At 38.5% G+C, this 525,446-nt stretch overlaps 11 protein-coding genes, 1 long non-coding RNA gene, 1 pseudogene and 2 gene segments (V, D, J or C); 8 read left to right on the top strand and 7 right to left on the bottom strand.

The window, feature by feature from the left end:
• Positions 1-6,610: 6,610 nt before the first annotated feature.
• LOC117720658 (DBH-like monooxygenase protein 2) lies at positions 6,611-15,844 on the bottom strand. 4 transcript variants are annotated; one of them, XM_034519273.2, is made up of 13 exons: positions 15,510-15,843; positions 14,223-14,369; positions 13,572-13,733; positions 13,239-13,322; positions 12,275-12,442; positions 11,990-12,092; positions 11,651-11,817; positions 10,713-10,804; positions 10,374-10,470; positions 10,178-10,237; positions 8,657-8,787; positions 7,670-7,787; positions 6,611-7,376 (listed from the first exon to the last, which is right to left on the bottom strand). In XM_034519273.2, exons 1-13 carry the CDS (start codon positions 15,792-15,794, stop codon positions 7,134-7,136), a joined length of 1,857 nt encoding a protein of 618 aa, XP_034375164.1. In that variant the 5' UTR covers positions 15,795-15,843; the 3' UTR covers positions 6,611-7,133. The 4 variants fall into 4 exon arrangements, with proteins under 4 accessions (XP_034375164.1, XP_076769590.1, XP_076769593.1 ...); XM_076913476.1 differs by having other exon boundaries at positions 7,238-7,376; positions 7,633-7,787; positions 15,510-15,844; XM_076913475.1 differs by lacking the exon at positions 12,275-12,442.
• Positions 15,845-22,452: 6,608 nt separating this feature from the next.
• Prss58 (serine protease 58) lies at positions 22,453-35,161 on the bottom strand. Of its 2 annotated transcripts, none has more exons than XM_034519278.2 (6): positions 34,304-35,161; positions 28,279-28,354; positions 25,920-26,058; positions 25,464-25,720; positions 23,811-23,950; positions 22,453-23,725 (listed from the first exon to the last, which is right to left on the bottom strand). In XM_034519278.2, the coding sequence occupies exons 2-6, from the start codon at positions 28,316-28,318 to the stop codon at positions 23,576-23,578; spliced, it is 726 nt and encodes a 241-aa protein (XP_034375169.1). In that variant the 5' UTR covers positions 28,319-28,354; positions 34,304-35,161; the 3' UTR covers positions 22,453-23,575. The 2 variants fall into 2 exon arrangements, with proteins under 2 accessions (XP_034375169.1, XP_034375170.1); XM_034519279.2 differs by lacking the exon at positions 34,304-35,161 and adding an exon at positions 28,500-28,611 and having other exon boundaries at positions 23,454-23,725.
• A 2,591-nt stretch (positions 35,162-37,752) lies between these two features.
• Positions 37,753-47,093, bottom strand: LOC117720659 (putative inactive serine protease 58). Its single transcript, XM_034519274.1, has 5 exons — positions 46,794-47,093; positions 46,070-46,250; positions 43,706-43,956; positions 38,408-38,553; positions 37,753-38,027 (listed from the first exon to the last, which is right to left on the bottom strand). The coding sequence occupies exons 1-5, from the start codon at positions 46,831-46,833 to the stop codon at positions 37,878-37,880; spliced, it is 768 nt and encodes a 255-aa protein (XP_034375165.1). The 5' UTR covers positions 46,834-47,093; the 3' UTR covers positions 37,753-37,877.
• A 10,157-nt stretch (positions 47,094-57,250) lies between these two features.
• LOC117720789 (trypsin-4-like) lies at positions 57,251-60,811 on the bottom strand. The gene is made up of 5 exons (XM_034519453.2): positions 60,680-60,811; positions 59,142-59,307; positions 58,607-58,860; positions 57,967-58,103; positions 57,251-57,495 (listed from the first exon to the last, which is right to left on the bottom strand). Exons 1-5 carry the CDS (start codon positions 60,717-60,719, stop codon positions 57,346-57,348), a joined length of 747 nt encoding a protein of 248 aa, XP_034375344.1. The 5' UTR covers positions 60,720-60,811; the 3' UTR covers positions 57,251-57,345.
• Positions 60,812-81,350: 20,539 nt separating this feature from the next.
• On the bottom strand, positions 81,351-84,886 carry LOC117720732 (trypsin-4). The gene is made up of 5 exons (XM_034519378.2): positions 84,785-84,886; positions 83,341-83,506; positions 82,814-83,067; positions 82,180-82,316; positions 81,351-81,597 (listed from the first exon to the last, which is right to left on the bottom strand). The coding sequence occupies exons 1-5, from the start codon at positions 84,822-84,824 to the stop codon at positions 81,448-81,450; spliced, it is 747 nt and encodes a 248-aa protein (XP_034375269.1). The 5' UTR covers positions 84,825-84,886; the 3' UTR covers positions 81,351-81,447.
• Positions 84,887-109,624: 24,738 nt separating this feature from the next.
• LOC117720717 (cationic trypsin-3) lies at positions 109,625-113,088 on the bottom strand. The gene is made up of 5 exons (XM_034519356.2): positions 112,959-113,088; positions 111,960-112,122; positions 111,059-111,312; positions 110,415-110,551; positions 109,625-109,869 (listed from the first exon to the last, which is right to left on the bottom strand). Exons 1-5 carry the CDS (start codon positions 112,996-112,998, stop codon positions 109,720-109,722), a joined length of 744 nt encoding a protein of 247 aa, XP_034375247.1. The 5' UTR covers positions 112,999-113,088; the 3' UTR covers positions 109,625-109,719.
• An 18,230-nt stretch (positions 113,089-131,318) lies between these two features.
• On the top strand, positions 131,319-512,879 carry LOC117721013 (T-cell receptor beta-1 chain C region-like). The segment is given in 6 exon segments: positions 131,319-131,465; positions 131,550-131,723; positions 511,289-511,666; positions 512,102-512,119; positions 512,215-512,321; positions 512,636-512,879. Coding segments are annotated over 6 exon segments (747 nt in total).
• On the top strand, positions 212,588-214,153 carry LOC143434525 (uncharacterized). Its single transcript, XR_013104055.1, has 2 exons — positions 212,588-213,011; positions 213,107-214,153. It is a non-coding gene; the product is annotated as an uncharacterized LOC143434525 (long non-coding RNA).
• Positions 367,063-370,369, top strand: LOC117721014 (trypsin-4). Its single transcript, XM_034519695.2, has 5 exons — positions 367,063-367,102; positions 368,088-368,247; positions 369,163-369,416; positions 369,774-369,910; positions 370,177-370,369. Exons 1-5 carry the CDS (start codon positions 367,063-367,065, stop codon positions 370,324-370,326), a joined length of 741 nt encoding a protein of 246 aa, XP_034375586.1. The 3' UTR covers positions 370,327-370,369.
• LOC117721019 (trypsin-4-like) lies at positions 405,414-406,807 on the top strand (annotated as a pseudogene). The gene is made up of 3 exons (XR_013104054.1): positions 405,414-405,982; positions 406,228-406,364; positions 406,631-406,807. The product of XR_013104054.1 is annotated as a trypsin-4-like (transcript).
• On the top strand, positions 427,604-432,481 carry LOC117721017 (anionic trypsin-2). The gene is made up of 5 exons (XM_034519700.2): positions 427,604-427,686; positions 429,879-430,038; positions 431,269-431,522; positions 431,867-432,003; positions 432,288-432,481. Exons 1-5 carry the CDS (start codon positions 427,647-427,649, stop codon positions 432,435-432,437), a joined length of 741 nt encoding a protein of 246 aa, XP_034375591.1. The 5' UTR covers positions 427,604-427,646; the 3' UTR covers positions 432,438-432,481.
• Positions 448,007-450,972, bottom strand: LOC117721018 (anionic trypsin-2-like). The gene is made up of 5 exons (XM_034519701.1): positions 450,933-450,972; positions 450,146-450,302; positions 448,906-449,159; positions 448,413-448,549; positions 448,007-448,156 (listed from the first exon to the last, which is right to left on the bottom strand). The coding sequence occupies exons 1-5, from the start codon at positions 450,970-450,972 to the stop codon at positions 448,007-448,009; spliced, it is 738 nt and encodes a 245-aa protein (XP_034375592.1).
• On the top strand, positions 457,304-461,942 carry LOC117721015 (anionic trypsin-2-like). Of its 2 annotated transcripts, none has more exons than XM_076913474.1 (5): positions 457,304-457,343; positions 458,336-458,495; positions 460,682-460,932; positions 461,364-461,500; positions 461,764-461,942. In XM_076913474.1, the coding sequence occupies exons 1-5, from the start codon at positions 457,304-457,306 to the stop codon at positions 461,911-461,913; spliced, it is 738 nt and encodes a 245-aa protein (XP_076769589.1). In that variant the 3' UTR covers positions 461,914-461,942. The 2 variants fall into 2 exon arrangements, with proteins under 2 accessions (XP_076769589.1, XP_034375587.1); XM_034519696.2 differs by having other exon boundaries at positions 460,682-460,935.
• LOC117721016 (trypsin-4-like) lies at positions 494,932-498,465 on the top strand. The gene is made up of 5 exons (XM_034519699.2): positions 494,932-495,043; positions 496,174-496,333; positions 497,200-497,453; positions 497,850-497,986; positions 498,261-498,465. The coding sequence occupies exons 1-5, from the start codon at positions 495,004-495,006 to the stop codon at positions 498,408-498,410; spliced, it is 741 nt and encodes a 246-aa protein (XP_034375590.1). The 5' UTR covers positions 494,932-495,003; the 3' UTR covers positions 498,411-498,465.
• A 3,090-nt stretch (positions 512,880-515,969) lies between the features above and the next one.
• LOC117721011 (T-cell receptor beta-2 chain C region-like) lies at positions 515,970-521,252 on the top strand. The segment is given in 5 exon segments: positions 515,970-516,191; positions 519,625-520,002; positions 520,513-520,530; positions 520,675-520,781; positions 521,061-521,252. Coding segments are annotated over 5 exon segments (711 nt in total).
• The last annotated feature ends 4,194 nt before the right edge of the window (positions 521,253-525,446 follow it).

Genomic DNA, 525,446 nt, shown 5'->3' with positions numbered 1-525,446 from the left:
TCTAATGTTGTGTTCTTAGTGTAATCATACCTTTTAGAGAGTAGAATGAATAGTACAAGTAATACTGTTGAAACTACTGACAACTTAACTACAATATCTACTATCTCCATAGTTACACATATTTTCATTTAGGTATTCTGATAAGGTCTTTTTCGATGCTTTAATTCCGAGAACCATATGTATTCTCACTATCAATATTGCACATGATGTAGGATGTGTTGGAAACACTACTGATGGAAATAAATCCAGCAGTGCCACAGACAACAACATATACCTTGTGCCAGAATAATGTAAGACATAGCTTTCATAATTATAGAAACTCATTTGATTGCACAGAATGCTACAACCAGTTATTTACCTACTACTGTAGTCAATGCTATCACTCATACTACAAACATGAGCACATATGCTTTAACTGTCACCACTTCCAGTAGATAGAGCAACAATCAAAGTGTCTGCCATTGACTCCAAATACACTGTAGATGCTGCAAACTCTATGCTAGTGCCATTATCTCACTCAAAGTTCTAGAGCAGGGGTTCTCAACTTTCCTAATATTGTAACCCTTTAATACAAACATAACATCTACCAAAAAAGGTTCCTAATGTTGTGGTGACCCCAAACCATAAAACTATTTTATTGCTATTTCATAACTGTCATTTTGCTAATGTTATGAATTGTATAATATAAATACCTGGTAGGCAGAAAATCTTATATGCCATCCCTCTGGTGGTCCTGACTCACAGGTTGAGAACCACTGGTTATGCTAGAAGCCCATCTGTTGCAGGATTGCTACCTTTTTGTGAATGGACTTAGGATAACTTGGTTTCCAAAATGTAGATATTTCAAAAACTACAACAATTATATATGTATAAGAATGTTTATATTCCAAACTAACATCTACCAAAAAGGTATACATGTTTATTCTAATGTCAGAATACATACCATAATTATTTCTAATGCTAGCTATTACTTCTGTAGTTAATTGATACTGGTTAATTGATACATATCTTCACTTGCGATCTTAGTATCTCATACCATACCATACCATACCATACCATACCATACCATACCATACCATACTACATTCTGTGAGCATTACTGCTACAAGTATCATTGTTAAAACAGCTTCACTCCTACTGTTTTCCTGGGTTATGAGGCTCTCCTGTAGTGTGTTAGAGGTTCCTGAATGGCCCTGATCTTTCATATTCAAATTTACCACTCATCTTTGACCTACTCCTCCTTAGCTAAGTCTCTATCTCATCAATAAACTCATGAATATTATCAAATATAACCAGTTAGGTGTTGTTGAAGGCTTAGCCCCAGAACAGTATTCTAAAAATGTAGTATGAAATCTGTGGGGTGTCCCAGACTTTTTATATAGTCAATAGCATCAAATATGTTTTCATAATACCAAGTTATTATTTGTCTCCTTTACTAATTTTGTCTTATTGGTACATTAGTGGCAGTTTTCAGAAAATTTTAAGTGTGATATTGCAATAGAAAAATACAGAAACAACTACGAAAAAAAGGTGCAAGTCATTAAAAAGACTTAGAAAATGTAAAACAATACCATTCTTCTTATTCTTTGTTTTACCTCAAAATATGCTTATTTTTCACAAAGATGTTATTTATGTTAAAATGTAGTAGATACATTGTTATTTTCAATTAAAGAATAAATATAAAATATTTTGTAAATGACTCAATTTCAGTTTGTAAATATTAACAGGTATCACTCACATAAGCAACATGATGTGTTGTGTTGACTGGTTTTTGTTGAAGTTTAGACTGGTTCTTTCTCCCAGCCCCATGCTCCTAGAAATAAGACTCGAAGTCAAAATATTTACAAATGTCTTGACCATATAGCTAGGCTCTCCTCTAACTAGATCATAACTTAAAATAACCCAAATGTAGCTCAACTATACAATGTAAGGCAGACCAATACATGCGTGTTGTTAGCAAAAAAAAAAAAAAAAAATCCTTCATCACATGTGCTTTCACATGTTTGCTTTAGTCTTTCACTTGTGTCCACTTCAGGAAAATACTTTTCCACATGTTTACCCCAGCAAAACACCTTCCAAAACAACTACTTTCCAAAGAACTCTTTAAGTTTCCACTTCACCATGTGTGTTTATTTGATTTATTTGTCTGCTCTAAGAAAAGGCACTTGTATTCTGCATTGCAAAGTTGATAGCTAACATGCAATACAGTTAACAAGCTTAACAGTATTATTTTTTTATACAGTAATGGTTTACTCCTTTTTGGGATACCTTTTTAAATGATCCATTATTTTTCTTTAGATATTTTTCTTGGACAGTGGTCTCTGGATTCCTTAGTTGGATACTTTTCCTCTCCTGGAAAGATAAAAGGAAATGACCTCACTCCAACTCTAACTCTGGGTCCTTACCTTGATTAGGAGAATATATCTTTCCTAGGGCAAAATGCTTTTTGGCAACAGAAAAAGCATTATATTTCAATTTGAAAATATAAACATATGTTATATGGATAAATATACCTATATTTCCCTTTCTCTTTATATAAGTTTAATATTGTTGTACACTTATTTTTTAAATTAGTAAAGAAATTTCTACTTATTTTTAAGTAAAAACCTACATAGTACCTTTAAAGAAAAAAAATGTGTCATTTTGAATGTTAGACTAGGAAGACCAGACACTGTCTACTAATCTGGAGCTCTGAGATCTCTCAGACACTGAGCCACCAACTAGGCAGCATACACTAGCCGGTACAAGCCTCCCCTTCCCCCCTCGAAACATATATACAGCAGAGGACTGCCTGGTCTGTCCTCAGTGAGAGAAGAAGCACCTAAATTTTGAGAGACTTGAGGCCACAGGGAATCGCATAGCCTGGTGGAGTGGGATGGGGTGGGGTGGGGTGGGAAGAAGGTGGGAGGTGGGAAAGTGGGGGGTTGAAGGGTGGGGACATCCTCGAGACTGGGAGAGGAGGAATGGGAGGGAGAACTGTGGGAGAGCTGACCAGGAGGGGTTAATGACTGGACTGTAAAGAAGTTAATAACAGTAACAAAGCCAAAACAACAACAACAACAACAACAAACAGTCAGATTGTAATTTATAAGTGGCTCTATCTATCAACAGAGCATTTTTGCCCTGACTTTATTGTGTAGATCAGGCTGGTCTAGAATTCATAGAAATCTCTCTGTCTCTATCTCCTATGTCTATTGTGCTTTAGCTCAGATGCTGTGCAGCACCTGGCTAAGCCCCGTTCTTTTTTTTTTAAATTTTATTTTATTGTTTTACTTAGTCACTTTACATCCTGCTCACTGTCCCCCCTGGTCACTCCTTCCCACAGTCCTTCCTCCCACACCCTCCTCTTCTCCTTTAAGCAGCTGGGGTGTGTGTGGGTATTCCCTCAATCCTGGCACTTCAAGTCTTTGAGAGACTGGGCACTTCCTCTCCCACTGAGGCCAAATAAGGCAGCCTAACTAGTAGACTATATCCTTTGTACAGGCAACAGCTTCTGAAATAACCCCTGTCCCAGTTGTTCATGACCTACATGAAGACTAAGCTACATATGAGGGGGGGAGGTCTAGGTTCAACCCATGCATGTTCTTTTGGTTCAGACTCTGAAGGCCCCAAAGGTCCAGTTTAGTTGACTCTGTTAGTCTTCCTGTTGAGTTCTAATTCCTTCTGGGACTTACAATCCTTCCTCCTATTCTTTGATAAGAATCCTCAAACTCTGTCTACTGTTTGGCTGTTGCTGTTTGTATTTGTCTGAGTCAGCTGCTGGATGGGGCCTCTCAGAGGACAACATGCTTCTGTCTGGAAGTGAAACAGAGTATCATCAATAGTGTTAGGGATTGGTGCTTGTCCATGGGATGGTTCTCAAGCAGCTTTATTCCTAATAGGCAGAAACTGGAAATAACTTACATGTCCCTCAACTAAAGAACGAATAAAGGAAAATCTGTTACATCTACACAATGGAATGCTATTCAGCTATTTAAAAAAAAGACACCATGAATTTTACAGGCAAATGGATAGACCTTGAAAATATCATCCTGAGTGAGGAAACCCAGACCCAAAAGTACATGCATGGTATGTACTCACTCATAAAATGCAAGTAGCAGGCTATACTCTACAGACCCAAAGAAACTAAACAAGAAGGAAGGCCCAAGTGAAGAAGCTTGAAACTCATTTAGAAGGAGGAATAAATCAGTCATAAGAAGTATGTGGAGAGCCAGAACTTGAGAGAGGACTATGGGAAGGGGAATGGGGGCCAAGAATCAGGTGTGAGGAAGATGGCCAGATGGCTATGAAAATGAATGAAAATCTGCAACTGACCAGGGTGAGGAGGTGGGGTCATCTCTAGGATGAGACAGAGACCTGGGATAAGAGAGAAACCCAGGAATCAATGGAGATGACATTAGCTGTGACTCATTACACTAGGGATATGGAACCTGAAGAGACAACCTCCTGCATTGAGACGGGAATCTCACTGGAGTGATAGAAACACCAACTCACTCAGAAAACTTTCAACTCAAAATTTATCCTGTCTACAAGTAATTCAGGCACAGGGGAGGGAGCAGACCCTGCCCCTTTCTTTACAGGAATAGATGTCCTTCAGTCTAACTCTGACCACAGCGGCTCACCTAGGGCTCCATTTCTTTATGTCGTGAGAGGACAGGAGAAGCTGACCTGTCATGCCAAGCTTAGGAGAACCTGAAGTGGCTTTTCCCATGGCTGTGGTTTCTGGGAAGTCTCTATAGGTTTTGTCACCCACCTCTGGACCTGGCTGTATTTAGCCTGTGTGTAACTGGGAGTTTGTTTCTTTCCCTGTGCCACCACTATGCTTTTTCCTTGGGAGAAGCCCCAACTTCTGTGTTTGGCTTTTAAATTCAGTAGGGACTTTAAAAAAAAAAAGAAAAAAGCTACCTTCCACATTATCTCTCTGTATGTTCCTGCTCCTTGACTAGGAAATTTTCTCAGTTGCTGGTCTTGTGTTGTTCTGGGGAGCTTTGGCTTTTGCCTGCTATTTATTTATTTATTTATTTATTTATTTATTTATTTATAGAGACCATGCCTATTGTCCTGCTACCCTGACTTTTTTTTGTTGTTGTTTTTTGTTTTTGTTTTTTACCTGTATCTTTTCATCTAAACACGGGTTCTAAGTAAGTTCTTACTTCATGTTGGTTCACCATTTGTTGAAGTTAGCCCCACGCTCCCAGAAATAAGACTCAGACTCAAAGTATATTTACAAATACCTTGGCCATATAGCTAGGCTCTTCTCTGACTAGATCATAACTTAAAGCAACCCATTTATTCTAATCTACATTCTGCCAAGTGGCTGGTTACCTGTGCTCAGGTAACATGCTTTTGTCTAGTCACATCTTTCTGGGCAAATCTCCTGTCTCTGACACTATCCCAGAATTCTTTCTGCCTCCCAGATGTCTCACTTCATATTTACTGCCTAAGCCATAGGCCATCACGTTTATTAATGACAAATACCACGTCTATATAAATATAAGATATTCTCTCTATAGGTTTTGAACATAAAGAGATCCTAAAACCAAAGAATTTAAAAGCCACTTCCTTAGGTCTACACTATATGTTCCGAACCTCTTGTACTGGTCAATTATACCAACAACACACACAGCATCTTTGATTTACTCTACTTGAACCTCTCTTCTTCTTCTATTAATATCTTCCTGATGTTCTGACCTGGCATAATAGATGTACTATGTTTTAGACCATTCAGTGATATTTCACATGAGGAATATAGGTTCATCACTTACACTTGATTCTTGGAATTGACCCACAAACTATAGCTATTTGAACAAAGCTAAGTTTTTATGTTAGGGAACACATGGCTATTGCCTGATCATTCCAACCAAAACAAAACTCATAATTATTTCTATAGAGCATGTCACAGATCCCCTTACTTGTACCTGCACTAAGAGAAACCCAAAATACTGCATTTTAGGTTTCCTCTGAAACCTAGAAGAAGGAGCTTACCTTAATCCCTGCCATGCTGTTGTCTTTTTGTGATATTACTAATTCTTCTAATAATCTTTCAAAAAAGTCAATCTACCTCAATGTCCTCCCCCTTGAATCACAAATCCAAGACCTTTCAGTATACCTAGATAAAATATACCACAGTAAAAATAGATTTTAAGGGCAGTGTGATTTAAAATTTCTAAACCTTAAAAGTTTCCTTATACCACATTTTCCAGATCATCAGCATCTGATTCAGTATTTCCTCAAAAGATTGCCTGCTACACTGTTGGGCAATGTAAGTGGTCTAAGGAGACATCCTAAAGAGACATGAACTTGAAAAGCCCTCTTTGATTAAGGTGGCAAGAACTGTTTATATTATTATGAAGCTTGGAAGTGGTTCTGATCAGTTCAGGAGTTGAATGTGTTGTGCTTCTGAGTGACTCACACATGGCAATACAAATTGAGGTAGGATAAACGAAGACCACCTAACAGTAGAGACTCAAGGGTAGAGAACAAGGATGGCATGTTGTGTGATATATTTGTGGCAACCAAACCCTCCTGATGCTTTAACCTGGCAATTCAAGAGGCTTCCAAGCTGCTTTTCCTGGGCCAAAGACTCAAATGAAAGAGACGGCCAAAGGAAGCAAGTTGAATTCTATTTAATGTGATACTTAAAAATTTTATCTCTATGTACACAAAATTCCTTCCTTTACCAAAAATTACCCTTTACTCTATAGTATATCTATATAGTCTACTCACATTGCTCTAAAAAAACTAGACACAAACTATCATTAGGATAGAGAAGTAATACCTTTTCCAGGGCCACACACATGCCAAGGGGTTTACAATGATCTCCCTCTGTACTCAAGCCCCATCATACTCATCGTATCAATTTGAAAAAAAGCAGAACACTAGGATTCTTGGAGAGTGGATCCACCATCTAACACTCAGACTCGATGGCAGAATTTCTCATAAAACATGTTATCCTATCAATGGTCCTGAAACCTTAAGAATGACTTGAACAGTAAATTGTGAATAAAAACCTAGAACCTGCAGTATCATGAGTTTGGTTGTGGAAAGTGGCACAAAGGAAACTTAGAGGGGTCAAATCATGGAGCTGTTTTTGTAGTTCATGATAAGGGAGTAGGTATCATGAGGAGACAGAATCACACTCCAGTCTGTAGCATTGCGAGGAACCATGAGAGGCTACCCTGCAGGAACAGGACAGCAACCATGGGCAGGTGCCTCAGAGTAGGAGTATGGGAGCCAGAGAGAGCCAGTGGTACAGCCCTGAAGCCTGCAGGGGTCTTGTCCTGAGGTTCAACTTTGCCTCCAGAAGACTCTAAGCATGATCCTCGAGGAGTTGGTATAATATCAGGAATCCAACCTGTTGTATTTTCTACTTCTTCCTGCAGGAGATGGGAAAAATTGAATAATTTCAGAACTATTGCTACCATCGTTTCATTTCTCAAAACCTTGCTCTGCCACCCCACCCTTACAAGCTAACTGGGAGGCTGCAACAACCTCTACAATGCAAGAGAGCAACAGCTTGCCTTTCTGCTTCCTGTGATTCCCTCTCCCAATTCACCCTTCCTATCTTTGCTATTTGCTACCATCATCTTTTGTCTGTCCTTTTGTCTGTCCTTGCCTTGCCCAATACCATGCCTCAGCCTTGCAGGGTGGCTTCTACTGTAACACGCACATCAATGGTCTTGATCAATACTGTCTGCTGGGACTCCTTGCAGGCTTTCTCAGCTTTCTTAATGTTCTCTGGCGTCCACTCAACATTATTCAGGACCATCAGGTTCTCCATGGGATTCCTGTGGATAGTAGGGTTAAGGCAGGGACATGGCAATAATCAGTGTTGACTTACAGCACAGACAAAATATGTTGAAGAACACCTTCATCTTTGCTTCCACACTAATATAGCCTTCTGCACTAGTACAAGTCACATGAAATGTTGTCGAACTAGATGGAAATTCTTAGTGAATTTGATAAGAAAAAAGTATCAGAGAGAACTTAGGACATTGAGAAAAGGATGCTCTATAAGGACATAGGTACCATAGGGTCTGAGAGGTGGTTGGATTAGCTTCTGTAAATCTGCAATTAGATGTGGTGGTAAACACCTTTAATCCCAGAATTTAGGAGGCAGTGGCCTGTGGATCTCTGTGAGTTTGAGGTCTACAGAGTGAATTCCAGGACAACCAGGGCTACAGAGCAAGAAATCCCCTCTTAAAAGAAAGAAAGAAGGAAGGAAATTAAGTAAGTAAGTAAGTAAGTAAGTAAGTCAGTCAGTAAGAAAGGAAGGAAGAAAGAAAGAAGGAAAGTCTTCAATTGCCCTGAAATTGTATGTATGTATGTTAAGAAAGATGTTTCCAGCATTTTATTAGAGTCACGCAGGAGTGGGCACTTACTTACAGGCTGTGACATAAATGCAAACAAATTTTTTAGTGAAGCCTGAAACATAGGATTTTATGCACAAGGGATCTGACTTTCAAGGCTCTGTTGTCATCTGCATCTCTGAATGCCCTTACTGATATAGATACTTTCATGCAAAACTTCTGTTTTCAGAGCTTTTTGAATCAGCACTGAATGGAGCAAGGGTGGAAATGGCAGGGTGTGATTAGGCCACCCAGTGACAAGATCCCTACCCATGCTCTTGTGGGCTTTTGCTGTTAGACTGACTCACTCTGATGCTTCTTCTCCCAGCTCATTGGTCACATAGATGATATCAGGGTATCCCATGCAACTGGAGATGTTAATTCTGGGATAGTAGAAGATGAAGATGAGGCACATCTCATTAATGGTGCTGGCACCACCCTGGAGAAGGCAAGAGAGGGAGAGACAAGTACACAAAAGCATGCAGAGAGGGAAAAGGCAAACAACAAACTGTGAAAGTTGTCACTCTTCCAGAGAGCTTTTTTGTCTTCCCATAAAGTCCAGCTCACCACACCTTACCAGATCCCTTTCTTTCTCTTCCTCTGTTTTCAGTCATTGACCAAGTATTGATATTATTTTAAAGAATTATTCTTTAGAATATTCTTCATATTTTTTCTTATTCTTTACACATCCATTGCTACCCTCTGATGTGGGTGAGACTCCCTACTTTATCAGTGTCAGCCACGCCCCCTGCTTTATTACATTCTCTTCTCCCTACAGCTGCTGATCATTTGTTTATAATATAATGTGTATATGTGTGTGATAATTTATTCTGAGACAAATTATTTGATTACCTACAAGAAACCCTAGCCTATCTATTTCCCTCTATTATTGAGCTGAGAAATACAATTTGACAGTTAGGCCCTGCTGCCTAACAGTTGTAGGTAGGACATCATCTTCTTTGCTTTGAGAATGCTTCCTAGACACAAATCCCTCAACTTAATCCCATTACTTTCTATGTTTTCCTTCATTCCTTAATCCCACCCGAGCTCATTGTTCTTCCTATACAATCAAAGTATTCACTGCTTATGGGTGGCTTTGTCATTTCTGTCCTTCTCCAGAGCCCGGTATTATTATGTGTCTAGAACCAGACACACTTACTGATACCACATGAGGCATGTGTTGTCTTATGATTCCTGAAATAGCCCTAAACTATAATCCCTGTTTTTTTCATTTTGATGTCTTCTTCCTTGGTTTTACAATAAAATATGGCTGTGTTTTCTTCCTTGAAAGTGTGCAATCCTTTCTGAAGCACTGAATTGGTTCCTATATAAAATTGTTGGATTCTTTGTAATCATGGTAGCAATAGTTAGCTCTAAGTGAGCATCTACTGTAAGGAAGGTGATGGTTCCATTGTTCTATATGTGGTAACCAATTATTTTAATAATCTTATGAGATAGTAGTATTGTTCCTTTCTTATGAATTTAGAATGAAGACAAAATTTTGAATACTGTGCCTAGGTAATAAAGCTACTAAATGATTATGCTGGCATTCCAAACCAGGGCTGTTATGACTCCAAGTTCATTGATGGTGTTGGGAAGTTGAGAGATAGAGATGCCATAACACATCATCTTATGGTCTTACTGGGTCACCAACAGGAAGAGTACAGACTTTCTATCTTAGATGCAAGGAATTATAAGAATATAAAAAGCCTCGTGGAAGAGAGGAAAATATAAGCTGGAAGAATCAGAGTTATTAGACAGTTAAATCCAGGATACAGCTTTCTTCAAGGTCTTAAGTCATTGCTACTGCTGTGGTGAAAGACACTTACAAAAGTCATGAAGTCACGATCCAGCGTCTGGTAATGACATTCTATTAGCAACTCATCCCCCTATGCACAATGAAACATGAGAGCAGAGAGTAAGTCAGAGAGAAACTGCTATAGTCTTAGAACTGTCTGGGCTAATAAGCCACAGTCTCCTTGCTCTCCCCCTCGCTGCAGCCATTACCCATCCTCAGGATCCTACCGGCTTAATCACTACAGGATGAGGTAAGTCTCGAGACTCTTGCAGATTGAAATCATAGGAGAAATCTTTACATACTACTTGGAGTTGGGTTCCATTTCTAGAGGGAGAGAAGAGCAGAAAGACAGACATTAGAAGATGAAGCAGAGAAGGCCAGACCAATAAAGATGCAGTATGTAGCCTTATTCAGGGAATGCAAATGAAATAAAACTAAAAGATTCTACTTTCACAGTCTATTCCTCTCTCTCTCTAGTTTAGCTTCTTCTTAACCAGGGATAACATCATGCAGAAGCAGTAACTATTCCTATACACAGAAGGGAAAAGTTCAAGGTTTTTAATTACCTGTATTGCACAGCTTGCAGTGACCGCCCAGCTAAGTGGGTATGGAGCAGGCAGGCTGAAACATATATGTCAGCTACTGGAGCCCCATTCATCTGTAACAAGAAGGCATCCCAGAATGGTCAAGAGCTTAAGCTTTATGTTTCCTCCATTGATGCCTGATAGCATCCTTTTCTTGGTCTCGTTAAAAATTGCTCTCTTAATTTTTTTGTGTTTAGATTTCACTGGGTTTGTTCTTTGACAATTTCACGCACTGAGTGTATTCTGGTAACCATTCCACTCCCTCTAATCTCTCTGCTAAGCCTATTACCTACCCTTGTCCATACAAGCCTCCTCCCCATATTCACAACTTTGCTATTGTTTTATATTGGTTTATTTTGGCACTCACTGAGTTTAAACTGGATCACCTGTGTGACCATGGGTTTGGAACTATCTGATGGGATCATTGGTGAATGGACAATGATTACAATGATTACCTTTTCTCCTCCAACTCATCAGTAGCCAATACTTTAGCATGGAAAGGCCCCTTCTTGATCCATGACTGAGAGTTGACAGGACCAGTCTTGGATTGGCTTAATACAGGCAGCCACAGCTACTATGAAGTCATGTCTACATTGGCTATGCCATGCGATACCAAGAAGACAGCATTTCCAGCCCTCCTCCCTTCTTCCTGACCATTATATTCTGTTCTCTGTTTTCCCAGATGGATGTTTCCACTCACTGAATTTCCACTGAACCATCCTGTCCCACTTTTCACTGAAGTTCTTTGCCCCTAAAGCCCTGACACATTTCTCTCTTGCAGAATGTGTGCTTGCCACTTTTCTGAGCACCAGGCTTTAGTCGTTTTTCAAATCTGTGGCTCAGGCTTCTGAGTTTCAGAATTAGACCAGAACTCTGATGGAGAACAAGAAACCCAGAGAATACATGTGTCTCAGCTTCACCTCTTCAAACTTGTCTGTCTTGCATAACCCATAGGACAAGAAAGCCTCAGCACCCGGGGGTATGAAGTGAATAGGGAAAACTGAGATGCCCAGCTGGAGAACTCCCATATCATATTTGCGAAGGTGCGAGGTGTAGTACAGCCGCATCCCTGAGGTATCACGGATACCTAGAGTAAAAAGAAATACTCTTCTTAGAGGGTGGGAGTGGCTCACAATGTTCAGGAAAGCTAGAATGGGCTCTGACTAACAGAATCTAGCATGTATGCCACATGTCTCCCACATCCAGAGGAACCAGGTGCTTCCACCAGCTGCCCTCTCACAAGTCCTTTGGAGACTCACCAGGAAGGTTCTGAAAATTGCTGTAGTGAATTTCCAGTCGGATCCACTGAGGGTCAAAGGGGGTTCCAATAGAGATGCCTACATCATCTGGAAACTGGTAACTCTGGAGATTGGAAAGTATGGCAGTGATGTGAGAGATGAGAGACAAGATGCTTGGATCTGAGCTCTGGCTCTGACCTGGTTTTCTAACCTTTCAGAACTTCTATGCCCCCCAGGTCTTCCATTAGCCCATTGCCTAACAGCATGCACCCCTTTGTCACAAAATGCCTCCATCTCAGAACTCACAAGGCCCCCGACAGCCCAGCCTGCGATGACATGGGAGCAGAGGGAGAAGGAAGGGTCTGATCCATAACATTCACCGATGCCTGTGGGGAGCACACTAGAATTGCCACATGCATACACAAGAACGTGATGCACCATCGTCTCATTTCGTTCCACCAATATAGGTTCAAACTGGACACAGAAAGGAGGGTAGATGATAGTTAAGATCATGTGTCATAGCCTTAATATCCAGTCCTTCCTGCCTCCCAAAGCTATGCCATTCTCTACTTTTCTGAGTTTGCCCTCATCTGTTTCTCTCCCTGAAACCTACCACCTTCCCTAAACTCTACTAGGTTCATCTCTTAAACACACTTCAACACCCCATCTCTTTAAATACATTTCTTGGGAGCACAGCTCACAGTTCTCAGTCACCAGGGAACTTCCAATGACTCTGCCTTTAGTGACCTCAGTCAGTTCACAATTTGCATATATGTATCCACATTCCTTTGAAATCTATCTTTTAAATGCCCCCCACCCTTATATCTTAGAACTAGTAAAATTATATTTTTGTACTTGGCTTAAATAACAGTTAAAAAATGGAAGTCTAATTTTGAGTTCACTCTGACTTGATTTTCTTACTGGCTGACAGTGCATGGCCACGTCTTTCTTGCTTTTACTAGCTCCCTTGCTAAAAGGGAACAATTCTGGAATCATGATGGAACTTGAAATTATTATTTTCAAAAACATACTAATTCCTATCTTCTGTCAAAATAACCTCCACTTGCATAAAATAATTTGATAGTTAGAGTTCTGGCCCCAGGAAATTATGTGGCTTCCAATCCTACAAAACTCCACCTGGCCCTACCCTACATTTCCTTCCGTGTTATCTCCTCACAGCAACCTTTTCAATCTCCAGACTCTAACATGCCCATTGCTTTGCTATAGTGCCTTCCCTACTTTGGCAGACTTTTTCTCTTGGTTCATGTACCTTGTAGATGTGATGCTTTTTGCTGACAATAGGAAGTGGGAGAAAGGTACAGGCATATGTAGTATCATCCTCTGGAATGAGGAACTGGGAAAAGATGAAAAAAAAGCTGAGTGGAATGGGAATGAGAATGAGAGTTCCTCAAAAGCAGGGAGGTAGACAGATTAGGGAGCAGGGATCATCTTAGGTCTACATTGGACTTTTTACAAGGTCAAGGGGACTCATAGTAATTTTACTCTAAGGAATGTATAGGTATTGGGTGCAAGATGAAACATCTGGGGTGAATGGGGAGATGGTAACAGGTGGAGGCAGAGAGATGGTATGATGTGATCTTACATTACTGATCTTCAAGTCATGGATGATGGTGTCTTCAGGGGCATCTTGATCATCATATTGCAGTATTTGAAGCAAGAAGATGGACTTGACAAAAGTATGCTCCCGGCTCATCTTTGGTATGTCATCCAGGCCATAGGCAGCCAGGACCCTCATGGTATCACTCTATGGGTACCACCACAAACATTGAAGGCCTGACATTCACCAGCACTTTACATTTATCTACATTCAGTTTCTTATATGTGTCACTCATCTATACAGTGGAATGAAAATAACTTGATACAAGATTAGTGTGGCTTTAGTTCTACCTCTGAGGATAACTCATTTGCCGTACTTAACCCTTTCCCATTCGTTTTCTCTACACCTGCAGAATAAGGATGAACCAAATTTGAACTCCAGACACTGATATTCAATGGAATTGGTTAGAGTCCTTTAATAGGGGAAAAATAAAACAAGCAGGCACTTAGTTATTGGATGAGACCGTGCCAAGGAGTCATTGCAAATTTTAAGAGGTGATACAACTGGACAGAACTCAAGAAGACTAAAGGATAAAAATCCCATGAATTATGACTGGATGCCTGACTTGGGAAGATAGTCATATCTTCCCAAGAGAAGCTGATTGTGGCTAAATATTTTTTCTTTTCCTTATCTTACCGTAATGTCGTGATCGTGTGGATCACAGGATCTGAAGGGCCTGGAAAAGCGCATGGTAGTGGAGGATGAATCTTCTGTGAGCTTTAGCAGTTCAGCATCCTGGCTCCCATCCTGTTCTAGAGTGTCTTCATCCAGAAGGTGCTGATCCTGGGGTCCAGTGATCATTAAGAAGTAAGAACCAGGATCCCAAACAATTAAGCTTTGGGACAGCAGGTATATGCTAAAATGGCAGAAGCCAGCTACCTACATTGCACAAATGGATGTGTTCCTGAGACAGACATATCTGTTGGAGATTTACCATCTGGCTTTATTATTTTCACTTCAAATGTTAGCTTCATAAGTTCTAGTAATCCACTGAAATCTATAGAAAAACTCATTCTCTGAACTATCTGTACATTCTTTCTCGTGATGCTTTGATTATACATTTTTGTGTGCTGTGATGAGCATAGCACTATATAAGTGCAGTGCAGAGCTGTGATTGTGAATTTAGAATGTTTGCATCCGTGGAGACAAATGAACTTCTATTTCATTTGTAAAAGGCAGGTTACAGTAGTGGTTCTCAACCTGTGGGCCATGACCCCTTTGTAGTATCAAAGGACACTTTCACAAGGGTTGCATTTCAGATATCCCAGATATGAGATATTTATATTACAATTCATAATAATAGCAAAATTGCAGTTATGAAATAGCAACAAAAATAATTCTGTGTTTGGGTGTCTCCAAAATAATTCTGTGTTTGGGAAGTATGTTAAAGGGTCATAGCATTAGAAAGGTTGGGAACAAATGGATTATAGTAATCCCTCTCAGTGATGCTATGAGATTTAAAACGAAAAGAATTTGGAACAAAAGCATATATCAATTATGTTTCTTTTGCTGGCATTGCTGTTATTAGACAATTTCATACTGAAGCCTACCTAAGTGAGTGTAAAGGACATTGGAGACAAAGACTGTTCTAATAACTGAATTTATTCAGTGACCTCCATTTACTCTGCTTCTAGAAAGTAAGTTGTATTAGACTCTTACAGTATAAAATGTCTTCTCTCTTAAAAGTCTGACAGACAAGAGGCCTAGAAGACATAGACTGGAGTGCCAGAACATCTTTGTAGGGAGAAACCTGCAATCAACAGGAGTTCAGTGTGCATGGCTGAGCTTGCAGAAGAAAAATTCTTTTCTAGACACAAGGCCATCCTCAACCCAGTGAAAGAGCTCTTCCGTGGGTTGGAGGTTGAAGACTATGGACATGAAGCCATCTTCAACTCAACACAAGTTGCTCATCCCTAGACTTACCGAAAAGTAGACGTTGCCATTGGGTAGAACTCCTCCAACTACCAGATCACTTCCCACAAAGGTGTACCGATCTGTGATGCCCAGGCCAATCCATCCAGTCGTTTGGACTTGGAGCTCAAATGTGATTATCTCAGACTCATAATCAAAGTCCCAGCGCAGGAAAACAGCATGGGAAGGATCTAGGAACCTGGAATAACGAAGGGGAGATGTAGGACCCAAGCGCTTGCCTTGGGAAAAGGCTGCCAGGACCAAAAGTAAGAAAAGCCTGAAGAGAACACAGGCCATGGCTCCTGGGGCCCAGAACAGCTTTCCTGCAGATGGATACTCAAGAGTTCTGGACTTATATGTATCTATACTTGTGCCAGGCACAGTGCCATGGGGGGAGGGCCAGGTTGGTATTCTTCTGATCTGATTATCCACTGTGTACAGAGCGGTGCCACTTACATAACTTGAGCCAGAAGTGTCTAGAGAGGACACAGAGTAGGATTATCTCACTTGAATTCAAGACCTAATGTGAGAAGAGTCATGCAGTTTTCCATAGCAACTCTATGACAGGGTCATGCCTGATGCAAACCTGTAGAGTCAAGGAGGTTCTCAGTTTTCCCACGCTCCTCTATTCTTCCATATCTACCTTATCTCTGTAATATCCTTAGCAAATAACATTTCTCTGGAATACACACTTCCCCACCCCAGTTTTGTGGTCTTTCACCATGTGTAGAATGGAGTCAGTGGAGCGTAAACATATCCTTTTGACTTCCTGGTACAGCAGAGGAGAGAGGTGTTAAGGGGAAAGACTATAATATAATTTCAGTCTCCTGCATGAACCTGTGTTTCTAATTCCAGGAAGAACATTTAGAGATAAAAGACTTCTAGAAAGGTGGGCAAATCTGGACAACTTTGATTTTTAGCAATTCATACAGAGGAGAGGACGTGGAGGGAAGAAGAAGGGGGAAAATGAGAAACAGATGTGAATTTGCCTGTTGGGACAGTTTATACTTCACTCTTCAGTACTGGAAACATGAGTGGCTTTAAAAAAAAAAAGTCACAGTTCAGTTATTCCCCTCTCCAGGTTTAGCAAGTTTTTCACATTCAAGTGCCTTGGTATTATGCAAACAACTAAAGCCCAAAAGGAATATTTGAATACTAGATCACAATAAAACTAATTGCATGACAATTCCAGCTCATTTAATTTTTAGATCAGTAAGTGGGGGCAGGAAGGAGAAACATCAGTAGTGTGTGGTCACACACCCCTTCAGCGGTGGAGTTCAATGACAGACTACAAGGAAGCCTGTCTCATCTTCTCACTTTGTAGTACTTCCTCAAGCTGTGACATTCCTAGGACAGCAGACCCCTGAGTGCTTTGTTATGCTTGTACATTATAGCAGAAGAAATTAGTGTCATTTGCTGATTACTTCTCTGGGAAGAAGAAATCTGTACGGTATAAGACTTAATGTCTCCTGACTTGAAGAGGTAAATCTGTTTTCATTGGCTCCCCATTGCATGGCCTGAACTTCACTAGACAACAGAGACACATTATTAAGACCTAAATCGAATTGCTTACTGAACTCAAAAGCTGCTGAAGTTGTAGGCTACTGTTGTATGCACTTGAGTAATGATTAAGATGCATTTAGGGTTGTTGTTGGTAAAATGTCCCAAGGAGGTAGCCATGACCTCTAACACTGGTCCTGTGGAGGCCCTGAGGAGCTAGCTAGCTATCTGATCAGGAAACAAGAGGCTTAACCTGGCTCAGTACTGCAAGCTGGTCAAGATAAGAGAAGACAGACAGATCCCTGGAGGCAGTGACCTTGAGAGGCAGGAAGGTTAGCAAGGGAGATAACAAGAGTGGGAGAGACATTCTGATCCCAATCTTGTTAGAGGATTAGGCTGAAGAGGGTTCAGTGTGAAGTTATGACAGACAACTCAGTAAACTGAGAAGGGTCCAGGCTCCCTTATCCTGGAGTCTGCTTGGCTGGCCAGAGTGCTGTCCTTAGGAAGGGAACAGAGCTCTCCTGGAGGAGCTAGGAGCCACTGACTTCAGACCCAGGGCAGCTCTTCTCTAACCTCTTCTTCCTGGCTCTTAAGGCTCAGAGAGAGCATTTTTAAAGGAGATTTATAGAGACTGCAAGAACTTTTTTTTTTTTTCAAAAGTAAATGCTCTAGAAAAATGAAGGGTGAAAGTGTTATTTAACTTGTGGGTCAAAGTTGAATGAAAAAAAAAAATCAAAAGGAGAAGGACATGTCTATTCCCAACATAAGCAGAAGACTTTTATTGTAAATACGAGGGAGACCATAGTCAGAGGCAGAGAAAATCTAGGAAAGTCTAGCATGAACTTGACCCTGAGCCTAGACATCTGAGGACTTGGGGGAGGAGATAGGGGAAAGAAGAGAGGGAAAAGGGGAGAGGGGAAACCAGGAGGGTAGAGCAGACAAAAAGACAGCACTGCAAAATAGCTGGAATTTTAGGGAAGGGTAGCTGGGGAAACGCCTCTGGGCTGGAGAAGTTTAGGGAAGAGGGCCCAGTATGCTGGTCATACTTTAAAATAGGTAGGGACTAAGGTATGCTGGGTGAACCTGGCATCCAGGTCCTCTTTGATATGTTAAATAAGTACCAAAGTTAGTTAGCCATTTGTCTTGGGATTGAGACCTAACAAAAGCCAGTACCCCAAGCCAGTTCTGTCCACTTGTCCTCAATAAGTCAATTAAAACAGTCAAATTAATAATAAAATAAAAGTAGAAAAGATTTATTCAGTGTAAACACACTGGTAACATGGAAAAAGAGATTCAGAGATCCAGTGAACTCCCCCAAGTCAGTCTTGGGGGTCCTAAAGCGAGATGGAAGTTTAGAGGGCCGGGGATAAGCAATCTAGGTCAAAGTATGGCCCTGCCCAGCTCTCCCCTCCCCCACTGACCCATTGCCTAGGCTTGTTAAAAGTATGTGGAGTATCTTTCCAGGAGACAAGTTCCCATTCTGACTGGTGCCTTTCCCTTCTTCCAGCATGTACTCCTGGGGAGAAATTTCCCTTTCTTTGGGGTTTGTTGTATCAATAGCCTGGTGTTCAGATTGAAAGACACTTGTGTCTCTAAACTGTTTTTATTTCTGCCAGGTCAGTTACAAAAAGGGGCATCTTTTCCTTTATTCAGGACACAACTCTCATTTTTATTTTCTACTTGCATTCTTGGAGTCAGACGGATGAGTATTCACTGCAGACAGCCTAGTATAACCCTGCAACAGTCTCCATTTGTTCAGTTATATGGAGATATTTTACTCTCTTGAAGGAGCTTGAGACTCAAAAAAATCTGTGAAAAAAATCCAGTTTCCATCCAGTCATGCTCCTGGAGTGATGACTCTGAGACTAAATTATTCATTAACAAATGCCTAAGCCATAAGCTCCAGCTAGTTCTCTGACTTGCTCTTAACGCATTATCCCTTTTATTTTAACCTGGCTTTAGCTACATGGCTGGTTTCTTTGCCTTGTCTTCTTACTTCTGTCTCCTCAGCATTTCATCTTGAATCTCTCTTTGTTCTATCCCTTGAGTTCTTCTACTTGCTGGTTTATGTCCTTTTCCTCAGTGCTCCAGTGCTCTCTACTTTTATTCTACCCTGAGTGACTAGTTACTTCTGCTCAGTTCCCCTGACCTCCTCTGTGTTGCCAGGTGAATCTTCCATGTCCTCTCTTACTATTTCCCAGAATTCTCTCTATTCCTGCTGGATTCCCTCCACCCCATTTGCTGCATCAGCTCATTGGCCATAAGCTTTTTTTTTTTTTTTTTTTTTTTTTTTTTTTTTTTTTTTTTTGACAGGTGATGCTTACACAAATAGCTTTCAAGAACATCTGGTCACAACTGAGAAGATGCAAGGGCCCAGCCACTGCACTCAGTTCTGTAGTGAGTGTACAGTGTGCAGGGGTGTGCTTGAGAGAGCATGCTCAGACCACAGGAAAGGGTGCAAACCTTCAGTTTACGGTTTTCACTTTAGAAGAAAGCTGAGTTAAGATAGTTTCCTGAGGAAGCCACACCCTTTGGAGCTTCAGGCTCAAGACTTCTGGTTGCCACCTTACTGGTTTGGTTCTTCCTCTCTTGCCTGATGCCTGAATGCCCCTCACTGCTAGAGAGAACTCAAGGTCTCAGGGATGTGGCAGTTTTACATTCCGTGGCTCTGTGTACTCATAGCTTCTGTGGCTACAGGTCAGTTGGCAACTGAGGAAGCCAGTGGGTTGAGGGAGGGAAAGAGAGGCTGAGCTCTTTAGCTTAGCAAGCAGAGATGCCACCTCTAAGTCTTTTAAGACAGCCATCTGGCACAGCCACTCTTCCTGGTCAAGGCTTCCCACAGACTTCTGTCTGAATAACTCATGAATTTTTCTCTTCAGGATGTAGCTAATTTGACTATACATAGAGTTTACTAGTCTGCCTCCTTTCATATTGTTCCAGACTCCATAGTGACTTTGCTGGAGCAAAAACCAAGGTGGGCTATAGTACGACGTACTCAAGCTGTGAACCTGAGCTGCATCTTGAAGAATTCCAACTATCCCTGGATGAGCTGGTATCAGCAGGATCTCCAAAAGCAACTACAGTTGCTGGTCACTCTGAGGAGTCCCGGGGACAAAGAGGTCAAATCTCTTCCTGGTGCTGATTACCTGGCCACACGGGTCACTGACACAGAGCTGAGGCTGCAAGTGACCGAAATGAGCCAGGGCAGAACCTTGTACTGCACCTGCAGTGCAGACACAGTAGTAAACTCTGCTAGGGCATTGGAACAGAAACCACACACAGACTGCCTTGCCTTCCAACCTTTGATCCTCTGCAAACCCTTCTGAGCTTTCTTCTTTCCTACCTAGACATCCCCATCGCCTTGCCTTAGCAAGGACTACCACCCTCTCCTTGCTGATTCACTGCTTGTTCTTTTTGTGCATGAGTTATAAGGTGACTTAAGGTCAGGTTCTAGAGAGCTCAAAGCATAAACTTTGCGTCTTCCACTTGTGATATTGGAAGACATCTCTTATCCTCCTATACTGCAGCTTCTGATTTTGGGATGTAGACAGCTAATGTGGCCACCCTAGCAGGCAGCTGAGCAACACAGTTCAGGTGCACTCTTTGGTACAATATGATGTGAAGCGCCAAGGAAACCATCGGTTGGCATTAGCTCTTCCTTCCACAATATGGATATTGAATAGCAGGTTGTGGGTGGTGCCTGAGTCAATTCCCAATGTGGAGTTGAATTAAAACCAAGAGAAATTCTGAGAGCTCATATAAATACTGGCTGAATTGCTGAATGTGCAGCTCTGACTTTAAATAAAACCCTTGTTTCCATAATGCCCAAGTTTTATTACCCACATCCACTTTGACCTCCCAAACTCAATCTTAAAAGGTTCTTTTCTTCCCTTTATTAGTCTGATTTATTTTGCATTAATTATGCTATTTATAATAATTTTCAATATTTCAATATGCCACTTAGCATGGCAAAAAAAATTTAAAAAAAAACTAAATCTCTTTTCAATACCAGACTTCTGAGCTCAAAACTAATACATTTATTTTTTGCCAACTACCAGTTTAGTGAAAGCAGTTAAAAAAAACTGACAAAGATTATGCCTGAAGAAAAACATTAAATAAGAAAATTATGTTAATATGGAGAAATAGCTCAGAACATAAAGCATGTTTTATAATCTTGAAACTCTGAGGACATGGGTTCAATATCCATAATCTACACACACACACACACACACACACAGAGTATACACACATACACACATGCATACACACAACACACACACAACACATACATACATGCACACATATACATATACACATAATATATACATATACACACATAATAAACACATAAATACATATACACATATACTCACATACATACACATATACATATATACATGCCCTTCCAAGACACAATACATACACACACACAGACAGGCACAATATACACACATACATGTACACACAATATACACATACATAAATGCATACACACTCATGCATGTGCATATATATACATATATATATACGTATATATATGTATACACACACACACACACACACACAGAGGGAGAGAGACACTTGCTCTAAATCTGGGATATTCACTGTAGAGCTAATTTAACCATGTGTTTCAGAAAATAAGCCCCTTAGAAACATATGAGAGTCTAGAATTGGCATTTAGGGAGTAGTAGATGTTGTACTAGAAAGCCTTAAATTAAAACTCGATTTGCAATCTGAGGAAGGCCACACCCAGAGTAAAGAACAGAACAAGGAGGCTGCTCAACAACCAGACAAATAGCTAGAAATCAACAGGAAGTTCAGAATCACAGGGCAAGGCTGGGTGGACGGCAGGGAGGAATGGAGGAGAAAAGGGAGGAGAGTGGATTAGGGGAGAGAGGAAGAAGGAAAGGAGCAGGGAGGGGGACGAAAAAAGAAGGGGGATGGCAGAGAGTGAACTGTCATGAAGCAGAAGATCCTGAACCAGTCTGAGGTAGGTTGTGAGCAACTGAAAGCTATGGGAGTGTGGAATTGCCAAGAGAAATAAAATTTTCTCTTTGGTTGAGATACTGCTACCTTAGCCCTGTGGAGAATGGTCTTTCCACAAGGGGGCACCATTTGCCCATAACTCTTCATGGTGCTGCTGTTTATTTGGTAACCCAACAAGGACTTCCTTGCTCCCTCACTTGTTTCTCTCATCTGCTCCTTCAGATCTTCAGAAGTTCATCTGGAGCTGTGTGCTAACCTTGGCCCCAAAGCCCTGGCCATGGGTTGCTTTCTGTTTATGAACCAGAGTCACTAGTCTCCTCTTAAACCGTTGTAAAACACAGGACCAGAGAAGAAGGTCGAGGATTTGTATTACACCACCCTTGTAATCACTACCACCCTTAAACTACCTTCATGACTTAAGCGTTCTACCTCCTCCCTCACTAAATTTATCTCCAGCAAGGGAAGTTACCTCTTAGAGCTCGTGGTACGACAGACAGATGGTACCCACACCTCTGCGATTCAGATGCCTCAGCAGCAGTGTGCCCTGCTGAAGTTTTCGTAGTTTCGTAAGCTGGAAAACACTTTTGGAAGGTGAGACGTTATGAGGTGAATACTACTTGTTTCTTTCATAATTAAAATTTCACGGTACACACTCAGCAAGTCACACACAGTTTTGGTTCCAGGAAACCTTAGGCGAGGCTTAGGTACCTTGGAGGCTTTAGAACCTCTTCGAGGACAAGCTTTGGCCTCAGAACCTTTTGTACTCAAAGGCTCCAGTGATCTACTTGTAGTGGCTACAGGCTGTCTTTGTGCTGCTTTTTAAACATTTCGTCAACTGGCCAAAGAAAATTCCCCGTGAAAACCTGTCAATTAAAACTCAGCGGCCATTAGTGAAGCTATGCGGGCATGTGAGCAGAAAAGAGGAGAAAGAAGAATGCTTGAATGATAACCAAAATGGAGTTCCCGAGGCAGCTGATGTCAGTGCGTGAAAGCAACATATGAGCTGAATGTACGCATTAACTATATGAACAAGCAAATATATACTGGGAAAATTAGTTCTTCAACCCTATTTATCTGCTATTATAAGCACTAGTGAACTTTGAACTTTAATAACCGTATGTTCCAAGTACACATTCCAAATGAGTGACTAAGCTTCATCCGTGTCTGCTGTTAGAGTTATATGGATATGAGACTTAATGCAGTGCCTCTTACAGTTCCTATCTTTAAATCCTCACTCCGATTGCTTCCTCTATTAGCTCACTCACTCATTCACTGTCAGATAACACTTTCCCAAATGAAGTGTTTAACTTTCTGAAAACATGCTTAGCAAGATTGATAACCCCAAATGACTGTGAAGTGACCCCCTTTAAATAGTTCTATTATCAGCTGGATTGAAAAATGACAAGTCTTCAGTTTCCCATTTTCAGTGATGGAGAGAGAAAGGCTTGCATGTGTATGATATCTAAATCACTGAATGCACAGGAGTGAGCCGGTGTGCCTCTCACGGTCCAAAGGGCCCTTTTATTTTAATTGTGAGGTTGGACGTTGGTGCATGCTTTGTCACGTTTCAGAATTCTTCCTGTTGGGGGAACTCAGTTATTTTTCATGGTATCTTCAATCCAGGGCATGTAGTGAAAGATGCTAGCATAGATGCCAACATCAGCTCTCAAAATACAGCCATCGGCATAAGACAAGATTCCATAAAGTACCCCATTGCAGACTGCTGGGGCAGACGTGACTTCCTGCAGAAAAAAGAAAACCAGGTCATCTTTCAGGAAACAGATAAGGAATCCAATGAGGAAAGGAAGTCATCAAGAGTCCCATTACCTTACAGGGCAGCCTCCGCCCTGGCACGATGCCCACACAGATCATGTTATCTGTGATGTCAAAGGCTTTATAGGCATTACGGCACTCAGACCTGGAGATTACAGATACGTTCACGGTCTGCAGTGAGTCAGGGTCCTTGGCTAGAGGAGAAAGGAAAATCATATTTCCCATGAGTTTTTCTAAGTACCAAAACTTCCTTTGCTTTCCTTCTTTTTTCAGTATTTGTTCTATTATCAGGAAAAGGAGTTCAAATTTTTAGAAATGAGAACCAAAAAGTTTAAACAATAAGTACACAGGAGATTATCAAATTAACAATTTGTCATAACACAAATGTTCATCCCCTTAGGAGGGTGGTTGGACTATGTGAGACATTCTTGCAACAAAATGAAACAAATTGCTTAAATTTTTTTTTCTGGAAATTTAAACATTTAGAGAGTGTCTTTTTATATGCAAGTTTTAGAGTCTGAGGCAACTTACAATATATAGTCTAATTTCTTATTTGTCAGATGGCAAAACTAATTATCTGGCTAATAATAATAATAATAATAATAATAATAATAATAATAATAATAGAGCCACCTAAGACACTAGTAACAGTAAAGAAGGAAAAACAACTAGACTAAGTAGTACAGTACAATTTAATACTGTATCTTCTGGTTTCTAATTCAAGCTGTTTCTTTTACATCAAAGTCTCATACTAAGAAAGATTTTCTAATCTGTCAAGCAATGAGAATAAGAAAATCAGAGTTCTAGCTATCTGCAAATGGTCTTCTTAGGGATTCGTGGGCAAAAGTTCTATATTTTGAGATTTTAATTTTTAAATTTGATTATATGTTTACTTCTAAATCTTTATTTGAAAATATGACACTAATTTTTATTGGATATTTAATTTACATTTCAGATGTTATCCCCTTTCTCCATTTTTACCCCCACCGAGGAACGCCCTATCCCATCCCCCCTCCTCTTGCTTCTATGAGATTGTATCCCCACCCACCCACACACTTCAACCTCCCAACTCTCGAATTCCCCCACACTGGGGCGTCCAGCCTTTACAGGACCAAGGACCTCCTCTCCCACATATGCCCAACAAGGCCATCCTCCCCTACATATACAGATGGAGTCATGGGTCCCTCCCTATGTGCTCCCAGGCTGGTGGTTTAGACCCTGGGAGCTCTGGTTGGTTGGTATTGTTGCTCTCCCTATGGAGCAGCAAACTCTTTCAGCTCCTTCAGTCTTCTCTCTAATTCTTCCATTGGGAACCCCATGATCAGTTCTATGGTTAGCTGTGAGCATCTGCCTCTGAATATGTCAGGCTCTGGCAGACCTCTAAGGAGACAGCTATATCAGGCTCCTGTCAGCATGCACTTCCTGGCATTCACATCAGCATCTACCTTTGGTGACTGCACATGGGATGGATACCCAGGTGGAACAGTCTCCAGCCGACCCCTCCTTCAGTTTCTATCCCACACTTTGTCTCCATATTTGCTCCCATGAGTATTTTGTTACTCCTAAGAAGAAGTCTTTTAGTGAGGCAAAGGAAAAGGAAACGGTGAAAGCAGAAGCTTGAAGAAAGTCCTATGAAAGCAGAACTGCAGAAGCTCAGAGGAGAACGTCAGCAAAGTCAGACACTATCACTTAATGCTTTAAACTCACTGGTGTCACATAGATTGTAGGCCCAGGTAGACACAGAGCACATGGCATTTGCAGGCACGATGTGTTGAGGCAGTTTGACTGCTTTTGCATAGTTACTGTGTTTAATCCTTCTTCTCAGTTTGATTAGCATGAGATCATATGTAATAGAAGAGACTGAGAAGTGTGGATGATGGAACATTTTCTCATAGTCAGACACCTCCACGTCCCTTTCCAGGTGATCTGATGGGTTGCTTATCCCAAGAATCACCCGAAGGTTCCTAGAATAATAGAGGGATATTGATTAAAAAATAATTTATCAAATTTCTGCAATCATACGGACCTTAATTAGTTTTCCCCAAAGAACATTCCCCAAAGATCTTCCATGAATCATTTATTGAGAGTCATATACAAGTTGCTGGGTCTATGTGTGACCTGAGAACTCAAAGAGTAAAACAATCTGAAGCTCTTATCACTCACGGTAAATTGCAGTGTGCAGATGTGATCACCCATAAAGGATGAATCAGGACTCCAGTGCAAGGCAAGTAATCAGACTTCAGGTAGACCAAGTAGGGAGGAGTGGTGCCAGCTATGTGATCTGGATTATAGGCAAAGGTACCTGGAAAGAAAGGGATGAGACTGTTTTTCATCAACCACTAAGAAAAACACTGAAACAAAAATAAAAAGCTCAAAAGTACAACAGCAAAGTAAAAAAAAAAAAAAAAAAAATTGGGGGGGAGGGGGAGAAGGGGAATACATTTCACTAGATTCAAGTCATTGAATCTGCAGCACTTTTAAATAGTAAACCAAATCTTTAAAAGTGACTTATGTTGTTTTGAAGACAATGGCAGTTGATAGAAATAGCTACTTTAAGATTTTAAAAAGTGTTTAACCTTTTAATTGTAAAGAAATATTTTTCTACTTAAATTATGAGTTCTCTTAGGCCTGTGAGAAATCTCAGTAGGCGGAAGAGTTGTTAAGCAAGGCTGACAACCTGAGTTTGATTCCTTCAGAATCCAAAGCTCAAAGGAGAGTATCTATCTCACAAAGTAGCCTACAACTTTTACAATGTACCATAGCCCGTGGACCCCTCATCTTACATATACAATAATAAAGAAATAACTTTAAAAAGAAATAGAAGTTCTCTTTTTATACAATTAAGTGGAATCTGTTAGGCTAACTAATTACTAAACCATTTTACCAGTTTTGAATTGTTAACATTTGCATGTAGAACGCGCCACACAGGATCACATGTTTGAACACTTGAATGCCAACAAATGGTGATGTTTGGGGAACTAGATCTCTAGTGAGCAAGGTTTGAAGTTGTTAGCCTATCTCACTTCCTGTCTAGTCTCTGATTTACATAGATGTGAGCAAGCAGCCTCATGTTTCTGCTACCAATTCCCAGGTTTCTCTTGTCATCATGCCTTTCCTACCATGATGGAATGTTCTCTCAACTCATTAGCCAAGTGAGCCTCTCTCCTTTATGTTGCTTCTTGTCAGTTCTTGGTCATAGCAATGAGAATAGCACCTGATACAAGGACTTTCACAAGTTATCTCTCTCTCTTCCAACAACTGTACCATGAGCAATGAAAGCCAGTAATATGACAAGAACATGGCAAATGCTCTCAGAGTCTAAGGACAACAAGGTAGTAAATAATTCCATCAATTAATGTAAGGTAGTAGTATATGCTGTTGAGGACTTTGAGCTAGCTTGTGAGTGAAACAGATAGCCATGCTGTTAAATATCTGAATCAGTATACATATTAAAAAATAACGAACACAAAACCCGAGTAAATAAAATAGCATGTTGGATGGTGATTAAAGCTATGGGGATAAAGTTAGACCAGTTAAAAATGTAAAGTACCAGTTGTGTGTGTCGAGGTGGAGGGTTGTGGGTGGATGGCAGATCATGAAGTAAAGCATTATGCAACAATCAGTGGGCAGGGTTGGCTAACAGAGAACAACAATGTCATGGAGACAGAGGATTTAGATCATCAGATGTGTGGAGCCAGAGACTCCGGAAAGAGGAAACAGCTACAGCGAGAATATGATGTATAGGTCCTGTTTAAGGAATATCACAGAGGCTAACATGGCATGAGTTAAATAAGGATGATGGTGGTAGAGAGTAATGTACAAGGGATAGTGCATTTTGTGCAATGGCAATGTTGGAGTTATGCAGACTTGTATTCTAAGTGGAAGTGGGACCACTTCAAGATTTAAATAAAGAAGTGATGGCAGCATCCTCTTAAAAACCTTGGAAGGAGAGCATGTAGACATGAAGGGATCTATTAGGTGAGTAAATAATTATTGCAGTGAAAGGATGCCAGCTTGGAGTATCATGAACAGTAGATGTAGTGAGATGTGATTGACTTAGGATATATTTAGAAGACAGAACAAATAACATTTTCCTAACATCATGATCGTAGAGTATGGAGCTGAGCCACATCAAAAGTTTTCAACTTTAAGTCTGCTGTTGTATTCCTTAGTTGGATTCCTCTTTTTCTCTTTTAACCTGGGTCGTCCCTTTCCTGTTCCTGTGCCACAATATCTATCATGTTCCAGGCAGGTCCAGAGTAAGCTCCTAATGTGGAATTGATTTCTTGTAGATGTGTTGATATGCATACCTACTTCACAGTACATAAGTAATCAACTTGAAGTGCAGAAGGTGGGCATTCTTATAGGAAGTAACTAAACTTGGAAGATGCTTTGGCAGTGCTAAGAGATAGAGAAACAGTCATATACTAAGTCTGAAATGATGTCTCTATCATTTTTCTATCTTTCATGCCTTCCCAAGGACTCCTCGTTGGCAAATAATAACAGATGTGAAGACACTCACCAAGCAGGGATGAAAGAATGCAGAGGAAGATTAACTTCATTATGATGTTGAAAGCTTTTTTGAGAGCTCAGTGTCTCTGAAAAGCATAAAGAAGAGAGAAGGAGATAAAATACTGATGAATTATTTCAGTGGCAGGATTCATTTTATGAAAAATTCTCCCCACCAGAGTATAGAGTGGTGTCAGAAGGAGGAAACAACTTGTAACAAACTTGATCACTCACGATGTCTAGATCTCAGTTTTGTCCTCTTTTGAAGAAGTCACTTAATCCAAGAGAGATTTTCACGGTGCCTTCACGGCCTCATGCTCTTTGACTTGTGCAGGAAGGCTGCTCTGTGAGCTGGATGCATGATGCAGACCCCTCCCATCTTTATGATGCTATCTCTCCCATTTGTGTGACACTGGTATTTATTTATACTCTGGCACTGAGAGTAATCCCTCTGCTTGGCACTCAGTGTCTCTTTGAAGTACTTTAGCTATCTTATTCATCACAAAAACCAACCATCATTTAAAACCACAGAAACACCATCAGAGCTGGAATGTGGTTTTGGGTGGAGGGGTCAGGGGTTGGGTATCCACATATTTAAAGTTTTCATTTCTAACTTTAAGGAGCTCCCAAGCTGGAAGTGATAGACAAGCAAATGGATGCTACCAAAAGTATCAAGGCACAAAGACACTGGCATATTATATAGACTATGTAACACTATTTGTAAATCACATCTCTTAAAATATCTGTATCCAAAAATATTAGGAAATATTAAAACTCAACAATCAACAAGCAACTTGACTTGAATGTGAGTCTAAGATCTGAACAGGTGATGACCTTGCTGAATGTTTTGTCTGTTTGGATTTTCAAAATAAATAGCACATTCTATGTGCCTTGAGCAACAAACATTAGTCTTATAGATCTGGAGCTTGTAACTCATTTCTCCAATTACTGACAAATTTGGTGATGGTGGCTGATAGGTACCTTCTTTTGGGGGTTCACTTGGCTTTTCCCATATGTGTATATGCACAGCAAAGGAGAGGGAATAGACTATTATTTTCCTTATAAGAATCTAATACTTAGAGGGCTCCTAAAATATGGAACAGAAATGGCTGAGAAACAAATTTCAAATGTGCAACATCCATAGTCATGAGGAAATGCAAATTAAAATGACTTTGAGATTTTATCTTATTTGAGCCAAAATGGTCAAGGTAATTAAACAAATAGCATATGTTAATGAAGATGTGAGAGAAGAGGAATATGTATCCATTTCTGGTGGGAGTGCAAACTAGAACAGCCACTGTGGAAATCAGTGGGGAGGTTTCTTTGGAATCTGGTAATGGATCTGCCTCAATATCTACCTATCTCTCTCTTGAGAATATAGTTAAAGAATTTTATGACCTACTAGAGAAATATTGCTGCTCTATTTATAATAGCCAAAAATTGAAAGTAGTGTGCACATCCTTCAAGTGATGAATGGCTAATGAAATGCACCACATTTACACAATGGAACATTATTCCACTATTAAAACGAACCATGAAATTTGAAGGTAAATTGATGGCAGTAGAAACAAATATCCTTCCAAGTGAGGTAACCCAGACCTAAAAAGACAAATACTGCATGTTTTTTCTTATATGCAGATGTTAGCTTTTAATATTTCTTTGTATGCTTCAATCTACAGATGTGAGTAGCTAGCAGGAAACAAGAGGTAGTAGTCCAAGGAAGAGGAAATAGAATATAGTGTTATACTGAGAGAAAGGGAAAATAGAATAGTATAATTAACTGGAAAGGGGTATGGAAGGGCAGGATAAATGAGGGAATATGGCAAGGAAATTAACATTAAAGGTCTTTGAAAAAACAGTGAAGATATACTAAAACATATTCATGTATTAAAGGAATTTAAATGAAATCATTATATAATAGAGAAGATAATGCCCTAATTAGATGTCTTGTACCACCAAGTCAATGCTTCAGTAATAAGAATAGTTTACAAAGTTTGGAATCATTAACTAAAGGGATTCCATAGTGCCATTGAAACTTCATGGGCTATTTCTAAGGCTACTGATTACTCTCTGCAATCCAATGGCAAGGACTTATTGCTGAAAACACTACTCGTTTATATCATCATATTGGAGCAATCCACTTCCAGATAGAAGTTTTGTCCCCTAATTTCTAGCATTCTACTGAAAGAGAAAATTAATCATTTGTCCTGTCCACCAGGGCATTAAACAGGGGTCCATGGAGATCACCAGAAAGAGAAAGTGGGGAAAACAGGCCAACACAAAGAATGGCAATCTGTCTATAGTCTGATCAAATTGCCATTTTTACTTTTTCATACAGGGGTTATATACACAAAAAGGCAGTATGTGGGGGAAGGGGATGACACAGAAACGTAAGTATTCAGGGGGAGTACAGATATATTCCAGAACAGAGTATCAGCTGGGTGAAGCTTCAGGGGACAGGTCACTATGACTCCGCCTATGATTCACTTGTCCTTATCTAAGTTGGTACTATCCACCAAAGTTACCTATCTACAAGGTCTATGACTAAGTCTTGGCAACTTACCACCAAAATTGCTTGTTTACAATAGCTTCTAGCCATCTGTTTCAGGGTTTTTCCACAGAGACCCAAGACTTTGTGTTAGCATGCTTGTATGTCAGGCCTATAGCTGACTCCAGGCCTTTAGTGTATAAGCAGAGCTGCCCCTGACAATCATTAATCACTGAGCTTCAAATCCTCTGGCTTATAACACAATTCTGACTATAAGATATACTGATGTAATAGTGGCAACAATGTTATTAGAGTTACCAACCACATTTTAAATGGGATTTAAGGCTCTGTGAGATAAAACCCACACCCGCACCTGACACTACTAATGTAGTCAAGAACCTGAAACTAAATAGGTTCTGGACCTTAGGGGGAAATATACTACTATTCTGATAAGGTAATTGAGCAATAAAATGATTCTTGATGACATATTGGGATATACATAGATCAGTGTGTTACTTAACTCTCATCCGAGAAGTTTATTCTTGCAGTAGATAGTTACTAAGACAGAAATCTGCAACTGGAAATGTAAACACAGTGAGAAACATTGGCATACTCAGACCTATATGGGCCAGCCGTCTTTATAAAATCCCTCCCCTCAAGGCTTAAGGATCTTTGTGGAAGAAGATGAGGAAAGACTGTAAGAGCAAAAGGTACTAGATGACTCCGAGAAGGCATTATCTTTTAGATACAGCAGGGCTGAAACACATATAAACTCGCAGAAACTGTGACAGCATGCATAAGATTTGTACAGTTTCAAACCAGACAAAATACCAGCACACAGAAAAAGTAAACACAAAGCCCCACCCTAACCAAAAAGCTATTTTCAACCGATAACTACTGGGCAAGGAAAATATCTGTTTCCTCCAGTTACATGCCAAAGATATATTAATCACACCCCTCAGGGCAAACTGTATGTGCAGGAGTCGTTAGTTGGTCTGCACAAAAATCACAAATGGACTTCATAATTATTTTTCTTGGTATTTTGTTCCATACTAATTTCATCTTTCTATCTTTTTTACCTTAAGGTTTTCGCTTTTGTTGAGAGAAAGAGAGAGAGAGAGAGAGAGAGAGAGAGAGAGAGAGAGAGAGAGAGAAAGAGAAAGAGAGAAGTATGAAGTTAGGTGGGCACAGAGATGAGAAAATCTTGGAGAAGTTGTAGGAGAAGTAATATTATCAAAATATATGAAAAATTAGCTAAAATAAAAATTTTATAAGAGTACTTATTCTGAGGGTGGAGATATAGCTAAGCAGTTATGATGACTTATTTATTTTGAAGAAGACTTGAGTTCATTACACAGAACACATGTCAGATGGCTTGTAATCACTCTAGCTCCAGAGGTCTAACTTCTTCTGGTCTCTGCACTAATATATACACTCTCACACAGACAAACAGGTATGCACATAATTAAAAATAAAAAACACCTTCAAAATAGCCTTCTAGGTCTATTGGATTTTCCTCCTCCCTTTGTAATCTCACACAACCCTGACCAAATATGATGATGTTGGCATTCAGGGAGTTCAGAAGCTTGCTCAGAGGCTAAATATCACCCTTCCAAATAATCGACCAATCATATTCCTTGTTTTTAACCTAGTGAATTGAAAATAATTACACAATGAAAATGTCAGACTAGTATTTACAAAATCATTATTCATAGTGGCTAAACCTCTGAAGTAGCCAAGATGTTCACTAAACAGGCAAGTGGGTAAATAACATGTGCTAAATCCACATGTGGAAATATTTAATTGAGCAATTTTAGAAACTGAGCTAGCAAACCACAAAAATCATACAAATCTATGTGGTCCTCTTAAGTTGAACAAGAGCAGTACTTCTGACTTGCTTAGTAGAATAAGCCAGAAGTTGTGGGATATATCCACATGGTGATATGAATGTACAAGGACAGAGTGTATGCTCTATGAGCATCGCTAACACCCACAGGAGAATCTCCAGCCTTGCTTGATGACATCACATGTTGTGAAGCCTAAAGGCAAAGAAGGTATGGTGAGGATGTCCGGATGTTGCCAATCTCTCAAAGCAGTATAGTCCATGAACCTATAGTAGTATTCAGCTGACAGTAAGCAGGAAGCCAGGGCCCTGTGAAGTGTAAACACTAGACATGAATTTTACTGGGAAATTAAATAACTGATGAATAATTGTTTTCTTTGAAGATTTCTCAGAAACTAAGGAGTGGGCCTAGCTTAGTTGTGCCTGAACTATGAACGAAGGGAAACTGAGGTCATTAAAAAATGTGTAATTTTTTGTAAGTAAAATGGTATAAAAGCAAAAAGGAGGAGGGGGGATGAGATAGGGGGTTTCTGGGGGGGATGGGAAAAGGTGATGACATCTGAAATGTAAATAAATAAAATATCCAATAAAAATGTACAGTTTTAAGGCACTAAGTTTGTGTTAAAGATTTACATACAGCAATAAAAAATAATACAAATATATACAATGTGCTTATAGTTTGTTTAGTTTTTGTTATTTAGTGGCAAGAGAGATGAAGCTTTTGAGCTCCCAGGTCACAGTCCAAAGGGAAGATGTGTACTAAGCATTACCACTATATGTGATAACACAGTGCTGGGGGTAAATCGAGGCAGAGACCCATATAAAAGTGTCTTTGAGAGAAATTTGTATACTCCATGGGGAAATATTTGTGGCTCAAAGGATTTGTGACAGTAAGAAATGGGAAAAATAGGGAGAAATCTGTGGAAAGATGAACCAGGGTTTAGAAGAGAAGAATTATGAGCATGATGTCAGAGAAGGATTAATGAAGAGAGAAAGCTCCTACAAAACTCTTGGGGATTGGTTCTAATGCTTCATCTTAATTTGGCTCCCCAAATCACACAGGAATCTGCATGTCCAGACTCTGAGGGTCCCTGTCCCCAAGTGGTCTTTGATTAATCAATAAAGAGCCAATGGTCAGTAGCTGGGCAGGTTGAAAGAGGTGGAATTTTTAGGATTCCAGGGAAGGTGGGGGGGCGGGGGGGGGGGGGGGAGGGACACAGAGGAGAGCACAGAATCACCAGGACTGGAAAGCAGGAAGCAGAGTGTGTGTGTCCCACCTTTGCATTATCTTACGATCAGTCATTATCACTGAAGGACATTTATCTTTAACGAACTTGATTTTGTTCAAGTCATATATGTGCGTGAGAAAGAGAGAGAGAGAGAGAGAGAGAGAGAGAGAGAGAGAGAGAGAGAGAGAGAGAGAGAGAGAGAAGAGACAAAAGAGGAACTTCCTATGACTAAAGTTGAGAGCTGTGAAAAATCTATATGGTATAAACATCCATATTTAGAATGCAGCTTGAAAACATGACCTTTTAGTGAAAACAACATTAGGTTCCCCCATCATGTCATCTCCAAGTCTAGGGCTTTTGACTAGGTTTATAATAGCATGCATGAATTTGCTTTGAAATGTGCTTCAGATCCAATCAGAAACAAGTTGTTTATCCCCGCTGAAATTATGTCATTATTGTACCAATGAGCACTTCTTACCTGGCAGGTTAGTACTGTAACGTGCAAGGTACAGCATTGGGTAATATCACTAATACATTTTCTTCTTCAGACTGAGGTCAGCACCGGGCCTGCCGCATGTGGCTGAGGCACAAGGCATTGCGCCCCGGGGTCCAGGTAGGCCTTTTTGGATGTTGTGGCAACAGCTGCTTCCTCTTTGGCTCTGCTGGCATGGTGGTGCTGGACTGCCAGGACAGCCATCTGCGTGGTGGTGATGTTGTCCAGTTCAAAAGGTATTCACTTGTGTTCTGGCCCAAGGTGGTCGGGATGGTTCCAGACCAAGGAGCTTAGCAGCCTGCTGGCCAGCAGAAGGGCTTGGGCCTCGGCCTCTCAAAGACTCCGATCAGCCTCAGGCTTGAGTAGTTCGTTGGGGGTGGGGGGGAGGGGCGCAGGTAGGCCTGGGCATCAGGGAAGACTGGAAGTTGCGGCCTGCTGGAGGTTCATCTGATGGAAGAGGCAGACGCTTGAGGGAGCAGACGACCAAACTTTTCTCCCGCAGGACCTCTAGTCGCTTTAGTCATGGAGATAAAGTTGGACCTTGCAGGACCCCAGGGCAGCCTGGCTCACTCTCCCTGGCCTGGACATCTCGCGAGCATGGGATGCAATCTGGATGGGTCCCACACTCTCATCAAAGACCTCCAGAGAAGACACAAAGTGGGCGCCACCATGCGGTGCTCATAGCCTGGTTCAGGGAACATGGTTGTAGACACCGGCTGATGTTGAGGAAGGGAGTGCAGGGGGACCCTTGGGGGGCAGTGGTGGTGGCGGTAGTGCCCACTTGCATATGGCAGCAGGGCCTCAGCCGGCAACAGCAGTGGAGCATTCTCCTCCTGCCTGGATGTCTCCTTGGCAACCCCATGGCCCAACTCGGCCACCAGCCCCGCCTCCACCACACCATTGCACAGGCTCAAGGCTGATGGCTGCAGTTCACCCTTGGCTTTGGCCTCTGCCAAAAAGGGAGGGAGAAAGGCGATCAGCCAAGTGTGAGGATCCTCGGTCCTGGAGGCTCTCAGCTCAGGCCTCCTGGTTCAAGTCCACCACAGGGCCCGGACTCCTCACGTGCCCGAGGGTCTTTCTTGGCAAACAACATAGGAGGGTCTCCACCATGGCCTGAGCGATCCTTCCCTGTACCTTCCAAGGAGGAGCTGTTGGCGGGACTGCCTGAGCCTGAGGAGTGGCCACTAGGAGTCCTGGATGAGGGCATGTGAGTATGCAGTGTCCCCAGTGAGGACAAGTAGAAGCCATATTTCTGGGTATTGAAGATGCTGGGCTGACCCAGCTGGCTGAGGAGGGGGCTCCCGCTGCTGTGGTGCTCCAGGTAGTTCAGATGCAGGTAGGATGAATACAGCTCACTGGGCGGATGGGAGAAGCCAGGTGATAGACTGGGCAGCCAGTGTGGAAGCTTACCCAGTAATTTCTGGGGGTAATAGGTGGAGACCTATGGCTGCCTCCTCCTCTGGGGTCCAGTGAAAGCAGTTGAGGTAAGTGACAGGCTGTAACTTTCATTCTATGTAATACTTTATCTCTGAGGTAATTTTCTAAAGAGCTTTTTGTCTAAGAAGTTATAAAAGATCAGAGAAAAGAAAAAAAAAGTTGTTGGTTGAATGGTTTGGCTTGGGGAGCTTTGCCCATCTGTCTATCATCCATCCATGCATCCATGCATGCATCCATGCATCCATGCATGCATGCATCCATCCATCCATCATTCCATGCATCCATCCATCCATCCATCCATCCATGCATCCATCCATCCATCCATCCATCTATACCTCCATCCATCCATCCATGCATGCATCCATGCATGCATGTATACATGCATGCATGCATGCATCCATCCATCCATCCATCCATCTATACCTCCATCCATCCTTCCATTCATCCATCCAAATGTACGTCTGTTTGTTTATATGCTTGTGTGTAGGTATATGTGTATATATGTAAGCACTCATGAATACTCGTTGAGTTGATTGCGACAGCCAGTCAGGTCTGGCCAGAGTGTGGGTGTATGAATGTTTGAATGTACATATGTCTGTGCATATTTGAGTGTATAAAACACCTTAATTCTTCTCTTTTCCTCCATCTCTGGTTCAGAAAAAGTTAATCAGCTTAGGCAGAAAGGCTTCTGGGACACGCCAGAGAAAGGAGCTCTAGCAATAAATCCATTATTTAATTCCCTGATGCTAAACAGCATGTGTTAATCGACAGATATTAGCGTTTATTAAAGCACAAGTAATAGAGAGTTAAGTTTTTAGCACTTAAGGAAGCACAGAAGAGTAAGAAAGAGTTAAGTTTTCCTAGTGCTTATTTAAGCATAAAGCATTAAATAAAGCACAGTGGGTTATAAAAGAGTAAAGAAGCCAGTGTTTTGTTTTAATTACTTTTAATTTTTTACAGTCCTGCCATTGCCCCTCTCCCGATCTTCCCTCCCATAGTTCCTCATCCCATTCCTTCTTTCTCCTATTTCAAGAGATTGCCTCCTTCCCCTGACCCCCAGGCCTCACGACTCTTTGGGGCCTCAAGCTTCTCCAGGGTTAGGCACATCTTCTTCCACTGAGGCCAGACCAGGCAGTCCTCTGCTGGCCTCAGACCAGCTAGTGTATGCTGCCTGTTTGGTGGCTCAGTGTCTGAGAGATCTCAGGGGTCTAGTTTAGCTAAGACTGCTGAAGCCAGTGTTTTATAAGCTATAGGATAAGCAAGAAAGTTTTTAGAACGTTTTAGAAGTTATCAGCAAGCATTCAATATAGTTAGAGAACTAGAACGCCAAACTACATCTGGAGAACATCAGTCTTAAAAGCGACATCCAATGCTGAATCCTACCTCATGCTATTTCAGTCCAGGAAGGCTCCTCACAGAGAACCAGTCAGGGAAGCAGAGAGAGAGAGAGAGAGAGAGAGAGAGAGAGAGAGAGAGAGAGAGAGAGAGAGAGAGAGAGAGAGAGAGAATTTGGTGGAGATAGGATGAGATTGGAAGAGATGGACAAAGAGCAGCTTGCAGTTTAGATGTGGCCAGTAACTGACTGTGGGGCACATAAAATCTATTTATTATTTCTCCTTCCCTAAAACCTGTTTTCTCCCTCAAGTGTCATTATATACACATATTTTAGAGAATGCATAACAGTTATATACTTATTTTGTTTTTAACCAATTATTTAGTTTATCTTCCCCTAGTTTGTCTACTTGGTAGTTCTCCTACTGTGCAGAATAGTTAGAATTATGTTCCACTAAAGACTATTGGGCATCTGCATTAGAGTAATCATTACAAGATTATAGAATAGACTGAATTATGACAAAGGACACTTTACAGTCACATATGTTTCTCTTAGCACAATCAGAATGTCCTAAGTGTCTGGTGTCTGATCAATTTTTTGTGTGAATAAATAAGTTTGTTACTAAATGTCTCATTGTTCTCAAAGTTTACATTATGATCAAGGTAAAGTCATACATTTCTGGTGACATTTTATTGGATATTTTTCTTTGAATTCTTTTCAGTAAGACAGATGATGATTTGTTGATCCATTGTAGAGACTGCATTATTTTACACTGAGTGGTATGACTTCTCAGTGTGATTGCATCATCTTTAAGATCCATCTTGCATAGGGATGAATTTCAGTGAAGAAGCCTTTGCTTCCCTTGGTTACACCTGCTTTCCCCCAGGCCAGTATTCCATGCACCCTCCCATTGCAGATGGCTGGAGAAGCTGAGACTTCCTGACAAAAGAAATAAGATGTCAATGTTACTTTGTTGTCATAGGTCAAGAATAAATATTAAGATATGGCATGTAAGAGTATGCAGACCATCTGGGGGAGTGAATCCATTGTATGGAAGAAGTGATAACTTTTACTACTATCTGCTGTGTTCTCTCCCTTTACAGTGCAAGTATGAGTGCAAGTAGGAGAAGGACAGATGGTCCATCCTAGAGTTCTCCCATTCTAAGATTGGAGAGAGGAATGATGTACATTGCAGAATGTTAAGTCAAGGAGAGGGAGTTCAATTTTTCTTCTCTTTAATCTGTGGAGGATCTTTTTTGATATGTTTGATATTCCAGGGGATCCTGTACTATCTTGTTGCATGGAGAAAGAAAAGATACCTTAGTTGCAGATACAGTATTGAATAAATGTCCTATGCACATAATGTTTATTCTTGTTTCTTTTCTGTGTTGCTGGAGAATGTCCCAGCAGTCACTTGGGGAAAGAGAATACTCATTTGTCCATGTCAAGATGTCAGGATCAGTAACTGTGGAAAGAAATGACAGATGAGAATCAGAGCTGTTCTTTTGACCAGTGACCTTGTACCAGATCCTATTTTGTGAATAAATTAATCCCTGAGAATATTCAATGCAAGTAGCTATAGACAACCCAGTCACTCTTAGAGCTCCTCAAGCAGGATCTCCGTGTTGTAGAAGTAGATTCCAAATTCTCCATCCATCCATCATTAGATGTATAGTTCTATCTGCTGTGCATAATTAATTTATGTCTTGAAAACATTGTATGGAGATTATAAATGTCCACAAAGAAAAAAAAAAACAATACCCCTGTTCTCCAAAATTTCTTCTACAAATCTTGTTCGGTATTTATTTCATCTTTTTTACATTTTATCACATAAAATATATATATATATATATATATATATATATATATATATATATTTACTATTTTATTTATTGTGAGTGTGTGTATATGTTCCTGTATGTGTACATGTGTGTGCATGTCTGCATGTACATTAATTCTTTGTCTGGAAATTGTGTGGGTTCTGGCTATTGAACTCAGGCCATCAGTTTTGGTGGCAAGTGCCTTTACTAGAAAAGCCATTTTACTAGCCCCCAAACTCAAGTCATGCCTCACATAACAGTGGAATGTTCTGAGAAATGTATCACTAAGCAAAGTGTACTTACACAAATCTAATTTGTAAAGACTACTACTTATCTAAGATACATTTTATAGTAGTTTGTCATACCTAGGTTACAAACTTGCTTAGCATGTGACTTCAGTGAATGTTGTCACGCAGCAGTAACAAATTGTGTATCTAAACATATATGAACACAGCAAAATTTGGAATAATACTTTTGATAGAATTTTTTGTGCTATAAAATAAATTTTGTAGAATCACTATTTCATATCTATCTCTCTCCGTTATCTGAAACACTATTATGGAGATCCTGGCTATTAATGGTTATTTACGTGAATGTGTATCTCTATAGAGATGTACATACACATGTTCCCCTGAGGGGTCGTATTGCTCATCTCCATCACAGAAATTGCTACTGTAAGTGTCTGTGTACATGTACTTTAACCAAGATGCTAAGTATTTTTATCTCTAATAGAGATAGTAAAAAAAAAAAAGGAAACAACAATTTATCAAGAGGATTTTAGTACTCAGGGAGCTGATAGCATATCTAGCAAGACAATGCCATGTAAATTAGACCAAAACATGTCAAGTAATATTCACCTTTAAGTTTTAAGTTTTTTATTTTCAGAAAATGTTCACTTGAAAAACTATGTGGAAATAAGTTACTTGCAATAAAGATTTTTTAATAGATATTGGGACCTTTATAGAAAAGGTCTATTACAGGTAGTCTGCTATTGGTTTTCATTGTTTTGATATACAGAACCGACACAATAAAAATCAACATATAGTGTAGTTTTACTTCAAATGGTACCTAATAAACTAGTTTTGTAAGGTGTCATGGAATTATTTCAAATACAGCTTAAAAAATTCAATGACAAAACCCACATGAAATGTATTTTGTTTGAAGTCAGGGATGGTGATTACTCCAGAAGTTCTTTTATTGTTGAGAATAGTTTTTGCTATTCTACATTATTCCAAATGAATTTGAGAATTGCTCTTTCTAACTTTAGGAAGAATTGAGTTGGAATTTTGATGGGGATTGCATTGATTCTGTAGATTGCTTTTGGTAAGATGGCCATTTTTACTATATTAATCCTGCCAATTCATAAGCATGGAATATCTTTCCGTCTTCTGAGGTCTTCTTTGATTTAAAGAGCAATAGTGATAAAAACCACATAGTATTGGTACAGAGACAGGCAAGTAGATCAATGGAATAGAAGTGAAGACTGAGATATGAACCCACACACCTATGGTCACTTTGACAAAGGAGCTAAAATCATTCAGTGGAAAAAAGGCAGCATTTTCAACAAATGGTGCTGGTTCAACTGATTGCATGTAGAATGCAAATTGATCCATTCTTATTTCCTTGTAAAAGGTTCAAGTCCAAGTAGACCAAGGACCTCCACATAAATCCAGATACACTAAATGTAATAGAAGAGACAGTGGGGAAGATCCTTGAATACTTGGGCACAGGGGAAAACTTCCTGAACAGAATGCCAATGGCTTATGTTTTAAGAGCAACAATCAACAAATGAGACCTCATAAAATTGAAAAACTTCTGTAAATCAGAGGACACTGTCAATAGGACAAAATGGCAACCCACAGGTTGGGAAAAGATACTTACCAACCCTACATCTGATAGAGGACTAATTAATATCCAAAATAAACAAAGAACTCAAGAAGGTAGACTCCAGAGAACTAAATAAACCCATTTAAAGGTGAAATACAGAGCTAAGTAGAGAATTCTCATCCAAGGAATCTGGAATGGCTGAGAAGCACTTAAGGAAATGTTCAACATCCTTAGTTATCAGGGAAATGAAAGTCAAAATGACCCTGAGATTCCACCTCACACCAATCAGAATGTCTAGGATCAAAAATGCAGGTGACAGCAGATGTTGGTGAGGATGTGGAGAAAGAGGGACACTCCTCCATTGCTGGTGGGATTGCAAGCTGGTAAAACCACTTTGGAAATCAGTCTGGTGGTTCCTGAGAAAATTGGAAATATTTTTACCTGAGGACCCAGCTATACAGCTCCTGGAATATACGCAGAAGATGCTCCAACATATAACAAGGACACATGCTTCACTATGTTCATAGCAGCCTTATTTATAATAGCCAGAAGCTGGAAATAACCTAGATGTCCCTCAACAGAAGAATGGATACAGAAAATATGGTACATTTACACAATGGATTACTACGAAGCGATTACAAACAACTTCATGAAATTCTTAGTCAAATGGATGGAACTAGAAAATACCAGCCTGAGTGTGGTAACCCAATCACAAAAGAATGCACATAGTATGTACTCACTAATAAGTGGATATTAGCCCTAAAGCTTACAATGCCCAATGATACAACCCATAGACCATATGAAGCATAGAAGTAAGGAAGACCAGGGTGTGGATGCTTCAATCCTGCATTGAGGCGGGGAACAGGACGATTGTGGAAGGTGGAGGGAGAAGGGGATTTGGGAGGGAGAGAGGAGGGGGAGAAAGTAAGGAGGGCACTATCAGGAACTGGAGGAGATGTCAGAGAGGTACAGACAGTCAGGAAATCAAACAAAAATACGTAGTGATAGTTGGGGCATGAGGTACTGGGTATAGCCACTGGAGGGTCCCAGACACCAGAGAAATGTGAGGTTCCCAGGACCCAGGGGATGACTTTAGCTGAAATGGACAGAGAAGGGGAAGATAGAACTTGTAGAGACCACCTCCAGTAGATAGGCACGGCCCCTGGCTGAGGGGTGGGGCCACCCACTTATCTCAATGCTTTTACCAGAAATGTCTCTGTCCGATGGAAGAACAGGGACAAAAAAAATGTAAAAGAGACTGAAGGAAGGGCCAACTGGGGATTGCCCCACCTGGGGATCCATCCTGTTTGCAGACACCAAACTCAACATTGTTGCTGTGGTCAAGAGGCACTTGCAGACAGGAACCAAGTGAGGCAGTTCCTGGGGAGGTCCCACCAGCAACTGACTAATGCAGAGGCAGATGCTTAGAGCCAACCATCAGGCTGAACTTAGGGAACCTGGTGGGGGAGCTGGAAGAAGGACTGGAGGAGCAGAGGGGAATTGCAACCCCACTGGAAGAACCATAGGCTGGCCTGACCACCCAGTTCTCTCAGAGTCTAGAACACCAACCAAGGAGTGTACCTAGAGGGATCAATGGCTTCGGATACATGGATACATATGTAGCAGAGAATGGCCTTGCCTGATAGCAATGGTAGGGGAGGCCATTGGTCCTGGGGAGGTTTGATGCATCAGAGTAGGGGGATGCTGGAGTAGTGGAGTGGGGGTGGGTGGGAGAGCACTTTCATACAGGTAAAGGGGAGGGGGGAGGGCAGATGTGGGATAGGGGATTGGTGGAGGGGTAACTGGGAAGCAGGATATCATTTTAGATGTAAAAAAATGGAATGATTAATTTAAAAAAGGAAAAAACTGTATTTTATCATTCATAAAGAATAGACTCTTAGATTCCTAGACTGTTTTCTAAATAAAAAGTTTCAAAATACTGTGAAAATTAAAGTTCTTATACTTTATGTGAAAAAATTATTTATTTAGAAAGTCTTTATTTTTTTTTATGACACCAGAAGCTGGATTTAAACCTGACCAAGCAACTTTGAGAAAAGCAAAAAAAAAAAAAAAAAAAAAAACAAAAACCAAAAAACAAAAAACAAAAAAGCTGTCACTGGACAGAACAACCATGAAGGACTAATAAGCATATTGAAAGCCATGTTGGAAGAGTAGCTCTTGCAGACAGCCGTTCTCTTTGTTCTTCTCATGCTGGGCTCAATGGGGAGAGAGGTGAATGCTCAATACTGTGGTCTGTGATTATTTTCCCATGACAAGTATCAAGTTACTCTAACATAACTATAAGCATGCTATAATAGCCAAATTGTCCGTGAACCCTCCAAGTCTGCACCTACTAGTGAGGAATGTACACCTGTAATACAAAGTATGAAAATTTTACTCTGAAGGGAATCAGGACTGGCAAGAGTGTAGATTTTGTTCCTTTAATATTTATTCCTCATTCTGGGTCCAATAGAAAGAATGTGTCCATATGTCCTAGACACAGTCTAGGTTCTCTGTGCTAGAGAGTTGAAAGAACCCTTTATTCCCTCACCCATCACAAAAGGTTTGCTTTGCTTTTCCTAACCTCTTTTCTAAGAAGTGCATGGTAGGCTTTCAGCAGTTCCTACTGAGAAGCCCAGCCTCGAAAATCATCTTAGTCAACGAGGATGACAAGTGGTTTTTTTTTAAATCTATTTGGATTCAGTTCACTACTTCCAGCTCTCAAGAATTATAGAAATAGCACAATATCTAAATTACTGCCTGCCCTGTTTACTGTCGGAGTAGCTTCCTTGCACAAGTCTCATGAGTTTATTCTGTCACCTCCTGGGAGACCAAGTCTTGCTGGAAATCACTGTAGGATTAAGACTCTTTTTTAAAAACAAATATTACCCCTTTCTATCATGTATATTAAACCACATCATTCCCAGCCATAACTTCCCCAGGATGAAGAAATCAGAGACAAACACTCACAGTTTTTGTAGTTATTCCAGGTCCATGTGGGTATGAAGCAGGTTTCATTAAATACCATTGGTTCCATAGCTAGGGCGATAGTTCCTACATACATGTTGATAGTAGCAGGATATGAGAGTTTTATCAGCATCAAGTCATTTTTCAGGAATTTTGCATCAAAATTAGGATGGACTACAGTCAATGAGTAACCACATATCTGTTCTTTCTCATTTTTGATGTTGGGTCGGTAAACTCCCAGTCGGATTTTAGTTCTTGTGGAAAAAGAAAGGCAGAGAGATGGAAGAGAAAACAGTCACTGAATGTCAAACTACAAAAAAAGAGTAAAAAGTCACCTTATCCAATCAGCTTAGCTTTACTTTTCAACTGCACAGTTGAAGTTTACTAACCTTGTGTATAAATTAGTAGTTTACAGGATGATAATGTCTTTGCTAAGCATATAGGATAACCAATCTATAGCCACCTCAGTAGATCCTATTCTAATTAAGATTTGAATATGAACTAGCAGCCAGCAGAGAATTCATAACATTTGATGCTTTCAGTGTTCTTCTTATACTCCATATCTGTACAGGCAGCTTTTGAGCAGTTCCTAACTGCTTCTAACATTCCTAGCCTATCCACTGCTCTTCTTGGAACTATATAATTATTTTTGTGATGCATTGTATACACTCCCTAGATTCTTAAACCTTCATAAATGTGTTGTAGAGATACCAAGTCATAATTTCCAGTTATATTCTTCAGGCAAATTCAGAGCCAGATAGATGCACCTTTGACAAACTAGCCAGTCATGCAACATAGCAAAAAATTCCATTCCCTTTTAAAAGTAGTTCATAGTAGTTATGAGTCTGATTTACAAGCACCAGCATCATGTCAGCTGCATTTGTTTCCTATGTAATCCATCCTAATGTAGAGAGCAAGCCTTCAAACTCTGTTGAGCTAAACTTCTCTTGAACAACCAGAAGGCTAGGAGTTTGAAATAAAGCCAAAGTTCTGAGTAAAACTTCCTCATACAAACGTTTTTCTTTTTGTAAAAAAAATCAAGCATTTTCTTTTACTTTATGTGTATGAGTGCTTTGCCTGCATGTAGGAATATGTACCATGTATGTGCAAGTATCTTTGAAGGTCAGAATAGGACATGAAATTCTCCTGGAACTTTTGAGTTGTGAGTATCTATGTGTGTGCTGGGAACCAAATCCAGGTCCTCTTGCAAAAGCAGCAAATACTTTTAACTGCTGAGCTGTGTCTCCATCATCTCAATAGACTCTGGACACACAACAAAAATAGAGTCTCAGAAAGTAAAAGACATTAAAATCTTCCTTATATGTGTATTCTAACTTGTATTACATACATGTATATATTGAACAAATATACACTTGGTTATAAAATAACTCATAGAAAGGACAGTGTGTGGCTTAGTAGTGTGTAATAAAGAAGTATAACATGTGGATAAAGTACATATGGGTTGTGAAAGAAGATATAAAACTACCTTTTCTCCCTCTAATTCTGTTATGACTTTTTTCCCTTGTGGTAAATAAGTGCATAGGAATGTAATTGATAATAAAGCCATAAATCTATAAGTGAAGCTCCATGGTTTCAGAATGGTCATTCTAAATGTATAGAAACTGAATGAGACATACAGAATTTGGGACTGGGCAGTGTTTGCTTGAGGGATTCTGTTATTCTAGCTGTGTGGTGGTTTTATTTGTGAGTGTATTACAATAAAATGATTGACAAGTGGATCTTTCAAGAGATGCCTTATATTATACAGAGCTTCATTGGATCTCCTTCCAAGCCTTCAATTTCATCCTGTGACTATTACCCCTATATTCTGTCAGCACTGATTCCTAAACATGCTGTACTCTCAAACCTTTGTTATATCAGAGACTACTCAATGTTGTTACCTTGCTCTGGAACATCCTCAGGCTTTGTTCACTTAGCAGACTTCTGTTTCTTCTGCTGTTTATGTTCAAAGAGGCCTAACATAAGCACATTATACATCCCACATGACACATTCCCACACACCGTATTCTGTTTTATTTTTCACTCTTGATCCTTTCTTTGTTTTGGTTTACTCTTTGTATCAGAATGTACACTCCATGAGGAAAAGTTATTTCTATCTTGTTCCCTCAATGGTTTATTTGAACAGCATTTATGGTATAGTAAATGACTGATGGATGTTTGTTGATGAATATTTGAAATAAAGCTTGTAAGACTTCTTATTGATTTCTCTACTGAAGTGCATAAACATGGAAGAAGATTTTATCTTCTTGGAACTTCTAATTCCATGAAAAGCATGGAAAGTTGATTCTCAGACCAACTTCAATAGCACAGATCCCTCCAAGCTCTTACAAGTAAGGAACCACTTACGGTAAGGAACAGTGAGCAGCAGTGAGCACCCACTGAGGGTCAATGAGAGTCCCGACGCAAGGCTCTGGGCTGGACTGCAGATACACCATATAAGGAACATTAAAATTATCTTGAAAGTATTCATTTGAATTGTGATCTTCGTTCATAATGACTTCTGGAAAATTAGCTGCTAGAGAAAGAACTGAAACAAAAATTTTAGTAAGCTAGTTTAGTTAGGGTAGCTTTTTCTAATCAAAGTTATTCAAAGATATCAAGTTCTTTATTTTGACATTTAAACATTTCACATAAAATAACGTGTCATGCAATCTGTATGAGGAATTAATACAATCAGTATTAAGGAAACTAATGGTGATTATTGTTGAGATGTAACTATATCAAAGTTGTCTAATACTATCACATGGGCTCATCTGATGCTGATCAGAAATTCTGACAACACTGTGTATTAGGAAAATGAACAAAATCAGCAAGTACTTTACTGATTTTTTGACTTTTTGACTTTGGAAAAGACTTTGGAGAGACTCAGAGACTCAGAGAACATGTTAAGAATATATGTGAAATTAGAGTCTTTGACTTCCTTCAGTAGCTAATTTTGTTTTTAAAATGATTCCTCATTATCCATCCTATCTTATAAGCTGTGGGTCTTGTAAGCTATATAACCTTTATGTCAACCACTGGCACACCTTTCTGGATCTCACCCTAAACAGAAACTAGACTCTAAACTTACCTAGTAGACTCAAGCGAGTGAAGATGAGAAAAGTCTTCATATCGGAGCTATTATCTCCCTAGAGCAGATGAGGTGGTCACACTGTCAACTGTCACAATCTTGAGATTTGGATGGTTAAACAAAACAGCAGAAGGAGAAACACTTGTGGCAGGAGGAAAAAACAAGGATCTTACAGAAATCTTCAAATTATTTCCTCAGAATCTTATCTATCAAGATGTATGGAGTCAGCAGGGTTTGACTCTAATGTAGATGGAGAGGAAGAAGACCAAGACTGGCTCTTGGTGCTTCCTGTGTGAAACCAAAACCCTTCTCAGTCATCAGATGTACCTGCTCACTGCTTCCCTCCCCTCTTTGTGACATGACTTCTCTTTGTTGTCTTCCCTGACCCCTCCTTGTGACTTTAACCCTGCCTCCCTGTGTATCTCTGTCTTTACAGAGTCTCTTTGTCATCTTCAGAGGCTCTCAGAACACTGATACATAAACTGCACTTATCAACACCCCTTTTTCTTCTCCCATTTTGGAGCTTAGAAGCCTCTTGTTCTTATGGACGTTAGTGGCAAAATCAGGCTGCAATGAATATTTCGGATTCCCTGTGACAAGACTGAGCTTTACCTGAGTCCTGTATTGGCTATGAAATCCTCTCACTGTTCTGTTACTGGAACACTGAGTATGATCAGGTCTTCCGTACATTTTACTTTCTGACTCTAATAAGACTGGCTCACTCCTTTGTTTTCCCATAACAAATCCTTATGTTTATATCTTCTCATTAGGCCAGACAGAAACCTTCCAAACTCTTTTTTATTTTATTTTATTTTATTTTGCTTCATAAACAATAGTGTAAGAAGTTTATTTTCTTAATATTAGCTGTCTTTATGCATTTTCTATTCAGTGAACTGGGGTTTCTCTGTCGATTGCAAAACAACCCTGACTCTGAATTTCTCCATCTAAAACTAATGTAATCTTCCTCACCCCTATAAAAGTTTGGGGCAAAACTACCCTGCAGATACTATTTGGCTAGAATAGTAAATGAAACCAGTTAGTTTTTTTTCTTTTTATTTTTTTATTATTTTGTACACTGCTTTTTTTACAAATGTACCATATGGGTTTTTTTTTATTATAAGAAAATCTGACATAATTTCTTGATAGCCACCCTCATCTCAAGATAGGTAACAAATAGTGAGTAGGTTTACCTCTACTTTTTATTGTGAATTTTATTAGTGTCTATAGTGAAATACGATGACATTCATCCCCCATTTCTCCTCTCCTACTCTCTCCATATTCGTCTCAATAAAACATAGTGGTTTAATGACAACTAAGAAAATTCTACTGAGGTTGTGACTGCACATTTAGCAGCCTATTGATTTCACACTTAAGAAAACTTATTTATTTATTTATTTATTTATTTATTTATTTTACACTCCAGATTTTATTCCCCTCCCTGTCTACCTTCCGACTATTCCAAATCCTATGCCTCCTCCCCACTCCTGTCTCCATGTGGATGTCCACATCCCCCTCACCCCTATCCCACCAGAACTCTAAACTCCCTGGGACCTTCAGTCTCTTGAGGGTTAGGTGCATCTTCTCTGACTGAACCCAGACCTGGCAGTCCTCTGCTGTATATGTGTTGGTGGCCTCATATTAGCTGATGTATGCTGCCTGGTTGGTGGTCTAGTGTTTGAAAGATCTTGGGAGTCCAGGTTAATTGAGACTGCTAGTCCTCCTACAGGGTCACCCTCCTCCTCAGCTTTTTCCAGCTTTTCCCTAATTCAACCACGGGGGTCAGCAGCTTCTGTCCATTGGTTGGGTGCAAATATCTGCATCTGACTCGTTTAGCTGCTTGTTGGGTCTTTTGAAGGACAGTCATGATAGTTCCTTTTTTGTGAGCAATCCATAACCTCAGTAATAGTGTCAAGCCTTGGGACCTCCCCTTGAGCTGGAACCTATTTTGGGCCTGTTGCTAGACCTTCTTTTCCTCAGGCTCTTCTCCATTCCCATCCCTGTAGTTCTTTCAGAAAGGGATACTTATAGATCAGAGTTTTGACTGTGGGATGGCAACCCCCTCCCTCACTTGATCCCCTGTCTTTCTGCTATAGGTGGGCTCTATAAGTTCCCTCTCCCTACCTTCAGGCATTTCATTTAAGGTCCCTCCCTTTGAGTCCTGGGAGTCTCTCACCTCCCAGGTCTCTGGTACATTCTGGAGGGTCCCCTCAACCTCCTACCCCCCAAGGTTACCTGTTTCCATTCTTTCTTCTGGCCCTCAGGGCTTCAGTCCTTTTCCATCACCCAATACGAGATCGGCTTCCCCTCTTCCCTGCACCCCCAAGTCCACTTTCCCTCCCAGGTTCCTCCCTCCCTCCCCCTGTTGTGATTGCTTTCTTATCCCTCCCAAGTGGGACTGAGGTGTCCTAATTTAGGCCCTTCAGCTTGTTGACTTTTTTGAGTTCTGTGGACTGTATCTTGGGTATTCTGTACTTTTTTTCTTTTTTCTTTTTTGCTAATATCTACTTATTAGTGAGTACATACTGTCGCAGCCCGAGCTGCCCCACGTTGGGTGCCAAAAATGTTGTGGACCACCCTGTCAATGTTGGAACCTGCACTGCCAAAAGCCTTGGGGGCTAAACTGTTAGAGCCTGCACTGCCCCAAGCTGCTCAGGTCTGCAGGTCGGGGTTCAGCAAGAGAGAGTGAGGATGGACACTAAGAATGGAGAACAGACAGAGTGTGATTCAATCCCGTTTATTCTTCAGTCTCTCTTCTCTCCAAGTCCCAAGTCTTGAGTTCCTAGTCCCTAGTGCCTCCAAGTTCCAAGTTACTTCTTCCAAGTGCTAAGTGCCTAATGTCTAATTCCAAGTTCTTCCTCCAAGTGCCTAATACTTAATACCTAATAATCTGTTGCTTTCTTCTGAGTTCTCTAGTCCAAGTGTCTTCTTCCTCAATGCCTAATTCCTACTGCAAGTTGTACTCTCTAACCTAATTCCTAGTTCCAAATTGTACTGAAAGTTATACTGAACTCTTCTGGCTGCCTCTTGCCTTTTATATGTCTCACTTCTAAGCCACACCTCTAAGTCACACCTTTAAGCCATGCCCTTAGTTCTTGTCTCTAAATCTGATCTCTAAATCACACCCTTAAGTCACACACCTTTAAATCTCACACACCCAAGGGAAGATCCTGGATATCTAAAGCAAGATGTTATCAGAGTGTGCTCAGCTGTTGTAGGCTATTGTAATCAAATCTCTTGTCAGGGTATATGGCTCAAGATGGCTGCAAGGATGATAGCCGCCTTCTGTTGCTCCCCACAACATACAATGCATGTCTTTATGGGTCTGAGTTACCTCATTCAGGATCATATTTTCTAGTTCCATCTATTTGCCTGCAAAACTCAAGATGTCTTTGTTCTTAATGGCTGAGTAGTATTCCATTACGTAAATGAACCACATTTTCTGTATCCATTCTTTTGTTGTGGGACATCTGGGTTGTTTCCAGCTTCTGGCTATCACAAATAAAGCTACTATGAACATAGTGGAACACATGCCTCTGTGGCATGGTGGGACATCTTTTGGGTATATTCCTGTGAGTGGTATTTCTGGGACTTCAGGTAGATCTATTTTCAATTTTCTGAGGAACCTCTAAATTAATTTCCAGAGTGATTGTACCGGTTTGCAATCCTACCAGCAATGGAGGAATGTTTCTCGTTCTCTACATCCTTGCCAATATGTGTTGTCACCTGAAGTTTTGATCTTAGCCATTCTGATTGGTATAAAGTGGAATCTCAGGGTCATTTTGATTTGCATTTCTCTGATCACTAAGGACTTTGAACATTTCTTTAGGTGCTTCTCAGCCATTTGAGATTCCTCTGTTGTGAATTCTTGGTTTAGTTATATACCCCACTTTTAATTGAGTTGTTTGGTTTTTTGATGATTAGCTTCTTGAGTTCTTTATATATTTTGGATATTACCCCTCTATCAGATGTGGGGTTAGTGAAGGTTTTTATTTCCTAATCTGTAGGTTGCCGAAAAATGAACTCAAATATATTAGTAGCCTTCCTTTATACAAATGATAAATAGACTGAGAAAGAAATTAGGGAAACAACTCCCTTCACAATATCCACAAATAATATAAACTATCTAGGAGTCACTCTAACCAAACAAGTGAAAGACCTATATAATAACCTCAAGTCTCTCAAGAAAGAAATTGAAAAAGGTCTCAGAAAATGGAGAAATCTCCCATGCTCATGAATTGGCAGAATTAATATAGTAAAAATGACCATCCTTCCAAAGGTACTCTGGAGATTCAATAGAATCCCCATCAAAATCCCACACAACTCTTTAAAGACATGGAAAGAGGAATTCTCAAATTCATATGGAAAGGCAAAAACCCCAGAATAACAAAAACAATTCTTAACAATAAAAGAATTGCTTGGGGAATCACCATCCCTGACCTCAAGCTTTAATACAGAGCAATAGTGATAAAAACTTCATGTTATTGGTACGGACACATTGATCAATGGAATAGAATTGAAAACTCAGAAGTAAGATCACACACTAATTTACACGATATTTGACAAAGAAGCCAAAAATACACAATAGAAAAAAGAAGCTTCTTTAGTTTCATCTTAGGGGCAATAATAATATTACATTTTCACTCAGAATGTAGTATTAATATTCAGATATTCCCAGGTGTGGGGTTGCTTCTCACTTCAAAGGTTTATGTTCTCAAATGAAAGACACACACAGCCTTTGTATTTTAATATGTCTTAAGCAGCACAATAGCTGTATGACTGCTTAACCTCCATGCTGCTAGAATCTACCTCCCACTGATTATTGCGAGTTACTAGTTACTAAGTTTTATGTTTCATCTTGGTTGCTCTTAACTTCAATGAGTCAGCCATCTGGGCCACATTTTCTTGGCCAAGAGACTTAGGTGCTCTCCTAGCTTCTCTACCCCATGGTGGCATTTGTGTCTCTCCTTTCTCCACACTCTCCTAAAGCAGAGCTGATCTCTCTCTCTCCTCCTCAAAGTCCCAAGCCCACAACCCTAAATCCCACCTGTTTCTCTTCCCCAGCTATTGGCTGCTGGCATCTTTATTTATCAATCAAAATTAACTGGGGGTAGGTTCCTAGAAGCTATGTGCAAACCCTCTTGTGCAAACAGTTTTGGGGAGACATAATTATCATTAGAATGCCTACCTACCGAGAGTTTATCTAATTAAAAATCAACAAGAATTCAAAAGGGTTAGATAGCAGGTAATGGTGTAATCATCTCCCTGTACACTATTTATTGTCAAAGTATTCTGTGGACAACAGGCCTGTATTCCTCTCATAGGTGTGTTAAAATATTAACCTGGGTAAGGTGTTCAAAACAGAGGAGGCTTAAGAAGTCATTAGAGTGAGGTAATTTGGGAAATGTGGGCATTCCATTATGGAGTGGTTTTAAAGTGGAAGGACCAGAGGTAGCTCAGGTGACCATATAAGGATGCAGTTATAAGGAGGTATGAGGGCACACCAGAAAATCAGGACTCTAGCCCTCCCAAGACCTTCTGTTGCCTTGATCCATGGGACTCAGCACCCTCCAAACCTAGGAAGTGTATATGACTTTTAATCTCTGTGGGGTCTGGTGGTTTTTGAGCTGACTTACATATTTCTTAACCTTTTCAGTAGAGTGGGCTGCACCCTGGTGTGCTTCTTTATTCACACCTACTCCATTTATTCAGTGTTATCATTGCTTAGGCCTTACTTCTCATTGTGTCCTTTCCATTATTGCATCATTCTCCAGATGATAATAGGAACTAGGTGGTAGGATTGCTACTGTGGATCCTTCCCTGCATGATTGGTGAGGCAATGATGACTTGAATGACAACATCCAGTAAGGAACTAAGGCTCTGTGTGTGTGTGTGTGTGTGTGTGTGTGTGTGTGTGTGCCGGCTTTACATTAATCATCTATTCCACATCCCCTCCTTGGATGGTTGAACAAACTGTCTGGGCTTCAGTCTCCAATTTTAATGTCTTCTGACAAGTTGTGAGAATGGTGTAATATTTCCTTTTAATCAGTGAGCGTGGCTCCAGAGAGGAATTCTAGTAAAAGGGGATATATAGCCTAAACTGGCCATATTCTCTAACCAGGCAAGGCTTCCAGTGGTGAGAATAGGACTGTTGACATCAAATGCAACTCAGTACTGAAAATGCCTGTTTCCTTGGAGAGTGTTCATTTATTTGTTCAGCCCAATTCTCTGACTCCTGTTGACTTGAAAGATACTCAGAAAGCATCCTTGCTTGATTACTGGCCACAATTTGAGCTGCTTCTTGGCTGAATTCCTGCACTCATGGTCTGGATGCCTGACAAGACTTTTGTTCGATGCTCAGAAGCCCACAGTTCCAGAAAATCTGACTGGTTTGTGTTACTCTTCTCCAGGTCTAGTGAATGCAGAGATGCCAATGGCTAATCAGTGTTTATAGTCAGGCCACTCCAATTCTGCACAGGTCAGAGGGTAAAGTGACCAAGAACTGAGTCCAGCATAGTCCACTGTTAGCTACTGCACACAGCATAAGTTAAGCCTCTGAAAAAGACATATCCAAACAGAGCCAGAAGCTCCCTAGAAGAAATGTTTCCTGAAAAGCAACCAAGAATTTCCACAGGGCTAGCAAGGGGCCTGAGACACTAAAAATAAAAATGACCCATGGTTTACAAATGAGCACTCATTTATTGACCACAACTCAGACACCAGAAAACCTGTGACAACTGAACACAGTTCCCTGATAGATCTGCTGGGATAAGATGTAGGCAAGGCCCTTTGAAGGGGCCATGCTAAGAGGAGCCTTATGTGGGTCTTCCAAAAGTCCTTTGCTCATTATTCATTTCTACTTTCGAGAAGGTACACTGTGGCCACTTCATTGTTTTGGCACTATGCTCAGGTCCAGGGCATCAGTTGATTGCAACCAATCACAATCAAGACATCAAATTCCAAGGGCAGAAATGGTCTAAATTTCCTGACATTAACTGCAAAATAAATCTACCTTCTTATTTTTTCCTCTTCCAGGGGCTGTTTTTTCCTACTACAAGAACTTATTTCCATTAATTTATTTATTTATTCACTTTTTATCCATATATAAGGCCTCTCCTCTCCCCAGTCTGCTCCTCACACAGCCCCTCTCACCACCATCTTCCCTACTCTATGAGAAGGGTAAGAATCCCTGGGTACAAACCTATGCTGGCACATCAAGTCATTGCAAGCCTAGATACATTCTCTCCCACTGAGGCCTGACATGGCAACCCAGGTAGGGGAACAGGATCCACAGGAAGGCAACAGAATCAGGGAGAGCCGCAGCTCTGGTTGTTCTGGGACCTGCACGAATACCAAGCTACACATCTGCAACATATGTGCAGGGGAGCCTAGGTCTAGTCCTTGTGTGTTCTTTCTGAGTGGCTCAGTCTCTGGGAACCCTCAGGGGCTTGTGCTAGTTGATACTGTTGGTCTTCTTGTGGAGTTTCTATTCTCTCAGTCCTTCCTCCAACTCTTCTCCATGACTCTCTGAACTTCATCAAATTATTGCTTGTGAGTCTTTGTATCTGTTTTGGTCAGCTACTGGGTGGAGCCTCTCAGAGGATAGTTGTGCTAGGCTCCTGTCTGCAAGCACAATAGAATATTGTTAATAGTGCCAGAGATTTGTTCTTGCCCAAGGGATGGATCTCAAGCTGGGCCAGTAATTGGTTGGCCATTACCTGAGTTTCTGTTACATCTTTATCCCTTCACTAGTAGGGAGGACAAACTTAGGGATAAAGATGTTATGAGTGGGTTGGTATCCTTATACCTCCATTTGGAATCTTGCCTGGAAGTAGCTACTCCAGGCTCAATACCCAGCATTGCTCGGAGTCTCATCTGGAGTTGGTTTCTCCATCTATAGTGATTGACAGTTTTGCTGGGTATAGTAGTGCATATGCTTGTCTACCCTTCCAGGTTTTCCTTTGAAATCTGTGTGGAAGCACCACCCAACACATTTCAACTCTAGCCTTCTTCATGAAGGAAAACTATCATCAAATAAATGAAATCAAATTTGGCCAACAACTTCAGCTATGTCTAGGCTCACATGGATCCAGTCTGCAAACTCTGAGAACTGTGTGGCTAATTCTAGTACTACATTCAATTACAGATTACTTCTTTGCATATATTTAGGATTAGAAGTTTATATTGCCAGACTAGGTAACTATGAATATAATTTTATATATGCCTTTTTAATTTCTTGAATAATTACTTTCTAACTGATGAATGATTAGGCTAAGTTCAAAGAATAAAGAATGATATTTTGCCTGATAATAATAGGATTGTGGGGAGACTCTTGAGAGGAAATTTAGGTAGTGAAAGCTGTGTGCTATGGTGATTACTCACAGCTTATATAATGTTTGGAGTGAGTATTGGGTGCAAAAAGGTGAGAAGAATTGTGTTAAACATATATTTTTATGGTTTCAATTCCCCAGATACTACTGCAGACACAGACTGAAGACAACGTTTCTTCTTATGCTGTAAGAACTGTTTATCTAAGAGGCACTGGCATTGCAGGCATGAAGGATCTAAGTGTTAGAGAGTTATGGAAGCTGTCATCTGGGCCACGAGAAAAAGCCTGGCATTTTAGCCAAGGTGTAGGATCAGCCTTCATTAAGGGAACTTGTGAGTGGGCTCTGCATGAAGCTGTGGTTGAAGCCCATGTTGTAGTGAAATCCTAAAGTCTCAGAGGTGCCAGAGATATGGCTCACTTGTCCAGAAAAGTTGGTAGCTTTGAGATGCATTTTCCTGGGACAGAGACAATATGGACTATGTGTGGCATGGCCACAGGGTTGAGTTATCTAAGTCTTGAAGCTCAGATGATGACACTATGTGCTCTAGAAATTTCACAAAATGCCTCAAGATTTAATTCTTATTCTTCAGAATCAAGTATTTTTGCTTTGGTCCATTCTTTGCTTTCTGTTCCATTCCTCCTTTTTGTCATGGAAATGTCTTTTTTGGACCACTGCATCTTGGAAGTATGTAATTCTTTGTGAGCTCTTTCAGGAGCATCAGAGGCAGGATAACTTGCTTTGTGTCTCAGAGAGGATTTTTGAACTTGTACTTTTGATACATTGGAATTCTCCCATAGCATTGAAAATTTTATGATAGTGAAGACTAATGAGAAGGTACTTGTGTTTTGAAGCTGGGTCTGAATTTCTTTTTAATCATGGCAGCCTAAGCTGTCTAATACAAGATGCTTCTTTTTATTGTCTCTGAGATACACTTTTTGTTAATAAACTATTCCTGTCTTTCATTTATTCCACTCAGGATTGACTCAAGCCCATTGTGTACTTAATTTTCCTTGATTATTCTGGATAATCACAGAGAGCATTTGTAGGATCTTCTACAACAGATATTTTGTTTGATGATCCATGATTAAGTGAATTAAGTGATGATGAGTGGAAAGCAGGTGAGGAATTGTGGTTGTTTCTCACTCTGCAGGTATAGGTGACAGCTCTGTACCCAGGGAAATATGACAGTATGGGTAGACCTACATTGTGAAAACTTAAATGACTCATATTTGTTTGCATGTAGCTGTAATTTATATGCAATCTGGTCTTGATTTCGGGTGTAAGTGAGGATAGGTTACTCAGCGGCCAAAACTTAGGAAAACATATGTATTTAAATATAACTCAAGAGCTTTAGAGATGGCTCAGAGGTAAGGAGCATTTACTATTCTTGTAGAGGACTGGAGTTTGGTTCCCAGAAGTCATGTCTGACAGCTATGGAATCCTTGTACCTGCAGAACAAATGTCTCTGAGGCTCTTTTGTCTACAGGCACCTTGCGTTCTTGTATACACCTTGACATAGGTACACACATGTATGTAATTGAAAAAATATGTCTTAAAAATACTTCATTTGCAGTTTTCAGTCACTAAACACCATAAAGATTTGTAGACCTTAAAAGATTAGCAATAAAATTGAAAACAATAAGGAAGACATAGCACTGTGTTTTAGGGCATGAAAGACACCAAGACTCAGGGATATTCTCTCTAAATTTCAGTTTTTCAAGTAGTGATTGGATAACTTGCTGATTTTAAAATAGTTAGCAGTTTCATTTCAATAGGTATTCTATCAATTGATAGCAGTTTCATGCTATCTATTTTAAGTTATAAATGTGCAATAAACCCGAAGGAAGTTTAAACATGTGTGTCTGCTAACTATATCTTAAAAGAAAATATATACTACCTAGCAATAAAACATTATAAATATTCTGTAAAAGTATAATGCTATTGTAAGCACTTTACTATTATATCTACCATATGTCACTCACAGATCATAGAAAAGTATGAGAAACTTTTTATTGTTAAATGAATGTTGAATTATTTAGAATTTTCAACCCTCTGATTATGTTCTCATTTATCCACCAATATTAAAAGAATGTAAATAATAGAATAAAAATGCAAAATATTGTCAGATATAGAGCAGGTGAAATGTTTTTATTTTAACCTCATTTCCAGCATTGGAAGAAAAAGTAATGGATAAGGAACAGGTGATTTATGGAAGGCAAGGGGAATCAGTTGTTCGCCATGGTCTCATGAATCCAGCTCAGGTAGTTGCACACTTTGGTGTAAACACCAGGTTTCCCTCTCATTGCACAGATTGAGCCCCAGGAGACAATACCCTGGACCTCTCCATTGCAGACCACAGGACCACCAGAATCACCCTGGTCAAAGAAAAGACAATAACAATATGGTTATGTTGAGGTGAGAATATGGACAGATATTTTTCTGTTTTCATGGAGCCAGGATAGCAGGTTCTGACACTGAAGCAATGCAGAGACACCCTGCAGAGTTAATTGTAGTTTTTCCATTATTTTTAATACTGTCTCTTTAAGCCCATGTTTCCTTAATTGGTAAAGGTCAGGAAAAGGTGAAGGCTGGCAGTTTTTCTTGCTATTCTTTTTGCTGTCTTTCAAGATTGGTCACATGCTAAAAACCAGCTTCTCAGATGTTTTCCTTCGTGTACTGTTTGAACAGCATCTTCTGTACATAGTTCAACTTTGAGCTTATCCATAAATATTACAGAGAGAGGATATATATATATATATATATATATATATATATATATATATATATATATATATAGAGAGAGAGAGAGAGAGAGCACTTTGTAGAATGAGACAAAGAACACTCACATCACAGGAGTCCTTTCCACCCTCCAGGAATCCCAGGCAGAACATGTTGCTGGTGATCTGGCCTGGGTAGGAATGTTTGCAAGAACTGTCAGAGAGGACAGGGGCTTCCAGACATTGAAGGAGCGCTGGGTATTTGCCTGTTGAGAGGAAAAGCAAGCAACATCACTCAATTACTTTGTGAAGTTTCTAATTGTTTCTACTTTCTAAACCCCATAATTTAGACGTATTTTTCCTTTAGAACATTTGTTCAGTAGTTTTAACAAGCTATTCTTTTATGACAATAACACTGTTGGTTTTGGATTTCAAATACGGGATTAGTATTTCCTCCATGAGATAGATTCCTCAGGGAACAAGTCCTCAGCATCTCTTCTATGTATCACTTGTGTTTTCATTCCCTCATAAAATTGATTTCACCATGTAAATGCTTTAGCATCTTGCTAAGAGCTCATATTTATTATCCTTTTTTCTTATGGCTTCAGTGAAGCAATATTCTGCCCCACAAATTATACATTCCAAGACTGCCTATGTTGAAAACTTTTAGAAGTATCTCCCACAATGACAATTTTGCCATGCTGACAACCAACATACCTTTTGCCTCTCATATTTGTACACATCGAACTTGAGTTCCACTGACACTTACCACCAATGCTCACAGTATTTCCCCAGCCAGACACAAGGCACTGAGCATCTGTAGATGCACAGGATCTGGGCAGAGAGACTGTGGATACTTGGGAGTTAAGGATGGCAGGTGACTTCAATTTAATCAGCATGATGTCATTGTCCAAAGGCTTCCTGGTATACTTGGGGTGTCGAATGATCTTTTCTGCATCAATGAATTGCTCACCACCCTCAAGAACATGAATATTGTGTTCTCCAAGGCGAACTTGGAGTTGCCTGTATTAAAAGATAAAAGTTTTCTAAATCTCCCTGTAGAGGTTTTTGTCTACCAAGCTGAAAAATCTGAACATTAAAACTCTGATATCATCTTCTGAATGCATCCATTATTATGAGGGCTCTGAAGTTAAAGTGTATTTTGCCCTACAACCCATGTTCAGGATAAAGGATTCCATTGTGTGTGTCCTGCCAGTACAGATTTGCAAAGGACCATGCCCTTAAGGTGGTACCAGAGGACAGAATGGCCTGAGAGCATAGGAATTTGAGTAGTATTTCATTACCTTTTGTAGCAGTGAGCAGCAGACAGTACCCACTGTTCACTGATCAAGGAACCACCACACTGATGGCCAGTGCCATCATGCAAAGACACCTGGTAAGGAACCGAATGCTTCTGACATGTATATCCTCCAACAATCTTGTCGTCATCATCATTAGCAGGGAAAGCAACTGGGGGAGAGTTTTGTATATTTAGCATATGAAGACTTGTCTCAAAATTAGTCTTCCAAATGAAGTTTGTACAGACAAACCAGAAAAGACACATATTCTCCTATTGGGTAAAATATGCCTGTAGTCTTTGGAAAGGTATCAATTTCTAATTTTAACACATATTCTCTGAATACCACTGTGAGTCCAATCTAAAATTACAAGTTATTTAATTTCTGTGTGTGTATGCATGTGTATGTGTGTACCTGTGTGTGTGTCTGTTTGTTGCTGCTGTGTGCATGTGCATGTGTGTTTGCGTGTGCGTGTGTGTATGTGTGTGTGTGTGCGTATGTGTGTGTGTGTATGTGTGATAATGTGTAACCTAGTGCTCATGGCGAGGGCCAAATCAACTTTCAAGTGTTGTTTTCTTCTGTTCACTACAGGGTCTCAGTATCTTTTCTGGGCTCCAAGGCTTAGAGAAAAATTTAATTTCAAAGAAACATTTTTTTCAGCATGTTTAAAATACTTTTAAATTTATCTTTAATATTTTAAGTACCTAGCACATACAAATGTTTGATTGAGTTAATTTATTGGATACAATTTAAATAAATCAGTTACTCACAATTCTAGGTTTTTCTTCCCCAAACTTTCCTACTATTTCAGTTATCTACTAAATATATATTAATATATTTATCATTTTCCTAAAATGATTCATCAACTGTTTGTCTGAATATTTTTATTATTACTAAATTAAATATATGTATATAATTTATATTCAATATAATTCCCTCCACAATTTAATAAAATTCTAAAGACAATAATAAATCTCTATGAGCTGAACATTCCAATATTTAAAAACAATTGTTGAAGTTTCCAAACATAAGAGGCTTTACAAATCAAAACCCACTTTTATTGTGAATATTTAGTGTTAAATTTAGTTGTATTACCCCAGATAATGTCACTTTTTTGTTGTTCAGTATTTAACAACACTGATATAGGACTGAATTTATTAGTAAAGATTTTATGGAGTAGAAACTAAGGTTTTTACTCATGGGTAATACCTTATCTCTTCTAATTATGATAATTTCATGTAAAGAAGAAGAATTTGATCTTCCACATAATTAGAAATTAATATTTCTGCTCTCTTTTGGAGCAAAAAAACAATTCCAATTATTTACCACTTCTTCACAGAAATGTCAGGATGTTCATTTTTACTGTTTTTACTGTTCCTCAACTAATGTGTACAATACAGAAATGTAATAAATAATGGTGACTAGCCACTTTTAGCTCCTTGCACATGGAATACTTGCTCAATTCTGTTATTGTTTTCCTACTCACAAAACAGAAACTTGCATGTATGATACACATCTGAATACATATTCTTTGAACGACTCACCAGCAGCTCCCAGGAAAGCGAAGAAGATGATGATCTTCATAGTTTTTCAGTGCGTCTGAAGTGGGCACTAGGATAAAAGCTTTTCCTTTACAGCTATTTATACCTTGAGTTATTGTTGCAAGAGTATGAAAAAAAGGTGATTTCATTGAACACACACAAAACCAAGTTTAGAATTCTGTTCTGTGATAGGTGGAAGATGATTCAACACCAAGTTTCCATATCACTGTTTCTTCCACTATTCTCTAAAGGTTATGGGAATGGAAGGAACAACTCCAGCTGGTGGCAATATGTTTCCATCGCAGTAAAGAACAGAGGAGAATTAACAAAGATTACTGCTTTGTATCTCAGAGGGGCCTTTCAGATTTGTGGTTTTGAATCTTTGGAACTGTTAGGTTAGTGAAGACTAACGTGAAATGTACTTGTGGTTTAAATGTGTAATTTTTTTTCTTAATCATGACAACCTGAACTAACTAAGACAATATGATTCTTTTTCTTATTGAGAGAATTTAATTTTTTCCTTGTCAAAACGCTTCTATTCATTTCAGTGTGCTTTGACCCAAGCCCTTTATGTCCTAATTTCACTTGATCATTTTAGTTAATCATAGGAAACATATGCAGGATCTTCTATAGCAAATGGGTGAGGAAATGTGGTTGTGTCTTGCTCTAAAGGCTGAGATAAATGTATGCCCATTATATTTCTTTACCCCGGAATATGCCAAATTGTTGATGTTTTAATTATACTTTCCAAAAGTGTCTATTAATTACTCTTTTCCATTGCTTTGACACAATAATTTACCAAAGAAATTTAGAAAAGGGAGAATATTTTGGTTTGTAGTTTGAAAATATTGTCCATTGTAGTAAAGAAGACATGGTAGCAGAATCATGAGGTTAATGGGCGTATAGGATCCAGAGTTAGGAAACATAAAGAGATGAAGACAAATGCAGTAACTCTGTACTTTTTACACATTCTAGACCCCCACCAATAAAATGGTGCTGCTTAGAGTTAAAGCAAATCTTTCCACTTCAGTTTATAAGAGTTAGAGAATATTTTATAGACATGCACAGAGATTTATTTCCAAGTTAATTTAGGTCCTTTCAAGTTTACATGCAACACATATCAGCATAAATTGAAAGTAATATACCAACTGCCATTAGATGTTTTCAATCGTTAAAAAGTTAATTATCAAAAGAAGTAACAATTGCTTGGGTTCAATATAATGGATTAAGTCAGGTTTCTAAGAACAAGAGTGTCTTCTGTTTGTTCTGTTTAGGCAAGTTTATTGATTTGAGTTCATCTTAAGCACATGTTAGTATATGTATTTACTGGTATACAGTGTAAAAGCACACAGTGGATGTGAAATAACTGTACTGATCTCATATATTTTATATGATAACATATGTGCTTATATAAGAATAGGTAAATGCTGATATTAGTGAATCATATTTTATTTTAAAGTATTTTAAATTTTATTTTATTTTAATCATATAGCTCACGGTTCATAGTTGTTTTTAAGTATATAACTATAAGAGATATGATCTTTTTACCATACTTCAATGTAACTTTAAATACTCAGTCTGAATGTTGTTATGATGAATCATTTTTTTCTACAGAAATGGCTCTTTTGATGGTGTCTTCTGCTTTATTGAATATGAGTATGTGCCCCATGTCTGGTATGGCAACCTAGATTCAATAAACCTATGGAAGAACCAGGGTAAATGTAGAGAGACTAGAAAAGGAGATTGATCAATGCATCTACATTGTGAAGTGGGACAATGAGATCCACAAAATGCTCAATTCATCTTAGGTTCCTGAGTGAAGAATGAAATTCATTTAAAGGGCTGAAATAGTGCAGATCAAAGCAGTGCCAGTGTCATAGCTCTGTTTCCCATCTACAGTTCATTGTCTGGCTTTCAGTCTCATCATCTAAGGTGGTATGAAAAGTTGTAAAAAATGTGTGGTATTAGTATTTCTTTTAGGAAGACAGTATATCCTCTAGGGACAACACCTTTTCCTTTTTCCACTCTGAGATTCCTGGACAAATTCTCATTGCTTATGGCCTACTGTTTCAGTAGTCTAGAAGATAAATAGTACACCTGTTTCTTTAGAAACATTCCATCTCCTGCAAAACCACTACCTGCAATCTCAGAGGCTTCCAGCCACCGGGGACAACCAGCTGAAACCCCTACCCCAATGCTCTGCCTGACTGAAATTGGGCAAACCCAGCAGGTATGAATTCACATCTCCCCTTCTGCCTTTTATTTTCTGTGTCACAAATACACCTGCATTTCTGGAGGACTGAACTATCTGGTACTACCACCTCTGCCTGTATCCTTAGAAACCTGCTGCCACCAAGGACAATGAGCTACATCTACAATCCCAGAGGCCTTTTGACATCGGAGACTAGTAACTGTAACTATCACAATTCTCTCATCCAAAAAATCCCAGGCGCAGATGGTTTTAGTGCAGAATTATACCATCTTTCAGTGACTAGTTAACACCAATAGTCTTCAATCTATTCCACAAAATAGAAATGCAAGCAACATTGCCAAACTCATTCTATGAGGCCACAGTTATCCTGATACCTAAATCACACAGACACAACAATAAAAGAAAATCTGAGACCAATTTCCCTCATGTACATTGATGCAAATATGCTTGAGTCCTTAAAAACTGAGTCCAAGAACACATCAAAACATATCATCTACCGTAATCAAGTCACCTCATAGGAAGGATGCATGGATGATTCAACATACAAAAATCTAAATCTAATAGACTGTGTTTGTGTGTGTATGTGTGTGCAAACTGAAAGAATAAAGTCACATGATCTCCTTATTAAATCCTGAAAAAGTCTTTGATAATAATAAGCTCTAATTCATTTTTGAGAGTTTGATCAGAGATACAAGGCACATACCTAAACACAATAAAGGTAATATACAACAAACTTATAGAAAAAATAAAATATAACCTTAGAATCATATAGCAAGTTCACTACAATCAGAGACAGAACAAGGCTGTCTACTCTCTCCATAACTACTCAATATAGTACATGAAATTCTAGCTATATCAATAAGACAACTGAAGGAGAACAAAAGGATACAAATTGAAAAATTATCAGTATTTGCAGATGATATGATAGTATACATATGTGGTCCCCAAACTCTACTAGAGAACTTTTACACTTGATAAACATCTTTAGCAACGTGGCTAAATATAAAATTAACTAAAAACATCAGTAGCCTTCCTTTATACAATTAATAAGTGGACTGAGAAAGAAATTAAGAAAACAACACCCTTCACCATAGCCACATAAAATATCTTGATGCAACACTAACCTAGGAAAAGAAAGACCTGTATGACAAGAGCTTTAACTCTCTGAAGATATAAATTGAAGAAGATATCAAAAGGTAGAAAGACCTCCCAGGCTCATGAATTGATAGGATGAACATAGCAAAAATGGCCATTATCTCAAAAGCAATCTACAGACTCAATGCAATTCCCATCAAAATTCCAGCATAATTTTTTAGAAAGCTTGAAAGTGCAATTTTCAACTTCATAACGAAAAACAAACAAACAAAAAACAAAATGAAACAAAACAAGCAAATAAAAAAAACCACCCAAGATTGGTGCTCGCTCTTTCTCTCTCTCTCTCTCTCTCTCTCTCTCTCTCTCTCTCTCTCTCTCTCTCTCTCTCTCTCCCTCCCTCCCTCCCTCCCTCCCTCCCTTTCCTTCTTTCTTTCTTTCTTTCTTTCTTTCTTTCTTTCTTTCTTTCTTTCTTTCTTTCTTTCTTTCTGTTAGTGATTTCTCAGGAAATACTCTGATTTGAGGACCTTTGTTTTAATAGTCTGATACATTGTTTCTTTAGAATATCTTCATTTCGTTAGAAAACTTCTAGTAATGTTTGGTAACCATTATGTCTCTCTTCCTAGGCTATTGGACGGAGAAGAGCACTGTCTTGAGTGCTGATATATTAATTGCCAAAAGAGTTTTGTTTCCGAATCCAGAGAGACTGATGTCCTCTGAAATATCTTTGCTTACTCACCACCCACAAGGGTAGCAAGCCTATTATTATCTTTCTCCTGTGAGAGTTTGAAGGTATGCATGACCCCTGGTGACAAATTTTTTGGTGAGTGTAATAACTGTTCCTCCCTGCTCCTCCTTCCCTCCTGATCAAATTCCTATGCTCCTCTCTCTCTCCAAGTGTGTGGGTGCTAAAGGCTGGCTAATGTATCTGTTCCTGTGCCTTCTTTGAAATCGACTAATTTCTTCCTACTCACACTCCTTTATGAAGTTTAATTTTTTGTTGTAGACACACAGATTATTTGAAGACATTAAGAAGTAGTGAGTGAATCATTATTGCTCTTCAAGTGTCAGAGACTTTTTAGTTTCTACCTAGATGAAGGACAATCAGTTTAGGGATCTGTGGGATGCTATTGTGATTTCTATTCTTCTGGGGAGTTTCTTTTTTCACCGGCATAGTGTTCTGATTGCCTACATATAACATAGTGGTTCGAGAAAAAGGTGTTTCATGCTGATGGCCTGACCAAGAGCAACAAGGGAAAGTCACATTGTGGTTCAGTATGGAAAAAAAAAAACTTTATTTTTGCCATTTGGGTTTCAAAAGCCATTTGAATCTTGTTTGGGTCCTTTTGGATTTCCCTGTGAGTTAAGCAACCTTAGTCTTCTGGAGTTTCATATTATTCTTCACAGTTTTAAAATCACTTTTAGATATATTTGCTATTGAATGCAAGTCTCAGGACCTAAGATCGCATCAATTATGTTTCCTTGAAAATGTTCATTTTTTTATTCAGCCACTCTCTTTGTTAATGCCATATGATCTTTTTAAAAAACAATTTATTTACTTTACATTCCCACCACAGCCTCCTCTTCTTCGTTTCTTTCAGTTCCACCTTCCTTGTCCACTTCCATCTCTGCTCCCTTCACACACACACACACACACACACACACACACACACACATACATACACACACACCTTCCATCACCCTGTCCTCCTCTTCTCCTCAGAAAAGGGTCAGAAAAATGGAGGAATCCTATGATATCAAATTGCCCCTGCACATCAAGTTGCAGTAGGACTAGTCACATCTTCCCTCATGGCAGAGCAAAACAGCTAGGATATATGGATCCCAAGATGGGCAGCAGAGTCAGATACAGCTTCTGCTCATGCTATTAGTAGTCCCACCTCATAGGAATAACAACAATATCAACCAACCAACCACCCCTCCAGAGCTCCCAGAGACTAAACCACCAACCAAGGACTATACAGGGAGGAACCCATGGCTCCAGCCACATATGTAGTAGAAGATGGTCTTGTCGGACATCAATGGGTGGAGAGGCCCTTGGTCCTGTGAAGGCTAGATGCCTCAGTACAGGGGAATTTGAGGGTAGGGAGGCAGGAGTGGATGGGTATGTGGGAGCACGCCCTCATAGAAGCAGTGGTAGAGGGAATGGGATTTGGTGTTTTGGGGTTGGGGGAGAAATCAGGAAAGGGGATAACATTGGAAATGTAAATAAAGAAAATATTCAGTACAAACAATATAAATAAATAAAAGAAAAAAAAGAATGTTGAACATTCCTTTAAATACTTCTCTGCCAATAGAAATAACTCTGATAGGAATTTTCTGTTTGGATTAGCACTCCTTTTTTAACCAGGGTCATTTGGTTTGTTGTCTAGTGTTTTCATTTCCATATATTATGAAGTTAAAAAAGACTGACAAATGTTATTGCTAGTATAATACTGTCCAGGATACTAGGAAAAGTAGTGATAGCCTGGATTTCCTGAGAGTAATGCCAACAAAACAAAACAAAGTTCCTTATTTTTAACTTTTTCTTTCAGATATTGTTTATTTTTTCTTTTTTGCCACACATAAAATTTGAACCCCAAAATATGTTGCAGAGAGATGTTCTAATTCTTTTGATAAACCTGCTTCTGTAGTTATTAATCTTTAGCAGAAAGAATTTCAAAGATTTATAAAATAAAGAATAGCAATTCCATGCTGTTAAGAGCTCAGTTAATGCTCAAATCATATGGGAGCTCAGAAGTCCATTTGTCAATAGGAATTAAGACAATGAAGGCTGATCTCATAAAGTGTAACTAGCATTCCATTTGTAGGCAGAATAAAAGTCATACTTGCTCTATTCTGGAAAAGCAGATGTCTGTGTGGTCTATTTCCTGATACTTTTTGTCTCGACAAATGCCTATAAAGTAAATTATCAAATATACAAACTGTAAATGGTTTCTAGCACTGAGTCCATAGCATGAGTAGTATGCCTATTTTTTTTTTTTTTGCTAAATTGACAATTGAAATTAAAACAGATTTTCACTGCAAAAAATGTATTGGACATCTGCAGTTCAGATTCTGGCCATTGATAGATTTAATAAAAAGAAGTCATATGATTTTATGCCACAAAAAGAAATGTGCCTGCAGTATGTCTTGGGAACTGACCATATGTTGCCCAGCATAAGTTCAAGGACAAGAATTTGTAGACTTATCTGAATGTCCCTCCAGCAAAGAATGCTTCTAGGCACTATGGCTGAGTCACAGACATGTAGGAAATTGTATCAGTGGGCTGTTGCAGCAAATATTTAATCTCATTTGGGGTTTTCTACTATGCCTTTTATCATTCAGTTTCCAGGTAAAAGACACAGAAGTCTGATAGTTATAAGCCTTAGTAAGCACTAAAGGTGCTCAGATATATATATATATATATATATATATATATATATATATATATATATATATATATATACTCTCCAAGCTATTATGTCTACTTTCCTGCCAATAACTCGCATTATAACTTGCTATGTTCCATCTGGGCTGCACTTAACTTCAATTGGCCAGCCCTCGTGGCCATACTTTTATGATTTACTAACTCCATGGCATCTTCTCTTCTCTCCATCTACTAACACTCTCCTCTTGTAGTCTCTCCTCTGAGCCCAAGTCCAACAAACTGGGCTAATTTTCTTCTTCCCAGCTATAGCCTGTATGCATCTTTATTCACCAGTCAATGACAATTTGATGGGCAAGATTACATAGTGCTACTTGAGTCTGTGTGTGGATTCTCTTATTCCTGGAGGGCAACAAATAAAAAGAAATTAGGAATCTGGACTGCTTATGCTGAATTACTTTAACTACTGCTCTTCAAGGTAACACTTGTAGACTTTGATGAATGATAATACTCTCAGGTTCATGTGTCCTACCATCAGTTATGTGTGGACAATCTTCCGTGAAGCCAGTCTGACCATGTGTGTATGGCAGATGTATCTTCACCAAAATGTATCCTACTTGCTAATAAAGAATCAAGAATTATTTTACACCACGTCATTGATGACTATAGTTGCATTCACCATTGTCTACTCTGTAACTCACTGAGCACAGAAGAAGATCTGAAGGTTTTTATAAAGGTAGATGAATGATGAAGTCTCTACAATGGTCCTAGTACAATTGTTCAGTTCTATGACCAAGTTTTCATTTTGTCCCAAGTTCTCAGAGAATTCTCCCTAATATTGGTTTGTTCTTGTTTCAGAATCCAGACAATCTGATGTCCTTATAGCTATCATTCCTTAGTCACCAACCTTAAGGAGACTAAACCTACTACATTATTTTTGTCACAGAAATCAAAGGTAGACATGGCTCTTGGTGAATGTAATAATTATTTTCTCCTGATCCTCTTTCTCTGCTGGTCAAAGTCCTATGCTCTCTTGTCTTTCCAAGTATATGAGGCTGAGTAGCTGGTCACTGTGTGTGCTCAGGAGCCTTGCTTGAAAGTCTGATTTCCTCCTACACACAGTTCATGGAATTTAATGTCTTTGCTCTGGACCAGCTGCTCATTTGAACCCTTTAACAGGTAAAGAGCCAATGATTGATTATTGCCTTTCAGGTGACACAATCCTTTTCATTTCTACTTAGATGAAGGAAAATCAATTGATGCATGGTGTGGCTTCCTACTACCATTTCTACTCATCTTGGAAATTTCTTTCTTGAATGCATTTTGTGTTGATTGCCTACAAGTGTCGTAGTGATTGAAGAAAATCATGTTTAGTTTCAAGTCGTCTGACATAGCATTTCATGGTAAAGTCGCATTAAGGTTCAGTTTGAAAAAATCTTTATTTTTACTCTTTTGGGGTTTAGAAGCCATTTGGACTTTGTTTGGATCATTTTTAGGTACCCATGTGAGATGAGCAACCTTAGTCTTTTGGAGATTCTGAGAATTTTTGGCACAGCTCCAATTTTTGACATGGCTGAAGCTGGGGGCAAAATTTGTTGTTAATAACTTAATGGTGGCTTTGCAAACATGCAGAATGCAAATGAAGCAGTGTAATGGGGAGCTTACACCCAGACTTCAAAGGAAAATATGAGATGGTCAACAAGCACAGAAATAAACAAACAACAACAAAAAACAACCAAAAACAAAACTCATAGATGCCAGGAACACAGAATGTGTAGAGAGAAAATTTGAAGTCTGTGTTTACCTAGAACAGTCATCATGTTGATCCATCATGTTATTCCTACCTTGTCTGAAGAAAAACTCTCTGAAACTGTGTGTCAATGTAAACATTCTCACTAAGGACTTATTTGTTAAGTTAGTCATTATGATGAAATTTTAAATACTTAATACTGGAATAGCTTTATTGGGAAATATAACCATGCTGTTCCAGGGTTTTGGAACTGGTTTGTAGGGAAAATGCAGGTAAGTTTAGAGATGAACAGTAGAGCATGTCCTAGTGTCCTAGTGTGAGTCTAAAAAACCAGAATGCTGACAGAAATGCAGACAGTAGAGATTACAATGGGATCTTTAGAAAAAAGGCTAGCATTTCAGGCAATGTGGAGCAGGATCAGATTCCATTCAGGAAGCCTGTGAATGGGCTATGTATGAAGATGAGGTAGGAAATCCAATTTACAGTGAAGAACATAGAGGAATAAGGAATAGATTTTCTGCTGAGCAAAGCTAGTAGCTTTGAGTTGCATCTGCCTGAGGGGGCATATAGACTGTGTGTGGCAATGCCACAGGGTGGGGTTATCTAAGTCTCTTTGAGCTCAGATGATGTCAGCAAATGCTCCAGACACCGCAAAAAAAGACTTGTGAGTTAATATTTATCCTTCAGAATTGTGTTGTTATGCCTGTAATTGTTCTCTTTAGTAAAGGAAGTGTCTATTTTGAGCCATTGTATATTGGAAACATGTTACACTTTGTGGATTTGTAGGAACTGAGAGCTGTGCTTGGCTTGAGTCTCAGAAGACTTTAGAAATAGGGCTTTGGAAAATGTTTTTTGACAGAATTTTAAATTAATGAAAACAACAGAACAGTGAGAAATCAGCCTGTTTTTTGAAGACAGGCTGTATAGAATTTTTGTCTCATCAGCTTGAAGTAAGAAAGTAGATTTACTTCTTTTTATCCCTAAAGACATAATATGATGTGTGTGTGTGTGTGTGTGTGTGTGTGTACATGTGTATAATTTTTTTCAAGAACTTCCATTTATCCCACAGTGCTTTGCCTCAAGTCCATTACATCCTTAATTTTCCTTGTTCATTCCAAGTATTCTGTTGAATTCTTTTTGTTTGTTTGTTTGTTTTTGTTCTGTTTTTGTTGTTGTTTCCTTTTATTAGATATTTTATTTATATTTCAGATGTTATCCCGTTTCCACATTTCCCCACACCCAGAAACACCCTATGCCAACCCCCTTCTCCTGCTTCTATGAGTCTCCACCCACCCACCCTCAAATTCCCCACAGTGGGGCAACCAGCTTTCACAGGACCAAGGAAGTCCTCTTTCACCTGTGCCCTATAAGGCTATCCTCTCATACATACACAGGTGGAGTCATGGGTCCCTCCCTATGTGCTCCCAGACTGGTGGTTTAGACCCTGGGAGCTCTGGTTGGTTGGTATTGTTGCTCTCTCCATGAGGTTGCAAACCCGTTTAGCTCCTTCAGTCTTCTCTCTAACTCCTCAACTGGGAACCCCTTGATCAGTTCAATGGTTAGCTGTGACCATCTGCCTCTGTATATTTCAGGCTCTGGCAGACCTCTAAGGAGACAGCTATATCAGGCTCCTGTCAGCATGCACTTTCTGGCATCCACATCAGGGTCTACCTTTAGTGACTGCACATGGGATGGATACACAGGTGGAACCCGTCTCCAGACAGCCTCTCCTTCAGTTCTGTCCCACACTTTGTCTCTATATTTGCTCCCATGAGTATTTTGTTACTCCTTCTAAGAAGGACCGAAGCACCCACATTTTGGTCTTTCTTCTTCATGAGCTTCATGTAGTCTGTGAGTTGTATCTTGGGTAGTATGTGTCCTGGCCAGCAAGACATTAAACAGGGTCCAGGGAGATCACCTAAGAGAGAATGGGGGAAAAACAGGCAAACAAAAAGAACCACAGTTTGTCCATAGGCTGATCAAACCATAATTTTTACTTTTTCACACATGGGTTATATACACAAAAAGGCAGGATGTGGGGAAGGGGATGATGCAGGAGCATAGGCGTTCAGGGGAAGTACAGATATCTTCCAGAACAGAGTGTCAGCTGGGTGAAGGCTCAGGGTGAAGATCACTATGACTCTGCCTATGATTCACTTGTCCTTATCTAAGTTGGTACTATCCGCCAAGGTTATCTATCTACAAGGTCTATGACGACTTAGGCTTGGCAACTTTTCATCAAAGCTGCTTGTTTACAATATCTGTTTCAGTGTTTTTCCACAGAGACCCAAGATTGTGTATTAGCAGGCATTTATGTCAGGCCTATGCCTGATTCTAGGCCTTCAGTGTATAAGCAGGGCTGCCCCTGACAAGTATGAACTTTTGGGCTAATATCCACTTATCAGTGAGTTCATAACATGTGTGTTCTTTTGTGATTATGTTACCTCACTCAGGATGATATTTTCTAGTTCCATACATTTGCCTAAGAATTTTACAAATTCATTGTATTTAAAAGCTGAGTAATACTCCATTGTGTAAATGTTCCACAATTTCTGTATCCATTCCTCTGTTGGAGGACATCTGAGTTCTTTCCAGCTTCTGGCTATTATAAATAAGACTGCTATGAACATAGTGGAAAATATGTCCTTGTTATATGTTGAAGCATCTTCTGGGCATATGCCCAGGAGTGCTATAGCTGGGTCCTCAGGTAATTCAATGTCCAATTTTCTGAGCAACTGCCAGACTGATTTCCAGAGTGGTTGTACCAACTTGCAATCTCACCAACAATGGAGGAGTGTTCCTCTTTCTCCACATCCTCTCCAGCATCTGCTGTCACCTGAATTTTTTTTATCTCAGCCATTCTGGCTGGTGAGAGGTGAAATATCAGGGTTGTTTTGATTTACATTTCCCTGATGACTAAGGATTTTGAACATTTCTTTGGTTCTTCTCGGCCATTCAAGTTTTCTCAGTTGAGAATTATTTGTATAACTCTTTACCCCATTTTAATAGGGTTATTAGGCTGTCTAAAGTCTAATTTCTTGTGTTCTTTTCCCAATCTGTTGGTTGCCATTTTGTCCTATTGACAGTGTACTCTGCATTATAGAAACTTTGCAATTTTATGATGTCCCATTTGTCAACTCTTGATTTTAGAGCATAAGCTATTGCTCTTCTGTTCAGGAACATTTCCCCTGTGCCCAAGTATTCGAGATTCTTCCCCATCTTCTCTTCAGTTAGTTTCAGTGTATTTGGTCTTATGTGAATGTCCTTTATCCTCTTGGACTTCAGCTTTGTACAAGGAGATAAGAATGGATTGATTTGCATTCTTCTACATGCTGACCTCCAGTTGAACCAGCACCATTTGTTGAAAATGCTGTCCTTTATCCACTGGACAGCTTTAGCACTTTTGTCAAAGATCAAGAGACCATAGGTGTGTGGGTTCATTTCTGAGTTTTCAATTCTATTCCATTGATCTACCTGCCTGTCTCTGTACCAATACCATGCTTTTTTTAAAAATCACTATTGCTCTATAGTACAGCTTGCAGTCAGGGATGGTGATTCCCCCAGAAGTTCTTTTATTGTTGAAAATAGTTCTAGTTCTCGTTATCTATTTTGTTATTTCAAATGATTTTGCAAATTGTTCTTTCTATCTCTATGAAGGATTGAATTGGAAGTTTGATGGGCATTGGATTAAATCTGTAGATTGCTTTCTGCAATATGACCATTTTTACTATATTAATCCTGCCAATCCATGAGCATGGGATATCTTTCTATCTTCTGAGATCTTCTTTAATTTTTTTCTTCAAAGACTTGAAGTTCTTGTCATACAAATCTTTCACTTGCTTGGTTAGATTCACACCAAGGTATTTTATATTATTTGTTACTATTATGAAGGGTGTCATATCCCTAATTTTTTTCTCAGTCTGTTTATCTTTTGAGTAGAGAAAGGCTACTGATTTGTTTGAGTTGATTTTATAACCAGCCACTTTGCTGAAGTTGTTTATCTGGTTTAGGAGTTCTCTGGTGAACATTTTGGGGTCACTTGAGTATACTATCATATCATCTGCAAATAGTGAAATTTTGACTTCTTCCTTTCCTATTTGTATCCCTTTGACTTCCTTTTGTTGTCCAATTGCTTTGGCTAGGACTTCCAGTACTATATTGTATAGGTAGTAATATATTGAATAGGCAGCCTTGTTTAGTCCCTGATCTTAGTGGGATTGCTTCAAGTTTCTCTCTATTTAGTTTGATGTTGGCTACTGGTTTGCTGTATATTGCTTTTACTATGAACATGCATGGACCTTGAATTCCCGATCTTTCCAAGACTTTTACCATGGTTTGATGTTGAATTTTGTCAAATGCTTTCTCAGCATCTAGTGAGATGATCATGTGTTTTTTTTCTTTGAGTTTGTTTATATACTGGATCACATTAATGGATTTCCGAATATTGAAGCATCCATGCATTCCTGGGATAAAGCCTACTTGATCTTGATGGATGATTGCTTTGATATGTTCTTGGATTTGTTTTGCATGAATTTTATTGAGTATTTTTGCATTGATATTCTTAAGGGAGATTGCTCTAAAGTTTTCTTGCTTTGATGTGTCTTTGTGTGGTTAAGGTATGAACGTAATTGTGGCTTCATAGAAAGAATTGGGTAGTGTTTCTATTTCTATTATGTGGAATAGTTTGAAGAGGATTGGTATTAGGTGTTCCTTGAAGGTCTGATAGAATTGTGCACTAAAACCATCTGGTCCTGGGCTTTTTTGGTGGGGAGACTTTTAATGACCCCTGCTATTTCTTTAGGAGTTATGAGACCATTTAGATGACTTATCTGTTCCTTATTTAACTTTGGTACCTGGTATCTGTCTAGAAAATTGTCCATTTCATCCAGATTTTCCAGTTTTGTTGAGTATAGAATTTTGTAGTAGAATGTAATGATGTTTTTAAATTTTCTCAGTTTCTGTTGTTATGTCTCCCTTCTCAGATCTGATTTTATTAAAATAAACCAGCCCTCTGGTTAGTCTGGCTAAGCGTTTTTCTGTCTTGTTGATTTTCTCAAAGAACCAGCTCCTCCTTTTGTTGATACCTTGTATTCTTTTTGTTTGTACTTGGTTGTTTTCAGCTCTGAGTTTGATTATTTGCTGCAGTCTACTACTCTTGGGTGTATTTGCTTCTTTTTGTCCTAGAGCTTTCAGGTGTGCTGTCAAGTTGCTAGTGTATGCTCTCTCCAGTTTTTTTTTTTTTTTTTTTTTTTTTTTTTTGTAGACATTTTGAACTATGAATTTTTTCTCTTAGCACTGCTTTCATTGTGTCCTGTAAGTTTTGGTATGATGAGCCTTCATTTCCACTAAATTCTAAAAAGTCTTTGATTTCTTTCCTTATTTCTTCATTGATCAAGTTATCATTGAGTAGGTCATTGTCCAGTTTCCATGTAGATGTGGGCCTTCCATTGTTTTTCTTATTATTGAAGACTAGCCTTAGTCCATGGTGATCTGATAGGATGCAAGGAATTATGTCAATCTTCTTGTATCTGTTGAGGCTTGTTTTGTGACCAATTATATGGTCTATTTTGGAGAAGGTACCATGAGGTGCTGTTTTGTTTTAGGATGAAATGTTCTATAGATATCTTTTAAATCCATTTGGTTCATAACTCTTGTTCGTTTCATTCTGTCTCTTTTTTAGTTTGTGTTTCCATGATCTGTCCATTGATGAGAGTGGGGTGTTTAACTCTCCTATTATTATTGTGTGAGGTTCAATGTGTGCTTTGAACTTTAGTATTTTTTTTTATATAAATGTGGGTGTCCTAGCATTTGGAGCATAGAGGTTCAGTACTGAGAATTCTTCTTGGAAGATTTTTTTTTCTTTAATGTGTATGAGATGTTCTTCCTTATGCTTCTTGATAAATTTTGGTTGAAAGTCAATTTTATTCATTGTTAGAATGGCTACTCCAGCTTGTTTCTTGGGATAATTTGCTTGGAAAATTGTTTTTCAGCCCTTTACTCTGAGGTAGTGTTTGTCTTTGTCACTGAGGTACACTTCCTGTATGCAGCAAAAAGTTGTGTCCAGTTTACTTATCCAGTCTGTTAGTCTATGTCTTTTTATGGGGGAATTGAGTCCATTGATGTTAAGAAATATTAAAGAGTAGTGATTGTTGCTTCCTGTTACTTTTGATGTTATTTTTATGTTTGTGTGGCTATCTTCTTTTGGGTTTGTTGGAAGAAGATTACTTTCTTACTTTACTTTTTCTATGGTCTATGTTCTCTCCTTATATTGGCATTTTCCATCTATTATCCTTTGTAGATCTGGATTTGTAGGAAGATATTGATAAATTTGGTTTCATCACGGAAAATTTTTGTTTCTTCATCTATGGTAATTGAGATTTTTGCTGGGTATAATAGCCTGAGCTGGCATTTGTGTTCTCTTAGGGTCTGTATGACATCTGCTCAGGATCTTCAGGCTTTCATTGTCTCTGATGAGAAATCTGGTGTAATTCTGATAGATCTGCCTTTATATGTTACTTGAACTTTTCCCCTTACTCTGCTTTTAATATTGTTTCTTTACTTCATGCATTTGGTATTTTGACTATTATGTGACAAGAGGAATTTATTTTATGGCCCAATCTATTTGGAGTTCTGTAGGCTTCTTGTATTCTTATAGGCATCTCTTTCTTTAGGTTAAGCAGGTTTTCTTCTATAATTTTGTTGAAGGTATTTACTGGCCCTTTAAGTTGGAAATCTTTACTTTATTATCCTCCAGTTTGGTCTTTTCATTGTGTCCTGAATTTCCTCATTGATTGGGTTAGGAGTTTTATGCATTCAGTATTTTCTTTGACAGTGTGTCAATGTTTTCTACGGTATCTTCTGCATCTGATATTCTTTCTTCTATCTCTTGTATTCTGTTGGTGATGCTTGCATCTATGACTCCTGATCTTTTTCCTAGGTTTTCTATCTCCAGGGATGGCTCCCTTTGTGATTTCTTTAATGTTTCTATTTCCATTTTTAGATCTTGGATGGTTTTGTTTAATTCTTTCACCTGTTTGGTTGTGTTTTCCTGTAATCTCTTAAGGGATTTTTGTGTTTCCTCTTTGAGGTCTTCTACCTATTGTGTTCTTTTGAATTTCTTTAAGAGAGTTATTTATGTGCTTCTTAAAGTACTCTATTATCATTATCATGAGATGTGATTTTAAATAAGAGTCTTGCTTTTCTGATGTGTTGGGATATCCAGGGCTTGCTGTGGTTGGAGAACTGGATTCTTATGATCCCAAGTAGCCTTGGTTTCTGCTGCTTATGTTCCTTCTGTTGCCTTTGGCCATCTGATTATCTCTGGTTGTAGCTGGTTTTGCTGTTTCTGACTGTGGCTTGTCCCTCCTGCAAGCCTATGTGTCAGTACTCCTGGGAGACCAGTGCCCTTTGGGAGGAATTTGGGTATGGAGAGGTATGTGTGCAGATGTTGAAACCTCAAGCATCCTGTCCTCAGCTGTTCCTTGTGTCCTGGTGGCTCTGAGCAGGTCCTTCTTGGGCCAGGAATTTGAGCTGAAGTGGTGGTCTTACCAGTGCTCTTAGGTGTGTCCATACTCCTGGGATACCAGCTCACTCCTGGCAGTATTTGGTTATGGAGTACTGAGGCACAGGATTGGCTCAGGACACAGATGAAAACCAGGATCCTATCCCAGGCAGCTGCTTGTTTCCTGTGTCCTGTCCACAGATGATTTAGTGGTAGAAGAAAATGGTGTTTTGTTTCAAATGGCCAGACAAAGTACAGTATAGGAAAATCAAACTAAGACTCAGTGTGAAAAATCTTTGTATTTGCCATTTTGGGTCACTTTTTAGTACACCTGTAAGAAAAGCAACATTGTATCCATTTGGATTTTCTGACATTCTCATCATCACATTATTTGTCAGGTTGTGATATCGAATCTCAGTCACAGGATCCAAAACTGCATCAGATTTTCCCTTGGAAAGCATTAATTTATTTGTAGTCTTCTTATTATCTCTTATCCTTATTTCTAGAGTTCTCATTGTCAATTGCATTTGTTTTGGTAGAGCATGAAATACCATGGGGAGGACCATGTGAAAAACTAATTGGTCCTCCAGTGGTAGAATTACTGTGGGAAGACAAGGATATTTGGAAAAGGTATGATTGGAGAAAATGATTGATTAGTGTCATCCCTTTAAACTCTTGAGTCCTTTGCCCATTCTTCCTTTCTTCTTGCTATGAAGTGGAGAATCTCCAGAACTCTGTCCTGCCACCAAATGCTGTGAAGATCATCATGATAAACAACATTGGGCTGCATTTACTGGCATGAAAGTCAAAATTAAACTTACTTCTTATAAACTTTCTTCTCCAGGATATTTTCACACATAAGGAAATATTAACACTAAAAGATGGTTCCAGAGAAATGTATACATTATTGTGATAAACCTTCCTCTGTGGTTTTTAAACATTTTCAGGGAGAATTTTCAAGTTGTAGAGAAAAATAAAACAAGCTACAGGATGTTATAAGCTCAAGAAACAGACAAATCTTATGGGAGCACATTAGGACACCATATTGTTAATAGGAACACTGATATTGTAGGATGGGCATGTAAAATGTAATAAGCATGCTGCATATAGATGAGAGAAAGGATGTGCATGTTCCATTCTACAAAAAACATGTCTACACAGTTTATATCCTAATACATGGGCTGGAAGTGTTGAAAGTTTATGAACAAAATGTATCTAATGTAGAAACTTTGAAGGGAGTCTAGTATTGAGTTCATAATATGGAAATTATACTTGTTATTTTCTTTTATCAAGTTTATAATTATATAGTTAGAAATAAAATCAGAAAAGATAGTATAAGATGCTTGTAGTTTCATTAGAAATGTTTGTATAACATTTCAGTTAGGGAGTTCTTTTTCTTTTTCAGAAAATGTTAGATATAACATCACGCTCCATATGCATTACACTAAGACAATAGGAAAAATGTCATTAATATAACTTGGAACTTGACCATATGACACCAGAAGATCAAAACTTGGAAGTGGTAAAGTTACCTCAATGTCCCTGGATAAATAATCCCTCTATACTTATAGCACAGTCACAGCCACCTAGGAAATTGTCCCGTTAAGTATGATTTTACAATATTTAACTACCTAGAGTTTGCAGACTTGATCCATGTGAGCCTAGACATAACTTCAGTTGTTTGCAAAATTAGATTTCATTCATTTGATGATAGTTTTGCCTTCATGCAGAAGGCAAGTGGTGAAGTGTGTAGGGTGTAGATTTCAAAAGAAAACCTGGAAGGCGAGACAAGTATATGCATTCATAATACTTGTAGCAATCCCTGAATAGTGCAGTTTGTCTAACAGTGATGGTGAAAGTTATAGCAAAGCAGAAATTTAAAAAATGAAAATACCAGCAACACCGAAGTGTATAGAGAGTAAAGTCCCGAGTGGACCCAGATGAAGAGGAGCATCATGTTCACATGGACTAAACTATAAAATATGGCACATGCTTTCATATTTTGAACTTGTTCCTCAGTTAGTGGTTATAACTTGGTAGATGGGGTTGAGTGGGAGAATGTTGCTAAGTGTTTTTGTATGTCTTGTTTAGGCCTAATATCTTGTTACTCTTTGTATTCAACTGTTATGAAGTGTTGGTTCTTCTTTGCCACCAGTTTTTGCCTCCATGGTTTACTGCTCAGTTATATCAAGCCAAGTAATGTTAGAATCACAAACCAAGGGCCCAGGTTATACTTTCTACCTTTAAGTTTCTATGTCAAGTAATCTTCATAGATTTATAAAATTTGATCATCATATATTTATGATTTTTATGATGCTAACACAAAACTTTGGACAATGCTATAGGATAACATGAAATGACTCACAAAAGTGGTATTGTTCTTCCAATTGTGGCTAATTCTGGTGCTATATTCAATTACAAATTACTACTTTGTAGTTATTTAGGATTGGAAGTTTATAATGCAACATTAGGTAACTATGAATATAATTTTATATGTGTTTTTAATTCCATAATTACTTTGTAACTGAAGAATGATTAAGCCAATGTATCAAAGAAGAAAAAATAGTACTTTCCCTGATAATTTGAGAGTTGTGGGGAGACACTTGAGAGGAAATTTAGATAGCAAAAGCCATCGTGCCATTTGATTACTCACAGCTTATACAATGTTTCCAGTGAGAACTGGGAGCAAAAAGGAGAGTAGGATGCTGTTAGACATGCATTGTTATAATTTCAATTGCCCAGAAACTACTGCAGTAACAGAATAAAGGACACTGTTTCTTCTAACACTGGAAGAACTGTTTATCTAAGAGGCACTGGCATTGCAGGCATGAAGGACCTAAGTGTTAGAGAGTTATGGAAGCTGTCATCTAGATCATTAGGGAAAGCCTGGCATTTTAGCCAAGGTGTAGGATTAGCCTTCATTAAGGGAACTTGTGAGTGGGTTCTGCATGAAGCTGTGGTTGAAGCCCATGTTGTAGTGAAAACCTACAGTCTCAGAGGTGCCAGAGATATGGCTCACTTGTTCAGAAAAGGTGATAGCTTTGAGTTGCATCTTTCTGGGACAGAGCAAATATGGACTGTGTGTGGCATGGCCTCAGGTTTGAATTGTCTAAGTCTTGGAGCTCAGATGATACCATCATGTGCTCTACATACTTTACAAAAAATTGTCATGATTTAATGTTTATTCTTCAGAGTCAAGTGTTTTTGCTTTGGTTCATTCTTTCCTTTCTATTCCATTCCTCCATTTTGTCTTGGAAATATCTTTCTTGGACCACTGCATTTTGGAAGTGTGTAATTCTTTGTGAGCTCTTTCAGAAGCTTCATAGGCAAATGAATTGGCTTTAGATCTGTCTAGGAGGAGATTTTTGGACTTGTGCTTTTGATCTATTGGAATTTCACCTCCTCTAATTGAAAATTTTATGAAAGTGAAGACTAATTAGAAGTTTATGTGTACTTGCAGATGGGGTCTGAATTTCTATTTAATCATTGCTGTCTGAGCTGCCTAATACAATATACTTCTTTTCCTTGACTCTGAGGATAGAGATCTTGTTCCTAAACTCTTCCACTCTTCCATTTATTTACTCTGCATTGACTCAAGCCCATTGTGTACTTCATCTTCCTTGATCATTCTGGATAATCACAGAGAACATTTGTAGGATCATCTACAACAGATATTTTGTTTGGTGATCCATGACCAAATGATAATGGGTGAAAAGCAGGTGAGGAATTGTGGTTGTTTCTCGCTCTGCAGGCTATGCTAAAATACAAATAGCAGCTCTGTACCCAGGGAAATATGACAGTATGGGTGGACCTACATTGTGAATGCTTAAGTGATTCATATTTGTTTGCATGAAGCTGAAATTTATATGCAATCTGGTCTTGATTTCGGGTGTAAGTGAGAAGTAACTCAGTGGCCAAAATTTAGGAAAACATATATATTTAAATATAATATATAATTCAAGAGCTTTAGAGATGACTCAGTGGTAAAGAGCATTTACTATTCTTGTAGAGGACTGGAGTTTGGTTCCCAGAAGTCATGTCTGGCAGCTCTGGAATCCTTGTACCTGCAGAACAAATGTCTCTAAGGCTCTTTCATCTACAGGCACCTTGCTTCCCTGTATACACCTCCACATAGGTACACACGTGTATGTAATTGAAAAAATATGTCTTAAAATACTTCATTTGGAGTTTTCAGTCACTAAACAACATACAGATTCATAGACTTTAAAAGATTGGCAATAAAATTTTTAAAAAAGGCAGACATAGCACTGTGTTTTAGGGCATGAAAGACACCAAGACTCAGGAACATTCACACTGAATTTCAGTTTCTCAAGGAGTGCTTGGGTAACTTGCTGATGGGTAAAATAGACAGCAGTTTCAGACCAATAGATATTCTATGAACAGATAGCAATTTCATGCTATCTATTTTAAGTTATAAGTTTGCAATGTACCATGAAGGAAGTTTAAATTAGTGTGTATGGTAGCTATATCTTAAAACAAAATGTATTCTATTATAAAACATTATAATTATTCTGAAAAAAGTTAATATTAATGTATGCACTTTACTTCTGTAGTCAATATACGTCACAGACCATAGAAAATTATGAGAAAATTCTTATTGTTAGATGAATGCTGAATTATTTTGAATTTCAAACACTCTAATAAAGGTCTCATTTATCAACCAATATAAAAGAATGTTAAATAATAAAATATAGGAGCCAAATGTTGTCAGATATAGAGCATGAAAAATACCTTTATTTTAACCTCATGTCTGGCATAGGAAGGAAGAGACATGGATAAGGAACAGGTGATTTATGGAAGGCAAGAGAAATCAGTTGTTCGCCATGGTCTCATGAATCCAGCTCAGGTAGTTGCACACTTTGGTGTAAACACCAGGTTTCCCTCTCATTGCACAGATTGAACCCCAGGAGACAATACCCTGGACCTCTCCATTGCAGACAACGGGACCACCAGAATCACCCTGGTCAGAAAGAAAATATGATTAAATATGTTTATGTCGAGGTGAAAAAAATAAATCAAAAGATGTTTCTCTGTTTTCATGGAGCCAGGATAGCAGGTACTGACAGTGAAGCAATGCAGACACTCTGCAGAATTAATTGTAATTTTTCCATTATTTTTAATACTGTCTCTTTAAGCCCATGTTTCCTTAATTGTTAAAGGTCAGGAAAAGGTGAAGGCTGGCAGTTTTTTTTTCTGTCCTTCAAGAGTGGTAACATGCTATAAACCAGCTTCTCAGACGTTAGCTTTCATGTACTGTTTGGATGCCACCTTCTGTACATAGTTCAACTTTCAGCTTATCTATAAATATTATGATGAGAAAAACTGTTTTTACTCATAGGCATTATCTCATTGCAAGAGAATTCTTCCAGACAGATGTACATGGTTCTCAGCCAAGGAGATGGATACTGATGGAGTGAAGGAGAGGAGAGAGGGAAAGAGAGAGAGAGAGAGAGAGAGAGAGAGAGAGAGACAGAGACAGAGACAGAGACAGAGACAGAGACAGAGAGAGAAAGCTTTGTAGAAAGAAGCAAAAAACACTCACATCACAAGAGTCCTTTCCACCCTCCAGGAATCCCAGGCAGAACATGTTGCTAGTGATCTTGCCTGGGTAGGAATTTTTGCAAGAACTGTCAGAGAGGACAGGGGCTTCCAGACATTGAAGGAGCGCTGGGTATTTGCCTGTTGAGAGAAAAAGAAGGCAATATCACTCAATAACTTCTGTGAAATTTCTAAACCTTTCTATTTGTCAAGCACCATAACTTAGAAGTACTTTTTCTTTTGAATATTTTTCTAATAGTTTTAACAAGCTATTTATTATTTGATGACAATAACAGTGCTGGTTTTGGGGACAGTATTTTCTCCATAAGATAGATTCCTCAGGGAACAACAAGTCCTCAGCATCTCTTCTGGTTATCACTTGTGTTTTCATTCTCTGATATAACTGTTCCCACCAGGTAAGTACTTTAGCATCTTGCTAATAGCTCATTTTTATTGTTTTTTTTCTTATGGTTTCAGTGAAGCAATGTTATGGCCTAAAAATTATACATTCCAAGACTGCCTGTGTTACAAACTTCTAGAAGTATCTCTCACAATGACAATTTTGCCATGCTGACAACCAACATACCTTTTGCCTCTCATATTTGTAGACATCGAACTTAAGTTCCATTGACACTTACCACCAATGCTCACAGTATTTCCCCAGCCAGACACAAGGCACTGAGCATCTGTAGATGCACAAGATCTGGGCAGAGAGATTGTGGATACTTGGGAGTTAAGGATGGCAGGTGACTTCAATTTAATCAGCATGATGTCATTGTCGAAAGTGTCCTTGTTATACTTGGGGTGTCGAATAATCTTTTCTGGATCAATGAATTGCTCACCACCCTCAAGGACATGAATATTGTGTTCACCAAGGCGAACCTGGAGTCTCCTGCATTAGAAAATAAAGGATTTCTATGTATCCATGTGAATGTTTTTCTTTACCAAGCTAAAATTTCTGCACATAAAAACTGGAATCATCTTCTGAAAGCATCCAGTACTATAAGGTCTATGCAGTTAAAGTGTATTGTGCCCTACAATCAATGTTCAGGATAGAGGATTTCATTGTCTTGTCAGTACAGAGTCACAAAAGGCCATGCCCTTAAGGTGGTACCAGAGGACAGAATGGCCTTAGAGCATAGGAATTTGAATATTTTTTAATTACCTTTTGTAGCAGTGAGCAGCAGACAGTACCCACTGTTCAGTGATCAGGGAGCCTCCACACTGATGACTAGTGCCATCATGCAAAGACACCTGGTAAGGAACAGAATGCTTCGGACATGTGTAGCCTCCAATAATCTTGTCATCATCATCATTAGCAGGGAGAGCAACTGGGGAGAGAGTTTTGTATATTTAGCATAAGGAGACTTGTCTCAAAATTAGTCTTCCCAGTGAAGTTTGTATTGACCAACCAGAAATGACACATATCCTCCAGTTGTATAAAATGTGTTTGTAGTGTTTTGAAAGGTATCATTTTCTAATTATAACATATACTCTCTTAATATTATTATGAATCAAATCTAATATTATAATTTATTCTCTCTCTCTCTCTCTCTCTCTCTCTCTCTCTCTCTCTCTCTCTCTCTCTCTCTCTCTGTGTATGATTATGTAAAGCATAGTGCTCCTGTGGAAGGCCAAATCTATTTTCAAGTGTTGGTTTTATCTGTTCACTACAGAGTCTCAGTGTCTTTCCTGGACCCCAAGGCTTAGAGGCAACCCTAAGTTCAAAGGAACATTTTTCAGCAAATTTAAAGTATTTTTAAATTTGTTTTTAATTGTTAATACCTAAAACATACAAATGATTGATTGGGTTAATTTATTGGATACAATATATATATATATATATATCTTTTAATCACAATTCTAGATTGTTCTTCCCCAAACTTTCCTGTTATTTCAGTTATATATTCAACATATATTAATGTATTAAGATTTTCATACAGATTCATCAAGTGTTTGTCTAAGTATTTTTATTACTACTAAATTCAATATATGTATATAATTTATATTGATCATAACTACCTCCCTTATATATAATATATATAATTCTAAAGACAATAATAAATCTCTATGAGCTTAATAGTCCAATATTTGAAAATAATGTTTAATTTTCCAAACATGAGAGACTTTACAAATCAAAACCATTTTTATTGTGAAAATTTAGTGTTAAATTTAGTTGTATTCCCCCCCCCCAAAAAGTCATTTGATTTTAGAAGACTTTGTGAAATAGAACCTAAAGTTTTTACCAATGGGTAATACTCTAACTCTTCTAATTATAATAATTTTTTGTAAATAAGCAGAGTTTGGTCTTCCACATAATTAGAAATTAATGTTTCCACCCTCTTCTTGGAGCATAAAATAATTACCATTATTTACCACTTCTTCACAGAAATGTCAGAATACCCATTTAGGTCATTTTTACTGTTTTTACTTTTCCTCAACTAACCTGTACAATACAGAAATGTAGTAAATAGTGTTGACTCCCCACTTTTAGCTCCTTGTACATGGAATATTTACTCAATTCTGTTATTGTTTTCCTACTCACAAAACACAAACTTGCATGTATAATACAAATACACGTCTGTAGAAATGTTCTTTGAACGACTCACCAGCAGCTCCCAGGAAAGCGAAGAAGATGATGATCTTCATAGTTTTTCAGTGTGTCTGAAGTGGGCACTAGGATAAAAGCTTTTCCTTTACAGCTATTTATACCTTGAGTTATTGTTGCAAGAGAATGAAAAAAAAAAAGGTGATTTCATTGAACACACACAAAACCAAGTTTAGAATTCTGTTCTGTGATAGGTGGAAGATGATTCAGCACCAAGTTTCCATATCACTGTTTCTTCCACTATTCTCTAAAGGTTATGGGAATGGAAGGAACAACTCCAGCTGGTGGCAATATGTTTCCATAGCAGTAAAGAACAGAGGAGAATGATCAAACGACACTGCTTTGTGTCTCAGAGTAGCCTTTTGGATTTGTGGTTTTAAATCACTGGAATTGTTATGTTAGTGAAGACTAATGGAAAATGTACTTGTGTACTGAACCTGTGAATTTTTTTTTTTTAATAATCATGAGAACCTGGACTCCTAAGACCATATGATTCTTTTCCTTATTGAGAGAATTTAATTTAATATTAATTTTATTTGATGTTTTCCTTGTCAAAACTCTTCTATTCATTTCAGTGTGCTTTGACCCAAGCCATTTATGTTCTAATTTCACTTGACTATTCTAGTTAATCATAGGAAAGATATGCAGGATCTTCTGTAGCAAATGTTTAATATGCTTAACCCTGATCAAATAGTGGAAACTGTGTGAGGAAATGTGGTTGTGTCTCATTCTACAGGTTGAGATAAATGTATGCCCATTATATTTCTTTACCAGGGAATATGCCAAATTGTTGATGTTTTCAATTTTACTTTCCAAGCATGTCTATTAATTACTTTTTTCCATTGCTTTGACATAATAAGTTACTAAAGAAACTTAGAAAAAGGAGAATATTTTGGTTTGTAGCAACAGACAATGAAGAAATCCAAAGAATCTTTAGGTCTTACTTCAAAAGCCTGTACTCCACAAAATTGGAAAATCTAAACAAAATGGATGCTTCTCTTAACTGACTCTAATTATGAAAGTTAACTCAAGATCAGCTAAATAGTCCTATAACCCCCACAAAAATAGAAGCAGTCATGACAATTCTCTCATCCAAAAGAGCCCAGGGACAGATGGTTTTAGTGCAGAATTCTTCCATCTTTCAATGACTAGTTAAAACCAAGAGTCTTCAAATTATTCCACAAAATAGAAAACTAAGGAGCATTGCCAAACTCATTCTATGAAGCCACAATAATCCTGGCATCTGAACCACACAGACTCAACAATGAAAGAAAACTACAGTCCCATTTCTTTCATGAACAATGAAGTAAATATACTGAATTAAATACTTGAAAACTGAATCCAAGAATATATCACAGAAGAGCATCACCACAATCAAGTTGATCTCATAGGAGGGATGAAGGGATGATTCAACACACAAAAGTTCATATGTAATCCTGTGTGTGTGTGTGTGTAAACTGAAGAAAAAGTCACATGATCATCTTATTCAATGTCAAAAAAAGCCTTTGACAATATCCAACACCCATTCATAAAAAAAGTCTTGGAGAAATCAAATATGGACACAAGGCAAATAAATAAATAAATAAATAAATAAATAAATAAATAAATAAAGGCAGTATACAGCAAGCCTATAGAAACCATCAAATACAATGGTAGAATTGTAAAATAATTCCACTATAATCATAGACAGGACAAGGCTGTCCACTCTCTCCATATCTACTCAACATATTAACTGAAATTCTATCTATAACAATAAGACAACTAAAGGAGATCAAAAGAATACAAATTAAAAATTATCACTATTTGCAGATGATATGATAGTATACATAAGTGATGAGAAAATTCTACCAGAGAACTCCAATTTCTGATAAACACCTTTACCAAAGTGGCTGAATACAAAATTAACTTAAAAAAAATCTGTAGCCTTCCTTTATACAGTTAATGTGTGGGCTGAGAATGAAATTAAGAAAACAGTACACATCACAATAGCCACAAAAATATAAACGATTTTGCTGTAACACTAACTGATGAAGTGTAAGAACTGTACGGCAAGAGCTTCAAGTCTCTGAAGAAAGAAATTGAAGATATTAAAGGACGGGACTCTCTCCCACAATCATGGATTGATAGGATGAACAAGGCAAAAATGGCCGTATTACTAAAAGCAATCTACAGATTCGATGCGATTACAATAAAACCTCAAACAGCTATTTATAGACCTTGAAAGAGCAATTGTTAAGATAGTAAAGACTGGAGAAACATGAGGAAATAATTTGTATTTTGAAGTTGGAGTCTACTGAATTATTGTCATGGCATCCTGGGCTTCCTAATAAATAACAATTTCTTTTCTTATCTCTGAGGATTGTTTTTATTTTTTTTTAAACTTTTCCATTTACTACACTATGCTTGAGACAATCCCATTATAAATTTAGTAGTCATCAGTCATTCCAGACAATACAGGAAAGCATTTGTAGGATCTCCTATAAGAAATGTTCAGCTGGCTTATCTATGAGCAAATGGTGTGTGGTGGAAAACAGCTGAGAATCATGGTTTTGTCTCACACTTTGGGCTGAGAAAAGAGCAAGTGATGGCTGTGTGGTCAGCAGAATATGACAACAGTAGAGTACAACCATATTCTGAAAACTTACACGATATAGTTTTTAAAAAATATAGCTCACATTTTTATATAATCATGTGTTGATTATGGGGCTAGTTAGGGGAAGTGACACAGAAATCAAAAGACTGGAAAAAAGAAATGTAAAATTTGTGCTTAAAACAAATTCTTCAAGGACCAGAGTCATGGCTCATATGTATAGAGCACATGCTATTCTTGCAAAAGATCAGAACTTGGTTCACAGAACCCATGTCAAGGAGCTCACAGAACGCTGTAACTGTAATACAAGTATATCAATCATCTCTAGTTGTTGCATGGACCTTTTTCATATGCAAAAACCTCCACCTAGGAATGCACATATAAGTAATTAAAAACAAAAGTAATCCCTAAAATATGCTTCATTAAGAGTTTTCAGTCACTCATCCCTATGAAAATTCCAGGTCCTGAATACTAAAGGCAAACAAAACAAAGGAAAACAAGTCAGGAATCAGGACTGCTCAAGCTAAATTACTTTAATTACTGCTGCACAAGGTAACACTTGTAGACTGTGATATTTACTACTTTGGGTTTCAGAAGCATGTGGACATTGTAGGGATCATTTTTGGATACCCATGTGAGATAGGCAACCTTAGTTTTTTGAAGATTCTGAGAAATCTTGGCATTGCTCCCACCACTTTTACATGTTTATTGTTTTTATTGAATGCTAGCCACCAGACCTGAAATGTTTGTTTCCTTGGAGAATGTTCATTTCTTTACTTAGTCTTGCTTATCCATCATAATATTACTAGAGGTTTTTCTTTGTTTGAGTATAAAATATCATGGACATAGTCATATAAAAAGCAACTTGGTCTCTAGGTGTTATAATTATTGTGAGAAAAGGGAGGTCTTTTGGGAAAGTATGTTAGGAGACAAAAGTTGGCTAGATCCATACATTTAAAGCTCCAAGTCCTTTGTTCTTTCTTACGTCTTACCTTCTGCAAGGTGGTCAATGACCATCACACTATTACAACTAGGTTCATGTCCAGGGCATCAGGTCAAGCAAGTTTGAGATAAATTTTAACATGAATGCTAAAATAAAACTTACCTTTTGAAACTTGTACTTCCAGGAATGTTTTATTTTTAAACTTAAGCAAATTTTAACTTATAATTAGGTTCCAGACAGGACCATTCATTATTCTGATAAACCAGCCCATGTGGTTATTAAACTTTAGAAAGAAGAATCTGGAAAAATTTAGAGAAGAAAGGAATAGAAACCCCAGAATGCTATAAACTCGGTTAATAGACAACTCATTTGAGAGCTCAGAGGTCCATTTTGTCAATAGGAATAAGGACAGTGAAGGCTGGGTATAAAAAGTGTAAGAAACATTCAATCTGAAAAAGGATTAAATGTCTTACAGCATTTTTTTCTGCAGAGTACATTTCTAAAATGGTGCATGTCTGGACACTTTGTTTCTAGCTGAATGGTCAAGAAATCATCTCTACAATATGCAAAATATAAAGGTAATGCAAAACTAAGTCATTGACATTAATGTTATGCCTATTTTTGCCATATTTACAATTGAAGTCAAGGGAGAATTCCAAAGTGAAATATTGGGTATTTGCAGTTTTATTGAAAAAGACTGTTAAATTTGGATTTAGAAAGATAAGCTTCCAGCAAATGTTAGATATAACAAAAAGAAGCAATATAATTTACATGAGACAACAATAATATGCCTGTGGTACTCTTGGGAATTAACCATATGTCACCCATCAAAAGTTCAAGGGCAGGAAGTGCTAAACTTTCCTGAATGTCTCATGGGTAAATAGTTCTTCTACACATGTGGTTCAGTCACATCTAAGGGATCTAAGAGATTACAGCAATTAGTGGATTTCCATCATATTCAAGTTTTCAGATCTCAGAACTTTCAGACATCGTCCATTTGAGCCTAGACATGGCTGAAGGTGGGGGCAAAATTTGTTGTTAATCACTTAACTGTGGCTTTGCAAACATGCAGAACACAAATGAAGCAATATAATGGGGAGCTTACACCCAGACAAGAATAAAACATGAGATGGTCAACAAGCAGAAAAGCAAACATACAAAGACAAAAACAAACTCTCAGAAATGCCAGGAACACAGAATGTATAGAGAGAAATTTGAAGGCTCTGTGAACCTAGAACTAGACAAATATATTTTCTTGTGGGCTAAAGATGGCTAGTTGTACTGACTCATATTAAGGTAGCACAAGCCATAGAAACTGGGCATGTGTCTGCTGCAGTACTAATTTCAATGTTAAGCCTTGGTCTTGCTTTGTTCTGCTTCTTTCTTGCTTTGGTCTCATTCATTTTTCTTATGTAATACTAGTTTGTGCATTAGTTGCTGGAATTATGTAACATGATATAAGTTTGTATGAACTCACAATGAAGAAGCTTCCTTGAATCTCAGCAGACACTCTTTTTCCTTTCTTTGAGACTGAATATCCAGTGGCCCAGGAAGGCCTCATGTCAGTGTTTCTGAGGCTAACCTTGAACTGCTGACCCTCTTCCCTCCATCTCTTCTCCAAAGTACTGACATTACAGGCATGTACCATATTCTCCTCAACATAGGCTTTGTATTTATACCTCAGATGGATGTTTCCATTGATAAGATATTTGGGGCTTCTTGGAAATGTACAAAATACATTTTGAATTATGAGATAGTCATGAGCTATTGCATGTAAGTTTTGGCAACTTGTGCCTCAACTGTGAAATGTACTCTATGGTCTGATTTTGAACCAGTGATACTCAAAATGTGGTGCTATTATGGGAGGTAAAGCTGTGCTGGATATTGTGGCTAACTGGGTCTTGACCTTGTATTTTATATCTAGTGTCAGTATGTCCTCATTCTTCTTTTTCTCAGTGTTACCATGTGGTGGTGGGAAATCTCCTTTGGCAGTACCTTCTGTCACCAAGATTTCCTCAAGTGTATGAAGACAAGTCATGTTAGTCTCAGTCCTCTCAAAACAAGAGCACAGGTAACTTGAAGTTGTAATATGATGTTCATAGAACTACAACATCTGTCTAGAATATCACTTATGATTTACATAATCCATACACAAGCTCTTGGGACAATGCTTTAACTACTGTACCATGACTCTACCAAATGGTATTCTTCTATTGTACGATATGACAGATAGTTGAGCTACATTTGATAAGAGATATTTAGGATTTAAAGGTTTTCTTCATTGATTTATTTATTCACATTATATCCCAGTCACAGCCTGTTCTCCTGACAGTTCCTCCTCTCCTATTTTTCTATTTCCCTCTCCTCTTATTGTTTGTGAAGTAGGAGGTCTCCTCTTGGTATCACAACACCCTGACACATCAAGTCTCTAGGAAGCTAGATGTATCCTCTCCCACTGTGGCCAGATAAGGAAGCCCAACTAGAAGAACATATCCCACATATAGGCAACAACTTTTGGGATATCCCCCACTCCAATTGTTCAGGACCCACATGAAGACCAAGCTACACATCTGCTACATATGACCAGGGAGGCTTATGTTCAGTCCATGTAGGATCTTTGATTGGTGCTTCACTCTCTGAGACCCTCAAAGTTCCAGGTAAGTTGACTCCACTGGTCTTCTGGTGAATATCATATTCCTTTTGGATCCCTCAATCTCTCTCCCAATTCTTCCACAAGACTCCTCGAGCTCTATCTACTGTTTGGCTTGGGGTCTCTGCATCTGTTTTGGTCAGCTGTTTTGTGTGGACTCTCTCAGAGGACAATTACGCTAGTAATGCTAGGCTTTGTGCAACCATAACAAAGTATCATTAATAGTGTCAGAAATTGGTTCTCAAATTTGGGCCAGTCACTGGTTGGTCATTCTCTTTATCTCTGCTCCCCAAGGTCAAGTATATATTATATATAAATATTATCATTTGTATATGCTTGCTTTTATTTTTTAACCAACAAATGACTGCACTTGTGTTTCAGTGAACAAAGGATTCTTTCATTTACCTCTAAAATTTGAGTGCTTGTGGGGAGACTCTTGAGAGAAAATTTAGGTGAAAAATGCTGTGCGGTCTGGTTATTGTTTACTGCTTACACAATGTTTTAGTGACAATTGTGAGGTAAAGGCAGAGTAAAATAGTGTAAGACAGATGCAACAAAACACCTCTGTAAGATTATAGACAGAGTAAATGTGTACCTTCAGCTATAGTTTGAAGAGATTACCATATTTACAGTGAAGCTCATCATTATGATGCCGTCAGGCATAAAGAAGGTGTCTGAAGCAAAAAACTGCATCTACCAAAGGCTCTAAAAATATACTAATTTGAAAGAAATTCCTTGAGATAAAAGGTTTGTAAAAACAGAGCCTCCTGTTGCTTTTCTAGAAAAGAAATTCTTGGGAAGTATTTATGGTTACCATCACTGCAGCAAAAGTTCATGGATAAGGTGGATGAAGAACTTGTCTATGCAGTGGTAGCAGTAGTGACATGAAGGATCCAAGTGTTACAGATTCATGGGAATTTTCATTTTGATCACTATGAAAAGTCTGGTCTTTCATCTAATGTGTAGAAAGATCACTCTCAATCTGTCAAACCTAGCAGGCTTTGCTTGATAATGTAGTATAAAGACCAAGTTACAGTGCAGAATTACTGTCTCAGGGGTGCCAGGAAAATGGGACATCTGCTGAGAAAGGCTGATAGCATTAATTTATGTCTTCCTCGGTTGAGGGAGAGAGAGAAGTGGGGAGAATATGGACTGTGTGTGGCAAGGCCTCATGGTGATGCTTGCTGTCCAAGTCTCTTGAAGTTCAGGTAATGCTAACATGTGCTCCAGATACAAGCAGCCTCATGATTCAATGTTTATTCTTCAAAGTTATATCATTGCTCTGGTTCACTGTTTCCTTTTTACTCCATTCTTCCCTTTGGTAATTTCTATTTTATGCCATTGTGCTTGGATGTATGTAACATTTTGTGAATTTCTAGGAGCTTCATCTGCAGTTGTGCTTGCTTTGTGACTTGGGAGGGGGGCAGTTTTACCTTGCCTTTTGATCACACAGAACTGTTCATATAGTGAACTAGAGAACTGTGAAAAATTGATTCATACTTTGAAGTTGGTGTCTATTGAATTATTGCTGAGACATCCTGAGCTTCCTAAGAAAATATGCTTTCTTTTCTGATTTGTGAGGATACATTTTTTTTCTTTCCAAAAGCTTTCATTTATTCTGCTACACTCTGACTAAAGCTTATTATGTCTTTGGTTGCCTTTGGTCATTTTAAATGATCCCATAAAACATCTGTAAGATCTTTTATAACAAGGTTTTAGTTTGTTTATTCATGAGCAAATAGTGGGTAGTAAAAGCACTTAAGGAAATACGCATTTGCCTCCTATTTTGGGCTCACAGAAATGCAAATGACTTCTCTATACCTACTAGAATATGACAACAAAGTTCATCTAATTTAGAAAACTTACATGATATAATTTTCTCTCATAGCTTGTACTTGTATAAAGTCTTCTGATTATGTGTCTAATTGGAGAAGGTGACTCAGAGGACAAAACATTGGAAGTAACAAAAGCTATATTTACAAATAATTCTTCAAGGTCCAGAGACATGGCACAGATGTTTAGAGCACTTGTTATTCTTGTGGACGACTAGAACTTTTTTCCAGCACCTATGTTAGGCAGGTCACCCAATCCAGTAACTGAAATACAAGTGCACCAAACACCTCTAGTCTATGCATGGACTTTCCTCGTGTGTATAAATCTCCACAAAGACAGGTATTAGTAATTTAAAACAATAAAAATTCTTTTTAAAATCTTCATTGAGAATTTTTAATTTATGAATCTTTAAGATCCATAGAGATTCTCTGATTTATAGGTTTAAAATTTAAAAACAGGGATCATATTATTAGTGTTGAATTACTGCTTTACAAGGTAGTACTTGTATAAATTGATGAGAAATAATACACACAGTTTCATGTGTTCTGCCGTAAGTTATGATTGTGCAACCAACCATGTAACCAGTCGGAACATCTGTGTATGGCAGACATGTTTTATATAAAATGTATCCCATCTACTGATAAAACATTAATAATTATTTTTCAAAATTACAATGATAATTTTACTCACATTTACCATTGTATCTTCTGTAATTAACACACCACAGAAGGAGATCAGTAGGCTTTTGTAAAGAGAGATGAATGATGAAATATTTACAATGGCCCAATATAATTGTTCCTCTCTGACCATGTTCTCATTTAGCACCAAAAATTCATAGAACATCCCAAATATCAATTAAGAACCAGTCTTGCACCAATATGAAAGTGAATAAAATGTTTTTTAATTAAAGCTTATCTCAGGCATAGAAAAAAAGAAAGACAGATCAAGACAGCATGATTCATGGAAGGTAAAAGGAGTCAGTTGACAGACAAAGTCTCTTCAATCCAGCTCAGGTATTTGCAGACATTGGTGTAGATACAAGGCTTCCCTCTCATTGCACATACTGAACCCCAGGAGACTATGCTATAGATTCCCTGGATCTCTCCATTGCAGGTAACAGGGCCACCAGAGTCACCCTGGTCAGAAAAAAAAAAGATGGTTCTGATATGTTTATGTTAAGTTAAGAAAATGGATTCTACCATATTTTCCTGTTATCATTGAGCCAGCATAGCAGGTACTGACACTCTGAGGAGCAATGTAGAGTCCAGACTCCCTGCTTATTGAATTGTAACTAATTACATATTTTCCATCTTTTCTCTGTAAATATCTTGTGTTTCCTTAGTTGGCATATAAAGCCAAGGAAAGTTGAGGGCTAAGATGATGATTCTTCTTCTTCTTCTTCTTCTTCTTCTTCTTCTTCTTCTTCTTCTTCTTCTTCTTCTTCTTCTTCTTCTTCTTCTTCTTCTTCTTCTTCTCCTTCTCCTTCTCCTTCTCCTTCTCCTTCTCCTTCTCCTTCTCCTTCTCCTTCTCCTTCTCCTCCTCCTCCTCCTCCTCCTCCTCCTCCTCCTCCTCCTCCTCCTCCTCCTCCTCCCCTCCTCCTCCTCCTCCTCCTCCTCCTCCTCCTCCTCCTCCTCCTCCTCCTCCTCCTCCTCCTCCTTCTCCTCCTCCTCCTCCTTCCTGTCCTTCCTGAGTGGTCAAAACCCATAAACCAGTTTCAAAGGATTTTGACTTTATATCCTATTCACACATCATCTTCTGTATGTATTTTTACAGTTGAGTCTACCCATCATTATCACAATGATAAATCTATCACTATTACAATGAGAAAACATGTTTTTATAAGTTTTTTTCCTCATAGGCTTTTCTCATTTGATGTGAAAACTTCAGAAAAATGTAGAGGGTTTTAGCCATGAGAACTATACAAGTGAGAGAGAAAGTAAAGAGAGAGAGAGAGAGAGAGAGAGAGAGAGAGAGAGAGAGAGAGAGAGAGAAAGAGAGAGAGACTTGTAGAAAGAGTCAAGTAATACATCACAAGAGTCCCTTCTCCCCTCCAGGAAGCCCAGGCAGAACATGTTGATGGTTGCTGGTGATCTTGCCTGAGTAGGAATTTCTGCAAGCACTGGCAGTGAAGACAGGGAGTACCAGACAGTGAGGGCATGCTGGGTATGTGCTTGTTGAGAGTGAAAATGGGAGATCTCTCAGTATTGTCCTGGAAAGTTGTAAGTTTCTTTGCTGTGCACTTCACAGCATGCTCATGCTTCTGATTTGCCAAACGTTTACATTTTAGGTGTATAGCTGTTTTTAAAAGAGTTTCTCAGTAGTTGTAAGTAATGAGCTTTTTGTTCTCACCAACAGTATGAAGGTATAGAGGTTTCCTTAGGCTATGTCCTTTGAGTACAGAGTCACAAAAGCATCCCCCTGGAGGTGATACTAGAAGACAGATGGGCCTTAAAGCACAGGAATTTGAGCATTGTTTCTTTACTGTTTACAGCAATGAGGTACAGAGAGTACCCACTGAACACTGATGAAGGCACCAACATACCTGTGGCCAATGCCATCATTCAAGGATACCCAGTAAGGAACAAAATGTTTCAGACTGGTATAACCTCCAACAATCTCCTCCTCCTCCTCCTCCTCCTCCTCCTCCTCCTCCTCCTCCTCCTCCTCTTTCCCCTCTTCCTCCTTCCCCTCCCCTTCTTTCTCTTCCTCCTCCTCCTCCCCTTCTTTCTCTTCCTCTTTCTCCTCCTCTTCCTCTTCCTCCTCCTCCTCCCCTTCTTTCTCTTCCTCTTTCTCCTCCTCTTCTTCTTCTTCCTCCTCCTCCCCTTCTTTCTCTTCCTCTTTCTCCTCCTCTTCTTCTTCCTCTTCTTCCTCCTTCTCCTTGTTCTCCTCCTCTGCAGCAGCAGCAGCAGTGGCAGCAGTGGCAGTGGCAATGGCAGCAGCAGCAGCAGCACCACCACCACCATCATCAACAACAACAACAACAACATCATTAGCAGGGAGAGCATCTGGGGGAGAATTTTGTTGTTTGGCATAAGATGACTTGTCTCAAAATTAGTCTTTCTTTTTTTGTTTTTTTATATTAAAATCTTTTATTTTTTCATGATTGAAACCCATAGAACACATTAGAAATCTGTTTGATATCTTACCAAGTACAACCTCTATCTGCAAAACAGCTCCAAGAGTAAATCTTAAGCAGATCAAAAAAAAAAAGAGGGTGGTGATCCACCCTTCAGACAAATAAATTAGCTTGCCACTAAGTTACTCCCGGCTTCCCCCAAGAGTTTACGAGGATCACTTTAGGTCCTAAAAACCTGTGACAGTACAGTGTCCAGCCCCCACTCACCACCAGACTAGAGAAATAAGGGGGGAAGAGCCAGCCTCCCCCATAGAGCATGCTCAGTCAGGTCACCTGCTTAGCAGGTTGCTCAGGAAATGATTGACGTACACTCTAACCTTTACTAGCCAAGTCCTTTCCCAGTGCCAGTCACTCAGTCTTCCTTGTGTCAAAGTAAGAACATTTTCCTTGGTAGAATACACACACGGCCGCATTAACCCAAACCTCCACCTCCTATCCTGAAACTCTAATCACAGGATTCACGAGAGTGTGCCAACAGCAGGTGTTATGATCATAAGAGATTATGATCAGAGAGATCAGTGAGGAAGGGAAGGGAGGCTGAAGGAACAGGAAGCAGGGGATGAGAAGACAAAGCGTGAGAGTTTGAGAGAAAACCTGAGTTTCTTTGGATGGCAATGCTGTCTCCAGCACTGGGAAAATCGAAACTGTCTGGGTCCACTTTGCTGAAATAATCTGTAATGAATATAACTGAATTTCTCTGTTTTCTTCTAAAAATTTAGTCTGAGACTTTAATCCTGAGTGCAAACAGGGAGATATACCTTAAAAAATACCAAACATCTTCAGCAAATCAGAGCCTATTGTTTCAAAGATAAATGACGTATCACTCTCCTGAAAGTACAATGCAGTCTTACATTAAGAAACAGTTTGAGAATAAAAATTCTATATTCAGATCTATTATCACTAAAATAGTGTTAACAAAAGGAAATATTGAGTCAGGCAGTGGTGACGCACACCTTTAGTCCTGGCATTTGGAAGGCAGAGGCAGGCAGATCTCTGTGAGTTCAAGGTAAGTCTGGTCTACAGAGTGAGTTCTAGGACCAAACCCAAAAAACAAAGCAAAAACAAAAGGAGGTATTAAGTCCAGTTTCCAAGCTATTTGTTGTGTACATCAAGGAAATTCACAGTTGAACTTTGAGATTAGCATAGTTATTAGCACTTTTGAAAGTAGGAACCAGATGCTGGGAGCCATCAGAGTGAGTGGGCAGCAGTGAGCCCTCCCTCCAGTGCTGACTGAGCTGTGCATCAGCATTCCATCGGACACACTGGGGAAGTGAGTAGGAACTGTGCCTAGACAAGCAGCCTCACTTGTAATGTTGGAGACAGAAGATTCTTCTGGGAAAAAAAAAAAAAAAAAAAAAAACAGGCAGAAAAGCTGCTTTGAAAAAATGTCTCATTTTCCCTTGAGAGCAGTTAGAGGAAAAGTCATCATCTCACGCTTCCTTTTCACATTCATGGCTTTGAAGGTGCTCAGAGCCACAGTGAACAGAGTTGAGTCAGGGTGACATGACAATTAGAGTATAAATGTGTGTTCTAACTGGGAGTTGGATCAAGCTAGGAAAGGTACACTTGGGTGAATCTTGGCGTGGCAGGGGCAGAGGCAGCCCCAAATTTATAAACACAAAGTTCTGTTGGGGGAAAAAAGATAAGCTCATATTTTAAAAGTATTGTAACTCTGGCCTCTTTTGGGTCATTTACTAGATTAGAACTGTTATAATCAAGTCACTAGGGGGATTTTGGTCAGTTCTAAATTAGCTTTACCAACTGAACATCTGCATAGATGGATGCATCTAATACAAAAAAAACCAAGAAATCTGAATCCATTGCTATTTCCTTCTTTCCTCCCACTTCTTACAAATTAGTCTTTCATAAGAAGTTTGTACAGTCCTATAATTGAAGACTGTGTCTTACTATTCAGTAAAACAGACATGTATTGTTTTAAAAGATATTACATTCTATTTTAGCATGTTCTTTTTGATATCATTGCGAAGAGAATGTAAATTTTAAAAATTATGTTATTTAATTACTCTGTGTGTGGAAAAGGAGTGTATGTGTACCTGTGTATAGCATAGGGTTTTTTTTTTTTTTTACTTCAAAAAAACCCCAAGTATCAAATATTGTCTATGTCTCTCTACCATATGGGTCCTGAACTTCATAATCTGTTTTGAAATCTTGGTGGAAAACCCTTTCACCCTGACATCATACAGACATTTGCCAACTCAGTTATCTTTCTTTAAAACCCATCTTTTAAATTTAATTACTGTCTAATGACCTAACACATACAAATGGTTGGAAGATTTAGTTATCTGACACAATTTGTATTCATCTTTAATCATTATGCTGTTTCCCTTCCCCATCTTTCTTTTATTCTAGTAATCTCTAGTATTATGCATTTAGGATTTTGACTCATCCACTGAATCACTAAGTACTTGCAAAGAAGATTTTTATTTTACATTGAAAGTTCAAAAACTGTAAATTATATTGACTATACCTACCAACAAGGTTTTCTGTAACTATTAAGACTGTAATTAGTCTCTATGATCCATTTCTTTCAGGCTTTAAATACTACAATTGAAGTTTCCAAGCCAGCAGTGAGAAGTACATAGCAACAACCATATAATCTGTGAAAATTACTGTAAGTTGCCATCATGGTCACATCCTCCCTAATAATCTATGAGTTGCAGGAAAACTCTAAGGGGATATTCAGCCCCTTGCTCGGCAGTGTCATCGGCACTCACAATAATAGTGGTTGATGTTTTTCAAACATTGCTACTGGAGCAGAGTAATGATTTGATTGGAACCCTTAGAAGGAATTATGAGATAGAGATCGTTAGTAACATTAGGGTAAGATTCTTTTTTAGTTACTTTTTGACATTGAAAACATTGAGGGAACAATTTAAAATTCAGAAAGGCACACTTTCAATAACTGAGCAAGGGATGCTGGAAGTCGAGGAACAAGAACAATGGCAGCCCAACTAAGACTAGCTGATGTAACTCTCTTGCTAAAACTGGCCTGATGATCAAGGTGAAGACTAATTATTTGTAACCATTTTCCCTTCAGCTTCCTAATACAATTTAATGAAAAATTGTTAATAATTAGGTGTGCACCTTGAAATATTAAAGTACAAATGAATGTATGTATTTAGCTTGGTGAGTCTTTTTAAACCGCATGTTAAAGAACTTTTAAAGATAAATAATAAAATAATTGATTCTTTCTTTGTAACCACAAGCTGCAGCCTGCTAGTTAGAGAAACTGGGTGAGAAAAATATCTTGCTTGCTTACACTTTGCTAATCTATAACAAGTTTCTTAGACATGAATTCATGTGGGTTCTTGGGAATGATTTGTTTTTCACCTGTAATACGTAGGATATTTTAATCATGCAAGGGTATTGGGGAATGTGCTGGGTTTTTTCTTTTTTACATAGACTTATTTTAATTATTCACTTAAAGAAACATACAATGTAAACACATTGTAATTTTTATATTGCTTGAAAGATTTTGCTGGGATATATAAGCTGTGGAAGAAGAAATAAAATTGTTAGAGCTCCTTGGAGCCTTGCTTCATCTACAGTGTGTGTGTGTGTGTGTGTGTGTGTGTGTGTGTGTGTGTGTGTGTGTGTGTGCCGGCTTTACATAAATCATCTACTCCACATCCCCTCCTTGGATTGTTGAACAAACTGCTGGAGCTGGTCTTTAGCAGTGTAGCCCTGCCTATCACTGACCCACCATTGTCTGGGCTTCAGTCTCCTCTTTTAATGTCCTCTGACAAGTTGTGAGAATGATATGATTTTTTTTTTTGAATCAATGAGCATGGCTCCAGGGAGGAATTCCAGTAAAAGGGGATATATAGCCTGAACTGGCCATATTCTCTAACCAGGCAAGGCTTCCAGTGGTGAGAATAGGACTGTTGCTATTGAATGCGACTCAGGACTGAAAATGCCTATTTCCTTGGAGAGTGTTCATTTATTTGTTCAGCCCAATTCTCTGACTCCTGCTGACTTGAAAGATACTCAGAAAGCATCCTTGCTTGATCACTGGCCACAATTTGAGCCGCTTCTTGGCTGAATTCCTGCACTCATGGTCTGGATGCCTTTTGTTCGATGCTCAGAAGCCCACAGTTCCAGACAATCTGACTGGTTTGTGTTACTCTTCTCCAGGTCTAGTGAATGCAGAGATGCTGATGGCTAATCAGTGTTTATAGTCAGGCCACTCCAATTCTGCACAGGTCAGAGGGTAAAGTGACCAGGAACTGAGTCCAGAGTAGTCCACTTTAGCTACTGCCTGCAGCATAAGATGACCCATGGTATACAAGTGAGCATTTGTTTACTGACCACATCTCAGATTTCAGAAAACCCGTGACAACTGAACACAGTTCCCTGATATATTTGCTGGAACAAGATGTAGGCAAGGCAGGAGCCATGCTAAGAGGAGCCTTATGTGGGTCTACTGAGAGTCCTCTGCTCTTTATTCATTTCTATTTTCTAGAAGGTAGACTGTCACTACCTTATTGTTTTGCCACTATGCTCAGGTCCAGGGCATCAGTTGATGGCAACTGATTTTTTTACTTATTCATTCTTCATCCCGATCTCAGGCCCCTCCTCTCCCCAGTCTGCTCCTCACACAGCCCCTCTCACCACCATCTTCCCTACTCTATGAGAAGGGTAAGAATCCCTGGGTACAAACCCATGCTGGCACATCAAGTCATTGCAAGCCTTGATGCATCCTCTCCCACTGAGGCCTGACATGGCAGCCCAGGTAGAGGAACAGGATCCACAGGAAGGCAACAGAATCAGGGAGAGCCGCAGCTCTGGTTGTTCTGGGACCTGCATGAATACCAAGCTACACATCTGCAACATATGTGCAGGGGAGCCTAGATCTGGTCCTTGTGTGTTCTTTCTGTGTGGCTCAGTCTCTGGGAGCCCTCAGGGGTTCGTGCTAGTTGATACTGTTGGTCTTCTTGTAGAGTTTTTATTCCCTAAGTCCTTCTTCCAACTCTTCTCTAAGACTTTCTGAACTCCATCAAATGTTTGGCTGTGAGTCTTTGTATCTGTTTTGGTCAGCTACTGGGTGGAGCCTCTCAGAGGATAGTTGTGCTAGGTTCCTGTCTGCAAGCACAGCAGAATATTGTTAATGGTGTCAGGGATTGGTTCTTGCCCAAGGGATGGATCTCAAGCTGGGCCAGTAATTGGTTGGCCATTACCCGAGTCTCTGTTACATCTTTATCACTTCACTAGTAGGGAGGACAAACTTAGGGATAAAGATGTTATGAGTGGGTTGGTATCCTTATCCCTTTATTGGGAATCCTGCCTGGAGGTAGCTACTCCAAGCTCAATACCCCACATTGCTAGGAGTTTCATCTGGAGTCACCCTCATAGACTCCATGGAGCCTCCTGTTTTTCAGGTTCCTGGCAAGTTCTAGAGATGTCCCACCCCCTCCTGCTACCAGTTTCTGTTCACTCTCCTAGATCTCCCTACATGATGCCCTGCTCCCTGTTCCATTCTCTCTCCCTCTCAGTTCCCTCCTTCCATCTACCTCCTATGACTATTTTACTTCCCTTTCTGAGTGAGATTCTAGCTTCCCCCCTTGAATATGAAAATTGCTTTTGGCAAGATGGCCATTTTCACTACATTAATGCTACCAATCCATGACCATGTGAGATCTTTCCATCTTCTGATATCTTTGATTTCTTTCTTTAGGAACTTGAAGTTTTTGTCATACAGGCCTTTCACTTGCTTGATTACAGTTATACCAAGATGTTTTATATTATTTGTAACTATTGTGAATGGTGCTGTTTCCCTAATTTCTTTCTCAGTTCATTTATCATTTGTATAAAGGAAGGCTACTGATTTGTTTGAGTTAATTTTATATCCGGCCACTTTGCTGATGTTGCTTGTCAGCTGTAGGAGTTCTCAGGTAGAATTTGAGGGCGAGCGAGGTCACTTATTTATATTATCATATCATCTGCGATTAGTGATACATTTACATCTTCCTTTCCAAGTTGTGTCTCCTTGATCTCCTTTTGTTGTCTCATTGTTCTACCTAGAACTTCAAGAACTATATTGACTAGACAAGGAAAGAGCAGGCAGCCTTGTCTTGTCCCTGTGTTTAATGGGATTGCTCCAAGTTCCTTTCCATTTAATTTGATCTTGGCTGTTGGCTTGCTCTGTATTGCTTTTATTATGTTTAGGTATGTGCCATGAATTCCTGATCTCTCCTAGACTTTTAACATGAACAGATGTTGGATTTTTGGTTGGGAGACTTTTAATGACTGCTTCTATTTCTTTATGGGTTACAGGGCTGTTTAAATTGTTTACCTGATCTTAATTTAAATTTGGTAAGTGGAATATGTCCAGAAAGTTGCCCATTTTATTTAGATTTTCCAATTTTGTGGAGTACAGGCGTTTGAAATAACACCTAATGATTGTTTGGATTTTTCCAGTGCCTGTTATTATGTCTTCATTTTCATTCATATATAAGAAAATATTAACCCCCAAAATTGACTCTGGAGAAATTTGCTCAATATTTTGATAAACCTGCTTCTGTGGCTATTAAACCTCATCAGGAAAATTGTGGAGAAGATAGAAATAGTGACTGCAGAATGTTATGAGCTTAATTAATGGACAAATCACTTGAGAATTCAGAAGTCCATTTTTTTGTCAATAGAAACAAGGACAGTAAAGGCTGGGCTTATATATTGTAATGAGCCATCTATCTATGGAAGGAATAAAGGCCATGCTTGCTTTATTCCCCGAAGCACATTTGACATTAGGGTATATCCTGATACTTTGTGTTTAGCTGGATGCATAATTAATAATCCAAATAATATAAAAAATATGGAAGTAATCCAGAATTGAATCTTTGACATGAATATTGTGCCCATTTTTATGGCCAATTTTCCTACTAAAGTCAAGAGAGAATATCAAAGTGGAAAACATTGGACATTTTCAGTTTTGTTGTGTAAGCCTGTGTAAAATTTGAAAGTCAAGGCTCCAGCAAATGTTAGACGTGGCAAAAAGGAGCCATGTGATTTATATGAGACAATAAGAAATATATTTATAGTATGTCTTGGGAATTGACCATATGTCACCCATCAAAATTCAAGGACAGGAAGTATAAATTTATCACAATGTCCTTTGGATAAAGTGTATTTTTAAGTATATGGCTAAGTCATATCCACCTGGAAAATTTTAGATACTAGTGAGCCTTTTCTTATCATATTTAACTACCTAGATTCTTGGAAATTGTAGATTATCTACCTGAGCCTAGACACAGGTGAAATTCTTGGCAAAATTTGATGTCACTCACTTGATGGTGGTTTTGCAAACATGCAGAATGCAAGTGAGACAATGCCATGGGTACTCAGACCCTGGTTTAAAAGAAAAACCTGGGAGTCTCAATAAACAAACATGTCCCTAATACCTAAGAGAATCCTTTAAGAGAATGGGTTATCCACCCGTGTTGGGGAAACTACAAGACAGTAGAGAAAAAGCCTTGGAGATGCCAGCAACAAACACATCCTGTGTAGTGAGAAAAGTTGAAGGCTGTACATGTCTCCACACCATGAGAGACATTTGGTCATGTGAGCTAAAGATGACAGGGCTGTATTTTTACTAATCCATATTAAGGTAACATGTGCACTAGAAGACCTGCTGTTGCTGAATTTACTATATTCCATGTTCAGTGCTGGTTTTTACTTTTCACTGCTTCCTCCTCCTTTGTTCTTATGTCTTTTGTTTCTCATACAATCATGCATTGGTTCTTGGAAATGTGCAACATGTTGTTAATTTTGCGGAACACTGAAGCTTCATTGAGTCTCAGCAAATCATTTTCTTTGCTTGAGATTGTGTCAAGTTGCCCATGAAGGCCTCCTGTCTGTGTTTTTCTGAGGAGAGCCTTGAACTGTTGATCATATTACTTCAATCTCCCCTCCTGTGTACTAAGATTACACATGTGGTAGTTTGAAAGAAATTCCCTCCATATGTTCACAGGGAATGGCACTGTTAGGAGGTGTGGCCTTGCTAGAGTAGGTATGGCTTTGTTGGAGGAAACGTGTCACTTTCCTATTGCCTGCAGATCAAGATGTAGAACTCTCAGCTCCTTCTTAAGCACCACATCTGCCTGCACACTACAATGCTTCCCATTAATGACGATAATGGACTAAATATCTGAAACTGTAAGCCAGCCCCAATTAAATGTTTTCATTTATAAGAGTTACCATAGTCATGATGTCTCTTCACAGCAATAGAAACCCTAACTAAGACAAGGATGTGCCTTACTCTCCTCTACAGAGTCTCTGCCTTTATATTTCACAATGATATTGACATATTTAAGATTTAGCTATTCTTGGACAATACATTTTGTATTATATGGTGGTCATGAGCTTTGGGGTGTTGGTTTTGGAATCTTTTGACTCAACTATAAAAATACATTCCCACAGTGTTTTTTGTTGAGTTGATTCTCCTCAGTTGGTGTGCTACATTAAGAGATGGAGCAGAGTTAGAGGAAGAGACTAACATAGCCATGACTTTTGTTGTTAAATCTAATCCTAATATTTCCACATTCTTTATGTTTTGACTCTCATCAAGTGGTAAATTTCCTCTGTCAGAAGTTCCTGCCATTCAATTTTATGAAGCCAAATCATTTCACATCAAATCACCTTGAATTAGAATCCAAGTAACCTTTTCTTTCCTTAAATTATAATGTCAGGAAACGTTCATAGTGTTACTATGACTACTACATCATTTATAATTTCTCTGATCCATACATAGACAAAAGAGTAACCAATGATCCTCATGTTTGCAATGATAAACAGAAGAAATAAATGAACAAACAGGAAAAATTTACATAATGAAGAAGTCTCACTCTAACATAAAGGGTTGTGCTACATTTGATAACAGATGGCTTCTTAGCAGATCTTTACGATTGGAGGTATCTGATGCAAGATCAGGTAAGTATGAATATAATATTTATATACAGGTTTTCAATCTCTTACATAAGTAAATTCTAACAGACAAAGAACCAGGCTAATAACTTGAGGAGGAAATAATATTATTTTCCTCTAAAATCTGCATGCTTTAGGGTAAAAATACAGGAGGAAAAAGAAAATAGTGCTTGCTGGTTTAGATGTACCCGGGATGAATTCAGGTATGCTTTTATCGTGTTAGAACTTTTGTCTGAACTTCTGGTTATTTTTCATTTGGTTCTTTTTCTTTAGAGAATTTTATGTTATGTAAAAAATATTCTGTTTGTCTTTTCAACCGTTTCTTTTGATCATTACAAGCATGAATATAGTTACTATTTTCAAGAGAAGGGGAACAAACTTCTGCTAAATTATGAATGAGAAATTCAAGAAAAGATGATGAATTTTTAGGCTAATTTTTGGTACCTCTCTTGTGTACACGTTAGATAATTTTGTTGGTTCAATTTCTAAGTTTTAGAACAATGGGAAAATTAACTGATGATTATTTAGCTTTGTGTTTTACTCAACAGAGTATATTTGTTGTTTATGTTGTATTTTACCTGTATATTAAACTGTAGGATTTTGATCAGAGACAAAGATTACATATTTTTGTATGTATTAAAATTATGAGAATTAGGCTCATATTAAATATATATTCTTTTGTAGCACATATTGAGATATATTAAATATGTAAGCATTTACATATATGTGAATATGTGTAAATTTGTATGACTTTCTTCATCTAAATTTTGACATAATTAAGAGTTTCTCTTAAATTCTTAGGTAAAACGTGTTTTCTGTGCTAAAGCAAGCTCTTTTTAAAATTATTGAAACCTGTATCTTCTGACATTAGATGGACTTAATATATTTTTTGCATACCCCTTAAAGAAATATATCATTAAAAATTCAATTAGCATAAAAGATATTATTAGCTAGATAAGTCATTGAAATCTAGGTTTTTGACATTCTCACTGACTAGTTATGAATTAAATTTCTTTTTGTTAAAGAGTCTTGGCTTTCTAACATATTCTGTTCACAATTTTCCCTCCTCCAACTTCTTCTACATCCTCTTCAACTCTCCAACCACCCAACTCTTTGCTGTTTATTTGTCTTTGGGAAAAAACAAACAAAAAGCAAACAAACAGAACAGAACAAAACAAAATGAAAATAGGCAAATAAACAAGCAAATAAGAATTTTAAAAAGAAAAAAAAAACATAAGAAACACAATGCACATAACAAACAAACAAAACCCATAAAACCCTAAAATTACAAATCATAATATACAAGCAAAAGACCAGTAAGGAAAAACAAAATACATAAACAAAAAACAAAGACAAACAAAACAAAGGAAAGGGGGTCTATAAAAATAACTCAGATTCAGTTTTCTGTTGTCTGTCTACTGCTGGGCATGGGATCTACCCTTGTCTGGTTTATATACCCAGCTAGACTCCATTGGAAAACCTAGGTCTTCTTTGTTTGTTTTTCTTTTCTTTACAAGCAAATGCCATTTGGAGACAGCTTCTTGATTAAGAATGGTAGTTTTGTCTATACCTCCTCTCAGTGTGTGGACCGTGTCTGGTTTAAACCTGTGCAGAGTAACGCAATCTTAACAAAGATTTTTAAATATTGCTAAAGATATTAACTGTATTTATATAACACGAGTCCTTCTTGGGCCTTTCCAGGTGAACTTTGATGAGCTAGCATCCTTCTATATTTTCAAGATCATCATTAAATAGACCTAATTCCTTATTACAAAGCTTAGCCACAGTTTCTATATTCTTGAACATCTGGCCGATCAAATGCTGGAGCAGGCAATGTTCTGATTATGTTTCTATCACCAGAAATGCTCGTCCATCGCTCGATTCTTCACAGAACAGCAAGGAGGGAAGAACTGCTGGGATAAAATGCATCAATTTCCAGTTTTTCCCAGTGCTAGGCAAAAGGAAATTTCCCAGGTTCTCTTTACTTCTGCTGTGCTACAACTGCAGAAAAGATGAAAGTAACAGAAGCCTCTCACTGAACAAGCATGAATAGCTTTAGCTCAGATGACTTAGAGCTACAAACTTGATCTTTCCTTGGAAGTGTCCCTTCCTGACAATTCCTCTTATGGCACCAGGCTTCTGGCTATTCTCATTCCAAGGGCAGGATTCCCTAAGAAACTTCACTTATACTGTTGCCCTATTCCATCTTTGCATATTTCTCAAAATTTCTACCTAGCTCTCATGCTTGTCAAGATCTTACTGTCTCATGAGCAAAAGGTTTATTTATACCAAATGTATTTCATGGAATCTCCAACTTTTCTCCTTGTAATTTTAGTGTGTGTGTGTGTGTGTGTGTGTGTGTGTGTGTGTTAAACTGTAGTATCTTTGGGTGGATACTTTCTCTGATTACATCAAAAACTATTTTTTTCACAGCCATCTATGTCTTTATCTTCTTGCACAATTTGAGTTGATTAGCATCTAGTTCCTTTTATTTCCTTTGTTATTTACCACTCAGAATGTGTGTACATGAGCACAGGGTTTTCCCGTTTCTTTTTTTACTGTTATTTTGTGTGTGCTTATCGGAAAAAAAAAAAAAAAAGAATAACATCAGCTCTTAATAAGCATTTGATGAATGAGTGAAAAAAAATCTACCATTTAAGACCAATGATAAGAGAGGTAAGTCTGCATGCTTGTAAAACAGACTTAATCCCTCATGGTCTTTCAGCACCATTAGTTCATCCGATGAGTATGAAACCCAAGATGTAAATGGCCAGCAAATTATATTTAGTTAAATGAACTAAGATTGAATAGAGATAGAAGGAAAGATTTTTTTGAAGTACAAGATTAAGATCTAATAGAGTAACGATTGTGGTTATTGATAACTCATTGATCTAGGCCTGAAATATGAGAAGCAATACCCATTAGCATTTTTAGGGTATTGAGTAAAACAAGTAACATGAAACGCTAAATCAAGAAAATCATAAAAATCTATAGACTTACTCACTTGCTATCAAAATATCTAGAGATGACACGCAGTTTACTCAGAAGTTGTTCCTAAATGTTTATAAATATTACCCCATTTTACATAAAGGGCTTGAATCAACCAAGAAGAAATGAAAAGTGGATCAGAAAACACCTTTAAGGTAGGGTAGACTATGTGTAAATTAGAAAGGAAAGATTGAGAGTAGACGTGTTTAAGGGGGAAGGTTGGGACAGGAAGAGGGGGAGATCCTATAAGTAAACTTGTTTCCTTGAATGCTAATTTAAAAAATAAAACAAAGTTTTTCAGGAAGAACTTCAGAAACAGGACTGAAAAGGTTTGCTATGATTAAATGTTTAAGTCTTGAATGCAAGGCTAAGAAACTTTGTGTTCACCCAAGGTACAATGAAATGCCTCATTAAGAGCTCAAATGTATCTCACAATTAATGTTATTTGACAAACCTTAATACATGAATAATGACTCCACAGACCTTATTCTTCTCCCCCTTTTTTCCTGATATGTTTCTTATGGACAACACAGCTTTGTTCCCTTGAGATTTGTATATTGAATTCTAAACACCAGGGTAGATGAAACTACAAAATGGAGCCTTGGGAGGAAATCCAGTTTTAAAAGAACTTGTGCTCCTGTGTTGATGATCCACTTATTTATAAAGTAAGAAGACATCAGGGGTAGCTCCTGGGACACAAGGAGGATATGATACACAACGTGAGAGTACATTAGAAAACCAAGAAAAATATACCTCTCCAGAACTTCTATTGCCTCTAGGACTATGAGATTGAAGTGTATGCTGTAGAGTTTTTTTTTTTTTTCTGTTTCTAACCTTTTCAGTACAGCATCCTGAGGTGATTGAAATAGAATGCATGTACCATCTTAACACTGAAGATATATATTCCCTATTCAAAATTGGTCCAGGTATACGTGGTGTCTGTGTTCAGGTGCTGCTAGGTTTTCTCTCATAGCCATATCATATAATCATAGGAATTATCATAGTGGCTTCTTCTTCACACACTTCTATCAGAGATCTGTGCATTGGTGTTTGTTCCGGAGAGCTCATGAAAAACCAGAGTGTTGTTCCTTCTCTGGCAGGACTGAAGAACAACAGTAATATCTCTAGAACTCTGGTTCCAGACTTCTGGTTTAATGTGCTTATTTTATGCAAACTTATTTATTTTATTTTGGGCTTATATTGAATTAGTACATCATTTAAGTTGGTGTTTGAGGTGTGGCTGAAAAAAGATAGGCCAGATTACCTCCAAAACTCTCTTTGGTATTAAAATAATATTTCATTAAAAAAATAAGAGGACAATATGGGTGTGTGAATCCTTGGAAAGGTACAGTGTAAGAGAGTTTAGGATTGACTGAAGAATAACAAGGAAAAATAGTATTCTGTCATGGAAATTGAAATGCACTAGGAATATTGGCAGTTTGGAGTTCATCTCCATTCCAATATGAACTATTTCCCTGACTTTTAGCTATTGTTTTATATTTTCATTTTTGTATCATAATCTATTACAAATAATTAACACTAGACCTAACACCTAATTGGGTAGATTAGGGCATATTAAAAATATATAATAGACAAATACTCAAATAAAATGTATCAGCTATATTAATAAATTACCAAATTGGGTTGAATGAAATATCAAATAACTTTTAAAATTCCTTTTATAAAATAGTAGAACTCTCTATACATTTTCAAGAGAAAGTTTGTTGTTATCAAGCAAGAACCATACACAGACAGATGTGGTAAGAACAAAATGTTTTCATTGCAATAGTGGTTTGGGGCATAGAAGGAAGGTGGATTTGACTACAAAGAGATGGCTTGGGAAGAGATAAAGGTGTTTAGTTGGCAGAAATAGTCTTCTGAATCCAGCTCACATAGTTGCACACCTTGGTGTAGACACCAGGTTTTCCTTTCTGAGCACAGCCATAACCCCAGGAAACAATACCCTGGAGTTGTCCACTGCAGACTACGGGGCCACCAGAGTCACCCTGAATGACAAGAAAAAGATAATATAATCAGAGTTCTCACATATGTCAACATGAGAGGATGGACTCCAAATTGCTACTTGATTATCTTGGGCCACTTTCATAGGTTCTTCATGAAATAACTTCTCTATACCTGTATCCTGAAGCTGCAGTCTCCTTGAATGCCAATATTATTTACCTTTATTTCTTATAGACCTACATATTGCTTTAATCAACCTATCAACCCATGAAGGTGTGAGAACTGGGGAGACTGAATATTTTTTCAGGAGTGCTACTCTTTTTTCGAAAGTAAAGTCTACAACAAAGTTTTTGAGGTACATGGTAAGATAAACTGTTTGTGGTAATTTCTGTATATCTTTTTAAAATTTAGTCCCAGTCATCAATATAATGGAGACAATTAAAATTTTATTCCAAATCTACTCTTCTTCTCTTACTCATAGTCTTAGAGATGGTTAATGTTATTGCTCTCCATCTTTTGTTTTCAAAGAAGCAGAAGTAAGGGAAGAGGGAGAATGAGTAAGAGGGAGAACAGCCACAAATGAACTCACCTGGCAGGAGTCCTTTCCACCCTCGAGAAAGCCCAGACAGAACATGTTGCTAGTGATCTCGCCTGGGTAAGAACTTTTGCAAGAACTGTCAGAGAGGATAGGAGCATCAAGACACTGAAGCAGTGAAGGGTTGTTGGCTGTCAAGCACAAGAATGAAAATAGATTATTCAGGGTTCTTGGAAACATCTTTTCCAGCCTTCTGCCTCTTTCTTAACACCTACTCTGTCTTTACATTCCCTAGTGATTTATAATTTGGGAGAATATTTTATGAGAAAGTATGCTAAGTATTTTATTCAATTCACAGAAACATTTTTTAAAAAATCAGGTACAAGCATTGGTGTCCACAGCTTTTAACAAGTGTGTACTTAAAGGAACACCAAAATCTTGAGCCTCTGTTTACTTACTTTCCCCTTTTTGGTTAAATGCTTTTGAGTTTTTCTACAAGTTTATTTTTCGTTGTGTCTACCGTATGATCTGGGCAGAAGTATTTTCTCCCCTCAAATTTATGCATTTTAACACTGCATGCATATATCTCTATCCTTAGAGAACTTTCCCTTGAATGAGAATTTGGACCACTTTGCCCCCAACATGCCTTTCATCTCTAGTCTTCTCACACTTGGTAAGCATGTCCTAGTAATACTTACTGCCAGAGCTCAGGGTGTTGCCCCAGCCAGACACAAGGCACTTAGTACCAGCTGATGGGCAAGATCTTGGCAGAGAGACAGCAGACACTCGAGAGTTGAGGGTGGCAGCTGACTTCAGCTTAATCAACATGATATCATTGTTCAAGGTGTTTGCGTTAAAGTTGGGGTGGCGGATGATTTTAGCTGCATCAATGAATTGCTCACCACCCTCAACGACATTAATGTTGTGTTCTCCCAGGCGCACCTGAATTCGGCTGGATATAAGGATTAGCAGTTTTTAGCATATCCAACTCCAATCTTTCCATCTTCACAATTTGCCAATCATGCAGATAAACACAAATATTCACATAGGTGACTTTATACCCTCGGTAGCAGTATGCACTCCCTTCGTGCTTGTAGGTCAGAGAATTCATGAAAATGGTTTCCTACTAGTTAGTACAGGCTCACAGTTCATTATATGTTAAAATACAAGATATGAGATTGGAAGAAACACCCTTATTAAATAGTTGGAGATGAAGAGCAGATTGATAGAAATTGGTTGGCATCCACTATTTTTCCTCTGATTGTAATTCTTCAGGACTTTAGATATACAAGATATACAAGGATTTGAGATATTGAGATAAATACACAGTGGGATGAAGCAAGAGTCAGAAAAGCAGTGCTGGGATTAAAGATGTGCACCACCATGCCTGACTGAAAAGGAGTGCAGTGTTATAGAAAAGCAGCAAATGCTCTTAACCATTGATCCATCTTTACAATCCTGTGTCTGAATGTTTTAACCATCCTGTATAACTGTGCACATTTCCTAATTGTATTCTGATAAGGCTAAAGGACTTAGTGAATGGAAATATGAATATTTTGTGACTTTAGTGAATGGAAATGTGAATATTTTGTCACTTACGATTTGTAGCAGTGAGCAGCTGAAACAACCCACTGGGAATTGATGAGGGAGCCACCACAAAAATGGTAGCCAGCATTCAGGGACACCTGATATGGAAGAGCATTCCTCTGGCAGGTGTAGCCTCCAACAATCTTGTCATCATCATCATCCAGGGGGAAAGCAACTGAGAAGAAAGTCAACCAGAGATGCCTGATTGTGACTACTTGAGGTCATAAGAGGCAGTTTAGAACAGAACCAACAGAGAAGTCGTGCAAATGGTTAGCTTTACATTAATCTTGACTGGTGGTAAGTTCTTGGCATAACATGTCTATCTGCATAAGGAAACAAGGAAAACTTAAGGAGCAATCTGAAAGTATTCTTACTTTAGAAAATGCTCATTTAATGTTTTTATTCTGTTTATCTCTCATATTTTTTGTCACTTAATTTTTCATAAACAATTTCACCAGTCATTACAGGATTTCCCTTCCTAACCTTTCCATTTAAACTAACAACCTTTGCAACATGTGCTCCTGTATTGTGTAGTAGGGCCCAGTATTATCAAGATTTCTTAGAGTCCCAAGGTCTTACATCATTTTTATGAGCTAAGGTATTTTATTAGCTAAAATATCTAATTTTTACTTGCTGAGTTCTGGAAACCCTGGTATTACATTTCAGCACTACAATTTTAGTTGCATTTTTGCATTTTGTCCCAGACCTGTAGTTCCCACTGCTTTGGTAGGTGAGGCAGAATGATGGTAAGCTTAAGGCCCGTCTGAGCTACAGAATGTGCTCAATGGTATCCTGGACAATTTAGCAAGACTCATTATGAAAATTAAAAGTAAAATAGAGGATCACATATATGTTGCAATTGTTAACTATCCTCCTGGTATGCACCAAGTCTTGAGTTTAGTCCAAAATATTTCCTTGTATTTGGACCCTTGGGGGCTTCCAGAGAGTGAAGCACCAACCGAAGAGAAAACATGATTAACACTTAGTGACTTATTCATTAAAGGGACTCACCAGCAGCTCCAAGGAAGGCAAGGAAGATTAAGGTCTTCATGATTGCTCACTGTGCTGAGAGCAGTCAATAGGAAGCAGGCTTTCCTCCACAACTATTTATACCTCCATGTCTTGTTGACACGTGTGGCCATCGGTGCCAGGAAAGTTCTTCCACTGGAAACTCAGAAATCTAAATTTAGAATTCAATTCAATGAATGATGGAAGATAATGCAAGACAAAATCCAAACACTAACCCTTTCCTTCTGAAGGGTGTGGGAATGGAAGAAACAAACTCACCTGGTGGGAACTACTCTCCATAGTAGGAAAACAAGTTGATAAGGTCACAAGACAGAGCTTCAGGTTTTCAGGTTCTCAAAAATCTTAGGTATTCTAAAATTCCTGATGTGATCATTTTTATAAAGGACTCACTGGAAACCCCTGGTCTTCCACATGGCAATGTTTATTTTGTAGTTGTTTGTAATGTATCACTTTTCCTAGGGTCTTTCTAATACTCTACATCCGCATTAAGACTCCATTGCTAGTGTAAAAGGCCTTCTCTCTCAAGGAAAGGAGAACTCTTCTTTAATAAAAGCAGTCACAGTGGGACAGATGAAGGGAGGGAAGTGGGTGAGAGAGAGGCCAGGGAGGGGAAAAGGGAGAGGAACATGATCAGGTATTGGGAGAGGGAACGGGACTGAAGCCCTAAGGGCCAGCAGAAAGAATGGGAATAGGCAACCTCCAGAGGTAGGAGGTAAAGGGACCCTCTAGAATGTACCAGAGACCTGGGAGGTGAGAGACTCTCAGGACTCAAAGGGAGGGACCTTGAATAGAGTCCTCTACAGGGGGCAGGGGAACTTGTATAGTCTACCTTCAATGGAGGAATAGGACATCAAGTGGAGGGTGGGGTCGCCATCCCACAGTCAAAAGCTCTAACCCAAAATTGTTCCTATCTGAGGGAACTGTAGGGACAAAAAAATGGAGAAGAGCATGAGAGAAAGAATGTCCAGTGACATGGTTAAATTGGGATCCAGCTCAAGGGGAGGCCCGGGGACCTGACACTGTTACTGACACTGAGGTGTGTTTGTAGACAGGAGCCTCTTCCCATGGCTGCCCTCTGAGAGACCCAAAAAGCAGCTGAAAGAGTCAGAGATGATACTAGCACCCAACCAATGGACAAAAGCCTGAGACCCCTTTGTTTGAATTGGGGAAAGCTGGAAGAAGCTGAGAAGGAGGGCAGCTCCATGGGAAGACCAGCAGTCTTAACTGACTTGGACCCCTGAGATCTCTCAGATTCTGTGCCATCAACCAAGTAGCATACACCAGCTGATATCATGCTCCCTACACATATACAGCAGAGGACTGCCTGGTCTGGCCTTAGTAAGAGAAGATGCACCTAACCCTAGAGACTTGAGGCCCCAGGGTGTGGGGAAGTTGGTGGGGTAGGGGTTGGGGAATGGGGTCATCCTTTCGGAGATGATGATAAGAAAGTATGGGATAGAGAGCAGTTGGGGTGGGCAGAGACCAGGAGGGGGATGAAGTCTGGATTGTAAAAAAAAAAGGATTAAAGTTTAAAAAATATACATTTTTAAAAATTGATCAAGTTAAAGATGAAAACTTGTGTCTGTCCATGTAGAGTTTGTTCTATATGTAGGATATGGTGGTTCCCTTTTCTCTGCTTCCACTGCCCATGATTCCAATTGACTTCAGTTCATGGAAACATGAGCCAAGTATTTTTAAAATTATAGAAATTCATAATGTTGACATAACTATGTCATAGCATATCATTGATTTTTTTCAATTTCATTGTTATTATATTCTATTGCCCATTTTTAATCTCCAAATGCTTTTTATTTGTAAACTAAATTTTATCATATGTATATAAATATACATACATTTGTTTATATATAATCATATAGTTTGGAATTATCTGGTTTTGTGAAATTACTAGATGTCTTAAAATATATTTAACATTAAAAAGGGAGGAGCATATTGTGTTTCAAATACTTTGCTTATACAAATTTAGTGCTCCCTCCTAAGAAGATTGATTTGATATACCTGTTTTAATTCCCAATTTTCAGATGAAAACTTCAGGAACAAAATGTATAAATTGTAAGTCAGTCTCCTGGCAGAATTATGCAGCATTAGATACTAAACATGAGGAACCACATTTAAGGAAGTACCATGTTAAGTGAATATTAAGGAATTTGTAGATTTGTTTTCAATAATTGCATTTTGAAACAGAAATTATAAGCATTAATGGAACAGTGAACTATCAAGAGTCAGGCAAGCTTTTCTCCCATGCAGTATTTGGAGTTGAACCCAGGGCTTACCCACACGAAGACCAGAAAGCTCATATTCTACCACTAAGCTAAAACAATATACAAGACCCTTTCCACCTTTCTTAGAGACAGGGTCTCACTATGTAGCCCTGGAACTGGCCTAGAGCTGGTCTTTAGACAGACCAGCTATCCTTAATGTTACTGGTATCTGCCTGCCCATTTGGGGGAGGGGGGTGCTGGGATGAAAAGCATGTGCCATCTTTCCTGTCACGTCAATCCTTTATAAAGGTTTATTTTGAGATAGTTTTGTTAAATTTTCCAGATTAGATTCAAACTCACAGTCTCAGGGTGAATAGAGATGTGCACTATCATGCCTGATTATGGGAATTCTTCATACAAAGTAACTTTCTAGCTAAAGACAATATCCAGATTCTCTACCTATCCAAAAAATCTCAACTCATGTAATAGTATATTATTTCTGTTTAGGATACCATTCTTGAGGACTTGTCTAAAAATTTTGCTGTTACTAAGACAACTTAGTTGGAATGGCAAATATTCATTATCAGTGTGATGGGATTTAGAATTATCTAGAAATTTGAAGGGTTAAGATCCTGGCACTGTGTATGAGGTCATTTACAGAGATGGTTAACTTATAGGGAAAATCCTACTTGAATATTGTTGGTTCCATTGCTGGGTTGGAGGCCCAAGCTGACAGACATGAAGAACAGAGAGAGGCAGTACAGTGCCTCAGTTCTCCTCTTTAGCTTCCTGGCTTACAATCACACAATGGCTCCTCTCTGCCAGGTATTTCTTCACACAATGAAAAGAACATTTTAAACCATAAGCCATTACATCTTCGTCTCTTAATTTATCTATGTCTAATACTTTGGTCATTGTGACAATGTAATGTATCAGTCAAAAAGAGATTCTCAACTTTGACACTATTGATATTTGGAGCCTCTTAAATCTTTGTGACAGGAAACTCATGTGTTTACCAGAATCTTAATATCAAAAGAGCCCTACCTCTTTCTTGCATCTGTGAGAACCAATACCAAATTTTCAAGTGTCCTCTCCAAGAAAAATTGTTCTAACTTGTCTTAGTCAGGGCTTCTATTCTTGCACAAACATCATGACCAAGAAGCAAGTTGGGAAGGAAAGGATTTATTCATCTTAAACTTGCACACTGCTGTTCATCACCAAAGGAAGTCAGGACTGGAACTCAAGCAGGTCAGGAAGCAGGAGCTGATACAGAGGCCATAGAGGAATGTTACTGGGTTGCTTTCCCTGGCTTGCTCAGCTTGCCTTCTTATAGAACCCAGGACTACCAGCCCAGGGATGGCACCACCCAAAATGTGCCCTCCCACCATTGATTACTAATTGAGAAAATGCCTTACAGCTGGATCTCTTGAAGGCATTTCTTCAAGAGAGGCTCCTTTTTCTGTGATAACTCCAGCTTGTGTCAAGTTGATACACAAAATCAGCCAGTGCAACTGACCCCTAGTCAACTTGACATACAAACACATCATTATTAAGCCTCAACACTTACTTTCTTATTCATCCCCAAGTTCTAAATATCTATAAAAGTCCCACAGTCTTTACAAATTCTTACACATTATATTTTCAATTCCTTTTAAAATATCCAGTCTCTTTTGAAATTTAAAGTATTTCTACAATTCAGTCTCTTAACTGTGGCTTCCACTAAAATACTTTTTTTTACTTCAAGAGGGATAAATATATCCCTTGTGACATAGTCACAAGCAAAATCAAATTCAAACCATCCAATGTCTGGGATCCACTCACGATCTTCTGGGATCCTCCAAGGCCTTGGGCCACTTCTCCAGCTCTCCCCTTTGTAGCCCACACCTTGTGTCTTCTAGGCTCCAGTTGCCTGTACTCCACTGCTGCTGTTCTTAGTGGTCATCTCATGGTACTAGCATCTCCAAAATACTGCTGTCTTCTGCTGCAACTGGACTGCACTATCACAAATAGCCTTTCATACACTCTTTTCCTGGTGCTAAGCCCCAACTTCTCTTCATGACCCCTTCAGTCCTGGACATTCAACTGCCAGTAGGCTGCACCTTCACCAATGGCCTCTCCTGGCTTCTCAGCTGCTACCCCTTTGTGTTTCAATACCAGTACCACCTGGGTGACTCTTATTATGAAGGCTGGCTGCAAACACAACATCTGTTTTTGGAACACAACTTCTCTGTACTCTCAGGAAACACTTTTCAGAAGATTTCACCTTGGTGATGCTGATCTCTTCTTAATCACTGCTAATTTCTTAGCTCCAGCTAACCAGCATCAATTGTTCCAGTAATGCAAAGGATTCACTTTAGTAGTTTTGGTATCCTGTTAACAACAGCTGATTCTACAGCCCCAGCTAACCAAAACCACAGAATCTTTACAATCAAAATAGCAATGGCCCTGATAAGAGTTTTTAATCTTCCCTCTGAAATTTCACAAGCCAGGTCTTCATTGTTTGAACTGTTCACAATATTATCTTCCATGTTCCTACAGAACATTCCACAGAGTTCTTAACATCCCAATGGCTCTTCTAGCCCAAAGTTCCAAAGTCCTTCCACAGTCATCCCAAAAACCTCATTAGGATGTCACAGGAATATCCCACTCCTGGTACCAACTTCTGTGTTAGTTAGGGTTTCACTGCTGTGAACAGACACTATAACCAAGGCAACTCTTACAAGGACAACATTTAATTGGAGCTGCCTTACAGGTTCAGAGGTTCATTGTCATCAAGGTGGGAACATGGCTGCATCCAGGCAGGCATGATGCAGAAAGAGCTGAGAGTTCTACATCTTCATCTGAAGGCTGCTAGCAGAATACTGGCTTCCAAGCAGTTAGGATGAGGGTCTTAAAGCACACACTCACAGGGACACAGCTACTCCAACAGGGCCATACATTCTAATAGTGCCACTATTAGTGCCCACTTCCTGGGTTGAACATATATAAACCATCACACAACTTAAGAATTCCACATGAAGGGGAGAAAACAAAAGAAAGATGGGTTTTTTATCCAAGGCTATTGTAAAAAAAAAATGGCCTTAAATGTTGGGCCAATATAGACACTCAATATTCACTAACTAAATGTATTCTAAGGTAGGAAGCTGCCATTTATTAATTCCCAAGAGTCAGAAAATATTAAAAAGTAAGAGAAGAAAGAGTACCTGGAAGGAGAGACATCTCACTCTCATCAACAATCTGATTCTTGTAACAATGCCAGGAGCTGGACCATTCCTTATCTCCCTTAGAACTCTCCCAGACTCATCTGAGATTTGGGTCTATAGGAATGATATGTCTCAGTGCAGAACTTCTTACAATAATAGGCTCATGTACCGAGTACTGATCTGTTCAACAATGCTTCCTCTGGTGGTCCTACCTGGGCTTTATCACTTTCACTCCTTCTGAGAGGGAAAAAAATGGAGGCTTCCAGGGAGGAATGTAAGGATAAGGTAATATAATTTTCACTACCTCCTTTTGCCCAAAATCCAAGACAACAGAACATGGTTCTGCTTGACTTATATGAACATTTGTTCAGTCATCAAATAGTGGTAGCAGCCATACGGGAGGATATTCCAGCCCTTAGTCATTCTAGTAACATTTCTACATCTGTGTGCATGCAGATCACTTAATACAGTGGCTAAACAACATTTTGAAAGTTGATCATTTCCCTTTTTTAAATAAGTATTATATCTTTAATGACATGTAAATATGTGTGTACCTGAATTTGTTTTTAAGCTTGAGTTCAGTGCCCAAAGAACTCTAAAGAGAATTTTGTATCTCCTAGAGACAGAATTAAAGGCATTTGTGAATTACCAGCTGTGTGTTCTGGGTATCTCACTTGGGTCCTCTGCAAGAATAGTATGTACTTCCATACCTGAACCATCTTTCTAGCACTTTAGACTTCTTTTATCTTAGTCTCTTCCTAAGCAATAATGTTGACCTTCCATGTGCTGGCCATATTTTATATGATAGATATTAAAATAAATGATCACTTTTATAATGAGATGATAGCTTTCATACTATCTAAATTCACGTTGAAGACTGATAATGATGAGCATACCATTCTTGAAATAAGATGTTAGGCAGATGGTTCAGAAAATGGCAAGCTTGTAGGTCCTGTGTTAGCTGGCTGTGAATGAAAATCATATTGATGTCTGAAGCTAGTCAGAATATTAAGATGTGATTACCATAAGGTTATATATGCTTAATATTCTTAAGGTATCCTTAATAAAAATGAAATTGTCTGTATATATGAATGTGTATAATTTATATAATTATATACAGTAATTGAACAAATCTGAAAAAAAACATATCCGGGAATAGTCTACATGTTCTTAGGCCTATAATTCTGTCACAAGGCTGTCTTTGATGTCTGATGCTCTCTGAATAAGTCTAGAATACTTGATAAAGATAATAAAAGTTCTCTGACCCCATAATGATATATTCTTTTCTACTCCTTGTACAAAATATCTGTGCTTAATGATACCAGTGAATTCTCAGTTATAACAAGAACTGATCTTGCTAGACACTGTGTGGGGTTTCCTTTTATGTCATTTTATATAACAAGAGGCATGAGCTATGGGGAATTTAAGCACATGGTTGATCATAAGCTTCAGTTTATATTTAATTAGACTGTATTTGTTATTTGTCTTTCCCATGCACATGGTTTAGTGGCCTTGAAAGACTCAATTAAACTGGGGCCTTATTGAGCTCAAGTAAATATATTGAACTTTGCATTGGCAGGATCAAGAGGAACCAGACATTGAATTTTCTTTTCCTATATTAAAGCATTGCATTTTGTTTTTTAGCTTCTCTAACTACTTTCCTGGCTAATGTGTTAGATTACTGGGAAGAAATGGTCTCTTTTAACATCTCTAATCTAATGCCCATGGATTATTCTAAATTAAGTTAATGTCATTCAAAACATTTTAGTAAGGCATACAATATATGACATAAGCAAATGGGACAGCCAAAATACAAAGGGAAAGTAACACTTCATAAGCTAAGAATCACTGGTATAAGGTGAAGAGGATATTCTCAGTTCAGTCTGGTGTTTAGTGTAAATGGGACACATTAAGCAGCCTCACAAATGCTGTTGAAGCCACAGCAAATGGAGAAGGTCATTTGGGCAACACAGGGCTTGCATGGGATGTGAGAAACTGGGCCAACATGAGGAAGCCCTCTATATACTGTCTTTAGGGCCTGAGGAGTCAGAACAAGAGCAGGGTTGGGAGGATGTTAACAGGTGAGCAAGGGAGACAGCCAAAATAGTCAACTGGCTGCATATGGACAGGGTGAACACATATGTAAACCCATTAAGGATAAAAGATGCTGAGTTTCTCAGCACTTCCTCAGAAAACTGCAGTCAAAGAAAGGGAGAGGGTCAGAACTAGAACAAACTGAAAATATTAGTGAACTCCCAACTAATATGCAGTTGTCTGTATGCTGCATATGCTCCTTACCTTAATTACTCTAATGCCCTGGCAACAGTGATATACCCCAAACGCATATCTAGAACTCACACCCTGTTTTCTAAATATTCTTGCTCTTATAAAAAAAAGGGGGGGGATATTTTTTGTGTCATAAAGCAATGGAGTGTCCAAAGAATAAGGGGATCCTGACAAGAAGAAAGAATTAAGAACGGAAATGTTGCCAAGTGTTGGCATCACATGCCTTTAATTCTAGGAGTTGGGATGTAGAAGAAGAGAGATCTCTGTGAGTTGAAGGCCAGCTTGGTCTACAGAGCTAGTTCTAGAGAAGCTCTGTGTTTAAAAAAAAGAGAGAGAGAGAGAAATGAAGATAAATGAAAGAAGGAAAGAACAGAAAAAGGAAGGAGGGAGGGAAGGAAGGAAGAAGGGAGCAAGGGAAGGAGGGAGAGAGGGAGGGAGGGAAGGAACTATCTCTCTCCCATTTTCATTGCTCTTTTAAACAATGTTTGGCACACACTGAAAAGCTACTGTTCCATGACCACCTTTAAAGTACAAATGTTCTATTCACATCAGATAAATTTATTTTAGTTGGTTACATGCCAGTCTTACATCTTAAGATGTCATATTCAATGCAAAGCCTCATACATACATACATACATACATACATACATACATATATGTCAATGCCAATAATACCTTTCTGGAAACACATAAAGTATTTTGACTTACCCGTTCCATGTGATCTTTTATTATTTATCATTGCATTCATTTATTCAACTACTAAGAAGCTGAATTCACCACACATCCCTATAGATCATTATGATAGAGTTGGGGAACACTGGAGTTTCTGCTACAGAAGAGTAGACATCTTGGCTGATGGTTGCCTGAATAGTCTGAATATTTAGCAGAGGGTTGTAAATAATTATTTCAATTATTTATCTGCATCCAAATTTCAGGGGAAACCAGAAGATGAAATTATTTAGATTCCTAAAATCAATTACATTTAAAATTTCCCAAAGTTTGCACTGTTACCCCCACTGTCAGCATTCAAGAAGAGTAACATTATTTGCTAGTGATTTTTTTCTTTTTTTTTTCTTTTTTTATTATTATCAAATCATGATTTTTACTTTTTAACACAGGGGTTATAAACACAAAAATGCAGGATGTGGGGAAGGGGATGACACAGGAGCATAGATGTTCAGGGGGAATACAGATATCTTTCAGAACAGGGTATCAGCTGGGTGAAGGTTCAGGGGTCAGGTCACTATGACTCTGCCTATGCTTCACCTGTCCTTATCTAAGTTGGTACTATCTGCCAAGGCTGCCTCTTTACAAGGTCTATAACTACTCAAGCTGGTAGATTTCTACAAAAGCTGCCTGTTTACAATAGTTTATAGACATCTGTTTCAGTGTTTTTTCATAGAGACCCAAAACTTTGTGTTAGCAGGCATGTATGTCAGGCCTATTGCTGATTTTAGGCTTATGGCTGATTTTAGGCCTTCAGTGTATAAGCAGGGCTGCCCCTGACATCTCCTCCCTTCTCCAAATATAGAAGGGTTGTGGCGATTCTAATCTTGCCAAGGCGGGGATAGAGGCCTGACCTCCAGTAATTAAAGGGGACTTTGTAATGGCTCCAGTCCTTCTGTCATTGTCCAGTGAGGCATGAGGGCCATACCCATCCCAATGTCTTTTGCCTGGAGAGGGGATACTTTTGACATCAACCCCTATGCAGTCAGGCTTGTCCCTCAGGGAACCCAGAAACATATTTTTAACTTTTATTTATATTCCCTCGCAGTGCTTAGCCTCTCAGCCTAAGCAAGAGTTCAGATCGCCAGACAGAGGGGGTTCTGGGTGGCCCCTCACTGCTTGGTCTAGGGGCAGAAGTCCCCTCGTTTAGGTTGGATGGAGATGGGACTTGGGAGCACCCTGGATAGAGTAACATCCTCATCTAGAAACTTGTGGTCCTCCATAGATAACTTATGATAATGTATCTGAATAGATTTTGCTATCAGATTATCTATCTGTTGTTTCACAAAGTTAGTCAGCCTATTTAAGTCCCAGGGACCAAAGGAAATAAGCAAAAATAACCTAATTAATGGTCCCAAGATGGAAGGAAGTAGGGTTAACAATCATGGAAAGGTTGAAGACCAATTCTTCAACAAGCTCTCATTTTTCTTTCTCTGTTTTTTCTCAAGACCTTCTCTGGCCTTTTTCATGCTCTCTTTAATCATACCTGTTTTGTCTATGTAAAAGCAGCATTCTTCTTTAAGGGCTGTACACAGTCTAGAGCTGTACACAATCTTTTCTATTGTAAAAGAGAAAATCAAGTCCAATAAAGTCCTTTGCAATTTGGGGGGATTGCATCAGACAGTGAAAGGAGGGATTTCTTCAGATTAGTGATGTCAGTCTATAGCTGTTTGACGTCCTTGTCAAAGGCCCATTGGAGGTCTGAGTAGTATAAGTCCAGAAGACAGCATCAGGATTAGAACTCCTAACAGCAGACATCACCAGTGATTAATTTTTTATCTGGAAAGGAAAAAAGAAGAGAATTCTCAGGGAAATTTCTCTTCCCTGGATGTCAATTGTTATTCATCTTATTTATAATTGGGCCTGGTTTTGTGGGGGTATCTATTTAGTTCATTAATCTTTTTGGTGGCCATTTAGCTGTGCCTTCTGTGGTATCAAACATACATATCAATCCTTGGCCCCATGTAGGAACTGGGTCCTGGCCATTCCATTTAAGAGTAAAAGGGTCCTTCCACATAGTTGTGGCTTAGTTTTTATTGGTCTCAGCGATGCCAGAAGCAATCAGCAGCAGATTTGCCATGAGCTTTCAGTTTTAGAAAGTTAAGAGTAAACAAGGCATGCCCCTTCCACCCTCAGAGAGTCATGAAGATACTATTTAAAGAAATATAATTCTTTATTAATAATTTCTTTTATCAAAGGACTATTATAAAACAGCCAACAATTAATCAATCTATATCAATCTATATAATATATAAATTAATGAGAGCTTCTTCTACTTTTTGTAAAAATTACTCCTCTTTTATCAATTAATTGTTGAGAAAAATTAGGATTTGCATCTCTCTTGAGAATATTAAACAGAGACATAAATTCTTTTGTGAAGAGCTTAAAATAAGATCTCAGCCAATAAGCATCTCCTGGAAACCTTTGAAAATTGTTTGAAATAAGTAAACTATCTTTTTTTTTCCTAGACCCATTATCTGGTTTGGGTTTTTTTTTTTTTTTTTTTTGATATTTTACATATTTACCTTTCACTGTTATCTCCACTTCCTTTCTCCCCCAAAACCCCTAATCCCATACCCCCTCTTCCAATTTTTATGAGGGTGTGCTCCCACCATTCTCCCAATCCTGCCTCCCTGCTCTCGAATTCCCCAACACTATAAATCTAATCTTTCGGGGAACATGGCCCTCCACTTCCACTGTTGCCTAACGAGGCTACCCTCAGTTACCTATACAAGTGGAGCCATGAGTCCCTCCCTTTCTGTTCTCAGCCTGGAGGTTTAGACCCTGGGAGCTCTGGTTGAGTATTTTGCTACTCCTTCTAAAAAAAAACAAAACAAAACAAAAACAAAAAAAACCACTCACACTTTGGTCTTCCTTCCTCCTCTTGAGTTTCATGTGGTCTATGCATTGTGTCTTAGGTATTGTGAGCTTTTGGGCTAATATCCACTTATCAGTGATTGTATGCCATGTATGTTCTTTTATGATTGGGTTACCTCACTCAGGATGACATTCTCAAGCTCCATCCATTTGCCTAAGAATTTCATGAACTCATTGTTTTTAATAGCTGAGTAGTACTCCATTGTGTAAATATACCATATTTTCTGTATCTATTCCTCTGTTGAAGGACATCAGGGTTCTTTCCAACTTCTGGCTATTATAAATAAGGCTTCTATGAACATAGTAGAGCATGTGTCCTGGTTGTATGTTTAAACATCTTTTGGATATATGTTCAGGAGTGATATAGCTGGGTCCTCAGGTAAAACTATGTTCAATTTTTTAAGGTACCTCCAGACTGCTTTCCATAGGGGTTGTACCAGCTTACAATCCCACCAACAGTGGAGGAGTGTTCCTCTTTGTCCACATCCTCACCAGCATCTGCTGTCATCTGTGTTTTCAATCTTAGCCATTCTAACTGGTGTGAGGTGGAATCTCAATATTGTTTTCATTTGCATTTCTCTGATGACTAGGAATGTTGAACACTTCTTTTGGTGCTTCACAACCATTCGAGATTCCTCAATTGAGAATTTGTTTATATAGTGAATTACATTGATGGACTTCCGTATATTGAACCAACCCTGCATTCCTGGGATAAAGCCTACTTGATCATGATGGATGATTGTTTTGATGTGTTCTTAGATTCGGTTTTTGAGAATTTTATTGAGTATTTTTGCATCAATATTCATTAGGGAAATTGGTCTGAAGTTCTCTTTCTTTGTTGGGTCTTTGTGTGGTTTAGGTATGAGCATAATTGTGGCTTCATAGAATGAATTGGGCAGTGTTCCTTCAATTTCTACTTTGTGGAACAGTTTGAAAAGAATTGGTATGAGGTCTTCCTTGAAGGTCTGATAGAATTCTGCAGTGAAACCATCTGGTCCCAGACCTTTTTTTGGTGACTAGATTTTTAATGACTGCTTCTGATTTCTTTCAGGATTATGAGACTGTTTAGATGGTTTATCTGCTCCTAATTTAACATTGGTAACTAGTATTTGTCTAGAAAATTGTCCATTTCATCCAGATTTTCCAATTTTGTTGAGTATAGGCTTTGTAGTAGGATCTCATGATTTTTTGGATTTCCTCAGTTTCTGTTAGTATGTCCCCCGTTTCAGTTCTGATTTTATTAATTTGAATACTGTCTCTCTGCCCTCTGATTAGTCTGGCTAAGGGTTTATCTATCTTGTTGATTTTCTCAAAGAACCAACTCCTGGTTTTATTGATTCTTTGTATAGTTTTTTTGTTACTATTTAGTTGATTTTAGTCCTGACTTTAATTATTTCCTCCTGTCTACTCCTCTTGGGTGTATTTGCTTCATTTTGTTCTAGAGCTTTCAGGTGTGTTATCAAACTGCTAGTGTATACCCTCCCCAGTTTCTTTTTGTAAGCACTTAGAGCTATGAGTTTTCCTCTTAGCACCACTTTCATTGTGTCCCATAGGTTTTGGTATAATGTGTCTTCATTTTCATTAAATTCTAAAAAGTTTTTAATTTCTTTCCTTATTTCTTCCCTGACCACATTATCATTGAGTAGAGTATTGTTCAATTTCCATGTGAGTGTGGGTTTTCCCTTGTTTTCCTGTTTGTGTATCCAGCCCGTTAGCCTATGTCTTTTTATTGGGGAATTGAATCCATTAATGTTAAGAGATATTAAGGAGAGGGGATTATTGCTTCCTGTTATTTTTGTTAACAGCAGAGGCATTGTTTGTGTGTTTATCTCCTTTTGAGTTTGTTGGAAGAGGCTTACTTTTGTGTTCTTTCTGGGGTATAATTGCCCTCCTTATATTGGTGCTTTCCTGCTATTATCCTTTGTAGTGCTGGGTTTGTGGAAAGATATTGTGTAAATTTGGTTTTGTCATGGGATATCTTGGTTTCTCCATCTATGGTAATTGAGAGTTTTGCTGGGTATAATATCCTGGGCTGGCATTTATGTTATCTTAGGGTCTGTATGACATCCGTCCAGGATCTTCTAGCTTTTATAGCCTCTGGTGAGAAGTCTGGTGTAATTCTGATAGGTCTGCCTTTATATGTTACTTGTCCTTTTTCTTTTACTGCTTTTAAAATTCTTTCTTTTTTTGTGCATTTTGTGTTTTAATTATTATGTGACGGGAGGTATTTCTTTTCTGATCTAGTCTATTTGGCGTTCTGTAGGCTTCTTGGATGATTATCGGCATCTCATTCTTTAGGTTAGGGAAGTTTTCTTCTATAATTTTGTTGAAGATATTTATTGGCCCTTTAAGATGGGAATCTTCACTTTCTTCTATACCTATTATCCTTAAGTTCTGTCTTCTCATTGTGTCCTGAATTTCCTGGATGTTTTGTGTTAAGAACTTTTTGCATTTTGTGTTTTCTTTGACAGTTGTGTTAATATTTTCTATGGTATCTTCTGCACCTGAGATTCTCTCTTCTATCTCTTGTATTCTGTTGGTGATGCTTGCATCTATGACTCCTGATTTCTTTCCCAGCTTTTCTATATCCCTGGTAGTCTCCCTTTGTGATTTCTTAATTGTCTCTACTTCCATTTTTATGTCCTGGATGTTTTTGTTCAATTCCTTCACCTGTTTAGTTGTGTTCTCTTATAATTCTCTAAGGGATTTTTGTGTTTCCTCTTTAAGGGCTTTCACCTGTTTATCTGTGTTCTCAATTTCTTTGAGGGTGTTATTTATGTCCTTCTTAAAGTTGTCTATCATCGTCATTAGAAGTGATTTTAGATCTGACTCTTGCTTTCCTGGTGATATGGGTAATTCAGGACTTTCTAATGTGGGAGAACTAGGTTCTGATGAAGCTGAGTACTCTGGGTTGCTGGTGGTTGTATTCTTGCACTTGCCTTTCCCCATCTAGATCTCCTTGGTGCTACCTGAGCTGTCTCTGACTGGAGCCTTGTCTTTCCTATTATCTTGGTTGTGTCAGAACTATTTGGGATGAGTGTTGCTGCTGGGGTTAGAGCTGAGGTCCAAACTCTGCTCAGTATTCAGGCAGAAACAGGACGGAACCAGTGCTCTGGGCCAGGAGTGAATTCCTGGGTCCCTGTGGGTCTTGGTTACCCCCTGTTTGGGTAGAGTATTGCTATGAACTGAACCTGAACTCCGGAGAGCCCTGCCACTCTGGGTTTTGTGAGGTTGGGTACAGAGCTGCCTCCTGGGATCTACTCTATGCTTGGGCCCAGACAGGAAGGAACCGGTACGCCCACCCAGGAGTGAATTCCTGGGTCCCAGTGGTCCCAGTTACTTTCTATTTGGTGTGAGTGTTGCTGCCTCCTTACCTAAGATACTGCCCGGCTTAGAGCTCTTGAGAGCCCACTTCCTCTGGGTTCTGTGAGATTGGGTTCAGAGCTATCTCCCGGGATGTGCTGAGCGCTCAGGCCCAGACCGGAAGGTACCAGTGCTCCTGGCAGGAGTGAATTACTGGGTCCCTGTGTGCCCCGGTTACTCCCTGTTTGGGGTGAGTGTTGCTGATTCCTTACCTGAGATACTGCCCTGGTTAGAGCTCCTGGTAGCCCCGCTTCATCTGGGTTTGGTGAGGTTGGGTGCAGAGCTGCTGGTGGTGGTCTGCCACTAGTGATTTTTAAATGAACTAAGGTAGCCTATTTCAAAATAGTCTGTTTTCTCCCTCTGTTCCTAGTGTTTGAGCAGAGCCTGGCAAGTAGGAATGTGTTCAGTAGATACTTTTTAATTCGTTTTGGGTGTTTCACCAAGAGCTGATGTTTGCAGCCTATACATCTTCAAGGCTTCAAATGCCTCCTTAATCTATGGATCACCCTACCTTCAACTCCCTGGCTAATCTTTCTGTGTATCTCAAACTCACTCAGGTACCATGAGGGGAAATGAGAACAGAAAGGATCACCGTGTCATTTTCCAGTGACTATCTGAGCATGTTTTTTTTTTTTAATATGCATTTATGTCTTCATGCATACCAGAAGAGGGCATCAATCAGATCCCATTACAGATGGTTGTGAGCCACCATGTGGTTTCTGGAAATTGAACTCAGGACCTCCGCAAGAGCAGTCAGTGCTCTTAACCACTGAGCCATCTCTCCAGCAGGAGCAAATATGCAGACAAAGTGTGGGACAGAAACTGAAAGAGGGGCCTTCTGGAGACTGTTTCACCTGGGTATCCATCCCATGTGCAGTCACCAAAGGTAGACCCTGATGTGGATGCCAGGAAGTACATGCTGACAGGAGACTAATATAGCTGTCTCCTTAGAGGTCTGCCAGAAACTGACATATTCAGAGGCGGATGCTCACAGCTAACCATTGAACTGATCAAGGGGTTCCCAATGGAGAAGTTAGAGAGAAGACTGAAGGAGCTAAAAGGGTTTGCAGCCCCATAGGGAGAGCAATAATAGCAACCAACCAGAGCTCCCAGGGTCTAAACCACCAGCCTGGGAGCACACAGGGAGGGACCCATGGCTCCAGCTGTATATGTAGGGGAGGATGGCCTTGTTGGGCATAGGTGAGAAAGGAGATCCTTGGTCCCATGAAGGCTGGATACCCCAGTGTGGGGGAATTTGAGGCCAGGGAGTTGAGAGTGGGAGGTGGAATCTGTGGGAGCACATCCTCATAGAAGCAGGAGGAGGGGGGATGGGATAGGGGGTTTCTGTGTGTGTGTGGGGGGGAATGGGTTAGGGGATAACATCTAAAATGTAAATAAAATATCCAATAAAAAAGAAGAAACAGAGAGGAGTGTAATGTGCTCGTTTATCCTCTAGGGTGAGCTGTGACCTCATATTATCTCTTGAGGCTGATGGGTTAGGTGAGAAGGGCAAATGGGAAGGGAGTTGGGAAGGAAGTAGAACATAGGACGTTGCTCCTTTTTCTGTTTGAGAAATGGTGTGGATGGAGCTCAGAGACACTAGGATGCCCAGAATATATAGGGTATTGGTCCTAAATGTCTCCTGGCTAGGTCTCTTTGAGCCAGATCTCTTTGAGTCAGATGCTCTTTCTTTGTTCTCCTGTAGCTTTCTTTCCTTGTTTCCTTACCATATGCAAGGCATCTAGGAGGTGATGTGTTCCCAGTGTGTGTGTGCGGGGGAAGGGTGGGGGGAGGAGGGAGGAGTGGAGTGGAAAGAACAGGTAATAGCATATTCTTCTACTGCCTCTCTCAGCACTCACTGAGGTGCTTCTTATATAGTTATCATTAAATTACTGGGCCTTGAAATGATGTACAGGTGGCTTCAGAAAAGGCTCTGATGCGCAATGAGGCTGCCTTTCTTAGGATGAAGGAGAGAAAGCCTCCGGTACGCCTAATCTGAATCCATGAGAGGCAGCAGGAAGGGTATCTATCCAAGGGAAGTGAATCTGTCAGGGGAGGAGACATAATACAAAGTAGAAAGAAGAAAGAGAGTACCATTTTCTGTTACAAGAAATTGTCTCGAGCCCCAGGAAGCTCGGTCTGTGTCTGGGAGCCTACGCCCAGACAAACATAAAGGACAAAGAGGAAGTGTGAGCTGAAACCATCTACGCAACAGCATCCAAACAAACCTTTTTTACAGGGTCAGCAAAAGGTACCCAAATAGCTGGGATCCAAAGAAAAAGACAGAGATTTCATCCTGTATGACATTGTCATGGGCTCCATGCTCTTCGGTTGGCTGGCCTTTTGTCTCCTGGTGGCAGGTGGGTCCTAGTCTTGGTCTGTACACCCTTGTATTTTACAGAGAACATCCATCTACAATTATCTTGAGGATTAAACTTGTTTTCTTATTCCCACAGGTCCAGTCAACCCTAAAATTATCCAGAAACCAAAACATCTGGTGGCAGTCACAGGGAGTGAGAGAATCCTGATATGCGAACAATATCTAGGCCACAATGCTATGTATTGGTATAGGCAAAGTGCTGAGAAGTCCATAGAGCTCATGTTTTCCTATAACTATCAAAAACTTGTTGACAATCAGACTGTCCCAAGTCGATTCCAACCTCACAATTCACAGAAAACCTACTTAGACCTTCAGATCACAGCCCTACAGCCTGACGACGCAGCTACATACTTCTGTGCCAGTAGCCAAGACACAGCCCTTTAGAGCTCTTGCCTCCCTGTACATAAACCTCCTATCCAGGAAACTGCTGATATAACTGGTCCACCTGAGTCTGAAGACTCAGTTCATTCATCTACAGGACTGAAGCGAAAACCTCAGACCACAATGCCACCTGCTAATGTTGATGTCATGATGCCCAATTGTGAGTCTGCAAAGCAGCAGCTTTGACTTGAAGTAAAACATTGTCTACAAGGACTGGCAAGCTCAAGTTTAAATTGTTTCAAGGGTTTGTAGTCCTGAGAAATCTTTTATGGACCACTTAACTGTTCTCACCAATCCTCTTCCAATAGGTATTCTTATATGATTTCTCTTTTCAAGAAGAGCCTGTACCTCTGTCCTCATTACAGCTCCAAATATGCTCACAGTTTTTCTGAGAAATCCCAGCTCTCCCCAAGTAGCTCTTTGAGTTCCTATATCCCAGGATAATCCTTCCTTATTTGATCTTTACCATTGATTAGTTTACTCATTTTGCTTATGGTCAGGTTCTCAACTCTTGCTTTTCTTTCCCATTGAGGTTTTTAACAAGGTTTTCATGCTTGACTCTTTCATTCCCCCTCTTAATCTTCATGCTAACTCTTTGTACTCTGTGTTGTTAGTTGTAGAGTCTGATGCTTTTGAGTTGTTGCTCACCACAGTAACAAAGAAGAAACCTCCTGATGTTTCTGAGGAAGACTTAATTCTTACAACATCCTTTGCTGAACTCTGACTTCCCTCTGACTACTCTCAGCAATGGCCCCCTGTCTTGTGTACACCATCAGATCTATCTCATAGGCAGATCAGAATCCTGAACCCTCAGGTGTCTGCTGTATGCTATTCCGGTTTCTTTTCTCCCATAGAGGGCAGTCTGCAGATGGTAACTCTTGCTGCTCACCAATAACCCTGTCAGATCTTGCCTACGGCACCATAGGAACTCAGCATGCCCCTCCTCTCTTTCTTATGTGCAGTCACTCAAGCTAGGAAAAACTACATTCCTGCTGTGAACCTACTATGGATATCTGGCTCCTGTGCTGGATAATTTTTAGTCTCCTGGAAGCAGGTGGGTTCTTAGAAATTCTAGAGTTTTCATTTCATATTGAGACAATTTTCAAGTATCCCACTAATCTTCTTTCTCTTTCCACAGGACACACAGGACCCAACATTGTACAGTTCCCAAGTCATCAAGTAATAGCTATGAAACAAGTGGTGACCCTCAGTTGTGACCCAGTTTCTAATCACCTATATTTCTATTGGTATAAACAGATCTTAGGACAGCAGATGGAGTTTATGGTTTCTTTCTACAGTGGTAACATCATGGGTAAGTCTAAACTATTTAAGGATCAGTTTTCAGTTGAAAGGCCAGATGGTTCACATTTTACTCTGAAAATCCAACCCACAACGCTGGAAGACTCAGCCGTGTACTTCTGTGCCAGCAGCTTAGCCACAGCCTTGCAAAAACACCGTCTTCCTGTACACAAACTCTCATGTGTCTGCCTCTTTCTTAACACCATATATTCCCTAGGAGAAGGAAGTCTACATGACTTTATTTTAAATTGCAGTTGTTTTTTAACAGATAAATACCTGAAGTTAAATGGCTAAGATAGGATATTTCATAGAGGGAAGGCCAGAGGTCACAGACATACAGATTTTCTCTAGACGCCACAGAATGTAGTTGGTAAATAGTCTTGAGCAAATATTCTTTCATCAAGTAACTAAGTGACTCATGTAGTCTACTTTTTCTCCATTTTAACTGCATTGTATTAGAAATCTTTTATTTCTTTTATTGACAATTGTTCAGGTAAAGTTAACTCATAAGGTAGAAGTAGGATCAGTGCTCTGTTGATCCTCACTCCTCCTGACTCACCGGCCACAGATGTAGTTCCTATTCCTGAATTAATCAGATCTGTTGGATACAAAATCTTGGTTTATGAGAAGAAGGAGAAGGAAATTGATACTACAACCACAATACACAATAAACATCCTGTTACTTCTAAAATGAAACTATGTTTGTTGCTTTAGTTTTGTTTTGTTTTTCTTTGTCTGTTTTTTGTTTGGTTTGGTTTTAGTTTTACAGTGATGCAAAAATGTAAGCATGAAAAATTGAAATTATATAAATAGAGTTTCTAAAATTAGATACCATGTGGTCACCAATTTGCTCTTCCATGTTGTAAACAAAGAAAAAGGTTGATCGGGATTTGAGTGAAATTCGATCAAGTTTCTGTTATTTTTGAGTTTGGTGATAGGTGGCGATTTGTTGAGTGAGTCAGTCACAAGAAAAAAAGTAGATGTACCAAAAGGAGTCAAAGCCATAAGGCAGCAATTCTCACCCTGTGTATCGCAACGGCTTTGGGAGCAGAATGACCCTTTCACACAGGTTGTCCAAGACCACTGAAAAACACAAGTATTTACTTTATGATTTATAATAGTAGCAAAATTACAGTTATGAAGTAGCAACAAAAAAATTATGGTTGGAGGTCACTACAACATGAGGAACTGTCACAGCATTAGGAAGGTTGAGGACTACTGCCATAAGGAGTAAAGATTGGACCATCCTACTGAACAAGGAACAACCCACAGAAAAGCAGAGCAACGCTAGAGGAGATAGAGAATGGGTGGTAGAGGTAGATGACAAGGAACACCAACTTGTTGAGAACCACTGGTTGCATCAGCTCTGAAGGGTATTGCCATGAACCTCCTATGTTTGTCACTGTTGCAGCTGACCACTACCTTAAAGGCCTGACTTGATAAAATTATAAACTGTATCATTTAATGCCAGCTACATCTGTGATGATCAATTCCATGTTAACACAGACTTGCTCCATAGGAATGCTGCTTAGATATGGACATTATGTTCACAAGGTATCCTGCTGCTGTTAGGAGGTACACTAGTGGCCTGGATGGTACTTGTGCAGGCAGAGTCTAAAAGTGTGGAACAGGTGAGTCAAAGGTTTTCTAGTAATCTGTCTCTCTAGAAGATCTTAGATTTATAACCAATCATCTACCTACACCGATGGCCTAATAAACATGCTTTCATTTCTATTTTCTTTTTTTGTCTGTCTCTCTAATTTTGTTTGAGTAGTTTCACCTTATCTTTCCAGTTTATCTATTCTCTATCTATTCTCTATTTAAGCTTTGTGAATTCTCTTTATAAACAAATATACTGAGTGTATATATTAAGCAATCAGTACAACTCAGTTAAGAATTTCTATTTAGATCATGACTATAGTTTACAGTTGTCTGCTAAAATTCCCCATTGTATTTGCTTTGTTAAAACATAGACTATTTAAAAATCAGTGTCTAGTAACTGCAATATCCAAATTTTTTGAGTCAGTTTTTTTGTCTGTTGCCATATCTTGGCTTGTGATATTATCTTCATGTGAATCCTGTATTACAAAATAATTAAACAGTACTTAGGGTTCGGAATGATTTCATCTTTCTCTTGACAGGACTGAAACTGTACCTGCTAGGAAGTTGTACAAGTGGCAAGTCATCTTCGTGAAGCTGATGAAAGAATGAAATTGAGGCTGGGCTTTGAGGAGTCCCAGGGATCACTGTTAAGTCCTGGTCAAAAGTGGGCAGTGGTTTAAAGTTTAAACAATGTTTGAGTATTTAGCAGCTTTATTGACAGAAAACTCATATAACATACATAATATTGATTCACATGGATAACTTCATGAGCTTTGCCAGATCCATACAGCTGTGTTAGTGTCACCATGGTCTAGTTCCAAAACATTGTCATTCTCTTCAAATTCCCCAGGGCTCATTTTCAATATTTATCAACAAGATCCCAATTGGCATCTGGTCCAGAATATTTGAATGACAATTCCCGTGTGTTTCATAAAATTTGGAACCCAACCAATACTTCAGGGCATCAAATCACCCTTCTCTAAAAGTTTCTTCCCGTCTCCCAAAATGTTAAAAACACGATGTCAAGGTGAGAACTCAAACATCATTTGCAGAGTCTGATATTTTCCCTCAAACGATGAACAGCAAGAGAACAAATATCCACTAGTTACAGTTCAGTTTCAGCTGCTGGGCTTATAGCTTCTCCATTTGGAAACTTGCCGAGAATGCCTGTGACTCTCATAGCTTACTGCCTTGGCTGGGCCCCAGACCATGTGCTTTGTGTGACCTCTCCGGCTGAGTGGGAATGGAAACTTCAGTGAGGCTTGTGTCCTTTGCGGACAATGGCTCTTTCTCTTTTCCTGTGAAATGTGCTTCTGAAGCCAAGGGTGTACAGAGGCAACGGCATCTCTCTTCTAGCAGCACCCAGAGAGGCCCCTTTTTTCCTCATGGCCTTAGCCAGTCCCGGGATCAACCTTTTCCAGCCTATGTATGTTCTTTTGTTGGTGGTTCAGTCACTGAGAGCCCTAAAGGTCCAGGTTAGTTGACTCTAATGGTCTTCCCATGGAGTTCGTATCCCTTTGCTTACTTTTGCATTTTGTTTGAATGGTAAAAAGCAGAAAGGGGGAATTTATTCATTGAGCTCACATTGGGAAGAGGGTCAAAAAATAAATAAATAAATCCAGTGACTCCCCGAGTCTAGTTTTAGGCTTTCAATAAGCAGTTTAGCTTTAGTTTTAAACAGAGGGGCCAGAGGAATGTATATCTAAACAGTCTCTGCACATCAAGGTGTGGTCCAGTCCATTACTGTTTCAGCTCTAGCCTTCTGAAAAGTATGGTCTGATAACTTGCAAATCTCTTTCTGGGAGAAAAGCTGCCCTTCTGGTGGGCCCTGTATGATTCCCAGTATTTTAATATCTTGAAGACTGTTTCCATTTCATGAAAGCCAAAGGGAGAGAGATACACAGTGTCTTTTTTAATGTCTTCACTCCTTTTGGTCAGCTCACATTGATGTTGATTCTGTCCCATAACCTCAACCTTGAGGTGGAATATATTTGAGAAACAAAAATCAACAGGCAGCAAGTAGGAAAAAAGTTAGACTGCTTTTTATTCCACTGGCCACCAGGGGGAGATGTGGCTCTGAGATTCAGACTTCTAAGGAAAGAATTCACTGAGAATTCACTGCTTGAGAGAGGGTTAAAAGAAACGTTGACTTATTTATAGCACGGAAAAGTGTGGTCTGCAGAGGCTGTGAACCAGTGCTGTCAGGTGAATGGCGAAACCCAGACCTCTTTCTGCACTGAAGTCCCAGCAAATGGTCTGGATGACTTCTTTTATGTGATCCTGCATGGAATTAGAAAGTAGTTGGGGGTACAAGAACTGGAAACCTACAGGTAGGTGCAGGTAGAGAATACATCCTTGGAAGCAGTATATGAAGCTCTGAAAGCTGCACTTATGTTCCAGCTCAGTCAGTTCTAGTCTGGTCCAGTCTTGTATGATGTGAGCTTCTATGTCCAGCAATGAATGCTACAGACCAGGGGTTCCTTGGGACGTTTGAACACAAAACCAGTGACACAATCTACTAGTTAGGACAAAAGAGACCAAGAATCTCATTTCTGTTTCCCTCAAAGAATTTCTGTTTATACCATCAAAGAATGGCTTGTGGCTGGCTGTTCATCTGCTGTGTGATCTTCTCCATTCTTGGAGAGAGATAAATTTACGTAATAATAGGAAACACCTCCTCTGGACATATGTTTTATTAAAATAGCAACAGTATCAGAAGATATCAGGAGCACAGTCCCATTTGGACTCTATTTTCAACTTCTAGCTCTGTCTACAAATACCCTGGAAACAGGCCTGCTCTCTGATGCACACATTTTTGATGCTATCAAGATACTCAAAGATAAAAAAGCAGGGTGCATTGACGGTCACCCAGAACATAGGTCTAAGACAATGTGTTTTTACTTGAGTCACTATCTCACTTTTAACGAATTTGGAATTTCCCTTGCTTTGTGGAAATCCAAGAATGTCATAATATTACATTTTCTCTGTGCAGTTGCTAGGCAGCAGAAGTAAGTTCTAGGATACCTACCCGTGCCGCCATATCTATTCCATCATATTGCACAAAGTGAGAGTCTAGCCAAACAATTTAACTGGATAATGATCCACTTTTTGGCAAAGGTTAATTATGTATGTAGCTCATCTTGGAACAAAACAAAGAAATACACTGAAGATTGCCAACTCAATTTTCTAAGCTGAAATCTAACTCTCTCTGTCATGAGCTGCTTTCAAAATCCTCTGAGAATTATGAACATCAGAAAAGGCAAACGCACACATATCTAACATCAAAATTAAAAATTAATAGCAAGGAGCTATAATTTTGTGCATAGAAATCTGGAATCTCTTGGAGTTTTCCCTTGAGCACTTGATTAAAATATCTGCAACGTCCTCCCAATAATGAAAATAAGGTAAAATCTAACCATTTTTAAAGTTAACCAAAAGGCTTGCATATCATATTATTACAAATTAATTTTGTTAATTGTTCCTTTCAAGAAGCTAGATTAAATACTGAGGGATCTGTACAATAGTATCAATAACATATATAACTGTTGTAAGAGGTTAGATGAGGATTCAATAGTTACATAGGTGAAACAACTGATAATTTGTAAAGGTAATTAAAAAAAGAACTGTAATACAATGTCTCCTTTGGCTTGCTCTGAATTTTTATTTGGAAAACTGGTTGATAAACCTTCTGGCACAAGATAACATTAGTTAGTGTGTATGCTGACTTTTATGGGGTGTTTTTTGTTGTTGTTGGGTTTTTTTTTTTTTTTTTTTTTTTTGCCCGTGAGAATGTTGATCATTTTCTCTTCTGGGTCAGTGCCACTGTAATCTGCCTCACTCTAGGCAGAGAAAAACCAGGCTGCCTTGTTCCTTATTCTGTAGGAGATGTGAGAAACAGTCTGAGCACAGAGAGATGGAACACCTGTGACAATGACATCTCCATGGGTTCCTGTGCCACACTAACAGGTAACAGGATAACAGGGTAACAGGGTAACAGGGTAACAGGGTAACAGGGTAACAGGGTAACAGGGTAACAGGGTAACAGGGTAACAGGGTAACAGGGTAACAGGGTAACAGGGTAACAGGGTAATAGGGCAGGTAACATGGCCAACTGTGAGACTTTCTCTTCACCCTGATCTGGTAGAGCACTGTCTCCTGATTTCTCAGGAAATCTCTTCTTATTAAAGTCACTCGAGGCAGAAGTAACCATGGGAGTTTTGGTCCAAGGTGGGCGATTTCATATATCAAACAGATGAACATGTACGCTTCTCCCACTGAGACACACTCTTCAGCATGACCAGATAGGAGTTTAAAGAAAGCCAAATTCAGACTTAGTGATAAAATAAGGACCTGGCTGCCAGTCAGTCCACTTCCTGCTTGCTCTGGTGCTTCTCCAGCCTCTGCCTCATCCCTACTGCTTCTAGACATTTCTAATTTTAGGTGACAGCCAAGCTAAAATTGCTTCATTTTCAACCCCCTTTGCTTTCCTCACTGAATTCTAGCCCTTGCTGGGGATGGCAGTCAGCTCTGGCTTCCCTGTTCAAGCCACCCTCTCTCCAGCGTGGCTAGAGCTACCAGGAAGGAAACTCTACATCAAAACTTGTTTCTGCCTATGCTTCAGGCAAAAATCATAATATTTTTTTAAAAGTTCTTTTAAAATATATAACAGTATTTGGAACTGACATTGCTTCCTGTAAAGAACGTTTCCTTGGGTCAGGGTCATTTCACCATCATTTCTAGGCACTGTTCACCTGATTGTGTTAAGAATATTGGCAGAAAATAGCAGGGTAGATAATTACTTTAAATCGACTTCAAGAATTCTCACTGTTTTTGCATGGTCATGATCACCATTGTGACCTGTCCCTTAAAATGCCTCCCCCACCCACCTCTTCCTTGTTTCCTAGGGTTTTTTTTTTTTTCCTTATTATCTGCCTTCCTTTTTTTCTCTCTTCCTCTACCTTGGTTTCTCCACCAAATTTTCTCCCTCCCTTTTCCCCTTCCTCCCTGTCTTCCTTCCCTTCCCTTTTTTATCTCCTTCTCTTTTTGACTCTCTTACTTTCTCCTCTGAATCATTTCCCATGTAAGCTTTGTGAGGCAATGAAATAGTATGTGCTAAAGGGAGTAATTAATGTTCACAGAATTTTAAAATTATTGACTTTAGCCCACTGTTTTGCAGATGAAAAAAAACAGGGTGCTGTATGAAGTGCTTAAAAATGAATATCTGATTTCCTCATAATATGAACTTTATACCCTTAATCCACATGTAATCTATATATTTTCTAAATTTGTTTTTGTGAGACAGGATCTTGCTCTTGAACTCTGGCTGGCTTGATACTCACTTTATGGCCCAGGTTAGCCTTGAACTCAGCAATTTTCCTGCCTCAGCCTTTTAAGTGCTGGAATTAAAAGTGTTAAGGCCCCACACCTATATTCAATTCATTTTATTACTTTCAGAATATTAATATCCTAAGAATGATATTGTTTCTTTCTTGCTTTGCACTATGTTGGTATTTAATGTCTGAAACAAATAAATCACCTCTGCATTTTCAGGAAGACCTGTAGATCTTATTTCCTTCACAGATGTAGCCTTATGTTGTTTCTGTGTTCAGTAAAACACACATGTACCACCTGAATTTACTGTTGGTAGTATTACCAAAATTTTTCTGTCTTTCTCTGTCTATGTCTCTTGTTTCACTCTGTCTCTCTGTCTTTATCTCTGTCTCTCAATGTCTCTGTCTCACTCAGTTTGTTTCTGTCTTTGTCTCTCTGTTTTTCTCTCTCTTCCTCCCTTCCTCCCTCCTTTTCTCCTTCTCTCCCTCCCTCCCTCCCTTTCTCTCTCTCTCTCTCTCTCTTTCTCTCTCTCTCTCTCTCTCTCGTGTGTGTGTGTGTGTGTGTGTGTGTGTGTATTTATGTGTATTTATGACTCAATACCTTTCTGGCTCTGGTGGTAGACAGACAAATCACATGTCAACTACAGTGGAACCTACAACCTGGTCTGATAGCTGCAGTAGAACTCTGAGGTAGAACTTATCTGTCCTACCTTGACCCAGTCATGGGCTGTAGGCTTCTAAGCTGTGTAGTCTTCTGTCTCTTGGGAGTAGGTGAGTAGTTGAGTTCCTAGGCAAGGAGATATGATCCTGTTTGAATTCCTTGTGCATGCCTACTCTAAAATTTTACTGAATTCTGATTATTTTTTTCATAGGCCCTTTGGAGACAGCTGTTTTTCAGACTCCAAAGTATCATGTCATAAAGGTGGGAAATGAAGTGTCTTTCAAATGTGAGCAAAATCTGGGGCACAATACTATGTACTGGTACAAGCAAGACTCTAAGCATTTGCTGAAGATTATGTTTAGCTTCAATAATAAACAACCCATTGTAAATGAAACGGTCCCAAGTCGCTTCTCACCTCAGTCTTCAGATAATGCTCATTTGAATCTTCACATCAAGACTGTAGAGCTGGATGACTCTGCTGTGTATCTCTGTGCCAGCAGCTATGACACAGTTGTGCACAGTCACTGTTTCCCTGTGCACAAACCCAGCCTGCCAGGAAGCAGTGCAAGTCAAGTGCTAACCCACACATAAGGCTCTATACCCCCAGTGCTTTTGAAGCATCAGTGGTATTTCAGTCTGAAGTGTGGCTTCCTATGATAATACATGAGGTGAACAAGTCCTGTGTTTTATGCACAGATGAGTCTCACAGAATTTTACGGATTAGACAGAATGGCAGTTCACATCAGAGTCACCCATGTAGCTAAGCTTTCCCAACAATAGAAGACCTTGGAGATTCTAACTGCTGAGAGAAGTCACTGCTTGTTAGTTTAGGCTATGTGTGTGTTGCCTATAATATAAGGATCGAAGGCAGATGGTTTCTACAAATATCAAATGTCTAAAAGACAGGCAAAATAACTGATTCTAAGCATTCACAGAAAATTTGGATTATCACTGAGTTTTGTTTGAAGAAAAGGCTATCTAGAGAAGCGTGCATGTCCATGGCCATGGGAAAACTAAAAAAGAAAAGATGGAGGAGAAATCATTTGAGTCAGGCTTGTACAGTCAGGACCTATTCTCATCAACTAATACAATTTTATCACTATTCTGTTATCTTTCAACATTCATCAAAAACAGACAGCAGTTGTTGGGCCTTGGACGAGGTAACTCCATTTAATCTGTTACTTTCAGTCACGTAGGACAGGTAGAGGGCGTGATTAACAAGTCTCTACCTCCAGAGATTTAAATATTAATGAATTATCAAAAGGCCAGGGGCGTAGGTAATTTAGTTATTCCCTCCCCTTTCTCCCTTCCCTATAAGACTGGTCTCCCCTGGCCTTTGGCGGGGGAAGCACACAACACCTGCATCCATTCACCATGCCATGAACAATAAAAGCTTTGGAAAACCGGACTCCACGTGTCCATGGTCTCTCCGCCTGATTCCCAGCTTTTGGAACCCTGGAACCTTGCCGATGCAGCCGCTGGCCAGCCCACTGACAGCTGCGTGAATGTGGGATCCTCCGCTGGCGGCGCGGGAAGCCCTGGTGCCGGACTGCCCTGAGACTCTGTCGCCGGACTCCCTCCCTTCCCCCCGCCCTCGAGATTTCTGCCCCACAAGCAGTGAATGCTGGAGGATAGTTTTTGAGACAGAAGGACTTTAGCTATAAATATCCATGCACTATTGAATTGTTGAGCCTACTGATGTGACATAATACTGTTGGGAGCACTTCACAAACAATCCTTGCACCCACAGATCTCCAGATCAAGCAGGAATTTTAAGCACACATGATTGTCCTCTCAAAGGAATAGATATAAAAACCTATTTTTCTATTGAGAAAGCTGGTAATTGGAGGCAATTAACAGCCTGCATTGTCTGCTAGGCTAGGTTGTATCAAACTTCTACAACCAGGACTGGAGGTAGCGACTAATCTAAATGTCCTTGACATTACTTATACAGCCAAGGGGCTCCCCCAATCACTCCCAACCAGGACCAGAGAACCCAATAGTTTAAATGACCATTACATTATCTGCATAGCCAAAGGCTTCCCCATGCCTCCACAACCAGGACCAGAGGTTAATTAATAGCACCATACGCTATCTGTGTGATGAAGACCAGGCCAGATTCTTCCTTAGGCATTTAAGCTAATACAGGTAGCCTGTCTTTTGAACCCATCTTCCTGAAAGAAATGTCATGTACCCTGAGTTGAGTTTCATTGTCATTATATTTCCTGTGCACTTTTTTTCCAGATTATACTGTGTTATATTTATTAGGAATAAACCAACTGGCATTAGACTCCCTGAAGTTTGATCCAGTTTGGCAAAGTAAATCTGAATCAAGTTTTTATTTTCACTTCTTTGCAGCTAGCCTTTCTACCTGCTGCCACCACCTGCAGGGTTCCCTCAACATATGATCAAATTTGTATTTTGGTACAGTACAATAGTGGTATGGTCTAGGTAGGTAAAACTCACATAAATATTCTGAAAGACAAGGTATAAAGCAGTTGATGTGCCCCGCTGTTACCGATGCAGTGTGGATGCTCTGAGTTATTTACCTTCTTATAGAAGTACTGTTTTATCCTAGTGTTTGGCTGCATTTTGAAGGGTCAAGTTCAGCATTGTTCTCAGTATTAGGCAGCCCTAGCACGTAGCTATTACTGCCAGTAAACAGACTTTCCATAGAAATCTAAGTGTACTTACTTATCAATGTCTCTCTCATGTACTGTGGTTTGACTGCCAGAGTCTTCCATCCCTAAGTGTCTGCTGAAAACTCTTCTCAGCTCTCTAGCCTTCTAGATTATTCTCCATTCTGCCTTCAGGTAGCTCATCCTCTGCTTACAGAAATTGAATAGTATTCTCTCCCACTCTCAAAATTTCTTTATTCAGACTCTTGGGTCCACTTTGCACTTCTCTGTGCCCTTAATTGTATCTGTACTGGAATTTTTTTAACTTCAAGCAATATGCATTATGGTAATTTTTCAATATAAGCACAACAGCAAGTGAACACCCCTATTTATTTAGGGATCGTGGATCATTTCGCTACATTTCATTACATTAATTGTACCCTTACATTTCCTTGACTAAAAACAAAAACTCAACACTTTCATAAAAATAAGTTGGAATAAAGATAATATCTGATGAATAAGTGGTAAAATGCATACACGTTTTATTCAAATGAATAGAAGTGACCATGGTGGGCCACCCCAGTTAGTCTCGATTGGAAGAGCATGGAACATCATGGTGAGGCTGGTTCCATTTCTAACATTTCAAAAATGGACAGAACTGGGGATATTTCATCTCAGCTTCTCTGGTTGTATAGATGAGAAATTGTACTATACATAGGAAATGATTGAGATGCTACAATACAAATGACATCTTGAAATATATTAAAATTTTATTTTCTAGTTGTTACTTATGAATATTTTTAATTGTCCTGCTAATCTGTGGGTCAACATAGTATTTTGCTTCCTGCTCTTTATCATTGGTTGCTGAAGATGGAATGAACTAATTTTACCCATAAACTCTATATGATGTGCATAGTTAGTATCCATTTTATTCTGTGCTATGTAAGAATACTGACACTCCCAATCTCCACAGAGCAGATATCAGTTAAGACTTAAGTGTGTGTAAATGCGCCACTTCGGCCACAGGGTGGAGCTGTGGTCAATTGATATATCTGAAGGTGCACATTGGGGAAGGTGAGTCACTGGAGAATGGGAAAAACAACAACAACAAAAAAACAAAACAAAACAAAACAAAAAAAACAAACAAAAAAAACCAAACAAACAAAAAAAAAAACAGGGAATCTCAGGCATTTGAACTCCTTATCCAGGAGTTTAGGTCGAAAACATTCTAAACACCTTAATTGTAAATAACATAAACATTGGAAGACTAGGTTGTAAACATCTTGAAAAACACTGGCATCCGTTTCTTATTGATTTCTCTTGGTCTAACATCAAATAATGTTTGTCTCGGCATCTTATGTATATTGTCTTTCGTCTATGCCTAGGCAAGCTCCATTCCTTAAACAACATGCGCACAGGCTGTCTTATCCATTGTATGCTCCCTTTAGTGTACTGACCAGTGTCTGGCTTCTAGACGACACTATAGTTATAGACTTCAAATGATGTTTAGGCATTCAAAATCATCTAATCATCAAACTGCTTCCACAAAGCTGGGTCAACAATCTGGGACATGAAGTAACACTTCGAGGGTGCTATTTCTTGAAGCTGAGAAGGGGAGGAAGGAGAGCTTTCGAAGAAGAAATGGACTATGTTAGAGGAGGTAGTGGGGAAGATCTTCAAGCTGAGAGTATAGCTACAAGAATGGAAATAACTTCCAGAAATATGCATGAGGGTTAAATGTTTTGGCATGTTTTAAACATGTATTTTTATCTTTCCTAGCTTGGTGAATTCAGTTGACAGTTAAAGGGGAAAAAGAAACATCTCTTGCTACTAGAGAAGCCAAGAGAGATAGTGACTTCATAGATAAAACCACCAATCAGGGCCATGCAGAATAGAAGTAATTCTCATTGAGGGTTTCATAGCTACCAATACCCATCTGGAGCCTGATTCCACCATGACCTGCAGGCTTCTCCTCTATGTTTCCCTATGACTTGTGGAAACAGGTGAGTCTTAGATTCAACAGGCTGCTAGCTCCAACTTTCTTTTTGCTGAAGCTACCACCTTTTTCCTGTGCTGTGTCTGAATTTTGTCTTTCTCTCCTTCCAGCACCCATGAACACTAAAATTACTCAGACACCAAGATATCTAGTCATGGGAAGAGCAAATAAGTCTTTGGAATGTGAACAACATCTGGGACATAATGCTATGTACTGGTACAAACAGAGCACTAAGAAGCCCCCAGAGCTCATGTTTTCCTACAGTCTTAAACAATTGGTTCACAACGAGACTGTGCCCAGTCATTTCTTACCTGAATGCCCAGACAACTCCAAGCTACTTCTACACATATCTTCCCTGAAGCCAGAAGACTCAGCTGTATATTTCTGTGCTAGCAGCCAAGACACAGCCCTGCAGACTCAAGGGTTGTCTGTACACAAACCTACAAGTTCAGGACGCTGTGGGGCAACTGAGGGCTGCATTGAAGATTTCATGTAGAAACCAAAACAGATGTTGCAAACTATAACACTACCTTTCAACTCAACCCATGCTGCATCTCTATATGCCATGCTCTTATTTAGAGGTACTGTTTACTTACTTGTACATGACTCTGCTGTCAACTGATGTAACCATAAATACTTGTGGGTATTAGTTCTTAAATGACGTTTATAATTGTCAAAGAAAATAAACTGACTAGAAAGTGAATTATTTAAACTGATAATTTACAGAGTTAGATTCAGTACAGGGCTAGAAAGTGAGGCATTTTGTTGAGAGAGGCATTCTATTCTACATGCTTTAGGTCCTGATACCCCAAACCTCTTCTCTAGTACTATTGCCACCAGATCTTAGCAGCATTAAATCTTGAGGAGTCAAAGACTGAGCTTCTAAGAAAGGATTTCAGGTCTGGAGCCAGATGACAGGACAGTAGGATGGTAGAGATTTTGAACAATGTGTTGAAATACACATATACATACACATATACATCATATACATGATACATTATACATTACACGTTATACGTATACATTATACATATACATTCAGTGGTTCAGTAGTCTTTAGTAGTTCTGTACTTTAGATACTTTGTATGCCATCTTGTCTATTTTCTGATTTCCTTTTTTTTCTCTAATTTTAGTCTTAAACCTTAGCTCTGATCAAAGTGCTACCTCTGTACAGACTCTTTCTCTGAATCCTGCAAGTAGCAACTGCAGTGGCATGCTCACACTCATCCAGCTTGAAGCTTACACCCTGTTCATACTACTGCCTTACTGCCTGTTCATACTCTTGCCAACATCTGTCTATTTCTTTGGTTTTCTAATTTTAAACCATCATGATCCAAGTCTCTGGCATCTAGCTTTTCACTGGCCATCAGAAAAAAGAGGAGGTCTGTGGCTTCTGCTTTTTGCCTCACTGCTGAGGTGTGGGAATGCTGCTTGGGCAGGAGAAATGGAGGCGCTCTCCTCTGTTCCATCTTGCCATGGGGGTGTAGAAACTCCCCAGGGAAGAAGAAATGCTGAACACTAGACTGTATTTGTCCTATGCCATCATCGGGTATTGGGCTTGTGGGAAGTGCCAAGGCATTGCTCAGGGGGTGGGAGAATGTAGCCCAGCTTAAAGGCCTCAGCACCAGTGAGGAAAGGCATAGGCTCAGGCTGAAGCTGGATTTCCCTGACTTCCAGGTGTCCAGTTGCTCCTGGAAACCATGACAAAGGGAGTTGGCAGACTGAGGAAATGAGCCAGGGGCCATTGAGATGGGAATTTCAGCTTAGATCAGCAATGGCTCCACAGAGTTGGGAGCACAGAGTCTGCAGGAGAATTAGGTGGCCCAGAGCTTTGTAGAGGAAGGCTTTGTCTGTGCTCCCCAAGGTAGTTCTTGATGAGAAAGACTGTGTTTGGTTTCATACTGTTTATTGACTGTTCATTGTGGAAAATGAGTGTATATTACCTCCTCAGGGTGGACCCAAGATTAAATGTTTTTTACAAGAAGGAAGGTCCAGGAAGAGAAGCTTATTGGCTGAACCCTCAGGGCTTTTATATACCTCATTAGCATGGAGAACTCTATTCTGGGCTACATGACCATTGGTCACATCTTTGTGGGGCTTGTGGTCATTTGTTTCCAGGGCAGGAATCTTGGTATGGAGCAGGGAGATGCCTATCCTCCTCAGATGGGTGCCTGGGTGCTGGGGTCTCTGAACCCACTCAACAGTTTCCTGGCACAGACCATTGCCCAATAGAGGTCGTATGATTCTCTTCAATTCTTACAACTTATCTCACTCTCTGAAACTGTAAATTAGAGGTGCCACTCAGTACATGGTGTAACGCACACTGAATACCTGAGGATACTCATAGGGTTACCCCGGAGCATGCTGTGCTCATGATGACTTTCTGGTTCCTATTCTTATGAGATCATCATGGAATCTCTGAGTGCAGCACAGACTGGGTCCTTATGGACTTCTCTTCCAATTTGTTAGGAACCAAAGCCCCAGCTTTGAGCTCTCTGGTATTGCACAAGCCTGCCATGTACAGTGCTCTCTGTCACTGGGTAGCCATTGGTCTTTGGGGTGTAGATGAGTCTAGAAGGAACTCAGAAAATTCTCATCTGCGTTTACATAGGAGTAACTCTTAAATTTCTCATTTCCTTTTTTTTTTTTTTTTTTTTTTTTTTTTTTTTTTTTTTTTTTTTGCCTTCTGTCTCCTTCGTAGGAAACATGGAATCTGGAGTCACACAAATAGTCATGATGTTATAGATCTGGGACAAAAATTTCATTTAGAGATGTAACACAATTTCTGATCATTTTGTTACCTTTTTGTACCAATAGACACTAGAAAAAGGAATAGAGTTTCTGGCCTCAGTCTATGATAAAGCTCATTTGGAAAGGACTGACTTTTGGATACTCAGCAGAGATGCTTGATGGATTGTTTTCCACTCTGATGGGTCATCCTGTTCAGCCAGGAGACACCACTGTGTATGCCAACAGCTCAGCCACAGCCCTACAGAGATGTTTTCTGTCCATGCAAAAACTGAATGTTCTCCCATCTTTCTGGATTGCCACCTACCCATCATGCCTAAGAAGGTGGAGACAGGTGTTCAAGGACAAAGATGCTTCCAATGGAAGTAAGAAAGTAACTACAGTAGCCAGAAAGTAAATAGAAATAGAGGTGTGTGGAGTCATGATATTTGGGAAATGTTTATAGGCACCACAGAATGTTGCTGTGAATAAAACATTGGGGTGAATGTAAGGCATAATAGTGACTCCAGAACCATGCAGGAACCTTTGCACTCACTCTGGTCTCAGATCGTATTTCTTCTTATTCAGCAAGACATGGCTTCCCATTTATGAATTGAAACCGGCTTTCTAGAGAGGACATGAAGGATTTTCATGTAGATACTGAAAATGGTCCATTGAGAATTTCTCAGAAAGGAGGTAGATATGAGCATCAGAGTCTGAGGACTAACAAGGGAGGTTGGTTTAGAGCAGATAAGTCTGCTCTTATGACAGGGAGGATGTTATACAATGGCTGCCCATGCCTATTGAGTTGCCTATTGATTTGTACAGTGAACTCCAGGTTTTCAAGTTCTGTGAGTGAGGGTGAGCGTTAGTGATGAGTTGTCTTTGAATCACTTTTGTTCCTATAAGTAACATCTCACCCACACTCGTGTATGCAACCCCTTACCTGTACTCATGTAAGTAACCCCAATAAAACTCATTGCGTTACCAAGTTAGAATTTGGTGGTATTCATATTATGATCTGCCATGTTTTCCTTTATCTGGAGTGATTAGATATTTGTTCATATAACCCGAGAAATACTGTCAATGACCCAAGAACCCAAAGTATGGTTGATATTCTGCAGGGGCCATGGTTTACACAAGAACCAGTCATAGGGTCATACATATATATTGCATTCTGACCCAGTTTAGGCAACTCTCCTTCATACTATCACATTACTAATCTCTTTACAAAGGGTTTCTGGTTGAGTAGGACAGAAGCAAAGTTTGGAGGCAACATGTACTTTCATATTCTTAAGTTGAGCATATAATTTATGACTAAGGTGATGTCTATTTTGGATGAGGAAGATGCTGCTAATGATTGCTCTTGAGCAAGAGTCATGCCTTCAACATCTGCTCTATGTGTATCTCAGACCTAAAACTTTGGGCTTTCTTCAGATTCATAGCAGAAAGAAGCTCTGGACTTGTATTCATCTTGCCATTAAGCATAAGTTTCTCTGAAGCACACAAGAATGATTCCTGACTTTAAAGGTTTCAGCTCTAAGAATCACTACTTCTCTCAGATGACAGCCTTTGTAATCACTAAGCAGATTGGTGAGTCAGCCACAAAGAAAAGTAGCAGAGTTTTTGGGTGAAGTTCTGTCTCTTGCTTCTTTCTTCTCTTATATAGTGTTTGGCATTCCTAACTCACCATCTACATGCCATTATGCTAGCAACTTTACCCACAGCACTGCAAAGATAACTCAGTGTGTAGAAATGAGAGTAATGCAGGAGAGCTGGCAGTGTCCAAAGAGACCTAAATCTTCACTCCAGGTCTCTCCATTATGCTGGTAACTCCTGCTCCAGAACTCCTGTCTTCATATACTGCTGACTTCAAGACTTCTTTGACTTTATTCTTTAATGACAATAATTATTGCTTCCTTTCATCTGGGAATAAAATTCTAGTTTTATCTTAATAAAGTCTCCTTTTCACTTCCCTTATTCCTTACCCTTCTTTATTTTTTTTTGGATTCTGATTAAAAAGTCACCTCACTTTTTTGACTCATTCCATTACCCATTACCACAGTAATCTCTCTTCACATCAAGCCTTAGGTACTGACTAAAATTAACCTAATTTCTACTATCTATGGCCTATGGTGATAACTTCTACTTTAAAGTATTAATATAAATATTGGAATGGACATCACCTACATAAAATGCCAGGTAAATGCTCAGTGTTTCATAAATGGCCAAGTGTTCTGATTATACTTTTGTCAAGGATATAGTAGCACTTTCTCTAAAGGTGTCTTTGCTCTAAAAAATATTATGTCTTACATAACTAGAGGTAGTACAGGACTCACTGATTTTTTTTAAACTAATGCTTATTCTAGTGACTATACTAAAATATAAGACAAACAATCAAAGAGCATGCTGGAAAGGACAAATTACTTATATTACAAAGCTCCCATCCAACAGAAAAGTGTTATGATAGCTGGAAACCAGTCTCCTACCTGCAGTTTTGTATTCTCTTCTCCATTCGCATTAGAGGATGCTTTTATATTTCCAGCCAGAATTCTGGTGGAAGAATAAAGTTATAAACCAAACCTCTTCTAAACCAGTAAAAATTATCTAGAAAAGAAGAACATTGTTCAGTTATCAGAACAAAGCCCAGACTTTAGCACAACTGACTCCATGGTGGAAGTACCATTCAGGGTGTAAACTCAGTATATATAGAGCACCACCTGCCAAAAGTAAAACAAAGACCTAATCCATCAAAGTCCATATAGCTCTGGGAAATTCTCAAAATGAACTAATCTAGCTTTTCAGAATCTTTAGTTCTGCTTTTGGCTAACTCTTCTTGTTAACTGAAGTATGTCAACCCAGAACATAGGGTTTTTTTTGTACTGAATAGCTTACCCTGAGAAAAGTCTCAGGCTACACTGGGATTCCAAATACTCAGTGACTTAATTAAAGTTGTCTTACTGTGAAGAGACACCGTGAATTACCATAACAACTTTCCTATAAAGAAAAATATTTAATAGGGACTGGCTTATAGTTGCATAGGTTTAGTCCATTATCATCACAGTGGGAAGCTTGGCATCTTCCAGGCCTATTTGGTGCTGGAGAAGGAGATGAGAGTTCTACATCTTGATCTGAAGGCAGCCAGGAAGAGACTTATCTCCCACAGGAAGCCAGGAGGACACTGTCATCCTCTCTGGGCAGAATGTGAGCATAGGAAACATATTTTCTCCAACATATCTCTAATAAGGACACACCTCCTAATAGTGCCGAGCATTCAAACATATGAATCTATGGGGCCAACCTTACTTAAACCACCACACCAGTCTAGTCACTTGCCAGCTAATAAAAACTTTTTATTGGCTTAAGCCCATATCTGAACAGTCTTCTCTAATGAATGCCCCGCAACAATTATTTCATAAACATTACCCAGATTGTGGTATGGATATCGATAATCTGCTGAAATTCATGTAAGCACATAAACTCACTGTACACACATGATCTTAAGTGGAATAATTACTACTCTTCAGTGAAGGGGCTTTAACAGGACCCTTGTCACCAGTAGTTTATTGTAGAATCATGTGTTGACTGCAGTGGTTAGCCGGTTAGCTAATTGGTTTTATCTGAAGGAAAATATACTGTTCTTATGCTTATCAAATAAGGTAGCTTTGCAACTTAATGCAAAGCACATATTGTCCATTAAGTTAGACTCCTAAATTAGAGTTTTCCAAGTGAAGAGTTTTCTGCTTGAGCAAGGTGGACTCTCAAGTTAGGCTGTAACCCTCCCCCAGACCTTGAGATGCTCATGTCTGCATACATTCTACAATAAGTAAGTGTTAAATGTTCAACTGGTATGTCTGGCCTGGCCTTGGTGGGGATAGAGTGACTTGGGTTCTGCCCTGGAACAGGGCCAGCAGGTATGGGTTTCCACAAGTGTCAATGGCTGCTCTGGGCATGAGGCTTGTTTGTATAATGTACATATTTTCACATTCTTCTAAGGAATGTCTTCCCTGTTAATGTTAGTGACTCCATGATAATCAGAGACAACATGAGTCTTGGAGGCAAAGGTGTGGCTAATGTGTCAGCAAAACGGTAAATGCTGGGGCCTTCAGGACATCTCTTAAGGTAGTAGAAAAGAACTCTAAGAACGTAGGATCAAAACTGTTGTTTCTCAAAAAATGATGCATTATGAATTATGAGAGGCTTCATGAATCTAAAAGAATAAAGGCAGCTGCATTAATGAGCCAGCTTGTCAGAAAGATACAAAGGCAGGGAGATACAAATGCAGGCAGATTCCTGAGTTCAAGTTCAGCCTGGGACACAGGAAATCCAACCCCAGGTGTGGTGGAAATGGTAATTTGAGGAGAGAGTCTCACCTAGTTAGTTTATTATCTGTGTTTAACAGGGGCAGGCAGATTTCCAAATTCTTTTGCAATGTTAAGAGAAAATGTGTGCTTGCTGTCTCCTAAGAATCAAGGGGCTGCTGGGTCACGGGATGTGGACTCATAATCAAAAGAAGTAAATGACAGAATTGATAGGTAAAAATAAAAGACTGGGCTTAGAATCTGCAAGAGATGAGCTACCCAGAGACTTTTTAGAATGGCAAGAGAAAACTGCGTGAAGAACAGTCTCACGCTGAACAGAGCTGTCTGGAGATCTCGAGAGAAAGCAGGTCAGAGAGAAAGCAGTCAAGAAAGCTCTCTGGAGCTGAGCATGAGCCTCCAGCTTCTACCCACAATTTGACTTCGAGTCATTTCTTTCTGCTGTTTCCAGACACCCCTTCCTCTGAATCCCTCTCCAAGATGAGAAGGTGGTTCTTGGCATTCACCACTCAGTATCTCTATAAATATGTAGGGGACTTTAGGGATGAATTATTTTTTGGCAGTTTCTCTATGGTACATGTCTGCCCAAATATATCTACACATAGAGTGGGTAGATACTGGATATATATTCACTTTTTGCCATTGCATTTACCTTGTAAGTCTTATTTTCTAGCTATATTACACAAAGCTAATTGTATCTTTATATATTATACCTTTTTTTTTTAAATGAAGTTGACTTCTTACTTAGTGAATAGACATAGTCATTTTTCACCATGATGGCCATATTTGATTAGAGCCAAACGCAAATGTTTGTCCTCTAGGATTATGTATAATACTAGAGACAGTTGGGGAAAGTAATTCTTGCAGAATTTTTGTTTTATGTTGTGGCATAAGAATCTTTTTTTATATACAAATATTTCTATTAAAATATATGGAAATGTATGGCGATTAAAAATCAAAACAACAAACAAAAACAAATAGTGCTGCCATAAGACCTAGCCATGACAAATTCTAAGTATTTATTCAATGATTCTTAAGTCAACGTATCACAAAGGTACTTGGGTTTCAATATTTATGGCAGTAGTGTTAACAACAGATACATTGTAGAATTGTCCATCAACAGAAAGATGGATAAAGAATTTGTGATATAGAGGACAGATAGTAAAATGTCTCATCAGGTAAAAGTGTTTACTGATAAGCTTGAAGATGTGACTTCAATCCCTGTGACCCCCATGATGGGAGGAAAAACTGACTCCTGCAAGTCATCCTCTGATGTGCACATGCATGAAGAAGCTTGTAATTTGCCACTTCCCATAAATTAATTAAATATTTGGCAATGTGATGTACACACAAAATGTATATATTTTTTAGCCACAAAGAAGAGCAGAGTTGTCATTTACAAGAAAATAGGTGCAACTGGAGATAATTATATCATGTAGAAGTTTGGTGGATTAGAGCAATTGTAGAAAGACAAGAATTGAATATTTTCTTATTTGTAGTTCTTAGATTTTTATCAGTAATTATATAAAATGATGTATGTATACATGAAATGAAAGTAGAATTGAAACTATCTACAAAAGAACAAAAGAATATACATGAGTGGGGACCAAAAGAATATACATGAGTGGGGACCAGAGAGGATAAGAAAATATGAAAAGAAATATTGCTCATCACACAGCATATGCATATCTGACAAAACTGAAAATATAATTTTAAACATTTTTAAAATATTGGTTCTCAAAGAACCAACTGTAGAGTCCAATTTCTAGTCATATTTTTCTGTTAGATTTATTGCTATACTGTCAGAAATGTTAAAGCAGAGAAACATAATATTATGAAGATGTAATTTGTGTAATTATAAATAAATAAAACCAAATAAGCTGTGATTAGTGTTATTTGCATAAGATGCCCAAAGATCAAAGTGTCCCACGGGATCCTGGGTGAGCTCTGCTCTATTGCATGACAGCACTAGGATGTTGTAGTTAGAAACGTTCTTTACTGAGCATGGGGAACAGAAAGAAAAACAATCCATTTCTTATGTCTGAGCCCTGTCTTCTATAAATCTCTCTTCTCTAGCTTTAGTTATTTGTAAAGGAGAATATCCATTGAGAACTCTGATTCAATTCATTTTATCATTTCATTTTTACCATTGTATTGGAATGGCATTTCACCCACCGCTCCCAGCCGCAGGCTTCTGCTATCAGTTTTAGTGTTTTTCCAATTGTTTATTTCCCATTTTAGATTTATCCCAATCTCTAAAAGTTCTTATTGAATTTCCAGATGAATATCTTCCCCTGGGTATGCTATGGACACACAGAAACTCAAATGTGGAAAACAAAATTAGTCCACACTACACAAGACCTACTGGAGACCGCCATTGCTTGTACTATATAATTTGCTCCTTCATTTGATAAATGTCTTCAATAACTGGCTGAATAACAAGCAATTTAAAAGATGCTTGGGAATCATAACTCAAGTTCTCAATGAGTCTAGTTACAGAAATCAATAACAAGTCTTCATAATTTGTGTTACAGCTTCTAATTGGTACCCTTGTTTGACAGAAGTAAATAACCATTTACTTTGCAAGAAACTTGCACAGGTTTATAAAAATTCTCCAAGAGAATTACTCATATTTCAAAAATTTAAGGGAAAGCAATATTTTTCTGGCTAATTCGGGTCTTTATTGGACCCTTATAAGCTGATTTAAAGAGCTTTGATGAATTCATGCTATTTTTTGCCATCCATGAGACATTATTCGTAATAACTATCTGTAAGCCCCTGTGGCTGTACAGTGTAGAAGTTCATTTTAAGTAAGAATTTTGTCAAAGTTTGGCCACAGAAATTTTACCCTACGTAGAGCTGGTCTCCAGAGGACTGTGGGCTTCAGGGTTGTGGATCTCAAAGTCATAAAGAACCTGTTTTTAAAACACATTTTATATCATCTGATCCACTACTGCAGGCACTAGGGCAGCTAAATCTTGAGGTTTTCTTTTTTAAGATTTCTGAATTCAAGGTCAGCCTAGAACACAGAGAGTCCAGGTCCAGGTATGGTAGAAATAGTAATTTTAAGACTGGGTCCTACGCAGTTATCTTATTATCTGTACTTAACAGAGGTATTGTATTGTGTAAGAATTCAGATCTCTGAATTCTTTTGCAATGTTAAAAGAAAGCATGTGCTTGCTGTCTCCTAAAAAGCAAGTGGCTGGGTCACAAGATGCTGATTCATAATCAAAAAGAGTAAATGACTGGATTGATATGCAAAACAAGACTGGCCTTATGTAAATAGTATGTAAAAATAGAAAACTTATTTGGGCTTTGAGTAGAATAGTTATTTAGTCACAGAATTTTACAATTAAAAGTAACTCCCTTTAATTATGGAGACTAATGTTTTGTCTAATTCAATAAAAAATAAAAATAGTAGCAAAAGGAAATAGAATCCCACCATATATTCACATTCTGTAAGAAAGATGGAGGGAGAGGAGAGCTGGGGAGGAGTTGGGACGAGTGGATGGAGGAAAAACTGTGGTCAGGGTATATTGTATAAGAAAATAACCTACTTTCAATTTAAAACAGAAAAATTTTAAAAATCAAACATTATGCTTAATATGGCCACTTAGAAAAAGAAACTATACTAGGAGTGTTGGCAAGTGTCTAGAGAAATTATATTTTTTTGTGTATATACGCTGGTGGGAGATTAAAGAGTTTAACCACTCACAGTGGGGAAAGAATCCTGAAGTTCCTCAAAACCTTAATCATAAAATTATTTTGTAGTCCATCAGCTCAACTTTTGAATATACCTATGCAAAGGAGTGAGTGCTGGACTAGAAGAGTTACTAGGACAACAGTGTATTTCAAGAGAACAACTGAAAGATAGGAGCAATGTCTGTCCACAGGAGCATGGATAAATCATTACACACACAAACACACACACACACACACACACACACACACACACACACACACACACACAAATTCACACAGCTAGGCCAAGTTTCATTCTCCACCCACAGGAACATTCTTGAGTAAAAATTGTCAGAATGTCATTTGATCCTCTGGAAAGTCCCAGGTAGAGTTCAAATGCATGTTGCGCTTGCTGGCCAATACATTTAAAGATCAATATGCTTAGCCAATAAGTTTGAACTATAACCTTGCTGGTGTACCTTGTACCCCTAAAAAGTATAAAAACTTCTTGTAATAGCCATTTGGTCATTTTCTAGTCACTTGCCTTTAGGGACTAATTGAAGATTAGTCCCAATTGAAGATTGACCCCAATGCCCAGGAAAATAAACCCCTTGCTTTTGCATCAATTTCCATTTCAGTGACTCTCTTGAGGGTGTGAGTAAGTACCAAGTAAGTACCACTACCGAGGGTTGGGGTCTTACAATACACACACACACACACACACACACACACACACACACACACACATACACACACACTAGAATATTATCTACCCTGAGAAAAATAAGCTTAAGATACAGACAGAGGTACAGATGAATCTTGAAGACATTGTATCATATGAAGGTAGCCAGGAAAAATGAAAAAGACAAACATTGTGTGACCGTGACTCCAAATAGAAAGGCAACATCTTGATAGTAGTAGCAGAGAGAATAGGCAGTTTGTGTTCAATGAGTATAAAGTTTCTCTTTGGGAACATGAAGACATGGGGAAGATGAATGGTTATGATAGGTGTACAACAGTATGGATGTTTTTAACACTTCTGGACTGTATACTTAAAAGTTAAAATTATATACCAGGAAAATAGTTTCAATGGTGAATTCTATGTATCTCTTTATCACAACAACTAAAAGATATTTAATTATTGTAGTTTTAAAATATTATATAATTTATATGAAAATTTCATTGTAAAATGAAAGAATAGTTGACCAATCATTTAGAAAGACAGTAGCAATCACTAAAGATGAGTTCCAGTCCAGAAGAGCTTGGTGTGGTGTGAATTTTCATGAAGGGATTTGAACAATTGTCTACTAGCCCAGATATAGCAGAGATAGCAGACCAAGGAAACGCCCCACTCATGATGCACTTGATGAATCAATGCTACTTACAGAAGCATATGTGAAGAGTTGCAGGAGCATACTGATACAAAGACAACTGCACCATCTAAAAGCCTACTATAGAGTGGGTGATCTCTGGATCTTTTTAGGGGTACAAGGTACACCAGCAAGGTTATAGTTCAAACTTATTGGCTAAGCATATTGATCTTTAAATGTATTGGCCAGCAAGCGCAACATGCATTTGAACTCTACCTGGGACTTTCCAGAGGATCACGGTCACACATAAAAGCTTGTCTTAGGGTTCCCATTGCTGTGAAGAGACATCATGACCAAGGTAGCTCTTATAAAGGACAACATTTAATTAGGGTGGCTTACAGGTTCAGAGATTCAGTCCATTATTATCAGAAAATGATGACAGAAAGGATAGCAGTGTCCAGGCAGATCCAGCCCTGGAGGAGCTGAGTTCTACATCTTGTTATGAAGACAAACAGGAGAAAACTGACTCCTAACACAACTAGGAGGAGGGTCTCAACGCCTTCCCCTACAGGGACACACTTCTTCCAGCAAGGTCACACCTTATAATAGTGCCACTCTCTGGGCCAAGGATATTCAAACCACCACAAAGCTGTGTAGCTGAACGGCTCTGCCAACCCAAAAGGTTTCTTCTCTCTGGTCATCAGTAATTTCTTAAACTGGGACAGGGCCTTGGGAATCTTCATACTTTCAGAGTTTTCTGTATTTTATAAATATCTTTAGCTTCGTGGGCAGCATGAGCCTCCCTTTTCCCTCTAGGTGGGAAGGAATAATTCTACTCAGAGGAAAGAGCTACACAATTGCACAATTGGTTAACTATCACACACACACACACACATACACACACACACACACACACAATGAAGGTAATATCTGACAACTTTTTTTCTGGAGTAAAATGTTATTGGTGGTAATATTATGGTGGAAAGCATATTTCTATTTTTATGGGTCCTTGACAGTGTGCTCAGTCTTTTGTTCTGTCTCTCCTGCATCAGCCATCACTCCAGTGAATGATTAGTTGAGGAAGACAAGAAAAGTCACCTCTCTGGCCAGATAATGGGATGGGCTAGACAAGCAGGAGAATTGCCTATGGCAATGAGCAGATCCCCCTCAGTTTGAATTTTATCATTTTTTAATTTGATGGGCTACATAGAAATTTCACATACATCTTGAAAAAATCTGTAGGCATTATTCAGATTATAAACTTACTAGCTAAAATCTACCAGATAAATTAAAAAGAAAATATAAAGATAGGATGCATTTCTGTAGTTCCTATTAGGAAAAATATTTTTTGAGTGTCTTCAACCTTACACACCGATAACATTTTCTTCTACATCAGAATAGCTGGAAATGTGGAATGCAAATATACTTGATGTGCTACTGCTGTGACTTCTAATAATTTAACTCAACATGGTCCTGTGTTCTAGACTCTTTTACCTCCCTGTATATTTGCATGAGATATATTTACAAAATTTTGTTTAAACATTCTTGGTCCACCTACTTGAGTAATTTGCACACTGGAGATATAAACTAACCACCTGGCTACTGCCTGTTCCGTTTGGAATATGACAACAAAATTCCAAGGATCAAACAATTCATAAGCAGCAGACATGTATTTATTTCTCTATGTTCTAAGGCCAGGTCCTTCAGCAAGGCAGAATGAATTCAGTGTCAAGAGAAGTCTTAACAGTCTGGCTCATATATAAAATATCTTCCTGCTGCCTTCTCAGCTGATGGAACTGTTATTAGTAAACCTACAGTTGATTCCCGCATTAAAAATTCAGCTAGATTATTTCAATGCAAGTGTAAAATCAAATGAAACAGAACTTACACAATTTTGCTGTCTGGTTTTCTCACTACAGGTTTAGGCTCACCTCTCTTCTTATTCACAATGCGGCTTCTAAAAAGGTCCTCCCAGAAGACTCTCATTTTGACTTTCATTTCTGGTCTTTATATTTCTTTCTTGCCTCATTAGCTTCCCTGGAGAAAAACAGCTGGAATACGAAGCCACTTTGCAGGTTTAGAATGAGTCAGGCATTTATATTTCAGACATTTTTATGTTACTATCTGGGCTCCCATCTGAAATATAATAGTTATTTCTTCCTGGTGGCTAATGCATTTCCAAGCTATTACATTGTTACATTTTACAGTTTAAGCTTGACTGGTCATTTAGAGGTTTGGTCTAATTGAAACAAAACATTACTAGGTATTCCCTTTAAGGCAGAGAGTTTTACTTTTTCTCAATGAGCTTTATACAGATGGCTGACGCTTTTATGATTTTGAATAAAAACTGTCATTTTATACCACCAAAATCTCCATCAGGTACATCATCTTCTATTATAAAAGGTTTTAATGAGTTTTGTATGTATAAGATTTTAAAATTTTGTTAAAATAGGCTGTGTTTGGGAGAGTTTTATTTGGCTTATAACCATGAAAAATTAGGGTAGAATTTTCTTCCAATGTGTAACATCCTGTCAGGCCACTATTTCTGAGTAACTGGCTTATCAGTAAGTGATAGCTCATCTTTGATCATTCTCAGTAAAATATCTATCGATTGTTTGCATTTACACCCAGAAAATTTAAAAAAAAAATAGATCGTTTAAGAGTATCTATATTTTTATATAATACACTACTAAAAACTTAGTGACAGTTAAGAAGATATATTCAAAGAATTTAACACCAGCCGGGCGGTGGTGGCGCACGCCTTTAATCCCAGCACTTGGGAGGCAGAGGCAGGCAGATTTCTGGATTTGAGGCCAGCCTGGTCTACAGAGTGAGTTCCAGGACAGCCAGGGCTACACAGAGAAACCCTGTCTTGAAAAACCACAAAAAAAAAAAAAAACTTAAAAAATAATTTAAGTCAGAAATAGCATGTGTAAGAAGGCCAATTCTCAAAAACTGTTCTCTCAAGTGTACCTGTCTAACTGTTAATTCTACATTAATCCAAGCAGGACTCCCCTTCCTTGCTCAGTGAGCACAGAGTATAGGAATAGCTTACATTCAGCTACAGTATCAAAGAAAAAGTCAAAGAAACTTCACCACCTGTATGCTCCACCTGTCTAGTCATATATGTGGAAATACGAATTGCATTATCATTAACTGAACAAAGCTAAAAGAGTTCTAGAATAGAAAGAATGGATGAAAAGACAGAAAATACCACAGGAATATAGAGCAGCCACTGTGGCTAATTTCAGAGTAAATTGATCGATAGGCACCTGGTAAAAATAAATCAGACAGGTCTCTTTCTTGAGAGAATTGGCCAGGACTATCTAAGGATAAAACCTGTCTGCAGTGAGGATAACTGGATGAATTTGGTAACTCCTTCTTGGTTTTCTTTATCATTTCCCTGCCTAAGATTATCTAGGCTTGTGCCATGCTTTTCATCAAAATCTCAAAGGGAATATGTTAATTCTCTATGACTTTTTCCCTTCCAGTGTCAAAAGTGAGATTAAGGAAGGTACATTTCCAGCGTTCTGGGGGATGGAACATATTTATTTTGTGCACATGTGAGTGGGTCATCTGTCTAGCTGGGGAAAGTGTATAACAGACAAAATTAGGTTACACCAAAGATCTGCCAATGTTTCTGGTGAGAAGTTCATAGCTGGGTGCCTGCATTATGGAGAATTAACAGCACTGTTTTATTGTTTTATCCACTAGAAAGTCAAATAATAAGTGCCCAGCAGTGAACTGCCAAATTAAGTTATGCAACTAAAGGATCTCTGAGCTTGCAAAGGAGAATGAAAAATGTGTTGCAGGTCTAGCGTGGCATGCATATAGAGACGGGTCAGGGAGAGGGAGAGACCGTGATAGGATAGAGATAGGGAGATAAACCACTGCCTTCCAGGAGATGCAGAGGAAGTGTGCAGGGATATACGACCCAAAGCAGCCCAGCCGAGAGCAGTGCAGTTTCTCCTCACCAAGTGGAAAGTGGTGTTCCAACAGGGAAGTTGTGAGAGACAATCCCACTTGAGGACATCTCTGGTGACAGTTTGGCACATATGAGAAGCCTGGCACTTATCATGGCATCATTTTTGCCAACTTCTGTCTCAGATGAAATGCAGAAGAGGTCATATTACACCTGGTCCCAAATGGACAGATTCTCCAACTTCCCAAATGCAAATTCTGCTCCCCTGGGTTAATGTTCTGAAACCCATTGACAGATTCTGTTTTCACATCTTCTTCCAGAGACCTTTACTGTGCATCATACTTTGCTTTTGTGATTGAAGTACTATGTGCTTTTCAGACTGGACAAATGCTATGCAGTGGCAAGACCTGGCATCCACTTACTGTGCTTTCCCATGGCACCAAATAGTCTTGCTTTCTTGCCCTTGCTTTCAAAATAAAGCAATGCATGCAATCTACTACGATGTTTATGAAACAAAACTTAAGACCTGTTTCAGGGGAACCCTAGTCTACTGTCAATCACTACTGCTCTCCCTCAAGCTACTCCCTTGTCTATAATAGAGTGAAGAAGTGCTGTGGGTCATCTCAAGTTTCCATGTACCTTTTGTAGTACTCTGAGCCATTATGGTTTCTCAGTCAGAGTCAGGCACCATGAAATCCCCTGACTGTATGAAGAAAAGGGCAAGTTTGCTGGCATACTTTTGGAACAAAGACAATGATGTTATAGCAATTCTGAGGCAGCGGCATATTCCCTCAGCAAAGAAAACTGTCACCACTGCCACATTTCTCACCATTTCATCTTTAGGGAGTTGATGCAGCTGGAAACATCATCAAAGTTTCTCAGAAATTTACATAAAACAGAAAGCAGACTTAGCTGTGCTGAGTAGTGAAAAATCTCACTTCTTGCCAATTAGAAGGCATTGTGCCTGTTAGTGAGAGTCTGTGTGTGAGCTGTTTCTTGTGGAGACTCACCCACCTGGGAGCAGTTCCTCTCTGGTGTGTTTCTGTTTTGTAAGCATCCCTGGGTCACTAGTGAAAGCTCAGGTTAAACTGCCATAATTGCTGTGTATGGAGGTGGATAGTTTGTGAATTTGTAAGTTTGCAAATGAAAATACGAATTCTAATGACTCTCTTCATGAAATGTGCTATCTAAATTCTGGTAATGATTTACGTGTAACGAGTAAAAAATGCCAAGGTCTGATTAATGAGGAATAGCTGTAAAATTGCGTGTTTCCAGGTGCATGTCCTTAAGATTTACTCTATTTTTATTGTTTGTATTATCCTGGTTTAACTCTTCATTTAGCTATTAATTCTAAAGGGGCCATGGGCAACAAATTTTGTTTTATTTTGAATCATAATGTTAGTTCAAATATTTTTTTTTTATCCACAGGATGATGATGGATTTGCAAATCAACCCTAACTAAGTTGACAGGCTGGGAAAGCAGAAGAATGTGTGTGAGGCAGGAGGAAGGCTTAGTTGCTGTTTCCGATTCAGCCAGCCAGTCATGAGCACACTACCTTAGAAGGTAGAACTTCAAGAACTGATGTGTCTCACCCACTTGGGGGTGCTGTGATGCTAGTGTGGCTGGGAGCCCTACAGTGACAATAAAAGCAGGCTCAAAAGGATGCTTGGCTGCCTGGTCAGATCCACCTCTCAAAACAGAAAGAGAATCAGGGCCCTAGTAGGCACTAAAGAGTGAGTTCCCTGCTTCCTCTTGGGCAATGGAGGATAAAGGCACAGAGATGACAAGGGTAGGGAACTAAGGTCAAGCCAGGGGCAATAACAAGCAGAGGTGAAGTTAACGTGGAAAGGAAATGTGGTACGGCTCGAATATAGGAGAATAAAGCTGAACCTAACTATCTTCAGTTTGTGGGAGGTTCTTCTTCTCTGATAGAATATGTCCTGCCATAGTTTATACTGTACCAGGGTGTCTTCAAAGGAGAGTGATATCAGAGCCTATCAGGAGTCTACAGCTCCAAATCTCCAAATAGTTTCCTCAGAAAGCCTGAACCACCTTGAGTGGGCTGAAAGCTGCTCTGTGTGTGACCTTTTGTCTCCTGGGAACAGTTTTGTGTTTGTTTGTTTGTTTGTTTGCTAGCTAATGAGGGTTCTAGCAGGCTCTGCCTTCTGATCTGACTCTATAGGTCCTGTAAATTCCAGAGTCATGCAAACCTTGAAACGTCAAAGTCAAAGAACAGCTAGCAACTATGAGATGTTTTCTTCTCTCTGGACACCTCTTTGCTCTGGTATCAGAAGATCCTGGGCCCAAGACATCAGTCCAATACTACAAGAAGAGAGAGAAAAAAAAAAAAAAAAAAAAAAAAAAAAAAGAGGAAATATCCCTTATTCAATTCACAGCACAACAATTTGGTGACTAGCATTCTGAATTGAATCTGAGCTCCCTGGAGCCAAAGCACTGCTCTTCTGAGCTAGCAGCAGAGCACAGCACGGCCCTTTGTCTTCATCAGCACTCTGTACAAAAGCATCCATAATCCTGCTCAGGAGGGGACCAGGCCCTGAGGAGTGGTAGGCCTTTCTTAGACACTTGTGACTGCATATATCTGTTTTCTGTTTAGTGGTCACAGAATTTGTGCAAGGTAAACATCACTTTACCTGTGCATGTGTCTGAGGTGGAAGCTGCCTTCCTGGCTTCACAGTCACTAACTAACTACCTGATACATCTTTTCTCAATACTTACTGCTTCCTGCTTTGTTGGGAGCTGACTTTAAGCAGAAAGTGGCTATCAGCTTTGCAGCCATCTCAAGCCATATACCCTGACATGAGATTTGTTTTCAACAGCCTACAACAGCTGAAGCACACTCTGATATCCCACATATTTTGTTTTGCTGTTTAGTGCCCCCAGCTGCCAGGCGCATGTGGTATCCATGCCTGCAAGGTACACAGTGTACATGCTATCCATGTGCTATCCACACCATACATGCCTGTAAAGTGCACGTGCTATCCACGGTATACATGCCTGTAAGGCTTATGTCATACCCACACCTTCAAGGCACGTGGCAAAAGTGTATAAATACCCCAGATTTCCCTTCAATAAAAGACAAAGAGACTTGAGACTTGATCAGACCCTCTGTCTTGTCTCCATTCTTCGAGTCGCGCCTCTCTCTCTCTCTCTCTCTCTCTCTCTCTCTCTCTCTCTCTCTCTCTCTCTCTCTTTCTCGCTAGACCTGGACCTGTGGAACAGATCGGGCCATTACAGTTTGGCGGCCCAACGTGGGGCAGCTGGGTCGTTACACTGCTTCCTCACCCTTTGCTCTAGATCTGCTCCCAAACCTGGTTTCCCCATCTCAGGCTTCCATTAGCAAGGTGGTGCGGTATATATAGGCTGATTATTTTAACCTCATCCCAAACAAGCCTAAGAATACACATTTTTGAAGCAAGCATATACAATAAGATCTATTATCTTAACCACTGTGAAGTGTATAGTGCAAAGTTATACTGCATCTGGGCCAATGTTTTAAATCAGATCACTAGACTTGTACCTCCTGCATAAGTTAAACTTTGTACCCTTTGTCAGTTCCTCCCACTTGTCCCCACCTGCGAGCCACTGGCAACTGCTATTCAGTTCATTGCTTCCATCGATTTGTCTTCACATAAGGCAGTATTTGTCTTTTTTTTTCTATCTGGATTAATTCAATTAACATAGTGTTCTTCAATTTATAGCGGCAGTTAAAATGGGAAAAATATTCTTTATAGTACTTAATAATATTCCATTATATATATATATGTATATATATGTATGAATAATGTCTGTTATCTGAAGTACTAAGGTATAACTTGTGACTTCTACGAACAACACTTTATAGTTGCAAGGTCTGCTACAGAGCTACACACACTGTGCATGTCAGTGTCCAGTCACATACAGTTCAGTCAAGGTGTGTAAACCAACTCAGAAACAAGTAGCAAAAGCATCATCATTTGGTGATGATTGACTTTATAAAAATATCTCTATTATAAAATTCCAGTTGAGAAACTCATTTTTCAGAGAAAATATTAAGAGGTAAGCCATATTACTGTGCTTTTTTTATATATAAATTAAAAAAAAAATTGGCCTGTAAGTGTAATAATTTGACCACATAGAATAGGTTTCTAAAATGCAGTTAAATTTTTGGTCTAAGTCCCATATTTATAACTGTGTGTTACAATGTTTACTTCATGAAAAAGATACCTGTCTTCAAATCAGAATGCTACCTTTTCCATCCCTCTCATATCTGGTAGTTCTAATAAAATCAGTGACAGAAATTGGCATACCTGAGAAATAACTATGGAGGCAATTACATCTAATTTTTAATCCCTTCCCAACACAAGCTCATCAAGATAGGCCTCGTTCTTAATTTGATCAACTGATATTTTTCATCTGTAAATATAATCAACAGTATCCAGATGCACTAAGCAATAGTATCCAAGGAAACAGAACCATCAGGATTAGTCTAGCTTACTTGTCTATCACTTATCTATCTGTCTGTCTGTCTACTACCAACCATAATATATCACTAAAATTTTAATGAACTAGCTAATGCAATTATGAAAGTCTCTAAATCCAGATGAGCTAGTTCGACAGGAGAGCAAGGGAGACCCTGTTGTTCTTGTTAGACGTCTGTCATCTGTCCAAATAGCTTACCTCACCTGAGTGAGTCTTTTTGTTTTAGCCACACACTGATTAGCAGGAGATGGTAAGTCATGTTCTGAAGGGCTATTTGATTTGCTATACTGACTGAATTACTAGTTTAATTTAATGATAAGATCTACTGATTTAAATGTCATTATTCAAAACCATTGAAACAGACTCATCTAGAATGTCTGTCAGTCTTGTGGGTGCCCATTACCTAGCCAAGTTGATACATGAAATTAGCTATCACACCATCTTCACAAATGCATAACACCTCAATAAGTATAAAATACATAGTACACGACATGAATCCAGATGTGTGAGTCCATTTTCTAATCATAGAAAGCCTCCTTCATCATTATCTATGTGCAAAGGCAGATGTGAACGTCTGTCTCCTTGTCATTTTATAGGTGAAGAAATGGAAACAACAGAATTGGAAACACGTATGCTTGGCAAATCATCACATGAACTAGAAAATTTAGCAAGTATCTCTAGTCAGACATTTAACAACTTCATTGACGTATAAATCAAACATGACAAATATTACCTATTAAGAGATCAGTGATTTTTGAGCAATGTATGTATGTGTATATATAGTCATCTTATATCCACCCTACTAAGATATAAGGCATTTTTATAATTTAGAAAATTTATTCTTTGTAATGCCTTTCTCCATATCTGATAATTTACTTTTTTATTTTATAGACTAATTTGTCTTGGGCATTTTAAAGCACAAAATTTATACCTAAACCTATTAAAATACTTTTCTGTTTTGGGCATTGGTAAATATTTAGGACAATTAGGCATTCCTGGACACTCTAGTAGCTTCAGAAGTATTTGAAATCCTCTTGGACACCTGATCCACACTCAAACACTACTCTCTGAAGACAGACAATGAGACAAAGTATTCTCTCTGGCTGGTAGAGATGAGCTTACAACATTCACTCATTCTTTTTCCCTCACTCATTTTCTCACCCACAAGTACACTCCAATAAATGCTAATCATTCCCAATGGAGTTGTTTGTAGACATGTGGCTAGGTCTCCAATTAGTGTGTATGTACTGGTGCCAAGTAAAATATATGATGCCATTTATGGGATTGTATTGGGAAGGGATGGCTTTGCCTTGACTGTAATTGCACATTTGTGACCTAGAAATACTCTTCTTTCTCCTCTAGATCTTTTCTAGGCATCAGGATCAGGTGTTATTTTCTGGGCCAGAGGAGTCCTGAGCACAGATGTGGGATCCACAGCTTGATTATGACTTCAGCATTACATGAAGTCTCCTCCTTCTGCGTCTGCATCCTTCTGTCTTCAGCTCCATAGATGCTGAGTGATGCCAGATATATACTGATGCTCAGAGCCCTTCTCAGAGGAAATGAACAGAACCTGAAACCAAGACCCTGATGGACTAGCAATAGGACTTATTTTTGGGACTTTTGCCAAACATCATTAAGACCCATGTATCTATTAAACAAAATTGTAAAGTCTAGAATTATGAGCTTTTTGCACAAAATATATGTATTTGAAATCTTCTATATTAAGTAATTCATGACAATAGCCTAATCAAGGAAACATTACCTATGAATTGTGCCTCAAATAAAAACCTATCTTTGACCCCAAGTAGGATTCTGCCATCTCACCCAGGTCTTTCTTATGCCTTCATATCCATTTTTGTAACTGACTCTATCAATTTTTTCTTATTATTTTTATTCATGTTTTTATTCAGATTATTTATAATGATACTCTGTCATTTCCAAAAAAAGTTATTTTGAGAGAACATGTGGTAGGCCAACAGATTTTTGCCAAGAGGTGATCTGTTATACTGAGTGTTCATCGCAGTCATGAGAGGCCAGTCACCAGCATGGTATGATTCTCTGATACGGTCTTACCTGGAGCATCAGAAGCAACTCATTAGCTTTATGTATAAAGGTTCCCTGGCTATAGTTGGCAGATCTTCTGTTTCTTATAAATTGACAAGGAACAGCAAATAATTTCATAAAGGTTGATGGGTCTCCCCCTCAGGTTTAAAAATTGAGCATGAGAGAGATTCATTACAGGAGGTGAATATGTTAATAGGATTGTGATTAATTAAGCTAACAGAAAGAGACAATGTGAGATACATGCATCAAAAGCCACCAGAAAGCCAGAAGAGTGTCTGCTATAATTCTAGACCCATGTATTATTGAGAAATTACACCTCCGTGGGAATAGAATATACATGGACTCACAGGCTACTTTACAAAATAGTCAAGAGGTATTTAAGTCAATTTGGACAATTGACTTCTATTTAGTCATTGCACAGACACATATTTTGAAGATGATTCTCTGGGGGAAGTGGTGTGGCCTCTTGTGCCCAGGTAGGAAGACTAAGGACTTAGTTATTTGCTTCAGAGCTCATTTTCTTTCTGCTACACAGAGATTCAGTGGGCTCTCTCCTTTGCGGAATCTAGGCCATGAACCTATTTACTGTGCAGTGCAGCATTTTGCTTCCTCCAGGCACATGAGTTCTGTGATGGTCTTGGTGTGGCATTCTAAGGTACTGAAACAAAACCTTTCCATCACTGTGAAAGTATTCACATGTTCTCTTTTTCTATAGGTCCAGTGAGTGCTAGTTTTATTCAGACTCCCAAATCATTGCTACTAAAGGCAGGACAACATGTGACAATAAGATGTACTCAGGATATGAAACGTGACTCCATGTTCTGGTTCCAACAAGATGCATGCTTAGGACTAAGGGTAATCTACTATTCATATGATACTGGCATCATCAACAAAGGCAAAGTCGCTGAGGGTACAATGTCTCCAGATCAAGCACAGAGGACTTCACCCTCACTGTGGAATTGGCCTCTCCCTCCCAGATGACTGTGTAATTCTGTGCTAGCTGTTATACCACAGACCTATGTGGCTGCCTCCTCTCTGCACATAAAGATACATATAGAGAAGGGGCACCCACCCCTGGAACTCTGTGGCACATTGGAGCTTCCAACACTGGAACCTTGGAGCTGTGAATATTCTGGACAGTGTACAACTTGGGTCTTTTCTGAGGGGCATCATTTGATAAGCTCAGCCATGTTTCATCCAGACCTTGGACTCAGATGTCTCTCCCATTGCTTTCTTTTTCTTTGATGCTTCTTTAATTCTGAACTTGTGTAGACTTTTTCTTTAGTCTAAGTATTCCTGGATGAAAAATGGCTTGTAATTTGAATCTGCATTGACTCCTAGTTCTCCTTCACACAACCTTCATTCTCAGCTAGTGTCATAGAAAAGGCATGATAGAACACCTATTCACTGGATAAATGAACCAACATCTTGGATCCTACATTGCCTGCCAGATCTGAAGTCTAACACTGAGCAAACATATCTCCTAGGGCTATGGTGAGTACTGGAGTGTGATGCTATGCTTTCTTGCTCCAATGGCCAGAGCAAGTTCAGAGCTTCATTCAGTGACTGCTTCCCAAGACTTCTTCCAGGTAATTTTTCTACAAGAAATTTTGATAGATTAGAGACCTAGTCCAAGAATGCCATTATCCTTAGAGTCTTCCTTCATTGAAACCACTTATGATACTAATATATCTACTAAATTTCCACCACAGTGATGATATGAAGCCTGTTAAGCATCGTGAGAAGATAGCATCACAGATCTTCTGATCTGAGAAAGGGCTATATTGAAAGGTAGAATTTGTAGTGAGTCAGCTAGCAGCCAGAGTTTTGGCTTTCTGATTCAGAGCACAGTATGGAGTTCCAAGGGAGAGGGATCAAAGTGTGCCCATACATTCCCGATAGAAATCCTAAACTTGAACTTCTAGGATCTTGAATAAGAATAAGAAACATATAGACAGTTACTCCAAAGTATCTGTTGCAACTTCTATGTTCAGCTCACCTCTGGTGCTCAACATGTGGGAAGATAACTAGAAACAGAATACAGAAGCAAAACATTCTTTTGGTCTGTAGACACCTCTGTATTTATGTTACCACCTCACTGTTTTATTTCAATGACATTCCAAGTATATTCCAGTGATAGTTATTTTAATTTTTTTCTAAATTGTATACAAAGGTTTCATTATCAAGTATAATTTGAAAATGCTTACAGTCTAGGTAAGTTGATTTAACATCACCTAGCACAAAGTGGGTTCTCCTGGACTGAGGCTGGACTCACACCTGTCTCAAGCCTCTTTTGGTGTCCAGCCTCCTTTTCCGAATTTTCCTCTCTTCTCAAGTGAACTGTAACTATAACTAGGATGTTTCTGTTCTAGATGTTTCTTTCATAACTGTGGCAGAAATATTCCTCCTACTCACTCATGGGTTTATCTCTTGCTTCTATCTTTTTCTCATGAGCTCCCATGATGTTGGAGTCTCACCAGGCAGGATTAACTCATGATTAATGTGATTGATTAATGTATTCAAATGAGAGCAGATGACTTCAGAGTAAGAACACTCATTCTCTTCCAACCAAATTGGTATTAATTAGTAGAGTATTTTTGTTCTGTTGCTTTTGGTTGGCCAATGTAACATATATCTTTGATGTGTCTTTCATCTCTTTCATACCTTAGGATCTGAATGTTTTTTATACTTCCCAGTTACTTAGTCTGCAGTTCAAAATACATGAGAATTAATGAATTTGTCGAGGAACATTTACATACTAATCAAGTCTGGATGCATGTGTGTGTTCAATCCAACCTGTCAGTTGGCATAGGAATTTCCTATTAACGTATGGCCTGTTCTTTAATTCAACTGTGTATAAATCTATAATATAGTTCAAGTATCCAGGCTATTCCTAGAACCTTGGAATAGACTAAAGAGGAGAGGCTGTAAATAAAGAATATATATATATATATATATATATATATATATATATATATATATACACCAAACCTATAGATTCCTGTCTTCTTTCTTTTTAAAAAGATATGAAATCTCTTTCCATGCAGCATTGGGGCTAAAAATTAAGATACATTCATTAGTTCTTGTTAAAAAATGTATAAATGTTTAAGTCAGTCATCTATGTACTGATAATGAAAATTGTATGTTCCTTATGCTGGAAGTGAAGTCACAGTGGAAACTTTCATGTGAGGAGATAGGTCACCCCAATCTTTCTCTGTTTTTACTCAGTAGGATAGACATTCACTGAACCTTCATCCCGTATTGACTCTGCCATGGTCATTGGGCTCTTCTGTTGGGTGATTTTCTATCTCTTCAGAGCAGGTGAGTCATTAGAACATCAACCCCCCCTCTCTTTCTGTGTGTGTGTGTGTGTGTGTGTGTGTGTATAATGAACTGTTATTACAACTATTTTCCTTATTCTGTTCACAACTTATATTTTCACAAACCTCACTAATGCTGAAGTCCTTCAATCTACTATGTACAGTTACAAAGAGGGGACAAGATACAGTTCTTAAGTGTGACCCAATTTCTCATCGTACTAGACTTTATTGGTACCAACAGAAACCAAAGCAAGAACTAGAGTTTCTGGTGAATTTTTAGGGTGAGTTTATACCCAACAAGTCTGGAATGCCTAGTGATCTACAGAGAGGCCTGAGGGCTCCTTCTCCATGCTGAAGACCCAATCCACAGATCAAGAGGACTCAGGTATCAACCTCTATGCCAGCAGCTTAGCCACATCATGGCACAGGCACGTCCTTCTGTTCCCAAACTTCTGACGTCATGCTTATCATAATGTGTAGAGCCTCAAATATCCATTATTATTTATACAAAAACATCACAGAAAAATTTACAAAGCAGTGGCTCTAAGTATGGGTGACAGAAACAGTTGAGACCTGTTGCATTCTAGATGTCTTTAGAGGCAGTTGGGTGCTACAGGGCAAGAACTGGACATCTTAGCTTTAGCCTTTGGGCCATAGTAGCCAACCAACTATGGAATCTTGAGGCTGTTGTTACTCACTGACAAGCCTATGGCACATGTAGTGCCCATGACTCTCTCCTGCAGTTGGTTGATCACTGTGGTATCTGTAATGTCCACAACCATGAGCTATATTATTCCTTCAGTTGCATCTTCTACTTTAGCCAGAATAGACGATTGGAGTATATAGTATAAAATTTTTCTTATTGTTTTGGATTCAAAACCTTCACTACTTTTAATGGCATTTCCTTGATAAACAAACAAACAAAAATGGTACCAAGACTTCACTTTATCTGCATATATTAAGGGTGTTTTTCATTTTATGTCTATTTTCCCTGTTCTTGCCCTGACAGCTACACTTTAACACATACACATATTCACTCACATTTCAGTGAAGTCTTAATACCCTAAAGCAATAACTAGAAATTGGATTTTTCAATTCCTTCCCAAGACTTCCAATGTGAAATAATTTCCTTGAGGTCTCTAACTTAAAAAGATTGAATTAAAAATTAATGTCCTTATTTTTGTTAGGTTAGTATATACTGCTATATTTTTTTGTAAAAAATACAATTATATTGTTGAATAGTTGCCTGTCTATCTGTAAGTGAAACCAGTTTCTATCTATGAGACCTAAACATATAATGAGAGTGGATGAAAAGTTGTGCATTTCTGTTACTCCTCAGAGACAGCCCAGGGCTCCAAGATTGGAACTGCCTATCACAGAACCAGGCACCATAGGGTGTACTTGCAAACTGATTAGAGGAATTCCAGTCCCCCTAAAACCCACTTGGGATGGCTCTGTATACCAAATTTCTTTTCTCAATCATGATGACATTGGCAAGGAATTGCCCAGGTCCTATTTTACTGTTGTCATACTCAAATATTCCACATTATGCTTTTCTGTCTCCTGGGAGAAAATAAAGCCATAATATACATGGCTATAGCCTGTCCTTGGCAATTCAAGTAATTTGCTTCTTAGACTTTATCTCAACTTTGGCTACCTGGTCACAGTAGCAGAATAATCTCTGATTGGTGTTCTGATTTATAGAGAGCAAAGACCTTGGTTATAGATACAGTATTTGTAGTGGAGAGATTGTAGGACATGGACTCTGAAGATTCTTTTCAAATATTTAATAGACCTTGTTGTTTTCTGTTTCATTCCAGATTTTCATTGGTTAGAAGAAGAATCCCTCTGGCTTGTGCTGTCTATAGCACTAAGGAATGTTTTCTTGCTTTAATTATAAGCAGAAATCATTTCAACTTTTCTGTTTGGTAAAATTTAAGAGAGTAAAAAATAAGCACTGAGCACCAAGCTATGTGAAGCAGACACTGACCATGTCACGTGAGGAAGACCTCTTTGAAGGTTTATCGTTAGCAACACATTTCTAGTCTAGTTGAAGTGAGAGGGCAAAGAGTTGAAGAACATATGACTAGGGGAGAGGTCTTATCATGAATTAGGGAATTTGAAGAAGGGAGACTTCCACTTGATACAGTCAGTATTCGGGGAGGTGGGGGGAGGAAGGAGCCATGAGCTGGAACATGGAAACTAAAGAAGTCAAGGCAATAATTCTAACTTGGTGGAAGAAAAAAAAAGATACAGGAACACATCTTGCAAATTGAAATGAGCCCTTTGGTCCATCTCACAGACAGCAAAAAGTTATAATCCGGTATGTTCTGTTATGGGTCTCATGTTCACTGCAGTACTAATTTGCATCCATGTTACCTTGTTTCTCACAATTCTTCTATGTATTCTCTTCCCGGCACTCAAACCATTAGGTGTGCATTGTATACGCTGTCCACCCATACACCCTCTGCTAATTATACCCAGCCTTGATTTCCCACCACTGCTTAACCCACAATCAGCTGACTTACAATACAGCCTATATTCTCTCTCCATTTTATTCTTTATTCACAAACTTGACCCCATCTTGAAGATGATCTTACTGTTGATCAGTTTATTTTGTGTTGTTTGGGCTATTTTGTTTATCTTTAATAAGAAAGATTACTTTTACACATCAATCCTATGTCCTTATTCCTAATGTTTTATACTAGGTAGCAGTTCTTTTCATGCCTATCTATCTTGTATAAGAAAAATTTAAGGAAAACATTCTCATAATTGCTGTTTATGTATAGTAAAATAAAGGTAGAATAGATCCTAAGTGTGAAAACTCTAAGAATTAGTCATAACTAGAATTAAAGTTTAGATTAAGGCTTAAGAAACTTGACTATAAAAGTTGTCCTGTAATACTTCTGGAATTTTCACTGGATGACCACTGAGGTATTTTCCTGTGTTCCTTGGTTGAATACAATGAAAAATTCCTGTCTTGGCCACAAGATGGCACTCAACTCCATATATCTCTCGAGAGATTGAGGGTGGAGCCAAGGAGGGATGTTAAGACAAAGGCAGAATTGGGAAGGTTTCAGTTACCAGGTTTCCCCCAGCTAACCAAGTGGTGGGAAGACGTCGTTAAACTTTAATGAGACTCACAGAGTATTTGGGCAGGGTATCCTGGATATCAGGACAGGTGCTGACAACGGACAAACTCCTCAGAGGAAAAAGGGAAACCACTGGAGTGTGGTTTACCCTCATTTCATGGTATCTCTGATAAACTCACTTTTCCTGTCTGCTTTGCTGAGCAAGAGAGGAGCTCTGTGACAGAAGTGGTGAGGGGGAGGTGACATCACAGGCCCAACCATCATTGTCTAGGACCGGAAGCTCAGAATTCTTTTCTCAGTCCTAAGAGCACAGGTTTCAGTGAGGGGTGATTCCTTTCTCAATGTGACCTGAAATGATCCCCACATTTTTTGTGTGTGATGCTTTGTCTGCTAAGAACAGGTGAGCTCTGCATTTTGTTTGAAAATTCTGCCATCATTTACAGTGTTCTGGCTCCAAACCTTTCCATTCCCTACAGGGAGAGATGTTGTTTTTGATTTTGCCTTACGCTTCCTTCTCCAATAGGAGATGGTGGAATCACCCAGACCCTAAATACTGGATTACACAGACAGCAAGAAAGATGATCCTGGAGTGCTCTCAGAATATGAACCACTATAGGATGTTCTGGTTTTGACAAGATGCAGGACAGGGTTTGAAGCTGATCTATTGCTCAGGAAGCATTGTCAGCAATACGAAATGAGATGTCCCTGAAGGGTACAGTGTCTCTAGAAACTTATTTCTAGAGCTAATATCACAGCGCTTTCCCCTGACATTAGAGCCAATCAGCCCCAACTGGACCTCCATGTGCTTCTGTGCCAGCAAACACGGCACTGCACACCCAAGTGCTGCCTGCACAAGAAGGACAACGACAAGATTGAAACAGGCCCTCCTTCAGCCCCTGCCCCAAGCAAAAGAAAAGTCTGCTCTTCCTGAAGCTCTTCTCAGCAATGGAATCTCAGCCAGAGGAACCTTGTACAGCATGAACCTTAGTGTGAGCTGAGGTCTATTATGTGTGTAAATGCAAATAATATTGGATATTACCTTTTCAAATTTGCAGTCTCCTGGTAACTGAGTAGAGGGGCTAGTATCCTCCAACATGACATTTATATTTCTCTTTCTTTGCAGAAAAAAAAAAAAAAAAACAGCTTAGGAAAGTATCTGATCACTCTCAACTTCTCAAATCATTCTTCAAGGCTAATATAATCTTGTCCTTTATTCCATCAAATCCACCACATTTCTTCTGCAAAAACACAGTATTGTTACTAAGTTGAAAATATGCAAGTCAACAAACTTACAGGGGAACATTAATAGGTATACATAACAGCAGCCTCAGATGTAAAGATGTTCAGGCTGGAGAATTACTCAAGAGAGAACAAACTAAGGACCCATGGAGGCAGAATGGAATTGACTCTTACTTACTAAGGTGGATCCAGATCGGAAACAAATACACTTCTTTGTCTTAGATTAAAATATGTGAGGACTGTAACATTTTCACCTGTGAATATCTAATAAGCACTTTGCTCAAAGTTTCCATCATTCTTTAGTACCTACAGGCCGGAGTCCATGCCCAGGACCAAAGATTCTTAATTTAGAATCTATGAGCTCCAAAGCCACAAGATCCAGAACTGAACTTCATAGAAAACACAATCCTATGTACCTGTATCATGCCTACATGTGGCTCTGTAAAGCTCCTGCATGAGTGTACTGGCTCCCCCAAGGGAGCCAGAAGATGAAGAGAGGACCAGGCTATTTGCTGTATATAAAATAACTCCCCAATTGGCCAGTTTACTGATGAAGGAGTGATAATTTATGAGTTTACAAATTATGCCATTTACAGCCATTTATGAATAATTTCAACAGCTTCTGAGTTGTGTTAAGGTTTTTCTTTCTATTCAGCTTTCATCCAGCAATTGATCCTTAGTTCTTCCTAGGCAGACTTGTCAATCCAGCTTACTTTGATGCTAGGTTTGGTTGTCTGTATTTTAATCACGAACTACTTCTCACATTCTCAATATTTTGTGTAGATATGTGTGTTCAGGGATTCACTTCGGTGTGATAGATTTGAAATTGCACTATGTAGAATAAAAGCACATATTTGTATAAGACTCCTATCTTTTATGGAATTTTAAAATTCTCATTGAAGGTATAACAAGGAATTATCATTAATGTATAACAGGGAATAAAACGCTCAAACTAATCCATGGCTAGCTGGCACTACTCACATACCGTTATAATTACAACTAAAAAGGGGAAAAAATATTTCTTCATCCTTCTTCCAAACAATTTTTCTTGGAGAGATAAAGATAATTTGATTTCAGTCACCACTGTTTGATTGTGTCTACTTTTGAGTCTCATAAATAAAATGTATTTATTTTTATTAACTTATGTTTCTTCGAAATTAACCGTTTTTGAAATGTATTCATTTTGTGGTCTAATTCTGCACAATGCTCAAGTATATATTATACCAAATTTGTTCACCTCCTTTCCTATGGAAATATATCCAGGTTACTTAACCCAGTCATCAAGTATTTCTGCCACTGAAGCTTCTTTGAATGTTATTGTACAGTTCTTTGTGAATGTGCATCTATTCTTGGGTACAGATATCAGAGTAGACTGTATTAACTCCTAAGCCACATGCATACTTAAACTTATTTAAAACATTGGGAATATCTTCCAAAGTGGCTTTCTGAACTTTTAATTCTAAAATCTTAGTAGTCTTTGGCTCCATATTCTAATCAGCAGTTTGTATTCTTCATCCTATTAGCTACCTGTATTAGATTACTCCCTCACATTTTTCCAGTGAATAATAATATTTACTACATTTCATTTTTAGTCATGCATGTGTGTGTGTATATATACACGTGGATATATGCACAAGAGTCCTGGTACTCCTGAAGTCTAGAAGACAGTGCTAGATCTCCTGAAGATCAAGCTATAGGTAGCTGTAAGGTATCCAATAGGTGCTGAGAACCAAATTAGGGTCCTCTATGTCTTAATTAGGGTTTCCATTGCTGTGAAGAGACACTATGACTATGACAACTCATATAAAGGAAAACATGTAATCAGTGCTGGTTTACAGTTTTAGAGGTTTAAGTCCATCATCATCATGGCAGGAAACAGCAGTGTACTGGCAGATATGGTGCTGGAGAAGGAAGTGAGAATTCTACATCTTGATCCACAGGTAGTTAGGAGATGTATACCACCTTCACTGGCCTGGAATGTGTGATAAGAGTGGCAGATCCCTATAATGCTGGCATTACAGGCATGTGTATAGTTTTACATGGATACTGGAAATTTGAACTCAAGTCCATGTATGTATGTATGTATGCATGTATGTATGTATGCAGTAGGAACCTTTAACTGCTGAACATTCTCTTTAGTCCTCCCTTCATTTTCTTAATAAATTTTTTTTAAAAAGATGGATGATTTAACACCTTTATTCAATTCTTTTACATACTAGAAGGTCATCTTAAAAGCTACTAAAAAATAATAGAGGATGGCCTGAGGGACGATGGGTATAGAAGGACACAGTGAGACAAATAGAATACATATGTAGAGACCTGGCTGTGCATTCTGAGATCCAGGAATTTTTTCAATTGCACCTGAAGTTTAAATTACTTTTGAGTACATAAAACTAATCATTTCAGAACAGATTTAGGTTAAAAGTAAAATTGATGAGGAGCTACCATCTCTACATATTTCCTGATTCCTCATAAGCATGAGCCCCCCTTATAATCAGCCCCCTGCACCAGAAGCCAGATATGCTATCTTCACTGACAAATCATCACTACTGCAAGTCCATTGTTTATATCTGGTTGGATGTCACATAACCTGAGGGTTTTTATACATACATGCATACATACATACATACATACATACATACATATGTTCGTACATACATACATATGTTTGTATATACATACATACATACTTACATACATACATACATACATATATACATACATACATAAAACTACTGAAAGGTCTAAGACTCCCCAGAAGGGGACCCCAGAGGACTTCACTGGAATCTAAGGACAGCACACACCCAAAGACACACGAGAGACCGACTTGATGCAAGCACATGAGGTGGTTTAATCAGAGCTCTGTGCCAGTCCATATCTCCATATCTCACATAGGGGATAGAGGGACTGACCCCTCAGCTCAGGGGTTTAGGGTTTATATATGGGCAGGGTGGGGAAAAGGGGGAACTTTCGCACGGGTGCACACAATTGGTTGTTTTACTTTTTTGAACATCAGAAGGCTATATCAGTCCATGGGGGTAGGGTGTAGTTCCTCTCTTGGCCAGTCAGTTTCTAGTATGTTTTAACAGGCCTTTGTCTTGTAACTCCACCTCCTCTGTAATTAATTAACTAGGCCCAAAGCTGCTGGCAGGCACATTTAACTATTTAGGCTAGGGAAAAGGAATCACAAGGCCCTGTTATTTTTATTAGTTTGGGCCTATTTCAAAATTCTCTTTCATTACCGTTACTCCTTAGTATGCACTTTTCCTGTCCTGAAATTTCTCTATGTTCTACCTACTCATCCTTCCCCTTATCCTAACTCTAATTCCTGAAGATTATATCTCCATGGTTTTAGCTTTGTAGCCTGTTAAATATCACATGTCCATTTCAGGTTGGTTTCATTTGCTGAGTAATATGATAAGTAAGTATATATAACAAGTCCCCTTCATACCTTCTTATAGCTTGATAGATTATGCTTAGTTCTGCATATCTCAATATTAAATGTATTGGTCTACAGATCTACTCACCTACTGATAGGTAACAATGGTACCTTCTACTTATGACAAGTATTAATAAGTTAATATAAGCATTTATATTAAGGATTTTCACTCCATTTGAACAAATAGCAAGAAGAATACTTACTAAAGTACATGATAAGGATACATGTAGTTCTATAAAAAGCAGCCAGACTGACTTACAACATCCTTGCCATGGATTGCTACTGTTGTTCTTTCTAATTCTGGGGATTGTAACCAGTGGGTAATGATACTTACTGTTGTAAATACATTTTTAATTAAAATATAGTTATACCTCTTTTGCCTTTCCTTTCCTTCCTCCATCTCCTTCAATGTTCCCTCTCCCTAAACCTTCCATGTCCCCACTCTCAAATTGATAGTGTCTTTGTAAGAGCCATAGAACCAGAAAGTCTGCTGTGAGACTGCCTCCTTTAGAAATGGCAGAGTAAGCAAGGCTTGAATGATGAGAGCATCAATAGACAAACTGACATAGAGAAGGAAAAACATCGCTCCTAACCAACAAACTGCAGGCGACTAAAGGCTGCTGAGACAGGAAAGACAACTAATAGTATCTGTGGATGATTGAGATTTTATCTTTTTATGAAGCTCAATTTAAAAAGCAGAGAGGTTCAGTCCTGGAGTATTTGTGTCTGAGGTTTGGGAGAAGGCTGTCTAAAGTTTCTGTGCTATTTAAAAGAGGAAACAAGTCACTAAGCAATTTTTTTTTCTGGAAGGAAAGGAGACAAAGAACAGATCTTGCAAGCCATGACAGTTGATTGTCTTGGAACCTCTATTGCCTTCACATCAGTGTTAGCCTATGAATACAGGATGAAGGGATAAACCACCCCAAAGTTATACACTGTTCTTTTACATGTTCTTTGTCATTGGCTGAAAATCCACTGCTTCCTGAAATAAGTAAGTAAGTAAATAAATAAATAAATAAACAAATACTAATGAACATGGATCCTTTGTATAGTGGAGGAGAACATTTACTGTAGATGAAAGAGAGAGCATTGCCACAGGCAGCTACATCTGAGAGAATCCAGAAAAGTCATGACCTTAAGCCAGTGAGGAAAGCAGAGAGGGGAAGGGTGAAGGTAAAGAGGGGAACAAGTTGCAGCAGCCAGGAGGCCAAAGGTACAAAAGGGGCAGGTAATTAAAATGGCTGGATTGTGTAGGAAAGAGCCTCTAGGGGAAGAGCAGCCTAACCCCTGGGTTGAAGAATTAAGGGTTAGGGGCAGAGTATGCCAGCAACTAATATGGTCTGAGGAATGCTGGGAGAACTTAAAGGGCAGGTCCATTTTGATATGTTAAATAGGCACCTTAGCAGGTTGTTCTGGGTTTGAAACTTAACACTTCCAAAGTCACAAGTCCAAATGTTCTACCTGTCCCTAACTGTTTATCCTACCACATCAGTTCTTGGATACAACTAAGATCATTTTTCTGTTTAAAAGTGTACTTAGTTTTCCTAAGGGCCAGTTGGGGCACATCTCTGAGGGTGGGAGGGTATCTTTTTAAAAGAACATTTGTATACAGTACCACAGTTTCCATGTACACTCTATATAAGACACACACATTACCTTCCTAAGACCCCCCTACAGGGAGTAGATGAGGATACATAGCATATTAATGAATCCCTTTGGAGTCTGTGGCCCCAAGCCATAGTGTTTATTCTTTTTTACATTGCTGAGTTCTTTCTTAGCATTTCTACAGGCTCACTTAGCAATGCTAATTGCAAAATGCTAGAACTTTTCTTACTGCTAATTGCAGAACAGTAGAAGCTTTATTGCCTCTAATTGCAGCATGTTAGAGCTCTTTTCACTTTTTTTTCCCCCCACAGGGAAAAAATACATTATCCACTGCTCATTTTGCAGTTTTAGCTAGGTGTTTTAGTCAAGGTGCTAGTATAACTGAGAATAAAGAATGAAGAAGTTATTTACAAACGTGTGGCAGAATTAAGGAGAAATGTCAGGGAACGAGCAAGCATGGGGCCTAGGTGTGTGGCCCAAAAGGCAGTAGGTTTCAGTCCTCACGGTATGTATGGCGTGTTGGGGAAAATGGCTATCTACAATGTATTATGGCATTTAAAAAAAGAAACCCCTGAGAGGTTCTGCCAGCAGCTGACTAATAAAGATGCAGATACTCACAGCCAACCATCAGACTAAGTCCAGAAACCCCAATGGAAGAGTTAGGGAAAGAACTGAAGGAGCTGAAGGGGATTGCAACACCATAGGAAGAACAACAGTATCAACTAACCAGAGCTCCCTGGGACTAACACACCAACCAAAGAGTATACATGGAGGGATCTATGGCTCCAGCTACATATGTATCAGAGGATTGCCTAATCTGGCATCAGTGTGAGGCCCTTTGTCCTGTGGAGGCTTGATGCCTCAGCAGCATGGGGGGATGCTAGAGTGGTGAGGCAGGAGGGGGTGAGTGTGGAGCAAATAAGAGGGATGATGGAATGGGGTGTTTGTGAACTGAAAACTGGGAACAGGCATATCATTAGAAATGTAAATGAAAAATATAATTAATTAAGAGGCAGAGGGGGTGGAGCCATAAAACAATGAGTTCTGGAATGAAAGGAGCAAAATTACAGAACTTACAAACCAAGACAGTTGGTTGTCTTGGTACCCTCTAGTCTCTTCACATCTCTGTCAGACTCTGAAAGCAGGATGGTTCAGGAGAGCAACTGAAAATATGGAGAATGTTGTACATGCAAACTTCAGGGTACAAACCCCACTTACCAGATCTGAGTTATAAGCTGATAAAGTTGCAGAGTGGTTTGGGAGAAATCTTATTCCTAATAATTTATTACCAACCCAGGTTCCATCCAGATTTGGTCAGAGCAGCATTGCTTGCCACTCCACTTAAGGCAAAGGTTAAGAATGCTGCTCTAGAAAAAAATACAGAAAACAAAAATAAAGACAACAGCAAAACATAAATCCACAGGGGGTTAGAATCCCAAATCATAAATATAATGTGAGGATGTCCAAGTAGAGGTGGGAGAGTCGGCTTCAACCACAGCTTGTTTGTTGGTCATCTGCTGATGTGTAAGTATGTAAACTCCAGCAAAGACCTCAGCACACAGTATTGGAAAAGGAGAGAGATGAGGACTTGAATATTCTAGGTTGAAAATGGCAGGGAACCTTCAAAATATTGTAACAAGATAGTAAAAGTGGCATCACAGGGTAACCTTCAAATCAGGGAAAATGATGCTGGTCAAGAACTCAGTTCTTGCCCAAGAGTACCTACCTTCTGCAGCCTAGCCATAAATTCTGGCTACACTCCTATCTAATGTCTATTCTGAGAATAGGTTTCATCCAGAACACAAAAAGGGAAATTGTTGTAGACTTGCTGACTCTCAAGTCTGTCACTTTGTTCTGAGGATGGACTTCAGACTCCCTTCTGTGTTCATTATCCATCTCCTGTTGCCTCAGGCCCAGAAAACGTGGAGTCATCCAACTTTCAGACAGCTAATCAAAACAAGAGGATAGCAAGTATTTCTGAGATGTTTCTGAGAAATAGGTATTTCTGGACATTCCTCTGTGTCTTGATATCAATAAGCCCTGAGTCAGGTCCTTTAGTGCTTTGAGTTTTATGGAACTATGCAAAGAGGAAAAGGAAACTTCTCTGAGTGACTCTCAGCTAAGCTGTTTTCTGACTGTAGCTCTGAGCTAAATCTGAGCACAAATCTGCTTACAGAAGGAAGAGTTTATTTGGCTGAGTTACAGAGGAATAAAAGTAGATCATGGTAGGGAATCATGGCAACAAGCAAGAGACATGGCTAGAGCAGAGGCTGAGGAAGCACACCTTGAACGGCAAGCAGGAAACAGAGAGCACACTACCAAGGCGAGTGACCTTGAAACTTCAAAGCCCACCCCCAGTGACATACTTTTTATGGCAAGGCCATGTCTCTTAAACCTATCCAAGCAGCAGCAGCAGCAGCAGCAGCAGCAGCAGCAGCAGCAGCAGCAGCAGCAGCAGCAACTAGAGATCAAGTATTCAAATACCTGCGTCCATGAAACATATTCATTCAAGCCACTACAGTTTATGAGTCAGCCAAAGGAGAGAGATATCTCATAGTCAACTCACAGGCTTGGGGTCTAGAGCTTAGTGCAGTCCCATGCATATGAAACTGCTCTGTGCCAGGTTCTTCCCCAGCACTGTGATGTCAGTAAATTCAATCTTACCCTCCATGTCTCTCTGTGCAGCTCTTTCATTTGAGCTCCCTTCAGCTAGAACCTTACTCAGACTCCCAAAGAGCAGAAAGTGATTTTGAAAATTCCTAATACAGATGCCATCAGCATTCTCTTTCTCCGTTGGTTCTTCATGATTCTGACTTACTCACTCCAAGCTCATCCCAGTCTCAGCTTTGTTCAGTTGTGCCTGTGTAACTGTCCTTCCTCAACTCCTCATACTCGCACATTCAATTTAAACAAAAAAGGTTCTGGTCATTTCTTTCCTACACTGGTCATTTCTTAACTACACTGTTCCTACCAAAAGGCCCTACTTCTCTCAATCTGTGTTCTCTGTGAATGCATGTCAACCTTTCTCCCTGATGTTCAACACCACCTCCTTAAGAAAATGTTATTTTGACCATTAGATTAGGCCACATTTCCTAGTATGTCAGATTTTGACTTGACACAGTCACTATTTTACATTCATTTGTTGATAAACAATTTTTTTGTCTTCTTCTTTAGGCAGAAAGGCTCCTTTTTATAGGAACTCTGGCTTTGTTCTAATTTTATTGCCTGTTCCAAAAGCTGTCCTAAGTACCAATGCCCAATATTTGAACAAAGAATTATAAGAAAATTATATTTAGTTTCTGAATTGGCCATTCCAGAAGTCCAGGCATATTACCTAAGAATCTTTATCTGTTTATCTTATGGGATCATCCTAAGAATAGTGAGAAATCTATCCTGAATTTTATCGGAGCTTCATCTCCCACGAGCATCCTGGGCTTCTTTCTTCTCTCAGTCTCTGTCCCTCATCCGCTGCCTAGATTTTGGTGTCTTCTGAATATAGGATAGCAAGTAGAATAAGCACCAACACTAGAAATAAAAAGTGATAGAGAAAACACATGATTTCTCTAATGCCACTTGATTTTCTTGAGACAAAGATACCTCTCAATGATTTGAGGATAGGAGATCTTATCTCATGAGTGTGCATTTATAGGTTTTTGGATGGCCAAGACACAACTGTGTTTCATCTGCTACCCACTCTCAACCCCAGCCACAGCGCAAGGTACTTACCAGAGCTCTATGCTTATTCACCCTCTTTTGCAGCTACAAAGCATCAATTATGACAGTGCAGAGTCCATTTATAGAATGAATATAGCATGTGCTCTTGCAAAACTAGAAAATCATTTGAGGTTGAAATAAGCCCTCAATACAGACCAAAGGTAGATTAAAACACAGGCTTTGCCGGAATGATTCACATTCAGTCTTCAAAGACTTGTGTAATTTAACATCCTGAGGCAGAGAGAACCAAAAATAGATAACTTATTTGAGAATTGAAGCTTAGAAGGCTTCCTCCTTAGGGAAAATAGCTCTTCACAGCCACTTGCTGACGCCACATTTGACAAAGCTGTGACCTATGGAAGAATTCTGGAATAATAGTGTGGTTGACATGATCTGAATTATAAATAAAACTGAGTCTATTTAGAGCCTCAGAGAAATTAAAAGAATCAATTAATAGAAATTATATAATGAACTTAATTCAGATTTAAAACTGTAGACACTAGATGGTGCTAATGCACTTTTCCTATTAAATATAGAATTATTTAAATTCTCTGAGACTAAGGAGGCAGAGCCCTGACTTTCTCAGGGTAAGCAGGGTTTCACAGGTCAAAGCTTAGTTAGTTATAATCAATCAAACAAACAAACAAAAATAAAACCCAAACATATCAAGTATATCAAACTTCTTTCTACCCACCCACAGTCATAAGCGAGCCATGACGCTTAGACGATGGAGTCCTTTTATGCTTTACAATTTATTAAGTTTATTAATGAAATGAGCCTTTTTTTCAATGTCCCACAAGTAGAGATTTTTGTCTTTTTCCTATTTAGAAATTATAGAATATTCCACCTGATGAAAAACTTACAAATGCCATGGTTTTATGTGGCTAAAATAACTTTTAATATAAAAATTCAATGATGTAAAAATAAAATGCTAATGATATTCTTATACTCCTGTCTTCTATTAGTAACCAATTTTACCACTTCAGTTTTTTATACCTTTTCTCTACAAGCATGTATCTCTGACTATAAACTGCATATATACATTTTCTTATCTATTTTGATATCTATCACATATGTGCTACATATATATGAAAGAGAAACACACACACACACACACACACACACACACAGAGAGAGAGAGAGAGAGAGAGAGAGAGAGAGAGAGAGAGAGATGCATTAATGTTCTCCTATTCTCTAATGAGAAGACAGGTATAATTCTAATGTCATAATTATCTTAACAGCACTGCTGAATGATTTTCAAGTTCTGACAAATCTTTCTTCAACTGTCTGAACAACTTCCTTACACTTACAGCTTCTCTTCTCTTTATCACCTCTCTGATGACCTCAGTTCTTCTGTCATTCTCAATCCTAGCATATCTTAGAATGCCAATCATACTTTTTATATCAAAAAGTATGGATCAAAAGTGGGAATGGAAGGAAGGAGAGATATAGAGCCCTCCAGATCTTATTTCATGCCTCAATTAATGCTCACGGAGCATAATGAATGGGAGTTAGCTTTGCTTTACAAGAAGACTAATAACTGTATTTAAATAGAATAAATGCTAGCTCCCTATGACTAGTGACAGTCTGGTTACTTCCACATGCAGTGGTATCATAGAGACCAGAGGGTCACTGGAGCGGAAGAGAGAGGAGTCCAAGTTGTGGTTGTCAGTCTTCAGAACAGAAACTGTAAATAGAGCCTGCTGTGTAAACCTCTCCATGGGAGGTAAATCATCTTGATGTTGGGAGTGAGAAGGGACTATATGTGGTTTTTCCTTTTTCTGTCATGAGAACTTATATTGGAGAAAACTGAATTTTAAATAAGATATAACAGAGATACAGATATGATCATTCTAAGAAAGGAGCTCTGTGAGGAGTTCTCATTGAAAATTAAAATGGGGAAAGTGGAAATAAAAATGAGGAAATGGATGAAAACTGGGTAGCTTCTCCTCTCTCTCTCTCTCTCTCTCTCTCTCTCTCTCTCTCTCTCTCTCTCTGTGTGTGTGTGTATGTGTACATGTATGTATGTATGTATGTATGCAGTATATATCTATTTACCTATTATATGTGTGTGTATGTGTGTATGCATGTAATTATGTCTACACATAGATGTTTTCTTAGTTTGCCTTTTATTGTTGTGATAAACAACTATAACTAAAAGTAATTTGGGGAGGAAAGGATTTATTTAGTTTATAGGATACAGACCATCAGTGATGGGAAGAAGTCAGAACAGAATAGGAACTCAAGGCAAGAACCTGAAGGTAGGAAGTGAAGCAGAGGCCATAGAGGAATACTACTTGCTGGCTTGCTACCCATAGCTTATTCAGCTCCTCCTATATACAACTAAACACTACTTTCCCAAGGATGGTACCACCTTCAGTAAGCTAGGATCATCAGCTTACTTATCAATCATTAATCAAGAAAATGGCCAAGGAATTTGACTACAATTCGATGGAAGCATTTGCTCAATTGAGGTTCCTTCTTCCCAAATGACTACAGATTTGGCAAGTTTACAAAAAAAACCAACAAATAGCCAACTAGCCAGTACACACACACACACACACACACACACACACACACACACACACACACACACACAAAGATAAAGACAAAAAAAACTCCACTTTTGTTGGATAGGTTGAAAGTAAAGTATAGGGATGATGAGGAATATAGAAGCAGTTGATAATTCTACAAGGAGACCCCAGGATTCCCAAAACCTCTATCTAAGCTGTTTCAAGTCTGTTGTATAACCTCCCTTTTTATCCAGCAACTAATTTTAATGGCTCAAGCATAGACACATGCCTGGGAAACCGGTTCTGTAGAAATCCAGGGCAAGGAGTGCCATTAAAAGCCAATTAGAAGCTCATTTTACAAACCACATCTGGAAATGGAAATGAGGTTGCTCTTTAGAAACTTTCCAGCCTAATATATACTAGGTTGACCCCTTCAGAGCAAGGCAAGAAGTGATGGCCTTGGTGGTGGTGGGTGTCGGTCAGCAAGTGAAGAGTGCCATGCTTTACTATCCTGAGTGTGACTTGCTATTCTCTATCGAACGGCTTCCTCTTCCTTTTACCTTCTGTCACTCTGAAACCAACTTTTCCATTGTTGACATTCCTTATTGACTTTCTTTATTCCTTTTTGACTACTTTTTTTTATTGACGTTCTTCAGAATATCAGTTACCAGACACTGTGAGTCTAATCCTCTAGGGATTAGTAGACTCTTTGGACTGATAGAGAATTTTTTCCTGTGGTGTTTAATATTACGGTTATTCTGTTCCTTGGGGACCTAGGATATATTCCTGAGTATGGAAAGGGCAAAGTCACAAGGAACAAAGGGATAGGAGCTAGGATAAAAGGGTAGGTTTGAGCCATGAATGCTTCAGATATATTTGTGTCATGGAAGTTTGACGACACCAAAGTGAAAGTCTTTCTGTCACATCAAGATAAAATTGGAGCCAGGGTGTTAGGAAGGGTGTGGACTCATGCTTGCCTGTCTGAGATAAGCACTTTTCACAAAGGCTTCTGAAGGCTTCAAGGAGAACTTGTCTCCACCCGCCCCATGCTGTACACACCTCCTACACATGCACAGACTTCTATACCAAACTTTATCTTTAGAATTCTATAAGGCTGCAACAATTCAGACACGATTCTGAGCAGAACACTTGCCCAGCAACAGCACTTAGCACTCTTGAGTTGGCTTTCCAAGATCAATGAACTTTGTATTAAGGTAGCTTATGTAATTTCCTTCCTTTATGCTTTGGAAACCCCTCTGTTTCAATCTCCTTAAATAATACCCATCATTTATAACAGTTTTCATTTCCTCTTCCAATGCTCTCATTTTCAAATTAATATTATTATCTGTAAGATGTCTCCCTGGTTGTTTAGATTAGCCATGTGTGCGGGATGAAAGCCCAAGCTTCCCTCAGCTCCTAGAGAATGGAGCTTGACCTAAAATATAGGAGACACATGACTGCACAGCATTTGATAAAAGGCTGAAATTTTTAGGATTCTAGCAGGCATTTGTTACCCCTCGTTTTCCTGAATTCCTGCAACAAGAACATGGTTTGCAATACTGTGGATCTATGATGAATGTCAACAGTTAAGTCTAAGACTTTCACTAGTAAAGGTGTCTTTGGATCTGTAGATACCTGGAGACAAAGCACTACCTGGAAGCAAAGGGTTCTGTTATCCAAAGCCAATCTCCATCCTCACACTCACTACAATACCCAGAAGCATGTGTACAAGAAAGCTCAGAGAACCAATGGGAAATCAGATGACTCTTCTCTGAACTCAGTATGTCTTATCACTGAATGTTAAAACTCTTACTGCACAGAAGACACAAGACCATTGGCCAAGCAGAAGATAAAAAACAAACAAACAAACAAACAAACAAACAAACAATCCTTAGAAAGACCTATGAATGGAGCTATAAGCAGAAACAATATCACAGATATATATGTACCAGACTCAGAGGCTCAAAGCTCTCAGCTTTCTTTGTCTCTACAGAACTGAAACTCCACGATGCCCTTTACCTTTACAAACCTGACCCTGTCTTATATGGTCATGAGGATATTGGATATGCTTTTGGAATTTAATTTTAAGTGTACCAAACCTTACTACAGGATCTATGTACACCAAAATGATAAGGATTCTGGACTGAAAATGAGATTACATCTCTAACGTATTTTAAGAGAGTCAGTTTTCCTCTGATTGACTACCCTTGTGTCTTCAGAAGAAGTAGCAGACAAAACCCTTGGGAAAATCTCAGAACATACAACTGCAGAACTTTCTTTGTCTCCATATATGGGTATGTTAGCCACCATACTGACACTGCATAGACCCCTGATATCATCCTTATTCAGACCCCTTGAAAGCAGATGATGGAGGACACAATGAATAAAGATCTTTATGGCAGCATCTCTAAGCAATAGTACAAGCTGGAACCAAACAAAAAATTTTATGAGATAACAGAACACCTCAAGCTAAAGATTTGTTATATCCTCTAAGCTGATCAACTTTTTAAAATTGGTCTCACTCTGTAAACAGACTGTGGATTCCCTCTTTGGATAAAGGAGTTCAGCAGGGTGTCCCAAACTAGAAGAATACAGAGCTAGGCCATCTCTGCTTTTTAAACTATTGCCTAGGGTTTTAATCATCTTTCCTAACAAATATAGCTTCCCTACAGTGACAAGGGCTGTCATTATTGTTCCTCTCATAAAAGACTCCTTCTGTGAAGCTTTGTGAGTCAAACTAGCAATAGTAGCAAACTATTAATTACTTGTAATGCAAACTGTGAGGAGAATCAACACTGATTTAACTACCCATTTTTTATAGTCCTGGTAAAACGTTAGGGTAGAAAGTTCTGACTCCTCTAAAAGTAAGGTATGTTTTAAAAGCTAAAATTTGAAGCATCTTTTAGAAGCACCATTGAAAGCCAAGAAGTATCATAATAAAGTTTTGAGGACCAAAAGCCACGTGAAAGTGTGGTGATTAATGAATTAATAGTGGAATGTTTTAAACCCTCTAAAATTAACTAAAGATTGCAACTCGAGTTGGTGTCTGTCAGAGGCAGAATTGCTTTTCTTGCTGTTATAAATCAATTCAAATTGCCTTTGGGATAAATATTTATTAATTACTTCATTCAGCCTTAAACAACCAGTATTCCCTTCCAAGCATAAATAAGAACAGGTGAATTCAGGAACAAGATCAGAAATAAGACATCTCTGATGGAGGGTGGAAGGCAAATTTAGATTTCTGATGTGAGGTAGAATTGAAACATCCAGGTGGCAAGAGCAACTGACAATGTGAAAAGAACAGAATGAGATAAGTGGGACCTGAAGTACAGAGGATAGTCAAGTGATGCTCTCGGAATCAGCATGTCTTAAAATTAAACCATGGTTTTGCATTTCTCTGAGTTATGTACCATTCCATTTTCATCTTACAGCATTTCCTGCAATAACAGTACTTTACTTCTATCCTTGAAGCCATCTTATTGATACAGGATAGAATGACAAAGTCCCAAGGGTCATTGATGTCACTGTGAGAACAGCAATCTGGGTATAATGGATACCCATTCTCACTCTCGGCTGCTCACAGGGACTCTGAGATGTCATCCTCTGCTGAGCCTGCCATGGACACCAGGCACTTCTGATATGTGGCCCTTTATTATTTCCCAGGGACAAGTGAGTCCTCAGAATGTCAGGTAGCTCCACTCAGTCTGTCTGTCTGTCTGTCTGTCTATCTCTGTGCATGTGCATGTTCTGTTCACAAACCTCAGATGCTCAGTCATCTTCATTGCTGTCCTAAATTTTAAACAAATGAAGTGGCTGGCTCTTCCTCATCAAAGGGAGGAAATAATAGTGACAAACAGAAGCTTTCTTACAAAACTGTGAATTTACATTGCGTTTACACACAATCTTGCTCTCAGTGTCACTACCTCAGTCTACGCTATGCCAAGCAGTGGCCCTGCCAGAGCAAAGAAATGTCAAGGCCAATCTTAAAAATTATCATGAATTGTCTCTGAATCTGTTATATAATACATAATATATAATAAATATATGATATGCAATATATAACACATGACATAAGTCATATAGTAAATGACATATATAGTATATAAGATATAATGTGTAATATATAATATATAACCTATAACATAATATATGATATAAAATATATGATATATGATATGTTATATGTTATATATGATATGTGGTATATAATAATGATTATATATGTGTATACATATATATGTATGTATGTGTACATGTGTGTGTATATATATGTGTATATATACATATATAAATATATATGTATATATATAATGTTTGCAAAGACTAACAACTATCTGCCAAGATTTTCCCTGATTTTTAATTTTCAGTGAATTGATCACATTACAGAATAAAGCTAAGTATGCGTATACTCATAAGAAAACTATGTTATCTAGCAACACAAAACATGAATATACCAATTGGTATCGAAGAAAAAATTACAGCTTTGCAAAGAAGGATGAAAATGGGGCTTATTACTAGGAGAAAAATCAATCAAAGAAACCAATCTATTTCTGAAAAATTGTTTGACAATGCCATTAAACAGTGTTACTGCAACACATACCTTCACCAATTCATAGAAATGAGGGAGATTTGAAACAATTCAAGCCAAACCTTCAGAAGTAAAAATTGCAGTCTCTGTTATGAGAAACATGACTGTAACAGTAAATTGGGTGCTTTAGAGGGAAGGGTTGATGAATGTGAAGATGATATTCATGAGGAAACAGAAAATGAAAGCAAGGTATCAGTGAGACAAAGATAATGCAAATAGTCAAAAATGCAATCTGAGCTTCCAGTGAAAACTTTAATACATAAAATTCTTGAAACCTAGCTAGGAGTCTACAACAATAATTTCAACATTCTACCTTTCTCAGCTTTCTTTTCCTTTGACTAGTTTATTCTTCCAAGCGCTCAGAAGGTATATCCATTGGTAGTATCCTCGGTCACTGCATCAGAAAAATTCCCTTGGACAGAAGACTATTCTGCCCAGATTCATTCCTTCCAAAGGCATCTGATACCTAATGACCTAATGATTACCCCCAGGCAGCACTGTGATAGGAATTAGAAATTCTTCTTTCTTAAATGACTTTCTCTCTCATTGGTACAGATAATATTTGAGATTTTGGTGGATAAGCTGAAACTGGCAACAACTCTGTGATGTCTTCATGCTCACTACAGACGCCTGATTTTGAGAGCTTCCAGCCTTTTCCACAGCCTACATGTAGGGGTACAGCTCAGTCAGTGCATAACAGGTTGCTATGGAGCACTGAGGAATCACCTAGTGAGCTTTTGCCTTCACATCAGAAGGTGGATGCAGTCAGAACTTTGATTTGGAGCCACAGTAGGTTATTAGCTATAGAACCAGAACCAGTGCTGGCTCAGGAGGCACAGCACTGGGAGGAGTAGTCAATCATCTTTGCACACACACTATGCACCACTAGAGGGAGCAAGAACGTGAACTGTAGTCTTGGCCATCCAAAGCCTCTGAAGCTAGGTGGAAAAAAGAAAGCAAACGCTTAGAGGAATGAATAAAAAGGACTTCTCTGCACACTGCATTATTTATTAAACACCACCGTTTTCCTTCCATTAAGCTGGTTAGACCTAAAGGGGGAAAGGCTTAGCTAGCAGAGTACGCCCAAGGGCACAGAGAGACTGTGGGATTCAACAAGATCACTGATCTCAAAACCTGACATCACAGGCAATGAGATGAAAGGAGGAGAGAAAAAGAAGGAGCTGACTCCTGCTCTATCACCAAGGGGACCAACATCCTGAGAAGAAGCATGTGTACTCCCTGATTGCCTGGGTCCCCACCTTGCTCTCTTGGGTTCCTGTCTTTTTCCTGGGAACAAGTAAGTTCTGAGTGCAGGTGGGACTTCTCTTGAGCTCCTTTACTGCTGCTCGTGCTGCTGCTGCTTGTGCTGCTGCGGCTGGTGGTGCTGCTGCATAGACCTACTCTTTCTCTAGATGCTCATTCCTGTCTCCTTCCTCCCCAAACCCTGGGGTTGTCCATTCTTTAAGACACATAATCAAAGAAAAGGGAGGAAGGTCCATTCTGAAATGTATTCCCATCTCTGGACATAGCAATGTGGTCTGGTACCAAGAGACTCTGGGGTGGGAACTAAAGTTCCTCATTCAGCATTATGAAAAATGGGAAGAAGAGAAAGACAATCTGTCCAGCAAATTCTCCATCCAGCAATTTGGTGACTATCACTGAGATGAACATGAGCGCCTTGGTGGTGGAGAACTCGGCTATGTACCTCTGTGGTACCTCACCACAGCCTTACAGAGCTACTGTCATACAGAGTCTTGCCTCTCCACTTGAGATGACAGCCTTCTATGCATGCAACTAGGAAGAATTAGGGCAAAGTCTGAAATTAGGAGTCCACAGTAGTTCCTGGTCTCCTCTCTGGTTAACCAGGCACCAATGGTGTACTGCTTGAGGGAATCAGGAACCAGGAATCCCAAGTCGACCTTTTCTGTCTTAGCATATGCTTCTAGGTGCCAGCCAGAGAGGTGGAGTCAGAGCCAGGGATAAGTGGAATCATGTCTGATTGGGAGTGAGTTTGGAGAATACTGGAGAGGATGGAGAGGAAAAACATTCATAGGGAGTATTAGGAGCAGCACTTTAGTCTGAGGCCTTCCCCGTAGCAGTCCTTAATGGGGCAGCCCTCTGAGACAATCTTCGCTTCTTCATATTGGTATATTTGAAGGTGGATGTGAATGTATACACTTTATTCAGGTTGAACCAGGGATTATATATCTCTTATAGGAAGGAATGTCCAGAAAGCAAATATCATTGGCTCAAGGCTTTTGGCTATTTAGATGTCTTCATAGCATGGAGAAGAACTCTATGAGTGGCTGTACTCCTGCTGGTCTCGGATCTCTGAGATTCCCAGGGTCTGAACTGACTCAAATTTGCCAGTCCCTATGCCTGTCTAATGGCATGGTCCACTTGTCCTACAGGTTACTGGCTTTTTGTATTCTAATTTTTCTGTTCCAGTTGGTGATGTACTGTCGATGTGTTGGAAGGTGCCTTACAGCCTAGCCAAGGCCCAACAATGCATCTATGTCTTTACCAATCCCCTCAATAACTAGCTGAGCTCATACAGAGTGCTCCAATGTACTAAGTTGGGCTTTGTGCCCTCCAGATATTCTGATGTCTGTCAGTACCTTCAGGCTCCTAGGCAGTGTTAGGAAACCCTAATCTGTCATAGGTTATGGCCATAGGTAACGTGTTTTTAGACAAAAGTAGACATTAACATATCCATTTGCTCAGTGAGGATGTACGTACATCACTTCAATAGGAATTAGTAGCTTATGAAATTTCCCAATATTTCATGTTTAAGTATATCAACACTAGGATTGAAACCTACATCTCCTTGCCTTCTAAGTCAAAGTTCAGAATTTTCTTGGCATTCCCTAGCTTGGTTTTAAAAATGTGGCAGCTCCCTGCCCTTTGTATTATAAGACTAGCTGATATTAGTGTGAATGAATACATGTGTCTGGGTGGGAGGGTGGCAAATTATAGATGAATAATATTAAGCCAGACAGTGTTGGTCTTCTCATAGTTTCAACATGAGGTTTACATTGTCAACCAAAGAAAATTGCTACTTAACGATTAAACAATCTATTCAAAATGAATGAAAAGGATTTATTTAAACTGACTTTTCTCTCTCCAACACAATCAGAGTGTTGTTCAGAAGACTAACATTACTGATAGATCATACCTTACTTTGAAATGATCCTAAGACCTATGAAATTTCATGTTTCCCACTCCCACCATCTAAATCTAAAATAGAAAGTGCCTCCTTTTTGGTCTAATAAAACCATGGACTATGGCCTTAGTTGTTGATGGCTCTTGGTTTCTGAGAAAGGAGCCAGGCTTTGGGCACACAGGACAATGTTTTTTTCTGGTATACCCAGCCCTTACTGCCAGTTTCTTCAAATGGGATCTCGATTGACCCCCTTTGTCACTGCTTCTGTTTGTGAGTTCTTCCTCACCAGAGCACAGTTATAGAACATTTTCATCAAGATCCCACTAGGATGTGTGGCCACAGAAAGGAGGCTTCATCCTGAGATACTATCTGTATAGGGAGTAACTGAGCTATGCTTCACCTAGGAAGGAACCTTTAGTGCTATTGAGTAGAGGTAAGTGTTTCATGCTAGCAATGTTATGACAAAGGTGATACAAGAGCTTTTGGATGATTTCGGTACAAGTCCTTGGGACTCTAGAAGCACCAGACCTGCACATTACTAGGCAAACTGCTTAACCACATTGCTGAAGAAGGTTAACTCTTTACAGAAAGCACAGTGACGAAACTTAGGTTCACCATCCAAAGCTTCTCATGAAACAAATAGATAATTTATAAAATTATAATTATTATTCTTATAAGAACACACTGAGGGCTGATCCTAGAATATAGAACTTGTATCTCTGAATAGGTTGGAAAGATTTTAAAGTAATTATTCAAATTGTAATGACTTCAACCTCTGTGGTTTATAAGCTTTATGGGTATCAAGTAGTCTTTGTAATCATAGATAGCACTGAAGGTTTTCTTCAAATATTTAGACAAAGTAAAGAACTAGAGGAAACCTCATAGAAGTCAGCATGTTATGAGGGAGCAGCTGAGACAGCAAAAATAGTAAAAATTAAAACCATGTAAAATAAGCAGTAGAATCACAGTAAGAATAAAGGAAGAAGGTGTATCTTGGATTTTGGCTTAGAGTTTGTAAAGGTTTGATCTATGATTAATTAGACCTGCTATTTGGGGCCCTGTAGTGTGGCAGAACAGACTGGCAAGAAAAATGTGGCAGAGCTGAGCTGCCCATCTAATGACTGTGAAGAAGGAAGATAAAAAAAAAAAAGAGGAGAGAGAGGGAGAGGGAGAGGGAAAGGGAGAGGTGGAGGGAGAGGTGGAGGGAGAGGGGGAGGGAGAGGGAGATGGGGAGGAGGAAGGGGGAAGAGGAAGGGGGAGGGGAAGGGAGGGAGAGAGAGAAAGAGAGAGAGAGAGAGAGAGAGAGAGAGAGAGAGAGAGAGAGAGAGAGAGAGAGAGAGAGAGACTATTAACTGTATGCTTCTGGTGACCTAACTCCTCCTAAGAGGCCCTGCCTTCAGCAGCTGTTTCCATCAATGCCCCCTCTAATACAAAGCTCTCCATAGATTAGTCATTGTGAAGGTCTCATATTTCTCAATTTTCCTCTGATCACAGTAAACACCTATACCTTTGATATATGTATCTTTGGGAAATGCTTTTCATCTAAACCAAATGAGTACTATTTTGCTTTGTAATACAGCAAACTTTGCCTAATATAATTATCCAAAATGGAAAAAGAATATTTTATTTCTTTTGTTAATTGAAAATGGATAAATGGATTCTTTTCCCATATAGTACATCCCAACCAGTTTTTCCTCTCTCCCCTCACATCCTTTCTCCCCCAGATCTGCTCACCCTCTGTTTTCTCTTCAGAATAAAAGCTGGCATCCAATAAACTACAGCCAAAGGGGACAAAACAAGGACTGGAGGAAGAGGATACTGGATGTATTATATGAGAGAATAATTAAAACAAAAATAAAAACAAAAAAGCTCTCATATCTGGGCTGGACAAGGCAACGCATAGGAAAGGACCCTCAAAAGCAGGCAAATGAGTCAGATATGTAAGTGCTCCCACTATTAGGAGCTTCATAAAACACTAAGCTAACATAACATACATGGAGACAATCTGATATAGATTCATGCAGGCACTGTGCATGCTGCTACAGTCTTTGTGAGCACATGAGAGCTATGCTGAATTGATTTGGTGAATGATATTTTCCTGGTGTCCTCCATCCACTTTGACTCCTACAGTATTCCTTTCCCCTCTTCCACAGGGCTCCCCAATCTCCAAGGGCAGGGACCTGAGGGAGCCACTCCGAATAGACTTTCTCTCCACAAAATGTCTGCACTCACTTTCTTCTGCTGCTGGAGGAAGTCTCTGATGACCGGATGTCTCCAATCGATGTGTATAGCAGAATATCAGTAGTAATAATTTCACTGATTTTTTATTAATAAAGATTACCCAATAAACACAGTGATACTCCTCTAAAATTGTCAAGTCACAGAAGAGTAAATAGTGGGAACCACTAAAATGAACTGTGTTCATATTTACTTAGAAATAAAGTATCAGCAGCTGGAGTGATGAGATTTGACTTTGAACTCACAGATAGGAACATTTTCTAAAGAGTTACAACACAGAAGGCCGTGGAGCTGAAGAAAATTATAGTCACACCAGGAAACCCTTCATAGTACATTTCCCGACAAATAACACTTCTCTTAGATACCAAAATACCTTAATCACCTAAATTCTCTTCCTTTATGTATCGCTTGGAGGATTGAGTTATTAACACTCACATTTATTCACTTTTCTTATTTTGAAAATCATCGACTTCTCTCTTTTACTACTTAAGGATTGTAATGAAATAGTAACAAAATATCTGTACATTGATGGTTACAGGAAGTGTATATTTGTTTATTCTCTTCATTGAGTCTTAACATAAATTCACAGATTAATAGTCAAAATGTACAAGCTGTGCAAGTTAATGTCAAGCCTGGGAATGTGAAATGGAAGCAAGATGAATATCTAAACTGATACTCTTATCTAGAAACTTCTATTTCCTGATCACAGGATGAGGCATAAAGTGATGAAGGCAACTTGGAGAAGAACAAATTGTTTGGGAGAGAACTGTAAATGGTCATTGAGAAATGAGAGATAGACCTTGAGTAGTCTATCTGGTAGGCTTCTGGTGTCTCCTCCCATGAGGCAACTAATCATTCCTGGTTGGTGAGACTTTCTGGGAAAAAAAAATTCATGTTTCTTTTGGAGATTCAGTGCTCAGTCTCCCATGGAGAGCTGAAAGAAAGTTGTTTGTTTCTGCACATGCTTTTCCCCAAGCATTTTTAGTTCAGAAGGAGCAGAAAGCAAGCAGAATACTGGACATTCATTTTCTAAACTCCATCTCTGTTTTTATATCTATAGTCCCATGGTATTGTACACAGGTTTGTGTATGGTAGAACCATCACCACTATGGTTTTCCCAAGAAGTTTACATCTTTAAACTCTAATTAGCAACTATTCTTCCCACAGAACCTCCAACTGGTCTGTTTTAGGAAGTGTATGTTAGAATTACAGTATGTTTTTCTTTATGCCTGATTTCTTTCACTTCACATAATATTTCTTATATTTGTAATGTGTATAAGAACTAGATTTGTTTCAATACCTCACTGTTTTAAAGCTGTGCACTTTTCTATCTCACAATCACTTTATGGACTTTTAAGTTGTAACTATATCTACGCTATATTATATTATTATATCTATAGACATAATCCATCTTCGCAAAGCCCACAAAGATCAATAACTATCTGCTAAAAATTTCTCTGAATTTTGTTTCTCTGTGACATGAGACACATTGCATAATAAATCTATGAATGTATTAATAAGAAAGCCATAGTATCCTACATCCTCAAATATAAAATATACAGCTTTGCAAAGAAGGAAGTAAATAGGACTCATCACTAGAAGAAAATTAATCACTAGAAACCAACTTGTTTCTGACAAATCAGCTGGCGATGACATTAAACTGTAACTGTCGCACATACCTCAACCTGTTTGTAGAAATGAGGGAGATGTGCAAAGATCCAAATCAAAATTCCAGAGTAGAAATCGCAGGGTCTGTGATGAGAAATAGCTCACTGTAAGTAACAGTAAAATGGATGATCCAGAAGGAAGGACTAATGAATTTGAAGATTATGTTGAAAAGGAAACAGAGAAAATGAGAATGAGGTGTAAGTGAGGTGAAGATACACAAATGGCCAAATACGCCATCAGGATTGCAACATAAAGTTTTAACATTTAAATTTCCTCAAAGGGTAATCAGCTGTCTGCAGCAACAATTCCAAAAGTCTACCTTCTCTTTTTTTTAGACTGGTTTATTTTTCCAAATACTCAGAGGCTTCTTCACTGACAGCATCTACTGTCTGGCCTTCTAGGTATTTGCTTTGAATAAAGCCTGTATTTACCAGATCCAACCACTTCCAGGAGCAGCTGATACCTAATTATTAATTTAATGACCACAGGCAAAATTTGAGATTTTGGCAAGTACATGGTACTGTCAACAACACTGTGATGTTTTCTGAACCACCACTGATGTTTGATTTGTAAGAGTGTCCATCCTCTACCTCTCAGCCTATAGAGGTACAGTCCAGTCACAGCAAAGCTGGTCACTAGGGGGCACTGTGGACTCACTGAGAAAGCTGCTGGCATTTCTTCAGAAAGTGAACGCAGAGAGAGCTCTGGTTTGAAGCCCACAGTAGAGTATTAGCTGTGGAACTAGATGTAGTGCTGGCTCAGGAGACACAGAACAGAGCAGGGATGGACAGTCATATTTGTAAAACCACTGTGCATCAGCATAGGCAGGAGTAGTGTTGACAATCTAAGACCATCAAGAGCTAGGAGAAGAGAAAAAAAGCAACTGCCTCAGAGAAAAGCCTGAAGGGGACATCACCATACCCAGCCCTATTTATTCAGCACAGACATCAATCTTTCCACTAAGCAGGCTGAGCCTAAAGGCAGAAGGGCAAAGCCAGCAGTGTATACCCAAGAGTACAGAGAGCCTGTGGGACTCAGAAAGATCACTGACCTCAGAACCTGACATCACAGGCAATGAGATGAAAGGAGGAGAGAGAAAGGAGGAGCTGACTTTTGATTTCTCACTAAGAGGACCAGCATCCTGAGAAGAAGGATGTGTAACATTGCCTCCCCTAACTCTGCATGGAATACTGCCCTGCTCTCTTGGGTTGCTGTCTTTCTCCTGGCATCAAGTAAGTCCTGAGTGCTGTCAGGTCTGCCCCTGAGCTTCTCTGCTGCTGCTGCTGCTGCTGCTGCTGCTGCTGCTGCTGCTGCTGCTGCTGCTGCTGCTGCTGCTGCTGCTGCTGCATAGACCTACTCTTGCTCTAGATGCTCAGCCCTGTCTTCTTCCTCCTCAGGGTCAGCAAATTCTGGGGTTGTCCAGTCTCCACAACACATAATCAAAGAAAAGGGAGGAAGGTCCATTCTGAAATGTATTCCCATCTCTGGACATAACAATGTGATCTGGTACCAACAGACTCTGGGGCGGGGATTAAAGTTTCTCATTCAGCATTATGAAAAATCAGAAGGAGAGAAAGGAGACCTGCCCAGCAGATTCTCAGTCCAGCAGTTCAACGACTATCACTCTGAGATGAACATGAGTGCCCTGGAGCTGGAGGACTCTGCTGTGTACTTCTGTGCCAGCTCTCTCCACAGCCTTAAAAAGCTACTGGCTTTCAGTAATGTAATCTTCCTGTCCCAGCTGGTGATGTACTAGAGAGGGGTTGGGCAATGCCATGAAGGCTTCGCCATTGACCAGAAGTTATTTTAGCTCTATACTAATCCCCTTATGTCTAAGAGAGCTAGCTAACATAGGTAGTCCTAAACACTAAGGTTGGTCACAAGACCTCTGGATGTACTTACCTTTCTGTCAGTATGTTTCAGCTCCTAGACAGTTGTAGGAAACCTTATTCTGTGCTATGGTGTTGCCTTAGACCATGTATTTTATGACAAAGGTAGACATTAACATGCTCATTTTGGAGATGAAGATTTCTATACATTTTAATAGAATTCAGAAATGAAAGATACATCCTCTTTGCCTTTAAAGTCATAGTTCTGAATTTCCTTGGTGATCTCCAATTTGGGTTAAAAAAATGGAGCAGCTTGGTATCTGGTATTACAGGACATGCCGACCTTAGTTTGTGTGTGGTGGGATCCTGACAGGTTATAGATGTATTATATTAAGCCAGATAATGTTTATCTTGAAAGTCAAGTTAAGGCTTACATTTTCAACAAAAGGAAGTTTGCTACTCAACAATCAAACTATAAATTATAAAAGCAATAAAAAGGAGGTATTTATGCAGATGAATTTATGTCCAATGAATTCCTTTCTATGATGGCCAGATCCTGTTGCCAGCTTCCTCATAAGGGAGCTCTGCTGACCCCTTTTATCTCTGCTTCTGAGTGTGAGTCCTTCCTTACCAGGGCAGGGTTATATAAAGTTTTCATCTAATCCCAATGGGGAATGGACACAGAAAGGAGGCTTGATACTGAGATATTATCTGTGTAGAGAGTAACTGTGCTATACTTTACCTAGGAAGGAACCTGGACTACCCTTGAGTAAAGTTTTTTTTTTTTTTTTTTTTTTTTTTTTGGTTTTTCGAGACAGGGTTTCTCTGTGTAGTCCTGGCTGTCCTGGAACTCACGCTGTAGACTAGGCTGGCCTCGAACTCAGAAATCCGCCTGCCTCTCAGAAATCCGCCTGCCTGAGTAAAGTTTAAGTGTTACATATTAGCAAAATTATGACAAAAGTGACACAAGAGCTTTTGGATAATTATGACTAAATTCCCTGGGACACTACACACACCTGATGGGCACATTACTAGGTAAATTATTCACATTACTAGTGGGGATTTCCTCTTGAGAGTAAACATGGGAACAAAGGCTAGGGCTTACTATCCAATGGCTCACCTGAAACAAAGGGAACATTTCTATGAATGAGGACAAAATGAAGGCTGAGCCCAGTATATAGAGCTTGTGGCCCTGACTGGTGTGAGAGATCTTAAAGCAATTGTTTGCACTGTAATGAATTCAACCTTGATGCTTTCTAATCTTTCCAAATGTCAAATAGTTCTTGTAGCCCTAGACTGGAATAACAGTTTCATTCAAGTGTTTAGGCAAAGTGAAGAATCAGAACAAACCACACAGAATGCAGCATTTTGTGATGATGAAGCTGAGATTACATAAGTACCAAAAATTAAAACAACATAAAATAAGGAATTTATCCTATTAGGAATAAAATAAGCCTAATGTATTGACTAAAATCGGAGAGAGAGAAAGAGAGAGAGAGAGAGAGAGAGAGAGAGAGAGAGAGAGAGAGAACATGGAAGCATAAATACAATACAAACCATAAATTCTTTCTGTTCTGAGCTGATGATTTGTGTGTTTACACTACAAATATTATTGGACAGTTTGACTATGAGATGATAATTAAGAGTAGAATTATTTCTGTAGAGAAGGGGTGTGGTGTGTTAACTGTGCAGTTCAAACATTTGTGGGAGACAATGACACCAGTAAGTCACTGGAAGCCCAGGCTCTAGTTTCCAAAGCAGGGCTGGAACATACGAGAGCCTGTCTTGGTCCTGAGATGGGCTCCAGGCTCTTTTTCATGCAAGTGAGTGATTGTCAGGCCACTGGTGTGCTTCTTCTCCAGAAGTCCGAAGTCTTTGTGCTAAGATGACATCATCAGGCTTTGTCTTTCTTTATTACAGAACACATGGAGGCTGCTGTCACCCAAAGCCCAAGAAATAAGGTGACAGTAACAGGAAAAACTGTGACACTGAGCTGTCACCAGAATGATAACCACAACTATATGTACTGGTATCGGCAGGATACTGGACATGGTCTGAGGCTTATCTATTACTCATATGGTGCTGGCAGCTTTGACAAAGGAGATATCCCTGATGGGTACAATGCCTCCAGAACAAGGCTAGAAGACTTCTCCCTCATTCTGAAGTTGGCTTCCCCCTCTCAGACATCTGTGTACTTCTGTGCCAGCAGTGATGCACAGTGGCGTGTGGCTTCCTGTCCTCTGCACAGAAAGGAAATTAGGAAAACCAATTGCCTGTGTGCCCCAGGAAGTCCCTGCCTCCATAAGAGTCACTGAGCTCTGACAAACTAGGACTCTGACAGGATGGGTTTCTAGCTGCCCAAAGGCCATTCTAACACCTTTTCGTGGATGGTTGTCTTATCTCCACTTCTTGTTTCTGTTTTCAAAGACAAAGCTGATTTTTTAAGAAGACAGTATTTTTCTTTATAACAGTTCTGTCTGTCCTGGAATTAGTATTGTAAACCCAGCTGCCCTAAAAATCATAGAGATCTGTCTACCTCTCTCTCTCTAGCATGTTGTATTTAAAGGTTTGTGCGGTCACATCTGCCTGAAAAGGAATCTTTAATTGAAGTTCCTGAGGATTCTTTAGATAATATCACAACCATCATTTCAGTCCTGATGGCCTTCAGTTAACTCTTCAGTCATTTGGCCATCCACCGAGTCACTTATCTGATCTCTTTCCAGCCCGTGTGTACTCTATAGGTTAGTAGCCTCTATTTTTTGTATAGACCAACAGCCCATAACATTATATGTAAGTTTTCTTCACTCATTGGTGTCATCAGCCTTTACCCAGCATTCCTTGATGTTTTCTTCATCAGCTAACGTATCTACATTCATGAACTTCTTCATATATGTTGTGGTATTTTCTATTCTGGAGATTCTTTTTCCTAGGACATTGCTTCTGCATGGAAGACATACATTTACCTCTTGTTTCTAGATCTCTTCTCCCAGTGAAAATATATTTCAGGTTTGATTAACGTTCTTTTACCTTCCAAAGATGCCAATTTAAAAACATTATTTCTTCGTTCAGTTCTTCCTCTAACCTCTTACATGTTTTGCTTCCCTTTCATATCCATGCCTGTTTTTCTTTAATTATTCTTATTATTGTTTTGATTTTTGTATGTTATATGAATAAATAAATGAATAAATAAATAGATGAATAAATAAATAATTAAATAATGCAATCTACAAATTCTGTTTAGTGTCAATTGTATGTATTTTTTAGGGCTGCCCATTTGTGATTGGGCAACTATGTAGGGGATTCATCTTGGGGATGACTAGTAGACCTTGTCTCAGTAGTCTTTAATCGCCCCCCCAAAGCTGGCAGAATTGCCATGTCAGTTTTAAAATATATGTCATTCTTTTTCTATATCTTAGTGAATTTACAAATAAAGATACCATATTCTCTTGCTATAATGTTTGAGTAACTTGTGCCAGTTGGTGGTAATTGGAAAACTCCTCCTCAAGTCTCACTGCATTTTATATAGTGACCAATAAAACAGTCATCATGGAGTTTGGAGATTTGTGTGACAGTTACCTTTTTGGCATCATGACAAATCTAAGAATATAAATTAAGAAGGCATATTTTAATTTTTGTCTCAGTGTTTCAAAGGTTTTGGTCTATGCATATATGGACCAGTTGGTTTAGCCCTGTGATGTGGCAGAACATACTGGCATGAAAAATATGGCAGAGCTGAGGTGCCCATCTCATGCCTGACAAGAAAAAAAGAAGAGTAGGGATATATATATATATATATATGGATAATAGATGATTGATTGATACATGATAGATGATAGATAGAAGATATATATATATCCATATATATACATATATATGGATCTATGGATAATAGATGATTGATTGATACATGATAGATGATCGATAGAAGATAGATAGATAGATAGATAGATAGATAGATAGATAGATAGATCTTTTAACTGGATTCCTCCGGTGACATAAATCATTTTCACATCTACCAAAAGATTACAGGTCTGCGAAGGCAGCAGAAAATAAGACTCATACTGAGAGAAAACCTAATCACTAGAAAGCAACCTATTTCTGAGAAATGAGCTGACTATTAAATGACATTAAAAAGTGTGACTGAAGGATATACCTCAACATGTTTCTAAAACCGAAGAAGACATGCAAAGATCCAAGTCAAACTTCCAGAGTGAAAATTGCAGTGTCTGTGATGAGAACTAGCTCACTGTAAGTCACAGCAGGTTGAATGCTCCAGAAGGATGCATTAATGAAGTTACAGATGATGTTCAAGGGGAAACACAGACAAAATGAGAAGGAGATGTGAGCTGAGGAAACCCAAATGGTCAAATAGTCCATTGAAAATTGCAATATAAAATTTTAATATTGAAATTTCTTCAAAGGCTAACTACCTGCTTATCACAAAAATTCCAAACTTCCACCTTTGCAGCCTTTTCTTTTTTAGACTTTATTACTTTTCCAACTGTTCAGTCTGCTCCATTGACAACATCTACCATTAGATCTTCTGGATCTTTCCTTTGGCTTAAGACTGTCTTTCCCAGGTCCAGCTCCTTACAAGGGCAGCTGAAATGTAATGACTAAGTGTGCATTTCCTGGTAACACTGAAGTGATAGATTTTTTCTTCCTGTTGTTCTTTTTTGGGGGGTTTTCTGTTTATTTTTGAAAAATGATGGTCTTTTCAAACTGCTCTCATGACCACAGGCAAAATTTGATATTTGGGTGTGTAAACAGGTACTGCAAACTCTGTGAGGTGTTCTGGACTGCCCTAGCTGCCTTATTTTGAGAGCTCCCACCTCTATCAGTCAGTAGAGATATAAGCCAGTGACTGCACAGCTGGTCGGTCATTAGGGGGCACTGCTGATCCACTGTGTGAGTTATGGGCAGTGGTAAACATGATGGATACAGACCTTTGCTATGTAGCCCACAGAAAAGTATTAGCAGTGAAACCAGAAACAGTACTGGCTCAGGAGTCATCAGGATGGGAGGTGTGGTCAATCATCTATGCCCACACACTTTGCATCTCCACAGGGAGAGAGAATTGTCAACTTGAACTCTAGTCTTGGCAATCCAAAACCCTCTGAAGCTAGAAGAAAAGAAGAAAGCAACTGGCTCAGAGAAAAGCATGAAGCGGACTTTCCCACACCCAGTCCAATTTACTAAACACAGCCATCTCCCCTTCGACTGAGCAGGCTGAGCTTAAAAGGGAAAAAGCTGAGACCAGGTGCAACAGTACAGAGAGCCTATGGGAGTAACCATGTCAACTGAGGTCAACATCACTGACCTCAGAACCTGACATCACAGGCAACGAGATGAAAGGAGAGAGAAAGGAGGAGCTGACTCCTGTTCTCTCCCCAAAGAGATCAGTATCTTGAGAAGAAGGATGAGAAGAAGGATGTATAACACTATCCTCCCTGAATTTCCCTGGAGCACTACCCTGCTATCCTGGGTTGCTGTCTTTCTACTGGCATCAAGTAAGTCCTGAGTGCTGTTGGGTCTGCTCCTGAGCTTCTCTGCTGCTGCTGCTGCTGCTGCTGCTGCTAGTGCTGCTGCTGCTGCTGCTGCTGCTGCTGCTGTTGCTGCTGCTGCTGCTGCTGCTGCTGCTGCATAGACCTACTCTTGCTCTAGATGCTCAGCCCTGTCTTCTTGCTCCACAGGGTCAGCAAATTCTGGGGTTGTCCAGTTTCCACGACACATAATCAAAGAAAAGGGAGGAAGGTCCATTCTGAAATGTATTCCCATCTCTGGACATAGCAATGTAGTCTGGTACCAACAGACTCTGGGGCGGGGATTAAAGTTTCTCATTCAGCATTATGAAAAATCAGAAGGAGAGAAAGGAGACCTGCCCAGCAGATTCTCAGTCCAGCAGTTCAACGACTATCACTCTGAGATGAACATGAGTGCCCTGGAGCTGGAGGACTCTGCTGTGTACTTCTGTGCCAGCTCTCTCCACAGCCTTAAAAAGCTACTGGCTTTCAGTAATGTAATCTTCCTGTCCCAGCTGGTGATGTACTAGAGAGGGGTTGGGCAATGCCATGAAGGCTTCGCCATTGACCAGAAGTTATTTTAGCTCTATACTAATCCCCTTATGTCTAAGAGAGCTAGCTAACATAGGTAGTCCTAAACACTAAGGTTGGTCTCAAGACCTCTGGATGTTCTTACCTTTCTGTCAGTATGTTTCAGCTCCTAGACAGTTGTAGGAAACCTTATTCTGTGCTATGGTGTTGCCTTAGACCATGTATTTTATGACAAAGGTAGACATTAACATGCTCATTTTGGAGATGAAGATTTCTATACATTTTAATAGAATTCAGAAATGAAAGATACATCCTCTTTGCCTTTAAAGTCATAGTTCTGAATTTCCTTGGTGATCTCCAATTTGGGTTAAAAAAATGGAGCAGCTTGGTATCTGGTATTACAGGACATGCCGACCTTAGTTTGTGTGTGGTGGGATCCTGACAGGTTATAGATGTATTATATTAAGCCAGATAATGTTTATCTTGAAAGTCAAGTTAAGGCTTACATTTTCAACAAAAGGAAGTTTGCTACTCAACAATCAAACTATAAATTATAAAAGCAATAAAAGGAGGTATTTATGCAGATGAATTTATGTCCAATGAATTCTTTTCTATGATGGCCAGATCCTGTTGCCAGCTTCCTCATAAGGGAGCTCTGCTGACCCCTTTTATCTCTGCTTCTGAGTGTGAGTCCTTCCTTACCAGGGCAGCTTTATATAAAGTTTTCATCTAATCCCAATGGGGTTAATGGACACAGAAAGGAGGCTTGATACTGAGATATTATCTGTGTAGAGATTAACTGTGCTATACTTTACCTAGAAAGGAACCTGGACTACCCTTGAGTAAAGTTTAAGTGTTACATATTAGCAAAATTATGACAAAAGTGACACAAGAGCTTTTGGATAATTATGACTAAATTCCCTGGGACACTACACACACCTGATGGGCACATTACTAGGTAAATTATTCACATTACTAGTGGGGATTTCCTCTTGAGAGTAAACATGGGAACAAAGGCTAGGGCTTACTATCCAATGGCTCACCTGAAACAAAGGGAACATTTCTATGAATGAGGACAAAATGAAGGCTGAGCCCAGTATATAGAGCTTGTGGCCCTGACTGGTGTGAGAGATCTTAAAGCAATTGTTTGCACTGTAATGAATTCAACCTTGATGCTTTCTAATCTTTCCAAATGTCAAATAGTTCTTGTAGCCCTAGACTGGAATAACAGTTTCATTCAAGTGTTTAGGCAAAGTGAAGAATCAGAACAAACCACACAGAATGCAGCATTTTGTGATGATGAAGCTGAGATTACATAAGTACCAAAAATTAAAACAACATAAAATAAGGAATTTATCCTATTAGGAATAAAATAAGCCTAATGTATTGACTAAAATCGGAGAGAGAGAAAGAGAGAGAGAGAGAGAGAGAGAGAGAGAACATGGAAGCATAAATACAATACAAACCATAAATTCTTTCTGTTCTGAGCTGATGATTTGTGTGTTTACACTACAAATATTATTGGACAGTTTGACTATGAGATGATAATTAAGAGTAGAATCGTTTCTGTAGAGAAGGGGTGTGGTGTGTTAACTGTGCAGTTCAAACATTTGTGGGAGACAATGACACCAGTAAGTCACTGGAAGCCCCAGCTCTAGTTTCCAAAGCAGGGCTGGAACATACGAGAGCCTGTCTTGGTCCTGAGATGGGCTCCAGGCTCTTTTTCATGCAAGTGAGTGATTGTCAGGCCACTGGTGTGCTTCTTCTCCAGAAGTCCGAAGTCTTTGTGCTAAGATGACATCATCAGGCTTTGTCTTTCTTTATTACAGAACACATGGAGGCTGCTGTCACCCAAAGCCCAAGAAATAAGGTGACAGTAACAGGAAAAACTGTGACACTGAGCTGTCACCAGAATGATAACCACAACTATATGTACTGGTATCGGCAGGATACGGGACATGGTCTGAGGCTTATCTATTACTCATATGGTGCTGGCAGCTTTGACAAAGGAGATATCCCTGATGGGTACAATGCCTCCAGAACAAGGCTAGAAGACTTCTCCCTCATTCTGAAGTTGGCTTCCCCCTCTCAGACATCTGTGTACTTCTGTGCCAGCAGTGATGCACAGTGGCGTGTGGCTTCCTGTCCTCTGCACAGAAAGGAAATTAGGAAAACAAATTGCCTGTGTGCCCCAGGAAGTCCCTGCCTCCATAAGAGTCACTGAGCTCTGACAAACTAGGACTCTTACAGGATGGGTTTCTAGCTGCCCAAAGGCCATTCTAACACCTTTTCATGGATGGTTGTCTTATCTCCACTTCTTGTTTCTGTTTTCAAAGACAAAGCTGAGTTTTTAAGAAGACAGTATTTTTCTTTATAACAGTTCTGTCTGTCCTGGAATTAGTATTGTAGACCCAGCTGCCCTAAAAATCACAGAGATCTGTCTACCTCTCTCTCTCTAGCATGTTGTATTTAAAGGATTGTGCAGTCACATCTGCCTGAAAAGGAATCTTTAATTGAAGTTCCTGAGGATTCTTTAGATAATATCACAACCATCATTTCAGTCCTGATGGCCTTCAGTTAACTCTTCAGTCATTTGGCCATCCACCAAGTCACTTATCTGATCTCTGTCCAGCCCGGGTGTACTCTATAGGTCAGTAGCCTCTATTTTTTGTATAGACCAACAGCCCATAACATTATATGTAAGTTTTCTTCACTCATGGCTGTCATCAGCCTTTACCCAGCATTCCTTGATGTTTTCTTCATCAGCTAACATATCTACATTCATGAACTTCTTCATATATGTTGTGGTATTTTCTATTCTGGAGATTCTTTTTCCTAGGACATTGCTTCTGCATGGAAGACATACCTTTACCTCTTGTTTCTAGATCTCTTCTCCCAGTGAAAATATATTTCAGGTTTGATTAACATTCTTTTACCTTCCAAAGATGTCAATTTAAAAACATTATTTCTTCGTTCAGTTCTTCCTCTAACCTCTTACATGTTTTGCTTCCCTTTCATATCCATGCCTGTTTTTCTTTAATTATTCTTATTATTGTTTTGATTTTGTATGTTATATGAATAAATAAATGAATAAATAAATAGATGAATGAATGAATGAATAAATAAATAAATAAATAATGCTATCTACAAACTCTGTTTAGTGTCAATTGTATGTATTTTTTAGGGCTGCCCATTTGCGATTGGGCAACTATGTAGGGGATTCATCTTGGGGATGACTAGTAGACCTTGTCTCAGTAGTCTTTAATCGCACCCCCCCCCAAAGCTGGCAGAATTGCCATGTCAGTTTTAAAATATATGTCATTCTTTTTATATATCTTAGTGAATTTACAAATAAAGATATCATATTCTCTTGCTATAATGTTTGAGTAACTTGTGCCAGTTGGTGGTAATTGGAAAACTCCTCCTCAAGTTTCACTGCATTTTACATAGTGACCAATAAAACAGTCATCATGGAGTTTGGAGATTTGTGTGACAGTTACCTTTTTGGCATCATGACAAATCTAAGAATATAAATTAAGAAGGCATATTTTAATTTTTGTCTCAGTGTTTCAATGGTTTTGGTCTATGCATATATGGACTAGTTGGTTTAGCCCTGTGATGTGGCAGAACATACTGGCATGAAAAATATGGCAGAGCTGAAGTGCCCATCTCATGCCTGACAAGAAAAAAAGAAGAGTAGGGATATATATATATATATATCCATATATATATATATATATGGATATATGGATAATAGATGATTGATTGATACATGATAGATGATAGATAGAAGAGATATATATATATCCATATATAGATATATATGGATCTATGGATAATAGATGATTGATTGATACATGATAGATGATCGATAGAAGATAGATAGATAGATAGATAGATAGATAGATAGATAGATCTTTTAACTGGATTCCTCCGGTGACATAAATCATTTTCACATCTACAAAAAGATTACAGGTCTGCCAAGGCAGCAGAAAATAAGACTCATACTGAGAGAAAACCTAATCACTAGAAAGCAACCTATTTCCGAGAAATGAGCTGACTATTAAATGACATTAAAAAGTGTGACTGAAGGATATATCTCAACATGTTGCTAAAAACAAAGAAGACATGCAAAGATCCAAGTCAAACTTCCAGAGTGAAAATTGCAGTGCCTGTGATGAGAACTAGCTCACTGTACGTCACAGCAGACTGAATGCTCCAGAAGGATGCATTAAGGAAGTTACAGATGATGTTCAAGGGGAAACACAGACAAAATGAGAAGAAGATGTGAGCTGAGGAAACCCAAATGGTCAAATAGTCCACTGAAAATTGCAATATAAAATTTTAATATACAAATTTCTTCAAAGGCTAACTACCTGCTTATCACAAAAATTCCAAACTTCCACCTTTGCAGCCTTTTCTTTTTTAGACTTTATTATTTTTCCAACTGTTCAGTCTGCTCCATTGACAACATCTACCATTAGATCTTCTGGATCTTTCCTTTGGCTTAAGACTGTCTTTCCCAGGTCCAGCTCCTTACAAGGGCAGCTGAAATGTAATGACTAAGTGTGCATTTCCTGGTAACACTGAAGTGATAGATTTTTTTTCCTGTTGTTCTTTTTTGGGGGGTTTTCTGTTTATTTTTGAAAAATGATGGTCTTTTCAAACTGCTCTCATGACCACAGGCAAAATTTGATATTTGGGTGTCTAAACAGATACTGCAAACTTTGTGAGGTGTTCTGGACTGCCCTAGCTGCCTTATTTTGAGAGCTCCCACCTCTATCAGTCAGTAGAGATATAAGCCAGTGACTGCACAGCTGGTCGGTCATTAGGGGGCACTGCTGATCCACTGTGTGAGTTATGGGCAGTGGTAAACATGATGGATACAGACCTTTGCTATGTAGCCCACAGAAAAGTATTAGCAGTGGAACCAGAAACAGTACTGGCTCAGGAGTCATCAGGATGGGAGGTGTGGTCAATCATCTATGCCCACACACTTTGCATCTCCACAGGGAGAGAGAATTGTCAACTTGAACTCTAGTCTTGGCAATCCAAAACCCTCTGAAGCTAGAAGAAAAGAAGAAAGCAACTGGCTCAGAGAAAAGCATGAAGCGGACTTTCCCACACCCAGTCCAATTTACTAAACACAGCCATCTCCCCTTCGACTGAGCAGGCTGAGCTTAAAAGGGAAAAAGCTGAGACCAGGTGCAACAGTACAGAGAGCCTATGGGAGTAACCATGTCAACTGAGGTCAACATCACTGACCTCAGAACCTGACATCACAGGCAACGAGATGAAAGGAGAGAGAAAGGAGGAGCTGACTCCTGTTCTCTCCCCAAAGAGATCAGTATCTTGAGAAGAAGGATGAGAAGAAGGATGTATAACACTATCCTCCCTGAATTTCCCTGGAGCACTACCCTGCTATCCTGGGTTGCTGTCTTTCTCCTGGCATCAAGTAAGTCCTGAGTGCTGTTGGGTCTGCTCCTGAGCTTCTCTGCTGCTGCTGCTGCTGCTGCTGCTGCTAGTGCTGCTGCTGCTGCTGCTGCTGCTGCTGCTGCTGCTGCTGCTGCTGCTGCATAGACCTACTCTTGCTCTAGATGCTCAGCCCTGTCTTCTTCCTCCTCAGGGTCAGCAAATTCTGGGGTTGTCCAGTCTCCACAACACATAATCAAAGAAAAGGGAGGAAGGTCCATTCTGAAATGTATTCCCATTTCTGGACATATCAGTGTGGCCTGGTACCAACAGACTCTGGGGCAGGGATTAAAGTTTCTCATTCAGCATTATGACAAAATGGAGAGAGAGAAAGGAGACCTCCCCAGCAGATTCTCAGTCCAGCAGTTCAGCGACTATCACTCTGAGATGAACATGAGTGCCCTGGAGCTGGAGGACTCTGCTGTGTACTTCTGTGCCAGCTCTCTCCACAGCCTTAAAAAGCTACTGGCTTTCTGTAACTTAATCTTTCTGTTCCTGCTGGTGATATACTAGACAGGGGTTGGGTGATGCCACAAAACCACAGCCAAGGACCAGAAACGACTACTAGCTTGTTATTTACTAATCCTCTGACTGCCTAGCTGAGCACACACAAACTGTTCCTAAGCACTGGGCTGGAACCTGACCCTCCAGCTATTCTTGGATCTCTCTCTCTCTCTCTCTCTCTCTCTCTCTCTCTCTCTCTCTCTCTCTCTCTCTCTCTCTCTGTGTGTGTGTGTGTGTGTGTGTGTGTGTCTGTCTGACTGTCTGTCTGACTGTCTGTCTGTCTGTCTGTCTGTCTGTCTCTGTCTCTCTGCTAATACCTTTCAGCCCCTAGGCAATGGTAAGAAACTCTGCTCTGTCATGGGTTATGGCCAGAGGCCACATGTTTTAAGACATTAACATATCCATTTTTCTCAGTGAGGATTTACATATACCACTTCGATAGGAATCAGTAGCTTATGAAATTTCCCAATATTTTTTGTTTAAGAACATAAACATTAGGATTGAAAGGTCCATTTCTGTGTCTTCTAAGTCAAATTTCTGAATTTTCTTGGTGTTACTCACTTTGTGTAAAAAAATATAGCAACTCACTGTTTTCTTATATTCTACGATCAGCTGAGCTCAGTGTATATGTGGGGGGAGCATGCTAGATTATAGATGTATAATATTAAGCCAGATAATGTTTGTTTTCTCATAGCTTCAAGGTGAGATTAATATTGTCAACAAAGAAAAGTTGCTAATAAGCAATCAATTGAAAAGAAATAAAAAGGGGATATTCACACCAATTCCATTATCTCCAATGAAATCAGAGTATTGTTCAGAAGACTAACATTACTGGTAGATCATACCTTATTTTGAAATCTTATGAGCTATGAAATTTAGTGTTTCCTACACCAAACATCTAAGTCTTAAATAGAAAGTGCCTTGTTCTTAGACTTCTCTGTCATGAGTAATGACCTCCCTTTTGGTGGCTCTTGGTCTCTGGGAACCAGCCAAGCTTTGGGCATGGAAGACAATGTCCTTTCTAGGAAAGTCAGATCCAGTTTACAGGGTTTTCATGTGGATGCTGTGCTGAACAGCCTCATTTGTCTTTGCTTCTGCTATTGAGTCCTTCTTCACTTTACAAGGTTATAGAAAGTTTCCATCAAAATCCCACCAGGATGTGTGGCTACAGAAAGAAGGCTTCATACCGACATATTATCTGTGTAGGGAATAACTGAAATATGCTTTATTTAGGAAGAAACCTTTACTGCCATTGAGTAGAGGTAAGTGTTCATGTTAGCAAAGTTTCAAGAAAGGTGACATGAGAACTTTGAATGATTTTGGTCCAACTCCCTGTGACGCTATAGGCACCAGACCTATACATTACCTGGAAGACAGCTCACTCACACTGCAGAAGGGGTTTTCTCTTGACAGAGAGTGCAGTGGCAAAGTCTTAGGTCCAACAGCCACAGCATTACCTAAAACAAAGAGAGAATTTCTATCACTGAAGGTAGACTGAGGGTTGAGCTTACAATGTACAGCTTGTGTTCTTCAATAGGTTGGAGAGATCTTAAAACAATTGTTCAAACTGTAATGACCTCAACCTTAGTGCTTCCTAAGCTTTCTGGGTGTTAAGCAGTCTCTGTAGCTATAGATCGCACTGAAAGTTTTCTTCAGGTAATTACGCAACGTGAAGAATTAGTTGATACCTCATAGAATGCGTGGAGCATGTTGTGAGCATGCAATTGAGGTCACAGAAGTAACAAAAATGAAAGGGTAAGGAACATGAAAATATAAGGAATTGTATCCTATTAATAATAAGTCTAATATGTTGACTAAAATCAGAGAAAGAGTTTATGCAAGTATAAATACAAAACAAGCCATAAATTCTTTCTGTTCTGAGCTGATGCTTTATGTGTATATACTACAAATATTGTTGTATAGTCCAACTATGAGATTATAATCGTTAGTAGACTTGTTTGTGTAAAGAGAGGTGTGGTGTGTTAAATGTGCAGCTCAAACATTTGTTGGAGACTGTGACATCACTAAGTCACTGGAAGCCCAAGCTCTAGTTTCCCATACAGGGCAGGAATATACCTTGGTCCTGAGCCTGCCTTGGTCCTGAGATGGGCTCCAGTCTCTTCTTTATGGTCTCTATTCTCCTGTGTGCAAGTAAGTGCTGGTGAAGTCAAGTGGGCGTCTTCTCCAGAATTCCAAAGTCTTTTTGCTAAGATGACATCATTAGGTTTTATCTTTCTTTATTACAGAACACATGGAGGCTGCAGTCACCCAAAGCCCAAGAAACAAGGTGACAGTAACAGGAAAAACTGTGACATTGAGCTGTCACCAGACTAATAACCACAACAGCATGTACTGGTATCGGCAGGACATGGGGCATGGTCTGAGGCTTATCTATTACTCATATGGTGCTGGCAGCTTTGACAAAGGAGATATCCCTGATGGGTACAATGCCTCCAGAACAAGGCAAGAAGACTTCTCCCTCATTCTGAAGCTGGCTTCTCCCTCTCAGACATCTGTGTACTTCTGTGCCAGCAGTGATGCACAGTGGTGTGTGGCTTCCTGTCCTCTGCACAGAAAGGAAATTAGGAAAACAAATCGCCTGTGTGTCCTAGGAAGTGCCTGCCTCAGAGTCACTGAACTCTGACAAACTAGGAACCTTACAACATAGATCTCAGCTTGACTGGAAGCCACTCCAATACCATTTTATAGGAGCTTGTCTCCTCTCTGGATTTTTTGTTCCAGAGAGTGACATCCTAACCACCTTATCTGTGCCAGTGGCCTTCAGTAATGTCTTCAACTCTTTCTACTGGGTCAATTATATGATCTCTTTTCTGGCTATATTAAATCTATAGGTCAGTAGCTTCTTTTTTTTTTATTAGAACAAATGGTGATAAGGTCCTATGTCATCAGTCATCTATATAACCAGCCTTCACTCTTTCCTGGTTCATTCCACCTAAATTTACCTGCAGTCAGTGCTAACTCATATGTGTTGCACTGTCTTGACCTTGAGATATTTTTCCTAGGACAATTCATGTGTACAAAAGATATACCTTTTTGTCTTATTTCTGGAACACATTTTCCTTGCAAACATACTTCAGGAAGAATTTTTTTTCTTTACTCTTTTTAAGATGTTAGTTTAGTTACATTGTTTCCTCTGCTACCTTTCCCTCTATTTATCTGCCCCCCACATTAAAATTCTACATTACTTACCATTCCAGATATCATTATTTAACTCCTATTTCATAACTTGCTGAATTTACTAATTAAAGTATCAAATTCTTTTGTTAAATGTGTCAGTGACTTGATTCTGGGTAGTAATTGGGTAGACAGTAGCAGAAAGCTGCTCATTCACTCTGGATTTTACACTGGAATCACAGCAGGACTGGGAAAATAAAACAAAAAGGTGTGTTTTTCTCAGTGTTTCAAAATTTTGGTCTATGATTATTTGGACTGTATGTTTCTGGGCCTGTGATGTGGCAGAGCAGTCTAGTGGGAAGAACATGGCAGAGATGAGCAGCCTATCTCATGGAAGTAAGAAAAGAAGGAAGGAGGGAGGGAGGGAGGGAGGGACAGAGAGAGAGAGAGAGGGAGGGAGAGAGGGGGAGAGAGAGAGAGAGAGAGAGAGAGAGAGAGAGAGAGAGAGAGAGAGAGAGAGAGAGAGAGAGAAAGAGAGGAGAGAGAGAGAGAGAGCCTCCATGATTCAATGTGCTTTCTAATATACACCTATCTATAAGTTAGTCATTGGTGATATCAAATTCTTCATGATGTAATCTTTCTTCAAGCTCTTTGTCTGAACATTGTGTAGGATAAAACTTTAATATGTGGATTTTTAGGAGACACTTAATATATAAAGCAAATATGCTCTAGTTGGCATTGTAATGTGGCGAAATATCCCTAAATATAATTCTTATCCAAAAGGATAAAGAATACTTTTATTAACACAAAAGGTAACTCAGGAAATACAACAATGCTCCATCTAAATTGTCAAGTCACAGAAGAGTAAATAGAAATTACCACGAGCATTAATTTTTGATTGTTACTAACAAATAAAGCATCAACAGCTGAAGTGATAAGACCTGAATTCAAGATGACCAGATAGGAACATTTTCTAAAGAATTACAATACAAAATGTGTGTGGAACTCAGACGGCCAAAACCAGTGTTCTACTAAAGAAGAAAATTACAGCCATAACAAAAATCCCTTCACAGGATGCTTTGTGACAAACACCACTTCTGTACATTAGCAGTGCATTCGATTTAAGTGCATCCTTTTTCTTCAAGTGTCTCCCTGGAGGATTCAGCTTCTTTTGTCACTTTGAAGATAGTCTTTCTTTGTCCCTTTTTAAAAGTTTTATGATTGTAATGAAATACACAATAACAAAAAGTTCATTCTGATGCTAGTGCATGAGGTGTATTTGTTTACGCTATTCCTTGTGTCTTTGAAATAAATTCACAGATTAACAGGCAAAAAACTATGCAAGGTAATCACATGTCTGGGGAATAGCAAAAGGAAAGAAAAAATATTTAAATACCTACATATATCCTGAAATTTGTATTCCTTTTCACAAGCAGAGTGCAGGGTAATATGGGCAAACTAGGGAAGAATACATTATTTGTTGGAAAGCTGAGTATGCCTTTAGGACACTGGTGATAGACTGTGAGAAATCTGTTTGGGCATAGTATGGGTATCCACTGTCATAAGTTAATCCTCCATGGTTGGTGGAACTCCCACGGGGAGTTTTACGTATATCTTTTGGAGTATCTGTGTTTTCTTCCAGGGAAAGAATTTTATGCTTCTATAGAAAGAAATTTTTTATACACTTGCTTTTGCACCTTTAGTTCAAAGAAATAAAACCAAATTAGCATACTGAACTGCCATTTTATAAACTACATTACTGTTTTATATGTATACCTTTGTGATTTTTCACATATATCCACTGTGTTGTTCAACCATCATTATATTTCTCAAAAAGTTTTCATCTGTAGCTCATTAAGCAGTAACTATTTCTTCATTAAGATCCCGATCTTGCCTATTTTAGCAAGTCTATACTTATAATTATAATTTTTTTCTCTTTGTGTCTGATTTTTTCACATAGTATGTGCATTGTTACATTTTTGATGTGCGTAAAAACTTTTCTTATTTTAATATTTCATTGTATTAAAATAGTATATTTTCTACCTTTTCATAATTTGAAGAACTTTTATGTTGTGTCTATCACTAAGTTATATGTCTTACATTTTTGAATGTGGGTCCAGTCTTTAATGGTTGAGTCATCCTCCAGTCTTCTAAGTTATACATATATATGTGTGTGTGTGTGTGTGTATGTGTGTGTGTGTCTTTGCCAAAGCCTAAAAAGAGCAACAACTATCTGCTAAGAATATCTCTGATTTCTATTTCTCAATGACTTAAGCACGTTGTAGAATAAAGCTATAAATGTATTAAGAAGAAAACTATGGGATCTGAAACACAAAAACATAAAATATACTGCTCAGCATCTAATAAAAATTTTACAGCTTTTCAAAGAAACGGGAAAATAGGACTTGTCACTAGGAGAAAAATCAGTCACCAGAAACCAACCTATTTCTTATAAATTGGCTGGCAGTGACATTGAACAGTGTAATTGCAGTACATACCTTAAACAGTTTGTAGAAATGAGGGAGACACGCAGAAATCCCAACTCAACTCCTAGAAGTGAAATTGTAGTGTTTGTGATGAAAATTCCCTGAATGTAAGCAATAGTATATCAGAGGCTCCATAAAGAAGGATAAATGAATTTGGAAATAATATTTTGAGAACATGGGGAAAATGAGAAGACAGTATAGGTGAACTGAATATAACTGCAAAAAGTCAAAAATACAATCCTAATTCACTTAAAATTTTAATATATATACTTCCTTAAGACTTGCTAGGTGTCTAAAACAATAATCCCAACATTCTACCCTTCTAGGCTTTCTCTTCCTTAGACTAGTTTATTTTTCAAAGTGTTTAGAAGACTTCTCCATTGACAGAATTCACAGTCTATGCCGAATAAAAATTCACTTAGACTAAAGAATATTTTGCTCAGGTCCACTTTTTCCAAAGGCATCTGATACCTAGTGACTAGTCTCCCTGCAGCACTGTGATAGAACTTATCCTTTCTTAAATGAGTTTCCTTTAGCTCTTTCTCACTGGGACAGATAATATTTGAGATTTTGGTGGGCAAACTGTACCTGGCAACAACTCTGTGGTGTGCACTGGCTCACCACAGATGCTTGATGCCTGATTTTGAGAGCTTCTAGCCTCAACCATACCTTGTAGGAGTATACCCCAGTAAGTCCACACTGGTCACTAGGGGGCACTGAGGAACCATCTAGTGAGTGTCTGATGTTTCTTTAGCTGGTGGCTAGAGGCATAGCTCTGGTTTGGGGCCAGAGTAGGGTATTAGTTGTGGAACTAGAAACCGTGCGGGCTCAGGAGGCTCAGAGCAGAGCAAGGGTGGTTAGTCATCTGTGCACATTAACTGCTTCAGCACAGGCAGCATGAACTGTAGATTTGAACTGTAGTATTGGCAATCCAAAGCCTCTGAAGCTAGTGGAGAAAAGGAGGCAACCGGCTCAGAGAATAGCATGAAATGGACTTCCCCATCCCCAACTTTATTGATTCAGCACAGCCATATCCCGTTCCACTAAACAGGCTAGACCTAAAGCAGGAGGGTCACCGCCAATAGAGTATGCCCAAGTGTACAGAAAGCCCATAGGAGTGAACAAGATCACTGACCTCAGAACCTGACATCACAGACGACAAGATGAAAGGAAGAGAGAGAGGAGGAGCTGACTCCTGATCTCTCACCAAGGGGACCAGCATCCTAAGAAGAAGCATGTGTAACACTGCCCTCCCTGATTCTGCCTGGGGCACCACCCTGATTTCTTGGGTTGCTGTCTTTCTCCTGGGAACAAGTAAGTCCCGAGTGCTGTCGGGTCAGCTCCTGAGCTCCTTTACTGCTGCTGCTGCTGCTGCTGCTGCTGCTGCTGCTGCTGCTGCTGCTGCTGCTGCTGCTGCTGCACAGACCTACTCTTTGTCTAGATGCGCATCCCTGTCTCCTTCCTCTGCATGTTCAGCAAATTCTGGGGTTGTCCAGTCTCCAAGACACATAAGCAAAGAAAAGAGAGAAAGATTCATTCTGAAATGTATTCCCATCTCTGGACATAGCAATGTGGTCTGGTACCAACAGACTAAGGGGCAGGAACTAAAGTTCCTCATTCAGCATTATGAAAAAGGGGAGGGAGAGAAAGGAAACATGCCTGGTTGATTTTTAGTCCAACAGTTCAATGACTATTATTCTGAGCTTAACCTGAGTGCCTTGGAGCTGGGGGACTCTGCTGTGTACTTCTGTACCAGCTCACCACAGACTACAGAGCTACTGGGTTTCTATGCCTTCACCTTCCTTTTCAAGTTGATGATGTATAAGAGAGAGGTTGAGAGATGCCACATAGTCATATCCAAGGCCCAGAAATGCTCCTAGTTCTATAACAATCCCCATCGCCTAGATAAACCCATACTAGTGCTCCTAAACACTGCGGTTGCCTCCAAGGTCTCCAGATATTCTCATATCTCTGCCAACACTTTGCAGCTTTTAGTCAGTAGTAGGAATTCTATTCTGTGCTTGGGTGTAGGCATAAGCTACATGTTTTAAAACAAGGGTAGAAATTAGTGTATCTGTTTGCAGATGAAGATTTTTATGTGTTGCTTTATAGATAGGCATTAATAGCTCATGAAATTTTGCATCATTTCATGCTTAATAATATCAACACTAGGATTAAAACCAACATTTCTTTCCCTTTTAAATTAATGTATAACTTTCTAACGTGTTCTTTACTTTTGGTCAAAAATGTGGCTGCTCACTGTCTCTTTATTAGCTGAGCTTAGTGTGTGTGTGTGTGTGTGTGTGTGTGTGTGTGTGTATTCGTCTTATCGCAGTTTGAAGATGCTGTGTACATTTTTAACAACAGAAAATTTGCTAGTCTACAATTAAAAATCAATTGAACAGGGATTAAAAAAATGTAGTTACACAAATCACACTCTCTCCAACAAAGTGAAAAGTATTGTTCAGAAGATTAACATAACTGGTAGAACATGCTTTGGTTTAAAATGAGCATAAGAGCCATAAAATTTTATGTTCCCCACTCCAAACATCTAAGTGCTTCTTTCTTGTCCTGACTCAACCATGGGCAACACCTTCCTTTGTTGGTGGCTCTTGATCTCTGGAAACCAGCCAAGCTACAGGTATGGAGCACAGTGTCCTTTCAGGTACACTCAGCCCCTACTGCCATCCTACTGCAATCTTCTTCATATGGGAACTCTGCTGACCTCCTTTGTCTCTGCTTCTGTTTGTGAGTTCTTCCTTACCAGGGAAGGGTTATAGAAAGTTTCCATCATGATCCCACCAGGATGCGTAGCCACAGAAAGGAGGCTTCATCCTGAGATATTATCTGTGTAGGGAGTAACTGAGCTATGCGTAACCTAGGAAGGAACCTTTACTGCCCTTGAGTAGAGGTAAGCGTTCATATTAGCAAAGTTATGAGAAAGGTGATCTAAGAGCTTTGGATGATTTGGGTACAATTCCCCAGAACCCTAGAAGTACCAGACCTATATTACCTTGCAAACAGTTCTCTCATATTGCTGAAGGGGTTTCTTCTTGACAGAAAGCATAGTGACAAAACTTATGTCTGCTATTCACAGCCTCTCCTGAAACAAATAGAGAATGCCGATCAATATAGAAACACGGAGAGCTGAGCCTAGAAGTTAGATCTTGTATCCCTGAAGAGGTTGGAGATATCATAAGACAATTGTTCAAATTACAAAGACCTCAACTCTGGTGCTTTATAAGCTTTCTGTGTGTCAAGCAGTCTTTGTAGCCATAGATAGCATTGAAGGTTTTCTTCAAATATTAAGACAAGTAAAGAATTAGAGGAAATCTCATAGAACTCAGCATGTTGTGAGGCTGCAGCTGAGACTACAGAAATAGTAAAAATTGAAGCGATGTAAAATAAGCAGTAGAATCATAGTAGGAATAAAATCATATGCTGGCTAAAATCAGAGAAAGAACACATGCATTTAGAAATTAAAAAAAACAACAAAGTACAAACCCTCTTTTATCTGCGTTGGTAATTATTGTATATTCACTTTAAAATTGGTGAAAAATGCACCTAGGAGACTATGATTGAAAATTGACTTGCTTATATACAGAGGTGGTGGTGTGTTTTAACTCTGCAGCTCTAGCGTTTGTTATAGACGGTGACATCACTAAGTCACTGAAAGCCCCAGCTCTAGTTTTCTAAGCAGGGCTGAACCATATGAGAGCCTGCCTTGGTCCTGAGATGGGCTCCAGGCTCTTCTTTGTGGTCTGTAGTCTCTTGTGTGCAAGTGAGTGCTGGTCAGGCCACTGGTGTGCTTCCTTTTCTTAGAATTCCTAACTCTCTTTTCCAAGATGATATCATCAGGCTTTGTCTTTCTTTATTACAGAACACATGGAGGCTGCAGTTACCCAAAGCCCAAGAAACAAGGTGGTAGCAACAGGAGGACAGGTGACATTGAACTGTCACCAGACTAATAACCATGACTACATGTACTGGTATCGACAGGACATAGGGCAAGGGCTGAAGCTGCTCTATTACTCGATTAATGTTGACAATGATGCTGAGAAAGGAGATGTCACTGATGGGTACAAGGTCTCCAGAGCAAGCCTAGAGGACTTCTCTCTCATTCTGGAGTCGGCTTCCCTCTCTCAGACAGCTGTATACTTTTGTGCCAGCAGTGATACACAGCGATGTGTGGCTTCCTTCCCTCTGCACATAAAGCAAATAGGGAAAACTAGTTGCCCATGTGCCCTAGCAAGTCTCTGCTTCTGTAAGAGCCACTGAACTCTGACAAACTAGGAACTGCACAGCATGGGTCTCAGCATTACTGAGTGTCATTCTGACAGATATTTTGTGGATACCTGTTATATATCCAGAACTTGCTTCTGTTTTCAGAGAGTGAAATGAACCTTTAGTTGTAGGTCATGATCACTTTTGGTAATCTCACAGCCATCGTCTCCCACGCTGTGGTTTTCAGTGACCACTTCAATCACTTTACTATCCAAATGAAAAACTTACACAATCTCTTCTCTGGATGCTTTTGCTCTATAAGTCAGTAGCCCCTTTATTCTGCAAGACAATAGCATATGAGTTCCTTTACCATTTTCCTCACCCATCTGAATCATCACCCAAGATTCTTCCGTTCTTTCCTTTCTAGCTAAACTTGTCCACATTCAGTTACTTCCTCAGTTGTATTGTGCTGTTTTTAATTCTGGAATATTTTTCTCCAGATGTTTCTTCTGTATTTTAGACATTCCTTTCCCATTTGTTTCTGTATCTATTCTTCCATTTTATATATATATAATATATATATATACATGTATATATATATATATCTACATACATATATATGTGTGTTTGTGTGTGTATACATACATATATAATAGGATTATTTTCTTTTATCCTTCTAAAGTTTAATTTCACTGCCTTGTTTCTATTACCTATCTTTTGCCTCCAGCCCCAACATGCTCTTCTCTCCTTTCAAATTAATTTTAAACGTGTGTGTGTGTGTGTGTGTGTGTGTGTGTATTCTGTGAATAAATGTGTAATTGCAACCTGCTAAGTATGGTTAGTGCTATTCTTTATGTCTGAGCACTTAAGATTGGATAATCATGTAAAGGATTTATCCAGGTGAAGACTATCTCTGCAGTCTTTAGTTTCCTCTACCAAAAAAAACTGCTGGAGGAATTGTCATACAGATTACATGATATATTACTCTTTTTCCAGGTTTTGATGAATTTATAAATAAATGTGACTGGTTTTCTTGTTACAACATATAAGAACTTTGGCTCAGTGGGTGACAATTGGCATTTTACAGAATGGGTAATAAAGCTGAGTAAGCACTGAGTGTGGAGATATGCATGACAATCACCTTCCTAGCATTGTGACAGGTCTAAGAAAATAAAGGGAAAAGGTATATTTTGGAGTTTTGTCTCAATGTTTCAAAGGTTGTGCTCTATGATTAATTAGACCTGTTATTTACTTCCCTCTAGGCCCGGCTTTTCTGAAGTTGTCTCCATCACTCACTCAATGTTCTTTCTAATATAAACCTGTCCATGGATTGACTATTGGTGATATTAAAGACTTCATCATCTAATATATCTGGAAGCTCTTCCTCTGAATGAACACTTAAACCTTTATTTAATATGTGAATCATTGTCACATCAATTGTGTGGACTTCTGACGTTTTGAAAACCAACTATCCATGTAAGGTAATCTGGACTGTTGTCTGTTAACTCCACTCAGCTATTTCTAAATAAAACATAGAAAACACCCTAACAATAAACTCCAAGCCATGAATTTGCTATAGTCCCTTAACTAACAGGCTAACCATCTCAAATCTGTTAAAAAAGTTAAAGAAGGACTGGGTCTAAGCCTTGTATTCCTAAATGTGTTATAGTGGCCTATGAGAGTAACAATATTCATCTCACTTTTATATCAATAAGAAGCTCGTACCAATGAAAACCTTAAAATTTGTAATCAAAGTAAATTGGTGCCATTTAAGAAATTATATCTTCATCTTGATAATAATTGTACAGATTTCTACCAATAGGTTATGGCTATGCAATAAATCCTAGCTAATCCTCTCTATTCCCACAAAACCACTACTTTTCCCTAGAAAGACAGCCCAACACTTACTACTTTAGTCCCCAAGCCCAGGGAATAGGGGTGCTGACTCTTCATTAGCTTCTTCAAGCTGATTATGGGTGTTGAGATATTAGAAGAGGAGTGGGGGGAAGAGTAAATTGATAAGCCTCTGATGCTGTGTCTTCACTGCCTCCAGATGGAATTCCAGGACCTCAGAGGTTTGAGCAGGTCTGCCCAGCTTGCTTGATGAGTAGATACACCAGGGCTGATTATTCTGCAATATACAATTCTCAAAACAAATTTTAGTATCAAGATAATTTTTTAAGAGGGCTGACATTTTATTAAGGATGTTGGTTCTAACCACTTTTCTTTTTTCCCCCTCTTTTATTGGATATAATATTTACATTACAAATTTTATCCCCTTACCACATTCCCCCCACCACCCAGGAACCCCTTATCCCATCCCCCATCCTCCTACTTCTATGAAGGTGTGCACCCACCTACCCCCCACTCCCCCTCCCCAACCTCAGATCCCCCCCCCTCAGTGTTCAGCCTTCATGGAACCAAAGATCTCCTCTCCCACCTATGCCCAACAAGGCCATCCTCCTTTACATATACAGCTGGAGTCATGTGTCCCTCCATATTTGCTCCTAGGCTGGTGGTTTAGACCCTGGGGAGCTCTGGCTGGTTGGTATTGTTGCTCTCCTCAACCCTTTCGGCTCCTTCAGTTTACTCTCTAACTTCTCCATTGGGAACCTTTGATCAGATTAACGGTTAGCTGCAAGTATCTGCCTCTGGGTATGTCAGACTCTGGGGGACCTCTCAGGAGATAGCCTTATCAGGCTGTTGTCAGCTTTCCCTTCCTGTCATTCATATCAGTGTCTATTTTTGGTGACTGCACATGGGATGAATACCCAGGTGGAATGGTCTCTATACAACCTCTCCTTCAGATTCTGTCCCACACTTTGTCTTCATATTTGCTCCCTTGGGTGTTTAGTTACTCCTTCTAAGAAAGACCTAGGCATCCACACTTGTTCTTCCTTCTTCATGAGCTTCATGTCGTCTGTTAGTTGAATCTTTGTTGTTTCAAACTTTTGGGCTAATCTTCGCTTATCAGTGAGTAAATACCACGTGTGTTCTTTTGTGATTGGGTTACCTCACTCAGGATGATATTTTCTAGTTCCATCCATTTACCTAAGAATTTCATGAAGTCATTATTTTTAATAGCTGAGTAATATTCCATTGTGTAAATGTACCACATTTTTTGTATACATTCCTCTGTTGAAGGGCATCTGGGTTCTTTCCAGCTTCTGGCTATTATAAATAAGGCTGCTATAAACATAGTGGAGCATATGTCTTTGTTATATGTTAGGGCATTTTCTGGGTATATGCCCAGGAGTGGTATAGCTGGGTCCTCAGGTAGTGCTATGTCCAATTTTCTGAGGAACCGCCAGACCGACTTCCAGAGTGGTTGTACCAGCTTGCAACCCCACCAACAATGAAGGAGTGTTCCTCTTTCTTCACATCCTCGCCAGCATCTACTATCACCTGAATTTTTGATCTTAGCCATTCTGACTGGTGTGAGGTAGTATCTCAGTGTTGTTTTGATTTGCATTTCCCTGATGACTAAGGATTTTGATTAGAGACCTGTCTGCTCCTGACAGCTTCCTGTATTGAATTTTAAGAAGAAATTGAGCATCTTTGGAGTTACTCCAGTTGTGGTGAGACAGCCACTAGACAAGAATTGCCTCTTTCCATCTACAGACAAATTACTGTCCAGAAAAGGACACACTTGCAGAATAGTCGACTGATTATATCTGCCTAGACAGAGTAATTGGCCCTTAATAATTCTGCAGCACTAAGGTCTGTCAGATGATCCTGGGCCAGAAGGCAGAAGAACAGATGCTCCAGCGTTTTGTAGTAGAGGGGGTGTCTAGGTGTTCAGAGGTCTCTATAAATTGGCTAAGGTTTAGAAGCTATGCTTCCCACAATTATAGTTAACTCAGTCATTCTGGATTTCTGACGGAGTTGAAAACTTATAGTCTCATAGCCAATCCTGGCTATTTACCTTGAGAGAAAAGATTTGAGTGGATGGTTTTCAGCTGACATTCATTCTAAAGCCAAGGAAAAAGCCAGGTTCAGAACTAAGTGTTTTAGTTAGGAGAGATAACAGAGGTTCTGGTTAGTCAACAAAATGATGGACTGGGTATTAGGACTATCTTATACCTCACTGGTTCAAATAGGCATAATTATGCTCTAAATGTATTTTGAGAGAAAAGTTTTATTTTAACAGAAAGGGTGATATGTAGGAGGAGCTAAGGTGGGAGGAGTACTGAGAGGAAGAGAAGGAGTAAGGAGAGGAGGAGAAGAAGGAGAGGAGAAGCTAGGTGATGAGAGAGAGAAAGAGGGGGGAGACAGGGAGGCAGATGTTCACGTATCTCCACCAGTCAAAATAGATGATATATCTAGATTGGGTAGTGGGTTACACCTCTGATTGAGCAATACCAAACTTATAAAGCTTTTGATTAACATTTTTTAAAAAGTGTATAATTGCAAAAAGGAAAAGGGGGCATGGGATAGGGGTTTTCTAAGGGGGGGAATGGGGAAAGGGGGTGGCATCTGAAGTGTAACTAAAATATCCAATAAAAAATGAAAACAAAACAAAACAAAAAAATAATAATATGTGAATCTTTGGGAAACACCTAACATCCAAAACAAATAAACACTATTTTGCATTGTAATATAGCACAACATGCCTAAATATAATTTTTACTCCCCAAAAGATAAAGAATACTATCATTAACAAAAGAGGCAACCCAGGAAATACAACAATGTTCCACCTAAGTTTTCAAGTCACAGAAGAGTAAATGGAAATTTAAGAGAACATTGATTTTTTTATACTGCTACTTAGAAATAAAGCATCAGCAGCTGAAGTATTAATGATGAGACTTAATTTCAAGCTTACCAGATAAGAACATTTTCTAAAGAGTTACAATACAGAATGTGCATGGAGCTGTGGACTGACAGGACTGTCTTATACCATAGTAGAAAATTACAGCCACACCAGGAAACCCTTCATGGGATACTTTCTGATAAACACCACTTCTACTTGTCACCAATGCATCTGACTTACTTGAATTCTTTCCCTTTAAGTATCTCCATAAAGGACTCAGCTGTTGATATTTATTTTCATTTTCTTTTGTCATTTTGACATAGTCTTCATCTCTTTTTTACTTTTTAAGTATCATAATTAAAACATGGAAACATAAAACATTTACCTTCACCGTTGCATGGGAAGATATATTTGTTTACTCTCTGATTTGACTCTATGAAATAAATTCATAGATTGACAGGCAAAATGCTATGCAAGCTAATTGCATACCTGAGGGCATCAAATGAAAATAAAATGAAATTTTAATACATACTGGTATCTGGAAACCTCTATTCCCTCTTCACTGGCTGAGGTGCAAGTCGATGCAGGCAAGTTGGGGAAGAATAAATTATTTGGGGGAAAGCTGAACATATCCTTGGAAGAATGGGTGATAGACTCTGAGAAATCTGTTTGAGCACAAACAGTATGGATGTTTCCAGTGTCTCCTCCTGTGATGGCTTAATCCTCCCTGGTTGGGGGTCGAGGGGGAGGGGGACTCCCAGGGAAGGCCTCACATGTTTCTTTTGGAGAATTTGCATTTAGTCTACCAGGGAAAGCAGAGAAAAAAATTCCTGCTCTGGCTTATCCCCAAGTTCAGAAGAAACAGAAACTAAAGTAACACACCTTCATCACTGTTTTTAGATCAGTAACTTAGTTGTTTTACATATATCCTTTGTGTTGTAAGACAGTCATTGCCATGTTTCCCCAAATGTTTTTATCTGTAATCCATTAAGTAGTAACTATTCTCCTCTCTGGCCCATGACCTTGCTTATTATAGGAAGTATATATTTAGAAGTGTATTTCTTTCTCTTAGTCTGATTTCTCTCACTTAGTGTATCACATTTTTAATTTGTATCACAACTTGACTTATTTTAGTAAACCATTGTATTAGCATTGTACATTTTCTAACTCCCATTACTTTATCAATTTTTAAGTTGCTTCCATCTCTCAGTTATTAATAATACTCAACTGACATTGAACTTTAATTTTCTGTTTCCTCCTACTCTTCAGTTTTTTGGTTAATTTTTGTTGTTGTTTTGTCTTTGGGGGGTGTATAGGAGATTGCAGAGTCATGCAATAATTCTGTTTGACATTTTCAGTAATTGTCAAAGTTTTTTAAAGGGAGCTCTACCATTTTACATTCCAAACATCAACTTTTTTTTTTTACAGTCTTTCCAATATTTTCACACATCCATTTATTACTATTGTTGTGGCTCTGTGTGTGAAATAATACCTTACTGTGCACTTTTGAACTACCTGTGAACCAATAAAGTCAAGCATCTACTTATGTGTTCGTGGCAGATTTTTATGTTCTCTTCGGGGGAATATTGTTTACTGTCAGATGTGTTTTAAAGATCATTGTGGCCCTTAGATTATTAACAGTTTTACTATGATGTGAGTAGGTAAAAGCAAAAATATACTCCTTCAGATTTTAGACAACATCATTCCATTTTCTTGTCTGAGACTAAAAGCTTTTCTTATGGGAAGGGACCAGAAACACATGCACAGGTGACTTTCCCAGAGTCTGGCACTATATTCATCTTATAGGGCTTGGGCCGATCATCCCTCTACTTATTTAACACTGGGTAGTACATGGGGGCTGGAGAGATGGCTCAGTAGTTGAGCAATGGCTGCTCTTCCAGAGGACCTGGGTTCAAGTCTGAGCACCAACATGGCAGCTAAAATTCTAACTCCTATTTCAGGGGATCCAGCATCCTCACACAGACATATATGTAGTTAACTCATTAATGTACAGAAAATAAAATTAAATAAACTGTTTTAAAAAATATATAACACAACAGTAGGTAGTGCTCCAAGCACAGATTTTCAGTAATTCTGCTTTATACTTAGAGCCATAAAAACCAGTACCTTGGTGGGGAGGGAGCTGGTAACTTAAAGCATACAGCTGTCCTATGTATATGTGTTCAGGACCAACAAGTTGGGATTCAGTAACCTGTTGAGAAGTTAATCTTTCATCAGCCTGCAGCTTGTGTGTGTATGTGTGTGTTACCATAATAATTAAAGATGTCATGAATCAAGGAGGACTTGGAAGAAACATGGCAGGGGACATAGGGAGGTATGGGAATGATGTAGGTGTGGAAATAGAATACTCACATAAGAAAATTTCAAAATAATAAAGATATAAAAATGCAGCTATCAGTAGAAGTTTACCAACATGGCATTCCCTATGGAATTTCAAAAAAAACAAACACTCGTTTTACTTATCATGATGAACTTTGACAAGCCTGGAATACCCTGTGCCAGAACCTGATGAAAGAGATATCCCCCAAAGTGAAGGAAAATGACAAGAAAGATAAAGAGGTCACCACCCAATAATGCTGTCTTCCAGTTGCCTTTGTGAATCAGATCCTTAGAAGAAAGGTGTCAAGTTGTAGAAGATTGTGTCCTCTAAAGCCTAGCTGTGTGTGAAAACACTGGATGAACTCCCATGCAGTCTGTGCATATGCTAAACCATTTACACTCAGGCACTTTGCTAAGACTGATTCTCTGAAGGGACAGTAAAGTCATTGTGGGAAGTGTTATGTGATAGCAAGTAATGCAGCTGTCAAGACCTTGATTTGGTGAGCATTTCTCTGCCTTCAATCTGCCATGGGCACCAGGCTTCGTGGCTAGGCAGTGTTCTCTCCTTCACACAGGTAAGATTTTAGAAAAACAGTCTCCATTTTGTATTTCTCTGGGGAATTGTTTCAATGATTGCCATTTCGAAACACTATCTTTTTCCCGACAGTACTGTCTAAAGCTGGAGTCACCCAGATATGTAATCATACAAGAAAGACAAGCTGTTTCCTTTCGAGGCGACCCTATTTTTGGTCACAATACCCTTTACTGGTATCAGCAGCTTAGAGATCAGTAGCCTCAGCTTCTAGTCATTTCAGAATGAGGCTGTTATAGATAATTCATAGTCGTCCACAGATCGTTTTTCTGCTGTGAGGCCTAAAGGAATTGACTCCACTCTCAAGATCCAGTCTGCAAAGCAAGGTGACTCAGCCACTTATCTCTGTGCCAGCAGCTTAGCCACCACAATGCACAGATACATCCCTGCTGTGCACAAAGGTGATGGTTTTCTTCAAGTCAGCTTTCAGCAGAGACTTGTGACTACTTCTTATGCCCCATGGACAGAGTTGGTTTTAAGACATAGGCCATGCTGCATATAACCATAGATCACAAATTCTTTCTTGAAACACAAGGACTGCAAGTGGTTGAAAATAATATCCCAGGGACTCCAAGTATTTTTTCAGTAACAATTCAAGAACCCCTAACTGAAAATGACTTTTCACAGACTCAATCATCAGAATCTGAAGATAGCTGTTCTGTGAAATTTGCAATCAGGAAATCCATCTGAGAGCCAGTGGTACAGATGGAGGTTATCTGTGAGAAATAGGCAACAGGCTTTCCCACTGCAGGTGGAGCATCTAAATGTTTAGAATGCTATCCTTGGTGAAATCTTTATATTGTGCTTCAATGCCTTTGTACTATAACTTTCTAAGGAACAGATTCTCTACAGTATATATTTGTTTGTTTGGAGCAATTATTTTACTCTTGATTGTATAAAAATGCATTAATAATTAAATTTATTATTATTATTATTATTATTCATCTTAACTCATTTTTAACAATGTTTTGTCATCAAAGAAATACACAAAATGGATAATCTGGCTAGAGTAACAGACTTTTAAAAAGAATACATTTGAGTTCCCATGAAGTCTTGGTCCTCCAGCCCATACCTACCAAACTTTGGAGTATGCAACACCACACTCAATCCAAATCTCCATTCAAACAGACTACTACTTTCCACAGAGTGCTGCAACTTTCTAATGTCTCTGGCATAGCCCAAAACTATTTCATGTTTGATAGCTCAGAGACTGTTGGACACATTTCATCTGTCTGCCTCTGACTATTAAATTGCTTCCTTGGCATGTTAAAATGCCAAGTTCTTCCCCTTGTTAAGAACTTCTAAAGCAACCCACAGCCCCCAAGTAACCCCTGATGATACCTTTTTATGTCTGTCTCTATACATTTGCTAACTCTTTTCTGATACTCTAAGATAGTAAGAGAAATTTGTCTGAACTGTTGGGAGTTCTTGGAAAACAGCAGCGCTGGGGTTCTGCATGCACCTGCACTCTCAGACCCTCCTGGCATTCTGCCCTTCGTTACTGAGTCTAACTGTTCACAATGCTTGTTCATTTTCCTTTACTTCCTATCAACCCATCTATTTATTCACAAGATCTAGTTGTGTGGTAGGTAATGGCCAACCATTTTCTCTTTGTCAGAATTTCAAAATTAGAACAAAGTAAGATTAATACTGACTCACCACTCTCTAACACTGATGCTTTATAAAATCTCACATCTCACATGAAATGAAGGGAATTGTGTTGCTGTGTGTCACTGGCCACTAGAATGCACTATGGTTTCACCGTTAGCTGGATTATCTGTGTGAGGGCTTAGGAAAATATAATTAGATGATATCCACCCTAGGTTTCTTGTTTTGTTTTGGTGTTTGGTTTTTGTTTTTGTGACAGGGTGTATCACTGGCCTAGAGTTTACCAAGTAGATTAAGCAGGCCAGTCAGTGAGCTCCAGTGGTCTGCTTGTTGTGTATTTCCAGTGTGGGATAAGAATCTCACAACATTGTGGCCAACTTTTAAAATATAGTTTTTAAGAATTAAGCTCAGGTTTTTTTCTTCCTTTCCTTCCTATTCTTCCTTCCTTCCTTCCTTCCTTCCTTCCTTCCTTCCTTCCTTTCTTCCCTCCTTCCCCCTCCCTCCCTCTACCTCCTTCCCTCCCTCTTTCCCTCCTTTCTTTCTTTCTTTCTTTCTTTCTTTCTTTCTTTCTTTCTTTCTTTCATTTAGTATTTCCCCATTTATTAAAAATAGATTTTTTTTCTGATACACTATATCCTGATTACAGATTCCTTTCCTTCTACTCCTCCCAGTTCCTTGACACCTTCCCTCCCCTTCAGATACACTCTTTTTCTGTCTCTCATTGGAAAAGAACTAGCAAAGATGACAAAATAAAGTATAGTAAGGCAAAACAAAAGTAATCACATGGAGGTTGGACAAGGCAAACCAAAAAAAAAAAAAAAAAAAAAAAAAAAAAAAAAAAAGAAAGAAAGAAAAAAAAAAGAAAAAGAGCCCCTCAAATCAGACACAAGAATCAGAGATTCACTTGTTCGCATACTCAGGAATCCAAGAAAAATACTAAGCTAAAAGCTCCAACAGAGGACCTGATGCAGATCCTTGTAGGCCCCGTACTTTCTGCTTCAGTCTCTGTGAGCTCATATGAACCTTGCTTAATTGACTCACAGAAGCTTGTTCTCCTGGTGTCCTCCATCCCCTCTGGCTCTTACACTTTTTCTGTCTCCTCTTCCATGGGGTCCACTGATCTATAGTAGGATGCATTTAATAGAGGCATCCCATTTAAATATGTATTTTCCAAGGCATGCATCTCTCTCTCTCTCTCTCTCTCTCTCTCTCTCTCTCTCTCTCTCTCGTCTCTCTCTCTCTCTCTCCATGATGCCTGGCTTCTGTGATAATGGCTGAGTAAGGCACTAATCTATGAGTATAGCGAAATAGCATTAGAAGCCATTTTATTGATACTTTTCTGTTTTTAGACCAGTAGTACTTGGTTTTACCCTAGATCTCTGTCCTATCTAGTGTCTGGTTCTTGGTCACCTACCCAGCATCAGGTGAGTATGGGTTTTATCTTGTAGAGTGGGTCTTAAGTCAAATGAAACATTGGTTGGTTACTCCCACAAACTGTCTGATAACAGCCCTAGCATATCTTGTAGGCAGGGCAGAATGTAGATCAAAGATTTTGTGGCTAGGTTGGTGTTTGATTTTTTTTTTCTTTCGGTAGTCTGCAGAGTACCTTCCCATACAAAGACACAAGAATGTAGGGGTGAAGTTTCTATGTAAGCACTGGCTTGCTTTCTTCACATTCAATGTGAACTCAGGTGTTTATGATCGCAAAGCAAACTCCAGCCCTGATTTAAGGATTTCAGACATGAGTCTCGTGGATGCTATAGTGTATTACTTTCCAATAGCTACTGTAACAAATTTCAACTAACTTGCTGTATTAAAGAAATGCAAATTTATTGTCTCATAGTTTTATGTGAATGCACTGGTGGTAGCACATTCCTTTTAGAGGCTCCAGAGTAGAGTCTAGTTTCTCGTCTTTTTTTTTTAATCTTCTGGAGGCCACAAATAACTTGGCTCATGGTCTCTTCAATTATCAAAACAAACAATAACAGTCTGATATTTTTCTTTGCTTCTCTTCTGACTCTTATTTTTCTTGTCTTTCACATGGTGAGATCCCTGCAATTGTCACCAGGTCTACTTGGAACTTTAAGAGCATCTCCTTGTCAAGGTAAAGTCAACTGGTTAACCACCTTACTTCCACCAGGATTTTAATTCTCTCTTGCCATGCTATTTATCATACTCACAGGACCTAGGGATTAGGCGTGTTTGTCCTTGAAGATCATTCTTTCTCCTGCACATGGACACCAGGTATCAGGGAGGAACAATAAGTTTTTGACAGCAGAATCATGGTTTATATCATGGGCCCAACATGTTGCAAGACAGTACCTTACAGAGAAAAAAGTACTGTAGATAACACCAGTAAAATTTTAAGTTATTTAAAAGTTGCTACTTAGATATAGGCATCCTCAAGTTTATAGAATTAGTCAATTTGTTTCTATGTCAAAAGTAAAAAATTCAAACAATTACAACTTTATCAGTAAGTAACTTATCAGACTGACCCAGGACATAGAATCTTCTCTTCTTCACAGTTTTCATACGTTCCTCCACAGTTGCCATACTGATGGGATGTATGTAGGCCACGGGTCAGGTGAAAGACCAAGCATTAATGATGAATAAGCATGGTGATTTTTCAGGAAAGAAAAATACACAGTAAGTAAATTCTGCAGTATTTTATTTGCAAATCTTTATAAACAAGATAACCCTTGCTTGTTTTATTGTAGGGATATAGAGGAGGTTGTATAGTAGAGTCGGACTATTTGGCAAAAATGTGATAATACTATATCATGGAAGTCTTTCACCACACAGAGCTTTCCACTGTAATCTGTTCTCCAAGAATCACCCCCTGTTTTGTTATTCTAACAGAGCTGACATCATTCCTGTAAAATTTAAAGAACGGTTCTTAATTGATCAATGAGTGATTTGAGTCTATGATAGTGGAAAAATTGTGCCACCAATGAGGGAATATGTCAATCTGCAGGGAAGAGAGTTTGTGAGAAGACAGTGAATTCCTTTTTAACTACTTGGAATTTGAAGAGTAAGTGGAAATCGCAAGTTCTTGCAAGAGAGAGGGTATAGGGAAGGCAGCAAGAATTGATAAAGCCAAACCAAGCTACCAGGGGCCACAAATGTGTAAACCTTCACCTTACTTCACCTGCAGTTGCATGCCAGTCCTACTTGACCTCCAGAACTTCAGCATCTTCTCAAAACAGCTTTTACACTGCAGCTGGGGTTGGAGGTGTTTGTGGCTTATCTGATGATGTCACTGACCAATAGATGTAGCTTATGAGAATAAAATGTTCACAAAGTCACTTCGCTGCTCATGTGAAGCCCTAGTTTGGATGTTTCACATCAGTGCTCATCCCACTATGGGCATCCAGACCCTCTGTTGTGTGATCTTTTGTGTTTTGGTAACAAGTAAGTCCTGAGGATACTTAACATTATCACACTGGCTTTCTGTGTTCATGACTCTACAGAGTTTTCTTATTCTGTCTCCCACTTTGTCTTTTTAAATGTAGATCACACGGATGCTGGAGTCACCCAGACACCCAGACATGAGGTGGCAGAGAAAGGACAAACAATAACTTTGAAGTGTGAGCCAGTTTCAGGCCATACTGATCTTTTCTGGTACAGACAGACCGAGATGCGGGCACTAGAGCTGCTGAGCTACTTCCGCAACAAGTCTCCAATGGAGGATGCAGGAGCACTCAAGGATCGATTCACAGCTGAGATGCCAAATTCTTCCTTCTCCACTCTGAAGATTCAGCCTGCAGAACCCCAGGACTCAGCTATGTATCTGTGTGCTAGCAGTTTAGCCACAGAGCTAGACAAGGATGTCCTGCCAGTACAAAAACACTTGTATCCTTCTCTTCCTCCAGCCCCTACTAGTTCTGAAGTTTTCTGCCCTCCTTCATTAAAACAAACAAAAACAACAAGGGATAGAGGCACGACAAAGACAGAAGATAATATAGTATTAAGAAAGCTTGGGTGGAAAATGATCTTGAAGGAAGTTTAGAGATTTCTCACGTATGCTTGTTGTCTGAAAGCTCACATGTCACAGAACTGTAAGCACCCATGGTGTAAAGTCTATGTTTTCCATCTCCATCTGAATGTGGCAGTCCTGATAAGGGCAATGTGCTGTGAACCATTCTGGCCATTCATTCTGTTTTCATTCTAACTTGTGAAGACATTATTTTAATGTTAATTTAGACTTAGTGTTTCCATAGGATTTTTTTTTCTTTTTTTTTTCTTTTTTTTTTTTTTTTTTTTTTTTTTTACCACACATACGTGTAGAGTCTCATATCAACACTAATCTCTTGTAGTACAGGAATGTTTCTAGTTATGATGATGAGCTTAAGCCTGGCCAGTCCCAGTATGGAAATATAATAAACCATTCAAGTTTCTCTTGTCTTTGTTGTCCTCGATTTAATAATCCCATCTCCTTTAGACTCAAGTTTATATGTTCCTTCTGAATGTGTGTGTGTGTGTGTGTGTGTGTGTGTGCCACTCAGCACTGGAAATGGGCCTCAGCAGTTTTATTGAGCTCGTTACCATTATATTTCACAATGATGAATTCCTATCAAATGAACTCATGCAAAAGATGCCTATATTTGAGTCAGCACTGCAATTAAGTTGACCCAAGTAAGTTCTGCCTTATAGTCAAAATCTTTTTCTTGTTGAGTTAGTTGTGTCACTCAAATCCTAACATGTGAGATGAAATCATGCAGATGTTGTTAGGCGCACCAAGAGACATCACACTATGTCTTTATATGTAGCTCATCCTGGCTCCTTCTTGCTTCTTCCTGCTTATTTTTGCCTTCTATTCTATAAGCTCAGCTCGTTCACACACAAGATGACTCTTCTAGTTCATCCTCCTGCCATGTACTCACCCTGATGTTATCATCACATGAAAAAATTTACACAGTGTTTTTAATCTCTATTTTTTTTACCTATTTACTCTGGAGGTTTCTGTTTTCCTCCAAATATTTTCAAAGTTAGTCTCATGATTTTAGTATACCTGCATTGAACAGATGAATACTTTTTTTTCAGCCTTAAACATCCAGAGAGGATGGACTTTGTCTAATATTTTTTCTATAAATTATAACAATAAAGGAGGTTAGAAATACATATAGTTTGAATAATTTGGTGACTTGCAACTGACAAGAAAATGTCAGGCAAAGTTGTTTCGACCTTCTGCTGTTCTATAGCACACAACATACTCGGTATTTCCATAACCAGTCTATCTAATGTCATGCCAGTCCTTTTAGAAAACACATTTGCAGATGTCCAAACTTCTTTTTTGTACCCCAGCAACCTCAAGTGCTACTTCATCTTTGTGAATACTTTAAAATGCCTCAGTGGTCTACTCATGTGACACAATGATCTTGAGGCACACTTTCTAACTCTTCTTCTTTCAGTGGTTGTCTATTGAGAACAGGATCATAGCCCCATTGAGGATGGCAGCAGATGCTTCATACTGTTTATGTGTTTAAGTAGTCAAATGTACTTCATCGCTTTGTAAAATGGTCTTACACAATTTAACATGTCCTTGCGCATTTGATTTGCTAGATTCTACCCATATCTCTATACTCTCCAGCTTTCTAATCGCTTGCGATGCTGTTGGATGCTTCTTTGTGAAGCAGAAAACAACTGTACTCAACTCCCTTTTCACAGTAGGGTGTAACAAAATCCATTTTCTGAAAGAACAGCATGTAGGTCAGTCCTGATCATTTTTACTGGTTAAAAATGGTACTTTGGGAACTCGAAAATGCTGCTCAGCTATGTGTGTTTCTATTTAAAGGTACAGGATTTACCATTTAGAATCATTCAAGATAACATTCCTTCATTAAAAAGGAAAAACATTGTCCTTTGAAAGAACTTGTTTAGAAGACTAAAACAAAGGTTGCAAAACATAGTGTTTGCAAATCACCCCTTCAATAAAAATTTAACATTTAAAATGCCAAGTTGAGTTGAGATTCACAGAGGCAACCCTCTACCCCATAGATTCAAGAGTGTAAATAAATGGTTGTTGCTCTTAACTAGTGAATTTGTGGAGAGCTTTGTTCCACAGCGTTACCCTGCTGGATATCAAGCCTTAGGAAGCATCACTGCTGTCTTATGTGACTCAAGAGTGTTCACAAGCATTTATTGAAGCTGATTCGCCAATCTTTGTTGTTCTTTTACATATAAATAGAAATTCAATAATGTTTCTTCTAAAAAATATATATAATAAAGAGGGTGTGGAGATGTGACTCACCACTTAATACTTGTTGTTCTTTAAGAAAACCTGAAATCAATTCCTGACATCCAATAGAACTCCTCACAATTTCCTGTAACTCCATTTCTAGGAGATCTGATGTTTTCTGTCCTCCTCAGGAACCTGCAGACACTTGGTGCATATGTACACACACATAGACACACACACACGCACACACACACACACACACCTTAAAATTTCCAGCTGAGAGAAGAATTTAAAAGAAGAAAAAAATTTAAAAATATATATTAGAGAAAAAAGTACAATTGCTTCACCTACAGAAAGGACATATTGTATGTATTTTTGTATTAGGTTACTCTATGTGTTGATAAAACACAATAGATGCATTTGGGGTTAATAATAGTGTTATTAGCATCTCCACTTGCTCATTTCAAATGCAGAACACATAATTTAAATGTTGTTGCTGCAGGCTTTTGGGTTCTCTTCAACACACAAAACTATCCAAAATGGTCACTAATGTTGTCTGAATATTTTCTGAAATGATAGATGATTACAAATTCTTTTGTTCAATGATAAGAGATGAAAAAATATTCCTATGGTTCTATCTGATATTCAGGTCTTTTGAACAGTGAAAATTTTCTCATTGAAATGGACTCATCAACAGGATTATCACTGGAGAATTACTATTTTTTAAAGTCTTTACAAAGTCAAGGAGATAAACTATTCATAACAGTGAGCTCCCAGACAGGAATAATTTAGAGTCTGTGATAGTCAGCATAACTGGTCAGGCTCTTTCTGATGAAGAAAATGTGCTTGAGAGGACGTTCAAGGCAAAGGAAATTAGACTATGAATACAAGAAAATCCAAAATCAATCAACACAATTATTGCAAAAGCTTAAAAGATAATTAAAGGAACACCTGTGGTTGATGAACTATGCCAAAGGGAATTTACAGTTCCCTCAAAAAGAGATGAGATAATGCAGTGGCTCAAATTTATTTCCTCCTTTCTGTAAGGCAACAAAAGAAGGATGTTTATAATAGAAAGATGCCATAGATTCCTACTACATCTTGAAGACCTCAGTGAATGCTGGAAACACTCAACCAATGCACTCAATGGGAAAGATGAAACTAAAAGACAATGAATATTGTTTTGTTTTCTCGGTATTGCACCTGATAAATTCAGGCTAACCAAATGCACATACATTAGAATGTTAGAAAATTAAATTTTTAAAAATCTACAAATCATTACAAAAAATTAAAATGTGGATTGTTGTAAAAAAATAATTTCTGTGTGAGGAAAAGCAGCATCTTAGAAAATACCCACCCTCATGTGGACGAACGGAGAGTATGGAGTCAGGAGGGCTGGATTCTTAATGGGAAGAAGAAAAAGACTTAGGTCTCATGGCTCTCTGGGGAGATGAGAGAGAGAGAGAGAGAGAGAGAGAGAGAGAGAGTTTTATTTTAGATTTTACTAAGACAGGCAAGACAATCAGAAAATACCATTAGAGGGAAAATTCAGGATCTTAGAGGAAGCAAACTGGAATGGCTCCCCCAGGAAGAGACAGCATCCAGAAGCCTGTCAAGAAATGGCTCTGAAGATCACAAATACGGAGAGTTTTGACAAAGATGCTTGGGAAGATTAAGAAACATATTTAAGTTATATGATCTTCAGGAATCTTCTGCATTAATTGCTAAAATTACAGCTCATAGAAAAGTGTGGTGCAGATGAAAGGGGAAGCAGGCAAAATGTAAGGAGAAAAATTTAGCCAGAAGATCACATGACAGAAAAGGAGGAGGTATTAAATATTTATTTTAATAGCTCTTGTTTAAGAGATTTCAGAGTTTATAAATTTAATATCTCTCACCAGGGAAGATCATAGAGATAAAGTCTAGTAAAATATATTTGAAATACTAATGCTGTGGGCCCAGATTCAGGCATAAAGTTAATGAAGGTAGTTTATGCCAGTGAATACTACTTGTTGGATTAGAATTATTTTAAAAATTCAAAAGAAGCCATTTTAAACATTGAGAAATTCAATTTAATCTTTCTTAAAGGATTGAGCAATATCACATTAAGAGAAAAAAAAGATAAAATGTGTGTTAGAATAGAGGAAATAAAAAATTATAATAGAAAAACCATTAAAGCCTGAAACATAGCATAACTGAGAAAAGTCATTGAATTGATAATAAAAAGGAAAGATTAGTCTTTCCTAGGATACTGCAAAGAATTTTAAAAAAAAATTTATGTGTGTTTGTGTGTGTGTTTATGCTTGCAATAGTTTATGTGTACCATGTGTACATAGGTGCCTATGGAAGTCGGAGTGTGTTGAATTATTTGATTTCCCTGGAACAGGAGTTATAGGTCATTGTTAGCTTCCTAATGTTGGTTCTGAGAACTAAAGCCCAGGTCTCATGCAAGAATAGTACATGCTCTTAACAGTTGAGCCATTTCTCTAGTTCATATAAAAATTGGAAGAAAGTTAGTTCATATCATATCAAAATTTTAGAATGGTGGTTCATTCTGATACAACTGAAGCTTGTCATTGGGTCTTTTTCTTGGTACTAGGAGATAAAACAGTATATAGACTGACAAAGGAAGCATAGAAAGCTAATTCCTAGGTTGCTGTGGGCAACAGAACTCTTAGTTCTTCAAATATCTTGAAAACTATCCATCAAGACTGTTGGAACAAGAGGTCCTCATAGAATGAGTCTGAAGTGTTTGGGCAACACAAATTTTGTGAAACTGGGGGAAATGAAATGTTTCTTCCCCACTTTTCTTGATAATGGGTGCGTCTGTTGATTAACATCTCTAGTCCACTTCTCTTCTTACTCTTCTCTGTGGTAGGAGGACTGAGTCTAATTATATGAAAGAAGGAATTGGGCATGTTGAATCAAGTCCTCTACATTTATCTTTGCATTTCTCTATCTATGAGAGAATGCTGTTTATTTTCCTGCTTCAGAATTATGGGAAAAATAGTGAACAGAGGACTCATTCAAGGGGAGATCCCGGTTACTCTAGAGACAGATAGTCGAGGTTCACTCTACTCTGCTCATATGGATTCAAGCTGGTCAACTTTATTGGACAGGTTGGTCTTTTCATCACAAGAGCAACATTGATGTTTTGACTTTTGTTTTGCAGACTTCATTATCCCATTTCCAAGTGTTTTCCATGTCATGTGAGAAAGGAAAATACTACTTTTGAATCTATACAGTTCCAACCACTGTAATTTGCTCTGCTCACAGCCATTGCAACAACATCATCCACACTGGCGAGAGAGATCACTTCTCGATACCTACCCCATTGGCCACCAGCAGGCACTGAGGTGACTCTAAAAAGAGCTATTGCAGTGGCTCCCAACCTACATATCATATGTTTACACTATGATTCATAACAGTAGTAAAATTACAGTTACAAAGTAGCAGTGAAATAATTATATGGTAGGGAGCCATCCACAACATGAGGAACTATATTAAAAGGTTGCAGCGCTGGGAAGGTTGAGAGCCACCGAGCTAGAGGCTTGTGTGGTAGTAGAGGTATTGAAGAAAATGTTCAGCCTCGGGCTTTTAATCATGAAAGATTGGGCCCAAAGGCTTCTGTCCTTAAGTATATTAGTTAAGAACAACAGTGATTCTGGGCTTCAGGAAAAGTCTGGGATATTTGTCAGACAAGGTAGCCATTAATATACTTTAACTACAATAGAGTCCAAATTTAAATAATGTTTTATGAACAGGTAGAGTGAGAAAAATCCAGAAACAAATTGCCACGGTTGCACCCTCAGAAGGCTCCTTTCCACAGAGAACTTTGATAAGGTGGCATTGAGATAGACTGCAAAGATTATGGTCCATACTGCAATTCTCTGATAGAGAAAACCTCTGTGGAACACTTAGACTGGGAACAAGATGAATCTCTATGACAGTGAAATCATTCTTAGGAGCGTCCTCGATTTAAAAACACTATCAAAACACAATCAATCACACAAACAAAATTTCCAACAATTCAAAAAGACGCTAGTCAGTAAATCAGTGATGACCAGGCGACAACTGTTACATGTAGAAGAAAGAGAAGTGCGTTCCAGGCTGCTTGCCTCTGCTCTGTGAACCACCTGTAAGCCTCTACCTTTGAGTTTGCTTGGCAGCTACATACCCTGATGCAAGGAAAGTAAAGGAGCTATGTCAAAGATATCAGAACAGCTGTTGGAAAAGGCTTTCTGTAACCTGGTCCAGGCCTCCACTACCTGTGTGATGGAAAATTCAAAGCAGGGCTCTGAGAAGCACAGTGACACTGCTCCAAGCAGAGGAGCCTCTACCTTTAACATGCCACAAGAATAATATCAACAGAAACATTTATAAGGTCTATGAGACCCAACAATATGACAGTTTTCCTATAAAAACAGTGAAGGATCAAGCAAAAAATTTAAAGTTGCCCAAACGTGTTAGACTTCTTTCTAAAAATGCTATTATCTATCTATCTATCTATCTATCTATCTATCTGTCTGTCTATCATCTATCTATTTACTTTTATTTATTTATTTTAGGTATATGAGTATTTTACCTGTTTGCCTATGTAACATGTGCATGTCAGGTGCCTGCAGAAACTAGAAAAGTATATTGGATGCCCTGGGACTAATCAGTTATGACCTGCCACATAAGTGCTAGGGATCAAACCCAGGTAACCCGAAGAACAGCCAGTGCTCTTAACCTCCTGAGACATCTCTCCAGCACTTATGTTTATTTTAAGTAAAATGTTATTATATCATTTTATGCTCCAGTCCCTCCTTTCAACTCTTCTCATACCACACCCCCACTTCTCATATTTGTGGCCTCCTCTTTTCCTTATTACATACCAATATACAAACACAACCTGCTGAATCAATTAATGTTGCATACACACACACACACACACACACACACATACACACACAGGACTGAACATATGATATTGGAGAAACAAGGGTTCATTTCTGGGGAAGACTAATTATCTTTCTCTCAGCAGTTATCAATTGCTTGTAGTTCTTTATTCTTTATTTTGGGGTAGGGCTACTTGAGAAAGATTTCTTCATCAGTGTTGAAGTGTCAACCAGTATTGTCATTGTTTAGATATTGTTATACAGTAATATTTTTGATATTTCCTGGGTGTAGCTCCTGTCTTATCTAGAAATCCCAGTCTTGCAGCTTCCTCCCTAGTTTTAAAACCTTTCTACTCCTTCTGCCATGATATTCCCTAAGCTATAGGTATACAGATTAGGTTGTAGATGTGTTGTGAGTTTTCTTTGAACTTTGACAAGCTTAGGCTTTCTGTGGTGTTTCCTATCTGCTGCAAAAGAAGCTTCTTTGATGAGGGATCAGATCTACATTTATTTGTATATTAGGGTCAGAATTTAGAGTGCAGGTGGGAATTATATTGGTCTGGAAAGTTGTGGTCATACATTCTCTAAGATCCATGGTCTTACCAACCACGGGTAATAAGTGGAGTTTCCTGTACTAAGTGTGTTTTCCCTCCTGCTGAGTAGACCTTGAGTTCAATTGTACAGCTGTTAATTATTGCCAAAGTGAAAATGAGATATTGCACCACTAAGGTTATCTTACCATGCCAGCCTTTGTTGTGGTTCTTGGATTTTACAGCTAGGTAGGATTATTAATTGCTTTCCTTCGTTAGTAGCTTGCTTGGTACCTTCTGCTTCTATGAAAGCTAGTTCTCAGGGAGGATGTTTTTGGGTAAGATCTAGTTAGATTCTTCTCTATCCTCTATCCAAAGTGTGTGGTTTCTTCAGCAAAAAGGACTTGATTTCTTCTTCTGACAGAAAACTAAGGTCAAGCACAATAGCTTTCATTGTTTCGGGAGTCTCTTATACTTTCTAGATTAACAATGTGAAAGGTTTCTCATGCCTTGTATGAGAATTGTTATTAGCTAGGCTATGGTTGTTGAGAGTAGCATTATTACTTCAAGTGATATGAATTCACTTTACACATGCACACACAAGAAATTTTCAGTAAATATAAAATAAAATGTGTCCCTCGAGCTTTTCAAATATTCTTAGTGTTATTTACTCCTTCTTTTTCTTTGTGTTCATAATTTATAAATCTCTAAATACTAGATTAGGTCTAAGGCACATTGTAGGATATTGTGGCCTGATTCTGAGTGTATTCTAGGTGTTTGTATTTATCTTCTTTCCTAAGTTCTATAGCCAGCTTCTCCCTTCTTTGTGTATGGGTCTCAGGATGCTTCAGCCCATCAAGATACATCATTAGAACAGTAGTATAAAAAAGACAGAAGATATACCATACATGCTTATGTGAATGCTTAAATCCCCACACCCCCACAATTACACATACACAGAGAGACATATATACAGAAAGACCCACAAATACACATCGCCCCCACACACCCATACATACAAATGCATACTGGCACTAATACTAGAGAGGGAAGGGTGGACATTTCTGATCTTCTACAATTAAGAATATCTGTATACTTAGCTTTCATGCCTACCTGTATTTGTTTCTTTTTATCTTCTTTTTGTTAATCATTCCATTTGTTTACGTCTCAAATGATATCTCACTTCCAGGTTACTCCTCCACAAAGCCCCCATCTCACATTCCTTCCTCCCCCCCCTTGCCTATCTGGGGGGTACTTCTCCATCTACCCATCCTCTCCTGTCCCATCACCCCAGCATTTTTCTACACTGGGGCATCTAATCTCCATAGGACCATGGGCTTCCTCTCCCATTGCTGTCAGGCAAGGCCATCTCCTGCTACATATGTATCTGGAGTCATGAATCCCTCCCTGTATACTCAGTGGTTGGTGGTTTAGTCTCTGGGAGCACTGAGTGGTCTGGCCAGCCTACGTTGTTCTTCCTATGGGATTACAATTCCCCTCCACTCCTCCAGTACTTGTGCCAGGCCCTCCATGGGGTCCCTGAGCTCAGTCTGATAGTTGGCTCCAAGCATCCACATCTGCATTGGTCAGTTGCTGGCTGGACCTCCCAAAGAACAGCCACCAGGTTCCTATCAGCAAGTGCAACAGCAACAGTGTTGGGGTTTGGTGTCTGCAGACAGGATTGATCCCCAGATGGGACAGTCCCCAGATGGCCCTTCCTTCAGTCTGTATATTTGTTTCTTTCTGATGTCTTGACACAACAGAAATCATGTTATTCTCTTACGCTCCAGTAGATAAACCCCAACCCCTGCAGATGGTAAGTTTTAATTAACTCATGGAGATAACAATGGCAGTAGTAATAGTAACAATAAAGGAAGATACAATGTTAGTAGGAAGAGGAGTGAGCACAGGATAGGAGATTGGGGTTATTGGTGAGTATGGATAAAACCAAAATACATTGAACACATATATAAAAATTCAAAGAAAATTTAAAAATTACTTCTAAAAGAAGTGTCCAATCAGTAATTTGATATGTAATATTTCAGGGAAAGTAGAATGTGCCGGGAGGTGGGGGGAAGATGGGCTAATCACTGAAAAACAAAAGCTTTGGTAAATAAATATAGGTAGGTATGCTTTAAGTGTTTGGACAAAGCACCCATGCATGTACCAGAACAATTATTTATTTATTTATTTATTTATTTATTTATTTATTTATTTATTTTTCTATAGAGGATCTGTGCTCACTTTTGAAAGGCAATCCTTTGAGCAGTGACAGAGACAGTGGTGTCATCACAAGCCCATGCTCCACCTTGTGGATACAGAGCTACTGGGCTTCTCATGCTTATGTGGAGTTTCTATGAGTGAAGCCACTGCCTCATCTTGCCATGGCCACCAAGCTCCTTTTCTACCTGGTCCTTTGTTTCTTGAGAGCAGGTAAGTTTCCAGAAATAAAGAATCTGCAGCTTTTGATCATTAATTATCATGGTTACAATTACATTCTTTACTCTCTATTTTGTTTTTTTTTTTTTTTAGAACCAACAAATGCTGGTATCATCCAAACCCTAGGCACAAGGTGACAGGGAAGGGACGAGAAGCAACTCTGAGGTGTGAGCCAATTTCAGGACATAGTGCTGTTTTCTGGTACAGACAGACTATTGTGCAGGGACTGGAGCTCCTGACTTACTTTTACAACCAAGCTCCTATGGATGATTCAGGGATGCCCAAGGAACGATTCTCAGTTCAGATGCCCAATAAGACGCTCTCAACTCTGAAGATCCAGACCACACAACCCAAGGACTCAGCTGTGTATCTTTGTGCCAGCAGCGTAGACACAGAGCTACAAAATCATATTCTGCTGAGGCAGAAACCATATGCTTCCCTTTGCCTGTCCACCTCCCAAAAGCTGTTCTCAACTGTGATGCTGAGGTTTTCTCACAACAGGAAGTATATGGGTTTAGTGTCTTCTCTATCCTACACAAGGCAAGAACAGATGGTAATGAGTATCACATAAGGAAGTCTTCTGGTTGGAAGGTACAGAGGGAAAGGTATATGGCGGGCGATGAGCAGACAAAATTGATTCATGGGATTCCTCATATGTTTTTCATAAGGGTGAATGAGGTGTCCATGTCATTCACTGGGCCTTTTGTACAATTACGTAAGCTGAAGACTAAGTTGTCAGGCAGGCACAGAAGAATGATCATTCTCGGTTGCTTTTCATTACAGCTTAGACACCAGTTTTCTTCTCCTCCCTTTAAAACAAAACAAAACAGATTTTATGCCACAAGAGGTGGCTTATGCCTGACACTGTCTGGATGTCCAGCAGGAACCAAAGGCTAGATAGCCCAGAGACCTAGGATACACCAAACATGATGGGCAAAACAAAACTGAAATGATTCCTAATGATAGTCTGCTATACTCATATATCAGTACCTGGCCCAAATGTCATCAGAGAGGCTTCTTCCCACATCTGATCAGAACAGGCATGTGTAGTACAACTATTTTAAACATATTCCCCACTAGCATACAAATAAATAACCATAGTTCCAGACTATGGGGTTTTGTTTTTGTTTTGAGAATTACTAGGGGATAAACCCTAGCCAGAACAATTCAGTGGCCAAGAGAAAAACCACATTGAATAAGTCACCTGGAAGAGGAGTTTGATCCAGAACTGTTAAGTTGAACAAGCCAGCTAGAGTTCAGAAAGAATGCGAAAGGGTGAACTTATTAGGTAGCCAGCTTCAGGGGCTGAAAACATTTCTAGGCTTAGACTAGTTTGAAAAGAGGCTAGAAGCTTCTAGAACTAGGCCTAATTTAGCAGACAGAGGGAGTAAGCCTTCAGGGATGAAAATCACCAAGGTAAATAAGTTATATTTTATAATATATGTATTTCTTTTCAAATTGCATAAAGAAGTCAAAAGCAAGATGGTCATATTTACTTATTTACTGGAAGAGATAAGCAAAATAAAGTATAAAGAAAAAATGCTTGTAAAATATTCTGCAAAATAATACAAGTAATATGAGCTTATTTAAAGGCCCAGTAACTGGCCCAACTTGGGATCCATCTCAAGGGTAGGCTCCAAGACCCGATACTATTACTGATGCCATGGTGTGCTTATAGACAGGAGTTTAGCATGACTGAGCTAAAGAGGCCCAACAAACAGCTGATGAAGACAGAAGCAGATACATCCAACCAGTGGACAGAAGCTAGGGTCCCGTATAGTTGAATTAGGAAAAGGCTGGAAGAAGTTGTGGAGGAGGGTGACCCCATAGGAAGACCAGTAGTTTCAACTAACTTGGACCCCCAAGATTTCTCAGACACTAAGCCACCAACCAGACAGCATACACTTGCTGGTACGAGACCCCCAACACATATACAGCAGAGGACTGCCTGGTCTGGCCTCAGTGAGAGAAACTGTACCTAACCTTCAAGAGACTTGAGGCCCCAGGGATTGGGAAGACCTGGTGGGGTGGAGGCAGTTGGGGACATCCTCTTGGAGACCAAGGAGAAGGAGACCCAAGATGAGGAACTGTTGGGGGGTACGGGTGGAGTGGACTAGAAGGGAGATAATAACTGGACTGTAAAAAAAGATTAAATATAATTCAAAAGAAAAGAGCAAATCAATAAATCAATAAAGGTATTTGTTGAAATTTGTACCCACTTTCATAAGGAAGGCAAAAAGTATTTCATACACTTCCAAATAGTTGGGGAATGAGAGGAAACAGAGGAAGAACAGCGAAATGATCATTCTTATCTTAGTCTATTTGTTTTTCTGCCTAAGCTTGAAGTACTATTACCATGAAATTTAAATGTAAAGGTAATGCTGTATACATGCAATCTGAAAAGGAAAACAATTATACCTTTTTAAAGGAGGTAATTGATAGGCAGATATATAGGAAAAAATATAGGAAAAGCTAAAATCTTAATAACCTACATACATTCACTCCAGATGTGAGCATTACAGTGGGAATTGAAAGTTTAAGGACCATTTAAAGAGATGCTACAAAAAAGCTCAGAATTACATCTCTCACATTAATCTTGGAACCACAAAATGGTCCTATTCTTTGTGAACAAAAAGTGTTACATCTGAAAATCCAGAAATGAAGTTAGAAGATTAAATGTTTGATCAGGCCTTTGGGTGAAAGATAAATTAGCAGAAAGAAATGGAAACTTCCTGCTGTGCCTCATATGTTTCTGAAATGAAATTTTATGTTACTGTGTAGAAGGAAAAGCACATTCTCATGGGCCTGGGAAGCTGGCTCATGAATGAGGACATGTATAACTCATATAGCAGACATGAGTTTTGTTCCAAGCATCTTGTCCTGCAGATCATGACCAGCTGTAGCTTCAACTCCAGTGGTTCTGAGGCCATTTTATAGCCTCCACAGGTATTCACACATTTGGTGAACACATGAAAACACACACACACACACAAAATTAATTAAAAATAAATCTTTGGAAAGAAAGCAAGAAATTTGCATGCTCAAAAACTCATCAAAAGGAATCTGTAATTACTGAAATCCACGGGGAAATCAAACAAGAAACTCAATATTGCTCTGGCAGGCACTTTTACTTCTTATCAAGGTAGATTAAAAGGGAGATTAGAGTTAATCTTCCCCTTAAAGTAGCTTTTGTAAAAACAAAACAAAGGATTTTTGCAAAAAGAGTTGCTAAGACTTTTACTGTAAACCAGAGAACAAAAGATAGAGGCCTATGAAATATGGAGCACATTGAAGGAAGTACTGTGGCCATCCCACTCTAATACTTGAATACTTGGAAGTCTGTGGGCTGTGTTGGACCTGGTGCTGACCTGGATGATCTTCTTGTGTCCAGTTTTAGAAACACAAGGAGATATGCTATAATCAGCACAAGTAAGGAGGTTACGTAAAGAACCATTCAATCCAAAGGAAGAAGCAGCCAGAGGAAATCTAATGTGCCCCATCAGCTGAGACTATACTAAACTTTAATCCTAGATTGTAAATCTAGTCTTCATCTTTTAAATCCAACATTCTTCTCAAATGGTAACAAGCTAAAATGGGTCTTTGGTCTCATCTCCTACATACATTCCATGGGCCCCCAAAAGCTCAAATTCTCTGGCAAGATTCAACTGTATTTCTTTACAATGGAAAAAAAAAAGACTCTATAATAAATGGTGCTGGTCTAACTGAATGTCTAAATGTAGAAAACTGCAAATAGATCCATATCTATCACCTGGCACAAAACTCAAATCCAAGTGAATCAAAGACCCCAACATAAAACCAGATACATTAATTTGAAGAGAAGAGAAAGTAGGAAATAGCCTTGCACTCATTGGTATAGGAGAAAACATCATGAACAGAACACCAATGGCTCCAGCTGTAAGATCAACAATTGATGAATGGGACCTCATGAAACTGAAAAGCTACTGTAAGACAGAGAACAACACTTTTAGTAGGATAAAACAGCAGCTTGCATGTTGGGAAAGGATCTTCACCAACCCTACATCTGACAGAAAGTTAATATCTAAAATGTATTAAGGAACTCAAGAAGGTAGGCACCAACAAACCAAATAACCCGATTAAAAAATGGAACAGAGCTAAACAGAATTCTCAACAGAGTAATCTCAAGTGGATGAGAAGCACTTGAAGAAATGTTCAAAGTCCTTTGTCATCAGGGAAAAGCAAACCCAACAACTTTGAGATTCCATCTTGCACTGGTCAGAATGACTAAAATAAAAATTCAAGTGATAGCACATGCTAGCAAGGATGTGGAACAAAGAAACACTCCTCCAGTGCTGGTGGAGGTGCAAACACATTGGAAATCAATCTGGTGGTTTCTCAGAAAACTGGGAATAGTTCTACCTCAAGATGCAGATATACCACTCCTGAACATATCATCCAAAAGATGTTTCACCATTCCACAAAGACACTTGCTCAACTATGTTCAAACAACTTTATTCACAATAGCCAGAAACTGGAAACAACCTAGATGTCTCTCAATTGAAGAATGGATGAAGAACATGTGGTATCTATGCAATGGAATAGTATCCAGCTATTTGAAAAAAGACATCATGAATTTTTCAGTTAAGAGGATGAAGCTTGAGAATATCATCCTGAGTGAGGTAACCCAGCCCTCATGCATGTTATATACTCACTTATAAGTGGATATTAGCCATAAAATACAGGATACCTATACTATACTCCACAGATCCAAAGTTTAAGAAAAAGGAAGGCCAAGGTGACTATGACTGAAGGGAGAATAAAACAGTCATAGAAGGCAAATGGAAGGAGGGAGCTGGGTAGGAGGGGGAATGGGGAGAGGAATGTGTGTGGGAGGTTTAGGATCAGGTATGGAGATTGACAGAAGAGATGGACAGATGGTCATGAATGGCAATTCACAACTGACTGGGGTGGGGAGGTAGGGGGTATCTGAACTACCTGATCAAGGTTGATAGAGACCTGGGTTAGGGGAGGTACCCAAGAATCAATGGGGATGACCATAACTATGATTCACAGCATTGAGGATGTGGAGCCTGAAGAGGTTATCTCCCAACCCTAACAGGAACTCTAGTGGAGTGATAGGCAAACCAATCCACCAACAGATCTTTCAACTCAAAATTTATACTGTCTACAAGAAACAGGGATTAGGCATGCACCAGAAACCAATAATCAAACCAACTTGAGACCCATCACATGGACAAACACTAACCCCTGAAACTATTAATGATGCTCTATTATGCTTTCAGACAGGAGTCTAGCATGACTTTCTTCTAAGAGGATGCAGAGACACACAGACAAACAGTGGATAGAGCTCAGAGATTCTTATGGAAGAGGTGGGGTATGGATTGTGGCTCTGACTGATATAGGAACTCCACAGGAAGACCAATAGAATCAAATAACCTGGACATTTGGTATTTTCAGAGACTGAATCACCAACCAAAGAGCATACACAAGGTGGACCTGACTCCTTCCACCCTGCACATAGGTAACAGATGTGCAACTTGGTCTTCTTTTGGGTCCTGAATAACTGGAGCTTGGCCTACCCCCAAAACTGTTGCTTATCTGTGGGATATGTTCTTCTAGCTGAGCTGCATTGTCTTACCTCAGGGGAAAGGAAGTGCCTAGCCCTGCAGAGACTAGATGTGCCAGGGTGAAGATTCCCAGGAGGGTCTCCGCTCTCCCAGTGGAGAAGAGAGGGGGTGGGGAAAGAATTGGGAGAGGGAGTGACTGGCAGGAGGGGCAATTGTCCCTTCTCTTCCTCTCCAAATATTCCTAGTCATTGTTTTTAATTAGTGCATATCAATAAAATGAAAAAGAAGGCAAGGTCTCCTGTCTTATTGTTGAAAATATTGTATTGGGTAGAAAATACAGAAAAGAGAATTAGCTGGAATGGATGAAGCAAATAGTATATTTAAAGATGATACCTGCTGTAGAGCAAAGGGAAAGAAAACATAGGTAAGGTTGCTTGAGTAGAGTCGTAAAACTATAAATAATTTGTTCAGAGAAGAATTCAACAAGGAATTGGCCTTTGAAGCCAGGATAGCAAGAAGCTGACACAGAGAGACTTGCAGAAATCAAGGGGAAGAGTATTGTAACCAGAGAGAAGTGATGATACAATTATTACCTTTTGGAATGAGAGTCAATAACACATAGCTACCCTGACAACAAGTCTGAGAACTTGGAAGACACTGGCGCTTATTTCTGTGTTAAAGGCTATGACACCATGCCCAGTAAAGCCCCTTCGATGCAGGCAATATCCTTCTGTCTTCTCAACTCCAGGAGCACTCACAGAACCCTCTCTTCATGCTTCCTCCACTCAGAAGTGGAAAAATGCTTGAATTCATTCTTGGAATACATAAGTATTCAAGAAAATGTGTATTTTAATATTTGAATTTTGAGGAATCTCCTCTGTTTGCTTATGCCAGAGTTGAAATTTGCAATCATTATTGTATTTTAAGTTTTTGAGTATGTACTATCTTGGGGCAACTGCAGAATTCTAGCCCACTTTGTGGGCCTGGTAGGTTTGTGACTCGAATGTCAGTCTACATCTTCACATTCTTTTTCATAATAACATTGAGGACACTCGCTGATGGAAGTAAAAACATGAAAACCTACTTTATTCACTCCTGGTTTGTAGGGTTATCAGTGATGAATACAGAAATGGGGTCATCATGGCACACCAAACAGTTATATTTGTATAGCTTGTATACGTTGCCAAATACCTTTTTAAAAATCTCATGGTTGAGTAGATTAGCCACACCTTTTCTTGGAGGTTAACTTCTTACCTAGATAAAGTCTGAATTTTTTTAATATTTGAAACATGATTAACAATACTTACAGAATGTGTATCAACCAAAGCATTTTTAGTTGCAGAAATTTGACTCTGAAATTGTGAAATTGATAGATAAAAATACATTAATATGAATGTATGAATCTAATGGTTCTTTGTAAATGTTTAGATTCAGATAACCCTTCTTTCTGCTAGTCATGTGTTGTAAACATCTGTGAAATGCATTAAAATAACTTTTATTTTTTCTAGTCTGATTGGTTTTAGTACTTCAAATAATCATCAAATACATTTCCTATTTCTTTAGATAAATGGATAATTGATAGTGACCTCAGATTTCAATTTTCCCCAACTTTTCAAATCTTATTTTCATATTCTAACTGTAAAGGTTTCAAATTTATAGATAGTCTACCCTCTATTTTATTATATATAAGTGGGAATATTCAATTTTTCTCACAATATTACGAATACATTTCTTTCCTCTAACTTGCCCATTACATTCTTTAGAATAATAAGCACAAAAGGAAATGGATTTTTCAAATAGTCATATATTGCACATAAGTTTGCACTTAAAATTTCAGGTGGGGACACATACAGAATGTTATTTCTTCTGCTATACTATGTAATTCATAAGCAAGTTGTCCATTTATTCTTCAACTTTTTAGTCTCACAATTACAACTGAAAATAGCAGCTAGCAAGAAAACTAGGTTTTTGATGGATTAATTGTTTGACTCAAAGCGTAGTCAATGAGTGTTTAATGAAGTACTTTGACATTTCAGAATGTGAACACTTGCTATTACCTCTTGTCTTGGACAGAACACTGTTTCCTTTATGATCCTGTCAGCTCAGATGTACTGTTTTTCTTATTTAATTTATCTAATTTTCTAAACATTTTGAATTATGATTGATGGATAAAAATGACATATGTTTAAAGTTTCCAGGAAATGCTTTGATGGATGTGCATTTCTAAGATGGTCACTACTTAAAGCTAAATGACTCATCATTTAGCTAACATTTTCTTCCTTTCATTTTTGTGTGAAAATATTTAAGACATGTGTTCTTGCCAGTTTTCAAGCAAACAATAGAGTATGATTCATTACTGTCACTGTGGTATACAATGAATTTCAAGAACTTTTAAGCATGTTCCATTCACCAGTTTCTATTTGATTAAGTTTAAAAGATGCCTCAATATTGCAAATAATAGATATTATTAGACAGGTAAATGACAGAATGGGCTAGGATAAAAGGCAGTTTCTTGGACCAAGTAGGGATTAGACTTTTCTGGTCCTTTCATTCTTCATGATTTAAAAAAGCTACAATATAAAGATGGTTCCTTTAAACAACTGGCCCTTTCTTAACCATGACGTATAGAATTTATATGTTTAACCACATAGAGGAAATTCCATGTGAATCTGGAAAATGTATAGCCCTGGAAAGTAGGTGGGTACTGGAGGCTAGAAGAACTATGAGCAAAGCAGAGTTCTCTGTGGGGTGAAGATGAGGAAACAGTGTCTTGTTCTCTCATACTGTCACTGGACTTTTTATGTTGCTTTTGATCAATAAATTTTCCTCCTCAGTAATAATTTCATGGTGTGGAACACATCTTAATAATTTGCATGTATGACCTATGATAACTACAAAGGCGTTTCCTAAGAACTCCCAACATTCCCTGACACATCTAGAGCAAATTTAGAAATTATTTACTTTTTCTAGGCTTTTGCATAACTAGTCTATGCATATCTGGATGTAAGAGCCTATAATTGGGAGTATAAAACATATGACTAGATGAACTCTGAGCTGCCATGTGAAAAATTAGGAAATGTAAAGTTATAGATGGACATGAGACAGATGCAGGAGCAATAAAACAGCGAAACCATGTCTCTGAGAAGCAGTGATACTGAAGTTTCGTTTCTGCTTTACACCTGGTGTAGCTGAGCTCAGACTTCCCCTCCATGAGGAAGTTGAGTGCAGTGTTACAATGAGCAGTTATTTTCCTGCAGTGAAGTCAAAAGCAGGTCTTTCTATAAGGGACCAGGAACTCTCAGAACTTCCACTTCCCAAGGACTAGAAGTAGGTTAAAGCCTTGAAAAGACAAATATTCTTTTCCTGTTCTGGCCCTTTCATGGATACTAGACTTCTTTGCTGTGTGATCTTCTATCTACTTCCAGCCGGTGAGTCTTGAGCTAAAAGGAAATCACTGAATAAGGCTGTCATGTTCTTCATTTTGTGCCCTTCATTTTTTGGTGTCAAATTAACCTCTACTTTAACTCATTTAATATTTTTCTTTGCAGCTTTTGTGGATATGATGGTTATGCAGAACCCAAGATACAAGGTTGCAAGAGTTGGAAAACCAGTAAATTTGATCTGTTCTCAGACTATGAGTCATGATACCATGTACTGGTACCAACAGAAGCCAAACCAAGCACCAAAGTTTCTTCTTTACTACTATGATAAGAGTTTGAACAGGGATGCTGATACTTCTAATAACTTCCAATCCAGTCGGCCTAACACTTCTTTCTGCTCTCTTGACATTGGCTCTGCAGGACTAGGGGATTCTGCCACATACCTCTGTGCTAGCAGTAGAGACACGGGGATACAATATAACCTATCCTCAGTTCATAAACCCTTTCCTTTCACAGACCCAAGTATTTGCTCTAGAGCCACTCCTCTTTTCTAGGAACAGTAGAAAATGGGTTTGTGGCTATCACTTCTCACCCACAGATAAAAGTTGATAAACCACTAAAACCATTTGGCAGTTATGCCAAGAGTGGAATAGTGGTTACATGTGCCCAGCATCCAGTTTGTGATATTGTCATTTTTATCTCCAATTCTTTCCTCTTTAGTGGAAAAATAGAAAATAACACACCCAGTTATTTTCATCTAGGTAGGATTCCTCCAAACATAAGCTCTGTTATGTGAAGGTTGACAGAAACCTAATGTTATAAACAAGCAGGTCTCTGGCATTTGGAGAACTCTTGATGTATTTTATCATCTATAAGAATCTCAGTCACCAAAGAACTATCTGTCTAATGAGAAAGGGAAATTACCAATTCCTCAAATTAAAAAACTGTTGAAAAGTCATATTGGATGAAAATATTCATACTTTGATCTATTCATATCTGGGTAGGAGATGCTGTTGATATAACTAAATGGAAACCATTAGTAATAAATTATATTGAAAGAAGGAGAATAAGTTTGAGGTTAAAGCTCTTACAGTCATTTGTATACAAGTAAATGATCATGAACATATTAGGAGATGAAAACTCAAGAGAATGTCCCCAAGGAAAACTACAGAGTAAAGACAGCTACATATGAGAGATACTTGATGCTTTGTCCAAGCTAAACAAGTGCTGAACAAAAAATACTAAAACCTAATTAAGAGTCACATGAGAGTATATATTTATATATTATCTTGCAATTAACATCCCTAGTGATAGCAGTGTCCTGAAGAAAAACTGAAAATATAAAGGCATAGGGTAATCTTAAAACACCCACTCCTTGATCACCTCTGGTGTTGACAATAGAGGTGCAGGTCAGGAGGGGTCTCATGTGCAGTCCAGAGTAACTTTCCTGTCCTCCAGGGATGACAGAGACAATCAGGGAATGTGCTAGCTCTAATCATGTGTCAACCAAATTCAGAGTTAGACTCAAAATAGACATGACATAGGATTTAAAAATGCTTGGATGCTAGAATTTAGATTCTATATACAGCAGCTATGATAACTTTTAGGTAAAAATAGTTCCCTCAAAATTAAAAACAATATACTGGATGGCCCCTTCGTCTTCCTATCTTATCTTAAAAACTTGAAATGCACATTTACAAATACATGTTTTATATGTGATTAGTAAATAAACTTAGTATTTTTTCTTGAATTCTTTATATATACATATATTCATGAATGAGAAAAGCTCATATTGATCAGGCTATGAATCTTGTTTCTTGGTTTAAGGTTAGGATTAGAGTTAACCTGAGGGATGTGGTTCTTGGATTCCTAGCAACAAGTATTCCAATAACAAGCTATTCAGAAGAGCAGATGTCAGTGGGTCTAGGATGGTCATGGCCATCTTAGATGGTCTGTTTGAGGCATGTCAATGTCAGAAATCTGGGTTTCTCCTTTTATAGAGAGACCAACTCTAGACCTAAAAGACACATTGTCTTGACCCTGATCCTGTCATGGTCATGACCATGTTCTTGTGTTTTGTGACTTTTGCCTTCCAGGAGATGGTGCATTGTGATCAAGATGGAACATCCTTGGCTTTTAGATCTCACATATTGAGCTCACCAACCAGCTGTGCCAGCAACTTCTGCTCCTGTCATGCCCAATGTGCCAGAACACACAACCTTGGGCTACTGCTCATGGGCACAAAATTAAACATTATGTTGATGGGTAATCCTTTAAGGGACATTAATACCCTGTCCTTGTTCAAACAGAATTGAAATATGGTTTAAAGATGCTGGGCAACTGCCATTACATTTAAAAAAAAAAAAAAAACCAGACAAGGTGCCTTCATTTCTAGTCATAGTATGATGATAGTCTTTGTAGCCTCCTCTAAATTGAGACTGTGTCTTGTCTGTCCTGTCCTGTCAGGCTGGAGACTTAGCTCCATAGGTTCATATCCCTACAGTATGGGTTCAGGGTGTAAACTCAAGCAGGAGAGGACAAAGGGAGGAATCATGGAGGAAATCTACTTACTGACTTGCTTCCAGGTTCAAGTTCAGCTATTTTTTAAAAAATACTTCCCAGGATGACCAGCTCAGGGGTGACACCCTGTAACACCTGAAGTTAACCTGTAAGCCCCACTCATCCAAGGAACAGATAACTTTCTGGAATGCTGGGAGTTGTAGTTCTTAGAAAATAATAATATGCCCATGGGAAAAATACATTAGCTGTTTGGGTTTATCTTTAAATATCCCCTGAAAAATGTCTTATGGCCACTCAACTCATCACAATACCCCAGAATTGTGATGACCAAAAGGCATCCTGGTCAGTATTAATTAAAATTTGGATCAAAATTGTAGAATTTGTTTTTCTCTGGTGAGTCTCAGGATTAACAACTCCCACAATGGGTTTGGTTTTCCAACAACAAACCATCAAAAAATGCCATATAGAAATGCCTATAGGCCGGGCGGTGGTGGCGCACGCCTTTAATCCCAGCACTTGGGAGGCAGAGACAGGCGGATTTCTGAGTTCGAGGCCAGCCTTGTCTACAGAGTGAGTTCCAGGACAGCCAGGACTAAACAGAGAAACCCTGTCTCGAAAAACCAAAAAAAAAAAAAAAAAAAAAAAAAAAAAAAAAAAAAAAAGAAATGCCTATAGCCCAAGATAATAGTGACTTTTTCTCAAAGTCCCTCAACTAAATAGAAATTGACTCTAGTTTGTACTAAGTTGACAAAAACTATTCAGCACAATAGACATACAAATATCAATATTTATTGTTAATAAATCACAAATTTATTTGTAGACAATGTTTGACATATGTACATTTTTATCATCTATTAACCACTGAAGAAAAGTTTTATAGCAATGAGATAATAAATTTGTGTGATTTTGCATAAAGAATTAAATCTCTGCTGGATATTTTATAGCACAGGATAGCGTGTTCAATATTTTCCAAAGTAGGTTGATATTTTTATTCTATAATAATGCTGAGAATAGTAATTTACACAATACAAATTACAAAGTGGCAGAAATTTAATGCCACTTCATAAATTGCTGTGCATTCTGTTCTAATCCTAAGTCTAAATGTATTTAGTCATCTTTTAGGAACCTCAAGACATCAACTCAAACATCACTTTTAAAACCTGAGAATTTTCTAAGAATTATAATCAAAATGTATTTGATACTAACTTGATACCAGCATGCAGTGAAGTCATGAAAGGCTCTATTGTCTGGTGCCATGTCTTAGATTCATCATGTGCTTTATTTTTTTAAAAAAATGTTCATTGAGCCTTCAGAAACATTGTAATGTTACCAGTTTCTGGTGTGATTCCTCATGTGCTATTACCTCATGTGTGTTTGCAATTCGTAGCTAGATAAATTATGTCCTAGAGGAACATGTGATACAATATAAGAGGCAGAAATTTGGTGTGAGAAGGCTCAATGATACAGTGACATCAGAATGTAAGAAGTACTATGCTATGTCATTCACACATAGTCTTCTTCTTAGTTTTCTCCCATATCACAAAAGGACCTGTAATGTGTTCCCATTTTACTAACTGAATTACAAGGAGAGTCAGTAAGATACACAGTAAGCTGATTGCTTGTCTGACATTTGAAATAATGTTTTCATTGGATTCAATTCACTGTTGTTATCATCATGTTCAATTAAAAATGACAAAGGAATTAGAACAAGCAGATAGGAAAAAACCCTCAGGGATACAGACAGCCTATAGCTGACTATTAGAAAAGTAGGAAGCCAGATGGCATAGATATTTCCAGGGAAATACAAAGAATCACGTTCTCTGGAGAAAGTAAGACCGAGTACTTTTCCAAGTTTCAGGCACAGCTCTAAGTTCTAATGTTTCTTCCTGTCCAGTGAACTTGTGAATAATTTTGTCAAACTCTGGTATCATCCATCATCTTTATCATCACCTCAACTGGATTAGGAAACAGCTAAGTGATTAAGAAAGATCTGGGTGTGACTGTGGTGTTTCTATGTATGACTTGGTAAAAGCACTCTGACTCAGTGACTAGGATAAGCCATGGATGGATTCAAAATCTGAATACAATTTGGGAAGTGGTGGGTTGTGAAATATGGGACATATGGGTCTGATGGGAAACATGTTTTTGAGAGATGATTCTGACTGTGCCCCCTCTTTTAGGACACTCTTCTGATTCCTGTTTATCTGAATGTGAAGTGCCCTTTTATCTGCTTTCTGGATGTTGAGATTTAAGTTGCACTTGCCCTGGGCTGACTGTTTTGTCACTTTGAGCTAAATAAGTAATTCCTCCCTTATATTGTTTACAACAGATTAACTCAGTCCGAGTTATGGAGAAGTATCTAATGCACATTGTTTTAGGAAATCAGAAATTTTGACCAGTGAGAAGGCTGGCATGGGATTGAGTAGTTATCAATATAATAGTTTTTAAATAGTTTTCTTCTTGTTTCTTTTTTGAGTTTTTATTCTATTTTATTTTGCTTTTTTCTTTTGTTAAACATAATGTTTTTATCCAATATATTCTGATCACAGTTTCTTTCTCTCTATGCCTCTCAGGCTTTTCTCACCTCTCCTCCCATCTGTACACACATCTGTTTCTTGTTAGAAAACAAACAGATATCTAACTAATAATAATAATAATAATAATAATAATAATAATAATAATAATAAAAAGATTAGTTCAAACAAAACATATCAGAATATGACAAAGCCACAAAAATCAAAGAAAAGGCATGAGAAATACATATTACATATGAATTCAGAGACACAAATATTTGCATATACAAGCTCATAAAAATACAAAACTGGAAGAAATAATATATACACAAAAACCTGCAAGGGAAAATTATAAAGAAAAAATACCAACAACAACAAAAACCAATGTCCGGACTTCACATTATTAGACAAAGAACCCCCAAAGATGTCATGGAGAAAATCTTATGTTGGTTATCTATGGCTGGGTATAGGGCCTACCCTTATGAATGGTTTGTTTTCCCTTAGAGAAGACTTTTTTTTTCTTTTGAAAGTGGTTGTCAATTTGCTAGGTTAGGGTTAGGGTTAGGTTTAAGGATGAGGTGTGCATTTCCTTCTCTTTTCAGGTCAAAGATCCCATCTGATACAAACCCATGCAGGCCTTGTGTATGCTACTGGCTCATTCTCTGTGAGTTCTTCAGTTTGCCAACCTTGTTGTTTCTAGTGTTTGAGTGCATGAGATACTGAAGTGATTACTCTGACCTCTGCCTCAGTTTCTGTAAAAGGGGGAAAGCCTACTGATTAAGCCTACATTATCAAATTCCTATGTGCCCCAGACCAGCCCATTTAAGTTTGAGCAAGGAAGCTGCAGAGAGACAGATGTGAGCTCTATGTCAAGTATTGTGTTTCTGAGAAATGAAGAGAGAACTAGACTCTCTATTCTCTGTTGCCCCAGGTCTGATATCTAGACTGTTTGCCCTGTTTTTCTCCATGTCTCTGGCTCAAAGTGCTTCTCTGGCAGGTTCATTAGTATATACTCTCTTTTGGCAACATTCCAGGTCCTGCCTCTTGGCCCTTCAGTAATCCAGAGATCATTATGTTTAGTAAGAGGCACAGATTTGGACAGGCTGGGAAAGAGCCTAAGGAATATTTCATATTCTAGTATGTGTGTCTAAGAATGGACATGGTTGTTCTTGCAGCAGAGTGAATTGTTAAGTCATCCCTAATAAATCTATTCTGTCTTAGTTACTTTTCCTGTCGCTGTGATGTGTGTGTGAGAGAGAGAAAGAGAGAAAGAGAGAGAGAGAGAGAGAGAGAGAGAGAGAGAGAGAGAGAGAGAGAGAGAGGGCATGTTTAGTTTATTTTGGCTTACATTTCAAGGCCATTATGGTTGTCAATTCCTGATGTCAGGAGCTTGAAGCTTCTGGTCATAGTGCATCCACCATCAGAAAGCAGAGGCAGATAAATGCTGGTTGCAACAGAAGCCTGTATTGGTGCCAAGTCATGAAGTCATGCAGCAGAATGTGGAAATGTCAGTCTCTGAGTCCTAGGAAAGGTCAGCCGCCCAAGACCTAACAATCAAGAACTTGTAAAATTATAAGCAATCTAATTATTCTCAGTGAAGAATAATGACAAGACCAAAAAGAAAATTAATGATTAATGCTTTCTTTGTATAAGCTACTTAACTTTCTCTTGGAAGATAATTTCATCTTAACTAAGGAAAATCTCTCTTAAAGAGTTATTGAGGAGAATTTAAATGAGAGAAATGGTTTCTTTCTTTAGGTATAGAATTGATAGGATTTATTACTTATTTAATGTTAGAAGTGGCACAAGTTAGAAAGATTAAAATGGCCCTAAGATTCTAAGAATAAGGGTATTCAAATTGATCTATATCTAAGGTACATCCATACATCTATTCTAAAGATTAAAGGTTTCCTTTTTCCTTGGCCAGGCTCATCACAAATTGCTAGGACATAGACACACACACACACACACACACACACACACACACAAACACACGTGCGCACATCAGATATCAACATAAAAAGACAAAAAGGCCTATATTAACCTTCTTTCTACCCTCACATCTGCCTCTCCCAGCAGATGGCAGTATTACATTCACAAAGCAGTCTGTTCTTTATATTTTCATTTTATTTTAATGTTATTTAAATAAATTTTATTGTATATACTTAAGAGGATGCATTAAGATAGTGAAATGGTTAATAAAAGCAAAACTATTTACCCATCACTTCACATATTTACTTTATTTTTGTGACTGCGGCAGCTAAATGTTTATTAAGTAAGAGTCTTACATTATGATGTGACATTAACTACAGTGCTAAGGACTCTAGGCTCATTCATCATAGAAACCTGCCACTTCATAAGGATTGAAGTATGTTTTTCCCACTGTTCAGCCACACTGATTTTTAAGTTGACATTATCTTTCTAAATATAAGTAAGGTCATGCACTATAGTTTTTTAGATTTATGGCTAATTTTCCTTGATATAATATCCTCCCCATTAAATTGTTTTGTGGAAAATTTCAGGAAGTTTTTTTTAAGGGCAAATAGCTCCTTGTCGTTGTATATATTTGCCACAGTCCCACAGTTTCTTTTCTATTTGCACAGCCATGGACACTTAAGTTATTGACTATCCTACATATTGTGATTAACAGCATATTGAGCACAGGGCTAAGGTATTTTTATGATATACTCAGCTAAATTTTTCCATGTACTTGTCCAGGTAAATATCTATCAGGCCTATTAGTCACATTTTTAATTTTGTTGGGAATATCCATTATGTTTTTCTGCATTCCACAGACAGAAGAGAAGGCTCTCCTTGCCCACACCTTCACTAAGCAACACTTGTCATGTCTTGTTTGATAATAGTTTTCCTAATGGATATGAGGTAATATCTCATAATAGGTTTGACTTACATTTCCCTGATGGTGAGTCAACTGAGACACCTTTAATTGCCCGTAGGTGAGGGCTCTATACTTTGAAAATTTTGCATGCTTAGGGTAGAGAGAGCATCTATGCTTTTCATCAGAAATGGAGGATTTGAATTTGAAGGTTGGACGAGCCAAACTCCAAGAACAAAGACTGGTGTCCATGATGTCAGTGCCTCCTCCAAGGCCTAAGGATTCCATCCAGATGTAATGATGACTTTAAAAAAATCTTTTTATAGTACCTGGAAAAGAAAGTAAATATTGACATCATTTTTATTCATAAAAGAAAGAAAGTTCTCTCAAACCTTGGCATGTAACTGTAATTACAGAAAATCATCTAAGGTAAATGCATATGTGAGTAACGAATTATAAAATAAATTTTTCTCAAATCTATTGTAGCCGTTCCTCAGCTGAAGTGGGAGGGAAAGAGAGAGTGAAACCATTTTCTTTCCCATTGATGTTTGTTTTCACTTCCTCCTCTCTGTCTGTCTGTCTCTGCCTCTCTCTCTCTCTCTCTCTCTCTCTCTCTCTCTCTCTCTCTCTCTCTCCCTCCCTCCCTCCCTTATTTTTCTTTCTATTCACTTTGCATCCTGATCACAGCCCAGTTCCCTCCTCTTGTCCCAGTTACAACCTCCCACCCTTCTTCTCCCATTTTTTTATACTTTTCCTTCTCTTCAGAGAAGAGGAGCACCCCTCCTGGGCACCAACCCACCCTGGCACATCAAGTCTCATCAGGATTAAGAACATTCTCTCTGATTAATAGACAAGGCTGCCCAAGTAGGGAAAGTAATGCAAGGTCAGACAACAGAGTCTGAGTCAGAGGTGATCCCTGCTCCAGTTGTTATAGGATCTACATGAAGACCATGCTGAACATCTGGACATTGTGTGTAGGGGGCGTAGGTCTAGTCCATGCCTGCTCTTTGGTCAGTGATTCAATCTCTCTGAGCTCCCCTTGGGCCAGGTTAGTTGACTTTGTAGGTCTTCTTGTGGTGCCCTTTATTGGTACTGTTCTCTCAATCTTTCACCCAACTTCCACAAGACTCCCTGAGCTCTGCCTAATGTTTGACTGTGGGTCTCTGCATCTGTTTTCATCAGCTGCTGGATGAATCCTCTCAGATGACAGTTGTACTAGGTTCCACTCTGCAAGCATAGCAGATCATCATTAACAGTATCAAGGACTGGGTCTCTTTAATGGGGTGGGTCTCAAGTTGGTCCAGTCATTGGTTGGGCATTTCCTCAAACTCTGCTCCATTTTTATTCCTATACATCTTGTAGGCAGGGTAAATTTTGGTTTGAAGATATTGTGGGTGGGTTAGTGTTCTCTTTCCTCCAGTGGAAATCCTGCCTGGCTCCAGGAGATGGCCTCTTCATGCTTCATATTCCCTGCTGCTAGGAATCTCAGCTAAGGTCACTCCCATAGCCTCCTAGAAGCCTCCCATGCCCCAGGTCTTCCACTTGTCCCAGAGATGCCCTCATTCTCACACTGATGTCTGGTCTCTTTGCCAGCCTTCTTATCATCCACCCCTGTTCTTCTCACTTCTGATCATTTTGTACCCCTCCCCACACCCTCTCTAATCCAGTTCCCTCTCTCTGTCCACTTCTGATGTCTATTTAATTTCTCTGTCTCTTAACATCTGTATCTAGATGTGACCTCTGTCAAATATCTCTGTCTTACAGCAGCAAGAAAAATGAAAACATGCTTTGAGATGATGAAACCAATTTAATAAAGAAGCATGTTTAAGCATTTCAATGTTTAATAACAATGAACTAAAGGTGAAAGCATCCTGAACTCTCCCTCCACCACAAATATGCTGAGCCACACTGTATGTAGTTAGAAATAAAATATTCACCATTTAAACAGAAATACAAGATTAGTTCTAGAACACTATTCACAGAGCAATGGATACCTCACAGCAAACCCACCTCACAGGAAGTAGCTATGAGGTCTAGCTCTCTGACCTGTAGCTGAAAATGCCCTTCCAGGCTTTGTCTACAGCTTGCTCTTATGTGCAGGTCTGCAGTAATACTAGGCTTCTCTCCTATGTTACCATTTGTCTCCTTGGAGTAGATAAATTCTGAACCAAGAATCAGCATCACAGCTTTCTGTAGCACTGTATGTATTTTTGTCTCAAAAAGTATATCCTAGACCTATAAGGTATCCAGTAATTTTCTGGCCTATACTAACACATAACATACTCACTGTGGAGTTAAAAGCAAAGTTTGTGTGAATATTGAAGGAGATATAAGGGACTGCAAAGGTATCTGGCCTAACATTAGAGGTCAATTAGTTGTGTACTTCATTAGAAGATGCACACTATAGCTCTGTCCTGTGAACTCCTATTTTTCAATGTCTCAGGAATGCTGGTGTCACCAAGAACCCAAGATACATGATGAGGAAGGCATGATAGGATACAACCCTTCAATGTGAAAGAACACAGTCATGTTATGTGGTATAGACAGCTCCTGGAGGAAGATGTAAATTTCTGTTCAGAAAGAGTATTGGAGAGGACAGGAAAGCTGGAGAAATGGTTCTTGAATAAATTTCCCAAAGAGCAACCCAACATCCTAAAGATGGGGCCAGCAAATCTGGAAGATGCAATGATATACTTCTGTGCCAGATTCTCACTCACGTCAATATTTCTAAATGTTTCATCACTTTACAGAAGTATGGCTGAGAGAAGTATATCTGTGCTAACAACATGCCAATCTAAACACATTTTGTAAGATGTGGATTAAAGTAGAGGAATATTACAGGACATGGAACATCTCAACCCACCATCCTTAGGGAAAAAACTCCAATTATAAAGCATGAAGGTTTAAAATGATAGTAATTGTTAAGATAAACATGCACTGACCAAGACAGCTCTCCTTTCTCCACACTGTAGATGAATTCAAATACCATATATTTTACGTTTTATGTGATCCAAAGGAGAGATAGTAAAGGAAAACAGTTTATTAATTTCATCACAAGTAATTTTTTTTACGAGTTAGTTTTTCTTTCTCCAAAATAAGAGTAAATGAAAAGAAGGAAAACAAAAAATAATAGATGACAAGGACAGGATTGAAATCCAAGTATGTTGAGTAAAAGCTGTATGCTTTAGAATGCAACATGATATCTGCTATTCTTTATTGCACAATCCTTGCTTTGTTCTTCAAGTAGTTCCCACACAGGCTTGGATAGAAGCCAGGATACATAACTTCTGGTACAAGATTAAAATGTCTAAGAGATGGAGCAGATAAGCAGCCCAGCTTACCCAGCATTATGGAACCCTGGCTTGCATTCCCAGCTCTAAACCTGGTGATGGCTCATGCCAGTAGCCACAGGCTATAATCTCAGTACTTGAGAGTTAGAAGTTTTAAGTCATCCTTAGCCACATAATGAGTTTAATCCCAACCTGGACTACATGAGACCCTGTCTCAAAAGTAAAATAAACAAAAAACCTGAAGTATCTGAGAGATGTTAGAAGTTGAACCATATACATCTTAAAATAAAAGTAAATGTTTTAGCCCACATATTTTGCTCATTGAAATGTGACACCTCCACTTTTTTCTATCTCAGTGAATTTGTGTTTGTTGGTTGGTTTGTTTGCTTGTTTGTTTAATTTGTTCATTATTAGGTACTGAGACTTTTTCCCTGTCTGCTTGTATAAAACAAAAATGTGTGAAACTCAAAAGAGAACAGGGTCATTTCAAGTGACTGGATATGTGACAAGTCTAGCATTGCCAGTCAGAAAGATAAATTATCTCACCACTCTGCATGTTTTATACATCTTGATTTTCTCAAAAATACTTCAGGTGGTTATGTTTTTGCTTCACCCATCTTAGACAGACAGACAGAAAGAAAGAAAGAAAGAAAGAAAGAAAGAAAGAAAGAAAGAAAGAAAGAAAAGAAAAGAAAGAAGCAAACAAATGAAGAAAGGAGGAAGGAAGGAAAAGAAGGAAGGTAGGAAGGAAGATAAGAAGGAAGAAAAGAAGGAAAGGAAAGGAAGGAAGGAAAGAAAGGAAGGGAGAAAGAGAAAGAAAGAAGGAAGGGAAGGGAAGGGAAAGGAAGAAAGAAAAAGAAGGAAGGGAAGGAAGAAAGGGAAGGGAAGGAATGAAGGAAGGAAGAAAGAAAGAAAATAAAGAACAAAGCAGAAAAACTTCCCATAAGACAGAAGAGAAATGGTGGCTGGAAATAATACTTGAAGAATGTACCCCCTGATGACCCAAGAGGACCAGGTTAGTGAAAGGGGAGGGTAAAAGTCATCTATCTATTTATAGCACAAAGCATGTGGTTTATTTCATATATATATATATATATATATATATATATATATATATATATATATATATATATGTGTGTGTGTGTGTGTGTATGTGTGTGTGTATGTATATATATGTATATAATGTATGTACACATGTCAAGTGGACACATGCATGAAGATCAAAGAACACTTGTGTGTTTTTTTCATTCCTAGGAACTAGGCTTGAACTCAGAGAGTCAAACTAGCACAGATTCTGTTTTTTACCAGCTGAGTTACCATGCCCGTCCAAAGCTTGTGACACTTTCCCAAAACTATTGCTTCTAAGTATTTGAAGCTCATTTTGAACATCTCAAGAATCTTCCTCTTACTCTAGTTTTCATATTTAGTCAGCTGGGGCCCCTTGGCAAGCTGCTGTTCTTGTCTCTCTTCTAACTAATACTTAGCATCAAAGCATCTAAAATATGATTATTATAACAACAACAAGAAGAAGAAGACTATAATCTTCTATCCAAGGAAGCTGGAGTGTCCTCTGACAACAATTTAAGGAAAAGAGGAGGAAAATGGGGAGAAACTCACACTTCACAAAACACAAATTAAGTGTACTCATAATAAGCAAACAAACAAGAAACAAAAGACTCCATACACAAAAATTAGAAAGAGTTAGGTATGAATACTTTTGAAGGCAGGAGAGGGGCCTATTAATAAAAGCCAAGGAAAAAGAAGCAAATCCAAAAGAAACTAAAGGAGAAGTTGACTGAAGAGACTCAAGAAAAAAGTGGAAAAAAAAAAAAAAACATCAAAATAAATAAATATATGTGGAAGAAAGAACCAATGCAAATGAAAATTTAGTAAAATAGCATTTGAGAAAGACAACAAAATGCATGTGGGTCTGGAAAGGGCTTGAAGAGATAAAAACCAACCAAAGAGAACAGGCTAAAGGGTAGCCAGAAGGGAGCATGGAAATGAAATGTGTTCAGAACAGCACTGGTGTCAGATGGGGCTGGCCCCTGGGCCACAAGTGTCCTACACTCCCACTACAGATATTCTGAACACACCCTGGGAGAGCTGAAGACATTGAAAGCTAAACCTACGCCATTTAAGGGTCTATAATCCTCTTATGGTAGTCAAAACAATATAATCTCACAGATGCAAAGCAGAGGGTTGATCTGAGTAAGAACAGTTCCTGCTCTCAGAATTGATGCAGATGCCTGGAGCCAGTGGCTGGCTCTCTGCTCTCCCTCTCAGTCTGCCACACCAGGAAGCTCATTTTGAACCACGCAAGAATCTTCCTCCCATTCTACTTCTCATATTTGGCCAGGTGGAGGCCCCTGCGAAGCAGATCTCCTTGTCTCTCTTCTAACTAATGCTCAAAGTCGCAGACGATCCCTCTGCACTATGAGCAAACAGGCTTTCTGCTTGGTAGCCCTTTGTCTCCTTGTAGTAGGTGAGTCTAGGCTCTCTGGGTTCCTGTCCCCAAGTGTACATCTTAATCCACCTGCCCTGGGTAGCAGTGTCAAGCCCCTCCCGGCCTATTTCCAGACTCACCCTTTTTCTTTTCCAGGAACCACACATGGTGGCATCATTACTCAGACCCCAAAATTTGTGATTGGCCAGGAAGGGCAAGAACTGACCATGAAATGTGAACAGAATTTCAATCATGATTCAATGTACTGGTACCGACAGGATCCAGAGAAAGGATTGGGACTGATCTACTATTCAATAATTGAAAGTGATCTTCAAAAAGGCGACCTATCTGAAGGCTATGATGCCTCTAGAAAGACGAAGTCAACTTTTTCTCTCACTGTGACATCTGCCCAGAAGAACCAGATGGCTGTTTATCTCTGTGCCAGCAGCTTAGCACAGTGGAGAACAGCTCCCTCCTCTCCATGCATAAATGTGCCCAAATCCTGCTTCCCCCACCAGGTGTCTCTTAGGTATTCCCCTAACCTCTGTCCTTTCACTGCAGCCAGAATCTGAAACAAAGTAGCTGCTGCCTGCCTTCTGTCCTTTTTTGTGGAATGGAATAAAATTCAATCTGTTCATTAAATTAGCTTTTAAAATTGCATACTTATTCATAATACATAAATATACATCTATTAAATATATATGAGAGAAGGAATCAGAAAGAGAAAAGAGAAGACTGGGGCTGATTTTTATTACATAAAGCTTTAAATTATTTTGCTGAACACTAGAAAGAAAAAAAATTATATCTACCCTTGAAAGCCAATAAAGCTCCAGTGGTGTGGGGGTGACAGAGAAAAAGAAAGAGGGGGGGCACAGAGAGAGAGAGAGAGAGAGAGAGAGCGACAGAGACAGAGAGACACAGGGAGAGACAGAGAGAGACAGAGAGAGAGAGAGAGCAAGACAGAGACATAACAAGTCATATTATGTGTGCTTCAATTAAAGTAATTGGAGTACAGGAACTCCTGTAGCCAGTTTGGGTTGGTAACATCTAGAAGGGATTCAGAAGAATTAAGTTCTGTGACTAAGAGAAAAGAAATCAACAACAAACAAGACAAGAGTGAAACAGGCAATGGGATGTATGAAAAAAGAGTGATGAGATCAAATTGGGAAGGAAGGTGGACAGACCCACACTACTCCAGATATTGTAAGAAATGGTGCAGGGACATTTGGAAGAACAAAGTGTGTTACTTAACAATATACACACATATAAGTGGGGCCTTCATCTGGCTTCTGTGTAGGAGGAATATGGAAATCTATGTCTGTCGCTTATAAAAGCGATTTGTGCTGAAGAGGAATTTCTGAGTCACTGCCGAGAAACCAGGTGGTAGACAAAACTATGCCAATGACCTTGATGTAAATAATTTTCCTTTATGTGTTATCATCTTCTTGTTGGATTAGAAAACTAATGTTAAATTTTAGGACTATGTTTATAAATATTTGTATGATCACATAGCTCTCTTTCTCAAAATATGTAACACTCTGTTATCCACAGCATATAACTATGATTGCTTATTGAAATGGACCTTTAAAATGTTAAGCAGTAATGTCAAAGTTTCTGTTGTGTCTTTTATTCTCAGAATTAGCTAATTAGGAGATTTATAATATAACCACACTAGCTATATTAATCTGGGATTTCTGGAGTACCTTTCCAGAGTATACAACCATGATTCTATACATTCTTTTTAAATTCCTTATTCAACACTGGGTTTAGCTTTGCCTTTTCCTCCAAACTGTAACTCAGGCAGTTCTATAAAGACCAAAATGTCAAGGATATGGTATGTTACTGTCTTAGGGTTTCTATTGCCATGAAGAGACAAGATGACCATGACAACTTTTATAAAGGAAAGCATTTAATTAGGGTTGGTTTAATCCATTATAATCACAGTGGCAAGCATTGCAGCATGCAGGCAGACATGGTGCTGGAGAGGTAGCTGAGAGTTCTACATTTGTATAAGCAGAGAGCAGGAAGGGCAAGTGACACTGGGCCTCGCTTGAATATCTGAAACATCAAAGCCTACTCAGAGACACACTTCCTCCAACAAAGCCACACCTGCTCTAACAAGGCCACACATTCTAATAATGTTACTCTTTATGAGCTTATGAGGGACCATTTTTATTCAAATCATCACAGTTACCATGCTTTTTGCTTTAACAACATTCCACCAAAAAATAACTTAAGGAAGAGAGGTCGATTCCACGTGGTACAGTTCTGTTAAGGCGGAGAAGTTCTGACAGATGGAGAATATTGGTCTGTAAAAGTAGGAGTTATAGTATCACCTTTTCTTATGGCACCAAAGAGCAAGTAGAGAGCATAGGCCAGAGCTATAAACATATTGTCCTTCATGCTTGCTCAAGCAACTTAACTTCTACTAGCTAGGCCACACTCCCAGAGGTTTCACAATTTTTCCAAACAAAGCTATCACCAGGCAGTCAAGTGTTTAAACACATGAGTCTACTGTAGGGTACATTTGACATTTAAAATATGATGTACCACTCTTGGCCTTAATAGGCTAATAGTTTTTTATAATCCAAAATACATTAAGTATAACTTCAATAATCCATGTAGTCTTCAAAATTCCAATGCTGTTCAGAGATTCGAAATCCAGTGTATCCTCTAAGAATCAAGGCATTCTTTTACCTATGTTCCACTCTCAAACCAAATGAAAACAAGTTACATACACACTTGTTGTACAGTGGTACAGAATAAATACTACCATTCACAAAGGAAGTGGAGGATAGCAAGAAAAGGACAGACCAGAGCAGTAATCTAAGATACAATGAGCTTTGGTAGTCTAACATGATAAGTAGTACCTTTTACTCATAATGACCCTAAACTTGAAAAATACACAAGTAGCCATCAATAATGAAATGTTTATGTGGATTGAGTTATACTCAGCATATAAGGAGATTCATTTAAAAATCTGGTATGGTTGGAAAGAAGATGGGTGATGTGGAAGAAATGATTATAGACAGGTAAATGTGTTCTAATAAAGTCTGAACCATGATTTCTTTTGGCCATATCATTTGTTTGTCTTAGAAGGGATATTGAAAGTTTAAAACTCTAAAAATATTTTATATCTTGATATAGGTGGTGGCTACTTGAATGTATTGATTTGGTTAAGCTTTGCTTGTCATCTAAGAACTATATGGTCTGTTAGATGCATTCTATACCTTATAAGAAAGTTAAGAAAGACCTGAGGCTCAGGAACTATCTTGGAAAATGGGGCAGAAAAGTTATAAGAGCCAGAGTTTGTGGAGGACTAGACAGAAACAGGGTCTTCTGGACATGAGAGTACTTAGCACTCATGAACTACATCAGCTGTGGCTGCCTAGGCAAGAGTTGTACAAGATAATGTGAATTAACATCTCAGCTTGGAGTAGGGAGGGATTATTGAGCCTCAGAAGTGATGGTATGGCCATTGTTGGCTTCACCATGCTCCAGCCAGGACTTCACACCATATATTTTGGTCAGTGCAAAATAAATTCAGTGGATTATTAAGAAATATCAGAAAAGAGGACACAAAATTTGAAGGGGTGAGGAGTAGAAGTAGATCTTCGGTGAACATGGAAGAGTTAGGGGAAGCAGTAAAGAGTGGCTATAGTCTAAATATATCATGAATTTATGAGATTCTCATTCTCAAAGAATTAATAAAAATGGGATTTTCAATAGGAGAACTTTTGATACTAGTGTGAGTGCTGAAAGACTTTTGGTCAGGTCTCATTCTTAAAGGCTAGATGCCACAATTATTTAAATATTTGCCGTTACTTTGTAAATTTATATTAATACTATTTTCTTTACATATAATGCTTATTCAGTTATTGCTTGCTATACTTATCTTTGCTGTCTTCATGATTTTTAAATAAAGTTTATTTTCATGTACATAAAATGTAAAAATGATACATCTTAATGGGATTCTGTGTGGTGTTTAAATACGCACACACACATACACACACATATATAATAGTGATGCCTTTAATCAGATTAAAAAGACCTAGATTCTCAAACATTTATCATTGCTTATGGTGAGAACATTCAAAACCTATTCTTGCAGCTTTTAAAAATATTCTCCATACTAGGTGGTAGGATATTAGAACTTCTCACTGCTATCTAACCAAAACCTGTTTCCTCAGCCTTTTGTAACTAGGACCCTTTACTAAGGGTCTATGTGGTTAACCATTTAATTCTGTATATGAGTGTGGTCACAAAGCATTTACATTTGGTGTATTTGGTTTATCTCTCACAATAAAACTACCCTTGTTTCCACTGTATGGTTGCAGTGACAGAATGGATGAATAATATCCCATTTTAATAATTATTACTGTATAATTTTAGACTGTTGCCCTTTGGAGGCTGTTTTGTATGATACTGCAGTAAATTTGTGTAAGCACGGAGGTCTCTGATGTACTTATTTCACTTCCTTCAGAGGATAGCTGGATCATATGCAATTCTATTTTTAAATTTTGGAGGAAATTTTATCTTCTGTAATGGTTCTATCAACTTATATCCCAACTAATAGAGTGCATCAAAGTTTGATTTTTCTCCATACCTATCTCAAAATTTATCATAAATATTTATTAAAATTATTTTAAGTGTATGATTGTTTTTTCTATGTCTTATGTCCATGCACCATGTCCATGCAAAGCTTTAAAAGGCCATAAGGCGGTGTGGGTCAGGAGATACAGAGAGCTGCGAGGTTCCATATAGGTGCTAAGATGAAATGAGCATGGCCAGTGCTTACAACTGCCAAATGGTCTCTCCAGCACTTCATACACAGTTTTGATCATGGCTATTCTTATTAGAATCAGGTAGAATCTTGTGGAGTTTCCATTTGTATTTCTTTGACAAGTATGTTCTTAGTCTTTAGGAGAATATTTCATAAGCATTGTGTAAGCCATTTTAGTCTCAAGTTTTATCCAACTAGAATGTTCAGCCTATTGCTCTTTTAACACATTAGAGTGCTATAATACATAATGGCTAATATACTTGGATTCATTTTCATATTTTGCATATTTATTTTCCAACATTATTTTTCCCCTCATTTCTGACCTCTTTGAGTAAGTTTATCTTATTTCATTGTTCCCTTCTAAAAATACATGCTCTGTTCTATTTTTTTGATAGTTAACTATAACATTTTTATCACAGTAACAAAACCTGAAATTAATCTTATTTTATGTTTCTCCTGGAGCATATATAAACTTTAGAATAGCATTTTTATTTCCTTCTTGGTTCCTAAAAATCTGAGTGATCATAATTTTAGGTCTGTTTGACTTTAATGGTTAGAGGTATTATCTTTTGGCTAGTATTTAGAGTCACTTTCCTGGATAAATACACTATAGTCAGTATTTCCATTTTATAAATTTTATGTATAAGCCATCTCAGGGCAGAAAGTTCACCATGCTTTGCCTCTTCCCTTTTAAACATAGTGCTTTGCAGCTTGCCTTTAATACTGATGCAAACCACATTCTGAACAAAGATGTAGTGCCCAATCAAGGAATATCAGGACACAATACCAAGGAGGTTCTTGTTATTTGTTCTTCAATCCAGTGATTCCTGGACTTTAACTCTGGCCCAGTTTTTCTCACAGGTATTAAGTCTCTCAAATACTAAAAAACATAGACAAAGACAATGTCACTGAGTTATTTTAGGAAAAATAAGGAACTACAGAATACATTGATTGTTGACAAAATACATGGCTTGAGCCATGGCTAATTTAGAATTGTATGGCAGGACTAATGATGACATGACACAGATATTATCCCAGTCTTAACTAATATGTAACCAAAAGAGAAAAATTGCCAGTACTCAGGGATAAATAATTGATTATATAAATCAGGCCTGATACAAGTGGAAACAAAATTAGATTAAAACAAAATCAAAACACAAAATCAAACAAATAATGAGTTGAAATCCTCCTACCTGATTCTAGTTAAGGTGGATGTATATGTAAGGTTCCTGGCTATGAGTTCTGACTGCCCCATATGATCTCAGGAAAGCATCTGGGTGTGGACTGCAGGTCCCTACGGATCAGCATGAGAGGCAATTAGTATGGAGAGATGGATGTTGAACAGGGAAAACCCTGAGCAATTTGGAATTTACTGATAACTTTCGTCTCTATCATTGCTGGAAATTGAACTTGACCAGTGTTTTACAACTGAGCTATAATAACAGCCTAGCACTTTGGACCTTGTTTGTGATGGCTTCAGACTGAAGAGTGATATTCAGTAAAATGACGGCAGCCAGTTTCTTTGCAATTCCCCCTATTGTAAACAACTCCAACAAAGAACTGTATTAAGACAGAACTATATTTCCTGCTCATGGTAGCATTTTTTTCTTTCTTTTTTTTTATTAGATATTTTATTCATTTACATTTCAAATGTTATCCCCTTTTCAGTTTCCCCTCTGGAAACCCCCTACTCCATTTCCCCTCACCCTGCTTCTATGAGGGTGCTTCTCTACCCACCCACCTACTCCTGCCTCCCTGCTCTGGCATTCTCCTACACTGGGGCCTTGAGCCTTCACAGGACTACAGGCCTCTCCTTCCATTGATGTCCTACAAGACCATTGTCTGCTACATATGCGGCTGGAGTCATGGGTCACTCCACGTGTACTCTTTGTTTGGTGGTTTAGTACCTGGGAGCTCTGGGGGGTCTGGTTGGTTGATATTGTTGTTTTTCCTATGGGGTTACAAACTCCTTCACTTCCTTCGGTTCTTTCTCTACCTCCTCCATTGGGGTCCCTGTGCTCAGTCCAATAGTTGGCTGTGAGCATCTGCCTCTGTATTTGTCAGGCTCTGGCAGAGCCTCTCAGTAGACAGCTATATCAGGCTCCTGTCAGCAAGCACTTCTTGGCAATTTTTATTCCAAAGAATAAGGCAGATTTCCTTTTTCTGATTGCAAAGGCTTCCAGACACTTCTACCCAGAAGACATCTTAAACAGGCTGTCCTTGTCTGTTGCAGAAAACAAGTAGTTTCCATGTGGTAGCCCCATACCGATGAGGCTCAGATCAGACAGGAAAAGGAGTATAGCCACAATAGCAGGGTCCTACTCTTCAACGGCTAAATCAATGCAAATGTGGGACTAATTATGTTTATAATAAACAGAAGCTTTTCCATAAACACACACACACACACACACACACACACACACACACAAATCTGACAGGTCAATTCTAAAGTACACCTTCCTAGTTACTCAGCCCCAGGAAAACAAATGTTCAAATGTAATGAAAGCACAGCCAGGATATTGTTATGTAGGTGAAAGCAGAGTGCTTTAGGAAAAGCAACAGAACAGAAAATCCTTCAGCTAATTGCAACTTCTGTGTTTTCAATACTTATCCATTAAAAAGATTCCCCACCCCCCAAGTATTAACACAGCACACACAAAACAAAATTTCCTAAGCACCATAAACCAGTGATTTGCCAGCAACTAGTATGACCTCAATTATAGTAAAATATTTATAAATAAATTATTATCAATACCATGTTTACCTAAAGACATAGATAATAAATAAATATTGTTACATATCACATTATATTGTCATGCTATAATGATGATTTATTTAGAAAATAAGAAAGTGTCCCCATCAACATTGTAAAGAAACCCTGAACTTCCAGCCTAGGCACTGGCCTGGGCATTGTGGGCAATGTGACAGTGTCAACTTGCAGTTCTAGTGGTTAACCATGATCCATGAAAGTCTTGGTTGTGAGTACTTTGAGAATTTACCAATGGAAGCCAAGGACTGATTCTAATGCTTTTACCACCCAAGTACATGTCATTTCTATTTAAGAAACACACTTAATCATTTCAGTGGTGTAGACAACAGCGTGTTTTCTGCATTTAGTAGTCAATCAGGATGTTTCTGAGGCTTCTTGAGGCATGTATATTTCTTCGATCCTCAGGCAGATTGATGTATTCTGTATCACTGACAAGGACTACCACCAGGGGCAGACTCAAGCATTCTCGGGATTAAGCTGTCAAGCATCCTTTCTCCTAAAGCTGGGGAAAGGACTTGGTCAGATCTCTCTTAAGAGAAGGTGGTGTGAAGTCAACACTGAAGATGTTGCTACTTCTATTATTTTGGGGGCCTGGTATGAGGCATGTTTTTACCTTGGAACTTGTCTGTGTGAGTGTGTGCATGTGTATGAGTCTGTATGCCTGTGTAAGTGTATGTGTTACCTGGGTAAAATACTGAAAATTCTTTGTGGATCGTTTGTGCTGATCAGATGAGAAGACACATGTGGGGCATATAAATGACACCAGCCATGGAAAGTGAAGGAATGTGATTTTGGAGTGTTTCAGAAGATGCTTGCATATGTACAACGAAGATTTTTCCGGGAGCTTAAAGAAAGATGGACTGAACCCAAATTTTCTGAGATGATCTTTGACTCAGACTCAATCTACTTCTGGGGATTCTAAAGTCTTTAATAATTCTGACCTCTCTTTTGGCAGGCTGTGGGCTTGGAGCTGTCGTCTATCAATATCCCAGAAGGACCATCTGTAAGAGTGGAACTTCCATGAAGATGGAGTGTCACACTGAGGGTGTTCAGGCAACTTCTGTAGTTTGGTATCATCAATCACCTCAAAAAACATTTGAACTGATAGCACTTTCTACTGTGAACTCTGCAATCAAATATGAACAAAATTTTACCAACGAAAAGTTTCCCATCAGTCATCCAAACTTAACCTTTTCATCTCTGACAGTTTTAAATGCACATCCTAAAGACAGAGGCTTATATCTCTGTGGTGCTAGGGACACAGCGCTGGGCAAGAACAAGACACTTCAGCAAGAACCTTTGCCAACAGCTTTCCTTCCTCACCACAAAGAAACTGTAATAGGTATAAGAGACTAAAGACCACAGCTCCTCTGGTTAAGACATCTGGGTGTACATGTGAGAGAGCAAGAGAGAGGGAAGAAATGGGAGGGGCAAGGAGAGAGAGCCTTTGAAATGATGCCTTCCACTTTCAGAGTGTGGTTTCTTATCAGGTTAAAAAAAAGTCACTCACAGCCAGGTCAGCGTGGCCAACCTGATCTAGGTCCTCCATCAAGAGGCTCTCTTTCCCAAATGATTCTAGATGGTAGTAAATTGATATTGTGGGACAAAATTTTTCCTAAGGAAATAGACAACACAAGTCTATTCACTCCAGCTAGAGATTCCATGAGAGACTGAAGTACGGATACTACCAGAGTCCGAATCGGTGAATCAGTGAGTTTCAGTGGGGTTACTTACAGGACTATAGGTGAGGGGTTACTTACAGGAGCAGAAATGACTCAGACAGCTTCATCACAAAGCCCACCTTAGAAACCTGGAGCATACTGCACAGCCTGCAGGCAGCTAAACAGGTTGGAAGAGTGTCCTTTCTGAGTGACTCAGGTCTAGACCTCTTTTAGGCATCCTGGATACTTTCTGCTTCTTCCGGGCAGACAGTCTGGTCTCAAGAGTCTTCTTTGCAGCTTTTCTCTTCTGAGAGTCTTCTTTGTAACTCAGCTGTTTTCCATCTGAGAGGAGAGTCCACTTTTATTGCTTACTCTGATGGGAACGGCACTGGAGAATATGGTCAGTTTCAAGATGTTCTGGAGCTATTTACATGCTTTCTTAAGGAGTATCCTGCAGGATGGGATGTTTTGATCTAGAAGGAAACTGTTATACAACAGTTGGCAATTAAACTAATCATCACCTATTCCTTGACCTTGCCCAAAGTAAGACTTAACAAAATCAAATAGAGTGCTAGTTACTTTTGTCATTGCTGTAGTCAAATACCTGACAAAGGTAACTTTAAAAAAATTCAAGTCTTATTTTCACTCATGATTGCAGAATATAATCTGTCCTGCCTGTGAAAAAAATGCAGGCAAGCATTTAAGCAAGATAGCAACAGTTCAGCCTCTGGTCAAGAGGGATGGCAAAGGCTAATACTCAGATTTATCATCTTTATCCAGTTGAATGACCTCAGTTCACATCACAGTGTCACTCATACTAGGGATGGGTTATTTTTCTTTAGCCAAACATTTCAGGAAACTGTCTCTTAGACACTCCCAGGCATATGTATCCACAAAGGTTCTAAATCCAGTAATAATAAAAATTATCAATTCTTGTCACCTTGATACCCAAACACATCACATTAAACCATAACATTCCACCCTTGACTCACAAATTCTCATTTTCATCTCACTATGCAAAATCAGCTTAGTCCATCTTAGGAGACCCTTAAATCTTTCCTGCTCAAATACCAACCAAAAGCCAAAGATTATCACCTCTTTCCAGATGTTAGGCAATGCTTTTAACTGTGAACCAAGATAAACATTTCTTTCGTAAGATAAACTTTTCTTAAGTTGCTTTGCCAGGGGTTCTGACTGGTTAAACACCTGCCAAAGTAAATTATTGTCTTTTTGTATTCTTTTGTTTTGTTGGGTTTTGGTCTATGACCAGTCACACTGATTTGTGTTTGGATTAGTTTCTCTAAGAATTCAGTGTTCAAGCCAATAATGTCTGATGGCTTTTCAGTTTATGTGAACAGGAAAATTCTGCAATGAAAATGGAGCCATGTGACATTTACACAGTGACTGTTTTGCTGCTGCTGCTTAGATAACCCACCAAGGTTCAGTCATTTTGGACTGTGCTTATTAACTCTGAAACAAAGAACTCAGTTGCTTTTGCCTAGAGAAATGAACTAGTGTAGTACTCTCAATATTCCACTACAAATATCACCAATGACATGGATCTTTAGAAAATATGTCTGAAATATGGTGAGAACATGGTAACGGGGCTATTGCCTGAAATCATTTATTTCCCTTCCACACAATGAGCTGAGGGATATTTAAGTCTATCGTCACAGAAAGCCACTGTGTTCAGGCCTGCCTCTGACTCCAACTGGCTATTGGAGACACAGTCTTATGCTCCTATGCACTGCTTGTGGGGAGTATGGCAATATCATTGGATATAATACAGTTCAATGGTGTGTTCTTGAATTTCCTCAAAGAGGCTTATAGAAACTATCTTAATAATATGCTGCATTAATGAGTTTTTAAAAACTTTTTATTGATTTCTTGTGAGTTTCACATCATGAACCTCAGTCCCATTCATTACCCTGTACCCTCATATCCCCCTTTCAACCTTGCAACTTCTCCTGCAAAATAAAACACACACACACACACACACACACACACACACACACACACACACACACACAAGCAACATCAACAAAACATTACAAACATCTCATAGTGGAAGCTGTACTATGTCACAATGTGTCCCACAGTATATCCTTTGGTTCACACTTTTTTGCTTGCAAATGTTTATTGCAATGGGTTGTTGCTCTGGACCAAGATCTCTGGGTGCTGTGACACCATTAATATCATATCCTCCCCAAGACTCCTTGACATCCTGTTGCTGCCCTGTGTCACGGAGATCATACAATCCTGGATCCGCAGGACTGACCCCCTTCACACATCTCAGATTTGCAGATGATATAGATTTTGAGGTAATCCAACTCAGAGCCCTGGATCTGGGCCTGAGTGGCTGAGACTTTTGTCCGCATGCAGGCTTTCCCTTATCTCCACTATCAGGGCAAGCTCTCCAGCACTGCTGTGAGTATGACATGCAATGCCAACATTTTCAGGAGACAGGGTCAACTATTCTGCTCTTGCACCCTCCTGGCTGGCTATCTTGTGCCTTTAACATCAGAAACAGCTTCACTGTGTTGGCCAGGTGAGGTGCAGAGTTCACTCTCCCAAGTACTACACCAGTGAGGAGGCAGGACTAGCTCTCACCTTCTCATGACCCTAGAGCCAGCTCTTGCTGCTGCTGCTACTGCTGCTGCTGCTGCTGCTGCTGCTGCTGCTGCTGCTGCTGCTGCTGCTGCTGCTGCTGCTGCTGCTGCTGCTACAGGTAGCAAAAGGGAGGAGGAGGGCATCACCCTGCCTCCACACCACCTCATGACAGATGAGTGGTGAGGCTAGCTCTCCCAGGCTCTCTTCCTCAGGGCCAGCTCTCATGTGCCCCTTCTATAAGGGCCAGATCTACTGTGCTGCTCATAGTAGATGCAGGGCTTTCTGTCCTGAGTGTTGCAGCTGGAGAAGGTCACAGTCAACCAGAAGCACAGCTCTCATAACCTCAGGACCAGTTCTCCCGACTTCAGCAAGTAGTTAGGGATGAGGAGACATCCCTGCAACCCATATCACCTAACAAGAGTCAAGTGGCAGGGCCAGCTCTCACTCTCAGGGCTGCTCACCTGCACTCCCATCATCAGGGTTAGCTGTGCTGTGCTGTCCACACAACATGAAGAGCCTGCTCTTCCAAGTGCTGTGCTGGTAAGGAGCAGAGAGAGCTCTTGTGAACTTGTGACTGGAGGTTAGTAAGAAAACGCAATCGTACCACCTCGTGGTAGATGAGAGGCGGGTTAGTTTCCCCATACTATTAACCTTGGGGATGGCTCACCCAGACGCCAACCCCAAGGATCAGCTCCACTGTGCTGTCTGGGAAAGGTACGGGGCTTACTTTCCTGAGTTCTGCCAGTGATGAGAGATAGGGCCAGCTCTCTAAACCACCTCATCCAATGAGAGGTGTGACCAGCCAAACATACACCCTGGATATCTGGGTGGCCCCTTGTGATTGTCCCAACCAGATAGTCTCCATGTTCTCTAGTGGTAAAATAAGCCATAGACACCAATATTGACCCCTGAAGCTGCATAGCCATGGACTCAGACATGGCTCACAGAAGCAGCTCAGTCTGGGACTTCAAGAGGTAAGGCTGGCTACTCACATCAGGCTACCCTACTCCAGGCACAAATCTCCAGTCCCATCTCTCTTTATAGTCCTTGAGCTGCTCAACGTCTCTTTCTTTCCCATATGATGACAACATACTTGTATATTGTGGTGGTTCTTGCTGCAAGTTGGGTATAAGACTGGTAGGCCTCTGGATGACATCCTGCATTCATGATGTGTGGCAAGGCAGCAAATGGATGTCTATAGCCTGCCTGTGCCAGGTACTGGAGGGCAGGTCTGTGGGTGGAATGGCAGTCCTCAAGTCTCTGTCTGTTTTCCTCTTCCTGTGCTGCACTGCCTGAGTTTGATTTGATTTGATTTGATTTTTTATGATTCCTAAGCATAAGACAGCTTTGGCCATTAAAGCACACATCAAGCTAGAATAAATAAAAGATTGATACCTGCTTTGCCCCAAGTTATGTAAGAACATCATCACCTCCAAAGTGTCTCATTGCCCCCTGAAAGGGGATAAGCAAGAGTTTTTAAAGTGCAATACATTTCATAATTTTAATTCTATACTCTGGGCTTTCTTGTATTTAAACAAAGTTCACTTTTGAAATATACTCTTAACCACCCTCTAGAAAACACACATATGTACACAGACACACACATACACACAAGATGAAACACTGAGCTATCTTGTAATGGAAATGCAACAGGGGAATTTCAAGAGATGCTATATCCTTTAAGACCTTCATTTCTGTGCTTATTTGGTTTCCAGTACTGTGATAAAAATACTCACCAAAACCAACTTGTAGAGGGGAGATGGTCTATTTGGCTGACACAGAGTCCATCTTCAAAGGAAGTCAGGACAAGAACTTATGCAGGAACTTAAGGCAGGAATTAAAACAGAAACTAGGGAGGAATTGCTTCATTTAATTTCTTAAATGATCCAGGACTACCTTCCCATGAATAGTGACACCCTCCAACATCTATTTTTAAATGTCCTGATGGAGGGAATTCTCATCTGAAGTTTCTTCTTAGGTAACTGTAATTTGTGTCAAGTTCATAAAACTAACCAGAACAATTCCCTGGGACATGAATAACATAGCCTTATTCTGAGGTTGTACAATGCCTCACTGATACACAGGAGGTTAACGGGCATTGCCATTCAGTGGCACACAGAAACACTCTCTGGCACTGGTTGATGGAATTTTCACCCAATGGCTGTAGCATACAGATCTCAGGTGCATCATTTGATTAGCTACGTCACAGTTTCTAACCCCAGGTACCACCCCAGCATTATATTTTGATTTACTAATATTAATTCCAAATATCTGTGAGTATTTAACGTATTTTGATCAATAATATATACTCTATTTAAAATGTGTTTTTTTTTTTTAACAAAAATTGATGTGGTTAAGTTTTTACAGGTGACCATGGAATATCTGAGGTGCTTGATATTGTACATGTAATTCCTGTCCAAGGGAACTGCTCTGGTTATTTTCCTTTTAAGGAAAATTATGAGGAAGTAAACACTGTTACTGGATGGTTTACATTAATATGAGACAAATATATTAAGCAGGAGTGGAGATAATGAAAGCTAGAAGAACTTTAAGTAAAATGAAAGAGCCTTTGAAGAACTGTTCAGAAAAGAAAAATCCATAATTAATGACTAGAAAGGGGCTAGAAATGAAGCTGACTCAGATGATGATAGTATTATTGAAAATATGGGGTTTTAAATGGTGTTTAGGACATGGATTTAAAACCTTCAGAATTGATTCGGCATGAGTAACAATATAGAGGAGGTTTGGAAATAACTATTGCACCCAGATGAATTAGGGGATCATGGGAAGATCTGGATTTATGGTAGAATTCATGGAGCTCAGATCATAAGAATATGTTGAAATCATTTCAGAGTACTCATCAAAAATTAGAAAATGGCTAGGAAGAGAGGCGTGTATTTGTGCTATTTAGTATAGTATAGGAAAAAATAATCGTGCATAAGATCTTTGTGAGGGATCTATCTGTTACAAAGGGCCAATAAAATAGGCAGATATAGATAAATTTGCCCTTCTGAACACTAAGGGGCGATGTAGGATTTTCTGTAAAACACTCTGTGGTTTGGCTTACAGAGTCTACAGAAAGACTCACTTGAAAAGAATTGTTAGATCGCTTGGATGCTTCAGATGAGATGGATCAAAAGAGTAAGCTGTGATATCTGATAAGTTAGTTAAACAAAATATTAGAGTTTACAATCCCCAGAACATCTACCACAGATGCAAAACCTGAAGTTAATTGTTCTAGTCATATATGATCAATAATTGGTCAATAATTAAGTAACTGATCAGCACCAACCAACTCTTTTACTAAACATTGTGCTAACTATGCAGTTAGTGAAACAAGAAGAAAGGTGACCTTAAAAAGGGAGATAAAAGAAAGAAATTAGTGGTGGGAGATGAAGTTTACACACACACATACACACACACACACACACACACACACACACACAAAACCACCCAAGAGAAACATTGCACAACTAATTGGTCTGTTTTATTTATACGCACAACATTCTTAGTACACAATAATATTTTAAAGGGAAACATTTTGTAAATATATATAAATAGAAACACCTTAGAAATACATAACAATTAATATAAGAAGAGGCAAGGAGGGGAATATGGAGGGTTAAAAAAGTGTGAGCAAATGATATAAGTATAATTTCAAAAATAAGAAAGTATTTAAAATAGTAACACAATATAAAGTTTAAAACAGCTGGGAACAAATAAGAAGATAAGCCAGAATTACTTAGATTACAGAAGAATACAACTCAGAAGTCTGAAATAAGTGAAAATATATACACTGTGGTCTCAAAAAAATGAGCCTGATGGTGAGATTACCCACCCTTAGCACCATCATTTAATCACTCAGGGCAACACGAACTGCAATCACAAAAGAAGCTTCTTTTTTGTTTGTTTTGTTTTGTTTTGTTTTGAGACAGGTTTCTCTATGTAGCCCTGGCTGTCCTAGAACTCACTCTGTAGACCAGGCTGGCCCCAAACTCAGAAATCCACCTGCCTCTGCCTCCCAAGTGCTGGGATTAAAGATGTGTACCACCACTGCCTGGCTCTTTTTTGTAAAAATTAGAAAGAACTAATATTTAAGTGGATAAAAGAGGAGTATAGGTAAGATAATACTGAAAAACTATAAAGCAAAGTAATTTGCCCTAGATTTTAAAAATTATTCTCAATATTTAACAAACGAAATAATAGTCAAATACAAAATAATAATTCAATATTTATATATAAATATTAAAAAACTATAATGAAAAACAAATAAATGACAAGTTTACTTTCTGCACATAACTGAGTGTGGTGAAATCTAAGACCATTAGAGACCGAAAACTTCTCATCCACAATCGATCTCTTCAGCTCACTGCTTCAATCAATGGCATTTGTTTTATTAGTGCTCTAACTACACTGCATATTTGTCTAAATCATTTGGTAAATTTCAATATTCAAAATTTACATCTCTAAAGTAGTGGCTATGTGGAGTTGTTTGTGTGACAAAAAGCTACAATGCTTATCCAGGAATTATTCAGACTCATTTTCTACAATAAAATGTAGAAAGCAAATTAAGTTAAAAATAACATAAATAAATAAAACATAAATAAACTATGAAAAATTTTATTGAAAACAAGAAAAATAAAAGCAGGCTGAAACTTACATCAACCAAGACTCAGCTTCAACAACCCCTCCCACATCCTGTGCACTGTCTCTGCCTCATGAATCTAACAACTGTGTTGTCCATGGGAATGATTATGTCATGAGAAGATAGACTAAGGGTGATGAGGAAACCTTCAGAGAAGGCACACTCTCTGAATCAACTATGCACTGCAAGCTTCTCTACTGTGTAGCCCTTTTATTCTGGACAGCAAGTAAGTCCCTGTTTTGAGTGGGTTGTATTTCAGTTCTAGCATGTTCTCTTACATCTCTGTCAATACACTCCCTTCTAGATTTATCTTCAGCTTCTATTTCCTTCCTTCACAGGCTCTATGGACTCTGGGGTCATCCAGAGTCCTAGACTAATGGTCAAAGGAAAAGAACAGAAAGCCATAATGGATTGCACCCCCATAAAAGGCCATATTTACGTTTATTGGTACTACAAGAAGCTGGGAGAAGAACTCAAATTTTTGGTTTACTTTCAGAAGGAAGACATCATGGATAAAACAGATATGATCAACAAAGACATATTAGCAAAATGCCCCCTAACAAACCATGTACCATAGAGATTCAGTCCAGCAAGCTAACAGATTCAGCTGTGTACTTCTGTGCTAGCAGTCAATCCACAGTGCTGACTACTGGCTTTTCTTAGAACACAAACTCGTTATAGACCCTGTGCAGGAAATAAGTGGTACATTAGCTTGTTGGAAGCTAACATAAACACAATGTGAAACTGTATAAACAAGAAGCAAGAGAGTGCCGATCAGCTGCCTTCTCTGAAGGTTTCCTCATCACACTTAGGCTATCTTCTCATGACATAATCATTCCCATGGACAACACAGTTGTCAGATTCGAGAGTTTAGTTGATGAAAGAAAGGAAAGAAGGAAAGAAAGAAAGAAAGAAAGAAAGAAAGAAAGAAAGAAAGAAAGAAAGAAGGGAGGGAGGGAGGGAAGGAGGGAAGGAGGGAGGGAGGGGAGGGAGGGGGAAGAAAGGAGGGAGGGGGAGGGAGGGGAGAGAGAGAGAGAGTTTGTAATGGAGAGAGGGTAGAGATATTCAGTTTCCTGAATATGCTGATTATAGCAAGATTAACCAAGGTTTATTAATTTTATTCTATCTATCTATCATCTATCTATCTATCTATCTATCTATCTATCTATCTATCTATCTAATCTATCTATCTGTTGTATATCCAGGTAATATTCATATATAGAAAGATGATAGAAGATAAATTATAAATATAGATATTTCCCAGCATTTCTTTGTTGAGGTCTTTGATATTAATAATAACACACCTGTATTGATTTGCCATTCTTACGATGTAGGTATTCCACACATTTTGTTAATTTTTTTCTGAATATATTTTACGTTATTGATACAGAATCTCATTATTTAGCTTATTCTGGTTTGAATTCTCAATCATCCTGTTTGAGCTTCCTGAGTTCTGAGATTACCAATATCAGCTACTGCATAGAGCTTCTAAATCTATTTTAATAAATTTATGAATTATTTTATAATATCCATCAGAAACTTACATATTAAATCATTTTTATACAAAATTGTCACCAGATTAAATCACTTCAGTTTTTACATGTCTCAATTGATATCCCCCAGAATATTACATAAAATTCTTCCAAGTTATGGAGTTGTGAATATGATCAAAATATATTTAATGCATCTATGAAACTATTAAGATAAAACCCATAACTTCACACAATGGATGCATATAGAGAAGGTATCTTCTACAATGTCAGTGACTGCAACCAAACCTATGTGAGTTCTTCATACCATCTATTTTCACATGGATCAACTGTTAGCTGTTCTGCTTTAAGATAAACAATGCTCTTTTCAGTCAGAAAACTTGTAAAACTTATGCAATATGCTCACTAAGAAGTATATTTAAAAAAAAAAAAGCTTCCAAGAACAAAGGGAACCCATGTGGGTAATCATATGATGTGGTGTGGAGAATTTGGGTGTTGTATCTTGGTTACTCCAGTCGGCATATTCCCATATTCATGGTGCCTGCAGTCCTGTATCACAGATGTCAACAGTAAAGAGCCTCGGCCGTAGTTCTCAGGAGCAGTAATCCCCTCTTACCCACTGGTTTTGCTGTAAACTTAATATTTTCTTAAAAATAGTTTGTTAATTTAATAGCATGTAGGCATTCAGATGAATAATTTCCACGAAGAGATAGAGGTATCAGTTGGTAAATGTAAAGATTATAAAAATGAATTAATGTGATGTCAATTCTTTGGAGAAATAATTTGCTAAATAAATTTGTGTACACAGAATTAAGCAGCATACACTTCCTCACTATTTACTCCTTTGAGTTCTCTTTAAAGTATTATACTTCCTAACAGAGAATACAACAAAGATCTTTTTCTAGTAGAACTGTCTACATTTCTCTCAAAAACAAAAACACTAACATTAACATGCCATATCACTGAATTGTGAGGCAGATTTGGAATTAGATACACACATCATTGCAAGTAACTTTTTAAAGACAATGTTTAGTTGTGTAATCACTGCTCTCCTGGAACTACCTATGTAGAAAAGTTTTTTTTTTTTTTTTTTTTTTTTTTTTTTTTTTTTTTTTTTTTACACAAAGACCCTCCTTCCTCTGTCTCCTGATGCTGGAATCCCAGGCAAATAGTCTAAAAACATGTAGTGTATATATCTTTCAGTGATTCTGATTTCCTAATTATAGGCTTTTTCCAGGTTACAGGATTTCTTAGCACAAATTTTAATCTTGCATTTATGAGGGTATGTGCTATCTTATCACAGTGATGCTTCTTGGGAATCACATACATGTGAGGAGGAGGAGAATGGTACTGATAATGATGCAAGTAATGAGAAGTGCAGCTGACAGCAAATATAGTATGTAGAAGAACTGATTATGGAGGTTTTCTTCATGTTCCCAAGACAGGGATACAATTTTGATAAATGCTTGTTCTATTTTAAGTATCAATGTCAATTCAAATAAATAGAAACTGTTACTCTTGACAACAATAGGAATTATACACCTGTACAAAGGGTTTTAGAGGCTATGCCAGCTTTCTTACATTTTTCTATGCATGGCTTCAAGTGTAAAGCGTATTCTTTCCTAAAGCAGACGTGTTTAACTCATGATCTCTGGGCCTCTTGGGGCTGCACAGATAAAGTTTATTGAATACACAGATTTGAATGGAAAAAACAAATCTATATTTTCACTAATGTCTAACTGAAACACACCATTTCCTTTCACAATAAAAATAGTGAATAAAAAGTACCAGTCTTGGTTATATTTTTGACAAGATTGATAATGTAAATCAGATTCACTTTCATTTACATATATATTGCATACATTACAGGGATTTGAAAGTCAATTATTTTTCATATTGCATTACACAGAGTAAATACCATTTGCTTTTACCACTGCTTTGTAATCATGGTAGTTTTCAGATTAGTCATCATAAACTATTCATTTGATTTTGATGTTGTCTATACATTAGTACCATAATAAAAATTTAAGTAGTATTTTAATATCTGCATTAGAAAAGACAGTTTCATCTGTAATGCTATGAATTTCATTTTAGACCATTAGATATACTCAAAAGGGGTCTTTAGGGCTTGTCAGACTGACAGAATTATAAGCCATTATAAAGGATGAGACCCTCACCTCTGTGATGTGACTGAAATGCGAAAGTCAAGATGTAGACACTGAAAGCAGTCATGTAGTAACTCTTCTTAATGAGTAAAACCCACTTCCGTTCTGCTCTCCTTGTCCTCCCACCCCCCACTTCCAACCCTTTTCCTTTTCCTTGTTATCATGGTGTCTCTGACTTCTCCTTTGCTTCCATCAGTGGCCACAAACAACCACAAAGTCATTGTATTTCAACCAAAAGATTATTGTGAAAGCATTATACCTAAAGTATTACAGATGACCTTGGATGAAATATAAAGTAACATGTGTTTAGCAGATGAACAGCACCTTTAAGAAATGATTAATGTCCTTTCCATTTACCCAAGACTCTTGAGACAAACCTATTTTATACTATAAATTTACCCTTGTGCAAAATATGATTCAAATTCAGTGCTGGGAAATAATTTCATTAGCAGGTAAAAGTCCATGTCGACACATGTCTGATTTATTTTGACGTGGTATTAAATTCTTAATGCTTTTGTGATTAGACTATCAGATCCTAAAGTTAATGATAACAAACATACATATGGTATTTGTTTTGGGCAAAGAACTGCTATAAATTCTCTATGTTATTTTGAGGTAGATACTCACTATTGCATATTACAGAAGAGAAATTAAATCAAAAAGAGGTCAATATAAGCAAAGATGCTTAGCTGAAAATGGCAGTACTAGAATTTGAGCCTCCCTTACCTCTCAATCTTTGCTCTAATCTATAGAGTAAGCTTCTAGGAGGAGTCTCACTATGTTCACCACATGAATTGCTTAAGGTAAACATAGATAATAGATAAAAAGAATTTTTCAAAAGAACCAGCACATCTGAACTACCTCTTATGTATGGATTTCTTTTTTTCTTTTTCTTTTTAAATTTTATTTATTTATTTATTTATTTATTTTATCCCTGTCCTGTTCACCCTCTGACTATCCCACATCCCATACCTCTCTCCACACCCCATCTCCATGATGTTTTCCTCACCCTACATCTCCCACCTCTCCAGACTGACCAACTCCCTGGGGCCTTCAGTCTTTTGAGGGTTAGATTCATCTTTACTGACTGAACCCCAACCCAGCAGTCTTATACTGTATATGTCTTGGGAGGCACATATCAAAGGTGTATACTGTCTGGTTGGTGGTCCAGTGTCTGAAAGATCTCAGAGGTCCAGGTTAGTTGAGACTGCTGGTCCCCCTACAGGTTTGCCCTCCTCCTCAGCTTTGTCCAGCTTTTCCCTAATTCGATCACAGAGGTCAGCAGCTTCTGTCCATTTGTTGGGTGCAAATATCTGATTTATCTGATTCTAACTCTTTTAGCTGCTTGCTGGGTCTTTCAGAGAGTCATGATTTTGTGGTTATCAATGCATATTTTCCTATTGGGTTGCCTCAATAGACACAGGTTACCAGCACAATTATTTTGGGTTTTCTTTCTGTGACACAGGTTCTCTACAAAGACCACAATTTAAAATGAAATAGGATCTTGTCAACAATAGTGATTCTCATTTGGGATAAAAGGTGCTCAATGAAGTTTATAGGATACTGGGTGAAAACCTGGAATAGGCTGAAAAATATCTCAATGTGAAATAAAGATGGAGTATAGTTGGCATGTGGTTTTCATTCAGCAGAACTCGGTGTATAAAGGATCAATTTTCTGAGTGGTCCTGAGAGCCCTTCAAAAATATAAATACAGAGAGCAGAGAAAAAAAATCCCTGCAAATACAAACTACAGTTTTCTGTTAATTTAGGGCAATTAAAGTGACTCAAGTTCTGGGAGTAATTATACTGTAAAATAAAAGTTCAAAGGAAGAAGAACAAATGTTCACTACATCTAAGAAAGTGAGAAAAAACTAGAGAGTTCTGAGAGAGAGAGAGAGAGAGAGAGAGAGAGAGAGAGAGAGAGAGAGAGACTTAGTAGATGAATAGAAATAAGCTTCCACAGACTGACCAGACATGGAACCTGAACTGGAGCTTGAGGGTAAGGACATGCTGAGAGGCATGTGAAGGAGACGTGATTAGAAACACACTCCTTTCCTAGCTCGTCACTTCCTAGGATGTAGGCATACACACTTCAGGTTTTTAAAAGCTGAACATGTTTTAATCAGAAAACTCTCTAAAAAGTGAATTCCTTTCTTCTTTAGAAAAGAAGATTAAAAGTGTATGTGATCCCAGGGGGAAAAATATTAAAATATACTGATTTGAAATTTTTATATGGACTAAAAAGGCATTGTTTTTATTCATTTAAAAAAAAATTTAAATGAAAATATGTATGTTAATATTTATTTTTTACTAGTGCAAACTAATTGTAAAAAAACCCAGTGAATTTCATTAGGATATTTTCACATATGTATATAAGGTGCTTTGATCATATCTACCCCTCTTATTTATACTTCCCTTCTGATTGGTTGTCTTCATATTACCTATTGTGAAGTTGGCCACATTAAACATGGTTATGCAGGGTGTGAAAGGATTAACATATAATAGAAAATATACAACATGTTCTAGATTTTTCTGAATCTGGATAATATCATTTAAATGGGAACTTCTGGTTCTATACATTTTTTCTTTCAAACAACATGATTTCACTTTCATAAATATCTGTGTAATACTCTTTTGTATATATGCTACATTTCTTCATACATTCCCTGATGGACAGCTGCATGGATTCCATAATTATGCTATTGTGTTACTTGGCCACATTAAACATGGTTATGCAGGATATTCCTTCTTTATGTAAACCTTGTTTTCTTTGACTATAGATCCAGTAGGGATATAGCTAGACCACATGGCAGTTCTATACTTACTCTTTTGAACAACTTCTGTACTAAGTGCCATAGTGGCAGCACTGGGAATTGAATACAGTAAATATATTTTAAATGTCAGTTTTCTTAAGTTTCTTTATCTAATATAATCAAATAATCAAAATATAAATAGGATTTTCTTTACACATGGTGCCATAAAGGGTTATGAACAGCCAAGGTACTCTTGGGTAAAAGACGCAGATCGAAGGGATGAAATTGACAAAGGTAACTGTAGTGGAGATCGTATCACACAGTGATGCTGACATACACAGATCAATGGGAAAATCTTGCACATCCTTGAACAGTAGTAAAAATGCTGGGGCTGAATAATAGAATTTTCGACAAATGATAGTGGAAAATTGAGTGAATAAAAAATTTTTGTATGAATATACAAAAATGCAACTGAACCATCAATTCACAGCACAGCCATAATCAATTCCTCATGTCATAATCAATAACGCACCTCATGAAATCATGAAGTTTCCATAATGCAAAATACTAGTACTGTTTGGGGTTATCAAGACAAGTAAGTATTTAATATCTCCTTCATTATTAGAGATTGATTAAAATGAACATATCAAAATTGAAATAGTTATCAAAGTTAATCATCAAGAGAACACAAATAGCTATGTGCTAAAGTATATTTTATCCACAACAAATTTGTTGTTTCTATCAACTCTAGAAATACTACGTAAAAAATTAGCGAAATGCCAAATGAGCATTTCACAAATAACAACTTGGAGAAACTGTAAACAGCAATAAAATTCACCATTATTCAGGAGAAATACAAATCAAGAATCTGTATACAAACAGGAATGACTAAGAAAAAGCTATATATAAATATATAATATAAAATATAAATATAAAATATAGTCAGGATAGACTTCAATATCAATTTAGGAAGCGAAGGAACCTTCAATTGAATGAGAAAGGAAACATTCATGGAAATACATACTTCAGGCTATTATCTTATTTCCATAGAATACGAATTGGAATGAGAGAGAATAAAATAAAGACAAAACTGTCAACAAAAATTTATACAATTTAAAACAGTGATTGAAAATGCAGGCAAGAAAAAGTGAGATTAGCTAAAATGAACGCTAGCAAATGAACAAGTAGAAAGACAGAAGAAAATAGGCACAGGATTAAACATTTTCAAAGCAGTGTTCAGTCACAAAGTTATAAAACAGTAGTGATAATAGGGACCAGTAACACAAAGTTAATTAGATGATAGGAAAAACAATGTCCATCTGTGAGACAGAAACCTATGCATAAATTAATGAGAAAGGGTACTTAGAAAATCCAGAAACACTGAAGATAAATTAAATGGTCCATAAGATGAAATACGGTAACAGGGAAGGATAATAATCAGCTAAAGGGGGTTATAAAGGAGCAATTAAAAATCATTCAGTAAAAAGTAGTATGACACTATCTATCTATCTATCTATCTATCTATCTATCTATCTATGAAAATGAACATGCTTACACATTCACATATATTCTAATGGAAAGAGGACTTAGAACGAAATTTTCAGATATTACTAATGCAGAAACAGTCTGCCCATTGCCTAGTAGCTGTAAGATGTTTTGTGCAGTGACTTCTTTTTTACTTTTAGCTATCTAAAATATGTATGTGTTGTTTTTATTAGTTAAAAAAAGAAGGTAAAAAGAAAAATTATTTACTGGGTTAAAATTTTTCTTCTATACTGTAAAATGTGTCAGCAATAACATGTGTGTAACATGACGACTGTGAACCTGAAAAGGGATCTAGTCACAGAAAAGTCATAGATGAGGGAGGTCTGATGCCTCTTTTTTTAGTCAATGCAATCATGAGCACGAGGCTTCTCTGGTGTGTAGCCCTTAATTTCCTGGTAGTAGATGAGTCTTGGTTTGGGGATTCTTGACAATAGCTCCAAGCCTTTTTTCTTGTCAGATTTTCTTCTTGGACCACTTGGGCTTTTTAATATTTTCTACGTTCTTATCTTCTAGGCTCTTTGGATTGCCAAGTTATGCAGACTCCATGACATCTGTTCATCGGGAAAGGACAGAAAGCAAAACTCAGCTGTGTCCCTGAAAATGGACATCCTTTTGTTTATTGGTACCAACAGAAGCAGAACAAAGAGTTAAAGTTTTTGATTTTTTTTTCAACGTCAAGAAGCTCGTGACAAAATAGATTTGTTCAAGGAGCGAATTTTAGCTGAATGTCCCTTAAACTCACCCTGCAGCTTGAAAATCCAATCCTCAGAGGAAGAAGACTCAGCATTATACCTCTGTGCTAGCAGTCTGTCCACAGCACTGAAATGTGTATTGTCTTTAGCACACAAACTCTCCATGGCGTCAACTCAGGAAGCAGGTGATACTTTGCACTGGAAGGAGGTAAGGGGAATTAACTGGAGCCAGTGCATACCACAGTAGATTTCACACAAGACTAGAAAGTATCTAGAAGCAGAGTGACAGCTTGACAATTCTGAAAGGCCCTGGGGCCAGACCTGGGAAGAATGACCTTTCTATGGTGTTTTTCACCTCTTTCTGCTTTGTGCGTTTCTGTTTGTGTCTACTACTTGTTTCTTTTCATGTGGTACTCATGATGAAAATAAGGTGGTCACCAAAAAGCTCAAACTCCCTTTCACTATTTCCCCATGCTGATAAGATCAAGATGGCTCTTTCAGAGTCTGAATTTAATGATCTCAAGAGAGTAGATTCATGATGATCTATCAGTCCCTTCTCAGGGAACACCTAACACTAGTCACCTGTGTATGTGTTTTAAGTTACATAAATGTTATGTTATTATGGATGCTACCTGGATTTTCACTCTGCTCCTAAGGTCAAGGTGAGTGAAACACTCCATATTTCTGTATGTCGTTCACACAATGCACTTCTTCCAGAAAAGTATTTCAAGTTTTCTGTAAGCACTAAAGACTTACAGCATCTCATACACTGTTATTGTCAATGTGTGATATATGATCAGAGATGTGATTAAGGAGAAATGAAGGCTTATATTATTTTCTTTATCTGTAGATTGATTATGAAACGACCCTAGAAACAACTCACTTTGGATCTCTTCTTAATGTAGAACTTCAAAACCTTCCTCTCAAATCCCATATCTCCCTATGATGTTTCCCACTGGCCTAGGGTGACCAGTTAAATGGTGCTGTGTAGAGAGTCTACTGTCTTTTCTTTGCTTTCCAAGGTACTGCCAGTTTTATCATTCAGTTGAAGAAGATTATTTCAGAAACATAAAGTCAATACTTCAGTACAAAATAGCAAGGGGAAGAAAGAAGAGAAGAAAAGTTTAGTGATAAGTAGCACCTGGGGTTCAAGCAAGCAAAAAGCAGGAGGAATTCAAGTGTGAGGCCAGTTATACAATATAATGTAAGTTTCATAATATCTTGACTTAAGTTCTTGAAGAGAGAGAGAAAGAGAGACAAAGACAGAGAGACAGAGACAGAGAGAGAGAGAGACAGACAGACAAAACTAATGAAATAATAGTATTAGCATTATCCAAAAGTATTATGATATAATAATTTGGATATTATATTTACCTTGTGAATTTTTCACAATATAGATGTGTAGCTTATATTAATAAAACAACACAAGATAGTTCTTAAAGAGTGAAATATCATTAGGTTTTATTTAATGGGGTAATGAAAGACTATCCTGTTACCATAAATTGCTTTAAGGGTACTGAAACAATAATATAACAATTGCATCTGCAAAGGGATCAATTCACAGGAAGGTTGCATATGAAGCCTTTAGTGGCTATGTGTGATTACTTTTCTCTTCTTTTATCCACCTCTTGCTTTTCTCTCTCAGCCTACTTTCCTTCTCTTTGAGACAGTTTCATAGGGAGAATAAGACAGTCACTAAAGATAACATGTTCCTATAGGCTCATTAGAGATTAACCCAGTTCTTTATGAACTTAGGTTTAAAATCTCAAGAAAAAAGGGAACCATGATGATCCAGGAAAGACTGTGTCACAGACAAACTACTGTAGACACATATGTATCTATTTTAACACAGCATAACTGGTCATTTTATTAATGATACAAATCTGATAAGTAGATTCCCCTCCTCCCTAATCTAAAATGGAGTGAAACATCCATGTGTCTATGCACACCTCCTATCTGTTTTATTTTTAATCAAAGGTGCATAGTATTCCCTCCATATCCATGTGTTTCAGGAAATAAATAATTTTTTTCTAGCTTACTGACAGCATTGAGATACCTGCACTGAACCTGTCATGAGCTTTTATAATCTCCAAGAGCACTGTGAGAAACATGAGGGTTGAGACATGGACTATTGCATATATGACTTGCTTTACACATCTTAAATGTTGCTCTTTGTCTTCAGAAACACATGCCAGAGCACAGCACTTCTTCCATGTCCTCATATCTGCTCCTGACACAACTCAGTGAATAGCCAGAGCCAATCTAGAGGTGATAGTAGGTTCAGTAGATTCCACATTTTTTTCACTTTCTCGAATCTGTTTGCTGATAAAGATGTAGATGGATGATTTAAGAATAAATAAAATCAACAATTCAACAACAAATCAGAAGGGGGAGAGAGAAATCTATTTTCTGTATATAGAGGAAGCAGTGCCCTGTTGTGGTGGCTCAGGCTTATAATTGGTGGGCTACACAGCTGATCTCGACAGAAAGAGAGGGAGGGAACGAGAAAAAAACTCTAAAATACCATTATATCATAAAATTATAATTAATTGATTAAAGAATTACCTGACAGTAGTATGGGACTTTAAATTTGGTATTCTGTTTACTTTACAGCTTTTTAAAATATAGTTGTATTGTTATGACAGTAAAGTAGTTGGAAAATTCTTTTAAATGAATACAACTTTAACAACTTATATTTTGTGGTTACAAAAAAAGCTCTTCTAATTCTGTGTATTGCTTTGGTAGTAACACAAAGCCATAACGTAAGAAGTGAGTCTACCAAAGGATGACGTCACAGAAAGGTTACTGATAAAGCAAGAAGACACCACATCCTTTGCTGCTCCAGTGGGGTCATGGGTGCACGGTTCATCTGCTGTGTAGTGCTTTGCCTCCTGGGGGCAGGTGAGACCTAAGCTTGCAAGATAGATTCAAACACACTCAAATATTTTTCCTTGCTTGGGTCTCTTCTGTCCAGTGCTCATGTTTTATTTTTAACTTTCTTCCAGGCTCTTTTGATGCTGCAGTTACTCAGACACCAAGACATTTGATCAAACTGAAAGGGCAGAAAGCAGAGATGAAATGTGTCCCTGAAAAGGGGCACACTGTTGTTTTCTGGTACCAACAAAAACAGAGCAAAGAATTAAAGTTCCTGATTTACTTTAGAACCAACAGCCTCTTGATCAAATAGACATGGTCAAGGAGAGATTCTCAGCTGAGTGTTTCCCAAACTCATCCTGCAGTCTGGGAATCAAAACTTCTGAAGCAGAAGACTCAGCACAGTACCTGTGCTCCAGCAGTCAATCCACAGCGCTGAAATGTGCACTCCCCTCTGTGCACAAACTCACCAGGGAGCCACTGAGGGAGCAGGTGATGTTGGAAGGAAGGAAGAGAAACTAACTGGAGCCAGTGCAAACCACACAGATTTCACACCCGATAGAATTTACAAGAGACACTTCTAAAACCGCACACCCAGACACTCAGGAAAAGATGCTCTTCATATTGCTTTTCTCTCCTCTTTTTTTTTCTTTTTTGTCTTTCTGACCCCCTGTGCCATGATTTTTCTTTCATGTGGTCTTCATGTTAATAATCAGATGATTAACAATATCATAAAGTTAGTAGTTATCATTTTGCCAAACTGCTAAGTTTGGTTACTTCTGAACCAATATCTTAAGAGAAAGTAGATTTTTAATGATTTAGCCATATTTTTTTGTTTTTGGTTTTTTTTTTGTGTTTTGTTTTTTTGGTAAACATTGAAGTCTTTTCACATCTGTAGTATCTTAATCACATATTACAATAATATTTCTTGTAACCCCCCTAAGTTCAACTTGAGTGAAACACTTCATGCTTCTGTGTGCTCATCTAATCTGTCCCTTCTAAGTGAAAGAGTATATCCAAAATCTACTTTTTCTATAAAGGAAGTTAATTGTCCAGAGCTTCCTTACAGCATTGAAACCAATGTACATAGCACTTCATAGACAATTACAATGACTTCATGGTATTACATGTCCTGGCAAATGAAAGTTGAAATGTGGAATGTTCTATGTGTCTTTTATTTTACATATCTACATAATGCCAAAGGATTATTCATAATTAATGTGTGTTGTAGTCCCAGTGTGACACACACAAGCCTTCCTCTCATATCTTCATCTCTCTCACTAACATTATCCAGTGACCAGATCAAGCCATTTTTCACACTGCCAATAGCTTGAGTATCTTCCATGTTCTGTCTTAAGACATCATCAATTCCATGATAGAGATGCAGACAAAGAATAATAAATAAATAGTATCAACAATTTATTAGGGAACAATAATAAATATTAGGGAAGAGATTTTGGTCAATGATATGTGCAGAGATGAGAAAGAGAGAGAAAGCTGCTGTGGTGGTTCGAGCCTATAATGTCAACAATGGGGTGGCTGAGAGAAGAAATCACTAATTCATTAAGAAAATAGAAGGGAGACTTGTTGGGAAGAAAATGGATGTTCATTGTGAAGGGAAGAAAATTAGTGGAGACAATGGTAAGAATATGAGCAAAGTAATATAAGCATGTATGATGAGTATGTACATAACACAATTGTAAAAGAATAAAATACACAACATGCACAGTAAACATTGTCCAGCGGTGGTGTATTTTAATCTGATATTCCTATAATTTCATGACCACAAAAATGCAAATGCATTGGTTATGTTAGTTAAATACACTTAAACTGTTTTGAATGAATAAAGAGTTAGTGAGCAATCTCTACAAAGGTGAGGAAAAGCTTTCTTTCTGATACCGAGAACTCTCTCATTCTCACTGGTCACACAAAGCAGTAATGTAGTAGTGGAGTCTGCAAAAGATCACATCACAGGAAGGCTGCAGATGACACATGAAAACACTGCATCCTCTGCTGCCCTAGTGTGATCATGGGATCAAGGCTGCTCTGCTGTATAGCACTTTGTCTGCTTGGAGCAGGTGAGTACTGAGTCAAAAGGGAAAGGACTTGTCCTCACACTCCGAACTACAGTTCCCAGTGTTTTTCTTTTTCAGTGTCCCTCCTGAGCTGGTCTCATTTTCTGTTTCTCCCTCTTCCAGGTTCTTTTCTTGCTGAAGTAACCCAGACTCCAAGATACCTTGTCAAAGAGAAAGGACAGAAAGCACACATGATCTGCAAACCTGAAAAGGAGCACACCGCCTTTTACTGGTATCAACAGAATCGGAAAAAAGAACTTATATTTTTGATTAACTTTTGAAATGAAGACGTTATTGAACAAACAGACTTGGTCAAGAAGAGATTCTTGGCTAAGTGTTCCTCAAACTCAGGCTGCATCCTGGAAATTCTATCATCTGAAGAAGGAGACTCAGCACTGTACCTCTGTGCCAGCAGTCTGTACACAGTGCTGAAATGTACATCACTCTCTAGGCGTAAACCCATTGTGGACACAATTCAGGAAGCAGGTGATACCAGAAACTGGAAGGCAGTAACAGAAACTTACTAGATCTGGCACCAACCACAGCAGATTTCTCACAAAGAGCTGGAGGTTATTTACAGGCACATGAGCAACAAGCCAGGTCTGAGGTAGCTACTCTCAAACCACATTCTTATTCTCTTTTGCTTGTCTTATGTTTATCTGTACCTAACCATCACTCTCCCTTCACACCGTGCTCATGGCTGAAATAAGAAAGTCATTACAGATCTACAGATCATAACTTCGGATTATACCCATCGGTAACACTGGTGTTGATTAGTATCAGTTTTTGAGATTTGGTTTTTCTTTTTTTTTGTTGCTTGTTTTGTTTTGTTTTTTGATAAAGGGTTTCTCTGTGTAGCCCTGGCTGTCCTGGAACTCACTCTATAGACCAGGCTGGCCTCAAACTCAGATATCTGTCTGTCTCTGCCTCTCAAGTGTTGGGATTGAAGACGTGCGCCACCACTGCCTGGCTAGAGATTTGGTTTTTCAAAAATGTGTTTTTGAAACACACACACAAAAGGTGTGTGTGTGTTTGTGTGTGTGTGTGTGTGTGTGTGTGTGTGTGTGTGTGTGTGACAGAGAGAGAGAGAGAGAGAGAGAGAGAGAGAGAGAGAGAGAGAGAGAGAGCATACACGTGTGTATATTTGTGTGTAGACACCCATGGAGATCAGAAGAGGAGGTATATTTTTTGGAGCTTGAGTTACAGACAGTTTTGAATCACTAGATTAAATGCTGGGCTCTGAATTCTTGTCATCTCCTGGAACCAGATGACCTTAACTGCTAACCATCTTTCTAGCCTCCTGTTTTTGTGTTTAATTCTTAAGAGAATGAAACAAATGTTTGATGGCATGGTAATTGTTTCCTTGAAGGGAATCCTGTTCTAGTCATATTTGTGTATGTTGAAAGTCATATAAATGTCATTTTATTGTGGATGCACTTCTGGCACTCAGTTTCTCTCCTAAGCTTGAAGTGAGAAAAACCATGTTTCGGTGAGTCAGGTACATTCTTTCTTCTAATGACCTATGGTACACTGTGTCCCCTTTTTCTGGAAAGGAAAACACTTCCTCCAGTCTTCTACCAGCATTGAAAACACTCCTGTGGAGAATTGCATGCAATTATCATGTGCCTTTTAAATCACATTATGCTATTATATTCCCAGAATAATTATTGACACATGGAGAGTATCTTGGGTTTTTACTGCTGTGAATAACACCATGACCAAGGCAATTCGTATAAGGACAACATTTAATTGGGGCTGGTTTACAGTGTTAGAGGTTTAGTCCATTATCATCAAGACAGGAACATGGCAGTATCCAGGCAGGCCTGGTCCAGGAGGAGCAGAGAGATCTACATTTTCATCTGAAGGCTGCTAGCAGAATACTGGCTTCCAGGAAGCTAAGATGAGAGTCTTAAAGCCCACAACCACAATAACACACCTATTCCAACAAGTCCACAGCTACTCCAACAGGGCCATACCTTCTAATAGTGCCACACACTGGGCTGAGCATATATAAACCATAACAGAGAGCTATTTTACTTTATTCTATTTTATTTGTTGACAAAGTACTAGAGAGTGTTTGAAAATTACTGTATATAGTACAATCTAACTTTAATGTACAGCAGAGACTTTCATTATCCTTATATCTCCTCATGAAATTATCTAGTTATTTAGCCAAGGAAGTTTTACACTGTTTATACATTAAGAAATACCAGGCTTTTGCCATTTTCCAAGACATCATTGGTTTTTATCATAAAATGAAGATGACAGTTTCAGATATAGTAAGTGAAGTTTTTAGTTAAAAATACACAAATTTAAAAAATCCCTGAAGTGTGGTATTCAATGCCCATAATTCCTCAATGGGCATGAGGAGGCCACAGAATCACAATTTATAGTCTAGCATGGCCTTTATAGCAGAACTAAAAGAGAGGATGAGAGAGAGAGAGAGAGAGAGATACTATTGTCAATGATTACATTTTTAGTAGTATACTGTTTCTATTTTGATATTTGATGTCTAGATAAAATGTGTGTTATTGTACATTTTAATGAATAACATAATTCAGTGAACATAAAATACTTTCAAAGTATGACATATGCAGCCAAATTTGCTAACTTAGTGTGAATGATCAGCAACACCACAATTATGAGTCTGAAGGGATAACCTTAGAGAAAAGCTTCTAATGAGGTGTGAGAACCTCATCCTTTTTCTAGTTCTAAGTCATTTTGCTGCAAAGTTCTTTGACTCCATAACTTTCTATTTAATGGAAGCAGATGAGTCCTCAGGGGAAAAAAAAATTTTTGCCCAGAGATTGCAAGCTATACATCCTTGTCTTTCTTTTCCCATGACCCTTTTGGTCTGCATTACATCTTCTGTTTATTTCTTTTTCATTTTTGTTTTGATGACAAAGTTATTCAGACTACGGTTCAGCCTCATCTGGCAAAGAGGTAAGGACAGGGAGCAAAGATAAGTTTGTAGTCCTGAAAGGGGCATGTTCTTGGTTTTTTTGTATTGCAGGACCAAAACAAAGAGTTTAGGACTTTGTTGTATTTACAGTATCAAGAAGTTATTCAACAAATAGACATGGCCAAGAAGTGATCCTGAGCAAAATTTTCCCAAAACTCATTCTTTATTTTGGAAATACAGTCCTCAGAAGTAGGAGACTCTGTTGTACTTCTGTGCCAGAAGCTCTGAAATGTTCACTCCACTTTGTGCACAAACACTATATGTAGTCAGTTCAGGAAGCAGGTGATGCTCTTGGTTGGAAGGAAGTAACAGAAGTTAACTTGAGTTAATACAAGATGCAAAGAACTGTATTTTTCACAAGGTTTTATGGTATCTAGAAATCATGAAATGATGGGCTGAAAATTGTAACATAACTCTTCTCCCTTACTGTGAGTCTGGACTAGAACAATGATGTTTATATCACAGTTTCCCCCTCCTTTATATTTCTTATTGTTTTATTTTTCTTCCTATAAACTTTCTTCTTTAATTTAGTACTTACGGAGATGATGAAATGGTCATCAAGATCACAAATAAAGCAGTCATTACTTTACCTTGTTGATAAATATCAGATTGTTCATGAAAAGAGATATGCATACCAATGAATAGAATGGAGCATTAAAAAATAAACTCACCCATTTATAGTCTCCAAATGTTTGAAGAAGACATAACAATTATGTACAGAAAAGGAGATATCCCTTTTAATAAATACTGCTTATAGAACTGAATACGACATATAAAATATTAGAATAAGGTGCACATCTCTTCTTCTGCACAAAAATCTATTCAAAAAATCAATCAGACTTTGATTATTTAAGACCTGAAGCTCTTCAAATATTGGGAGAAAAAATAGAGTTAGAATCCTTCAATACATAGATATAGGGAACACCTTTCTGAAAAGAATTCAAACAACAAAGGAAATAATTCTGTGGATGTCATGAAATCTGAAATCTTCTCACAGTAAAGGAAATAATCTCTAAAGAAATAACCTACATAATGGAATAAAGTCCTCTCACTGTGTACCTGGAGATTTTTATCTATAATGTATGAAAAGTTGCAGAAGTTAAACACTGCCTCACATAAATTACCTAGTCAATACATGAATACATTCATAGAATATAGAATTCTCAAAAAATAGTAACAGACTGCTAACCTAAATTGAAATGGTGATCAATACACATAGTCTTCAGAGAAATACAAATAAAAACCACATTGAAATGTGTTCATAGTGGCTATGACCAAGAGGACAGATAGCATGAGATAACTACTGTTAAGGATGTGGAAGTCGAATCCTTTCATGTTACTCAGGGGAAAGCTCACTGTTATAGACAGTGAGAAACTGGTATGGGGAGAAGCAAAAATTAAAAATGAAAGTATCATGACTCATGTATGCCTTATTCTATGTGGGTAAATCCATTGGATTTATATTAGTATATTACAGAGATATTTGTGCACCTTTATTTTTTACTACACTCATCACTAGGGTAGGATACAGAAAATGCCTAGCACTCCATCAACAGATGAAGGGCTAGATGAGTGTACTGCATATGTACAGTATAATTTTATTCAATTGCAAAGAAGAATGAAAAGTATATAAAATTAGAAATCATTATGGGAAAAAACTATTCAGACTTAGAAAGAAACTATAAAATATCATGTTTTTGCTTATATACAGAAAAATATTCTCTCACATGTTGAATTGCTATGAAAGCAGTAAAAGTTTGAGAGAGAGGACAGAAAAGAACCTCCAGGGCAGTGGAAAGCAGAGAAGGTAATGTGATGTGTGAAACAAAAAAGTAAAAGGAAGTGTTTGGGAGGAGAAAGAGGTGAGAATATTGAGAACAAAAAAAGGGATGGGGAGCTTTCAGATAAGAACATTTAACAGCACACATACATATAAATATAAATGTCATTTTGAAACACATTGCTTTGTATGCTAATTTTATTTTCTTTTTAAAAGTAAGCTTGGCTCTTTCTAAGTCTGGCTTAAAACCTTTAGAACACAAATGACATTATAATCCAGCCATAAGTTTCTCTGTGAGGCACCAAATTCTAGCCATCTGTACATGTACTTAAAATCACTTAGATGTTCCTCTACTGTGAATGAAATTCTGTCATTTAGACTTTACCACTGAGCTCAAGGAAGTGAAACACCCCATGGTTTATTTTAGTTTTTCTGTTTTGTTATGTTTTGTTTTTATTTACCTTATTTCTTCCTTCTAAATCATGCATAGTACCCCTTCCATAGCTATTTATCTAGGAAAGAAGTCAATTTTACTCGAGTGCCATACCAGCATTGAACTAAATGGAATATTGTAATCTTTTAATAGCATAGTATAGACAGAAACATGAGGGTTGAAACATGAGTTTTTATATGTTTGCTTCTTTTTATATAACTACATATTAACAGAATACTGCACAAAATTACCCTTTATCTCCAGTTCTACAGAAAGGCGCACAAGCCTTTCTCCTGTGTCTTTATCCATTGTCTGGATTGAGCCAGTATAACAATGAGAGTAAATTCAATCTACTCCACAGTGTCTTGCTTTGTCCTAAGACATTACATTATTATCATAAGTTTTATGATAAAGAAACCAGTGGTTTAAGAAATAAAAACTCTAATAATGCAATTAGAATGAGAAGGAGAGAGAGTTAAAGATATGTTAATATATAAAGAGAGGGATACATGATGTGTATGGTGTGTGTGTTTGTGTGTGTGTGTGTGTGTGTGTGTGTGTGTGTGTGTGTGTGTGTGAAAGAGAGAAAGATTGGGAGGGAAGAGAGAGGGAGGGAGAGAGAAACAAAAGAAAGAACCATTATGAGTAAGAAAGCAAGAGAAGACTCTTGGGAAGAGGAAAGGGTTTTTAAGGGAGAAAAGAAGGTAATAGGTGACAATGGGAGGGAATATGACCATATCTCATTGTTCATATACATCTGAACAGGGAAGAAACAAAAACTGAAGAAATTAAGCTTCTGAGGCTCCACCTTTGGCTGAGGAACTACTGGTAAATTATGCTTGTCAAGGCAGGAAAAGCCCATTTCCTTTGGTATGTCACCATTATTAGGGTGTTCATGCCCTACTGAATGACCTCATGCCTATTGTCTATAGATCACTAAACTGAGTGGGTTAATAATTAATTAATTAATTAAAACTGAATTAATTAATTAGAAGGAATACATGTTGGCAGGTTCTGGAAGAGCATTGAGAAAAAAGAGGGAATGAGGGTGGACATAGCATGCAGTTTTCAAAGTATAAATTTTATAAAAAGGGAAATACTAATATGAGCATTACCTAGCTCACATATAATATTTTAACTCTAGTATTTGTTGACTTAAGACTTCTTGAAATATAGCTGCACTGTCTATGTTAGGAAAATAGTTATAAAATACTTTTTGTGGATACACCATTAAAAATCACAGCTATAGTGTAAAGAAATCTCTCTCTCTCTCTCTCTCTCTCTCTCTCTCTCTCTCTCTCTCTCTCTCTCCCTCCCTCTATGGTGTCATGGGTGTTTTGGTAATAATTAGAAGCAGTAAGTTCTTTGGTAGTGTTTCTCTTTATGAAGTCATGACTAATGATGGCCAGTATAGAATGGCGAGGCGAACCCATGCCACACAGCATTGTGAGTGAAGACCAGTGTCACCAAAGCCCAATGCAGCATTGCCTACTGTCTGCTGGGTTATATTTATTCCCCTTCCAAACTTCACATATTCTCTCAAGTGTCTGTTCTAGCAAACATCACATGTCCTTTTCCAGGCTGTTTCCCGAAAAACACCATGTTTGTTTTCAGCAAAAACATCCTCTCAGAAAATAGTTTTAAGTAAAACATCACATGAAACAACTGCATCTTCAAAGAAGCCAGAAAATTTCCTTTAGTTAGGATTTTTTTCTTTTCCTTCCTGCCTGCTTGTGACAGTGTCCTGTGATTGAGCCAGTTTAGCAGTGTCTGCAAATTACAACATAAAAGACTCACTTTCCCTAAAGACATCATTTGATCATATAATTCAAATGAGAACTTAAGAAATAGTAAGTAAAATTAACTTTCTAGTTGGAAAAGTAGGTAAGAAATATAAGAGAAAAAGCTAAATGTGATTGTGTTTGCCTGCATTTTCAAGAGAAAGAATACTAAGGGTAGAAGATGAGAAATTTGAGTCCAGCATAGGCTACATAGCAAATCACACACACACACACACAGTGATAGAGAGAGAGAGAGAGAGAGAGAGAGACAGAGAGAGAGAACAGAGAGGGGAAGAGGGGAGGAGGGGCAATAGAGAGAATATGACCGAATAACCTATAATTACAGAATTAAATAATACCATGAGGATTTATTTTGGGACTTTCTTTATAACTTTTGGCAGTTTGGATTTATGAAGTCAGTATAAAGCATGTTTAAACTATCACCCAGTCTTGCTGAGTGATACTTGCTGAGATTTTGTGAGAGCTACCTTATTATAGCATGAATTAGTTCAGCAAATAACAAAGCAGCAACAAGATAATTATGAGTCTGCAAGAGATTATGTCACAGAAAGGCTGCTGATGAGGAGAGAAAACACCTCAACTTTCTGCTACCTTTAAACCACCATGGATGTAAGGCTCCACTGATATGTAGCATGCTGTCTCCTGGAAGCAAGTGAGTCCCAAGAACAGAATTGACATTCCTTGTCTTGAAATTTCCAATCTTAGAACCAACCCTTTTTTATCTTGTGTTTACCACTTTCTAAGTTCATTTCTGAAATTACTCAGACTTCAAGATGTCTGGTGGAAGAAAAGGCACAGAACACACATGAGCTGTAATCCTGAAAATGGACACAATTTTGCTTGTTGGTATCAACAGGAAGGAAAGAGTTAAAGTTTTTGGTCATTTTTTTAATAGTCAACAAGTATGGCCAAGGAGCACATCTCCACTGAGTGTCCCCCAAATGCACTCAGCTGTGGACTGGAAATCCAGTCTTCAAAAGCATGAGACTCGTTACAGAACCTCCATGCAGTCTGTCTACAGCAAGAAAATGTGCATTTTCCTTAGTGCACAATCCAGTGACAGACCCAATAGAGGAAACAGCTGACCATGTGAGTTGGAAGTGAATAACAGATATTAACTGGGGCCAGTGTGAGCTACAGCCTGCTCCCTAAAAACCAGAGTGTGTTTGTTCAGCAATCAAGGGCTTGGCAGCTTTATTACAGCTTGAGTCCAGGGTAGAAAGGTTACTATCTGCACTTTTTTCTTCTTCTTTTGCCTGCAATGTGTTATTCTGTACATGCTCAGTATTCTTCTCTTTTCATACAGTACTTTGTCTTTCTCCAACACTCCTTCCCTCAAAAAAAAAGGGGGGGTGTAGGATAGACGTGATTGTTTACTGTGTGAAATTTTTTTTCACCAAAAATGAAGAACTAAGTTCCATTCCTGACCTACATAGTGGAAGGAGAAAACTGTCTCTTGAAAGTTGTCCTCTCTGGAGTTACTCCAGTTGTGGTGAGACAGCCACTAGGTAAGAATTGCCTCTTTCCATCTACCGACAAATTACTGTCCAGAAAAGAACACACTTGCAGAATAGTCGACTGATTATATCTGCCTAGACAGAGTAATCAGCCCTTAATAATTCTGCATCACTAAGTTCTGTCAGATGATCCTGGGCCAGAAGGCTGAAGATTGGATGTGCCAACGTTTTGTAGAATAGGGACTGTCCAGGTGTTCAGCGGTCTCTATAAATTGGCTAAGTTTTAGAAGCTATGCTTTCTGTTTCACACAATTTCAGTTAACTCAATCACTCTGGATTTCTGACGGGGTTAAAAACTTATAGTCTCATAGCCAATCCTGGCTATTTACTTTGAGAGAAAAGATTTGAGTGGATGGTTTTCAGCTGACATTCATTCTAAAGCCAAGAAAAAAGCCAGGTTCAAAACTAAGTGTTTTAGTTAGGAGAGATGACAGAGGTTCTGGTTAGTCACCAAAATGGTGGACTGAGTATTAGGATTATCTTGTACCTCACTGGTACAAATTGGCATAATTATGTTCTGATTGTATTTTGAGAATAAAGTTTTATTTTAAAAGGAAGGGTGATATGTAGGAGGAGCTAAGATGAGAGGAGTACGAGAGGAAGTGAAGGAGTAAGGAGAGGAAGAGAAAAAGGAGAGGAGAAGCTAGGTGATGAGAGAGAGAAAGATAGAGAAAAAGAGGGGGCATGGAGGCAGATGTTCACGTGTCTCCACCAGTCAAAGATAGTTGATATATCTAGGTTGGGTATTAGGTTACACTTCTGACTGAGCATTACCAAACTTATAAAGCCTTTGATTAACATTTTAAAAAATTGCATAAAAGCAAAAAGGAAAAGGGGGCATGGGATAGGGGTTTTCTAGGGAGGAAAAATGGGGAAAGGGGATGGCATCTGAAATGTAAATAAAATATCCAAAAAAAAGTTGTCCTCTGACCTTCTCACACATACCATGGCAAATATAAGTCCCAACCCCAACACAAAATAAAAAAAAAAAAAATAAATAAACGTAAGAAATTAAAAATCTTTTTGAAAATTAGGTACATGATTGAAGAAAATATTTGGTATTGACCTCTGCCCTGCACATGCATGCATATGCAGTGCACATGTACACATGAACACATACATAGATAGACACACACACATGTACATGTATATACACGCACAGTTGCTGAGCATAATAGGCTGCCTTCCTTATCTCTGTAACGATTTCCTCCAGCACAAACCTACCATGAACATGTCACAGGAAGCAGGTGATCCTCTGGGTTGAAAGGAAGTAACAGAAATTAACCAAAACTTGTATCAATCATAGTGGATTTTATACCAGGCTCGTGAGCTTTTCACAGTTTAGGAGTCATATTCTGAAATAGCTCCCTCTGGGTCAGGTAGAGATGACTGCCTTATCAGCTCTCATTTTTCTTCTCTTTTGTCTGCTTTATGCTTTTTTTCATCCTGTAGACCTCCGTTTTCCTTTCATTTCATATTCATGCCAAAAATAATATTGTCACCAAATATTGCACGCGCACAAACGCACACACACACACATGGGCATAGTGTCAAACTGCTTCAAAATAATGATCTCTACATGCATAGATTAGAGCAGTTCTCAATCTTCATGAGAGAAGGGTCTTTGTGTAATTGACATGGATAATACAGATTCACAGTTGGCCACTATATAGAGAAAAAATGAATACGTGATGCTCAGCTATAAATGGGACATTTATATTATGTGTCTTTCTAGCCAAGACTCAGGAGAAAAATTTTAAGAAGAGCTTGGAAAGGACTGGGTAGAAAGAGTGTCTTTGGGCTTGACTGGGTCCTTCTTCTCATGACTTCATTGCAGCTCTGGTTACTTGTATAAGGCCTGCCCAAGATCAAGCCAGTCAACATTTCAACACAAATAGAAGAGACACTCATGAACCCCTACCCTTTTCTAAATAGCTACTGATATTTGATGGCTTCTGAGAAGGGGCAAGAAGAGAAAGTTGGCTTTCATTAGGTGTGTGGACCCAGGTTGAATGGCCATGCTCCTATGGATGGCTCCACATTCATGAGTATATGAGCAACATTTATTAGACCCAATAGATTAGAAACCACCATAAAGGAACGAACTAAGAAAAAGTAGGATATGAATCTGAGAGATTGACATGGTAAGAAGTAGAAGTGATGGAGAGGTAAATGTAATCAAACTGTGTGTGTGTGTATACATTATATATTTTAATGATGTTGGAAATATTGGATAACTACAATACCCACACCTCTCACTCTATCCCAAAATAAATTTAAAAAATTAAAGACTTTAATATAAAACTTGAGACTGGAAAGTTCAAGTTTTATATGTATAATATATAATACATACATAAGATATAGTATAAGATATATAATATATACCTTATATATCACATATATAATAACTTATAGGATATAAAATTCTTGATGGTAAAATTAAAAGATTCTAAATCACTATTCCATAGGCTTGCACATCTATGTCTATAGATTGAACATTCACTATAACCAAGATATAGAATCATTGTAAATATCTATCCATAGCTGAATAGAAAATTAAAATATGGCACATACACACAATTAAATTTTATTTATTTCCAGAAAAGAATGAAATTATGACATTTAAAGAAATCTGGGTCAAACTATATACTGCTATGTAGAGTGAAATAACCCAGACTGGTAAAGACAAATATTACATCTTCTCTCATATATAGAATCTAGATTAAAGTTTATACATACATGAGCATGTGAACATGGTCAAGCACACACACTTGTGTGTGCGTGTGTGTGGGTAGTGTGTGTGTGTGTGTGTGTACTTAAAATTATAGAAGAATTTATGAAAGGAAAAGAAAGCTCTCAAGTGGGGAGAGAATAAAAGGGAATAAAAGATCTATGTGACATGATAGCAGATGGCGAGACTATTCAGAGGGAGGACATGGGTACAGCCAGTGAGACATACATGAACAAAGCGTACCGATATGCTTACAGAAAATGAAAATGTCAATCTATAAGAGGGCTCATTTGGTAAAGTCACTTACCAGCATACCTGACAACCTGAGTTTGATCTCCAGGATCCACAGAGTAGAACAATAAAAAACAATTTCTATGATTCCTAAACTCCCAGAGGTTTTTGTTTGGTTGGTTTTGTTGTTGTCATTGTTGAGTGTTTTGTGGTTCCTGGATGGAAACAATTCACTTGATGTTTATCTGGATCTTTCTAATGAAACTTGAGATCATATATCGTGCTTAATCAAAATTGTAAGTCACTGGAGTCTAAAGTCTGGCATATATTTTAACATAATAAACAGATATTAAATGTGGAGAATATTAATGTTCCCTCCTTGCTCTTTCAACACTTTTATAATAGGCTGTTTGCAAACATAGTTAAATCTTTTTTTTGAGAGAGAGATGTAGCATTTACTTTATACTCATAATGAATCTTTTTATCTGTTGAAATTTTCTGTAATAACCATTTTACCTAGCATGGAATTTGTGAAGATTTGTAGGTTAACTAGCATAGAGTTCTCTAAGATTTTCCTTGTTATAAATTCTTATAAAAATCTGTATTGGTCAAGGTTGCTTGCTTTTTATCCCTCTCACTTCTCTTTCTTCTTTTCTCTCATTTTCTTTCTCTCTATTGTTCTCTATATTTCTCTCACCCATCTCCTCTTACTCTTTCCTCTCTCTTCTTTCTCTTTCCTTCTCTCTTTCCTGTTTTATAGCCCCCTCTCTCTCCTCTCTCCCTCTTATCTACATTTTTTCACTATTCACATGCATCACTAGTGTTTGTAATCACAATGCAGATAACACTCTAATAAGAGAAAACTCCAAACTTGTTAGAATTGATGTGAAGGATGAAGAGATGATGAGAATGAGAGAAAATTTATATCTATCTACCTTTTCCATCTGTATTATTCTCATTACTGAGTTTTTAGCACTTAATCATATGCTGATGCTTCCTCTAAATTTCTGTTCTCAAATGGTTCATTTATATCTTTAGACTGCTTCCTATTGAGGGTTATGTATTTTTACAAATATCTGTAGGAATTTCTGAGGTATACTAGATAATTGGTCCTTTGTCTCTCTGTCTACCTGTCTCTCTCATTGTCTTATCTCTATCTCTATGTATGTCTGTGTTTCTATCATCTAGAACAATTGCTTCATAAACACAGAATTTTTCATACCAAAGAGATTCCTGCATTCAAACTGTCATTGCTTCTGTCAACAACATACTCAGAAGGCAGCAGGATTTCACTCATTGTTGTTTGGGTTACTTAGATTCAGAGCACAATTCTAGTGACCACATGAAAATATGAATAAAAAATGTTATGTAGAATTTTTTCTGATATAGTAGAATGTTTATCTGTTTCTAAAACTGGTACAAATATGAGGATTATAATCAGGTATGTGTGTATATTTTAGCAACCTAGCTACCAACCTCAAGAATTCAAACACTTCACTTTTCAGATGTTGATATAAATATCTTTAGTTGTATTTTCTAAATTTGCCACTTGAAACAGATATGGTAGACTACTGCCATGGAGATTTGCATTATCTGAGATCTAAAATGCTGTAAAGGTATGGGGAAACCATTTTAAAAACTTGTTCTTGGGGAATTATGAATACAGAACACAACTGAAAATGACAGAAATAAACAGTATTTTCATCCACTCATTCAAAGCCTCATCTGAATCCTGGAAATAGACTGTTGAGGTTTGAGTTGGCCAATGGTAACTGACCATATCAAATATCACTATCATAGGACTTGAAACTCAAAGGATCTTATGAGAAAAAATATGGACATAAAAATGAAAGTCAATACTTAAATTTCTTTGAAGAACTAATAAAGATGAAACAGAAATGAAAAATAGGTCATTTTTTAAGATTAACTCTTTCCTGAAGAGATGACACAATATGGCTAAGGTATATAAGGGCCTTCATGTTTTTCAAGATGCCACCAGTGAATAGATCCACCATTAAAACATGCTGAGACAATGCTGTACAGAGTCAGATAAAAATATCTTTTACAGCCTATCACATCTCAGCTTTTGTGTTCCAAGAGAATATGTCTAATTTAAACTCAAATAATATTGAATCTAAGAAAAGTATTAGCTATGGGGAAAACTGGGAAAATATGACCATACATAGGAACCAAAAATAGTCAACAGAAAGAAATCATGAAATAGCACAGAAATTAGAAATTTCATTCAATGAACTGTTGTTCAAAGATTTGTAGGATAATATTCTCACAATCTGATCAACTGATAACATTTGCTGACCGTAGAAATGAAGGCAAGGGAGCAAAGATGCAAACTACCATGCCAAAGAGGCAAGACAAATTTCTTTATAGCAGCAACAGATATTAAAACAATGATAGAATGTGATAAACAAGCATGTGCTAATTAATTCTAAATAGATGAAAACATTATTAGAGAAACAGAACTAAAAAACAATCTCACACTGCTATTTGTCAAGAAATATACATATAGAAAATTGAATTATTTAACAGAAGTATTTTAAGAAAACTATGAACCCATATTTCATTCTTGATGAACCTTATCACAGCACAAAACCAAATAAAACCAAGCAAGTTAAAATCCCAACACAGATTTGAGAGAGCCTAAGGAGACTTTTTCTCTGGCTGAGAAGCTATAGGCAATGGTGGTGACTGAGAAACAAAGAATACATTTTTCTTTGGGAATTTGGCATTAGTAGGTTTCCAATGAGATACTAAATAATCCTCCACAAATACAATATTGAAAACAATAAGATGTGAAGAGCAAACAAAGGGAAAGGGCATGTCAGCAAGAGGAATGACCCAGTGGAGCTTGGAGGGGTAGAAGAAAGGGAAACATTGCTAAAGATTATGATGTATTTCTAAGTTTGGCATGCTAAACAGCTAGAGTAGGCTATTGCCATGGAACCTATTTTCAATAAAAGGCAAAAATAAAAATAAGATAATGTTCTTTCTGTCTGTACCGGTGCCCTGAGCAGACCAAGGGTGCCAGCTCTGCACCCAATCCCAGAACACCGAGAGGAGGCTGAACTCCCAGGAGCTCTAACACACCCAGGAACATAGGATCATAGTATCACAGAATCTCAGGAGCTTAGTCACACAAGGATTTCAGGATCTCAGAAGCAGCCTGACTCCCTGGAGCTCTTACACCCAGAATATTAGGATCACAGAGACAACTGGATTCTGAGGAGTTCTGACACAACCAAGATAGCAGGAGAGACATGCTCCAGTCAGAGACAGTGAGTTAAGATAACCAGATAACTAGAGATAACCAGATGACAAAAGGCAAGCACAAGAACATAAGCAACAGAAACCAAGGTTACATGGCATCATGAATCAGAACCTAGTTCTCCCAGCACAGCAAGTCCTGAATATCCCATGAAACCGTAAAAACAAGATTCAGATTTAAAATCACTACTCATATTGATAATAGAAAACTTTAAGAAATAACTCCCTTAAATAAATAACTCCCTTAAAGAAATTCAGGAAAACACAGGTAAACAGGTAGAAGCCCTTAAAGAGGAAACACAAAAATCCCTTAAAGAATTACAAGAAAACACATCTAAACAGGTAAAGGAATTGAACAAAAGCATCCAGGACATAAAAATGGAAGTAGAAAAAAACAGAGAAATTACAAGGGGGGACTACCCTGAAAATAGAAAATCTGGGAAAGAGATCAGGAGTCACAGATGCAAGCGTCACCAACAGAATACAAGAGACAGAACAAAGAATCTCAGGTGTAGAAGATACCATAGAAAACATTGACACAACTGCCAAAGAAAATGAAAAATGCAAAAAGCTCCTAACCCAAAACATCCAGGAAATCCAGGACACAATGAAAAGACCAAACCTAAGGATAATAAGTATAGAAGAGAGTGAAGATTCCCAACTTAAAGGGCCAGTAAATATCTTCAACAAAATGATAGAAGAAAACTTCCCTAACCTAAAGAAAGTGATGCCCATGAACATACAAGAAGCCTACAGAAGTCCAAATAGACTAGATCAGAAAAGAAATTCGTCCCATCACATAATAATCAAAATACCAATGCACAAAACAAAGAAAGAGTATTAAAAGTAGTAAGGGAAAAAGGTAAAGTAATATATAAAGGCAGATCTATCAGAATTACACCTCTAAATATAACCAGATATACTGAAACTAATAGAAGAGAAAGTGGGGAAGAGCCTTGAATACATGGGCACACGGAAAAAGTTCCTAAACAGAACACCAATGGCTTATGCTCTTAAATCAAGAATTGACAAAGGGGACCTCATAAAATTGCAAAGCTTCTATAAAGCAAAGGACTCTGTCAATAGGAAAAAATGGCACCAACAGAATGGGAAAAGATCTTTATCAATCCTACACCTGACAGAAGACTAATATCCAATATATACAAAGAACTCAAGAAATTAGACTACAGAAAATCAAATAACCCTATTAAAAATGGGGTACAGAGCTAAACAAAGAATTTTAATTTGAGGAATATTAAATAGCTAAGAAGTATCTAAATAAATGTTCAACATCTTTAGTCATCAGGGAAATGCAAATTAAAACAACCCTGATATTTCACATCACACCAGTCAGAATGGCTAAGATCAAAGACTCAGGTGACAACAGGTCCTGGTGAATACGTGAAGAAAGAGGAACACTCCTCCACTGTTGGTGGAATTGTAAGCTGGTACAGCCACTCTGGAAATCAGTCTGGTGGTTTCTCAGAAAATTGGGCATAGTATTAGTTCAGGATCCAGCTATACCACTCCTGGGCATATACCCAAAAGATGCTCCGACATATAACACAGACACATGCTCCACTATGTTCATAGCAGCCTTATTTATAATAGCCAGAAGCTGGAAAGAACCCAGATGTCCTTCAACAGAGGAATGGATGCAAAAAGTGTGGTACATTCACACAATAGAGTATTACTCAGCTATTAAAAACAATGAATTTATGAAATTCTTAGGCAACTGGATAGAACAAGAAAATATTATCCTGAGTGAGGTAACAAAATCACAAAAGAATACATAGTTTGCACTCATTGATAAGTGGATATTAGTCCAAAAGCTCACAATACCCAAGATAGGACTCATAGACTACATGAAGCTCAAGAAGAAGAAACACCAAAATGTGGGTGCTTTGGTCCTTCTTAGAAGGTGTAACAAACCATTCACGGGAGCAAATACGGAGGAAAGTGTGGAGCAGAGACTGGAGGAGGGACTGCCTGGAGACTGCCCCACCTAGGGATTCATCTCATATGCAATCACCAAATGCAAACACTGTTGTTGATGCCATGAATGGCATGTTGACAGGAGCCTGATATAACTGTTTCCTGAGAGGCTCTGCCAGAACCTGACATATACAGAGGCAGATGTTCACAGCTAATGATTGAAGTGATCACAGGGTCCCCAAAGGAAGAGTTAGAGAGATGGTTGAAACAGTTGAAGGGGCTTGTGGCCCAATAGGAAAAGTGACAATACCAACCAACCAGAGCTCCCAGGGTCTAAATAGCCAATCTGTGAACACACATGGATGAACCTATGGCTCCAGGTGTATATTAGTGGAGGATGGCATTCTCAAGCATCAGTTTGAGAGGAGGGCCTTGGTCCTGTCAAGGCTGGATGCCCCAGTGTGGGGGAATTCGAAGTTGGGGAGGCAGGAGTGGGTGAATGGGTCTAGGCACACCCTCCCAGAAGCAAGAGGAGGGGAGATGGGATAAAGATTTTGTGGGAGGGGGGGATGGAAAAAGGGGATAACATCTGAAATGTAGGTAAATATTATCCAATTTAAAAAAAAAACATAATGGAACTAGCTATTGCAGTTGAGCATTTGAATCTTTTTGTCAACAACTTAATATTACCCATTTTACTGGGATTCCTTATAATCCTCAAGGACAAGAGATTGTGGAAGTGGCCCATGGAACTTTCAAACAATATTTTCATAAAACATAAAAGGGAGAGGTATATCCCTGTATACCTCAAATTTATTTAAATCATGTTCTTTTTATTTTAAACTTTTTAAAAAATTTGGATACCAAGGAACTTTCTGCTGAGTGACTATGGCACTCTGCAACTAGGCATACTTATGCATAGGTGAAAGGGAAGGATTCTCTTACTGGCATATGGCATGATCCTGATCAGGTATTTAATATAAGGAAGAGGGCATGCTTGTTTTTCTGCAGGATGCTGAAAGAGTATGGTGGCTGCCAGAGCAACTGGTGAGAAATGCTGATGCTGGGACAAAGAATGATGATTACCTGTGAGCTTGCTGAGTGCCACTGACAATGGGCATTGGGAAGCTGTATTGGACATATGCTCGTGACCCACCTTTGCTTACTTTTATCCCAGATGGGACTAGCTGCCCTGCCTCAAGATTTTAGACTTTGTGGAACAGAGAATCAAAAAGAGAAGTTATAATGACTCTTGTTTTTTTCTTAAAGGTGACTAGTTATTTGGACTCAATCATGGACTGGTCTAGAAATCAATCCAATATTGGAAATAATAATCTTCATTTGGACAGCTGGTTCTGAATATTTTCATAGACATATTTGGAACTTAGCTGTAGTTCTCTATGATGTTATGTTAGCAAGAGATAAAGTTGGGACAGGATCTGGATTTCAAACAAGTGTTAGTACATTATTAAGTCCCTTTCAATTGTCAAGTTAAAATTACTTTTGTTTCTTCTATAATATTTAGTGTAAGTTGCATTGATTGTACATTTTCTAAATGTGTTACTGTGTTGAAATATGGTATGTCTTTTACAGAGGTCTATCAACCAGCTTTTGTTTTATTGCCCTGCATATTACAGACCTTGGTATTCTCAAAAAAGCTTGCAAGTACTGAAAGAAGTGAGTCAGGCTTTAAGCAGAAGCAAGAGGGCAGTGGGCTTGATTATTGATAGTGTAACAGCTTTAATTACATTAGTTGCTAGTACCACTGCTTCTGCAATTGCTCTGACACAAGAAGTTAAGACAGCTACTTTTGATAATAATTTAGCAAAAAATGTTACTGTGTTGAGTATACAAGAGGATTTAGATAGGCATTTGGAACAATGGATTGAAGCCCTTTATCTTATTCAAATTATTTGAAGGAGGTTCAGAATTTAAGAGTAAGGAGCCATCTTGAGTGTCATGTCGAATACCATTCAATTTGTGTTACTTCTAAAATTTACAATGATAGTCATTATAATTAGGAAAAAGTTTAAAGACAGTTGCAGTGTATTTAGCATAATTCTAACACCTCTCTAGATGTTTTAACATTGCATACTGTACTTATGAATTAAAAGAATGCTGCTCTGCTGAGTGTTGATATGGCAGATAGTGCTGATAAAATTTCCCATGGTCTGAGGCCAGTAATTCCATTTTGGTCAAGCTTCAAGAATGGGATATATAGCTTGATCATGCTAGCCCTTTTTTGTCCTGGGAATACTTTTATTCCTGCCCCAAGTGTGAAAGCTTGTCTTTAACAACATCAACATGTTGGCAGCCAAAGTACATGGCTTGAAACTGAAAATTAACCCACAGAGAAAGTTAATAAATTAGCAAGCTTGCAGGCCAAGGACAGGTAAGAGTCTTCACAGAGCCTTACCAACCTAAGACAGACATTCATTGTTTTGCAAATGCATATTCTACGACGGGTAAGGAAAGCATTCTTGTTGGACAAACCTACGAAAGGCTCAGTCTTGTTTATGAAATACAAAAGGGAAAGAGGTGGAGAGCTTTTGGGGCTGCTTGGCAGAAATTTGACATTGGCCGAAGACAAGGAAATGGGCTTCAGGCAGGAATCTGACATTAGGCTAGAACAAAGACGTGATTTCAGGGAGGAATCTAAATTTTAGGCTAGAACAAAGAAGTAATTACAGGCAGGAATCTAAATATTATGCTAGAACAAAGAAGTAGGGTTCAAACATAAAAATAACTTTGGGCTAGGACAGGGAAGTAGGCTCAGATATTTTGGTCATACTGAGAAGCTCTTAGAAGCAGTGATCATGGGACTTTGTTTATTGCCTTGCTTGTTCTTTGATTGTTTGTGTTTATTGTATTGCTTGTTCCTTGACTATTTGCATCAATTGTATTGCTAGTTCCTCAACCTAGAACTGACCTTAATACTTGCATATAAATAAAATTGTATAAAAGCAGATTGGGAAAAAGAAAAAAAGAGAATATCATATTGATAGGGAGACATGTTAGAGAAGTCCTGGGGAAGTTAAAGGGAGACATAGGAAGTGGATATGATTATAATGTATTATATACATGTATGAAATTATCAAATTAAATACTTTTTATTTTTCAATAATAGCAATTTATATCAACTTCACATAGATTTCTTCAAAGGCGGAAGAAAAATCTATATCATGCTTGCGGATTGCATGCTTCATCTCATTTAGGTGGCTAGTCTTAATAATGGATGTAGTAACAACCACATAGAATATTGAATCTGTGATATTACTAACACTATAATGAAAATAAATGAAATGTAATATAGACATTATTTTTTGAAAACAAAACTTGAAGTTCTAGGAGAAATTAGAAAAAAACCCACTTCTGTAAGTGGAGAGCATACACAATTTTCTTCTTTAGCGTGCCATGTACCATTAAGAAACTTATCAGTTGTCTAGAAATTGGGTTGCCTTTTCAGTATCTTATCCATTCATTCTCTGATAATTTCTCACCCATCTTTGGCTATAAATTTTTCTCCAGAAATGATTTCTGTTTCTTTTCTCCTCACATTTAAAGATTTTTGTCAAGCATGGCTAATCAGAACCAAAGTTCTGTGTTGTCAACTGGTATGGCATCCCAAATTAGTTCATATTCTCCCTAATATCTCTTCTCCCCACTGATTCTACAGCAGGTGGCAGCAGAATAGCACATTTACTTTAGGAATCTCATATCAAGGTAATGATGTATATTTTTTTTCTGATACTAAGAACAACCCTCTAAATAACTGCCTTAATTAGTCAAGCACCAGACAAATAATTCATTGGAATAGTCAGAATTTCCTTTTATAATATAAATGATATCTTTTAATGAAACTGAGAAGAAAGATGATACTGGAATAAGTTACATGGAGTATACATATTGGCAATAAAATGTGCTTGGATGTTCTTGAATAAAGAAGATAGTAATCAAAGTAGTCCAACAGAAAGAAAATTGTCTCAGGAATAAATAAAGCAGAGAGTCCAGGAGTTGGAAATTTCAAAAATTGAATAATTTGAAGACATATTGGATAATTATCATATTATATTCACAGAAATCATTGGCCATGAAAATCTTACTGTCAAGTGTGGGACACTGCTCTATGAGCCATTGGTCAAATAAGCTCCAGAGATCACCTAAACAATACATACTATTATAATTGCTCTTGGTTTCTTACCAAAACTTGATAGTAAAACCCTATTGCTGAAGACACAACATACTATCCTCATGGGACATGTCAGACATATATCTGTGGCTTCTTCTTCCAGAATATTTTTCTTATTCAAAAGGGTTCCACGTGAGATGGTGGGAGAAAAAATCATAAAAATTCCTGTACAGTTCTTTATCCTGTGAGCAATAATACTGACTAGAAAGGCAGGATATGTCTTCTGGTACAATAGTGACAAGATTGTTATTAGGTTAATCAGTTGGATTCCAATTGGATTTAAGACCTGATGTACAGAAAAGAATTCATAACTGTAAGTCTGATCAAAAGTCTGTGGTTATGTAAGTCATTAGCCCCAGAAAGTACCTACTATTGTTGCCTTGCTAAATGATCATGTTCTTCAACTGCCATCTAGGTACTCATGTTTATACAGATAGATTAGTGGTATGTTCAACCTTCAGCAGAAGAGTTTCTTTCTTCAGTATGGTTAATGCAGAAATCCCTATCTTGTCAAAATACTGAAAATAAAGGATAGAAGAAATGCCCAACCTTAACTGCTATAGCTATATCAACCCCAGTTTTTAGGAAACATTGTGGAAGTGGAAGCAGAAAGAGTGTAAGAGACAGGATGTGTAGATACGTAGCAAAAGTATGTCATCTGAACATACTTTTGTGTCATACATGACACAGACTTGCACTCACAAACTTACTGTGGCCGCTCTAATCTTTACAAGACTGCATGTAATTAAGACCTCTACCTTTTATCATAGATGGGGCATGGGTTCATAAAACAGTCCCAGGAAGGATTACTGAGAACTAACAGTTATTAGAGGAGGGGTGTCATTTTCTTCAGTGGTGTAATTCTGAAATACTGCCCTTGTCCTAACAAATAAGCTCTCACCATGCCTAGGAAAGAAATCCTAATTATATTCAGTGATTCACAGACAGAAAGGAGTCATGAAAGTAAAAGTGAAACTTGTTTGAAAGATGGGTATCAATGGAAGAAGGAAGATAAAGGAGGGGAATAAAGGATGAAAACAACTATAACTCATATAAATGTATGACGCTATCAAACAATACAAACATTTGAAAAGAACATGGTGATGATAAAATATTAGTTAATGTGCACATTGTTAAAACTAGACAAAAAGAATATATTCTTGTGTGTTATACACAACAGGATGATTATGATTAAAAATAAAAGGTTTTGAACATACTCACCATTAGCCAATGATAGAAGTTTGGGTGAAAGATATGGTAATTGCCCTGCATTGATCATTACTCAGTGTCTCTGTGAATCAGTATATGTCCTGGAAATTCATAAATATGAATGTGAATTATTTGCTTAAATTAATTAACTTCATTCAAAATACAAAAAATATAAGTAAAAACTTAGAAGGATGCTACCAAATTGATAAATAATAAAACTGACTAATATATATGAGGGTAGATCTGTGTTTATGGCAAAGCTGAATGAAGCATAGGGCCTGAAGTAGCAAGGGGCCAACTGATTATTCTACCAAACAAGGTTTCACACAGTAACTGCAGTGCCGGGATCCTTGTCATTTATTGTATAGAATTACTAAACATCTCTCTGAAGTTAGGTATAATTTGTTGTAATAAAAATCATCTTTTAGTAGCTTATTTTCATTATCTAAAAACATGAGTGAATGTACTATTTCCTAGAAATGTACACTCACACAAACTAAACACTCCATTCAATGAGCCAATATTTTCAGTAACTATCTCCACCTAGAAAATATTGACTAAAAATCCTGGAGTCATGAGAAAAAATGAGAAATTTGGAATGATCAGTCAGTCATCATGCCCTCCTTAAAACAAATGAAAGTCTTTAATTTTAGAGAACATGTTCCATTTGTAGAGTTTGCCTTGAACTGTTAGAATCAATTTTGAAAATTGGAGAGAAAAGCTACAGTGTCCTAACATGATGCTGAAAGCAGATTCCTCAATTAAAAATATTCTGTTCCTGACAATGAACAACATGGACTTTACTATGAATATGCATAAATTCCCTAGTAACTTCCATTATTTATATATTATAGCTAGACCTTTTTCCGTGGTAAATTTTTTAAGTAATATATTTATTGTTTATTTGAAAATTTTCTATCCCTTCCCTAAAAGTTCAGAGATCGTTTCAGAAAATGGGTCAGAAAGATTGAAAGAGTCAGAGGTGGTAGATGGCTTCAAGAAAAGAGTATTTTTCAGACACAGCAGGCCAGAAGCACATAAGAACTCACAGCAATGTGACAATATCCACAAGGTAAATCCAGACAAAAGTCGTCATGAAAGACAGGATGTGGTCACAAAGGCCAATCCTTAGCAGAGAAGCTCCTGGAATTTGATTGCTGCTCGAGAAAGGGAGTCCATTTTCTCTAATGGTTAAGGGTTCTTCTTGTGCTTTGCATGTCAAGAAGGTGGTGTTCTTTTGGATCGATGAAATAGATCCTGGGAGATAAAGAAAATCAACTCTAGTAACTGTTAATGAAAAGCAAAGAGAAAAGAATGAAGGGGATAGCCTCTGCTTACGAAGAGCATTTATAGTATACAAGCCAAAATGTCTACTTCCTGCTAAGTCATACGGAGGTACAAAGATTCCTACTATAGGGTTGTGTCTGCAACTATCTCTCAGTCTCAGTAAAGAGGAGGGACCTACCTTAAGCCTGAAAACTTCATTTTTCCTATTTTCTTGTCCTAACCCCTCAAATAGTTAGATCTGAAAACACTTTCATCCTGCTTCTCCTTGGTATTGGCTCCATGCTATTTTGGGGTGTGTGTTTGTGCGTGTGTGTGTGCGTGTATGTGTTTGTGTTGTTATGTGGAAACAAGTAGAAAATAAATGGAAAAATTTTTGAATTTTTCTGTCTGGGATTAAACTTCTCCCTAGAGACTGTACAATACAGACCTTCCTCACTTCTGTTGCCATTACTGTCTTGTTTCTTGAGAAGGGTTTATGAATTCTAATATTAATCAGATCCTACAAAACAAGATCATGAAGCCGGAAGAGAGTCTTACTATAGGATGTTCCCATAATAATAATTATCTCTAAATGTATGAGTATCAACTAGACCTAGAACAAGGGCTACAGTTGATCTACCATTCCCTTTATACCAGTGATAATAACAAAGGAGAGGTCTGTTGTGGGTATAATGTCTCTGTGAAGAGCAAGATTATTTTTCTGTCTTTAAGGAATGATACTCCTAATCAGCCCTTTTCACCTACTCTGGGCCACCTGCTCGCTACACAGAAAGGTAAGCAGATGAGTGAGTAATTACCTCATAGGAGTTTAGGAGCCTTCCTTAATGTGAGGTATAGGATATTAAGATTGTTGGATGAATGAGTCACATCTAAGTGTGACTTTGGGTCAATATCTGTAGATAATGCTGCGATTCGGAAACCCCATTGATTTTTTTTTTTTTTTTTTTTGTCTGCTAAGTTTCAAAGTGGAATTCCAGGAAAAGCTAAGATGATCCAACAAGTCTTTTAGGATAATGAGCTCAAATATTTGACAAAATTTAATTATTTTTTTAAAAATAAAATGAGATTTAAAAAAAACAGACAAAAAATTGGACAAAAACTGATAAACAGAAGGAAAAGAACCCAAGAGAAAGCACATGACACAGAGACTGACTTATTTGCTCACTAGGGAGTTCTTTTAAAACACTAAACTGGAAGCTATAATAATAAAAAGGACCTGATACAGAACTCTTCGGGCCCTGTGTATGCTGCCTCAGTCTCTGTGAGTTCATATGTGCATCAGTTATGTTCATTTAGACAGCATTGTTTTCTTGGTGTCCTTCATCCCCACTGGCTCTAATAGTATATCTACTTTTCTTTCATGAGGTTCACTGAGCCCTGAGGGGAAGGATTTTATGGAGACATCCTAATGACGGCTATTTCAAGATCTCTCCTTCTGTGTGTAATGCTTGGATATGGGTCTATGCATTTCTTCCCAACTGCTTTAAGAAGAAGCTTCTTTGGTGGTGACTAAGCAAAGCACTGATCTACTTCCCTGGCCTGAGCAATATAATTCTCTTTCAAGAATATTTTTTTATCATCTCAAGTACACTGTGTTTTTAACAGTTTCTTCTATTGCTTCCATCTATTTTTACAATGTCTTCCTCTGCATTCTCTCCTGACTGATGGTCTCTATATTCTGTGTACCATTATTCAGTCTCAGTTTCTCTGAGCTCAGCACCACCCTTTACCTTTATACCCACTTATCTGTATATGAAGAACACATTGTCTTGATTTTAAGTTTTAACTTTAAATTTGTTTAATTATTGTTATATTTGGCTCAGAAGTTAAAGATATAGATTTTGATCTACAAAAATAATTATATATCTAGAGTTCTACATTCTGAGCTGCGCCAAGAACAATTTAGAGCTGATAGCTCTTGTTATTTTCTGGATATACTGAGCTAAAAATACCAAAATCCATCTGCTGACTGGAGATGAGGTAAATAGGAGAGTGGAGATGCCCCTTTCAGTATTGTCATTAGATCAATCCCATGATTCCTCTATAGAAGGTACTCATGTAGAAGCTAGTGAGTAATAGGAAAAACAATATTTAATCAAAAACTTCTAGAGTCTCAGAATCATGTTAAAAGTTTCAGCATGTGATTTATCATCTTTCCCCATTACCATCAATTACATCGGCAAGGAATCCACTGGTTTTATGGCTGCTCAGAAAGGAAGGATCCAACAGGTTTTGTCTTTCACTTGTTATTCTCATTCTCAAAAGAACACCACTTTGAGTCTCCAGTCTCTCTTGAGTGCTCTGTATCATTTAACTAATCTCTTTAAAGGAATTGTTTTCATGAGCTTTGTTCTTGCTTTCTAGGCAAACTTCAATAGAAACGCCATATGTAACTAAAAATCTTTCATAAGCTACTATTTAATTTACCACTTCATTTCATTCTTTTCAGCCTGTTACTGGTTGACAAAATTAGCTGTGATTGAACAGTGCAAGCTGGCTTCCCCACAGGTAACTCAAACTCAAGGAATTTATTTCTGAATTTATTGCCTCCTCAACCTGCCCCCATTCTGGGCACACTGTATTTCCATCTCAGTGATTGAAATGATTATGAGCTCCCCTTCTCAATTATATCAGTTTCTAATTTTTTCTTTCCCAAGATCTGTTTTCTTTCCCACAATGTCATTAGTTAAATTGTCACAGGAAGATCTATAGTTGCTGGAAGGGCCTTGGCAGTCAGCATGGGTGCATGGGAGGATGTCTTTGGACAGGAAAGGATCTGGGCTTGGCTACAATTTCAGCATAAAACTTTTATGACTCTTCAAAGAAGTTCAGAGCTGGACTGTATCTGGCATGATCCTAATGTGAAGACGACAGGATTCATGCCCTTTTCATGTAAACATGTCACTAGACATGCCTAATACTAAGATCTAACAAGGAGCTGGGAAGGGATGAAAAAGAGCCTTTTCTAGTTTAGACAATTCACCAAGAAGATAGTTAATGTTATGATTTGCAGAGCAACCATGTTTATCAGATTCAATTTTTCCCTCTGTTTCTGATCTAGTATACGCTTTCACTGCCTGCTTCCTAGAAAATAATACAAAGCTCTCATTCCTGGTTTCCCTGTCTCATAACCCATCTATTTACCACAATATACATAGCTACCAGGGTGTCCAGGTTTAACTTTCTAAAGTTATGCAGTAAACATCGCCTTTCATAAATATTTCTGTGCACAAAAAAAATCTGTCCAAGTGTTCTAAATTCACTCTAGCACTTTGAATTTCACCATAGTTGAACATGTTGTATTTCCTCAAATAGATCATGTTGAATTGGAACAGCTGTAACTTTTAAAAAGTTCTCTCCTGTGTCTATTTCTTTACCTCTTATATGTTCTCCCATTCTTCAGCCAGGGAAGAGCTATCTACCAAAGATATTCTGGCCCTTACAGAAAAGAGAATCAACTCTCCTGTGAAATGATTGGTAAACACTATGATGGGTTTTCATGATTCTTTCCATCTAGAGTTGTCATAGGACTTTTTAGATTAGGAGTGATATCTTGGTGGCTTTACATGCTTGGTACTGAGTACAATTCCTGGAAGATAGCATGTGGGGAGGAAGGAGAAAATGAGGAAGGGACAAAAGTAGGCTTAAATATGTCTTTAAGCAGTCAGTTAGTCAAGATTCTCTTCCAAGAACAAATTTTTCTGACTTCTTGTTAATGTCTATTTAGATTTTCTATACCTCTCACATCCAAGTCCCTTTAAAAATAAATGTTTTAGTTCTAAAAACATTGGTTCAGAGAAGTTTAAAAATAGACTGTTTTACTGAACAAAAATTGTGGATGTATACACATATATTTCTCACAATTAAGTCTGATGATGATATATAATTAGCTGAGATCTAGGAAAAAACAAATATAAAAGAATGGTATAGAGAAATAGCAGGTGTTTTCTTTAAGGAACTCTGCCATTTTGAAACAGAAGATACACAAGAAAATGTTTATGTGTGTATATAAATATTAACCATGTTTTAATTTATCAGTGTTACCAAATTATGTTCCAGGGAGAACTACATATTAGAATGTTTTGATATCTCAGTATTTGAAGCTACTTCTAAGAGAAAGACTAAGCTAAAATTATTGGAGGGGAGAGTCTAAGTCAATAAAACCCCAACAACTCAGTGATTATGGGGATGATATGGTTGACTGATGACCACTCAGTCACTCTATGCTTCCTGGGAAATCAGTGATTGCCAGTTGTTTCTCCAGATCTTTTATGTATGTTATATAAATAGATGTTTGATTTACTGCTTACAGCTGCCCCATTGCTGGGCTGATGTAGCTACTCCAGGCTCTTTCTATTGAAGAATCTTCCCTTTCAGATTGTCAGAGTCCATCCCTGTGTATTCTTCAGAGCTCACACAACATTGCTTCCTTCCCAGCCTTCATAATTAAATCAAATTCCATTATTACAGACTTCGAAAGCTCTGATGTATATTCATCTCCAAAACTTGCAAAACAGTTGCAATTGAAGGTTTCCTAAGACTAGGAAAGAATTAGGAGAAATAAGCAGAGTGTCAAACCTATTTTGGATGAGGAAATTGAACCAAACTACCTGTCCTTTGATGTGAACAGTAACTGTATTGAATAGGATCATTATGGGACTCAGAGCAGTTGACAGGATTATAATACACTAAGTTCCAAAAAGCCTATTCTCTGGCCTCTTACCCAAAACTCCTGCTTTATCCCAGCCTGTTCCATGGTTGCCAAGTTCTGTTATTTGGCCTTTAATCATCTGGGAGCAGGAAGATGAAGAATTTTCAAACTCAGGAAAAAATTTTTTCCTTTGTGTTTAGTGTTAGTGTTAGTGTTAGTGTTAGTGTTAGTGTTAGTATTAGTATTTTGTCCTCAAATTCGACCCTGAACTCTGCTGCTAAAAGTTGTCTCAGCCTACAGGCCTGTTACATGCTAATATCTCCCAGACTCCAAAGTACTCCCATATGGGAATTGGAAAAAAAATTACTCTGGAATGTTCTCAAACCAGAGATGGAGACAAAATGTGCTAGTATCAGCAAGACCCAGGAATGGAACTATGGCTGATCCATTGTTCATATGGCAGTAACAATAAAGAGAAATTAGAGCTTTCCTTTGAGTGTATTGTTCCCAGAAAAAAGAAAAGAGCATCCCCACTTCAAACTGAGGTCTGCCAGACCCTTGAACAGGCTAGGTGTGCTGTGCCAGCAGTGAAGACAGTGTAACTTATGAGCACCTACAAACTGTACACAAAACAGTCACCTCTAGAATCCACATCTTAAACTGGAGAAACCACAGGAAATCTTAGCAGACTCCTCATGCACAAAATAGGAGTGTAGTCTGAGTCACGATGCAGACTAGGGATGATCCCTGGTTCATTTGGCAAGTAGAAAATGGTCCAGCACCATAGGCAGGGTTGAACCTTCTTGCCTGTAAAAGCCAGTTCAGTTAAAGCCATCACACACTTGACTTTCATGTCTGTTACAAGAAACAGAACATGATTCCTTTTATTTCCTCTACACCCTGGTTCATGAATCCTTCCTCATGATAAAATCACTCCTTCATACATAGCCCTCCATCCTCCTGCCTCTTTCAAACCCAAATCTCTATTACTACAGCTTCTGCTCCTGTTTCTGTGACTTTATATCTTGAACAATGAAGAACCTAAATTGATGTCCTTCCTTAACATCCGTGCAATATATCACCTTCTGTGGCCTTTGGCCTTAATTATATGGTCTTTTGTTTCCAAGGTGTTATGCTGGCTGGGGAGATTTCTTCACAGCACTCCTTGCACAACATCATGAGAAGTCAGATCCATGGAACCTATATAAAAAGCTAAAACTTCACTCATGTATAGAAGAGAGCTGGAAACAGAAAGATCGCTGGCCTTCTTGGCCAACCCGTCTGTGTTCTAAAGTATTTCAATGATTTCTTACATTCTTAGTGCTGAAAATGGTTGTATCCTGTGGACATGTTTTTCCACCCACTTGTCAAATGCACGTTTGATCCATTTCAGTTTTTAAGTTTTTATGAATAATACAGTTATAAAACTTTTTTGTGAAGAAATGGATTTTCTGGAAGTGTATTTGCCAAGCATTAGTGAAAGTTTATACTTCAAAAAACCCTTTAAGATATATGAACAAAAGCCTTTGCAAAATGTTTTCATAGACTTAACCAATTCTCAGTATTATCACCCTTATGTTAGCTAAAATAATGACTCCAAAAATATTTACTTTCTATTTCTCAGTAATTATGAATACATTACTTTATTCAACAAAAGAGGATAAAGTTGGGATGTGCAATTAAGTGCTCAGCTAACTTGATACAAGGAGATTATTTTAGATTGTATAGCTGGAGTCAGTCTAAACATACATGTCTTCAAAAGTGACTATGGTCAGTGTGATGTTGTTCCCTTTGAAGATAAAGAAGAGCAACCAGTAAATGGAAGTGGTCTCTATGAATTGGAAACGTGAGGAGACAGATTTTCCCATGGATACTCAAAGAGAAAGATCATCCTTTCTGCCTCTTGATATAAACCCCGTGTAAACTATGCGTGGTTTCTATTCTGTAGTATGCTACATGGTAGCTTTGTGGTTGATGTTTTATGACATTAACTTTACAGTAATTTATTATACTAGCCATAGAAAACCATCTCAGAATTTATTTTTTCTTTAACCAGTTCCATTTCTAAAAACACTTCAATATAGATTAAATGTACATTTAATCAAGCATCTTTCTAGTCTACCTCAGAGATGGGCTGTCCACATAGGAAGAGTTCCTTCTTCCATTATAGTTAGCTGTGGCCAGCAGAGAATGTTTGGCATTTGCTATGTAGTCACTACCCAGTAAAGCAAGAATGTTTTGACAGAGGACAAGAAAAGTAATACTTTGAGTGTCATATGATTAAAATGTGATTGGTTCTTGTAACTATGAGTTTCAAACAAAAACCCACTGCCTTCCACTGTCCCACTCATACAAACAGAAAGTAGTCTTGTATGAGAAAGTAGCATAGAACCTCTGAAGAATATCACATGATGCTTCTGTGGCAATCACTCAGAAAAATAAATGGTTAAAGTAGAAGACAAATAGTTACAAATTGTACACAATAATGATGTTTCAGTAAACAAAAACTTGCATTTATTTGAACATAAGGTCAACATTATACGATACATATTAGGTTGTCAAAACAAAATGAAATAAAACTCCTGCTGTTTTTTTTTAAAGCAAAACAAAGGAAAAGTAGAAAATTGAAAGACACCAGGTACTCATTTCAAGGATAATTCTGCTAATACTTGGATCACACTTAGGCAGTCAAGAGAGCCAGTCTTGCTGGGAAAACCTATTCACCTCATCTATGGCTTATAGGAATCAGACAAAGATACCACTGAACACATAGAAATAAAATATAATAAGAAACGAGACATCAGGTATGTTTTAGATAAAATAGATGTTTTAGATGTTTAAATAGAGTCAATGTGGAAGCATTTCCTATAAGAAGAAATAGTAAGGCCAAATTTTTTAAAATCAGAGACTTATTGCTCATCCAACCTAAGTGTAGAAATAGAGATACTGAAATATTCAAAATCCATGATTGAATGCAACATCCATAGTCAAGCAAAGCTGGCCACTTTAAAACTTCAGAAATGCAGTCACCTCTCAGGCTCCAGTTTTACATCTATAAAATGAAGTAGCAGACATATGCATCCCAGAAGTGAGGAGAAATTTCAAAGAAAAAATATGTGTGTAATTTAACACTGGATCCTCACTGAAATAATACTTCAAAAATATTGTCAGTGAAGCAGCGGTGAGATGGCACTTTGAGTATACATGATCAACAAAGCTTGGACCTGTTTACTCATTCACTCATTTCATCATCATTGACTTAACACATTTTGACATCAGTATTCTTTGTATTCCCATTGTTACAGGATGAGATGTACCTGTCTCCTGTACTTATATGATGAAGTCTAAAACCAATGCTTTATAGTGCTACTTACTTGGAGATAGTATCTTCAAAGCTGTAATTAAGTAAAATGAAGTCACATGGGTGACACCCTGTATGCAAAATGATCAGGACACAGATAAAGGAAAGACCTTGAGAAGAGACAGGGAAAAGATGTCCATCTACAAATCAAGAAGATAAGACTCTGAGAACACTGGCTCTGCTGACACCTTGATCTCAGCATCAGAAATGGAGTGGGGGGGATTAACAATTAACATATTCCATTTAAAGCAGTAAGTATGTGGTACTTTGTTACTGTGATGCTAGTAAACCAGCAACACCCAGTTGCAAAACTTAACTACACATTGCATAAGTAAATTGGCAAAAGAATGGAATTCAAGTTTATACATGTAAAAATTTGTCTCCCTCACTATAGGAAGAGCTGTGCTTATCTTAAAAAATATATGGCTTGGCAAACAAGGATGTGTCAGAAAAGATTCACAAATATGACAGGAAATGTAAAATAGATGACTTTGTTTTTCAGAATTGAAATGAATAAGAAATACATACGTAGATGAAGTTCTGTTAAGAGAAGAACTGGTTAGGGGCACAGAGTTGAGGACTCTTGTTTGTGTAGCCTCTAGAGTAAGGAGTGGTCAATTCAGCATCCCAGAGTCTCTGCCTTCGGGTTGTTGTCTTCCTTTAGGGTTTCTAGTGGTTTTTTCGGTTTGTTTCCATAACTTTCTAACGCAGGCCTCATAGACTTAAACAAAGCATAGACTCTGAGAACCTAGCTCAGAGAAGCTGTAAGCATGCTGTACTTGGATATTTTGAGAGTATCAAATCAAATTGGATATTCAAGTCAATAGATCCAGGACAAGGCATAAAGTTTATTCATTATTTCTCTGAAGTTGACACCTTTGAAAATGATACCCTGGGTGATGTAATATTTCTCACAAAAACAGTGAGGTCTTGGAGTGTAAGTCAGTGGCAAAGCATTCACCTAGAGTACGCACATGAGGCCCAGCATTCAGTCTACATCATCACAACAAAGGAAAAGAATTATCACCCCAGATATTCCAATCTTCCAATATTAAGAATGCACTTAGATTTCTCTGTGCTAGTTTATCAATGTAGCCAGTCTTTTCTGTACAAAATTTTACAAATCCAAGTTCACAGTGCCTAACACCTAACTCAGAGAAGCCACCCATATACAAGAATTTCCCAGTCCTCAATTATCCTCCTTCTCTTCATTCCCTGCTTCCTAACCATATCCTACTTCCAGTTTTCTTGCCTTCCTGATCATAATAACTTTTCTCGATGTAATACAAATTAATATACAGCTTGGGTCTTAAAATGACACAATCCCAACCTATTCCCACCTGACTGAAACTGGGGAGGAGAAAGCTACATTCCCTTCTGAAAGACTATGGAAAGAATCCACATTCCATCGACCTGACCATCTTCTATTTAATAATGCCTCCCTTGAACTAGAACTAAGGAAGGTTCTATGCTTTTAAGCACCTTTGTAATCAGATGTGGAACACCTGGATGTCAAGGATGTTCTCCCTATACCAAGAACTGCTTATCAACAGCTTTAATGACTTCTGCAAACTTAAGTTTCCTTGCCTGTCTAATTAAGTATATTCACAGATTATACAATGTAGGCCTTAACTTGGTTCACTTGATATTCACTGTGATACTCCACTAGAGGGCAGTAACATATTCTGTAATATACACATCACATTTCAAATAATAATGTGAAAATATGAGAGTGCAATATAGATGCATAACTTTTAAAACACACATTTTTAATTTGGATTCTCAGGTTTAGTGATAGAGAACAAGGTGATATAAGGTAGAGTATACCTTCCAGAACTAAAATAGCTTTAAGGTAAGGTGAGTTGGAACTATAATTATGACAATAATGTTGATAGTTCATTCCTGGGCTCAAAATCATACAGAAGAAAAGAGAGCTGTGTAGGTGAAGTGTAAAACATGTATTTTGATACAGGGGTTTGATAAATTGCCCCTTCATCCAACATGAGATACATGCTTAGTGTTTTGTGAAGATTCTTTTACCCAGTGTGGGTAGATAAGAAACAAGCCTAGACTGAGCACTGAGGGGGGGGGGATATAAGGGTGGGGAGGGAGGCTGGGGGTAGGTGGGTAAACACCTTCATAGAAGCAGGAGGAGGGGGGATGGGATAAGGGGTTCCTGGGTGGTGGGGGAAATATGGTAAGGGGATAAAATTTGAAATGTAAATATTATATCCAATAAAAGAGGGGGAAAATAGAAAAGCGGTTAGAACCAACATCCTTAATAAAATGTCAGCCCTCTTTAAAAAAAAAAAAAAACTATCTTGATACTAAAATTTGTTTTGAGAATTGTATATTGCAGAATGATCAGCCTTGGTGTATCTACTCAACAAGCAAGCTGGGCAGACCTGCTCAAACCTCTGAGGTCCAGGAATTCCATCTGGAGGCAGCGAAGACACAGCATCAGAGGATTGTCAACTTGCTCTTCCCCCCACTCCTCTTCTAATATCTCAACGCCCATAATCAGCTTGAAGAAGCTAATGATGAGTCAGCACCCCTATTCCCTGGGCATGGGGACTAAGGTGGTAAATGTTGGGCTGTCTCCCTAGGGAAAAGTAGTGGTTTTGTCAGAATAGAGAGGATTAGCTAGGGTTTATTGCATAGCCATAACCTATTAATAGAAATCTGTATAATTAATATCAAGATGAAGATATAAATTCTTAAATGGCACCAATTGACTTTGTTTACAAATTTTAAGGTTTTCATTGGCATGAGCTTCTTAGTGATATAAGAGTGAGATGAATATTGTTACTCTCATAGGCATTGTACCAGTATAACACACTTAGGAATACAAAGCTTAGACCCAGTCCTTCTTTAACTTTTTTAACTGATTTGAGATGGTCAGCCTGTGAGTTAAGGGACTATAGCAAATTCATGACTTGGAGTTTATTATAAGGGTGTTCTCTATGTTTTATTTAGAAATAGCTGAGTGGAGTTAACAGGCAACAGTCCAGATTACCTTACATGGATAGCTGGTTTTCAAAACATCAGAAATCCTTAGAATTGACATGACAAACATTTCAGTATTAATGTTCATTTTCATTAGAGACCTGTCTGCTCCGGACAGCTTCCTATGTTAAATTCTAAGAAGAAATTGAGCATCCTTGGAGTTACTCCAGTTGTGGTGAGACAGCCACTAGGCAAGAATTGCCACTTTCCTTCTACAGACAAATTACTGTCCAGAAAAGGACACACTTGCAGAATAGTCGACTGATTATATCTGCCTAGACAGAGTAATCAGCCCTTAATAATTCTGCAGCACTAAGGTCTGTCAGATGATCCTGGGCCAGAAGGCAGAAGAACAGATGCTCCAACGTTTTGAAGTAGAGCGAGTGTCCAGGTGTTCAGAGGTCTCTATAAATTGGCTAAGTTTTAGAAGCTATGCTTTGTGCTTCCCACAATTATAGTCAACTCAGTCATTCTGGATTTCTGACGGGGTTGAAAACTTATAGCTATTTACTTTGAGAGAAAAGATCTGAGTGTATGGTCATCAGCTGACATTCATCCTAAAGCCAAGGAAAAAGCCAGGTTCAGAACTAAGTGTTTTAGTTAAGATAGATGACAGAGGTGCTGGTTAGTCAACAAAAGGATGGACTGAGTATTAGGACTATCTTGTACCTCACTGGTACAAATAGGCATAATTATGCTCTAATTGTATTTTGAGAGAAAAGTTTCCTTTTAACAGGAAGGGTGATGTGTAGGAGGAGCTAAGGTGGGAGGAGTACTGAGAGGAAGAAAAGGAGTAAGAAGAGGAGAAGAAGAAGGAGAGGAGAAGCTAGGTGATGAAAGAGAGATAGAGGGGGGAGACAGGGAAGCAGATGTTCATGTATCTCCACCAGTCAAAGATAGTTGATATATCTAGGTTGGGTAGTGGGTTACACCTCTGATTGAACAATACCAAACTTATAAAGCCTATGATTAACATTTCTTTAAAAAATGTATAAATGCAAAAAGGAAAAGGGGGCATGGGATAGGGGTTTTCTAAGGGGGGGAATGGGGAAAGGGGATGGTATCTGAAGTGTAAATGAAAGATCTAATAAAAAAAAGAAAAAGAAAGAAACAAGCCTAGAGCTGTGCCTTGAAGGAAGAGGAAGATAGCAGACAGATAGAAAAGTGGAAATGTGAAAGAAAAGCACGGAAGACAGGACACTGTGCATGACATAAGAATGCAAAAGGCGAAAAGAGATACTTATTTTCTTTTAGGTCTTGTTGTTCAAGGCATAAAAGCCTGACTTGTACTGAAAATGGAACTGGTCCCTCACATAGTTGTGAGTCTTATGGTGGACTTGGGTAGAAGGGAACAGAAGGAAAGTAATACAAAGAATAGGAAGTAGACAACTCTCTCCTGTGATAAAGGCATCAGAACTCAAACCAACAGCATCCTCTCAGTGCCTTGATTAATACAGAAAAGGGAAAAGACAAGTGAAGCTTCAGGGTTGAGGGCAAAGGGCAGGAAATGGATGTGTCTGGGTGACTAGCTTAACTAGCACAGGATGGGAAGACAGAACCAGCTACTATCTGATTGTTTTGTTTTGTCTTTTATTTTCTATCTACTATGAAAAGTTCTTAAGGAAATGCGATAAAATTGGAACTGTAAGCATCTTCTCTACAGAAGTGGAACCACTAGACACAGGAAAATCCTGGTAAACTTGGTTGAACATGATGTATGTAGGTACAGGGCCAGATTGAGATTCCTCACTGTAAAATCTGGGTATCAGAGTTCTCTAGGTAATATGAAATTATGTTATTCAGTATACTTTTGAGGTAAGAAACTACTTTCCTTTCATTAGGAACATCTAAAGTACATAGAAAATTTTCTGAGGCAACACTTCTGAAGCTAAATCAAATTTGGTCTCCATGCTCTCTTGCAGAAAAAAATTGTAGACAAGAAAAGAAAAACTATTCCTTAGACATGATGTGAAAACAACCATTCTTCTCTCAATACTATGGAATGAAAAGTGATAGGCCTGTCCATTGTACCATGGAGGAGCCTGGGAGCAAAAGTCATAGCCCTGAGAACTGCAATGAAGGCCTACAACTTTCCTGGAGTTGAAAATAATGCAGTAAAATTCTGGAAACCTCAGGGAAGCTCTGGCTATGAGTGGAAGCCTTAGGAAGAATGGAGGATTCTCTTGCATTTCTTCTCATTCTCAAAATGTGTTGGAAACAACATGGCATAAGAAAAGTTTAAAGGCACACTATAATCATAAGAGCACATTTCATACTGTAAATACATGCAACCTTTCTTTCCCAGATCTAGGAATTTAATTTATATTGATTGTACATAGCAATTAGCATCATAAGTATATTTTATGGAAGAATATGTACTTGATCGTATTCCTTTCAGGCCATCAATTTTTGTAAATATATAATCTTACCCATTAGATAAAATTTATTATTATTATTATTATTATTATTATTATTATTATTATTATTATTTCAAATCTCTCTCTCTCTCTCTCTCTCTCTCTCTCTCTCTCTCTCTCTCTCTCTCTCTGTGTGTGTGTGTGTATGTGTGTATGCACCATATGTCTGCCTGTTGGCAATGGTAGATAGAAGATGCCATCAAATTCCATAGTATGAGAGTTTCACACAATTGTGAGTTGTCTTGTGGGTAGCCCTGGAATGTCATCAACTGTGCTCTTCACCACCAAGCCATCTTTTGAACTCCTATAGTTTAATTAGAAGAAATGGAGGAGGAAGAAGAGGAAGAGAAGGAAGAGGAGGAGGAGCAAAACCCAAATACTCTATGCATTCCACCAGACTCTTCTGTAAAAGGAGAGGGAAGGAGAAAGGCAAGAAACATATAATAAATACCAGGCAAACAGGCTCTGGCAAGAACAACCAACTAACTCTCATATGCTAAAGAGCAGGGGATAGGTGTTCTAAGATTTTGAATAGGATACATGATGGCAAAATAATCTGTGGTGTGAATTTGACTGAGTTTTTACACCTTTGCATCTTTTAAAAGACAGTGACTAGGAAAACACATCAGTGAGTAGGCTAAGAAAGATGCTTGGAAGCTTTTCTGCAGCGTAGAAATAGCTTCTAAAAATAAAACTGTTTTGTTAGCAGAGTAAGCTTTCTGTTCTCACATTTCTAGGTGATAGTCACGCGTTATTACAGTTCATATCGTGAGGATCTAAACAACATAAATATTTGACAATTTTTACAAGAGCGTACTAGTACAAAAACATGGCACATGCGTACAGACACCTGGCCTTAAAGAAACTGAGGAAATGACACAAATCGTAAAGGCTCTTTTAATGCCTGTCTACTCACCAAATTGCTGCAGAAAAGGGAGTAGCCTTCCTATCTCAAGTGTTTCCAGCATCCAAGTACTTAAAAGAGGGAGAAGCATCACCATGTATACCATTGGGAGCCTTGAGGCTGAGGCAGGTATTCTGATATCGCCATGGTCACGAGTCTCTTAAGCTGTGTGGTCCTTTATCTCCTATGAACAGGTGAGTTCTGAAATACACGAGTGACCTTTGGCTACAGCTTGTAGACCAAAGCTCAGATCTTATCCTGGGAGGCTTCAACATTAGCTCTTTTCAAGCAACTGGCTGTTTCAACCTTCGTTAACAGTCTCCACAGAAGCCCAAGTCACCCAAATCCCAAGACATCTCGTCTCAGATACTGGGAAGAAGTTGAAAATAACTTGATCTCAGAATATGAATCATGATGCTGTGTTTTGGCATAGGAAAGACTCAGGTGTGGGTCAAAAGCTGATTTATTACTCAATTAATGTTGATATTATCAACAAGGAAGAAATCTCTGATGGGTATATCATCTCTGGACAAAAATGAACTTTCCTCTCACACTGCAATCTACCTGTGTCAGCCAAAAATATTTGGACCCCTGTGCCATCAGTACATGCAACACTGCACATCCAGCTGCTGTTTGCACAAAAAGGACACCCAAAATGAACAAGAAGCCTTTTCCCTCAGGATGCCCAAAGAAAGGAACACCTTTTCCCAATTCCAACAGCCGTTGTAGTCCTCTACCACTCCCCAGCCTCAAAGATCTCAGAAACGCTCTTCCCTTCTATGCTCCAGTTCTTAACTTCTTATACCTCAGAGCCTTTCAAACTCAGACAGAACAAGATCCTTGCATCAGGTCAAGAGTGCCATGGTACCACTGTGTTCCTTTCTTCCTGTGGGGCTTTCATCTTCAGATACAATGGGGCTGCTGCTCAAGAAGATGCTCCTAATACATTGTAGGCTTCTCCTAGTTTTATTTTTGATATTCTTGTCAGTTTTTTCTGAGTGTGAGTGGGAATGTCACATTCTGAGTTGCTTATGAAATCAAACTTTGTTATTTACTAATGAGCAAGCTCACAGTGTACCTATTCATTGTCTTCTGAAGTCCTTCAACACCAAATCATAGCAGTGTTTTGCATGCCTCTAAGTATTAATTTCTGTCTAACTTTATTAATTTTCTCCATCCTTGCTAGTATTGTATAATCTCTCACCTGGGTTCCTCTGACCACCATCCAACAATCTTGTGTCAATTGTTTTGTGAGCTTGTAAGTCTACACTCCTTTTTCTGATATAAACTTCTGTTTTCTTTTAGCTACTCTGACTGCCTACATTCTCAAAGAGAAATTTCCTCTTCTCCCTCCCCAAGGTATACCCTATGCTAACTCTTCACTCTTCGTCAGTGGTGCCCCTCTATCAGATCACCTCTCTAAGTGGTGATTTCCTCATGTAATATTAAACATATGCTTTTCTCCAAGAAGACTCCTCTAGGCATCCTGATGGGTTGAGTGACCTTCTAACAACCTGGTGTGTTCTCTGCTGTGTTTTCTTTTTGCAACCTGAGCAAAGTTAGCATAAATGCATGACCCCATTATAAGCTTACCCACAATGGATGGCCATAGTATGCTCTGTTGTGTAGCCTTGTCTTCTTAAAATAGGTAAGTCAGAGGCATAAGTATGATGTTGCACTTGGTAGACCAGATCTTATATTTACTAGCTTTTATGTGTATACATTACTGTCCTTCATACATTCTCTGTAATTTGTCCATAATATCTAGGTTCACAGTTTCACTGAGGCCCTTGTTAAATATTGTCATCAAGACAGATGGTGAGTCTATGATGCAACTAGAACATGTACATTGGCCTAGGTGGTAGATTCTGATATACAACAATATTTAACTTATTATTAGCTTGGTTCCTGGAGTGCTAAGTAAGTGCAAGCTTTTAAGAGATATGGGTTTTCTTAAAATAAGACTTAAGTTTTCTTCTCACACTCTGTATGTGTAGATCCTCTTCCTTCTACCATCAGTTAGACCACAATCCTGAAAGTCACATCCTCCATGCACAAAAATGGTTGTCACCAAGGGAGGAGGTGACTCTTACTTCTGATCCTTGCTATTACTGTGGGAAAATGCTGTCCCCCACAGAAAGAAAGCATCCAGAAGCATCACCACACAGGAACACATTTGAGGTCTCAGGTGCACATGGTAGGAGCCACAACAAGCAATTTTGACTTAGAATCTAAGTGGTTCTCAACCTTCCTAATGCTGTAACCCTCTGATACAGTTCCTCATATCGTGATAACCCACAACTATAAAATTATTTTGTTGTTACTTCATAACTGTAATTTTGTTACAGTCATGAATTAGAATGTAAATATCTGGTATGGAGGATACCTGATATGTGACCATTGTGAGAGTTGCAACCCACAGGCTGAGAATCACTGGAACTGTCAGTGTTTTCTTGCCACTATTCCTTGTTAGGTTGTCCAGCTGGGACTCTTTCATCCAGACCCTGTAACATAATCAGTTTTAATTCTCCCAGTATCCTTCACCCTACCTGCCAGGAAGACCTGATTTCTACACAGTGGTGTTCAGAGGCTACAGAAGCTTTATTTCTGTGTGTATGAGCTCATTTAAATATCCATATAACTACTTTCACTTAAATATGTCAGACTACACTGTATATTACAGACTATGTTCAGTTTTGCACAGACTTTCATTGGAGTTATCTATCACAAACAATGCTAGAAATTTCTGGCCATTTGACAGAAACAAATATTTTAAGTATGCTTTTCAAACTATTTGCCTAGGTTTCTCAGAAAGTTGGAAATAGTTCTACCTGAAGACCCAGCTATAACACTACTGAGCATATACCCAAAAGATGCTCTAAGATATAAGAAGGACACATGCCCCACTGTTTATAGCAGCCTTATTTATAATAGCCAGAAGCTGGAAACAACCCAGATGTCCATCACCAGAGTGGATACAGAAAATATGGTATATTTACACACTGGAGTACTACTCAGCTATTACAAACAATAAATTCATGAAATTTACAGGCAAATGGATGGAATTAGAAAATATCCTGAGGGAATACATGGTATGTACTCAATGATAAGTGGATATTAGCCCCAAAGCTCAGAATATCCATGATACAAATCACAAACCATATGAAGCTTAAGAAGGAAGACCAAAGTGTGGATGCTTCAATCCTACTTAGAAGGGGGAACAAAATAATCACAGGAGGTAGAGGGAGAAAGAAACCTGAGAGGGAAAGAAGAGGGTAGAGAAAAAAGGGAGGCAGGATCAGGTAGGAAAGGGGACAGGAGAAAAATTAAAAGGAAATTGAATAGAAATATGTAGCAGTGGTGGATGGGGAAATGTGGGTAGTCACTAGAAAGTCCCAGAAGCCAGGGAACTGAGAAGTTCCAAGGACCCATTAGCCAATGACATTAGGATGGCATTAGCCAAAATACCCAGCAAAGTGGAGCCTGTAGAGACCATCTCCAGTAGATAGGCATGACCCCCAGTTGAGGAATTGGGTCGCCTAACCATCTCAAAAATTTTAACTCAGAATTGTTTCCATCTAAAGAAAATGCAAGGAGAAAAAATGGAGCAGAGACTGAAGAAAAGTCCATCCAGAGACCACCCCACCTTGGGATCCATTCCTTCTGCAGACCAAACCCCAACAACTATTGCTGATGCCAAGAAGCACTTGCTGACAGAAGTCTGGTATTTCTGTTCCATGAGAAGCTCTCCCAGCACCTCACTAATACAGATGCAGATACTTACAGCCAACCATCTACATGAGTCTGGAAACCCCAATGAGAGAGCAAGGGGGAGAACTGGAGGAGCTGAAGGGGATTGCAACCCCATAGGAAGAATAATAACAACCAACTTGACCACCCCAAGCTCCCAGGAACTAAACTACCAACTAAGAAAAAAAATACATGGAAGGATTCAGGGCTCCAACTACATATGTAGCAGAGGATGGTCTTATCTGGCATTAATGGGAGGGGAGCCCTCTTGTACTGTGTCATATTGTGGAGACGTGATGCCCCAGAGTAGGAGGGATGCTAGAGTTGTGAGGCAGGAGTTGTGAGTGGGTAGAGGAGCACCCTCTTAGAGGCAAAGGGAATGTGGATGGGATGGGGGATTTCTGGAGGGGAAACTGGAAAGGACAACATTTGAAATGTAAATAAATAAAATAGCCACTAAAAATCAGATTATTTGCCTATAACTTATGCTTTCCTGCTTGCACATGGGCACACTTGTGGTGTGCCACTGTCCCCATCAGCCCTTTTGGCAAACCTCTAAATGATATTTACACCATTGCTGTCACTACCACCAGTGGAACATAAAACAAATGTTTTTTGTGAGAGAAATTAGCTAATTGAATATTAAGTGACATCAATTAAAATGACCTCTATCTATGAATTCAGAATGGCAAAAATTAGAAGTATCTAAAAATAAATACTTTCAGAAGACTAAACTGGTGTTTTCCCAGACATGCACAATATCATTCCATATACATGTGCATAGAAATGCACACACAGAGAGATACTTTCATTATACCCTCCTTCCTCCCTTGACACCTCCATATGTTTTAATTTACATGAAGGAGGAGAGCTTATGGGTGTAGTCACGAACAATGACATCATAAGCACTCAATCTAGAGCAACAAAAGAACTCACACTTTCCTCAAAACCATCATGAGAGTTAGGCTTATCTCTGCTGTGGTGCTATGTTTCCTGGATACAGGTGAGTCTTGGAAATTGGTATGATCTTGGCAATAACAACACACTGTATACTATTACTTCTATGCCTTGTCTGATTGGGTTTTCTGGCATCAAGTTGCTTAGTAGTCTTGTCTTCACTCTCTCTTTTTCACCACAGGCCTTGTGGACATGAAAGTGTCCCAGATGCCAAGATACCTGACCAAAAGAATGGGAGAGAATGTTTTGCTCAAATGTGTACAGGACATGAACCATGAAAGGATGCACTGGTATCGACAAGACCCAGGTCTGGGGCTTCGGCTGATTTATATCTCATATGATGTTAATAGTAGCAATGAAGGAGACATCTCTAAAGGATACAGAGCCTCTCGGAAGAAGCAGGAGCATTTCTCCCTGATTCTGGACTCTGCTAAAACAGACCAGACATCTGTGTACTTCTGCACCAGCAGTTCATCCACAGCTCTACACAACCACATCCTTCTTGCTCAAAAACAGTAGATGGGAAGGATAAGATTCTACCTCTTGCCTAATACTGCCTGTCGTGTCACATTTATGCCAGTTAGAAATAAGTGGCCAGTAGAAAAGAACCTCCCTGCACTCACACATTAGAAGAATAAAGGGGGGGGGGGGGAAGCACAGGATATTCTCACTCCTTCATAACCCAAAAGAGTAAAAGACAATGTGAACTATCCCTAAACTAAAGGCTGCTACCTTTAATTCATGAGGCTGTTACCCTGAAAGGAGAAGTCCTCTTTCATATTCATACTACAGTCTGACAATTTAATAATTTCATCCTTTCATTTTACCCCTCCATCCCTTTCACTAAAGCTTTGTTGACTTTGCATGGTGTCACCAGGGGGCACTCGCACCTTTCAGATCTTTGCATGGATTTTCCTGTCTGTCCAGATCCAAAGATTTATGAAGTTTGGATTTTATTTATCCCATTAAAAACTGAACCAGTCTTATTAATAAAAACATGAACTCGGATTCTCTTATCAGTTATATTTCATTGGGAAGTCTCCAGTCAGGGCAAGAATAAGCCATGGTGCAGCTGGCTAGCTGAAACTACTCTCACAACCACCTGGAGAGTCTGTTTGGAGGAATGAAACACAGAAAACTGAGTGTCAAATTACAGGGTTTTTTTTCTTTAAGCTATTAATAAGACAAAAGAAACCTCTAACAACATATTCAAAGTTTTAAATTTCATTTAAATTTTAAATTTCATGTATTTTTGCAGTTGGGTGGGTGTGCACATGCATGCTTTTTTGTGAGTGTGTTCATTCACACATATGTCAGAAGACAGCTTGCGGGGGTAGTGGGGACTGAACTCAGATTGACAGGCTTGACTAAAGATGCATTTGCCCACTGAGCTATCTAGTCGGTCCTATGAAAATATATTATTATTCCACATTGCACTTTTATGCAAAGGAAGACAGGAATGAAAAGTAAATACATATTGTAATGTTGAGGATTAAATTTACAAGAGAGATTAGACATGAACCAATATGGGATAAGAATAAGCAAGAACAGAAGAATTTTTATAAAGAAAATCTATTCTCCCTCAAGTGAAGGAAGAGACTATCTAGGAAACAAGAGTCTCCTGACTGAAGATAACATCAAGAACAGAGAGAAAGAATAATCACAAAATATAATTACTTAGCAAAGTTATCTATAAGAATCTTTGGTGTGTGTGCCAACCTGACATTACCCATAAATACACTGTTGCCCACACAGATACTCCTGGGACTCAGAGCAGGTAAAAGAGGATTGGGTCTGAGTAATGTTTTCATTCTCTTCTTACCAGTTGTCCATATCCCACCAAAGTTGAATCCCCGGCTCAATGGTTGTCATGTCTGTCATTCTAGTTTCAGGTCCCTTCCTGCTAGAGTTGCTACTCATCTCCATCACACTAGTGAAATGCAAGTATGCAGAGGTGCAATAGCATTTGTCAAAATAAATACGTCTAAAGGGACTAAAAGGTTGTTGTAATAGGAAATTTGAGTTCTGAATAAATTGAAAATAATTTTCTAAGGAAAGTTCACAATATAGCTTCTTAAAGGCACATAAAATCTCACTAATAACACACATCTATCACTTCACAGAAAAAGGCTGCTTTAAATCTACCCGTGAAAACACAGGTTTTAATTATGAATCTGGGCCAATCTAACAGTAAATTATCTAATACTAAATGAAAGTTTCAGGTGGAGGAGTGAATTTGACCAAAACAGGTTATATGCATACATAAAATTCTCAAACAATAAAGGAAAACGAGTTTATTTATTTTTATTGAAAAAAATGTATACAATGTATTCTGATCGGGCTTTCCCCTCCCCCAACTCCTTCCAGATCCTCCCACCTGTCCTCTCACCGGACTTGTGCTATACCCATAGATCGGTGCCTTACTCCTCCATCATCAGAGAAGCTTCCTCTTACTGTAGAAGAAATTAACACAGAGACCCACAACTGGCCAGCATGAAGGGAGTGAGAGATTTTAGAACAGTCAGTCCTAAATGAGATACTATCTTTACCAAATCCTTTCCTTTATCACTCAGGGAGCAACGCAGAACAGAAGACTGAAAGATTGTAAGAGTCAAAGGGAATGGATGACTTCAAGGAAACAGGAAAAAAGTAAAATTAAAGTGGAAATTTTCACAGTATTCTTTGCTGGGACAAAGTGATGGAGAGCTTTTGCCTACAGGAAACAAGGACAATGAGAGCTAGAAGGAGTTGTTTCTTCTCTAAAGGTTACAGAGACATTCCAGGAACTATATATAATGCAGCAATGTTGATACAGGGACAATTTATTTTTACAAGAAAAAAACAGTGAATCTGGACTAAAATAACTTGTTTATAGCCACACATCTTGTGAACCTGGTCATTGTGCTTTCTTTTTTTTTCTGAATTCTATTTATAATGTGTTGGCTGGTGGCTCTTAAAACAACCACCAAAAGACACCCCAATTAGCTTAGATTTTTTTTTAACACAGGCTGAGTAGCCATTAGATTCTTTTGTTCCGCTTCATTTCTACATGTGACATATCTGAAGAATCTGGATTTTTTTTTAAGGAGGATCACTTTCCCACTGTGGATCTAGGTTTTTACAAGGCTATGAAACCTTGTATTGTTTACGGAACACACAGCCTATATTTTGCCAACATTTGCGTCACTGGAAACCTCTGCTCCATTTTAGACTGGTTGCTCATCATTTCTATTGTCTAGTTGTCACCATAAGACTTTTATTTGTGAGTCTGAATTCAATTCTTATTGGTTTACTGTATCAACCTCTTAGGGAAACACAATCTAGTAATGTCCTAAGAAGGAATGAAAGAAAAGTAAAAGTTTTGTACCTAACATAAATAAAAATGCCTTTTAGAAATATCTTTTATATCTGGGGTTTGTAGGAAAATATGTGCTGAAATTTATAGCCTGTCTGAATTTTATAGACTTTTTCATGTCATTTTGTTATTTCATTATCAAACAATTGGTGACTGCCAGAGAAGAATGAATCAGTTTTCCTTAGAGATGTTGGAGTTAAGAGGCTAGCCATCGCCCAGTAGATGATCCTAAATCCACACACATACAGGGAGCACTAAGTGGACAAAAAGAGAAGCATATAGAGTTGACAAGTAAGATTGGTGGGGGTACAAAGAAGATATATAGGCATATATGTGGAAGCAAATATGAGGGGTGCAGACTTGATCCAAATACACTATATGCACATATGACATTATCAACCAGTAAAATAATCTAATGTTATTTACCTTTCCAACAGTTTTAATTTTTAAAGTTTATAATTTTGGTTCATAGCAGTTTTCATTTCCTGAGTATTTGTAATCTTCAGGATTTTGAAGTACTGTCAATATAAACCTCAGATTCATTTGTTCTATTTTCATTAAACATACAGGTGAACACATATATGTTGTGGACACACAAATATATACATACATTTGAATATAAATGGGAGAGAGAAGAAAAGAGAAACTGGGAGCATAATTTTATAACAGAGTCTTGAAATCAGAGGAATAAGACAGGTTAGTTTTCCAAGAGTATCTTTCTGAAGTTTATATTTGCTTTAGGACATGGGGCTTACCATTCCCAGTTGCCAGATGGTAAGATACAGTAAACTGTAAAATGATGCAATCTTTGGCACTCATGCTAATTCATGGTTCTGGGATGACAAAGAAATGAATTTGAGTACTAAATATGTCACTTTCCTCTTAAATTTTGTAATGATGTGTTAAGTTAAGCTCTTTTATTTATAACTTTCCAATCTGTAAAATATAGTGACAATGATGTCTAAATAACCTATCCTGGGTCTTTTCACAGGTACCAGAACATTCATACACATAAAATAAATGATTCTGACTTTTTAAATAATTCAGCCCATAAATAACACAGATAATTCAGGAAAATAAAACAAAAATTAACTCTGACCTTTTCCCCACAAATAAACTATATAAGTACTTATATGATATAAGGAATTGGTTATCTTATACTCACAAACTATAACCCTGTGGTCAAACTTTATAAAGAAATGACCTGATTTATAGTCTAAACTGAACTAAATTAGAATAAAATAAATATTACTAAAAATGTTCAGGGATTAAAGCAGAATTAATGATTGTGATCTTGAATTAAGGGAATATATATGAAACATATGCATACATATACACTCGTCTAATTTTTGTTTTAATAATTGAAGCAGGCAAGGAAACATACTTTAATGACATTCTGAACCTAAAGGACAAAAGTAAAGGAAATGACACTTATTGGAAGGATTGGACTTCAGAAAGAGATGTTAGTTCAGTGTTGCATGCATGTCGGAGAAGGAAAAATAAGTGCAGGGAAAGCATAATGAAGACAACAGACAGTTAAAATTCAGTAAGGCCAATGTTAGATCTCATTTGTGTTTGTATACTCAAAGAGTAGCACGTATGTGGTACTTGGTAATGATGGAGAGATGAATGTTGCACAGGTGATAAGTGCATTCTTGGATGACTTTTGAACAAATGACTCATTATAAGTGAATAGCTAACCAGCTCCCCTAGAGGGCAATGTGGTTTTTTATGTTTAGCAAAAGTCAACTTCCTACATAAAGAAATTAACAGAACAAGTAAGGAAACAATTACACTGTTTGGAGGAAAGATGGTTGTGAGCTGATGTTTTAGTGTCTTTTCTTTTCCAGAAAGGGACCACTGCTTAAGGATGTGGACTTTCCTGCTACTTCTTTGGAGCCAGGGTAAGAACCTTGTCCTGAGCAGGGCCTGGGGTTAATGTTAATGCTGAGTTGAGTTATGCAGAGACTTTTTCTCCCCCCAAACAGAATATACCAGTTAGAGGATGAGGGAGATATCTCAGATTAGAGGATTCTACCAGAAACTGTTGCTAAAAAGAGGGAGTGTGCTACATGATTTGGGGAGTGGGGTGATATCAGAGAAAATAATTCAGAGATATTTTCTGCCTTCAGACATGTCTGAATCCAAACTTGCTTACCTTCATGAATCTCTGTCTCTCTTAAACTAGGCTCTGTGTTCAGTGTACTCGTCTACCAAAAGCCAAACAGGGACATCTGTCAAAGTGGAACTTCACTGAAAATCCAGTGTGAGGTTGAAGGTCAAGTTGTTGCAATGTTCTGGTACCAACAGTTCCAGGGACAGAGCTTGGTGCTCATGGCAACTTCAAATGAAGGCTCTGAAGCCAAATATGAGAGTGGATTCACCAAGGACAAGTTCCCAATCAGCCACCCAAACCTAACATTCTCAACTTTGACAGTGAACAATGCAAGGCCTGAAGACAGCAGTGTCTATTTCTGTAGTTCTGGAGACACAGTGCTGGTTGCAACTGAGCGATCTCAGCAAGAACCCCATCTCCTTCCAGTGAGCTCTCCCAAATGAGCCTGAGGTCTGTGTTGACATACTCAGTGTGAAAACCACAGATTAGGGTGACACCTGTTCATGTCTGTGGGCACCATGGATGATGTGAGTGGTAGCTGTGAATAGAGAGAGAATCTTTAGGATTTACTACAGAGCATGAGAGATGAGGGCCAAATTTCCACCCAGAAACATGCTTTCAGTTGTTGGGCCTTGGATGAGGTAACTCCATTTAACCTGTGCCCATCAATCACGTAGGACACAGGTAGAAGTCTCCACCTCCAGAGATTTAAATATTAATGAGTTATCTAAAGGCCAGGGGTGTAGCTAATTAAGTTATCCCCTCCCCTTTTCCCCCTCCCTATAAAAGTCAGGCTCCCCTGGCTTTTGGCGGGGAAGCGCGCACCATCTATATCCGTTCATCATACCATGAACAATAAAAGCTTTGGGAAGCTCCACCTGTCGCCTGGGCCTACCAGATTGCCAGCTTCTGGAACCCGCAGCGTCTGCGTGAATGTGGGACCCTCCGGGGGCAATGTGGGAAGCCTGCCTGAGATGCCACCGGACTCTCCCCACCACCCGCGAGTTTTTTTCCCCACATTCAGTTACTCTGTTAAGACATATAAAATCTGTCTTCAGGTAACAAAGTTAAAATCATCCTTTAGCTTTTATATCAGGGGCATATTTACCTTATTATTTCTATTTTATCTCATATGATTGGGTAAAACGCTGGTATAGTATATTAATATTTGTTGTCTGATCTTATTCATTAGAACCGTACAGTATTCCAGATACACAATATGACACATGAATGATAGATCAATGTAAATTTTGGCCTGTTATATTGCTGAGCTTTGGAGTATTCTAAGAGGTCTGAGTCACATTAGACTATCTCCTTTAATAACCCTCAGCACCTTATTATGACCCCACAGAAAGAGGTGCAATACGCATTCCTTTCAACTTAATTGAGTTTGGATGTGTTTCTATGGTTGTACTTCTTGTTCATTTATTACATAATCTCCAAAGCTGAGATGGTGCTTGAAAGATGCATTAGTGAAGCAGACCTGTGATAAAAGCTTCCTGTTGTTTGGGCATGGGTCAGCCTGGCCCAGATCTTATTAAGAGTCTATTGCCAGAGGCAGGCTGACTGTTGTGAGTTTGAGACCAGTCTGGTTTGCATAGTTCTATGCCAGCCATAGTAAGAGTATATCCTTTAAAAAGAAGGAAGAGGAGAGGGACAAGAAGATGGAGGAGGAAGGAAGAAAGAAGAACATATTGCAAGACAAATGTGGTGGCACAGTCTTTATCACAAACCACAAGGAGGCTGAGTATAGGAGAATTTGGACCTCAAATCCAGTCTGTACTGCACAGAAAAATCCAGTCTCAAAAATGAAAAATCTAAAAAGCCAGAGCAAACTTAAAGGGCTTATAGTAAATAGAGGGTCTTCTCGAGATTCCTTTATCAGTTATTGTTTATAAATGTAAATTGCAGAGCAAATTCACTGTGTTCTGGTAGTCACTACATGTGTGCATCTTTGGGTGTTTTATGACTTGCCTGCCTCTTTTGATACAGAGCACTTATACACACAAGTTATATTGAATATCGGTCATTTATGGACAGACGGTGAAAGATAACAAAAGTTGAGATTAAAGTCTCATATATAATTCCTGGCATGGATGGCTCTTTGCTCATATATGCCTCACTTGCACCTATCTGAGGCACCCCAGAAAATAACTTTCTCTGGGTTTTATACTCCAAAAGTGACATGGCAGGCCTCAATGCTAAATAAGATCCTGATTTATGGTAACACAAAGAGAGTCTAGCTTGTTCTGGCCAGTCCTTCCTTATTTCAAGGATGCTGCATGCTCTGCTCATTCTACAGTGATTTAAGTGACTTTGTGAGAAATCTGAGGTAGTTCCTGGCCACATGAAGAATTTTGTTGGAGGGACACAGTTTTGGCATATGCCATAACCTCTTCTATCTGTGAGCTATTATTTTTTCCTCTGAAAAGCTGTTGCAGGCTCATTTCAGCATTTAGATCTAGGTGTTATTTGATCTGAAAACTTGTGAAAGTATAACCAAAAGAGACCAAGCCAGAGGAGTAATTCAATGTTAAGAGCATATTTCCAAGTCTCATGATTCTCATTTCTCTTCTATACCTTCCTCTTGATATATGTCCAGTAACATGGAAATGTCTTATGACAGGGGAAAACGTGAGTCTGTTTTCTGGATAGATGGGCACACATATGATTCTGAAAGGTAGTGTTGAAAGGAATCCTGGCCCACATTCTGTTCTATGAATTCAGTTGTTAACATTTTACAGAAGAAGAGGTGGCTTATGGTCACATTATTATTTAGTCTCTATATTTTCAATGCTATGTTTCTTTTGACATTTGTTCCTGCTCCAATTCTGGCAATCTCTTAAGCTTTTTTTTTCTTCCTTTTCCATAAATGTCATTATGTTTTCTTTATACGTAAATAAAAGTCTATTGTGTACATGTAACACCCTTTAACTACCTGGTAAATTTCTTTAGAACTATTGACCATTTTGTTCATTCACACCTCTACTCCGAATGGCCACTTGTCATTTCAGCTACCTCTAAATTAAATTAATTTTATATTCTAGGAAATCTCCTTGGATCATTTAGAAATATGGGTGACAATTGCAAAAATGTTTGCTTTTTGAATGTTTTTAATCATTTTATTTATTTATTTATTTATTAGTTATTTACTTTTCTCTGTGTTTTTTATTGAATATTATATTTACATTTCAGATTTTATCCCCTTACCCCATTTCCCCCACCCACCTAGGAACTCCCTATCCCACCCCTCTCCTCCTGCTTCTATGAGGATGTGTCCCCACCTACCTCCAACTCCCACCTCCCAACCCTCGAATTCCCCCACACTCGGTGTCTAGCCTTCATGGGACCAAGGATCTCCTCTCCCACCTATGCCCAACAAGGCCATCCTCCCCTACATACAGGGACCCAGCTGGAGCCATGGGTCCCTCCCTATGTGCTCCCAGGCTGGTGGTTTAGACCCTGGGAACTCTGGTTGGTTGGTATTGTTGGTCTCCTCATGAGGCCAGAAACCCTCTCAGCTCCTTCAGTCTTCTCTCTAACTCCTCCATTGGGAACCCCTTGATCAGATCAAAGGTTAGCTATGAGCATCCAACTCTGAATATGTCAGACTCTGGCAGACCTCTAAGGAGACAGCTATATCAGGCTCCTGTCAGCATGCACTTCCTGACATCCACATCAGCGTCTACCTTTGGTGACTGCACATGGGATGGATACCCAGGTATTTTATTTATTTTTATTTAAAGATATTTGAAGTGGAAATTTCTGGGGGATTTTTTTGGGTTTGGTTTTGGTTTGTTTTGGAGACTCAGTTGTGTCATGTTATTTTTTGGAAACTGTCTTATGAGAAGATGTTTTGCTGAAGCAGATACATGAGAGAATGCTTTGCTGAAGCAGACACATGGGAGAATGTTTTTCTGGAAGCTGCCTGGAAAGGGGGCATGTGATGCTTTGCTAGATGGATGGTTGAGGCGATATGTGATGTTTGGAAAGGCTATAAATATAACCCAACAGACAGTGTATGCTAGTTTGCTTGGCATCTTTGCTGATCTTCGTTTGAGGTGATTTCATAAAGAGAAATGCACCAAAGAACTTATGATATTCTAGCAGGTTCTTGGTTCTTTCACAGACTCAGGCCAACTGGCAAAACTATATGGTTTCTTCTGGATGGAACTGCCATTGGATAGAGCTACCACTGCTGATTCATGTGAACTGAACTGCTGATATCCTAACAGTGAAATTGAAATTGCCCAAGGGAACTATTTCTAAACAGGTCCATATCCCCCTTTGCCCTACTTAACTTTTTCTTTTCACTACCTCTGGTGGATGGTAAGCTACAAGAGAGTTAAAGCATTTAAGAACCATTATTAAAGTAGGTTTTGAAAAATCTAAGGCTACAGATATTTAACATTCATTTGGAACTTTCACTGATGAAAGTCATTTCACAATGATGTCATTTCACAATGGGCCCATGTTTCTAGCTTGTTGGGGAGGCAGGGGCATGCAGAGAAAGCGGGGAGCTCCGGCTGGTCTGTGGGAAGTCTGTGGCTTGATAGGAGTGGGCTTGAGCTTAGGCTTGGTGGTGGTTGTGGCTGGGAGTACAGAGGCCTTTCTAAATGGCATCTTATAAACGAAGGCCTTCTCCATGGCTTCCCAAGGTAGATCCCGATGAAAACTGACAGTCCATGTTTTTTATTGTCATGGCGGAAAGTGGATAAGGAAAACCATATTCCACTTCTCAGGGTGTGCCTGAAATTATATACCTTCTGCAGGGAGGAATGTCTGGGAAGGAAAACTTATTGGCTAAGCCCTCCAGGCCTTTGGGTACCTTATTAGTATGGAGATTTGTCTTGAGACTATGTGATCACAGGACACATCCTCTACAAGTAAAGGAGCTTGGGGCATTGTCCTAATGTGTCTGATCGTCACAAATCTATGTAGGGCTGTCACTAGTGACAGGGGCCTGGTGCCCTGAATGGGCAAAGTGCCTTCAGTGTCTCCTGGGCTTCAATCCTTAGTTCAACCATGGATCGAACTACCTTTCACGGTCCCACAATTTTTGTCTCTTAGTATGTTTGCAGTTTATTACTCCATAGAATACATTACCATATTCATTGTGTTCTGATGGTTTCTCAGGGTGTAAACACTTTGATCTCAAATTGATCACTTTTTTACGGACAGAGTTAACTAGACTAAGCAGTTGCATACAAAGAAAATTAGGACAAATTCCCAGCATGTACACAGCAGCTCACAACTCTCAACTATTCCAGTTCCAAGGATTCTGATACCTCATCTGACTTCTGCATGTACTGCATACATACGTATGATACCATATATACATAAATTTTAATTTAATTTTTAAATTTTGGCTCACATGCTGTAAACTTTCTTCTTAAAATTGTGTTTGATTTACCAAAGGAATAATTCAGATAAATTGCATTTTAAATTTTGATTTAATTTTAGAAATATTTGATTTTAGAAATATTTCCACTTCCTCCATTACTTCATTAATGACCCATTAGGTACTCAAACATTCATTATTTAAATCTTTGTATAGTCATACTGTTGTTGGTCTGTGTACTGGACGCTCTCCGCAGAGATCTCTGGCCCTGCAGGAACATTCAGGGGAAAAGGAGAAGGCACAAGCAAGAGGGATGTGCAACCTCTGCCCTCCCTGCTTTGCTGCAGCTCTGGCTGCTGTAATTGCTCTGAAATGGACACTGCTGCTGTAGAGATAAGCTGCCAGCAGGGGCTCAGCTATATGACCATGGGGTGCTGTGGTCACGTGACAGGGGCCTGGTCAGAAGCAAGTGAAGCTCCTACTGTCCCATTTTGGGTTCCAAGGCTTCCAACTCAGCTCAACCTTACCAGGGACCGTAGTACAGTCTATTGCACCATATACTGTGAAGCTCTTCAATTGTTTTTTATTTTATTCTATTTTTTTTCTTTTTTAGTTTTTTAGGTTTTCTAGGATATTTATTTTATTACATTTCAGATGTCATCCCCTTTTCCTATTTCCCCTCCCTAGAGCCCCCATCCCATTCCCCTCCTCCTTTATGCTTTTATACCATTTTAATTACATGCATGTAGTAAGGTCAATTCTAGGTTGAGGGTCTAGCAATACAATAGATGCAAATAGTCAAGGAACAAGCAAGACAATAAAAATAAATAGTCAAAGAACAAGCAAGGCATTAAACCCAATTATGTGAACACTCCTGTGATCACTGTTTCTAAGGGCTTATCAGGATGATCAAAGTATCTGAACCTACTTCCCTGTCCTAGCCCAATGTAGAACCTTGGTATTTTATTCTATTTTTAAAGAATACAGGAAACTTTTTGAGTGAAGAGTAGCATTATTTCTGTCTGGATATGAAATTTTCTTATTCTTGGGTTCAGGACCTTACTAGTCCTTTTTCTTTTCCTTTTTTCTTTTTTTATTTTCTCCTCCTCTTTTTCTTCATCCTCCTTCTTGCCTCCCTCCTCCCCCATTCCTCCTTCTTCTCACCCCTCCTCCTCCTCTTTCTTCTCCTCTCCTCCTCCTCCTTTTTTTTTGAGTCACCTATACTGTTGGTTATTCTTTTCACAGTGATTCTAATGAATTTATTGGTTTATTGAGCTGTCCATTTCCGAACTATCTTAGCCACATTTAGGATCATAATTTCTTTGATGAAGTTGCTGCCTAAAAACATGAAACAAGTGTCTTATTTTATCTTCTCTTTTTTTTTTCAGTTTTCTTTGAGCTCACTGCTAATTTTTAAATTGAAATACTTGAAGTCTTCGTTCATATTTGAAGTGTTTGAGTGAAATGAAATTGACTTATTGAGGTGTTGAAATTTTAAAGATATTGTATTCTTGCTTTTTAGATACAATTTGAGAGTTTGACATTGTTATGTATTTCCTTGCTATGTTGCATATCTTGTCCTGGTTTATTTTCTATTATGAGTTTATTCCTCATGGTAATACAGCTCTTCAGGTGCAGTTCACAACTACTACTCAGATGAGAGAAAGCAACACACCAGGAACAACGATAACAACCACCACCACAACAACCAGCTTTTTAGTTTCATAAGTCTCAATTGGAGATAGCAACTCCATCATCAATGTTTGGAAAATAAAAGAACTATGATAGTTATTTTAAAACTAAGAGTTTATGTATTATTAGAATGAAACCTTTTGAATTAAGTAATTTAAAAGCAGATAGCATGGAGAAAAGGGAAATATAAAAGAAAACTATGCATAGAAAAGTTTGTAGGATAAACATGTGAGAAAAGATACTGTTGCTGGAGAGATGGTTTATCAGTTAAGAGTGCTTGATGCTCTTGCAGAGGACCCATGTTTAGTTTACAGCACCTACATGAGGCAGCTCACAACTACCTGGAACTCCAGTTTTAGGGAACCTAGTGCCCTCTTCTGGAGTCTGTGGGCACCTAATCTTCTGAGAGAGGCACAGGCATAAACAAATAAACAGAAAGCAAAAAAAAAAATTAAGAAGGTATAATACTGATGGAGAGTATAATATGCACAGAGAAAAACAAAGTAATCAAATGAAACTTTTTTTTTTTTTTGTTAAAAATAGGATAAATCCATTTCACAAGCTTGACATTTGCACTTTACCCTGGGGTGGGGAGAGAGTGTTCATATCCACAAAGTCTAAATAAACTAAACCAGAAAAGATTGTTTGAAGGATGAGCCTCATCTTGTCTGGCTAACTAGAAAGAATGCATGTGGAGAAGTCATTTACAAATTGCTCCTATCAGGTAGCCTAATTAATGCACAACTCTTTCAAAGTCTTCTTCCAGCATACTATTCATGTTTCATGGGAAGATTTTTTTAGGTACCAGTTTTTATTGATCACTGTAGCACTCTGAGATTGTTAAAAGAATTCAAGCCAAAACTATTATTCAAATAAAGCTTTGATTGATCTTCATATGTCCTGAAATCATACTTCTCTGCTTTAGAATTCCTCACACATAACTTGTAGTAGCATAAATCTGAGTCGTCCTCTCAGCAGATTTCAGGATTTAGTTGCACTGGCATATTACACTTATCTCATCTCATTGGCCTGACAACACTTTTCACATAGAAGGCTATAATGCTCCTCTTCACTGGAGACCAGGTATCAACCAGTTTCCTATGACCATACTGATTCTCAGGATGTTCTTATTAGCTAGAGAAGATGGAAGACATTTGAAGATTTACAATTTTAAAACATGTTGTTTTAACTACTCTCCAAATGAGAGGTTTTACTGCATGCCATCTCCCAAGGATGTGTCCCAACATATATGAGCAACCTGCACAGTTGTGCTATATAGACCTGTTTTGTTGGCTTGTTTTTGTTATAAACTCAGAATATAATAATGAAGCCTTCTTAAAGTGGAAACCTTAAACTTCAGTTTGGTAGAGTTCAACTTGAGTACAATCAATTCCTTTTTCAACATTAAAAGCAAAACTTCATTAGAAAAGTTGATTTATAATAAAGTTACTTCTCTTTCGTTGGGTTATTTTAATATATAAGCATATATATTTTGAGATTATTAAAATGAGAAATATTGAAATCATCCTGTTGCAATAAAATAAGATGCATAATATATATCATCTGGAATTGCATCTGGTATCCTAGTAGTATTTCATAAAAATTATTTTATTCAAATTTTACTTTTATATTTATAAATATATTTTACTCTGTTGAGCACCATAGTTCATATCTTCATGTTTTTATAAGCTAAAGCAATGGCAGGGTGATTATTCACATGCTGGATGTCAGAATTATTTTATTTTAAAGAAAACTGAGTATGTGTGTTGGTTTGTTTTTGTTATAAACTCGGGATAGCATAAGAAACCCTTCATTAATCCCTTCTTTTCATAGTTCCTTCTTATGCAAGTGTTCATTGTATTATCATCTCCTCAAAGAGAAGGCCCCAAAGAGAACTTCCCTGCCTACTCACCTGAAAGCCATATCATATTCATAATTTACCCTCTCTTCTTACCACCTAATCTCTATTTTAAAAATAAAGTATGTATGTATGTATGTATGTATGTATGTATGTGTGTGTGTATGTGTGTATGTGTGTATGTAGTATGTGTATGTATGTATGTGTGTGTATGTATAGATGGATAGATACATACATACATACATACATATATACATACATACATAGATAAAAGATAGATAAATTAGTTATGCTTATTTATTCTCCGGGTTCATATTTTATATCCTCATGTGTATATTGACTCACAAATATACATATATAAGTAAAATGAAAACAAGGTCTTATTCTTTATTTTTTGCTTTTGTTCACTGTAAGCACAGAAATCCTGAAATACACCATAAATTTCATAAATATTTGTTAATTAAATATAGCTTAAGTAAAGGAAAAAGTTCCCAAGTAGCGGTGGATTTCCACACACACACACACACACACACACACACACACACCTTTAACATTCTTCTGATAAAATGTTTGGCAGGTAAAGGAACATAACTGTAAGTCTAACATTATCACTCAAGAGCTGAGGCAGGAGAATTGTGAATATACCATGTACTGTTAGAGATTCTGTTTCTGAATCCAACATTACAAGGTTGTTCGAAAAGGAAAGTTCTAAAAACTATTTATTTGTACAAAGCTATGTACTTGATTAAGGTTACCAATGTGTATATATTCACCTTCCCTCTGATGACTTTCCCAAGGTTGTGAAACACAGCAGATGTTATGGGTTTGGACAGGCAAAGCCAGGAACTGGCTCAAGCACAATGATGTTAATGTACAAGGTTTTTCCACATTGACATCATACTGGCTCCTGGACAGGTGGATAATTTTTCTATGGGGCTTGAATATCTTTACAAGATATTTCTGGTCCTGTTAATCTAGAATATATGCATTTATCAGCTGTTGGTCTTCCAAGTATATGACATAGTACATACATCTTTTGAACAAAGTCATGTGGAAGGAGCTACTGACTGGTTGACTTTAACATCAAGTGTTGTTTGTGTGATATAATATGGATGAAGTATGATAATATATATGTGCATTACACTTTCATCTCATGGAAGTCACTGGTGCTTCCATAATGACAGTCGACATAGAGATAACTCTAAGCCCTACATTTAGTCTCAATTCATTAAGCAATTCCAACAAACACAGAAGGTGTGTAGAGAGTGACTGCTATGTAAAGATGAACTTTTATCATTTTATTGTACTAGATGGTTAATCTTTAATAATCAGATCATTGTAACTGTTAGACTTTCTCTTTCATCATCACACCCCAATGACAAATTGTGCCAGATAATGAGTAAAAAACGCAAATAACATCCTCTAAATAGGAAACTTTCATATTGATGTTGAGTTCAAAGTAAACAACAGGAAAGAGGGTGTGAGGGCTTATATTAGTAAGACTTATTACTGTGAATGGACATTTAATATAAGTAACTTGTAAGAGTGAATCATTTATTTTGGTTCACAGATTCAGAAGCTTCATGGCACAGTCTTTGGCTCTGCTACTACTGCATCTATGCTAAGGCTGAACCTCATACATCTTATTATGAACAGGACAAAGAGATTCAATGGGAGACAGAATCTAGGCAAGACATTGTCACAAGGACAAAGACAGTGATGTAGTATTTCCTACAGAGTGGTCTCATAGTCTACTTTGTCCAGATCACCCCCAAATAGCATGAAGGGTTGTACACAACCCTGTGAAAGACATTTCACAGGGAGCTTGTGTGAGATATTTCATACAAACTATAATATTCCAACCCTGTTCACCAATGACTAATGCTTATGTTTTTATTCAAGGGCATCTGATGAATCCCAAAGTATAGTGATATATACAATGTTTCAAAATCTCACTACCAGTATGTCCTCTAAGACTTAAGACACTCTTTTCTCTCATAGAGCAACTACCAAAATTACTTATTTCCCATACATTAAAGTACATTGTATATCTTCTCATTGTAAGAAAATAGGGTGGAAGCTTGTGATAAAGCAAAAAAAATAAAATAAAATAAAATAAAAAGATACCTGGAACATCACACAGTAAATTTGGATCCAAGGTCAAGCATTTGGGCCTCTTGGCACATAAAGTAACCTGTGAATTCTACAAGAGCTTGGGCAGCCCATTCTTTTTGGTTACAGCCCTCTTGGCCTCTGTTTGTCTAGCTCTTCTCATTTCCTCCAGCTTTGCTCCAGTTGCCCTTAGATAAGACAACTTTATATCAAAGGTTGCAGAAGCAACTGAGCCAAGGACTGTGCCATGAAGCTTCTGAATGTGTGATCCAAAATAAATGATTCTCTTTCATAAGTTACTTATATTGGCTGTCCAGTCACAGTGATATGTCTGTATTCTTAGTAACTTGCTGGGGTCTTGACTGTGTAAGCTGTACCTTTGTAGTATCATATACTACTTTCTCTTAAGCTACCTACCATGGACTCTGGCAATTGTACATGCTGCAAGACCTCCCTTTTGAATAAAGTTCCTTGAAACTGAGTAAGATGTCCTAAAAAGAAGGTGCATGTAATATTGAATATTTTATAGGATTATTAACTTATTAGGACTCAAAGATGTGGAGTTGTTGGAACGTTGCAGGTTCTTGCTCTACCTTTTAATAGTCATCACTTGCCAGACTGACATTGAGTGATACCTTTTGCAATGTATTGACATAGTGTTTTACCTGGTTCCAACAACTCAGAAGATAAGGATGTCATAAGAGCATCTAAAGCTAAGGTTTCCCAGCTTAACTGTAACCCACAATTCTGCTGTTTCTAACAATGTATTTGAAAAGGGTCTTGACTTACGGGTTTTTTTGATATGTTCCAAAAAATTCAAGAAATAGTAACTATATTAGAAGATAAAATTTGGATAACTAAGTCTGTGATCTATACCATGGTTACTCATATTTGACTCTAGAATAAGCTATAAATTCTCTTATTTCCTTTGATATAAAGTTTTTATTTTAATTCTGTGCTAGTTTATTTCTTTGATTTTTTTTGTTTGTTTGTTTAGTTGGTTGGTTAATTATATTAACAGTTATGAGATCCAAATGTGGATTCTCCAAAATGACTTACTTCTAACTGGCAGACTCACTTACATCAGAGGCAGGTATTAGCCAGACTGTTGGTTTGTAAGTATCCTTGCTGCCTCCTCTGATGTGTGTTTTTTTATTTACTTATGAGTTTTTGCTCTTTTAGAGAAATTTTAATCCAGCAACATGACTGCTCTGGCAAGGGATCACATCAAAAACTATGAACTGGCCAGAATGAAGGTAAGTGACACACCTTTAATCCCTACCGCTGGAATACTCACCTTTAGTACCTCTGGATAGAATGTGGATGTGCCTTTAGTACACACCTTTAATCCCAAACAATGAGGTCTAATTGAGAAACAAAGTGACTAATCAAGAAAGATTTGACAGAATGAGTCAGAGATAGGTAATAGCCAACTCTCACAAAAACAGGCTGGAAAGAGAGTTTACTTAACACGCAGTAAGGAAGAGGAAATTCAATCCACCTCAGTTCACAGCAGTTCAGTTCTGAGCAGTTCAGTTTGATGCAGTTCAGTTGAGCGAAGTTGAGCTCAGTTTAGTTCAGAGGAGGGCAGTTGATTTCAGAGCAGTTCAATTCAGTTTATAGAATTTAGAGGAAGTATTTCCAAGCAGCAATGTAGTCAGAAGCCAAGGAAAGCTAATTTGCATCAGTCAGCTTGGAGAGGATTTTGGTCCAGAACAGCTGAGTTTAACTACCCATTCAGTGTACAGAATGAAGTAGGAGGTTTATGAGTTTCTTCAGCTGTAAGTCTTTGAAAGCTGAAATATTATATACCTATCTCTACCTATCTCTACCTATATTAAATATTTTTTATTTACATTTCAAATGTTATCCCCTTTCCTACTTTCCTGGCTCAGCCACCCCCACCGCCCAGGAAGCCATCCTCCCTTGCTCTGCTTCTATGAGGGTGTACCCCACCAACCCACCCACTCTTGCCTCCCCACCTTCAAATTCCCCTACACTGGGGCATCAAGACTTCACAGGACTAAGGGACTCTCCTCCCATTGATGCCTGACAAGGACATCCTCTGCTACATATGCGGCTGGAGCCATGAGTCCCTTCATGTGTACTCCTTGGTTAGTGGTTTAGTCTCTGAGAGCTCTGGGGGTCTGGCTGGTTGATGTTGTTGTTTTTCCTATAGGGTTGCAAACTCCTTCATCTCCTTCAGTCCTTTCTCTAACTTCTCCATTGGAGACCCAGTGCTCAGTTCACTGTGTTGGCTACGAGCACCTGCCTCTGTATTTGTCAGGCTCTGGCAGAGCCTCTCAGGAGACAGCTATCCTAAGTTAGCAGAGTGAGGCCTGAAGCCACAACCTTCAAGGTTTGGAATTACAGATTAGATTGTATGGAGGCTAGAAGCTTCCATGCCAAGGCCCAGAGGTGGATAGAAACACTCTGGGCTCATCTTAAGCTGAGTATTTCCACAGCTTTGGTAGGGCTCTTATCAAATCACTGTAGCTAAGAAAATAAAAGTGACATGACATTTACATTTACAAGTAATTTCTTGATTTGACCAATAATCTATTTGTTTATTCTGAGCTTATTTTAGACTCCTCTGTGTTAAATATATTTTGGCTTGCTTTCAAAGTATTTGGCTTAAGATGTCCATTTTATTTGTTTCCTTTGAAAGCAGTTTGGCTTATGGCTATTCAGTTCATGAGGTGTCTGGCATACAGTCTTTTTTCTCTAGTGATTCTTCCAATATTTAATTGAAAAAGAATAAAATGTTTGGAAAATGTATTTGGAAGTATACATAGCTTTATTTTGGTAAGTATGTTATTCAACTTGTACTTTAAAAAAAATATCTGAAAATCTAAATAAAGATAATGTGGCTTTATATATCCCCCAAAGAGGTGACATTTATTACCTGTTAATTTGTTTATGTTGTACACTTAACTGGACATCCTAGGCAAGAGAATAAAAATAATCTTACATATGATAGGCTTGCTTCAGTTGGAATTTAACAGCTGAAGAAAACTGACAAAATTGGCAATTTTGTATTATGTATTAGTAAGATCTCTAGAAATAGCTAAGTTCAAAGATTTTTTAAATAATTAGAAACTTAATTTAAAATTTAAATTATATGTTAGCATTAAAGATATATTCTGATAAACTTGACTGTCCTCAACCTATTAATTATCTAAAGTCTGCATCAAAGAAAATTATGTTTATAGCCTATTCTGGATTAAATCTGGCAGAAAAGATATCTCATGTTATACTAAGATTTTCCATTTGTAAAGGCCACGCTGCCCTTCAGTGTCCATACCCATACTTGAGTATATCTTGCTTTCTCCTTGAATGTCTCTCTTCTAACCCTTATTCTTAAGTGTATATTAAAGCATCTTTAATAAAATCTCCAAATTAGTTTCAAACTGGGTAAGTGTAATTCACTCTGTCAAGTACTAGTCTGGCCCTAGTCAATGTCTATAAAATATTAGGGGAACTTACCTGACTGATGATGGTTACATTATTGAACTATGCCTTCATCCCTTACATAAGCCATATAGGAAGACATAATAGATATTGGAGGTAGAAGGGGAGTGAAAGGGGGTGAGGATCAGGTGTGGGGAGAAAAGAACAAGGGACAGGAGAGGGCTGAGAGAGAAAATAGAAATTGGTGGGGGTCCATTTCTTGCATGGACCAGAAGCCTGGGATGGGGTAGACTCCCAGGAGTCTGTGAATGTGACCTTAGCTGAGACTCCTAGCAACTGGAGCTATGGAGACTGAACTATTTCCTGTAACCAGGTGGGACTTCCAGTGGAGGGACAGGGACACCAATCCTCCACAGGATACACAATGTCTTTTATTCAAAATTTATCTTGCCTCAGGATTTGTGCAGGGATAAAGACAGAGCAAAGATTGAGGGAATGGTCAACCAAAGACTGACACAACTTGAGACATATTCTATAGGAAAAACCTAACATTATTAATAATATGCTGGCATGCTTGGAGACAAAAAAAAAAAAAAAAAAAAAAAAAAAAAAAAAAAAAAAAACCAGCATAACTCTCTTCTAAGAAGCTTCAGCCGGTAGCTGATGGAAACTCATGTAGAAACCCTACCCAAACAATAGGCAGAGCTGAGGAAATCGTGCAGAAAAGTTAGTGGAAGGATTAACAGACATGGAGGGGTCAAGGACAAAAAAAATCTACAGAGTCAACTAACAGGACCCATATGGGCTTACAGAGACTGAACCATGAACAAAGAACATGCCTAGGCTGGACCTCTGTCCACTACATATTTGTAGCAAAAGTACAGCTTGATCTTCTTGTAGGTTTCCTAACAATTGAAGCTGAGGTTGTCTCTGATTCTGTTGCCTGCCTTTGGATACCATTTCCTTAGCAGAGCTGCCCTATTGGGCCCAGTGGAGAAGGATGTGCTTACTTCTGCTGCAACTTGATGCACAATGGTGGATTGATGACTATGAGGGTCTTTCCCTTATCTGATGAGACAGACATGGTTTGTCTATGCCCAATATCATCTATATTTGATTTGTACATAGAAAAATCATAAGAAATTTTACTATTTATTTTATTTTTGTCCTTGTTAGATTTTTGTAATTCTTCCACTTTTCTTCAAGTCCACATATTATGTCCTCTCCTTGATCCATCCTGCTAGTGAGACTTTCCATGGAGTTTTGTATTTGACTTATGGTTTTTTTCCTTACAAAATTTCAGGTCGGATTTTTCTTTACTATTTGTACCTATTTTTTTTCAATTCAGATTTTTTTTATCTTACATCCCTTTTCTCATTTTATTCAGTTGTTTTCATTCTTAGTCAAGTAAGTATGCTCAAGTATACTTTTCTCAGCACTATTTGTAGAGGAAGCTATCTTTGCTAAAGTGTGTGTTTGGATCAGAATTTTTAAGATAAGTAAGCTGTAGCTATGTTGTTTCAATAAAAGCCCTCAATTCTATTAAATTGTTCTACATATATAAGTTTTGTTGATGGTGCAGTGTTTTTTGCTCAGGATTACATTGCCCATTCAAGCTTGGTATGTATCTGGTCTTGTTTTATTTAATTCTGTGAAGAATATTATTTGAATTTTGATGTAAATTAAATTATCATATCCATGGAATTTCTGTCATACCCTTTAGTACAGGATTGTATCATCTTCAAAATGTAATAATTTTGCCTTTTACTTTATTATTTCTTTCCATTGAGTATATAGACAACACTAATTAGACTTAGTGAGTTATCAAAATAAAGCATAATGTTGGAAGAGAAACATGTTGTGGAAAATGGGCATGGTATCCTAAAGAAATGGGATTGGATATGATTGTATTTCATTGAATAAATGTATGAAATTTTCAAGAATAAAGAAAAGATATTTTGTTTTGAATTATTTTTGAGGTTATATTTATAACATTTCTACCTTCCATTTTCCTTAAAATGTATAGCCTATTCTTTTACTGTTAAACATTCATATATGTATATATAGATATATTCATGAATACTCCTGAATATAATCTGCCCAATTTGTAAATATTACTTGTGTGTATGTTTTTAGAGCTGGTTATTTGGCACTTGACAGTCAATTGGTATGCTTGGTGTGTTCCTTGCTGGGGAAGACAACCTCTCCCACTTCCAGTTTTCCTCTGTCACCTATAGTTCTTGCATAGGTTTGCATTTTCATAGGTGTTTTCCTATTTACTTAGGCACATCCACTGTTGTAGTACTTGTTCATCTAACATTTGTACATTTGTGATGGTAAGACTTTGTGGGTATAGCTTCTAACATTACTAGAAGAGAAAATCTCACAGTAAACTCTCAGATCCTGTGGCTATTACACTCTATTGACTCTGTCCTATGCAACATTTCTGAGACTTAAATATAGGACTGTTTTTTAGATATAGCTACTGGGACTGGGCTTCATAACTCTGTACTTTAATTGAGTGTTATTTTCTGTAGTGATCAATGTCTGTTTCAAAAAATATTTCCTTGATGAGGAATAAAGAGTATACTTCTCTGTGGGCATAAGTAGAAAAACTATTTTTAAACTGAATATGCCAGAAGAAACACTCTATAGCAACATAATGGGATACAAGCTCAGGTTTTAGAGGAATAGTTCAGGTATCATCTCTACGTTTCCCCCTAACCAGCTATGAAAAAAATCACTTCCTTTCAGAGATATAGATTGGTCATATCTGAAAATGAGTTAACAGTATGACTTATCTCCCTCTTTCATGAGACAGAAACAAGTAATAGAAAATGTCATGGCAACCAGAAAGCTCATGTCAGAGCATGTCAGCTTATAGTATGACTAACATGCTCAATGCTTACAAATTAGATATCGAACATGCTTTTAAAAAACATATTTCCACTTGTAAAGCTCATTTGACCTGTATGAAAAGCAGAATGATAGAATAAATACAGGCTCATAAAAGATGATAATCTACAGTGCTAAATATACACATGGAAATTAGTCACTATTACCAACTTTTAAATACAATGATTTCACAATGCCAAGTATTGAATTGGGATTAGGAAAATGTTTTACAGGAAAACAAAAAAAAAATTTTTTTTGAATACTAGAATGAGTAGTATTGGGTGTAGCACAGAGATTCAAATGGAAAGTAAATGGTTTGTTCACCGAATCTATCATACTCATCTCAATCTAGTGTATGAGACAATACAGCAACTGATACACCTTGGGCAGCAACACTGGGTTTATGTGCTGAGGTCAGTGACAAAGAGTCCACAATGTATTCCAGAGCTATGCTGTTGACAGTGGAGGTTGAAAATAAAGTCAAGAGACATCCAGAGACTTCCTGACCACAATGCCAAGCAACACAAGTAGGGAAAGATGATCACAGACCTGCCTGCAGCCTCACTGCTCAGGTGGACCATAGAAATACAAAGGCCTGCCTGTCACCAAGCAGCAAAGCTCAGTAGGGCAGAGATATTGAGAGACCCACCCAATGCCATGCCAAGAGGCACGGGCTGGGAGAGATGCCCAAAAACATGCCTGCCACCATTTTGCTCTGGAAGGCCATAGACACACAGAAGACTACTTGGCATTGTGCCACACAGACTGGATGTAGATACCTAGAGGACTGTTTGCAACCACACTATGTGGCACAGACAGAGGAGGTCACCCAGATGCTCAACAGCTACATGACCTACCTACAATGGGAGACATTGTTATGTGCAAGTGTGTGGTTGACAGATGAAAGAGAAAGAGAAGCAGAATCCTTTGAACCTTGTGAAGGGAGATGGAACTGGAGAGGAGAGGGAGGAGAAAAATAGCCTGTTGTGGGTAGACAATACCGCCTCCTGAAGCCATGGTCAAGTCCTCTGATAACACTGGGGGCCATAACTGAGACCCTTGCTATGCAGCTTCTGTGACTCATATTACCAGTAAAGACCATAGGGTTGTCATGGTCTGGGTAGCCACCTGATACCACATGGATGTCTAGGGGTTGTGCTGAGTTGGTCCACCCTTCACAGGCTACTGTGCCCTTGAGAACTGGACCCACCATGGGAGTACAGACCCTGTACCTCACCTAAGCAGCACAATAGGACTGGGCCTGGTGGCTGGGGCTCAGGTGAACTTGCTTCCAGGGCAAGAACATGAGAGTACTGTTCTGCCACTCTTCTGCCATGAATTGTTCAGGCCTGGACATGTTGGCCACCTCACACTCAGCTCGGCACTATCTGCAGCAGAAAAAAAAAATGGCCATGGGGTTCTGAGAATGGGGGGGGGGGGTAGCCATGCACCTAACATGAGAAGCACAGTAGACTTGTCCCTAGTGGCGGGAGGTTGGGTGGGTGACGGGGGTCGAACCAACCCTGAGGGTGTGAGTACAGGAGAGCTGCTCTGACACTCATCTGCTGTTAGATGGTTTGGATTCAGGAGTGATGCCCTGTAGTATTATTTCAATAAATTCCGGCACAAGGTTGCTACTTGCCTCAATGGTTTATGTTCCCAAATGAACGACACAAACCCAGCCTTTACATTTTAATATGCATTAAGGAGCACAATCACTGGGCAACTACCTAACTTCCATGTTGTTAGAATCTACCTCTGACCAATAACTCTAAGTTACTATTTACAAATTTATGTGTTCCATCTTGGGTGCTCTTGACCCAGTTGAGCAGCCTTTTGGGTTATGTGTTCTTTCCCCCATTACTTGTAGGCTTTGCGTCTCCCTCCTGCAAGTTATTGCCCTTCTATGGTGGCCTCCATGTCCCACTACTTCCTCTTCCTCATGACACCAAGCTCAGGAACCTTAAAACTTGCCTATGTCTCTCCTCCCCAGCTATTAGCTATTGACATCTTTATTTACCAATCAGAATTAAATGGAGGCAGGTTCCTAGATGCTATGTACAGACCCTCTAAACAAACAGTTTGGGAGACCCAATTAACATTAGAATATAAGTAACTATAATGCTCTCTCCTCCTTTAAGCATGTTGTCACCTGAGAAGTCAGTAGAGATGACCCCAGCCAAGGTCATGAGAGTGGATGAGTTGGCCTTGCCCCTTGCCAGCTGAAGCACTTGGGAGAGTGGGCCCTGCTCTTAGCCTTGGCAGCACAGTTGCACTAGCCCTATTGGAGGGTGTAGAACTGAGCTAGCCAGGTGGGCATTAACCTAGAAGAGCTGGCCCTGTCACCAATCTGATCCTGACCCAAGGTAGAGTAAGTGAGGTGGTAAAGTCCTGGTCCTTTTCTACCTGTTTTAGTCAGGAGAGCTATCCCTGAGGACATGAGAGCAGGGAAGCTGGTTCTGTCCCTCTGTGGTGGGAGAGCGAGCCCTGTACCTCACCTTGGCAATGCAGTGGAGCTGTTCCTGATGGAGAAGGCCAGGGTGAGTAAGCTCCAAGGTTGTAAAAACTGGAGAGTGGGCCCAGCCCCTTTCTGACTGCAGCACTTGGGAGAGTAGGTCCTACATCTAACTGGGCCACACAGTGTAGTTGACTCTAGAGGCATGGGTGTGGATGACCAAACCCTGAAGTCCTGAGAACAAGAGTGCTGAATCTTGCAGAGGTGGGGATTGGGGAGCCATAGAGTAACTTCACAGCAGCAGTGTTAAAGAGTTCCGCTGGTTGTGTAAATAAGGGAAAGCAATCAGGCTGACCTTCTCAGCTACCACTCAGGCCCAAATCGAGGCTACCTCAAATCTACAGCATTTGTGAACTGTTGAAGTTCATGAAAGGACCTGTTCTGATGATCCAAAGCTGCAGGATTTCCACAAAACAGGGTAACAACGAGATAAACAGGAAAGTCCCAGTGAAAAACAAATATTAATGGTGTCACAGAATAAAGAGACCTTAAACAAGACCAATGACTCATTGCATTGAACATTTCCAAGTAAACGTGTGGACAGGGATATATTTTGGGATACACTATGACATATGACAGCTTATGTTTTAAGATGTTTTATGTTTTGTTTTATTTATTTTGTTTGGTCATTGGTTAGTGTATACATTATTTTGGGGTAGGTGGAAACAGAAGAGTGCAGATATAAGGAGATAGCAGATGACTGGGATTTGAGTGGATATTGTTAAACAAAAACATTTTTAAAAGGAAAAATAACAAAACAGCAACATCCTAACTTTACTTCAGGAAATTTGATTGCTATCGAACTAACCATAATGATATCCTTACAACCTGTCTGCTGGCTATGAGCAACCCTGTGTTCGATATGGCCCAGTTGGGTGAGAAGTCCTGGTAAGGCAAGGTTCAAGGTTCTGAAACACAGTGCCAGGTAAAATATAAATTTGGTGTTCAAGCCAAGAAAATAATGGCAGGAGGAGCTAGATGTTTAACTTATCTATCTGGGACTTCTGGCATGCTTAGCCTTTTAGATGCCACCTGTAGCAAATCTCACACTTCACACGGGTTTCCATACCTTTTTGGAGCCTTAAGACCATATGCCAATTTTAGATAGTTTCTTTGGAAAAAAAAAAAAAAAAGAAAGAATAGGTCCGGTCATAGTATCTGCCTTATTAATTCCTTTTTCATCCTTCATTGCAAAAACTCTTTTTAAAAGGAAATGGGGCTCCACACATAAATGATGTAGTGTATGACTGTTGGGTGAAAAGTCTTAAAAAGCTGTCAGAAATTTTACAAATAGAACAGTACTCCACTGAGGCATGAGCCCATGAGCCACTTCATGAGATTCAAGGAACAGAAAGAAGGGCTCTGAGAACAAATTCTGTTGTGTACCAGTCATGGGTACAGACATTACTAGCAGCCCTCACTGGGGTGTTTTACCCAGGACATTCCAGTGTCCCTTGGCATCACTGTTTTCCATAAGTGGCATGTCAAAACCAATCACTACATCCTAAACTTAGATTTTTCTTCTTTGATCAGCATCTCTAGAACATCTGTTGAACTCTGCTTGTTCGTGTGCCTCAAAAACACTAAGATCAAATTAACTAAAAAATTAAGTAGGTTCTGAAAAAGGTTTCCTCAAATTAGTTTATAACACTATGTATAATCTCACATCATTTTTTAAATATACTACCTCTTGGCAGTTTATGTCTCAATAAACTTGAGTGCTGGGACTCAATGGCTTTATTAGAACCATTCACAGATCTTTTGCAGGAATGTTGTCTCTGAATTAAGTCTGATATAATAGTCTCACTAAAAAAATATAGGATATCAGAATTCTCCTATATTTTTAATCTTGATTTCTATTTATGACAACTTGTTAATGTAGTAATAGCTCTACAGAAGGCAATTCTGTGAACAGAAAGCAGACTATGTATTGTTGAAGTCCTTCCTCAAATTTGATCTAGATTATAGATTTTAATCTCAAACTGCCTGTATCTAGAAGGTAGAGACATTTTACTCTTCCACCGTGATTATTAATAGAGCCATGAAGATCAGAAAATGGACTAAAAGGCACAAAAATGAAGTAGAAGGTCATGACAGAGAAAAGGAGAATGTGGTTTTGGTTGTATCTCTGGAACATTGAGGAAGTGTCCACTCAAACTTCATTCTTCAAACTTCAAAACACTTTACCTATACAAGCCTTGTTAGAGAGTCAATAAAAAAAACTGACAATACAAATCATATCTATTTCTTCCTTTGACATTTTACTAAACACTTTAATTTTTATTACTTCAACCTATAGATATGAACTTTCTACATGATGAATCAGTCTTTAGTTAATCATCATCATCTCATACCAACACCAGTTTCCCAGGATGTTCAAAGATATCTAAAGAATGTGGCCATTCTCTAACACAAAGCCTCTTCATATCAGCCTAAGAAAGGCTATGATGCATAGACCACGTCTATGTTTCCACTGTTTTGCAAAACCTATTTTCAAGAATCAATTTCTTTCCTTTTCTACACCAGGAGAAAGTTTCCTTATCATGTGTACCTCATCCACCTACAGGATAGACAAACAGAACAGAGATAATACAAGGCACTTGGAAGGAGAAAACCACAGGTGTGCTTGTGTAGAAGAAGAGGGGGCCCTCCTGCTTACACCTCCTTCTCCTTGAATTGGGGTATAAAGGCAGGCTTTCCCCCAGTGCTTACTACCTTCTGCCACAATGAGTGCACTCCTGTTCCTGGCCCTTGTGGGAGCTGCTGGTGAGTTCTATGTCTTAACCCAGGTCTTGCTCTTCCTTCTATAAACCATGAACCCCACCAAATTGAGTCTTCACCCCATCTATACTCGATCGTCCTCTTTCTTCGGCCAGTAGCAGCTCTGATTCCAATCTTTCAAGTTTCTCCGTAAGTCTAAAGTTTATTACCCCTTCCACTCTCATTTTATTTAGTGATAAGAGAATATAATAAAAGGAAGACATGTGGAGGGTACAGAAAATTAACCTGTATGGGCTCTACAGCTTAGAGATACTAGGCCCTGGTTGCATTTACAGAGGAAAGGCCTAAGTTAAAAATGAAAAACTCATTAAACTACAGACTTTTTGTCTCAAAATTCTTAAGTTATATGCTTGGGGCAATGACTCATAGTAGGAAGGACATTTTGGAGCATTTTATTTTCTAAAAATACCCCCAAAGACTTTAACATGTATAAACATAAAATCAAATTAAAAAATCAAAAATCCTTAACAATAATATTACATCCCTCTGTCCTTTAGAAGGACTGCTCTCCATTTTCCTTAAAATACAGACTTAAACTGTAAAAATCCATGGGTATATAAAGCTCTACATACCCAGGATATTATCCAAGACACTCCCAACAATGGTAAGCTCTTTAAAATCTGATAACCAAAAGAGTTCAAAGAATGAAGAGCCTGAAATCAAAACAGGTAGAGGATAAGATAACAATGTTTGCACCCTATTTCTGCATGCTGAGAGCATTGATGGCTATGTCACTGGTAACCCATCAGAGTGCAGTCACCTATAGGGTATCTTTCTATTGTCCTATAGTGCTGTGTAGTGCAATACAGTGTTGGACAACATGTCCTATGCCTACTATGGATACAGTGTTACCTTTTTACCTTCTCTTCTTGCATTTATTAAGAACCTCTGGTTAGCTGAAAGCTGAGGGCTTCACCTTCCAAGACCTTGATAAATTGTCTTCTCAGTAGTCTTCTTGTTTTTACTCAAGTTGCTTTCCCTGTGGATGATGATGACAAGATCGTTGGAGGATACACCTGCCAAGAAAATTCTGTCCCATACCAGGTGTCCCTGAACTCTGGCTACCACTTCTGTGGAGGTTCCCTCATCAATGACCAGTGGGTGGTGTCTGCAGCTCACTGCTACAAGTCGTAAGTGATGGGACCTGACCGTATAGAACACACACTTGACCTTCCTAAAGGGAAAGTATAATATCAGGCAAGAAATGACCTGATACAGTGAAGGGAAACAGTCAGAGGAAATAAATTACTTATTTCATAAGGTTGGAGAGAGTAATAGTACAGAAAAGAAACCCAACCAAACCCATAAAATCATCCAAAATACCTCAAGCATATAGTTAAAGCAAGCAAGGAAAGATGATTGTAAGATACAAAGAATCAAACATAAAGTAACACCAAGACTTTCACAAATAGAAATCCTGGATCATATATCATGGTGATAAACTCAGAGATTTCAGTGAGTGTGGAAAATCTGTAAACATTTAAAAAGTCTGTGTGTTTCTGCTAATTCCACTATAAAGAGGGAACTTAGAACCAGTTTGTATACAGGATGGTGTCAGACCTGAACGTGTATCAGAATCAGCCAGATTATAATTTGGAGAGTGTAGGGGAAAATCACACAGAATAAATTTATGGCAAGTTACAAGATGCCACAGTTGCATGGATAAAGCTATTCATACTACACACTGGTATAGACTGATGAAAGTAACAGTTTTTGAGAAAAGACAAATTAGTATGGTTTATATGTTGCAAAGCCACAGAAGAAGAATGATGATACAAGGAGCTATTTGGTTCACAAAGGGTGGAGGGACAGGGGGTTGATGAGCAGTCTACAACTGCAGTCCTTCACCTCAATCACACTACCAATATTTGAAGAAGAAAGGAGCCAAGTCTAACTATGTTACTTGGCCTACACACCTGTGTCACTTTGTGATATTAAACCCGGCTCCTCCCCATTCCAAGCTGATTCAGCAAAAAGTGTTTAACAACTCTCAACTATTTGCAGTAATGGAGATGAAGAATATAACAGGTTTCTCTTCCCAACAGCCGCATCCAAGTGAGACTGGGAGAGCACAACATCAATGTCCTGGAGGGCAATGAGCAGTTTGTCAATGCTGCCAAGATCATCAGGCATCCCAACTTTAATAGCAGGACCCTGAACAATGACATCATGCTGATCAAGCTCTCTTCCCCTGTGACCCTCAATGCCAGAGTGGCCACTGTGGCTCTGCCCAGCTCATGTGCACCTGCTGGCACCCAGTGTCTCATCTCTGGCTGGGGCAATACCTTGAGCTTTGGTGGTGAGTAGGACACTTCATCTATTTCCTCTGAAACTTTCCAAAAGCAAGCAAGGTTTTACATTGAAACCATTGGCTTCTAAGATGCAAAACCATTGCAAGTACCCAATAACACCAAGTTCAGTAGTGGGTATGAGAGATATTTGCACACAACGTGATCTGGTTTCCAGCACATAAACAGAGCAGATAAAGATTGTTTTATTATTACTTCCAGGAAGGATATCAATAATGACTATTCTGGGATGTTAGTTTCTTGCTGGGCCTTAATACCTTGAAGCAGGTTCCATAGCTTTGTCTCCACTGGAATGTTGATGACTCTCCTGGTCTGAATCATGTTATTTTCTTATCCTTTCCTCAAAGTGAACAACCCAGACCTGCTCCAGTGCCTGGACGCCCCAGTGCTGCCTCAGGCTGACTGTGAGGCCGCCTATCCTGGAAAGATCACCAATAACATGATCTGTGTTGGCTTCCTGGAGGGAGGCAAAGATTCCTGCCAGGTAATCAGCTTCATTCTCACAAAAATACTGTGTTTTCTTTAGGAGAGAGGTTAGAATGCCCAAGTGTATGAGGCAGGAAGTTTCCTCTAGTGGTTCCATGGAAAAATGAGGAGGGCTCTTGTGGAGGTTATTTCAACATGTCAGCAAGAATAGAGGATGGGCTAACCAGGAAGGCAAAGCATGGCTAGAATGGCATCTTCAGGTTAGAGTAAGGTTGTCTTTTTTCTTTATGCCTCTTCCTTTAATATTGCATTTCTCCCTCCCAGGGTGATTCTGGTGGCCCTGTGGTCTGCAATGGACAGCTCCAGGGCATTGTCTCCTGGGGCTATGGCTGTGCCCTGAAGGACAACCCCGGTGTGTACACCAAAGTCTGCAACTATGTGGACTGGATTCAGAACACCATTGCTGCAAACTAAGCATCCTTAATCCCTTTGAAGTCATTATGCCAATAAAGTGATGTTTTTTTCTTTACTTTCTGTGTCTCTGATCTTTTTATTTGTGGAAATACACTCCTATTTGAAATCATTTCTCCTTAAGATTGAAATGTTTTTAAGAACCTACAATCTACAAAAAATGTCACATGGAATAAGGCTTCAGCAGTAGTTTAAAAGAAACATATGAGAAAAACATCTGTCTAGGAATAATTTAGCCATCTTAGTCTGTTGTAATCTTTCCCTGGAGTATCAAAAATTCTGAGACTGTATGGTTCTCCACCAATCTTAAGAGTGACTGCATAGTTGTTGAAAACAGTTGGTACATATTTTGATGGTAATTTGTTCGTCGTATAGGATACGAGTAGACATGTTTTATCAACAGTACCATCACTGACAGCAACACACTTAGTTGTCTGCATTCTGGAAATAGTTTTATATCTGCTTTTTAATATTTCAAGTAAGATGTTGATCTTAGCTTCCTCTGCAGGGCTACATGCAATTTTTAACTCGACACTTTCATGAGCACATACAATGTTAGGGAATAAATAACATATACTTTAAATGGGAGGTTTTTAAATGAAAGTTTCCTTTGAAAGTGATGTGATCCATAGGCACCATGGCTCAATGGGAGTCTTGCTTGCCTCCCTTTGGAGGCTTGCATAGCACTTTCTGATATGAAAGCTAATCCTCAGTAAGAAAGTACTCAATTCAGTTTGACTCAGGGGCCTCTGGTCCTGTGTCTGAAATATACGGTGTCTTCAACAGAAAGAAATTAGTTTCCACCTCTTGTGGGGAAACCAAGTGCAGTAAACAATAGCGCAAATAATGTTTCAAGAGTCTCTTGTACAACCCTGAGAAACAACTCAAGGGAGGGTTTTTCAAAGGCAGGGTATTAGGCTTTTGTTAGAAGGTGTTTAGCTTTCTGAGGGAATACTCTTCACCCAGTTAAGAAATTTCGTTAATTTGATAATCTGTGTGAAATAAAAATTTATGATATATTACATATAAACATATTGTATCATATATTACACATATTATACCTTTCTTTTAAAATTTATTGCTATAGTTTCTTATTGCATTATCAGGAATCCTTACTATTATGTTATGTTCCTGCTTTCTTCTTTATTTATCTCCCTGGCTCTTTTCTCACTTGTGATTTTTTTTCCATTTCCAATAAAATATTTTGTACCCTGTTATTCATTCTCCCATGACCTTCCACTTCCCTATCCTGGCATTGGTCCCTTTTTCCATTCCTAATTTTTATTTATTTTTCTGTTTGTTTGTTTGTTTTGTTTATTTTTGTTTCTTTCCTTAGGTATTCAATAATATATACTCATATCTTAAGATTGGTAGGTAGGTGCTCCATTATAATGAGTAATAATATGTGTCATTTGTAATTTGGCATCTGAGCCAGGATATTTTCCTGTGGTCCATTCGTTTACCTGAAAAGTTTATAATTTAATTTTTTACAAGTGAATAGTATTTCATATTGTGCATGTATCCCATTTCATTATTTACACATCTTGTTTAAAGGGCATTTAGATTTTTTCATTTCCTAGCTCTGATGCCTAACCTGGCACTAAAGTGTGACTCTCTTATGGAACTATACAAGCCTGAACAACAAGAGAGAAAGGATGATTGGTACTGAAAACCAACAAAATACCTCAGGCTGCTGAAGACATTTTGAAGAAACACCTTTAACCACTTCTTTGATAATCCAGGACAATACTAAATTACATTCTAAATATTTCTCCTTGTGCCTACACTTATGTGTAGTCTTCAGTTTGCACACAGAAACTTCTTTTTGTAACAGATGGGGAACATTAAAAAATACCATAACCAATAAAATGTAGACTTGTAGAGTCCAATCCTTGTAGATTTGTCTATAAAACAACTCTTGCCCTGATAACATAGGGAAGATTGTGGAAAGGATTTGGTAAGATTTTGAAAATCTAAGAATGAGTAAGTGTGCTGTGACATTGTATCTCCTAGTTATGTCAGTAGCTACATGCATAGAGTCTCACCAATATGATGCCTACACATAAGTTGAACAAGGACAACAGTAATAGATATGCCAACATGAACATGAAAAAGCCCATGAGTTCACATACAACCTTAAACAATGAGCCACAGGTAAATAAGGACTGCTGAGAATGAGAGAAATAGGTAGAATTATCAGTTAAAATCCAATAAAAATGGTCAGTCTTGAGACCCCCAGCCTAGTACCATGTTACTCTCACAAGCAGACTATGCTCCAGACAATCTACCACAGGCCTCATACAGTACAGGCACATAAAGCAAGTCTGAGATGTACCCCAGCCCTTTCAAACAGGGAATGAGTCAATAGAGTATACCTCAGATGAACCCAACCCAGTGTCATGGCTCATAGAGGTAGAGCAAGCATGAGTTGACCCCCAGCCTTGTGCTACACAGGCCAGGTGAGCAGACCATAACCCAGATGACTACTGCCCAGGGTATAGCACTTTTAGAGGACCCTGGACTCCAAAAAGACCAGAGCAACATTAAAATGAGGAAGTAAGTGGTAGAGAAATAGAAAATAAAGAGAAAGAAAAGGAGAGAGAGAGAGAGAGAGAGAGAGAGAGAGAGAGAGAGACAGAGATTGTGTGCAAAATGAAGATAGATAGAACTGGAGACTCAAGGAATAGGCTGATGTGAGTAGCTAGGGATGCCATTAATGCCATGGTGAGGCCCAGGCCTGTGCTATGGTCAAGGGCCATTTTTGAGCCTGTGTCCCTGCAGTACTGGTGATCTATTCACACCAAAGGCCAGGCAGACATCCCTAGACTTTGATATTCCCTGGGCCATGTTGATGGGTGAAGTATCCAGGGATGTCTAGAGCTGGCCCCATTACCTGGGCATCAGTGAACAGCTAGCCACTAAGGTTGAGCAGAAGAGCTACCACCATCCCTCCTCAGCTTTAGCACTTGGGAGAGTCAGCCCTTTAGATAGCACAGAAAACACAGTAGATCTTGCCTTGGTGGCAGGTGAGACACACACACACAAACACAGAGAGAGAGAGAGAGAGAAAGAGAGAGAGAGAGAGAGAGAGAGAGAGAGAGAGAGAGAGAGAGAGAGAGACCTGTGGTTTTCCCTTTTGCAGAGCCTTACATCATCTATACTCTGTCTACTCTGTGACTAAGTGAGGGACATGTGATAAGGAAACTTTCCATCCTATTGGAGACATGAATAGCAGTTGATTCTTGTAAAGAGGCTTTGCGAAACACTGGAAACATAGACTCTGTCTATGCATCCTGGCTTTCTTAGACAGAAATAAAGAGGTTGTATGGTAGAGAATAGGCAACTTTATTTGATCTACCCTAATATCATGGGAAACCTATTTATTAACTTTAAGGAAGACCTGGTATTGTTGTTTGTTGGTGGATATTAAAACCTATAATACCATGTGAAGAAACACTGTATCTGCATCTAATAAATATGAGATGATTGTGATTCTTAGCTCTTGAATGACTCATCATATAGAAATAGCATATCCAAGAACATTGGATATCAGAACTAGAGCATTTAATGACATGTCAAAGGGACAGATAGACATGGTTTGTACTGTAGGTTTGTACTTGTCTCTCCTTTCTAACAAGGTTCATACAAGAAAAGTGTTTTGAATGAGGTTCCAGTGGGAGTTGCTTTAATATGTTCCAGAGATACATCAATACCACATTTTCTTCTCTCCACTTGACCATGACTTTAGCCCTCATTTTTTATGCTTTTATGAGTCCATTTTCATGGTTCTGTTAACTGTCTGCATTTATGATCACCTTATATCAACACAGTCAATTTGAGATAGAAGTCTATAGTCTACAAATAAAAGGAAGGACATCAACAATACTCAGTCTTATTTCCATTCACAGAATTGCCTTCAAAAGAGAGATTACTGTATTAACAAGGAGTCATTAACACAAATCAAGGAAGGGAAGGCCATTGGTGAAGGTATAGCCTCAATTGCAATTGATAGCCCAGGACTGAAGGGATCATGCAAAGTTGTTGAGGCTTAGCACCATGAAGAGAGACTATGAGAGAGGATATTGGTAAAACCTAGCTGCAGCAGAAGACTCCAGTATATAGAAGATTCCAGTGCCATGAGATGATCATCAAGAACAGGAGCAGCAATGAAGTGGATCATCCTGAGCTTAGAGTGCTACAGAGGGCAGAGCTGGAGAAGGGCAGCTCTATGGAAGAACCCAGAAGATCACGTGTGGATCTCAGACATTGAAACAAGAAGTTTTAACATTGAAATTACCTTGGAGAACCCAAGATGCTAAAGATGATAGAGTTGTGGGATACCTGCTGAGAAAATCTAATATCAGGGAGTAGAACATGCCCAAGAGAAAGAAGTTTGTGGCAGTCAAAGATAAAAGAAGGTGGAGACCAAAAGTGCATTTTTTTTTTTTACATCAGATATAGAGATACAGAGGTTAGAGTTTGCCCAGCTGGTTTTTTGGTTTTGTTTTAGTCCAATATTTTCTAGGTATGACATTTTGCAATGGTAATGTATAACCTGTGATGTTGGAGGTATGTGATCTGCTTTTTTATTTTGATTTTGTATGGAAATGCAGTTAAGAAACTATGTGAACCTCAGAAGGGAATTTGAACTTTGGACTTTCAATGGGACTTTGGAAGTGGAACTAAATGTATCTTTATATTATGCTATGGTTAGGCCTGGTCCCCATAGACTCATGTTTGAACAAGCCTATGAGGGCCAAGAAGTAGAATGTGGTGGTTTGAATATGCTTGGTCCAGGGAGTGGCACCATTAGGAGGTATGGCATTATTGGAAGTTGTGAGTCACTGTGGGGGTGGACAAAGACACCCTTCTCCAAACCACAGGAGACCCAGTCTTCTCCTAGTAGCCTTCAGATGACAATGTAGAACTTTCAACTCCTTTTGCTCCATACGAGCCTTGATGCTGCCATGCTCCTTCCTTGATAAAAATGAACTGATCCAGTCACAATTAAATGTTGTCCTTGGTCATGGTGTCTGTTCACAGCAGTAAAACCCTAACTGAGATACCAGGTTACAAAAAGGGGCCCACTCTCCCAAGTGTTGTACCTGGCAAGGGGCAAAGCCATCTCACTCATTCTTATGAACCTAGCATCAGCTCTCCTGGCTTCTCAGATGTCAAGAGACTTATGGGCAGAGACAACATTACCACTGTACCCAGACAATCTCACAGTAGATGAAAGGTGGGGCATCTCTCCACCACTAACACACTTAGGGCTGGCTCATCCCGAACACTCTACCTCTGTCACTAAGATAAGCTCTACTATGCTTCTCATGGTAGGTGTAAGGCTTGTTCTTCAGCTAGCCAGGTGCAGGGCCAGCTCTCCTATTCCCAGGACCCTGTGTCCATCTCTGCCTTCTGCTACAGATAATGAGGATCTGGGTATAAAGAGGTCAACATATCCAAGCCTGTACCAACTCATGGCAGAGGAGTAGCAGAGCAGTACCCCCATGCTTCTACCCTGGAGGAAGGCTCACTTGAGTCCTAGACAGCAGGGCCAGCTCCACAGTGCTGCCTAGGTGAGGTGCATGGCCTATACCCCCAAGGTTTGGCCAGCTTTCAACAGCATAGCAGCCAGTAACTGTAGGCCAGTTTATCACAATTCCATATCCATGTGGTCTCAGGCAGCTCAATAGAACAGGAACAGCTCTTTGGTCTTTTGTGGTGACCTGATGCACAGCTGTTGCATAGCAAGAGTCCCAGACATGGCTCTCAGTGGCAGCACAGGGTGAGACTTAACCATGGCCTCGGAAGGTAATAAGAGGTACCCACAAAAGGCTATTTTTTACCTCCCTCACATCTCTAGTTCCATCTACCTTCATAAGGCTCAAAGAGTTCTGCTTCTCTTTCTCTCTCATCTGTTCACCACATACTAATACAACACAGTGGCTCCTACTGCAGGTGCACCAGGGAGCTATTGAGCATCTGGGTGACTTCTTCTGTCTGCCTTACATGGTGTGGTTACAAGCAGGCCACTAGGTGTCTACAGCTAGCCTGTGTGGCATGGTGGTAGGAAACATTAAAGGGCATAATACAATAGTGTTCTATAGCCATTGCTTGAAGATTAACCATCTAATATTTTGTGCTCTTATTAATCAACTGATATCAGCTTTCACCAAGATATTAGAAATCATAGGCTAAGAAGATTGCTATAGAGATAAAGTACTGTCTCAGACTCTAGACTAAGATAAGAAATGTAAATATGTTGAACCAGTCATTTACTCTCCATTTCAATGTCTCTGTTATTCCCAATATTATGCATCCTAATATAAAAAGTCCTTTGTTTTTTGCTGCAGAACATTCTCACAGTCCCCATTGAATGCTTGGCATTGTCAATTTTTTGTATTTAAAATTTGGAATTAGTGGTTCATTTTTATGTGTATATTAATGCTGGAGATTGTAGTTTTATCAACCTATATTTATCCTATTATTCTGATTTTCATATATGATCAAGTGAGCTTTACAATTGTAAATAAGTTTTTTAAGTGTATGCAATAACTAATGTGTCAGCATTGATTATGGTAGTCATACTCTAGGTTAGCATGCTCTGAGAAGAAGTTTCTGGTTGTCATGTTCATTTCTATTACTTGCTACTATCTCAGTAAAGAGACAGAAAACACCTACTGTTACCTCATTTTTATATAGGAAGTATCTATAGAGCTGAAAGGAAATTACTTCTTCATAGCTCCTTGGGCAAAAATGTAGAAATACCTGAAACCTTCCTCTAAAAACTGAGTGGTTTTTTTCTATTAAGTTGCTTCAGTGTGGAGTCGTGTCTCTATAGTGGCATGGAGAGCTTAAGAATAATTTTTCCCTTTATGCCCATACATAAGTATATTCTTCATCCCTCATCAAGGAAAATTCTTTTTGCAACAGATAGTACTCACTACAGAACCACAATCAATCAAAATGCAGAGTTGCAGAACCTAGACCCAGTGGATATATCTACAAAACATTTACATACCTAAGGCTCAGAGAACATTGCATTAAAGGGGGTAGATTGTATGTGCCAAAGGATTAAGGACTTTGATTAGGGAGTTTGCTTTGACATTATGTCTTCTAGTGAATTCAGAATCTACACCTGTAAAGTCTAACAACATGACTGCCAAAAATATGAACTGAATAAATATCATACAAAAGGACATGCCAAAGTAGATGGGAAAACACTCATGAGGATTCAAGCATACACAAAGACCTAGAGGTACCTGAGGAAAACTGTAAGTGGGAGAGTCAGTCTTTCCCAGGGAAGAGCATACCAAACATACCAGTTGGCTCTCAGCAATGGCAGTTTGATCCAGAAGAAACCACAAGGATCTGCCAGTTAGTCTGAGTTCATAGAAGTTACAAGAAGCTGCCAGAACAATGCCAAAAGTTCTTTGGTATGTTTCTCTCTATGAAGTCAGGATAAACAATGTGTAGCAAAGAATGGCAAGGCCAACCAATATCATACAGTATTGTCAGCATAGACTGGCGTCAGGAAAGTCCAACAGTGACTAGTAAAAAATAGTGAGTTGTATCAACACCACACAGCATTGTCCACTGTCTGTTGCGTTATATTTATGCCCTTTCCAAACATTACCTGTTCTTGAAAGCATCTACTCTAGCAAAAACATCACATGTCCTTTTTCCAGGTTGCTTCCAGAGAACACCACATGATTGTTCTCAACAAAATATCCTCCCCTGTGTCTGTTTCATTAAAAATAGAACTGTCATAAGACAGTTCTAGGAAAATATCACATGATACAACTGCATATCCAAAGAGACCAGAAATTTCTACTTCACTCCCCAGCTCCTCCTATTGTTTGGATGTAGCTTTCTTCATTTTTTCTATCAGCTGCTTGATGTAGTTTCTCAGAAGACAATTATGCTAGCTTCCTATCTGCAAGCATAGCAGAGTATTACATATTAATACTCTTCTAAATATAAGGGGGTCTCAAGTTGGGTCATTCATTGGATGGCCATTCCCTCAGTCTTTGCTCCATCTTTATACCTGCACATATCTTGAGGCAGGACAAATTTTGAGTTGAAGATATTGTGGGTTGATTGGTACCCTTGTACCTCCACAGGAAGGCCCTCCTTATCCTTAGTTGCTAGGAGTCTCAGCTAGGGTCACCCTCATTGATTCCTGGGAATCTACCCCTTTCACAGGTCTCTGACATATCCCAGAAATACACGCCCACCAATTTCCATTCTATCCCAGCCCTCTCCTGCCCCCTGTCCTATTCTCCCCTCACCTGATCCCCACTCCTTTTCACCTCTCCATCCATCTCCAATGTCTATTTTATTTCCCTATATGGCCTACGTAAGAGATAGAGATACAGCTCTGTAATGTAATCAGTAGCAATCTGACATGTTCACATATTCTTTTATAGATCTTGACTGGGACCATACTAATATTTTACAGAGTGAATTACATTTACCCAGATTGAAACAGAGCTACAGATTTTATTATAGTTGTCTTACTATAGATCTACAGGTTAGAAAAAGAGACACACTTATTGAGAAAGCAAGACATACCAAAAATAGCTATAAATTATCAGGACACAATGGCCTTTACAAAGAAAAAAATATCAGTATAGCATGAGGTATCTTTTCTGGTAGGTTTTATTCTTGAATCGGCAACAAACATAATTTACTTTGATGCAGAATTTAGATAATTAGAAGGTTGAGGATAGTCAGCTTTATCAGAATGGATCTTTAGTTCTGACATATAATTTAAATTTCCAATTCATTTTCTATTTATCTGGATATCTAGACATCTTATTAATCAGTATGTTGTAAATTTTATTAATCTTCTCGAGCTGTTATTAGATTTCAACTGGATTAAGCTGTCCATATATTGATTTATTTTTATTCTTAGAGAATCTATTTTTTTCTAACCAAGGCTATCATGTTGTCAGTGTCTGTAATGGAGAATTTGTGAGATTTGAGTAGGAAATGTTTAACATTGTAGTAGAGTAGACAAGTACATGAATAAGAAGGTCAAATTCTGCATTCGTTTCAAGATATTTCACTTTTGTGTTCATGTCATATCAAGGATACTCAAGAATCATTAAAGTATACACACATGTGTGTACATATATCATGGTGGCACTAATCATTATCAATTTTGCCATGAGTATTTACATATAAAGAAAATAGCTTGTATTCTATGACAAATAGCCTATCTATGAAGGCTATAAAAATCTATGTCTATAATAATTTTGAAGCATATGTTTGAGCAATTTTTTATTTTTTAATATTTATTTATTTATTTATTGTTTTTTCACATTTTTTTTAATTTATTTTTTATTGGATATTTTATTTACATTTCAGATGCCATCCCCTTTCCCCATCTCCCCTCCCTAGAAAACGCCTATCCCATACCCCCTTCTCCTTTTTGCTTTTATACAATTTTTTTAATGTTAACCAAAGGCTTTATAAATTTGTTAATGCTCAATATCAATCAGAAGTGTAACCTAATACCCAACCTAGATGTATCAACTATCTTTGACTGGCAAAGACATGTGAACATCTGCCTCCATGTCTGGCCCCCCTCTCTCTTTCTCTCTCATCACCTAGCTTCTCCTCTCTTTACTCCTCCTCTCCACACTCCTCCCACCTTAGCTCCTCCTACATATCACCCTTCCTGTTAAAATAAAACTTTTCTCTCAAAATATAATTAGAGCATAACTATACCAATTTATGTCAGTAAGGTGCAAGATAGACCTAATACCCTGCCCATCATTTTGTTGACTAAGAAGAAGCTCTGTCATCTCTCCTAAATAAAAGACTTAGTTCTGAACCTGGCTTTTTTTCTTGGCTTTAGAATGAATGTCAGCTGAAAACAATCCTCTCAGACCTTTTCTCTCAAAGTAAATAGCAAGGATTGGCTATGAGACTATAAGTTTTCAACCTCATCAGAAATCCAGAATGACTGAGTTAACTGAAATTATGGGAAGCACAAAGCATAGCTTCTAAAACATAGCCAATTTATAGAGACCGCTGAACACCTGGACAATCCCTATACTACAGAACGTTGGAGCTTCCGATCTTCAGCCTTCTGGCCCGGAATCATCTGACAGACCTAGTGATGCAGAATTATTAAGGGCTGATTACGCTGTATTGGCAGATATAATCAGTTGACTATTCTGCAAGTGTGTCCTTTTCTGGACAGTAATTTGTCTGTAGATGGAAAGAGGCAATTCTTGCCTAGTGACTTTCTCACCACAATTGGAATAACTCCAGAGATGCTCAATTTCTTCTTAGAATCCAAGACAGGAAGCTGTCAGGAGTAGACATGTCTCTAATCAAAATGAACATTAATACAGAAATGTTTGTAACGTCAATTCTGTGGATTTCTGATGTTTTGAAAACCAACTGTGTTAGGCAATCTGGACTGTTGTCTGTTAACTCCTCTCAGCTATTTCTAAATAAAATATAGAAAACACCCTAACAATAAACTCAAAGCCATGAATTTGCTATAGGCTCTTAACTCACAGGCTAACCATCTCAAATAAGTTAAAAAAGTTAAAGAAAGACTGTGTCTAAGCCTTGTATTCCTAAATGTGTTATACAGGTGCAATGCCTATGATAGTAACAATATTCATCTCACTTTTATATTAATAAGAAGCTCATATCAATGAAAACCTTAAATTTGAAATCAAAGTAAATTTTGTACCATTTAAGAAATTATAACTTCATCTTAATAACAATTATACATATTTCTACCAGTAGGTTATGGCTATGCAATAAATCCTGGCTAATCCTCCCTATTCCACCAAAACCACTACTTTTCCCTAGAAAGACAGCCCAATATTAACCACCTCAGTCCCCAAGCCCAGGGAATAGGGGCACCGACTCTTCATTAACTTCTTCAAGCTGATTATGGGTGTTGAGATCTTAGAAGAGGGGTTGGGGGAAAGAGTAAATTGATAAGCCTCTGACACTGTGTCTTCACTGCATCCAGCTGGAATTCCAGGACATCAGAGGTTTGAGCAGGTGTGCTCAGCTTGCCTGATGAATAATATACCAAGGCTATGTATTCTGCAATATACAATTCTCAAAACAAATTTTAGTATCAAGATAATTGTTTGTTTGAATTCTGGAATCTAGTCTTCTGGCGGCCTGCCTCTGTCATGTCTAATCCATATAATTCTGGGAGTTTCTATTTTTGCCTTTCTGCTCTCAAATTTCCCAACATCAGGGAATCCAAACTTTCAGGCACCTAGGCCCTCCACTTCCACTCATGCCTAACTTTTTACCCCATTTCCTCTATCCAATTACTATGAGGGTGTGCAGTTTGAGCAATTTTTAACCTGAATTCTGAACAAGAATGAGGTACACGTAGAAATGAAAGACGTATGAATATTTCTACTATAGATGTAGCAAGATTATAATGCTGTACCCATTCAGTGGGGAATCTTCTTTTATGAGATCCCTCCTACCTTTTTTTTTAATTCTGTTAATCACTGAAACTCAGCTTTCATTTTTGTAGAGCACAAACCAGATATAGAAGAGCTGTACTTAAATGTTTGTCAGCTTCCATCTATTTATAAGATCCAACTGTGTTATCTTTCCTATAAGAGGCTTTTCTCTCCACTGATCCCAGATACATAGAAAAGTACATTGGAGGTAAGATCATGTTTAAGTTCCCTGAAAAATAGTGATGTCTCTGGAACTGTCCATTAACATGGGAGGAATGTGGCTAAAACTGTAGCAATTGGGTCTGAGAGGGAAAACTGACCAGAGGCTGAAGAAGTCAGAAATCAGAAAAAAAAAAAAAAAAAAAAAAACTGCAAAAAATGCCAATGTTGGCCTCATAGAATATACTTTGGTCCTATTATTGGCATGACTGTGTGAGCTTCACACTCCTGAACTGCCATTCAGAGTTTTCATCTCTACATGCTGTTTTTCATTTATTTTCTTCTGGGCTTACTCCTATGTGAAAGGTCTGTCATTATGCCATGTCTGTCAGGTTTTTCAGACAGTTCACATACTATTAGTTTTCATACTCATGTTAGTGTGAGGTATTCAAAAAGGATTGATTCCTTTTTACCAGAGAAATTATCTAAAACTGGCATGCTTCCCCAAGGGCATAGGAGGATACGGAAATTATTGGAGCTTGTGAGACTGGGTGCAGGTGGCAGCTAAATTCTCTGCTGACAATCAAACCAGAAGTCCCAATGGGACACACTACACACCCATTTTCTTTCCAGCATTTGCCTTTCTGGAAAAACATGAATGCAGAATTTTCCATTTCCCTGATAGTGTACTATTTTTTACCACACTGGGTAAGTGGGTAAATCCATGTGTAGAAGGGATTATTTAATTATTAGAACAACTTACATGGTCATTTACTTATATAAAGTACTAACCAGTTTTTTTCAGATCAACTCTTAGACAGCCATACCTTTTTTTTTCTTGTGTCTTTTACTGTTCTATACTCCCATTTTGTAATTCTAAGACTGTAGGCATATTTCTGTGCAACGTGTAAAGATTATTCTCATATTATTCAAATGCTGATTTCTCTGTCTATCCTACAGTCTTCAATGTGAATACAGCATTGTAAGGCTTATATTAAGAATATCCTGTCTTACAACAAAAAGATTTACAAAATCAAATAACCTGGGCCCTTGGGGGCTCACAGAGACTGAACCATCAACCAAAGAGCATGCAGGGGCTGAACCTAGCTTCTCCCTCACATTTGTAGCAGAAGTGCTGCTTGGGGTTCATGTGAGCCCTTAACAACCTGGAGCAAGGGCTGTCTCTGACACAATAGTTGTGTCAGAGACACAACTCACCTTGACTGCCTTGTTGGCCCTAAGTGGGTCAGGAGGTGCTAAGTCATGCTGGCAATAGGGTTTCTCAGGACAGGGTTATACCCAAGGGGAGCTCCCTGTTTACTTCAAAGAAAGGGCAGTTATGGAGAGGGATTTGTAAGGGTAGGGCTATACAGAGAAGAGAGAGGGGGCCGCTATTGGGATGTAATGTGAATAACTTTTTAAAAATGCATCTCCAGTCCCAAATTTGTGTAAACAATGCCCACAATTCATTCCTTGCCTTGTCAGTAAAGCCTGGAAAAGCCAATAACTAGGCAATAAAGAAAATGGGGTGGGACTTCCTTGAGGAGAAAGGATTCTGAAAGAGAGCAAGGAAGAGGAAATTCAACCAGGGAGGTAGGAAGAATAAAGAAGGGGATTAGAATAGAATTTTAATGCCTAGTTACTGTGCTTTTAAATTGTAAATACATCTTATTCTCTCTATGTCATTATTTGGGAACAAGCTATGTATAAAAAAATCTGCCACAGTATAAATTTTCTGTATATATATATATAATGTTGATGTTGATACACGGGGTATGTCCTATAATGCAATTCTTCTCTCTTATTATTTCCACCCTACCTACTATTTCTTTCATATCACACTTTCATGTTTTTCAATAAGGTGAATTTTCTGATTATGAAATCCAATGTTCCTCTCTGTATAGTGACAAAATTGTTTCTGTTTTCCTCTCAGAAAAGAATGACAATTTAGTAAAAGTCTATAATTCCAAGGCTGGACATAAATAATCAGTTAATTTTTAAATAAAACTTCTCTTTGTATCCCACTCGAAGCTCTTCAACTTGTATGTGTATATTACTAGCAGTTTCCATACCCTTGATAGTTCCATTTTGAGATTTTATTTATTCAGAAGTTCTCTTTTAATTTGATGATAAATGAGAACTCTCGGTATTTTAAAATAACAATGGTCATTTTGATTCCTAGGTGAGTTGGTGAAACTGAAGATTTTTCCATGGCTGGGTATGCCAAGAAGTAATTTTCTTGATTAGATAGTATGGGAGACCATCTTCAGATGTGGGCCACACCTTGTAGTGGTAGCTCACTGAAAAGAACATGGCAAAAGTAGGCTTTTGCTTTTCACCTGCATTTCCTCATATTCACTGGTAAGTTTGTAAATTCTACAAGATCCTGAGACAATGATTTGCTGTTATTGGAACCTATACTATGACCTTTACAAGCTCAAGACAGAAAATGTCCCAGTATTGAGAGGGAAAGTAGACACAAGGTCTAACAGCTATCCAAAAAGTTATTTACAACTATATCTTGGAAATGAAAAAATCAATTTCCTCCAATGGAAGTGTCACTGGGTATATCAACAACAGATTAGGAAAGGCCACATGAACATGTAAGCTGATCAACAGAAAATAGTCTCCACTGTTTTAATTTAATGGACTTTTTATTAAGGCTTTGTGTGTGTGTGAGTTTGTGTGTGTGTGTCTTATTAATTTTCTTTTGTGGTTATTGATTTTCATTTTTATTTTGTTTTAGAGACAGCAAGAAAGAAGATGGAGTTGGTTATGTAGAGAATTGAGGATAATATTTGAAGAGAAATAAGATTTTAATATACAATTTTAATTATCATAAGGAACAATAAACTAAAGTATTGAAAAATTAGGTATAATGCTAGGCTAGACTAAGAAATTTAGCCATGAGTTAAAAATTATAAAAGAGAATCACATTGATAGTACACAACAGTATAAATCAGAAAATATACAATGGAAACTATTACTAATAAGAGTAGCCAAGCTGAAGGAAATAATAGCAGGTGTTTGAGATAACCTTGAGAAATTATGAAAGTGGAGAATGATGAAGAAAAAGTCACTCGAGTTTGATCTCCAGGACATCTGAATAGAAAGTCAAACAAATACATTTGAGGTGCCTCCCTGCCTTGCTTCACCTGAGATGTTTAGGCATTCTGTTACTCTCTTGCTCTTTTGCTACTTGGGTACTAAACTCTCATTTTTTTTAGCACCTTACCAAATTTTCTCTTCTTTTTCTTCTTTCTAAAACTTTACAATGAGTATACCACACTGTGGATCCTACTGTGACATTTTCAAGGATGCATAATATTATCCATTTTCCACATCAATTCTCCTACTCAGTCTTTAACACCCTCAATATTCAATCTTTACCCCCTATTTTCTCTAGTAATCTCCATTTTACTTTCATATATATATTTAGCTTAGGAGAGAAGAATGTAATATTTGTGGTTTTGAGAATTTTGCTTCACATGAAAATCTCAAGTTCCATTTTTTTTGCTGCAAATATCATAATATTATTCTCTATCACTGACTTCAACTCCATGAATTTATGCATCAGTTTTGTTTTTAAATTCAGTATTCCACCCTGAGTCTCTTAATTAAAGAGTTAATAACATTTATATTTAGTTGTTATTGAAAGATAAGTACTAATTCCCCTAATTTTGTTGGTTCTTTTCCTGATTTGGTTATATGTTGTTTGCTCCTTTCTTTTTCATCTATACATTTTAGTAGTTTTCTCTTTTTTTTCCTTTTTTTCTATTGGATATTATATTTACATTTCAGATTTTATCCCCTTACCCCATTCCCCCCACCACCTAGGAACCTCCTATCCCATCCCCCCTCCTCATGCTTCTATGAGGATGTGGCCCCACCTACCCACCTACTCCCACCTCCCCATCCTCGAATTCCCCCCCACACTTGATATTCAGCCTTCATGGGACCAAGGACCTCCTCTCCCACCTATGCCCAACAAGGCCATCCTCCCCTACATATACAGATGGAGTCGTGTGTCCCTCCCTATGTGCTCCCAGGCTGGTGGTTTAGATCCTGGGGAGCTATGGTTGGTTGGTATTGTTGCTCTCCTCATGGGGCCATTCTTTCTGCTCCTTCAGTCTTCTCTCTAACTTCTCCATTGGGAAACCCATGATCACATCAGTGGTTAGCTGTGAGCATCTGCCTCTGAATGTGTCAGACTCTGGACACTAGTCAGATTCAGAAGTCTTTAGGTAGTAATTAGATTGACCTATCGATGTTCAATAAGTTGTACAGGTTATTTTCTTCAGCAATAGAGCCTTACTATCAATATATTGTAAGCAATCAATAGTCTTGCCAATAGCCTTAGCTGTTTGCATGTTTCCATGGGGCTCCATTGGCACATAGCTCAATAAGGTAGCACCTATTCTTGGCACTGGAAGTTTTGTTTAGTGGTTAGAGATAAGTAGTTGGAGCTCTGTTTCTCCTGATATTTGGTGATTCCATCTAGATTAAATTTACTTATATATTTTCCAAAACTTATACTCTAATAGGATATAATATATCTTCTTTTATAGATTGCATTTAGCCTTCAAAATAGGTATCTGTCACCATATACTTTCTTTAACTACCTCTTTTTTCCATTTAATACTTTTGTTCCACCACCCCACCCATGTTTATTCATAACTATGTAGTCTATTTCCTTTTCTTCAGGAGAGCCTTCACTCCTAACTAATCCCTTAATCTATACCTAACCTCGTCAGGAGCCATAATGGGACAAGCTAATAACTAGCAGGTGATCATCCTGAAATGGCTTGCCTTGTATTATTACATAATCTGCAAAAAATGAGTTCTTATTTAGCAAGGCTGTAAGGGGCTTATTTTAGAAAAGATTCCTGCTATTAATATGTTTTTCTTATTATTAAACATATGTAACAATCACTAAGCAATAGCATACCCCTTTGGAGCAGATCTCTGCAGATCCACAAAGATGTACTGTCTTGTGGTGATGCTATATAGACAAACAGATGACTTCTTAAGTCTTAATGATGATCCTATAAAAAATTCTTAAAATTATATCAATGATTATTAAGCTCTTTTATAGTGAGACTGCTATTAGGTTCTTTTCTGATACTCAAAACTGCAGTGAGAACTCTGCCAGTCTCCCAAGTGTCATCAGTTAATTGCTCTTAGATAGTAACCAGACTTTCTCCTACTCAGAGCACATTCTACAAGATTGTAAAACAATTATCCAAAGGTCATTAAAAGGGAACTAACAATTTATTATAGGTGCTAGGACAGAAGATAAAATATTGCCTGGGTTTATCTATACAAAGCTTTGCTAATAACTTAGTTATAGATTTAAACCTTCAGTGAACCTGTGGAGCTAGATGGGTGATGGATGTTTAGCCAGATAACTACTCCTAATGTATATGTATATAAACATTCTCTGTTATAAACTTTTGTTTCAATTTATGATTTGATTTTTGATATGAACTTGTGATGAACTTTGTAACATGTGATCATACATTCTGAAAGATGTATAAGTTCTAAGACAAAGAGATGAAAAGCAGATACAATAGAGAGATAGAATAGAATTTTTTGCCTTTCCCCACTTAGAGTAGTATATAGAATAGAATTTTTCCCTTTTCCCAGATAGAATAGAAGTTTTCCTTTTTCCCATTTAGGACCTTTCCACTTTTCCCCTTAGATAGCTGTCATAGGAAACTTCTTACACTTAGTAATGAACTTTATAATAACTTCTCTAAGCATTTTTTTCTTCCTGTGACCTCAGACTAGCAGGCATAAGTTAGAGCCCAGCAGTTCCTGCTGAGATAGTACAAAAGCTATTTACTTAATTCTTTGCTGATTTTAATATGACGTGCTAAGTGCCAGAAACTGAAGTTTCTGGCCTCAGAGGATCACAGAAGGCAGGTCAGCTACAGTAGCATAGTAACTTAGATAAGTAAACTTATATTATACAGCAACCATAAATATCTCTTAAGGCCAGATCTTACTGCTGAATCTCGTAAGACCAAGTCTTACCCCCGCCAATGCTCTTCCCCCTCCACTACCTCAAGAAGAACCAACAAGAAGAAGAAAGGAGACTCCCCCCAAGCCTGGACTGGCCCCCGGCACTCTGGGATTATATGGATTGTAGCTTATATATCAAGGACTTAAAAGCCCCTTATTGAGTCCCAAATGAAACCATATGGACTTTCAATGTCATCCTCTAGCTCTGAATAAAGTCCTTATGGTTATATTTTGTACCTAAAAGGGGGCTCGAAATCCAACCTTAAGGCATGAAAGTAATATCAGGCAGAAGGAGCAGGAAACCAGTAATAAGCCAAGTGTTTGGCTCTTTTATGAGTCCTTGCTATGTAAGGTCTTGTTGTGTGAGGTGCAAGCTGAACAGCAGAGGCAGCATCAGAGACAACACAGAGAAGAAATTCAAGCACAGAAGAACCTCTGATCAGGTAAGTATATTTGGATTTGTGCTTATGTGCTGAAGAAAAAAAAATAAACTGTGTATAAAAATCACAGATAAAAATAAATAGTTTCAAAATAAAAATAACATTTAAAAGAGAGAGTTAAATAAAATTTAAAAACAAGACACTCAAGAATGTAAAAAAAATGTCGGATGTTTGGACCAAGGAAAAGATAAATGACTTATTGAAACAGGCACAATACTGATTATGATTATTATTATTTGGGTATTTTTATTTTATTCTTAATTGCTACAGTGGCTTTTTCTGTCTCCCTTTTTAAAAAAGCTTTAAAGATACAAGAAAAAGAGAAATATAAAAATATAGAAAAGCCTTAGAAGAAAAATTAGAAAAACATAAATAAAAATGAGGAAGATACTCAAATTAAAGACAGAGAAATTAAGACAAGAGCCTACTGTACCACCATATAATGAAATCAAAGATCAGCCAAAAGTTTTAGAAAACCAACTTTAGCTTATCCAGTTATTATACAACAAATACCAACAGACAGTAGTCACCCAAGGTATTGAAGAATTTTGATGGCATCTCATAGATGTGCTATATTTAAAAACATTTAAAGAAGCTCCCACTTCATTTGGTATATGTTCATGGTTTATGAAGCAGATATTAAATTCTTGGGGGATACAAATTAGAATAATTCCCCAAGACTGGAAATGTTTGAAAAGCAATATTAGAACCTGGTCCTCATTTACAATGCCAATCATGGTAGTAAGAAGAAATGAAGTAGAAAGAACAGAGAAATAGGGCCAAAGGCATCAAATTTTCTGAACATAAGATGCTAGTTGAAGGTTAATATATCAAAGTACAGATGCAAGTTAGACATTATGAGGCCACTTTGGCATTACATTGTATTGCAGTTTTAAGTGCTTGAGATAAGATTTAAGTAACAACAAAAAAAAGGTCTGAAGTATTTACTCAAATTATACAGGTTACAAAAGAAACATTCATTTACTTTTTACAAAGGTTGACTTCAGCTCTAAATAGAATGATATAAGATTCAGATTTTAGAAAAGCAGTGATCAAGTGATTTTTGGCTTTTGAAAATGCTAATTCTGAATGCAAAAATGGTGCTCAAGCTCCTAATAGCATGAACAGCACAAATAGACAAATGGATTAGAAATACAGCTGAAGTTGTGTCTCTTTTATATGATACAACTTTAATAGAAGTAATTCTAAAGGTTTTGAGAAAAGCCCAACTGTCAAATGTCTTAATTGTGATAAGAAAGGTCATTTCAAAAGGAACTGTAGGCAGAGCAGACTAACTCCAAAAGAAGGCCTGAGCTTTCTGGAGAATGCAGAAGGTATGGGAAAGGCCAGCTTTGAACTAATAAGTTCAAATCAAAAAGAGATAAACAGGATGACCCCTTGTCAGAAAATACCCAAGGGTGTCTTACCAGTCCTGATATTAAATTCATATTGGCCACCTCAGGTCAGCCACAGAGAAACACATCCACAGAGCAATTTAACAACACTTCTTTGTATATAAGTATTAATAATCCAGATATCATGTCAGAGCAGCTTCAACAGATTAAATTAAAAATTTAGAAGAAAACAGAAAACAAGTAATTTGGCAAACTCCTGTAAATGATCAGAGGCCAATTATAAATAATATTGAAATTGAAGGCATAGTAGACAATGGTAACAATAATATCATGAAAACCTTAATCTCCAGATAAAACATAGAGTAAGTAGATATACAATTTTAAGAGGTTGTAACTTTAATTCAGATAAAACACAGTATAAAATGACTTAAATTATAGATACAGAAAGTCAAATAAAAACTAAAACCATATGTGACTAATATAACCAATGATTTATGGGGAAGAGATCTATTGCAACAATGAAAAACATAGATTAGCATTCCTCCAACTTTAGGGACAAAATATAAAATAGATGTTCCTGATGAAGGTACTGGAAAATGTTATTGAGAACAGTCATAAACTGTCCAGGATGTTCATAAACATGGCACAGCAGAGGCTGACTCACTAACTTTATATGAAGAAGCCACTGTTGGCAGTATACAAATGTCTCTAAATTTAAAGTGGTTAACTCAAAGACCTGTTTGGGTAGAGCAGTGACCTATGATAAGAAAAAAATTATAAACACTAGAATAGCTAGTTCAAGATCAAATGGAGGCTTAATACATAGAAGAGTCTATCAGCCCTTGGAATTCTCCTATATTTGTCATTAAAAAGAAATATAAAAAGTGGAAGATGTTAACAGATCTGAAAGCAATTAGTAAAAATATTCAGCCAATGGTCTCTTTACAGTCTGAAATCTAATTGCCTTATTTATTACCTAAGGCATAGACTATTATAGTGACTTACTTAAAAGACTGCTTTTTCACAATCTCTTTGCATGAACAAAATAGGGAAAAGTTTTATGTCTCAGTACCTACTTATAATAATAACTGTTCAATAAAAAGATGTGGTTGAAAAGTTCTTCCATAATAGGCTGCAGGCAGGATTCTAACATTAGGCTAGAACAAAGAAGTAATTTCAGGCAAGAATCTGAATCCTAGGCTAGAACAAAGAAGTAATTACAGTCAGGAATATAAATCTTAGGCTCAAACAAAGAAGTAGGCTTCAGGCATGAAAATGACTTTGGGCTAGAACAGGGAAGTATGCTCAGATATTTTGGTCATCCTATAAGCCCTTAGAAATAGTGATCACGGGAGTGTTCATGGAATTGTGTTTAATGCCTTGTTTGTTCTTTGACTATAGGTGTTTATTGTCTTGCTTGTTCCTTGACTATTTGCATCTATTGTATTGCTAGTTTTTCAACCTAGAACTGACCTTAACGCTTGAATGAAAATAAATGGTATAAAAGCAAAAAGGAGGAGGAGGGATAGTATAGGGGTTTATGAGGTGTGGGGAAAGGGGAAAGGAAATAACATCTGAAATGTAAATAAATAAAATATTCAATAAAAAGGTCTTCCATAAGGAATGTTGAATATTCAAAATTTATGTCAATACTTCATACAGCAACCTTTAGAAATAATTGATAAGCAGTTTCCATAATCCACAATTTACCATTATATGGATGATATCTTCCTGGATGACTTGGATAACAATACCTTAGGAAGAATATTTGACAAAGTAAAAAGAATTTTGCCTTGTTAAGGATTACAAATAGCTCCTGAAAAAAATACAAAGAGAAGAGTCTTAATTATATAAGATATAAAATAGATATATAAAAAAATTCAACCACAGAAAGTACAAATGAGGAAAGACCAATTACAAATTATTTTTTAATTATTTATTGACTTTACATCCCAATATTAGGTTCTCCTCCTCCAAGTCTCCCCCTTTTCACCTCCTTCTCTCATTCCCTCCTCTCTTCTTCCTCTGACAAGGGGATGGCCCCTGGGTACCATCACCCCACCTCTCACACATCAGTCACTACAGGACTAGTTGCCTATTCTTTTACTGAGGCCAGACAATGTTGCAGAGTTAAGGCAATGAGATACACAGGTAGGCAACAAATTTAAGAATAGCCTTCACTCCAGTTGTTGGGAGACCTGCACGAAGACAAAGCACGTGGAAACCTTACATTTAGTCCATGCTTACTCTTTGGTTAGTGGTTCAATTTCTTGGAGTCCTCAAGGGTCCATATTAGTTGAAACTCTTTGTCTTTCTGTGTAGTCCCTATCTTGTCTAGTCCCTTAATTCTTCCCCCAATTCTGCCACAAGACTTCTAGAGATTTATCTGATGTTTGGCTATGAATCTCTGCATTTGTTTCAGTCTTCTGTTGAGTGGAGCCTCTCAAGGACACTTATGCTAGGATCCCGAATACAAGCATGACAAAGTGTTTACCACATCACAGAAAGTACAAAACAGGAGATCCCAATTAAGAACTCCTAATGTTTTTCAAAAAATGCTAGAAGTTATTAATTACCTAAAGCACACAATTGGATTAATTAATCAAGAACTAAGTAATTTATTTTAATGTTTACAAGGTGATAAGACCTTAAATTGCCCAAGAAAATTAATAGCTGAAGCTGAAAATGAATTGACTCTGGTAGAAAAAGAATTTCAAGATGCACATGTAAACTATGAGAATCTAATGATTCCTTTTATTTTAGTTATATTGCCTTCTACTCATTCTCACACAGGGATTCTTATGTAGAGAGAAGATAATGGATATTTTTAGCACACAAATAGAGTAAAAAAAAATAGAGACCTGAATTGATTCTCAAAGGAAAAATGAAACTTTGCCAATTAACATGAATAGACTCATCAGAAATTGTGCTACTTTTTACTAATGCTGAAATTGCCTCATTATGGGTTCAAGATGAACATTGGTAAAAAAGCTTATGGTAATTTTGGGGAGAAAGTAACAACAAATGCCCAAGAGTAAAAGATTTCAATTTATAAAAGAACTAATTGGATTCTCTCCTTCATATGGCAAAATGAACACCAATATGAAACCCCTTCATTCTATACTGTTTCAAGTTCATCAGTAAAGTGAGATTATAAATCAGAAAAATAAGTAAAGTGTCTCAGAACCTATATGATTCACTTCAAAAACCAGAGCTGTATTATTAAATAATCTTGAATCTCTCAATAAGGTCACTGACTCTTAATATGTGGAAAAAGTTGTTTAGTACATAGAAACTGTTAAATTTATTCAGGATGATTCAGAATTGCCATCACTAATTATTCAACTACAACAAGCAGAAATAGAAATCAACCATTATGTATAACATATCAGATCCCATAGAGGACTACCAGGCCCTCAGACACAAGGTAATGATAATGATTAGATTGATTATCTCATAATACAAAGTGCAATAAAAGTTTCAGAATTTCATACAGAACACCATGTTAACACCAAAAGTTTAAAGAAAGATTTTTCTGTCAGTTGGCAACAAAACAGGGAAATTATATGAAAATATCTGATCTATTCTATGTGTAACCAAACTCCATTACTTACAGGACATAACCTAAAGGGTACCCAAAAAAATAAAAAAAAAAATTGTCAAATATATGGGCTTCATTTTGCAGTTTAGAAAATTAAAGTATGTCCACCATAGTATAGATATTCGGGATTTCAATGAGCTTTAAGTTCTGAAAGGCTGACTCTGAACTTACTTTTTAGAAGTTGTGGCTATTATGAGTATACTTGTACAAATTCAAACTGACAATGCTCCAGCATAGGTCTTCAGTAAAATGAAAATGTTTTACTTGTCCTCTTTAATGCCTGGTTCTTTTTATTCAATGAAAAGAATGTTACAGATATACCACACAATTCTATGGGCCAAGCAGTTGTAAAAAGATATAATTATACTTTAAAAGAGATCCACAATAAACAGAAAGGTATAACAAAGCCCCCACCCCCAGAGATATATCACATAGTGCTTTATTAACTATAAATTTTGTAAATGCTAATGAGCAAAAATAACAACAGCTGCTGAGATAGTAGAATGTGAAAAAACTGCTGAATTAGACCAGTCTAATTATATTAAGGATGTCTTAATTTCAGAATGGAAGGCAGGGAATGTGCTATGCTGGGGGGAGAGGATTTGCCTTCCTTTCAACAGGAGACAAAAGCTGTAGATTCCATGAAAATTAAGAAAAATTAGATTTGATCACAGAATACCTCCTGAAATGTTTGGTTGTAGACATGAAAAAAAAAAAAAAAAAAACTAAGGAGAACACCAAAATAGGTAACATGCTGATACCTCTACATAGGAACAGCTCTGACACTGGCTGAGCTTTCAGCATCTGCAGTCTTGACTTCAGCTACACATAGCCAATAGATATTTTTGGCTACAGAAGTCCACAGGAATTTTTTATTACATGTCATCTTTCTCATTTGGCATGGATGAAAATGTATATTGGGGATTGTCTATACAGTCCAAGTGAATTATAAAGTGTGATTCATTTCACTTGGTCAAACAGAACAGATAATTATTTTTAGCTTGTTTGTGCACATTCAACATGTATTAATGCAGAAATTTTTAGTTCCTTTATAGGTTTATATGGCTACAAAGCCCAAGGACCAGACACCAAATAGAATAAGACAAGTATCACAAGTGATCCAGCTGCACACACTACCTTAATAGCTATTTCCTCAAAAATTTGTATCTAGGACAACTTCAAAAAGACTACCTAAGATAATCAAAACTTATAAACTGTTCCAGCCAGGACTTGAGTTAAATCCTTCACTTTCCTGTCACATAGAGACTTGACAATAAATGATACAGCTAGCTTTCCTAACACTTAGTCAATATCCCAATTTCATAGGGCCTCCAAAAGATGTCATTGCCTCTACACAGCAAGAAGCAATCTTTAAGAAAATGACTCCCCACTTTCAAGATGTAAGGATGGGTGGGTTTTTGTCATCCAGTGTGTGGTGGGTGATTGTCATCATTTAAAGGGTTGTCAGTCCAGGCTAATCTGTCTTTTCTGAGTGCCAAGGGAACCCAGGTACCTTTCATCTCTGTTCTAGAAATGGATTTTAATTCAAGCCTTCTCTCATGGCCCATGCAGTCTGCTGGCCATGTTCAATTTACTACTTTATGCCAAACCCTTCAAGCCGCCTCTAGCTGCTCTCTCTCTCTCTCTCTCTCTCTCTCTCTCTCTCTCTCTCTCTCTCTCTCTCTCTCTCTCTCTCTCTCTCGTCTACACTAACAAACTTCCTGTAACCATACCTTGGTGTGAACATGTCCTCAGTTTATACAAGCTGCACTGTGACTCTCTGATGCCACACAGAGGCTCTGGGACCTCCTACCCCTGGCCATGGTATCCACAGCCTTCCTAGGTCATAATGCAAACTGCAGGATTAAAGCCAGCCAGGTATGTCCATGGCAGGAATGCTCTCTGGGTCAGGCATCCACTGTCTACAGGAAGTTCAGAGAGGCCCTGGACTATATGCAACATTGTGGCAGTACTTTGTGATGATAGAAAGTCAGGGAAAACAAGGGGAGATGGAGGAGCTCAACCCCAGGATCTGGTTAAGTCTCTTCAAAGAACTTTCAAAGTGCTGGCAAGGGATCATAATCCTTTGAAAAAGGCCCACAAATAAGACTGAACCATAAGTAACAGTCAAAGCACATGTCTCTATTTCTTGTGACATGTAGTGAGAATTTCTTCGACCTTTTTTTGACCTGCTTTGAAAAAAATAGTTCTCTCTTATTAGCAAACAAGTGTACAATGAACCTCACAAACCACTGTGTACTCCCAGTTGCTAAATAAAAATGTAGATAAAAATGTTTATACTAAAACATTTTCAATCTTCTCAATCCTTTGACAAGGAGACTATAAGAGGTACCAAGTCACTTCAGTGGGACCCTCTCTTGAGATGGTACTCACACTGAGGTGGACACCACTGTTGTACTGTGGCATCTTCATCCTATCTCCATTGAGGAGCAGAGATAACGTAGTGACAAGAGAGAGTACAATGATAACTACACCTAGGGCAATGAAGATCTTAACACACCCTAGAAGGAGAGGAACGGGAGGTCACTAGTCCTTTACCCTTTCCCACTGCCTTAGTTAGGGTTTCTATTGCTGTGAAGAGACACCACAACTACACCAAGTCTTAGAAAGAAAGCATTGAATTGGGGCTGACTTACCATTTAGAGATTTAGTCCATAATAATCATGGTGGGAAGCATGGTGGCATGCAGACAGACATAGTTTTAGAGAGGTAGCTGAGAGTCCTACATCTGTATTTTCAGACAGCAGGAAGAAACAGAACCACTAGGCACAGCTTGAGCATCTGAGACCTCAAAGCTTGCCTCCTGTGACACACTGTCTCCAACAAGTCCATACCTCTTAATAAGACCACTCCCTATGAGCCTATGGAGGCCATTTTCTTTCAAACCTCCTCATGTACCCACCACTAATCTCGATCTCAGTATCAGTGGGCTTAGGCTGGGCTAGGGTGGGGCTAGTAGAACATACAGGAGGAAGGTTAACTGCAGTTTACCTAAGGTAGGATGCAGCTCCTGAGTGGCTATTATTCATGATAAGATGGGACTTATCAGTGATGAAACTGTCCCAAGTTACCCACAATGCTGTAAAGAGTCCCTCACTCATGATCCTATAAGCCCAATCAATCCATGGGTTCTTCACGTAATTCTGTAGAATCATTTGTCATTGCTGCCTATCTGAGATGAACAGATACTTGTTTGTGTCACTCTAAGTCTATATTAAAATCTTTTCTTAATAAACTCCAAAATAAATAAGTAAATAAAGGGTTGTCGGTCACAAATAGTTAATAGTCTTGGTCACATAGGGAAAAAAGCAAAAAATACCCAAATACTCTGTTTTTCTCCTCTATCTTTCTTTCTCTTCTATCCAGTGTTAGGGGAAATAAGGGGAGAAATGATGAAAAGAAAAATGCGAAATACAGAAATGATAGGATAAAAAGTAAATAAGTGACTCTATATTTAAACTGAAGAATATCAACAAGCCAAATATTTTTACATTGTTATAGATTATTGTATATTACTACAAATTATAGGTCATATTTTGCTACAACATAATGCCTATATATTTTAACTCTTGTCTGAGGTATGGTTCCTATGCAACTAATATAAAAATGTAATGTGACGCTCTAGTCCTTAATATGCTATTGAAACGTGTTTAGAATAATTAAGAAATAAAGGATAGCCATAAATCTATCAAATTTGTTTTCATGTAAGGTACTAGTCTTGTTTGTTTCAGAAAAAGCTTTATTTAGCCTCCTGTGGGTATTTTCAAAGAGGAACAGATAATGAATAAGTAGAAACAAGCAATATTTGCTTATTCAGATATATTCTAGATACACAGATGATCTTCAAACACTTCAGAGAATTACAGAATGTAAATTTACAGATTTACAGATTTAAAGATGTCTTATTCATATGAGGCTTTTCATGACAGGGAGACACAACTGCTCCTGGTGGCACCTCCATATTACTTCAATGTATGCTTCAGAAACAGCAAAGCTAGACACTTGGAAAAAACAAAAAAGCAAACCACTGTCCGTGCTTCAACTGCTGACAGAATGCTCTCCAAGAAATGGACAATCAGGGCACAAAGGATATCAACTGTTGAACTTTGCCGGGACAAGGTAGGCATGTCTTTCATAATTTCTGCTTCACAGAGACATCTGTCAAATACACTGGTCCAAAAGGCTGAAGACAGATACTCCAGTGTTTCGATGAAAACTTGTGTGACTTTCCAGGTTTCAATCAACCTCTCTGACATTTCTATAGTTTTGGAAGCTGCTTATCCTTAACTTCCTGTTTATTCAGGTAATATTTATTCTTCTCTAATATTTATCCTTCTCACGTCTCTGATAGGGTTGAAGATTAGATAGTTATAATCTCACAATTAAGGTTAAGGTGTTCAGGTTCAGAAAATGTTTTACAGTCTAAAAGGATATTTATAAGTTGATAAATGCAAGTTATGATAGAAAGTGGTTTAGGAACAGTACTTGGAAACCATCAAAATAGGATAGAGAATGAAACACTTTCTTCAGGGTTGACAAATACAAATGGACTGGACAGTGTGGATATAATTCTTACCTGATAGTTTTCATAATTCTTCTTATTGTATGTAGTTAATTGATATTAGAGAAAGAAACTTTATTGGACTAACCGGAGGAAATGTTGGAGTAATGTCTTCTGCACTGTGTAAAATTGTCTCTGGATTAAACAAATGATGATTTATGAACCAGCAGAGATCTAATTACAGGCCTGATTTGGGGTATTGTTAAAAATCAGTGATTTGTAAATACTTCCTCTCTCAGCTTTTTATTGGTTTTAATAAAAATCTTGTGGTCTATAGCAAAGCCAGTAAAGGACAGAGAGAAAAAATATATATATAAAGTCAGTCACTGGAACATTGGCCATCCTGGCAGAGAGGAAGAAGCTAGCCCCAGTATTAGAGACTGAGAGGTTCAAGATGTGTCTGACATAGAAAAATATGAATGGCTTAATATAAGTTGTAAAAATAAAAAAAGAAAAGAAAAAGAAAGAAAGAGAGAGAAAGAAAGAAAGAGAAAGGAAAAAAGAAAAAGGAGTAACCTAAACCAAAAGCTACTTTAAACCAATATTATAAGTCTCCATGTCTTTATTCAGAGAAGGGTGGGCATAGAAAGTACATGTGGCTACAGACCCATTTGGAGTTGTGTTTTGGGCAGAGTAGATCTACTGCCATTCTTCTACATGCAGACATCCAGTATGATGAAAACCATTTGTTGAAGGTAAAACATGAAGTCATTTTTCCAGTGTACATCTCTAGCTTCACTTCCAAAAATCAGGTGTGCATATATGTGAGGATTTATGTCTGAGTCTTCAGTTCCATTACTTTGTTCCACATCTCTGTTTTTCTGTCACTACACTGTGTATATTACTATATCTCTATAGCAATTTGAGATAGGTTATGTGGATACCTACAGCATGTCTTTTATTATTCTTTCATTTTCTAATCTAACTTAGGTTGTATCTGTTTCCTTATGAAGGATAAAAAAGTCCCTTCAGGGTTTGTGAAGAATTGCATTGGAATTTTAAAAAGAACATCATTTAGTCAGTAGATTGTTTTTGGTATGATTGCCATGTTTAGTATGTGAATCTCACTGAACCATGAAGATGGGAGATCTGTTTTCAGTATGTTTTTATATTTTGCATATACTTTCTACAGAGCCTTTATGGCTTTATTATTCTAGTGTTTCATTTACTTGTAAAATTGCTCCAAATTGTGTACAGTTAAGGCAATTAGAAGACATGCTGCTTCCCTGACGTCACTCTCAGTCCATTTGTAATTTTTACATAAGGGATTCACTGATTTTTATGTGTTAATTATATGTCTTCATACTTTCTTGAAGGTGTTTATCAGTTGTTGACATTTCCTGGTGAAAACATAGTATCATTTATATATAAAAATAACATCTGCAAATAAATATTGTTTGACTTATCTCTTTCCTCTTTTTATCCCCTTGATGGACTTCTGTCTTATTGCTCTAGCTACAATTTCAAAAAGTGTATTTGAATAGATATGGAGAGAGGGAACAACCTTGTCTTGTTCCTTATTTTTAGTGAAAATGCTTTGAGTTATTTTCCATTCAGGTCAAGATAACTATAATTTTATAACACAAACTGGGCAATGTTCCCTCTGTATCTATTTTGTATAATTCTTTCTTTCTTTCTTTCTTTCTTTCTTTCTTTCTTTCTTTCTTTCTTTCTTTCTTTCTTTCTTTCTTTCTTCCTGTCCCCTTTTTCTTTCTGTCCCAAAGCTGTCCTCCTCCTGGTCCACCGTGTCACAGAATCTATTTCTGCATTCCCCCTTCCCTTCTCCTCTGAGTGTGTGGTTACCCTCATGCACCAAGTTTTTGCAGGATTAGGTACATCTTCTCCCAATGAAGCCAGACAAGGGAGCCCTGTTGGGGAACGGATTCCAGTCTACAGCTTTATGAACATCCCCTGATCCAGTTGGGGGACTCACATGGAGATTGAGCTGCATATCTGCTACATAGATGCCTGGGGTCTCAATTTAGCCTACACGGTCTTTGTTTGGCTGCTCGGTCTCTGAAAGTTGCCAGGGTTCGAGGTTAGTTGACTCTGTTGTTTGTCCTATGGCATTCCTATCTTTTTCAGGTGCTTCTATCTTTCCCCTAACTCTTACATAAGAGTCCATGACTGTTGGGCCTTGGATGAGGTAACTCTATTTAACCTGCGCCCATCAATCACGTAGGACACAGGTAGAGGTCTCCACCTTCAGAGATTTAAATATTAATGAGTTATCTAAAGACCAGGGGTGTAGCTAATTAAGTTATTCCCTCCCCTTTTCCCCCTCCCTATAAAAAGTCAGGCTTCCCTGGCTTTTTCATCATCTACACCCACTCACCATGTCATGAACAATAAAAGCTTTGGAAAACTGGACTCCAAGTGTCACCTGGTCTCGCCACCAGATTCTCAGCCTTTGCCTCCAGGCCGCGGTGGCTGTGTGAATGTGGGACCCTCCACCGGACTCTCCCTCCCCCCCCTCTGCCCCCGTGAGATTTTTTTCTCCACACATGACCTTCTTCCAATGTTTGACCATGAGTATCAGCATCTGTCTGAGTCAGCTGTTAAGCAGTGCTTCCAAGAGGACAGTTATGCTAGGCTCCTATCTGTAAGCATAACAGAGTATTATTAATAGTGTCAAATATTGGTGCTTGCCCATGGGATAATCCTCAAGTTGGGCTGGTTACTGGTTGGTCATTCTTTCAATCTCTTCCTTTCTTTTAGACAGGACAAATTTTGTATCAAAAGTTTTGTGGATGGGTTGGTGTTCTTATCCCTCCACTGGGGGTCCTGCCTGATTATAGGAGGTAGCCTCTTCAGGTTCCATGACCCTACGTACATTATGTATCTTGGCTAAGGTCACCTGCATTGACTCCTGGGAACCTCCCCCATTCCAGGCCTCTGGGACTTCCTAGAAATATCCTCTCCCGCTGCCACACACCAGCAGCTGCAGCTTTCCATTCAATCGCTTGGATTTCTGGCCTTCTCTTCTGTCTCTTACCACACTTGATCCTGATCTCCTCCACATTCCTGTTCCACATTCCCTCTCCCAGACAGTTTCCTACTTCCCACTGATAAGTGGATATTAGCCATAAAATATAAGATATCCATGATATACCCCATAGAACCAAAGAAAAACAAGAAGGGAGGCACAAGCAAGGATACTTGAACCTCATTTAGAAGGAGGGAATAAAATAGTCACTATGTAATAATTTGAGGAGTATCAGTAATTAATTTTTGTTTGAAACTCTGCACTAAAATCATCGACCTTGAGTTGATTTTGGTTGGGAGACTTTTAATTACTCCATCTGTTTCTCTGGGGTTTTAGCTCTGCTTAAGTTGTTTATCTGATCCTGATGGTAAGAGACATATACCAAGGAAGTAATTTATATTCTTTAGATTTTTTTTTAACTTGATCTAGTATTGGTTTTTAACATGTATCCTATGATTCCCTAGATTTAGTTGCTTTCTCTTTTGTTAATGTGGATCGTCAGGACTCATCTGCTCATTATTTTGGCCAAGAGTTTGTCAATCTTACTGACTTTCTCAAAAAAACATGTCTTTCTTTCATTGATCCTTTCTTTTTTTCTTTTTTTTTCCTACCTTATTAATTCCAGACCTAAATTTACCATTTAGTGTCATATAACATTTGAAGTGTTATTTCTTTTTGTTTTAGAGGTTTAAGGTAAACAGGTGAGTTACCAGGGTAAAATTTGTCCACATTTTTCTATGTTAGTAGTTAGGGTTATAAACATTGCCTTTAGAACTTGGGAGTAATTTAAATATGATTACAACCACATAGGTTCTAGAATTTTCACCCTTTCTTCTATAGACACTTTGGAGAAACACCAATCCATAGGAATATACAAGGGGCAATATACACTTCACACTGCTTGTACAGAAACCACTTGGTATGAAATAGTACACTAGCAAGGAACCTGAAAATTCTGCTTTCATGTTCTTCCAAGAAGACAAATGCCTGAAGGAAATTGCATATATAGTTTTTCTCACTGGGACCTCTTGGTTGATTGGCAGCAGAACATTTAACTGCCACCTACACTGAGACTCAGTTCCTCCAATAATTTCTATGCCTCCTTATGGCTTTGAGGCAGAATGCCAGTTTCAGATCATTTCTCTGGCTAAAAAGAATCCATCCAAATCAATCCTTTCTGAGTACCTCATACATGATACTGAAAAATGAAATTATGTAAATAGTCTGACAAAACCTGACAGACATGGCAACCTGAAAGACATTCAGCATATGAATGAGCCCAGGAACAAATAAATAAGAAACAGCATCCAGAGATGTATATATGTTAATATATATAAATATGCATGCATATTTCTTTTTTAAAATTTTTATTGGATATTTTATTTACATTTCAGGTGTAATCCCCTTTCCCCCACACATAGGAACCCCCAGTCCATCCCTTCTCCTTCTGCGTCTATGAGGATATGTCTCCACCTACCCTCCCACTCTTACCTCCTCACCCACGATTTCCCCCACACTGGGGCGTCCAGCCTTCACTGGACCAAGGACTTCCTCACCCACCTATGCCTGACACTGTCATCCTCCCCTACATATAGAGCTGGAGCCATGGGCCCCTTCCTATGCACTCCCAGGCTGGTGGTTTAGACCCTGGGAGCTCTGGTTGGTTGGTATTGTTGCTCTCTTCGTAGGGCTGCAAACCCTTTTAGCTCCTTCAGTTTTCTCTCTCACTCCTCCATTGGGAACTCCATGATCAGCTCAAAAGTTTCAGGCTCTGGCAGACCTCTAAGGAGACAGCTATATCATGCTCCTGTCAGCAGCATGCATATTTCTTAATATAATCTGCTCTGTTTGTATACGATTACTTGTATGTATGATTTTAAGCCTGACAATTTGGTACTGGGCAACCAATTGGTGTGCTTAGTGTTCTTTTCCTTTAGGAAGACCATGTATTCCAATTCCAGTTTTCCTCAGTTGCCTATTGTACTTTGTGTAGGCTTAAATCATTGTAGGTATTTTTCTTATTACAATGGCATGGCCATTGGTGTAGTATGTGTTCAGTTCATATTTGGGCAATCTTGTTTATGAGACTTTATGGGTGCATCTTCTGATATTACTAAAGTATACAATCATAGGAAAACTCTCTATTCTCTCAGCTTTTAGAGTTGTACCACTCCTACTTCTACAGTCATCCTAAGCCTTGGATATGGGACTGTTTTGTAGATATTTCCCACCTAACAGTACCAGGTCTTCCACAAATAAATGAAATGTTTCCCATGAAGTTAGGGTATATCTAATAAACTAGGCCATTTTTTTATTAATTATTTTATTTACATTTAAAATCTTGTTCCCTTTTCTGGTAAGAAGGTCATTCTTTACTATCTAACCTCTTTATGTATGTCTAAGAAGGCCATGACACATCGGCCGTCTATGTTTTCACTGTTTTTTTGGAAAGCTTCCTTTCAAGAATCAACTGCTATCCTTCCCTGCACCAAGAGGAAAATTTTCTTTGTCACATGTACCTAACCTGCCTACAGAATAAACAAACAGAGCAGAGGTGATCTAAGACTTTGGAAAGGGAAAAGCCACAGGTGTGCTTGTGTAGAAGCAGAGGTCCCTCCCCTTAGTATCTCCTTCTCCCTGCATTGGGGTATAAAGGCAAGCTTTCCCACTGTGTTCATTACTTTCTGTCACAATGAGTGCACTCCTGTTACTGGCCCTTGTGGAAGCTGCTGGTAAGTTCTGTGATTTAACTTGGGCCCTGTTCTTTTTTCTAGAAACTGTGATCCCTACCACTAAGGATCATTTTTCACCCTATTGAAACTCCAATATCCTCTTTCTTCCACCAGCAGTAGCTCTGCTTCTAATCTTTCAAGTTTTTCTGTAAGCCTAAAGTTTATTACCCCTTCCTCATTCATTTACTATGTGATCAGAAATGAAAGCATATGGTAGTTCCAGGAAATGAACCAGCGGGTCTTCTGCATGGGTCTAACAGATTGGAGATATCTCAGCCCAGGTTATCTGTATAAGAGGACTACTCCTAAGTTGAAAGTTGAAATCTTTATTACACTGGAAATTCTTATCTTAAAATTCTAACCTTAGGAGTCTGGAACAGTGACTTTTTATTAGGAAGGAAATTTCTGTAATACCACAATGTGTCAAAGACATAAACATACAATTAAACTTAAAAAATCAATCATCTTCCAGAATAAGATTACATCCATCTGTTCTATGTAAAGCCTACTCTCTCTTTGTTCTTAATGTACAGATGAGCTATAAAGTTTGTGGGTACATTAATCTCTATATCCTCAGGATATTTTGAAGATACAATTCAAACTACTTTAAACTTTTTAAGCACTGTAAGACACATCAATGAATGATGATCTTGAGATCAAGGAAGGTAGTGAATCAACCATCTCTGCATCCTATTCCTCCAAGCTGAGAGCATCGCTTGCTCTGTAACCTATTAAAATGTAGTCACCTATAGAGTATTTTTCTACTGTGTCAGAATTTTAAGATAATAATCTCAAGCAAAATGAGGATTTTAACTTTCAGTTTTGGAGTATTCCACTACAGTTCTCTCTGTGTTGGACAAACATTTATTTTTGCCTACAGGGGGTGGTGTTATCTTCTTGCCTTCTATTACTGTACTCATTAACAACTCCTAGTCAGAGGTCTGAGGGATTCACCTTTCAGCAGCTTCATGAGTTTTCTCCTCATTGGCCTTCTTTTCTTTATTGAAGTTGCTTTCCCTGTGGATGATGATGACAAGATTGTTGGAGGATACACCTGCCAAGAGAATTCTGTCCCCTGAACTCTGGCTACCACTTCTGTGGAGGTTCCCTCATCAATGACCAGTGGGTGGTGTCTGCAGCTCACTGCTACAAGTCGGAAGTGGTGAACCCTGACTTTATAGAATACAAACTTGGCCTTCCTGAGGGCAGAGTATAAGATCAGGCAAGACCTAAGGTTGTAAAGTAAATGGGAATAGTGAGAAGAGAAAGATTACCAAAGAAACATTTTCATGAGTGTGGGGAGAGTAAATATACAGAATACACAATGCAAAGTTACAATGTAAAATATAAAGAATAATACTAAATATACTCTTAAACAATGAAAAATAAATCAATGGTACACATATTGAAAGCAAAGAAAGTTGACTTTAGAAAAAAAGAACAAAATTCAAAGTCACACAAAGACTATTTCAAAGACTAATACTGTGTTCTAAACTCAGAGTTTTAGTGAATGTCAACAATCTGTAAACTTATTAAAACATTATCTTTCAACTACTTTCACCATATAGATAGAACTGAGAGTAAGGTTCTATACCAGATAGTGTCAGACCTGGAAATGCACATCAGATACAGCCAGTTTGTGGTTGAGAAAGTCTAGGAAAAGAACCTAGAAAGTAAATTCATAGCAAGTTGCAAAGTAGCAAAGCTACAAGGATCAAGACTATCTTATCCCAGACCCAGACCTGACTAGACCCATCAGAATAATAGTTTTTTAAGAGGAGAGAATTGAAGATGGTTTATACTTTGCAAAGAGACAGGAAAAATGAAGAAACAAGGAAGTATTTGTATGCAAAAAGGGGGAGATATAGATGTGAGTTTCCAACTGCAGTCTTTCATGCCAACCATATTCCCTTTCTTTTGAAGCAGAAATTAATTGGGTCTCACAATTGTAGTTGCACATCATAATTCTCCTACTTCTGTATATATTCAGCAAAAAATTCACTACTTTTGAGCTATTTGGGGGTAATGGAGAGGAAGACTCTAATATGCTTCTCTTCCCAACAGCCGCATCCAAGTGAGACTGGGAGAGCACAACATCAATGTTCTGGAGGGCAATGAGCAGTTTGTCAATGCTGCCAAGATCATCAGGCATCCCAACTTTAATAGCTGGACCCTGAACAATGACATCATGCTGATCAAGCTCTCTTCCCCTGTGACCCTCAATACCTGAGTGGCCACTGTGGCTCTGCCCAGCTCCTGTGCACCTGCTGGCACTCAGTGCCTTATCTCTGGCTGGGGCAACACCTTGAGCTCTGGTGGTAAGTATGACCTTTCACCTACTACCTTCCTTTCCTCCTCATGCTTTTCAAAACTAGGCATTTATCTGGTATTGAACCTACTGGTTTTTACATTGCAAATGTTTAAAATACCAACTATGAAAAAAAAATGTAGTTTGTACCAAAAGAGATAAAAGCAGGTTCCAGGGTCCATAGCTTTGTCTCCACTGGAATGCTGATGACTCTCCTGGTCTGAATCATGTTATTTTCTTATCCTTTCCTCAAAGTGAACAACCCAGATCTGCTCCAGTGCCTCGATGCCCCAGTGCTGCCTCAGGCTGACTGTGAAGCCGCCTATCCTAGAAAGATCACCAATAACATGATCTGTGTTGGCTTCCTGGAGGGAGGCAAAGATTCCTGCCAGGTGATCAGCTTCATTCTCACAAAACTACTGTGTTTTCCCTAGAAGAGAGGTTAGAATGCCCTAGTGTATGAGGCAGAAAGTTACCTGTAGTGGTTCCATGGAAAAGTGAGGAGGGCTCTTGTGGAGATTATTTCAACATGTCAGCAAGAATAGAGATGGGCTAATTGAGGGAGGCAAAGCATGGCTAGAATGACATCTTCAGGTCAGAGTAATGTGGCCCTTTTTTCTTATGCCTCTTCCTTCAATATTTCATTTCTCCTTCCCAGGGTGACTCTGGTGGCCCTGTGGTCTGCAATGGACAACTCCAGGGCATTGTCTCCTGGGGCTATGGCTGTGCCCTGAAGGACAACCCTGGTGTGTACACCAAAGTCTGCAACTATGTGGACTGGATTCAGAATACCATTGCTGCAAACTAAGCATCCTTAATCCTTTTGAAGTCATAATGCCAATAAAGTAAATTTTTCCTTACTTCCTGTGTCTCTGTCTGGTCTCTTACTTTTATTCTGTGGGAAATACATCTTATTTAAAGTCATTTTTCTTTAACATTGAAATGTGGTGAGCATCCTACATCCCCATATATGTTGCATGGAGCAGTATTTCAACAGTAACTGAAATGTTAAAAGCAATTAGAAATTATATATATATATATATATATATATATATATATATATATATATATATTAGAAAGTTTATGCTCAAAATGTTCTTAATAGTCTTTTATGTTTACATGTGATTTTTAACTGAACACTTTCAAGAATATGTTGTGTATGAATAAATAACATTTCAAATTGGAAATTTCTGAATGAAAGTTTCTTCTAATCGTTGCATGATTCATAGACATCATGGCTTGGTGAGATTGTTTGTTGCCATCCTCCTTTGGAGGGTTGCATAGCACCTTCTGGTATCATGAAAACTAATTTTCAAAAAGAAGCCATTCAAGTCAGGTCAGCTCAGAGGCCTTGGAGTCCTCTGTCTTAAATGTGTGATGTCTCTGACAAAAGGTCCTTACTTTCCATTTCTGTGGGACAACCAAATGCAATAAGCAATAGCCCATAATGTTTCAGGAGTCTCTTTGACAACCCTGAGAACTTCTCAATACAGGGCTTTTCAAAGGCAAGGTGATTGTCATTTTGTTAGATGGTCTTTGGCTCTTGTGGGTGGTGTTCCTAATACAGATAAAAACTTTCATTTATTGGATAATATATATATAAACTATAAATTTATTATATATAATTATATAATATATAATATACAGTATTAATGTAATATTACCATATATTATACTAATATTATTATAGTAATATATGTAGCATTATATCTAATTTTATAAATATTTACATTATACACATACACATATATTTTTCCATACACTTTTCAGGAATCCTTATTGTTATCTTACACTACTGTCTCTTGTTCTGTATTTATAACATTACTCTTGTGCTATTATTTACCACCTCCTTCCCTACTCTATCATTGGTCTCCTTTTACCTTCCTAGGTTTTTTTCATTTCTTATTTTTATATTTATTTCTTATTTATTTATTTGTTTGAAAGGCATTTAGATTGTTGCCATTTTCTAGCTATGATGACTAGTTATCTGTATCCTGTCAGTCTCTAATTGAATTATATAACCTCCCTCAACAAGAGGGAATGTATGCTAATCCTGTATCCCTGATCAGGTAAACTATCTAAATACTCCTATAATCCCTAAGGAAATAGAAGCAGTCATTAAAAGTCTCCCAACAACAACAACAAAAGCAGCCCAGGGCCATATGGTTTTAGTGTAGAATTCTATTCCATGAAATAAAAATGGAACAAACACTTCTGAAATCATTCTGTGAAACCATGATCACTCTGCCACTTAAACAACACAAAGAATCAACAAAGAAAAACAATTTCAGATCAATCTCCCTCATGAATATTGACACAAAAGCCCTCAATAAAATACTTGCAAACCAAATCCAAAAACACATCAAAAACATCACCCACCACGATGAAGTTAGCTTCATCTTAGCAATGCATGGGTGGTTCAATATATTAAATTCAATCAATATAATCCACCATATGTATAAACAGAAAGAAAAAACACATTATCATTTTATTAGCGGCTGTGAAAGCCTTTGACAAAATCCAAAACCCCTTCATGTTAAAAGTATTGGAGGGACCATAGATACAAGGTATATATCTAAACATAATGAAAGCAATATTCATCAAGCCAATAGACAACATTAAACTAAATGAAAATGAATATAAAGTAATTCCACTAAAATCAGGGACAAGACAATGTTGTCTACTCTCTCTGTGTCTCTTCAATATAGTATTTGAAGTTCTAGCTGGAGCAATAATACAACTAAAGCAGACACAAGGAATATAATTTAGAAAGGAAAAAGTCAAAGTATCACTGTTCACAGATGATAAGATACTCATAAGTGATCCCTAAATTTCTACCAGAGAACTTCTACCGCTGATAAATACCTTTGGCAGAGTTGCTGGACACAAAATTAACTTGATGAAATCAGTAGCCCTCCTTTATACACATGATAAATGGTCTGAGAAAAAAGTTAGGAAAACAATACCCTTTATCATAGGCACAAATAATATAAAAGATATGTGTAAGTATAATCAAGCAAATTAAAGACCTGTATGACAAGAACTTCAGTTCTCTGAAGAAGAAAAAAGATTAAGGAAGATATCAGAAGATGCTAATGGGTCCTGAGGTTTAGTATAGTGAAAATAGCCATATTACCAAAAGCAATCTACAGATTCAATGAAATTTTCTGCAAAATTCCAACACAATTCTTTATATAAATTGAAAGAACAATTTTTATCTTCATATGGAAAAACAAACTCAGAATAGCTAAAGACAGTCTTGAATACTAAAAGAAATTCTGAAGGTATCACTATCCCTGACTTCAAGTTGTAATACAGGGCAATAGTAATAAATTCTGCATGGCGAGGGTAGTCAATGGAATTGAATCAGAGATACAGAAATAAACCCAAACACTTGATTTTTTAATAAAGAAGCCAAAACTATACAATGGAAAATTGAGTACATCTTCAAAAAATGGTGCTGGTCTAACTGGATGTTTGCATGTAGAAGAATGCAAATACATCCAAATTTATCATTCTTCACAAAACTCAAGCTCAAATGGATCAAAAATTTCAACATAAATCCAGATACACTAAATCTAATAGGACAGAAAGTGAGATTAGTGTTAAATTCACTTGTACAGGAAACAGCTTACTAAATAGAATACTAATGGCTCAGGATCTAAAGTCAGCAATTAATAAATGGAACCTCATGAAATTGAAAAGATTCTGTACATCAAAGGACATTGTCAATAGGACAAAATGACAGTCTACAGATTGGGAAAAGATGTTCATCAACCTTGCACCTGACATATCCAAAATATGTAACTAACTCAAGAATTTAGACACTGTGAAATCAAATAATCCAATTAAAAATTAGATACAGGGCTAAACAAATAATTCTTTTCAAAGGAATGTCAAATGATGGAGAAGCATTTACAGAACTGTTTTAAAGTCCTTGGTCATTAGAGAATTGCAAATCAAAATGACTCTTAAATTCTACCTTATACCCAACAGAATGGCTAAGATCTAAAACTCAAGGGACAGCACATGCTACCAAGGATGTGGAGCAAGGGGAACACACCTTCTTTGCAGGTGTGAGTGCAAACAACTCTGGAAATCACTTTGGTGATTTCTTAGAAAATTCAGTATTATTCTACCTCAAGATTGAGGTAATTCCCTCCTTGGTGTATACTCAAAAGATGTTCCACCATACCACAAGGATACTTGATCAATTATGTTCATAGCAGCTTTATTCATAATAGCCAAGAAAGTTAAAAAATCTAGATGTCTTTCAACTGAAGAATGTATTTTTTTAAAATGTGGTTCATTTACACAGTAGAATACTATCTGGTTAGTAAAAACAAAGACATTATGAATTTTGCAGATGAATGCATGGAAGTAGAAAATGCCATACTGAGTGAGGTAATCCAGACCCTAAAGAAAAATTGAAGTGGAAATTTTTGGTTTCGTTAACAATTCAGTTGTGTAGTTTGATGATTATTTGGAAGCTGTCTCATGAGAGATCATATGGTGTTTTATTGAAAGCAGATGCTTGAGAGAACATTGATGTTTAGTAAGAATATAAAGAGAACCCCACAACATTGAGAGGACATTCTTGCATTGCTATACCATTCAACACCTTGCTTCTTCGCTGGTCTTCACTGGTCTTCACTGGTCTTCAGTTCACAGAGAGAAATCTAAAAGATTTCTTGTTATCTTCTGGCTCATTCTGGCCACTACTCCTTATTTGTGCCTATACTGTGTACCCTTGATGATACTCCCGGATGATATTACTACTACTGATGCATATTGCAAATTTGCTATTTAACTCAAGTGCTGGTATCATGACAAGGAAGAGTAGAATCTCCTCAAAGACATTCTGAATAGGTTCACATCATCCTTTTTCCTATTAACCTTCTTTCTCCCCTACCTTTTGTCAGTGGACTAGAAAGGAGGTTAAAGAATTTAAGAAACCTAAATAAAGTAGCTTTTGAAAAATATAAACCTACAGACAAGCATAGTATGTGCTCAATTATAAGTGTATATTAGTTATAAACTATGCTTCAGAAGGTAAAACAAAATATATATTGGAGGTATATGGAGGGAGGGAGTTGGGTGGAAGGGGTGATGGGGACAGAGGTGGGACAGTGGGGTGATCAAATGTAGGGTGCTCAATTTAGAGAGAATGAAAATTGTCAGTGAGTGGCGATCCTAATGAGGTCTCCAAATAATGAGAGAAACAGAGTCCCAGTGGCTGTCTCATATCACCAAATGAAGTTTCCAAGACCAGGACTAGATTATATTCAGTGGAGTTGTTGGCCAAAGGTATTCATGAAAATTCCCCCAGACAATTCACACAAATGCCAACATAATCGGTTGCTCTCTGAATACAGGCAACAAGGTCCTATTGCTGAAGGAAACACTCAAAGAACTCACTGAATATGGTGCCTACATAGAACCTTCACCTAGTCTGCATTGACAGGGATTGGTGTAACAAAGTTTGTGAGATTAAAAAAGCAGAAATAGGATGCTGGATAAAACTATGAACACCAGATTTAAGGGAGCAGAGACAATTGTGAAGGAGGAGCCCATGTTTTCTAATTAATTAGAAAAACTACACCACAGAAGGCATGAAACTCACCAGCATCTCTCACAAGGGACAGGATCAGGAGTGCATTCATGGTGGAAGAAGGTAATGACCACTGAAGGAGAACAGACCTTTAATATCTTTGAGGAGGGAGAACTCTGTCTCTCATGGTGGGGTATCATTGATACTTCCAGAGCAAACACACATGTATTTTCCTTGTCCTAGATTCTTCCATCACCTCTTTCTGAAGTTCAAGTGTCAAGGAAATGTTTATTCTTTGAGAAGATGGAAGGAAATAGCTTATTCTTCAAAGGATGCTAGAATGAGAGAAACAGTGGTAGTCTAGCCTTTGTCTACAAGTCTACTGTTTTAATAGAATAAATTTATGAGTGTTAGAGAACAAATACCCTATGGGAATCTTAGAGTGTAAATTGCTTTTAGTAATTTTGAAAACAAAATATTCAGTAACTGTGAAGAAAGCACGACTCTGGTAGATAGTGGGGCTCTTTGAACAACATCAACAAAGAGTCTGTCAGTCATTCCTCAATTTTTTCCTTTGATTTTAGCCACTCTACTGTATAAAATGTAGACAATTGGGGAACTCTATGGACCAACACTGAAACATCAATGATGCTAAGAAAGGAGGAATAGAGTTTCTAAAATGTGTGGGCTTTTCAATTGTGTGCTTTCTAACCAGGCTCTTGGGATTCATACATGGGTGGCAGAGAAGGTGTAAAATTTAAATAGAAAATATGTTGCTTTGTTGTGTAGGAGAGAGTTACATGAATACAAAGGTCAAGTTCTGCATCCATTTCAGGACATTTGATTCTCGGGCTCATGTCATATGATGGCTAGTCAGGAACATTGAGAGTATACAAACAATGCTGCTTATACCATGATAATAATAAGGAGTATGTATCAATGATGCTCAGTGTGATTTTGTTTTTTTTGTTTTTGTTTTTTTAATTAATTTTATTGGATATATTTTAAACTAATTGTTTATCTTGTATATATGAGTACACTGTATCTGCCTTCAGACACACCAGAAGAAGGCATCAGATCCCATTACAGATGGTTGTGAGCCATTTATTGGATATTTTATTTACATTTCAGATGTTATCCCCTTTCCCCATGCCCCCACCCAGAAACCCCTTATCCCATCCCCCTCCTTCTGCTTCCATGAGGATGTGCCCCCATACACTGACCCACTCCCACCACCCCACCCTCAAATTCTTCCACACTAGGGCACCCAGCCTTCATGGGACCAAAGACATCCTCTACCATCTATGCCTGACAAGGCCATTCTCCCCTACATATACAGCTGGAGCCATGGGGCCCTCCCTATGTGCTCCCAGGCTGGTGGTTTAGACACTGGGGAGCTCTGGTTGGTTGATGTTGTTGCTATCCCCATGGGGCTACAAACCCCTTCAGCTCCTTCAGTCTTCTCTCTAACTTCTCCATTGGGAACCCAATGTTCAGTTCAATGGTTAGCTGTAAGCATCCATCTCTATATATGTCAGGCTCTGGCAGACCTCTGAAAAGACAGCTATATCAGGCTCCTGTCAGCATGCACTTCCTGGCATCCACATCAGTGTCTGCCTTTGGTGACTGCACATAAGATGGATACTCAGGTGGAGCAGTCTCTGGACAGCCCCTCTTTCAGTTTCTGTCCCACACTGTGCCTATATTTGCTCCCATGAATATTTTGTTACTTCTTCTAAGAGGAAACGAAGCACCCACACTTTGCTCTTCCTTCTTTATGATGTTTATGTGGTCTGTGAGTTGTTTCTTGGGTATTGCGAGATTTTGGGCTAATATTCAGTTATCAGTGAGTGCATACAATGTGTGTTCTTTTGTGGTTGGGTTAACTACACTGTATTCTATCAATTAGGTCAAATAATCTGCAGCTCTAAAAGTCAATACTACATTTGAAGGATAGGGTTTGAGCAATGATCAACTTCTGAGCCAAAATTAGGCACATGTAGTAATGGGAGAATTATGGTTATTTCTAATATTTGAGTATAATGCTAATTGTAAGATTATAATGCTGTGGTTAGTCAGTAGTGGGTCTTCTTGTATGAAATCCTGTTGTTGTTGTTTTTTTCAATTAAATCATCCCTAAGATTCAGGTTCCATTTTAGTATGGCATATACCATCCATAGAAGGGCAGTGCCTGACTATGGGTCAGCTTGTGCCTATTTATAACACTAAATTGGAGAATCATTTCTATCCAATGATTTTATATCCACTGAACCCAGGTATAGAAAAAAGTACATTGGAGATGAGATCATCTTTGAGTTCCTAGAAAAATTGTTATGGTTCTGGAGCTGCCCATTAACATGGGCATTCACATATTTTAGATAAAATTGTGGCAATTGGGTTTGGGGACACACACTGATTGGAAGCTGGAGAAACTGAAAATCAGAAGAAACTGCAAAAAGAGAAATGCTAGCATGGGCCTCATAGGACACTTTGTGTTCATATTACTGGCATGACTATGTGAGCTTAACACCTCTGAACAGCCCCTCAGAGTTGACATCTCTCCATGGTGTTTCTCATTTATTTGTTCCTCAGTAGGTTGGTCATATTACCATGTCCGTCAGGTTTTTCAGACTGTTCACATACTTTCATTTTATTCACAGTCATGAAAGAATAGTGTAAAAATCAGACAGGATAGATTTAGATAGATTCCTATTTGCCAGAGAAATTAGCTGAAACTGGCATGCTGCCCCAAGGCCATAGGAGGATATGGAAATTATTGGAGCATGTGGGACTGGGTGCAGGTGGCAGCTAAATTTATGCTGACAATCAAACCAGAAGTCCCAATGGGACAAATTACACATCCATTTTTCTTCTGACATTTGTCTTCCTGGAAGAACATGAAGGTGTAATTTTCCATTTCCCCAATAATGCACTAATTCTTGCTACAATGGGTAAATGTGACCGTCCATGTATAGAAGGGACAGTTTAAATCTGTAAACAACCAATGTGGGGTTTTTTTAATATTTAAAGTACACTTAAAGTTTCTCAGAACTTCTCTTAGTCATCCATTCCTCTTCTCTTGTGTGTGTTACTATTCTGTACTATCATTTTTGAAGCCTAGTACATGTCCTCATTTAATCTCAACTCCTCTCTCATTATTTCTCCTCTACCTACTATTTCTTTCATATTATATTTTCATGTTTTCTAATAAAATGTACTTTTTTGATTATAAAATGCAATAATCCATTCTGTGTAATTGTGGTTCAAGTTCTTTCTGGGTTCAATTTCATTCAATTGACCTCTCTGTCTCTATATCAATACCAAGTGGTTTTTATCACTATTGCTCTGAAGTAGAGACTGAAGTCAGGGATTGGGATTCCTCCTGATGTTCTATTATTGTTGAGAATTTTTTCGCTATCCTGAATTTTTGTTATTCCATATGAAGTTGAGAATTGCTCTATCTCTGTGAAGAATTGAGTTGGAATTTTGGTGGGAATTGCATTGAATCTATAGATTGCTTTTGGTAAGATAGCCATTTTTATTATGTTAAACTTATCAATCTGTGAGCATGGGAGATACCTCCATCTTCTAAGGTTTTCTTTGATTTGTTTTTCCAAAAAATATGAAGTTCTTTTCATACATATCTTTAACTTGCTTGATTAGAGTCACACAAAGATATTTTATATTATTTGTGACTTTTGTGAAGGGTGGTGTTCTCCTACTTTCTTTCTTATCCAGTTTATCCTTTGTATAAAGGAAGGGTAATGATTTGTTTGAGTTAAATTTATAGCCAGCCACTTTGTTGATTGTCAGCTGTAGAAGTTCTCTGATAGAATTTTGTCAGCAACATATGTATACTATCATATTTTCTGCAAACAGCAATACCCTCACTTCTTAATTTCCAACTTTTATCATTTTGCCCTTCTTATGTTTTCTAATTTCTCTAGCTATAATTTTGAGTACTATGTTGAATAAATAAAGTGTGCTGCCTTGTCTTGTCCTTGATTTTACTGGGATTTCTTCAAGATTATCTCCATTTAATTTGACATTGGCTATTGGTTTGCAATATATTGCTTTTGATTTGCTTATGTAGGGGTCTTGAATTCCTGCTCTCTCTAAGACTTTTAACATACAGAGGTATTATATTTTGTCAAAGGCCTTTTCTGTATCTAATGAGATGATCATGTGATATTTTTTCTTTGAGTTTGTTTATATAGTGAAATATATTGATGGATTTTCATATATTAAACCATCCAACCATAACAAAGGTGAAGCCTACTTGATTATGGTAAATGACCATTTTGATGTTTTCTTGGATTCAGTTTGCTAGAATTTTATTCAGTATTTTTACATCCATATACCTACCTGAAATTGGTCTGACATTATCTTTCTTTGTTGGGTCTTTGTGTGGTTTATATATTAGAGTAACTGTGATTTCCTAGAAGGAATTGGGTAGTGTTTCTTCTGTTTCTATATTGTGGAAGAGTTTGAGGAGTATTGGTATTAGATCTTCTTTGAAGATCTGGTAGAATTCTTCACTCAAACAGTCTGGTCCTGGGTTTTTCTTGGTTGAGAGAATTCTATTGGCTGCTTCTATTTCCTTAGGGATTATGGGACCATTTAGATACTTTACCTGATCTTGATTAACCTTGGTATATGATATCTGTCTAGAAAATCATGTTTCATCTAGATTTTTCAGTTTGTGATAAATATAGGGTTATGTAATAAGATCTGTTTTTTCCAATTTTCTCAGATTTTGTTGTTAAGTCTCCCTTGTTATTTCTGATTTTGTTAATTTCCATACCACCTCTGTACCCTTTAGTTGGTGTTTATCTATCTAAGTGTTTATCTATCTTGTTGATTTTCTCAAAGAATCAGCTCCTGGTTTTGTTGATTCTTTGTATTTACAGTTCTTTTTCTTTCTAATTGGTTGATTTCATCCCAGAGTTTGATTATTTCTTACCATCTACTCCTCTTTGGTGTGTTTGCTTCTTTTTGTTCTAGAGCTTTCAGGTGTGCTGTTAATTTTCTAGTGTAGGATATCTCCAATTTCTTTATAAAGGCACTTATTGCTTTAAATTTTCCTCTTATCACTGCTTTCTTTATGACCCATAATTTTGGGTATGCTATGCCCTCATTTTCATTAAGTTCTAGGAAGTCTTCAATTTCATTCTTTATTTCTTCTCTGATAAAGTTATCATTTAGTAGAGAGTTGTTCAGTTTTCATGAGTATGTGGGCTTTCTGTTGCTTTTGTTGTTATTGATGACCAGCCTTAGTCCCTGGTGATCTGATACAATGGATCAGATTATTTCAATATTCTTGTATCTTTTTGTGGTTTGTGTTTTTGCAATTATAAGGTCAAAATTTCGGAGAAAGTAGCATTAGGCGATGAGAAAATTGTATATTCTTTTGAGGATGAAATGTTCTGTAGATATCTGACAAATCCATTTGATTCCCTTGATTTTTTTTTTTTTTTTACTTTTGTCGTGTTGTCTTTCATCTCACATTTGTTTATTTTGTTCATCAGGACCCATCTGTTAATTAATTTGTCTAAGAACCATGTCTTTGTTTCATTGGTCCTTTACATTTGTCTTTCTTGTTAATTTTTTCTATTTTGTTGATTCCAAATGTGAATTGCTACAATTTCATCTAAGCTCAACCCATGTTAGTGGACAGCTCCAACACCATCACTACTTTTCATGAGACACAAGCGTGATCTCAACTCCAATGTATATTTTCCTGTATCTGTGATCAGTGGAAAGTAAAGCCTTTGATAGGAAGGATAGTTCAATTGAGTCTTATAAATAGGTACAAGTTGAAACACAGTCAACTACTGCCCTTCTATTACTGGTCTGAGTCATAATAAAATGAAAGTTGAGTCTTAGAGATTATTTTACTAAAAAACAAAACAGGAATTTAAAAAGATTCAACACTAAGCAATGCATTATGCTCTTGTTGCATACATAAAAGAAAAATCCATAGTTTTTCCATTTCAAAGTGTACCTCATTTTTTTTTCAGAAGTCAGTTTGAGCATTGCTCAAACCCTGTTTTTCAAAATGAGTATAGACTTCCAGCACAGGTTGTTTGGGCTCCAATATAGGGTAGTTATTTTTAACATAAACACCCAGGGCAACATTGATAAATATTATGATCATCATGCTATATGCAGACAGTATAGTTTGTATACTCTCAATGTTTATTGATATAACATTGGAACAAGAGTCAAATATCTTGAAATTGAAGAAGTTGATCTTCTTATTCATGTACTGTTCCACTCCACTAAAATAAAAGACATTTCCTATTCAAACCACATGTATTTTCCTGCACATATAACTAAAACCTAGAGCCTGCTTAAAAAGAAGCTTTTCTAATAGAATAAAAATACATTTATATATGGACAGCTTTCTTCAGTTGAAATCTAATAACAGCTCAAGGAAACTGATAAAATTGGTAACTTAAGATTAGTAAGAGCTCCAGAAATACCTAACTTTAAATACTTTTAAATATATTGAATATTAATTTAAAACTTGAACTCTCTGTCAGAACTAAAGATACATTCTAATAAACCTGACTGTCTTCAACCTTCTAATTATCTTAATTCTGCAACAAAGGAAACTTATGTTTATAGTCTATTCAAGGATAAAATCTAGCAGAATAGACATCCCATGCTATACTAAGATTTTCCATTTGTAAAGGCCATTATGCAATGGAAAGTCCATATGCATATTTGGTATGTCTTGTTTCCTCTTTGAGGATCTCTCTTTATTCTAACTCTAACTGTAAACCTACATTAAAACATCCTTGATCAAAATCTGTACCTGTACTTCAAATTAGCTCAGTATGATTCATTCTGTCAAATATTTGTTTGGCCCTAGTCAAGGTCTATAGTAATTATGGGAATTCATCAGGCTGCTGCTGATTACATTATGGAACTATATCTCTATTTCTTATACCAACTGCTTTTATGGCAGTGATTCTCAAGCTGTGGGTTACAAACCCTCCACAAACCTCTATCACCACAAATATTACATTCCAATTCATAACCATAGCAAAATTGCAGTTATAAAGTAGTAACAAAAAATAATTTCACAATTGGTGTTCACCACAACATGAAGAACTGTATTAAAGGGTCACAGCATAAGGAAGATTGAGAACCACTATTCTAGGGGCTCTTACAATCAATTATAATAAATACATTATTTGGGTAAAGTAGTCTAGACTGTCATATTTTGTTTTTCAAAAGTTCTACTACATTCTTTATTTAAACATTTTAAGTGATAACTCTATGGTTAGCCTGATAAGCCCAGCTTTCTATGTAATTTGTTGTTTCTATTTTTCTACCTTCAGTAGATACTCTGTTTTCTTTATATCTTGTGTTTCTGTTATAATATGTTGAAGAGAGATAATTTTAGTCTTGTGCATTTGATAAAATATTTACCTCTTATATCTGGTAATATTTGCCTGCTGGGCATGGCTGCATAAGGGTAGATGTGACACAGTTCCTGCCCCTGGAACATCAACAAGCTGTTTACTCCCTGATCCCAACATGTGCAGATTCTTGCCCTGAAGCTGATCTGCTGTTGGTTTTATTTTACTTTCTATCTTTCTTTTTTAGAAACATACTTCCGCCAAAGATTTATCACTCCATAATAAAGAAAACATATGTTCTTGGGAATGAGAAATGGATGTGGTCATGAGGCTGAGGAGAATGAGAATTAAGCCTTCCACTTGACCTTTAGAACCACGGGAAAGGATCTAGATAGCATAACCACAGAGGGCATAAAAGCTGACATGGTCCTTTATAGAAATAGTTCATTGATAAACTTGGTCTCAAATTTGGAATTGTGAGGAGATACATGCATCTTCTGTTCCAATGACTACTTCATTTATTAGCCTCTGTAAACTTGACGACATGAAAGATAGACACTTAAAGTAGTCTCAAGAAGAAGAAGCATAGATAGGAGAAGACAGAGAAATCTATGGAAAACAAGCAAAAGATAAATTGTGTTTATTTTGTAGGAGAAAGGATTACATAGGATTTAGAAATCAATTACTATTAGAAGGGAGTAAATGAGGTTATAGAGTTGCTAAGAGTATGAAACAAAGATTCAAGAATTAAAAGATGACTGCAAGCGTATACAAAGCTAGTACTTAATTTTCCTAGCAACTTGAAGAATTGGAGATGGCAATGCCTGGAGAGATATTAGAGAAAGCTAGCTGCTTTACTTACATAAATTTTAAAACTTTGTAAGAAATGATTTTAACCTTAGTAGTCTATAACCTTTTTGTGCTTCTATGATAATAGTAACTAAAGACTGCTGTCTGCTCTACCAGGAAACCACAAGAGCTGTGCCCAGCTACCCATGAAGAATAATAGGCTGTGGAAAACATATAAGGAAATGTGATTTGGCTTTATTTTAGTTTATGTTTTAAGAAAGTCGGGGTTGGATCTAATGACCTTGGATTCATGCAATTTATGAAAATATAAGAGTTTCTAAAATATTATTAATAATGATCAAAGCCTTTAGTAAATAAAAGACTGTGTTCAGGTTCTCTGGCCAGAAAAGGCTAAAAATGAGAAGGAAGGCAAAGGAAAAAGAATATAAGGGGAGAAGTTAAAAAAGAATGAGAAGGAAGAAGGAAAAATAATGAAAGGGGATTGCAAAAGAATGGGAAGGGAGGAGGAAAAAGATTGAGAAGGAAGAAGGAAAAATAAAGGAGAAGAAGGAAGAACGATGAGAATCCTCAGGCAAAAAGAGAGTGTTTGCACTGACAACTTGCATCTACTACTTAATCCTTGACTCTGAATCATTGTTGAATCAGCACTGGTCCCATGTTTCTCAGGACCCTCCTCACACTGGGGCTGTACATTAGCATTTGCCTAACTGAGAAATTTGTTGTACATCTTTTGAAACTGTTTTCTATGACTTTAGATAGCAGTTCTATTTCTATGCCCACCATCTTTTTTATAGAAAATTATCTGAAATTTCACTCATTGCTCCTTATTTTATTTTTGTCCTTGCTGAGTTTTTGTAATTTCTTCACTGTTCTTTCTTGCCCAGGTGTCTGTCCTCTCTTTGATCCATTACGTTAGTGAGACTTTTCATAGAACTTTATATTTTACTTATACTTTTTTCCTTTATAAAATTTCAGGTTGAGTTTTCTCCAATATTTCTATCTCTTCTATCAATTCTTATTTTATTATCTTATGTGATGGTTTCTATATGCTCGGCCCAGGAAGTGGAACTGTTAGAAGGTGTGGCATTGTTGAAATAGGCATGGCACTGTGGGTGAGGGCTTTAAGACCAGCATCCTAGCTGCCTGAAAGTCAGTATTCTGCTAGTAACATTCAGATTTAAATGTAGAACTCTCAGCTTCTCCAGCACCATGCCTGCTTGCATGCTGCTGTGTTCCTGTCTTGATGATAATGGCCTGAACATCTGAAGTGGTAAGACAGCCCCAATTAAATGTTGTCCTTATAAGAGTTGTCTTGGTCATGGTGTCTGTTCACAGAAGTAACACTCTAAGACAATATTATATACCTTTCCTCTTTGTATTCAACTGTTTGCATTCTTACTCAGTTAAGTATGCCTATGTATATTTTTCTCAGAACTATCTGTAGAGGAAACTCTTCTTAAAGTGTCTCTTTGGGGCACTTTTGTAAGATCAGGTAGCTGTACCTATGTGGATTTTTTTGGTACTGTGGTGGGTTTTGTTACAATGACAGTACATAAAAACTTGGATAGGTACTGTATTCCTGCCTGTTTTTTACATTCTGCTCAAGATTATATTGTCTATTCAAGGTATGAAATTTAGTTTGCTTTTATCAAGTTCTATGAAGAATAACATTAAAATTTTGATGCAGATTAAACTATCATATACATAAAAGTTCTGTTGGTCTTTAATGTTTGATTGGCATATGATCATATCACATGCAAAAAATAATAATTATTTTTGAGATTATAATTACAAAATTTCTCCTTTTGTTTTTTCTTAAAATGTATGGCCTCTTCCTTAATTGTTATTACATACATATATGTAATGTGGATATACATATATATGCATATACATATATATTCCTGAATTTAATCTACTCCACCAGTGTAAAGTTACTTGTATATATGTTTTCAGGACTAGCTATTTGGCACTGAAAAACTAAGAGGTTTGCTTGGTGTCTTCCTTCCTGGGAAAGATCACCTTTATCACTTCCCACTTTCCTCCATTGCCCACAGTTATTTGTATAGGCTTGAATCCTAATGAGTATTTTCTCACCTATTTTGGCAACTCCATTTGGCTAATACTTAACTCAATTCACACTTGGACAGTCTCAAATGAGACATTATGGGTGTAGTTTCTAACAATACTAGAAAAGTTAATCTCATAGCAAACTTTCTAATCCTTTGGCTCTTACAGTCTTTCCATGTCCTCTTCTTCAATGTTAGCTGAGCCTTAAGTATGGAACTGTTTTATAGATGTATCCACTGAGACTGGGCTCCACAACTCTGCATTTTGATTGGTTGTATTTTAATGTAGTGGTCATTGTCTATGGAAAAAATATTTTTCCTTGATGAAGGATAAAGACTATACTTAGTTGTGAGCATAAGAAAAAAAGTTGTTTTTAAGCTGTCTATACTACTGGAGAGACAGAAGAAACACTCCACTCTGCAGTGATATGATAAAAAAAATATATACTCTGGTTGTAGAAGAAAGGTTAAGGCATCATTCCTACATTTCCCCCCAAGCAGCTACTGATGAAAGCCACTTTCTTTCAGAGATATAGATTCTTCAAATTTGAAAATGAGGTAAAAGTATCATTATCTGGTCTGTGTGTGTGTGTGTGTGTGTGTGTGTGTGTGTGTGTGTGTGATATACAAATGATTATGGGACAAGATTAATGCAACCAGAATGCTCTTGTGAGAGCATGCCAGTCTAGAGTGCGACTACCACATTGTATATGCTTTAAAAAGTAATTCCATTCTGTAAAGCTCACTTGATCATCCATGAAAATCAGAATGAGAGAATAAATACAACATTAGTTTAAAAACTATAATCTACAGCATCAAATATACACAAGGAAATTAATCACTATTTCCATATTGAAATACAATGATTTGACAATGTGAAGCACTGAATGGGAATTAGGAAAATGTTTTACAGAAGGACACAAGGAATAGTATATTAGAAATGAATAGCACGGGAAATAGCACAGACATTCAAGTGGAGAGTAAGTGGCTGGTTCACCAAGTCTACCATACACATTTCAGTCTAGAGTGTAAAACAATAGTGCTAATCCACAGTAGTCTTTTTAGCCTATGATTGTTAATATGGTGAAAGATGATCTCATGCCATTAATATGAGCACAAAACATTAGAGTTAAACATCAAGCTTTAGTTATAGAATGCTGTGTTGTCATGCCCTTCGAAGTTTCTTTACAGATAAAGACATAGTGAGAACAATAAATATTGTCATCCTAACTAAAATGGTTTCCCAAATGCTGTGGAGGATAATTTCCGTGTGGGCCACCTGGCCAGAATATGCTGGAATGTGGGAATACTAGAACAAATATCTGATTTTTTTTCCTCTAAAGCAGCAGTCTTGTAAACACTACACAGCAAGTAAATAAAAGAGAACTGACTTGCTTTGGGTGGGAGCTGGCTGTTGTGCTGAGGTCAGTGACAGAGAGGTCATCATAGTACCCCTGAACTGAGCTGATGACAATATAAGTTAAAGTAAAATCAAGAGATATCCAGAGAACTGCTGACAACCATGCAAGTCAAAGAGGACAGGCAAAGATACCCACAGACCCTTCTGCTACCTTACTACTCAGCTGGGCCATAAAGACACAGAAACCTGCATGCTACCAAGCCATGTATTGCAGGTGGGAGAAGACAGGAGAGTGTCCTTGAGTTATGAGAGTAAGTAAGCTGACCTTGCCCCTTGCCAACTGCAGAACTCAGAAGTACATCACTTGGGTAGCACAGAAGATCTGGCTCTGGTAGAGGGAGCAGAGATGAAACAGTGAGATGTGCAAGAGAACAAAAGAGTTGGACCTGCTATTTCTCTTATGTCTGAAGTGAGGTAGAATGGGTGAGGTGGTAATGCCCTTACTCCTAGCTTCCTGACACATGAAGTAGTCCAGATAGCTGACCCCAAGAACATGAAAGCAGAAGTGTTTCTGTCCCTCATTGATTGGAGAGTAAGAACTGTAGCTTACCTGAGCAACACAGTGGACTTTGTCCTGCGGACAAAGGCATAGGTGGGCCATCCCCAAATGTGTAAGAGTTGAACAATCAGCCCATCTCAAAATCTGCATCATCTGTGAACTGTTAGAACTCGTGAAAGGCAGGTCCTGCTGATCCAAAACATCAGGATCTCCATAACACAGGACATTACCAAGAAAACTGGGAATTCTGGTTAGGATCCAGTATTGCTTATGTCACAGAATTCAGAGACCTCAAATGAGACCAATGACACATTGCATTGAGCATTTGCAAGAGAAGATGTATGGACAGTGGTATGTTTTGGAACTGTGGTACACTACAGCTTCCACCACAAGATGTTTTAGTCTTTGTTTTGTTTTCTTTATCTTTTTGTTAGTCTGTGTGCTATTTTGTGATGGAGCTTGCAAAGGCAAAGGGAAGGTATAAAAGGATGGGGAAAACACTGGGACAGGGCAGCACATTGGAGCTGGTTCTGCATGCATAGGTGTGAATGAGCCAATGCTGAGGTCATGAGAACAGAAGAGCTGGCCCTATCCTGGCAGCCTCAGGTGGCCTATCCAGAGCAGTGTTGGAGAGCATACCATGGTAGTGCAGATAATAGAAAGCCTACAGACTGACCAGCTCAGCTACCACCTAGGCCCAGATCCAAGACTTGAAAATGTCCCACCCCCAAAATCATATCATCTGCGAATTAACTGTTGGGGCTTATGAAAGGGCCAATTCTGCTCATTCAAAGCTGTAGGACGTCCACGACACAGGGAAACAACAGGATTATCTAGTAGAAGTCCCACTGAAGACCCAATATTGAAGGTGTCACAGAATCCAGATACCTTGAACCAGATGAGCAACTCTTTGTATTGAATATTTGCAAGAATAGATATGTGGGCAGATGGGTAATTTTGGGATACACTGTGACACATAATACCTTCCACTATAAGATGTTTTACACACTCTCTTTAGATTTTTGGCGTTTGGGGTCTAGTGAGTGTGTGTGTGTGTGTGTGTGTGTGTGTGTGTGTGTGTGTGTGTGTGTGTGTGTTATTTTGTGGTGAAGGTTTCAAAGACAGAGGGCAGATGTGAAGGGATGTGGAAATGAGTAGGACTGGAATGGACAAAATGACACTCACAAAGGATCAACGAAATATTTTAGAAGAAAACAGGAAATGTTAACTATATTACAGAAAAATTGCTTACTGTTTCCCCAACCATAATAATGTCCTCGCAATCTGTCAGCTAGCTATGTACACACATGTGTTAGACATAGTTCAGGTAGGTGAGAGGTCATGGTAATCCAAGTTTCTGAGACACGGTGTCAGGTAAAATATAAATTTGATATTCAAGCTCTGCCAAAAAATAAATGGAAAGGGGAGTCAGATGCTGAACCTGTCTGGAAACTCTAGCTTGCTTTGCAGTAGCTTTTCAGATGTCATCCTTGCCTGGGTCCTACTTAGAAGGAGTAACAAAATACTCAAGGGAACAAATATGGAGACAAAGTGTGGGACAGATACTGAAGGAGGAGTTGTCTGGAGACCATTCCACCTGGGTATCCATCCCATGTGCAGTCACCAAAGGTAGACACTGATGTGGATGTCAAGAAGTGTATGCTGACAAAAGCCTGATATAGCTGTCTCCTTAGAGGTCTGTCAGATCTGACATATTCAGAGGCAGATGCTCACAGGTAACCATTGATTTGATCAAAGGGGTTCCCAATGGAAGAGTTAGAGAGAAGATTGAAGAAGCTGAAAAAGTTTGTGGCCCCATGAGGAGAGTAACAATATCAACCAACCAGAGCTCCTTATGGTCTATACCATCAGCCTGGGAGCACATAGGGAGGAACCCATGACTCCATCTGTATATGTAGGGGAAGATGGCCTTGTAGGGCATAAGTGGGAGAGGAGATTCTTGGTCCTATGAAGGCTGGACACCAAGTTGAGGGGGGAGGATTTAGAGGGTGGGGAGGTGGGAGTGGGGGGTAGGTTGGGGCACATCCTCATAGAAGTAGGAGGAGGGGGGATGGGATAGGGAGATTCCTGGGGAGGAATGGAGTAAGGGGATAAAATCTGAAATATAAATATAATATCCAATAGAAAAATAAAATCTGAAAAACAAATGTCATTCTTGGCAAATCTCACACTTCACAAAAGTTTCCATGGCTTTTTGGATCCTTGAGACCATATGGCAGTTTTAGGTCATTCCTTAGACAAAAATTAATCTCTCTGAGTACTATTATCTTCCTTATTAATTAGAGATAACTCCATTTTTTATTCTTTATTATAAACCAGTTTAAATGAGTAAGTGAGGCTCTCTCTGTACATAAACTGTGTAGTGTATGACTGTTGTCTGAAGCATCTTGTAAAGCTGTCAAACATTTTATAAACCAAACAGTACTCTGCTTAGGTATGACCTGTGGACTACTTAAGGAGATCCAGGGTACAGAGGAAAGGGCTCTGAGGACAAATTCTGTTGTGTAGCTGAGCCAATCATGCCACCGATGGCTACGGACGATATTTAGCAGGACTCTCATGGGTGCCTTTCCCAGTATATTCTGGTATCTAATTGCTTTAACATTTTCCATACATGACATGTCAAACCAACCACTAGATTCTGAATTCAAATTTTGCTCTCAAAGAGCAAAATTTTGCTCTAGAACTTTTGTTTATCTTCTATAATTTTGGGAATTTCATTATGAATTTTGCTTGTTCTTTTTCCTCAATAAGACTAACTAAAAATGTAAGTAGGTTCTAAAATAGGGTTCCTCATATTATCTGATAAAATTGGATATAATCTCACATCATTTTTCAATATACTCCATCTAGACATGTTATGTCTCAATAAATTTCAGTGCTGCAACTCTGGTCTTTGTTAGAACTCATTCAGGGCTCTTTTACAGGAAAGTTTATTCTTAACTAAGTCTGATATAATAGTGTCACTGAAAAAAATAGAATATCAGAATCTGTGTATATTTTTAATATTGATTTCTATTTTTAATACTGATTCATGACTTTTTGTCAATGTAGTAATCTCTTTACTGAAGGTAATTCTCAGACAGATATCAGACTGACCATTGTTCAAGTCCTTCTTTGTGTCTGACGTAGACTATACACTTGTATCTCAAACTGTGTGTTTTTTAAAGTAGGAAAATTTAATCTTTAGTACAGATTGTTAATGCAACCACAAAGATGCTGAAAAGTATGAAAGGATGGGTGCGAAAGTCATGCCAGACAAAAGAAAGGAGACTGTGGTGGTCTTTCTCTGGAACATATTGAGGAAATTCCTCCTGAAATTTCATTTTTCACACTTCAAGCTACTTTCCAAGTAAGATCCCTGTTGGGAAGCAGAGCCAAGTGAAAGCCTACAATACATATTATGTCTGTTTCTCTCTCTCCCATATTGCTTTATATTTTATACTGATTACCAAAGCTCTTGGATATGATCTTTTTATATGATGAATTATTATTCTAGAATCATCAACTCATAGTCATTAGATCCAGATACAAGATTTTTATTTTCATGAATCTCTAGGTCTCAAAAATCCACTCATCTACAAATATCATGTCTTTCTCAAAGTAAATCAAAGAAGTTTCCCATGATGTTAGGGTCTATCTTAGGAATATAGCCGTTCTCTTCCACCAAACCTCTTCCTATCAGCCTAAGAAGGTCAATCTGCATACACAAAGTCTATGGTTCCAGCCTCCTTTCAAGAATCACTGGCTTTCTCGTCCTTATCACTTACCCACAGAGTAGACAAACAGAACAAAGGTGATGTAAGGGCTCTGGGAAGGGGAAACCCACAGGTGTGCTTGTATAGAAGCACTGGGAGCCCTCCCCTAAACACCTCCTTCTTCCTAAATTGGGGTATAAAGACAGGCTTCCTTCCAGGGCTCTCTATATTCTGCCACAATGAGTGCACTCCTGTTCCTAGCCCTTGTGGGAGCTGCTGGTGAGTTCCATGTTTTCAACTCTTCCTTCTAAAAACCATGATCCTTCCTTGCCACCAAGGCTGCTTTTTTCACCCTATCTATACACCAATGTTTTCATTCTTCCTCCAGCAGCAGCTCTGCTTCCAATCTTTTGTGCTTCTCTGTTAGCATAAGTTTCTTGTCCTTTCCATTGTAATTTGTTATATGATCAGAGAATCTTAAAAAGAAGGCATAAGGAGGTTCCATGAAATTAACCACCAGACCTCCTAAAGATTAAAGTAAGGGTCTTGGCCCCGACACCCAGGTACTGAGGTGAGACGTGGAGTAGGCAGACCAGAGCTTCTTCCTTACTGATCATGGGGCCAGAAGCCTGGCTTTTAGCAATTAACTCACTTTTGCTTTTGTAAAGTCAAAAGCTGATGGCTTCTGGCAATTGATGCTGCTGCTATATAGCAGCAGGAGATTTTAAAAAGAAACTTAGTTACTTAGGCTTTTTAACTCTTTAAGGGCTCTCCTGCTGGCCTGGATGGCCTCAGAGCTTACTAACTCTATGTGGGCCCTAAAGAAAAAAAAAGTATTAAAGTCATGAACACACACACACATACATTCAAATACGCATTTGGTAGATGACTTAGAATGAATATTTTTTTTAGTCATTAATTTGTTTCAAGCATATTTCTCTTAGTACAATTTATGAAACTTGATTGTACTCCTTTTTTTTTAATGCAGCTTTTACCTACTATCCTATGAGAAAGGACATATTTTATTCTTGATTCAAACTTTATTATGTCTTTATGGAAAAAAATAACTAAAACCATCTCCTTAAAAGTTCTCCCTAAAATTATTTGAATCAAATCAGTAATTCATAAGGACATTAATACAACTAAAAAGAATTAATTCATGAAAGTTTATCTTCAGGTTGACAGGAGGAAATTTGCCCAATAGGGTGGGATGATGCCCAAGAAACATTAGACTATGTAATATGATAAGAAAGGCATATCACCAGCAAGGGGCAATCCTGAGACAAAGTTTCTTAGGCCTCACTGTTTACTGATTGCAACGATGCAAAATGGTGGGCTACCTCCAGAAAACTCTTGACATAATCTCTCCTACATGGCTTGTGCCAATTAATATCTTAAAATTCTTACCTTATGCGTCTGGGACAGAGACTTGATATTAGGAAGTATATTTCTATTATAGATATAGATACATAGAGAGAGAGAGAGAAAGTTTTAAAATATCAAAGCGATTTTAAGACTAATAAACATGTGGTCAAATTAAAAATCAATAATCTTTGGTAATAATATCAACTAAACTAGAACCATGGGGGCTCTCAGAGCCTGGGTTACCAACCAGGGAACATGCATGAGTTGAACCTAGAACCCCTATATACTTGTAGCAAATGTGCAGCTTGGTCTCATGTGAGGCCCCTATCAAAGGGGAACTAGAATCAGTCTCTGTTCCCTGCCATTGGATCCACTTCCGCACACTTAGACTACCAGGTTGGTCCTCAGTGGGAGAGGATATGCCTAGTCTTTTTGGATCAAGATGCCCTAAGTGGGGAAGCACCCAAAGAGAGCTCTCGTTTTCTGAGGAGAAATAGAGATGGCAAAGGGGAGGGATTTTTCAGGGAAGAATTGGGAAGGAAAATGAGGCTGTGATTGAGGAATTTTATCTATGAATAAATAACTAAATAAATAAGATAAATAAATAAAATAACATTACATCTTCTGTCCTACATAAGACCTGCTTTCTTTTTGTCATTAATATACAGACTTGACCTATAAAGGTTTGTGGATGCATACATCTCTACATATCCAGGACTTTTTCTAAAATAGTTTCAACCATCCTAGACAACTTAAGAACTGTTAGCCACAGTGTCAATGAATGATACTCTTAAGATCAAACCAGATAGTGGATTAGACAACCATCTCTATACCCTATTACTGCATGCTAAGAGCATTGACTGCCCTTGTCCTGTCACTTGTAACCCATCAGAATACAGTCAACTACAGGGTGTTTTTCTATTGTTTTGCAGTGTTTGTGTTCTCTGTATGTTGGACAAACTGTCTTATGCCTACCGGGAATGCAGTGATACCTTCTGGCCTTCATTTATTTTACTCTTTAAGGAACACGACTTAGCTAAAAGCTGAGGGCTCCACTTTTCAGCACCTTGATGAACTGCTTCTCTATGGTCTTATTTTAATTCAAGTTGCTTTCCTTGTGGATGATGATGACAAGATCGTTGGAGGATACACCTGTGCAGAGAATTCTGTCCCCTACCAGGTGTCCCTGAACTCTGGCTACCACTTCTGTGGAGGTTCCCTCATCAATGACCAGTGGGTGGTGTCTGCTGCTCACTGCTACAAATCGTAAGTGATGGGACCTGACTGTACAGAACACACATTTGGTGTTTATAAGGACATAGTATAAGATCAAGCAATAACTGAGGGCATCGAGTGAATGTGTATAGTCAGAGGAGAGAGATTACTTACTGCAACATTTTCATGAGTTTGGAGAGAATAAAAAGAAAAACAGAATAGCAAGTCTTTCAACACATAAGCCATCCAAAATAAATCAAGAGTAAGCGTAATCAATGCAAGGAATGTTGATTTTAAAGTAGAAAGAACCAAACATGAAGTCAAACATGTTCACAAATAGTGACTGTGTATCTCATATATCAAGGTGATAAACTCAATTTTCAATGAGTGTGAAGAATTTGTAAAATTTTTTTAAAGTTCCAATTTTAAATAATTTCACTATATCCAGAGCACTGGTGGTCAATTTTGATACCAGAGGGTATCAGACCTGAAAGTGTATCAGAATAATAAATAAACAAATAATTAACAAGCACAAAAACAAATAAAAATGAGATATGAAAAGTGCATTTTTAAAAGAAGACAGGTTTGTTTTCTTGCTATAAAAATGAATGCAGAAGCTGTCAAAGATTTTCACAACTGGTATCTGAGTCCTACAGCAAGAAATTGTATCAGAATTTTCAAAAAAGAAGATAGGTTTTATCATTCATTTTCTTTACCTGTTACTTTTACACTCTATTAGGTCATGAGTGACACTGTCTCCAATATGGGCTATCAATCTTGACTATGAGTTAAATTTATAAAAGAATGTTATTAAATAATAGACTGAAAAGCCTTATAGTATAGGTTGAGACTTATAAGGTTTGGAGTCAGTAAAAGAGAATGAACTTCTTACAAAGTCTCAGATTCCCACTGTGAAGGTTCAGATACCACACTTTGACCCTTCCGTTTGAAATGCAAAAGTATAGCATTCCTCCAAAAGGAAATGGGGGATTAAGAGTTCCGGTGTGTAGTGACCTATGACACAGTGAATGAAGAAGGCTTCAAATGATTCTTGGTTCCTTAGCCCTGGATATTGGAGAGTTATCAGAATGAAGAGCAATCTACACCACAGTCATTCACCTCACCCTGTAAACCATCTCTCTCAGGAAAAGAAAAGAGGACTGTGATACTTCAGCAAGACTTTGAAATTTTCATAGAGACAAAAGAGTGAGGGACTTGAGAAACTTGGGATGTCTTAAGTCATAGAATAACAGACTATGGCATGCCTCCTCTTCCCAACAGCCGCATCCAAGTGAGACTGGGAGAGCACAACATCAATGTCCTGGAGGGCAATGAGCAGTTTGTCAATGCTGCCAAGATCATCAAACATCCCAACTTCCAAAGGAAGACCCTGAACAATGACATCATGCTGATCAAGCTCTCTTCCCCTGTGACCCTCAATGCCCGAGTGGCCACTGTGGCTCTGCCCAGCTCCTGTGCACCTGCTGGCACCCAGTGCCTCATCTCGGGCTGGGGCAACACCCTCAGCTTTGGTGGTGAGTAGGACCCATCACTACTTCTCTTTTTTTGTATACATTGCAATCATGCCCATCTCTGAAATTATCCCACTGGTGTCTAGACTGTAAATGCATTGCAGGTGCTAAGTACAAGTACACATTTGCACAAAAAAAAATGAACTCATCCCCAGAATACTGGCCGTGCACATGCAGAATTTGCTCTTATTATCTCAGGGAAGACATCAGCAGTGCATATTATGAAATCAAAAAGCCATAGTATTTCTTAAGCTATGTCTTAGGAAACAGTCCATTGCTTATCAGTTTGTTCAACACTGGATAGTTGTGTGGATAAAGGAGTCTTCATTCTTTTCCTTTCCTCACAGATAATGAACCAGACCTGCTTCAGTGCCTGGATGCCCCACTGCTGCCTCAGGCTGACTGTGAAGCCTCCTATCCTGGAAAGATCACTAATAACATGATCTGTGCTGGCTTCCTAGAGGGAGGCAAGGATTCCTGCCAGGTGATTGGCACCCTCCACTTATGCAGACCTCTGTTCTTCTGGGAGTGGGGCTTCAAAGCCTAGGGGTGTAAGACAGAAAGTCTCCTGTGGTGGTATGGGAAATGAGGAATAAGGAGATCTTCTTTACATCATAATACAGTAATAGGATAGGAGATGGGCTGTGGAGAAAAAGAAATGGAAATGTGAGAATAAAAAAGGTATGTGAGAATAAACAGGTATTGAGTTTAGTATATGAAGCCCTACTTCGCATGCCCTTTCTAATATGCTGTGTTCCCCTTTCCTAGGGTGACTCTGGTGGCCCTGTGGTCTGCAATGGAGAGCTCCAGGGCATTGTCTCCTGGGGCTATGGCTGCGCCCTGCCAGATAATCCTGGTGTGTACACCAAGGTCTGCAATTATGTGGACTGGATTCAGGACACAATTGCTACCAACTAGAGATCCCCAATCCCTCTGCAGTCAATAAAGTGAAATATCTTTTACTGCTGTTGTTTCTGTCTAATCTTTTTACCCCTTAATCTTTAAGGGTAGTGGTTTTCACTTTAAATTATTCTTTTCATCAGTTGAGTGTTCTTTTTTGTTGTTATAAGGAAGATTTATTTGGGGGAACAAGAAGAAGAGATGGGGTAAAGACACACAGACAGGAGCAAAGCAATAAGGACAGAGAAGGGGGGACAGAGAAGGACAGAAAAAAAGAGAGAAAAGGGAGGCTGTCCAGGAGCCTGTGGGAGCAGAGAGATGGAGAAAAGGAGAGCCTGTTGAGTGTTCTTTTTCTTTCTGTATTTACCCCTCCCTCAGTGACTCTTTTGTTTTCTTTCTCTCTCTTTTTAAATTTTATTTAATCCTCTTTTTTCTTTTATTACACTCCAGATTTTATCCCCCTCCTGATCGGCCCTCTGACTGTTCCCAATCCCATACCTCCTCCCCACCCTACTGTCTCCACAAAAATGTCCCCACCCCTCATCAACCACCCCACCACACGTCTAATTTCCCTGGGGCCACCAGTCTCTTGAGGTTTAGGTGCATCTTCTCTGACTGAATCCAGACTTGGCAGTCCTCTGCTGTATATGTGTTGGAAGCCTCATATCAGCTGATGTATACTGCCTGGTTGGTGGTCCAGTGTTTGAGTGATCTCAGGGTCCAGGTTAATTGAGACTGTGGGTCTTCCTAAAAGGTCACCCTCCTCCTCAGCTTCCTCCAGCTTTTTCCTAACCGTAAGAGTCAACAGTTTCTGTCCATTGGTTGGGTGTAAATATCTGCATCTGACTCTTTCAGCTGCTTGTTGGGTCTTTTGGAGGGTAATCATGTTCGGTCCATTTTTGTGAATGCTCCATAGCCTCAGTAATAGTGTCAGGCCTTGTGACCTCCCCTTGAGCTGGATTCCACTTTGGGCCTATCTCTGGACCTTCTTTTCCTCAGGCTCCTCTCCATTTTTGTCTCTAGTTCTTTCAGACAGGAACAATTATGGGTCAGAGTTTTGACAGTGGAATGGCAAGCCCATTTCTCAATTGATGGCCTGTCTTTCTGCTGGAGGTGGGCTTTATAAGTTCCCTCTCCCCACTGTAAGACCTTTCATCTAAGGTCCCTCCCTTTGAGTTCTGAGAGTCTCTAACCTCCCAGGTCTCTGGTACATTCTGTAGGGAAGCCCCCACCTCCTACCTCCTAAGGTTGCCTGTTTCCTGTTTCCATTCTTTCTGCTGGCCTTCGGGGCTTCAGGCCTTTTCTCCCACCCAATACCAAATCAAGTTCCCCTCTTCCCACACCTGTCCCCTTTCCCATGAATGTCTCTCCCTCCATTCCCCTTTGTGATTGCTTTCTTCTCCCTCCCAAGTGAGATTGAGGCATCCTCACTTGGGCCATTCAGCTTGTTGACCTTTTTGAATTCTGTGGACTGTACCTTTGGTATTCTGTACTTTTATTTTTTGTCTCATATCCACTTATTAGTGAGTACATACCATGCATGTCCTTTTGGATCTCAGTTACCTCTTTCAGGATGACATTTTCTAGTCCATCTGTAGTTCCTACAGAACTAAAGATGTCCTCATTCTTAAGAGCTGAGTAGTGTTTCACTGTGTAAATGAATGACATTTTCTGTGTCTTGTCTACTGTTGTGGGACATCTGGGTTGATTCCAGCTTCTGGCTATCACAAACAAAGTAACTGTGAACATAGTAGAACACATGTTCCTGTGGCCTTCTGGGGCATCTTTTCTGTATGTTCCCAAGAGTGGGATTGCTGGGTCTTCAGGTAGATCTTTTTCCAATTTTCTGAGGAACCTCCAGATTGAGATCCAGAGTGCTTGTACCAGTTTGCAATCTGACCAGCAATGGAGGAGTGTTCCTCCTTCTCCACATCCATACCAACATGTGCTGTCACCTGAGGTTTTGAACTTAGCCACTCTGATTTGTGTAAGATGGAATCTCAGGATCATTTTGACTTGCATTTCTCTGATCACTATGGACTTTAAACATTTCTTGAGGTGCTTCTCAGCCATTCATGATTCCTCTGTTGTGAATTCTCTGTTTAGTTCTATACCCCGTTTTTTGATTGGGTTGTTTAGTTTTTTGGTGGTTAGCTTCTTGAGTTCTTTATATATTTTGGGGTTAGTGAAGTGGTTTTTCCAAATCTGTAGGTTGCCAATTTGTGCTATTAACTTTGTCCTTTGCTTTACACAAGCTTTCCAGTTTCATGCAGTATCATATATCAATTTTTGATCTTAGAGCATGAGCCATTGAAGTTCTGTTTAGGAAATTTCTCTGTGTACCAATGAATTCAAGACTCTTTCCCACATTCTCTTCTAGTAGATTCGGTGTATCTGGTTTTTGTTGAAATCCTTGATCCACTTGGACTTGGGCTTTTTGCAAGGTTACAAATATGGGTCTATTTTGATTTTTCTACATACAAATAGCCAGTTAAACTAGCATAATTTATTGAAGATGTTTTCTTTTTCCGTTATATATTTTGGCTTCTTTGTCAAAGATCAAGTGTGCATAAGTGTGTGGTTTTATTTCTCAGTCTTTGGTTCTATTTCATTAATGTGCCTATCTCTGTACCAATACCATGCAGGTTTTATCACTATTGCTCTGAAATAGAGCTTGAGGTCAGGGATGGTGATTCCCCCAGCAGTTCTTTTATTGTTAAGAAACGTTTTTGCTGCCTGGCGGTGGTGGTGCACGCCTTTAATCCCAGCATTTGGGAGGCAGAGGCAGGCAGATTTCTGCGTTCCAGGCCAGCCTGGTCTACAGAGTGAGTTCCAGGACAGCCAGGACTACACAGAGAAACCCTGGCTCAAAAAACCAAAAAAAAAAATGTTTTTGCTATTCTGTTTATTTTTCCTTTCCAGATTAATTTGAGGAATTGCTTTTTCCATGTCTTTGAAATATTGTATTGGGATTTTGATGGGGATTAAATTGAATCTGTAGATTGCCTTTCATAGGATGGCCATTTTTACTATGTTAATTCTGCCAATACATGAGCAGAATTAACATAGTAAATCTCTTTATTTTCTGAGATCATATTTGATTTGTTTCTTAAAAGACTTGAAGTTATTGTCATACAGACCTTTCACTTGTTTGCTTAGAGTTACCCCAAGGTATTTTATATTATTTGTGGCTATAGTAAAGGGAGTTAGTTCCCTAATTTCTTTCCCAGCCTGTTTATCATTTGTATAAAGGAAGATTTATTTGAATTAATATTATATCCAGTCACTTTGCTAAAGCTATTTATCATCTGGAGAAGTTCTCTGGTAGAATTTTTGAGGTCACTTATTATACTATCATATCATCTGTAAATAATGATATCTTTATTTTTTTTCATTGCCAATTTATATCCCCTTGAACTTTTTGTGTTGTCTTATTTTTCTAGCTAGCACTTCAAGTAGTATACTGAATAGATATGGGGAGAGTGGACATTCTTGTCTTTTCCCAGTTTTAGTGGGATTGCTTCAAGTATCTCCACTAAATTTGATAACTGGCTGTTGGTTTGCTATTAATTGCTTTTATTATGTTTAGGTATGTGCCTTGAATTCCTGATCTCCCCAATACTTTTAACATGAAATGATGTATTTTGTGAAATGCTTTTGCTGCATCTAAGGAGATGATCATTTGTTTTTTTTTTTTTTCTTTAAGTTTGTTTATACAGTGGATTACATCAATGGATATATATATATATATATATATATATATATATATATATATATATATATATATGCTAGTGTAAGGTCTTTCCAGTTTCTTTACCAGGCACTTGGTGCTATAAATTCTCCTCTTACCACTGCTTTCATTGTGTCCCAAAAGTTTGGGTATGATGTGTCAATATTTTCATTAAATTCCAAAAAGTCTTTAATTTCTTTATTTCTTCCCTGACCAAATTGTCATTGAGTACAGTGTTGTACAGTTTCTATGTGCATGTGGGCTTTTTGTTGCTTTTGGTGTTATTGAAGACCAGACTTAGGCCATGGTTATCCGATGGGATGCATGGAATTATTTCAAATCTTCTTGTATCAGTTGAGGGTTGCTTTGTGACTGTTTATATAGTTGATTTTGGAGAAAGTGCCATGAGGTGCTGAGAAAAGGGTGTATTCTTCTGTTTTAGGGTGAAATTTTCTATAGATATCTGTTAATCCATTTGGTATATAACCTCTATTATTTTCACTGTGTCTCTGTTTAGTCTCTGTTTCAATGGCCTGTCCATTGGTGAGAGTGAGGTGTTGAAGTCTCCCACTATCATTATGTGGGGTTCAATGTGTGTTTTGAGCTTTAGTAAATTTTCTTTTATGAATGTGGGTACCCTTGCATTTGGGGTATAGTTTTTCAGAATTAAGACTTTCCGTTCATGGATTTTCCCTTTGATGAATATGAAGTGTCCTTCCTCATCTCACTTGATAACTTTGGGTTGAAAGTCTATTTTATTGGATATTAGCATGGCAACTCCAGCTTGTTTCTTGGGGCCATTTGCTTGGAAGACCTTTTTTTATTCTTTCTCTCTGAGATAGTATCTGTCTTTGTTATTGAAGTGTGGTTTATTTATGCAGCAAAATACTGGATCTTGTTTGTATATCCAGTCTGTTACCATATGTCTTTTTATAGGTGAGTTGAGTTCATTAATACTGAGAGATATTAAGACAGATGACTGTTGGTTTCTTTTATGTTTGGTTTTCTTTTTTTTTTTTCATTAAATGTATATATATATATATATATATATATATATATATATATATATTACTTTTTTATTGGATAGTTTATTTAAATTTCAGATGTTATCCCATTACCCCATTTTCACCCTGCCCAGGAACCCCCTATTCTAGCCACCCACTCCCCTCCCTCTCCTCACCTTCGAATTCCCCCACACTGGGTGTCCAGCCTTCATGGGACGAAGGGTCTCCTCTCCCACCTATGTCCAACAAAGTCATCCTCCTCTACATATACAGCTGGAGCCATGGATCTCTCTTTATGTGCTCCCAGGCTGGTGGTTTAGACCCTGGGAGCTCTGGTTGATTGCTATTATAGCTCTTCCCATGGGGCCGCAAAACAGCAACAAACAGATTGGGAAAAGATCTTTACCAATCCTACATCTGATAGAGGGCTAATGGCCAATATACAGAAAAAACTCAAGAAATTAAACTCCAGACAACCAAATAACCCTATTAAAAATGGGGTACAGAGCTAAACAAAGAATTCTAAACTAAGAAAATTCAAATGGCTGAAAAGCACCTAAAGAAATGTTCAGCATCCTTAGTCATCAGGGAAAAGCAAATCAAAACAACCCTGAGATTCCACCTCACACCAGTCAGAATGGCTAAGATCAAAAACTCAGGTGATAGTAGATGCTGGCAAGGATGTGAAGAAAGAAGAACACTCCTCCATTGTTGATTACAAGATGATGCAACCACCCTGGAATCAGTCTGGTGGTTTCTCAGAAAACTGGACATACCATTACCTGAGGCATACCTCTCCTGGGCATATACCCAGAAGATGCTCCAACATATAATAAGGGCATATGCTCCACTATGTTCATAGCAGCCTTATTTATAATAGCCAGAAGCTGGAAAGATCCCAGATGCCCTTCAACAGAGGAATGGATACAGAAAATGTGATACACTTACACAATGGAATATTACTCAGCTATTAAAAACAATAAATTTGAGAAATTCTTAGACAAATAGATGGAATAGAAAATATGCTGAGTGAGGCGACCCAATCACAAAAGAACATACATGGTATGCACTCACTGATAATTGGATATTAGCCCAGAAGCTCTCAATACTCAAGATGCAACTCATAGACCACATGAAGCTCATAAAGAAGGAAGAAAGACCAAAGTGTGGGTGTTTCAGTCCTTCTTAGAAGGAGTAACAAAATACTCCAGATAGCAAATATACAGACAAAGTAGGACAGAAACTGAAGGAGGGGCTGTCTGGAGACTGTTCCACCTGTGTATCCATTCCATGTGCAATTACCAAATGTAGATGCTGATGTGGATGTCAGGAAGTGAATGCTGACAAGAGCCTGATATAGCTGTCTCCTTAGACGTCTGCCAGAGTCTGACATATTCAGAGGCAGATGCTCACAACTGACCATTGAATTGAACATGAGGTTCCCTATGTTTGTTTTTCTAGGTGGTTTTATGTGCTTGTGGTTCCCTCCTTTTGGTGAATGATGGTTTTGATGTGTTCTTGGATTTGGTTTGCAAGAATTTTATTGAGTATTTTTGCATCAATATCCATAAGCAAGATTGATCTGAATTTTTCTTGTTAAGAGAGTTGTGTAGGTTTTGTCTTTACTTGTATGGATTTATTTACTTTACTTTGTGGAGAGCAACTGATAGCCATGGCAATAGCCTAGGTTGCTTGGAGGGTCCAGTGGTATCCATTTGGCTGACAATTTGATTAGGTGTACAGAACCCATTCGTGGCACAAATGGTGGCAAAAGATAACAGATGGTGCTCTGTATCCTCGTATTTGACAATTTCAATTAGTTTTTCCTCATAAGTGTATATATGTTAGATATTGTATTAGGTTTCCATATGATCATTCAAATATGTCTTAATTTTAGCAACTTCTCATTTTTCCTCTACCTGTTCCAGTCCCCCATTTTCCTGGTGGGAATCTACTCCATATCCCCATTTTTCTCTATACCTAACTTCTGTGGTTAGATGGATTGTAGGTTTCTTATCAAACAGCTAAAATTAACATATAAGCAAATACATGTTACATTTGTCTTTTTTCAGTCTGGGTTACCTAACTCAGGTTGATTTTTGTCTCCATCCATTTACCTGTAAATTTTGTGTTTTTTAAACACCTGAATAATAGTCTAGTATAAATTCATCATATTTTCTTTATCCATTAATCCATTGGTTAACATCTAGGCTGCTTATAATTTTCACTATTATGAATAAACCAGCTATGAATATGGTTGAACGGATAAATCTGTAGTAGGATGAATGATTCTCTTGGCATATGTTAAGAAATGACATTGCTAGATCTTGAGGTAGATCAATTCCCACCTTCCAGAGGAAGTGCCAAACTGATTTCCTTAATGGCTGTACAAGTGTGCACTCCCTCTGGCAATAGATGAGTGTACCCTTCACCCCACGTTCTTGCCAACATGGGTGGTCATTTGTTTTACTGACTGACATAAGGAGAAATCTTATACCATTCTGACTGGTATAAGAATAAATCTCTAGATAATTTTGACATGCATTTCCCTAATGCCTAAGGATATCAAACTTCTCTTTAAGTGTTTCTGAGACATTTTATATAATGGAAAAAGGAAATTATTTTCAGCAAATGGTTCTGGTATAAATAGCCTGCCTTGTCTGGCCTAGTCCTGCAGTGATTTGATGTGACAGGGTGTGTTGGTGCTCTGAGAAAGCGGCTCCTCGTTCTTGGAGAAGGACATGAGGTTATGGGGAGAGGACTGTGTTAAAAGAAAGTGGGAGGAGAAAAGTTGCTGCAAAAGAGATGTGAAGTGACTAAATAAGTTAATAGAAAAAAGAAAAAGAACATAGTATGGGAGAATGCAGCACACTACTCAGCCAATATTTTTAGTTTAGTTTAATTGTTGGTATGAATTCATAACATGTTTGACGTATATTAACATTTAATTGAATAGTATTCCTTTGGATCGTATAAAATGAGCACATTTTGAATGTCATTTTAGTTATTTCAAGTGAATGTTTTCCACTTACATATAATTGGAAAAATATTTATTTTATTCTTACTAAACAAACAAATATATATTTCTGATTACTGAGATAGAAAAAAATTAAAGTACAAAAACAACAAACAAACAAAAAAAAACAGGCTTCCTTCCCAGCAGTAACTGGACAGTACAAATTGAAAGCAATGATATCTTTAGAGCATTTAGTGCTTTTTTGATTCCTAATATTTAGTCACAGTTCATTTTTTAATCTTACAGAATATTTGCATATACATTAGGGTTTCCACTTTTATGTTCTTATGGGCATCTATGAACTTATGTTTTGCTGAGTCTTTATATGTTTCTTGTGCTTTTTCTTTGGCTCATTTTTTTCTATTAGTTTCTTTAGTTTGTCCTATTCTCGTTTGTTTTTATTTACTTTATTATTATTCTTCAGATGCTTGTTTATTTTGTAACAATAGATGGAAAGATAGTAGATTTGACTGAAGGGTAGATGTGGAGGCTCTTGTAAGAGATGGGAGGGAAAACCATAATACAAATGTGTTGTATGAATAAAATCTATATTCCAGGAAAGAAAACAATAAAAATATATTTAAATGTCTCAAAGTCAACTACTATACCATCAATGACAAAGGAAGAGAATATACTAAAAATTTTAAAATAAAGTATGAAAATATTAGAAATAAAAAGCAAAAAGAGGACACACAAAAATTGAAGCATGTGAGGTTGAGTATAGTCCTTTCAATGTTTGTAAATAATCGTGTTGTAATTTTGATGGCAGTTGCATTGTGTCTATAGATTGCTATTGGTCAAATGGAAAATTTTACTATGTGAATCATTCTAATTCATGAGAATTGGACATCTTTCCACCTTCCAATACCTTCTCCAATTTCTTTCTTCAAAGACTTGAAGCTTTTGTGATACAAGTCTTGCACTTATTCTGTCAGAGTTACCCCAAAGTATTTTATATTATTTGTGGTATTGTTTCTCTGATTACTTTATCAAGCCATTTTTTTCATTTGTGTATAGGAGGGCTACTGAAGTTTTACTTAATATTATGTCCAGTCACTTCACTAATGGTATTCATCACTTGAGGGAGTGCCCTGGGAGAATTGGGAGGAGTGTTGCTTATATATATTGTTATAGCATTTGCAAATAATGAAAATATGACATTTTTTTCCAATTTGTATCCCTTTGATCTCCTGCAGTTGCCTTATTTTACCAACTATAGTTTCAATTACTATATCAAATAGATACAAAGTAGACTTGTCTTTTTCCTGATTTTATTAAAATTACTGTAGTAAGATTTTTGGTTTCTTTAAAAACACAGAGATGTTATAAGAATATAGTTGTATGTTTATCCCAGATGTGGTATATTGGGCTGCTTCAGATTGTCCACACCTGCAAATTATGATTTGTTCTCTGTCATGGGCATGATTTTGCCAGATGCAGATAGTCTTTGCAAGTATATGAAACTTGGGATTCTGGGGACTCTTGAGAAAGTATATAAATGCAAGAGTCCGAAAAGGTGTTTGGTTACTGCTGCTGCTTGCTCCTGATGCTACTGGATGCTACTGTGGCTGTATCTGTTGCTGTTGTTGCTCTTGTGAATGACATTGCTGTTGCAGTTGTTTGTTGCTGGTTGGAGATATCCTTACAATGAAGAGGAGAACTGGCTCAAGGAACTCAATGCCCCTAATCAACAAGATATAGTCTAACAATATTAATGTAGTCTTGCCTCTCTAGTCTTCTTTTTCTCCTATATGGTCTTTGAGGATTGTAAGGGATAAGGGTAGAAAAGGGTGGTAGAAACAGGAACACATAAAGTAGTAAAAAGTCTGGGTAAAAATTGCTTTAGGTTTCACTTCATTTAATTTGATACAGGCTATCAGCTTGCCTTAAAAAGCCTTTATTATGTTCATGTGTGTCCTTTGTGTCCCTAATCATTGGGCTAGATACCGGTTGGCTGTTCTGTCAGTCTCTACTTTATCTACTTTATCTTCACATTTATAGGCAGGAAACATTTTAGATTCAGGATTTTGTTGGTTGGTTGATGTTCTCCTCCTGCCACTGGAAATCTTGTCTTACTACAGGAGGTAAACACTTAAGACTTTACATATACCTCAATGGTAAAAATCCCAGCTAAGGTCACCCGAATAGACTCTCCATATCCTCCCCACACCCGGTCTCCAGCAGATCCCAGAGATGAATGATGTTCAAACTTATCAGAGGTCTACACAGCCAAGGACTGTGTTATGAACTTCTGGATCAGTGATTCAAAATAAATGATACTGTCTTTTAAGTTACTTGTGTTAGGTGTCCAGTAACAGTGGTCAGTCAGATTAATACATGCCCTCACACCCTCTTATGCTGCTTTCTGTTGCCTACCTTAAACTCAACACCAATACAATGTTCTGATTGATAAATGTTGACCTGCTAGTATAATGAAACAATGAGGGTTGATCAGTCACTCTTTCTTTACTCATTTACTGAGTTTATTGGAATTGCTTAAAGAATTGAGACAAATAAAGATTTAGATGAAAAAAATCTAATATAGAGTTCAGGAATTTTCCCTATGTGAACTGTAAGTATGCATTCCATGAAATGCAAACTTTAATTCTATATATGTATATATACATGAATAAGCTTATATATATGCATATATATATATATATGAAATTGAAAATGTCTCATTTATTTCCACAGATAAAGTAATGAGATGAGCACTATATGCAAGCTGTGTTAATAAACATATTAGGGTGAGCCCAGAGCACTTCCTTTTCTGTTCTGACTTTCACTAGACCTAAGCCTGGAAACTTGTAGCCTCCCTACAATCTAACCTTCCTAATTGACCAATTCAATCCAGCTTTTCTCATCTTCTGACTGAATTTCTCTCCCTGGACTCAAACTAGTATTGGTAATAAGTTCAAATCAACTGATTCCTTCTCATTCTTTCAGTAGTTCTGACTTCACATGTATCTAGCATGTTGTCTCTGTAACCTGTCACCTTAAAACTGTCAAGGTAAAACTGACATATACACATATCACCTGTCACACCCACAACACCACACCTTTTTCTCTCTCACTGCTCTTAAATAGCTTCTCTTCCTGTTAGTATCCTATCTCTGATTTCTTCTTTCAAATCTCTCTCTGATTCCTTACTTTCTCTGATATATCACTTTTCAGTTAGGTGTCACTTTGAAACATAGCTGCTTCCTTCGAAAATCTAAAGTTTCCTTCATTATTAAGGATTAAAGGAGTGTACTATGGTTTTGTCTGTATTCCAGTCAGATGAAACTGCAACCCAGTGCATGTCTGCATTCTAGCCAGATCTTACCTTTGGATATGATCCATTACCAAAGCAGCCATGTTGCTCAAATCAGAGTCTTCTACATAAATCATATTGGATTCATATTGTGTCCCACAGACAAATATGAACTTAAACTCAGTCAGTCAGCAGCTTTCTCACTTGACTTTGTTCAAAAAAAATGTATATCATTTAATGCCATATATTTGGAAATCAAACAGTTGATAAATGCATACTTTTAGTGTGAACATGAAAGGTGAAATGCAGCAAGTGGGAAAAGAACAGGAGATATACCCAAATGACCTTATTACTTATGAGTATACTTGGGATCAGAGATGTTGACTAAATGCCATATTTCAAATAGAAAGAGTTAACAGGTTATATCACTATAAAGCAAGGAATATTGAGTGTAATCAGCAGATTTTATTGGAAATCACAAAAGTGTGACATGGCAGATATAGTAGATACTGGAAAAACAATGGTAGAACAGAAGTGAGATTGAAGAGGAACTGGTTCTAAAATTCTAGAGTGGGAAAATAGATTAGTAAAAGACAGAAAAAATAAGGATTGGATGATTAAGAGGTCAAATTGGAGAGTCTTTTAAATACCAAAACAACCATGTACATTGTTTTCATAGTTAAACAGCCCCTTTTATTCATGAATAAGCTCCATTTATTTGGTGTAGAAAGAAATAGTGCAGTATCAGGGAACTGGAAAAAGTGCATTCATGTTCTCCTATGACATGCAGACAAATACCAGAAGGAAAATAGGAGAGTAGTTTGTTCCGTTGAGAACTCCAGGTGGATGGTCAGCAGACTGTTTATCTGCCACCTGTATCCAGTCTCACAAGGTCCAATAATTTCCATATCTTCCTATGGCCTTAGGGCAGCATGCCAGTTGCAGATAATTTCTCTGGTAAAGTTAATCTATGCACATCAATCCTGCCTGAATACCTCACATTAACATGCACGTGAAAAATGAAAGTAGGTAAAATCTCTGAAAAATTTGAGAGAAATGGCAAAATTGAGAGAACTTCCACTAAGGAATGATGGCAGTATCAATAAGTGATAAACAAGATACAGAGAGGACAACACTGAGTGAGTGTTTCGGGGTTTGAAGTTCACCCTGCCTTTCTAGTACTAGGACAACAACATATGTTATGAGGTCCATGTTGACAATTTTTGTGGTTTCTTCTGATTTCCAATTTCTCTAATCAGTTTTACCCCACAGATTCAATTGCCACAATTTCAGCTAAGCTAATCCCATGATAATGGAACTCTCGAGAACCATAATCACTTTTCAAAGTTGTAAAAAATGATATCATCTTCAATGTACTTTTATCTGGGGTATTTTCATATCTGGGGTCACTGGACAGTAAAATATCTGATAGGAAAGATACTCCAACTAGGTCTTGACTAGTTGACTCCATCCATTTCCTCTGAGAATAAAACTATCCTTGACACCTGAAAATCTCCAAATACCAAGAACTCCAAAAATGAGATGATGGAAGAATTTAGGAAGGGGAAAATTCAGGACTGTTTCCTCAGGAAATGTCAAAGAAATCCCACCCCTACATGAAGAAGCAGAGTTCTTCCTTCTCAAGGATTAAAAGTCTGCTCTTCTTCAGCATTCATTACTTTCTGCCACCATGAAGCATTTCCTGATCCTGGTCTTTGTTGGAACTGCTGGAGAATTTGATGCCTTCTGTGATCCTCTTTTTTTAATTAAATAAAAAAAAACAATGACTCCTGCTTCATTGGTATGTCTTCTAATTTAATGTTGGTATTCAGATTTCTTCTCAAACATTGTTTTCCACTTTTATAATCTCTCAAACTTTACTTTACAACTGTCTCCATCACTGCACTCTCTATAGCATCTTTGTTCAATTCAGGGCCTTGATTATAGAGGCTGAAAAGGAAGCCAAACAGAAGATGCATAAAATGAATGAAGAAGAATATTCCACAGCAGTAGCCCTATGTGTATGCAAAGCATAGTTCTTGCAGAATTTTACAGGGAAGCAAGCAGTGGGCTCACCCTTAACATTTAAATTGGATTCCACTAACAATGTTCTTTGTTCATTTCTTCTATTTTTCTCTGGAACTCTAATGAGTTATGAGACAACTAGAATCTAGTTACCTGTCTTGCATTTCTTGCCACTAGCAAACATCAAGTCCTGTGTTGCCTACTGGCATTGCTGTGTCTCTGCTTTCTCTTAGTGATTCTGCTCAAAATGTAATACCAAAAAGTGGGAAGGAAAATTAATACTAAAACACTGAGGAATCCACCCTCCAACATCTTGAATTTGCTTTACTTTTATATCTTCACTCTAGTTGCTTTCCCTGCTGCTGATGATGACCAGATCCTTGGAGGCTATATCTGCCAGAAGAACTCTGTCCATTACCAGTTATCACTGAACTCTGGCTACCACTTATGTGGAGGATCCCTCATCAGTGATCAATGGGTGGTGTCTGCAGCTCACTGCTACAAAAGATAAATGATGGTTTCCTAACAACATTCCACCCAAAGTGGGACATCTTTACTGTATGCATCTGTATGGGAAAGTAGTACAGTTGGAGAAGAAATGGAAATGCAGGAAGGCAAGAAAGTACTGACAGAACCTCATATTCAAAGCTTTTGTATGAGCACATAATAGGATGTCTCACCAATACTACATGTACCCCTACACACACAGAAATAAATAGCTAAAAATAAACAAACATATTAATATGAAATAGAGAAAAGCATACATCTTGAAAGGAAGAAAGGACTGCTTTCACAGTATACAAATTAATGAAGAATCATACTTATTTACAGACCTCAAAAAGACTACATTCAATTTTACATGCTTCCATTTTTTCATGTTCTGTTGCTCGTTTACAATATTTTCATTATTTATTTGAAAATTTTTATTATTACATTGTCTTTTTATTATTGGTGGCATAGCAATTCACACAGAGAAATTAAATTTTTTTTCATTGAATGACACTATTACACTAAGGCATCTTGTAGGCAGGTCATCTTTTTATATCAAGGTTTTGCAGATGAATTGGTGTGCACCCTTTCTTTTGGAAGAGTAGACTTCCTTTTGGTATCATTAATATCAGTATACAAGAATGAAGCATCTACATAGGCATTATCCTTAATTTTCTTTCTTAAGACAATTGTGTAGGTGTTATCTTTACTTGTGGAAATTTACCATCAGTTTGTAAGGACCAAGTGATAGCCATGGCAACAGCCTGAGTTGCTTGATGGGTCCAATGGTGTCTCTTTTGCCAACAACTCAATTAGATGAATGGAACCCATTCATGGCACTGAGGGCTACAAAAGATACCACATGGAGTTCCACATCCTCTCTTATTGGCCAATTTTATTTAGATTGTCCTTATAAGTGGATTATGTTAGGTCATTTCTATTATATTAGATTTCCATATGACCATTTAAATGGCTATTAATTTTAGCAGTTTCTCCCTGTTTTCCTCCCTTACCATTTGACCAAAGTGTTGCAGTCCTTCATCATCTTAGTGAGATCTACATCAAGCCCCATCCTTTCTCTATTCCTAACTTCTGTTGTTAGATAAAGTGTAAAAGTGGAGAATGTTAGTGAGATTAAGCACACAACAAATGACCTACATATTCGACTTCGACTGAATTGTGAATGTTTTGTAACTCACATGAACTTATAGCTTAAAACCTCCTCAATTGGCAAACTTAAAAGTGGAAAGAAAAAAAAAGTAATTTTTCTTTTCCAAATTGGTTTATGTTGTTGTTTTATATTACTTGGTTTTGGTTTCATCTGCTTCAAGTCAGGATATATATATACCCAGAAACTGAAATTACATTGGAGCAAGTACCTTAGGACACTGCTTTGAACAGATTGTCATGTAGGACTTTGGGGCTGATTTTTCTTTTAGTGAACATTTTGTTTTTAATAAAATACATTGTATGAATATACATGTTCTTCATTTGTCTAAACTCATGAGTATGTGTTTTTTTTTTCCTTTAAAAAGAACGCCAGTGGAATCACCAAAGTATCAAGACTAATGCCAAGATTATACATTCCTCAACACAAACCAAGAGCAAGTCAAAATTATGGAAAAAGCTCATACCAAATTAATTGCTTCCCAAGAAGTTAAGCTGTTGCTCACACAGAGCAGTTGCATTGAAGTGCTAGTCTCTATTGTACAAGACAGTACTCTTCATGCGACCAAAAGAGAAACACAGACACCAAGACAGCCTGTCGCAAACACTTCAATCTAGCATGGTGTTCTACTTGCAAAATGTGCTAGGTCTGGAATATGATGTATGCTGGCAGCTTATACCATACAGAAAAATTTATCATTGAAATTTTCATCTCCTTACATACTAAGGTAATGCATAATGTATTTTCAAATATAGTATGGCCTTCAGAACACTTAAGTGAAGAAAATTATTTCTAATGAAAGCTAGCCTTAAACCAAAGAGCTAAAGACATGAGACAGAAGCACAGGAAGTGATGAATATTTCACTTTATTGGCATAGTGACTGCAGAAGGATACAGGATCTCTAGTTGGCAGCAATTGTGTCCTGAATCCAGTCCACATAGTTGCAGACCTTGGTGTATACACCAGGACTGCCTGCCAGGGCACAGCCATCACCCCCAGAGACTATGCCTTGGAGTTCTCCATTGCAGACCACAGGGCCACCAGAGTCACCCTAGAAAAGAGGAACACAGTGCATAAGAAAGGGCATGTGAAGTAGGGCTGCATATACTAAACTCAATACCTGTTTATTCCCCCTTGTTATTTTCTCCCATATCCAACCTACTAATCTTACTACTGTGTTGAAATCCAAAGAAAATCCCCTCATTTTTCATAGTACCACCACAGCATACATTTTGCTTCCCACCACTAAGCTTCCAAGCCCCAGGTCCAAAAGAACAAAGATTTAGATAAGTGGAGGGTGCAGTCACCTGGCAGGAATCCTTGCCTCCCTCTAGAAAGCCAGCACAGACCATGTTCTCAGTGATTCTTCCAGGATAGGAGGCTTGACAGGCAGCCTGAGTCAGCAGTGGGGCATCCAGGCACTGGAGCAGGTCTGGCTTATTGACTATGAGGAAAGGTACAGAATGCAGACTCCTGTAACCACACAACAATCCAGTTTTCAACCAACTGGTAAGCAATGGACTATTTCCTATAACATTAATTTACACTAGAAAGAATGCCTTTGCAATTCAAGAATATTCATTGGTTATATCCTTCCTGAAAAAAATAGTAGTACACTCTGCTTGTACCTTTCCAGATACTTGGTATCAGTTCATTTTTTGTGCAAATTTTTCTAGAAACTCTTGATGGACCTACGTATACTGTGCACCTCTAATATTGAAGACAGTGGGATAATTTTAGGGAAGGAGTGATTATAGACAATACAGAAAAAAGAAGTCATAGCTGACAGGTCATACTCACCACCAATGCTGAAGGTGTTGCCCCAGCCAGAGATGAGGCACTGGGTGCCAGCAGGTGCACAGGAGCTGGGCAGAGCCACAGTGGCCACTCTGGCATTGAGGGTCACAGGAGAAGAGAGCTTGATCAGCATGATGTCATTGTTCAGGGTCTTCCTTTGGAAGCTGGGGTGCCTGATGACCTTGGCAGCATTGACAAACTGCTCATTGCCCTCCAGGACATTGATGTTGTGCTCTCCCAGTCTCACTTGGATGTGGCTGTTGGGAAGAGGAGGAATGCCATTGTCTGTTACTCTATGACTCAAATATTACCCTTTTCTCGAGATTCTCCCTCTTGTGTGATTCTGCAGACCAAACACCTTGTGCAACCTCAGAGGAGAAGACTTGGGAAGATGGATACAGTTTTCTTATCTAGCATAAATGGTCTAATGTAAAGTTCCACCATGTAGACCTCTCTATATTCAATCTCACCTCTAAATATCCAGTATAAAGAACAACAGCATCATTTGAAGCTCTCTTTGTCTACTCAGTCACTGTTCACCTCATAAAGAAACTTTTAATTTCAATTTCCTTTACAAAGATCAATCTACTGTTATATTTAAACCAAGTGAGTCAACATTGTGTGTCTGACCATTCATAGCCGGATTCTGAGACAGTGTAGAGGTTCATTGTCAAGGTTCTACTCTACACCAATGAGTCACAATTTAGACTAAGAGGCTCTGTAGTCCATATATTAATCACTTTTTTAAACAACGTTTTTCACCCACAATCAAATTTAAAGTCCATGTTATACACACTGTTACTTAATCCCATTTTAGAAGATGAAATATCTGGTGATGAAAATTAAGAATAAAGCAATATTCAACTGTATTGTCAAAAATCTAATAAAATTTCTTGTTATAGGTTTCAGTTATATGAGAAAAACTTTATGAGATTTCTCATTAGTTTATATGATGAGAAAATAGTGCTTTATTTCTTTAAAGATGTATGCTTTTTTAATATTTTATGTTAATATACGTATTTATTTATCATCTATTTACTTCTGTATGTATAGGTATACGTGTAGTTTTGATGAGACATTCTATTATGTGCTCATCCAAAGGCTTTGAACATGATGGTCTATCAGAAGCTTCTTTCCTTTCTGCCTTTCAATTTCCTCACAAACTCAGCCACTTGCCCATACAGATGCCTACTGTAACGATGATCCAATCTGGGGGCAATATGGTTAGGAAACCTTCACTTACCTTTTGTAGCAGTGAGCTGCAGATACCACCCATTGATCATTGATGAGAGATCCTCCACAGAAGTGGTTGCCAGAGTTCAGGGATACCTGGTAGGGAACAGAGTTCTTGGGGCAGATGTATCCTCCAACGATCTTATCAGCAGCAGCAGGGAAAGCAACTAGAGTGTAGATATAGAAGTAAAGCAAATTCAAGATGTTGGCGAGGGGATTCCTCAGTGTTTTAGCATCACTTTTCCTTCCCACTGTTTTAGTATTACATTCTGAGCACTAACAGAAAACAGAAACAGCAATACCAGGAGGCAACACAGGATTTGATGTCTGCCAGTGGCAAGAAATGCAAGACAGGTAACTAAATCCTAGTGGTCTCAGAACTCTTCAGGGTTCCAGAGGGGGGGGAAAAAATGAACAAAGAACTCAATTGGTGGAATCCAATTTAAATGTTAAGGGTGTAGCCCACTGCTTGCTTCCCTGTGAAATTCCTCAAGAACTATGCTTTGCATACACATAGGGTTACTGCTGTGGAATATTCTTCTTCATTCATTTTACACATCTTCTGTTTGGCTTCCCTTTCAGCCTCTATAATCGAGGCCCTGAATTGAACAAAAGATGCTATAGAGAGTGCAGTGATGGAGACAGTTGTAAAGTTTGAGAGATTATAAAAGTGGAAAACAAGATGTTCGAGAAGAAATATAAATACCAACATTAAATTAGAAGACATACCAATGAAGCAGGAGTCATTGCTTTTTATTTAATTAGAAAAAGAGGATCACAGAAGGCATCAAACTCACCAGCAGTTCCCACAAGGACCAGGATCAGGAGATGCTTCATGGTGGCAGAAAGTAATGAATGCTGAAGAAGAGCAGACTTTTATATCCTTGAGGAGGGAGAACTCTGCTTCTTGAGGTGGCGGTAAGATACCAATGATGTTTCCTGAGCAAACACACCTGTATTTTTCCCTTCCTAGATTCTTACATCATCTTTTTTGGAGCTCTTGGCATTAGAAGACCTTCAGGTGTCAAGGATAATTTTATCTCAGAGAAAATGGATGGAATCAGGTGCTTCTTGAAAGGATGCTACAATGAGGGAAACAGTAGTAGTCTAGCCTTTGTCTACAGTGGTCTTTTGATAATAGACTAAGTTTGTGGGTATAAAAGAAGAATGGCTTTATAGTATTCTTAGATAATCCTTAATATTCATTTAATTTTAAATATGTGTTGCTTTTAGTAACTTTGAAGAAAGCATGAACCTGGTGGAGAGTGGGGCTCTTTGGAGAACAACCCTTCTCATATCATCTATCATTTCATTCTTAATTGGTTGTTCTGATCATGGTCAATTTACTTAATAATGAGAAGAAATTTAAAAACTCTATGGACCAGCAATGATACATCAATGATTTTAAGAAAGGATGTACAGAATTCCTAATAAGTGTGGGCTTTAAGAGAATCTGTTTTCCATCCAGGCTCTTTGGTTTTTCAGATATGTGGAATGGAGAATGTGTCGAGTTTGAGTAGAAAATGTCTTACATTGTAGTGAAGTAGAGAAATACATTACTGCAAACAACAACTTCTGCATCAACTTTAAGATATCTGACTCTCATACTAACATCCTTTCAAGGTTACCCTGAGTATAAACAAATAATATTGTTCACGTAATCCATGATAATCTTGACTAGTATCAGCGTTGCCCTAAATGTTTATATTAAAATTATCTACTCTGTATTCTCTGTCAAAGAACCTGTGTTGTAATTCTTTGCTTATTTTGAAGAATAGCATTTGAGACATTTCAATAAAAAGAAGGTATGCTAAAAAATGAGAGAATTATGGACGTTTATACTATATATGTAACAGCGTGTAATGCTGTGCTCAGTCAGTGGTAAATCTCTATGTATGAGATTCTGTCTGTCTATCTGTCTGTCTGTTTGTTTGTTTGTTTGTTTGTTTTGTAATTAAATCATCCATAAGACTTGACTATCATTTTAACATGACACAAAGCAGCCATAGAAGGTCAGTACTTGATTTTCTGTGTACTTGTGAATATTTTAAGGCCTAATTGGATTATCTTTCTTATCAGATGTTTTACTGTCCACTCACCCCAGATATAGCAAAAAGAACATTGAAGGTGATATCATGTTTGACAACTTTGAATAGTGGATATCGTTCTGGAGATTTCTGTAAACATGGGAGAAGGATAGCTGAAATTGTGGCAATTGAATCTGTGGGGTAAAACTGATTAGAGAAATTGGAAATCAGAAGAAACCACAAAAATTGTCAACATGGGCCTCATAACATATGTTGTTGTCCTAGTACTAGAAAGGCAGGGTGAACTTCAAACCCCTAAACACTCACTCAGTGTTGTCCTCTCTGTATCTTGTTTATTACTTATTGATACTGCCATCATTCCTTAGTGGAAGTTCTCTCAATTTTGCCATTTCTCTCAGATTTTTCAGAGATTTTACCTATTTTCATTTTTCACATGCATGTTAATGTGAGGTATTCAGGCAGGATTGATTTGCATGGATTAATTTTACCAGAGAAATTATCTGCAACTGGCATGCTGCCCTAAGGCCATAGGAAGATATGGAAATTATTGGACCTTGTGAGACTGGATACAGGTGGCAGATAAACAGTCTGCTGACCATCCACCTGGAGTTCTCAACGGAACAAACTACTCTCCTATTTTCCTTCTGGTATTTGTCTGCATATCATAGAAGAACATGAATGCACTTTTTCCAGTTCCCTGATACCGCACTATTTCTTTCTACACCAAATAAATGGAGCTTATTCATGAATAAAAGGGGCTGTTTAACTATGAAAACAATGTACATGGTTGTTTTGGTATTTAAAAGACTCTCCAATTTGACCTCTTAATCATCCAATCCTTATTTCTTCTGTCTTTTACTAATTTATTTTCCCACTCTAGAATTTTAGAACCAGTTCCTCTTCAATCTCACTTCTGTTCTACCATTGTTTTCCAGTATCTACTATATCTGCCATGTCACACTTTTGTGATTTTCAATAAAATCAATCTGCTGATTATACTCAATTTTCCTTGCTTTTTAGTGATATGTCGACCCTTTCTATTTGAAATATGGCATTTAGTCAACATCTCTGATCCCAAGTATACTCATAAATAATAAGGTCATTTGGGTATATCTCCTGTTCTTTTCCCACTTGCTGCATTTCATCTTTCATGTTCACACTAAAAGTATGCATTTATCAACTGTTTGATTTCCAAATATATGGCATTAAATGATATACATTTTTTGAACAAAGTCAAGTGAGGGAGCTGCTGACTGATTGAGTTTAAGTTCAAATTTGTCTGTGGGACACGATATGAATCCAGCGTGATTTATGTAGAAGACTCTGATTTGAGCAACATGGCTGCTCTGGCAATGGATCATGTCCAAAGCTATGTTCTGTCCAGAATGCAGACATGTCCTAGATGATGGTATGTTCTGACTGGATTATAGACAAACCCTTATTACAGCCCTTTAATCCTTGACAATGAAGGTAATGTTAGATTATAGAAGGAAGCAGCCATGTTTCAAAGCAATACCTAACTAATTAGTGATACATTGGAGAAAGTATAAAATCTGAGGAGATTTGAAAGAAGTCAGAGATAGGATATTCACAGGAGACTAGAAGAGGAGAAGAGAATACTCCAGTGCAGTGAGAAAGGGAAAGGTGTGGTGTTGTGGGATGTGCCAGGTGATATGTATTTATGTCAGTTTTACTCTGGCAATTTTACAGAGATAGGTTACAGAGAGAATGTACTAGACACAAGTAAAGTCAGAACTATTCAGAGAATAAGTATGATTAGAATTTATTGCCAATATTAATTTGAGTCCAGGGAGAGCAATTCAATCAGAAGGTGAAAGAAAAGGTTCATTGAATCAGTCAATGTGGACGATTAGGTTGAATGGAAGCTAGAAGCCTCCAAGCTTAGGCCTAGTGAAAGAACAGAAAAGGAAATGCTTGGGGCTCACAACTATGTGTAGTCACACAGCTTGCATACGGTGCTCATCTCATTACTTTATCTGTGGAAATATGTGAGACATTTTCAATAATGTGTATATATATTTATACATAAACTTATGATGTACATATACATATATACTATTCAGTTTGCATTTTATGGAAGTCATAGGTCTTTCTATGATGACAGTCCACATAGGGACAATTCCTGAACTCTATAATGGAATTTTTCTGAGCTAACTCTTCATTAGTCTCAATTTATTTAAGAAATTCCAATAATCTCAGAAAGTGAGTAGGGAAAGAGTGACTGATGAGCCCGCATTGTTTCCTTATACTAGATGGCAAATTCTTATTAATCAGAACACTATATTGGTATTGAGTTTAAGGTGGGCAACAGAAAGCAGCAAAGGAGGCCGTGGGAACATTCATTAGACTGACCACTGCAACAAAAGATCTGAAATGAGTAACTTAAAGGATAGAATAATTTTATTTTGAATCACTGATTTAGAAGTTCATGACACAGTCCGTGTCTGCGTCGACATTTGGTAAGTTTGAACATCATTCATCTCTGGGATCAGCTGGAGTCCTGGTGTGAGGATTGATATTGGGAGTCTATGAGGGTGACCCTGCTGAGATTTCTACCGTTGGGATATATAAAGACATAAGTGGTTACCTATTTTAGCAAGGCAGGACTTCCAGTGGAAAAAGGGGAACATCAACTCAGCCAGAAAATCTTCAATCCAAAATTTGTCCTGCCTATAAGAATTTTGGATGTAGTAGATACTAATAGAACAACCAACCAATGTCTGGCTCAACTTGAGACCCATTACTAGGGGGAGAAATGAACCATGTCACTATTAATTATGGCTATGGTTACATAACCCATCATAATCGTCTCCGGTAGGTTTCATCCAGCATCAGATGGGGATAGATGCAGAGACCCATAGCAAAATATCAGGTGAAGCTTGAGAAGTCTTGAAGAAGAGTGGGGGCGGGGGGGTAGAATTAAGTGAGCCAGAGGTCTGATGAACACAACAATCACATCTACAGAGCCAAGTAGCCTGAAACCATTGAGGTTTTATAGAGACTGTACCACCAACTAAAGAGCGTGCAGTAACTTGACCTATGACCCCGACACCTTTGTACCAGATGTGCAGCCTGGTCTTTATATGGATCCCCTAGCAATTGGAACAGGGGTTGTCTCTGACTCTCTTTCCTGCTTTTGGATTCTCTTCCTTCACCTGAAATGTCTACTTGGGCCTCAGGAGAAGAGGAGGAGCTCAGTACTGCAGGGACTAGATGTCACAGTTTTCTCATTTCTCAGGTGAAGGGGAAAAAGCAATTCGGGGAGGAATTTTCAACGGAGGTATGATAGAAGAGGAGGGTAGGTCCTGTGACTAGAATGTTATTTGAATAAAAAAGTAAATCATAATATTTTTATTATTTCATTAAATTAAATATTAAATAATTAGCAAATTATTTAACATCCCTTATTTTTCCAAGCTTTCAAATGGCATAAATAGAAATGTATATTACTGTTTGGTTGTACAATCTTATTGAGAAAGATAGATGCCTTACCTGCTCAGAGAATCATCTTGAGCTAAATTGTACATACTGCATATTCCATGCAATATTATTACAGAAATGTATATGTCCTAGGAAAATTTATATATTTACAGACACCAATAAAGTCAATGCAGCCTTAACAAGATTTAGCATAGGAGATGCCAAGATGCTGACACATAATTACTTCAGCATATTGCTTGATCCTATTTCAAATTTCCTCAATGCTCAAAATATTTCCTCAAAAATATGGATCCAAGACAACTTCAAAATGGCTAGCTAGCTAGTTCAGCAACAAAGACTGTTCTAATCGGGACTCCAGTTAAGCCCTGAACTTTTTTAGCACACAGTTGTTAGCATCAGCAGAGATGTAAAGAACAGAGCATTTAAAGAAGTTTTTTGATAAATGGCCTTTAAAAAAACAAAGATACAGGTCTGCTACTGGTGGTTCTCCTGTTCCACTTCAAAGAAGAAAATCAGCATCAAAGGAGCTCTACATGGAGTTTACTTCAAAAGTTGAATGCTAGCTACTAACCAAAAAATAATAATAATAATGCCCTTTGGTTTAATTGCAGACATATCCTTGCCTTGCTGGTTTTAGTGGGATTTCTTGAAGAATCTCTCCATTTAATTTGGTATTGGCTGTCAGTTTGCTGTACATTGATTGCATTAATTATAATAGATAGGTCTTTGAAACAGAAACTAAACAGAGACACAGTGAAACTAATAGAGGTTATGAACTAAATGGGTTTAACAGATATCAAGAGAACAATTCACCCTAAAACAAAAGAATATACCTTCTTCTCAGCACTTCATGGTACCTTCTCCAAAACTGACCACATAGTCACTCAGAAAGGACGCCTCAAGGGATACAAGGAAATTGAAATAATCTGATGTATCCTATCAGATCACCATGGCCTAAGACTGGAATATGTTCTTCAAACTTGGCTGCCTTGTCTGGCCTCAATGGGAGAAGAAAAACCTAGTCTTGCAGAAACTTGAAGTGACAGGGTTCCAGGATACCCAGGGCTCATCCAACTGCTCAAAGACTGGGAGGGGAAGGCAGGAAGAAATTGGGAGGGAGTGACCAAGACGTAAAGTGAATAAGTAAGAAATAAAATAAATACATTTTTAAAAAGCATCATCATCAGCTCCTAGTTACTAGAACAAAATACAATGTTTCTTCTCATGGCTTTCTAGGTCATAAAATATCCACCTACGTACCAATATCATATTGTCTTCCTTGTAAATTAAATAAGTTCCTCATGAAGAGAGTTTATATCTAAGGACCATGGCCATTTCTTAAAACTCAACCTTTATATGTGAGCCCTTAGGTACAAGACCATGGTACATTGATAGAGTCTATATTTCCAATATATTTACAAAGCCTCCTTTAACAATTAACTCCTTTCCTTTTCTGCAGGAAACATTTCCTTATCAGATATACCTCACCTACTCAGAAAGGAGACAAACATAGCAGAGATAATGTAAGAGTCTGGGAAAGGGAAACCCACAGGTGTGCTTGTGTAGAAGCAGTGGAGGCCCTCCCCTTAGTACCCCCTCCTCCCTGCATTGTGCTATAAAGGTAGGTTTCCCCAGAGTGCTCAGTACCTTCTGCCACAATGAGTGCACTCCTGTTCCTGGCCCTTGTGGGAGCTGCTGGTGAGTTTCATGTCTTATCCCAGGTCCTGCTCTTTCTTCCAGAATCTTTGCACTACACCATCAAGGGTACTTTTCACCCTATCTCCATTGCAATGTCCTCATTCTTCCTCCAGCAGCATCTCTGCGTCCAATCTTCCAAGCTTCTCTGTAAGCCTGAAGATTCTTGCACTTTCCACTCTCATGTATTTTGTAGGTTGAGAGTCTAGAAAGAAAAGCATATGAAGGTTCCTGGAAATGAATCAGCAGGCCTCCTGCATGGGGCCCGCACTTGGGGGATATTGCACTCAAGGCTATCTTTACAAAGGAATACTCTTAAGTTTTAAGTTGAAATCCTCATTTCCTGCATATAAATATCTTTAAATCCTTACCTTACATGCCTAGGATAATGACTTGGAATTACACAGGACATTTCGCCACTTTACATATTTTTTAAAACTACCAAAATTATTTTAAGACTTAAAAACATGCAATCAAAATAAAAATTATCTTTGGCAATAATATTACATTCCCCCTGTCCTATGTAATGCCTGATATCTATTTGTCCTTAATATACACACTTGGGCTATAAAATCTTGTGGGTACATAAAGCACTACATATCCAGAATATTTTCTAAAATTTTCTAAGATTGTTCCAACCATCCTAAATCATTTAAACTCTTTTAGCCTCAGGAGGTCTGTGAATGATGAACTTGAGATCAAAGTAAGGTAGTGGATTGAACCATTATATCTGTACCCTATTCCTCTGATCTGAGAGCATTGCTTGCACTGTCCCTGACAATGCATTAGAATGCAATCACCTACAAAATATTTCTCTATGTCCTGATGTTTTGTATATTGGACAAGCATTTTTAAGTCTACTGGCAATACAGTGTCACTTTTTTAACTTCATTTATTATACTAAGGATATTTAATTAGCTGAAAATTGACAAAGGCTCTACCTTCCAGCACGTTGATAAATTGTCTTCCCTATGGCCTTCTTGTGTTTATTAAAGTTGCTTACCCTGTGGATGATGATGACAAGATCGTTGGAGGATACACCTGCCCTAAGAACTCTGTTCCCTACCAGGTGTCCCTTAACTCTGGCTACCACTTCTGTGGAGGTTCTCTCATCAATGACCAGTGGGTGGTGTCTGCAGCTCACTGCTACAAAAGGTAAGTGGAGGACAATGACAGTATAGAAGACATACTTGAATGTTCTTTATTTATTATTCATTATTTTATTTATGTACATTTCAAATGTTATTCCCCTTCCCAGTTTCACCTCTAAAAACCCTATCCTGCACTAACTGGGTCGGTCATCAAGCTTCCACAAGAGCAAGGGACTCCCCTCCCATTGATGCCAGATAAGGCAATCCTCTGCTACATCTAATATGATATATAATGCTTATAAGAAATGTGTCTGTTGAATGAGGTTCTCATAATCTCAGTGATAATAATCCTTTGAATGCAGTCTGACTCTACTTTATACTAAACCCTACCTTGTTCCCACTGAAATATTTCTTTTGACTACTAGATACATTTTTGGTGTGTTGTGCTCTGCTACGTATTAAGTTGGAGTGATGTGTCCTTTCATTTGTACTCTTTGGTTGGTGGTTTAGTTCCTAGGAGTTCTGAGGACAACTGGTTGGTTGATACTGTTCTTCTGATGGGGCTGCAAACCCTCTCAGCTCATTCAGTCCTTCCTCTAATTTCTCCATTGGGGTCTCAACACTCACTCCAGTGGTTTGCTGCATGCATTTGTATTGGTCAGGCACTAGCTCAGCCTCTCAAGGGCCAGCTATACCAGGCTTCTGTCAGCAAGTGCTTCTTGGCATCAGCAATAGTGTCTGAGTTTGGTGTCTGTAGATATGCTAGATCACTTGGAGGGCAGTATCTAGGTGGCCTCTGGTCAATATCTGCTCCACTCTTTGTCCCTGCATTTCCTTTTGACAGAACCAATTCTAAATTGATATTTTTAAGATGGGTGAGTGGCCCCATCCCTCACCTGGGGGCTGTGCCTATCCACTGGATAAAGTGTCTACAGGTTCTCTTTCCTTTGTTTGGTATTTCAGCTAATGTCATCTCTGTTGGGTCCTGGAAACCTCTTGGGTCCCTGGTATCTGGGACTTTCTACTGGCTACTTCTATATCACTATGCCCAGGGCATTGGATAAGATCAGGCCTGAACTGTGGTTGTAGGTGTATGGGAAGAAACAGAGAAGATAGATTACTGTCTACAACTTATTTCATGAGTTCAAGGGGAATAATGGTACAGAATAGGAAGCTCTGACACCCATAAACCATCCAAAATAAATGATGTGTAGAGATAATAAGAAAGAGATAATTTGATTTTATGGAAGCACGAATGAAACATGAAGTCACAGAAAGAGTCTCATAAATAGAAATACTTTATTGTCTGTAGCACATTGATAACTCGGAATTTTCAATGAGTGTGGACAAAGTGTAAGCTTATTAAGACTTCCAGTTTGAATTAATTGCACAAAGTGAGGGTCAATTTCTATACCAGATGATGTCACACCTGAACTTGCATCATAATAATGAGTAAACAAAGAATTAAATAAGTAGACAAACACAGAAATAAATATAAAATGGAAAAAGAGAAAAGTGGCTTTATATTCTCACTATAAAAGCCAATGAAAGAGCTGGCAAAGGTTTTCACAACTGGTACCTGAGTACTGTAGCCATAAATTGTATCTGAGTTTTCAAAGTACAGCTTAATATGGCTTTATGTTTCATTTTCTTCACCTATTCTTCTTATACTCTATTAGGGGTTGAGTAATAAATTCTGTGAACAAATTTAGCTCTCAATCTTGAGTATGGGTAAAATGGATAAAAAGAAGTGACTAAGACATAGTCTGCATAGACTCATACACTAGATTGTGACTAACTAGGTTTTCAGTTGGGTTCAAGATAATAAGCCAAACAAAAGACCTCTGAATGCCATTGTGAAGGGTTAGACACCAGAAATTGATCTTTCTTCCAGAAATAAAATCTTTTGAAAAGATTGGGAGATCAAAAATTCCAGTGTATTATGGACAAGAACATAGTGGATGAAGAGAGGTTTAAATGATCCTTAGTGACTTAGTCCTATATATTTTCTAAATATTACAATGAGAGCAATCAACACTGTAGTACTTCACCTCAGACCCTGTACCCCTTCTATCTCCACAGAAGAAAAGGAATGTAAAACAAAAAACTGTATGCACCATTCCTATTCTTCTATAGTACTAGAGCAGGGTGTTTTATTCTGCAGAACCACACAAGTATGAGGACCTTGGAAAACTTGTGATGTTTGAGTCATAGAGTAACAGACAATGGCATGCCTCTTCTTCCCAACAGCCGCATCCAAGTGAGACTGGGAGAGCACAACATCAATGTCCTGGAGGGCAATGAGCAGTTTGTCAATGCTGCCAAGATCATCAAACATCCCAACTTCCAAAGGAAGACCCTGAACAATGACATCATGCTGATCAAGCTCTCTTCTCCTGTGACCCTCAATGCCCGAGTGGCCACTGTGGCTCTGCCCAGCTCCTGTGCACCTGCAGGCACCCAGTGCCTCATCTCTGGCTGGGGCAACACCCTCAGCTTAGGTGGTAAATAAGACCTGTCACCTATTACTTCTATCTATCTATCTATCTATCTATCTATCTATCTATCTATCTATCTATCTATTTATCTATCTATCTATCTCCTTTGTATTCTCTGTAATCACCCACTCCATGAAATTATCCCACTGGCTTCAAAATGGTAAATTTATTAGAGATGCACAGTACACTTCTGTTCTGCAAGACATCCTAGAAATATTTGCACAACAAATGAATTGATCCCAAGTATCTGGCCAGGCACATGCAGAATGTACTATTATTATTTCATGAAGGATATCAGCAGTAAATAGTGTCAAAAGGAAAAGCTATTCTTTTTGTGGAACTTAATGTCATAAGAAATAGCCCATTTTTGCCAGCTGGATCAACACTGGATTGCTATCTGAATAAATGAGTCTTTATTCTTTTCCTTTCTTCAGTCAATAACCCAGACCTGCTCCAGTGCCTGGATGCCCCACTCCTGACTCAGGCTGCCTGTCAAGCCTCCTATCCTGGAAAAATCACTGATAACATGGTCTGTGCTGGCTTCCTAGAGGGAGGCAAGGATTCTTGCCAGGTGATTGCCTCCTTCCACTTGCCCAAACCTCTGTTCTTTTGGGCATAGAGCTTAGAAGCTTAGTAGTGGGAAGCAAAATGCATGCTGTGGAGGTTCTATGAGAACTGAAGAGATTTCCTTTGGATTTCAACACAGTAAAGAGGATAGAAGATGGGCTATGGGGGAACAGAAAAGGAACAAGGGAGAATAAACAGGTATTAAGTTTAGTATATGCAGCCCCATTTCATATGTCCTTTCTTATGCACTGTATTCCTCTTTTCCAGGGTGACTCTGGTGGCCCTGTGGTCTGCAATGGAGAACTCCAGGGTATAGTCTCCTGGGGTGATGGCTGTGCCCTGGCAAATAGTCCTGGTGTGTACACCAAGGTCTGCAACTATGTGGAGTGGATTCAGGACACAATTGCTGCCAACTAGAGATCCCTATCCCTCTGCAGTCTCCTTTTCAATAAAGTGAAATTTTCATTACTGTCTGTGTTTCTGCCTGAACTCTTTAGCCCCTGAGATTTAAGGATAGCTTTCACTTCAGATAACTCTTCTCTTATCTTCAGTGTTCTGGAAAGCATCCTTTCTCTCAATGTAAGTTACATATAGCAGAAATATATGCAGAGACAAAGCTCCAAAGTCAAGTGTTAAACAAAAAGCTATGTGCTGCCAGAGCTTTCAGTTTCTGGTTATAACATTCTCACCAACCCCAAAACAAAAGAAAAAATAATATAAAACAACAACAAAGACAAACAAACAATTACTGAATAAAAGATTATCTATGCCAACTGTTTGATTTTTTTAAATTCAGTAATTTGAAGGATTTAAGGCCAGAAGGTCAGATAAATTACATCACATTGAAAACTCACTGTATATTGAATGTGTAGACCATTTGTTATGTGCTTGATCTCAACCTCCACTATCCAATCACAGTTTGCTGCTATGGACAATCTGATGCAGAAACATATTCCACTCTTGGGAGTAAAACAAAATGTATTCCCATAGCATTTCTGTTTTTAAAGAATCCAAAATTCTTATTATAAAAATTCTAATAAAAAAAAAGAAAAAGACAAGACTGTCTACTCTGAATCTTTTCATTATAGTAATTGAAATTTTAGCCGATGTAATAAAGCAACTTCAGGAGAGCAAAGGAATTTAAGTTGGAAACAAAACAGTCATAATATTATTATTTGCAGATGATATAAAGTATAAATAAGCACCACTCAAAATTCAACCAGGGAACTCCTACAACTACTTAATACCATTAGTGAAGGGGCGGGACACAAGATTAAATAGTAATTCAGTAGCCCTCCTATATACAAATTTTTAAAACTTGTATTTGAAAAGAAATCACAGGAAAACCACCCTTCATGATAGCCATACATAATATAAAATATGTCAGGATAATCCTGATGAAGCAACTGGAAGACATATCTCAAAACTTCAAGTCTTTGAAGAATGAAACTAAAGATGGTATCAGAAGGTGAAAAGATGTCCCATCCTCATGGATTGGTAGGAGTCACATAGTAAAAATCACCATGTTACCAAAAGCAATCTACAAATTCAAATCAGTTCGTATCAAAATTACAACAGTTTTTTATACACCGCTAAAGGACTATATTCAACTTCAAGTTTCCATTTTTGTGAGTTCTGTTGTTCATTTCCAATATTTTATTATTTATTTCAAAATTTGAATTTATTATATTCTTTTTATGATTGGTGACATAGCAGTTCACACTGAGAAATTAAATATATTTCTATATTTTTGAATGGGGAATTTTTTATATGATACATTTACATTATTTTTTTGTCTCCAACACTTTCAAGAGCCTCCACATCTTCCTCTAGACAAATCGACTCTGTTTCCATTTCTTGTTACACAATAAAAGGAATCTGAAGAATCTTAATAAAGTAAATAAAAACAAACCACAATAGAATGAAGTAAATAATCTCACAGAAGAAAAGAGCCAAAAAAATATAAGAAGCCTATAACAACTTGGAGAAACATAAGTTCATATGTTCATGCACAAAATAATCCCATATAAACATATTTCTAGACATCATATATGTATGCAAAGGACCTATAAGTTTCAAAAAAAAGCTATACCTAAACATTATTAATCAAAGAGTCTCTATAACATCTAAAGATGCCATTGCTTTCCTTTGTGTTTACTGCTTGGAAGAAAGCCTGCTTTAAAGAGTGATTTGTACACCCAGTGAGACACCAATGAAGAAAACTAATATTTCAGGGTCAACTGTACATAACTTCAGGGTTGGTAATGGGGTCTCTATCCATTTCAGGCTCAACTCTAGGACCACACCTGCTGCATATCGATGTAAGCACTGTGCATACTCTATAGGCTTCTAAGAATTCATATGTATGATTGCCCTGCAGTGATTATACAACCCTGTTTCCCTGAGTCCTCCAATTCATATAACTCTAAAAATCTTTCCACCTTCACTTCCACAGGGTTCCATGAGCACTGGGGAGGGGAAGGATTTGATTAGGTATCTCATATGGTACCGAGTGTCACAAAGTCTTTCTGATGCTCAACATATTGTCCAGGCAAAGATCTCTATCTTTCTTACCTTCTACTTAAGGAGAAAACTTCTCTTATGATAGCTGAACAAGATACTAATTTAGGACTGTAGCTGAATGTTGTAAACAGTTATTACTACTTCAGTTTAGCAGAACATTAGAGTTTGGTTTTCCTGTTTGTTACTGGCATTAGGTTCTTGGCCACCCCAAAAGTGTCAAATATGGATTACAGCTCATAGAGTGGACCTTAAGACCAAATATAGAGTGGACCAAATATAGAGTGATTATTTACTCCCACAAGCTTTGTGACACTATTGAACTAGGGAACCTTTATAGGCAGGTCATTGTTTTATATCAAGGTTTTGTAGATGAATTCATGTTTACCCTTTGCTTTTGGAAGAGTAAACTGCCTTTGGTATCATTAGCATTAGTACATATGAGTGAAGGACATACATAGGCATTACCCTTGACTTCATGAAATTCACAGGGAAATGGATAGAACTAGAAAATATCATTCTGAGTGAGGTAACAGTCACAAAAGAACACACATGGTACATACTCACTGATAGTAAATATTAGGGGGGAAAAGCTCATAATATCCATGATACAAATTACAGACCATATGAAGTTCTAAAAGAAGGAAAACTGACATGTGGATGCTTTCGTCCTACTTGGAAAACAGAACAAAATAATCATGGAAGTTGGAGGGTGAAAAGGCCTTGGGAAGAAAAGAGGAACAGGAGAAGAAAAGGGGGCAGGATCAGGTTTGAAATGAGACTGGAGAGATGTACAGAGGATCAGAAAATTGAACAGAGGTGTGTAACCATGGGGGATGGAGAACTGAGGGTAGCTACCAGAAAGCCCCAGAGTCCAGGAAAGCAAGTAGTTCCAAGGACCCAACAGAAATGACATAAGCTGAAATACCCAACAACGGGGAGAGATAACCTGTAGAGACAATATATCCAGAGGTTAGGTACGGCCCTTGTTTGAAGGATGGGGACACCCACCCTTCTCATAAATTTTAGCCCAGCATTTCTCCTGTCTAAAGGAAATAAAGGCACAAAGAGTGAAGAAGACTGAAGGAAACTCCATCCATAGACATGGGGATCCATCCCATATGCAGCCACCAAACCCAGTCTCTATTGCTGATGTCAAGAAGCACTTGCTGAAAGGAGCCTGATATAGATGTTTCCTGAGAGGCTCTGCCAGAGCCTTACTGATACAGATGCAGATGCTTTCAGCCAATCATTGGACTGAGTACAGGGACTCTAATGGAGAAGTTAGGGGAAGGACTGAGGGAGTTGAAGTGTTTTGAAACCCCATAGAAAGAACAATATCAACCAACCAGACCAACCCGAGCTTTCAGGAACAAACCACCAAACAAAAACAATACAGCTGTATATATATCAGAAGATGACCTTGTTTGGCATCAGTGAGAGGGGAGGCTCTTCCTCCTGTGAAGGCTTGATGCCCCAGCGTACAGGAATGCTAGCGCTGTGAGGCTTTAGTGAGTGGGTTGGTGGAGGAGCACCCTTATAGAAAGTGGGGAGAGAGGGAGTGAAATAGGGGGCTTGGGGGGGGGGGACTGGAAAGGGGGATACCATTTGACATGTAAATAAACAAAATATACAAAAACAATAACAAATATTTTAAACAGAATATTGTGAAGGTATTGTCTTTACTTGTGGAGATTTTCCTTCAGTTTGTGAGGAGTAACTGATACCCATGGCAAAAGCTAAGTTGCTTGGTGGATTCAACGGTGCCTCTTTGGCTAAAAACTCGATTAGATGAATGGAACCCATTCATGGCACTTACAGCTGGCTACAGAAGATATCACATAAAGTTCTATATCTTCTCTTATTGGCCAATTTTGTTTAGATTGTCCTCATAAGGGGATGTATGTTAGGTAAATTCTATTAGGTTTCCATATGACCATTCAAATGGCTCTTAATTTTAGCAACTTCTACCTCTTTTCTCCTTTACCATTTGACCTAACTGTTAAAGTCCCTCATTTTCCTTGTGAGATCTACCTCAAGACCCTATCCTTTCTCTATACCTAACTTTTTTGGTTAGATGGATTGTAGGTATCATATCGAAGTAACAGTTAAAATTAACATATAAACAAATGCATGTTATATTTGTCTTTTTTCATATTATCTAATCATGATGATTTTCATCCATCCATTTACCTGCAAGTTTTCTATTCTTTTTGTAAATACCTGAATAATGTTCTATTGTGTAAATGTACCATATTTTCTTTATCCATGAATCCATGGATTAACATGTAGACTGTTTATAATTTTCACTATTATGAATAAAGCAGCAATGCACGTGGTTGAACAAAATGAATCTGTAGAAGGATGAATGATGTTTTGGTATATATTCAAGAATGGCATTGCTGGATCTTGAGGTAGATTATTTCCCAGCTTCAAAAGGAAGTGCCACACTGATTTGCATAGTGGCTGTACAAGAGTCCACAACCCCTGACAATGGATGAGTGTACCCTACCTTCCACACTACATTCTTGCCAACATGGGTGGTCATTTGTTTTACTGAGTTGGTCATTCTGACTGCTTTGAAAAGAAATCTCCATGACAAATGGTATTGAACATTTCTGTAAGTGTTTATCAGATATTTCCATGCAATAGGGAATTTTTTTTAATAACTAGTTCTTGTAGAAATGATCTGAGTTGTCATTCCTATTTCTGTAGAGATTTGATGTGACAGCGTGGATTGGTGCTCTCTGGAAAAGTGACTCCTCCTTGTCAGAGAAGAAGGGGAGACTTTCAGGGGAGAGCCATGTGTGAAGAAGGCCTAGGAGAAGAGAGGTTGCTCTGATAGGGTTGTGAAATGACTAAATAAATTAATGGAAAAAAAGAAAAATAAAAGAAACATACTATGAGACAATTCTTCATACTATTCTGCCAATGTTTGTAGTTTAGTTTAATTGTTGATATGAATTCATAACCTATTTGATGTATAGTACCTTTGTCTGAGTGGTGTTCCTTTGTACTATATAAAATGAGCACATTTTGAATCTTCTTTAAGTTATTTTGAATGAACATTTTCAACTTACATGTAATTGAAAATATTTTAACTTATTTTGCTCTTACTGAATCATTAAATGCGTAGTTTTGATTACAAAGAATGGAAAAACTAAAAAAAAAAAAGAAAAAATTTTAAACTAAAACAAATAAAGCAGCTTCATTCTCAGCAATAAATGACCAATTAGAATTGACAGCATTGACATCTATAGATTCTGCAAGTGCACGACAATACAACTTCTGGGGACACTTGAGAACATATATAAATGTAAGTGACCTAAAAGGATTGTGGTCACTGCTCCTTCTTTTGCTACTGGATGCAGCTATTACTGTATCTGTTGCTCTCGCTCTTGTTCTTAATGTAGACATTACTGATTGCTAGATACTGGATGCTTTTTGGAGACATCCCTAAAAGAAGTTACAAAACTAGCCAAAGAAATCCAATGTCTCTAATCAGCAAGAAGTCATCTAACATATTGATGTCTCATTTCTCCTATGGCCTTCTTTCTCTTCTACATAGTTTTGGGGAGTTGGAAGATTTAAAGATGGGAGAAAGGTGGTAGAAAGTGGGACAGAAAAAAATTATAGAAAGGCTGGTTAAAAACTCCTTTGCATTTCTTCCATTTTATTTCATGTTGGCTATCAGCTTCCTATAGAAAGACTTTATTATGTTCATGGATGTCCTTCATATCCCTAATCTTTCAAAGAATAGGAATTTGTGCTCGATTTTGTCACATGCTTTTTTGGAATCTAATAAGTTGATATTGTAGTTATTTTTTCTTTAACTTTCTTTTTGGATATTTTATTTACATTTCAGATGTTATCCCTTTTCCCCATTTTCCCCTGACCCAGAAACCACCTACCCTCTTCCTGCTTCTATGAGGATGTGCCTCCACCCACTCTCAACTTCCCACCCTCGAATTCCCCTACACTGGAGTATCGAGCCTTAATGGGACCAAGGACCTCCTCTCCCACCTATGCTGAACAAGGCAATCCTCCCCTACATATATAGCTAGAACCATGGGTCCCTCAATATGTGCTCCAAAGCTGGTTTAGAACCTGGGATCTCTGGTTGGTTAGTATTGTTGCTCTTCTAAGGGGGCAGCAAACCCTTTCAGCTCCTTCAGTCTTCTCTCTAACTCCTCCATTGGGAACCCCATGATCAGTTCAATGATTAACTGTGAGCATCTGCCTCTCTATATTTCAGGCTCTGGCAGAACACTAAGGAGACTGCTATATCAGGCTCCTATAAACATGCACATCCTGGCATCTACATCAGTGTCTGCCTTTGGTGACTGCACATGGGATGGATACCCAGGTGGAATGGTCTCCAGATGGCCCCTCCTTCAGTTTCTGTCCCATGCTTTCTCTCCATATTTACTCCCATGAGTATTTTGTTACTCCATCTAAGAAGGACTGATGGACCCATACTTTGGTCCCTCTTCTTTATGAGATTCATGTGGTCTGTGAGTTGTGTCTTGGGTATTCCGAGCTTTTGGGCTAATATCCAATTATCAGTGAGTGCATACCATGTGTGCTCTTTTGTGATTGGGTTGCCTCACTCAGGATGATATTTTCTAGTTCCATCCATTTACCTAAGAATTTCATGAAGTCATTGTTTTTAATAGCTGAGTAATACTCCGTTGTGTAAATGTACCACATTTTCTGTATCCATTCCTTTGTTGAAGGACATCTGGGCTCTTTCCAGCTTCTGGCTATTATAAATAAGGCTGCTATAAACATAGTGGATATATATGAACATATATATCCTTATATGTTGGAGCATCTTCTGGGTATATGCCCAGGAGTGGCATAGCTGGGTCCTCAGGTAATGCTATGTCCAATTTCCTTAGTAAGTCCCAAGACTGATTTTCAGAGTGGTTGTACCAGCTTGCAATCCCACCAACAATGAAGGCATATTCCTCTTTCTTCACATCCTTGCCAGCATCTGCTATCACCTGAGTTTTTGATCTTAGCCATTCTGACTGGTGTGAGGTGAAATCTCAGGGTTGTTTTGATTTGCATTTACCTGATGACTAAGGATGTTGAACATTTCTTTAGGTGCTTCTTGGCCACCCAATAATCCTCAGTTGAAAATTCTTTGTTTAGAGCTGTACCCCATTTTAATAGGGTTATTTGGGTGTCTAGAGTATAATTTCTTGAGTTCTTTCTATACATTGGATATTAGCCCTCTGTCTGAAGTAGGGTTGGTAAAGATCTTTTCCCAATCTGTTGGTTGTCATTTTGTCCTGTTGACAGTGTCCTTTGCCTTACCGAAGCTTTGCAACCTTATGAGGTCCCATTTGACAATTCTTCATCTTAGAGCATAAGCCATTGGTGTTCTGTTCAAGAACTTCTCCCCTGTGCCCAAGTATTCAAAGTTCTTCCCCACCTGTGGGGAGCTGACAGAAGGAAGCTACCATCCTTGCAGCCATCTTGAGCCATATACCCTGACAAAAGACTTAATTACAATAGCCTACAACAGCTGAGAACACTTTGATAACATCTTTCTTTGGATACCCAGGATCTTTCCTTGGGTGTGTGAGATTAAAGGTGTGTGACTTAAGGGTGTGACTTAGAGATCAGATTTAGAGACAAGACCTAAGGGCATGACTTAAAGGCATGACCTAAAGGTGTGGCTTAGAAGTGAGACATATAAAAGGCAGAGACAGACAGAAGAAATTATGAATACAACTTGGAACTAGGAATTAGGTTAGAGAGTACAACTTACAGTACAACTTGGAACTAGGAATTAGGTTAGACACTTGCAACAGAGAATTAGGCACTTGGCACTTGAAAAGAAGCTTGGAACTTGGAGGCACTAGGGACTAGGAACTAGGGACTAGGAACTCAAGACTTGGGATTTGGACTAGGAAGAGAGACTGAAGAATAAACAGGATTGAATCATACTCTGTCTGGTCTCCATTCTTCACATCCATTCTCTCTCTCTTGCTGAACCCCGACCCGCAGACCAGAGCTGCTTGGGACAGTGCGGGCTAACAAGTTAGTTCCCAAGGCTTTTGGCAGTGCGGGTCCCAACACTGACAGAACAGTCCAAGACATTTCTAGCCCCCAAATGCGGGGCAGCTCGGGCTGCAACACACCCTCTCGGTTCCCTCCATCCCTCTGTTTTATGTCTACTTTATTCCCCCTGCTAAGTGAGATTCAAGACTCCTCACTTTGGGCCTTCTTTCTTGTTTAGCTTCTTTGAGTCTGTGGGGTGTAACATGGCACCTATATTTTATGGCTAATATCCACTTATAAGTGAGTACATACTAAGCATGTCCTTTGGGGAATGGGTTATGTCACTCAGAATGATAGCAAAATTCATGATGTCTTTGTTTTTAAGATCTGAAGTGTATTGCCCTGTGTAGATGAACCACATTTTCTTTAGTCATTTTTCAGTTGAAACACATATAGGTTGTTTCCAGTTTCTGGCTATTACAAATAAAGCTACTATAAATGTAGTTGAGCAATTGTATTTGTGACATGGTTGAGCATCTTCTGGTTGTATAGCCAGGAGTGGTACAGCAGCTGGGTCTTGAGGTGGAACTATTACCAGTTTTCTGAGAAATTGCCAAATTGATATCCAAAGTGTTTGTACAAGTTTGCACTCCCACCAGCAATGAAGAAATGTTCCCCTTGATCCACATCCTTGCCAGCATGTGCTATTTATTGAGTTTTTTATCTTAGCCTTTCTGATAAGTATAAAATTGAAGCTCAGAGTTATTTTGATTTGCATTTCCCTGATGACTAAGTACCTTGAAAATTTCTTTAAGTGCTTATTTGCCATTCAAGATTCCTCTACCAAGAATTCTGTTTAGCTGTTTAACATTTTTTTAATTGGGTTATTTGGGTTGTTGGTGTCTAACTTCTTGAGTTCTTTGTAAATTTTGGATATTAGCCCTTTGTCAGACTTAGGGTTAGTGAAGATCCTTTTTCAATCTGTAGGCTGCATTTGTTCTATTGAATGTGTCCTTTGCCAAAAAAACAAAAAAACAAAAAAAAAAACAAAAAAAAAACAAAAAAAAAAACTTTGTGGTTTCATGAAGTCCCATTTATCAACTGTTGATCTTAGAGCCTAAGCCATTGGTGTTCTGTTCACAAAATTGTCTCCTGTACCAGTAGGTTCAAGGCTATTTTTCACTTTCTCTTTTATGAGATTTAGTGTATTCAGTTTTATTTTGAGGTCCTTGATCCATTTGGACTTGAGTTTTTTGCAGTGTGATAAGTATGGATCTATTTTCATTGTTCTACATATAGACATCTAGTTAGACCAACACCATTTGTTGGAGATGCTTTCCTTTTTCCATTGTATGACTTTTGTTTCATTACCAAAAATCAAGTGTCCTTATGTGTGTAGCTTTATTTCTGGGCCTTTGATTTGACTCCACTGATCAACCTTTCTATTTCAGTACTAATACCATGGAGTTTTTATCACTATTGCTCTGTAGTACAGCTTGAGGGCAGGGATGGTGATTCCTGCTGAAGTTCTTCAATCTTTCTTGATTTTTGGCTATGCTGGGTGTTTTGTTTTTCCATATAAGGTTGAGAATTGCTCTTTCAAAGAGTATTTTAAAATGTGTGGAAATTTTGATAGAAATTGCATTGAATCTATAGATTACTCTTGGCAAGAGAGCCATTGTCACTATGTTAATCCTACCTATCCATGAGAATGGGAGATCTTTCCATCTTCTGATATCTTTTTCAATTTCTTTCTTCACAGACTTGAAGTTTTTGTCACATAAACCTTTCACTTGCTTGGTTAGAGTTATACCAAGATATTTTATATTATTCATGTCTATTGTAAATGGTATTGTTTTCCTAATTTCTTTTTCAGCTAATTTATTGTTTGTATAAAGAATGGCTACTGATTTCTTTGAGTTAATATTGAGTCCGGCCACTTGGCTGAAGGTATTATCAGCTATAGATATTATCTGGTAGAATTTTTGGTATCCCTTATGTATACTATCATGTCATTTTCAAACAGTGACACTTTGACTTTTTCCTTTCCAATTTGTCTCCCTTTATCTCCTATAGTTATTTTATTGCTCTGGCTAGAACTTAAAGTACTGTTTTGAATTGATAGGTAGATACTGGACAGCCTTGTCTTGTCCCTGACTTCAGTGGAAATGTTTTAAGGTTTTATCTATTTAGTTTAATGTTGGTTCTTGGCTCACTATATAATGCTTTGGTTATGTTTAGTTTTATGGCTATGTTCCTGATTTCTCTAATGTTTTTAACAAGAACAAGGATGTTGGACTTTGTCAATGTCTTTTTCAGCATCTGATGGAATATTCATGTGATGTTTTTCTCTGTTTGTTTATGATGTGGATTGCATTGGTGGATTTTCATATATTGAACCATCCCTGCATCCCTGGTATGAAGTCTACTTGATCTTGGTGGATTATGTCTTTGATGTTTTTGTGAATTCAATTTGTGAGCAATTTATTAAGTATTTTTGAATCAATGTTTATAATAGAAATCATATTGAAGTTCTTTCTTTGTTGAGTTTTTCTGTGGTTTATATTTGAGAGTTACTGTGGCCTCATTTCTCTCTATTTTGTGGAATAGTTTGAAAAATATTGGTATTAGCTTTTTTTTGAAAGGCTTATAGAACTCTGCACTAAAATGATCTGGCCCTGAGCTTGGTTTTTGGTTGAGAGAGTTTTGATGAATGCTTCTACATCATTAGAAGTTATGGGGTACTTATAGTTTATCTGATCTTGGTTTAACTTTAGTAAGTGGTATCTGCCTAGGAAAAAATGCATCCATTGCCTTAAGACTTTCCATTCTGTGGAATACAGTCCTTTGAAGTAAGTCTAATGATCTTTGAATTTCCTCAGTATCAGCTGTTTTGTCTCTATTTTCATTACTGGTTTTGTTTATTTTGATACAATCCCTCTGTATCTTCATTAGTTTGGTTAAGGATTTGTGTATCTTGCTGATTTTCTTTAAAAAAATAGTTTTTTATTTTATTCCTTCTTTGTATTATTTTCTTTGTTTCTAACTGGCTGATTTCAGCCCTTTCTTTGAATATTTCCTGCCTTCTATTCTTTGCTGTGCTTGCTTCTTTTTTATCTAGAGCTTTCAAGTGTAGTTGTAAATTGCTAATATTCGAACTTTAATTTTGTTCTTTATTTCTTCCTTGACCAAATTATCATTGAGTAGAGCATTGTTCAGCTTCCATGTGTACGTCTGCTTTCTGTTGTTTTTGTTGCTCTTGAAGACCAGCCTTAGCTTGTGGTGATCTGATAGGATCCAAGGGATTATTTCAATCTTTTTGTATCTGTTGAGTTCTGTTTTGTGATCAATTATATGATCTGTTTTGGGGAAGGTACTATCAGGTGCTGAAAAGAAGGTATATTCTTTTGTTTTAGGATGAAATGTTCTATAGATACCTGCTAAATCCATTTGGTCCATAACTTCTGTTAGTTTTGATGTGTCTCTGTTTAGTTTGTTTCCATGATCTGTCCATTGATGAGAGTGGGGTGTTGAAATAATATTGTATGAGGTGCAATGTGTGCTTTAACCTTTAGTAAGGTTTCTTTTATGAATGTGGATGTCCTTGCATTTGGAGCATAGATGTTCAGAATTGAGAGTTCTTCCTGGTAGATTTTTCCTTTGATGAGTATGAAGTGACCTTCCTTATTCTTTATGATAACTTTTGGTTGAAAGTTAATTTATTCGATATTAGACTTGCTACTCCAGCTTGTTTCTTGGGACCATTTGCTTGGAAAATTGTTTTCCAACCTTTTACTCTGAGGTACTGTCTGTCTTTGACACTGAACTGTGTTTTCTGTATGCAGCAAAATACTGGGTCCTGTTTTTGTATCCAGTCTATTATTCTATGTCTTTTTATTGGGTAATTGAGTCCATTGATGTTAAGAGATATTAAGAACTAGTGATTGTTGCTCCCTGATATTTTTGATGTTACTTTTATGTTTGTGTGGCTATCTTCTTTTGGGTTTGTTGAAATAAGATTAATTACTTTTCTTGCTTTTTTTTTTTTTTTTTTTTTTTTTTTTTTTTTTTTTTTTCTTGCTTTTTTTAGGGTGTAGTTTTCCTCCTTGTGTTGGAGTTTTACCTCTATTATCCTTTGTAGGACTGAATTTGTGGAAAAATACTATGCAAATTTGGTGTTGAAATGGAATATCTTGGTTTCTCCATCTATGGTAATTAAGAGATTGCTGGGTATAATAGCCTAGACTGGCATTTGTGTTCTCTTAGGGTCTGTATAACATCTGCTTAGGATTTTCTAGCTTTCATTGTCTCTGGTAAAAAGTCTGGTATAATTCTTAAAGGTCTGCCTTTTTCCCTTACTGCTTTTAATATTTTTTATTTGTTTTGTGCATTTGATGTTTTCACTATTATGTAACAAGGGTATTTTCCTTTCTTTTCCAATTTATTTGAAGTTCTTTAAGCCTCTTGTGTGTTTATGGGCATCTCTTTCTTTAGGTTAGGAATGTTTTCTTCTATAATTTTGTTGAAGATATTTACTGGCCCTATAAGTTGGGTATCGTCACTCTCTTCTATACCTATTATCTCTTGGTTTGGTCTTCTCACTGTGTCCTGAATTTCCTGAATGTTTTGAGTTAAGACCTTTTTGTATTTTGCATTTTCTTTGTCAGTTGTGTCAATGTTTCCCATGGTATCTTCTGTACCTGGGATTCTTTCTTTTATCTCTTGTATTCTGTTCATGATGCTTGTGTCTATGACTCCTCATCTCTTTTCTACATTTTCTAGCTTGTCCCACTTTGTGATTTCTTTATTGTTTTTATTTTCATTTTTAGATCCTGGATGGTCTTGTTCAATTACATCACCTGTTTGGTTGTATTTTCTAGTAACTATTTAAGGGATTTTTTTTGTTTGTTTGTTTCCTCTTTAAAGGCTTCTAGCTCTTTACCTGTGTTCTCCTGTATTTCTTTAAAGGAGTTATTTATGTCCTTCTCAAAGTCCTCTGTCATCATCATGAGATGTGATTTTGAACCAGTGTCTTGCTTTTCTGGTGTGTTGGGGTATCCAGGGCTGGCTGTGGTTGGAGAACTGGGTTCTGATGATGCCAAGTAGCATTGGTTTCTGTTGCTTATGTTCTTGCCCTTACCTCTCGCCATCTGGTTATCTCTGGTGTTAGCTGTTCTTGCTCTCTCTGACTGTGGCTTGTCATTCCTGCAATCCTGTGTGTCAGTAGTCCTGGAAGACCAGTTCTCTCTGGAAATAATTTGGTTATGGAGATCTGTGGCACAAGGTCAACTCCAGAGTATAGATGAAAACTGGAAGTATCCTGTCCTTGGATGTTCCTTGGTTCCTGTGTCCTGATTGTTGGTTCCTCTTAAGCCAGGAATTTGAGCAGAAATGGTGGTCTTACCTGTGTCTGCACTCCTGGGAGACCAACTCTTTCCTGGTGATATTTGGGTATGGAGTGCTGAGGCACAGGATTAGCCCAGGTGCTGTTAGCTACAATTCTTAGCAGAAGGGAAAGTGAGGAGTTGTCAGGAACATGGCCTGTGACTTTCAGATAGTCATCCCAAATGCTTTAGAGGAATGGTAAAAATTTGCTACAGAAGGAGCAATGATCCATAGTTAGAAAGTTTACTCTAGCTCAAACAGGAAACTCCTTTTTGTTCAGAACTGTCATAGCCACAGTTCGCAAAAAGTGCAGCTATTGATTAGTGCGATGTAATGTCAATTAGATGTACATTCTTGAGGTCTTTTATCTGTTGAAGCTTTATATTTTTCTTTTCATTACATCAGGAATAAATTACCCTGTACATTGTGGTCATGGTACCAGGAATAAATAATTAAGAAATTTTTAACTTAAAAAAAAAATAAAATAAAACAACCTATGTGCTACTAGTGCCCTAGCATATTTTTCAGGCAGAACACCATTGCAAATTGAAGGGTTTATGGGTGGTTTGGTGCCTATGTTTCTCTTTTAGAAGCATGCACAGTACCTCTCTGTACCATAGAGACAAGCCTCTATTTAGACAGCAGCCCAACTGTTCAATGAATTTTGTAGGTGTTTTCTTCAGTAACAGTGAATTGCTGTGTGTTTGTGAAGAGTAACCTATAATAATCTCAGCAACAATCTGGGTTGCTTGGGAATTTCACTGGTTTATTTATTAAAGAGTGGGGAAAAAAAGGACAGAAATTTGTGTGCTTGGTATAATGAAGAGCATCTCAAGTAATTGGATAAGAGCAAACAGTGATCAAAATATATTTCATAAAAATGATATTTTCAAAAATAAATGAGAGACATTCTCTCCAAAAACTTTCTTAGAGGCCAGTCTGTCCAAGATAATTGTCCTAGTGTAGTACTGTGAACAGCAGCCTGGTTCCTGGTTGAGCTAAGGCTAGAAACCTTGGTAATCCTAAAGGGAAGGTAGGCATTTCACCCTGCTCCCGGGGAAACAGACTCCTGACACAAGGTGGCAGACCTCCATAGATTTGTGGCCATCAGTCATATAAGGGCAATGCCCCAAGCCTTTCCACAGGTAGAGATGACCTGTGGTCACATAGCCTCAAGACAGATCTCCATTTTAATGGGGTACCTAAAGGCCTGGAGGACTTAGCCAATAAACTCTCCTTCCCAGATACTCCTCCTTGCAAAAGGTATTTCATTTCAGGCCAGCCCTGAGAAGTGGGGTACAATTTTACTCATCCACTTTCTGCCATGACAAAAAAAAAAAAAAAAAAAAAAAAAAATGCCTTAAAATCATGGACTGTCTCTTTTCATTGGGATCTGCTTAGGCGAGCCAAGGAGAAGGCCTTCGCTTAAAGAGCTGCTGTCTAGTTTCCTGTAGAAGGCCTCTCTGTTCCCCCAGCCACGGCTGCCACCAAAACCAAGCCCAAGCCAGCAGCCCACCAGCAAGCCAAGGAATCATTCTCAAGGGATCTACCCCGAGCTTCATTTCCCCTTCGGCCCTGGGCTAGATCCAGCCTGCAGGCCCCCACTTCATTCTCAGCTCTTCCATGGCTTCCAGTGGTTCCTGGGTGCCCAAGAGCCTAAGAACCAGACGGTCCAGGCCTCTCTGCAGGTCTGGGGACCCCCAAGCCACTTCCAGCTGTCCCTGGGACCTCAGACAGTGCTGCCCCATTTCCAGTGCAGTTTCCCTACAGCTTCCCTGCAACTGACAGCCACCCTGCAATGGCATGGGTAAGCTCTGCCAAACTCACACGTCCCGCCTCCCCGAGTGGCCAAGCCCTATGGCAGAGCAGACATTGGACCCCACTAACCCTACATACTTGTTATAATTTAATTCAATTTCTAGAGTCTAACATCCTGATATAAAACAAGTTCCTCATATCTGACTGAGGCAACATCCTCAGCTTCGGCAGTAAGTAGGGCCACCTCTTCTTCCTCCTCCTCTTCCTTCTCTTCCTCCTCTTCCTTCTCTTCCTCCTCTTCCTCCTCTTCTTCCCCCTTCCTCCTCTTCCTCCCCCTTCCTCCTCTTCTTCCCTCTCCCCCTCCCCCTCCCCCCCTCCCCCTCCTCCTCCTCCTCCTCCTCCTCCTCCTCCTCCTCCTCCTCCTCCTCCTTCTTCTTCTTCTTCTTCTTCTTCTTCTTCTCAGTAAAACTCAGCCCATCTCTCAAACCAATCCACTGGCTTTTAGACCAAAAATATATTCCAAATATATTTGCACAAAAATATATGTTCACACTGTGCATATAGTTTTGCAAGAGATAAAAGAGAAATTTGCAAAAACAAACCAGCTGATTACCAGAATGCTATCAGGGACCATGCAGAATGTCATTGTTCGTTTAGCAAAGATGTCAGCTAGAAATATTCTGGGGTCAAAATGTTGAAACTTAATATCTTAGGAAACACTTCACTGCTTGTCTGTTTTTTCAACACTGGGTTGTTGTCTAGGTGCCGTAGTCTACATTCTTTTTCTTTCCTATCAATGAGTACAATTCCTAGATGCCCCAGTGCTGCCTCAGACCAACTGTGAAACCGCCTATCCTTGAAATATACCTGATAACATGGTCTGTGTTGGCTTCCTAAAGGGAAACAATATTCTTGCCAGGTGACTGGCAGCCTTCACATAAACAGATCTCTGTTCTCCTAAGAGTAAGGCTTGAATGCCTGATGCTATGAAGCAGAAAGTTTTCTGTAAAGATTCTATATGAAAGAGAGAATATCTGCCCTAGATGTCAACTCTTTGGTAAGAATAGGATCTGAACTACCTTGAAAAACAAGTGGAGCCACAAGTTGGCTAAAATGGGGTATTAAGTTCAGTGTAAATGTGGCCTTTTCCTACATGCCCCTTCTTTACACACTCTTCCTCATTTCTGGGGTTTACTGGTGGCTCTATAGTCTGCAATGGACAGCTCCAGGGAATTGGTTCCTGAGACTATATCTGGTCCCTGAAGGACAACTGTAGTGTGTACACCAATGTCTGCAACTATGCGAGCTAGATTCAGGACACCATTGCTGCCAACTAAAATGTCTAACCCATGCAGTCACTATGTCAATAAAGTAAATTTGTTCTCACTGCCTGTATCTGCCAAATCTCTTTGGCATCTTGATCGTGGGAAAGTTACTTCTATTTAAGGTCAGATCTCGTCCCTTGAGAGATCTAAAGAGCATACAGTATCTCAAAATAAGTTATTTGGAATAGAAGTTTATCAGCATATCAAGACCCAAAACTCACCAGCAGAGCAATCAAATTCTGTACCATATTCCTTCATAAAAGGTGTCTTATGATGAATAGTGTTGGCAGTACTGATTCTGACCTCCAGTGTGCTAGCCCAGAATTTTTTTTTGCTGACCCCAATCTTCAACACTCTTGGAGATCTCTGAAATACTGGCATATTATTACTAACTTATAAGAGCTCTAGAGTCTTGGAAGCAAATCTGCTCATACCATAGAATATGAGGTTGAATATAGCCAGCAGCAGTTTCTGCTGTACAGAAAAAGGGAATTCCTTGTGTGTATACAACATCCAAGAATAACTGGCTCTTAATATGTCTGGCATCAGCACCTGCCCAGATGCCAATAAGTAAAAAGATTCCAACATCACCCAGTGAACCCTTTATCTGCTAGACAACAACAAGAGAACATAAGAAGATTATCCAATAATTTGTTGGGTTTTTTCTTTAATAAAGAGATTTTAAATTTTTTTCTGTAATCTAATATAATAATTTCATATTCTTCTTAATTCTTTTTATCAACACAATTCTTTTTGTATTTCTCTTTTTGTTATTAAGCAAGCAGATTTTTTTTTAATCTTAAATACTATTCATTTTCCTTTCTGCCTTATTCATTATCTTCCCTTTAACCCAAGCTTCTATTTTTATGTTTCCATTTCTATGTGTTCTTTCTTCTTATTGTTATTAAAATTTTTACAATACATTAACTAATTCATATCTTTAAAAATTTAGTTTTCATTTTCTGTTCTCTTGACAACAGTGGAATAGCAGCTAACTTTAGGACATTTTAATGTGGTTGTTTTTCTTTTTTATTTGCTAACTCTGGTGTTGAATTATGATTGTCAACTGAAAAAAAAATCCAGAACCACATTGAAGACAGGCCTATGGGTATACCTGTATGGATTATGAACTATTTTCATCTCTGGATGTTTGTAAAGAATTTCTTGTGTGTGACTAAACCACCCTGATCATGTCAGACATTGTCCAGTGGAATATGAAAAAGACTGAATAAAGAGTAGACAGCAAGGTGAGCATAAGCATGCATCATTGTTTCCATCTGACCTTGCAATCAGTGTGACCAACCCAGCCAGCTTAAGTTCCATTAACATATCTTTACGACCATGATGGACTGCCCTCAATCTGTGACTCAGAATAAGGCCTTTCTCTCTTAAATTGCTTTTTTCAGGGTATTTTAGAGAAAATAATATAGCTAACAAAGTAGTGTATCTCTAATAGTGGTAGCTTTTTGTTGTTGTTCCTGTTTTGCTATCTGAAGGAAACCAGAACATACCCATCAAGAGAAGACCATTCACTAATACTAGTGGATAACTCCAAATCTAATGATAGAAATATCCATCCTAACAGATATAGAAAGAATGACACAGAGACACAAGAACAGCAAAATCTAGATTGAATATCTGCTTCAAAAACATTAGCTTCAGAAACAGTGAGTTATAGTGATATCACTATATCAGTGATAATAAAAGAGAAAAATGAAATTTTGGTTGTAATAATAACAAAGGAGTTCAAAAAGTTTACAAAAAACACATGATAACACAGAAATAAATTAAAAGCCAGAAATATGAGGAAAATGAGAGGCAGCAATAAAAAGAAAACAGCGATGATGCTGAAATTTTTAAATAAATGGATACAAAAAGACATACAACATAAATGTTAGAATGGAATGAAAGAGATGAGATCAGAAGTATACAAATCCTTGGACTTCAAGATTGGATTATAGACTATTAAAAGATACCAGAACAGCATACCAGTTGATTACAAGGTGATCTGAGAGATCGGGAGAAGGGTAACACAATAAAAAGCATGATGCAAAATCTAAAAACTTCTGTTTTTCTACTATAGATACTCAAGAAAGAATCCAATCTAAAGTGGCATGTCAGATTCAACCTGATCTCCAAGTTTCAGGTACAGAGACCCTCCAGTTTTTAGAGATACCCTCCATGACACTTTCAAAAGGAACAGTAAAGAAATCAGTCTTGTCAAAACAATATCCTGGTTTGGAACCCGTATCAGTGCACATGAAAACGGATAATGCTAAACTATTCTCTAGTGACCTCTGCCTTGATTATCAACAAACCTGATGTTTACCTGTCACTTGCAGGACATGTCCCATTCTAAACAATTTTTAAATCTTCCTGCAATTTTAGGGCAACACTACAGGTTAATATAATTGCTTGGGGAAAAATGAGTTCATTAGATACATCCTTCCTGAATATCTCACACCAAAATATCTGTGAGAAGTATGTAATAAGCCTTGAACATCTAGAGACCCTGTACCTCATGACAGAATTTTTATTTAGCAGCTTCCTTCAATAGGGATATGTAATAATAAATAGTGCTGAAAGCATCTCAAAGTAGAGCTCACTGTTTTGTTTTGCTGACCCTAATCTTCAACACACTTCCAGTTTGAATATTAGTTATGGGAATGTTAGAAACTGGGCAATCTTGAGTACAAGAAAAAAAGCTACCCAAAACATAGAACATAAAGTTGAGCAAGGCCACAGAAGTTCCTTGTAGGACCGTGATAGGATGGCTGGTTTGGGTCGAAGCACTGGCTGGAAAGTCCAGAGACCCAACAGGTGTCCATTGCCTGTAAGAAACAGGCATCTATTCTGCAGCACTCCCAGAATCCAGGCTCCTAACACTTGGCATGGAACTCCATTGACCTGCACTGTTTAATCATGTTCAGGGCAATGCAGCCCCACCCAAAGAGCACAGGTAGAAGGTGTGACCACAGGTTTCAGGCCCTAGAGAGATTTACATACTAATGAGATACCTGAAGGCCAGAGGATGGAGCCAATCAAGCATTCTTCCCCAGCCCCTCCCTCCTTTCTCCCTCCCTATTTAACTAACGTCTGCCCTGAGTTTAAGGGGGTGGGGTGGTACACCCAGACCATCTGCATTCACCATGAACAATAAACTCTTGCAAACCCACTGCTTCCCTTGTGTCTATTGTGGCCTGCCATCTTGTGACCGTGGAGGACTTCCCTGTGAACTCAGCCAACAGTCCACTGTGGCTTTTTCCCACAGTTCCTCGTTTACAATGAAAGGAAACTCAAAGTAAATCTAACCCTAGAAGATAGCCTGTCCTTTTTCATTCTAGACTCAACTCCTGCCCAAATGACTAGAATTACAGGAGATTCTAGCATCACATGATGAGGCTGCTCATAGTCAGTCATTGTTCTCAGAATCAAATAGTAAAATACCAGGAAGCTGCTTTTGAGTAGTGGATGGTTATATCCTCCAACACTTAATAAATTGGCTTCTTTCATATCTCTACTGAAGTTGCTTTCCCTGTCAACAAGGAAAGGTCATCAGAGAATTTATTAGCCATGAGAATTCCAGCTGTTATCAGGTTTTCTGGACACGGACTACTTCTGTGGAGTCACCCTCATCAGTGACCTGTCGGCTTGTCTGCAGCTCCCCACTGCTAGTTGTAAGTACTGGTTTCTTATCTGTAGTTCCACAGACTGAAACATCCTTAGAACATGACATTAGATTGGGCTAGTGGTGAAGTCATAAGGTGAAAGACTTGTAAAAGAGAAGTTGTAGACAACAGCTAATACTCATAAATTTTGGATGAACATTGATATGTACTAAGAAGATTCTCATACCAATAACAAACACATAAAATTTCAAAGAGAGAGGGTCATGAACAGAGACTTTATTTTATTTCCATATTGATCAATGGAGAAGCAAGCAAAATAATTCAAAGCAACTATGACCTGGTTACTGTAGCAGGAAAACAAATTCTTAGATTTAAGAAACACCCCTGGGAATAAGTGAGAAAGACAAGGAAGAGCTGTTACAGAGTTCACAGACTCATATCCTAGATCATAATTTCATCTTTTTGGAGTTGGAGAAAAGGATATGAACCTCTCGTAAATCCCTGAGTCATACTGATAAAGACCCAGACATGACAATCTGGGCATTACTAGTTTAGATATGACAGAAAAACAGTCCTCTGCAAAGTGAAGATATAAGTCAATGTCTCTGTGTGACGTTAGCAAAGCCAGCATGGAGAGAGCTTCAAATTGTTTCATGTGCGCAGCCCTGGATACATTATGGTCTTTGGGTATTGTGGAATAAAGAACATTTCATACTTGCAGTCTTTTACCTCAGTCCTTGTAAACCATTTTCTCAGAATAAGAAAGGGATAAGATGCCAACCAAAACCATGTTCACTAGTTCCTCTCCTCCTACGATACTACATCAGGCTTGTACACAATCATCAGAACCACACATGAGCAAGGACCTTGAGAAACCTGCAGTGTCTTGACCCAGAGAAAGAAAGCCTTAGCATGCCTCCTGTTTCCAAGGGACATATCCAAGTAAGACTGGGAGAGCCTAACATCGATGTCCTTGAGGGCAATGATTAGTTTGTTATTGCTGCCGTGACTATTAGACAACACTACTTTATTAGGAATATACAGAAAAATGACAGCATGGTGATCATACTCTCTTACCCTGTGACCCTAAATGCCTGATTGACCCAGTACTACTGACAACTCCTTGTGCTTCATCTCTGGCTTTGAAAAGACCCTGAGCTTTAGTGATGAATAGCAACCTTCGCCTACTTTCCATTTATGTGTATACTTTCCAGAATCTAGCCTGCCTCTGGCATTAGCCTCTATCCTTCAGGTACAATTCAAGTATCCAGTATAAGCAATCTTCTGAATTGAGTTTAAGATATCTCTACACAGTAAGCTGATCTAGAGAATATAGAAGGGATAGATGTAGAATGACTACTATTACTTCTAGAATGGAGTTGAACAGAGTTTGTTCTGGGATCTACTAGCTACAGGTCCTTGCTAGGACTTAATATCTTGGGAAATCACACCAGTGTTTGCTGAGAGTTTAATATTTAATTGCTATGCCTAAGCCTGGACTTAGTCAAATTTGTTCTGTCCAATTCTTTTTTCATAGTAAACAAACCTATGCATGCCATGGAACCTGGATGCCCCCTGCTGTCTCAGGTTGACTGTGTTGCCTCCTAAACTGGGAAGATCACCAATAAGGTATTCTGTGCTTGCTCCCTTCAGAGAAGCAAGAATTAGTGCCAAGTGGTGGCTCCCTTTGCATATAAAGACCCCTGTTTGCCTGGGAGTAGAATTTGATATATAGGGATTTGGGGCAGGAGAGTTAATGAACTGAGATTTTTAAAAAATGAAGAAATATCCTCTGAACAGGTATGTCTCTTCTCCTTAGTAAAAGCACAGGGTGAGTCAGCATGACAAAGGCATTGAGCCACAGAATGACTAACTAGAATGCATAATTAAGTGACCCTATTTTAAAGGCCCTTCTTTGTACATTGTTCCTTCTTCCCAGGATCTGCAATGAAGAGCTCCAGGAATCCATATCCTGCAGAATGACAACCCTGAAGTGGCAGTATACATTAAGTTGTGCAGATGCATGGAGTGTGTGTGTGTGTGTGTGTGTGTGTGTGTGTGTGTGTGTGTGTGTGTGTGTGTGTGTGTGTTTGTATGTGTGTGTGTGTGTGTGCGTGTGTGTGTGTGTGTGTAATATATATGAAAATACAAAAATATTCTTAACTGTGGTTGTAGTGGGTTTTGAAGATGCTAACATGCATTCAGAAGCATGGATAACAAAAAACATTGGCTTCTTTGACTAATCTAGAAGCTGTTTTTTTACCAAAAGCAAACACACCTAGGGCCTGTTCATTATTACACAGAGACGATAAGGCGTTCTATTATTCTTATTATGCTGTGTCTATTCTTCACACTCTGAAGACATTTGCTCCCATTAATTATACAACATGTAGGCACTATCCTAAGAGCTGAATAGACATTTCACACTTAGTTCACTCCTTCTTATAAAGTGGTTATTATTGCACTGTACATACTGAAAGAAAAGGTGCAGGAGACTCATAGTACAATCTCACGTAGCTAACAATAAATCTGGAAGTTCCTTCTCCTGATGTCTTTGTGCCCACTGTCTAGACACCTTTCCAGATTCTCCTATAGCAACAACTAAAAGATGTTTACAGAGGGTGGCTAACTTGTGCCCCAAGAACTTATAAAGCAGCGTGAGTATCAACTTTAAATCTATGGGCAGACACTTGTCTCTATCTATCACTAGTGTAACCTTGAACAAGTTCTAAAAATTCTCTATATACTACTTTCTACTAATTCAATGAAAATAATAGTAATTGTCTCTAGAGACAGGGTCTTATACAAATCCAACATGCAGTGTGGTTCTTCTGCTCAGCTTTCTGAATACTAGGATTACACATGTGTGCTACCATGTCTTTATCTAATAGTGAGCTGGCCAATCAACCGGTGTGTTCTTCCCTGGGGAAGACTATTTCTCCTTCTCTCAGCCTTCCTCAGTTGCCCATAATTCTTTATATTGGTTGAAGCCTCATGGTGTTTCTCCCTCCACCTTAACATGTATATTGTTGTCCTTGTTCATTTCATGTTTAAGTATTCATAGTGTTGAAACTTTATTGTACTGAAATGAAAGATGCTTCTCTTTTAAACTAGGAGAGTATCATTAAGGAAATGAATTGCAGTCATATATGACATTTTCAAATGGAAGCATTATTTTTTTAAACCAAGGCAAAAGAATCCATATCAAACACATTACATTGTACCTAATAGCTACAAACAATAATGTAGTTAGTGCCTAATTACTTACTGTTTTTCCTGATATTTTTTTGCTATCTGATTCCTTTACCTGACTTGTGTTGTGCCTTCTTTTTGTAATACTCTTTACTAGAGTCATCTTCATATTTTACTTTCATATTTATTTCATATTTTATTTCATATTTATCTTTCATATTTTACTCATAAAAATATATGTTTACCATAAAATATTGATATCTATAATGTGAGAAAAAATCATTCAATTGCCATGTGGCTGAATCATATATATATTGCTTCAGTATTTGTCTGCTAATGTCAGTTTGCAAGTACCATTTCATGTCAAAAAATACCATGTTTTAAAAAGTTCACTGTATTGATTGTCATGTTTTATGTCAGCAGATTTAACAGTTGAAACTAATATCGAGCGTTCTATCTGAATGGTGGATTTATTTAATCTAGAAGAGAAGTTGAAGTTTGTCTGGAGTGTGTGGTATGGGGAGAAAGAAAGAAAGGAAGTTTGGTTTTGCTATAGACTCAGGAGGGAATAACAAAAGTCATTCTTGCCCCACCTTCTCATACTTCCTGTCCTGAAATATATCTCCTAAAATAGAATGTCCCTGGCCACTTTATGACCTTTCTACATTTTATTTTTTTAATAACATGAAGTCACATTCTCTGGGATAGATACATATTGGTAGAGTTATCTATTCTTTTTCTTCTCTGCCCCACATATATCTTTGAAATCATACAATGAGCAAATAAACGTCATGAGATCAAGGTCTTACTTACCTTTCTTTGATACTATTTTCTTAGACTATTCTAGTAATATTCCAATAATATATTTCTATAATAAATTCATTATATATTTATTGAATAAAGAAAATAAAAATAAAATCTTTAGAAAAAGAGACATTAAGTTTTTTGGGTACATAGTCAATATCATCACAATAGTGAAAGTCCATGTGGTTAAGAAGACAGCTCATCTTGAGATAGGAAACCAGAGAGCAATTCAGAGTTCAGCTCACTCTTACAAATCTCTATTGAGAAAGAACTCTGTGTTATACAAGAACACAAAGAAACCCTCTTTCAAAGGTAGTACACTTAATCTCTTAAGGAGTTCTCACAATGACTACCTCATAAAGGTCTACATCATCTCCTGACATCACTATACTGAGGATCCAATCCTCTAACACAAGCCCTATCCTGCCTATGCAATGGTATCCAGACCATAAAAGTCAGTAAGTCATACTTCATACTTTTCTAGAAGTTGAATTTGGGGCTGAAGAGAAGGCTTAGGGGTAGAGTACAATTGCTGATTTTGCAGACACTCTGGGTCTAATGCCCAACATCCACATCTAACAGCCCACCAGTAACTCCAAATCCAGAGGATATAACACATTTTTGTGGTGTCCAGGAACATTCAAACACACATACCACAGACACACATACATACATACATACATACATACATACATACATACACACACACATACACACTCATACCCATACATACCCAAACACACCACAATATTGACCCACACATGCACATAAAAATAAAAATTTTAAGGATTCAGTTTTGTACCATGAATGGCAAGTATTTTCACTGTTTTGTTTCCCATTGTCCTCTACATGAGATATTTGTAAGTTTTTACCTAACTTTGATTTTCTTTTTTGTTCCATGTCAAGTACACTAGCATGGGTCTATAATCTGACCTAATAGGGAGATTAATACAGGAGTATTGCAATATCCAGGCTAAATGGGCTACAATGAGTTTCTATATCATTTGTTGAAACACACATTTTAGACATTGCCTTAAAATAAAACTTTATGATTGCTACAGAAGTGGGAGAGGAGGATGGAGAAGCAGTTTGTAGTGTGGTAAAGACAGAGAAGACTCAGCATAACTAGGAAACCACACCACTGTACAAAAAGAATGGGAAGACACAGGAAATGACAAGGGACGTGATTAAACAGCTGAAAAGCATGAAGAAACAGAAACACTGTTAAACAGAAACATCAACATGTATCTCCAGGCCAGGATCATATATGAGGAAGAAAATAGATAGAACCTTCATTCAGAAAATATGCTAAGTCCTATAGTGGAAGGGGGCACAATCTTACATAAAGAACATGTACATGATACATTCATGGCTCTCATACTATGAAGTGCTCTAACAAAATAGCATTTTGATAGGTGAGTCTATTGATTGAGACTATGCCACTCTGCAGGCATGAAAAACTGAGATAATCATAAGTAACCAGACCTGGAACATTCTATGAGAACATCTCTGAGAGAGATGGCTGCAAACTGTGGACAATAGGACAGACAAATATGAGCACATTAAACTGAATTAGCCAGATGATTTGCCTTCAAAAGTCATTATGATTTATGCCCCTACCATCTGTAGCCAGGATCAGTTCTTTAGATAACTGGACACTGTCCTACCCACAAGCCAGTATGCACTACAAAGGTGTTTATTTGATGTGGTTTTCTACCATGGTGGGTGAGAAACCTAAAGCTGGGAGAAAAGAACACTGAATTTCTACAGTCTCTTCCTTCCTGTAGTACCGAGATGTAGTGAGCTACCTCAGGCTCCTGTTGTCACAATTTTGATGCAATAATGAATTGTACCATCCCATAATGGCCTAAAATAAGTGTCTTATTGTTCAAGTGTTTTATGACAGAAATGAAACAATTAAGCAATTAAGTACTGTTGTGAAATTGGTTTCATTTTTCTGAAGAATCCTGTGGCCTGAGACTTTAATAGAAAGCTACTCACAAGAAGACACAAATGAATGTGGAAGAAATATTCATGCCAACAAATGTGTATCTGTGATTTAAAAAAAAGCAAGGAATCATAGCTCCTCTAAAAGATAATAGTTTCTTAAATACCAAATCTGATGTTAGTTAATTAGTTAATATACCAAAAATATAAAATTCAAAATCCATTTTTATAATTTTTAACGTAATTTTTATTTATTCTTTGTGAATGTCACCTCATGTATCCCAATCCCATTCATTCTTCAGTCCTTCCATATCTGCCCTCTACTCTCGTAACTTCTCCTCCTAAAAGAAAATTAAAAATTAAAATTAAAATAAACAAACAAAATATCTCACATGTAAGCTGTGGTGTATCATGCAGTATACCCTTTTGCCCAAACATCTTTACTTACAAATGTTCATTGCAATGAATCATTGGTTTGGTTTTTAGGTCTCTGGATTCTGCTACACCATCAATACTGGAACCTCACCACAACTTCTCTTGGATATCCTTCTGTTGGCCTATGTCATGGTGATCCTGCAGTTCTGGTTCCACAGGATTGGCCCCTTTATGTGCTCCAGGAGCTCATAGATGGAATAGATGTTGGTGTGGGCCAACTAAAAACCCTGGATCAGGGTTTGGGGTTAGCTGAGTTGGTTAGCTCTCCAGCTTTATTCTGCCCATGTCACCAGGGCCAGCTCTCCTGTATACACGTCACTACTGGCACCACATGTATAATGCAGTAGCTGATGAGGGGTGGGACCAGCTTGGCTTGGGCCCTTAGACATCAACATGGCTTCCAGTGGTATCTCAGACAGCATGGCCTTGAGTTGTAACACAGACCATAAACATCAGCATAGACCTCTGTTCTGGTAGGGCAATGGACTCATAGCCCTGGGGGTGCAGCACAAGGCTGGTATTCACCAAGGCCTCAATGATAGCACAGGCCTCTCACTGGCTGTTCCTCACTGCTGTCATGTCTCTACTTCTGCCTCTCTTCATAGTGCATATACCACTCTGCTTCTTGTTTTCTCTCACCCATCTCTCTACTACATAATTGCTCATCTTAGTGACACCTGCACCTGCTTCTACCTGCTTCTATTTGGCCTCCCATACCACAAGGTGTTGTGTGGGCCTCTCTAAAATCTATTTCTCAAAGAAAAAACAATTAATGATTTCAAAGAGGGGAAAACAAGGACATAAATACCATATTGATGAAAATTTTAATAATGATACTAAGATAACGAATCAAAATTAAATAAAATGTAAACACAAAAATATAAGTGTCAAAAATGAACATTTCAAAAATAAAATGAAACATGTGATGGAAAACCAGAAAACATTACATGTATACTAAATTGAACAAAAAAAACAAAAAGAGCAGGAATGGAAGACAAGGCTAAAGAAATACTACATTCAGCTAATAAAAAAGGAAAAAAAAAAAAGCAAGGTCATGTTTTTCAAGAACTCTGGAATTATGATCAAGAGCCCAATCTAGAAAATAAGTGGTCTACAGGAAGAAGAGAAGATAAACATCTCAGTACAAAAAAATCAATTTTATAAAATTATATGAGAAAATTTGTCAAATCCAGGAAAAGACATAAATATTGAAGAATACGGAATAGGCACAACCAGAAATGAATGCCTCCATGACACCTGATAGTTAAGATGGCAAGCCTACACAACCAGGGAACAATACTAAAATTTATAATAAAGAAAGAAAACTCATAAATATAAACCCATTAGAATCACATCAAACCTCTGAGTTGAAACTCATATAAAGAAGAATGCACTGTGTGATATATTTTAAGCCCTGAATGTAAATCACTGCCTGGAATATACTAGATATATACTAAAATCTATGTGCAATAAAATCTGTCTAAGAAGAAACACATACATAAAGGATTTCTATAAACAAAAGCACAAGAAACAAGCAGATCTCAAACAATTATCCATGTGTCCTTCATATGATAAACATGGATATGAAAAAAGAATCACAACTTTTGAATGATGGAAAACTTGGGTGATGAGAAGGCCAAAAAGGGTAGTGAAGACCATATGAACAAAGTAGACACAAATACATACATTAAAATTTTATAATAAAGCCCATAGCTTTGTACAATAATTTAAATTTTTAACAAGTCAAAAGATAAGGTAAATTCTTTTGTTGTTGTTGTTGAAGATCATTTTTTTTCATTTATTTTATTGGGTATTATATTTATTTCAGATTTTATCCCCTTACCCCACTTCCCTCCACCACCCAGAAACCTCCTATCCTATCATCCTCCTCATGCTTCTATAAGGCTGTGCCCCCACCTACCCCCCACCTCCACTCCCCCCTCCCCACCCTCACATTCCCCCCCACACTCTGTGTTCATCCTTCATGGGACCAAGAATCTCCTCTCCCACCTATGCCCGATAAGGTAAATTCAAAGGGATAGTTGATGATGTTTCATTAGAAGCATTTAACTTTTATCAAATAAACAAGAGAGTAACTGCCTTCTGAGTGTAAGAGATGATGGGAAGGCACCACAGAGAGTAAATCTGGCCTTAATTTCTTAACAATATTTCCAATATTTGGTATCTTTTTTCATGTTATCTACTCTATTGCGAATGCTTTTCATTACATTTTTGTTTGAGTTGTTTTTTCTTCTACACTTGATTCTTCTTTTCATAGTCTCCTCTTTGTTGAATTTCTTGAACATGTCTTCAATTATCTTTGATGATCTATGTTAACTCTCCTTAAAGTAACTGTTTTTTTAACTAGTCTTCTAAAGTCTTTGCCCCATATTCAATTACATTAGCATATTTGGATACTCTCATCTGTTTAAGAGTGGTGGACTTCTGGCATGTTTGTGTTTACATGCCTATTCATATTTCTTGTTTATATGGTAAGATTTCTGCAACTATTGGTATGGATATTTTTTCTGGTTGTTTACTGGTGTCTTCTGAGTGAAGAGTTTTCTCTTGGAAGTTCAATCTCTAGCACTTCTCAGAAAATGAGCCATTGAAATACAACAAAATCAAAATTAACCAGATATAAAATTTTAATGAACAAACAGAAGAACTAAGGACCTGTCTCCACACTCTATACTCATTTCTCAGGAGTCTCAGCATCTCTGTCAAGGCCTCTGTCATCCTGTAATGTACCAGTGCTGGAAGATTATTGAGAAGATGCTAGGAAATACTGTAACTCCAAATCCTTTAAATGTCTCTAAGAAGACAGAAACTGATTTCACTTAATCCCACGACTAGATGAAAATCTACAGACAAGTTAATAGCTGATGAGAAAAGGGGATCAAGACAAGCCCCGTGATAGATTATCCAATCCCAATCAGTTAACCCTAAATGAAAAGGGAAGAGGAGAAGGAGTGTGTGATAAGTATATTGGAGAATAGAGGAGGTAAGTGCAGCATTCACACCTGTGCTGGAGGGGTAGAAGAAGAGGAGCTGGGTATTCTTCCAGCCATTTTCAATGGTCTCAGATTCTTCCGAGCAACAAACGATCCTGTGGAATGGAGGAGGCTGAGAAACTGGGTGATTCACAAGTCATGAGCTCAGCACTCTTGGTCTTACCTGGAAGAAATGCAGCAGAGATGCAGCAACAGAGGCACGTGGCTACATGTAACTTTAGAGTTCTCTGCGATCTCAATTATATGTAGCCCAAAGATTTGATATTTGCCTTGGTGAGAAGCTTCAAACTGAATCACTTTCCAAAGCCCCAGTTTCCTACTGCTTGAACTGCTCACCAATAGTTACCAGACCCCAGCCTCCTCTACGAATGACCCTCATAGCCACCTTTTATGCTGGCAATAAAGCCAAGTATTCCAGGCTCGCTGACCTATGATATTCTTTTTTTTTTCTTTCAAATTCTCAAAATGTCTCACTCTCAAATAACAGGCCCCTTCTCAAGATGGTGTCTGGCTGAATACTCTCAGAGATAAGACATTGATATTTTCACACATCTCTCACTTTTCTTATTCTTACCCTTCTTGTGCATATATGTCACAGGAAAAACTTGTAATATATTGTCTTATCTGGGAATTTCAATCTATCCTTTATACTTTAAATTCATAATTGCAAGAGATTTCTCTATTCACTTTATTACACTAAAGGAAACCCAAGAATAAATACAACATGAAAATGGCATTTCAGTGGGCATGAAGTTTGTGTGGTATTTATAAATACAAGTGAGTAGTGAAAGAGAGGGCAGAAACAGGATGATCTACTCCAATTAGCTGATCATCAACAACAAACCTAAGACCCTAAGCTTCTGTCTCAAACTTTACAAATTGTGTGTGTGTGCATGCGTCTGTCTGTGTGTCTGTCTGTTTTTGATAACTCAAAGTACTCTTTACTATCCAGAGTTAGTTGAATCTAGGACAACATATTCAGGAATCAAACTTCCTTATGTAAGTGAATTTCTGCTAAAGAGCAGAATCAGTAATGGAGAAAAGGAGTTGAGATCTGCAGGAAAGGGAGCCTGGAGTTTCACATGTGGCTTAAAGAGTAGTATGTGGAACTAAGGCTAAAGAATGAGCTAAGAAATTTAGAGGGGACCCAAAAAGAAAACAGTGATGTATGATTTGAAAACATCTACCTTTCATACTAAAAAGACAATAGAGAGACACCACTCTGTAGTAATGTGTTAAGTGCATGCTGATCTTCAAGTCTGGGATACAGAAATGCTTTTGCCCTCAAATGGCTCCTTTTGCAAAGCGTGACAAAGACCAATCTACAACTCTCATTAGCAGAACTCATTACTTATATATTGATGATGATCTACTCACTGTGGGCTACCTCTCAGGGCACAGGAAAATGAGCAGACACAAAAGCAAAAGTCTTTCGTCCAGAGCAGTAGTCCTGCAAATACTCCCCAGCAAGCAGCATCTCAACTACACTGCAGACAACTTTCAGACCACACATAGTAAAATCCTCAGACTCTGTGATCTCTCTGTGAACACAGAGGCTTGTGAAACTGTGTCTAACATACACCTGATGGGAGTACATGGGAAGATTAGAATCTGAGACAAGATACAAGTGAAATGCAAATTCTGTGATCGTGTTATGCCAGGAAGACAAATGCCAAGAGAAACAGGATGTGTAATTTGTTTCCTGAGGACCTCTTATTTGACAGTCACCTGTAGCAAATCTCACACTCTGACAACTCCCACATTTTCTTGGAGACTTGGGGGTAGCATGCCAGTTTTAGATTAACTTCTTGGGTAAAATGAATCCTTATGAATTCATCTTTTCTGAAGTCCTCATATTAAAACATTTGTGAAAAGTGAAAATGTGAGAATTCTGAAAATGTCAGACATTTTCCAATAGGAGAGACCTTCCACTTAGGCTCAAAAGTTTTTATATGGGATGCAAGATGTAGAAATGAGAGCATTCAGTAGAGGGACTTTTTGTAAGTCTGCCCTAATGATGTCAGGATTGAGGCCACAGCATAGCCTATAAACCCCATGCTGGCCTTTTCTACAATGCATTCTACATTCTCCAACCTCCAGTCATTTTACCATCTCCAACACAATTACAATTTGAGCTCTATTTTTTCACCTTTATTTAGTATATCTAGAGCATTCAGTGTCTTGCAGAAAACTGACATATAATCTCAGCTCCAACTGAAAACTCCCAAAGCCTAGATTTGGACTAAAGAAAAAGATAAACAATTGACAGCACGGCTCCTCCAACTGACTGTATAACTAGATACAAAATGAGGCATCATCAGTCAATAAACTTCTTTGGCCAGGTTTTACTGTGATAAATTGAGGGATAAGCCTAGTATAGTACTATCTTTTATTTATTCTTGTTTTTACAGTCTAGACTTTATCCCCCTCCTGGTCTACTCTCTGACTGTTCCACATCCAATACCTCCTCCCCCATCTCTAAGAAGATGTACCCACCTCTCCATCCCCACCCAACCAGACCTCCCCATATAGTATTCTTTTTATGTATAAAATAGAAAATTACAGAATTCTCTCATATCTATACACAACTAATTATCTGACTAGGACCCAGATTAAATACTGTCCAAATACATTCACATTTCCAAACCATCATGTATACTTTTGGGTCAGGATTCATCTTCCTAAAATATGGGGTATTAATCCTTAGTGTAGTTTTCTGGAGCCTTAATGACTCTTCAAATGACACATGACAAGAGCAAAAGGCAACAAAAAAAAATAGAGCATAATTTTGATGTGAGCATTCCACCCCTGTAACATGTTGAAGAAGTACCTATTCAAGTTTCAGCCATCCTCTTCAAGACACCTTAAATTCATTAGTCAGGTTAGAAAAGAACCAACTGAAAGCCCCAACTTATAAGGAAAGCTGCACTTCCTGGTTTTTCATCATTACTGTTCTAATTGCAGACTTCAGAGCCCTTTAATTTTATCTTCCTATTCAGTAAAATCGTCAAGTTCACAGGTAGGGGGCTTAGGCAATGCCAGTTTCCTACCATGAGGTCACCAAGCAACCCTACTAGTTACTAGAGCCAGACCTTACTCAAAGTTTCTTAAAGCATTCATGAAGTCAGGATGTCTAAGGATCTTAAGACAGTCTCTGCTCTTCCTCTTATCACCTAAGCCTAAGAAATCCCACCGTGGAGACAAGGGCTTGACTTCCCCTATTTGTTCAATTCCACTATCCCTCCAAGAATCAATTGTTCTCCTTATGTGACCTGAGAAAAAAGTTCCTTTGTCACCTGTAAGTATCCAAGTGACAAGGGCACCAACCAGAGCAAAGCTGATGCAAGACTCTGGGAAAGAGAAACGTGCAGTTGTGTTTGTGCAGGAAAAAAAATGAGCCCTCCACTTTTAGCCAAGATGCCTTTCTTGCCATCTAGGGAACTATAAAGACAGGCTCTCTTCCCGTGCTCGTTACTTTCTGTCACCATGAGTGCACTTCTGATCCTAGCCCTTGTGGGAGCTACTGGTGAGTTTCACTCTTTTCCCCAAGCTCTGTCCGCTCCACTGAATGAAATATATGAACTCTCCCAATGCTGTCTCTTACCTATATCCTAATAGTCTCACCAGCCTCTCAAACCTTCTCCCTACTTTCCTTTGTCACTTTGTCTTTGTCAGTTCCCCTCTAATCTACTCTTTTTTGTTGTTGTTTTGCTTTGTTTTGGTTTTTCGAGACAGGGTTTCTCTGTGTAGCCCTGGCTGTCCTGGAACTCACTCTGTAGACCAGGCTGGCCTCGAACTCAGAAATCCACCTGCCTCTGCCTCCCAAGCGCTGGGATTAAAGTCGTGAGCCACCACTGCCCAGCAACCTCTAATCTACTCTTGTCGCCAGATTTCATTCTTCATTCCCAAGAGCTAGGAATGTTGAAAGGTAGAGCTCATAAAGAGGTTCCATAAAATTACCCAGCATGCCCATCGCTTGACTCCAGCAGCTCTGTGATACTTCCACCATAGATGTTCTTAAGGAAAAATGTGCTTGAAGACACAAACTGCTTTTTGCTAAATACTCAACCATAAGAGTTCTGACACTGTGTGTCTTAAGTCTTGCCTATTTAATAGGTCAATCCCTAGATGAATTTCATCTTAGCAATCAAAGTTAAGAAATACTGATATACGGACCAGTTGTTGTGCCCTTCCCTCGTTAAGTCTACACTGTCTTGGGTATTCCTTTCTATTCTTGACTCGTTATAAGGAGTTGATTTCTGTGGGAAGCTAACCTAGGTAAAAATCTTCTGTGGGACACTGGCCTAGATAAAAAGCCAATATTCAGGTGGCACAAACAAGTAATAGGTATTAAAATAAAGCAAGCAACCGGGGGAAATGACTTTTAATGGGATGCCACTAAGTGTTTTCTCAGATAATTCTTGCTGTCCCAACATGAATGCTCAGAAGAAATCTGAGCCCTGTGGGAACAACCTATCATTCCTGCAGAACCTGATACTAGGAATCCCTATAATCTATGTTGCCTATTGGGGATAGAGTGATTCCAACTTTCCTCCACTCATTGTACTCAGTAAGAAATACTAAGGGTTTTAGCTGCCATAGAGTCTCCAACACCCAGATTAATTTGCTTATTTTCATTCCCTATCTCCAATCAAGTTGCTTTTCCTGTGGATGATGATGACAAGATCGTTGGAGGATACACCTGCGCAGAGAATTCTGTCCCCTACCAGGTGTCCCTGAACGCTGGCTACCACTTCTGTGGAGGTTCCCTCATCACTGACCAGTGGGTGGTGTCTGCTGCTCACTGCTACAAATCGTAAGTGATTAGCCCCCGACTAAAGAGTCCATATCCTAGGACACATTTAGAACACAGCACTTGAGCAAGGGGTGTAGTAGTAAGGTGAATGGGGAAAGCCATGAGGAGAAGCTGCTGGCAGCAGTTAACTATCATGAGCACTGAGGAAAACTTGATACAGAATAGGAAGCCTCCCACTTCCTCAAGTAAACTCCTAACATCTCAAGAAACCATTTGGGTCATTAAACCAAAGAATATTTGTTTTGTTATTATAAATACCAGTGATAAAGTCAGGCAAGAACTTTGTACAACCACCACTATCTCAGAAAAAAATGAACTCCAACTTTTCAAAAATACAGATAAATATTGGTAAAACTCAGTGCAGTCTCTTCTATGCACTCTCAGTCCCAAGTATGTAGCACAAATGACAAGGATTCTGGCTCACTACTTCTAGAGCTGGGAGCAAGGATGTAAACTTCTCTCAAGGTTCCATGTCATAATACTTTGGGCTCCACAGGTTTAGGTGCCACATACTAATAGTCTTTAATAAAGCAAGAAATATTTCTCATAGATCCTTCTGTAATTAACCAAGACTCAGAAAGTGAGACGAGCATCAAATGTCACCTTGGGCCCACATCTCTGACTATATGGGAGTCTATGGTATGGCAGCTTGAAACGCATCCCAAAACTGTACTCTGTATCACACCAATCTCTGAAGAAACAAGGGCAGGGTCACTTAACCAGAAATGATGCACCACTGAAAAGCTTCTCCTTTCACATTACCGCAAGATCTACTATAGACCTCCAGAGGCTCTGCTGAGCAAGAAGCTCGGGAACCTCGGGGTGTCTTGGACAAAAATCTCTAGCATGTGTTTTCTTCCCAACAGCCGCATCCAAGTGAGACTGGGAGAGCACAACATCAATGTCCTGGAGGGCAATGAGCAGTTTGTCAATGCTGCCAGGATCATCAGGCATCCCAACTTTAATAGCTGGACCCTGAACAATGACATCATGCTGATCAAGCTCTCTTCCCCTGTGACCCTCAATGCCCGAGTGGCCACTGTGGCTCTGCCCAGCTCCTGTGCACCTGCAGGTACCCAGTGCCTCATCTCTGGCTGGGGCAACACCTTGAGCTCTGGTGGTAAGTATGACCTTTCACCTACTACCTTCCTTTCCTCCTCATGCTTTTCAAAACTAGGCATTTATCTGGTATTGAACCTACTGGTTTTTACTTGCAAATATGTTTAAAATACCAACTATGAAAAAAAAAATGTAGTTTGTACCAAAGGAGATAAAACCCCAAGAAATTTATTCTCTATAACTTATAGAAGACAGATATACACTGTGTAACAATCACAATGAAAATGGGATCAACAGGGATCGTTTTACAGATTTAGAAAGCTACAACTCTTTGCTAAAATTTATCTTTTTAATGATCTCTGTGGTGGTAACTCATGACATTCTAGGATAAATTATTGTTCCTTCAAGTGCTCTGATGCATATTTCTTCTTCCTTTGATCATTACCTTTCCTCTCAGTGAACAACCCAGACCTGCTCCAGTGCGTAGAAGCCCCAGTGCTGCCTCAGGCTGACTGTGAAGCCTCCTACCCTGGACAAATCACCAACAACATGATCTGTGTTGGCTTCCTGGAAGGAGGCAAAGATTCCTGCCAGGTGCGTGGCCCCCTTTGTATATGAAACTGCTGTTCTTCTGGGAGTGGCATTTGAGTGTCCATTATTGTGAAACTGGAAGCTTCATGCAGTGGGATCAGACAGTCATGAGATCTAGGCTGGATGTCATTTCATCTCATTAGTGAGACTAGACAATGTGTTTCAATGCAGAAAAAAAATGGAACTATTCTAGGGTAATTAGAATGAGACTTTAAGATCAGAGTAAATGTGATTTTCTACATGTCCCTTCCTTAAACACTGTATTTCTCTAATCCAGGGTGACTCTGGTGGCCCTGTGGTCTGCAATGGACAGCTCCAGGGCATTGTCTCCTGGGGCTATGGCTGTGCCCTGCCAGATAATCCTGGTGTGTACACCAAGGTCTGCAACTATGTGGACTGGATTCAGGACACAATTGCTGCCAACTAAAGATCTCCAATTTCTCTTCAATCAGTATGTCAATAAAGTTCACTTTCTCTCACTACATAGTTGTCGCCTTCATCTCTCTAGTCTTTAGCTCTGGGAAGCATGTTCTTATCTGAGGCCTGTGAGAGTAGCAGAGATTTTCTACTGAAAAGTATCCTAGACTGCAAAATAGAATTCATGAAATAATCAACAGAAGCATAAGAAATACACAAAAAATAATAATTTCAGGCTGTGTGATAAAGGTGCATTCCTTTAATTCCAGCACTCAGGATGCAGTGGCAGGATGATCTGAGTTCGAGGCCAGCCTGGTCTACAGAGTGAGTTCTAGGACAGCCAGGGCTATACAGAGAAACCTTGTCTCATAAAAACAAAATAATAATAATGGTAATAATAATAAATTTCTGTGTAACCAAAATGAGGAGCTAGCTTCATTTTACTTTTTCTTTTTCTTTTTCTTTTTCTTTTTTTATTTTCATTTTACTTTTTCAAGAAATGGGATATCTGAATAGTGAACCAAATCTTTTCTTCCTTAGAACTTCAATGGGGCTTAAAGTTGTAATTTATGAATACCTTATTGTTGTCAAGACTACTGATTTCTTTGACTACATCAGAAAGTCTTCATACCCAATATAAATCTTAGCCATGATTTACAACCTTGGCTTCTGAGTTTCTTCCCTCATATTTGTTTTGGCAGCTTTGATACAAAGTCTTGCTCTGTAATTCAAGCAGGCCTTAAACTTGTCATTTTTTTGCTTCAGGATGCAGGATTCTTAGACTGTGGGTTGCACCACTATGGCTAGCCAGCATAAATGTTTATGATAATGCAGTCCTACTCCGTCCTAACAGTTGGGTTACTTAGAGAAGATCTCACTGGTCATCTTCAAATCCTACTTATGTTTCCATAGAAGAAATAAGAGGTTCTTGGTCTAAAACCCCTCACATCTCTAAGCAATTTGCCTTCTGTTTATCTCACACGGGAATACTAATATGCATGTACCATCTTGAGAATTTCATAGACATTTTTACATTTACTTCATTTTTTTTCTTCTGTAGTGGTTATTCCAGTTCCAGAGCTAGAAAGCAAAGTTCTATAAAGCAATAAGATAGCTGAATTATATTACATAATATAATTAATTACATATGCAATATAAAAATATATAGTATATAGTTATAAATTATGTATAATATATTATAATCAAGGTAATACAAACAGAAAAGGAAGAAGTAAAATATCTTTATTTGCAGATGATATTATTCTATTCAAAGTAACTAAAATATTCCACCAGGCAATGCCTACAGCTGACACACACTTTCAGCAAAATAGCTAGATTCAAAATTAAATCAGAAAAACCTGAGCCATACTATATATAAATGAAAAACAGAGTGGAAGGTCTGTAAGAATAGATATGGTAGAAGATGATAAGGAAACAATGTATTATGTGGTGTCTTGGACAGTCAGCCTATACCATCAGGTTCTTTCTTATTGAGTCTTCATTGGGTATTAGGATTCCTGAGTGAAGGAATGAATGGGTCTCTGGGTTTGTTTATACCTTTTCTTGGGCTCTTCTTCTTCTGGATTTTTTTTTGACCAAGTCCAATATATTGGTATTTGTTTTATGTTACCTTATGTTATTGTATTTTATTTTTATATAATAGAAGCTTAGAGAAGACACAGATAGTGAGAGACACAGATAGGGTAAATATAGATCTGAGGGGATATGGAGAGGACCTGGGAGAAATAAAGGGAAGAAAACTGTGAATAGGATATATTATGTGAGGAAAAAAATAACTATTTTTCGGTAAAAAAAAAAAATCAGAAAAAAAGAAAGAAAAATGTAGAAATTCAGACAAAAATCTCAGAGAAAAATCTCGTGGATATATTGGATAAAGTGGTAGAGAGATTCTCAGGTATTGAAAACAAGGTAGAGAAGTTGAATCACTCAATCATAGAAAATGTCAAATCTAGAAAAATCCAAAAAAGAAACATGCTAAAATGTCTATTAAAGGATTCAACCTACAGAAAAAAAATTGGTAAAGACGAATCCCACTTCAATGGCACAGAATATTTTTTAACAAAATCATAAAAGAAAAGTTTCCATCTACAAGCAAGGAATGTCTATCAAGGACCAGTGGGCATACAAAATAAGACATAGAAAAGACTAGGAAAGAAGAGTCCCATAACATATAATAGTCAAAACACTAAATGTACAGAATAAAGAAAAGGCATTAAGAGATTTAAAGGAGAATGATCAACTCACATATGTAGGCTTAGACTTTTTCAAAACCTACTTTAGTAAGGATTCCCAAACACTTGGATACCACCTCTACCCATGATAAAATAGATTTGGGGGAATTATAATTCCTAAGTCATCTCCATGGAGGATACTGGAAGAAATACTTAGTTCTGAAGAGGGGAAATATGCCTGTGAAAACTCACATTCACTCTTAGTTTTATAATAGCCCAGGATTACTACTAAGCCTCTCCACCATAGATCAGAAGTATTAACAACACATCAAACAAGCCAAGACTTTTTATCTAGTCTCTAAATCTTGAGGTTACATCTCTTCCCCACACCCTCCATCTTCTGTATAAAATGACTTTTTCTAGTCCTTCTTCCTCCTTCCATCCTGTGTTGGTCTCACTGTTTTGATGTATGATTGATGCCATCCTTTCCAGTGTCCACTTCGGTCTCTGTCTTGTTCTTGTTATCATCATCCCTGAACCCTTTTAATACAGTTTACCTTTATTTGATGGTTAGTATTGTTTTGCCTGAATGTATTTTTGTGTAGAGGTGTCAGACACCTTGAAACTTGAGTTCCAGACAGATATGAGCTGCCATGGCCATGTAAGTGCTGGGAATGAACCTGGTCCCTCTAAAAGAGCAACTAGTACTCTTAACCCCTGGCCATCTCTTCAGCTGGGACTCTGAATCTCTTGGCAAGTGATCTTATCCTCAGCATCCCAATGTTGAGGTTTGGTCTATCACTATATATTGTAATGCTGAATCCTGTACCCAGAGGTCTAGACCTACCAGTCAATTCTCACACTTATCATCCTTTGTTGTGCAAACCTTGCTCCTTAATTTAAAACTGTTGAGGTTTGGTCTATTACTATGTATTATAATGCTGGCCCTGGTTGAGAAGGTCCTCCTGTAGATCAAATAATGCTATTTAATCTTGCTCCCCAAGTCATCACTCATTGGTCAATACAGATGCCCTTAGTCTATAGCTGATGAGAAGAGAGATATGTAGAGTTTCAGTTCCCTGGCTTGGGGTCTTAGGAGAAAACCACCGCTGAGGGAAAAGGGAGAAGGTGGAGAGAGGAGAAGATGCCTTGGAGTAAGGAATCCTGAAAACTGGAAATGAGGGCTGGCCAGTCAAAATGAAAGCATCCCAGGCCAAACGTAACAAGTCATATCTCAGAACTATTGGCAAGGAAGTAGACATAATAGCATAGAGGGTAGATATCTGCCCAGCTTTAGTGTTTTAATGGCTTATTATAAATATAAAGGTTTTATGTCTTTTATCTGGCAACTAAATGATCTAAGGTGGAGCAGAACCCCCCCATTAATATTTTCAATGATATCCCAATAACAGTGAATAAACTAAACCTGACATATAGTAAGTATACAGTGATGAAATGAATGAAACATTAAGAAGCGAGGTGATAAGAGAGAGAAAGAAAGAGGGGGGGGGGCATGGAGACAGATGTTTACGTGTCTCCACCAGTCAAAGATAGTTTATATATCTAGGTTGGGTATTGCGTTACACTTCTGATTGATCATTACCAAACTTATAAAGCCTTTGACTAACATCTTTAAAAAATTGTATAAAAGCAAAAAGGAAAAGGGGGCATAGGATAGGGTTTTCTAGGGAGGGGAAATGGGAAAAAGGGATGGCATCTGAAATGTAAATAAAATATAAAATAAAAAAAGAATGAAACATTAAAGAAGAGCGGGGACAAAGTTACTAAGTAGACATGATGCCTAATGGTAGTCTGCTAGACTCACAGATTGGTACCTAGCCCAGTGGTCATCAGAGAGGCTTCACCCAGCAATTGATAGAAACAGGTGCAGAGACCTACAGCCAAACATAAGGCAGAGCTTAGGAAATCCTGCAGAAGAGGGGAGGAAGAATTGTAGGGACCATACGGATAAAGGACACCACAAGAAAACCCACAGAATCAGCCAACCAGGACTCATAGAGCTCACAAAGATTGAACCAACAACCAGGAAGCCTGCATGGGACTGACCTAGGCCCTCTGCATATGTGTTATAGTTGTGTAGCTTGGTCTTCTTGTGGGACTGCTAACAATGGGAGCAAGGGATGTGTCTGACTCTTTTGCCTCTGTTAGGGACTCTTTCCTACTACTGTGTTTTCTAGACATACTGCAACTTGATATGCCATGGTTGATTGATATCCATGAAAGGCTTGCCCTTTTCTGAATTGTAAAACAGGAGGAGTAAATGGGGGTAGGGGTGGGTAAAGGAGAATTGTAGGGAGGGACTCAGGGGAAAGGAGAGAGGGAAAACTGCAGTCATAATGTTAGGGAGGAAGGAAGGAAGGAAGGAAGGAAGGAAGGAAGGAAGGAAGGAAGGAAGGAAGGAAGGAAGGAAGGAAGGAAGGAAGGAAGGAAGGAAGGAGGAAGAGGAGGAGGAGGAAGAAGAGGAGGAGGAACAGGAGGAGGAGGAGGAGGAGGAGGAGGAGGAGGAGGAGGAGGAGGAGGAGGAGGAGGAGAAGAAGAAGAAGAAGAAGAAGAAGAAGAAGAAGAAGAAGAAGAAGAAGAAGAAGAAGAAGAAGAAGAAGAAGAAGAAGAAGAAGAAGAAGAAGAAGAAGAAGAAGAGAAAATGAATTTATAAATTTTAGAAAATAATAAATTAAATAAGGAAAGGCTGCCCCCTGCTGTCCATGTGTGTGAATAACTACAACCTAATTTCTGACCGATTAATCTGTTTTTGCCCAGGTTAATTTAGAGAGAGAGAGAGAGAGAGAGAGAGAGAGAGAGAGAGAGAGAGAGAGAGAGAGAGAGAGAGAGAGAGAGAGAGAGAGAGAGAGAGAGAGAGAGAGAGAGAGAGAGAGAGAGAGAGAGAGAGAGAGAGAGAGAGAGAGAGAGAGAGAGAGAGAGAGAGAGAGAGAGAGAGAGAGAGAGAGAAATGAATGAGTGAGCAAATAAACCAATGAATAAATAAATAAAATTTTAAATATTTTTGAGATGTTACCATTTTTATATTGAGTCTCAATGTCAAGATGAGCAAAGTGCAAAACCCCAATCAGATACAATGACACCAAGGATAAATGGCACTATTATCTTCAAAGGCAGATGAAATCCAAATATTCAACTACATGGTTAAAAGAAAACTATGGCTTAGTGAGTCAATCATTGCTAGGGAGAGGGGTTGAGTGAGATGTCAAAAGGTGAAAAATTATATCAAATAAAACATACAGCTCAATGGAAAAAAGAAAAAATAGACTTTACCACCTTAAAACAGTTAAAAGAGGTTAGCCTTCTTAACCAGGCTTACAGTGGAGTTGTAAGGTCAGCCACTATGGATGAGACAGACTGTCTCTGCTTTGCCCAGCTCAGAGCAACACTAGCTAGCACTCTGGTCTTATCCAAGTCTTACAACTTCCTGTTTGGCCCAAGGATGAGGAGTGGGTCCCAGCCTCCCACTGTGACAAAGCATACATAAGAACCCCTTCTGGTTATTTATTTAACATTGTTAATGAACCCAGTCCTAGATATTTTGATTCAAAAGCTCATGAAAAATTATCTAGAGATCTGAATCTTGACAAACTTCCTACAGAACTGGGCCTCTCTGAACAAGCACAGGATCATGAAACAACTTTTTACATATACTAATCTTTGGGGAAAGTGGTGGCTTAAAACTAAGTCCTTTTTTAGCAGACAATTTTCACATATTTTATAGAAAATGACATTTTATTGGTTTTCCTTCCCTTTATACTGATTTTTTTAAAATTGACTTAAAACAAATAATAGAAGTATATGACTCCAAAATTGAAATCTCGCTATTAAAGCATCAATACGCAAAGGCCCTGCGCTCTGCTTCTGTGCACTCTGTGGTGGGTGAGTGCTTTCCATAGATTGTCTTACATCTTTACCAGAATTTCTTTTTGTTTTGTTATGCAATTCTGAGGAATCCAACCCAAGCTCTCCATCACTTCATGCAGTCAGCCTACCAATAAACTACAGAGTCAGCTCTCTGCCCAGTGTTTCTCTATGAAGAGTCTTTTACTGAGAGACTCATTAGTTAATTCTTATGCCCTGTCGAATTTGTTAAACGGAAGGTAGCATATATCTATACAATTCTGCAGTTGGCTTTTTTACAGTTAACCGTGTGTGAGAGAGAACACACTGGCATGATACAAATATTACATGCTCCTTTAAACATTTTTTAATCCTTAACCTTTCTTGAACCTTTTGAAACAGAGTCTTACTCTGTAGTCCGGGCTGGCTGTGAATTCATAAAAATCCTGCCTCAGCCTACCAAATGCTCATAGTTTCATTTGTATGCAATTGTACCTACAAAGAAAATTCCCTCGGGTCGTGTTGCTGGATAAAAATGAAAATGCATTTATAGCTTCACAGTTGTTTTCTAGTTATTTTCTATACAGGTTGTTTTGTTGGTTTTGTATTCCTATTAGCAACAAATATACTAAAGTCTTTATTTCACTGCAGAGTCCCCAGGGAACCAGTCTCTAATGACCCAGTTTTCTCAAATTGCTGATAGGCATGATTACAATGACATTTTTCCTTTGTGCATCATTGTGAAAACTTTTCCCGACACTTAAGCACCATTGTGATTTCTTTCTCTGAGACATCTGGTAACATCTAGTATTTGCCTCCCCCCCCCCCTTTTTTTAAGCTATTGAATTATCTTCTTGTTGATTACTAGCTCTGATGGTGAGAATTGAAAATGTTTTCCCATCTTTTTAGTTAGCTTTTGATTCTGTTTCTCTCTTTTTTTTTTTTCCTTTAAATGTGACACAGTTACATAGTCATCTGTCTTTTCATCATCTGGGTCTTAAGTCACCACTTGACAATACTATGAAGCATCGCTAGGGGGAAAGGTACCCAAAGCATGCAAAGGCAGGTTGAATTTTGGAATAAGATTGTCTATTTTTGAGACTAAGTCCCAAAGTACAGCCCCAGTTGACCTGAAACTCCATCGTATGGATCAAACTAGGCTCAAACTCACAGATCTGCCTGCTTCTGCTTACACGGTGCTAGGATGTGTGTATGCGCCTCTGCCCCCAACCAGATTCATCTTGAAACAGGAAAATTAAAATATCTATTAATGCGTTGAAAAGTCTTCAAAGAAGACTACCATGGAGCTATAATCACATGACCTTGTGATTATATTAGAATGATGTCCAAACTGTATCTCTACCCAGCCTCCATGGGGACTTGTCCTTAACACCTTTTGCCTAGCAGGGTGGGTAATAACATGATACCATATGTGGTCACATCACCTCACTTCATACCCATTGTTAGAAATGTGGTGCATTTTTCACCGTCATTCTAAGAAGTCCAGAACCTAGTTAGCCCCTTGAGAAGGCTCAAGTCCATCACACAGAGAGAATCTCAGTACCATAGAGTCTTGAACGTGGGAAAAGATATAACCTCTGAGTTACACACAGCCATAGGGCAAAGGCAAAGTCAGGCTAGATTGGGGGCTGTTACTTCTTCACAGGGTGGTTCCCTTATATGACAAAAACTTGAGTAGGGCGGATACCAGAGGGGATCCAGCCCCTTCAAGTAAACAGCATTTCAATGACACCCAGCTCCCAGGACAAGAAACATTCAAAAGAAGAGCAGGGGGTAAGGAGGAAACCCCTACCTTAGTTCACATCTTACCACCACCTTGCACAATGGTGGTGATGTCACCTTCCTTATCTTCGACTCCCCTCAGAGAAGCAACTTCTGTGGTGGTTTCTTCCAGCCCTCAAGGGGTAGACCTATGGGAGGGTTCTTTTTGTACAAAGCTGTAACATTGTGGGGACAGGGGGCCACGGTGATTCAATTCTATGGGAAACCTTTACAAAAACCTTTCTGTCTGTTCCCAAGGACCACAGTCTTCTACTCTTTTCCTAGACCACAAGCCTAAATGTGTTTAGCTCCAGAATGCTTCCATTTCACCTCTGCAACCTGCCAGATCAAGATTGTGGCTAAGAATGGGGCCTTACCAGAGCAGGAGCCTCCTAAGCAGAACAAACACAAGCATAAGAAGAATGGCCTAGTGACCCCAGAGGCTGAAGATGCAGAGATACCCTCTTCTGCCAACTCCCAGCAAACAGACCACCATCAGTGGATAGGTAAGCCAGAGATGAACAGTTCTACAGTTTTATTTTGTTTTTGTTTTTGTTTTTGTTTTTGTTTTTTTTTCCCAAAAGTAAAGCCATAAAGATCTTAGCTCTTGATGAATATCATCCTAGGTCCTGGAAAACTGCTCTCACTTTGATGGGCCTTCAGAGAGGAACAATATATATGGGGAATTCTTCACAAAATGGATGCAAGTCCCACTGGATGGAGTCTACCGTGTTCTACATTGCCATGAATCTAACGTCAAAATGTTCTTTTGTACAATACCTGTGATGCGCACAAGGCTATTATTCCTCAGAGGGTCCTCTAGACACTAGCTGGGAAGAACCTCTTTTACACCTTAAGATTATTTTCCTCCTCACCCTGTGGCACTGTGCAAACACAGAAGTCTTCTTTGGTAAAGGAACCAGACTCACAGTTGTAGGTAAGATAGCTTTCAGGTACATTTCCAGGTCTGTCTTCGGACAAAGCACGTCCTCCGTGCCCATATTAGAGTATCTGTATTCTGATGTGCAAACTATGACTACAACTTCGGCTCAGGGACCAGGCTTTTGGTAATAGGTAAGGCCTGAGGGTCTTCTGATGTGGGATAAAAAAGTGTGATACTGTCCTGGGAACCAGAGGAAGGATCCAGTTCATGGTTCCTTCTTGAGGACGAAGCTATCTCATGTCTGGGACTACATTCTAAGGAGGCTGCATGCTTGTGGTCTGAATGCTTGTGATTGAGTCAAGATGAACCTGGGGTGGAAGGCAGGAAAGAGAAAGGAGAAGGGCTCACAGAGACTGAGGGGTTTTGAATTGGACCTGGGAGGCTGTGTTCTGGAAATACGCTCTATTTTGGAGAAGGAAGCCGGCTCCTTGTTGTAGGTAAGGTAGGGCCAAATGGCTGGGTTCCAGATGAAGTTTCTCTCTGAGGTGTCCAGTTTGCAGTGTACTTCTATCAGAAAGAACTAAATTCCTCTGCTCATGCATGCACAAAGGGATGAATGCCCATAGCCTGGGTACCCTGTTTAATGCAGGCAAGCTCAACCGGGTTGTCAGCCTCATGTACTGTTCACAGTCCTCCTGTTCAGCCTTCCCATACAGGTAGGTGACAGGCTTTGGGGAGGAAGATGTATGGACCATTAGGAAAACTGATTGCCAATTATATTAGTTAATACTGCATAGCTGTCTATCCTTCTACTCTCCGGAGATAAAATCTTCCTCAGGAATGAGGGAAGCTAGCTGGCAGGTGGGCACAGGGGGGAGGGATAGAAAGCAGGAGGAAGTTTTACCACCAAGCTTTAATGTTGTGTTTCCAACGAAAGATTATTTTTCGGTCATGGAACCAAACTGTCTGTCCTGGGTATGTAAAAGATTTCTTTCTTGGGAGGGTATGTTATAAGCCTAGAGGTGCAAAGGACTCCTCAGACAAGGTAAAGACTGAAAAGGCAGCCTGAGTTGTGGTTCAGAGAGGAAGAAATGGTGAACGTGCCTGAGCCTGTGGGGATTCTGTGTAGAGTCCTGACTCAAGGAAGGACCCCATCAGCTCCTTGGGAGTTTTCCACCTTCGTGTTGTACTGTGTAACAACCAGGCCCAGTATTTTGGAGAGGGTACTCGGCTCACTGTTCTAGGTAAGTTATGGGACCAAAGTGGTGGGACCACTGTCCCTTGAACCCGGAGGGTCTGTATCCCCAGAGTTGGTGGAAGGGGCTGGGAAATTTAGTTATTCCTTTATTTGCTAGGTTCTAAAAAGGGGCCTCTGCCTCCCTTATGAAAAGATGAATCAGCAACTGTTTCTTTTCCTCCCTGAGTCTGCAGTCTAGGAGCAGTCTCCTGCCTTCCTCCCATGGTCAACCTACATTTTTGTTAGCATGGATGTGCTCCTTCTGGGTCCCTTCTTCCTGTCCCTCTCCTGTCACATGCCTCATGGCATTACTGTAATCTGAAATTCTTCCTGCAGACAGAGAGGCAGTCATTCAGATCTCAGGGAGCTAAGACTAGCTCTCTAGCTTTGGGAGCCCTGGTAGGTTTTACCAAGGCCACCTGCAGCTGTGTTCCTATAATTCGCCCCTCCACTTTGCATCAGGCACCCGGCTCACTGTGACAGGTATGGGGGCTCCATTTCTGACTGGAGGGGCTGTGCCTGTGTTGGATCACCATTGTCTGGGAAAAGAACTTAGGTATAAGATAAGACAAAGTCATCCCTTCCCATCTGGAACCCTGTATTCTACCTTTCCTAGAGCCTGGTAGCTTGCTCTTTTCTGGGTTTGTTTTCTCTTTCTGGTCACAAAATGGCTTGCTTCAGGGCTTTGAGTCGTCTTTCTCTTCTTTGTATTATTCTTTGGGCTACTGTCATCTGTGCCTTCTGAGTGGCCGCATTACTTTGTTTTCTCTCTATAGCCTCTTCTCCACTTTTTCCATTCTCCTTCCCCTTCTGCTCTGTTGGATTGGTTTGGTACATAGAGCTCTATCTGCTGATTTAAAATATTGACACTGACCTCCTGTGCAGACCTCTGCTCCCTCATTCATCTTCGGGCCTTCTCTTTGTCTCTATCAGTTTTTGAGGACACATATCTGTCTTCTTTGTGTGGAGGAAAGGGCTAGATGGCAGAGAGGACCAGGTCCTGGTGGTATCAGGGTGACCTGGGGACTAATCCTGAGCGAAGGTATATATGTCTGTCGTAGCATTACAGGGACTCTAGCTGCCTACAGGAGTTTGGAGTATATTATTCTTGGAGCATATCTCAGTGTTAGAAATGAAAAAAAAAAAAACTTATAACAAGAAAAGTGATATATTAACAACAAATTATGTATAAAGAAAATAAAGGTCCTGAGACTCCAGGTCTGTCTTGGGATAATAAATTAATGAAAGCTTAACATAAGCAAAATCATTTTTGGGAGGAAGCAGAACTGCTAACGGGCTCCGGGAGTAGGTAGGGAAGAGCTGAGGTCTGGGAGATACAAGAAAAGGTGGAAGAATGGGACCCCTTGTTCCTCCCAGGACTGGTCGCTTCCATAGATATTGTCTTGTAGACAGGACCCATGCCTTGGAAAGTAAAGGGAACTACTGAGCACTGGTTTCAAAGGTCTGGGATTTAAAGAAGGGGAAATGCATGGAGTGATATTTAAAAAATAAATAAATAAATGCTTTAGGCTATCCCAAACTCTCTTAAGACATGAAAAAAAAAAAGAACTACTTTATGTTTAAAATTATTGGTTAAAATTATTTTCGTTTGACTTTTACTTTTGAGAACTTCATAAATGAGTATTGAATCTACATCTTTCCTATCCTTCCATCCTCCTTTCTCTCTCCCAAATTCTCTTAAAGGACTCAAAGTTCACCTCATGTGACCACATTCATTTCTATTATTGATTATCCCTCAAACCACTGTTTGTCTTTTTCCAAACTCGTTTTTCAATTTCTCCTCCAAGTTCTCAACTTTAGACCAAAAAGAAAGATCTTATGTTGTCCTGTTTGTGCATGAGAACCTTCCTTCTGTGTCAGAACAGAGCCAAAAAGAGAGAACATTAAATTCTACCCCAAACAAGGATGCTTGCAGGATGTGTGTGGATTTTGTATTTCTCATGTCTTCAGAGAAGGTCATTCATTTCAATAATCCTAGGAGGTTTTTTTCTGTCCCCTCTTTTAAGCATGTGACTGTGTTCAGGCCTTTCCAGTAGAGACCCATGTCTGAAATGACCCTTGTGCTTTATAATTTGTTTACAGGAATCTTTTATTACATTAAAGAATACAGTGTTTGGTTGTGAACTAGAATTCTGAAACTCATCAGGGAGGCTTGCTGAGCACTGAAAAAAAAAATAAGTAGAGTTCAACCTATGAATAATATCTTCCACAGCATTGTAGCGTTCCTATGAAAATCACTACAGCTCTCTTACATTTCAGCGTAGGTGTGAATGTGGAACATCAGATAGGCTATCAGCCAGAGACGAGCTGGAACATTAAAGCGAGTTGCGTACAGTGGGGGGGGGAGGAGGCAGTATTAAGCAAGGTATTCAGAAACTCAGAGATGTCTCTGGATGTTATGTGGAAATTGTCTCGTTTAGGCAACGAAAGTTTATACAATGCAGAATGGCCCAAACACATTGATATATCCACCTTACCCCAAAAGGGAAAATAGTAATAAAAAAAATTACCATAGTTCTTAGGATCAAGACACTAATATGGCACTTTTGTCTTAAAATTCAATCTCACTTAAAGCCACTGTTTCAAATAGCCTCGCATGGATTTTCATTTCCAAATAAAAAACAATGGGTATATTCTTTTGAACCTATGATTAACATCCAAGTACATGAGTCATTACAAGAATGTTCAAAAAAAATCAGGAAACCATAGGAAAGTGGGGGAAGAGAGTACACAATCCATACTGAACAGGGAATGTCGAGGGAGACCAGAAATAGAGTTGGACAAGGAAACAAAGCAATAAGAACCTGGTACAGCATAGTTGTACTTCAGAATGACCATGTCCATCCCTCTCTTACAAGTCCAAGCCAGGTCCAGACAGCTCTCAGACCAGTCTTACTCTCTTCATTTTCCAGAGGACCTGACCAAGGTGACTCCACCCAAGGTCTCCTTGTTTGAGCCATCAGAAGCAGAGATCACAGACAAACAAAAGGCTACCCTCGTGTGCTTGGCCAGGGGCTTCTTCCCTGACCACGTGGAGCTGACCTGGTGGGTTAATGGGAAGAAGATCGACAGTGGGGTCAGCACAGACCCTGAAGCCTCCCAGGAGAGCAATGGCATCACCTATTGCCTGAGCAGCCGCCTGAGGATTTCTGCTAGCTTCTGGCACAATCCTCGCAATCACTTCCGCTGCCAGGTGCAGTTCTATGGGCTTACAGAAGAGGACACCTGGACAGAGAGCTCACCCAAACCTGTCACACAGAACATTAGTGCAGAGACCTGGGGCAGAGCAGGTAAATGGGATCTGGGAAGTTGGTAAGAAGAATGAGCATCAGTTGTGCCAAAGAAAAATGGAAAGATGGAGTTGAAAAGCCAGGAAGTCTAGATATAGAAAAAAGAGTGGAAAGGGATGGAAAGCCTTCCAAGAAGATAAACTATATGGCTATGCATAATTCTAACTCCAGATCCACATTCTGGCAGCCTTACATGTAGGGTCTCTGTTCCATGGCACGTGTGCAGCTCAGCATCTGAATCAATATCTTTGGTGCCTAACCCATGAGTTCCAAGAATAACTAGTACAACAGAAGAGAGGTGTTTCTGGAGCCTTTGGGGGGTGGCAGGCTTAATCTGGGCCTGTCAGATGATGCTAGCCCCTTGGTTGCCTTAATTTTCATTCATAAAAAGAGGTCTCATCCATTTTTTTTCTCTCTCTCTCTCTATTCTTTCAGATTGTGGGATTACTTCAGGTAAGTGAGTTCACTCTCTTTACCTCTCATGGCTTTGACTGTAGAACTAGCTACCTGCCCAAAGGTACTTACCTGTTCTCCTTTTCTGTCAACAGTATCCTATCATCAAGGGGTCCTGTCTGCCACCATCCTTTATGAGATCCTGCTAGGGAAAGCCACCCTGTATGCTGTGCTTGTCAGTACACTGGTAGTGATGGCTATGGTAAGAAACAGGCAGACAGACCTTATGGGGAAGTGACACATAGAACACAAGACACTTACACACAGGGGCTTAAGGGCTCTTGCAGAACTATAGGGGAAGAGTAGAGAAAGCTCTGCTCCCATGCCATAAAAGACAAGAAGAAACTTCAAAGAATTAGAGTGAACAAGCTACAGAGGAGACAAGCTGTGATAACTCAAAAGCCCAAGGGATATTTTAGTAGCTCTATCATTTGTTTGAACAATGGGCCTTCATACATTCTCTCAAGCCCCACTATGCAAGGCCATTGATAAACCTAAAATGCTTCTCATCTGCAGGTCAAAAGAAAGAGTTCCTGAAGCCAGACATGAAGATGAATCCAAGACCTGTCAACCCAGTGTGGTATTAATACATATTTTCTTCTTCCAGAATTTCTCGTTGGTCTGTACACTCCAAAGTCTGCCTATTAGTCATGTATACTTATGCTTGTATATCTGAGATCCTTGTGACCTGGGGAATGCCTCACATACTTACAATTAATAACTATAACCAATAAACATGTTCTCGAATGGCCTGACTCTCTCTGGTGTGTGTAGATATCTTTATTTCTTGTCTCCAAACTTGTTGATCAATGATAAAAGAAGAGATATTCATAAAAATGATGGCCACCCCGGGTAAGAAAAGTGAGGGCCCCCACCCTCAAGATAACAGAAAATGATGATTAAGTTTGGAAGGTTCTGAGAGGAACTAAAAATTCTCAAGAAAGAAAGACAGAGGAGCTGAGTACAGGAAGATTCTTACCTTCAAAAACACACAAAACAAACAAAAAAAAAAAAAAAAACAAAAACAAAAATTTAGCACTCTAAGGATTAGCAGCAACAGGTTACACAAACGCATCCTCCTGAAACTTGTCATGCCCCTGTGGCTAACAAGATTTGGTTCCCTGTGTGTCCCTGATCTCCCTTTCGGCCTCTTACTGAAAATATGTGTTGGTTCACCAAGCAGCTTTCCGAGATGCTTTTCACACATGACAATGCACTGACTTGGAAAAATTATATTACCATAGATGTGGCTTTCATTTAAGATACAAATCTGTTGATAAATTGTTCCCCAGCGAAATGGATAAATATAAACCACATCCCATGGGTGTGCCTAAAAGGACAGAAAATACAGCTTCCTACAAGCAAGAGCAAGCCCTATTGCTACATGGAGAAAGCCTGCACCTCTCTCCACCATTAAGATGACATAAATACTTGATGATCCATTTTACCTCATAAGCCCCCATACTCTATTCCTCTCATCCTCTTTATGCCATTCAGCGTGTTCTCCTCCTGCCTGCTCCATCTGAAGCAACATGGTACCCCTTTCTTCCCTCAGTAATCCTTATTTCATTCTAAGGGCTTGGATTCATTGTCTTCCTGGAGCCTTTAACTGTTTTTGCCCAGTCCTTCCTTCTTACTAAGACTAGATGAAGAACATCCTGAACAGTTTGGCTCCTTGTAAAGACCTCCCTTGTAACATTTATCTTACTCAATGAGAACTGTTTCTTATCTGACACCTCCCATGTAACTGGTGTCTGCCCCATAACTAAGGTGTTATTTCTGATAGTACCCTGGAATTTGGGTATTTTGCTTCAGGGTAGATACTTAGTGGTAATTTTCTAATAAACATGTGAATGGTGAGGGAAATGAAAGTGACCCAGTTTTATAAGCAGTCATTACAGTGAGACCTTCCCTCTTGCTCACATATGATTTCAGAGTTTAATCTGTGCAAAAATACATATATATGCACATACAGACAGACATGCTTACATGCACATTCATATCACTCACTCACTCACTGAACTCATATCACTCACTCACTGAACACATATCACTGTAATGTGCTACTTCTGACCGGTCACAGAACAGAGGTGATTAAACCACGGTTTTCAAGAAAAAAAAATACCTGTCCATAAAGGGACTATGTCACTAAGAAAAAGACCAGAAATAAAAGCTAGAACTTTGAAATAGCTGTGTGAACTGTCCACAAAACTGTTCTTAGCAGTTAGATAATGAGAGGAGGGCATGCAAACATACACATTCTTCCAAAACTGTGCACCTTGTGCACTCCAGAGAGTGCTCGTGCTCACCAGCGGCGGGAGAAAAAGCACAAACATCAGGAGTTTAGCCATTTACCTGGGAACAAGAGTCAGAGATAGAAATAATCAAAATCAAGGCTGAGAAACCGTATCAGCACATGCCTCTCTGAGAATGGACTCGTTCCCTTGCAACCAGCATAGAACCTACATAAAGCCTACTACATAACCAGTAAGTACTTTGGACTAAATAAATGAGAAAGCTGAACGTTGTCCAGTAAGCAACAAGAATGATGATAGTGTTTCTAAGTCATGTGACTCTGTGTTCTAAGTTGCATCAGCTGCTCTGTAGAGTCTCCTGTTAGGGGCCTTACCACTTCACTCCTCCCACCCATCTCTCTATAAATGCCAGTCTAAGCAGGTGGGCACTGTGTGTCAAAGAGGGGAAACCCAGTGACATAGATGTTCTCCCAAAGTGAGAGCACATTCAGAACAGGGGCTCCCTGCCCCCATCAACAATACCACCATCAGTCCCAAGAACATCTTCAAGCTCCTCCCCTCTTTAGGTTTACCCAGCGTGAGACTTTTCCCAGCTCCTCTCAGTCAAACTAACCTCTCAGCCACCTGGTGTCCCTGCCCTTGCCCAGGCACTGGGGTAGGGCACCTGTGGGGAAGAAACTTTTTTGTATCATGGTGTAACATTGTGGGGACTGGGGGGGGCACAATGATTCAATTGGAAGAGGTGCTTTTACAAAAAGCTCTACCCCTCAGAACACCAACTCTCAGCCCAAGAAATGCATTTAACATGTGAGGAGGAGTCTATGTGAGTGGACCCACAAGGTCTTATACTATCTATGCCTCTCCTTGCCTAGAAAGCTTCCCGTGAGTGTAAGCCTATCCAGGGAAGTGGGATCACCATTCAGCCCTTATCATGAGGCTTACCATCAGTAAAGTATCTGTACATGCATGGTAAATTAAGAACTTATTAAAAAGTGTTAAGTAATAAATAGACCCTTTGTGGGAAAGACATTACAAATCTTTTCTCATTGGAGGCTACCCAGACACACCGGGAAGCTTTCAGATCGCAAATTCACTTTGTCAATCCCTGAGTGAATTAGATGGATATTCTGTTCCCAAGCCAAAAGTTTTATCTCCTCTTCAAATTGAGATCTGCCTCATGCAAGGTCAAGATTGCATTACCCGCTCTGGAGGTAGAGGGAGAATGTGAGTAACCCCGGGTTCCAAGCTGAGGAAGGTGAGGAAAGAGGAAGAATTCTTGGCAGCCCTTTTCTGCTGTGTTCCTATGCTGAACAGTTCTTCGGACCAGGGACACGACTCACTGTCCTAGGTAAGAAGACAAAGGCCACACAAGTGGGAGAGAAGGTAGGACAGTCAGCCACAAAGACCCCTGGAGCAGAAAGCCTTAGAAGAGTAGATACTTGACTATCCAAGGCCCTGTATCAGGGAGGAGGAGGTTTGTGCCACCGTCCCCAGGACTGTGCAAACACCGGACAGCTGTACTTTGGAGAAGGATCAAAGCTGACAGTGCTGGGTGAGCGAGGCAGCTGGGGGTACCTTGGGAATAAGATGGACAGAGCGGGACAGCTACTCAGCATCCTCTTTGTATGAGATGACCTGCCTGGGAGGAAGGATTTTTGGACTAGATGCAAGGAACAGTGAGGCACTCATAGTTGGTGGGGATCTGAGTCGGGGTTGGGACAGCAGGAGTTGGCAGCCCTGGGTTTTTGTCCTGAGCCTGGAGGCTGTGAGTGCAGACAAGCTGTATTTTGGCTCAGGAACCAGACTGACTGTTCTCGGTAAGTTGGGAGCTAGCGGTGAAGGGGAGGGAGCACCTCCTTGCAGGAATTCCCAGGTAAGGATAGCCAAGGACAGTTTTTGTCCTGTGCCAAGAGGCTGTGAGTCAAAACACGCAGTACTTTGGTGCAGGCACCCGACTGTCGGTGCTAGGTAAGATGGGGTATGGTTTTTGTGTTGGGTTCTGGGGCTGTGAACCAAGAGACCCAGTACTTTGGGCCAGGCACTCGGCTCCTCGTGTTAGGTGAGCTGGGGCCCCACACGAGCGCGTTGGCAGCGGGATGGGGCTGCAGTGGGCGCGGGTCCCTTAGCTACGTTTCTCTTGGGAATCACAGGGTTGTGCAGCACTCACCCTGACTTTCGGGATTGGCAGCCAAATGCAGCAGGGAGTTCTGGGGCTGCTGGTGTCTTTGCCCTGGGTTCCCAAACCCTGCGCTGGAGAGGGAGGCTCAGTAGCAGGGAGATTGTCCCTAAACTGGAGAATGCCTCGCTGAGTCGTGCGGGTTTGTGTGTGGGGTTGCGCCTCTGTGCTCGTATGAGCAGTATTTCGGTCCCGGCACCAGGCTCACGGTTTTAGGTAAGATTCACTTCTCTTGCTCCCCGTTCCCCTCGCCCTAATTCCTGAGTCCCTGGAGGGATTGGGGGCAGACCGGGATTAGGGCTCCCCGGGTAATCGGTAATAGGAGACAGCTCTCAACTTCACCGTTTCTGAAAGTGCTGGATGAGACAGGGTATAGGGTGCCAGAAAAGGTAAGTTTCTTTCTCTTTTCTCTAAAGTATGCTAGCTCTGGGTGGGCGGTGGAGAAAAGGGATTAATCAAAACTCTAGAAGCGAACTTAGTTTTGAAAATAAATAGCAGGCGCGAAGAACTAAAGGGCAGATAAAAGCGGGGAGGTTCCCAGAAGTGGTGAGGAAATCTAGAGTTCCCACTGGAAAAAGTGTGAGAGGGTCTTTTGAAAGGTGAGGAATGAATCGAGCAAGAAATCAAAGACTGACAAACATAAACTAGAACAGAAGACTCAAAATCCTGGTGGTGTTGATGTGCGATTAAATTCCATCCACTGTTTTCCTTTTTAGTTTGGGATCCCTTGAAGCTGGGATGGAGACCCAGTAACCCACACATTCTCAAGACTGGTTGGCCCCAAGGCAGGGGGATCTTAGTCACTCGAGTCTGTTGGTCCTCAGGTTATTCCCCTGAATCGTGACCTAAAATCTTCATTGCTCACAATATGTAATCCAGGCTAGACCATGGGGGGTGGAGGGGGTTGGTTCAGTGATCAAAGGTACACATTAAAATGCATTTAGCTTGGGAAAAATGCTTGAAAAACCTTAGGATCCCAGTATTAGAACAAACATTAAATATTACTTGGCAGTAGGGGCCAAGGTTATAGAAAAGAAATAATTCCACAGCCTGGATATGTGAGCCTATATTATTTGGTAACCATAGCAACAGTGGACATCATTTGTGGTTGAGACATTAAGTTGAATCCAAGGGAACTCAGCCATGTTAAAGGATATTGTGTCTGAAGGAATTGTTGAGTCCCTGTGTTATGTGGGATAAAGAAAAGAGTCAGACTTTATGAACAGACGAGACTGAATTCCAGTCCTGGCTCTTTGATGATAAGGTAAGCTTAGGTATGTTACTGTGTGAACCTGTTCTATGAATGCAGATAGTGAGATAGTTTGAAAAGAAGAAGAGGAGGTTTACAATTTTATTCACAACTAGTCAAGTTCACAAGCAAATCACATACCAGCAGCAACTTACTAAAGCACCATTCACTTTCATAGGCAATTACACCTCCCAAGAATCCTCAGGGACTCACGTACATGGATATTTAGCTGCCCCCAGTCTCCCTACTGAATTATACAAGTCTTCTGTTTGTCCTGACAGTGGTGTTGATTAATACAATAGAGAACAACATGCCTGACTCAAGCAAGTGTCTGATTTTTCAGAACAGGAACTAAATGATTGCTGAGTGAGAGGGTCAGAGAGTGCACCTCACAGTTCCCATGGAAAGCTGGGAGAATCTCAAAGCCAATATCTCTGGGGCAGAGTAAGTCTAGACAGACCAAAAGCAGAGTAGATAGAGTCAAGTACCACAGAGGGAAGCAAGAATAATACTCTTTCCACCTAGGTCCAGCCTGTGAACTCCTAGGTACATTGAAAATGATGCAGTGGGGGGAAGACACTGAACAGAGGCAGGATGTGCTAGGCCCACATCCACCTCTCAACACTGGGGAGACTGAAACAAGAGCAATGCCATGAATGTAAGGCCAACCTGGGCTACTCAATGAGCTGTAAGCCAGTTTGAACTATATGGAGAATTCTAGGCCATTATGGACTGCAGATTAATACCCTGCCTGTCCCCCACACCCAGCCAAAAAAAGAAAATATAGAGACTCCTAACAAAAAAAAAAAAAAAAAAAACAGAATTCCAGAGTGATGACTGCAGAGTTTAAAGCCAAGCACTAAGCCTGTTATTTTGGATAAGAACTGTGCAGGTTGGATACCTTTGTTTGGAGCCTTGGAATAAGGTAATATCAACAGAAATAGGAGAAAGGATCAAAATCAAGTTCTTCCATTATCCAGAAGGTTGTGCATTGCTAACACAAAATATATCTATCTCTTCATCTTCAGCAAATCGCTTAGAAGCAAAATTCAGACAGAAAGGAGCAAAGACCTGGGGATATTTAGAGGCAGAGAAAGTGATAGGTTTATTTTACACACCACAAAACTCAGTAAATCTTACATCCTCGTGAATACACTGTAGACCAGGATGTCTACACATGCATGTATGAAAATAGGCCATCTATTGTGTTCTGAGGAAAGCTTTCTCATGCCAAATGTTTATTTCAACCTTAATTACCCTTTAATCCTGGGCCCTTAGCTTCGATACAGATAACTTAGTCATGGCAGTATATTCTAAATCTTTTACGTCTCTTCTGGAAGTCAGTGTTGCACATTTCACTTTGCAAGCAGAAAAGAAATTGATGCAAAAATATTAAAGAGACTCTCTAATGATCACATAGGCATGGAAGGTCACTGCTCAGATTCAAATTCTGTACTTCTGATTTCTGTGGCAGGCTCCAACTAAATACCTGCTAAACATAATGATAAGAAATAAAGTTCTCATGATAGAGGAAGATTAAATCTATGTCAATAAAGGGACATTGTGCAGAACGTTGGTCCATTCATAGTATCATCTTGTGAGAATGAGCACAGGAAATGTTGATGTCCACTGGATGAATACAAATGACAAGCAAGGCAAAAGATTAATGCCATAAAGAAATTGAATCATGATTCCTGAGCCAACAGGACCTGTTTGCTTTTGCAGAAAGTCTCTCAGATCTGAGCCTTTTCAGATACAAACAATTTCTACCTGATCCAGACAGACATCAGCAAAATGCTAATTCCTCCCCCTCTTTCCTTTCCAGAGGACCTGACCAAGGTGACTCCACCCAAGGTCTCCTTGTTTGATCCATCAGAGGCAGAGATCACAGACAAACAAAAGGCTACCCTCGTGTGCTTGGCCAGGGGCTTCTTCCCTGACCACGTGGAGCTGACCTGGTGGGTTAATGGGAAGAAGATCGACAGTGGGGTCAGCACAGACCCTGAAGCCTCCCAAGAGAGCAATGGCATCACCTATTGCCTGAGCAGCCGCCTGAGGATTTCTGCTAGCTTCTGGCACAATCCTCGCAATCACTTCCGCTGCCAGGTGCAGTTCTATGGGCTTACAGAAGAGGACACCTGGACAGAGAGCTCACCCAAACCTGTCACACAGAACATTAGTGCAGAGACCTGGGGCCGAGCAGGTAAATGGGAGCTGGGGAGCTGGGGAGAAAACCAAACAGCACTAGTACTTCAAAAATATGAAATGATCCATGTAGAAGCAAAGAGTAGACCATGGAAAAAGCCAGAGTGGTGGGACAGATGATCAAGGACATGGTGTCCAAAAACCATAGCATATGCTTCCTCCCAAGGAGTACTTAAACTCAATGGGGCAGCTCAGGCCAATTGGCTTCCCCGTTCTTTAGTCTCTCTGAGCTGTGCTTATGAGTTCCCTCACACCTCCCTCACAGCCTAGCATCCCTCAGCCCCATCCCTGATGCTAGATTTTTAAGGTCATTGTGACAGTGTCTTGCACTTGTCCTGCACCACCAGAAAAACAGTGGGAGGACAATCAGAAGAGAGTGCTTACACTATCTGACATTCATGAGTCCGTGGCCTTGACATTCAGCTTTAAACTTTGTTTTTGGGTGTTCAATATCTCCAGGAAGTGACTTTCTTTCACCCATTTTTTTTCTCCCTGTCTTTTCTTTCAGGCTGTGGGATCACTTCAGGTGAGTAAACCTCCTAACTTTCTCTAAGTCTTCCGTGGTCTTGGCTTTGAAAACAGGAAACGGAGATCCTACAGACAGGAGGGTCAGGGCTGCCCAAAGGAACCTGCTCACAAACACCTACTCACTCTCCTTTCCTGTCAACAGCATCCTATCATCAGGGGGTTCTGTCTGCCACCATCCTCTATGAGATCCTCCTGGGGAAGGCCACCCTGTATGCTGTGCTGGTCAGTGCCCTGGTGCTGATGGCCATGGTAAGAATGGTAGGATGGGACAAGTAGTTGGAGGTATAGACTTCAGTGTATAGAATGTAAGGGGATCTCAGAAGAGGACCCAGCCCTGATATGCTGCCATCTCAAAAAGACTATAAAGAACACAGTAAAGAGTGAAAATGAAGGAATGCCTATGTATGTACTGGAGAATGAGGGGAACCAAGGAGCTCTCTTCAGTATCATACTTAAGAATCTGCTTTTTGTATCCCCTTCCTCAGCTCCATAGATTCTGAGGCTCTAACAATGTCTTCTCTTTTTCAGGTCAAGAAAAAAAATTCCTGAGACCAACGCTTACACATCCTGATCTGTTCTTTGCCCTGGCCGTATATTTTCCTGTACCTTCTCCAATCCTTGTTCCTAAGGACTTGTCTCTTCTTCCTCCATAGAAATCCATCCTTCCTCATTGACCCTTTGACTCTGAAACAGACTAAATCATTAAAAATTTTGAGTTTAGCCTGGTTGTGTCTCAGCAGTTTCTTTGGACTCCTTTTGTCAACTGACATTCCCATTGGTCTGAAAAGGCAAACGGAGTGGCTAATCTGCCTTCTTGCCAAAAATTCTTCCTCCTCCTGTGTACTCTAGATCCTCCAATGAGTCATTTGTCTGAAGGGCAATGACTGGGCTCTGGGACACCAGCAGGAAAAAGACTGAGAAAGAAAAATGACCATGAACAATAACTCTGCCCAGTACAGGACAGAGGCTAGGCAGACCTATGGGTTGCAGCACCTGCTTACTTCTCAATTACAGAGTCCAGTTCTTTGGATTTTATCTGTGTCTTTCTTCAATATTTCTGGTTTATCTTGTTTAAAAGCTTTAACTTAAGATCTGTAGAACTGTACATGTCTAGACTGGGGTCTAGACAATGAAAGTAGAAAATTGATACTGTGAAGTCTAGAAACAGTGGGCTTCCCAGGATCCTGCCACACAGGGCCAGGCTCTAGGTCAGGGTATAGAAGAGATTAAGGTATTACACATGAAGTGTCACCCTTCCAATGTGTAAATTTCCCTGTCAGCTTTACACAAGACCATTCTGTGCTGAGAATGTTAGGTACAGCTCCTCAGACAGAGACAGTTTCCTTGGAAGAATAACTATGAGGTTTATTCTTTACAATAGAACAATATACTTGACAGAAATTAGGAATAGATGCCACAGATCAGACAGAAGGGTTATGTCAAGGTTATTTATTAGTGTTTGGATGAGAAGCAAGTTCTGAAAACAAAGAATGGAAAAGACAATTAATTAGTCCATTGCTGAGAGACTGCTTACTGTCTCTGGGGTTTAGACTGAATTTTGGCCCATGTGCCCATCATGAAAATGATGCTATAAGCAAATTATTTCCCTATTTCATGGCTGTAGAAACTGTAGTTTGCAGATCACATTATAACCACTGAAACATCAGTATATTTTTCCAAAGATAATGATTCTGGAAGCTTCTCCCAACCAGTGACCATGATGATATACTTGCTCATGGTGTCACAGTGACTCTGGAGCAGTTACTCAGGGTCCTACAAGCTCTGGTAAAGGACTTTCAGAGTGAACCACACTGAGCCCACCTTAGTTTCACAGAATGTCAGTTTTCCAGGGTTTCCAACAAAAATGTGTATAAGATCTACAAAAAGTGGGGCTGAGTGGTTTGGGGCAGTAGAAATAAATTATCTTCCAATCCTGGATGCCCCAAATTCAAATCATCACATCAGCATCAGGTCAGTGCTCTCTGACAGTTGCAAGGAAGGATTCTTTCTTGCTCCTGCTCCTCCTTCTTCCCATGCCTCTCAGCATTCCTGGCCTTGTGTGGGTTCCTCTTTCATCTCTGCCTTGACCTTCTTCACATGGTGTTCTTCCTCATGTTTCTCTGTGTACCTATTCCTCTCTTTTCTTTCATCAAAACATGGGTCACCAGATTTGAGGCTTACTTAAATCCTGAACAATTCCATTTTGAGCCCTTTACCAATGGCAGCCTTGAAGACATTTTTCTAAATAAAGCCATCTTCAGAGATTCTAGGTAGTCATGATTCTAGAGGTATACTATTCCTTGCAAGAGACTGAGTGTTCAGAAAGTAGAGTTATAGGGCTGCAGAGTGGGAGTTTTCAGCGTCCAGAAAGGATGAGCTTCATGTCAGGGTTGGCCTAAGAGGCCATCACATTCCAGTTACGTCTCTAAGTGATAACTTTTTATATACTTCAAATTACACTACAGTTTTGTATTTTAAAAAAAAAAAAAACAGTCATTATCTTTGTTGCTGTTGTTGTTTTGATTTTATATTTATATAAAATATATAACAAGGAATGGGCCTACATGTGCATTCACAAAAAGATGTTTTCTACTCCCTAGACCTATGGAGACAATGACACACATGTGATGTTTCTATTTTCATATGGGATGGGAAGATAAGTATATGAGAAGAGTAGGCAAATGCTTTAGAGAAAGTGTGGGCGCTGCGTGGACCAGAATGAATACATTTGGGAGGGATTTTAGAGAACAGGGTGTGAATAAACAGATCTGTAAAGGGCTAAGCACCTTTAGCACTAAACCAGCATATAGGCAGGGTAAGGACAACCCCGTGTAGGAGATAATTGAGTCTGGATGCTTGGTGAATTTTTTTGGGGGTTCGGAATTCAGGCACATCTAAAAATGGGAAGCTGTAGGATGAAACCTAACAAGTCCTGATTGATACTCTAGTGCTTACCAACAGCTCAAGTGCTTCGAAGACAGAAGGCCAGAAGTAGTTTATTCTCTCAGTCCAGGGGGCATAACAGAAAAGAAGTTACAAATTCTACCTCACCCCATCCAACACTGTGCATGGCTGAGGGTTCAGATCTCTCTCCCAGTGTTAACTGCAATTTCCTTGTCTGCCTCAAATAACAATTTGCAATACCCATAGCACCCAGAAGTTGAGCTCTCCTGCCTCTGTCTTTCACTAGAATCAAAGTGGATCCTTTTAGACCAATCTATGATTCCCTTCCATTCTCCCTGAGTGTAAGCTGGGCAAACTGCTAAGGTGGAGGTGTTTATAATGTTTGTTATAGGATCTAAGACAAGAGAGTACAATGAAGATACTGAAAACTGGTGATTTGGGGAACCAGAGACTAAACCCTGACTGTTCTGATAAGACCAGAGCACAGGACATCTCAGGGTAGAGATTCTGAAATATCAGTTGAGTCCAGAGTTATTTTTGCAAAGGGGAAATACTATAGAGATTTTTCATTGATATGAAGAGTTCCACTTGTTCTGGATTCAGGTCTGATATAACTTGCTTGTCAGTAAGGTACGTAGAATGTAAGACAGGATCCATGGTAAACTCTACAAGTATCAATGGTGTTGAGGCAGAGGACACTTATTAGCTGAAGAGACTTATATAAAACACTCTCTGAAACATTTCCTGAAGGTTCCCACGTTCTTACAATGTTGTAAGACACAGATGAGTTTTCATAGGTAGCACAGGGAAACTGACTTACAGCTATTATAGATCTGTCAATTATGAAGGGTAAGGAAAATATCTTGAAGTCATGTGATAATGATAATTTATTTTAAGGAAGGCAAAAAGATTCCTGTGTGATAGCACTGGGGTTGATTCTATTTGCCCAGAAAATTTTTTCTATTGGCACCAGTGTTCAAGGAGATCTTCCCACTACAGTACTCAGTGTTGGGCTTTGTCAGCTTAAGGAGGGGAGATGCTTCCGGAATCTATAGGATCATCTAGAAGACACAAGATTAGACTTTCTTAAGAGAGCAGTTAGGAGAAAGGAGAAAAAGAGTTGATGTAATTCCATGGATTCCTCATTTCTTGTTTTGAGCCATTTCCCTATTTTTCTTCTTTGTAGTGGCCCAGATTGAACTGTATGATTCATGGCCCTGCATGAAATATATAAGAGTGTTTCATGAAGTCACTCTGACTAGGGATAGTTGTGGAAGTAGAGGATTCGTTCTTGGTCTCTCCTGGTGAAATTCTGCATTAAAACACAAATACCAGCATGCCTAGATACAGTTCCATTTAAAGTACTGGGGAATAGAAAAGTGGCTAGAGCCCACGGGTCTGTTTTTAGCATATTCAGGAAATTTGGACCCAAACACAAAACATGTCACAGTGTTAGGTTGTATATTCTTATCTACTGAAATTCTTTTTCTCTGTTTACTTGTAGATCGAAGATTCGTGGAGCTCTTCCCACTACAGTACTCGGTGTTAGGCTTCGAAAGCTCCATTTCCTAACAATTCCCACCATTCTACCTCTCCTTAAGATTTATTATGACAGTGTTAGATCTTACCTGAAGCATCAACTCTCAACTGACAAGACATCTAGTCCCATCACCTAAGTCCCAGCTACATATTTATCTTCTCTGTCTTTTCATCTCTTGTACCTGTGTCCTGAAGCAGGCTGCCTGATGGGAAAAGTATCTTATAAAAGAGTAAACACCATCTGTTGGTCATCCAAGGAAGTTGAAATGGGCCAACTATTTTGTCCACCTCCAAAGTATTATCAGGTTTTAAGGAAACCGATTTCAGCTCCCATCTATGAATATAAGAGTGTCTCGATAGGGAAACCATGGCAAAACCCCAGACACCTACCTTGTTATAACCATTGCTGATGAGTGATGAAGTTAGAAACAGTGACATTGGGTCCAAGGTATAAGACTCCTTAGCAATTAC

Source organism: Arvicanthis niloticus, chromosome 15 (genome assembly GCF_011762505.2).
Source record: "Arvicanthis niloticus isolate mArvNil1 chromosome 15, mArvNil1.pat.X, whole genome shotgun sequence".
Lineage (NCBI taxonomy): Eukaryota > Metazoa > Chordata > Mammalia > Rodentia > Muridae > Arvicanthis > Arvicanthis niloticus.
Note: the sequence above shows the minus strand (reverse complement) of the source record. Positions and strands in the feature narration are given on the sequence as shown.

Bases quoted from the DNA above. Each gene is read 5' to 3' on its own strand.
- LOC117720658 (XM_034519273.2), bottom strand. From the start codon at position 15,794: ATGGCCTGTGTTCTCTTCAGGCTTTTCTTACTTTTGGTCCTGGCAGCC. The intron at 13,323-13,571 runs GTAAGATCACAT...ATCTTTTCCCAG, and splicing joins ATGACTTGAAGATCAGTAAT to TTCCTCATTCCAGAGGATGA. The intron at 7,788-8,656 runs GTGAGTCAGTCT...TACTATCCACAG, and splicing joins CTGGGAGAAGAAGCATCAGA to GAATCCCATGGAGAACCTGA.
- LOC117720789 (XM_034519453.2), bottom strand. From the start codon at position 60,719: ATGAAGATCATCATCTTCTTCGCTTTCCTGGGAGCTGCTG. The intron at 59,308-60,679 runs GTGAGTCGTTCA...ACTCTCCCCCAG, and splicing joins CGCTTTCCTGGGAGCTGCTG to TTGCTTTCCCTGCTAATGAT. The intron at 58,861-59,141 runs GTAATGAAATAC...CTTTTAATACAG, and splicing joins GCTGCTCACTGCTACAAAAG to GCAACTCCAAGTTCGCCTTG.
- LOC117720717 (XM_034519356.2), bottom strand. From the start codon at position 112,998: ATGAAGACCTTAATCTTCCTTGCCTTCCTTGGAGCTGCTG. The intron at 112,123-112,958 runs GTGAGTCCCTTT...CTTTCTTCTCAG, and splicing joins TGCCTTCCTTGGAGCTGCTG to TTGCTTTCCCCCTGGATGAT. The intron at 109,870-110,414 runs GTGAGTTCATTT...CTTGTCATTCAG, and splicing joins GTGGAAAGGACTCCTGCCAG to GGTGACTCTGGTGGCCCCGT.
- LOC117720659 (XM_034519274.1), bottom strand. From the start codon at position 46,833: ATGAAGACTTTTCTCATCTTCACTCGCTTGAGTCTACTAG. The intron at 43,957-46,069 runs GTAAGTGGTTCC...TTTTTCCACAAG, and splicing joins GCTGCTCACTGTTCCTTACC to AACTAAAATCCGACTGGGAG. The intron at 38,028-38,407 runs GTATCTTTTCTT...TTCTTTTGTCAG, and splicing joins ATACTGTATCTGCAACTAAG to GAAGTCTCAGCTTCTCCAGC.
- LOC117720732 (XM_034519378.2), bottom strand. From the start codon at position 84,824: ATGAAGATCATCATCTTCTTCGCTTTCCTGGGAGCTGCTG. The intron at 83,068-83,340 runs GTAATTAAAAAA...TTTCTAATGCAG, and splicing joins GCTGCTCACTGCTACAAAAG to GAGACTCCAGGTTCGCCTTG. The intron at 82,317-82,813 runs GTAAGTGTCAAT...TTCTCTCAACAG, and splicing joins AAATACTGTGAGCATTGGTG to GCAAATACCCAGCGCTCCTT.
- LOC117721014 (XM_034519695.2), top strand. From the start codon at position 367,063: ATGAGTGCACTCCTGTTCCTGGCCCTTGTGGGAGCTGCTG. The intron at 367,103-368,087 runs GTGAGTTCTATG...TTTTTACTCAAG, and splicing joins GGCCCTTGTGGGAGCTGCTG to TTGCTTTCCCTGTGGATGAT. The intron at 368,248-369,162 runs GTAAGTGATGGG...TCTTCCCAACAG, and splicing joins GCAGCTCACTGCTACAAGTC to CCGCATCCAAGTGAGACTGG.
- Prss58 (XM_034519278.2), bottom strand. From the start codon at position 28,318: ATGAAGTTAATCTTCCTCTGCATTCTTTCATCCCTGCTTG. The intron at 26,059-28,278 runs GTGAGTGTCTTC...CTTTCTTTCCAG, and splicing joins CATTCTTTCATCCCTGCTTG to GTACCTTTGCCTATAATCCA. The intron at 23,951-25,463 runs GTGAGTTTAAAG...TTTCTCCTCTAG, and splicing joins CTACAATCTATGTGACACCA to CCAAGGACCCTGACTCACTG.
- LOC117721016 (XM_034519699.2), top strand. From the start codon at position 495,004: ATGAGTGCACTTCTGATCCTAGCCCTTGTGGGAGCTACTG. The intron at 496,334-497,199 runs GTAAGTGATTAG...TCTTCCCAACAG, and splicing joins GCTGCTCACTGCTACAAATC to CCGCATCCAAGTGAGACTGG. The intron at 497,987-498,260 runs GTGCGTGGCCCC...TCTCTAATCCAG, and splicing joins GAGGCAAAGATTCCTGCCAG to GGTGACTCTGGTGGCCCTGT.
- LOC117721018 (XM_034519701.1), bottom strand. From the start codon at position 450,972: ATGAAGCATCTCCTGATCCTGGTCCTTGTGGGAACTGCTG. The intron at 448,550-448,905 runs GTGAGTATGACC...CTTTCCTCATAG, and splicing joins CAACACCTTCAGCATTGGTG to TCAATAAGCCAGACCTGCTC. The intron at 448,157-448,412 runs GTGACTGCACCC...CCTCTTTTCTAG, and splicing joins GAGGCAAGGATTCCTGCCAG to GGTGACTCTGGTGGCCCTGT.
- LOC117721015 (XM_034519696.2), top strand. From the start codon at position 457,304: ATGAGTGCACTCCTGTTCCTGGCCCTTGTGGGAGCTGCTG. The intron at 457,344-458,335 runs GTGAGTTTCATG...TGTTTATTAAAG, and splicing joins GGCCCTTGTGGGAGCTGCTG to TTGCTTACCCTGTGGATGAT. The intron at 460,936-461,363 runs GTAAATAAGACC...TCCTTTCTTCAG, and splicing joins CAACACCCTCAGCTTAGGTG to TCAATAACCCAGACCTGCTC.
- LOC117721017 (XM_034519700.2), top strand. From the start codon at position 427,647: ATGAGTGCACTCCTGTTCCTAGCCCTTGTGGGAGCTGCTG. The intron at 427,687-429,878 runs GTGAGTTCCATG...TTTTAATTCAAG, and splicing joins AGCCCTTGTGGGAGCTGCTG to TTGCTTTCCTTGTGGATGAT. The intron at 432,004-432,287 runs GTGATTGGCACC...CCCCTTTCCTAG, and splicing joins GAGGCAAGGATTCCTGCCAG to GGTGACTCTGGTGGCCCTGT.